Source organism: Lissotriton vulgaris, chromosome 4_1 (assembly GCF_964263255.1).
Source record: "Lissotriton vulgaris chromosome 4_1, aLisVul1.2, whole genome shotgun sequence".
Lineage (NCBI taxonomy): Eukaryota > Metazoa > Chordata > Amphibia > Caudata > Salamandridae > Lissotriton > Lissotriton vulgaris.
Window position 1 is genome coordinate 1,679,751,691 of NC_141691.1, and position 576,716 is coordinate 1,680,328,406.

Below are 576,716 nucleotides of genomic sequence, written 5' to 3' on the forward strand. Positions count from 1 at the left end.
ATAGCTTTGGCAGCTTATAGAATCTTGAGCAGGTCTGTATATTCTAAAAAATATAAAATGCATCCACTAGGTTTCCTCATGGTAGACAATTACATTGTATGGGCGGGGCCCAGTCTATGAGCCCAATGAATGTTGAGGAGAGTATCTTGTGGTAGCTTGAAGACCTTTGGGAGAAAAGATTTGAAAAAAGCAATAGGGTCGGAGCCCTCCGAACCCTCTGGTAGTCCATAAATGTGTATGTTATTTTGTCTATTTCTATTTTTAAGATTTTCAACTTGTTTTTGAAGCGTCGATACTTGACAGTGAAGGGCGTAAGATGTTGTTGCAGGGATTCTGCTCATACACAGAACTTTGCACAGAGACCCAGGACATCAGTGAATTGTGGTGGACCAAAAAACTCACCTCAGTACCTAGAACCCCTAATCGACTAGCATCAGTCTCACATTAGCTCTTCGTCCTATAGCAAAGGAACCAAAGATTAGACAACCCAGAACATGCGTCTTATGTTACTCTCAGGAATTCTGGGAATCAAGAACACTCTTTTGTTTGTTATTCTCATACCAGTCCCCAACATGGATAAAAAGAGACACGGAGAACTTAAAAATGTTTATTTTAACGACGTGTTCTGAGATGCAGTATTTTTGCGAACATAAGCATGCATTTGATTAAAAATAATACGATCAGCATTGTTACAATTCCATAAGACACAAAAGGAGAAATCATATTATAATGATAGTGGGAACAGGTCGTATAGTGCCTTGTATGCCACCCTCCCTAGCTAGGAACTAGGTTTTATAATATATAGATGATCTCTTAGGCTTGAATAGGGGACCCCATACCTCTAAGATCAGCAGGAGTGAATCACATCAGGATCTGCAAAAGCTCTCTCTCTCTCAGGAAACTGATTTTCTCCAAAGTGCTCAAAATCATTTATGCAGTGCAATATTAAAGGCGCCAGAATTTCAGTTAACTGCAGCTGCGTGTATGTTGTGACTAAGCATGAGCCGATCAGCCCGAATAACAGCTAACATTGTTATGATAACCTTGGAGGCTTTAGCACTCATTGTGCAGACTAAGGTTGTGGTGTAAGTCTAGGGTTGTTGAAAACAAGCCATTCTCATGTGAAGATATTCACGCAGTCAAACTTACAACAACTGCTACCTGCAGTGTTGTGTGCAACAGCAGCAAAAGGGCAAATGGTGTTTAAACTTCTAATAATCTTATTCTAACATAGCAATGTGTGCAAGCAGAGGCCTGCCTTCACTACAATGTTAGCACCTACTACAGTTGTCAAAGGTAGTGTTATTCAAGGTATTATGAAGAAAAATCAAGAGGTGCTATCCACTTGTTTGGTGACTAAAAGTGGATTGTTCAGAGTTGTCTAATTTGTTTCAAGATGTCAGGATTCAATCATATAAGAGGAATTACTGGAAGTGTTGTCCCAAACCATTGGTGATAACCATGAAAGCATTGCTTGGTGTAAAGCATTAGATACAGCATAAAAAGAAAAAGTAGAGAGAAAAAAAGACAAAAATTCTGTCAACAAGAAAACATGGCAAGCCTGTATCGCGCTTGTCAGAAAGTGTTCATGTGGCGCAAACCTAAAATGGCTGCCGTTTGGGTCCCGGAAACGCTCCGCTACTTGGATAGATGAAAACGCTGCCTACATGTGATGTCAGTGCATGAAGGACAACTCCTCATGTTCAGCCCAGTGAGAAGAAGTCAGGCCATCAGTTTGAAGCTCCAGCAGGCTGTATGTGCCACGACAAGTTCCTCGCTGTCGCCGCCGCTCTGAGAGAGTCACGGATCACCCGCCATTTCCTTTGGGTACTAGCCATGCCCCCGAGTAGTAGAACTTATGAGGCTAATTTCACTTTTGAAAATACTTTTCTGAGTCCATAGAGGATGCCCTTTATACACTTTACAAGGGCTACTATATTTCAAGTTGAACATTGTCCTAGGAGTTGAAGACCGCACTCTCCACATACAACTGTACATATTTAATCCTTCTTGGAGATACTCCTCCTTATTGCCCACATGTGGGTGGCAACCTACTATTGCTCCTCTCCACTAAGGCCAATTCCTAGCCATTCTACCCTGATGAATATATGGATTATTATAATGATCATCAAGCTGAGGAATACTGCGAGAGTGAACTTGTGGAGGGCCTGGACCAGTCCAGCAATTGGTAAATAAATCCCTAGCATTGGTCCTTATGCTGTTCATGTCACAACTGCGATGCTATGCATATAAGAATAATGATACAGAGAGCACTGCATCAGGACCTTCAAAGTTTGTCACAGAGGACGGCCTACTAAAGCTATACCGAAATCCCAAACATGGCCTCATATGTAGGCTCTGCAAACATTGTAACACAGTTACATGACAGATCATGGATAGAGTGCGCCCACTTCTTCGGGAGATAGTTCTATTTCTAAATTACCTAACAAGACGAGAGATGAAAGAAATGATTTATCTCACTCACATTCCTCCCAAGAAGCTCTCTTTTCAGGCGCCAGGAAGAGGAAATGTAAGATGAAGAGGCAAAATCAAGTACAATCTGAGGTACTAATATTTAACATGGATGAAATTGTGCACCCTCGCTAATTGAAATAGGTGCCTACCACGGCTTAGCTTCAGCAGAGGCAGGTCTAGTAGCTGAGGGGATCCATTTCCCTGACCCCTTTGTCAAGGACCTTTGCAAATTTGTCATTGCATTTACTCCTTTGGACAAGGCACATTGAAAAAAAGGTCTTCCAGTCTGTCATTATTGGGAGGGCTATGCAATATCAAGGGCACTTGCCAAGCCAGTCCTTCCACCAAGGTCCTTAGAGAGTTTTTTCAGGTAGAAGACAATAATACTTGGAGTATCATTGTCTTCTACTTGAAGTAACATATCCTTCCCAACTGGACCAGAAGAGACTGAGGGAGATATTTGAGATGAGGTTACAGTGGAATGCCCACAAGTGGAAGTGGATCTGGATTCATAGGTAATAACAATTCTTCTGTTGGAAGAGATTTTTTGGGGGGCAGAATGTCTCTGTTTTTGCACAATTGGAAAATGTTGACACACAATGTATGAATACTACAGTATAAGGGTTCAAACTAGACTTCTATGCTACTCCCGGTCATTATAGTCCCTCCTCCATGAACTGAGACTTGTCTTTTACCCTTCTAGAACATAATTATATAAACACAGAGACTGAAACCTTAATGCATACAAGGGCAAAAATGCAATTTGCCCCACAACCCCTCATCCCAAAGGCTACTGCAGAAATATTTTTCTAGTTCAGAAAAAAGGAGGAGGCCAAGGATTGGTTTTAAATGTAAATGATTTCAACGGATGGATCCTGTACATACACTACAAGATGGAAAGTATCAATCTTTTACAGGTTGTACTTCAACAACAGGATGGGATAGTGAGGATGGATCTAAAACATGCCTATGTCGCTGTTACAAAATGTCCACGTCACAGCCGAATTCCCCAACTACACTGGCAGTCAAGTTGTTATGAAATCTATTACCATCCCTTCAGCCTTTCATCTGCTGCTTGGTGTTTCACCAAAAAATGATGAAGCTGATCATGAAGGCTCAGCGAGTGAAAGGCGTATGTCTAATAGTATATCTAGATGATTTGAACATTCTACCACAATAACAAGCAGCTGCAATACTATTTCTATTGTAGACGATGTATCTGCTCCAAGTACTGGGGTTCATGATCAATGTTTCAATGTCCATATTGAGTCCTTCTCAATATTCAGAACAGTTAGGTTTTCAAATAGAGTCAGGGAAGGCCAAACTGCAATTGCCACCACAGAAGGTGAAGAACATCAAGAATGAACTGAAGTCTGCCTTGTCCAGACAGACTGCATCAAGGTTGTTAGCAAGGATTTTGATGATGTTAACCTCTGCGATCCATGCAATCTTTTCCAGGACCCCTGCATTACAGGTCACTGCAGCGGCTGAAAGTTCAAAACTTGTGCATAGGTCTCTCCTATACAGACCAGGTACAATGGTTAACGGAAGCCGGCACAGAGTTGGTATGGTGTCTACAGCATATGAAGGGTTAGAATGCCAGAGCCATCCTCTGGTGTCTTCCGGAGTTAGTGATAGTCCGATGCCAGCAGAGGGGCTGGGGAGCGAAATGCAGTCCATTGTTGATGGAAGGCAGATGGTTGCAACAGGCTTTATGAACTAGCTGGAGCTCTGAGCAGGATTGTTCACCATCAGGACTTGATCACCCCAGAATGAAAAATTGTTGTATTCTTGTAAGGATGCAAAATATCTCATCGATACATCAACAAGATGAGAGCTACAACATCTTGGATGTAAGCAGAAATAGTCAAAGACTTCTAGCATTTCTGCCTCTAGCATCACGTCAGTGATAGCGATGTGCATTACTGGTCACAGTAATTAAGTGGCAGCTGGAATACCAGGTATTTGTTTTTTTGTTGTTCTATTTGTTTATTAGAAGAAGGGTAAGAGTATATGACAAAATTAGACATCATCCAATATCTAGGTATAACAACATTATATAGTGGTAATAGGGTGATATGATGCATATTATATGTACCAGTGGGAAGGGTAGGGAAGAAAAGTTGTGATGATATTCTTTATCATAGGAGGGGGTAGGACAGGGCATAAAGGCTAGTGGCCTCTGGGAATCGCCCACGTAGGGTTCCAAGGAATTCAAGTGTTCTATGAAGCAGGACAACAACCTGTAGGTGGTGGGGCGGATCGGGTTCCGGTACCCTTGAAGGTCCGGAGTATGATACTTGCTGCCCTGCATGATATAGTAGAAGTGTGGGTGAAGGAGGAGTGAATAGCCAGGACAGAAGGGCATCGCCATGAAAAGGAGCGATGGAATTGATGAACAAACATTATGACTGAGGTCTGATGTCTCAGGATAAAGCAAGGCATGGGATCATAGTGGTTTGTGGATCAGGCATAAGATAGGGGTTGAAGAATGTGCCTCAAAGCTGTTACCACTGGCATGTGCTTTAGTCATCATAAAGTTGGGCAGGAGTATGGTGGGGAAGGTTGGAGGATAACAACCAGACTAAGTTGCTGATGTAAGTATCATCAACCAAAGTCTGCTGGGTATGGGGATAGGAAACCATGACTGACGGTTGGCCTGCGTGTTCGGGGAAGAAGGAGAAGGGAGGGATAAAGAAAGAAAGAAAAAAAAAGGAGGGGAATGGGAAAGTGGGGGAGAGAAGGGAGTGGTGGAAAGGGAGGGGGGAGAACAGAGGATTATTGCATATGTGGTAATACATAAGAAATGGTGGGAGGGGGAGAGAGTGAGGAGTGAAGAAAGGGTAAATCAGTGGTTAGTGTCGTAGGGATCCAACCTTTTGGACTGGAGATAAGAGAGTATTTTTTTCCTTTTAAAGTAATGAGTAAGGCTGTTCACATTCCAGGATATCGCACAGAGAGTGTGTGAAGCACCAATATTGGCAGCGGGAGTGGCCATCTGTGGGCAGGTCACATGTTGGTTCATTAGGGCGGTATAAAAATGGGCCAGTGCTACAAATTATTGTAGTGAAAGCAGTGCTCAGGCGTGGTGCATGTAGAGTAAAGGTGACTTCAATTAGCACAGGCAGAGGTAGAGCATTGGGATTTAGGCGGATATGAAATCAACAAAATATGAGTAGGAGGGAGGAATAGGCTGGGGGTGTTGGTATCGAGGTCAAAGAGGAATGGCGAGGGGTGACGTAGCAATAGGAGAATACACAGGATGAGAAGGGGGGTATCCCCGGACACTCAGAGGTGGAGGGATGTTTTGAAAAGATAATCTGTTTCCAAATAGGCTGACACTGATGGATAAGGTGTAGATATGTAGATATTGGGGAAGATGGATAAGCGTCTAAAGGAAAACCCAAGGGAAGGGGAGGAGGGGAGGGTGCAGGGAGGTGGGTAAACAGAGGAAGTCACTGGTTGTATGATGTTACAATGCATGCTTTTACCCGCATGCTATTACAACACAAGTTTCTACAATGACTTGCTGTCGGGGTGCGGAGGAGTTTGGAATAGTATAATTTACTATTCCTACACCAGTTTGTGCAACAGCAGGGAAGGTGCTGGAGTTAAATCCAACACTCCAACACCTTATACCCCCCCACAGCAAGCAATTTGGTTGTAATGGCATGTAGGGTAAAGGCGTGAGTTTTAAAGGATGCATTGTAACGGTTGTTTCTCGTAGTCACTGCCTACCATGCAGCTGTGCTAGGGATACAGATCTGTAAACCGCAGGTCTAAACTCGCATGGGCCGTGCTCCGAGGGGGCCCCAGTTGGGGCATGAGGCACTGGCAAAAAAGGGGGGGGGGTCAAAAGGTTATCAGGGCTGGGTTGGTAGGGCAGGGGGTATGAGGGACTTCGGAGGATAAACAGTGTTCAGCGGTGTAGATCTCAGGCTAGATAGGTGAGGTCCCAACTGTTGTCCAAGGAGTGGGTGTGTAGGTTGGCTAAGCACAATGTAAAGTAAGGATGCTGGGGGTAAGTGGTTCCCTTTACCGTGTCAATGTACATTTCCAAATGGGAGGTATAAAGGTAGCAGCTCCTGGTTGGCAGCTGGAGGGTGGGGGAATGGGGGAAGATGGGGAGGAGGAATGCGGTGCAGGGATGGGGTGGGGGGATTCAGGGGGGAGGAAGATTTCGTATACGAACGTGGCTCACTCATGGACACATCTGTATAAAAGTAGGAGAGAAATATGGCAGGTCGGAGCAGGCTGGAGCATGTGGGGGGTGAAAGATGGTGCACAAGCACCCTCAAACTCTCAGCTGTTGCGACTATTAGAATCGTAGGGGGGTGGTGGCTGCTGGATAACGACAGGAAAAGGAGAGGCAGGGATGGGTGAGAGTAAAGAGTCCCAGGATGCTTGTTTCCGGTTCAGGGAAGACCTGGCTTGGCATCTTGAGCTGGACTGTTTCCATGAGGCACAGGGTCAAGACTGATTTGCATATAGCTGGGTCTGAACTGAGGTGGCGAAGTGAGCTAAAGAACGATGATGGATTCAACCCAGATCTGTGACTGGGGGTGAGTGTCTGAAAGGTTTCAGCACTCCGTCCATCGTCTCCTTGTATTTTCTTTGTTCGCCCTAAGTTGGCAGGATATGCCCAGATGTGGGTCTCTTGCTCACTTTGCCATTGGATTCAAGCTAGTCTGGCTGATGAGGGGTGTTACCCCGAAACCAGTCCCAGGATGCTTGTTTCCGGATCAGGGAAGACCTGGCTTGGCAGTTTGGGCTGGACTGTTCCCATGAGGCACAGGGTCAAGACTGGTGGCGAAGTGAGCTCAAGAATGATGATGGATTCAACCCAGATCTGTGACTGGTGGTGAGTGTCTGAAAAGATTCAGCGCTCCGTCCATCATTTCCTTGTGTTTGCTTTGTTAGTAAATAGTTGAATCTTTTAACATGAATCAAACAAATTTTACATTAGGAACAACCTTTGGTCATAACAAAATCACCAAGGAGCATTACAGACAGCCATGTACCTAGTCAAGACAGGTAAGGTGATACTTAGTTGTCCGTCGGCCGTCAGTTGTTCTTCCCTTCATCTATGTACTGGTGCAGGTGGAACTTCTCCATGGCAGGGCCTTGTGAGCAGTCTCCATTCAGTCAGTATGCTGCTGATGTGGGTTTTATCCGGGAACAAGATTTATCTTGAGCTTGATCTTGGATAAAGGCAGCTGCTGATTGTAGAGCCTGTGCCTTGTCTTCCTGGGTGCAGGCTAACCTCTCGGGGTCCATGCCGCAGTGTCGGGATCCGCTATGGGTACGCTGCTTGCTGCCTAAGGAAAGGAGGGGAGGTTCAGCATTGTGTGCTAGTCCGGTCGCGGTGCAAGAGACATCCATATCCTGCAGTTGGGTGCTGTCCAGGAATAGGCGCAGATCTTCCGGGTCATAAAAGTCTTTGGATATGTCATCCTTGGTGATTCAGAAGTGCTCAGGCTCGAAGAGACAATACTTGATGTCCATTTTGCAGAGGCGGGGTTGGAAGGAGAGGAAGGCCTTGCAGCGGTTGTTGATTCCCCTAGAGAAGTTCACCACCCTGCGGATTTCATGTCTTTCATGCAAGAATGGGCCGAGTGAGTGTGCCATCGATAGCAGTTGCTGTGCCTGTTCATGACACAAAAAACAGGCAATGAGGGGTCGGGCACGCTGCAGGGTGCTTGCGTGGAGGGCTGATACAGTGGGCAAGTTGCATCTCCAGCGGGGGCTCAAAGGTTATGCTTGTGAGACTTGGGAGGATGTCTCTGAGAAAGGTTTTGACATTGGAGCCGTCCGTTTGTTCCGAGAAACCAAAAGAGTGAACATTATCCCATGGATTACGATCTTCTAAGTCAATCAATTTGCTACAGAGGAAGAGGAGCTGTTGGTCTATATCCAGCACTGTAGCAAGGTGGCCCTCTACCACTGGCATTTACTGATCTAGACACTCCACACAAGCATGAAACCCAGCAATGTCTGTACGGATTGACTGTTTCCTCCGTCAAGGTATACATGTTGGCGTCCATTCCTTCCAGTCGGCGGCTTCCTGCCGATATTTCTTGCAGGATGCAGTCCATGGTGTTGCTCTGTGCAGAGGTCGCAGGAGGCTGGGGTGGGATGCCTGCAGAAGGAGTAGATCCCTTTGTGGTCATGGTATGCAGCTGTTTAAGGGCTTCCGTGAATAGGAGTTGCCATTTGGGCTTGCCCGTGGGTTTATCAGCTGACATTCATGTTCGGATGTGGGGGGAGGTCCTGCTTGTCCGCGTGTACGGGTCAGCCCTTGTCAGGGAGTGGTGAGGAAGGGAGCTGCAGAGGTCAGCTTCTTCCTATTCGGGAGCTCTTGGCACCTGAGTTGGTGAAGCTCCTGTGGTTCAGGAGGTAAGTGGAGAGAGATGAGAAGTGCCCAACTGCACTCCAGGAGGAGGGGTCACTGAGATGATCCTAGGGTCTGGACTGCTGCTGGTATTCAGATCTCGTATAAGCAGAAAACAGAGTTGCATAGGGGTGGCGATAGGTCATGGTGGTGTCTGTGAGCATGAGTCTATTTATGGTGATGAGAGGCGGGCAGAGTCTCATAAGGATGGAGCCCTGTTAGTCCCTTTCCCTGCCCAGTTCTTCCGCGTTGCCCTCCTCACTTGCAGGCCGTGGTGCAAGGGTGCACAGGCGGTGTGTCAATGAAGGAACAGTCAAGAATGTCACAAGGGGCAGGTGTAAAGAGTTGGAGATCAACAACGAAGGTCTGTCCGACAGGCACTCTTGAGTATTATTAGGTGTGCCACATCCACTTTAGGAGCTCAGATTTTGTCTGGTCCCGGTGCGCTCTTACAGGTACAAAGTTGCCCTTTTCAAATGGGGGTAGGTCGTCGTCTGATCTACCCTCTCCACCTTGCAGGTGTAATCACTATCTGCCCAAGCGGGTGCTGTGAGATGCTATGTTGTCGCGCTGTGGAGTGCGGCCCTCTGGCCCCAGGGCATCTCCTATGGTCCCTGCTCCCACCTCCAAACATGCAGGAGAGCAGCAGCAGCAGCACTATGGAGCCAGCAAAAGAAAGGAAGCAGCTCTGTTAGTCCAATTTAGTGCTCCTCTGATCCTCTCCCTATCCCCAGGACAAGCAGGAGCAGCAACTGGACCTGGTAATGGGTGGGGGGGGGGCAGGGGAGCCATACTGACCTGGAATGTGGTACATCAACAAACGGTCCTAGTCAATCAATGCATGTGGACAGAAGAGCAGAGCAGAGGCCCGTGCCCTACTCTGGGTGCGTCAGAGGGCAGAGTGCAATCTTCCTGTTATTGCATTGCGGGGCGGGTCCTCGCCGTGCCTTCCGGCATAGGATGGAGGTCACACCATTGTCAGATATCCCCAAGGGGCTCGCACCTCCCTTGCAGGAATGGGGTGTTGTGAGGGGTGAAGACTGGAGGTGTGGGTGGGGCAAAGATGCCATGCGAGGACCGAGACTTAGAACTCGCCTCTTTGCCCAGTGCGCATGCCCAGATAGGGAGGCTTTAAGACGAGATCCCTGCCTCGACAGGCACCATTCCACCCATCTCGGCCATTAGGAGGTGTAAACAAGGAGGGAAGGCAGATTCCAGGTCCCCAGCAGAGTCTAGAAGGCCGTTGTCCCCGGTCGGGCCCATTTTGGAGTGGATCCCTCAACTTAATGGGCCTTTCGTAGCTTGTGGCCAGACCACGTACCTCAGTACCAGGTATTTGAAGGATAACAGTGACCAGCTGTTTCCTCAAATCTTTCAATGTCTGATGTATCTGTCGCCTGCCGATTGAACGCACACCTAGAGACATTTTTCAGCTAGATGTCAGACCAATCAGCGAAAGAGATGGATGTGTTCCTGCAAGTTTGGAACAGAGGTCCTCATTACAATTTTCCACCCTTCACGATGATTCCAAGAGGAGCAAAACAGCTCAAAAGGCAGAAAGCTACAGTGATTCTGGTGACTCCATTATGGAAATCAAGCATGGTTTCCAGTGCTTGTGGAGACCTGTTGTGATGTGCTGATAGCAATTCCGAGATTTCCATACCTCTCAATGGACCCATTAGACTAGCCACACCCACTTGTGCAGGAGGGTCAGCATGGCATGGAGAATTTCAAGAGTAAATGGAAAATGCAAAGGCATTTCGCAACAAGCTACAACATGTACCCAACAAGCCAGGTCAGATATCATGCACAAAAGATATATTTCTACATGGAGGAGATGATCTGGTTTTTTTGCATCAAAAGGAATATGGATCCAATGGATAGAGGATTGCATTTAGTGTTACATTTTGTATCTGAAATAGTGTCTAATGGATTGGCATATAGGCGAGTTAAGAATTTTCAATCTGACATTTTGGCAAGGCATGTCACTATAAAATGATAACCAATAGAGAACATCCTTCTGTTTGTAAATTGATGCAAGGGATTAGGTTTTCATATCCACCACAATCTTGTTATTCTATACTTTGGGATGTCAACTTGGTGTTGAGACTACTGGAGAGATTGCCAGACAATACTTATCTTACACGTAAGCAGTGGTCTACAAAGTTAACTAAAAAATAACTTCTCTGTGTTGTCAGATGTAAAGAAAATAGATTTAACAGGTAGAGTGTAGTCTCCAGAAGACATTTTCTGTTTCATTTCTAGACATACAAAATCTAATTAAAAATGTATTGCATATCCTGATAATTCTACATTATGTGTTGCACAATTTTCAAACGTGTGTCTTGATAGTAAAGGGAAGTTAATATTTGCACTTCATAAGCCATTTAGGCCAGTGGTTTCAGCAACCTTAGGACCTTGCATTATATGGTTGTTGGCTGAACCAGGAATTGATATATCATGTTTTGGGGCTCTTTCAGCAAGCATACACTGTAGATTCTCGATTGGAAGACATAATTAAAGCTGCTGATTGGTCTTCAGAATCAACATTTAAAATATTTTACTGAAAGCCTGTTATGGAGGTTGCTTCTGTTGTTGGGAGACAGTGGTAAGCAAAATGTGAGCCTCCAGTCCCTACATATGAAAACAAATATTCTAACTATCACATTAAGAATTTTCAATTCTGTTAAGGACACAGAGGCAAAGATTAGCCCAATATTATGAAGTCATGTGAGTTATGCATATGATATGTAATTGTACTAGCAGTTGACAGAGTTTTCTGTTTTAGGAAATGAAAAAGCAGTGGTGAGAATGAGCAGGTTATCCAGGAGGACCCAAGGAAGAGGTATCAATTTAAAACGCTAAGGATTGAGATGTTATACAAACCTTTCCATGGACGTTGGTATTGGATGCAGGAGTAGTCCATGGACAGAAAATTAACATTGTTATTTAAAACTTATTGGATCAGTTTAAGTTGTCTTGTTGGACACACTAGATGGTAGACAAAAAGGCAGCAAAATAAGGGATGCATTACTTAGAGGGATAGTTCCATTGTGATTTGTGGACTGATGCATGAGGATGTTTATGATTTTACTGTAATAAAGTTTTTCATTTTCACATTGCACAGACTTAACATCATCTCCTACGCTGATGACACTCAGCTCATCATCTTGGTTACAAGACCCCTCCACCACCAGCGATAACTTCCACAGATGTATGATGAACGTCACCAACTGGATTAATGACAATTGTCTCAAGGTCAACTTGGACAAGACAGAAGTCGCCATCTTTGCGAACAATGACTCTCTATGGAACAATGTATGGTGGCCTGCTGAATCTGGCCCATCCTACAAACCATGCACACAGCCTTAGCATCTAGTAGTGGCTGTTGAAATTTAAAAAAGATGTGGCATTAACCAACAGGTATTGCGGATGATGCCAGCACTACTGATAGGAGTTGGAAAGACCACCATGCAGCACTTATAAAAGGCAATGTGGTGTATTTAACTGCATATTTTTCAAATAAACTAAATGAAAATCTGTCCGTCCAATGGAACTTCAGAAGAGGTACTCATTAGATAATCTGAAATTTCTGAGCTTACCCCTATAACATTGTGTATTTGCAATAGTAAATACTATACTCTGATGCAATACATTATGGTGCAAAGTGGAGCGTAGTAGCAGTAGTAGTGCTAGTGGAGACTGGGCTTTGTTTAATAAAATGTCACTGGCGCTGATCTAAAAAGACAATCGTTTTCCACCTCACCAATTGGTATATGATGCACATTTCACATTTCTTGTGTAGAGAGTAGAGACGTGTGAGGTGTATGCTTTAGTGACTAGCTTCCTAAATTATTTTCAATTAACTCAACATCTGCACTTTGCCTCCGTCCTCAAAATGGATATGATTTTGATATGATTTTGAAGGCAATGTTGTAGCAACTTCCTCAAGTTCAGAATGTGATGTATTAAGAACACTGACTATTCTGCAGTGTTAAAGCGGTTTCCCATCTGCATGCTCGATTGTAGAGGAGGCAGGAACGGTGTAAATATTAAAGCACGCTAATGTTTAACATATCTCGTGAATTCTTGAAGCTGCCTAACAGACAAATTTATGGCTTAAAGAGCATCTTTAAAATCAACCAACAGATGAATGAAGGATAATTGTGTGCAGAATTTATTTTTATAGTACTGGCAACTCATGGATTGAACTAAACAAAGGTCACTTCTGCCAAAATGAAGAATTGTGTACCTGGTATAGCGAAGTTATGTGTGTGGAGCCAATCAATAGGGCGTTGCAGCAGCTTAAGAATCCAGAAGAAGATCTATTTCCTTTGATGATGCAGCTGATTTTGATAAAAAGAACTCCAATCGACGCTCTAGGATATTTTAATGTGCTAATTATCAGGAAGTCTGCATGGTAATATAATCGAAAGCAGACTGGGTAAATCTGTTGAATGCAGGGTAGAGCACTTATGATGTATGATGCAGAGCTGCAGCCAGCAGCACCTGGCAAGCCTTATTATATCTGTGCCATGCTCTACTACAGGAATAAAGGACTGCTAAACGGTAAGCCCCCCGTAATGTTGTCTACAGTCTGCGCATGTGGACCTGCACATTTACTGACTGCCAGGGCCTGACTGCCTGACCAACATTCAAACCAGGCAGTCCGGCACAGGTATATTGAACTTTAAAGTTCAAGAAATATTTATTGATAAATGTAAGGGTGTCAATAAAGAATACATATTAAGAGCCTCATAACAAAACATCTAGAGTAAACATATTTGCAATTAAATGAAACAGACTTATAATTAACATTATATAAGATACAAAGTGATACCCATATAATGTGAATATAAACAGGTTATAAAAGAAAGTCGGAACAACCAGGGGACCAAGGTGGTTTAAGAACTTCCTGTTGCGAAGGTTGTGGTTGAGAAAACTGTTTAGCACTAGCATCTAGGAATATCGCGACAGGTGACCATAAAATCATACATTTTGTAGCTAAATTAATAGGGTGAACCAAAACAGTATCTAATCTATGGTTTTGACAAATGGCGTACCACCAGGCTTTATACGAAAATTTTGTCTTTCCAATTTGCAGTGATTTGTTGAAAAGCAACAGCCAATAATAGATCCAGAACTTTGATGTTAAATGTCCTGTTTTCCCAAATCGGTGAGAAACTCCCCAAAAAGATATTGGTGAAGGAAAGAAAAAATGTGTACCAATTATTAAATTGATTTGAGTCCATACCTGTTTCCAAAATTTACAAACATGACGAACAAGTATCTGATATAGTTCAAAAACCTTTGTTTAAAATTTGTGGTGATAATAAAAGTCTGTTATGTACAAAAAACAGTGTTTGCGTCGTGTTTGCTGCTCTCGAGGATTTGCGCAATTTGATTCACAGTTTCTTCCATAAAGAAAGTGACCAGGAGGTATGGAAATCATGTTCCCATGCAATTTCAACTTTAGATTTCTGTCTAGTGGCATCATTGCCTCGTAAAAAATCGTAATGGTGGAAGCACTAGGTGTGGCTTTTAAAAAAGTATGTAAAGATATGTTAGAGTCGGAAGTTATAGAAATGGCAGAGGTGCTAGATATATGGGAATAAGTAGTGATAACTGCTTTTCTCAATAAATTGTATTTGGAAGTGAATGAGGTGGGTAGGTTAAACTCTTGGCTAAGTGAGGGAAAGGATCTAAATTATGATTGGGAGAATAACTGATGAACCCAAATTAGTCCTCGCTGCCTCCAGAATTTCCAATAAAAGGGTTTATTATTAATGAGCAAACTTTTGTTATGCCAAATGGTTGAATTGGGGAGGGAATCTATAGTGTTTGGAACAAGAGGTATTAGAGGAGTTTGGATGTTAGTTTAATAATGGGGGTGGAAAGAACCTGCGGTTTGAGTGAAAAGGAGAGATATTCCTGAAAAGAAAATGGAGATAAAAACATACGTTCAATGAAGGACCACAAGGGGGACTTGTCTGTGGGAACAAGTAACCAAGAGGATGCCTGACGCAAAAGGAATGCTTTGTGATACAACCGAAAGTTTGGAAAATTAACTCCACCTTCCTGTTTGGAGCATATTAATCTCTTCAGGGACATTCTAGTTTTTTGGGTGTTCCATAAAAAGGAGGAGAGAATTTAATTAATCTTATTTAATAATTTGATAGGAATTGGAATTGGTATTTTAGATATGGTATATAAAACTATAGGTGATAGCATCATCTTAATGGCGTCTAGACAACCCCACCAGTAAAAATAAAGAGGATGCCATCTGGTGGTTAGGTCAGAGACTTTTTGGATACATTTGTTCATGCATAACATTACAGTATCAGAAATGCAAGGTGTTACATATAGTCCTAGATATTTAATATGCTTGGGATTCCATGTGAAATTGGAAGCCATAAAGTCCGGTTTAAAAGTGTATTTGGTTAAGGGCAATATTTCACATTTATCGTTGTTGAACTTGTAACCCGAAATTAGGGAGTATGTTTGCACTTCAGCTAGGAAAGCAGGAATTGATTTGGTTGGGTTAGAAATAAAAAGCAATATATCATCAGCATAAGCTGCAAGTTTAATTTGGTGATCAGTAAAATGGAAACCCTATATATCCGGATTTTGGCGTAATTTGGAAAGGAAAGGGAGATAAGGGGCAACCTTGACGTACCCCTCTACCTAAGTCAAAGAATGGAGAGATCAAACCATTAGCGCAAACTGCAGCACGAGGGTTAGAATAAAGAAGGGATACCAAGGAAATAAATGTAGGTCCAAAGCCAAACCATTTAAGAGCACAAAACAAATAATCCCACTCGACCCTATTAAAACGCTTTTTCCGCGCCTAACGCGATTGCTGCTAGGGAGTATTTCAGTTGGGATGATTTGTACAGGATATCAAAAAGAAGTCGAGTGTTATCTGTGATAAAACGTCCCTTAACAAAAACCAGATTGTTCCCTTCCCAATAATTTTGGTAGATAAGAGTCCAGTCTTACAGCCAATGCTTTTGAATTTTTTTTATAATCAATGTTAACCAAAGATATGGGCCTATAGTTCTTTCAAAATCTAGAATCTTTGCCCTCCTTAGGGATAAGGCAAATATGAGCCTCTGAAAAGGATCCAGAGGATTTATTAAGAGAGCTAAAACAAGTTGTTAAAGAATATAATCTAGTGATAAGAAATTTAGAAAAATTGAGGTAAAATTTAACGGTAAAACCATCCGGACCCGGTGCTTTGTCTTTTTTAAGGATTTGAGCGCAGATAGTAGTTCCTGTTGTGTAATATCTGATTCCAATAAGGACAAATCTAGGGAAGAAAGTTGGGGCTTTGGTATGTTTGAAAAGAAATGTGATAAGGAATGCTGGGTAGGTTGTGTTTCGGACGAGTATAAGGATTTGTAAAAAAGGGAGAATTAATTTATAATATCAGCATCCTTAAATTTTAAATTTGAATTGGTGTCATATACTGATTCTATATTAAGTTTATTTTGTTCAACCTTTAAGTAATTAGCCAATATCTTACCAGCTTTATTTTTGCCTCCGTAGAACTTTGAGCTGGATTTTAATAGGTATAGAGAAGCATCATAAGTCGACTTTTTGTTAAATTGTAATTTAGCGTTAATAAGGTCTGTCAAACAATCTTTTGAATATGAGGTTTAATATGAGTGTTCTAACTTCTTGATATCTTAAAGAAGATTTCTAGTCCTAGTACATATACGAGCGTTTCTAAACTGCCTGGCGACAAAACCAATGATAAAATCCCTTGCTAAAGCTTTATACGCTTCCCAAATAGTTGAAAGCGGCATGTGTTTGGAAGGATTTAATTCAAAATATTCATGTGAGAAATTAGTGAAGGAAGCAGTAAAAGCGTGGTTTAAAAGGAGAGCATTATTAAAACGCCACCTTTTAGGAGCTGCGGATTCAGGCAGAACATCTATGTGAATCAAAACAGGAGCATGATCAGAAATTAAGATAGGGCCAATCTCTGCGTGTGTGAGTGTTTGAGAAATATTATGGGAGATGAAAATATAATTGAGTCTGGATTGGGTGTGATGAACAGGTGAATAAAAAGTATATTCTCTGGATGTTGGATTACACATGTGTCAAGCATCCAGGAGTTTATGTTGAGTGATGGTGTGAACAAAAGATTTTTGTGGTTTATTAGGCACAAAGGGGGATTTAGAGTTTCTGTCAACAAAAGGATCAAAAACATGGTTACAATCACCAGCCAGTATAAAGTTATCTTCCATGGATTGCTTAATTTGTTTGGCCAATGTAGACCAGAAAGAAGGTTCACCACATGTGGGGGCATAAACATTAAAAAGAGAAACTGGGACATCTTTCAACAAAAGTTTAACATTCAACCATCTACCATCACTATCAGATTCTTGTGATTTGAGTGAATTTGGAAGTGTCTTAGGACACAGAATTATTACTCCATTTGTTTTTCATACCCAGGAGAAAAGAATACATCTCTCACCCACCCTTTTTCCAATTTTAATGACTCAGTGTCCGTCAGATGAGTTTCTTGCAGAAATACCAAGTCAGCATTTAATTTAGCTAAGTGAGTAAGGACTCTCTGTCTTTTAATAGGAGAATGTAAACCTCTAACGTTCCATTAAATGACTTTCAAAGACATGAATAATCCAAAACAAAATGGATCAACAGTTTGAGACATAAATCTGTTTCGTTTTGGCAATATCTCATATTAATAAGAGAAAATGAAGAAAGATGACATAAGTGTACAAATCTTTATGGAAGAGCAATATAAGTTATGGAAAAAATGAGCCATGGGTAGAGAGCAGAGATGATAGAAGAATGAAGAATGAGATTGAAGCTAGAATTATGAAGAGAAAAGAGGTAAGAAGTGATATTTGTTAGAGTAAAAATTCTTCTTTTGTAAAGGAGAAGGAAAAAATGTGGAAGATTATAAAAAAGACACCAGAAGCAAAAGAAGAAAGTAATTGTAAGACAAAACAGAAAACAAAAAACGAAACAAAATACATACCTACACTAAGGGAAGATGAGAGTGGGGGAGGGTGGAGCCACATGGAGCAGACAAAACATCCAACGAGGACCGGGCCGGGCCATGGAGGGGACACGCCAAAACATAAAACTGAGCTGTGGAAGCAAAAAAGGAGTAAAATGGCCAGAATATTTCAAGCAAATATACTAAATACAAATATATTATAACATGGACATGCAAGGTTAAATAACGAAAACCAAAATATTAGTAAAATATCAACTTGATAAACTACCATATGACACATCTTCAGAGAAAAAAGAAAAACTCAAATATTTCAAGTTGCACGCTTTTTCCTAACAATAGGAATCAGTAAAACAAGTAATACAAAGATGTAATAACATAAATCCTATATTTAGTGAGGAGAAGATATCTCAGATAAGAGATTCATAAGAAATCAAGTCCCATTAGAGGACGATGGCCTTGAAGAATCCATGAAATCTGTCTTGTGTGCATTAATAAAGCTTTGCAAACGTACTGGGTCATCATATGTAGTAGTTCTGTTATTACAGGTGACTTTAAACATACATGGATGGAATAAACCATATCTGACACCCATAGAGCGAAGGACAGGCCTCATGTCGTGAAAGGCTTTACGTCTTGATGCAGTAGCTTTGGATTAATCCTGTGCGAAAAATAGGATAGCACCAGACGAAGAATTTTTTTGAAGGGTCCTGGGGGCAGCCAAAACTTATAACAAGTCTTTGTACTCCAAAAAATATAAAATTACTCCTCTCGGTTTCTGTGAAGGTGAAGCACTAGTAGCAAGACGACCTCACCTGTGAGCACGTTGTATGTTCAATGTAGTGTCTTCTGGTAAATGAAGGATCTTAGGAAGAAAAGACCTAAAGAAAGCATTAAGATCTGAACCTTCAACTCCCGCTGCCAAATTGTAAATACGTATGTTATTTCTCCTATTCCGGTTTTCAAGGTCCTCAACCTGTTTTTGTAGTGTTGATACTTGAGAGTGTAAACAGGTAACGCATTTGGTGGTGTCCTGAAAGGAAGAAACATTCTGTTCCTTTGTTGTAAGCCTAGCATCGAGTTGCGACCAGTTGTCAGACAGAATTTGTGACTTGGTGTTTGTTTCCTTCACAAATGGCCTGAGGGCCCTTATTTCTTGTAGCAAAAGTTCCATTGAAACTGGAAAAGTCGGTTAGGGTGGTGGTGGGGGGGGGGGGGGGGGGGGTGTTTTTTTAAGCATTTCACATTTGATTTCCCTGCTGGCAGCTGCTTGGGTTCCATAACTGCGTTACACTGATCTATTTGAAGGAGTTCCAAACTATTTAAATTAGAGAATTCCGAAAAGACTTTAAAGTTTTTAATGAAAGTGCTTTTGGGCTTTGAAATGACGGAGAGAGTACTTCTTGTTCTTTCCATGAAACAAATACAACAAAATCCAGAAAACAGTCACAGACTTTGAAAATATGAGGTTGACAACGTGGCAAGAGATGCGGCTGGAGAGAAATATAATATAGCAGGATGGTGCCTAAAAAGTGAATGGTAAAAAGTAAACCAAAAAATAGTAGAGGTCTCTTTGTATGAGGAATCACCGCCACAGGATAAGCAGCTTAGTTGCTTGTAGGAGTATTATGGAGCATTCAGAGCAAATCCATAAAGCAAAGAGGTGTTGCACTGGGCGTAATAGTTTCCACAAAAACGTATAGGCCTATGCAATTAAGCTAGGATGCCTTTTGTTAATCCAAAAGAAAAGCTATCAACATGAGAGAAAAAAATGGCAGCTGTAGCCACATCACCTCAGCTCCTATGAGGAGGTGGAGTAAAACTGGGCCACTTCACTGCTGTGTGTCCCTGTAGATAAATGATGCATAGCTGAGGCATGAGAAGAAAAGCAATGTCAAAAAGGTTGAGCTTTCATGTAAATAAGGGGAGAAAAAGAAAAACAAAAGAGCAAAATGGCTCTTACTGCCACATAGACACTATGACAGTGTCAATAAAAGGCTGCCTGGTGATAGACAAATCGCACAAATGGGTTTAAAAGTAGTCAGACCAAAGAGAAAATAGACAGAAAAAACAGTTGGGCCATATTGAAAGCTTCATGGGTGTTGCGCGGGAAAAGCCTTAACGAATTTCAGTATATCAGCCGGGAAGTAAGAGTCCTCAATGCAGGAGCATGTTTGATGTTCGATAATAATATCGCCGTACTGAACTTGTAAGCGTTAAAAAGCAAGCTTTCTGACCTCTAGAGCGTGAGAGCCATAGGATGGAAGTCGGGTGCGCTCCGCGGAGTTTTCTACGGAATCCAGTCACTCGCGGCAAAGTCCGGGATAGAAAATGGCGGTTACCGTTATGTAACTTGCACAGCCGCTTTACCTTGAAGTCCTGCGAAGCGCCACTGCAGGAGACATCGGAAAGCCTTCCATTTGTGAAAGCTTCAATTCAGAGAGCATTTCATCCAGGAAAACGGCCTTGGAGAGGAGAAAAAGCGTGATTTCCCCTCGCCGGACCGGGAGCCTCAAGGAAGCCCAGCCATATCAGTTGGGCGCCAAGCCACACCCCCCCCCAGGTATATTGAACTTTCAAATGAGAAAAAAGTATAAATGGAGCTCATCTATTAGTAGGGTGTTGCCCTCACTGCTCTAATGCACCTGCCGCCCTTGTCAGCATCATCCTTGACAGCAAGCTTTTCATGAAGAAACAGGTAAACACAGTCTCATCCACCTGCTTCCACACCGTATGCATGCTTCACAAGATCTTCTGGTGGATCCCAGTCAACACCAGAATGACTGTCATGCAGGCCCCCGTCACCAGCAGGCTGGACTATGGGAACACACTCCAAGTAGGAATCGCGGAACACCTCTGGAAGAGATTACAGGCAAAACTCAGCAGCCAGACTCATCCGCGACCTGCCAAGGCGAACCCACATCACACCCACCTTGAAAAAGCTACACTAGCTCCAAGTTCAGATGAGATGCCAGTCCAAGATGTTGACCCACGCATACAAAACTCTGCACAACAAAGGACCAGGTTACATCAACAAACGCTTGACCTTCCACCAACCGACCAAACACCTACAATCCACCTTCCTTTTAATCGCAGGCACACCTTTAATCTGCTGATGCAACAGTGGAGGATGCTCCTTCTCACACCTGGCAGCCAAAGCTTGGAACAACCTTCCCCTGCACCTCAGGATGACCCCATTGCTCCAGCCATTCAGGAAAGGACTCAAGACGGGGCTGTTCGAATGAATGGATCACCATGAAGCTAGCAGCAACCCCAGCACCTTGAGACCCTCACAGTTGACTTGCCGAGCTTTACAAATCTTTGATTGATTAGCTGCTATGTTTTGCTGTAAAGAATAGGAAAGTATGATCTTCACCTCCATGTTCTTAATACAATTGAAATTAATTCTTGACCTGATAGCTAGCAAAGTGTCTACTTCCTGGTGATCAACTGCACTTTTAACACAGTATTCTAATGAGCAACTAGTGGGATAAAATCCCGAATTTATGAGAAAAGTGAGGCACACCTGAACTCTTATCTTGACGGAATCAAAGCTGTAAAACTGAAAGCATTTCCTACTGAGGATACTGCATTAAATAAAAAAATGAGCGAGCATGATAACAAAAAAAGTCTCCCAAGTTGGCAACCTGAGAAAAAAAGAGTATCTTTAACCCCTTCCATGTGTGCGTCGGACGACCGGAAGCTGTCCAATCTGCGAAAGCGTGGTCCGCTGGCTCCCAAGGGGTTAAAAGGACTTTATTGTTATTTGATCTCAGAAAATGAATCCTAATTTGAGCTTTCTAGAAGCACTAACCATACTGTTGTGTAGTTCCTATAAACCTATTCAGGATCTGCTCGTTCAGACAACATACACTGTAGGATTGGTGTCCAAACTGATTCTAGACATCCCCACCAGGTATATTAACCTGTATTCATCAAAAGGAGGGAGGGTGATCAATTGATCAGTCGGGCACTATTTACCACTCAGAGAAGTGGAAGGTCCAGTGTCAGCTCGTGCCCGTGACAAGTATAGGTAAGCAAAGTGGGTTGCTGAACTGTTCCTTAGGAAAGGAATTATGTGTGTCTGGCGTGGCCGGAGGTGTAGATATGACAACTTTGGGCATCCATTTTGTTGGATGTATTTGCCTCACACACCCATGTGGGTGTCATGCTTCATCATAGGCATTGCTCCTCGTCGGGGAGGCGGTGCAATCCCCAACGGGCTCACCTCTGAGAGGGGCTCTTTGGCGGAGATCTTTTGAATCCAACTGCCTTATGGTGAAGTGCGGGTGTGCGGGTGAAGTAGCAAGTAGCCTAGGGAAGTGATTTAAAATGTAGTGGGGGGTACCGGAAACTACTTTATTCTGGGGGTCCCCCACTGCAATTAAAAACGTGAATCTAACTCGCTAGGTGCCAACCAATTAGGTATAGTGGCCCTAGATGAGATTAGGAGAGGAATTGGTCAACATGTTTCTCGCGTTTGGCTATTGCCCGCGATTCTTCAGGACCTATAAAGGAACAAAACTGCATTCATTCCACAACATGCTAGTGTCATGTGTATAGAACCAGTAGTGTGGGTGTTGGTTACCTCTGTGGCTTTTTCCTATGCCTAATGGTCAGGGATTAAAGGCCACATGAACGTTCGGCGGGTTGGTACATCGGGGTTGAACCTTCAGGTATGGCTCATACTTCCCGTGTCCACGCAGATTCACCTACCCATCGCCGCCGAGCTCAGCCAATGTATTAGCATGGAAGTCCTTTTCTCCTCCAACTACCTCAGCAAGATACGTTGTTTATTTACCCTAAGTGGTACCCTCAGGGGTTCTACCTTGCTGTATCATGTCAGACTTAGGATGATGGAAGGAATGACCCATATACATCGTTATTAAGCAGGAGATGGTAGTACTGCTGAGTTTTCCAAGAATCCTCATGCATAAGATGATGCCAGTTTTCTGGCAAAACCCTACGTCCTCTAAGCAGTAAACTAGGTAAGGTATCAGTCCCAAGAACCGTTATGTAGTGTAATGGTTGGGGAGAATATAGTTGAAAGGTTAGGGGACTACCTGACCCCATATTGGGGTACCTATATGAAACATAACACCCACTCCTCATCTGACTGGACGACATACTAACAATTATAACGTACAGCTAGGTGTTGTACAGAAACAACTAATAAGTCTTTAAAAAAGCTTTTCAAAAAATGCAAGCGATAGAAGTATGTACAAACTATGGGGCATATTATCAAGAACAGGTGATAAAATTATTGCCGCTTTATCGGCAGGAAACTGCCACTAAAGTGGTAATAATGGGCTTGATAATAGGCCCTTGTGAATTCCCATACCGTTCGGTCCCTGGACAGAAAGCGACGCCGGACGAGATCGAGCGCTTCCTCATGGCCATGAGGTCCCTCTCTCCTCCGATGGGCTCCGCAGCGCCTTCGGGCCCAGGGGACCCGTCTGGGGGCCCCAGCGGGTCGGGTGCTTCGGCCCCGCGCCGCCGACGCCTTCGGGCACGGCGCCGTAGGGCCCCGCTGGATCCGCTTTCGGAACCGGATCGTCGCCGGTTGACCTGACGACCTTGCCGGCACCGATCCGTAGGGTGTCACCTCCGGCGCCGCCTTCGGGCGACGCCGTCCCCGATGCCGCCCTCGATCCGGTTCTGGTGTCGGATTCGACGCCGCTTGGAGATTTCTACTTTAACGAACCGGCCCCATCCTTTGACAACCCTGATTATCAGGAGATGGGTGATGAGGTGTATTGGGAGGGGTCTGAGGACCCTCTGACACGTGATTGTCAGTCCCAGCAGGACTGGACTGGTGAACTTGGGGATGCCAGTGGTCTGGACACTTCGCCAGACTCTGGTTTTGTCTCACCCCCTACCGTGGCTACGGAGGAGGAGGCAACCTACAGTGTGGTGCTGACGTGGGCGGCCAGGGCCTTGGGCCTTGAGCTCCCCGTCGCGGCTGTGAGGACTAACCTCCTCACTGAGGTCCTTAAACCACAGTCAAGCTCGGCAGAGCCTCTGCTGCCGTTTAATGAGGCCTTGACTGACGTTCTTTTGGGCACTTGGTCCAGACCTGCTACAGGTCTGCCTGTAGATAGGAACGTGGCCAGATGCCAACGCCCGGCCCCGGGCGACCCTTGTTTCCTGTCCACCCATCCCACCCCCGAAAGCCTGGTCATTCAGGCCTCCGACTCCCAGACTGCATTCCCGACGGCTCCGCCTGATCGGGGATCCAAGAGGTACGAGCAATACGGTGGCAACGACAGTGGCGATTCGTCACCACGCCTGGTTGAGGTCCGCCAAATTTTCGGCCGATGTCCAGAATACACTCATGGACATGCTTTTGGTGACAAGGCAGACCATGGGCTTGAGCGCTTTAAGGACTCCAGGGCTACAGCCAAGTCCTTGGGCCTCTCGGCCCCGCGCCAGGAAATGGGTGCCTTTCGCTCCTTTCGTGGCCAAGGAAGGGGTGCCCACACACGTGCTGCCAGCCACGCGCGCAGACTAATTTCCAGCGCGGTGGCGGCCGTGGAAACCGCTGTGGCGGCGGTCGGGGATAACAGCGAGGTCAGTCCACACCTACCCCTGCAGCATCCGCCTCAAAACCCTCCTAGTCCGAGCTTTCAGGCCCATGTGACGCCAGTGGGGGGAAGGTTTGCCATCTCCTCCTCCACTGGTGCACTGTCACATCGGACAGGTGGGTGATGCAAATCGTCCGAAGGGGCTACTCCCTCCCCTTCGAGGCGACCCCTCCAGCCATGCCACCGCAGTACCACCGCGTGTTGGGGGATCACTTGCAACTTCTGCAGGAGGAAGTTACGGCCCTCTTGGCCAAGGGGGCCATCGAGCGCGTTCCTGGGCCAAAAGTAGGGTGTGGTTGCTACTCCCACTACTTTCTGGTACCCAAGAAGGGCAAAGGGGGCCTACGCCCTATCTTGGATCTATGGAACGTCAACGGCTTCCTCCGGAAGGAGAAGTTCAAAATGCTGACACTAGCTCAGGTCTTAGCTGACCTGGACCCAGGAGACTGGATGGTAGCGTGGACTTGCAGGACGCATATTTCCACATTCCCGTCCTGCCGCCCCCCCGGCGCTACCTGAGGTTCACGGTAGGCCACGAGCACTCTCAGTTTACCGTGCTCCCCTTCGGCCTTACCAGCACCCCACTGGTGTTCACGAAGGTGATGGCGGTGGTCACAGCTCACCTGCGCAGTTTAGGGGTTTCAGTCTTCCCCTACCTTGACGAATGGTTGTTGAAGTTGGGCTCGCCTCAGACAGTCGTCAGCCACCTCCAGGCGACAGCAGACCTCCTGCACCAGCTGGGCTTCTCCATCAATGTGCTGAAGTCCCACATGTGCCCCTCCCAGAAGCTCCTATTCATCTGAGCGGTTCTCGACGCGGCGCAGTTTTGGGTTTATCCTCCCGAACAGCGGGTTTGGGATATTCAGCCTTTCAGCCTTTATCCTCAGTCTCAGTCAGGTTGACGCTGCGGCTTCTGGGGCTGATGGCCTCCTGCATCCTTCTGGTGCATCTCGCCCGATATCGGATGCGGGCTGTGCAGTGGGACCTGAAGTTTTAGTGGGCCCAGCATCAGGGCAACCTGTCCGACCATGTCCTGATCTCGGAGGGCACTGCGAGACAACTGCAGTGGTGGCTCACGGACCGCGATTGGGTCAGCGGCAGATCCCTCTCCCTTCCCCAGCCGGAGCACGTGGTTGTGATGGATGCGTCTCTCCAGGGCTGGGGTGGCCACATGGGAGAGGTGGAGATCAGAGGCCTCTGGTCTCAGGCGGAGTCCTGGCTCCATATCAACCTTTAGGAGCTGCGGGCGATTCGTCTAGCACTGAAGGCATTCCTCGCCTCTGTCCGGGGGAGTGTAGTGCAGGTGTTCAGGGACATGTGGTACTGCAACAAACAGGGCGTGGTGGGGTCGTGGACCCTCTACCAGGAGGCTCTGCGCCTCTGGCAGTGGCTGGAACATCAGGGCGTGACCCTGGTGGTTCAACACCTGGCAGGTTCTCTGTCAGCCGACAGTGCATGATGGATCACGAATGGCGTCTGAACTCGGACGTGGCGCAAGGTCTCTTTCTGCAGTGGGGAGAGCCTTGGTTAGATCTATTCGCCACTGAATAGAACGCGCAATGTCATCAGTTCTGCGCGTTGGAATTTCCAAGGCGGCATTCGCTCGGAGACGCTTTTCGTCGCGAGTGGAGTTGCGGTCTATTGTACGCCTTTCCGCCTATACCACTTCTGCCCAGAGTGCTGAAAAAGATCAAACGCGACCGGGCCCAAGTCATCCTTGTGGCTCTGGACTGGACACGAAGGTACTTCTATCCCGAGCTACTCAGTCGATCCCCCGGTTCGTCTGCCTCTACAGGAGGACCTTCTGTCGCAGCAGCAGGGGACGGTCCTCCACCCGAACCTGTCCAGTATCCACCTCAATGCTTGGAGATTGAGCGGTGACAGTTGAGGCCATTTGACTTGCATCCTGAAGTCTGTCATGTAATTCTGGCAGCCAGGGGTCCCTCCACAAAATCGGTATACGCCTGCAGGTGGAACAGATTTGTGGCATGGTGCACAGCAAAGGCTGTGGATCCTCTCTCTGCCTCTCTTTCTGAGGTTCTTCTCTTCCTTCTTTCTCTTACCCAGCAGGGCTCTGCTCTGGGCACTATCAAGGGCTACCTTTCTGCCCTTTCAGCCTTTCTAAGGCTGCCTGATCAACCATCTTTGTTCAAGTCCCCCATTGTCACTCGGTTTCTGAGCGGCATCACGCACATGTTTCCCCCTGTTCCGTTTGTGATGCCTCCGTGGGACTTGAACCTTGTTCTTACCTATCTGATGTGTGCTCTCTTTGAGCCACTTCACAACTGTCCTCTCCGCCTTCTTACTCTGAAGACTGCTTTCCTGGTTGCCATCACCTCTGCCAGGAGAGTGAGTGAGTTCCAGGCTCTTTCATCCAAGCCTCCTTTCATTTCTGTCCATCCGGACAAGGTTGTGTTGCGGACAAAACCCTCTTTCTTTCCACATCGGGCAGTCTATCACCTTGCCCACCTTCTTTCCGCCACCGCATCCCTCAAAAGAGGAAGAGCGGCTCCACCGTCTGGACCCAAACGTGCGCTTTCGTTCTATCTAGATCGCACACGGCAGTTCCGGGTCGATGACCAACTCTTTGTTGGTTACGTGGGCGCTAAGATGGGACGGGCGGTGCACAAGCGGACCATCTCTTGGTGGGTCGTCTTGTGTATCAAGGCATGCTACTCCTTGGCTAAGAAGGAGCCTCCTGTTGGGTTGAGAGCCCATTCCACTTGGGCCACGGCGGCTACCACTGCCCTGGGCTGGGGAGTTCCTTTGCAGGACATCTGTCAGGCAGCTACATGGGCCTCGCTGCACACGTTCGCAAGACACTACTGCCTGGACAGCCAATTCCGGAGGGATGGCTTCTTTGGCCGTTCCGTCCGCCAGGACTTTGATGTGATTATTGGTTCGCAGACCCACCACCGGGATTGGTATTGCTGGGGTATCTATTCTAAGGTAAGGAATCTAATACTAACCTGTTTCTTTCAGATGAACAAGTTACTTACCTTCGGTAACGATATATCTGTAAGAAACAGTAGTTAGTATTAGATTCCATACCGCCCCACCCATCCTACCCGTTCTGCGAACCGATATCTAGGGTTAAGGTCATCTCCTTTCAGGGCCCTAGTTTCAATGGCACCAGTGTTGTTTTTTTACATGGCTCTGCGTTTTTGGCGCGGAAAAGCTGTGTATAAGAACTGACGTCAGCGCGCGAGGGCAGCGTCTAAGTACTCCGACGACGTCATCCCGGCTCGGACGACGGACACGGAGCCGCAGACGACGCCTACCGATGCGCAAGGGTACTGCTACGCAAAAGTTTCGGGATCCAGACTGACGCCTGGGGATATTCTAAGGTAAGTAATCTAATACTAACTACTGTTTCTTACAGATATATCGTTACCGAAGGTAAGTAACTTGTTCGGCAATTCCCAAGATTCCTTGATGAAAATCCTACCTATTGCTTCATATCTACCCACCTGTTGTTGTTCGATGCAATACTGAAACTGAAATGTTGTGACCGGTAGTGTTATATGGCCATGGATTACCCATTCAGTGGGTGGTGATTCTGCCATAGTAAAAGGTAACTTATTCATTTTTTCAATACTAAGCATTGTATATTTTGCTTCCCTTTGTGCCATTGTTATCGGTTTATCAATTAGATTGTATGCTGAAATTAACGACACACTGTTGATAAATCACCAAGGCCCATAACCAGCATGCAATGATTGCAGCGTCCAGCTTAATAACATAATAGAATGTAGTTGAGATTGTCCGTGCTGTAGTATGGACAGATCCTGTTCTAGTATATCTATAGCCGAAGATACAATGTTACCCAGTGAATAAATCCTGGATGTTAATGTAGTCATACCATTGTCAACTACAGCTAATGCCTTTTCTAGGTTAATTCTATCCATTTCACAAAGTGTCTCCGCAGCTTCTTGTTGAGAGAACTTCCAGATTTCATTATAGACAGCGTAATAGAAATGTTTCTGACGTGGCTTTCGGGGACCTAATAAAAAATCCCTTAGATCCACCTCATCTGAGAGTAAGATAAGTGCTGTTTCACCTGAGACAGTGTTGAGGTTTTTAGCTAATCGAGGCACAACTTCCCAACACTGTATGATGTCACCACCCCCGGATGTTCTCTTTGTGCATAGCTTTGGTCCGGCCTATGGATACTAAACCCTTCAGTGGTACCCTTTAGTCTTTATTGACATCTGTTTGTGTCTGTGGGCCAAACTAACCATCCCTTCCAATTGGGGTCTGAAGTATTGTCACCTATTGTATCTCCTCCATGTGATATAAAATTGATCTGTGAAGGTGTGAAAATCCGAGGCGTGTTCAAATCCTTGTTCTTGGCTAGTCCAGACAGGAAGTCTGCTGCACAGAGTCATTCAGAAATATTATCTACTGTGGAATGAGGCATGCTCTAAATAGTGCTTCTGTTCCCTGAACATGCCATTCCTTAGAACCCCATACTGATATTGTGTCTATAGTGTCCTTCGATAAGTCGAACCCTATTCAGACAGTTGGGGAATAAAGGGTGCAGAATAAATCTGTTTGGTGTTAGTCAGCATATTTTTCTGTGCAGGTGAATGTGTAACCTTATAGTAGTATGAGGTCGGATCAGAAGTGTTAAACCCTGAAAAATAAGAAAATTTCTGTGCAAATGAAACTACCTTTTGGTGGTGTCAGGCAATGTTCCCATTGGTGGTATGTGAAAATATTTCATGTGATACTGGATTTGTGTAAAAAGTGATGACCATAATGATGGTAACAGTACATAGTGTTATAGGCTGATGTGTGTTCTAACATTTCAGTGCTTGAAAATGCAGAGCATTGTTCCAAATCAGACAGCGTATTATTTACAGTTTCAAAATCCCAATCATCAGAAAATGTACTAGAGGTAATGATATTATTTTGATACTGCAGAGCGTTCTGGGAGATATTTTCCATTTACAAGTAAGCAAAAAACAGTCACTAGGCCAATCCAGAACAGAAAAAACAATATTCCAGTTATGATCCAGAGCTGGAGCCAAGGTGATACTAAATAAGTATTTTCAAAAAGGTGTAGAAATCACAAATGTGTTGATTATGGCAAACTGGAGCTGGCATTGTCTCAGGTTCACTGGCATCAAGAGAAAAGGTATTGAATCGATGAAGTACCCAGATGCAGGTTGATTTATCTTTGGTAGCTCAGCAGGTTTTATTGAACTATTAGGTGTCTCTTGTCAAGGAATGTTGAAATTTGTCTTTCATTTGTGTTTTGAAGTTCTGTTTCAAGAGGAACGCGTTTCCAGTTCATTGTTGGAAATTCCATCATTTTGTATTGGTGACTCTTCAAATGTAATGAGTCTTTCTGCCTGAACTTCCTGTATGGTAGCGAGAGGAAAGCGTGGGCTACCCAGGAGCCCACAAGGCCTACTATTCAGTATTGGCCACATTGTGTGGTATGATCAGATCAATGGAGACAAATCTCTTTTCTTTTTTGCGGGCAAGAGGCAGAAGAAGTACTGTTCTTGTTCCTTCGACTGTTAGTACAGGTACGGGCTTTCTGTATGATGGCCCAAATTGTTTCTTGTCCTCGATTTTTTCTCTGACCAGATCCCCGACTTTTGGGATCCAGACAAGTCTTGCGGTGACTGATTTGACTTCCCCAGTGGCAGTGCTTTTTACTTTCATGTTGCTTAGTAGTGCCCCGGATTCATTCAGATCCTGTAAAACAGCCAAACGTTTATTGATATCAAATGGTTTTTCATCTACCACTGTGCTTTCATAATCAAGGTCCGGTACACACATTCTCGTCCCAAATAGGACCCTGTAAGGAGCGACACCCCTTAGAGAACTTCTTGGCATGTTATTAAGGGCTTGTTAAACCCCGTACAAGTGATTGACCCAACTACCACCCAAACCTAATACTCTTGCTGTTAAAGATTGCTTTGAGTCTCAGTTTTTCCTCTTCACAATCAAATTTCCCTCTGAATGGTACGGAGAGGAGTACCGCAATGCTACAATCAAACTTTTCATGGCTTCCTTGTAAGCCCTATAGCTAAACATGGTGCCTTGGTCAGAAGGTATTGTGCCAACAGCGTATGTCCCTATAAAGACTCAAAAATATTTTTAACAGCTAGAGCCTTAGCTGAGCTCTGAGGCCATACCCAAAGGAATTCAGAGCATGAATCCACTGCTACCAAGATATACTTGTAAGCCCCATCAGGTTGTTGGGCCGCAGTGGTCTAAATAGACACAAGCAAGTGGTTTGTCTGATATTAGTAGTGCTGTCTGCGCTGGACGTGCTGCGGTGGAACCCTTCATATGCTGGCAGATGTTGCAATTCAGGACAATTGTATTTGTTTGTTTAGTTAATCCTGGCCACCAATAGAGTTGTTTCAGTAAAGAAACTGTTGCTGTAACTCCTGCGAGTGCAAAACTTAGACCCTCGTGTGCAGCTAGCATTAAGCCTAATCTGCGATCCATGTTTGGTATTACTTTATCGCCCACTCCTGGAATCTGAGCATACAGAATGTTGTTTGCATCTAATTTGTTGGAGTACTTGAGTGGAAAGCCTTTAGGTAAGGCTGGGCTGTTTTTGCGTGAAGCAATGACAGCTACCATTATCTGTTTGACTATTCTCGTGATTGTAGCTACACCAGCAGTACGTACTGCCCCTTTTGCGGCTTAATCTGCCAATGAATTCCCTTCAATGTGAACACCATCATGTTGGTGACTCAGCGTGTGTATCACGTGAGCTCTTGGTAGTTCGTTTTTCAACTCAGCTACCTGGTCCCATAGCATGTTATGCTCAATTGTGCCACCTTTTGAGTCTTTAAACCCAGTTTTGACCCCAGTAATGAAGATATTCATTGTAAGACTGGACATAGTAAAATGAATCGCACACTATCAGTGTGGGGAATTCTTGATCTGTATTTTTAAGTGCCAGTAACAGGGCTTTTAGTTCTGCCAGCTGTACCGTGCAGTCTTCTAAAGACTGTGTCTTCGTACTGCTCGGATGGAACTTGCCGTCCTGCATACGACCTTTTACAATCGCACAAGTGGCGCTGTATTGTTGTTTAGTCCATATGGCCGGCTAAGCAGATCCATCAGTGTAAATAATGTATTCATACTGATCTAGAGTTATTATTTCATTTGGTAGAGGATATTCTTGTTCATTTCGCAGTAATGCTTGTGTTTTTAAACTAGGGTCATATCTGTATTCTACATCCGTTGCATTGAGAGAATTAGCCCATTGTATCTATCTTTGATGTAAGGCTTTAGCATTTGGAACGTTTGCCTTTGTAGCAGCCTCTAAGGCTGGTATCGGAGTTACGACATTTGTTTCCCCTGAGCCAGTGCTCTTTCTCTTACTACAGCAGTTTGTAATGATGTCAGTATTTTTTCTGTAGAAGCAAAATGCATTTCAGCGTGTGTATACAAGTGTGATTTGTATGCTATGGGTATTGATTCTCCTTCCTTGAAGGTTAGGTAAGTGTCCCCAGATCGACCCGCTATAACACGGATCACCAAATTGCAGACAGTCATGCGTGTCTGCAAGTGTTTTGATGCTATCATGTCAGTTTGTAGGAAATGGGGGATATCTGTGTGTCCCTGTGTCCAATACCTAACTGAGAAATCGGGTCTTAATAAGTTGTAGAAAGGTTTTACGTTTTCTGCGTAATCTAAAATGTATGCTCTGCCAAAATTTAAAAATCCCAATATGGATCGTAAGGTATTTCAAAGATTTAGGAGGTTGGAGCAGCACCCATTTTCGTTAAAAGTTAGCTGCCAGGGTTTTAGGACATCGAGGTGGGCAAATTTAGATTTTTTTAAAGTTAGTATTGTAGCCCTCAGAGATGAATCCCAAAATTATGTTGCTCACCCTGGACAAGTGATCCTTTAATTCATCATACGTCAGATAAATATCATCTATATAGGACAATGCCTCTTCATCCAAATTCTGAAGTAACTCTTACCCTAGCAGAGAACAACCCAGGGCTATTCTTACACCCTTGTGGGAGTTGACAAAATTGATGCTGACAACCTAGTGCGGGAAAATGTGGTTAAATACCTGCTTTCCGGAGCTATATTTTGGCAGAAAAATCTGATTCAGATATCTAATGTCACTTTGTTTCTGCACAATGTTATTCAATAATGCAGCACTGTGTGCATTCTGTACTGAAAATGTTTTAGTGCATATGTTCAGATGTCTGTAGTCTAAAACTATACGGTATGAATTATCTGGTTTCATTAAGGGAAACAAAAGATTGTTCATTGGAAAGGTGCAACTTTCAATTACAGCCTGGTATTGAAGTTGATCTAAGATCTCCCTGACCTGTTGTATCGCTTCTTGTTTTATTGGGTACTGCTCTGTGGAGTTGGAGTAGTTTTACTGGGATTGTATGGTGAGGTGACTCAACATCCCAACCAACATGGTTGCGATATAATGCTGGAGTAAGGGCTACCGCCCACTCCTGCGCTTATGTCTGTTTTAAGTATATTGGAACGAGGTCAGAAAAAGCCAGTAAAATTACTGTTTCTCCCTTTGGGCAATTTCAGGCGGCCAATCTTTTTCAGCTAAAAGGATGTCATAGCCGTAAGTCAGGTTCTCCCAAAAGAGACCTTTAATTTTTCTGGGTTTGTCCCCCTCCGTTTGGAGTGTTATTTAATGTAACCTATATGGGACACTTACCCTTGTATCAGGTATTTCCACAGTGATATGCTCATTCAACTCCGCTGTCTCCAGAAATTCCATCAGGTTCTGGTGAGCCATTGTTACTTCTGCTGCGCTGTCTAGCATCGTCAGCACCTATTCCCTGTTCAGAAGTTGAGTCCTCAGAATTCTGGGCATGTCTAACTTTGAGATCTGCTACTTTTCTCTATTTAAATTTAGGTTTTGATTTTGGCTTCTCTTCTTTCTTGGAAGTATAATCTGAAGTGCGTGGCATGTCTCGGACTTTGTACGCTCTTCTTGTTTGTGTTTTGACCGCCCTTGCCTCTCAGAGTTTTTTGATGAACCCTGAAAGGAAAGAGAGGAACGTGTATCAGTATCCTAATCCCTGTCGGGATTTTAATGTTACCCGCGTATTGTCATTTATTCTCTCTATACTTTTGTTTTTATTGTCATTATCCCATTTCTTCTTGGAAGAATCAGGTGTTTGCTTGGTGTTATCCTTTTCAGGACCACCCATGAGTTGAGGTTTTGTTGCTCTAGGTCCCAAACTATCTCTACATAATTGAGCAAAGGTGTCTTCAATAATTTTAGGTAATTCACGTTCCTGTTGTTAAGGAGGGAAATCCCTTAGGCGTTGGCATATTGACACTGCTGCTGCATCCCCTTTAACGTTAGCTAATATGATACCAGGGCATAATTACCTAATAATTTCATCCCTAAGTTCAGATCAGGGTCTGCTCCATACTCATGTTGTGTTTGTCATAATACATCTGGTATTACTTCTAATGAAGGGATACCATGAGTTCTGGTATATATTGCAACGAAAACTGTACCCCAAGGCGCACAATCCTCCATCTGGGAAGCTATCCCTATTGGCAAGCAGATTGTTAGCATTCTATGGTTTTTTTAGGGTTTGTGTGTGGAAATTCTGCCTCTAGCTGTGTTATATTTGAGCTGTCCAGAATGGCATTTGCTCACTTCTAGTGGGCATTTTATGCATAGTGGTGGGTAGCGTTTGTGGTGGAATTTTAGTTGTAGATCCTTGAATTTGTTAATCAAGAGAGGAAGTGTAGAGGAAGCGATAGAATCACCCTCCTGGAAGACTCATATAAACAAAGAGATTCTATCAAGAAAAAGTGCAAGTGTTTATTTTTAAGGGTTTTTATAGATATATTTTTGAAAGGGAGGTTGGCTCTTCATCTAAACAGTGGGATGAAGGCACTATGTGCTTTTAAAATACCCCTCACACACTAAGAGTCCCTTAGTGTCATGCTTCATCATGGGGGTCTTCCCGTCCCTCTACGGGGCGGGGCGTGCTGCGACCTACGAGCTACACGGGAGCACTATAATTTTGTGGTGAAAGACTATGTGTTTGTGCAGTGACAGTGGAGGTGGTGAGGTGTAGGGACCTAAGGGAGTGATTAAAAAAGGTTAAAAAATTCCCTGGCTAGTGGAAAAAATAATTGTATTCGCTTACCTAGCTGGGAATGTTAAAAAGGGGTTGTGGGGTAGGGCTGTTTAGCAACTACCGGGTCGACATGTTTCACAGACAGACCCCTACTGTCTGATCATCAGGACCAGTGGTGGTCCCTACTTGGAGGTACTCAGTTCTAAGTAGTATAGCCTAGAGTCCTACAAACTGATAGCAAAAATCGGCTAACAGTTTGTGCTTCGGGGCTTGAGTTGGCCCAATGTGAAGCGTAAAAAATGAAAAAAGACGCAGTGGTCTTTTCCCAGTTCAGAAAACTCGGAGCGGCACGGGGGTAGGAATAAGGCACTGTCGAGCAGCGGTTACTTGACCGCATCGAAAAACCCTCGTACCTGCCGGCTCATGAGGCACGTTTTCTGAACTGGGAAAAGACCACTGCGTCTTTTTTCATTTTTTACGCTTCACATTGGGCCAACTCAAGCCCCGAAGCACAAACTGTTAGCCAATTTTTGCTATCAGTTTGTAGGACTCTAGGCTATACTACTTAGAACTGAGTACCTCCAAGTAGGTACCACCACTGGTCCTGATGATCAGACAGTAGGGGACTGTCTGTGAAACATGTCGACCCGGTAGTTGCTAAACAGCCCTACCCCACAACCCCTTTTTTACATTCCCAGCTAGGGAAGCGAATAAAATTAATTTTTCCACTAGCCAGGGAATTTTTTAACCTTTTTTAATCACTCCCTTAGGTCCCTACACCTCATCACCTCCACTGTCACTGCACAAACATATAGTCTTTCATCACAAAATTATAGTGCTCCCGCGTAGCTCGTAGATCGCAGCACGCCCCGCCCCGTAGAGGGACGGGAAGACCCCCATGATGAAGCATGACACTAAGGGACTCTTAGTGTGTGAGGGGTATTTTAAAAGCACATAGTGCCTTCATCCCACTGTTTAGATGAAGAGCCAACCTCCCTTTCAAAAATATATCTATAAAAACCCTTAAAAATAAACACTTGCACTTTTTCTTGATAGAATCTCTTTGTTTATATGATCCTTGAATTTGTCCTGTTTGTGTACCTAAGGCTGGCTGAAGTGTCAGTGTTCTCATCACGAACTGTGTCAGGTTTCTGTAAAATTGTATTATTTCTTTATGAGGTGGACGTAAGTCTGCCACTGGTATTAAGTTAATGTCTGGATGTAGTGTATATGCAGCTAAGACTGGCCAAGTTGCTCATCTCTTCTGAGCGGACCAAGTCTTACTTTGTCTTTTGTGTGGGGGAGGGCGCCTTTATACCAGTTTATGTGCTCTTAGTAGGTGAGCGGAACTTCAATGCCCTCATATGGATATTACTCATCTGCTCTTTCATCTTCAGTGTAAAAATTAAATGTAAGTGATTGTGCATCTGCTTGTGGGAATTAAACCCAAAAATAGAATACCTCTGTTCTATATGACTTGTGAGCCTCAATCACAAATGTTACTATCACACCACTAGCCATGACTTCTAGTCTGCTAGTGTTAGAGTAAGGACATTTCTGACATTGTCTGAAATGCTAATTTCATTTTCCTCTTCTTCTTTCCTAACTGTAGCACGTTGTGCTCGCACAGCGGTTTCTTCGCCAGCCATTATTCTGAAGAAGGAAAAAGTTTAAAGGAAATTGAGATAAGGTTTTATGCACAATAGGAACTGTTTGTCCTTCAAGCTTGATAAACCTACAGCCAATACATGGGATATGCCTACTCAGCTGGGGCGGATTGTTCCCGTCCCACTCCAGACGACTTTGGGGAAACGTGAGTAGGGGTCTCTGATAACAGCACAACTGAACTACTCAGATTTGACTGTTAAATAAGTACCAAACCAACATTGGCGGCTCCATGTCGTGTAGTTCCTATAAAACTATACAGGATCTGCGCGTTTAGACAACATACACTGTAGGATTGGTGTCCAAACTGATTCTAGACACCCCCACCAGGTATGTTAGCATGTATACCAGCTAGCTCACAGTGTCAGTAGAAACTCCTTTTACCAAGGAGAGAATAGTTCTTGGCAACTATCGAACATGACAACCTGATCCCTCAGGATCGTAGAAACAGTGCGAAACTTTTCGCTCAGTTACTCGTGCTCACTTTGTCTCAGCGAGATACACTGAATAAATGGTGGGGACATTTTCCATTAAGCATTTATTAAACCAGGGTCATTCTGGTGTAAAATAGGTGTGCTGAAACAACCATTAGACAGAAACAGATATAAATTATTATAAGAACCATCAAATTAAAAGGATGTTAGAATTCTACCATCATGCTAAAACAATACAGGCAAATTTATAAAATACATTACCGTAATAAATGTGTCCTCCTACGATGTGACCCTAACTAGATGTACCTAAGTGTACCTAGTATGTTTGTAGGTGTAAAGCCAAGAATATCTTTTGGATACAGTCCACCCTATTACATGAAATGAGAGACTGTGGGACCCCGTTTTGGTCTCGAGATGGATACCCTGCAAGGGATGTCAGACCACTGCGAGCTGACGTATCTAAGTGCAGGAACCTCAGCGTCTTGTGTCAGTGTGTCAGCATGGAAGTCCTTTTCTCCTCTGACTACCTCAGCAAGATATGGTTTTTATATACCCAAAGTGGTACCCTCTGGAGTTCTACCTAGCTGTGTCATGTCGGACTTAGGATAACGGAAGAAATGACCCTTATACATAGTTATTATGCAGGAGATGGTAGTCCTGCTGAGTTTCTAAGAATCCTCATGCATAATGGATAAGGCCAGTTTTCCGGGAAAACCCTATGTCCTGTAGGCAGTATCATAACTAGGTAAAAGGTCAGTCCCAAGAACCGTTATGTAGTGTAATGGTTAGGGAGAACATAGGTGAAAGGTTACATGACTACCTGAGCCTATATTGGGTTACCTATATGTAACATAACAATACTTTTTCTGAGAAATGGAACCCCTCAATTTTGTTGATTTCCTGATGAAATGCTTTAGGTTTTACAGTTTTGATTCTATCAATATGACTTCAGGTGTGACACATGTTGTCATAAACACAGAATGTTAGCACTCTAGTTGCTCGTTAAAACACTGTGTGGAGGGAGAGAGGGAGCATAACACCGACTAAGATAACAGGGTAGATGGGGGAGCAGGGTCAGAGACAGCAAGCTGACCACTCCAGGTAGGCAGGAGGGGAGGGGCAGCAAAACAGACAAGGCAGTGAAGGTTGGAGGGGCAGAACAAAAGACAATTGCGGGTAGGGGATAGGGGCACTGGAGCAGCAAGCCGACCATGCAGGACGGCAACTGAGACTGTGGCAGTGAAAGGGACCATGGAATGCAGGAGGTAGGGGCAGTAACAGCACAACGGGCCATGGAGGGAAGGGTGGATGGGGTAGGGGAATGGAGAAAGAAGGGCAGGAGGGAGTTGGTAGGGGAATCAAGCTGACCACACAGGGCAAGCTGCCAGGGTAGTGGCAGCACAGTTGACCACATACAGCTGGTGGGAGGGCAGTGGAAGAACAATGAACCATGAAGGGCAAGAGGGAGGAGACAGGGGGACTCACATGGAAAAGAGAGTGTGGGGGACAGGGGCACCAAGCTGACCATGCAGGGCAGGTGGGAGTGCCAGTAGAAGGACAAAAGAACTTTGATTATTTATTTCACTAAATTTGAAGATTGCAACAGATTCTGTGTAAGAAAACGTAGGGGGATCCATGCAAGCCACACCTCCCTGAACTACCCCAGCCGTCTAGTTTTCAGAAATGTCTGGGTTTTTCCCTAGATGGCCACTTAAAAAAAGCAGGTGCCCCCCTTGCAAAAACAGGTTGTTTTGTCATAGATACCAGCGGTTTTTGTCTGGGGCTCAGCGGCCAGCTAGGGAAACCTACCAAACTCAGACATATTATTAAGCTATACACCCAGAGGATTCCAGGGATGTGTGGATCTCCCAAAGGTTTCTTACCAAGAATCCCCTGTGAACCTCAAATTTAGCTAAAAAGAAAATCACTTTTCCTCACATTTCTGTGTGGGAAGGTTGTTGGGTCACCGCGCCGGCACACATTTCCCACCACCTAGCGTTCCCCTTAGTCTCCCAATAAAAATTATACCTCATTTGTGTGGGTGCCCAAAGAAGTGTCAGCCTAAAAACGTTTTATTAGCTTTTAGGTTCTCTGACTGGGGACACACACAAGTGAGGTAGGATGTTTTTCAGGAGACTGAGGGGAACGCTGGGTGGTGGGACATTTGTGCCAATGCAGTGATCTGATAAATTCTCCACCCAGAAATGTGAGGAAAGTGTGAATTGTTAGATAAATTTGAAGTTTGCAGGGGATTCTGGGTATTAAAACACAGGAGGATCTACGCAAGCCACACCGCCAGCCAAGTGCCATCCACGCTCCCCGTAAGCCACTCACCATCCACGCACATTGCCAGCCAAGCGACAGTCCATGCACATCGCCAGCCTAGTAACAGTCCATGTACATGCCACACATGTGCCATCCAAGCAGACCGCTAGCCAAGTGACGGTCCAGGCACACTGACGGCAACGCATTAGTCCACACACACTGTCAGCTAAGCAGAAGTTCACACACACCCTCAGCAAAATGCAGGTTCAACCTCAGACAGCCAAACTGCAGTAAACACAGACTGTCAGCCGAACTCCAGTTCACACACACACACAAACTTTTACTAGAGTCTATAGGTTCTCTGCCCCCTTTGGGAGCAGATGTGCCTAAACATAGCACTGATCTGCCCCCAAGAAACTGCCACAATGTGTTCAGAAAAAAACAGGGGAGAAACCCTTGCATAAGGGGCCTACCCCTGACATGCCCATTAATATATCTCTGGTGCCTAGTGGGATTTCTGCCCCCTGGGGCAGAAAGACTGTGAGAATATTTGTTTTGGGTGGGGGTATTGATATCTACCATTGTGTGCAGCTCACCACCCCTCTTATTTAAAAAAAAGAAGAAACCCTGGTAATAACCCCCATCTGCCCTCCAGGATGGGCAGAAAGACTGCTCCTTTTTGTTTGGAGGGTGGGGGCATTGGCATGCCCATTGTGGGCAGACTCCACCCATCTTTTTTTAAAATAAAAAATAATCTGTGGTGCCTACGGAGCTTTTTGCCCGCCCAAGGGGGCAGATTGGGGGCTGTTGCCCCCATCTGCACTCCAGCGGGGCAGAAAGAATGTGCCAATTTTGGGAAGCCCATTTTCGACACAAAATCCCTGGTGTCTAGTGTGCTTTCTTCACTCCTGAGGGGCAGAAAGACTAAATAATGCCGGAAAGGTTGGGGGAGCAAAAGTCCTTGCCCAAGGGGTGGCTCCTCCATCCCTGGTGCCTAATGTGTGGGTCTCTGCTTGAGGATTGCCCTCCTGAGGCATCTCCAAGCAGGGATCCACCAGGGAAGGATACGATGGGAAAGGGGAGATTATCCCCTTTCCAAAGATACCTCTCCCGTTTACCTAACTGCTCGGGGGGCTGAGAAAGCCCCAGGAGCACATAGGCAGTGAAAGTGAAATGAGCTGATTGACTCGTTTCACTTTCACTTTCAGTGTAATGACGCAGGCACGCCAATCGTCACTGAACTGAAAAAAAAATGGCTCAAGCAGCTGGGGAAATTCTACCCCAGCTCCAGAGGCTGAAAGAAAAAAAAAGAATTCCCTCTGCTGTTTAAAGCAGAGGGATTTCTGATTCCTGTGCCGAGGCTGTTATGGTTACGTTCTTGGAACTGTAGTACAGCAGCCAAGGACGTAACCATTACGCTCTCGGCATAGAAGGGGTTCATGTTAACAGATGAGGTCAGTAGTTTCAAGTGATAACATTTGGTATTAGCTATATAGGAATTTTCATGCCCAAAAATAGCTCTCATTCTTGAAACGGTTGTAGAACCCTCCTTTAAGGCATGAGTTATAGTTACTTGAAATAGATATAACTGGTGAATGTCAGTGGTTTTGTTTGTTTAAAAGGTTATGTTATACCTGACATTTTCACCTAACAATAATGTCAGTTTAACCTTTGGTTTTTATGTGAATATCAGAGGTTTTTTATTAATGTAAAGCAAGATATTATAACAATTCTAAACTATAAAGTCACTTTAACCTTTGTTTTTTTTCAGAGAATTTCCATGCTTTCTTTACGTAAAGTAAGATGCTTAGTGCCGTTCACAGCGCAGCTTGGTGTTGGGTATAGGACCTGCTCTGCGACCAGGTCATGAACCCAGCCACCCATGTTATATAACAATATAAAGGGTGTCATTTTAAGTAAAGCAGACCTAATGCATTATCAAAGGGTAAGTAAACAAAACCAAAATATAAAAAGATAGGGCCTATTGGCTTTTTCAAGGAGTCATCACATCAACATACATTAAACAGACATATCGGCTTTGTCAAAAAGTCCCCAATAACTATAATCAAATGGCTATTTTAAAAATTCACAAATTGGAATGTTTAATCATAGTGATTGTCACAAAATATTTGAAATATAGCACTTAAAAAAAGGGACCCCTGCCACCAGGCTTGGAGAGGGAGAGTAAATATTTTTTTTCCCAGGAGTGGACTGAATCCTCCAGACCTAAAATTTCTCCCGCCACATCTTTGTTCATGTACTTGCAGCAAATCAGATTGCATCTTTAGATCTGCTGGTTCCACAAATCCTCTGCAGCATGATATACACACTTTTTTGTACATTCATTTTTCAAAAGCTAATGAACGGATTTACACCACACATTCTGGCCCAAGATCTAGCTTTCTGCCAAATTTGGTGTAATTCCATTCAGCTGTTTTAGCTCTAGCGGTGTCTTATTTTCCAATTGAAAATTGCATGGGAAAAACGCGTTTTCAACCCATGATTGACGCATCAGTCCAAAACTTTCTAAGAAGAAACTGAGGAAGATGAGACTTTAAGGAAGATTCATTAAGCTAGAGTGTGGGGTCCCCTTGTTGTTGGTTCTATGACTGCACTTTCGTGGTCTGAAAAATGTATTAAAAAGTGGTTCAAAGACATTTTAATGATTCTTTTAAAAACTACTTTATTGAAAATATTTTGTGAGAATCACTATATTGCAACAGCCGCTTATATTTCGGTGTTCTGACCCTTTGACAAAGCCAGTAGGTATGCATTACTTAAAATGACACCCTTTATATTGTTATATGGTATATGCCAGCCGGTATATGTAAGCCGTGCGTGGCGACAAGTGGTTGGTCACGTGGCCTGGCCAAAGGGAACGTCCCATGCCCAGCTATACTTCATGCATGGTGATGACCATCTTACTTCACGATTAAAACAAAAATATATTTACTGAAAAAAAAGTTAAAGTGAATTCATAGTTAGAAATTGCAATATTATCTGACTATACAATAACAAAAAACCTTCTGAAAAAAATATGGTAAAGCCACTGAAGTTCTCCAGTTATCTCAAGTATAACTTGTGTCCTAAAGTAACTATAACTCATGCCCCCACCATGCACTGCTAATTACCTCACATATTACATCTCTTATGACATCAGAAACATCATTGATAACATGAAGAGCAGAGCAGAGAGTGCTGGCTGTGCATAGTAAGGCTTGCCCACCTAAGGGGGCTTGGATGCCTGGAGACAGTAGGCTGAACCTACAGTGTGCGCACCAAGCAAAACTTTGCGTAGTAGAGTCTTGACCACCTGATGGGGCTTGGATCTGCTGACGAGAGTAGCCTCTACCCACAGTCTTTTCACTGAGCTCAGACTTTGCATAGTAGGAGCTTGCCCACCTAAAAGGGCATGGGTTTCTGGAGGGAGTGGGCTACAAGCACAGTCTGCAAACTCAGGGCTGATTGTTCATAGTTGGGCTTTGCCGACCTAATGGTGCTCGAGTCTCTACAGGGTGTGGGCTCTATGCATAGTCTGTGCACTACGTGCTGACTGCATATTTGGAGTTTGCCACCTAAAGTGATTCCCTATGGGTAGGCGATGTAGTCAATACCATGCCAGCCGGTCCTTGTGCCAGCTACCCCTGCGACCGTCTCCTGTCCAGTTTGCCCAGTCTGCTACCCTCTGCTGCTTGTCTACCTGCTGCGCTCTGTTTGTGCCTCCCTTGCTTGTTTTTCTGCCCTCATGTTTGTCTTGTCTGCTCGTTTTTCTGCACTTTGATTTTCCCTCTTCTGCTCTGTTTTGCCTTTCGTGTGGGACCATAATAGTTAAAGGGTATGCCATCACTATGCTCTCACACTTTTCCAGACTGGTACTAACTGTGGCAACTGCTTTAAGGCTGCCTTGAAGACATATCGTTAAAGGGTCAAGTGTAGTGGAGAAGTATGCTACAGGTTTTAGAGATTTTCCTGAGTCTGCGTCCGCACTGAGATAGTGCACACATCCTTCTCACTGGAAAATAGTGTAAAGTCTTTTGAATAATTTTCCAATCCCAGTGCCGGCATGATACAATTTGTATTTCAGCTCTAGTAATGCTTTTGCACAATCATTGTCCCATGGAATCGGATCAGACACATCTTTGTGTGTCAACCTCAGTAGAGGTTTTGCCATTAGGGAAAAGTTTGGTATCCACTGTCTGCAGAAGTCAACCATTTCCAAAAACATCCTGACTTCCTTTTGAGTTTGAGGTGGATTCATCTGTAGAATTGCTTCCACTCTCTATGGGGACACATTTCTAGCTCCCTTCACAATGCAGTGTCCCATGTGCTGAACCTCTTTCTGACAGTACTGCAATTTCCCTGGAAACATGTCCGTTCTCTGCCTGGTGATTTAAGAAGGCAATGGTGTCTTTTTTACAAGTGTCTCGGGTCTCTGATGCCCTGCGGCGGCTGGTGACATTTGAAAGTGGTAGGGTGTAAAAGTTTGCTATGACTTTTAAGTCGTGAACAACGCTGGCAAGTTTAATGGACAAACGTGGGGTTCAGGCTGGATCCTCCTCCAGAGAACTTGTTTTTTTAAAGATCTGCACATCTTCAACCACCTCTCTTTCCTCTTTAGCTCCCGCTTTTCACTCTTCTCCGAATGCACTTCCTTGCATTTCCCTCACTTCATCACTTCTGAGCATATACTGCATTCACTCACATTTAAGCAATTTATTTGCTTTTGCCCTGTAAATGTTTTGCCATCTGTGCACCCCTTCACACACATTTTCACAAAATTGCAATTACATCTGGAATACATGACCATTGTTCTGTGTGCTCTGCAGAGAGGCCAGCCCACTAACAGGCACTTTGCTTTGTTTGGCTTCAACATCAGCGTCAGAGCTCTCAATCAATGCCCTTCATGAACACCTGCACAGCTTAAAGTAAGCATGGAAAAAAAATGCAAAATGAAACACATCATGATTAAATATCTAAATCTTAAGGAAGGCAAGATTAAGTAAAACTTGAAATAAAAGAGGAACTAAATCGATGACATGCATTGTCTTAACATTTTTAACACTCATTGTTCATACATCAATCCAGGATTTTTGGCATTAATGTTGTTAAGGGCATGAAGATCGGGCCAGTTTTAATGACTTGCAGCAGATAACTGTGAACTGTCTACTGTAAGGACATATCTCTTGCTTTTCAGATATTTGGATCAACTTCACAAGGGACAAAGAACCAGACCTGCTTTCCTTTTGGATCCATTTCACGGGGAAACAAATGTAGCAGCTCCACTTGTAACTGGGCCAGTGACTTGCAGCCAGGGCCTGGGGTGTCAGTTGGGAAGGGTAGGGTGGCTAGAGGTCTCAGAACAATATACATAACAGAAGATTAGCATTTTAACACTTACCATTATCGAGGACAAGACACCAAAATAGACGTGCTTGCATCCACTCCTAAATGTGACGAATGGAAAAGGGTGGGATATATGTCTGTGAATTACAGACGGCAGCTCTCAGGCAGGGACAGAGACTCCAGCACCCGAAACCATGGCGCTGAAAGCATAATCTACCTATAGTGAATACTGCCATAGGCTACAATGGCACTGATTCATTATGAGGGGCTTTCGTACAGTAAGCCCTGTGTTGTACGTCAGTTCACAAAGTTGATTTACTGCCTTGTTTCCAACTACTGCTTCAGAGCGAGGAGGAACAGGAAGCCCGGTACAAACAGCCAAGACTTAAATACGTCGATTTGTTCAGAGATATGTATCTCTAAATAAATAAATCTATTTATTATTTGGACTGGAATGTGGGGGAAATAATCTCAGGGGGGCGCAGCCCCAAAGCCCTATTGGAGAATAAGCCCCTGCTGATCCCACAAGGTCATCAATATACTGGACAAGTACCGATCTGTATGGCATCGCCAAGGTCTTCAGATTTTTTTTCAGAATCTGGTTGAAAATGGAAGGACTTTCTGTATACTCTTGTGTTACATGACACCATGCACATAAATGTCTCTTTAATCTTCTTCTTGTTCATTTCTAACTCAACACTACAATACTTGGTATATCTCAAGATTTCATCCAGTGATTTATTTTGCCAGCAGATCACGCTTTGTGTTATATACGATCACAACTCCAGTTTAGTCCTAAGACAAATTGCGACACAAAAATCTCCAAATCCTTCTCTTCTAGATACTCTGTGCTGCTGAAACACCTGCAACGACCTCTCATAGTATTCATGAACTGCATTCTTTGGCTCTTGGGTAGTTCTATTAATTTTAACCTAATCCATATCTTTCGGTAGCACTCTTCGCTTCAGAAAAGTGATCACAGCCTCATATTTCTCCATCACTACAGGAGATGGTGCATTTGTGTTAACATCCCTCACCATTTCTTGTTTTGCCGACTGAATTGTTGTCTTGCATTCAGCCCATAAATCAGCAGGTACCACTGTGCCGAAAAAGATATTCAAATCCGTACACAACACCTTGGAAATATTTAGAAATCGTTCTACTTGTGCATACCACTGCACTGGCTTGTCACTCAATTTTGGAAAATTATTAGTGAATGTTGCCAAATCACCTCGACTCCAAGTACCATGTACATACATTCATCATTCTATTTCCCTGTATGCTGATGTTTCTCCCTTATTTTCCATATAATTCTTCCCTGCTATAGCCGCTTCTCTCTTTTTCTTCTATGCTTCTATGCTTATTTAGGGCCAGATGTACGACCCTTCCAATTTGTGAGGTGCAAATTGCGTCATTTTGCGACTCGCAATTTGTGAATAGCAAATAGGAATGTAAAACAGTGTCTCAGACGCTGTTTGCGATTCCTAATGGGGTTGCAAATTGCATTCCTCATTAATATTCATGAGGCTGGTGCAATTTACGACCCCATTTAGAATGACTAGCACTCTCAGGGATGGTGGCTTGCTGGGGCCAGCATACCACCATGTCTGTGACAGCTTTTTTTTTAAAAACTGTTTTTTTTAAATGCAGCCCATTTTCCTTAGAGGAAAACGGAATGCATAAAAAAATGAAACGTTACTGTTTCATTTTTTTTAAGAGGAGGCAGTGAAAAATATTTGCAAGTAGGTTTCCGCAAAACAATCTTACATTGAAGTGTGAGTTGCTAAAACGGAAGGGATGCCCTTGGATTGCCCCTTTCTAATAGTGAGTCGCAAACCCTATTTTGCGAATCGGTAAAATGTTACCGACTCACAAGTTTAAGCAAGTCAAATACAGGTCAACTACCATGGTTTAGCATTTCCTAAAACATTTATTTATTAAAGAGAGAAAATAAAGGAGGATAGAGAAACGAAAAGGCCTAGTCTTGTCTTAGCAATGGAAATACGATAGATATGATAATTTGGTGCATTACAAAAATAAGCTGCACATTAATTCTAAACAAAAGCATATGTGAGTTTAATTAATGGACAGTCTCCTTACGTGTCTAGTGCAGTCTGTCAGTAATGTAAAAACATTTCTAAATAGTTTTTTCTGCGTTATCAGGAGCAAGAGAGGTTCCACTGCTATCAGGTACGTCACTGGATACTGCAAAAAAAATCAAGAGCGGAGCCTCAAGGGACCTCACAAGTTTGGAAAAGTGGATGATGGGGGTGATGATAAGCATCTGCTCTCCTCCATTTACAAACTCCTCATTAGTGGCCACTTGGTTAAAAAAAACAATTGCCTCAAAACAATGGGTAAAAGAGCAGGGCAACCCAAGTGCGGACAAGGAATGGGAGCACATCTACAATAAAACAATGTGATGCCAAAGGGAAAAAAAAACATTTTATGAGATTGAGTTATAAGGGTACCTAAGTCTGGCCAGTTGCATGAATGGGATTTGAATAAACAACAGAACAGATGGAGGGGTTGCACTGAAGTTGGGACTAGAGTAGTAGTAGCTTGAAAAAATTATGCAAGATGGGGTTGGGGCAAACAATCAAATCAATCAGGTGCAAATTCCCAGGGACCTGGGAGTAATGTACTAGGGATAACATTATGTAGAAAGATCACTGGGAACACTCAGAGGCAAACTAATAGGTGTGGAAATAGGTGCAGCACTCTTGGCGGGCCCTTCAAGGAGGGGCTCATAAATGGAGCAGTCTACCAGGACTGGATCCACAGGATGAGGGAACTTCTGCAATGGGAAAAGCTTTCACTTGCCTCAGGAGATAAAGAAAAGGCAAACATGATAGAGTGTGTCCCTCACCTGGCTTATTTATGTATGGAATTCAGGGTGCTTCACTTGATCCCAAAAAACTCTCTCAAATTTGGGAAGAGAAACAAAAGAGCCGACTGGCAGGTAGGCAGGGTCCTGGCAGAACACCAGATACAACATAAAGCCGTCCAATTGGAGGCACATTAATTCTGAGAGGAGGAAGCCAAGTTGGGGTGAGAAGAGAAATGTTATGTTGTGTTGAGTTTTTCTTTCTTCTCTTTCCTTTTCCTTGTTCTCCCACTTGAAAGACTATTGATGCGATCCTCGCCGGCCTTGAGATGTAGGCGAACGTATTTACAAAAAAAAAAAAAAAGAGTTGAACATACATTTGTCTGTAGGGATCCTGAGATGCCCTTTTCGATGCATTAACCACATGGTCTGATCCTTTTGTCCCAAGTAACTCTCCAAGTTAGGAGTGCAACAAGAGTACAATCAATACAATATTCAATTATTTTTATTACTTGTATTTACTGTATCCAGTTCTGCAAGTGGACTTTGGTTTTAAGGCCAAATATATATATACATTTCGTTGTTCATAAATGAAAAGAGATCCTAGAATGAAAGAAATCCATGATTGTTCAGAATTGCCATGATGAATTGTGGGGATCATTTAACGCCAAGAGAGTGGAGCAACCCTGTAGCTTCCTTTATTACCTACAATAAATGATAAAAGAAATGTTATGCAGCACTACTGTAAAATGAAGCATAGGCATGGTAAATACATTCATTCACCTAAACACTTACACACTGTGCTGCTGAATGTGTGTGCTATTCTACTAGATCGGTGTTCCTCAAACTATGGAGCACCCATTGGAGGGTCACAAGCTGATTTTGGTGGGTCCTGAAAGTCCAAGCAATAAATAAAGATGTCTTTAAATTCTATATTTATCTTGCCACATTTGTGGCACTTCAAAGACAGGGGTCAAAGTTCAGGCTGTGTCTTCTGCAACTTATATTTTTTAACAAGGGGACTGGTGTTTACAAACTCCGCTTAATTTGCAGGCAGAAAAAAGAAAATTAAAGTGAACAATCTTGCTGGGGTATATGAAGTGTGAAAGAAAGACTGTAGGATGTCATGCTTTCCTAACACGTAACATGTAAGCAGAACAAAATGTAAATACCGTTATAGAACTGTACACACTGAGCAGTTAGGAAAACAAAAATGAAGCATTTTTTCGTGATTTTGAATTGTGATGGAAACAAAGGTTTTAAAAGAATCATGACAATCAAGCACAAATAATAACTATTCACTGAAACCCAATTTCCATACATTATCATGTGTCAGTAAGTAGTTTATTATGCATAGTTATTAAATACTGTAGCATACATTAGCTCATTTTAAAAGAAACCGCCACAACATTATTCCTAAAAAAACAACCAAAACATTAAAATAAGTTTTGAACATTTGCAATAATTATATGGATACTGTTTTCTTCCCCAGCTTTACACAGTCTACACTGGACATTTTTAGTATTCCTGAAGCCAGGTCACTGCTTGAGCAAGCCCAGGGAGAAGGCCAAAATGGTGCTTCATAAAGGATTCTTTTAACTGCCTAGACCACCTGGTTTCTAGGTAGAGATGGGTTTTAGAATTGTTTTATTAATTTAGGATCATTCAAGCATGAGATCTGGCTGAGAGGGCTTTTTGTCTATTAACACAGATATTTTTTTAATCGCACTGTTGCTCGCTCACTTGAAAGGCTCTAAAGGCAGAGACCTTCCCCATTGAGATCGAGTGGCCAGGTCGTAGATTGTCAGGTTGTGATACTGCTGGGATTGCTCATTTATGCTTGTTTGAACTTCTTCCCAGAGAGCTTGGCACAGACGGTTTGTGGTTAGTGTCTTTATTCTTCGCCAGACTTCAATATAAACTTGTTTCCTTGTGGTTGCTTGGTTTAGTAAACACAACTAAAGTCTTATTTGGGCCGTTGAAGCATTATGAGAGAGACGGAAGAGCGATCTATATACCCTTAGCTGATGATCATATTTGAAATTGCTGTGTCTCTACTTTGTAGTGCCTCGCTCCCATAGTTGAAACTTGATGATAGTTTTGATGCTACTACCTTTAGCAGGGGCAATTAGTTTGGGCCATCTAGCGATCTCTGCAAGGAGTAGATTATTGCCCTTCCTCTGTAGGTCCAACCAAGGCTGGGAGGGGGGCATGAGCCTGTTCTTGGTTGGCTGAGTCCCCCCATCTTCAAGATGGTGTGGACTGAGAGTTGTGCTTCACCTCGCCTCCCCCACCTGTTTGGTAGAGTTGGCAGAGGTGGGCACTCCTCTCTTCCTCACTTGTTTTTCCCGCCGATTCTCCCGCCCAAAGTGGGGGTCAAAAACAGTGGGGACCAGTTGCTGAGAGCAGCAAGTGGCCTGGGGAAGCTCAAAAAGGCAGCAAGCCTTTGAAGCTTCCCCTTCACGAACCCTGCCCATCTTGGGGGAGGAGGCTTGGCACCTCGTACCAGGATGTGCATTGTTTCAGGCCCCAGTGAGCAGCAGGCTCTCGACCCAGGGGTCCAGAAAGATGTCTGGTGGTGGCAGCTGAAAGCAGCCACTCAGCCTGGATACTAGTGGTAGGTTAGTTTTCAGGGGGCATCTCTAAGACACCCTCTGTGTGCATTTTTCATTAAATCCCACACTGGCATCAGTGTTGGTTTAATGTGCTGAGAAGTTGGATACCAAACTTCTCAGTTTTCAGCGTAGCCATTATGGTGCTGTGGAGTTCATAATGAAAAACTCCCAGCACCATATACTCTTAGTGGCAGCACTGTATTTACAATGGCTAAGAATGGACGTAGACACTGTAGGGATACCGTGCTCATGCACCTGTACCCTCACCACTGGTATTATGCACCCAGCTAGAGGGTGGCTGATCTATGACGGGGCAGTGGGCTGTAGGCATGGAAAAAAGAATATCAGAGAAGCATCTAAGCTTATTGTAGGTCCTTCAACACAAATATGGGAGATTAATATCTGGAAAGGTAACCACAGATCTTCTACCTTGGTATGATGAAATAATAAAAAAGGTAGTCGCCTGCCTAAAAACAGAAGTGACGGCTTTCAAAACTACTCAAAGCAAAATTAAGCCCATGAAGCAGGCCAGGAATGGCTGGTTTGATAAACAATGTAGAATTTTGAAACATAATATTCTGAGGCTTGAAAGACATACAAGCTATTCAAGACATATAATTGGGGTACTGCTCCATTTTAGTTTAAAGAAACATTTTTAAAATCTGGTTGCTAGGAAGAAGCGGGAATCAAATGCAAAATGTTGGGAAGTAATGATAGAGACCATAGAGAGTAAAAATAGAAGGACATTTTAGAGTGGGATAGGAAATTTCCATGGACTATCATAACGGTCGGTGGGTGAGGCAGCTTAAGTATAATTGAATTTCCTTCTGCTCACTCCTTTAACATCCCAAAAAGTATTTTTGAAAAGACCTTACCACTTACATCCATCAGATTTATTTGCCTGTAGTTTTCTGGGAGGGCATACTCGCCTTTCTGTATATAGATTTAATTTCAGCTCTCTTCCAACTATCTGGAAATCTTCCTTAAAGAGAATTTCCTAGAAGAGGATATGAAACAAGCTGGTCCACTATGCAGTGTTTGTTTTTAGTGTTAACACCAGTAGATTATCAGGCCCTGGGGCCCTTGTGAGTTTCAGCATTTCAATTGTTTTCGCGATTGTTAACTCAGTGAATCTGTCCTTTGTCTCCTCCTTAATAAGGAATCTTATAGGGCGCTGAATAGATGCAGTATCATTAATATAGGCCTCCTCCAGGAATTGTACCACAAGAACAGGGTGGGTTTAAGGAGGGCCACTCGACGAATGATCACTGTTTTAGTTTATGGGCCATTGCTAAGAAATCTTCATCACAACATATGCTGGTAGCCAGACCGCACAAACTGAGCAAACATAGTGACCAAGTGAAAAATAAAAGAAAGTGTTGAGTGCAGCAACTGAATGATGACGCTCTCCTGTAAACGTAAATTAAAGTTGATGATTCAGTGACACTTACCCCAACACTACAAAGTCAATGTCACTGCCGCCCTCTTCGCACGTTACACACATGGCTGGTGGCAGCACATTGCTGACTCAGGGTCCCCCAGCTCTCCTCTGTAAACGTCAACCATCCTGGTACTTATTGTGGCGTGCAAGCAAGCACCCATCATTCTTCACCGAGGACCTGTGTAGCGCTTGGCTGCATTCCGAGAGGAGAGGAGCGACACGACCAGCACGGCTCAATTCCTGGCTTTGCTGCACTGGTCTGGACTCAGACTACAGTGCAGATTGGCAAGGCTGCTAATGCACCTGGCACCACTCTGCGGCGGCAGAGGTCCCGGGGGTCAGTGGCGGGTGAACGTCTGCCCATCTCCAAATGATTACACCACTGTAGCCTAGCCACATGGCACAACGTGGTGCAAGCTTCAACGGTGGGCTCCTGGCTGTGCTAGCTCAAGCTGTCACATTTGAATGTATTGCGGCTGCCTGCTCGCACTGCAGGTGGCCAGGCCCGCAACCTATAGGTGTTTACATCACAGTAACCTGGCTGTTTGGGCTGTTGCAATTCCAATTGGGCAACTGATTGTAACTGACTCCTAATGGGTGTTGGGAGAAACAGAACACATTATAGAAAACATAGGGTGGCCAACCGTAAATTTCACGGACCGTCTGTCATTTTGGTGTCCTTTCCGTTATCCTTAATTATTCCTTTTACGGATGCCTTTTGTCTGTAATTTAGGGTATTAATTATAGCAAACAGTGCTGTTCACCTGCAAGAAGCCCCAAGAGTTTAAAATTTCTTGGGGCCAGTTTGCACTTCTCTTCCGAATAGGGTTACCAACCGGCAGGGTGCAAATTCAGGACGGTCAGTGTAAAAATTCAGGACAAAGGGTCAAAATTCAGGACAAAAATTCAGGACAGAAGGTCAAAATTCAGGACAAAAATTTGGGACAAAACATACGTTTTACAGACTTATAAGAGGAGGTGGCACAATAATATATAAGTAAATAGACAACCAAAATAAATACAAGTCAAAATAAGTTTATATAAGGTTGACCGAATCGTGCACCTCACAGTTTTTAGGTCTCGCCTGTCGATGCGCATGCGCATCGAGCAAGCGAGACTATGGGGGCTTATCCACTCTTTATCCAACTTGCAAGGAATCGTGGCGATTCCTTGCAGTGCCCGTGACTTTTAAGCTCAATGCGCATGCGCATTGAGCTTAAAAGCGCTTGCACATGCCCCCAGCCGCCTGCCTTGCCTACTCTCCCGCCCCCTCACTTCTTGATTGCACGGCCGCTAGGCCGTGCCTCCCCTACTCTCCTCCTCCTACTCTCCTCCCCTCGCCGTCTGTTCCCGCACTCCTCCCACACCCCGCTCCGCCCCCTGCCTGCCATGTTGCGTCGCATTTCTCCTCCCCCCTCCCCACAGCTCCCCTACTCTCCTCCTCCTACTCTCCTCCCCTTGCCGTCTGTTCCCGCACTCCTCCCACACCCCCGCTCCGCCCCCTCCCCTGCCTGCCATGTCGCGTCGCATTTCTCCTCCCCCCTCCCCACAGCAATGCCCTCCATTTTGACTCGCTGCCTCCTCCTTGTTACTAACTTGAGTCCTTGTTACTTTGGCCTGTCGTAATGTATCCGAAAAGACACGCCCCACAGTGGAGGTAGAGAATGTTTGACCCTGAACACCCTTAGAGGCTACTTGAGTTGGCAAGTGGCACGTTATCAGTTGGGTGAGTTTCGGAAGGGTTGGCAGCACCTTGATAGTTAGCAGCTGTGTGTGGAAGTCACTGCTATCTGTGTACACACAAACGCTCACATCCGTGAACTCTCGCACGCTTTTCTGTGTCTTTTTGGCGAGCCCGACTAGCCTCTTTGCATACTCCCTGACCTGTGATTTGAACAACTTCACGGACAAATTACAAACTAATGTAGAGTATTTGAATTTCACGTGATTGTTAAGTAGAGAATGTTTTCGTTTTCTCTGTATCATTAAACACTCCATAGACTCGCAGAGTGAATGGAAACTTGTAAGCCGCTCTGTGTAAACCGAGATGCAGCTTTGAAAATCCACAAGGCTGTTCGGCTCGTCCTGAGTTCGCTGAAGCATGTTTGTGACTCATACGCAGTTGCTGTCTGGGTGTGTCGAGTATTTCTATCCCCCCAAGGAACACCCGTGCAACCGATCTACAGGAACCGATGATCTGTTCCGCCTTTAAAAACGAGTAAAAGAAACCGTTGCTACTTGGTGGTCGCATTTTCTAGGACAACCCTCCTTTCTCTTGAAGGGGTGCATGCTGCTTGAGCAGTAATAATAGTAGTAGCTTCAGAGAGGGACTTCGGCCAATCGAAGTGAGCACTACGGGAAAACTGAGGCGCTGTCTACATTGAGGCACTCTACACTCCTTGAGGCCGCTCTACACTCCTCGAGGCACACTGCACATCGAGGCACACTGTAAACTTATTTTAAGTCTGTTACGTTATTTTAAAAAAATGTAGTAGATTTTGTTAGAATTACATTTTAATTGTGATCAAAACGCACAGAGCAAAAACTGCAGCTTTCTTTGTGTATTGTAGTGGGAGATTGTGAACATTGAGGAGCAGCCATATCGTTCATCTTTGGGCAGAAATGAGTTTTCTTGGTGACTGAGGTTTGCTTTTGTGCCCTGGAGACTGAGTAGCAGTGAATATTTATTAGCTTCTTCTGATGAGTAAAATCGTTGTTTCCATCGACGCGTTTCACAAGTTTGCATGCAAGGAATGTTTTTTTTAAGTGATATTTAAGTGCCAACTCTTATTTCCCACCTTTGCAGTATGAGTTAGAGCTTTTAGAAATGTTTATGGCTTTTTTTATTTGTAATTCTTTAGCATTGGCTACAGGAAACAAAAATGCTAAAGATTTTAAAAAAAAACCCATAAACAATTCTAAAAGCACTAACTCTAATGATGCGAGACCTATTGCATTTCCAATGCTTGTTTAGTATGCGCGCAACTTTGCAAAGCAACATCGGGCCCTTTCTGCAATCAAGATTTGTGCTAGTAACAATAAACATTTATAAATAGTATTTTTTTATTTGTATGTTAAAATCTGTCTTTTAAATGTACAGTGAAAACGGTGTTAGTTATTTTATTTTTATTTTCTCCAGCATGGCGCAAGACAAAAGCAGAATGCTTTGCCCTAGTCCCATGCAGGAGAAGGTACCCCACATGCTGTCACTACAATTGGGCCCATTGTCATTCTAAAGTGCTATTCAGCTGCAGTCTCAGAATGACAATGGGCCACTGTACAGTCTACGAGGGAGGTCCTGGAGGGGCCTTTGCAGGCAGCCTCTTCAGTTTAAAAGATAACTGCGAGAGGCCCAGAGTGAAATCTTTTTAACTCACGGGGCCTCTCATATGGGAAACAGCATTCCTTACTGAGATTTCCCATTTCATTTTTAGTATGATGTCTGTAAGGCGTCCCTAATGTGGGATCCCCAAATTATGAACGCCTTGTGGACATCATATCAAAATGACGGACGGTCCGTGAAATTTACGGACGGTTGGTCACCCTACTTCCGAACTCCACAGGATGCAGCAGCACCTCCCGACCTCACACAGGCTGTGGACAGGCCCATTGTCATTCTGATCGAGGCTGATTATCACCTTTAGAATGACAATGGGCCATCTGTGTTTAACATAACATGTGGCAAGTGAGTGCCTTGGAGGCAAGTGACTCAGTTGGAGTCCGTAGATCGCAATGACTGATTGAAGAGAAGCTTTCCCCATTCAGCATACAGAGGGTAACTTGCGGCCTTTTGCCGTGTTAGACCTGACATCATTGGCTTGAGTCTCTCCTCCATTTTTTTCTGTTTGCCTCCTCTGTTTACGATATTTTTGCTGGTATATTGCTTTGGGCACTGTGCCACTACTGATCAGTGCCACAGTGCAAGTGCTCCCTATGTAAAATTGCTGTATTGATTGAATTCCATGTTTGGCATTATTTGGTTTACTGTCAGTCCCTAGTCTAGTGCACCAGGAGTGCCAGGGCTTGTAAATACAAATGCTGCTCGTGGGCTTGCAGCACGTGTTGTGCCACCCACAAGAGCGGCCTAGTAAAAGTATGTCTAAAGGTCTGCCATTGCTAGACCTATGTGCAGTCTGGTACTGTCGCGCTGACTGCGCAAGTACACCTACTTGCCAGTCCCTAAACCTTCCCTTAACTGCATGTTAGTCATCCCTATGGTAGGCCCAAGGGCAGGGTGCGTTGTAATTATAAGGTAGGACAAGCCTGACCAAGTTGGCATGTCCTAATAGTGAATTACAGCCATATTCGTTTTTCACTATTGTAAGGTAACCTGCTCTCCATTAGTTAGAATGGGTCGCCAGGATTATTAATGCTATAATCCTAGCTGGCTGGGGGAGCATGGTGCAATGTCGAGTTTGGTATCCCTGAACTCGGGGTTTAATAACGCATCCGTTTGTGTGGATGGTTTTTGGACTCTGGGTTTGAAAATAGCACTTTTAGAACGTGGCTATTTTCTTGTCTAACTATTTCTGGTTTCTGCTGGTTTGGTGTGTGTGTGACAGGTTATCTAAGTGTGTGATCCCCTTGCCCTGACTAGAGGAGGTGAGTCCCTATTAGTCAGAAGTGTATACCTCTGCCAACTAGAGACAGCCAAGTCTAACATGCAGTTTGCTAATGGTGTTCATTCATAGCCCAACGTAAATAAATCACAGTATCCTAAATATCATTATACTACCCACATCTGACCAAAGCAAATCTCGTTTGCCCAAGTGCTGACAAAATACTTCTGCATGACACTATTGGATCACGTCGCATTTTCAGTTCGTATTTATTTTTTGCTAAAGTATTAATTATAGCAGGAGCAGCGACCAGGCAGGAGGAGTGATCGGGCAAGTGCAGTGACCAGGCAGGAGGGGTAATAGGGCATTAGCAGGAGCCGTGAAAGGGCAGGAGAACTTCGCATTTTCAGTTCGTATTTATTTTTTGCTAAAGTATTAATTATAGCAGGAGCAGTGACCGGGCAAGAGCAGTGACCAGGCAAGAGCAGTGACCGAGCAAGAGCAGTGACCGAGCAAGAGCAGTAATGGGATAGGAGCAGTGACTGGGTAGGAGAAGTGATGTGGCAGGAGCGGTGACCAGGTGTGAGCAGGAGCGGTGACTGGTCAGGAGCAGAGACTGGGCAGGAGCAGTGACTGGGCAGGAGCAGTGACTAGGCAGGAGCAGTGACCGGGCAGGAGCTGTGAACGGGAACGAGCAGTGAACAGGCAGGAGCAGTGAACAGGCAGGAACAGTGAACGGGTTACTAGCAGTGAGCGGGCAGGAGAAGTGACTGAGCAGTGATGGGACAGGAGCAGTCGACGGGCAGGAGCAGTCGACAGGCAGGAGCAGTCGACAGGCAGGAGCAGTCGACAGGCAGGAGCAGTGACCAGGCAGGAGCAGTGACCAGGCAGGAGCAGTGACTAGGAAAGAGCAGTGACGGGAGAGGAGCAGTGATAGGGCAGGAGCAGTGATAGGGCAGGAGCAGTGACTGGGCACGAGAGTTGACGGGGCAGGAGAAGTTATGTGGCAAGAGCGGTGTCTGGGCATGAGCAGGAGCGGTGACCAGGCAGCAGCAGTGACTGGGAAAGAGCAGTGATCGGGCAAGAGCAGTGACCAGGCAAAAGCAGTGACCGGGCAGGAGCAGTGACCGGGCAGGAGCAGTGACCGGGCAGGAGCAATAAAATGGCAGGAGCAATGACAGGGCAGGAGGAATGACAGGGCAGGAGGAATGACCGGGCAGTAGCGGTCACAAGGCATGAGCAGGAGCAGTGAAAGGGCAGGAGCAGTGAAAGGGCAGGAGCAGTTAAAGGGTAGGAGCAGTGAAAGGGTAGGAGCAGTGACGGCCCGGGAGCAGTGACGGGATAGGAGCTGTGACAGGGCAGGAGCAGTGACATGGTAGGAGAAGTGATGTGGCAGGAGCGGTGACCGGGCATGAGCAGGAGCAGTGACCGGGTGTGAGCAGTGAATGGGCAGGAGCAGTGAACGGGTAGAAGCAGTGACCGGACAGGAGCAGTAAACGGACATGAGCAGTGAATGGACAGGAGCAGTGAACGGGTAGAAGCAGTGAACAGGTAGATGCAGTGACTGGGCAGGAGCAGTGAATGGACAGAAGTGACTGGGCAGGAGCAGTGATTGGACAGGAGCAGTCAACGGCAGGTCAGTGACTGGGCAGGAGCAGTAACCAGGCAGGAGCAGTAACCAGGCAGGAGCAGTAACCAGCAGGAGCAGTAACCAGCAGGAGCAGTGAAAGGGTAGAAGCAGTGATGGGACACGAGCAGTAAATGGGCAGGAGCAGGGAACAGGCAGGAGCAGTGAACGAGCAGGAGCAGTGAATGGGCAGGAGCAGTGAACAGGTAGAAGCAGTGAACTGGTAGAAGCAGTGAACGGGTAGAAGCAGTGAACAGGTAGAAGCAGTGACTGGGCAGGAGCAGTGAATGTAGAGAAGTGACTGGGCAGGAGCAGTGAATGGACAGAAGCAGTCAACGGCAGGTCAGTGACTGGGCAGGAGCAGTAACCAAGCAGGAGCAGTAACCAGGCTGGAGCAGTAACCAGCAGGATCAGTAACCAGCAGGAGCAGCGAACGGGCAAGAGAAGTGACTGGGCAGGAGAAGTTACGAGACAGGAGCAGTCGACGGGCAGGAGCAGTGACCAGGCAGGAGCAGTGACCAGGCAGGAGCTGTCAACGGGCTGGTCAGTGACCTGGTAGGAGAAGTAACTGGTGAAGAGAAGTGACTGGTGAGGAGAAGTGACAGGACAGGAGCAGTCGAGGGGCAGGTCAGTGACCGGGTAGGGGAAGTGACCGGCAGGAGAAGTGACGGGGCACTATGGCACTGCTATCCTCATCATAGTTTGAGGAGGAGAGATGCACCTCTTTTAAGCTAAGCAACGTCAGAGAAAGCACAGAGATTGCAGAGGCTCTTTTGGACACCCACAAAGCTGATTTTGGTTTCCCCATTATGCCCCGCAAACTATTCATGTTTATTGCTTGAATTCAGAGAGGCCCGTGAATGCTTGAGCTGAAGCCCTAAACACACATTAGAGACAGAAATGAACAAATGAACCAGGGGAACCTGCCAACCATTATAAAGAAGCTGCAAAACACAACCACTGGACATTGCTTTTGTTTCCACACCAGCCTGCAGCACATGGGGATCGTTTAATGATTTCTGCCTTTTGTGGGATACTTCAGAGCCGGGTGGGATCAGCGTGAGCAATGACAGTTCGCTAGACCAAGATTTCAGAGCAGTTGAAGACACTGTGCCAGTGTGGGCAGAATCTTGGGGGCCTCGAGCTGCAGTACCTCAGGATGTAAAACAGGTGAATGCAAGCAAACATCCAAAGCACAAAGAACTTTAGAAGGGTGCCTGTGATGCTGCACAAATATTTTCATCTACTCATTCTTTACCCGTGCTGGCCACATAAGAAAACAAATTTACTGGAGATGGCAAAAGTACAAAGCCTTGCAAGAGAAGCACTCAAAAAGCAGCATACGCTTTAGTACACCAGTGGTATTTTGTAATAGAACCGTAACCCCTTGGCTACGGGGCACATTCCCCTGCTGTGCTGGGGGGCGTGCACAGCGCCCCGGTGCTCATGACGAGCTTGAGCCACGGTTCTCATGTGCTCATGACGAGCTGAGCTCGTCACGACCACGCCCGTTTAATGGAACGCTCAGCACAGCAGTGGAATTAGCCCCGCGTGTAAGCTTTCCAACGGTCATGACGAGCTGAGCTCGTCATGAGCACATGGGAACCGTGGCTCATGACGAGCTGAGCTCGTCATGAGCATGGGAGGGGTTAAGCAAAGCAAGGTTAGTCCACACAGACCCACATTCCTGGTCCACAAGGGGTACAAAGGCTGGCCCCCACCCCAGACTTTCCCAAAGATATTACCCGATGCATGAACTATGAACCAGGACCATGAACTGTAAACAAAATATCAGGCTGGACAACCCAGTGCAGTTACCATATAAATAGATTATGATTATATGAAATACCACAAAGATACTTGCACTGTTGCTCAAAGCTGCGCCCAGACTGGAAAACCGTCAAGTACAAGATTGTTTCAACCTAATATCAACCTATTTTGACTTGTACTTGTGTTTTTTGTCTTTTCACTTACTTATATGCTATTGCATGACCTCCGCTGATGTGTCTGTAAAATGTATCTTTTGTCCAGAATTTTTGTCCTGAATTTGGACCCTTTGTCCTGAAGTTTTACACTCACCATCCTGAATTTGCACTTATGCCAGTTGGTCACCCTAAAACAGCAGAGCCCAAAGCGAGCTGAACAAGCCCCCAAGATTAGCTTGCTGCAAACAACGCGTTCGCGCGCTGTCAGCTAAGAGATTTGCTAAGTGTTGTGCTAATTAGCAGCACTCTAGCCACTTGCAGAGGAGGCGCAATATATGCGTGACAATGCATTCCAGTGCTGGGATGCGTATCACCTCACTGAAATACGTTAGTCTAATGCCTGATACTTGGCAGGGCTGCAGGCATACTGTTGTAACTTACAGAGGCAGGTAGAAGTTTGGAAGTAGTTTATTGGCAGGAGACAGCTTATACAACCACCAACAACAAGTACTCAGTCTAACTGTACATCTCTAGTATATGGAATGTTGAGGTAAGAAAGAACCATAACAATTCTAATGGAACATGGAAAGGTAGGATGCTACACACCTTCCCCCCTAAAAAAACAAAAAAAAAACCAAAAAAACAAGAAATGAAAGAAAGAAAAAGAGAAAGAAAAACAAACAAAAAAAAACTCAATGAAAATAGTCACGCAACTTTACAGGAGAGTGTTTAACACGGACACTTTTCCTTAAAACAAAATCATTGGAAGAAACAGCATTCTGTATGATAACATTGTCACTATTTACATTGTCTACCCCACTAGATGGTTCCCCATCCTGATTGCAATTATCAAGCATGGGAATAGGGCTGTCCAAATTATGACTCTCACATCCAAAAGTGTCTAACAGGGGTGAATAAGAGTCATCATTTTGTTCAACAGGACCATTAGGTTTAGAGACAGAATGATCATCGGTGGGGAGACAACTGGGAGGTAATTTTGTGCTCGAATTCAACTCTTTACATAAAGAAATCCTCCTAAAGTTCCATATTTTGCCCCCATCAACTCTTACAGCTTTGGAGAAAACTTCAGTAATCCTGCAAGGATCAGACCACTTATGCCATCTGTTACCGAAAACCCTACCAAACTTGACACGCACAAAATCACCAATTTTGACCTTGCTGCAACTACTTTTAGATGACAAAAAATTAGTCTTTATTTTTTCTTGGTATTTCAAAACTCTATCCTTAACCTTATCAGGATCCAAAGAGGATTCACATGGCAGCTTAACCTTCATCCACCAGGGAAGCAGTTTGGATCCAGGTTTCCTACCTCTAAGTAGTTCAAACGGAGATAAACCAGTAACAGAATTGGGAGAAGTGCGATATGAGAGTAACATTGCACGCAAAGTTTTCCTCCAATCTAAATTACTTTTGATAGCCAACTGTATAGACTCTTTGATGACTCGATTGAAGCGTTCTGTTTGACCATTGGCCTGGGGATTGTAATTAGACACTCTTTTGTGCACAATGCCACACCTCTGAAGAAAAGATGAAAATTCTTCACTAACAAATTGTGGACCATTGTCCGACACAATCTCTGCTGGAATGCCTTCCCTGCAAAAGACTTCATCTAGAAATTGAATCACCTGAGTGGAGCCAATCTTGTCAACAATTTTTAATTCCGGCCACTTTGAATAATAGTCAATTAGAACCAACCCAAACACATTTTTGTGAGTGGATAAATCAAGAGGACCGACTATGTCAATGCCTACCTTCTTCCAGGGACAAGAAACAAATCCGATGGGAGAAACATCCACAGCTAAAGGTTTGACAGTTTTGTCGCTTTTAGCACAAGGAGAGCATGAACTAACCCATTTATCGACCATTTTATCTATACCGGGCCACCAGTAAAATTCACGAATGCGTCTTTTGGTGCTTGACATGCCCATATGGCCTTCATGAGCCATAGAAATGATTTTTCCTCTCAATGAAACAGGAGGAACTATTTTATCGCATCAAATTATGAAACCATGATCAAACATAAGCTCATCTTTTACTTTGAAGAAAGAGAGGATATCACCAGACAAATTACGTTCCTGGGGCCAACCATACTGTAAATACCTTGTTACCAAAGGCAGGCTAGAATCATTCGCCATAGCTCCCGTCCAATCAGTTTCAGAAATGCTATCAGAAGAACCTACAGCACTGCAATCGTTAACATCATCAATGTTAAAAACAACATCGGAATCATATTTTAATTCGCCAGAGCAAATGGAGTTGACCAATGGCAACCTGGACATGCAATCAGCGTGAACATTTAAACGACCGGGGACATACTCAACCACACATTGGAACTCTTGTAACTTTGCTGCTAAGCGTGCTAAACGTGCAGTTAAAGTTCTACCACCACCAGCTGCTAACATGTTAATCAAAGGTTTATGATCAGTTCTTAGACGAAATCTAGTTCCCCAGAGAAACTGTCTAAAGTGCTCGGAGGCCCAAGTACACGCTAATAACTCTTTCTCAAAGGTAGAATAGTTGTACTCAGCTCCCCGCAAAGTCCTTGAAGCATAAGAGACTACATATTCCTCTCCATTGTCTTTCTGCATTAACACAGCGCCCAAACCTACGTTGCTTGCATCGACACACACTATACATTCATTTCCAAGATTAAATGGCCTCAAGAAAGGAGCATTGGTAATTTCCTGTTTTAGTAAATCAAATGAATGCTGTTGATCATTGTTCCAAGAAAATTTGATATCTTTTTTTAATAACAGCCTAAGAGGGTGTACTTTAGAGGCATAATCTTGAACAAATTTGCTGTAAAATTCGGTGAGACCCAAAAATGAAACAAGTTGTTCCTTATTCGAAGGTGCTGGTGCTTTAGATATACTTTTGATGTGATTGAGTTTAGGTTTAATGCCCAAAGAAGAAATTTCATGACCAAGGTATTCAACTTTACTCTGTATAAATTTGCATTTGGACAATTTCAATGTCAAACCCTTTTCTTGAACACTCTTTAGGACCTTTACCAAGTTTCTATCATGGTCCTCAAAATCTTTCCCATGTACTAAGATATCATCCTGGAAGGCGATCGCTCCCTCACAACCTTCTAATACAGTTTTCATGAGCCGTTGGAACACAGATGCTGCACTGGCTAGACCAAAAGGCATTTGACAATATTGGAACATGCCTTCAGGTGTAATGAATGTGGTCAGAAATTTTGATTCTTCGTGCAAAACCACCTGATGATAGGCGCTGGTTAAATCAAGTGTGGAAAAAACACACGCGCCTGAAAGAGTGGAGAATAGTTCATGTATATGAGGTAAAGGATGTCTATCAATCCAAATCTCCTTGTTTAGACTGCGGAGGTCTACACATAGACGAAGTTCGCCATTACTTTTAAGCGATAAAACTACCGGCGAAACACAAGGAGATGACTCAACGGGTTCAATTATCTTTTTGGCAACAAGATCCAACAAGATCACTTTCAATTTGTCGCGATAGGCCAAAGGTACATTTCTGACCTTATGTCGAATGGGAATGCCTGACTCTTTAAGGACAATACAGTGTTTAAAATTAGCAAAAAACCCCAAATTATCATTAAAAATAGAGGAAAATTCATTCTTCAATCGAGCAACAAAATCATTCTCAGGTGGAACTACATAAACAGGGGCAGAGGCATTGGGGTCAAGTTTAATCCCTAAACCATGTTGGTGAGGCCAACACAAGATAGATGCGCCCTTAGCGGCAACATAAACCTTTCCTCTAATAGTTCTATCTTTGAATTTAATGTCAGCCAACATGTAACCCTCAAGATCAATTTTCTTTCCAGTATATCCCCCAGGATGTGTATCAGGAGGTAACAACTTCGTTGTGCTCCAATATCTGTCAAAAATATTTCTGCCTATGATGGTGTACCAGGCACAAGAATCAATAAGCATGGATATTTCTTCTCCATTAATGGAAATAATATCACTAGGAAAACCCTTACATTCAGTATCACCCACACATAACATAGTGTTAATTTCAGATGGTTGTTCAAGATCATCACATTCGTCATAAGGCAAATAATTTACTTTCTGTGGAGACTTACACTTTTTGTTAAAATGACCCGGTTTTTTACATTTAATGCATATTTTGTTCAATGCAGGACAACCCCTATAGTTTCCTACATGGTCATTAGCTCCACATCTATAACATATAATTTGAGACTTCCTATTAAAAAATCTGTTATCTTTCCCAAAGTTTTCTTTTCTAGGAGGAAAAAATGTAGGTTTCCTATAATTGGAAGGATTCTTTACTAATGAAACCTCAGGAATTATTACTTTACTTTTTACATCTTGACCTCTTATTTCATTCACGAACAACTCGGATTGTTCAATGCCCTTGGCAATGTTTAACACAGCACTAAGGGAGGATTCAGTGCCCATCCACAACCGTTCTTGTATCTTTTTACTCTTAGTGCGCATCATGATTTGATCTCTCAAGACTTGTTCAAAATTTATAGTCTCGAAAGAACAAGAACCAGCTAATGTGCGCAAAGCAGCAACATAACTTTCAATGGATTCATCATCTTTTTGTACCCTGGAGTAAAATTTTAATCTTTCCATGACAATATTGATTTTTCTTCCAAAACGGATGCTAAGTTGCTTAATAACAATTTCAAAAATATTTAAATCACCAGAACCTACATTCTCAACAGGAGGCAAATTTTCTAATTCTTTAAGTCCTGCACCACCTAAACAGTTCTTTAATAAAGCAAGCTTTCTTTTTGGAGAACAACCATCCTCCTCCACTACGTCTACATATGCTAAAAATGTTGGAAACCAAAGATCCCATTCTACCTTGGGATCACCAGCTGAGGGTAAAAAATGTGCAGGTGAGGTAATATTATTAGACATTTTTTTAAAAGTACATGAGTAAAATAAAGAACAGAAAACAATAAAAGTAGTCACCGTTGTCTAGACCATAGGTAAAGTCTAATGTAGATCGAAGATGCTAATTGTTTTGGTATTCTTTTTAAAAAAAAAAAAAAAATTGTTTGCCCAAAACGAGTTTTCTGAAGAAAACGATGTTCCAAGTTCTACTTGTGGAGAAATACAGTGGAAAAACGCTCTAATCTTGATGTCCGATTACAAAGTGCACTCTTGCGCGGACTTCCGACCTTTAGCGCTCTTGCGCGGACTTCCGACCTTTACTAGAGAAGGTTGCTATGGATACAAAGATTTGAAGATGGCCGCTGGAACGCAAACGTCAGATTATGCGTGAGAACATAGCCAATGACGATTGCGCTACGTGATGACACAGTAAGTTGAGTAGTGGAACAGTGAGAAGAGCGGAAATCCAGGCGCGCTGAACAACGAGCTCCAAGCTCGAGGCTGAAGACACGAGCTGAATGACTTCAGTAAGTTTTTAAAAGATGCATATTAGGATTGACACTCTAAATAGTTATCAAAAATGTGTGAAAAAGTCGGAAAAATCGAGATTGCGACGCAGTTTCACACGAAGGGACAGAAATGTCAACACCAAGTTTTAAACGCTTCAAATGTAAGATTGCGAGTGAAACACAGGTAATTAAACTGCCGCAGGTGCAATCAGGGCATGTAAAATAACAGAAAGCTGCCGCTGGTGCTATCAATTTACACAGAGAAAAAAAAAAAAAATAAGTACCTTCAATTGTCCTTAATTTACACGGTGAACGCTGTCTCCAAACTTCATTTCAAGAGAAAAAAAAAAAAATCTTGAAGGAGTGGATTCTTTACTTTTTTTTGCTTCTCTTGCTTCTATATCCCGATCGTCGCCAAGATTATGTTGTAACTTACAGAGGCAGGTAGAAGTTTGGAAGTAGTTTATTGGCAGGAGACAGCTTATACAACCACCAACAACAAGTACTCAGTCTAACTGTACATCTCTAGTATATGGAATGTTGAGGTAAGAAAGAACCATAACAATTCTAATGGAACATGGAAAGGTAGGATGCTACACATACCTGACAATAGACATCTGTCTTTGAATGAACAGCTAATGTGAAATGATAAAAACACAGTTTACAGGCATCTTTATTACTCATTTACCGAACTCCAGCATTGTTATTTTCGGGTGCTGCATCACCCCGGAGCCCAGACATCTCTTTTTAGTGCCCATTATAACAGTTTCATCCAAACATGAGAAGCATTCACATATATAAATGTATGGACAAGAACATTACCGTTACATGTGTATGAACAATAAAAAGTTTCCAATAAAGGTATAAATGTCCCCTCTGTAGCATGATTGTAAATAAGGGCCACATTAAATTGCTTTTATGTTTTTTAAGTTTCAACAGAATATTCAAGAGATTTTGTACCTCCTTGTCCTCGTCTGTGCGAGCAGTGACTTGCTTGGCTTTGAGTAACCACGTGATTGCTTTTTCTTTATTCTTTAACTTCAGAAAGGTCTTTCCTAAAAACAGCAGGTTTTTGCTATAAAAGTCTGGAGAAACTGCGAAAACACGAAAAGAGAAGGAGGTGAACATTGCATGGGCTAGGTCACTTTGCAACAAGCACCCCTTAAATGTTCAATCACTGTACAAAGTATTTAAATCGGTCACATTTACACCACATTTAAGTTTTGAGCAATAATAAGTGGGGACGCAATCTGCTGAGTAGTGTCTGGCGCCGGGATACAGTAGTTGGGAAGACAGATGTGAAAGAAAAGAGAATGTTGCTAGAAGATACACAGTTCTGTCTGGTCGAATTCACAAGATGAAAGCACATTGCTTCCTAAATGGCCCCATTGCCCTCTGCCGTTCTCGTCCTATTCCTTTAAGTATGAGGAGACAACAGCTACTCCAGTGCCAAAGCAGAAATCCTCCCTTGGGGTACGAACACATAGCCTCATCATCCCAGAACTGCTCTTTTATTATGGTGCACCAACTGGTGTGTGGAAGACTACGCTTCCCCTTTTACTCATGTCCATATGTGAGAACCGCATGCCACATTTGAGACCACACTTGTGACCACTCTAGGAAGTGTTTGTATCCAACAATAAGACCTCAGACTGCCCTGCAGACTGGGCTATCCACACACAATGCCAAACCAAATTGGATTTAACACTTAAGAGACAGTTCTGTATTCTTGATAACAAAGTAATCACAGTAAATCAGACGAGTATAAAAACGAAAGAGTTAATAAGCACCGCACATGACCAGTATCTGTTGAGCAAGTAACATGGGTATTTATTTATTGGTGGAGATTGTCGCATTTACAACATATATAGCGATGCCTCGTGGTTTATAAGTACATTGGTGGGCATGATGAGGTAGACAACACAGATGTAACATATGTTTTGTGGGATATAGCAAGAAAACAACAAGGGCACCCAACGAGTCAGCACAGGACCTCGGGTAACATAGTTTTCATCTAACAACAGTGGTCCCATGCATAGATAGGTATCAAATGAGATGAATATAGACACAATGGAACTATATTGATTGGCGTGATTTGTCCAGCCGGACAGTGATCACAGAATTATTTTACTATTAAATAAATTCAACAAGAAAATGTCAGGTTCCAGCCGAGGCGCCTGCCTAAAGTATAGGAAATGGACAAAACAACAACAGAGGACTACGGGTCCCACAATGCTTAGCGGAAGGAGGAGGTGATTTAAGAGACACGTGTACAGGAAGCAGTGCGCGTAATTTTGACTATTCAAAAAACACCCGCCGGTCGGTGAGGAGCCGCCGACTTCTGGACACTGGAGTTTCTTGGGAGAGAAAGAAAGGAGATTAACGCTGCATTTCCTGATTCCGCTCGCTACAGCGGTGAGCACACTGAGAGGTCGGGAACAGCGTGAGCTCGTCACAGAGATCTCATCTCCAGGTAATGAGAGAGAGCGGCTGCTCTACTCTCGGGGACTTTGTTGCTGGTAATTGCTTTGTGTGGTCGGCTGTGAGATCCCAGCGGCTGCGTGGGGTCCGTAGCTGGAACTGGTGAGACGGAGCAAAAAGTAACGGACCTTTAGGAATACTCCGTGAATCCTGAACGGAGTGGTCAGGAGAGGACCTTGATATACTGTGTTAAACCGGTCAGTGCTGAAGCGTGTTGATCCCCGGGTGAGGAGGAGCGCTTGGATTGAGCCACTGACTATTAACCCTGGGAATGCGTGTTGATCCCCAGAGAGGGGGAGCGCCGACGTAATTCTTTACTCAAACGGGAACCGGGAGTTTCATTTTCATTTGGATGCTCATGCAACAAGGAATTTACATTGTGGTTGTGAGTTTGTAAAATACTGTAGAGCTCTTAAGCTCCATAAACATTAAGGAGGGATAAACAATGGGACTGATGACGTAATCAGCAATCAGCAGGGTTTGGTTTATATACACGGATGTGTTGGTTTTTGGAGGTTTATGTGCAGAGGATCTGCAGTTAAGGTACTAGGTTTTAGCGAGACATAATGAGTGTAGTCATATTAGGTCGACTGTGGCATGATTGTTAATGTGTGTTTGTTTATGTCTTACAGATCCTTTGTCCCTGCTGTCCCCTATCCCGTCCTTTGTCCCCTGTCCGATCTGACCGCAACTCAGTGTTATTCAAAGTGAGTTCGGAACGATCGGGAAGCGGAACCCTTATAGCAACATCCCGATCCTGAGGAGCAAAGAGGAGCATAACAGAATTACGCGCCTACAAATAATCGCTCCTCCTGGTTGGGTGGTGTTCATAATGGCGACGCTTGAGGAGGTCCTGCAGGCCTTAGATTTAATGCAACAGGAACTGACGGCTTCTAGATTAGAGACCGCTGCATTACGTGAGAGGGTGGATAGACCCACACGTAACCCATTTGATGCTAGTTCTGCGGCCTTACCCCCCATACAAGTTTCAGTGGCACCCCCAATCCCGCTAGCGACACCTGAGAGGTACACGGGGGATCCCCATAAGGTACAGGTGTTTATCACACAGTTATTGATGCACTTCTCATGCCGGCCGTCCTCATTTCCAACCAATCACTCCAGGGTGGCCTTTGCCATCTCCTACCTTAGCGGAGATGCAGCTAACTGGGCGGTCCCACTAGTGAGAAACAATGATACCGTGTTGTCGGATTGGGACGCGTTTAGAACAGCATTTGAAGGCGTGTTCGATAGGAGAACTACCTCCTTCAGTGCGGACAAAGAACTGTTGTCCTTGCGTCAAGGGAGGGGGGATTTGGTCACGTATCTGACTCATTTTAACCGTCTGGTCGCTGAGGCAGCTTGGCCAGAAGAAAAGCGTATGTCGCTCTTTTATCAGGGCCTATGTTGTGAACTAAAGGACGTGATAGCCAGAATAGATCCGCAACCCCGAACGTGCGCGGACTTAGTTAGTTTAGCGCTGCGCCTAGACGGGCGAATTCACGATAGAGGCATGGATAGGACGGTAAAGAAAGAGACTGCTGCTAGCGAAGGGGGACCTGAACCTATGGAGCTCAGCGCGGTTAGGGCGCCGCTGTCGCGCGCAGAAAGGGAGAATAGACGAGCACAAGGTCTGTGTATGTATTGTGGCAAACGCGGACACTATGTGCGGGAATGCCCTTCAAAGCCGAAGACACAGAACCCTGTATGGAGACCGAAAAGAGCTGCCATTTCCAGTATGGGAACAGAGGGAGAGAATCAGGAGAAAGTCCGTTCTTCAGAGAAGACAGTCATGAAGATTCCCTCTTTGGCATCCGACCTTACGTCACCCAACGAGGCACACATAGTCCTACATGGTAGTTTGGTGGGGGGGTCAGAGGTTCATGAAGTTATGGTAATGCTGGATTCAGGCGCTACCGGAAATTTTATAGACAGCGGGCTGGTCAGAGAGTTGTCTTTGAGAGTAGTGGATAGACAGGTTCCGGAAAAGGTAGTGGCTGTAGACGGGAAACCCCTGAAATCTGGTCTGATCACTACACAGACCGAGCTGTTGGAATTGACGCTGGTAGATGGAAAGAGCGCCCATGTTGAAGCGATTTCCCTGAACATAATAGACGCCCCACAATACGAGCTAATTCTGGGGATGCCCTGGTTCTGTAAGCATAACCCGGACATCAATTGGGCAGACAGAACAGTGAAGTTCAAGTCTAAAGTCTGTTTAACGCAGTGTCTTCATGAAGGGGGAACTATAGCTATAGCACTGGCTTCTTCCTGGAGCATAGCCACGGTGGTGGAACAGGAGGTGAAGCTTCCAGAAGAGTACCAGAGATTCAAGGAGGTCTTTAGTAAGTCCAAGGCGGAGGTTCTCCCACCCCATAGGAGATACGACTGCAGAATAGACCTGATAGACGACAGTGTGCTTCCTTCGTGTAGAGTGTACGCTCTATCCGAACCTGAAACACAACACCTCAGATTGTATCTGGAAGAGTATGTTAAATTAGGGTTCATCCGTCCCTCGAGGTCTCCGGCAGCCTCCCCTTTGTTTTTTATAGCAAAGGCAAATGGGGAGCTTCGAGCGTGCTGTGACTACAGGATGCTTAACAAGAACACAGTCAGGAACCGCTACCCTCTGCCCCTCATTAGTGTGTTGTTGGATCAAGTCAGAGATGCTGTCATTTACACCCGTTTAGACTTGAGAGGAGCGTACCATCTAGTAAGGATCAAAAAGGGTGACGAGTGGAAGACAGCCTTCAAGACCAGGTATGGGTTATACGAATACCTGGTCATGCCGTTCGGGCTGTGTAATGCCCCTGCGGCATTCCAATTCTTTTTGAATGAAGTGTTGGCTGAGTTGGTGGACGTCTCAGTAATTGTGTATCTGGATGATATACTTATATACTCTCACAGAATACAAGATCATTACGAGCATGTGTGTGAAGTCCTTGAGAGGCTCCACCAAAATGATCTCTTTTGCAAGCTGAGCAAGTGTGAATTTGGAGTGCGTGAAGTTGAGTTCCTAGGGGTCAACTTGAGTCCTTCAGGATTGTGTATGACTGGCCGCAAGGTAACAGCGGTGTTGGACTGGCCAGTGCCAAAAAACGTTAGAGATGTGCAAAGCTTCCTGGGGTTTGCGAACTTTTATCGCAGGTTCATAGGGGGGTTTTCCTTGATGGCAGTCCCTATAACGAGACTGTTGAGAAAAGGAGTGAGGTTTACTTGGGATTCCGAGGCAGATCATGCTTTCAAAGCTTTGAAGGGAGCTTTCACATCCGCTCCGATTCTTAGACACCCGGATATGGAATCCCCTTTCGTGGTGGAGGCCGACGCTTCTGATGTGGCTATCGGAGCGGTTCGCTCACAAAGGGACAAGGACACTGGTCGTCTTCATCCGGTAGCGTATTTGTCAAGGAAACTAGATTCCGCCGAATGCAATTACACCATAGCAGAAAAGGAACTCCTTTCCATCAAGAAAGCCTTCCAGGAATGGAGGCCATATCTGTTAGGAGCCCGACATAAGATACTGGTGTATACCGACCATCGGAATCTACAATATATGCAGTCTGCCAGGCATCTCACGCAACGACAGATGCGTTGGACACTGTTTTTTGCGGAGTACGACTTCTTGATAACATTCCGACCAGGAATAGACAATCGCAAAGCCGATGCCCTTTCTCGGCAGGATGAGGCGGATCACGCTGTCAGCCATGCTCCCATGGCCATCATTCCAGCGGAGAAAGTGGTCAGCGTAGTGAGAAGCGAAGAATTCCTCAACGACATCAGAAACGATCGCTCACCTGACCAGTGGGTCCGATGGGTAACATCCGGAGTAGGGAGGAAGGTCAGAGACGGGTTGCCGTTTGTAGAGAACAAGCTGTATGTTCCAACGGTGGAATTACAGAAAAAAGCATTTGGGTGGTGTCATCATTCCCCACTATCAGGTCATCCCGGAATTAAGAAGACCATCGAACTGGTGCAAAGACACTTCTGGTGGGAAGCATTGACGGTATCAGTTAAGAAATGGGTGTCGGAGTGCGAGACGTGTGCCAGGTGTAAGACTGATCACACGAAAGCCAGAGGTAAGCTCCTTCCGTTGCCTACTCCTCCAAGACCATGGCACACTGTCAGTTTGGACTTTATCACGGGGTTACCAGTAGACAAAGGGTATTCGGCGATATTAGTGGTAGTGGACAGTCTGACAAAGATGGGCCACTTTCTACCCTGCCGCAACCTCCCCACGGCTGGTCGGACGGCACAAATCCTGCTGGAAGCTATTGTACGAATCCATGGAATTCCAGAGGTGATCGTTTCGGACCGGGGTCCGCAGTTTGTGGCAAGCTTCTGGAGAACCTGGTGCCGAGCCTTGAGTATCGAGGCGGCTATGTCCACGGCGTTCCATCCCCAAACGGACGGGCAAACCGAGAGACTGAACCAATCTCTTAAACAGTACTTGAGATGTTATTCGGAAGAGGCACAGGAGTCCTGGTCATCGATGCTGTGGCTGGAGGAGTTGTCTTATAACAACGCGGTGCATAGCTCCACAGGAATATCTCCATTTATGGCCAATTATGGATATGCCGCAAAGACCCTTCCTATATCCATACCGGAGGAGGTGAGAAATCAGCCATCGGTGCAGGAAAGACTCAATTCTTTGTTACAGCTGCAAAAGAAGGTGGCTGACAGCTTGGGGAAAGCCAAGGAAGGGTATAAGCTCTGGGCGGATAGGAAGAGAGTGGACGGACCGGATTACAAAGTTGGAGACCGAGTGTGGCTGTCCACCAAAAACATTAAGTTCAAACTCAGAAGCGTGTTCCATCCGAGGTTTATTGGGCCTTACGAGGTGGTGAAGAAAGTGAACCCGGTGGCTTACAGACTGCGACTGCCGGGAAGTTTGAGGATTCACCCGGTCTTCCATTGTGGGTTGCTGAAGCCGGCAGGTAAGACGAGAAGATGGCCGGTACCTCCTTTGCAGACAACGAGGGGGCTGGAGTACGAGGTGCGGAGGATCAAAGACTCTCAATATCGCAGGGGTAAACTGTGGTTCCTGGTCTCGTGGAAGGGGTACTCGGAGGACGAGGATTCATGGGAACGGGGCAGTGACGTCCACGCTCCTAGAGCGGTACGAGCCTTCTACCAACGTAGTCCGGAGAAGCCTGAATGTAAGAAGGCACTGGGAAGGGGGGCCTACTGTCAGGTTCCAGCCGAGGCGCCTGCCTAAAGTATAGGAAATGGACAAAACAACAACATAGGACTACGGGTCCCACAATGCTTAGCGGAAGGAGGAGGTGATTTAAGAGACACGTGTACAGGAAGCAGTGCGCATAATTTTGACTATTCAAAAAACACCCGCCGGTCGGTGAGGAGTCGCCGACTTCTGGACACTGGAGTTTCTTGGGAGAGAAAGAAAGGAGATTAACGCTGCATTTCCTGATTCCGCTCGCTACAGCGGTGAGCACACTGAGAGGTCGGGAACAGCGTGAGCTCGTCACAGAGATCTCATCTCCAGGTAATGAGAGAGAGCGGCTGCTCTACTCTCGGGGACTTTGTTGCTGGTAATTGCTTCGTGTGGTCGGCTGTGAGATCCCAGCGGCTGCGTGGGGTCCGTAGCTGGAACTGGTGAGACGGAGCAAAAAGTAACGGACCTTTAGGAATACTCCGTGAATCCTGAACGGAGTGGTCAGGAGAGGACCTTGATATACTGTGTTAAACCGGTCAGTGCTGAAGCGTGTTGATCCCCGGGTGAGGAGGAGCGCTTGGATTGAGCCACTGACTATTAACCCTGGGAATGCGTGTTGATCCCCAGAGAGGGGGAGCGCCGACGTAATTCTTTACTCAAACGGGAACCGGGAGTTTCATTTTCATTTGGATGCTCATGCAACGAGGAATTTACATTGTGGTCGTGAGTTTGTAAAATACTGTAGAGTTCTTAAGCTCCATAAACATTAAGGAGGGATAAACAATGGGACTGATGACGTAATCAGCAATAAGCAGGGTTTGGTTTATATACACAGATGTGTTGGTTTTTGGAGGTTTATGTGCAGAGGATCTGCAGTTAAGGTACTAGGTTTTAGCGAGACATAATGAGTGTAGTCATATTAGGTCGACTGTGGCATCATTGTTAAGGTGTGTTTGTTTATGTCTTACAGATCCTTTGTCCCTGCTGTCCCCTGACCGCAACTCAGTGTTATTCAAAGTGAGTTCGGAACGATCGGGAAGCGGAACCCTTATAGCAACATACCGATCCTGAGGAGCAAAAAGGAGCATAACAGAAAAAATATCTTACATTCACAAAGAGTGAGACACAAGCCTGTGCCCTCACGCTTACAAATTGGCAAGATAGAAGGATAGGGAAAGGCAGAGAAGAAATGTTTAGGCAGAAAGTGAGCGATTTCTGAGAGATGAAGAAATAACAGAAATTCAGTTACACCATTAATTGCATATCTCATTCGGTATACATTCACATATATGGTGTTACAGTAGGTCGACGGTGTTTCGATTCCTTAACCATAATACACGGAATCATCATCAGGACAAAAGTATTGTGCCTAAGAAGTACATTACACAATAGCCTGTTAATTTGAGATTGAGTGAGCCTGGCTCGCTGTGCTGGAGCGGCGGCTGGAGAGGTATAAGTAAGGATAGTGGCACAGGAGAGTGCCTAGGTAGGGCACTGAGAAGGATCATAAGATCGCTCACTAGGGTTACGAGTGAGTAAAATCACAAGGAAGCTCCAGGGCGGGGTTGTCTGCCGGGCGTGTGGGCTTCCGCGTTTGGGAAGTCTGTGTGCCGTGTGGAGAGCCAAATGAGGTCCAATTATGAATCTAAGTTGAACACGAGTAGCGTTACCCACAATGGGGGAGGATACATAACAAGGATTGCTGCATTGGGACACTGCCGTATACGCGAAGCCCTGGGCTCGCTCTCCCGCGCCTTATTTTTGGCGATTGTTATGTATCCTCCCCCATTGTGGGTAACGCTACTCGTGTTCAACTTAGGTTCATAATTGGACCTCCTTTGGCTCTCCACACGGTACACGGACTTCCCAAACGCGGAAGCCCACACGCCCGTGGGCAACCCCGCCCTGGAGCTTCCTCGTGATTTTACTCACTCGTAACCCTAGTGAGCTATCTTATGATCCTTCTCAGTGCCCTACCCAGGCACTCTCCTGTGCCACTATCCTTACTTATACCTCTCCAGCCGCCGCTCCAGCACAGCGAGCCAGGCTCACTCAATCTCAAATTAACAGGCTATTGTGCAATGTACTTCTTAGGCACAATACTTTTGTCCTGATGATGATTCCGTGTATTATGGTTAAGGAATCGAAACGCCGTCGACCTACTGTAACACCATATATGTGAATGTATACCGAATGAGATATGCAATTAATGGTGTAACTGAATTTCTGTTATTTCTTCATCTCTCAGAAATCGCTCACTTTCTGCCTAAACATTTCTTCTCTGCCTTTCCCTATCCTTCTATCTTGCCAATTTGTAAGCGTGAGGGCACAGGCTTGTGTCTCACTCTTTGTGAATGTAAGATATTTTTTCTTGTTGAATTTATTTAATAGTAAAAGAATTCTGTGATCACTGTCCGGCTGGACAAATCACGCCAATCAATATAGTTGCATTGTGTCTATATTCATCTCATTTGATACATATGTTTTGTGGGAGCACAAACATAAAAAAGAAAGCACTGCTCCAAAGACACACTTAAATCAGCCTGCAGTGGGAGTACAGAAAGAGGAATCCCTGTCAAAAGTGAAGATGGGGGAGCATGACCTGATCAGTCGAACACCCGACGGGATCTCGCTCAGCCTGTTACCTGATGTAAGGACCAATGTGCAGCAAGAAATCAGCTGTGATGTAACAGTGGGTGCTTTGATCTGTTATCCACTATGGGCATTCACTTGCAAAGTCCTGGGGAGCCACTCCTGAGTGTGAGACCTTTCGAAGATCCATCATTCATTTGGGGCACTCCGTATGGAGGAGGCATCAAGACACATGAAGAGGTAGAGAGCTATGTTTGGAGGAGTGCAGCAACCTTCCTGAATTACTTCCTGACCTGCACTTATTAACTGCCAGGCAGAGGAGCCTTCTTCCCGAGAAGCAAGTGGTGGAGAGAGTAGTGAGTGAGGCAGAGCACAAAAATGGACCATCTAACCACCACCTATGTTTTGGGTGCTAACAGTTTGCGAGAAGAAACAAGTGGGTTAAGACGAGATAGTACATGCAGGCTCTTCCAGCAGGGAGCATCTTAAGAAATGCCTTAAATAGGAAGGAGGATTACTGAATAATTAATTACGATCAGTCGGGGTGTCACGCTTTAGAGGTGATTTTACTTTGGGGGTAAAGTTTATAGGGCAGTGAGGTTGTCTATCGGCTGTGAGCAACCAAAAAGAGTGTACTAGCATCTGAAATGCAGGTGAAGATGGAAACATAGGACTTCTGCTACTTTGATGGACCCCTCTGGTGCATACGTTCCATGTTTGCACAACTTCAGAGGGTGTGATCCCCACAGACAGAACCATCAACAGCAACTACTGTTTGAAAGTGGTCGAGTCCCACTGCAGAAGTCTCATTCCTAGGCTACCTAAGAAGCTCTAATAAACAAGCATTTACAATGCAACAGTCTCGCCTTTGCAAAAGTTAGAGCTATTGGCATTGTAAATGACAAAATTTGTATTTATGTGTTGGTTTTGAAAACAGATAAATAAATGACATTGTCATTTACAATGCCAATAGCTTAATCTTTCGCAAATGCCACACACAAACAGACAGACCCACACACAAACACACAGACCCATACACACACAGAGCCCCCCCACACACAGAGCCCCCCCCACACACACAGAGGCACACACACACAGTGTCACAAACACAGAGCCACACACAGAGCCACACACACACACAGAGCCACACACACAGAGCCACACACACACACACAGAGCCACACACAGTGTCTCTCACACACACACACGCACACAGCCACACACACACACACACAGAGCCTCAAACACACACAGAGCCACACACATACAGAGCCACACACACACACAGAACCACACACACACACAGAACCACACACACACAGAGCCACAGACACATAAACTCTGACACTCCAAACCCACTCAAGTAGGGAGCATTGACAATCACCTCCAGAACTAGGGGGCATTAAAATGGCTCTTCCCGCCATTCTGAACAGAAGATGGGGACTATAATACATACAAATTTAGTAGATAAATGTTGCTAGGCCTATTCGCTCACAAACTCTGCAACAGTGTATTCATATGTACAGCACCACACCATGCTTAGAGCACACCTTAAAAGGTCATCCACTATTTCCCATGTAGGTATAATGCATCCAACACCGTTCACTGTACTTCTGAAACGGTTCCAAGTAGCCAATATTTGTCTGCCTCGTCAGCAGTTTGGAGCGTTACACAAAAGTTGAAATACAACACAGCACAATGCTTAAAAATAGGCTAATACCCCGGAACAAATGGGGGGTTAGTGCGAACTCTCTCCAGCCCTGGCCAGGTCTCTCTACTGTTGCACAATTTTTGTATCCCTCCAGGCACCAAAAAGAAAGAGGCAGGGTCCTGGGACACTAAAGCAAGTTAACTATCTCATGGTCTAGGCCCCTCTCTGTGGAGCAGGAGCGGCTTGCACGGAGGGCCTCGCTCTGTCTGGGGGGATGGGGGAGAGAGCTACATAAACCAACCAGTTAGCATTGCCTGGGTAGTGTTCACTACACCACATACAACAACATTCAGCCGAGTGACTCCATTATTGTGTTTCATCTCGGCTCAGTGGCTCTCGGTATGCTGGGGGAGGGGCGCGAAGACGGGTCGTGTAGAGTAGAGAGTAGTAGAGTGAGTAGTAGAGATTGTGTAGTAGAGTACTAGAGGATGTGTAGTAGAGAGTAGTGAGTGTGTAGCAGAGACTGTAGTAGAGAGTGTGTAGTAGAGAGTGTGTAGTAAAGTGTGTAGTAGAGAGTGTAGTAGAGTGTGTAGTAGAGCGTGTAGTAGAGTGTGTAGTAGAGTGTGTAATAGAGTGTGTAGTAGAGTCTGTAGTAGAGAGTAGTGAGTGTAGTAGAGAGTGTGAAGTAGAGTGAGTAGTAGATAGTAGAGAGTATGTAGTAGAGTAGAGAGTGTGCAGTAGTGAGTGTGTAGAACTGAGAGTGTAGTCGAGAGTATGTAGTAGAGTAGTAGTGTGAGTAGTAGAGCGTGTGTAGTAGAGAGTGTGCAGTAGAGAGTGTAGTAGAGTGAGTAGTAGAGAGTGAGTAGTAGAGAGTTTGTAGTAGAGTGTGTAGTAGAGAGTAGTAGAGTAGTAGAGAGAGAGTAGTAGAGAGTGTGTAGTAGAGAGTGTGTAGTAGAGAGTGAGTAGAAGAGAGTGAGTAGTAGAGAGTAGTGAGTGTGTAGTAGAGAGCGTGTAGTATAGAGTGAGTAGTAGAGTGTAGTAGACTAGTGAGTGTGTAGTAGTGAGTGTAGTAGAGTGTGTAGTAGAGAGTAGTAGAGTAAGTAGTAGTGATTGTATAGTAGAGTAGTAGAGAGTGTGTAGTAGAGAGTAGTGTAGTGAGTAGTAGTGATTGTGTAGTAGAGTAGTAGAGAGTCATACTCTAAATACGTGGAAATATTAAAAAAGGCTTCAAGAACACGGTCCTAGAGAAGAGAGGGGCAAGAGATTCTCACATGGGAAGCTTGCATCATTGCCATACACGAGTCAGATGGCAAGCTGCAACCTCATTGTCACAAGTTCACGTTTAAAAGCACAATGGAACAGAGCATCAAAACCCCCATAGCTGGTGTGGAAAGGGGTGGGGGGAGGAAGGTATGTGCATTGATGTACAAGCAGGTAGCCTTGGGAGGAGGTGGAATTAGAACTCCAAGAAGCGTATGACATGGCGCTCGAACAAAATGGCCCTGTTAGACGGACCGGGAGGGTCGGCCGAGGTTACGGGGAGAGGTCTCCAGGGAGAGCCGTCTCCAACGACTGTACAGATAAGCAACTTCCCCCCCACAGACGGACACCACACAAGGTTGAAGGTTAACGAGACTTTATATGCAATTCTTAGGTTACGATGATGGATACAAGGAGGTCTGGACTCAGGGGTCCCCTCGGTTCTAGTCTCTGGTTTAGGAAAGGGGTAGCGGGACAGTCTTTGTTACCAACGAGTGGAAAATAGCTCTCAATCCTCGAGCTCGGCGTTCTAGATGATCGGGCCGCGGCGGAGCCAGGCAGGTCCCGAGATGGACGAAGGAAAACGACGGTCCGCGGCGGAGCCTGCAGGTCCCGGTGAAGATGGCGGTTACAACGGTCCGCGGCCACGCCAGCAGGTCCCGACGACGATGAAGGTGATGAAGATTACGACGGCTGTGGCAGCGCCAACAGGCAGGACGATGGTGCACAAGACAGAGCTACGGCAGCGCCAGTAGTCCGTCCAGGATGAGTTCCTCTTTACGTCTCTCGACTCCAAGATACAACTGCCTTCCTGCTCTGGAGCTGCCCCAGTTATAGGGCTGGTGTGCTTTGATGTCCGGACCCTCGCACTTGGAGGTCGGGAGGTCCGGGATGAGGGAGTCCAGACACCCAGCAGGGGGGTGGAGCCAGCGCCCGGGGAGGCGATGGGCGAGCGGCACTTGGTGGGGGAGAGCCATCGGCACCTCTTTCTCCTATTGACTTGCCAAGTAGCCCGCTCACCTCCTGGGTGGAGGGTGGTGCCGGAATGTCTGAGGCCGGCCCAGGCCCAGGGTTGAGGTCGATCGGGGGCCAGGCGGCCTCGTGGTGGAGTGTCCAAGATGGCGCCCCAGGCTGGGCGCGTGGGCCGGCAGTGGATCGGGCCCACGAGGTCGACATGCTCGAGGGCAGGGGTCCCTGAGGGGACGGAGGACGTGCAATGGTGGTGTGTGGTACTTGCGGGACTGGACTCAGGCCTGGTTGGGCCGGGGGAGAGCGGCCCTTCATGTGGCCTGTCCAACATGCGTCCCCCCCAGCTGAAGGCGGGGAGAGTTACCCATCCTCTTGGGGACTCTCCTCGTCGAGGCGGAAAAACCGGGACAGGCCATCCGCGTTGGCGTGATCTGGCCCAGGCCGGTGTTCGACTGTGAAGTCCATACCTTGCAAGGAGATGGACCAGCGTAGCAACTTTGGGTTCTCCCCCCGCATATGCATCAGCCACTGCAGGGGTCGGTGGTCGGTCTGCACCCGAAAGTGGGTGCCAAAAAGGTAGGGCCGGAGCTTCTTGAGGGCCCATACCACAGCGAAGGCTTCCCTCTCTATGGTGCTCCAGCGTTGCTCCCGTGGTAGGAGTCTCCGGCTGATGAAGGCCACCGGTTGATCAAGGCCTTCGGTGTTCACTTGAGACAGGACTGCCCCAATGCCCTGGTCGGAGGCGTCCGTCTGGACGACGAACTCCCGGCTGTAGTCTGGGGCCTGGAGCACAGGGGCGGAACACATGGCGGCCTTCAATTGTTCAAATGCAGTTTGACACTCTGGGGTCCAGGTGACTTTCTTGGGCTGGCTCTTTGACGTGAGTTCTGTGAGGGGCCCCACTATGGTACCATAGTCTTTCACGAACCTTCGGTAATAGCCCGTGAGGCCCAGGAAGGCTCGTACCTCGGTTTGGGTGATGGGGGGCTGCCAAGCCTGGATGGCGGCAATTTTCAGCTGTAGAGGGGCCACTAGGCCGCTTCCCACCTGGTGTCCGAGGTAGGTTACAGATCCTTGCCCAATTTGACACTTGCTGGCCTTGATCGTGAGGCCAGCTCGCTGAAGGGCTTGCAGCACTGCTCGGAGGTGGTGGAGGTGCTCGGTCCAATGGTGGCTGTATACAGCGATGTCGTCTAGGTAGGCGGCGCTGAATCCTTCGAGCCCCGCCAGGACCTGATTGACGAGCCGTTGGAATGTTGCTGGGGCATTCTTCATGCCGAAGGGCATGACCGTGAAATGGTAATGGCCATCGGGGGTGGAGAAGGCAGAACGTTCTTGCGCCCGGGGTGTGAGGCCGATCTGCCAATAGCCTGCTGTCAGGTCGAAGATGCTGAGGTAGCGGGCAGCTCCCATTCGGTCGACTAGTTCATCTGCCCGGGGGATGGGATGCGCGTCTGTTCTGGTGACCGCATTCAAGCCCCGGTAGTCGACGCAGAACCGGAGTTCCGGTGTGGTGCCGGGGGCAGCTGCTTTGGGGACCAGTACGACAGGGCTGGCCCAGGGACTGTCTGAGGGCTCGATGACCCCGAGCGTGAGCATCTTGGCTATTTCTTCCTGGATGCAGGCCCGTACCCGGTCTGGCACGCGGTAGGCCCGGTGGCGGATAGGGGGGCTGTCCCCGGTGTCCACATCGTGCACACACCAGGAAGTGACACCTGGGGTGAGGGAGAACAGGCTGGCGAATTGTGATAGGAGGGCTTGACACTCTTGGCGTTGTTCTCTGGTGAGGGCCTCGGAGAGCCGGACCCCATCCACGGAGCCGTCTTGCTCTTGAGTCCGTAGGAGGTCAGGGAGAGGCTCGGAGTCTTCTTCAACCCCAGTGTCTGTGGCCATCAGGAGGCTGAGCTCTGTTCGCACAAAGTGGGGCTTTAGTCTGTTAGCGTGGAGGACCCGGAGAGGGTTCCGGGAGGATTCCATGTCGATGAGATAGGTGGCAGGACCCTTGCGCTCTATTACTTTGAAGGGCCCCGTCCATTTGTCTTGTAGGGCGCATGGCTCAGTGGGGGACATCACCCATACCTGTTGGCCAGGTTCGAATTCAATGGATGAGGCATTCTGGTCATACCATTTTTTCATGTCCTCTTGACTGGCCTCTAGGTTGGCCTTCGCTAGTTCTCTGAACCGCCGGGTCTGGTTGCGGAGGGTGAGGAGGTACCGGAAGACATCTGGAGGGTTCTTTAACGGAGGCATCTCCCAGCCTTCTTTGACGAGACTGAGCGGCCCTCGCACTGGGTGTCCATATAGCAGTTCAAACGGGCTGAAGCCCAGGGATTTCTGGGGGACCTCTCGATACGCGAAGAGGAGGCACGGCAGCAGCACATCCCACTGGCGACGGAGGGGCTCTTCCAACCCCCCGATCATTCCCTTTAGCGTGCGGTTGAACCGCTCAACGAGTCCGTTCCCTTGAGGGTGATAGGGGGTTGTGAATCGGTAGGTAACCCCGCACTGTTGCCAGAGGGATTTCATGTACTTAGAGATAAAGTTCGTGCCTCTGTCGCTGACGACTTCTCGGGGGAAGCCCACACGGGAGAAGATCCCCATCAGGGCCCGGCCGACTACCGGGGCTGTCACAGTTCGCAGAGGAACAGCCTCAGGGTAGCGGGTGGCGTGGTCCACTAGCACCAAGATGAATCGATGGCCTTGTTTTGTGCGTGGGTCCAAGGGCCCCACAATGTCTATTCCGACTCTCTCAAACGGGGTAGTGACCACAGGAAAAGGTTGCAGGGGGGCCTTTAGTTTGCGGCCGCTCTTTCCACTGGCTTGGCACGTGGGGCAAGATCGGCAATGCTGGTGCACATCGTTCCTCATTTTGGGCCAGAAGAAGTGGGTCACTAGGCGACTGTAGGTTTTATCTTGTCCCAGATGTCCTGCCAGGGGGACATCGTGGGCCAGGTTTAACAGGAAGTCTCTGAAACGGAGGGGTACCACGAGTACTCGGTTGCTCCCCAGCTCGGCGATTCTTTGCTCGCTGTACAGCAGATCATTGTCCCAGTAGACCCAATGAGTTCCGGAGGTATCCCCTGCGCTTTGGGCGAGCGCTTGCTGGCGGAGTCCCTCGAGGGAGGGACAGGTCTTCTGTTCTTGGCGAAATTGTTCTTGCGTGGGCCCCCCTTCTTGAGGCCACTGATCGAGGTTAGCGAGGTCGGTAGGTTGAGCTGGTTCGGAGGGAATGTTACGGTCGGTGTTTTCGGCTGGGGCGACCGGAGGCGGTGGCGCCGGCCATTCGGGTTCTTCTGGCCGGTGGTTGGCACGGGCGGCCATGGACCGGGTGGTGACGCACGCCCAGTCCGGGACGCCCAACATCCCCAGGTGTTCCTTTCGCTCCACGGCGGCCCACGGAGAGCTTTCCAGGTCATTGCCCAGGAGGCAGTCTACGGGGGCATCGTCTCGGACCGTTACTTTCAACATGCCGGAGACCCCCCCCCATTCGAAGGGGACGCAGGCCATCCGACACAGGCTTTCCGAGTTATCGGCTGATCGTACAGGGCAGAGAATGTTCGGTAGATACTGTTCTGGGGCCACCAGGTGACAGCGGACGGCTGTTACACTGGCCCCGGTGTCACGAAGGGCTTCGGCCTGGCGTCCATTGATGCTCACCCATTGGCTGTACTTCTGGGTGTTAGCGGGTAGGGGGACCCGCGGGACCATGTCTTTCCCCCCTAAGCAGGCTAGAGTCATGGCGGCTGGCTCCCACTCTTGATGCTCTTGTTCGTATTCTTCCTGTTCCTCGGAGATCTGTTCTTCCCCTAGGGCTGCAGCGGCCACTTGGCGGGGTCTTGGGCTCTGGTACTGCGGGCAGTTTGGGTCGTTCGCATAGTGGCCGACTCGTTGACATCGGTGACACGTGACATTGGCTCTGTACCCCGGTCGCGCTGGGGTGCTGCCCCGGTTGGCCGGGGGGGTGGTGTTGGTAGCGGGGGCGACCGGGGCGTTGTCTCTTCCTCGCCCTTGGCCCCCTCCTCCTCCTCTGGGTCGGTGCTGACCATTGTTGTTCCGGTTCTGTTCGTAGGACCCATTCCGGCCCACTCTGGTGATCTCCCACCGGTCAGCTTCGGCTGCGAGCTGCCGGGGATCCGTTAACTTGCTGTCGAGGAGGTGCTGGCGGAGTTCAATGAAGCAATTGTTCGACAGATGCTCCCATACCATCAGATTAAATAGTTGCTCGTAGGTCGTGACGTTGCTTCCTCGGATCCAGCCCTCGAAGGCTCGGCTAAAGTATGTTACATAGTCCACCCAAGTTGTACCCGGGATGCGGGTGCAGTCTCGGAACCTCTGACGGTACATCTCGGGTGTGAGACCATAGCGGGTGAGGAGTGCCGCTTTCATATGGTCGTAGGAGGTCATCTGGTGGTCCGGGAGCTGTAGCAGGGTGTCGCGGCCCTCATTGAGGAATCTTCCCCAGAGACCGGCTCCCCAGTCGCTTCTATCGATCCGGTGTGCAGTCATAGCGATTTCATAGGCTTTAAACCATTGCTGGATGTCGTCCTCTCTGAAATATTCTCGGACAACATCCTTGGGGATGTGTACCTTTTTGTCTGTGGCCCCGGAGGTGGGGGGTCGCTCGGGCACCCCTGCTTCTTTATTCTGCTTGCGTAGGTTGATCTCGGCTAGGTTCCGTTCGTGTTCGTACGCTAGTTTCTTTTCCTCGAGCTCCCTTTGTCTCTGTTTCTCCTCTCTTTCTTCTCGGAGACGCAGGTGCTCTAAGTTGATTTTTTGTTCGGCCAACTTAAGTTCAACGTCCATTTTGAGTCGGGCCATTTCTAGTTCGTGTAGTCGGGTCCTTTCTCTTTCCTGGATCTCGTCTTGCGAGAGACCCGTCCTTTGCCCTTCAGGGGCCGTGGTCGTTTTTTCTACGGTGCTTTGATCAGGGGTTCCGGCAGCCCCGGTCTCTGCCCAAGATTCTAGGGCATGCTTAAAATCGTCCTTGGTACTCAGTCCGGTGGTAGCGATACCCAGTTCGATGCAGAATTGCTTTAGTTCACGATGGTTGTACTCCTCCAATTTCTCCATTTGGAATTTCTCGGTTGATCCGCTCTCTTTCGTGGTCATTGTGACTTCGTCGTGGGGTGAGCTACTCTCTGTACGTTTATGCGGTGATTCGGATCGCGCCGCTGGCCACCAATGTTAGACGGACCGGGAGGGTCGGCCGAGGTTACGGGGAGAGGTCTCCAGGGAGAGCCGTCTCCAACGACTGTACAGATAAGCAACTTCCCCCCCACAGACGGACACCACACAAGGTTGAAGGTTAACGAGACTTTATATGCAATTCTTAGGTTACGATGATGGATACAAGGAGGTCTGGACTCAGGGGTCCCCTCGGTTCTAGTCTCTGGTTTAGGAAAGGGGTAGCGGGACAGTCTTTGTTACCAACGAGTGGAAAATAGCTCTCAATCCTCGAGCTCGGCGTTCTAGATGATCGGGCCGCGGCGGAGCCAGGCAGGTCCCGAGATGGACGAAGGAAAACGACGGTCCGCGGCGGAGCCTGCAGGTCCCGGTGAAGATGGCGGTTACAACGGTCCGCGGCCACGCCAGCAGGTCCCGACGACGATGAAGGTGATGAGGATTACGACGGCTGTGGCAGCGCCAACAGGCAGGACGATGGTGCACAAGACAGAGCTACGGCAGCGCCAGTAGTCCGTCCAGGATGAGTTCCTCTTTACGTCTCTCGACTCCAAGATACAACTGCCTTCCTGCTCTGGAGCTGCCCCAGTTATAGGGCTGGTGTGCTTTGATGTCCGGACCCTCGCACTTGGAGGTCGGGAGGTCCGGGATGAGGGAGTCCAGACACCCAGCAGGGGGGTGGAGCCAGCGCCCGGGGAGGCGATGGGCGAGCGGCACTTGGTGGGGGAGAGCCATCGGCACCTCTTTCTCCTATTGACTTGCCAAGTAGCCCGCTCACCTCCTGGGTGGAGGGTGGTGCCGGAATGTCTGAGGCCGGCCCAGGCCCAGGGTTGAGGTCGATCGGGGGCCAGGCGGCCTCGTGGTGGAGTGTCCAAGATGGCGCCCCAGGCTGGGCGCGTGGGCCGGCAGTGGATCGGGCCCACGAGGTCGACATGCTCGAGGGCAGGGGTCCCTGAGGGGACGGAGGACGTGCAATGGTGGTGTGTGGTACTTGCGGGACTGGACTCAGGCCTGGTTGGGCCGGGGGAGAGCGGCCCTTCATGTGGCCTGTCCAACAGGCCCCAACCGTGATGCAGCGTGTAGGCTGTCTTGAACTTCACAGCTCATGAAATACTACACTCAGGCAGACACGCTGCTCTGCTCCAGCTGACGGGGAATGCACAGGGCGGTATGATTTTGCTGCCACGTACTGTTCGCCTTCGACAGAGTGCGCCCGTGTGTCAGCGTCGCAGACGCAGGGCTAAGGCTACACCGGGCCAAGGAACAGTACATGATTCCAGCCAGGTATTCTACCAGAGTCGGCCTGTGGGTGTGGTGGGTCTCGGGGCCTCTTTTCCAAGCCTCCATCGCAGGCAACAATAATTTTTGACAGCAAGCGACGATGTACAGTTCAATAACAGCACGGGCAAGTCCCAGTGGCCATATTTTGCTAAAGGTGAGGCAAATTAATGCAAAAAAATAAAAACATTGGCAAAAACATTTCAAGCGTGTAAAAAAAACTCAAATGGCTGGCCACAATGCTCTCTTGGGGAGGGGGGTTGAGTTTTCGTCACACACAGGTCAAGCCCATCATACAGGCACAGTTGGCTCAGTGGTTCATCATTCCAACACCCCAAACGTCCCGGGGTTTGGCAGTCGAAGATCAGATTCTTGAAAGCGCCATGAGGCAGGCAGCAGCAGCCTTCTTCCCGCCTGCCCCCTCAGAGAACGGTGTGACGCGTGCTCCCTTATGTAAGAGCCAGAGCTGCCCCAGACTCTGGGCCTTGTCTTTGTGCTCCCTGTGTCGTTCCTCCACACACAGCCACTCGGAGCTTCTGGCACCGTGCCAGCGCTCACCCTCGTCAGCTGCTCAGTTCATTCACAGAGCATGCTTGGAGCTGACATGAAAGAGGAGGGGTGAAAGAAGGAGGCGGAAGGAGGCGGGAGAAGGCGGCGGGCGGGATAGCGATCGAGCTGTTACATCAAGCCATCAGTGCCACAAAAAAAGAGTGGCTTACCCTAAATAAGCCATTTTAACGTGGCAAAAAGCGAGAAGGGGCATTTACAGGGACCCACCAACGCAGACAACCCTGGAGGATGGGGAAAGAGGTTGCGGCATGCCTGGAGACACCAGGGCGACGATCTCTCCCCACCTCCCTCCCATTCCCAATAATCGCACCTAAATGCACCGTCTAATTATTCACTTTTTAGTGCTTACTAATTCCCTTGGGCGGAGCTCGCTTTGCCCTTCAAGGAGCTATTCCGTCGTATACTCATTGGCACAGGCATAAACGCCTGTATCCTCGGGCTGACAAGAAAATTAAAGAGGGGGTGACAGGGCGAGAGGACAACAAAAACAGAAAGAATGCAAGGGAAGACAGAAAGACGGTGACGGAGAGAGGACGCTATGGGCGGCCCCGCCATCCACCCCACTCCCCTCCTCCGGGGACATGCACAAACTCCGTCTCATGATGGGCACTTCCCTGCCAATCACGGTACACTTTACATGAAACAAAAGGGAAAACAGGGAGGGGGATCATTACAAGTGATGTACAACATTTGTCAATATGTGACAATCACACAGGGAGCCAGGGCTTTGCTGTAGTAGCACGGTCTGCTTTCACTTCCTCCCGTTGTGAATGCTTTCTCATCTTTATGGGGCCATGTGTTTGAAGCACATGGCCTCAAAGATAAGGATCCTTTTGCGACGGGAGGAATTCAAGGAACCCAGGCAGAAAAGGACAAGGCTTGAAGAGAAAGAAGAACGTCACTAGGACCTCTTCTCCAATGGCTGGCCACGGTTTAGCATGAACGGTGACGCCAGCCAATGGAAAAGAGGGGCGGCGCTTAACCTTGCTAGTGAAAAATACTCTACCTTACCGCATGTGCGCAGTCTTTCGCATGCCGAGACCTAATAACGTTAACACCTACTACACATCTGAGGGATCCCAACCTGATCTCATGTTGATGGGGAAGTCAACCCAAGAAGAGAAAAGTATCCTGTTATTAATGGAATAGGCACAATGTCACTCACAAAGAGGAACTGGTCTACACTCTACAGCCTGTCAAATAAGAATTGAGCAAAGAAATAAAAACAGACATAGGAAAGAACATTCAGGCTCAAAAGAAGGATTTGTGTTTCAAACCCTTCACCCACAGATCTGCAACTGACTCACTCGTCATGGAATGCTTGATGTTTCAGGATTGGTTGAAAGTTGAGAAGGGATAAATGCTTTATGTAAAACTACTTTTGATTGCCTAGATGACCAAGTATATGCCCCATGTTGAAATGTGAGGACAAGGTAAATCTCTGTCGGTGGAGCCACATCAGCGTCAAATGCTTACAGGAGGGTCTGGAGAGCACAGATCTCAAACTCTTTCTGGTTGGTCTCTTCTCGGCTATCCTAGGTGTTGCTCACAAAGCAGTCCGCTTATTCAGAGTGGACAAGATTGGTAATCATTCCCAACAACAGACACAAGATGTATTGGCTAACTACTGAAGCTTAAAAGAGACAGAGGAGTTCCATAAGGATGTATGATTAAGAGACACTAACTCATTCCAAAGTTTAGAGTGCTATCTATTGCAGAACACTATGAACTTTACAGATGTCAGCATAGTAGTTTCATAACTGACAAGAGGAGGGCAGACAATATACAATTGCTTTGGACGAAACACGAAAACAAACTTGGCTAAGGAGGAAACAGCACTCCTGCTGCGTGTCCAACTAAAGTCGAACTCAACAAGCAAGTGCAACTCTGCAAGCAGTCAGCCAGAAAAAAATGTCACTGAGGAGAGCCATCAAAATAAATGGGAGAAGCCAAGAACACAGTGTAGGAAATTTGTCCAGAAAAACAACCAAGAGTGACGAAGTTGAGATCTGATACACTACAATGGTCACCAAAAGTACCCTTGTTCGGTCGTAAAAGATATGCAGGTGATCAAGTGAACACTATCAATGAGATGCTCTCCGGAGCCAATTTTGTCTGCCTTGGCCATGCGCAGCTTTTCTCTTTTCATTAAGATGGTACAGTTCTACATTAACTCATATATTCTGGAAAGCTGGGCTGGTGGAGCCAGGGAGGAGAACTTACCTCTCTTACACCCCAACTTCCAATCCAGAGGATGGCTGTCCCGGTCCATTTTCACAGGTGTAGGGATTTTACATATGAACAGCCATCGAGTATAGGAGAAGATCTAATGGTATGGAGATCCTGTGAGTGTTGTCTTACCCTAAACAAGATGGCAGTGTTTTAGTGCAGCTCCTGCACTAACTTGGTTATATCCCCTTTCATCCTTCCCGAATATCAATACACCAACACCACCAGAACCAGCCGGAGGTGCGCCTGGGCCCTGCAAGTGCGGTGAGACCCTTAACTCCCATCAGACAGGCCTCTAAGTAGTGTCAACCACTCAAGACAGGAGTGGGCCATTCCAGCGTTTACAGCGCGAGGGAGGTTGCTCCTGGAACTTGGCCACGCTCTGAGGCGCTGGGTGGCAAAAATGACAGAGGTGGAGCGGGGCTGCAATCTACTCCGTTGCGCGCTGGAACCTGCACAAGTTCTTCATGTTCACTTGGTGTGAACAGGGCACAAAATGCCCAGACATGCCTACTGTAGCCTTGCCATATGGAGCTGTGGCTGGAAAGAAGAGCCGAAACCGGGACTTATGGCGCCAGGGCACTTGGAATACAGTTAGGGGGAGGGGTGTCCAAATGGCCCAGCCCTTAGGACTCTGTGTGACACGGGAGCCGTGATCCCCCTCAACAAGGAAATGGGAGTCTTCGGGGCCTTTTCATTCTAGCGCCATACCACACCAAGGTGCCCTCCATAGAGGCGCATAATGCCCCAATCCCAGTGGCTGTAATTAGAGACATAATTATGGGCACTGCCCCGGCAGAATACTGCGCTCCGGTGAGAGAGGCCTGAGGCTTGTCACAGCATTTTGATTGGTTCTGGTGGGGTGCTTCACCCTAATTAGCCCACCATGGGTAAAGACAAAGCACCAAAGAGAATCCAACAAAATAAACTGGATAACTATGCCTTCATCAAGACTTCAGCGAGGGACAATGCAGGTGGATAGGACCCTCTGATGCTTAACCCTCTGTAGACTCGAGGATAGAGTGGGAAACATACACTAATAGATCTGCTGCAAGTGGTTCGCTATACTAAAAGTTACTCGGAATGGAAGGCTGATGGAGTCTTGTGGATATGGCCCTCATGCGCAAAGGTCTAAGATAGGTCAGTGATAGAGTGCGGTCAGCGGAAACAACCATAGCCACTTTGAAGAATGATGTTTTCACACTCAAATCGGCAATTTCTATGCTTAGGAAAGACACCACCATACTACAAGCCCAGATAAAGGATACGGAAGGGTGAGTCTGTTGTAACAATCTACGTATTGTGGGGGTGCAAGAGAGAGTGCAGGTTCCTAGCGTTGACACAGTTGTGGAAAACTTAATCATGAAACATCTCAAACTGAGGGGGCTCTCCAAGTTCTTCTCGGTGTAGCGAGGTCACTGGGACCTGATTCTCCCTCTAAGACATGGAAAACACCACAAATAATTATACTTACTTACTTATGCCTACTTCACCTCCTGGGGTAACGGTCATTAACCAGTACGCTCCAGCCATCTCTGTCCTGGGCTTTTCTTTCAATCTGACTCCGGATGTAACTCATCAGCTTGAAGTCAGCCTCACGGCTTCAGCACCAGATGGCTTGAAGTCAGCCTCATGGCTTCAGCACCAGGTGTTTCTTGGCGTTCCTCTTTTCCTTTTCTCAGGAGGGTTCCAGGTTAGGGCTTGCCTGGTGGTGTCTGATGAGGGACTGCAGAGGATGTTACCTATCCAGCCCAAGCGTCTTTTCAGGATTTCTTCGTGAGCACGGAGTTGGAAAGTCTGCTGCGATAGATCATTTTGCAGATGGTGTTTGGCCAGCGGATTTGGAGGATTTTACTCAGGCAGGTGTTGATGAAGGTCTGAACTTTCTTGGTGGTGGTCATTGTTGTCTTCCAGGTTTCTGCTCCATACAGAAGGACTGATTTTATGTTGGTGTTAAAAAGCCTGAAGTCGGTTTGTAGCTTTAGGTCCTTGCAGCTCCAGATCTTCTTTAGCTGAATGAAGGCAGCCCTTGCTTTGCAAATTGTTGATTTGACATCGACATTTGCGCCATGCTGATTGTTTATGATACTATCAAGGTAGGTGAAGACCTCAACCTCTTCCAGGTCATCAACTGCCAGGGTGACTGCAGTTGTTCTGGCTGTCTTAGCCTTCAGAACGTTGATTTTACCCCTAAGGATGCTCAGGCCAGGTTGTGCTGATGTGGCTGCCACATTGTGGTTCTTCTCTTGCATCAGTAGATGGGTATGGAAGAGTAGGGCCAGGTTGTCTGCATAGTCCAGGTCATCGAATTGCATCCAAGGTATCCACTGGATCCCATGTTTAGGTCTCGGCTAGTAAAAGGCTGCGCTTGCGCAGTCTCGCTCCGAGAATTTATGTTTCTCCTAGTGGGGCTTGAACTTGCCCCTCTTCTCCATTGGCTGGCTTCCTCCAGCGGAGGCCAGCCATTGGAGGAGAGGGGCGTCTGTCCGTTTAAGCCCCGTCATTTTCGGATTCAGGGGGGGTGTTTTTTACTTTCTTTCTCTCCTCTTCCCATTGGCTGGAATTTTACATTCCAGCCAACAGGAAGAGGAGAGAAAGAAAACATGCCCCCGAATCCGTAAATGACGCTGCGTTTCTCCGAGGCATTCTTGCTTCGCCTCGGAGAGACATGGTGGCGCTTGATAAGCCTTCTGTGGCTTCTTAAGCCTGAATGGGACATGTGCTCATGGCTGCAGGGTGCTTGGGCCTGTCGCGGGACGGCTGACATCTCTTCTTCTTCATTGTGTGCCTGGTGAAAGGGTCCTATGAAGAAAGGCCAGCCAAGTGTGCCTCTCACATGTTAACTCCCCGGGGGACCCTCCGGGACCTTTCTTTCCGTGCCACCGTCTCGTGTCTTAATTGACTTCAGACCCACTGCCGTGCCCTTTTCTTTCTCGACAGTCGCTGCCCGTCCCTCTGTCCCGGATTACTTCCCGGGCCAAGAGGGCCTCGTATTGAATGCATCGGCCTTTATAGCCTCGCTCCTTCTAGCAGTCCCCATGTCTCCATTCAAGTAACAAGGTAGAAAAGGCGCGCAAAGGCGCCACCTCTCCCTCTCTGCGGTGCAGACCCTGCTTCGGCATGTGTGCTCCAACACAGCTAGGATGTTTTGCTTCACCAATAGCCTTCTGTTTTCCCTGCCCGTAACCCCCTCTCCCTCTGCCTTTCCTCGACCATCTACTCCTCTAAGGGGAGGGGTGTGAGGGGGGTTCTTTCTCTGCCTCTGATTGTTGTGGATGTTTGGCGGGGAAGGTTTTCTTTGGCCCCTTGTCTTTTGAAAAGGGGGGTAGTCTGGTGTTTTCTTTACAGCTGGAACATGGGTGGGAGGAGCCCGAGGTTCCAGCCACTTGATTACGCTGGCCTACAGATTTGGGGAGGCGACAGCGGGTTAGAGGGGAGGTCACTTTATCGACTCTTCTCCTGACTACCCATCACCACCCTGCTCTGTACTCACAGGAGCAGTCCAAATATCAGAGGTTCAAAATAAAAAAACAGTTTCTTAACAACTGAGAAAGCACAGTAACAACAAAGTGGATAGCAGATGCACTGCCTTGCACTGCATTATCGCAAGAGGTTGTAATTTCAGCACAGTATCCTGATTGACTGCCTCCAGTGACGTGTCACTTGAAGAGGAATCTTAAGTTTTTTTCCGATTATGCTGAGAAACAGTTCTTTGAATAGAGGAGGCAATGAGTTCCAATCTGGTATTTTCACCCTTGGCTGCCTGGTGCTTGTGAAGCTTCAGAACTTAAGGGTCGATTTTGAAGTCGGTCGAAATTGTCTTTGAACTACATCATCGCGGAATCAGTCCAGACAGCATAGTTATGATGCGACTGCACCATACTTCCATTTCCCTATGGGAGCTTGTGCTTCGGCCGTTAACCCGTCGTAGCACAAGCTCCCATAAGGAAATGGAAGATTGTATTCATCTCGGCACCGTGTGGCAGGCACCTCAGGCTGCCTGCCACACAGTGCAGGGATTAACAGGGGAGCACCATAGGTGTCCCCTCGGCTTCCAACTGGAGGCTGCAGGGAAAAGGGGCCCTGCTGGGGGACCCCAAACTCACATTCCGACAGGCTTTCCATTTCAGAAAGCCCAGCATGGAAAACAAGAATTGTAATCCCGACGGCGGAAACGCCGTCGTGTATGGATTACGTGCCAGTTCCGACTGGTCGATGCCGGAAGCCAGCCGGAATGACCGGCCTGTTTCAATTCCGCCCGCCTACATTAAAATGTCGGTCAGAAAGCCTCCGAACTGTGGTTGAAGGCTTTCCGACCGACATTGAAATAGGCCACTAAATGTTCTGCAAAACGTATTTAGGGATTCAAAAAGGAGGCTGTGGAGGCCAGACATGCAGTTAAAGATGCCAGTATGTGGATCTTGAGGCAGTGCTCCATTCTCAAAGGTCCGGTTTGTTCAAAACTCTGCATGCTCTTGATCAGCCTGTCACCTATGTACCAGACTCCTTTCATCAGGCAAGTTTGGGGCGTCACCAAGAGGGGATTGATATACTCCTGAACCAGTAGTAACAGGTCAGCTTCATGGATTATATGTTTCGTTGAAGACCGAACTGTTTTTGAGTTCCTTTTATCACATTTTTCATAAGCAGATATTTTATGAAATGCGCATCACTAGGAACTATGCACTAGGTACCAATGTCTCTAACCAAGGCTTACTTCCAATTTTGAGTGGGCAAAAGGCAACAAAGGATTGTGGCAAGATACTGTTATATCGGTGTCCAAGTTTAATGTGCGAGCTGCGAGGAGGCAGGTCTTTGTCATCAAGTTTTTTAGCCAAAGGAGAAGTTTTGAACATGTATGTCTGCTTGTTTTCAATTATCGTGGTACAAAGGAAATGCACATCCTTACAACCCTTTTATTTTTAGCTGCCACAAACTACCCAGCAGAGGCATGTCTAGGTGGGCAATTTATTAGGACGTCTCCATTAATTTGGAGGTGGTTTTGGTTAGATTTGAGTATTTCTTGTCTATGGACATTGTCTTTTTTTAGCCTATGTGTTGTTGCAGGCCAGGTTTGTATGTTCTATTCTGGTTTCATTTAGCTTCGAGAGCAACAAATTATGTTCTGTGACTGTTTTAAACAGGGCTATTTTCATTCTTATGGCCTCCACAATGTGCAAACATCATTAAATCCAGGGTAAGATCTTCAGGGCTATAATTAAACAGACATGTTGGTGCTTTGGTACAGTTTGTAGCTTATGATAAACTAGTAGTGGGGTGGAGGGGCTCGAATCGAGGTATTGTAATGTGTCAGTAGCATGAGGAAGAACATGTAGTGGCTGCATGGATATATGATTTTTTGAAGAGGGAAGGTAGTTATTGTGGTTACCAGATTGCAGTATTTGCAAACTCACTTTTCAGTCCAAAAGAGTATTAAAAACCCAAAAGTAACAAAAATGGGTCACAAAATGTTCACCTTTTTATCAATCTCTGGCATTAATACTTTCATTTTGAACACTGTTCCTAAGATTGCCAGTCTTTCATCAAAGAGTGTTTGGTGCTTCCTACCTCTATGAAGCATATCTAAAAAAGATGATCCTTAATACTAGGGTCTGGGGATATGCTGAATGGAACAGTGAGTCGAAGTTAAGTTTGCATTGCATTTGGCAATTCAAGATCTCTACTGGAAAACCCGAAAGACCTCGTGCAGAAATTAACCACTATTGGACTGAAGGGGAAAAACAGCCAATGGAAGTGCTTAGTGCGGTATTAATAGCAGATGCATATAAGCGGAATGCGTGATTAAGTAGCTCAGCAACAAAGTTTAAACGGACTGAAAAATATACAGTACCTTCTTCTGCTCTCTCGAAGAGTTTCAGCGCCTACAAGGATCAAAATAGGCCGTTAGTAGCTGTCTTCAAACGTGTATTAGACTCCTAGCCTAGCCTACCTGCCATTGCTTAACACAATTCAAGATATTTATGAAATGTTCCACGATTAAGGCAATAGACAGTATACTATTTATTTTAAATATATATTTTCTTTGCAAAACAGTGGCAGGTACCAGGAAAAAAGCTTAAAAACGAAACTCTCATACAGCAATAAAAGTATATTAAGTTGGCAAATCACTGTTAAATAAGCTGCTCCAAAGCGTATATCAAAAATCGTCTCTTTAAATTTCTACAACGCACATATGATTGCTATGGCTTTGCAGACCTCTGGGCCTCTCTAAAGTGCATTTTTCTCTCCATGTTATTCCTATATCCGTATCCCTCAATGTCTGATACATGTTGGCTACTTAGCAGGAGAACAATGGAGTCTCGCCATGCCACCACCGCAAAACCAAAATACGCTCGGAAACGGCATAGCAGGGGGGGATACCAACAATTTAAGAGTAAGTAATGCAACACAATACAATTTTGAACTCAATTTAGCAAATTAGAGTAAAATGTAATGAGCAAATAAACATTGAGATCATTAAAATAGGTTAAGGTGAACTGGATATATTAATGTTCGAAGCTTTTTGCCAAAACTCAACAAGAAACAGTAAAGCAGTAATCAAGACTCACTGTTGACAGTTAGATGGGACCTAGGCTCAATTCCCAACTAACCAGGAAGGAGCGGAGGTCAGATACACCATGAGTGGAATCTCTGTCAAAGATTTTACCTTATGAACTAGTTGAAATCTTTCAGAGGGGCAAGGTGCAAGATTGGGGCCCAAAAGGGATATGTTTCTGAAACAATTAGTTTGGGCACGAAAATCTTACTTTGAAAAGTCTGGATTTCGTAGCTGGCAAGGTCGCTTTGTGGGTCGGAAAGATTTGCCCCCTCGCACTGGTCCTAATTTTTACCTGTAAGCTGTAGCCAGGCCAGGCAGCACAAAGCCGCATATCTTTGCCGTTAGGTCCAGCTGAACCAGTTTACAGTGCAACAAAAACTCATGAAAACATGACAAAGTCCCAACTTTTGCACCATCCTGGGAAAGTTCCTCCTGGTCAATCCTCCAGCCCCAGCTCCTCAAGGCAGGCTTCTAGGCACCAGGTTTCTCTCCAGGCAAGTCTCCTACAGGGTCCAGTGCTCATAGGTCCACTGGGCCCTCTTGGAATCAGCAGTTTTCTACCTTTAAGGTTCTTTAAAGCAGGAAAACAGGAGGTCAACTACTAACCCCTGAAGAGCAGTTCCAGTACTAGAATGCCATTAGAAGTTCGAAGTCTTTGAGACTTTGTTCTGCCAACTGTTCCTGTCCACTTGCAGATAGTAATCTCTGCTAAGGGTTCAGCAGTTAACGCCCATTGGCCCTTTCTTGGCTCAGTGGCAAGCCACTATCCTCTGAACCAGGTTAGTTAACTCTCATAGTTAAGAATAGTTGCTCATGAAGTGTAATGAGTGGCAGAACTTATTTTAAAACAGTTCTGACTCAGGTAGCCTAAGGTGCATTTTTCTAAAGTTGCTTTTCTGCTTAAGGTATCAAACATCTGATTTCGCCAATAAATCAGATTTTAAAAACCAAGCAGGAAATTACTTCGAAAGATTTTCTTGCCTTTTCTTAAACAGAGATAGGGAATTGATTTTTTAATCCCATCTAAACTTACCCAGTAGTCAGTCTACAAGGCTAAACAGTGAAATTGCTTTTAGCTTTAATTTAATTGTGATGACACACTAAGCCTGATGTAGGGTGCCTTATCTTTATACATTAGTGTTCTTCTGACCTGTAGGCTTACAAGGCGCACAGTAAGGGTGATTTATGAATATACAGAGATATACTTCTCCTGCATGGCAAAGTTACTTTCACCTGACATAGGTCATTGCAGTGCATTTAAGTTGCAGTCCAGCTAGAGCACCATTGATGTAACCTGGAAAAGACTGATTTTTGTTATATGTGGCCGTCGCAAATACACTCTACAGCTCACAAACAACATTGAGCTTTGTCTGTCATAGGAGCATTTTAGGCACCATTCGTAGGCGTCTTATAGGAAAGTTAAAAATAGGGACTTCCAATGTACAGGCCATGTTTTTTAGACAGAAAGCGCTGGCACTTTACTAGTGTATAGCAATGGTAAGGGGCACAGAGTCCTTAAGTCAGCAATATTAGGGTCCAGAAAATGGTCAAAAATCTGCGGTGACCCTGTAGAAAAAGTGAATTTGCTACACTCTCCTACAGTTATCATATTTTAATATAATCACACTAGCTCTGCAGACAATGGAACAATTTGAATGCGTGTATATCTAGTGAGACAATCATTTACAGAGGTTTAAAAACAACCTCTGTCAATATTGTACCCTCAAGAGTATATTGAAAATGTCAATCCAATGACATTTGTCTTGAAAGTAGTTTTCTGAAAACACGTGCAAAAATGTACTCAAGGTGACACACAAATGTGCTTCAAAATATAATACGTGCTTGTAGAATAACCATATCAGAATTTACGTTGGTGGTTTATGTATTACAACTCTAAGAAAAGTCATATTCATGTGCTTAAACCAGCACTTGCTATGGGAGCCCCATTTAACTCCAAGGGTTTATGTATTACAGCTTTAAGTAAAGCCATCTTCATGTGCTTAAACCAGCACTTGCTATGGAAGCCCCATTTAACTCCAAGGGTTTATGTATTACAGTTCTAAGTAAAGTCATCTTCATGTGCTTAGACCAGCACTTGCTATGGAAGCCCCATTTAACTCCAAGGGTTTATGTATTACAGTTCTAAGTAAAGTCATCTTCATGTGCTTAGACCAGCACTTGCTACGGAAGCCCCATTTAACTCCAAGGGTTTATGTATTACAGTTCTAAGTAAAGTCATCTTCATGTGCTTAGACCAGCACTTGCTATGGCAGCCCAATTTAACTCCAATGCACTTAGAAATGGGAGTTTAACATTTTCCTGATAAGCAGGAGGTCAGAGATTGCTTCATATAGTCGACGATCCACTACCAAGAATCTACTGCTAGCTTTAGATCGACAACTTAACTATACACTGCTGTTAAGTGTGTAATGTTTGGGATAAAGTACCCCTGCTGTACTTTATTGGGATCTTACAAGTCACAGAGGGGGTTCAGTGACCATCTAGGAAGGAGGCTGAAAGTCAAGTTCCTTTATATAAGATCATGGGACACCAAGGTGACTTGCAATAGCCTTAGTGAATGGTGGGGTTTATTTATTCCTTATAATACATGGTCACACCAGCCCTTTTCCTACAAACTGTTTAAATTCCTAGGTGCTGCTCTTTTTCATACAAAAGAGTTGGGATGTTTTCAGACATGAAGATCTTGAAGTGCAAAATTAAGCATGCCATAAACAGATGTTTGTTGCAAAAGAAAATTACAATCAGCTTAAGTCGAAAGCCAGATTTAAAAAAAAAAGCTCTCGCTCGGAATGTGTAGAATTGTGCATAGAGATTCTCGCTTTCCCATATTAGCCAAAAGCATGCAAAAAATAAACATGTTACCGTAACTGTCTCCTTTCTGCTGATCACTGTTCGATTAAAAACTTAGAGCAGACAAAAGAAAAGTCTGTTTTTTTAGTTTAAACTGCAGCTTTAGTTATGCTCCATGTCCTGTCTATCCTCTTGGCTGAATGCTCTAGCAGAAGAGATTTTGATGTCAACAACACAATTTAATAATTTACTAGAGCAGCTATGATGTTTCTTTATTACAGGCGACAAGAGATGTCTCAGACTTTGTTTTGCCAACCGTTCCTGTCCACTTGCAGATAACTATCCATACTAAGGAGTCAGCAGTTAACTCTCATTGTTCCTTTCTGGGCTCAGAGGCAGGTCACTGTCCTCTGAGCTAGGTGTGTTAACTCTCCTTGAGAAGGATATGTATTCCAGCTCTGGAGGTGTGATGAGTGGCAGAACTGGTTAAAAAAGGTCTGGCTCAGGCAACCTAAAACATTTCTAATCACAGATTTCAACTGTAATAAGGAAATTGGAGACTGACATTTATACATGGAATGCAGGCTCCCAAGTATTATAAATAGGTTTCACTTCAGATATTCTGGACCACGTGCAAGAAGTGGCTCATTAGCTTCCTAGCTTGTCATCTACCCATACTTTTCAGTTTTGCAGGCTTTGTCAACATGGAAAAGATTACAGAAGCACCATAATGTACAGGAATTAGCAGTTGACAAATTATGTATCTACAAGGATTCTTGCATGTCTATAACATCTCGAAGCTACATTATTTATCTGCTTGAGCACCTTATTTAAAGTGACAAAGATTTTTTTTTTATTTTAAACTTTTTTTATTAGCGACACAGGAAACAAAAATAAACAAACAAAACAAAGCAAGCAGCATGAGGAAAGAGACAATGAAAAGAAAAAGGAATAGTCTTAGCATATACAGAATTGACATTAAATCATTTGACAAGTTCTGATTATATCCAAGTAAATTAAATACATATGTTGTTGCTGGTAGACAACATAAAAAAGACAATTAACTAAATGAAACATAATTTTCACCTAAAATAGGAAAGACCCCCAAATCTTATCAAATTTGGCTAGAGATTTGGTACCCCTGAGCCTAGCCAACGCTAATTCCATACTATGAATTTCGTTAAATAGTGACCACCATTCCATAATATGTGGGGAGTTAGGGGAGATCCAGGCGCGAGCAATTATAAGTTTGGCACACGACACAGAAATGGTGACTAGGGATCTTTGTGGAGTGCTCCTACCATTAATATCTAATAAAACTAGAGCAGAGTCAAAAGAAAATAAGACCCCTAGCTTCAATGACATTATGTTCTCAAAAGATGCCCAAAATTCTGATATCTTGGGACAAGTGTATAGCATGTGCACCAGATCTGCTGCAGCTAACGCACATTTAGGGCATTTAGTTCGTTCACTGTAAATACTGTTAGAGGCCCATTTAGATATTCTTTCTGGGGTGTGATAGAGCATACAAGTTGTTTTAAATTGCAGCAATCTTAAACTTGACGAAGAGGCCATGTTGATTAATCAGAGCCGGAGTAATATTACTACCTAGCATCCTACTCCACTTCTCTGCTAGAGTACTGCAGTCTGTGTTCTTGTAGGTATTGAAACACTTAAGGCAACCACTGATTAATGACTTGCGTTTCTGCGAATAAAAGCAATGCCATATACTAGAATCAGTAATATTCTGTAGTTTCATCTTACAAATAAAGAAATCATATATCTGCAAATACTTGAACCTCATAGAGTCAGGCATATTATAGAGTGTCCTAAGTGTTTCAAAGCTCATGAACCCTTGTGCGCCATACAGATCCCCAAGGCTTTTTATCCCATGCATCAACCATATATTAGTTGATCCATCACTAAATATACCCGGTAAACCAGGATTTACCCATAAAGTCAATTTGGGATAGAAAAAGGTCATCTTACAGAAAGCCTGAATACTACGCCAGATTTTAACTAAGTCTCTAGCTGTCTTAAAACGCACCCTTTTGTAGTAATTGGGATCATTAATCCTCCACAAAAACATATTCACATCAGAATTAAACATAAATGTACGATAATAATGTCGGTTATCTACATCCTCAGAATTAATTAAATGTCGTAAGCGCCCCATAAATGTTGCCCAAAAATATAACTTAAAATCCGGGAAGTTCAGCCCTCCTGCATCAGAGGCCCCTTTTAAAAGAGTAATAGATCTACGAACTTTGCGATACCCCCAAATAACACTACTAAAGACCCCATCCAATTTTTTTTTAAAAGAGTTGCATAATACCAAGGGGATAGAGCGGAAAAAATAAAGAAATTTAGGTAAGATTATCATACGGATCAGATTAATTCTCCCAATAATATTTAAAGGGAGTTCGTGCCACTTTTTTAACAGGGTTATAGTGTTTTTGAGTAACTCATCATAATTTATTTTAATTAAGTCCTTAATATTTGCAGATAGCTTAACCCCTCAATATATTGCTGACGGACAGAATCCAACGAGGCCCCCTGGTTTATAATTCGCAATTATTTGTGTTTTGTTTAAATTTAATTTGTGGCCAGAGACGTCCCCAAATCTACTGGCTTCTACTGTAATGCCCTGCATCGCCTTAACAATATCGGTTGAGAAGATGGCGATATCATCAGCATATGCTGTGAACTTCAGTAAATGAGGGCCAATCTTAAAAGGAGAAATGGCAGATTGTAATTGTAATGCATGCAGAAATGGTTCTATTGATAATGCAAATAAAAGAGGTGACAGAGGGCACCCCTGACGAGTTCCTCGGGCTATGGTGAAAGAGGCGGATAGTAAACCAGCATAACTGATTTTGGCAAAGATTCTTATTAAAGATAAACCTGAGGTTTCTGACTCATTTGCTAACCAGGCATATGCTCCCAGTATAGTCCTGCCCCTTGATATACCTCCGTAAAAAACTGTTGTCCTGAGATTTTCATACCATTAATCTGCCAAGAATCTGGGAATTTGGTTTGGAGCCGACTTATGTTTCCGTGACCAGATTTCACGCTTGGCTGGAACATGCTTTGGAACTCTGACCACTCTTCGCAAGTTCTTTCCCCTCCTTCCTCAATCAGCGAAAGAAACGGTTGCCAGGGCTCTGGTACTCTCCCGGCTGGACTACTCAAACGCCCTCTATTTAGGGGCTCCCGACTATATGATCAAGAAGCTACAGGTTGTCCAGAACGCCACGGTGAGACTCATTTTTAACATCCCCAGGAGACTCAGCATGCGCAAACAGCTGAAGGATCTTCACTGGCTCCCTGTGGCTCAACGAGTGCGTTTTAAAACTTTGGTCATCGTTTACAAAGCCCTCAATGGACCATGCCCCTCTTACCTAGCCAAAAGGTTCACACCCTACCTCCCATCCCGTCAGCTGCGCTCCACCTCCAAAAAGCAGGTGATCATCCCCAGATTTAGAAGAGTCCGCCTGGGCGGACAATCCCTCATGGTAAAGGGAGCTCAAATGTGGAACGCCCTGCCAGACGCTCTTAGACACGCTCCCAATCTGACCAATTTTAAAAAACTGCTCAAAACTCACCTCTTTCAAACTCATGATTAGCATACCTACTTCCCACTCTGTTTCAGTTTCACTCCCGCGCCAGGACAGTCTTGACTATCGGAGCGCGCTACAAAACCACATATAACATAACATATAACATAACATTAAAGAAGTAAATTAGCTTGGGTAGACATTGCTCATCTGGGCCAAATTTTTCTGGACATTTTTTAAAGTGGCGGATGTGTTGTAGTCTTATAGATACTGAAAATAACTCCACAGGGCAACCCTTTTGCCATTTTTGAAAATGGCAGCTCTAGGAGAATGAATGAATGAAGTCATTTGTAAAGCGCTGGCTTTCACTCGAAAGGAGCATCTTGGCGCTGAAAGCGGGTAAGCTGAGTGTCAAGGAGTGTGGTCTGGTGGGCAAAACAATGATGGACCGGAATGCGGCCAGAGTAATTACCAGTGGTTGAGATGAATTCAAGCATTGCTCCCAACACTATTTCTATACTTTAAACATCTACTTGCAGCACGTGGCTCAATTTAAAACCTGTTGTTTTTGGGGCGGGGTCCCCCCTGCACACTGTCAAAAAAAGTCAGAACAAAGCGACGGACACAGAACAAAGGAAATTAAGTCAGCATCTAAGGGTCTGTGTCGTTATTTCATCTGTGATTAGAAGTCCCCATCATAAAAGACACTTTAGTATTTGAAGTTGCCTTGTTACAGGCTGAACACACTAAAGTTCTGCAGTTATATCAGTGTCCGAATTTAATGTGCGAGCTGCGAGGAGGCAAGTCTTTGTCATCAAGTTTTTTAGCCAAAGGAGAAGTTTTGAACATGTATGTGTGCTTGTTTTCAGTTATCCTGGTAAAAATTAAATGCACATACTTACAACCCTTTTATTTTTTAGCTGCCACACTAAAGTCAAAACAGGGGCAACTGTGGTAAACCTGTCGGAGAGGGCACCAGGTGTTGCTAGCCATCTCTACCAATCAGCAGGACAGAAGGACAGGGTCAGTTTCTTATAATTCAGGGCTGAGGATTTCAAAGGCCAGTCACGTCAGAACAAAATCAGAGTGGCTGGCTAAGAAAAAGCTTAAGGCACTAGTGCTGAACTGTTTCTAGAGGAATGGCTGCCCAAAGTGGTAGCCCCACATAGCGATATCTTTTCAGCGGCGAGAACTCTCAAGGCCCTGGTTCCTCCACAACCAGTGAAGGCTTCCAAGACTGATCATTGTGAAACTACTGTACTCTCGAAATAAGGACATCACAAACCAAATGACTTTCTGATGGGGCCCACTGTTGCTCAGCAGCGTAATTGTTTCTACATTTCAACTTTACATCTTGGCTGTCTAAGAACAACCTCGAGCATTCCCTGAAGTCAAATAGAAACTTCACCAATATATGCTGCTGTTTCTGACTTAACTAAAAACGCTAGGAAATTGGGAAGGACGTTTTTCTCGCTGTAGCTTACTAGGCCTGTAACTAGCAAGACAAATGTGAGTCCAGAGGTGACATATGCAGGACACGAAACTCGCCGATCCCACACTTGATATGGAGAAATAGACAGAGAAACAGTAAACTGGAAACAGATAAAGGCGACCGAACAGAGGTGGTCTTGGGAGTGGAAGCGTTAAAAGATGCCACCGGATAGTACTGGATAGAAGATGCGACCCTCAAAGCCGGCGACAAACAGATAGCCTGCTTGTGATTCCGTCGTGAGGCCGACCTAGCTTTACCCCCCACTTGTCCATCTGTGTGAATGTCACCAACTGGGTAACATCTTTCTCTTGCCTTGTACAAGTGACTCATCTCAGCAATACAGAAACCAAGAAATCGCAGAAAGTTGAAGATGGAAGGAGTATATCACAGGCTTCTCCCCCTACACTGTGGAGTGATTTAATATGGCTTAGGCAAGGCATCCATGAGAAATTGATGAATGGTAACCGAAATGAAGCACAGATGGTGTAGAGGGGCGGCACCAAGACGGTATTCCATTTCTGTTGGTCTGTGTTATGACCCCAGTGGAATGTGCGTTGAGTTTTTACCGAACGGGGATGATGAGCAATTGATCTTAAGAACTCCCTGTCCAATGAGGAAGTGATTTCAACTGTCCCAGTGACGTAGATCCAAACAAATCATATCCGCCTTCGCCTAGTGCATTGAGTGACTGGAACTCGAGGGCTAGGAATGAAGAGCTGGTATATTTAAAGATGAATAATGTCTGAGGGGAATTTCACCATGGAGTGTTGGAGTTCTTGCTCTTCTGCTTTACACAGGTCGGCTGCATAAATACATCTCCGCCTGAGCGCGGAGACTACGCGAGGCCCCGGCTTGGGCGGGAAAGAGAGGCCGGGCCCCGAGTGAACGCCGGAGGCTCTCCCCATCCGAGCCCCGGCCCCGGACCACGCATCCGCCGAGGGACCTGCACGGTGAGCCACAGCCTCTGCGTCGCCCCTTCCCCCTGGCTGTTCCTGGAGGGGTCAGGCCCGCCAGAGCACCGCGACTGCGGGAGACCCCGGCTTGGGCGGGAAAGCGAGGCCGGACCCGGACTACACGCCGGAGACTCTCCACATACGAGCCCCGGCTCCTGATCGAACACCCGCCGCGGGACCACCACGGTGAGCTGCAGCTTCCACGCCGCCCCCCCCTCCTGGCTGTCCTTGGTGGGGTCTGGCGCTGGGAGGGCCCTACCTCAACCCTGACCGCCATCTTGTCTTTTTGAGGGGCTGCTGGTGGGGCTACATCTGGAGGCGGGTGGCCGGCCCGCACACCCACAAGACCCCCTGCTACCGACCACCCTGCTGATCTAGCGAGCCTCGGCTGAGGGCGGTGGGGCCGCCCAGACTCCACTCTCGGGGAAGGCCCTGATTCACGCGGGGGCGGGGGGCCGAGTTTCGCCACATCCATTGGAGGCCCCCAGCCCGTGGGACCCGAACTTTGGCCGCCGTGGGGAGTCTGCCGACAAGAGACCTCCTCCGCTCCCTCTGCCTCCTTGCAGCCTTGCCTACCCGCTGGGCCATCTCCCTTGCCCACGCAGCCCTCCTACGCGCCGGCCCCCTGCTGCCCTGGCACTCTTTACAGGCTGACACCGGGCCAGCCCGGCTCCAGGATTGCGGAGACCTTACTACACCCTGCCATCCTCTGCCTCGAGGCCAGGAGCCCCTGATCGTGGATCCTGGGTTGCTGGCCCACCGGGACGCCTGTGGACCTCCCTCGGACTCTCCTCTACCGCGGACCGGGAGTTGCACGCGACAACTTGCCCCTTCCCCCCTCCCGCCATCATCCGACGCCCAGAGTGGGCCATGACGCGTGGCAAGGGGAACAAGCCAGACCCCCCACCGGCGGCGACCAGAGGTGCGTCGGTGGCTTCCATGTGGGGCAAAGCGGGCTCGCCGCCATCTTCCGGAGGCCCATCAGCAACAGGGGGGAACCTCTACAGCCTGCCGACTCCCCCCCGGTGACCCAGGCCTTCATGTCCTCCTTCATGACGGACTTGAAGTCCGAAATCGGATCCCTCAGGACGGAGGTCCACACATGCGTCAAAGAGTTGCGCAAGGAGGTCACCGACCTCGGCGACCGGGTCGACGGCCTGGAGAAGACGGTTGACTCCCGCACCGAAGACCTGGAGCAGATCTGGCAGAGGGTGGCGACCCTGGAAGAACAACATATCCAGCTCCAGATCAAGCAGGAGGACCTGGAAAACAGGGGACGACGCAACAACCTCAGCATACGGGGTGTGCCACTCGGAGAAGAGGGGACTAATACCATGGCCTACGTAGCTCTACTCCTGCAGGCGGTGCGGGGCGAGGAGGATGCCCCTCCACCGCGCCTTGATCGCGCACATCGTGTCTTTTGGGCGGGGAGCAAGGCGGGCCTCCTGCCCGACATTGTCACCAGGCTCCACTACTTCACGGAGAAGGAGGCCGTACTAAAGGCGGCTAGAGACCACCCAGACCTGCGGTACGAAGGCCACAAGATCCAGATCTTCCAAGACTTGGCCCCCACCACGCTCCACCGGAGGAAGGTCTTCGGCCCGATCACGGAGAGACTCCGGGCCCTCAATGTTTCGTATCAGTGGGGTCACCCCTTTGCCCTCATCTTTCGGTGGGAAGGTAAGAGACGGTCCCTCCGCTCCTACCGAGAAGCGGCGCAATTGCTTGATATGCCGGGATCCCCTGATCACAGCCCATCCCGCTCTCATCACCCGGAGAGGGACCCTCCGCGCTCAGACTGGTCCACTGTACGCAAACGCCGCCGGACCCCCCCAGTGGACAGCCTCTCCGCCTCACAGACCAAGCAAGACATTATCGCTCACATTCGCTCTCTTGAGGGCGACCGTGAGGAACAGGCCTCCCAGCTTCTTGCCTCCGGCACTGAAGGAGGGAATCGCCCCTCAACCCCAGACACCATCTGAACTTGTTTAAAGAGACCCCAGCTGCCCTGTGCATGTCCTCATCACCTGGCCGCTTGGAACTGACCTACCACGCCTTGGCGGCCCGACCCCGCCATTCTTGGAGCTGCGACCCCCCTCATTTCTGAAGGGCTGCCCCCATGGCTCTTCCCCCCCTGAGGGGGACAAGAGGAAAAGACAATGGGTCTCACCCCTATGGGGCCCTGCTCCATGACGACGTGTTTCGGTGCCCTCTTGGCGATTGATCCGGACCTGAGGATCCCCTGGCTCGACGCACCCCCGGACTTCCTTGTGACAGCGGGGTGGACGGGCCACGAGACAACCGGACTTCATTTCACCCACTTGGACCCTCGCTCCCTCCCTTTGTCCCGTAGGAAGTGACATTCCTGTGTTCATCCGAACCCTCGGGTAGAGGATGCCCGGTACCTGGGACAATGTACAATGGCCCTGTTGGCCTGTTTTGGTTGTGCTTCTTCTCTACACCCTTTATCTTCCTTCTCTCTCTTTTCTTCCTACTTTTCTGTCACGCTGCCTTCTCTTCCTGTTCTCCCCCCCGCGCTTGCGGAGGGGTGGTACGGTGGGACCTGCGGGGGTTGATATGCTGGAGGCGAGGTGAGACAGCCGCTGCTCTGCTTGCGGGGGGGATTGTTTCATTGGTTCTTGCGCGGCGCCGTCCCCCCATAGTGCGATGACTGCGAACATCCCTGCGCCCCTGAAGGTCCTATCACTTAATGTCAAAGGGCTCAACTCCCCCAACAAGCGACACCAGATTTGGCGCTATCTCTTGCATCACTCCCCTGACATTATCCTCCTCCAGGAGACGCACCTTCTGAAGGGAGACACCAGGCGTATGGCGCACCCTAGATACCCCACGCAGTTCTGGGCTTCCTCTGACACCAAGACGGCGGGGGTGGCAATCCTCTGCAGGGCTGGCTTCAGACGGGGACCCACGAAACCCTTCAAGAGTGCTGACGGGCGTTTCCTCCGAGCCACGGTGCAGCTGGGGCGTGCGCAACTCACCCTGGGATGTGTATATGCGCCCAACCAGTCGCAGGACAAATACCTCCAGGCGCTCCTGCGGGACCAGTTCCCATCGGGTGACCCTAACGTGATTCTGGGCGGAGACTTCAATTTAGTGTGGGACCCTGAGTTGGATCGAGAGGGAGCCTCCTTTAATGGCATGGGGGCAATGTCCTCTACCCTCAAAACGCAGCTTACAAACTTGGGACTCGTGGATGTGTGGCGCTACCACAACCCGGGGACCCGGGACTACTCCTTCTACTCACACTCCCATAGGACATACTCCTGTATCGACTACCTCTTCACCTCCCTTGAACTGGCCCGAGATTCCTTAGCTGCCGCCATATCTGACATTTCCCTGTCGGACCACGCCCATGTGGAACTCTTGCTGCAGGACCCCCTGGCCCGTGCAACTCGTGAGCGCAGATGGGTGCTCCCGCCGGCTGTCCTTCGGGACCCGGAGGACGTTGCCAGCATTCGCGACGCCATAGACTCGTATTTCGCGATTAACGACACCCCTGCCATGCCCTTCCATACGGTCTGGGATGCCTTCAAGGCCACCATTCGGGGCCACATTACCTCCCTGGCGGTGGCACGGAGGAGGGAGGCGTTCAAAGTGGAAACTGACCTGGCTAGTGAAATCAAACTAGCGGAGGCTCAGGACCAGGACTCCCCTTCGCAGGCGTCTAAGAGAACACTCGCCAACCTCAGGGGGCAACTCCGCACTCTGCGCACCAACAAAGCAGAACACTCCCTGCTGGCGCTCAAACAACGCTACTATGAGGGCGGGGACAAAGTTGGACGCCTTCTGGCTGGCAGGCTGCGAGCGCGTGCAGCCAGGGCCCACATCGCCAACGTCAAGAAGCAAGATGTCACCTGCGCCACCTCTGAGAAAGCCAAGCAGGACGCCTTCGTCGCCTACTACTCTTCCCTGTATGCGGAGGAGCCCACCTCCGCGGAAGCACGGGAGGCCGTTCTCGTGGATTTCGAGGGGTCTCCACTGTCCCCGGCATGTGCAGCCACGCTAGAGGGTCCCCTGCAGGAGGAGGAAATAACAGAGGCTGTCAAGGACCTCCCCACTGGGAAAACCCCGGGACCAGACGGCCTACCGTTGGCCTTCTATCGCCTATTCTTGACCCAGCTCCGCCCGCACCTACTGCGGCTGTACGGCTCCTTCTCTGATACCACTGGCCCGTCCCCCGATATAGGCCTGGCGGAGATCGCCCTGATCCCCAAACCTGGGAAAGCCCCCGACTTGTGTGCCTCTTATCGCCCCATAGCCCTCCTGAATACTGATCTCAAGATCTACACCAAGATCCTGGCCAAACGGCTGGACCCGTACATGCCGGGGCTAGTCGACCCGGACCAGGTGGGCTTTATTCGGGACCGTCAGGGGGCCGACAACGTTCGCAGACTGGCACACCTAGTGGGGAAGGTACGGCATTGGGATATACCGGCTTGCCTCCTCTCGCTAGACGCAGAAAAGGCCTTCGACCGGGTCGACTGGACCTTCTTGCGGGCGGTCCTCCAGAAACTAGGTCTTGGCCCTAACATGATCTCTAGGTGCATGGCCCCCTATCTCGGACCGCAAGCCAGAATTCGGGTCAACGGCCAACTGACAGCGCCGCTCTCGATTCACAGGGGCACGAGGCAGGGATGCCCGCTCTCGCCGCTCCTATTCGCCCTAGCGGTGGAACCGCTGGCGGAGCTGATTAGGCGTACCCCTGACATCCATGGAATCCCCCACGGGGGCGCACCAACAAAGTAGCGCTGTTTGCGGATGACCTGATTCTTACTCTTACGCGCCCTAGGGACTCCCTCCCGGCGGTGCACGGAGCCCTCTCACTGTTTGAACAAGCGTCAGGCCTCAAGATTAACCATACCAAATCTTGGGTGCTTAACCTCACTGTCCCCGAAGAAGAGGTCACCTTCCTGAAAGGGGTTACGCCCTACCGCTGGGCGGAGGGCCACATTAAATACCTGGGTCTGGACCTAACGCCCCACCTGGATTCGTGGTCCACGCGGAACTGGGCATCTTGCCGCAAGGAGGTCCTGGCGGACCTGCGGAAATGGAAGCCCTTGATGATCTCCTGGCTAGGGCGGCTCAACGCGGTCAAGATGTCGATCCTCCCCTGTATACTATATGTTTTTCAGTGCCTACCCACCCCGATCCCGCTCCACTGCATTAGGAGTCTCCAACGCGACCTCACGTCCTTCATCTGGGGTGGTAAGCGGCCCCGCTTTTCGCAGAAAGTCCTGATGGAACCAAGAGACAGGGGCGGCCTCGCCTGCCCGAATCTCCTCCACTACTACTGGGCGGCGCACCTTCGATTCGTAATAGAATGGGGGGCACGCGAAAGCGACAAACACTGGTTCCACATGGACCGGGTGGTCACGGGCCGCACCATATGGGACCTGCCTTGGCTACCGCGTGTGGCACGCTCCAGAAGTGCGTACATGGCGGTCCCAACAAGAACAGTCCTTGACATATGGGACAGAGTGGCAGTGTCCAAGGGCCTAACCACGTTCCCCTCTCCGCACACCCCCATTGCAGGCAACCCACACTTTCCCCCTGCGGCCCGGACCCGAGCTTTTGAGAGATGGACACAAGGGGACTGCAGAGTTGTAGGGGACCTCTTCCTTGGAGGGGCGCCTAAATCATGGTCAGACTGCAGAGATGAATTTGACCTCCCCTCGACCGCCAGCCTACAGTATGCCCAACTGCGCCATTGGACTATGGGAGATGATATGTACCAGGCTGCCACCAGGGCATACACGCCATTCGAGGAATTGGCGCGCTCCCTCGGGGGGCTGAAACGACTTATCTCCCAGATCTACAACATCTTGCAGCACCCCACCGCCCCACCTGCGCATCCCTATCAGAGGCAATGGCAGTCGGCGACCGGCGCCGATATCACTCCTTCTCAGTGGGCCCGACTATGGACTGACATCCCTAAAACCTATCGTAGCATCCCGCAGAGGGAAAACGCATACAAGATACTAACGCAATGGTACTATACCCCCTGAGACTCAGCAAAATGTTCCCTACTTCCTCGCCGCTGTGCTGGAGGTGTGGCACCGCGACTGGCGACTTCGTACACATCTGGTGGGCCTGCCCTACCCTAGCTGTCTTTTGGAAGGAGGTCCTCAGTCACATAAAGAAGGTGTTGGGTTTCCCCCTACCTGAAGAGGTTTGCACGCTCCTGCTGGGCATTCGACCCCCTGCACTTAGGGCCCTCACGCGCAGCGACTGGGTCCTCACCCTTCACATGCTAGGCGCTGCTAAGCAACTCATTGCTTTGTATTGGAAGCGGGCTGAGGCACCGCCGATAGCCTCCTGGTTTGTGCGCCTCTGGCAGGTCCTGACTATGGAGCTGCTTACGGCGCGAGTGCAATCGAGGGGGGTACGCTTCAAGGCAGTGTGGGAACCCCTTGTGCGCCATCTGTGCTCCATCAGCTATGCCCGCCACATGCCCCCCCGACTGCGCGCTCTGCAGTTATTCGAGGACGCCCTCATCCCTGCTGACCCAAGCAGACTAGACCCTTAGCTGCTTCCCCCACCGCGGACGCAGTTGCGCTCTAACACTCAGCTCACCAGTTTGCGTCCTCTAGCCCCCGCCCGGCGACTGCAGTCCTCCTCCCCAGGCTCCACTCTTCTTCTCGCTACTACTCACTCTTCTTCTGACTTTTTCTCCCTTCCTACTTGCCGCCCTGGCTTCCGCCCCTCTATGGGGTAGTTTGGGCCCCGTTGGGCCTTTGGAAAACGTGACACTACTGCCTTTATTCCCATACGCGCCTCCCCCACACACCGTTACAACATCAGCGCGTGACTGCCTTCGGCCATCATTGCCCCTAAGCCACGCGGCCGGCCCCTCCTGGGAGTTGTAGGCAGGGCGCTGTGTTAATGCTTCAACCTCCCCTGGTTACTTATGCCTATCAATTCTTTACTGCGCGGCCGGCCTCTACACGGGGTTGTAGGCTTATCGCTGTGTTCACAATAAAAATAGATTTGAACAAAAAAAAAAATACTGCTCTTCTTTCCTTGAAATATATATTTATTTCAGAGTTGGATACATTGCAAGGCATCCTACTACCAAGATGGCAAGGGTGAACCGAAGACCAAAAACAGAATTGTAGCACATGGTGAAATGAATTCGAAAGCTAAGGCAGTAAAATCTTTGTAGAAAATCATTTCCTATTAACTTTAACATGTTGAAAAATAATTGGAGTTAATAATATAAAACCACATCTAAAGGCTCGATAGTTTTGTAAACAATATTTAGGCACGATATATCAGACTGTATTTTGATATACAGGCATCTATTTAACAAATACATCCTAACACTTGAATAACCTTTTAAAATATAGCAATTGTTTCTACTTAGCGAACATTATTATTATTATTACTTCTTTATTCGGCATATAAAAATACCATAAAAGTGACAGTTTATCAATAGGGGTTACAGTACAAACTTGAATTTAAAAAAAAAGCAAAAAAACAATTCATCAATCTAAAATCTACATAGTACAATTTAAGTATATAGATAAAAGCCATCACATATAACATGTCTCTCATCAGTCCACCCCATCTAAAGGCTTATTTGACGCTACCCCTGGTGGTCCTTAATCTAAATGCAGTCCTTAAAAAAATAGTAATACAGAAGAGTGTAAAAGCATCTGGGGCCAATTTTAAAAATAAAAGTGCCACCCGTGCTTGTTAATAGATGGCTTTTTTTAAATACCCCTCAGAAAACTTAGCAAATAAAGAATAGATTCATTTTATAGCCTAGAGTAAATATGTAAATATAAATTAATTCATTAATTTGCAGCATTTCATCACATTGATGGAGACAAAAAGTTATTTTGGTACCTCCTCAAATGTAGCTGTTGGCGGAGTTGTAAACAGCACTGAAGCAATTTGTCTCTGAGCCCAAGGCATTTCCGCAATGAAATATGACCTGCAGACAAAAAGCTCTGTATTATATAACGTGATATAATGAGGAAATGTAAATATGAAGGTTTCGCATAATATGGGAGATTTTCTGCAAAATTCGCTGAGAAAAGCTAAAATGTGTTCAAATCTCCAGGTACCAGAATATTAATGACAGCGATGGTGTTACAGTAAAAATGAACACAGAATAGAAATTAATACAGTGGTGAAGACTGTTAACCTTCACCGCTGATTTTGATTGATGATAGTAATCGAAATGACAACTGGGTCACTACACCATCCCTACCAACCCAAAAATAATTATAGTGCCATAACCAGCCTGGACAATTCATCTCTTCCACCTTCTAGGAAGCTCATTCCTTCATTCAGCTCTGAGATACTGGCCTAGTAAGGATGATGGCACTAAAAGCTTTGCTATACCTGAATGGCAGCCTAAACATGACAGCTTACATGAACTAACTGGACAATAGTCCAAAAGTGGAGGGATATGTTCTGTACAGGTCAGTAGGCTACTAAACCTAGCTCCTACAGGGTGCAGCCGTGGGAAGGGAGCAGTGTGCTATTCCCAACCTTATCATTTTTATTTAGGCATCTGAAAGCAGTTTGTACTGCCCCCTTCGTTTCTACTCTTGTGTCATGACTCAGGGACACCGCACACGAGATTTGCTAACCTGAAGTCAAAAGAACTGGTAGAAGGCAGAAGAGAATCCTATGAGCGTTGGGACTTGTTCATGGGAGACTGTGGCTGAAGGAGAGGAGTCAGGTCTTGTAGGTGATACAGAAAAGGTCAGTCAATAAAACTCCTATAATTTAAGCAGCCAGGTGGCAATAGCAAGTTGCTTTGCAAGTGCTTAGTTTACTGATTCCTGCTTGCTAAGTTTGTTCCTAATTTTGGCTTTTCCTGCAACTTTGTTTTTTACTACCTTTTCCCCTTGGGTTTCAATTTGTTCTTCCTTGATAAGCCTCTCAAGATCTACCCTACAGTGAGTTTCATCTGCTGTGTGATTTTGGACGCGAGAGCCACATGTCAGCATTTTCCCTGAGATTTGGGAAGATAATCTGGTTGTTTCTGCCTTTCCCTTACGGAGCATTCAGGTGGGAGAAATAGAGATGGAAATTGTTAAATATTAATAAATTGACACTCAACGAGTACGTACCATCTTTCTTTATTGTTAAAACTTGACTACCGCCATTCTTAGTACCTCCGGAGTATATGAGGACTACACAACCCTTTGGGAGAATAGCTGCTTTGGTAATAGAGGGATTTATTAGTGGTGCCACAGGGTTATCTCCATCGGAAAAGTATTCAGGAGATCAGAACACTTAACGAATGTTATGGCTCAATGTAGATTGCACATCTTAAACAAACTAAAAAATGTATGATAACAAGTTGCCCTTATCCTTTCCTATTCAATTAGAAAAGCACTCTCTTAGGAAACACTTTCGATTAAGGAAATAGACATTTGCTTTTAAAATTCCAGTCTTGGTAAAAGAGTTTGCTAAAGTCTTTAATTGCTCACAAATTGTACAAAAATAGTAGTTCTGGCATGGGCTGCCCTAGACCATTAAACGAGGATGTTGCACGTCGGCAAGCATGAGTAATTCTGAACTGTTAATTCTACTCTTCGAACTCTCTGATCTCGTGTCCCGTCCTGTGAGAGGATTTTCCTTGTGATCCGCATTGTTGGGATTTGCGCATGTTCTGTGCCTCGTTTGCCTTCCATTTTCCTTCCTCTTTCACTTCGAAGTTCGCTGCTGGTGGGGAGGAGATTTTTTTGTTTCATCCGCTCTGGGAGGAGAGTTCAGAGTTGTGGCGAGTGGGGAAGATGTCTAATTTCGGACGTCGCAACTACTGTGAAAGGCAACGCTGGATTATTGAACGCTCTGTGGTGAAGTTGCAGAGGATTTCTGTTCGATCAATATAGAAAGTGACGGAAGGATTTCAGTCACTGACGATCTACTGTGAGGTAATTTAAGTAATTGTTTAGGTCTCGCCTAGCGTTGCAGCACATGCGCTGCCGCTTTGCAAGACATGCTGTATTAAAGTATGATTTAGAAGTGGAGTGGAAGTCCTGCCTATAATTTTCCATGGTTGGCGTCATCGTCCATGGTAAATGCTGGCTTCCGATTCAATACGAGGCTACTCAGTCCCGCCTTGTTAACACCCTGTCTCCTTTTAGGACCGCCCATCAGGACTGGATCTTTTACTTCGCTTGTTACACAGGGTGAGCACTATTTAGTTTATCTGCAATGCCCCCCTCCAGCACGCATGGGACAATGGCGGGCGTTATTTGTATACAGAGCACACAATGTGCGCTTTCACTTTAATAGTAGCTGCAAGTAGCAAAGTAACGCTGGGTGATTTTTTTAACTTTATTTCAAAGCGTGGCGCCCGCTTCAGGGATACCGTGGTCTGTTTATTTATTTATTACTTTAAGCCGAGCCCTTAGCTGCTGCACGCCACGCCTCCCCAGGGTGGGCGGCCGCCTGCTCCGGAGTGCACAGATACTGACTCTGAACTGAGCGACGGACGAGAGTAACGCTGGGTCCTGAAGTCCTGCGGCCTCCACCAGCTCCTATATGCGTCCCGCGCTGCTGGAGTCAAGGCTGGGTTTTAAGCACCTTCTGGCACGAAGCACTACATGGGCGACCTCCGCCGCAAGTAACGCGGGGCCCTGAAGTCCTGCAGGCCACACCGGCCATGATATGTGTCCTGTGCTGTCGGAGTCAAGGAAGGGCTTGAAGCGCCTTCCTGGCGTGCGGCAAAGAGTGAGCGGTCTCCTCACCCCAACCAACGCTGGGTCCTGAAGTTCTGTGGCCTCCACCAATTCCAATATGCGTCCCGCACCGTTGGAGTCATGGCAGGGTTTTAAGCACCTTATAGATGCAAAAGCAAAGTGTGGACGGCCCTCTTGTCACAAGTGATGCTGGGCCCTCAACACTGCTCCCCCCACCGGCTCCAATAAGCGTACCACGCTGTCGGAGTCCAAGTAGAACCTTCCTGGCATGAAGCAGGGCAGCCTCCACCGCCCTGAAGTACTGTGGCCCCTAACTACTTTGATATGCACATTGGTATGCATGCAATGTATCCTGCAATCTAGATGGCTTTGTGGTCTCTCGGGCATACCCCGTGATCAATAAAGCAGACTGCAGAGAATAATCGGTTGATCTCCCCTATCTGAAGGGTGGAGCCGGTGATTGGATCTGCTGTCGATGTGGAATACCCTTGAGCTGCATTGCTTTGGGGGCGGCCTAGGGCCTTAGGAACTGGGCCGCCTTCTACCGCACCTTTCGCTGGGTCTTCGGGCTGTCTGGTCTGCTGTGCGGGTGCAGCTGGCGGCTCAAGCTTTGATCAACAAGAATTCCCATGCTGCGGGAGTCAAAGCAGGGCTTTGAGTGCCTTCCTGGCGTGAAGCAGAGCATGGGCGGCCTCCTTGCCACAAGTAACGCTGGGCCCTGAAGTCCTGTTGCCCTACCAGCTCATATATGCATCCTGCACTTCGGGAGTCAAGGCTGGGTTTTAAAGGCCTTCCTGGAACAGGGCGTGAGCCGTATCCTCACCACAAGTAACACTGGGCCCTGATGTCCTGCAGCCCCCACTTGCTCCAAATTGCATACTGCATGGCGGTAGTCACGGCAGGGTTTTGAGTGCCTACCTGGCACAAAGCAGAGCGTGGGTAGCCTCTTCGCCACAGGTAATGCTGGGCCCTGAAGTCTTGCGGCCCCAACTGGCTCTGATATGCGTCCCGTGCTGTGGGAGTCAAGGCAGGGTTTGGGTAGCCTCCGCCACAAGTAACGCTCGGCCAGGGTTAGGCTGGGATCTGTTCTTAGTTAGCAAGTGAATTTAGACTACATTACCCAGGATGCACTAGTATGTATGTTAAACATCTCGGAGATCACTCCTGGAGACATGGGCACGTATGGTCATCCTTCATATTGGCATCGTCTAGTTTGAAAAGTATAATTTGATTCATGCTCTACACTTCTGAGTGATTGAGTATGATTTATAATACTGCTAGCTAGCCTAGCCTACATGAGCGTTGAACTGGGTTCTGGGAAGAGGATGGGTTCTCAGGACTGCGGGAACCTTTGGGCGGATACAAGCATGCTGTGGGAATAGAGCATGCTTTCACGTGTTGGTGTTGGAGGTTTAAGGGCTGGAGCGAGGCATGTAGGTTTGCAAGAGTTCGACGCAGGTCACTTGTGCGTTGCCCTGCAGTGTGTTCCACCTTCTGTTCATGGCGGCCAGGCTTGCTCAATCTGCATTATTAACATCTTTCAGAGAAAGCAACACAGTGGCTCCCGTGAGCAGCATGGGGTTTAAACTTACATTCTAGCGCTTCTTGGACCAGAATTCACAAGAAAAGCTGATTTCTAGGTCACCGAATGTAAACAATGACCTAGCTGAGCAAAACCGCTTAAACATGGCGCCAGAGAGCTTTGAAAGTAGTGTTTTGTTTTTTCAGGCTACTTAGGTTTCAATAGCTGCGGCTGCTATGTAGCTTGGCTCGAAGTACCATGACGTAGTCTTGGTGTTGATAGCTCCTAAAGGCCTTTTATTCACATTACAATTAACATTTACTCACTCTCCATATTTTTTCAAGACATGAGCTCAATTTCCCTCTTTTTCCTTTACTTTTTATGTTTCTGTACATCATGCTGGGAAATATAAGTTGCCAAACCTCGTATTGGCATTGTAAATGACAATGCCTTTTATTTATGTTTTAGTTTTCAAAACATAAATAAAGGGCATTGTCATTTACAATGCCAAAAACATTGCAAATGCTTGTTCCTGCTGCGGGCACTGTTACTGTGTAATGTCAAGTGACATTCCTTTAAAGTTCAATAATTAATAGGTTATGTATTAATAACCTGGAATCGTTTTCTTTTTCTCTTATTCTGCTTTTAACATTGGCTTGCCATTTCTCAACCAAAGGGAGTCGTTTTAAACTATGGAAGAGACAATGAATGAAGTTGCTCAAAAACAAAGAGTCTGAAGGCTTCTGTTTTTTCCTTGGTTTCTTTTTTTACCCTTTTATTTTTGGGAATGTGATACTACAGGCATGAGTCAATGTTTCAGCAATTTTCATGTTTGAAAGTGAGGAGTCTAATGTCTCTCTGTTTTTGAAGGAATAAGGAAATAGCACTTTGAGAAAAGCTTCTGTTACAGTATGAAATAGCGGGATAGCCAGAATTCTTTGAGGTAATGTGTTTGTCACTTATAAGTGAGACGTACTGAGAGTAGTCCTATTATTGTTAGTAATTATTCTTTTTCTTTTTTCAGGTATCATTCCTTCTTCCCTGCTGTTCCCTTACTTTTCCCGTCCCCCCTTGATCACCCTAACATTCTGTTATTTACTATTGTATGATTTGGGGGTATCAAGAGGTGGACCTACTTGTGCATCGTTCGGATCCCGAGGAGTTCTCTTCCATGTACGCAAAGTGGCAGCATCAAACTACACCATATATGGTTGTCAGCTATTAGCAATTAAAAAGGCATTCACATATTGGAGGCAGGCATTACGTAGAGGGTTCTCTACCTACAGTCACTGTCTGGACCTATTACATTTTTTAAAGAGTATTAAATGGACTAATCCCAGACACACCAGATGGTCCCTCTTCTTCTCACATTTGTGTTGAGACATCACTTATAGACCTGGTTCTCGAGAAGGAAAGACTGATGTCCTCTCTAGACAAGGAACCAAGGAAAGGTATCAATTAATAGACCTTCCTATAATCCTTACTCTTAAAACTGAACTACAATTATGGCAGAATCAGAAAGATTGAAAGAAGAGGAAAGAGTTGGCTACAACAAAAGAGAGCCTTGAGAAAGAAAGTTCATGTGTTACTGTTTTACTTTTGTCTAAGGGGAGCAAGTGCAATAAAATATCTTGCACATTTATAATGTTAAGTCCTCTAGCTATCACCCCTTAGGTTAAGTCCTCTAGCTATCACCCCTAAGGCTCAGTCACACGACAGAACAGCATTTGAGTCATTTTATAGCGAACATGAAGAGAACTGAGGTGATTGGATACATTTGAGTTTGTATGTAACAACTTTTCCCATAGTCCTAGGTTCTTCCCATTCTTCTATGCATACAGTTTCCATCCTCAAGTATGACCCTTTTCTTTTTCTGTGTATGAGGTACCTTCTCTGAGGTGACAGTCTTATTACAATCTCTCACTTGTACACATAAATCTGCAGTCCAAAATCATTACAGCACAATGCTTCAACAACAGGTTTGCTGAAAGAAGGAGAGTAACAGCATCAACATATCTAGGAAAAACAAGAAGTTTGTTCAGCAAGAGAACACCTTAGTAATATTTACTTCATATACCAAACTTCCTCCACGTTTTGTAAGTCCTCTTCCCATTCTCGAGTTGCTAAGCTCTTTAGCAATCAAACTCCACCTACCAGAGCAATGGAAGATTCACCATGGTATTCAATGATTACTAGAACATCACAGCTGAAGGTATTCAAAGAACCAAGCCACCTTCCATCATTTCTGCCCTTTATCAAAAGGAATGTGAAGTAAAGGTGATCCTACATTCCCGAATCAGAAAGGGCATTCTACAGTTTCTAAAAGGCTAGAAGGGTTATGATGCATTGGATAGATCATGAGAGAATGTTTGTACATGCCCCCAGAAGATGAAGGCGTTCCACAATAAATCAGCAGCACCAACAAGTGGTAAAGTTATGTGGGCAGTCTGGTCATGACTCGGGGGTAGAGCATGGGAGGTTCACTTAACCAAAGGTGGAAGAGCTGGAAGAAAGGTAGAAGGAGAATACTTTGAGCATAGAGTCTATGGAGACTGGTTCATAGGAAACCAGGGCTGAGGGCGGGGAGCCAGGTCTTCCAGGTCAGAATGAGATTAGTAAATCAGATTTTAGTCAAATCACATCCCAAGTAGTTAACGCAGAAGGATGGTAGTAGCATGTTCCCTCACAAAAGTTTGTTTCCCACTAGCTTAGTTTGATCACCAATTAGGCATTTCCCTGCATTTTTGTTTTGTTCTTATCTTTTCCCTAATGTTTCCTTTTGTTCTTCTGTCATACACCTTTAAAGATCTACCCTCCAGTGACTTACATCTGCTATATGATACTGAAAAAAAGCAACACTTTTTTAGTTTCTCCTGATGCTCCTAAGCTTGGGGAGGTAACCAAGCTCCTGGCTTCTTACTGCCTTTCCTTTACCTAACAGATCTGTGAAGGGATGGATGGAAATATGGCTTTAGAGGTTTTTCTGATTTGTGTATGATGGCTTTTCATCAAACAAAGAGGGAACAAAGATTATTATGGAAATTCATATATATTTTGGAAAGAAAAGTCAAAGTACTTGTTGTCACTCCATAGTTGTCAGGATACTGTCTGTTCCTTTACATTAAAAGGAGGTTTCTTCTTTTGTTCTCGGGTCTACTGGGGTGATGCCGCCCGCACCCATGGTGAAAAGCAGAAACCAGAACACCCAAGTAAGTATATCTGTAGGTTTAGATTGTCAATACCTCTCTCTCTCTCTCCTTTAATACACTCAAGAAAAGGCTTTAAATCAAGTGATACTCCCATTACCATCCTGTGTGCATGCTGAAAACATCAGTATCTCTGCGTAACTGCAAGTAATACACAGGATTCCCTGCCAGGATGCTGCTTGCTTTCTTTCTTTGTTTAAGAGACTCCCTCGCCCCCTTGAAGCCTTCACAACTGACAAGGGTAGTGTAATGAAGGGACACCTAGTGGAAAAGCAGGTAGGAAAGGAACCTAGTGAAAAAGCATTTAGGTTGGTGTATTGGGGACCTTTTCACTAAGACCCTCCTCCCACTTAATACCAAAACAAAGGATAAGCAATAGAAAAAGGCTAGGTAAAGAGAAGGAAGAGAAAAAAACAACCACCCCAAAAAAACCTCTGACCCAAACTCCCTCCCCTCTACTGGGATAACTGACACTCACCCGGGTAGCCTCAACTCTCCTGAGTTGTGGCGGGCTGCTTCGTGCCTTCAGGTGGCATCCACTAGTCCTTCGACCAGCTGTCTTCCACCTCCTCCTCCATATTCTCGGCATCTTCTTTGCCCTCCGACCTCTGACCTCTCAGTTGCTCCTGTGTCCTGGTAGTCCAGGCTTTACGCAAAGTTTTTTGTCTAATGTAGTCGGCTCTCCGGTGGCGGTGGTGCTTGTCTTCGGGTCCTGGTCTCATGGTTTCCGCTCCCCTTTTCCTCCTGACATCTCCTCAACTTGTCTTCTCTCTTCTTGGCATCTTTCTCTGTTTTTCGCCTTGTTGCTCCGCCATGCCAACAGGAATCCATCATTATTGTTCCCTCTCCTTTCCATCTTCGGCCGTTTCCCCCCTGCTCCTCTGTATTTTTTTCTCTCTTTCCACCTTTCTCCCGAACCCTGTCAAATATCTGCCCCTTTTCTAATGGGAGGTCTATTTATTGTTTTTAGGTGATGTTCAGGTGGTCATGTCGTGGGACCCTGGCTGTTCACCTGTGTACCTGCTGTTCCCTCCCAAGGCTGGAAATTGTTATATATTAATATACTGGTGCCAGTACAATTACTTACTGCCTTTGTTTTCATAGTCAGACTGGCTGTACCTGTGGTGTGTGTCATTCCCTTTAAAGACCTTCAAGACAGGGTGTGCCAGAAATCATCTAAAACACCTGAGAGATGTGACATCCTTTACAGCGCGTTTTCCTTTCTCAAGTGCCCATTTTCCCATCTTTCAAATAGTAGGTTGAAGAATCCTATTTCTCTACTGAATGTTCTTACTTGGTGGAGAGTTGCTGACTAGCATCAAAATGTCCTCCTCCCACACATCTTGTGACATTATGTTGAGAACAATGTGCTAAAGCCTTGTCCTACACAAGCTCCCCCACTGTTTGTTACCAGCAGCTGTGCTAGTGTCTTGCTAGGCAATTGCCTGTAGTATGGCTTTTCTAAACTCCAGCCAGTGCTGCTATGGTCACAGTCCCTCAGTGATTCATTCACCCCATTAACGAACGGTGATGCTATTTCACTGCTCAGGCTCATTCACCACCACTGGCTGCCTCTCATTCTTCCCCAAATTCTTGATTTCAGTGTTTAAAACTTAGATGGGCCTGTATAAGCACAGGTCTGTTTAGGCTTGCCGTGTTTGTGCACAATCACAGTTATCACATGCTTTAGGTCTGGAGCCAACTCACCTCTGTCTCCGGCTTCCTTGAACATATTTTAAAGATGTAAGCCTAACACTCTAGACATTTCATTGTATAGTTCTTCCCGAAATCAATGACGTTCTGGCATATTCATGGTTTGCATTTGTTTTGAGGCGTCCCATATCTCTGTCAGTGAAAAATCTTCTTCTAATGTCCCCGATTTCCACCCCTAAAATTGATATGACTAGTTCTTCCAAGAAAGCAGACATTTCTTCCCTTGTGCTCGTTCTCCTAGCCTTGTATAATGGCTAATAATATTGTGCAAATGATTATGCTATGTTTTGGCTATTTTACCATCCTCTTGTAGGGCTTTGTCCACTCATCTAGATTCTTCCTATCTACACCATCCAAGCCAGGACATGGCCTGTTTCATAATCTGTTTCATATAGGTTCCTTGGCAGTGTTAAATAGTATTGCCCAGCTGCAATATGGGTAGCATTATGGAGCTCTTCCTTCTGACCTCTAACTGCCTCACTGTGCCCAGATATCCTATTACTGTATATATTTTTTGGGTGTCAGACTTTCTCCCTATGGTGCCGCAAGTTGTTTTTACATTTTGTTCTGTGCTATTATATTTTGTACCCTATCTCTAAGGACTACTTTATATGCTTCCCAGAGGATTGTTGGCAACTCCACAGAGCCCACATTTTCTTCAAAATATAGCAAGGAGTTCCCATGGAGCCTCTTAACTATCTCTTTGTCCTTTAATTTTGAGGCATCCAGCCTCCAGTTATATCTTAAGCGGCTTTTCTTTTTACCCAGTATAATCTGGAGAGGAGAATGGCCAGATTTTCCTACTCTTGTTCAGAAGTGATTTATTCCCTTGGAATGAATATGTAGTGTAAGCGGGAAGAGTATTTTAGGGTCTCCCAATGGAAATTCGTATTTTCTGTCTGAGCGATGCTTGAGCCTCCAGATGCTGGACAGGCCCAATGCAAGGGCAAATTGTGATCTGTGGATGTGCCTGGGGCCCCTGTATAAGGTGTAAAAGGTAACTTCCTCTCAAGGTCTCAATCAAGTACGTCATTAAAATTTCCTCCAATAATATGTCTCTTGACTTCTGATGCTAATAGTTTAGGACCTATTTTATCCAACACCCTCTGTTGTAATTTGAGTGGCACATACAAGTTTAGGACCATCACTGACTGTGTGCTCCATACGCCCTTCACAGGATCAGATTATTTTTTGGTGATCTGAAAGGTGGGTCTATTATGCCTAAGAATGTCACGCCTCTTATGGCAGGCTTAGAACTACCCTCTTCCCTGTCTGTCGCGCACCCTTGGCCCAACCCATAATTTCCTGATTTCCAACAGGGACAGTCCCACTAGTAAGTGTTGTACACCACCCTATTTCCAACCTGTTAGTATTGCATCCCTTCTTTTGTTCACTTTGGTATAGCATCTTTATTTATTTGGACATAAGTTGGTGGCTTCCTCGCAGTCCCATCTATTTAATCTTCCATCATCTGGTCGTTCGTGGCTGGGGGCTCTATTTCTGCTCCTTTGGTGACCTGGCCATCTCTGCTGTTGAACGCATGATGGCTGTCTTTCATTCCTTTTGGATCTTGGATATTTTGGTGTGACTTTAGACGTTGTTGCGAGTGTGAGGCTCTCCTCATCATGGAAAGGTCGCACTTCTCACTGATCTAGTTTAATGTCCCCGCCGGCATTGAGTTAAAAAACACTTTTAGCCTGGCTGCGAAAAGGAGAATGCATTGGATGTTCATTGCCCGCATCTTACGTTTAACTTCCTCAAAGGAAACCAGCCACATGGCCCCATCTAAAGGGAGAGGTGGCCCGATCTAAAGGGTGAGGGTGGGACGGAACTACACATCCCAGAAAACCAAGGGAGCAGACAGAAACAGCACCACCGACAGAATGCTTTGATTAGGCAGTTGAGAGACAATTGAAATGAAAACTGCAGGGGAGAACCAACAGCACTAGACTAGAGAAGTAAAGGAAACAAAAAGCGAGGACTGGAAAAAGGGGACTGAGTTGGATGGGGCCAACACCTGGGATGTCTATGCAGGCTACCAGGCAGCAGCGTAAAATAAAAATTTTTGGGAAGACCAACACCAGAAATGAAAGCCCAACCAAAGGGCCAGTATGATGAACAGATAGCGAGGTAGTGCCCATAGCCTAGGAAGCAGGCAGGCCAGATGCAAAGGCAAGTCCTCGTAAGCACGGGAAACCCATGCCCATCCAACAAGCCAGGGGACAATGTGGGGGCGAGGATCCTGACTCACCCAAGATCACATTCGGTAGCCTAGAAGCACAAGGGAAACGAGCTCTCAAGGGATGGGAACTGCCGTGCTCGCAAGTAGAAGAAATTCCCTGGACAGAATCCTAAGGGATCCCAAACCTCTCTACAACAGCCCATGACCGAGAGGAATGGAAGAGGAACACTCACCATACACCCCCCAAAAGGGCAGAAGGCACACCCGAAGAACAGTCAGGCACGTAATGAATGTTAGGGTTGGCTATGAAGGTGTCACGGAGACGGCTCTAATCAAAAAAGTGACAGCAACCGCAGCTTCGCACAAAGCAGAAGCAGAGGAAAAAACGGCCATGCAGAGGCATAGAAGAGCTAGGGTGGTCGAGTTGGCCACTCCTGCCAATCTATGGACAAGGGATGGCCACAAGGAACCTAAGAGAGAAAAAAGGGAATGAGCAGGGACCCAACTCACCTGTGGATAGGGAGAACTTCCACAAGAAGTGCAAGCACCTGAAAAGAATTAAAAAGGAACACCACTCTTGACGTACCCAGACAAAGAACCGTAGGCCAAGAACCATGCCCCTTCCCTTGCATCCACTAGGAAAGAAGGGCACCAACAGAGTGGAAGGGAAGAGCCCCCTGGCCGGTGTGGAAAATCACTCAATAAATGGGAGGTGGGGCGAAGAACCCCGTGCACCATCTACCAACTTGCGCCAGTGCACCAAGCACACCAAGTTGTGTCTCCTGTATGGGGTATAACAGCATCAAAAACATTTTGAGGTATACCTGTAAGGCATAGAGACTAAATACCATGTTGGACAGGGAACAAGGCAACAGTTCATCTGCACAATGCTATGAAGACACCGCAATCAGAACCTGGGTAGAAAACAAGGAAGACCATGCAGCTACAGCTGTTAACACCAACAGAGTCAGAACATAAGACTCATCCCAGGGAACAACCAGAGACCACAACCGGTCATCGATGGGGTAAAATAAAGAAAGAAAATGTCTGCCAGGGAAGGACACCACACGGACAGTACATGGAGGAAGAAGTGAAAAGAAAAAGCAAACTGGCACAGCACTATGACAGTCCACAAAGAAGGGCATAACGGACAAAAGTCCCAGCCCAAATGAGCACGGGGGAAGAAGCCGATGGTATGGCAAGCAGATATTAAGATTTCGCTCCACCCCGACTATCCCTGAAATGGCGTAAAATGGAGTCAGCTTGAGAGCCAAACAGATATTGACCATCGAAAGGCATGTCCACCAAGGCGGACTGAACAGCCTCAGGAAAACCCAGAGGTACGTAGCCAGAAACGCTGGTGAAGAGCCACCGAAAGGTCCATGGCCTGTCCAACAGAATCTGAGGTATCCAAGCCACAACAAATCAGTACTGCAGCGGTCTGACAGTCATCCTGGATCAGGTGAGAGTGTCCTGAGAGACATCAGGGACAGAGGGGAGATGGTTGGATACCGAATCCCACAGGACATGAAAAAAACAGACCAAAACACAAGCTGTGTAAAAGAAAAGATATATTGACCCAAGCTATCCAGACCTTTAGACTCACTGTCTGGAGGGACGTCAGCCACGGTGCTAATGCTGGGGGTGGCTGTAGCAGCCTGAACCACAAAACTGTGTGGAGCAGGCTGAGGGGAAAGACAGAGCGGGTCTCCAGGGGCAGGATGGTGCCTATGAGCTATAGACCAGTCCACTGAGGTCCTTGAAACAGGTTTAGCCCAAGTGCCCAACAGAATATTATAGAGGGTTTAACTGAAGGGAAGCGCAGGCTCAAAACTCAACTGGCCCTGTTGAAGCACCCCAAGTAGGGGATCATTGGCCACTTGGAAAGGAGGAAGCTGCAGGCCCAGAACTACGTCAACTCGTTGCAAATGCTGAGAAAAAGTCGAGCTAGCCTCTGAGGCGAGAAGGGATAAACAGGCCAGAGGATGGGGAAAAATCAATGCCACTAGCGTCGCCAAGAGCAGAAACCCAATGAAATTCTGTAGTATCACCAAAATACCAGTGTGTCAAGGAGAATATAGCAGACGGCTCCTCTGAAAGCGGAAGAAGGTAGCCTGAAGATGATTAACGCCGATCTGCGCCGACCCGGCGTTGGGTAGAGGAGACAAAGAAAGGGCAATCAGTGATGCAGAGATTGGCGCTGGCAGATCCAACATGAGTTTCACAGGTGGGGACCGCAAAGGGCTATGCACCGGAGCCGAGACGGAGTCAATCACAGATTCGGAGAGCCTCGCTGACACCGAGAAAGGACTCGCTGGTCTGGAGTCAGTCGAGGCCTCACTGACCTTCCCGGGGCCAAGAAGTGCACCACGAGGAGGTTGAGAGCTAATAATAGCATGGAGGGAGAGATAGTATTCCCTCATCTAAGCCGAAGTCACTCTGGCATCGGTAAATACCGGAAAGCGCAGCCCAGATTCTCACTCCAGCCATTGGGTATCTCTTCACAAGTCACAGCGACAGGTGCATCCTTCTTTTGTCTTCTAAAGGTCCAGAGGTCTTCTGAAGAGGGTATACTGGGGCAGCCCATTTATGACCAGAGCCGACCTGTGGGTGTGACAACCTCCTGGCCACTCCCTAAAAGGGTAAAAGGACCCAGGTGTGATCCTACCCCATTTTACTGCACTGTGTGTTTTACTGTAAACTAGCCTGGAATGCCAGAAACCGGTCCTCGGAAGCTTGTTTCCGGTCCAGGGAAGACATGGGTTGGCAGTTCGGGCTGGACTGTTCCCATGAGGCACAGGGTCAGACTGATTTGCATATAGCCATGTCTGAACTGGGGTGGCAGAGTGGGCTAAAGAACGGTGATGGAATAAACCCAAATCTTTTGACTGGATGTGAGTGTTTGATTGATTCAGATGCTCCGTCCATCACCACCCCCTTTTGTACCATTTATGACCAGAGCCGACCTGTGGGTGTGACAACCTCCTGGCCACTCCCTAAAAGGGTAAAAGGACCCAGGTGTGATCGTACCCAATTTTACTGCACTGTGTGTTTTACTGTAAACTAGCCTACTGTGCCCCTCTCCGAATAAAATAAAATGTGCAAAACCTTTCTTCTGTGCAGAACCCCTCATGCCCACCCAGAGGTAAGGTTTTGATAATGAACAAACAATGCCTTCCGGTATCTCAAAGACGGTTCTGTAGGGGAATTCCCTTATCCACTAGGATTGGTGCCTGGCTGGCTATCAAGAAAATAGAGGGGACAGGCCCAGGTGGGAGCTACATCTGCCTGTGACAAGGCAGGAACCCTTTGAAGTTAATTACGTTCTTGGGCAAAACCCAGATGTCATCCTGTCAGGGAGAAATACATATCCCCATACCCAAGTTCCTTGTCTGGGAGCCATACAGATTTCACCACAGGGGAGCCATCCTATGGAAGAGCTAGCCTTACCACAGTGAAAAACGACTTTGGTGATTGTTTCACTGCAGGGCTTGTAAAACATAAGTACACATGCCCTTCTTTTTAAATACCATGCACCCTACCCAATGGGCATGTATGGTCTACTTTAGGGGTGACTTATACGCATTAAAAAGGAACATCTACAGGCCTGCCTGGATTTCCCAGCTATATATTGTCGGGACTACTGAACAATTGACATATCCCTGAAATAATTCTGTGGCTGAGCCATCACCATGGCTCTGGGGGCTGCCAAACAAGCTTTGCTGTCCTGCTGGGGTGCTGACGCTGTCCCGCCAAAATTGCATTGGCTGCATAGATTATGGGAAATTGCAGGTCTGGAGAAGCTAACGGCGACAGTAAAGCATACACTGCCACATTTCGATAGAACCTGGGGCTCATTATCCAATTCCTAGCAACTGAGTTTGCAGAATCGACCTGCCCTGTCTATCTGCGTGTATTTCGCCTCACTCAGCCAGCTGCTTCCGAAGGGTAGCACACCTCATTTATGTACAACTCTCAGCTTCCATAGGGTCCATCTTAATATTATCATGGGCAAATATCCAATTGGTCAAGTGCTTATATTTAATTTCAGTTATCTTCTCCTTCTCTAACTCCTTCCTTTTTGGGCACTGGTTTATTATTTTCCCCACATGCCAGTGGATGTAGGTGGGTTGATGCGGTTATACATTTTTCAAACAAAAAAAAGATTGAAACTATAAAAAGGAATGTCTAGGGTTGGCAAATGGTTTATTTTCCAAGTCGAATTAGACAGGTTCAATACTGCCTAGAAGGGCAGGCCTGGAGAAATGCTTTGCATTGTCACATTGGTGGTGGTACAATATGTGCTGCAGTCCACTGGTGACAATTTAATTACAGGCCTTATGTACACTTTTGCACCATATACTAGGGACTTGCAGGTAAGTTAAATATTCCATTCAGCAGTGTAGCCATTTCCAACACGTGTTAGGTGTCAGAGCACAAGCAGTGGGGGGCGTTTAGCAGTGCCTCAGTAATAGCTGACTGCTCTGGGGGGATCCAGCCTATGTTGCCTTTATTTACCTTGGTGGGATGGAGCCAAAGGTAAAATGTGGGCAGAGCGGACTGACCCACATGGTATGGGGTGTCCTTTTTTATCATAAAGTTCTAAAAACTAGCTTGTCTGGAAAGAAGGAAGTTGAAGGGGGTTGCACACACAGCACTTTAAGCTTTCTGACATGCTCAGCCAACGTGATGGACAGAAAAACACACAAGCAGCTATGCATTAGCTCAAATAGGCCCCCAACTAGAAATTCAGAACAAAGTTAAGGTCCTACTGAGGCATATTAAAAAGGAAATGGGGAACATTTATGACAGACTCTTCAAAAACTCATAACGATTGGCGATTTGGAGAGAGGGCTGACCTGGCAAGCAAATGAAGGGTGAAAAAGCTGAAATATAACCTTCAACTGTGCTCATAATACGCATTTTCAGAGCTACAGAAAACACAATGTGCAGCACATTTCAAACTGTTCATCACCACCCCCTTTTCTGAATCGTTTTTGGCCACTATAGGTGTGGCAGGGTATACTCAGACATGAGTCCCTTTCTCACTGCACCATCAGGATTCAAGCAAGCCGGGCCGAAGACGGCTGAAATGCCAGAAACCCGTCCCGGTAGCTTGTCTCCTTTCTGGTGAAGAATTGGCTTGGTAGTTTAGTCTGCCCTGTTCCCATGATGCACTGGCCAGGGACAGACTGATTTGCATATAGCCGGGTTCTGAGCTGGGATGGTGCAGTGAGATAAATAACGGTGATGGATCAAGCCCTGATCTTTGGACTGGGTAAGAGTGGTCTGCTTAATTCAGACACTCTGTTCATCACCAGCCCCTTTTCTGAATCGTTTTTGGCCACTATAGGTGTGGCAGGGTATACTCAGACATGAGTCCCTTTCTCACTGCACCATCAGGATTCAAGCAAGCCGGGCCGAAGACGGCTGAAATGCCAGAAACCCGTCCCGGTAGCTTGTCTCCTTTCTGGTGAAGAATTGGCTTGGTAGTTTAGTCTGCCCTGTTCCCATGATGCACTGGCCAGGGACAGACTGATTTGCATATAGCCGGGTTCTGAGCTGGGATGGTGCAGTGAGATAAATAACGGTGATGGATCAAGCCCTGATCTTTGGACTGGGTAAGAGTGGTCTGCTTAATTCAGACACTCTGTTCATCACCACCCCCTTTTCTGAATCGTTTTTGGCCACTATAGGTGTGGCAGGGTATACTCAGACATGACTCCCTTTCTCACTGCACCATCAGGATTCAAGCAAGCCGGGCCGAAGACGGCTGAAATGCCAGAAACCGGTCCCCGGTAGCTTGTCTCCTTTCTGGTGAAGAATTGGCTTGGTAGTTTAGTCTGCCCTGTTCCCATGATGCACTGGGCCAGGGAAAGACTGATTTGCATATAGCCGGGTTCTGAGCTGGGATGGTGCAGTGAGATAAATAACGGTGATGGATCAAGCCCTGATCTTTGGACTGGGTAAGAGTGGTCTGCTTAATTCAGACACTCTGTTCATCACCATGTTAAAAAGGGGTTCCAAAGACAACCAGTAACCAAAGACCCTTTTTGTTGCCCGGCGGTATCGCCTCTATGACCCACCAATGTTAATCAATGAAGAAGCAGGCGCTGGAGACTGGAAGGCAGGAAACGGGGATTTTATTCTCTCCGGAGGAGAACACATCAATTCAGACAGCAAGTATCGTCACGAGGTGCTCTAACCACATCTCTGAGGCCTGGCCTCTTATACTAGGGTTTATGACCTTTATTGCACATAACACATTCTCGCAACACGTTGATAGTTGAAAGAACATCCTCGGAATCTCCCCTTCAGGCCCGTTCCCACATACATTTACAGTTGGATTCCCCACCCCGGTCACAACAGGTGATGGTTGCCGCACAGCAGGGCATTCCGCCGATTCACGGAATGCATGGGGTTGATCGGATCTCATAGGGTGGGGGCTTTGATCGGCTCGAGGGTCTTTTGATGGGGAGGGGAAGCTTCCTACTGTACGGGGTAATAAACAGTATCCGCAGGGCCGGGTGGCGGCCTGGGAACAAGGAAGACAAACGGGGACACAGGAAAAGGGGGTTTGCATCAAAAGGATCTGAGGCCATGAAAGGAATGAGGGGAGGTGTCGCGCTGGGAACAGGATGGGATTCTGTGGTGAAGCTGCGCTGAAGGGGGGTTTATGACCCAAGGCATGAGAGAGCGGGGGTTGCCAGTGTTCGGGGGGATGCTTGCGAGGTTTAAGAGAGAGAGAGACGCGCTGGCTATCAGCGAGGGGCAGGGAGGCCATGGTGCTCAAAATGGCTGCCGCTTACGCGCACGAATGGGCTCGAAAAGGGGGCAAGATGGCGCCGATAATGTTCACCAAGTTTGTGTTAATTTTCCACAGTCCTCCCTTTAACATTTCCAAGACATCTTGCTGGCCTATTTCCTATCTATACCTATATGCAGCGATCATAAGTAAGGGAGGGAGGACTTAGGCAAAGGAACTGTACATTTACATCATATTATAAACGTCACATTGAAAAATCTCATCATCTAGTAAGCAGGTTCATCGTTAAGTTGTTTGTAGAGAAAAGAAATCATCGTAATGTAATATCAGACTAGAATTACGTAGTGAGGGCGTTGGGTACAGATCATAGGTACTTATAGTCATTCGAAATAGGAGCTGGTAAGTTATCATATAAGTAAGTCCTTTTTGTATTTGGCGGGTGCATAGTTAGTCTAATGGTGATTGGGAGAGAAAGGAGATACAGTAAAAAACATCAGAGTTCTCGTTGTCTTTTGTCGTCTTCTGTCGGCACTGTTGAGCACCTGGATTACCTATCAACAGAAATGTTCATGTGGATTGAGTCGTTGGGGGTCTGCGGGGAGGGGTGCATTTTGTTTGGTTTTCGTCAGACCTCGTAGGAGAAATGCGTTACGGTTTTGGAGCAGGTGCATCTTCTTCCGTAATGCAGAGCATAGATTTGCAATGGAAAATGCAATTGTTCCAGAATTGTGAGATCTGTTTGTTTCTTGAGTCTCTGTGGTGGGCATTTCCTGTTGCTTCCATCATCTTCGAGGCGTTCAGCAGCGGGTAGAACCACATACTTCGTTCATCTTCTCTTTAGAGGCGACCCTTGGTGGAGTTCTAGGTCACCGTTCTAAGATTAACATAGTTCGTGGTCTACTTAGTCGGAGCTCCCTCCCTTCTGACGCAGGGAGTACTCTTCTCTGGGTAGCTCAGTAGGATTTGGAGGAACTTGGAAGTTTAGGTGGAAAGGTGTGGGTGTGAACAGTCCTTATGGTAGGTCGGAGGAGGAGGGGATGGAGCAGGGCCAAGTCGGGAACAGATCAGGGGGACGGAGAGTTTGCGACAGGCGGGTCCGTAACCATGTTCAGAGAGCGGGGACTTTTTGGCACACGTTGATCATAGAGCAGGGGCTTCAGGTCAGCCCTTTCCTTAGCTTTGTCTGAAACAGTGCCCCGTCCTGCGACTCCTTACTGCTGTGGTCTCGCCTCGGCCTCCGTCGCTGATGTTCCACAATCCGCAGTCAGGCCGCGTGCTCCCACATCCGGTCTCTTTCTCCTCCGACAGTGATACCCTTAAATGAGTTTTGAAAAGACAGTTTTTAGAGATTTTGCAGAAGAAGGTAATTACATAAATCTATTTCTCTCCCAACACCAAGCAACTGGGGTAAGCACTCGCTACATTTGAGATTTTTGCGGCTAACGTATAAACAATTGATGATGGGTTTGCTGGATTCCTTACAACTTCCTTTTGTTGGCTACTTCTTTGGCGCTTTGATGATTATTACGTTCATTTGTAATAGGTACGAGGTCTGGTACTCATTTATTGCATACGTCTATTATAGTAGATGTCAGTTCTTTTGGTAGAGACCCATTTCCCTAGTACGAGTCTTGCAAGGCTAGGCTGATCTTCAGGGCCTTGTATTTTACGAAAAAGTGCAACGTGTTATTCACCACAGTCTGATAGGCATCCTTCTGAGGGGTGAACATAGGCTAAACAAGTCTTCATTACATCAAAACATCTTATTTTCAACAAGGCTTACTGCAACAAGTTCTTTCGATTTTCGATCTAATTTTTAACTTTGCACACATCTTTCTAACTTTCTATATAAATCCTCGCAACCTGGTTGCTATAAAAACTCGGGGGGGCTTGCGATAATTATTAAACTTATCCTTGGGGTGTGTGGGACTTTATGGAAAACAATTAGGAACACAGTGAATTGGAGCAAGGGGCGTTTTTCAGGTTCTCGTTCAGGGCAGCTGATACCAAACTGGGGGCATTTTGGGAAGACGGGGGTGTCTCGATCATTCCTTACTGCTTGGGGTATGGAGACAATTTGGAATGGGGATGGTCGCATTACCACAGACACATTTTATCATAGAAGCCACTGACAAATAGTTCCCTGACTGTGGGTCAAATTTAGGGAACCTTAGTCGTCTTACCTGTCCCTTTCCTTTTGGCCAATTTAAATGTCATCCATATTTAGCAGAAAAGGAGAGGTAGTAACGTGGTACCGATACAATTTTATTTAGGACGAATTTGTGCAAATACTTGTGGTATTTGGGGCCAATCAGGAGGTGCACCAGGTTCGTCAATTAGGTGCCAGTCGCTAGGAGGAGGGAAAGTGTGGAGGGGTGAAAGAGTGAGAGAGAGAGAGAGAGAGAGAGAGAGAGAGAGAGAGAGAGAGAGAGAGAGAGAGAGAGAGAGAGAGAGAGAGAGAGAGAGAGAGAGAGAGAGAGAGAGAGAGAGAGAGAGAGAGACAGACAATAGGCCAAACAGTACACGTGTGACATGGAGAATGACCGTGTATTGTTTGGGCTATTCAGTGCGTTACCCCACGTTAGACGTTTCGGGTCTAGGTTAGGATGTAGAAAGCATGCAGTTTTGGGACGGAAGAGTATTAGGTCAGGTACAGAAAGATCGTGCATTGGGTAGGGCGTCTTTTTGTGTCGTCTTGCGGCGTTAGTCCGTTTTCATGCATCGGGCGTGACGTGGCTCCAGATCCTTTACGGTACCCTAATCAGGACCCCAATGTAATCTGCAGAGGGAAAAAGAGGAGGAAAAGGGGGAGGGGGGGGGAACAACATTCGAACACATCAAATGTACGGGCACGAAAGTCCTTTACTTACCGCATACTCGTACTTATCTCTTCGGGATATAATCCCTAGGGTCTTGGTCTCTGAAGTCAAGGGGGCGGGCAATGTGATAGGTGGTTCATGGGGGGGGGGGGTGTTCGAGGATGGCCTGAAGGATCGTGTGTAGGGAAACGCTAAAAAGGAATCAGAGGTGCCTAGCGTGAGGTACCCGGTTTTGTAGATGTATCCGGCCATCGGGATCCTTAAATCATTCCCAAAGCTGTGAGGTCCTAAGGCATATCAGTTCTTCGTTTAACCCGGTACCTTAGTACCTTCAACCACCATAACTTTATAACATTTTATCAATCACACCGCTTTACTTTACCCATTCTCAGAAGTCGAGGTCCTTCTTCATACGTTAGTTCCTGAGCTTAGTCGCATATTTTGGAGGCAACGTATCATACCTTTGATTCGATTATCGATCCAGGGCCGAACAACCATTTCTTCAGATAACCTTAAAAAAAGGAGCAGAACGGTTGCGTACAGAAAAACCCTCCCACCGATACCCGCATTTACAAAAGTATGCGATGCCTATTCATAGTTTTTAAGACCTTTATTTGTATAATCATTCAGTACGTAAAATGTGAGAGCGCAATCATAATTTGGCCTGACATGTCGTCGATGGAAGCACATACAGTAGGGGGTTATTTTGCAGCACAAGAACATGTAAAAAAGGCCTAATTTATTATTTGCAAGTAACTAAAAACATTTCATTGCGTGACGAGGGAATCAGGGGCATTTCAGTTCATAAATAAACACAGTCAAGCTCATCGGAATCACATTTCCTAGATGTAAACCGTGGGTGTGCATCATAAGCGACGTTATGTACCAGTTACAATAAATATCAAAAACAAATCGTTCATTGAAATCAACATTTTTACAGAACCCCTCTCAAATGTTCGCCAAGTGAACCCTCCTCCCTTTCTCATTGAGTGCACAATGGTTCGTATATATATCTTAGTACATCAAGTTTCATTAGCTAAGGAACACCACGAGGCATCCGTTAGTTTCCATTGATACCGGCGCCATTTTGGGCGAGGCCGGTTTAGTCCGGAAGTAGCATCAGGGGCAAAAAATGTCCCCGACGATTGGCGGTTGGACCAGGGTCCCTTTCGGCAGTTCAAAAAAACTGTGCTAACAGAGGGGCTGGTGGCGTGGACCGTCAATCAAGAGAGGGAGGGGGTAGAGTCTTTCTTACCGGGTCATGTTGATGTTCAGCCGGAACTTACTCGAGTTCGTTAGCCCATAATGTTCCTGGGTGGTTCAGACGGAAGCTGATGCAGACACGAGAGCACCGCCATCTTGTTGCTGTGCCGTGGTTATTTCATTTGAGATCAATGCAACTGTTCCTCACCGGAAGCCTGAAGGGGCTGAGGGCTCTTGGGACTTTGGTAGAATCTTCAAAGTCGAGGGCATGTTTGTCGATGGTGGGGGCTTGCGCCCAGGTGGGCAAGTGCCCGAGTTGCAATTTCGGACAAAGTTACTCCAGCGGCCTAGACCCGCCTTCCGAGGGCCCAGACGCCATTTTGAGACCCTGCGGTAGCCGCCCGTCGTCGTGTCTATCAGGAGTGGAAGAAACTTCTTGTGGTGATGAAAGACAGAACATCATGCTGTTGGAGCAGGACATTTTGGATCGGGGCGCCAGGGTGCAGCAGTGGAGCCTTCATCTGGGGAGGTGAGGGAGGCTCGCCCGTGCCGTCTCCCTCTCCCGGCGCATCCCACGCCGTCCCTTTCGAATCAGGGGTGCACATGATGACCACCCTACACCCCTGATTCCGACTCTTGGGGGACCATTGTACATCCGGTGCTCCGTAAATATGCCCGTCGGACATTGTATGTCCTGTGCTATGCAAGTATACCAGTCGGGCATTGTATGTCCTGTGTTGCGGAAATATACCAGTCGGGCATTATATTTCCTGTGCAGCGTAGGTATATGGCCGTCGCCCGGCTGGAGGACATCGGCGCCGGACCAGGGCAGGGGAGCCTCCTACCTGTGGAGGCGGGAGAGGCTCGTCTGCGTCGCCTCTCCCTCCCTGCCCACCCTGCATCCATTCGATGGAGGAATTCGTGATGGCCGGACCAGGAGATACGAGGGAGGGGGTCATTTGCATCCGCCCCCTCCCTACTCGTGGCCCGGGGGGCGCCATCCCTGGAAGGGTAGTATGGGAAGACCATTTCATTGCCTGCTTTGTAGAGCCTCCAGTACCTTCTCGCCAGCGATCTCTTTTGGCCCATGGCTGCTGGCAGGCCCCGCCCCACACGTGCTATGTGTTTCGGATGGGCGGGACCATCGAACTGTTACATTTCGAGGACTTCCGGGGTGAGCATAATACGTTTTATATTTCTCCTATTAGTACAGTTTGTTTTAGAGAGTGTTCTACTAGTTATTCTATTTACCGTTGGTTGTGTGTTTTCTTTACCGTAATTAAATCCTAAGTTATATAATAGACGCTTGGCTTCCTTGAGTCCTTTCTCTAACGGGGGTTGTTTACACTGGTCTGTAATTGTGTTTGGTTTTCAGAGTGGGGGAGCAACAGAGAGCAATCAGTCCCAGAACTCTAACATGTCGTTAAAATTGGTCTGACGAAATCTGTGCCATCGAGCATAATCAAACGGGGTGGTTCTGTCTGTCCTGTCTGCACTAGTCTGATTGGTTTTTATCTCGCGCCTTTTCCCTTTCTGTCGGCCTGTCCTTTCTGTCGACCCTCCGTTCTTACCTATGCTCTGCAGAGTCGGGCATTGGGCTTTCCAGTGCCCGAGGCATTTACAGAAAGCACATTGGTTCTGTTTTAAATCTATTCGTCCTGTGCGCAGTGTCGGGGGATTACCTTCGGGTCGTTGTGTCCCGGGGTTGACTTGTCGGCACATCCCTTTACACCGTTCTCTTTTCATGTCTACTCCTCGGGACTGTGCCATCGCTGGCCCTTCCCTTTGCCTACTAGACGTTTGGAGGGTTGTCCGTCGTGTCCCTTCACCTTTTCTGAATTCGTCGCCTTCCCTTCGTCGTGTGGCTTCTTTGCGCCACATACCGAGACTATCGAGCATAATAGGTGTTGTTTCATTCCTACGAAGGGCTATTTCTACCGTTTCTATTTTGTCAAGATCAAAGGATCCTCTCAGTGGCCACTGACTTTCTCGATCCTTTTTCGTATATTTATGCCACAGCTCACTATAGGCTATAGCGATCAATCCATGCTTCATGAACATGTCCTTATTAGGGGTGCCTTCCAGCGGAGCCGGATGGTTCATCTCTAATAAGCGGTCCGGGCTAAACAGGCTACTAACCAGTGGGGAGAAGACAGGCATGACGGATCACAATGGGATAATAGTCAGCACTACCTATCTTATCGCTGCGTGCAAAGACTAGACAGAATATTTCTATTCTACGTTGTTTGCACGTAGTGAATACCTCATGAACCAATCTTGATCAATCAATGTTAGGTCAAAAATAAAAAATCAATATGGTCAATGGGAAGAATAAGTAGGCTCGCAAAGGTTCGCGTCACCTACCCTTTCACTATCTGCAAAGAGGGGACCTATTCTTCCCTGTTTGCAGACAGAGAATCTCCAGAAAACAATCTATAACAGTTAATCAATGGGGGGTGAGGGGCAATTGTTCAATGGGGGAGAAAGATAGGTCCGACGGGTGCGTACCTATCCTTCGCTGTTTATAAAGAGAGAGCCTGTTGTTTCTCCGTTTGCAGACAGCGAATCTCCAAATAAATTAACAAAAAGTAATACTAGTATTTTCTCATCAATTATCAATCACTTTCAATTATCAATCACTTTCGCAATTCGTCGTGTTTACACGACCTTACCCGGACCGCATGGACAGTTTCTTGTCTTCCGAATCCAGCGCCCGATCGTCCTCTTCTCTTCGTACTTCTCGTGGCACTCCTGATGGTTCCCAGTCAGGACCGCAGATCACTCGAGAGAGGTCTGTTCGGAACCAGTGAAGTTCGGATGATCGGCTGTCAGACGAGGGTCTATCGGACAGGGTACCTTCCGATCGTTGCAGTCGTTCACTCTGTCGTCAGGACCTCTCCCACTGGATCCACGAGTCACTGATGGGCCCCACGTTTGGGACGCCAATTGTTAAAAAGGGGTTCCAAAGACAACCAGTAACCAAAGACCCTTTTTGTTGCCCGGCGGTATCGCCTCTATGACCCACCAATGTTAATCAATGAAGAAGCAGGCGCTGGAGACTGGAAGGCAGGAAACGAGGATTTTATTCTCTCCGGAGGAGAACACATCAATTCAGACAGCAAGTATCGTCACGAGGTGCTCTAACCACATCTCTGAGGCCTGGCCTCTTATACTAGGGTTTATGACCTTTATTGCACATAACACATTCTCGCAACACGTTGATAGTTGAAAGAACATCCTCGGAATCTCCCCTTCAGGCCCGTTCCCACATACATTTACAGTTGGATTCCCCACCCCGGTCACAACAGGTGATGGTTGCCGCACAGCAGGGCATTCCGCCGATTCACGGAATGCATGGGGTTGATCGGATCTCATAGGGTGGGGGCTTTGATCGGCTCGAGGGTCTTTTGATGGGGAGGGGAAGCTTCCTACTGTACGGGGTAATAAACAGTATCCGCAGGGCCGGGTGGCGGCCTGGGAACAAGGAAGACAAACGGGGACACAGGAAAAGGGGGTTTGCATCAAAAGGATCTGAGGCCATGAAAGGAATGAGGGGAGGTGTCGCGCTGGGAACAGGATGGGATTCTGTGGTGAAGCTGCGCTGAAGGGGGGTTTATGACCCAAGGCATGAGAGAGCGGGGGTTGCCAGTGTGCGGGGGGATGCTTGCGAGGTTTAAGAGAGAGAGAGACGCGCTGGCTATCAGCGAGGGGCAGGGAGGCCATGGTGCTCAAAATGGCTGCCGCTTACGCGCACGAATGGGCTCGAAAAGGGGGCAAGATGGCGCCGATAATGTTCACCAAGTTTGTGTTAATTTTCCACAACCACCCCCTTTTCTGAATCGCAGCACATTTCAAATGCACATCTTCATATGCTCAATACCCTGCCCTGCGTAAGAGGAAAGAAAACGGTTCCACTATTAGGGACAGGCCGATAGAAGCAGGGGCTGGCACAGGTAAGCACGGTGGGTGGTGGGGCGGAGCAGGACGCAGCAGGGGGAAGCCGACAGACAATGGAATAGGTGTTATTTCTTTATTTCATTATACCTATTCTGTTGTCTGTCGACTCCCACCACACACTGCTCCGCCTCCGCTCCACCCCAGCACGTTTACCTGTGCCGGCCACCGTTGGCGGATAAGATGCTGCCGACAACCTCTGTAATGAAAGGAAAGAACTCAAATGTCCCCATTCAATCTCCAGGCATAAACATGGGGGTTGGGGTGCAGCACCTGCCCCTTCAGCTGTAAGAGGAAGTGCCCTCCGAGTAGGAGCAGAAGTGGGAGGGAGCAAAGACAGTCACAGGAGATCTGCTTATTACACCCTTTGCAGCCAGTCTGGGGCAACTATAATCACTTGCACGCGGCCCTTGTGCACATGAACATCAAGTCACCATAATTCCAGGGAAAGCGGAAATGACATTACAAAACCTTTGACCTTGAATTTCACTCACACACACACACACATGCTTACACAAACATACATTCACACGCACACACACACACTCTCTCACATAAACACACGCTCACTGGTAAACATGCGCATAACATACATTCAAAAGCATTTTTTTGACTCATCTCTTCTGCCAGGAAAGGTCATATTCTAGCTAATTGTACTCCATTTTCTTTACTACACAAATGAAGAACAATGAAACATTATTCACAATTAATGTAATGCAAAACGGAGAGAAAACAAAGAGAATGAAATCCCAAATGACGTCAATAAGGACGAATTGCCACTGTGCTCCGGGCACTGATTTTGCCACCTCTGAGGTCAGAGGTCGCAAAGACAGTGCCGGCGTCGTATGCGGCAGACCCTAAATGACATATACACTTGTGAAGCTGCCTTAACGCTCACAGTATCAAAGGAATTGAGGGAAATGCCTAATACAGGGGAAAATCCACTGTTAGACTAAAAGCCTCCCCCAGAGCTCTTTGCGGTGAAAACTGGAGGGCACAGAATAGCGAGCAATATGCATTCCTACTAGTAGGGAAGGGATCTATCGGATGGGTGTCTGTTGAAAATTGCCCTTTCCACAGGGTGACCCAAAATTGTTTACCTTCCTCCTCCCCTCTTTGCAGAATTTGTTTTTGTTGGATTTATGACTGTGTGCACTTTACACTGCTAACCAGTGGTAAAGTTTTTGTGCTCTCACCTTAAAGCATGGTAGAATTGACTTATACCCAAGTGGCATATTTAATTTACTTATAAGCCCCTAATAAAGTGTGCCATATGTGCCCAGGACCAAATGAGAAATTAAATGCAACTATCGGGCCTGCAGCACTCTTTGTGCCACCCACTTATGTAGCCCTTTAACTATGTTTCAGGCCTGTCATTACAAAACCTGTGTAAACATTGGGATTACCTTATTACATTTTATAAGTGTAATATTCTAATGTGAAGTTTTAATTGTCCAGGTTTTACCTTTCTGGAATTCTAATCTGAAATCTTAACTTATGGTGAAGTCGGATTTTAAATTACAATTCTGAAAATACAATTTTTAGAAAGTTGCCATTTTCATGCCTTAGCCATTTCATGTCTGCAGCCTGTCTCTGGTCACATGACTGGGAGTAGTTGGCAGTTGGACTTTGTGTATTCCTCTCAGACAGCCGCACACAATGGGAACTGAGAAATGACTTAGTGGGCCAACAAATGGCAGGTTAGGGGGTAGAGGTCAGCACAGTCCCACTTGCACCTTAATAAGCTGTGTCCTGTCTCCTCGCAATTGGCTTAAACACTGTTTTGTCAATGTGGCCAGCTGCGAGCCAGGGAAGGGGTGTCTTTGACAATCCAAGAACTTCAAAGGACCTTTCCAGAAACTTCTCCCACCTTTCAGGAAAAAGGGCCCGGGGTATAAAAACAGGACCCTAGACCCCATCACTTTAGTACACTTTAGACCTGTGGCTACTCTGCCAGGAAGGACTGCTGTCCTCAGCTGGACTCCTGCTCTGCTGGTTTGACCTGCTGCCTCCTGCCCTCTTGCCTGAATAAGAAGGATTGGACCTGCATTTCTTGACCCCAGAACCCAGATTGACTCCAAGGGCTAGTTGGCTTGGCTCCTGATCTGACGCTTCAGGGACACAACAAGCTTCCAACAACCTTGCACCTGCACCTGAACTCTGCCATCTGTGTGCCTACCCTGCCAAGTGATGTCACCCCAGTGGGCATAAGGTGCTTACCAGAGGAAACAGTGCATCTTCTCTGCCGAGCGGCGCATCCCCAAACAGAACCACCTCCTTGGCTAAGCAGTGCATCCTCAAGCTGAACCAATGCATCGTCACTGCCGCGCGAATTGGACCTGGCACAGAAAGCCCACATCGCTCTCACAGTCCTTGGAACCATAGCATCACCGATTATAAAAAACAACAAGGGCACCCAATCGAGTCAGCACAGGACCTCGGGGAACATATGAGTAAAGACAACAGCGGTCCTATGCAAGGAGGGATATAGTCAATAGGTAAATATAGACACAATGGAAACTATATTGTAAATTGACTTGCCCAGCCGGGCAGAGGTCTAATATTTAATTTAGAACCACAATATTAGGAGATACCTTCAACAATTCCTTGGAGATGGGCACAAGCCTGTGCCCAGACGTTTACAAATTGTCATGGTTAGCGGAGTGGATAGAAGGTAGAGAAAGGTTTTTAGGCAAAAGCTATTGTTTTCTGTGCATATAGCATCAACAGAATTCACATTTACACCATTACTTGAAATATAGTAACAGATACACAACAGAGTATATGGTGTAGAAGTTGTCGACGGCGTTTCGATCCCATTACATAGTTACAGGGATCATCATCAGGACTGAGTAAATTATTATTATTATTATTATTATTGGGACATTTGTTAAGCGCTGCGATTACGCACACCGGCGTGTCCACGCGCTGAAAGTGGGAAGTAGGCAGATAACATTGTGCACCAAAGCTACATGGGCCGTTATTTACTATAAAGATAAGTTTTTAGTTTCGCCCGGAATCTAGCCTCATCTGGTTCCAGGCGCAGGTTCGTGGGCAATTTGTTCCAGTTGGTTGCTGCCAGGTGTCTAAACGACCTGCCTCCCATGCGGGCTTTCTTAATTCTGGGAGTCCTCAGTAGGCCACCCCCTGTTGATCTGAGCGTGCGAGCTGGTGTGTACGCTTTAATCAGATTCATCAGGGGGGCAGGTGCTCTGCCATTCAGGATACGATGACAGGTGCAGAGGGCCTTGTACTCCACTCTTCTCCTCACCGGGAGCCAGTGAAGCTGCTGGAGGGCCGCCTTAGACGGCGCCCTTTTTGGCAGTCTGAGAATCAGACGCGCTGCCGCATTCTGCAACACTTGCAGCCGGGCCATACTTTTTTCTGGAGCCCCCAGGTACAGCAGGTTCCCATAGTCCGCCCTCGCCGTGACCAGGGCATGAACCAGGGTTTGATGTGCTTCGAGCGGGAGTAAGTCCAGGACCTTTCTCAACTTCTTCAGAATTCCGAAGCAGACTCCCACCACCCGATTGATCTGGGGGCCGAATGTGAGCCCAGCGTCAAACCACACCCCCAAGTTACGCGCCTCTAGGCACGGGGTAGGGGAGGGTCCAAGGCAGGAGGGCCACCACGCCGGCGACCAGGCAGACTGGGCTCTCCCTACCACCAACACCTCCGCCTTGCTACCGTTCAGCTTCAAACAGTTATTGGCCATCCATTCGGCAAGGTCTTTCATGCACGAACGAAAGCCTAATCATTCCTAGCCATGATAGCCACATTGGGCGAGGCGCACACAGTGGGTGCCGGTGGGTGGCAGGGAGTAGGGGGCAGTCGTTATCCGCGGAGGAACCGGATAGTCCCAATTTAAACGGGCAGCTTAAACGGTGATTACGTTTCTGGCAGGGTTGGGTTTCAGGCAGGTATGCCACGGAGATCAATCTCCCCGTGGAGTGGTTGAGGCGCCAACAATGGGCTGATTCCTCACGAGCCTTAACAGACGACTGCAAGTGCACAGAAAACAATAGCTTTTGCCTAAAAACCTTTCTTTACTCATAGCATCACCGATGGCGCACCACATCTCTAGCGCAGGTACTCCCAACTCCTGTTGACTGCAGCCTCAATGACGATGCCGGACTCTGCATTGAAGTCTCGCAGCTCTTCGGAACTGACGCATCACCAGCTGCGCGCCACACTCCCGGTGCTACACTTCACATTGCAAACCCCATCGAAGGGACCCTCATCGTTGATGCAACAGGAACAGGACATCGTTGATGCAACAGGACCTCGCTGCATCTCGGACCCGACGCATAGCTTCGACTGCCCAGCGTTTCTTCGATCCGGTTACATGCAACACTTCGCAACCAGAATTTTTTTGCAACCAGGATTTAAGGTACTGTGTTCAGCTGGCCTAGCTGGATCTTGTAGCTAGCCCATGCTCCTTCGTGATCAGCCTGAACTTGTGACTTCGTTCCGGTATAACCAGATATCCCATGTAGGCTCTTTGTGATTTCTTCTGCAATTTCAACCTAAAACTTTAAAATTGAATATCTCTGGTTTTACTGATTGCATTTTTGTCATTTTGATCTTGTTTTATGTATTAATATCTACCCTATTTTTCTTGGTGTGGGGTCTTTTTGTGGGCTGATTTCACTGTTTTGGTGTCTGAAGTGTTGCACAAATACTTTTACACATTGCCTATAAATTAATCCTGACTTCTCTGTGCCCAGCTACCAGAGGGTTAGCACAGGTTAATTGGCAGTTTACTTTTGCCCTACCCAGTCTAGAACTGTGGTTGCCGTTGACCAGTGCTCACACCCCGGCCAACCAGTAACCCAATTTGTAACACAGGACAAAGATGGTTTGTACCACTTCCAGGTGGAGAACACCAGTTGTGGTTGGCAAAATAACATCATCTCAGGCTGTTTGCTATTGTGTTCAAGGAGACAGCCAGATGGTTGGCAAGTATCCAAATCCCATTCACCTGAGCCCAATCCCTAAGGCTCAGCTCTTCCTGGCACAGAGGCTGAGAGCCCACCCACCCTTCTTGTTTACATACCACATCACTGGTTTGTTGTCCATAAGGATTTGAACATCTTGACTGCAAAGGTCGATCAAATAGCCAACAGTTTGAGCAAGTTGATGTAGACCAGAGACCTCTGATCTCCAGTTTCTTGAGGTGTGCACACCATCCAAAGATGGATACATGCATCCTCACTGTGGCCACTGCTGGTGGTAGGCAAAAGAACTTCCCACAAGACATGTTCTTCACTACTGAACACCACTGGAGATCCATCATGTTCAAAAGCTTGCCCCATATAAGAACCATTGAAGATGGATACACCACTGGAGAGCCCCCATGTGCCATTGCACATGAGATTGCGCATAAGTGCAATCTCGAAAAAATGCAAGAAGCCAGGCTAGAAGGAAAAGATAATCAGGGCTGGTATCCGAGATCTCTCCTGAAATATCAGAATCACAATGCAATCATAACATTCTCGGCTGCGTAAGACCATGCACACTGGATAGGCTATATGCTCAAAGGCTGCTGCAAATGGCTCAATGAGATACCCTGTGGATTATGTCTAAATAGCGGCTTAGTGCAGGGCCTCACAAAAGGTCAGGCCCTGCACGCATTAGCGATATGTGAGAACGATAAAAAAACAGACGTGTGACAAGATGGAGCATTATAGTCATAAGCACATGGAACAAGAAACTAGCAACACACCTTTTAATAATAAAAAACATCCAGTTGCACATATGTGAAAAACACACTCATTAAAAACACTGTATACAGCATATTCAAATCTGGGAAATCAGACATTGTGTATGGAGATGTATTGCCTGCCATTTTATTCTGATATGGCAAAGGTCTAAATGAATACAAGCATAGAGAGAATGGAAAAATGCTGTGCCAACCTAGCCTTAAAACTTTACACCTGCTTTCCTGTACTGTGAACTCAAATGGAGAGCCTGTGAAGAGGTGACTTGTATGTTGATTTTGAAACACTAAGAATTGATGTGAAGGAAACACTTCTTCCACGGTTACATGGGTAGTCTAAAAAAGAGGTAAGCGGTTGTGAGACGGATGGATAATATGAGTTCCATATGTTGGGACTTGAAAGAATAGAAATTTAAAATCAATGTAAAGTGATCAAAATAGTGAACATTTGCAGCACTGTTTAAGGATGGCGATCAATTTCTTACAAAATCGATACAATTTTCTCTGATAAAAAGCAGACATTTTGGAATTGTTCATTCTTTGAGGAAGCAACCTTACCACAAGCCTAACAGGTGAATTGTAGTAGCATCCTTATTATTCAGTTCAATGGCTTTCTACAACAAAAAAATAGAAAACAACACATAATGCATCACCTCTATTAAACACATATGTTCAAAAGTAAAATGCAGTGCAATCTAATGGTCTGGCATCCCAAAGTTACTTGGTAGCACAAACAAAAATATATTTCCAGAAAGGAACATTTGCATCAATTGTTGAATAACAACGGTGATTATTTTTCTATCCACGCTATTGGTTACCAGAGACTGCAAATATTATCACATAATAAAAACATGTAGCACTCATGTTAACCTGCCCCGGTCAACCACACGAGTCAGAGCTCGGTAGGGCGATGGACTAAGTCTTCAATGTACCACATTGGTGAGTGATATATTGGACATAAACTAGGATATATTTGTGCCCTGAAAAACTTGTTTCTACTAAGTGACTATCATTACTGAAATAAGATTTACGAGTATTAAGGCACACTCACTGAGAGATTATGAATGAACTATGCATGTCAAAATGGCGGACTGAGTAAATAGATAACATTGTTCATTATGCAGTCTGTTTTCTCTTACAGCAGTTTTTCCTGTCCAATGAAGAGGAGATAGGAGTGTTTTAAATGTGGTGAAATGGTTAATAGGAACACTATGGCATTGAGAAAGGCCTAATTGCTGAAACGTGTCTGCCAAATTAAAGTGAAAACTGTGAACCACAGAGTGCTCCGTGATTTCCTTGTTCTGGGAATTTGGTGGTTAATGTTTTCGTGATGGCCGCAGTCATGACGGAGGCACCCGCCCGCAAGTTGTTCGTCAGCGTTTGTGGCATTTGGTGGAAAGTTTAGTGGATGTCCGCCAGAAGTGCCACTGACCACCAGTGTATTGTGTTCATCGACAAGAGGTGGTCATTATAATAATTAAAGGAAGCAAATGACTAAACATAGCACCTACGGATACTTGCTTGTAGTTGGTCAGAGATCTGTAGGGCGATGTACTAAGTCAATGTGCCACATTGGTGAGTGAAATATGAGACATGCAATTGGATATATTGGTGCCCTGAAAAACTTGTTTCTACCAAGTGACTATCATTACTGAAATGATATTTAAGAGTATTAAGGCACACTCAGTGAGAGATTATGAATGAACTATGCATGTCAAAACATGGAGCTGAATAAAATTAGGTAGGGGCTTGAAAGTATAAATAACTAGATCTATCATTGGCTGCAGGAAAAATGAAAAAGTGTAATGCAGACTTAGATATGCTTTTAATTCTGTACTGTAACCACATCTGCTGCAGATCATTTTACAACTATCTGTTGCAGATCATTTTACAACTAGCATGGCCCTTCTAGAGTGTACTGTAAACTTGTGACTTACTGGTTCTAGTGGGCTGCAATGGAGACTGTACAAAGAGTGTTTTGGAAAAGGGTCTTAAAGAAAGAGTTGTCTGTTTTAATAAATTAGAGATCTTTAGATTGGTTGTTGTGTAACAAGGAATAGAATTCCTAGTAAAGGCTTGCTAATAAAGTGTACTGTACTCTTAAATTCATTAAAAACTACCAAGCTAAATATGTTTTTGGGCTCCAGTTTTTTTTGCAAATTCTTCACGACGATTGTGAATAATTCGCAATTATGCACAAAAACACTACCATATTGGCCTACTTTATAAAAGTATATGAAAGGGTTAACAAACACATACTAACCATCCAGAAGTGTAGTTAGAAAATAAAAAAAATGAAAGATACATTTTTATTTGCTGCCACTTTATCAGAGAGCGCAACGTTGAAAAGGTTGCCATTAATGGTTGATTTGTATGAGAGTGGTGTCCCATTCTTATGCTTAGTTTTTACATTTCCTGAGAGTATTGTATGTATCTGATGAGAGAAAAAAAAAAGTTCATCAAAAACCTCAGTTTTAGGTATGTGAAATAAATTTAATTTGGAGGAAGAAATGCTTGAAAAGGTATATGTGTATGTGAGAATGTTAAAAGACAGCTTAAAATATTTTTGAAAAAATATTCATACTCCATGAGTGGTAGTGTGAGTGGTTTTATATATTTATTGAAAGGTGAGTAAGAAGCTTTATGAGTGAATGAGTATGTAACAGTTTGTCTGAAGTGCAGACTAGGTGTGTGAAAAGTTTTCTTACAGTGTGTTGCCCTTTTGATGCATGCTCTAACTGCTAGAAAAAGAAACGCTATGTCAAGGGTTAAACATATACCTAACAATGTATTAGAAGATGTGGAAAGATTTACATGTCTATATATAATTTGCTGTTCGCAATGAATGCTTTTCTTTGAATTCTGGGATTTGTAGTCATGTTTATTGTATTGCAAACGAGGAGTACAAGACTCAAAACTGAAAGCACAAGTTACTATTTGTGTAACGATATATCTGTAAGAGACATTAGTTAGTGATAGATTCCTTACCTTAGAATATCCCCAGGCGTCAGACTGGATCTGGAAAGTTTTTGCTTAGCAGAACCCCTGCACATCAGTAGGTGGCGTCCTGCGGCTCCGCATCCATCACTGGCATCGCAAGCGCCGAGCTGACGTCACGGAGAGTACTGAAGAACCACCCATGCGCGCTGACGTCAGTTCTGTACACAACTTTCCGCGTCAGGAACGCAGAACCATGCAAGATACTGACCATTGGTTCATAAAACTAGGGCCCTAAAAGAGATGACGGTAACCTTAGTAATCAGTTCGCAGAACGGGGAGGATGGGTGGGTCGTTAAGGAATCTATCACTAACTAATGTCTCTTACAGATATATTGTTACACAAGTAGTAACTTGTGCATCTGAAAGAGACACGTTAGTGATAGATTCCTTACCTTAGAATACATACCCCAGCAATACCAACCCCGGTGGTGGGTCTGCGAACAGGATTACACCAGAAAGTCACGGAGCACAGAACGGCCAAAGAAGTCGGCCCTCTGGACTTGACTGTCAAGGCACTAGTGCTTGGTAAACGTGTGCAGCGAGGCCCACCTAGCTGCCTGACAAATGTCCTGCAAGGGAACGCCACGTCCTAAGGCAGTAGTGGCTGCTGTTGTCCTCGTGGAATGTGAGCGCAGCCCCACATGAGGCTCCTTCTTAGCCAAGGAGTAACATTCTTTGATGCACAGAACGACCCATCGGGAGATGGTCAGTTTGTGCACGGCCCAACCTTTTTTGGCGCCCACGTATCCAACAATGAGCTGGTCATCCACCCGGAACTGTTGGGTACATTGCAGATAGAATGCAAACCCCCTTTTTGGGTCCAGACGGTGGAGCCTCTCCTCTTCCCTCGAGGGATGCGGAGGCAGAAAGAAGGTGGGCAAAGGGATGGTCTACCTAATGTGGAAGGGTGTGTCAACCTTTGGCAGGAAAGGAGGACGGGTCCTTAAAACTACCTTCTCCGGATGAAAAGAAAGGAAAGGAGGTTTGGAAGAAAGAGCCTGGAGCTCTCTCACTCTTCTGAATGAGGTGATGGCCACCAGAAAAGCCATCTTTAAAGTGAGAAGACGTAAGGGACAGGTATGAAGGGGCTCAAAGGGAGCGCACACCAGAAAGGCCAAAACAAGATTTAAGTCCCACTGAGGCATTATGAAAGGCACGGGTGGAAGCGTATGCATAATACCTTTGTGGAAACGGTTAACAACCAGGGACTTAAAAAGAGAAGGATGATCAGGAAGCCGTGAAAAGGGTGAAATGGCAGAAAGATAACCCTTGATAGTGCCTAGAGCAGAGCCCTGCTGGGCCAAGGAAAGACCGAACAGAAGAACCTCGGAAAGAGGGGCAGAAAGGGGACCCACAGCCTTTGCTGTGCACCATGCCACAAATTTGTTCCACCTGCAGGCATATACCGTCTTAGTGGAGGGACGCCTGACTGCCAGAATGACATCACAGACTTGGGGAGGAAGATCGAAAGCGGTCAACTGCCGCCGCTCAATCTCCACACATGGAGGTGGCGATTGGACAGGTTCGGGTGGAGGACCGTCCCCTGCTGCTGCGACAGAAGATCCACCCGAAGAGGCAGTCGGATCGGGGGATCGATCGCCATGTTGAGTAGATCGGGATACCAGTATCTTCGTGCCCAATCCAGAGCCACAAGGATGACTTGGGCCCAGTCACGCCTAATCTTCTTCAGCACTCTGGGCAGAAGTGGTATAGACGGAAAGGCATACAACAAACCGCAGCTCCACACATGACGAAAAGCGTCGCCGAGCGAGTGCCGCCTAGGAAATTCCAACGTGCAGAACTGATGAAATTGCACGTTCCCTTCAGTGGCGAATAGATCTAACCAAGGCTCTCCCCACTGCTGAAAGAGACCTTGCACCACGTCAGAGTTCAGACGCCATTCGTAATCCATCAGGCACCAGCGACTGAGTCTGTCCGCCCTGGCATTCAGAGAACCTGCCAGGTATTGAACCACCAGGGTAATGCCCTGATGTTCCAGCCATGTCCAGAGGCACAGAGTCTCCTGATAAAGGGTCCAGGACCTCACCGTGCCCTGTTTGTTGCAATACCACATAGCGGTGGTGTTGTCCATGAACACCTGAACCACACTACCCCAGACAGAGGGAAGGAATGCTTTCAGTGCAAGTCGGAACGCCCGCAGCTCCAGAAGGTTGATTTGGAGCCAGGACTCCGCCGGAAACCAGAGGCCTCTGATCTCCGCCTCTCCCAAATGGCCTCCCCATCCCAAGAGGGACGCATCCATCACTACTGTGTGCTCCGGTTTGGGAAGGGAGAGGGATCTGCCACAGACCCAATCGCAATTTGTGAGCCACCACTGCAATTGTTGTGCAGTGCCCTCCGAGATCTGGACATGAGTGGACAGGTTGCCCTGATGCTGTGCCCACTGTAGTTTCAGGTCCCACTGCAGAGCCCTTATATGCCATCTGGCATGTGTCACAAGCAAGATGCAGGAGGCCATCAACCCCAGGAGCCGGAGGGTCATCCTGACTGAAAGCCGGGATAGAGGCTGAAAGATCGGAATCATAGCCTGAATATCCCGGACTCGCTGCTCGGGAGGATAAACCCGAAACCGTGTTGAATCCAGAAACGCCCCGATGAAGGGGAACTTCTGAGAGGGACTCAGGTGCGACTTCCGCACGTTGATGGAGAACCCCAGGAAGTGCAGGAGGTCAGCCGTAGTCTGAAGGTGGTACGACTGCCTGGGGCGAGCCAGCCTTCAACAACCAGTCATCGAAGTAGGGGAAGACTGACACCCCTGACCTGCGCAGATAAGCTGCGTCCACCTACAACACCTTCGTGAACACCCGAGGGGCACTGGTAAGGCCAAAGGGGAGCACGGTAAACTGAAAAATCTCCTGGCCCACCGTGAATCGCAGGTAACGCCGGTGGGCCTGCAGGACGGGGATATGAAAATAAGCGTCCTGCAAGTCCAACTCTACCATCCAGTCTCCAGGATCCAGAGCAGCCAAGACCTGAGCCAGAGTCAGCATTTTGAATTTCTACTTCTGGAGGAAGCGATTCACGTCACTGAGGTCCAAGATGGGGCGCAGGACCCCTTGGGGACCAGAAAGAAGTGGATAACAACCACTCCCTACTTCCTGCCCACAAACGCGCTTGATGGCCCCCTTGGCCAAGAGGGACGTAACTTCCTGTTGAAGAAAAACCAGATGATCCCCCGACATGCTGTGGCACCGAGGTGGCATGGTTGGAGGGGAGGACTGAAAGGGGAGGGAGTAACCCTTTCGGATCATCTGCAGCACCCACTTGTCTGACGTAATGTCGCACCAGTGGGGGAGGTAGTGGCGGAGCCTGCCACCCACCGGCGTGGGGTGCCCCCCGAAACTCGGACTAGGAAAGTTTGGAAGTAGGAGCAGCGGGGGTGGAAGTGGACTGACCTGCACGCTGATTCCCAGATCCGCCCCTGCGGAAGCCGCGACTATGACTACGACCGCACTGGGACTGGTTCTGCACTGGCTTATTGAAGGAACGTGCCTGGGCGCCTCTGCCTTGGCCACGAAAGGAACGAAACCCAGGAGTGGCCGGGGTCTTTGCAGAAAGACCCAAGGACTTGGCCGTGGCCTGCGAGTCCTTAAAATGCTCCAGCCTTATCGAAGGATGGAAGCAAGCGGTGGTGACTCCACTGATCAAAAAGCCCTCTCTGGACCCGACAAACCCTGCAAGCTTTAGACCCATCTCTCTCCTGCCATATCCGGTTAAAATCCTGGAAAAGGCAGTTAGCAAAACTCGATCGTGCTTCTTGGAGGACAATCATCTCCTTGACAGAGACCAATTCGGGTTCCGCCCAGCTCATGGGACTGAGTCGACTCTGGCCAACATGCTGGACAACTTAGGTATGCGGGCCGATAACAGGAATGCCACTGTTTTAGTGCTCCTCGATATGTCGACCGCGTTTGACACAGTGAGCCATTCAATCTTATTGGAGAGATTGGAGAAGATAGGGGTGAATGGACGGGCGTTGCAATGGCTGCAGTCCTACCTAGCTGGGAGACAGCAGGTGGTAACCTTGGCACCGTTTTCCTCCAGCAAATTCCCGGTAGTCCATGGGGTGCCACAGGGCTCTGCGATTAGCCCTATTCTTTTCAATGTCTATCTGCAGCCCCTGTTCCCCATTAATAAATCATTTGGAGTCGACCTAGTCAAATATGCAGACGATACACAACTGGCGTTCTCCTTTGAAGGAGAACATGTAGTATCCCTGGACATGTTCCAGCAGTGTATGCTTCGGATGGCTGTCTGGCTCCGAAGAAATTCCCTACAGTTCAATGGTGGGAAGACTGAGGTGGAGTACTGCTCCTCTGTCAGGATGTCTAAACATTTACCATTGGAGTTTAGGCTTACTCCCGAGGACGAACCGCTGGCTCCGGTCAGCAAGGTACGCAATTTGGGGGTTCTGATTGATGATAATCTTCAGATGGAGTCACAGGCAAATAAGACCGCCAGTGTGTGCTTCTCCCTAATGCGCATGCTACGTCAGATACTTCCACTATTACCAAAAGAGTCACGTTCCCTTGTAGTGAGAAGCACAGTGATAAACAGGCTGGACTATTGCAACTCCCTGTACTTGGGAGCACCACAGTACATCTTTCAGGGGTTGCAGAGAGTCCAATCTGGAGCAGCAAAACTGGTGCTAAATAGGCAGCATCATTCATCTACTACCCTGGCCTTGAGAGATTTACACTGGCTGCCTATCAAGGAAAGGGTCCATTTTAAATCACTTTGTCTGGTGTTCAGAGCGGTACACGATCTGGGTCCAGTCCCACTGCAGGAAAAATTCACCTGGTACCAGCCCAAGAGGCAGCTTCGCTCCTCTAGCGCCAGTTTACTGACGATTCCTAGATTCAAACGTTCTAGGATGGGTGAGAGGGTACTTAATGTGGCTGGTGCCGTCTATGGAACGAGCTACCCCAGAGTATCAGACAAACTAACTCCCTGACTGAGTTTCGAAAGAGTCTCAAAACCTGGCTCTTTCCTAGGGTATGATTTCCTTATTCTCTGATATTCTGATCTATGTATACTCTGGTCAATTTTCTTTAGTCTAAAGCGCCAGGATACCCGTAGGGTGGCAGTCTGCGCTATATAAGAATCTAAAAAAAAAAATATATCGCCAAGCAGGCGGGTGCCATCAAAGGGCATGTCCATGAGCGAACTCTGGGCCGAGAACCCCGTGGAACGCAACCAGGCATGGCGCCGCAACGCCACTGTTGTCGAAACTGCCCTGCCCAATGAGTCCGCAGTGTCCAAACCACACCAAATGGCAAACTTAGCCGCATCCTTACCTTCGGTAATTGCCTGAGAAAGGACGGCCTGGACCTCCTCAGGACACTGAGGTAAGACTTGGGCATCGTTGTCCCACACTGCGTGAGAGTAGCGGCCCAACAAGCACGCGTTGTTCACCGACCACAGCCCCAAGCTAGCCAAAGAGAACAGCCGCTTACCAAACTGCTCTAGTTTCTTGGTGTCCTATCCGGCTGAGCCATAGGAAAGGCACTCTGCGATGTCGAGGCCTGGATGACCAGACTCTCAGGCGTGGGATAAGAAGTCAGAAAGGCCGGGTCACCAGGCGCCGGGCGGTGGCGTCTGGCAATGTTTTTATCTACAGGAGCCCCCGTGGCCGGCTGCGACCAAGTGCCCGAGAGGACTACGGTCAGGGCATCATTGAAGGGAACCAACGGCTCTGACAAAGTAGATGCCGTCTGGAGCACCTCGGTGAAGAGGTTGGTTTTGTGGGCCACTGTGGGGTGGTCGAGGTTGAGGGCCTCAGCAGCCCGACTGAGCACCATCGTGTAGGAAGCGCCCTCCTCCATCGCAGGCGGGGGAGAGGCAAACCCCGGGTCAGAAGAGACATCAAGGTCACCTGCGTCTTCCAGATAGTCCACCCAATCCTGCTCGGAGTCACACTGCCAGGCGAGAGGGTCCTTGGATCATTCCCAGTCCTCCTCCGGCGCCAGAGGGGCCGGTCGCGGCAGCAGGGCCGGAGCCGGAACAAACGACGTCGGAAACGGTGCTGAGAATGGCGCAGGCCAGGGCCGGACCGGCGCCACATCCCAATGCGGATCCCAGGTCTGAACAAAATTGTTTGGAACCGGGTCAAGGGTGGGATAAACAGCACCCAGTGCAGCGCCGAGGGCGGTGCCGGAGCCGACAACGCTGCACCTCGTGGCACCGGGGCCGGAGCCAACGGTGTAGGACCCTGTGGCGCCGGGGCGGGAGCTGCTGATGGAGCCGCCGGGCCAACAGGATCTGGACACGGGACAGCTGCCCGAAGGCGCGCCAGCGGGAGCCTGAGGCCTGAAAAGGCGGTCCATGGAATCAAGAAACTCTTGCACCTGTTCGGGAATCGCCGACGGACCTGGGTAGTGCGGGCAGACCGTGGGACTCCGAGGCTCCAGAGGAACTGCAGGGGCGGAGCCCCTGTCCCCCTCGTCCGCCTCCGAGGAGCAATGGGGGGAAGTGGGAGAGCGAACACGCTTCTTCGACTTCTTTTTATGACGTTGCTTACCAGAATACGAGGGCGAAGACTTGAAGCCCGAGGAGTGACGGCTCCGGTCCCGCGAGCGGTCCAGGGAATGGCCCCTAGACCCGGAGCGGCAATGAGATGAATGCTGGACCTCCAGCAACTTCCGGCACCGCTCCCACAAGGCCTTCGGGCCATGGCTCGTCAGTCCCGGGAGTCGTGATCAGTCTCCAGGCAGTCGAGGAAAACGTCGTGTGGGTCCGCCACCGATATATTACGGCAGCAGGCCACACAAGACTTAAAGCCAGGCATCCCTACGAGCACCAGCACAAAAAGGGGGGGGGGGACAAAAGTCTCAAAATAGTAGTCAAAAAGTAACTAAGGTAAGTGATCAATCCGGAATCTGGCCTTGCTGGCGCAAAAAAAAAAAAGAACTAACGTCCGCGCGCATGGGTGGCGCCTAAGTACTCTCCTTGACGTCAGCTCAGCGCTTGCTGCGCCAGTGACGGAAGCGGAGCCGCAGGACGCCACCTACCTTAGAATATCCCAAGGACACCTTGGGATATTCTAAGGTAAGGAATCTATTACTAACGTGTCTCTTTCAGATGGAAAAAACATGCACAGTAGATATAGATCACACATGAATCTATGAAACATTCCAGCTATGCATTAGATACCCTTTAGGGTAGGTGTAATTAAAATATTGGGCATGTACTTAGATGGTAAGATATGCTCTTTAAGCTAATACTAAGTCTGATGTGTAGCATGAGATTCATGGCATAGTTAAACATGCAGTGTTTAAACATGAGTCAAGCCCACTACTTCTGGCCCTGTTGGTGCAGTCGCACTTGCAGCTTCACTTGGCATGTGTAAAAAGTGCCAAACGCATGTTGTTTAGTAGACACAATTCCCTATGACATACGCTGTAGGTAGTCTATAAAGTATAGTGCTTTGTGTTTAAAAGATTAGAGATGTCTTTTTGAGTTCAATAAGTTACTTGTACACTTGCAGGCCTCTATGCCAAGTACAATATAGAGTATGCCCCCCATACAGCAACTGATATACATATGCACAAAACCATAGAGTCCCTCTCTCACCCAGTCAGACAGCTACAGAGGCACTTATACAGCTTAGTCAGAAACTACTTTTGTGTACAGTAGTCTCAAAGATAGTTGTAGTCACAATTACATTCCCCTCTATTCCATAACATAGGCAGTGACGTATTTGCTTAACCATTTACATACACATTTAGCGAGCCATAGAGGTACTAAAACAGACAGTCACATACTGGCACATTTAGTTAAACATCTCATGGCACTGCTACAGAAGTACTCCTACAATCACTCGGATATGTAGGCAAGTAGTGACAGAATCTTGTCATCCATCCAGACAAATGGTCCTTTAAACATGGGCCAGGCCTATTAGTGGAGAAGCTGTCTATGCAGTGTCACTTGCAGCTTTACTTGCCATGTAAAAGCTGTTTGTCAAGTGCTAAACACACGTTTTAGAGCACACAAGTCACCTCTGAGATACCCTGTAGTTAGGCTATAAAGCATGGTCCTCTGTGTTTAAAAGATGTCCTTCTGACTTCAATAAGTTACTTGTGCACTTGCAGGCCTTTATGCCAAGTACTACATAGAGTATGCCCCTTCGCAAGCAATAGACATACATGTTCGGAAAAGTATAGTCGGTCTCTCACCTAGTGAGGCAGTTATAGAAGCACTTATACATTCAGTCACTTACTGTGAAACTACTTATGTATGCAGGAGACTCAAAGGCAGTTGCTGACACACCTAAATACCCATCTAATCCCTAACACAGCCACTAAGATATTTGTTCACTCACTTACATACACATTTAGAGAGCCATAGAGGTATTAAAAGATACCGTCACATACTGACACATTTAGTTCTGCATCGAATGGCACTGTAACAGGTGTACTAATACACTCATTCTATGTAGGCAAGTAATGGCACAATCTCTTCACCCATGCAGAAAAATTGTCCTTTAAACATAGGTCGGGCCTACTAGTTAAGACCCTGTCTGTACAGTCTCACTTGCATCTTCACTTGGCTGGTAAAAGCTGTCACGTCTGAGCATACCCTGCCAGACGGCTGGAAAGCCAGAAACCGGTCCTCGGAAGCTTGTTTCCGGTCCAGGGAAGGCATGGCTTGGCAGGTCGGGCTGGACTGTTCCCATGAGGCACAGGGTCAGACTGATTTGCATATAGCCATGTCTGAACTGGGGTGGCAGAGTGGGCTAAAGAACGGTGATGGATTAAACCCAGATCTTTTGACTGGGTGTGAGTGTTTGATTGATTCAGATGCTCCGTCCATCACCACTCCCTTTTGTACCGCTTTTGGCTGCCATAAGTGTGGTAGGGTATGCTCAGACGTGAGTCCCTTGCTCACTTTGCCACTGGATTCAAGCAAGCCGGGCTGAAGATGGCTGGAATGGCAGAAACCGGTCCTCGGAAGCTTGTTTCCGGTCCAGGGAAGACATGGCTTGGCAGTTCGGGCTGGACTGTTCCCATTAGGCACAGGGTCAGACTGATTTGCATATAGCTGTGTCTGAACTGGGGTGGCGGAGTGGGCTAAAGAAGGGTGATGGATTATACCCAGATCTTTTGACTGGGTGTGAGTGTTTGATTGATTCAGATGCTCCGTCCATCACCACCCCCTTTTGTACCGCTTTTGGCCGCCATAAGTGTGGCAGGGTATGCTCAGACGTGAGTCACTTGCTCACTTTGCCACTGGATTCAAGCAAGCCGGGCTGAAGACGGCTGTAATGCCAGAAACCGGTCCTCGGAAGCTTGTTTCCGGTCCAGGGAAGACATGGCTTGGCAGTTCGGGCTGGACTGTTCCCATGAGGCACAGGGTCAGACTGATTTGCATATAGCCGTGTCTGAACTGGGGTGGCAGAATGGGCTAAAGAACGGTGATGAATTAAACCCAGATCTTTTGACTGGGTGTGAGTGTTTGATTGATTTAGATGCTCCGTCCATCACCACCCCCTTTTGTACCGCTTTTGGCCGCCATAAGTGTAGCAGGGTATGCTCAGACGTGAGCCCCTTTCTCACTTTGCCACTGAATTCAAGCAAGCCGGGCTGAAGATGGCTGGAATGCCAGAAACCCGTCCTCGGAAGCTTGTTTCCGGTCCAGGGAAGACATGGCTTAGCAGTTCAGGCTGGACTGTTCCCATGAGACATAGGGTCAGACTGATTTGCATATAGCCATGTCTGAACGGGGGTGGCAGAGTGGGCTAAAGAACGGTGATGGATTAAACCCAGATCTTTTGACTGGGTGTGAGTGTTTGATTGATTCAGATGCTCCGTCCATCACCACCCCCTTTTGTACCGCTTTTGGCCGCCATAAGTGGGGCAGGGTATGCTCAGACGTGAGTCCCTTGCTTACTTTGCCACTGGATTCAAGCAAGCCAGGCTGAAGACGGCTGGAATGCCAGAAACCGGTCCTCGGAAGCTTGTTTCCAGTCCAGGGAAGACATGGCTTGGCAGTTCGGGCTGGACTGTTCCCATGAGGCACAGGGTCAGACTGATTTGCATATAGCCGTGTCTGAACTGGGGTGGCAGAGTGGTCTAAAGAACGGTGATGGATTAAACCCAGATCTTTTGACTGGGTGTGAGTGATTGATTGATTCAGATGCTCCGTCCATCACCTCCCCCTTTTGTACCGGTAAGAGAACAAAGACATTTCTTAAAATAATTTGTGGACATCTGGAAAGATAGCTAAATCAAGGACATAACAAGCAAAGTTTGAGATGGACTATGAAAGGAGAAAAAGTATATGATACCAAGAGTAATAAAAAGACAATAAAAAGGACAGTTTAACCAGGAGGCTGGTGCAGTTTAAGGAAATCAGAGTTAGAATGTTCTGTAGTAGAGTAATTCAGAATCTAATAAAAAGTATGAAGAATTATAAAAGAAGAAGATAAGCAAAAAGGAATGGGCTGAAGGGATAGTCGATAAGGCCTTTGCTTTCAAGAAGAAGCTATTTATTTTATTCTAAATAGAATGATAACACTGAATAAAATAGTGTTGTCTATGAGGAAAAGACCAAAAGAAAAGACTTGTCAATAGAAGTAACTTTTTTGCAAAGTTTTCATCAGTGAACGCAGACATACTTCTAGCACTGAGCCTTCCTTTAAAGAAAGCTACTTGCAAGAGAACACATTAGTGCATGCAGTTGATTAATCATGTTGATGTTCTGAAGTAAAAGATTGTACTCCTGTTCCAAACAAGGGGATGGTACCAGAAATGTAGAGAAAGTGATAGCTGAATAGGTGCAGGGAAAGCCTAGACAGGCACCTGTATATAAATGGAACTGTAGCAGTGTTTGGAGTATTCAACAGGAATCGATTAATATATTGATAACTTTTCTATGTAAGTTTCCAAACAAAAGTCTAAAACAGGAAATTGTAGCTCTGCAAGGATTAGATCCAAGCTAAGTAAGGAAGTATACACATTTACAAGGACACTCACTAGCATGTTTGTCTAAGAAAGTATGCCAAAGCAGCTTTCAAGATTCCAGAATGTTAACTGTACACTATTTGAAAATAAGAACTATAGGGCCATATGTATCAAGATAACCATTTGCGATTCTCAAATAGCCAGCCAAGATGAGGGGGCAATCCCAGCACGTAAGGACAGTATTGGCAGTCAGACACTCTCTCTGTTAGTCCCAGTGATAATAGTGAAGCTCCACTCAGCAGTTGCAGGCCGCCGTGAGAAAAACAAAAGTCAATGGTATCCGGCACTCTGGAGCTCTATAAATGTCCAGCCCAGTCACTAGGCTCCAGTGGTAAATACCCCAGTTAGAATTTACAGCGGGTACTTCCCTGGCAAAAGCAATACCCCCAACATCAGCAGTGCTCCGTTCGGCGAAGGACTGGCCAATGGTCACCTCCCCCGTATGCACTGCGCTGGTAAAATCAGCGAGTGTACCCACATTGATCTCAACCCATAACACCAGGGATGAATGGATGCTCCGCGGCCTACAGGGGAGTAAAATCAGTGGCGGCCTCTCGCAGCCCTGATATATACGACCTCTACCTCAACAGCAGTCGTCCGATCCTTTGTCCCATATGGGGCAGCCCCAAAATCCGCTCACGCTGAGGGCCCACCGCTGCTGCAGTACAAGCGGGGAACCGGGAACCCTCAGGCACACAGGCAAGGACCAGGCCTTCTCCGTGGCGATGACAGTTGAGTGACGTCGAATCCAGTGCGCACTCCAACGATGTCCCCCCACTGCCAAGAAATCTCGGCATGCACATTCATTCCCCTGCAAAGGGGCGGTCACCGCAAGCTGGGAGAGGTGTATGTCTCTTTAATAGCAGGCACTGACCCACCCCCCGCTCCAATCCGTCAGCCGCGAATATCTTCCAAGTGTGCAAGCGTCCAGAAGTAGGGTTCTAAGCCCCATGCAGGAGGTAGACAGTTCTGTGCAATATAGCCCACCTCAGCCCGTAGTGCCAATGACGCTCCAATTCCGAGCTGCCACAGTCCCCGCTCCTCTATTGGGATGATGCAGATGGGCTTGTGGCTCAAGCAGGCCGTTTCCTTGGCAGGCAATTGCTCCACGAAAGCTCAGGCCGCCATCTTGGTTCTTGCTCACCGGGGCTCCCGTTGTCTCCTCTCCCCCCGCCACAGCAGTACGTTCGCTCGGGGCCTCTTAATTTCAGTCCCAGGCACTGCCCGGGCTGAGCGGTTATCGATGTGCACCCCTGGGACCAGGGCACCAGCACTTCTAAAAGGATAATTGAGTAGGTCGAGCGAAGCTCGGAGCTCACCCATCAGCCGCCATTGGCCTGCAAGCCACTCTCCAACTTTAATAGGCATGAGGAGGGGTAATTTTTTAATGGAATTAAAGCATTGTGTGGTAGTGCTCTGTCATTTACAAACCACAGATTTTCTATTGATGTGGCCACTACCCTTGCACATGCATACTGTTTTACTGATAAAACTACACAGCACACAAAAAATATTGTGAGGAAACTGTTTCCAGCACACTTCAGAATTACAAACAAAATGCTTTACCTGACAGCTGAATAAATAAAGTTAATTTGCAGGTATCTACATTTTGGTGCGTGATGCAAAAAACACAACATCACACTTTCCTGCACTCCAGCGAGTTTCCCATAAATCACTTTAAAAACTCCTTTCACTTACTTTGTAGTCGGACAAAGAAAAATCATTTGGCCTCTGTCTTTGAAGCTCCCAAATTTAAAGATAAACACAGAATTTAAAGGCATGTTTATTTATTTCTCGGGCTTTTGTGACCCACCAAATATCGGCTGGCGACCCACCAGTGGGTCGTGGTACACAGTTTTGAAAACCCTGATCAAAGGTATCCTGGGCTTACTCTTGCATCAAACACCTACCTATGCTCACACATGCTCCTCACATCAACCTACCAAATATCCGCTTAATACCCCATCCTCTACGCCCACTCACAAATACATCCTACTACAGCTGTACATTACAATACACCCCTTACACTGCTATTCCCGCCACTTCCATCTATTTGTCTCCATCCCTGACCTGTCATATATTTCAACACTGAGAAGGACAGACATCCCTTGCCTCTTGTTCAGCTTATGTGACATATGTCCTTTGGAACTGTGAATAGTTTTCTCAACTTAACCTGAACCCATTTCCTTTGCTGATGGAGGCAGCGATGAATCTACAATATCTCAACACATTTATGATTCCATCTTACTGAAGTTGTCTATATTACCGGTCAATGAAATTTACAAACACAAGTGACTCAGGTATTTTGCTGCAGGATTGTTAAGAGGGTGTTTGAAGTGTATTTTTGGTCCTGTTGATGGCCACTAGACTGACGCCAGAGGTTTGGAAAGTTAATTGCATAAATGGACTTAAATCATGAGATTAATTAACTTTCTTATCATGCATTGTTCTGCCTTAATTTGGTTGTATAATGGAACTCTCCTTGAATTTTTAACACACTCTGAGCTGGGATACACTTTTCACCATTTAGCACTTGTGTCACACTGCAGTTCAATACTGATGTATTGTTCTTTGCAACCTACAGTATACATTGTCTTTCACTAAAATAGTCAAAAGATAAAACTCGGATATCAAGTAAATACCTTAAGAGTAGACAGTCTTTGAAATTTATGGAATATCACTGAATGTGTTCCTGTTTTGAACAACAATGGAGAAAGTTAGAAATTAATTCCCATTTTAGACACTGGATCTTTTGACTATGGCCAAGGTAAAACAATAGTAGGGGATTAGGGATTCCTAGGGAATCTTTGTTTTCATCATTTTTACTTACCCAGGTTCTAAAATCGATATACAGGGTAGCCCTATCTAGTTAAATTATACCCGGGAAGAGCAACCATGACTCATGTCTACTTGACTGGTTAACACCCCACCTACTAGTTATTCAAACAACCATTTATTCTAAGTTCTAATCAAATGCAAATCTTCAAGAAAGAACACAAAATGTATTTAAGATCTGTTATCTAATCTGAAAAGGGACATCATGTTTATCGCTGAAACCTGTCGGACAAGACGCCTCTTTTATAGTACATGATGCAATCTCTCTAGGGCACCGCACCTTGCTCGCAAACTACATGAATAACAAGCATTTACAATGCAATAGGTCTCACAATTACATTATTTTGAGCTATTGACATTGTAAATGACAATGGTTTTTGTTTTTGTTTTTATTTTTAAAATATAAAATGGTGTCATTTGTCTGAAGCAATCTCAAAATGTCGATCCTGAGCTGATTAACTTCAGAATGCTGTTTGTATGTGTATGATATGACAGGTCTGTTTCCTCACTAACCAGGAGACTTGGATATCAATTATTTAACTGTCTTATTTGACCTATTATTCATCTCCGTCTTATATTAGATGTTAGTTGGCCTTGTGCTGCACGTTGGCATTAGTCGCTAAGGATATGAATGGTAGCTACTCCGCCTCCATGAGGACTGCATTAGTGTTGTAATGCTAGAATGCCCATATTGTGCATCAAGGAGATAGTACACAAAGTGCTATTTGCATCATGCTCTAAAGGAATCTAATAGCTTCTACCGCATAATAACCACTGCATTGCTTTGTAAATCTGCAGTTTTTACTTACTTGTTTCAATTTATATACTTTATATACTTATTTGCTTCCAATTTAAACCCCATACTGCCAAACAGTCCTGAATTCTAAGGTAAATGTTGACTCCCTGTAATAGAGATGAAACATAGCATAGGCAATGTTTACTTTTCTATGGGGGCTTTTGGAATGTGTGTGGGGGTGAAATGGTGTTTCCCACTTAGACCCAGCCTATAAACACCTCCATGCTGGCATTGTGTCTTAGTTCTTGACCAAGATAGATGTTCTTTCTGTTTCTGTGTTAAGTCTATTGAAAGTTTTCCTCCACAAATTAGAGGATTTTGAGTTACTTTATTATCGTTTAGCATTTATGTCGGCCATTAGTGAACATTTCGACAGTCCAGGGATATAGTTCCAATTTTTTTTTACATTTTGCAGTCTTATATAGCGCTTACTCGACCCAAGCGTATTGGAGTGCTTCACATGAGCACCAGTGACATTCTGAAGTTTACACTGAAGGCCTTATCCTGGATAGATCTGTGGAAATGTGCTCTCGGTGAGGGAGTGCAATGTCTCCCTGCCCTGCTTCCACCCCCTCTGGAAGGAAGAGGGTCCATGCTCAGCCATACTAACAAAACCACAACCCCTGGAGTTAGTTTGCATCCAGGGCGCCTCCCTGAAGAGGCTGCTTCAGGACACCAGCACAGGACACGGCCTCTGATGCTCTCCCTGCCCGTCCTGCCACGTCGAGTTCTCTCACCCCACCCCTCAGTCCAGGAACGGCTTCCCGTCTCCATCTCTCTATCCGTACTCCAGTCAGCGTTTAGGGCTCCATTGCTGCCCTTGCTGAAACCGGCCTCCCGCTGGCTTAACTGACTGGGTGCGCAAAATAGAAGACCAGCTTCTGTAATGGCGTGCGCTTGTTTAAATAGCTTTGTTTCACCGCTTCCAAAGGCTCAGAGGAAGCAGAATGCTGCGAGGGGCCATCGTTTAAGTAGAACGTTTTTTTTTTCTTTCAAGCGCAACTTTTTTTCCCACTTTACATACTAAGTAATAAATGCCCCTCCCACCTCCCAAACAGCATCGAACGGCGAACCCCGTGGCCATTTATTTATTTAATACAGCCTTGGTAATGCTTGTTATAAAGTGCGGCCGCGTTCTCGCTACCTATTTAAATGGATCCGGTGCCTCCTATTCCTTTCCGGTAACTCTGCAGTTGATTGGTTTCAGGAGACAGCAATTCTATAATTCTCTCTTCCTATGCTGCACAGTGGACTGTGTTGTGGTCCAGGTAGTAAGATTTGTGGGCTTAGTCTCCCCTGCTTTCTGTCACTTTACTACAGTGTCCTGATTGTATTGTATTGTATTGCATTTGCATTTATATAGCGCTTACTACCCCGACGAGGCGTCAAAGCGCTTTTTTGGCGGGTAGCATGCTACTCCGGGACCCATAGAGGATTAGTGTTGAATTAATATAGTGCAACAATAGGAGGAGGAAAAAGGTTTGTATTTATATAGCGCTTGTTACCCCTGATGGGGTGTTGAAACATGCTTTTCAGGAAGCCCATAAAGCCATTTTGGCCCCATAAAGATAAGAAACCTTTTACGCCAAAAGGAAGTCAGACGAGCCTGTCCAAGTGGGCCGTCTCAAAAGGGGAAAAATGTACGACAGAGAATGCTCTTTCCCAATGGCTGTCCACCGTTTTGCATAAACCGTGACACCGGAATATGGGAAAGAGGGGGGGGGGGGCTTAAAGCCCGCTAGTGAAACTCCATCAAAAACATAAAATCTCGCTAGCGAGACTGCGCATGTGCGCAGCCTACACTAGCGAGACCTAAAAATAGAGAGGTCTAAATGTGGCATACAGAAAAACATTTCTTTGTCCTTTCTCACAGGACACAGGCCTCAAGAGCTCCAATGTGGTCATGCCTGGATTATGCCTATTGGTTTTACATTGGGCTCCCTACATATCTAACCAGCAAGCTACAATAAATCCAGAAAGCCACAGCCAGAAAAGTCCTACTCCTGAACAGATGTGACCGCTTTACTCCTGTCCTCAAGGTTCTACAATAGATACTAATCACTAGAAGAATATCCCGCTAAGCTCCAATGATTGCACAGTGAGTGATACACCCTCCTCATTCCCCATTAAAAAATCCTGCATTGGTGTGAGCACTTTCTCTGTGAAGACATGCATACTCAGGAACACATTACCGAAGACAACAAGAAGAATTAGAAGCCACCTAGAATTCAAGAAATCAATAAAGAGCTGGCTATTCCCGAATCATGATTTAATTGACTTCACCTTAAAGGTTTTTGTAGACACAATGTGTGAATCTATCCCTCATATTCTTTCTGCATTCAGGCTTAAGATGCGGCTACATGCTATCATGACAAGTCGGAAGCAAACAAGTGAGTAGCTACTTACACGATTAACCAGAAAGACCTTTGGGGCCTTGTAGGGAGAGGTGTGGCGCTGAGGTCAGGAAAACTGACTCCAGAGCACAGGACTCCCGGTTCCATCCCCGGTGCTGGCGGCATCTCAGCTCAGCACCATGTGACTCTGGGCAGTGGCTAACTTAATCTATCGACGGCCAACGCCTTGAGACCCTTAGGGGTTAGTAGTTTGCGCTTTACAAATACCAGATTTGGATTTGTGAGGGCCAGAAATTGCTAACCAATTGCTACAAAACAATGCAATACCTGAAAAACAGATCTATGAATGCAAAAAGGTAGGCAATCTAAGTCAGGAGTCTAGCAGGTACATGCATCAAGGTAGGATTTTGCGAGTCCTTAATTGCGATAATTAGGGGAATCACAATTAAGGACTCGCAAAAGCCTATGCATGTAGGAATAGCGATTCCTACACATTCCTTATTTGCGAGTCGCAAATCTCGATTCGCAAATACGGAATATGGCTTCCCATTCATTCCTATGGGCCTACAGGCCCATAGGAATGAATGGGAGATTGCATGCGCAATTTGCGAATACCAATAGGTCCTCGCAAATTGCGCATGCAATTGCAAGGGTGCAAGGGTGTCAAAGGGACACCCTGTTGCACCCCTGAAATTGATCTGTGCACAAATATTGCGCACACACACATGTCCCAAGGACATGTGTGTGTGTAACCTATAACTTTTAAAAATGCACTTTAGTGCATTTTTCAAAGTTTTGCAAATTACCATGAAGTTCAACTTCATGGTAATTTACGACCCCTAGTAGCGAAATCGCTACTTCAAAGTGGTTCTTGCTTTGCAATTAAGGAATCGCAAAATGCGATTCCTTAAATGCAATCGCAATTTGAGAACTCTCAATTAATTGCGAATTCTCAAATTGCGAGGGCCTTGACCCTTTATGCATCACAAAAGCTAATTGTGCGATTCGCAAACGGACGATTTTTGCGAATCGCACCATTTGCGATCGCAAAAAGCTTCGATGCATGTGCCAGTAAATCTCTTCTCTGTAGATTTTGCCCATTTAATCTGCTTTGAATGTTTAGAATCAAGTAGTGACTCCATTTCCAGTTCCAGAGTCAACTAAATTTTTTTCAAAATAATCGAAAACAGCCATCTTAAAACTCACAAATAAGTGAACTATGTCCTTCTCTGCTGTTACTTTCTGATACAGTAATACATCATCAGCGTACCGAATAAGAATACCCATACTTTCAATCATTTGACCATTACGGTCAAGTATGGAAGAGCATGCATTTTTTCCAATACTCTTATCAAATAAATATATGTTCTTACCGTTACAGTATAATTGCAATGTTCTGTTTTTACTAGACACCATTGAGTCTTAGTAAAATTACTTATTCATTCAAAAAATACTTTTGAGTGGCTGGGTTGGGGGTGGTAATTGAAGTCAAGGCTCACATGCCAAAGACTAAATTTACTGGACAACCTATATATTAATGGAAATACCTCAAAATGTTTCTTTATTTCTAAGACGTTTGCCAATTTTGCTCGGATACCTTCATATTCTCCAATTTCACTTAGGCAGATGGCATACCACTGAAAAGTCAAATAAAGAACAACAAAAGATAGCATTAGTTTACTGAATTTGACGTAGATTTTGAAAAAATACTTTTCGAGGACTTAAGTTCAGCTGTAACCAGAAAAGAATAAATCTGTATAAGGTCTATCTGGAATTGTACATAGTTCTAGTCTATAGGAGTCTGTGAGCATTACAAAATCTACTGAAGAGGTTTATCGTCCGAAGTGGTTCACTAGACATGCCCGGATGGTGCTTATACTGGCATCCAGTAGAACTTCCCTTTTGGATGTTCTGGTCGTAATTATTACTGATTACCATAACAAATTTCAATTGAGAACGCATGCCTCTATGGTCCGCTGAAGCATAGTAAGTTCTTTTCTCCTCAAACTAATCATTAAGAGGTGATTCATAAGCAATCCTGGTGAGGGTGTACATTTTCAAGAGTGGGTGGCTGTTGAAAAATAGCAAACCAAGAAAAGACCTTATATTGTCTCAAATATTTTTCCGGGTCATTCACCCTCTGCAGATTTTTTGCACTGGAGACTTGATTCACGTTTCAAAATATCCACTGACAAAACATAGTATCTGCAACATGTCTAAATTTATACTAATACACCACTTAGCCAAGAGGTCACTCGTTATTTTACATGTTGACGGTGTTGTGTGCCTCCTGAAAAAATCATGAACAATGTATGTGATGATCATTCTTGGCATATGACGTCTCAATACTATCTACTTGAGAGAATGTGTTTTTGAAGCACCTTCTGCCTCTTCATCGTACAAACGCACCAGTCCACTATTGACAGATTTAGGCTTTAATTGTTATTCCTGCTGTTGACAAACATTGGCCACTCGTGCATTGGATAGGAGTCTGGGGGACGCAGAGTTAGGACAGTTCAGAGAATGCCTGCACAATGTATAGGGTCTTGCTGGGGGGTAGGTCACTGACTGGTTCCGATATTTTCGAGACTTGAATGAATAAATAGGTACACCTGAGTTATGGTCTAGCCAATGCTCTATTTCCACTAGAATGAGAATTAGAGTAAAATAAAATAGACACTCTATGGCTACAGGCAAATCTATTAAGAAATACCCCGAGAGACCTCTGATCAAAGCCTTTATATTGAGAGAGGGTACACCAAAATTAGAGGTCTGAGTGAATGAGATTAAAGCTGCTCTCACAAACAAGCATTGGCAAAGCCAATTGGTATCACCTATGGGAGAATTATTGGCTCTGACAATGTCTTTTAGCCATGTTGTACAGCAGCGTGGCTGCTGTTCAACATGGCTAAACATTAGTGGTATGGTGTACAGGGGAGTGGCATAGAGGAGAATTGCGCTGGGGAGAGTGATGTAGAGTGGAGTCGCATAAAGTGGAGTGGCATGGAGTGGAGTGGCGTAGAGCGGAGTGGCGTAGAGCAGAGTGGCGTAGAGCAGAGTGGCGTAGAGCAGAGTGGCGTAGAGCAGAGTGGCGTAGAGCAGAGTGGCGTAGAGCAGAGTGGCGTAGAGCAGAGTGGCGTAGAGCAGAGTGGCGTAGAGCAGAGTGGCGTAGAGCAGAGTGGCGTAGAGCAGAGTGGCGTAGAGCAGAGTGGCGTAGAGCAGAGTGGCGGAGTGGCATAAACAGTAAAGTGTTCAGTAGAGTGGCATAAAGTAGAGTAGAGCAGCGTAGAGTGGAGTGGCATATAATAATATGTGGTGTATAGTGGAGTGGCACAGAGTGCAGTAGAGTGGTTTGGGGTGTAGTGGAGTAGCATAAAGTAGAGTGGGGTTGAGTAGAGTGGCATACCATGGAGTAGCACAGAGTGGAGTAGAGTGGCATAGAATGGAGAAGAGTAGCATAAAGAGAGGTAGAATGGCATAGATTCGAATGGAGTGGTGTAGACTGGAGTGGTGTAGACTGGAGTGGCGTAGACTGGAGTGGCGTAGACTGGAGTGGCGTAGACTGGAGTGGCGTGGAGTAGAATGGTATAGAGAGGAGAGGTACAGTGTGGGGTGGAGTGGCATAGAGTAGAGGAGTGTGTCAGAGTGGCATTGAGTGAAGTGCAGTGGTGTAGAGTGGAGTGACAGAGATGAGTGGTATGACTTCAAGTATAGTGGCGTAGAGTAGCAAAAGTGGGGTAGAGTAGCGATGACTGGAGTGGCGTGGAATGGAGTGGTGTAGAGTGGCAGTGATTGGAGTGGCAAAGAGTGTATTGGTGTAGAGTGGCATTGAGTAAAGTGGCGTGGAGTAACAGAGTAGAGAGGAGTGCTGTAAAAAGGTGTAAAGTGGCATACAGTGGCCTAAATGACCAGAACTTCTTATTAGTGGGAGACTTAAACTTCCACAGTGAATTAGAGACATGCTTGGAGGCCAGAACACTTCTTATGGACATGGAACACATAGGTCTTAAAAAGATGAATCAGGGACCCACACATGAGGCAGGTCACACGTTGGATCTGGTGTTCTCCAACTCATCTTTAAATATGTGTACACCCTCCACTCAAGTAGAATGGACAGATCATTTTATTTTAAAATTCTACACTAAGCCCATGGGTAACTCAAATGTAACGACCACCTTAGCGACCAAGAGAAGACCTTGGCACAAACTAACACAGGACACTTTCCGAGAAGCTTATCAAGCCCCTATGATTAATGAGCATGAGGGAATGATGTCAACTGAGCTCGATCGGTTTGTAAATGCTGTCAATGAAGCAATTGATGGCATTATTCCGCTGAAAGTGTATAAACCCCGTCAAGCAGCCAGACAAGAAGTCTGGTACTCTGAAGACCTGAGACATATGAAACAAAAGTCCAGGAAGCTGGAAAAAGTGTGGAGACAATCCCGGAGTCAGGAGGATAAACAATGTTACTTAACATCCCTTAGATCTTATCATAAAGCTATAAGGATGGCCCGGAAAAGTCACATTGCTATGCAACTTGCAGAGGCTGGGAAGGACTCTAAAGTTCTTTTTCAAATCCTGCAAACTTTCACCAAGCCTGTAGCATGCGAGACGGTGGAGGTTGCTTCACAAGAATTATGTGATGGGATCTCACTCTTTTTCATTAACAAAATCGATTCAATTTATGCAAAGATACTGGCCGCTAAATCGACTAAAGTAGCCGATCTTAATACCCCCTCTCACAATAGTCCACAGCGGAACACACAGGCCAATCAACTAAAATACTTTCCCCCTATTTCCTTAGAGGAAGTCATCGCCCTTACAAAAATGATTAAGAGCGGTAGTCCGCAGGACACTGTTCCCGCCCGTATCATGCCCATGTTGGCCGAAACTCTTGGTCCTGGTATCCAGAAACTAATTAATCTATCGTTAAGTACGGGAGAAGTTCCGAGAGATTGGAAACGGGCTCTGGTAAGACCGCTAAGGAAAAATACCACCATTCCTTGGACGGATCTTGCCAACCCACGTCCCATCTCTCTTCTCCCTTTTATGGGCAAGATGATAGAGAAATATGTTAACAGACATCTGTCCAGGTTCGTTGAGGATACACATGGGCTGGACCCCTCCCAATCGGGCTTCAGGCCAAGCCATAGCACCGAGACCACCTTGCTGTCAGTCGCAGACGATCTACATATGTACCAGGATGGGGGCTACTCCGTCATCCTGGTTCTATTGGATCTGTCTGCGGCGTTTGACACCGTGTCACATGACATCATGACTACCAGACTTGTGAACATCGGTCTGGAAGGTGGATCTCTGGTATGGTTAAGGAGTTTTCTGACTGACCGCACCCAGACAGTCATCCTGGGTCCCCACCGGTCAGAGGAGTTGGAGATCTCAAAGGGGGTGCCACAGGGTTCTTGCTTAAGCCCGACCCTGTTTAATATCTATGTGGCCCCCCTGGCAAACATCATGAGATCTCATGGGTTCATCCCTATGTCATACGCGGATGATACCCAACTCCTCTTTCCATTCAAACATCTTACAGAGACGGTCAGGAACTCTTTCTCCTCGGGGATGAAGGCAGTGGCCCACTGGATGGCATCTAACTTCTTGCAATGCAACGTTGCAAAAACGGAAGTGATGCTGTTCGGTGAGGCAAAGCTCCTATGGTCCCCAGACTGGTGGCCGCAAGATCTAGGCCCAGTCCCAGAGCTAAAGCAGGTGGTAAAAAATCTCGGCGTGCGCGTGGACCAGGAGCTCTCCCTGAAACAATACAGCAACCAAGTGGTGAGCTCATGCTTCCATGTGATCGCCATGCTGAGGAAAGTTTTCCCTATGCTCCCTGACTCAACTAGGAGAACGTTAGTGCAGGCCCTAATACTGAGTCATCTGGACTACTGCAACGGGATGCTCCTATCAGCAAACGAGGGAGTTATTGCGAGATTGCAAGTAGTCCAGAACACTGCGGCCCGTCTTGTACTAAATCAGCCCCCCCGCACACCATCGAAGCCTCTTTTGAACACCTTACATTGGCTACCCATTAAACAAAGGGTGAAGTACAAGATTGGATGTACTATACATAAAAGCCTCCAGAATAGAGGGCCTGAGTATCTAAACAGCAGATTCTCCCTCTATAAACCTGTACGGTCCCTGAGATCTAGTGACCAAGCTCTACTACAGGTCCCAAGAGCTAGAAAGACCAGGCAAGGTGGAAGGGCGCTATCCATAGCCGGACCAAGGTTGTGGAACAGCCTCCCTCTCTCTTTGAGACTCTGCCAGGATTATCTCCCGTTCAGAAAACAGTTAAAAACCTTCCTATTTTCCAACTAGTGATACCTGTGTACCTACTGCCACAAGCTGCAAAGGTTTTCAAAGGCGCGGAGATACTCCTTCGGGAGGTGATCCTAGCGCGGTATAAACCCGTAAATAAATAAATAAATAAAGTGGTATGAAGTGGCTTGGAGTGGGATGGCATAGAGTAGGGTGGTGTTGAATGCAAGAGAGTAGCATAGAGTGGGATGACCGAGTAGAGTGACATGGAGTGCAGTGGCATAGAGTGGTGTAGAGTCGAGTGACGTAGGTTGCAGTAGAGTGGCATTATGTGGACTAGAATGCAATGGAGTAAAGTGGAGTGGCATAGAGTAGAGTGGTGTGCTGTAAAGTGGTATAGAGTAGCATAGAGTGACATACAATGGCATGGAGTGGCTTAGAGTAGAGTGCCATAAAGGGGGGTGGCATAGAGTAGAGTGGCATGGAGTGCAGTGGCATATAGTGGTTTAGAGTGGGGTAGAGTTGAGTGACGTAGGGTGCAGTAAATTCAAGAAATCAAAACAGTCCCTATCTTTAACTTGAAAAGAGGATAATTCTATCCATAGTATACCACCATAACTCAAGAGATCCTTACACCAAAATCCACTCTAGTAAATTATATACACAATGAAAAAAACAATTCTTGTAAAATTTTGAACAATTTATTACAAAATATACAATGTCAAATATCAATTACAGTGCCACAGTGTAAAATGTTTAAAAAGAGTGTCAGCACCCTTCCAATGGTTCAGTGGTGCAAATGTAATAAACACACAAAATCAGGATTAAAAAGCAATTGGCTATTAAAAACAAGTTGTCGACGCAGCGTTTCGGTTTTTATGATGACACCTTCATCAGGACAGGGTTTTTAAAAACGAACTCTTGTTACATTAGAGACGTATTCCTCTGTATTCAATTCGAGGAGGGAGTCCTTAAATCATCACAGGACACCATTTATAAAAATAGATGTAAATGGTCCAAACATATCTTTGTGTCTGAAACTTCACTTTGTCATGGAGTTTTCTGTATATGAAGGAAAAAGGAGCCACCGTTATAAGGGACTTTTTGGAGTTCTCCTTAGGTACAGGGGATCAGCCTAAAGTGTAGAGTTGAGTGGTGTAGCGTAGTGAGGCATGGAATAGAGTGGCACAGAGTGAAGTACAGTCACAGAGTGGAGAAGAGTGGCATAGAGCAGAATGGAGTAGAGTGGAGTGGCATGGAGTGGTGTATAGTAGGGTGGCCTAGAACAGACAGGAGTCATGTGGAGTGGAGTGGCAAAGAGTGGCGTAGTATGGCATTCGATGGAATGGAGTGGTGTAGAGTAGAGTTGAGTGAGGTAGAGTTGAGTGAAATGGCGTAGAGTAGAGTGGCGTGTAGTGGAGTAGAGTGGCGTGAAGTGGCATATATTGGAGTGGAGTGGCATAGAGTATAGTAGAGTGGTGTGAAGTAGAGTGTCATAAAGTGGGGTACCGTAGAGTTGAGAGGCATGGAGTGGGGTGGAGTAGAGGGGCACAGAGTAGAGTGGTGTGGAGTAGAATGGCTTAGAGTAGAATGAATTAGAGTGGCACAGAGTAGAGTGACTGAGTGAAATGGTGTGGAGTAAAATGGACTGGAATGGCACTGAGTGGAGTAGAATGGCGTGGAGTGGTGTAGAGTGGCATTGTGTGGAGGGGACTGGAGCAGTATAGAATAGAGTGGCATAGATTGGAGCAGAGTATAGTGGCATAGATTAGAGTGGTGTAGAGGGGAGTGGCGTAGAATGAATTAGAGCAATTTGCATAGAGTGGAGTGACAGAGTGGTTTTGGGTGGAGCGGCTTGGAGTAGCATAAAGTAGAGTGGTATAGAGTAGAGTGGTATGGCATAGAGTAGCAGAGAGTGGGATGGACGGGCATAGAATGGAGTGACATGGAGTAGAGTGGAGTGGTATGAAGTGACAGCGTGGAGTGGTATGCAGTAGACTGGTATATAGTGGAGTGGAGTGGCAGTGAGTAGCGTGGCAGAGTGGCATGGCAGAGAGTGGCATGGAGTAGAATGGCACAGAGTTGAGTGACATGGAGCAGAGTAGAGTGGCATAGAGTGGAGCAGCATAGAGTATCGTGGAGTGGCGTGGAGGGGTATCGAGTGGTGTGGAGTAGTATAGAGTAGACTGGCATAATATAGGGTTTATGTAAAAATGAGTGAAGCAGTGTAGAGTGGCTTAGAGTGGAACAGCATAGAGTGGAACAGCATAGAGTGGAGTGGTGTTGAGTGGTATTGAGTGGAGTAGAGCGTTATTGGGTGGAGTGGTGTGGAGTAGCATAAAGTAGAGTGGTATGACAGAGTGGCACAGAGGGGAAAAGAGTGGCATCGAATAGAGTGGTGTAGAATAGAGTGGATTGGCGCAGAGTAGAGTGGTGTAAATTAAAGTAGTTTAGAGTGGAGTAGGGTAGAGTAGATTGGAGTAGAGTGGTGTAGAGTGGTGTACAGTCGAGTGGCATGAAGTGGAGTGGCATAGACTGGCATAGGGGATGGCACAGAGTGACTGTCATCCCACACAGAGTGGGATGACACAGAGTAGAGAGGCGTAGAGTGGAGTGGTCTAGGGTGCCACAGAATGGCATTATGTTGATTGGCATGACATGGCGTAGAGTAGTGTAGAGTACAATGGCGCAGAGTGGAGTAGAGTGTTGTAAAGTGGATTGGCATAGAGTGGTAAGGGGTGGAGTAGCATAGAGTAGATTGGGGTAGAACAGAGTGGAGTAGAGTGGCATAGAGTGAAATGGAGTTGCGTACAGTGGTATTGGGTGGAGTGGCACAGAGTAGCTTATAGTAGAGTGGCATAAAGTGGAGTGAAGCAGAGTAGAGTGGCATAGAGTCAAGTAGCATAGAGTATATAGCATTGAGTGGAGTGACAGAGTGTCATAGAGTGGTATTGAGTGGTATTTGGCGTGTAGTAATATAGAGTAGACTGACAAAGTGAAGCAGAGTAGAGTGATATAGAGTGTCTCAGAGTGGACTAGCACAGAGTAGAGTGGTGTAGATTATGTGGTAAAGAGTGGAGTGGCATAGCGTTAGTTTGGGTGGAGTGGGGTGGAGCAGCATAGACTAGAGTGGCGTAAAGCAGAGTGGAGTAGAGTGGCAGAGAGTGGAGAAGAGTGTCGTGGAATAGAGAAGCCTAGAGTGGATTGGCACAGTGTAGAGCAGCGTAAAGTAGAGTGGGGTGAAATGGAGCGGAGTGGCATAGAGTGGGATGTAGTAGAGCAGAGTAATGTAGAGGGATTGGCATGAACTAGAGTAGACAGCTAATGACTAGCTCACTGCACCACCAATAAGTTCCCCAAATATCCTCATTGAATAGTTGCCCACCTCTTGTGGATCAGCTGACCTACATCACAATGTTACAAATAATACAACAAAAAAGAGAGGCAACGTCTAGTAATCAATTCCATAAGTTACATACATTGTTTTGATAGGTCAAGAAAGGATCAAGGGGAACTATGATTATTTGGTGTATGTAACTAACTGGCTTCAAATTTGGCAGTTTTGGTTTGACAAAGAACCTAGAGGTATTTAAAAGTTTGGTAGAGGCTGTATTTTGTGAAGAAAGTGGAAGAAACAATAAAGGATAGATTTTTAAGAACATCAGTTTGGGCTGTTTGAAGCCTTTTTGTCTTGGTGTATATAAACAATTTATGGAACTCTTAGGTAATTGATTACAAGAAGTTGCCTCTCTTTTTCGTTGTATAGAGTGGAGTTGAGTGGCATAGAGTGGAGAGGCTTAGAGTTGAGTGGCGTATAGTGCCATAGAGAGGTATTGGGTGTAGTTGCCTGGAGTAGCAGAGTAGAGTGGCGTAGAATAGAGTGCTGTACAGTATAGTGGCTTGAGATAGTGTGGTTTAGAGTGGCATAGAGTGAAGTGGAATAGAGAGGCTCAGAGTGAAATGGAGTGGAGTACAGTGTAGGGCCATAGTGTAAAGTTGCATAGAGTAGAGTGCAGTAGAGTAGAGTGGCATGGAGTGAAGTGGCATAGAGAAGTGTGGAGTGAAGTGGCATAGAGTAAAATGGAGTGGTGTAGAGTAGCATTGTGAGGAGTGGAGAGGCACAGAGTAAAGTGGAGTGATAGAATGGAGTGATGTAGAGTGGCATAGAATGAAATGGCTTAAAGTACAGTCACGTAGAGTAGAGTGGAGGAGCATAAGGTAGCACAGAGTAGTACTGTTTGGGGTGTAAGTAACTAAAGCGTCATTAGAAATGGCAGATAGAGTAAAACCAACATAAATAAGTTGTACAATGGTTTTAAAAGTGTGAGAGCACATTGCACGGCCAGGGATACTACCAAAATTCTTATCAAATACATTTTAAACAATAGTGTGTCGCAAAAAGACGAGGAAGAACAAAGACGATCAAGAACACATGTATTTGGCCTGTGCTCCAGGGAGGAGCTAACACAAAGAAAGAATGTAAGCCTTCGGGAGCTAAGCAATCGAAAGGTTGCAAAGGAGAGTTACAACCAAAATAACCAACGTGCGCCATGTGCGGGTTGTAAGGCTACTGAATAGTAAAGAATAGTCTTGCAGCACAATGCATGCGCTGTGTAGGCGAGACCTAAAAAGCGTGTATATTAAATTCAGATTCGGTACTCTAGCTCTGAGTAAACTTCCATATTAATGGAGTATCTCTTCTGGGAAATCCAGGTATTGTCTTAAATGTGTTAGCCACTAGCTGGTCCTTTTAATGGCTTGGCTAAATGATAAAGAGCACAGAAGGAAGTCAGGCAAAAAAAATAGCTGGAGTATGAAATGCAGACATTTCTAAAATCCTGATGTTTGCCATCTGACAAAATCTATTTTCTGCTTGGCATTAAGGAGACAACACACAAAGCTTCAAATATTAAGACAACACACCAGGCCCTAATTGTTTAACATCTTATTACATTTGATCCTATTTTACAAATGTTTGCATTATGCTGCTCTCTGGTTTATGGCTATGATAGTACATTGAGCTGTTTTAGAATGCTGCTTTTACACGAATCCTTGTCATTTAGCAAATGTGTTGTATTGTATTTGAAATGAAATGAAATGAAATGAAAAATTACATTTCTATAGCGCATAACTACCCGGAGGCCTCGCAGCGCTTTGTCGTATTTCGTGGCAACCCAAAAAAAGTGTATTTTGACTACACTGCAGTGGAACCTAAAGAATACCTGCAGATATAAGAGCAAAAACATTTTAGAATTTGTAAAACAGTACTAACAAGTTGTTACTCAGTATTGCAGTTTGCTGTACTGAATTATGTAGCCCATCACTTACTAGCCAACCCCACTTAGAGGTAGCATATGCTCACAACCCTCCTCCCTCTAATCGCTAGACAACTCTCTCACCATTATTTTTCTCTAACTCATCTACTCGTGTGCTATTCCTCTTGATCCATAATATGTATTTTTCTTTATAAATCATAATATAATAATTTTAACATATTGTAATAGCATTGCATACAATACAGTCAAAATGTTATGGAGCATTTGAAAAGGACATTGTATAGTAGCGCAATCTTTTTTTCACTGCATAATCCATATCAGTCCCACCACCTCCTCCATATTTCGCGGTATTTTTTTATCATATCCCCTGCCATTATAAAAGGGGTCCTCTATTTAAGAACAACTGCTTCTGTACCTAAAGCGCAAAATTACCATGGCAGTAGCCACATAGTCCTTGAGTATGTAAAGTAATATTTCCATACTTTTTTAAATTCCACACAGCCCAAGCATGCAAGGCAAAGGCCCAGTTGTCATGTGTGCTGCTGATCGCCTCCTCATATGTGCGTTCTTCCTTTGTTTCATTTGCCTCCTCTTGCCAGCTGTATGTGAAATGTATATTGGAGGAAAATAATGAGTGAACAGCAAAGCATGCTTGGAGATTCGACACAACAAATGAGTCGGACAGCAGCCTCTGCCCATCTTTCTGGACTAGATCTAGATATATTTGTGCTAACCTTGTGAGCTGCGAAGTTAGATGGATCCTTGTCCAATGCCTTCTTTGCAAAGTCAAAAGCTTCAAATACAAGTCTCTTCTTCTCGGCAGGGGTGATAGTCAGCTGAGAATAATCATGTGCAGCTCTTGCCAAACGCCATAATAAATCACCATTTTCACTGCTGAAGGAGATACGTTTTTTCGTCAATGTAAACAATGCAAATACTACTTTTTACTTTTGATTTCTAAATAAAAAACAATTTTGCGTTGGTATCAAAATCAATAACGGTTAGTACAGGATTAAGGAAAAGCAAACTTCTCACCGATTGATGTGGCGTTTAATTCTACCCTCTCAAGTAGTTCGATGAATCTCTCAAGTTCCCGAAGCACACAGAGTAGTACACATAAAGATTTGTCTTAAATTTCAAGTTAGTTTTTTTTTCATGAAATTCAATGACAATTGTTCAACCACTTTTTCCTAGGTCTGAACCCTGTGGCAGAAAATGCCACCGTTTTCTGCAACAAGGGTTACATCTGAGCCACAATATTTCTAAAGATTTTGAAAAGGTATCTCTATAGAAAAAGCGTTGCTATATTGTGATCTGTGTCAATGCACCAACAGATTCATAGATGCCAGTCACTATGGGTAAGGGGCTGCTCTCAACCTTGTGACAATAAGACCATTTGTTGCTATTCTGCTAGAGGCTACATTGGAGAAAGTCAATTAAAACATTGAGGGAGACTAGTGTCTACAAAACAGCAAAACCCTACCACCTCAATAGATGCAAGAGTCTACTGGAAAGAGTGAAGAGTATGGAGCTTTCAAGAAAGTACACTTAGAGGTTACCTGTTCTCAAGACTAATGAAGCAAGGCACCAGAATGATAATCCCAATAACCCTTGAAGAGCAAATGTTGGAATTGCTCACATCTTCTACTGTGGTATGGTAAAGACTAAGCCTTCCTACCTCGAGTGGAATCACACCCGACCACTGTGCACTGTTGCAAACTATTTTAGTTTTATTTTTATTTTTCAATTCCAAATAAAGTTTCCTTTTTCAAATCAAAAATGTAGTCTATACACATTCTGTTTCTACGAATAAATACATTATATTCATCATTCTGAAAAGATTGTTAACATTTTTAAACTCTTTTGACAGTAGTACTAGTATTATGAGCAGGTAACAGCAAACAAGCATAACAATTTTTACAGCTATATATATTCTGTTGTGCTTTTTCAAAAGAATGCCTGATGCATTTCGAGCCAGAAAATGGCTCTTCTTCCGGGGCCTGAAATCTGAACAAATGAAACATGTAATTAAAAAATAGTCTGTCAGATAAGGGGCCAAGAGTTCATGTAGTCAGTGTATTGGTGCTCCAAACTGAAAATGTGACAAAAAAGAGGAAACCTCCACCAAAGGACACGTGATCTATGAAACTAACAATAATCCTTACCCTCCTCGTGGCGCTATAGGTTCATGCTCTAAAACAAGAGAGATGGACCACATGAATCAATACAGAAACCATGAAAAAAATAAGTTCAAAACCACTCCAAAAAGCTACACTCACCCTCAAAAAGATCAATGATCTGTATGATCCGCTGTCTGACTCTTGGCCCCTTGGCCCCTTATCTGACGGACTGTTTTTTCATTACATGTTTCATTTGTTCAGATTTACCTGCTCATAATACTAGTACTGCTCTCAAAAGAGTTTAAAAATGTTAACAATCATTTCAGAATGATGAATATAATGTATTGATTTGTATTGATTCGTAGAAACAGAATGTGTATAGACTACATTTTTGATTTGAAAAAGGAAACTTTATTTGGAATTGAAAAATAAAAATAAAACTAAAATAGTTTGCAACAGTGCACAGTGGTCGGGTGTGATTCCACTCGAGGTAGGAAGGTTCAGTGTCAGGCACGTGAGGACAAACGTGCCACCACTGGTGCACGCATTTGAGTACGTATGAAAAATATCAGTTAAAAATACTTTATATTGAAAAATTTAGAACATTCATAGATTCAGGTGTGCTTCTCCTTTATATTTCTATGGTAAAGACTAAGGCCATAATTCATAGAAGGGCATGGTTTCCCAGCATCAATGCCTAAGTAAAGCAGTAATTGTCACAGTGGCTTATGTGTCAATACACAAAACAGGAGACAAACAAGCATTCTTAGTGTCTGTATTATTGTATGAAAACCTGTGGCAGCATGTGAGAGAAGACATCTGCAATGCTACAGATCGCGCACATATCTCGGCTATTATTGGAGAACATTGTTGATTACCAGGCATTAAATATGTAACCACCACCTCTGCAGTAGCAGTGAAAACACAAAAGGAAAAGGCCATAGCAAGCCATTAAATTCCGCAACAAATAAAGTTTTGTAATTAACCACCTTTCTAAGGCGGAGCACTTCAAAAATACTTCAACAAGATGGCATTACCCCAGCACAGCAACCTTGCAGCACTGTAACACTCGGCCATATCACTACTCAATGAAACAACTATGCAAGAATGGCCAAAAAAGCAAAAGAGGGTAGGTCAAGACCTGCTAAAATAGATGAGAAAGTAGGCACTCATTTGAGTCTGTCACCTGAGCTGTATGGCTCATGCCAATAAGAGCAATAAGGCACCACAATAAATGCCAAAAGAGGAGACGCTTCGATCATCCACAACATCTTTTAGTAAGAGGTAGTCAAAAGCTATGCATTCGCACTTCAGTCGCGGACCTGAGTGGATCCCAATTCTGAAACTTAGTGGACCAGGCCACCTCAGATGTGGTCTCTTCATGACCTGTGCCCAACCTAGTCACTGCGCCAATAAAATGTAGCTCAATTCCTGGATTCTATGTCTGGACCGGAGGTGAGGACTATGCTATTCTTTCTTCACTTTATTTAATAGGAGCCATTTAAAGATAACAACAAAAAACTACCATACCCATGGGCCTTGGGAATGAGATAACAAAGTTAACAATAGAGTCACACAGATAGACTGTCCAATTCATCTCCATCAATCATGGGGCTTCATTAAGTTCATAGTACTCTGTCATTATCCATTACCCCTCTTTCTTTGCTGCTCGCAGCCAGATAAGTGTGCTTTTCTCTGCCTCTCTTATGGTTATTCTGTATTGTGGCTCAAGACAGACGAAGGTCAGCGGCCGCTTATCAATCTCTGCAAATTCAACGAGTGGCTGGTCTATCTCCACTTCAAATTGGAGAGGGATTCACCTTCTCCGAGACATCCTCAGACCTCACAACTGGATGGTGTTCCTGGATCTCAAGGACACCTACCTCTCGATTCCCATATTCCCTACTCACAGGAGGTTCCTCCAGTTTTTCTTTAGAAACAGAACCTACGAATTCATCACTCTGCCGTTCGGCCTATACTCAGCAGCATGGTTCTTCACCAAGGTCCTCCAGCCGGTAGTGGAACACCTGAGGGCGTCGGGCATGAGGCTCATAGTGCCCCCGGATACTCGCCTGCCAACTCCAGAACATGGTCAACCTCTTACAGAGCTTGGGGTTTGTGGTCAACAAGACCAAATCCACCCTAATTTTTGCCCAGAAGATAATTTTCTGTGTTTCTTGATCGACTCCGTAGAGTCTTCACTCAGCCTTCCGTCCCGGAAGAAGACAAAGATCCTCCACGAGATTTGGTGGGCACTCACAAAACCGCGGATCTCCCTCAGACAGCTGGCCTGCATCATCAGACTCCTCTTGTCCTCGATCCAGGCCATCTTTCCAGGACCGTTGCACTACCCAAGCCCAAAGCGCATCACAGTCACACACCTGCACAGAGGTCTCTCCTACTCCCAGAAGGTGAGCCTCTCGGCGGAGGCCAAGGAAGAACTCAGTTGGTGGCTCGCCAACATTGAGGCTTGGAATGGGAGAGCAATTTTCGGTTCAGTGCCAGACATTGTTATAGAATCAGATCAGGCTGGGGCGCGAGTCTCCACTAGAACAACAATTACTTATAAACTGTTTGGAGTTACTCGCGGGTTCGTTGGCGATCCAATTCTGTACCACGGACTCGTGTAGGTCCTGCGTACTCAAGATGGACAATATATCTGCGGTCCCCAAGGTGGTATGAACCACCTCGGGGGCTCAAGGTCGAAAGCCCTCTCAGACCTAGCAGCAAACTTCTGGCATTATTGCCTCGATCACCAGGTCTCAGTCACAGCGGAATATCTTCCCGGACAAGACAACTAAGAGGCAGACTTCCAATAACGCTATTTTCACGACGTGAGCCTGTGGAAGCTGCACATGGGAGTGTTTGTTGACCTCCATCGCAGATGGGGTCCCTTCTCAGTGGATCTTTTTGCTTCCCGCTTGGATCACCAACTTCACAGGTTCTTCAGCTGGAGACCGGATCCCCTTGTGGAGAAGACAGATCCATTCTTGCAGGTTTGGCGGGGGAATTACGCTATGCCTTTCCCCGTTCACCATGATAACGTGGGCCTCGGCCGAAGTTAGATGCCAAGGGGCGAGCGTGGTCATGATTACTTCGATTTGGAGGTCGCAAGTTTGGTTTCCACTTCTCCTGGAACTTTCTGAAGATTTTTCAACCCCTCTCCCCCACTTTCCAGCACTCCTCCTCAATCCGGCAAGGTTCCTCACCCGCTCATCGTGCAAAGCTCTCTAGCCATGATGGCTTGGGGGATCACAGGGGACGATGGGTGGTCCCATGCCCTTCAGGAGTGGCCGAGAAGTTTCTGTCCAAGGCCTGTGAAGACAGAACTGTCAAATGCTATCGCTCCACCTGGTGAAGCTGGTACCGTTGGTGAATGCGACAGGTTCTCAATCCCGTGGCAGCGGATGTGACAGCTATCCTGGATTTTTAGGCCTATGTGGCTAAAAAAGGATTGGCTTATAGATCCATTAACACAGTCTGCTCAGCTATTTCAGCAGGACACGCTATGGTGGAAGGATCCCTGGTGAGCGAATACCCTCTTGTCTGTCGCCTCTTAAGAGGGATTACGCCTTTCCTTAACTCCGGAGCCCCGATAATCGGCCCTCTGGGATGTAAACTAAGTTTTGAATGTGTTCTTGTCCTGGCAACCGAACAGGTTCCCCTCTCGAAAGGAGCTTTTGGTGAAATTGGCCATGCTCATTTGTATGATCTCCTGTAGACGGGTTTCAGGCGACAGGGCCCTGGACATTTCCGGGAGGATATTCTCACCAACTGGGGTTACTTCCATGACTCGTCAGACACATTAAGTGTGGGGCGAAATCCATCTCAGCCCTCAACCCAGCCTTTCCAGATTCTCCATAGCTGTGCGTAGTCTTTTGCCTTAAAGCCTATGAGGAGATGTCGGAGGAGTTCCGCCCTCCAGGAGAGCATCAGCTGCTCATCACTATAAAGAAACCCCCTAGAGCTGTCTCTTACCCCACGATTGCCCGATGGGTGAGGTGGGTGATGCAGGAAGAAGCCATAGACCTACGTGCCTTTGGGGCACACTCTAACAGAGGAGCTGTGGCCTCTAAAGCATTTACCTTGGGAGCCATTCTAGAAGACATTCCTAATGCAGTAGACTGGTCTTCGGACTCTACTTTTAAGTTGTTTTATTTCAAACCGGTGATACAGATGGCTCAATTGATGGTGAGTAAGCTTTAAACGAGCATAATCCTCGCCTCCTGTCCTGATAAAGGATGAAAAATGTCCTAGCTATCGTAACGGAATGTTTCAATTATATTAACCCTTTCCATGCTCATTACGAGCTCAGCTCGTCATGAGGCACAGTTGAGCTGTGCTGATGACGAGCTGAGCTCGTCATGAATAATGGAGCTTTCCTTACATCAGCACAGGGGAAAAATAACCACAGCAGCGATGTGGTTAAGGACTCAGAGGCGAGGATTATCCCACCCAGGGTACAACTTCATTTGTAACTTTCCCACCCTCGTAGTGGGGTAAGTAAATTATTTTGTTTACTTATGTTCACATTGACTGTGCATGTGTTTTCTCCTAGATGTGTTCTATGCTGTTTTCCCTCTTGCAGGGGTAATCCATAGCCATTGCTGTTGCCTAAACTATGTTGTTTGCTTTCACCAGGAGATTCCAATAAACAAGGTTCATGAATCGGGCGACAGACGGGGCCCCTCGCGGATAGCATAGACATCGAAGAACAGGTTAGATGTGGCAGTCCGGAGGGTGCAGGGATTGTGGGTCAGTCAGGGGGGTGGGGGGAATTCAGAGTGAGGGGCACACATGGGACTCTTCGGAGGATCATCAAACCTGCCTTCATGCAGCTTGCTTGCCGGGTGTTCGCTCTGTTGGGGTTCCAGGCTCATCTCTCAGCTGAACATATACAGGGAATCTGGGAACCACAGGTACACCGGTACATCAAGTGCAAGGAGACTTGAAATAAGGTGTTTCCCGAGAGAAAGAAATATTTGATGAGGTGGAACAGTGCTTTCTAACCAGAACTTACGGAGCATGATCCAAAAATGTTGCCCAACAAGGTATTTCTGCCGGCGAGGGACGATGTCCCATGAGACAATGGGAGTCCTGATGTTCTACTAGGATAATTGTCATTGCTGAGTTAACGAACCAAAGACCCAGAGACAATCTTAGGTACAGAATCATGGAAATCAACTGACCCGACTTGGCGGACTACAAGATGGCAGCCAAGTTTCACACCCTTTCCTATCCTGCCACCCTTGCCATCTCCACGCACCCGTCTCTAAACTCAAGACTTTCGGTCTCTTCCTGATCCTCATTTTTATCCAGAGGAGTCCCAACCGCATGACCGATTCCCGGTGGAGCTGCTCCGACAGCACAGTTTAGTTTCCCTCCGCCTGTTGCCATTCCTACACAGAATTGCCACACCTGCTGTTTTGGTATCCGCTACAGCCCAAACTTGGAGGGAGTACTTGGGGTGCGCCATGCGCCGCACATCAGCTTGCAGCAGGTGAATTTCTTGGAGAAATATGATGTCAGGGCTATACTGGAGAAGATAACACCACGCTTGCCTCTGTTTGTTGGGGGAATTTAGGACCTTGACGTTAAGCGGAAAGACTTTTAGTGGACTAGGTAGATTCGCAGACATGATTGAGCCCAAGCTAGATCGCTCAGCGGCCCCCCACTCAGCCTCAAATAGAACACACAGATGCTGAGGAACCCATCCAACCCCACCAGCACATTGCACCGCAAGAGACCCCACCTGACAAACCCAGGAGACAAGATGAAACAGGAAAAAGAAGCCAGCAAGATACGAAAATACTGAAAGAGAAGAAAACAAAGCAAATGTGCCAACAGGGCCATACAATCCTGTTCCAGGATCGGGACATCCTACACTCAAGGTTCAGATAGTCCCCGAGATGTCACTCCCACAGGAACAGGCAAAGGAGGGCAGAACCCCTTAACCAGCACACCCAGGACAGGAGCTCCGCCCCCCCCTCCAACAGTGCAACCAGATGGCTAATACAATGACTGGATAGGAAACTCATAAATCCCTCTCAGCAAGGGAAGGAGACAGCCCCCACTCCTAAAGTGAACATAATGCGGCTGTTCGAGAGTCGATCAAGGAGTCTTCGGTTGCTAAGTAGGTCCAGCTGCGTCTCACTCTAGGGACCTGATATGTTCAATAATGTCCTGCTTGGCCTGTGATGCTGCCTGGTCATCAATAGGCAGGGACCTTTGGCGATGACACACAGTGGACCAAGAAGGCTGAGAAGGAATCCTCGTCGTGGCAGGGGGCCTCGCGGGACTGGTCGGCAGTGAGGACAGGAGGCGAAGCAGCTGGGCTGCCTCTCTGTAGGATCGTACCACCCTGTGCTTGAATTTCCACGCAAAGATAAGAGCAAACAGGTGCCCCCATTGATAAGGAATGTCCAGGCTTCGTAACTTGTCGGTGACTGGTTTAAAGGCTCGCCGTCACCGCAGAGTATTGGGTGCCAAATCCTGAAAGATCTGGATCCGGTGACCATCATATGTGAGGTCCTGCTTGGCACGCGCCGCCTTGAGGATGGCTTCCTTCTCCACAAAAATGTGGACTCTGGTAAGGATGTCCGGCAGAACTCCCGGCCTTCCAGCAGGCCTGACACCCGATGGGCCTGCTGATTCAGGGTTGGCAGTGAGGCATCCTCATCTCCCCAGACCTCATGCAGAAACTGAGCCACATATGTTAGGGCGTCCTTCCTCTCCGCTCCGAGAGGAACCCCCCGGATGCGGAGGTTATTCCAACGACTCCGGTTCTCCAGGTCTTCTTGCTTTAATTGTAGTTCGATATGCTGCTCTTCTAGGGTATACTCAGATGTGAGTCCCTTGCTCATTGCACCATCAGGATTCAAGCAAGCCGGGCCGAAGAAGGCTGAAATGCCAGAAACCGGTCCCCGGAAGCTTGTTTCCTTCCCAGTATAAGAATTGGCTTGGTAGTTTGGTCTGCCCTGTTCCCATGATGCACTGGGACAGGGTCAGACTAATTTGCATATAGCCGTGTTCTGAGCTGGGATGGTGCAGTGAGCTAAAAAACGGTGATGGATCAAGCCCTGATCTTTGGACTGGGTAAGAGTGGTCTGCTTAATTCAGACACTCTGTTCATCACCACCCCCTTTTCTGAATCATTTTTGTCCACCATAAGCGTGGAAGGGTATACTCAGATGTGAGTCCCTTGCTCATTGCACCATCAGGATTCAAGCAAGCCGGGCCGAAGACGGCTGAAATGCCAGAAACCGGTCCCCGGAAGCTTGTTTCCTTCCCAGTATAAGAATTGGCTTGGTAGTTTGGTCTGCCCTGTTCCCATGATGCACTGGGCCAGGGTCAGACTAATTTGCATATAGCCGAGTTCTGAGCTCGGATGGTGCAGTGAGCTAAAAAACGGTGATGGATCAAGCCCTGATCTTTGGACTGGGTAAGAGTGGTCTGCTTAATTCAGACACTCTGTTCATCACCACCCCCTTTTCTGAATCATTTTTGTCCACCTTAAGCGTGGAAGGGTATACTCAGATGTGAGTCCCTTGCTCATTGCACCATCAGGATTCAAGCAAGCCGGGCCGAAGACGGCTGAAATGCTAGAAACCGGTCCCCGGAAGCTTGTTTCCTTCCCAGTATAAGAATTGGCTTGGTAGTTTGGTCTGCCCTGTTCCCATGATGCACTGGGCCAGGGTCAGACTAATTTGCATATAGCCGAGTTCTGAGCTGGGATGGTGCAGTGAGCTAAAAAACGGTGATTAATCAAGCCCTGATCTTTGGACTGGGTAAGAGTGGTCTGCTTAATTCAGACACTCTGTTCATCATCACCCCCTTTTGTGAATCATTTTTGTCCACCATAAGCGTGGAAGGGTATACTCAGATGTGAGTCCCTTGCTCATTGCACCATCAGGATTCAAGCAAGCAGGGCCGAAGACGGCTGAAATGTCAGAAACCGGTCCCCGGAAGCTTGTTTCCTTCCCAGTATATGAATTGGCTTGGTAGTTTGGTCTGCCCTGTTCCCATGATGCACTGGGCCAGGGTCAGACTAATTTGCATATAGCCGAGTTCTGAGCTGGGATGGTGCAGTGAGCTAAAAAACGGTGATGGATCAAGCCCTCATCTTTGGACTGGGTAAGAGTGGTCTGCTTAATTCAGACATTCTGTTCATCACCACCCCCTTTTCTGAATCATTTTTGTCCACCATAAGCGTGGAAGGGTATACTCAGATGTGAGTCCCTTGCTCATTGCACCATCAGGATTCAAGCAAGCCGGGCCGAAGACGGCTGAAATGCCGAAACCGGTCCCCGGAAGCTTGTTTCCTTCCCAGTATAAGAATTGGCTTGGTAGTTTGGTCTGCCCTGTTCCTATGATGCACTGGGCCAGGGTCAGACTAATTTGCATATAGCCGAGTTCTGAGCTGGGATGGTGCAGTGAGCTAAAAAACGGTGATGGATCAAGCCCTGATCTTTGGACTGGGTAAGAGTGGTCTGCTTAATTCAGACACTCTGTTCATCACCACCCCCTTTTCTGAATCATTTTTGTCCACCATAAGCGTGGAAGGGTATACTCAGATGTGAGTCCCTTGCTCATTGCACCATCAGGATTCAAGCAAGCCGGGCCGAAGACGGCTGAAATGCCAGAAACCGGTCCCCGGAAGCTTGTTTCCTTCCCAGTATAAGAATTGGCTTGGTAGTTTGGTCTGCCCTGTTCCCATGATGCACTGGGCCAGGGTCAGACTAATTTGCATATAGCCGAGTTCTGAGCTGGGATGGTGCAGTGAGCTAAAAAACGGTGATGGATCAAGCCCTGATCTTTGGACTGGGTAAGAGTGGTCTGCTTAATTCAGACACTCTGTTCATCACCACCCCCTTTTCTGAATCATTTTTGTCCACCATAAGCGTGGAAGGGTATACTCAGATGTGAGTCCCTTGCTCATTGCACCATCAGGATTCAAGCAAGCAGGGCCGAAGACGGCTGAAATGCCAGAAACCGGTCCCCGGAAGCTTGTTTCCTTCCCAGTATAAGAATTGGCTTGGTAGTTTGGTCTGCCCTGTTCCCATGATGCACTGGGCCAGGGTCAGACTAATTTGCATATAGCCGAGTTCTGAGCTGGGATGGTGCAGTGAGCTAAAAAACGGTGATGGATCAAGCCCTGATCTTTGGACTGGGTAAGAGTGGTCTGTTTAATTCAGACACTCTGTTCATCACCACCCCCTTTTCTGAATCATTTTTGTCCACCATAAGCGTGGAAGGGTATACTCAGATGTGAGTCCCTTGCTCATTGCACCATCAGGATTCAAGCAAGCCGGGCCGAAGACGGCTGAAATGCCAGAAACCGGTCCCCGGAAGCTTGTTTCCTTCCCAGTATAAGAATCGGCTTGGTAGTTTGGTCTGCCCTGTTCCCATGATGCACTGGGCCAGGGTCAGACTAATTTGCATATAGCCGAGTTCTGAGCTGGGATGGTGCAGTGAGCTAAAAAACGGTGATGGATCAAGCCCTGATCTTTGGACTGGGTAAGAGTGGTCTGCTTAATTCAGACACTCTGTTCATCACCACCCCCTTTTCTGAACCATTTTTGTCCACCATAAACGTGGAAGGGTATACTCAGATGTGAGTCCCTTGCTCATTGCACCATCAGGATTCAAGCAAGCCGGGCCGAAGACGGCTGAAATGCCAGAAACTGGTCCCCGGAAGCTTGTTTCCTTCCCAGTATAAGAATTGGCTTGGTAGTTTGGTCTGCCCTGTTCCCATGATGCACTGGGCCAGGGTCTGACTAATTTGCATATAGCCGAGTTCTGAGCTGGAATGGTGCAGTGAGCTAAAAAACGGTGATGGATCAAGCCCTGATCTTTGGACTGGGTAAGAGTGGTATGCTTAATTCAGACACTCTGTTCATCACCACCCCCTTTTCTGAATCATTTTTGTCCACCATAAGCGTGGAAGGGTATACTCAGATGTGAGTCCCTTGCTCATTGCACCATCAGGATTCAAGCAAGCCGGGCCGAAGACGGCTGAAATGCCAGAAACCGGTCCCCGGAAGCTTGTTTCCTTCCCAGTATAAGAATTGGCTTGGTAGTTTGGTCTGCCCTGTTCCCATGATGCACTGGGCCAGGGTCAGACTAATTTGCATATAGCCGAGTTCTGAGCTCGGATGGTGCAGTGAGCTAAAAAACGGTGATGGATCAAGCCCTGATCTTTGGACTGGGTAAGAGTGGTCTGCTTAATTCAGACACTCTATTCATCACCACCCCCTTTTCTGAATCATTTTTGTGCACCATAAGCGTGGAAGGGTATACTCAGATGTGAGTCCCTTGCTCATTGCACCATCAGGATTCAAGCAAGCCGGGCCGAAGACGGCTGAAATGCCAGAAACCGGTCCCCGGAAGCTTGTTTCCTTCCCAGTATAAGAATTGGCTTGGTAGTTTGGTCTGCCCTGTTCCCATGATGCACTGGGCCAGGGTCAGACTAATTTGCATATAGCCGAGTTCTGAGCTGGGATGGTGCAGTGAGCTAAAAAACGGTGATGGATCAAGCCCTGATCTTTGGACTGGGTAAGAGTGGTCTGCTTAATTCAGACACTCTGTTCATCACCACCCCCTTTTCGGAATCATTTTTGTCCACCATAAGCGTGGAAGGGTATACTCAGATGTGAGTCCCTTGCTCATTGCATCATCAGGATTCAAGCAAGCCGGGCCGAAGACGGCTGAAATGCCAGAAACCGGTCCCCGGAAGCTTGTTTCCTTCCCAGTATAAGAATTGGCTTGGTAGTTTGGTCTGCCCTGTTCCCATGATGCACTGGGCCAGGGTCTGACTAATTTGCATATAGCCGAGTTCTGAGCTGGGATGGTGCAGTGAGCTAAAAACGGTGATGGATCAAGCCCTGATCTTTGGACTGGGTAAGAGTGGTCTGCTTAATTCAGACACTCTGTTCATCACCACCCCCTTTTCTGAATCATTTTTGTCCACCATAAGCGTGGAAGGGTATACTCAGATGTGAGTCCCTTGCTCATTGCACCATCAGGATTCAAGCAAGCCGGGCCGAAGATGGCTGAAATGCCAGAAACCGGTCCCCGGAAGCTTGTTTCCTTCCCAGTATAAGAATTGGCTTGGTAGTTTGGTCTGCCCTGTTCCCATGATGCACTGGGACAGGGTCAGACTAATTTGCATATAGCCGAGTTCTGAGCTGGGATGGTGCAGTGAGCTAAAAAACGGTGATGGATCAAGCCCTGATCTTTGGACTGGGTAAGAGTGGTCTGCTTAATTCAGACACTTAGTTCATCACCACCCCCTTTTCTGAATCGCTCTTCTAGGGTAGCCAAGCGCTGACATATCTGCTCCTGGTCTTCCGTGCGGGCATCAACAGTCCTTTCTAAGCTATCGACTCGGTCACCTAAATCCATCACTTCTTTTCTCAGCAACTTGACGCGAGATTGCACTTTGCAGAGGGCCGACTCGATCGGGGCAGGTGTACTCGTCTTTCCCCACATGGCTACCACGGAGTTGTCCTTGGGAATCGCCCATGGTGCGTCCTTGCTCCCCTTAGAGCATGTCATCATTAGGCAGGAAAGTCTCTACAGCAGGCCAGCCATCCGGAACACCAAAGGTCCACCACAGCGTTCACAATGTCAGGCGGCAGAGAAAAGGGCTTAAGTTCTCAACCAAAGGGTCCCCCGACCGGCCAAACCTTCACCAGCCAGAGGCTGCAACCGCTAAACAGAGGCAAGTAGGGGACACCACCAGTCCAGCAACCCCCGGCCCTGGAGAGGCGCAAGCGGGTGTTCGGGGGGCCCTCACCTCCCTCCTCTGACCCCTCAGCCTCAGCTTTGTCTCCCACACACTCGGAGGGCCTCTTTCTAGGACCGCAAAAGCAGCATGGTATGCACCCAGCCAGGACCGAAGTGTGAGCTCATCAAGGGCCCCACAGCGCACTTCAAGCTGAGGGGCTGTGGGAGTGCTGTGTCCAAAGGGAAGCGATGCAGGCCCCAAATGGCAGGTGAGCAGTAAAGCAACGCTGCCAGCCCCTCTCCAAGCGCAGCAACAGTCACAGGGGGACCCAGCTCCTCACCTACCGCACCCACCAAGTAGCATCCCTCAATCCACTCATAGGCAGCACCTCCAGTGTGTCCGCATATAGGAGTCCTCGCTTTGCAGCAGTCTCCGCATCAGTCCGCCAAGATGGCGGGTCGCCGCCACTCGGCGGGAAAAACGGCAGGCATGCCTACAGGCAGCCAAGGCTCTCCAGCTCGCCCGGCACCCGCAGGCTGAACAAAGGCCCTCAGCTGCAATTGTTGCTCCCCCCAGCCGCAGATGGGCCGGCCGCTGACGCTAGTGTACAAGTGGACTGCTCATGGTAGCAGCCAGGCCCCCCAGCACTCTGCCCAGCCGCGGTCCCAGCTCACGCCTGTCAGCACTGATCACCAGGTATGTAGACCACAGGGGAGGGCAACCCCAGCTTCAACTGTGCAGCAGTCTCCTCACTCCGTGCTATGGGACTATGCAGGCAAGGATCCCACTCTCATCTCCCGCGCCCCCTCCAAGCCAGTGTCTAGAGAGGGCTATGCAGTCCCCAAATAGCGGATGGGCGGCGAGGCAGCGCTGGCAGCCCAGTCCAATCTCGGCAACAGTCTCAGGAGAGTCCCCCTCCCTACCTACCGCACAGAACAGGATACGTCCATCAGCCCTCAGCCGAGCTGTGCCGCCTATTTATCTGCTGCCAGGAATCCCCGCTGTGGAGCAGCAGCTTCGTTGGGGATCAAAATGGCGAGCCGCTGCCTCTCTGCAGAAGGAAAAGGCGGGCGCGCCTCCAGGCCTCCCAGCCCGCGTGGCACCCGTAAGCCGGCCAGGAGCCCCCCCGCCTCCGCCGTTACCTCTTCCCACTTCCGGTGGGGCTGGTCTCCGAAGCTGGCGGACACTTAGGCTGTTTGCCGCAGCGGCCGGGCACGCCAGCGCCCAGCCCAGTCGCGGTTCCCACTCATCCCCGGCAGCACCGGTCACACAAGCCTCTGGGGATGGCAGTCCCAGCATCCACGGTGCCGTAGCCCCCTCACCGTCAATCTCGGGGCAGCCCAGCACCCGCGCCACTCCAGCACCGCGTCCGGCACTCCACCTCTCTGCCCGCTTGCCGGCAGGGCCCAGGGGGCTTCCGACTTGCACCGGACACAGGTAGGCCCTAGACCCACAATATGGCGACTGGGTCTCGCCGGGGGCAGCCACTCGCCCACAGATAGGCTCGCTTCCTCTCCAGTCCAGGGGCCACTGTAGCTTACTGCAGACTCCCAGAGATGTCCGCCATGTAGGGGGCCCGGTCCGCGCCCCCACACCGCTATTAGGCTGCTTAAATCACGCTTAAAACTTTGGCGGCAGTCCGGAGCTCCTGCAACACACGTCTCACTCCATTGCTGGTCAGGCCGCACCCCCGGACTCTGTTTTTAACTGTGCTTCACGGTCTTGTCTATCTTATACTTTGACTGCTTGTTTCCCCTAAAGTCTCTTTCCCCCCTCTGGTCTTCCCGATGCTATCTGCATTCCCTTTCCCCTGTTTACCTTTCCCCCTTGACTTTTCATTCCACATAAGACATTTTGTCTTTGCTACGTAACATGAATATAACTTATATTATAGTGTAATCGCATGTTTTTCTAATGTTCTCACAGTGGAGTCCGACCAACCTTGGTCGATGCCTCTGTAACTTGCTGATCCTCATGTACAGTCCTCTGATACCTCCGGGTCTAGCCGGCACTATATACAATTTTGCAAATAAATAAAATAAATAAATGAACCATCCCAGCGGGCTGATCCCGAGCGACAAAAGAGGGGGAAAGGATAATGACAGAGGACTATGAACTGATTGAAGCCCCACGATTGGGGGAGAGGATTTGGACAGTCTATCTGTGTGACTCTATTGTTAATTTTGTTATCTCATTCCCAAGGCCTCATGGGAATGGTAGTTTTTTGTTATCTTTAAATGACTGCTATTCAATAAAGTGAAGAAACAATAGCATAATCCTCGCCTCCGAATCCTTAATAGAATTTAAACGTTCTGTTGTAATAGCTAGACACTTTTTCATTCTCCAGACTCTGGCCAGAGTTTCGACCTCTAGTAATGCAAGGTCATCAGCAGGACGGGGTAAGTGAGCACCCAGTATCTAAAATTAAAGATACAATGGTGTCAGAATTATGGGAGGTTAGAAGGTCTTAGTTAATAAGATGGTGCACTTGCTTGGAATGAATTTACAGGGAATTAATCTGGCTAAAATGGTAATCCCAAGAAGGAGGACATTGTGTAAGGGGCAACCAATTGGCCCTGCATGGGAGGTAAGACGGCATAAGTACCACTATCCCAAAAAAAACCTTGGGTAAAAACAGGTAAGACCGAGTTCCAATCACCTGCATATAGATAGTGGGGGGCGAGAGATAGCCCTACTGATTGTAAATCTTCACTGGTCAGCTCCGTCGAGCACAAGCCAGAGGCGAGAAACCACTGTTACACTAGCGATAGGTCAGGATAAGGAAGAGTGACTCCTGGAAGGTAAGAACTTGGAATGAGTATGCATGTGTTAAGGTTGGGTAATTGCAGCCACCCTTTCCACCAAAAACTATGGAGGGGGACACTCATCTATTGCAAAGTATTCAAAAGCAGCTATGCAGTAGTTTGCTCTGGGTTCGTTTCGTTTCGTTTCGAGCCTCAATCAAAACTGAAAAGGCAGTACATGAAACTTAAGTCTAACCCAGTGGCAGGTCCGCCAACTGAGACAACCACTAATTGGGAGGAACATTATATGTAGTACCCAGTGATTGGGTAGTGTCTGGATAATGCAGGTGGCAGCTTCTGCATAGTTTGCTGAAGTCCGTGACTAAGTTAAGGGATAGAGAGGGAGCTGTGCGCATGGATAATTAAGTTATGGCCATAAGAGTGGTACAAATATTTACTTATACTTATACAGTCAGGGAGCTAAAATGGTTTCTAGGGCTAGTGATGCTGTTATAAACTGGAATGTAGATGAGCATTTACTATTTGGGCCTCTCCACTGCTTCCATATAAATTCACTACAATGAATGTATTTCAAGAGTAAAATTAAATACAGATTAAGAATAGCAAGACTCAGTATACCTGTAGGCTGTTGCTAAGTAGCATTAGGGAGAACTGTGGCTGTGTTTAAATGCTGCTGTTGGCTTCCCTAAACAGTAGTCTAAATTGCTTCTGCCTGTTGAGTGCAATTTCCCTTGTTATTTAATAGTTCACAGTAGCATAATCAGCCATAATATGCTTCTCAACATTCTACAGAAATTATGAATCCTTAAAAGTATATTTACATCTTTTGTTGTTAAACTGTAAAGAGGTGCCTACCTGTTTTTGTGCTCGGACAAAAACGTATACAGTTTTTCAGTTTCTCCAGCTCCATATAGATAATCTGCTTGCTCTCGGATATCCTGCACTTTAAAGAGAATGAGAGTAGGACCATAATAGCAATAATGGCGACTACAGCCCCAAAAAACACAATTTCAATAATATACTGTTAAAGTGCATGAACTTAACGTTTGAGAAGGTATGAAGAGACCGTTTAACGCAGATACTCTTTTACCAGAATAATGTCAAATATTCTAACTACATTTAAGGTGTAGCCAATTAAATGTTAATTTTTATACGGAGTACATTGTAATCACACAGAGATACACAAGAATACACAACATAACATCTTCGTTTACCAAAATGGAAAACAAAGACTTACAATGTTGTGTAGTTCCTATATAACCTATACAGGATCTGTGCGTTTGGACAATGTACACTGCAGGCTTGGTATCCTGACTGATTCCAGACACCCCCACCGGATATGTTGTCCTTTATACCAGCTAGCTCACAGTGCCACTAGAAACTCCTCTTACCAAGGAGAGAATAGTTTTTGGCAACTATCGAACATGACAACCCTGATCCCTCAGGACCATGGAAATAGCGTACTTTTCACACAAGTCACTCGTGCTCACTTAATCTCAGAGAAGTACACAGAATAAACTGTAGGGATGTTTTCAATAAGTATTTATTGACCGGTCGTTATTCTGGTGAAGAATAGATGTGCTGTAATGATCATTAGACAGTAGCAGATATAAATGACTAGAAGCACTAAAAGTAAAAGGATGGTAGATTTCTACCATCCTGATATAATCATGAATATAGGCAAGTATTAAAAACACATGACAAAAAAGAAATGCGTTACTTACCTGTAACAGCAGTTATCCAGTATTGGTGTCTTTCATAGATTCACATGCCTGAATCATTCCCCGTCGCCGAGACGGGAGCCTCCGGTACATAAAAAAGTAATGTCCTAAGGACATACATAGAGAACATAGGCCGAAGGGCCTCCCCTTTGGGGCCTTTCCACGTCCTTATGTAAAAAGGACCGAACTCTCATCGTTAGCCAATCAGCTCCGACCTCCCTCTAGAACCTTCCCGGGAGGAGCCTCCGTCCCTCAGATTTTCGTACGCACCCAGCTAGGGTGTCGCAACTAGACATAGAGGTACGTGAGTCCTTACCGGGGAGGCGGGAGGGTTGCATGTGAATCTATGAAAGACACCAATACTGGATAACTGCTGTTACAGGTAAGTAACGCATTTCTTATCCAGTATTTGGGTGTCTTTCATAGATTCACATGCCTGAATCAGAGTAGCCAGCAGTTATACATGCATAATGGTAAAGCACATTCTCACCTCCAGCAGATCTACATAAATTACAGACAACATGAGAGAACATGGTAATATACAGTCATGCATATAGCAGAAAAACCATGAAGAATGTGCATACCTGGATGGCGGTACGAGGTAAGGCTCACCTTATTGGAAGAGATGGCGCAGCACCGCTTGTCCCACTGCAGCATCCTTCTGCAGTTCGATGTCCAGGCAGTAATGCTTGGAAAAGGTGTGCGGGGACTTCCAGGTCGCCGCTCGGCAAATGTCCAGGACCGTCACTCCAGCGAAGAGCGCCGCCGACGCGGACATCGCTCTGGTAGAGTGGGCAGCCACTCGGTCCGTTAAAGGCCGTCCGGCCTGATCATGGCAAAACGCAATCGCTGATGAAATCCAGCGGGAGATGCTCTGTTTTGTTAGGGGCAAACCCATTCGCGGGTTGCTGTAGGCTACAAACAGTTGAGAAGACTTTCGTACATCTTTGGTTCCGTCCAAGTAGAATTTGAGACATCTTTTAAGGTACAAGGAATGCAGCGCCCTTTCTGCCGCTGTGGAAGGGTTCGCAAAAAAGGACTTGAGGACAATTGGTTCGTTCAGATGAAAGTCTGAAGGCACTTTAGGTATGAATTTAGGGTTGGGCCTGAGTACCACTCGGTCGTGCCTGAATTGGAGATACGGTTCCTGAATAGACAGCGCCTGAAGTTCTCTGACCCTCCTGGCTGACGTCAGGGCGAGCAGGAGTGCCGTTTTCCAGGAGAGATGTTTGAGAGAGGCCCGGTGTATGGGCTCGAATGGGTGTTTCATGAGTTGGTTGAGCACCAAGTTCAACTGCCAGGTTGGAGGGACTTTCCGAGGCCTCGGAAAGGATCTGTAGAGCCCCTTCAGAAATTGCTTTATCAGCCGACTGGACCATAGTGAAGGCCCTGATGAGGTCCTGGTGAATCTAGAAATCGCAGCCAGATGAACCTTAATGGAGGCGTGAGCCAGCCCCGATTGAGCCAGGTGGAGGAGGTACGGTAGCAGCTGCACTGGGGTGACCCGTAGAGGGTGTAAGCCCTGTTCCGAACACCACAAGCAGAACCTCTTCCACTTCAGCGAGTAGGTCTTGTTCGTGCTGCCCGCCCTCGCTTTGGCTAGGACGGCCCTGCAGTCCTGCGGGATCTCTAGGTCTCCGAACTCTCAGTGCTCAGGAGCCAGGCCGATAATTTGAGAGAGCGGAGGTTCGGGTGGTGTACTTGGCCTCCGGACATCGTTAAGAGGTTCGGGTGTTGTCGCAGGTGAATCGGGGGCCTGATGGAGAGGCGAAGCAGGTCCGAGAACCAGTGTTGTCTCGGCCAGTACGGAGCAATCAGGATCAGGGTGCACGGCTCCGTCTTCATCTTTCGGAGGAGCCTCGGTATCATCGGGAACGGAGGAAAAGCGTACGCAAACACGCTGAACCAGCCGATGGAAAAAGCATTTCCCAACGACCCCTGTTGGGGATGCCAGCTTGCGTAGCTTGGGCATTTGGCGTTCCCTGCTGTCGCGAAGAGATCGATCTTCGGGGCTCCCCATTGCGAGAAGAGGTGGGCCACTGTGTCGCCGTGCAGCTCCCATTCGTGGGAGAGAGAGGTCCACCTGCTGAGGGCGTCCGCGATGGTATTGTCCTTCCCAGGAACGTACTCCGCCTTGAGGGAGAGCCCGTGCGCCACCAACTAGTTCCAGATTTTCTGCGATTCTCGTGAGAGAGAGAGAGATCGCGTTCCCCCTTGTTTGTTCAGGTAGTGCATCGTCGTGGTGTTGTCCGTTTTGACGAGCACCGGGGAAGTTCCGATACGTGGCAGGAATGCCTGCAGAGCCAGATACACAGCCCTCAGCTCCAAGAGGTTGATGTGTAGTAGTTTCTCTTGGGCCTCCCATTTGCCGCTGACTCGAAGGTCCAATAGAACAGCGCCCCAGCCTTCCAGGGAGGCATCTGTCGTGATGACCAGAGGTGCCGGCGGCAGGAGGAACTGCAAGCCGGCCGTCAGGTGTTTCCGCCTTCTCCACCACAGAAGGGCCTTTATGATGGCCGGTGTGATCCTGATAACGTCCTCGAACGAGCCGGAACTCTGTTTCCATTGCCGCGCCAGAGCCTCCTGCAGGGGACGCATGCGGAGCCGGCAGTGCGGTGTGAGGAGAATGCAGGAGGACATCATCCCTAGCAGGGAGGTGAATGTCCTGACTTTGATGCGAGATTTCTTGGCCACCGCCGCGGCCAGAGACAGAATTTTGTTGGTCCTGTCCTCCGAGGGGAAGGCCTTTGCGCAATCCGTGTCTAAGGGAGCCCCTAGGAAGGTGATCCTCGTGGATGGAGTAGTGCAGGATTATTTGAGGTTGATCGTCAGACCCAGCTGTTGAAAAAGTGCGCTGCAGGCGTTGGAGGAAGCGGTCGCGCCCCCCGGAGAAGGCGCCTTCACCAGCCAGTCGTCCAGGTAGGGGAATACCTGGTGACCTCTTTGCCGCAGGAAGGCCGCCACCGGTGCCAAGCACTTCGTGAAGATACGTGGCGCGGATTTGAGGCCGAAGGGCAAGACCTTGAACTGATAATGTCTGCCTGCTACCTCGAACCGCAGGAACCTCCTGTGCCTTGTGAGGATGGGGATATGGTAGTAGGCGTCCTGTAAGTCCAGGGAGACCATCGAGTCTCCCCTCTCCAGCGCTCCCAGGATCTCCTGTAACGTTACCATCCGGAAGGACTGACTCCGAAGGAAGGCGTTGAGCGCCCGGAGGTCCAGGATTGGTCTCCACTTGTCTCCCTTCTGTTGGACCAGGAAGAAGTGGGAATAAAATCCAGTCCCCTTCTGGGACGCTGGGACCCTCTCGATGGCTCCTTTTACCAACATGGCGGAGACTACCTTGAGAAGGAGGTGCAGGTGTTTGTGAGCACGCTTCAGCGGAGGTGTGTTGGGAGGGGTGTTGATAATTTCGAGGGAATGTCCAAATTGAATTATCTGTAGTACCCACCGATCCGTAGTGATTTTTCGCCAATTGGGGAGGAAGTGGGTCAGTTTTCCTCCAATTTGAAAGGATTGAGACGGTGGTGGGACTGGCTGGAGTAAATGGTCACTGGCGGCCGCCAGCGCCCTTCTTGGCGGATTTGCCTCTGAAGGACGACCTCCCATAGGACGACTGTCGGTTCTGTTGTTTGTGCTGGGGCTGGTTCCTGTTGCCGTAGGAGTAGGACGACCTATTTTGGTAGGAACCTCTGTAGGAATACTGGCCTCTGGAGCGGCCACCCCGAAAGGACTGGTTCCGGGACTGGAGGGAGCCCAGCGCCCTTGCTGTGTCGGTATCCTTCTTAATGGCCTGGAGTGCTTCGTCTATCTTTTCCCCAAAAAGAAACTGACCGTCGAATGGCATGTCCAGTACCTTAGATTGGACCTCTTGTCGAAAGGACGTTGCCTTGAGCCAGCCCTGGCGCCGGAGCACGGCAGCCCCGGCCAACTGGCGGAATCCAGTCATGGCTGCGTCGATGGCGCAGTCGATGATCTCTGCAGCTGAGTTTTGGCCTTCCGCCAGGAGAGCTTTCACCTCGTCCTGGACCGTGGCCGGCAGGTCTTGCAGGTAGGGGGCAATGTCTTCCCATAGCTGGCGATTGTAGCGCCCTAGCAGGGCGATGGAATTTGCCACCTTGATGGTCATGGCGGACGTGGTAGAGAACCGCTTGCCAATGGTGTCCAATTTTCTGCCCTCCTTGTCCGGGGGTGCGGACAGTGGCGAGGATGGGTTGCGGGATTGTTTTTGAGCCGCCTGAGTCACTACCGAATCCGGTTTGGGGTGGCCGGTAAGGCAGGCCGGCGCGGTAAGCGGGGCCTTATATTTTTTGTCCAGGCGCGGAACAACCGCAGGCACCGAGGCAGGAGTAAGCATCAACTTCTTGCCTTGTTCCCACAGAAAGTCTATAACTGGAATAGACTTGGCCGACTTCTGGCTGTGTTCTTTGAAATCATGGAGGAAGCATTCCGTTTCCGTGGATTCCACCGCCATGTGGAACCTCTTAGCCGCCCTGTCCACTAGCCTGTGGAACCCCCCGACGTCCGTCGCTTCGGTTTGGCGCGGTTGTGGGGACGCCGGGGTTGACGAATGCTGGGATGACGCAGCATCGGCGTCGTCGTTTCTCTGGTCCGAGTCGACGTCTTGCACTTCACCTTCCTCCAAGTCTGCCTCCCCCTCCTCATCCTCAGAGGAGTCCTCTACCTGAGGCTGGGGCCGAGCACGAGGTTGGGGTTGGTTCCGAGGCCGGGCCTGGAGAGCGGAAGGACGCGAGGCAGACGGCTGCGCCTGGGTGACCGGTGCCTGGGTTCCGCTGTCGGCATCCGGGAATCTCTGCTTATAGTCCTGCACTAGGCAGCGCAAATCGTTGACCAGGGATACGGGCAAACAGATCATCGGGGTGGTTTCCGTGCGGACACTTGAGTGTACGGAACGTTCCTGATACATGACTTCCTCCTGGTCCTCGTGATTGTCCGATAGGGAGGTGGCCGGATCGGGCTGGTTCTCCTCATCGGAATCCTCACTCTGCAGAGCTACCTGCTCCTGATCGGGTGGCAACCCCTTCGTTGGGGGAACCGAGGAGGGTGGAATCGAGTGAATGGAGACCTCGACCAATCTTGATTCCTTCCAAGATGGCGCCGGGGTCCCTTCCGACGACGTGCGTGAAGATGGCGCGCCCGCCGCCTGGGTTGGCGACTGCAACGATTCCGATATTGTCGATGGAACCAAAGTCTGCGGGGACAATTGAACCGTGGACTTACTGGTAGTAGAGCCTTCAACTCGAGATTGCTTGGGTGAAGGCGGGCCTTTCGAACCTGACCTCGACTGTTTAGGTGACGATCCTTCGGTTTGAGATTTCTTCGGCGAAGGCCGACCTTTCGAACTTGACTTGGATCTCTTAGGCGACGATGACGCAGACAGTGGGGACACCGTCGATGATCCTGTTTTGGTCTTGGACGAAGACTTCAGAGGAATGGTAGAGGAGACCGGTGCGCCTGAGGACGCAGTGGTGGTCGTCGTGGCCGTCGCGGAGGGCGATGAGGCCGTAGTGGTCGACACGGTGGTCGAGACCGAGGTGGTCCGCTTAGTAGATGGAGCGGGTTTCTTGAACCTCTGGTCGTCTCGAGCAGACACGGAGGAGGTGGTGGAACGTGCCTCCGAAGGCTTCCTGTGCGCCTTCTTGGGAGGAGTGTCTGTCTCTCCAGGGGACTGCTCCCTGGGTCTCTTCTTGGAGACTTTTGAGGACACGGAGACACTACCCTCGGAAGATTCCAGAGTGTCTCGGTCCTTAAGCCTGTCGAGCCATTCGAGAAGGCGAGCCTCTCTTTCCTTTACAGTCTTCTTTGGGAAGGCTCTACACACCCTACACTTGTCAGAGACGTGGTCAGGGTACAGGCAATACAAGCACAGATCGTGCTTATCCTCCGCTTGAATCCGCTTCTTGCCGCAGGAGGAACAGGCCCTGAGAAGGGCTTTCTTTTGCGAGTCTGCCATGGATGAAGCCTTTTTATTGGATTCCGACATGGGAGACGGCAGTCGAAGATAGGATAATTATTCCTTTGAACAGAGGGATTTTCCAGAGAAGTTTGAGACTTCGAAGCAATAAACCTGAAGAGCTCAGGTTGGAGACTCCCTAGCACAACGTGCGGTAGAAAATCTGAGGGACGGAGGCTCCTCCCGGGAAGGTTCTAGAGGGAGGTCGGAGCTGATTGGCTAACGATGAGAGTTCGGTCCTTTTTACATAAGGACGTGGAAAGGCCCCAAAGGGGAGGCCCTTCGGCCTATGTTCTCTATGTATGTCCTTAGGACATTACTTTTTTATGTACCGGAGGCTCCCGTCTCGGCGACGGGGAATGATTCAGGCATGTGAATCTATGAAAGACACCCAAATACTGGATAAATGACAATAAAAATGTGTACTCCTACGATGCTACCCTAACTAGATGTACCTAAATATATCTAGCAAGTATGTAGTTGTTAAGCCAAGAATCCCTCTAGGATAAAGTCAACCCCCATTACCTGTAGTGAGAAACTGTGGGACCCCGTCCTGGTCTCGGGTTGGACACCCCGCAAGGGATGTCACACCACTGTGAGCTGGAGTATCTGCATGCAGGGTGCTTCAGCGTCTCGCGTCTCGCGTCAGTGTGTCGGCATGGAAGTTCTGATCTCTCTTTGTTTCAGCAAGATGTGATGTTTTTATACCCAAAGGTCTCCTCGGAGGTTTTACCTTGCTGTGTCAGTGTCCGACTTAGGATGATGTAATTAATTAACTTTCTACATAGTTATTATGCAGGAGATGAGCCCTGCTGAGTTTCAAAGAATCCTCATGCATAATTTATGAGGCTGATAGGGAAATCACGTGTTCTGTTTGCATTGTCGTATCTAGGTAAAAGGTCAGTCCTCAAGAACCGTTTTGTGTGTAATGAGCAAGAGGTTACATTTAACCGCTCATTAAGGATCCCGCTATTGCGCAGACCATGGCATAAAGTATCGTATGATGCTTTTAAAGAGATATTTGTTGCACCTGAATCTGCATCCACCGATACTATTGATTTGTCTCTATACAAGTATGAAGAGGCTGTCCATAGAGCGGTTGAACTAATGGCCCCGCAAAAATTGTTTAAAGAAAGGCCGGCCCGGAAACAGGAAGTCTGGTTCTCTGAGGAGTTGCGGGTTTTAAAACAAAAGGCTAAGAAAATGGAGAAAGCAGGAGAACATCTCATCTGGAGCTGGATAAATCCAGCTATCAGACAGCCATGAGCATTTACCATAAGGCCATTAAAGTTGCCCGAAAGAATCACATCACAGTGAAACTTGAAGAGGCAGGGAATGCTCCTAAAGCCCTATACCAGGTCTTAAACTCCTTCCTTAAACCCGTGGCATGTGAAAGCTTAGACATTTCTAGCAACAACTATGTGATAATGTCTCAACTTTCTTCACCGAGAAGATTGAAAACATCTACAGCAAAATCCTGGTGTCAAACGCACTTATTGACCCATGTACTGTCTTCCCCAAGGCTAATATAAGCACCCGTCAGGTCACCCTCTCTAGCTTCCCTAATATAACCTTGTTGGAGGTGGAGAAGTTGATTGACCTCATTAAAAGTGGTAGTCCGTCCGATTTAATCCCAGGACGTATTATGGGTGTAATTGGCAAAGTTTTGGGTCCTGAAATCCTGAAACTGGTGAACCTTTCGCAAGATACAGGGTGTGTACCAAGAGAATGGAAAAAGGCCTTGGTTAGGCCTATTAGAAAGAACCCCTCCGTACCTTGGACAGATCTAGCCAACTTATGTCCTATCTCTCTGCTCCCCTTTTTGGGTAAGTTAATCGAAACGCATATGAATAAACATCTTTCCAACTTCCTGGAACAATCTGGAAGTCTGGATCCCTCTCAGTCTGGCTTTAGGCCGAACTATAGCACCGAATCGACCTTGCTGTCGATAACTGACGACCTCCGCATGTACCAGGACAGGGGAGTTTCGGCTGTCCTGGTGCTGCTGGATTTATCAGCAGCGTTCGATACGGTATCCCACACTATTCTTATTGATCGCCTTGCTGAGAGTGGACTGGAGGACACTGCACTGGACTGGTTGAAGAGTTTCCTCTCTGAACGCTCTCAGCGTGTCAGTATGGGGGAATTTCATTCTTCTGAGGCCATGATCTCTAAGGGGGTGCCACAGGGCTCCTGTTTGAGCCCCACTCTTTTTAACAACTATGTGGCCCCCCTTGCTAAGATCATGAGAGCTTTTGGCTTCAGTCCAGTCTCATAGGCTGACGACACTCAACTGCTTTTCCCTTTTACAACTCTAACTACAGAGGTTAAACGATCTTTCTCTGAAGGGATGAAAGCAGTGTCGTGTTGGATGTCGTCAAACTTCCTCTAGTGTAATGTTACTAAAACAGAACTTATGCTTTTCGGTGAGGCCAAGTTACTAAGGGCCCCAGATTGGTGGCCCACCGAGTTCGGCCCATTACCCGAGCCCAAACTTGTGATCAAAAATCTTGGTGTACGGTTGGAGCAGGAGTTAACATTTAAACAACATGGAAATCACATAGTTGGGACCTGCTTTCACATGATTGGCCTTCTTCGTAAGGTATTTCCTCATCTGCCTGACTCCACTAAAAAGACCTTGGTGCAGGCGTTGGTATTAAGTCGTATTGACTACTGCAATGGCCTTTTAGCATCCGCTAACGAAGGAGTACTAGATAGACTTTAAGTAGTGCAGAATACTGCTGCCAGATTGGTTTTAAATGCTCCCCCTAGAACTCCTTCCAAGCCCCTTCTGGCCAAGCTCCACTGGCTGTCTATCCGTCAGAGGATTACATTCAAGGTTTGTTGTATTGTCCATAAAGGAATCCATGGTTTTGGGCCCTCCTATTTAGCAGAAAAATGTGTCTCGTATACTCCTATGAGGTGTCTACGATCTAGCAATCAGCTGTTTCTGAAGGTGCCTAGGATAAAAAAAGGCAAGACCGGGAGGCAAGGCGCTGTCTGTCATTGGTCCTACGCTCTGGAATGATCTTCCTCTTTCCCTTAGACAATGTGTGAACCATTCCAGCTTTAGAAGTAAACTGAAAACTTCTTTGTTCCAGTGCTGATTTGAAATTTCTTGTCCTCTTATTTCCTTGGGCACTATTGACCCTCTATGATCCCTATCTGTCTTTGATACTCTCTTTTTTCTTTATGCTCTTTGTCTTGGTCATTTATATGCATAGTTACCGTTTAGGAAGGCTCCAACAGCGCAGAGATACTCCCTTGTGGAGTCGATTCTAGCGCTTTACAAACCCCCTAATAATAATAATAATATAGGGGAGAATATAGGTGATGTGACCTGAGCCCATATTGGGGTTCCTATATGGAATATAATAACAATACTAAGCGAGGTATGACTGGAACTAGGCTTTCAGAAAGAAACACACACAAAGGGTAAGAGAAAGCCTGCCATGACCAGCCAGAGAGCACAACAGGAGTCCTCTCAACAAATCATAGGTTTTCTGAATCCTAGTTTTTCGCTCATCATTATCAATGAGCAGTTTCAAGGAGACCCATATTTAAAAATGCATGCCACTTGAGCAAGTAGTCAATGACAAGCCATAATTAGTTGTGTCAGATCAATTGCAAAACACTAGATCCGACCCTGAGAGATTATACTTTGTACCAGAAGATATTCTATATAAATAAGAGAAGATCGTATTAGGAGAAGATCGTATGTGTGCTTCGGTCTGACCTAACATTTTCTGCCGGTATAAGGAGTATTTTAGAGTATGACCTCTGCAAAAAGCTTTAAGGGTATCCCATAGGAATAGAAGTCGACCCAAGATTCTGCTCCAAAAAGATCCTTACCCTCTTGTCCATAGATTGAATGAAAGCTTCATCAAGAAGTAGCTCCCTATCAAAGGTCAATGAGAGGGCTTAGGTGTTAATGGAAAGCCCTCTAAATAAAGGAAGAGAGAAGAGTGAGTAATGGCCAGAGATCACCCTGGGAAGTGATAACAGAGTGATTAGCAAGAAACATACCTATCCAAGAGAATATGTTATAGGGAGCTGAATAGTAGGTAAACTCAGGCTTTCCCGGTGCAGAGGGTCACCAAACATTAACAAGTGCCTAGGAAACCATAACTTTCTGCAAAGCCTCCCTAGAGTGTTTTTTCCCACTAAGGACAGTGCCACTAGGAACAATAAACCTTCTCCTGAAGAAAGAGTAGTCAAATCGCGGGTGAAGAGCAAAGTTAAAATCGTCACACACTATCATATGTCTCACTCACTGATGCAGCTCAAACAAAAGACCATTAAAGACTAGAGGATCGTCCACATTAGGACCATAGAGTATGCATAACATGAGCTGGAAACTTCCCCTGGTAACCACCGCAATGATCCATTGACCGACTGGATACGAACAGTGTCCGGTCAAAGCCCAAGCCAAAAGAGCGATTCCTCTCTGGACAGGGGTGTATCAAGCAGTGATCAGGGCATGATACCCCAGATCAGCCAAAAGAGGAAACTGGGGTTTAGAGAGGAGGTTTCCTGCAAACAGACTAAATGTGGACACAGATAGTATAGCTCTTCTTTTATCAGTTTGCATTTCTGGGTCACCTAATGCTGTTTACATTACACAAGAGGATATGTAGCTGCTGGTTATGACTACACAGTGAACTAGCCATTATTATTCTCAATCCAGCATCCAGCACACCCTGGATTCAGGACACCCCCAGAGACACACTCTTCCTATGTGTTTACTTGACATTATTAAACAAATGATTCTTCTGAGCCTCCATTTTTTTTACCTTTTCTCCCGATTTATCTCAGCATAGTGTTTACTCCTCATTATAAGAATACAAACCAGACACCCTTCATAGCCCCACCCCTCACAGAGAATCTGCTCTCTCCCCCCACCACCCTCAAGTAAGAGAAAACTTCAACCCTGCATAAGTCATGAAAATGTAGCCCCTTCCCCAAGGGAGCTCAGAACCGAGAATGTGAAGGATGTGTAAAGACAGGCCAGAGATCCAGAGCCCAACAGATTCAGAGAGGACAAAATAAGAGACACTAGGAAAACATACAGAGGAGAGACCCTAAAAGAGGGGGGAAAAAAGAAAAATAGAAAAAGGGTCCATAACCATCAAACAGTAGCATGTCTATCCCTCTGTCATCAGGCTCACTTCCTTTCCAGGGGAGAACCCTGGATGGAGATAGCAAAACAAAACGCCATCACTTTATTTGCTGCCATTTCACCAGTGGTTCCTCCACCTTCAGAACATCAAAACAAGAATGTGCCTCCATCTCATACTTGAAGCACAAAGTAGCTGGTTTCAATAGCAAAATGGTGGCCCAAAGTTTTTGAAGCACTGGAATATGCTCCCTCAGCTGCCATCGCCTAACCAGTTTCATGGCTGCATTACGAACGGAAAAAAAACTCCAGACCTTGGACAAGCAGACCTGAAGATCTCTTGGCGTAGCAAAAAATTGCTCATACATATCAAGTTTGCCAGCGGGTAATGAGGAGAGGATCTCTTCCTGAGCAAACCAAATGGGAATCGTGGATGGGCTCTCTGGATCATACTATTCATATCTCAATCCCACAATGCTGGAGATCTCTGCCTGAGGAAGCAAACTATGTAAGCAAAGGAATCGTGCTATGAAGATTGCGTTTTCACTTTCCCTATGGCAGTCTTAAGACTCTTCTGTGCCTTTTCTACTTTGCCAAGTCGTAAATTGAGAGTATCCAAATTCCTAGACAATTTTCAGAGAAAAATTTGAGACTTTAGATGGGCAGTTTTAAGTGCGAGTGAGTCCTTATGATACTCTTACCTGTGTTGTTGCAAGAGCTCTTACATAGCAGCTAAGGTTGGATAGTCCAGGGGGGGGCGTGGCTTAGCCGAGCTGCGGAATGGCCGCTAGCTGAAGCTCCAAGCCCTAAAATCCGACTGACATCCGTCACTTAGGGCACCGCACACAGCTCCCTACCTGGGAATCGGAAGCGCGCCCCCCCCGCAACACTTGTCGCTAAAATCTGGCGGCCTGAGCGTGCCGGTGAGCGCGGCTGAGACCTGGAGACACATGTGGCGCCGAGACCTGGCGTGGCGGTTGATCCGGAGAAGGCGCTCCGGGGGTTCCGCTGCGGGCAGCCTCCTCGAGTGGCTGGGATGAGTGAAGGCATCGGAGAACGCGATCGGCGCTGCGGACATAACGACGCTTTGGGACAGAGGAGCTGACTGCTGCTTATAACCTGCCCCGAATGCCCGGCGGCTAATATTGACCCCGATCGGTGGACAGCGTGAGGGGGCCTGCGGCGAGGCGCGGTCTGGAAGCGGCAGCGGTGGGCCGAGTCGAAATACTGTGGGAGGCGGACTGAGGAGCCACAGACACACCGTCCACATCGCCAATGGGTGTGAGGCTGTAAGGGCACGCTGGGGCGCAATAGACTGATCTTGGCCGCCATTTCGTTAGACCTGGGAGAGTCTGGACGCGGCTCTGCTGGGAATTGGACAGGCCCGGGGAGGCTTGTGCGCCGCAGACAGGAGAGGCTGAAAAACCTCGTAGGGCTGTTCTGGAGCACTGCAGGTCGGCCATAGGGGGATGTGAGCACAGAACCCAAGTGTTCGAGTGATGTTCCAAGAACTTAAGACTGGTCTAAAGAGCATAGACTCCAAAATGGACTCCCTAGCTGAGCGTATGGACAAAATTACCCAGCGCATGGACAAACAAGAAGGACGTGTGAGTGTCCTTGAAACGCGTGTGACCGAAACAGGAGAGGGTCAAACGGAGGTGGAAAAGAAACTTCGAGGGATGAACAACGTTCTGGAGGTCATACATCAAAAGAATGAGGATTTGGAAGCGCGATCGAGGAGGAACAACGTGCACATCACTGGAGTGGTGGAATTCACGGACATCCATCATATGGAATTATTTGTGGAAGGTATGATGAAAGAGCTCTTTGGCCCCGGGCTGTCCCCGATGTTCCTCATAGAGAGAGTTCACAGAACCCTGGGCCCGCGGCCCAAGCCGGGTGCGCCTGCATGACCAATCTTGGCGAGAGTGTTGAATTATAGAAACCGGGATACGATACTCCATCTGGCACGTGAAAAGGGTGCTATACAGTATAAGGGTAACAAGATCGTCCTGTACCCGGATTTTACTCTACAGGTTCAAGCGGCGGGGAGGGAGTTCATTCCCGCCAAAAAGATCTTCCAGCAGATCGGAACTAAATATGCCTTGATATACCCGGCTAAGTTGAGGGTGCAGGGCCCGGGAAGGCCCACCTTTTTTACAGACGCCAAGGCTACATTGACTTTTGCAAAACAAATGGCCAAGGAACATAAACTGCAGAAGACACAGGCCGACGGGCAATCGCAGGATAGACTAAGCGACAAAGACTGATCTGTGGCCGGTGCGCACGGCCGGTGGTGGAGACAGGAAGAGTTTGGTATAGACAGTGCTCCTTTGAGCGGACACTCTGGGGTAAGATGAACGTTACAGCGCAATGTGAGAAGCACGACATGTGTTAATTAATCGGGGGCTACCTTGAATACCTGCTAAAAGACGTAGAATATTGGAGGGGCAAGCTGGGGTGAGTGTGCCGGATGTGGCTTGGCCACCCTGCCAAGAGTGCAGGGGTGTATGCCGGCAGACCCAACGCACCCCCAGGGATAATTCCCCTTGTCTGGTTGCTTTTGTCGATGATGGAACAGTTTTGGGAGGGGGGAATACACAACCTGATGGAGGGGTTGGTGTGGGAGGGGGGGGGGGGGGGAGATGTTGTGTTTGTTTTATGTACCTTCGTTCCAAGCTCTGATAAGTTGGTGGGGAAGACTGGCTGTTTGGTTCTAGCCTGCAAGTGCAAGGAACGATATTTAGTGGTGCTACGTTAGTGCGCATGGATCTGCTTGTGAACTGTTACACTTCTAGGAAAACTAGGCTTATACACTCCTATCTGACTAGACACAAGATTGATGTTTGTTTTCTTCAGGAGACACACCTGACTGGCACAGCGGCGGGGATATTAAAATACAGACGTTAGGAGGTGGTGGTAGAGGCTGGCTACTCCAGCTACTCTAGAGGAGTAGCGATACTCATGCGTAAAGGGCTACACTGGCGCACAATGGACACTATCATTGATAGAGAAGGCAGATTCATAATACTACAAGGAGCCGTCTGTAATACGCCTCTGACCTTAGTCAACACATATGGCCCTAACACTGATAGTCCGGACTTCTTCCACAATATATGGCACAAGCTGCACAAATTGGGACACGCCACCGTACTATGGCGGGGGTGACTTTAATGTAGTACTCTCACCAACACTGGATAGGCAGGGAACCTCTAGGACACACCAACCACAAGCAGCGGAAGCGCTTAATGCGATAATAGATGACCTGGGATTGACTGACTCCTGGAGAGCCACCCACCCTACGGATCGGGAGGGAACATGTAATACGCACCATAGAAACGCATGGTCCAGGCTTGATTTCTGGCTGCTCTCCAGAGACCTACACGGGTGGCTGGAAAATGCCACACATCTTGCTCGTACCTTCTCGGACCATTCGCCCGCCCAGATAAGGCTGCGCCTCCCTCCGGCGTATACTCAGCTCTTCTCGTGGAGATTTCCCTCGGGTGCTCTAAGGGACCAGGTCTTCAGGGAGGAGCTCCGCATCAGAATCGAGGAATACTTTGCTACAAATGAGGGGTTGGTTGATTCGCCGGGGGTTCTATGGGAGGCCTTCAAGGCGGTAACAAGAGGGGATTGTATAGCACTCAAAACGGGGGTACTTAGAGATCTCCGCAATACCCTGAGCCGACCAGAGCGCGAAATTGGGGACCTTGAGAGACCGCAGATGCGTACTGCATCAACTGAAATCGCGGCTAATATACGTACCAAGCTTACAGAGTTCCAGGCGGAAGCCGATAGGGAGACAGCATATTTGTGCAAATACACCCAGGCTCGTCACTATGGAGAGAGCGGTAGACCAGGCAAGACACTGGCGGGACTGCTTCGCACACCTAGAGGTGCCACATATATATACCTGAACTACACACAGAGGTTGGAGAAGTACTCAGAACTCAGCCTGATATGTTCGCACACACTATGCTGATCTATACACTTCAAAAACATCCCCCTTGTAGGCAGACTTTACGGACTACTTCGATGACATAAGGCTAGCATGGTTCAATGATGGGGCTCGCAGATATATGGAACTGCCGATAACGGTGGAGGATGTTAAGCAAGTTATTAATGGCATGCCAAGGGAAAAGGCCCCGGGGGCAGATGGATTGACGGCGGCCTTCTATAAGGAATATGCAGACATCCTGGCCCACAGGCTATTACAAGTGTATCTGGAGGCTATGGAGACGGGAGACAAGGACCCTACCAGGACGGATTCGTACCGCCCATTGTCTCTCATAAGGAAAACGCTACTTACCAGTATGCATCTGTTCTTGGCCGATGTACGTCGTTACAACGCATGCCTTTATGACTCAACTTTTACAACGCAAGTTGTTACAACGACTTGCGTTGGGGGGCGCTGGATAGTGAATAGTTTAATTTACTATTCCAACTCCAGGCCCCGTGGATAGTAGGGAAGGTGTTGGATAGTAAATTAAAACTATTCCCTATCCTAGAGCGCCCCCCAGCGCAAGTCGTTGTAATGACTTGCGTTGTAATGGTTGCGTCATAAAGGTACTTCATTGTAAAAGTTGTGTTGTAAACGCTGTTCCCCGTTCTTGGCATGTAGAGCTGCAGAGTCGTACACTTTTGCAATAGATCGCCACCTGGTGTTGGGCTCGGATGATTGCAGGTTGTTGTCTTCTCGGAAGAAGTCTTTGTAGTCACGAGATAGGTGACTCCTCCCTTGGACAATACTGCGCATGGTCATCGACTTCATCCTCAGATTGTTTTTCGCCATGATGGGAAATGATGGAGTTAGTAGAAGTAAAGAGAAAGGATGTCCATGTGTGTGCATCTAAGTAAGATGAGTACTGGAACGGATACAAGTCCTGGGGATGCAGGAGGGCGTGTACCATGCTGCAGCTCTATATGCCAAGAACAGATGCCTACTGGTAAGTAGCATTTTCCGTTCGAGGCATATGAGCTGCAGATCGTACACTTTTGCAACAATTGTGCAGCAGTGTCTCCCCTAGTGGGGGTTGCTTGTATCCGTTGCAGCATTCTGAAATAGTGTTCTAAGGACAGCTTGGCCTACTGCAGCCTGCTGCTTGGCTTGCACATCAACACAATAGTGTTTAGTGAAGGTGTGTATTGTAGACCATGTTGCTGCCTTGCATATGTCCTCTAGTGGTATATTTCCTAAGAAAGCCATAGAGGCTCCTAGTTTGCGAGTGGAGTGCGCTCTAGGAGGAACCGTTAGTGTACGTTTAGCTTTTTGATAGCATATTTGTAAACACTTTACAAACCATCTGGTAATTCCTCCCTTAGAGATGGGATTGCCTCTGTGTGGGGGAGAGAAAGACACAAATAGTTGTTTTGTCTTTCAGAAGGATTTAGTCCTGTCTGTGTAGTATAACAGAGCTCTTCTAACATCTAAGGTGTGTAAAGCCCTTTCTGCAACAGAGTCTGGTTTTTGGAAAAACACTGGTAGCTCTACTGATTGATTAAGGTGAAAAGGAGTAATAACTTTTGGCAGAAATGTAGGATTGGGCCTAAGAACCACTTTGTTAGGATGCATCTGAAAAAATGGTTCTCGTATTGTGAATGCTTGTATTTCACTAACTCTTCTGAGAGAGGTGATGGCAACAAGGAAAGCAGTTTTCCATGTTAGGAATTGCAAATCACACTTGTGTAAAGGCACGAAAGGGGGTCCCATAAGTCTTGTAAGGACCATGTTTAGGTTTCATACTGGAGCAGGTGGTAACCTAGGTGGGATTATTTGTTTTAATCCTTCCATAAATGCTTTGATTGTAGATACTCTAAAGAGAGATAGATGTTGCCTATTCTGTAAATAGGCTGCAATTGCTGCCAGATGCAGGCGTATGAAAGAATAAGCCAAATTGGACCTTTGTAGGTGTAGAAGGTAGCAAATAATATTTTGGATGGAAGCATCCAGTTGATCAATGTGATTATTGTTACAATATATTGCAAATCTTTTCCACTTAGCCGCATAACATGCTCTGGTGGTGGGTCTTCTAGCTTCTTTAATTATATTCATACAGTCTGGTGGTAGGTTTAAGTAACCAAACTCTAAGACTTCAGGAGTCAGATCGCCAAATTCAGTTGGCTTGGTTCCAAGTGTCTTATTTCTCCATGGTTCTGTGTTAACAGTGATGGCGTGAGCCGTAATTTTTGATGTGGAGCCAGTGAGAGATCTAGTAGTGTGGTGAACCACGGCTGATGTGCCCATGTGAGAGCCACTAGTATTCCCCTCCGACCGTGGGTGTGGAAACCTGGCGGCGAAGGTTGGGCGTTTTGCATTTTTCGTGGGTGGCAAACAGATCTATCCGTGGATGCCCCCACATTTGGCAGAATGGTTGAAGAACTTGTGGGTGTATCTCCCATTCGTAAATCTGTTGTGACTGACGACTCAACAGATCTGCTATCTGATTGTGAATTCCTGGAAGGTGTTCTACTGTCAGGTGTATGTTTTGAGGAATGGCCCATCTCCAAATGTTCTGTGCAAGCTGGGACAGTTGCAGAGAGTGCCCCCCCCCCTGTTTTTGTATATAATACATGGCTGTCATATTTTCCGTCCGGATTAGGACAGCTTTGTGTCGTACGTGTACCTGAAACTTTTTGAGTGCTAGGAAAATTGCTAGCAGCTCTAGATGGTTGACATGGAACTGTCTTTGTTGGTTGTTCCATTGGCCTTGTGTGGTATAATGTAAGAGATGGGCTCCCCATCCTGTGAGGGATGCGTCTGTCGTGAGCACTATCTGTGGAACAGGTTCTAGGAACGGCCGTCCCTTTGTCAAGTTTTTGAACTGATAGTGCTGTCCTTGTATGACAAACCTTAGATACTTCCTGTGCGCAGGATGTATAGGAACATGAAAATAGGCGTCCTTTAGGTCTAGTGTTGAAAAAAGTCTCCCTGTTGTAGTAGTGGGAGTACTTGTTGTAAAGTGATCATGTGAAAATGATCTGATTGTATGTAATGGTTGAGGGGCCTGAGGTCGAGAATTGGTCTTAGTGTCCCGTCCTTCTTGGGAATTAGGAAGTACAGGGAGTAAACTCCTGTTCCCTGTTCCTCTGTAGAAGTGACATAACTTCCTGTTGAAGCAGAGTTATATGTTCTGTGGACATTGGACGCTGCCTGGGTGGTATGTTTGGGGGGGTTGCTGTGAGTTCTAGGCAGTAGCCATGTTGGATAATTTGTCTTACCCATCTGTCTGTTGTGATGGAATTCCAGACAGTTAGGAACTGTGATAATCTGCCCCCCACAGGAGTGGAATGCTGCAGGGGAGGCAGAGGGAAGTCACTGTTTGGGAGTGGAAGAGAAGCGGTTGTTGTTATTACCTCTACCTCTTCCCTTGTTATTGTTGCCTCTGTATCCTCCTCTAAAGTAGCCTTTGTTAGAGGAGGTCTGTCTGTGAGTCTTAAAAGATGACGTTGTATCCGTGCCGGTTTGCTTGGAGCCTCCTCTATAAAAGGAGCGTTGAAAAGAACTTCTAGTCTGTGTGGATTATAATGCACCCATAGACTTAGCTGTGTCCGTGTCTTTCTTCATCTTTTCTAGTGTTTTGTCTACTTCTGGCCCCAACAACTGGTTCTGATTGAAGGGCTGGTTCAAGATGGTAGTCTGTACCTCTGGTTTAAAACCTGAAATGCGTAACCACACATGACGTCTGAGTATAACACTAGTATTGACTGCTCTGGATGCTGTGTCAGCTACATCTAGTACACATTTAATTGAGGCATCAATCAATCAATCAATGACACTTGTAAAGCGCGCTACATACCCGTAGGGTCTCAAGGCGCTGGGGGGGGAGGGGGGGGGGGGGGCGCTACTGCTCGAACAGCCAGGTCTTCAGCTTCTTCCTGAAGGAGAGTTGGTCTTGGGTCAGGCGCAGGTCGGTCGGGTGGGAGTTCCAGGTCTTGGCGGCCAGGTAGGAGAAGGACCTTCCTCCTGTAGTCGCTCTTCGGATGCGGGGGACGGCGGCGAGGGCGTGGTTGGCTGATCGGAGGTGGCGTTTGGGAGCGTAGAAGTTGACTCGGCTGTTGAGGTAGCTCGGGCCTTGGTCGTGTAGGGCTTTGTGTGCGTGGGTGAGGAGGCGGAAGGTGATTCTTTTGTTGACGGGGAGCCAGTGAAGGTCTCTCAGATGTCCGGAGATGTGGCTGGTTCGTGGGATGTCGAGGATGAGTCTGGCTGAGGCGTTCTGGATCCGCTGGAGTCTCTTCTGGAGCTTGGCGGTGGTACCGGCGTAGAGGGCGTTGCCGTAGTCCAGTCGGCTGGTGACGAGGGCCTGGGTGACGGTCTTCCTGGTCTCGGTGCGGATCCACCAGAAGATCTTCCGTAGCATGCGTAGGATGTTGAAGCACGCCGAGGAGACGTTGTTGACTTGCCTGGTCATGGAGAGGGAGGAGTCCAGGGTGAAGCCCAGGTTGCGTGCATGGTCTGTCGGTTTGGGTGCGGTGCCCAGGGCGGGAAGCCACCAGGAGTCGTCCCAGGCGGAGGGTGAGGAGCCCAGGATGAGGACCTCCGTCTTGTCCGAGTTCAGTTTCAGGCGGCTGGTCGTCATCCACTCGGCTACCTCTTTCATCCCTTCGTGCAGGTTGGCTCTGGCGGCGGCGGGGTCGTTGGTCAGGGAGAGGATCAGCTGGGTGTCGTCGGCGTAGGAGATTATGCTGAGGTTGTGTTTGCGTACGATGGCCGCGAGGGGGCTCATGTAGACGTTGAAGAGGGTGGGGCTCAGAGATGATCCTTGAGGGACGCCGCAGATGACTTCGGAGGCCTCTGACTTGTACGGTGGTAGGCGGACTCTCTGTGTTCTTCCGTCGAGGAAGGAGATGATCCATTCCAGCGCCTTGCCCTGGATTCCGATGTTGCTGAGGCGCCGTACTAGGGTGCGGTGGCAGACCGTGTCGAATGCCGTGGAGAGGTCTTGTAGGATGAGGGCCGCTGTTTCTCCATTGTCCATCAGGGCTCGGATGTCATCGGTGGCGGCGATGAGGGCGGTCTCGGTGCTGTGATTGGCATTGGATGTTAATTTGCCTTCTTGTAAGAGCTCTGCTGCCTGATCTTTGTATTGATCTGGGAGGTGCTCCATTAGTTTTTCTAATTGATCGTAGTGAGCCCTGTCATAGCGTGAGAGTAAGGCTTGTGTATTTGCTATGCGCCATATGTTTGTTGCCTGCGCAGCAACCCGTTTCTCTGACGCATCAATAACTTTAGATTCTTTGTCAGGTGGGGGCGTGTCACCAGAATTCTGGGAATTGGCTCTTTTACGTACATTAGACACTACCAAAGAGTCTAGTGGCAGATGTCCCTTAATATAGACTGGATCAGATGGTGCTGGTCTATACTTCTTTTCTATTCTTGAATTTAACACCCTACATCGTACCGGGTCTTTAAATATTTCTGGAGCATGTTTAATGACTCCTTTGATCATGGGTAGTATTGCGTAGACCTTTGTGACTGCTCAAATGTATCTAGTAAAAAATCCTCATCAATGGCATCAGAGTGCATTGAAACCCCATGATAAAGGGCAGCTCTATTTAATAGATGATTAAACCCAATACTATCTTCTGGAGGGGAAGGTTTTGTTGGGTAGTACTGAGGATCAGGAATGTCTGGCACATTGTGTGGTGGAAACCCATATATGTCGTCATCCTTAGGATATTCTGGATTGACATCTTCATCTAAAGGGTATGCATGTGGCTCTGGTTCGTCATTCCCCCCACCTAGATTATACTCTTCGTCAGTGTGGTGTGATGATGCAGGAGATTGACCAGGAGAAGCTATAGGTTCAATATAAGGAGGGATAGGAGAGGAAGAAGGTGAAGGAGAGGAAGGGTGCATTGGAGAAGTTGCACAATCCTTCTTTTTCGCAGGAACCACAGGTAGAAGTGGTGTGTCTGCTGGTCTCATCTTGTAAGGAATTGCTTCCACATGTCCAGATTTTGGATTGATATGGACCTTACTTTGTTTAGGATCTGGTCTAAACAGTTCTTCCTCCTCTACAATCCTCTTCGGCGTCGATTTTTTCTGTGCCGATAGGGGTTGTTTTGTGTTTTTTGCTTTAGGAGGAGTTATCGAGTCCTGTGGCAAATTTTTGGTGCCGAAGGTGGTTTCGGCTTGGTAGGCTTGTTAGAGGGTTTAGGTGTCTCTGTATCAGGCCTTGGAGTCTTTGGTACCGATGTTGGAGATTTCGGCACGGAGACAGGTCTCGTTGGCACTGCGGCGCCGGACTCTGGCTTTCCATCTTTATTCTTGGAACCGGAAGGTTTCGGAGTCGAAGCTTTCGGATCCGGTACAGTTTTTGGCTTCGGCACCGAAGGATGTTTCGGTGCCAATGGAGGAGGTGGAATTGGCACATGTGGTTTTGTCGGTGTCGAGGCACCGGAAGGCGTAGTCTTTTCCTCTGAGCCGAGCCCGAAGGCGGGGCGTCTGAGGGTAGATTTCGGTCTGGACTGGGGCCCATGGGCGGCGTGCCGACCACTGCCTTTGGCTTGGGTAGTGTATGTTATGCAGGGGCAAGAGTACTCACAGGCTGCCGAGATGGAATCGAGTCGTCTGAGTCCTCTGCCCCCGATATGATCTGGAGATCAGGCGAGTCTTCCTCGGCGAAGAGTGGAGCCTCGTCCTCGGAGATATCTGCGAGTGGATCCTCGTCCCCGGAGACGTCCTCTCCGACGATCTCCTCCTCAAAGATGGCCTCTGGTGCTGGCGCTGATCTCCTCATCTCGTGTCGACGTGCCCTCCGATCCCGAATGGTCTTCTTTGATTGGAAGGATGCACTGGCTGTGCAGGTCGACTCGTCGTGTTCCGGCGATAGACAGAGGTTGCAGACCTGATGATGGTCGCAATGAGGGAATTTTGCTCGACATACCGGGCATCTCTTGAATGGAGTTCTGTCCATGAGGCGTAGGCCGTACAGCGCAGATAGGTCCAACGGCCCGCGTCGACGCACCGGAATGTAGCTGGTGATATCGAAAAGTCTATTCGATGTCGAAAATGTTTATATAAAGTTTCACGCTTCAAAGGTGCTGAAAAAGTCTTTTCTAGCCAGAGCGGAAAATTTTCATCCGAACCCAGTGGTGGAAAAACCAATCTGAGGATGGAGTCGATGACCATGCGCAGTATTGTCCAAGGGAGGAGTCACCTATCTTGTGACTACAAAGACTTCTTCCAAGAAGACAACAACCTGCAATCATCTGAGCTCAAAAACCAGGTGACGATCTATTGCAAAAGTGTACGATCTGCAGCTCATATGCCTCGAACATATAGATTCGAAAAACTATGCCAAATTAATAGCAAATAGATTACAGCCCATGCTACCGCAAATTGTTCTGACAGATCAATCCAGTTTTATACCGGGCCGCTCTACCGCGCACAACTTACGCACCTTATTCGGCTTGCTCCACTTTTTAGCACCCCATGTTTAGGCCACGGCGGCCTTACTGGACGCCACAAAGGCGTTCGACTCTTTAGAGTGGAAGTTTTTATTCGCCCTCCTTTCAAGGCTTGGCCTAAGCCCAGTTTTTATGAGACAGATCCAGGTCTTGTACACGGACCCGACTGCCAGAGTTCGAGTGAATGGGCAAATCTCCCAACCCTTCAGCATAACCAGGGGCACGAGGCAGGGCTGCCCACTTTCACCCTTGTTATTTGCAATTGCCACAGAGCCACTCGCAGCTAAACTCTGCCAACACCACGCTAATAAAAGCATTGGATTCCACACGAGGGGCATACTCGTCTCAATGTATGCAGATGATATGACGATCTATCTAATCAACCCCGTGACAACTTTGATGTTTTGATGAGAGAATGTATAAGATATGGGGGTTCAACAGGAATCCAAATTAATTGGAAGAAGTCCACGATGCTACCACTCACTGACGACACCACACCCTTCACGTCGGAATTCCCGATACACTGGGCGAGAGGAGAGGTGCGCTATCTGGGCATTTACATCAGCAGAAAGATACAAGACCTGTGGACGGCAAACTATGGCAGGGCAATAGACTGGCTAGAGGGAAATGCCGAGAGGTGGAAAACACTCCCACTGTCCCTAACGGGGCGCATAGCCATTGTCAAGATGGTGATTCTTCACAAATTCCTCTACTTGTTCGTAAAAAATTCCTATGCCACTGAACTTGCACTTTTTCAAACGCTTACGCACAGCGGTTATTGAGTTGGTGTGGGCAGGCAAACAACCCAGAGTTTCGTGGAAGACATTGACATTGCCCTTTTCACAGGGGGTCTTGGGAGCCCCGGACTTTGAATTATATGCTTACAGCGGCAGGTGCAATTTCTGCAATTTTGGCAACATCCTACGCCGTTCCAGCCGCACGTCACCATAGAAACTGATAAAGTAGCGCCCCTTCCGCTAGATACGGCTGTTTTTCAATCTTACAAGCGACCGCAGCAAGAAATTGACACGGTCGAGACCGTGCGATGGGCATGGAAATGTATAGCCCAGCGAGCACACCAAGAGAGCTTATATGCCCCGTCTATGCCTCTGGGCGGCAATCCACTGCTTTGGCCCTTGGTAGACAAAGCCATCACACTTAGGGCACAGGCCCACAACTTAGTTAAAGGCAGGGATCTATTTCCGGCTGGTGAGTTCCTGACAATGCAGGAAATGTGCGCTCCACAGGCCCCTACTGCCTCAGATATGCTTCTTTATTATCAGTTGAGAGCGGCATTTAAGTCCATATATCAGGAGTTCCCGAGCGAACATCCAAGCCTGCCTGCACTAGAAAACGTGCAGTCGAACCCATCGCCCCGAAAGCTTATCACACGCATCTATAGTATCACACAGCGCGAGTCACCGCTTGCTATCACTAGCTCCAGGGAAGCGTGGGAAGTGGAGACTGATCTACAAATAACAGAGGAACAATGGAATTGCAGCTGTACGCAGTTAGAATATCTTTCGCCAAACTACCGCATCAGGCTCATACACTTTATCTACATAGATTGTACCGCACCCCGGTACAAATGCATCGGATGGGCCTACAGGAGGACACCAGTTGCTGCAGATGTGGCTCTCCTGACGCCACATTTATACACATGGCCTGGAGTTGTGCGGGGGTAGCGCGCTATTGGACAGATATATTCACGCACATAAGTCAGATCACGGGGGACCAGTGACAGAGTCATTGATACTTGCACTACTGGGCTACGTGCAGGTAGTTGAGAGAGATCACCATAGACTAGTTGCGATGCTGTTGCTGATGGCGAAAAGACAGGTAGCGATGCACTGACAGAGACCACCCAGGATTGCGGACTGGATTAGGGTAGTTATGTACTGCAGGGACCAGCTGACTATTTTCTGAGAGTTGATGCCTGGTAGATCTCGACCGTCTGATATATGGGCACCATTTACCGAGTGGTTACGCTTGGGAGGCACAGATCACTGTGCTGACTAGATTAAGCATGGTTGACAAATCCATTTGATTACTGTAGAGGGTTTGAAAGACAGTGGACTTTTGCGTGTGGGTGACTGTGTGAAGTGCCTAGTGCTTGCAATGCTACAGGTGACTAGGCAGAGATGGTGGAACGAGGCAGACGTAGGTTACCTGTGAGGGGAGACATAGCTAAGAGACTCGGGATGAGGGCAGGAGGGGTGGAGTTGGGAGTATGAGTTATGTTGGGGGTTTTGTTATGATCCTGCACAATACGCTTGGCTACTGCAAGTGCCCTATTATGGAAATCATTTCGCTGCCTGCCCCCGAGGTTGTTGGCAATACAGCTGTGTAAACTGAATTCCTGGATATTAGTCGCCGGCCTCCGGGTTGTAGGCAAATGGCAGTGTATTTTGCAATCTGTGTCAAAAATTGTTTACAAAAAAAAAGGTTGGATAGTACGACTCAGTGATAGGAGTGACAGAGTCGACAGATGAGGTCGAAGCTCTACCACCGCTGGCCTGTGATAGAACAGTGACACATCAAGTGACACATCAAGGGCCAGGAGAGAGGAGTTTGTTGAGGTGAGCTCGGTGCCTTCAGGATCCAACAGCAACTCATCTTCCAGTGCTAATACGGGATTCAGGGCCCCCTGCTTAAAATCTGAGTAATCAGATTCTCAATTTGGGAAGATGTGATGGAGGCATCCCCTACCGCTCGTCCACTACCATTCGGAGTCAGGCGACCACTGACCATTGGCTCTGGCTGCCCACCACTCCTTTAGATTGCCCTTAGCAGCAATCTCCTCCACTTCGTGGTCTTCTGAGTCAGAATCCGTTCTGACAAGTTTCCAGACTCAGATAATGAAAAAATGGCTCCCAGGGGTGTCTAATTAAGTATATACCTGTACCTGCAGCTGCAATTGCATCTGTCGCTCTACAATCTGATTGCCTAGGTCAGGCTTTTGCTGGCACAGCCAAAACTTGTTGAGTCGTCATTCCCTGAGATTTGCGACAATTGAGGTCAATATCATGATTAAATCCAGTTGAGACTGTGGCAGGCACTTAGCCCTGCTAGTAACGGTTCTCCCAAGCTGGTAGTGACTGCCTCAATAACGGTCTCAGGTGGCCCCCCCATAGGCGCTTGATCTCGGTCTTCCCATGATTGTATGACCCCATGACTGGAGAGAGGAGAGATATATTGATCCATAGTCTGTAGGAAGGATGATAAGCTGGATCACTTACTGATGCTTGCTGCTTTGGCTCCTGTGTGGCGCAAGAGTGGAAGTGACGCGGCGTGACATCAGACTCGAGAATCTGGGTCAAGTTGCCGAGCAGCCAAGTTGACATGGAAGGAGGTGCACAGGCCGAGACAGGTTGTGACACAATATACCGGGCCTGAGAGTGGAACATTCTGGCTCGGCAAAGCGGTCGCAAGAATAAGAGGACCGAGACGAACAGGAGGCGAGGTAATGCACAAGCGCAGAGTCTGTGCTCAGGCTCTCTGCGGAAGCGGTCCACCCAGGTCTGGGTGCAGCCTGCGGTCAGCGCGGTGTGCTCTAACTGGGGCATGCCCCGCCCAGTCCCCTTTCAGCCCCCTGAGGCTTTTACCTGAAATTTGCAGCTTTCAGGTTTCTTAAGCTTTCTTACTAAGCTATTTTAAGCTTTTTATTTTTAAGCCCTTAACTCTGGTCGTAACTTTTGGTCATAATTGAATACCATAATTGGATACCATCTGCGGTCTGTGGGGCATTCTTGGTCGCTGACCAAAGGCACAGAAGTGCATAGAGGCACAAGGGTACGCAGCCACTCAAAGTTGGGGCCTCCTTGCTGCGTACTGTGTGTTGGGAGGTTTAGGCCACAGCACCTCCCATATGGTGTGGAGGCAGTCGGTATAAGGCTGGTGTGGCTAGTATCTCGGGGGGCCTGCTTCCTGCATGCACACTTATTTCTCACTTGTGTGCTATCTTGTGCTCTCTTGTGCTCTCTTGTGCTCACCTGCGCTCCCTTGTGTGCCGTCTGTGCCCCCCTGCTTTACCTTCTAGAAAAGGTTTATATCAATTTGTGGAGTTGCAGAGAGGAGCTGCAGAAAGGAGGAAAGAGGGAAAGCAAGCATTGAGAGCTTGTGGCATCTGTGGACAAGTGGGCATTTGTGGACAAGTTGTTATAAGGGGGTTTAGGAGATGCCTTTTAGGTGTCTGCGCTCTGACCGTTTAAGTGTCCCCTCAGGCCCACTGAACCTACTGCTTCTCACAGGAGCCCCCCGTGGCATCTGTGGACAAGTGGGCATTTGTGGACAAGTTGTTATAAGGGGGTTTATGAGATGCCTTTTAGGTGTCTGCGCTCTGACCGTTTAAGTGTCCCCTCAGGCCCACTGGACCTACTGCTTCTCACAGGAGCCCCCCTAAGCTTCTAAAAACGATTCGGCAAAAGATGCCCCAAGCCCATTTGTCTCTCTTGAAATCCCATCCCTGCGTGTTGTCTCTGTTCTCAAAGAAGGGGAGAGGCCTAGGAAAGAAGGAATTGGTGATGTCTACAGGCCTAAACAAAGAACAAGTAGAATTTATTTACAGTGCTTTCCCAGGGCACAGTCCCATGTCAGATTAACCACTTTATGATTAGCCCAGTGCCACCCACTCCCAAAGTCAGCCAAGCGAGTTATGTCACTCAGGGGAAGTAGGGGAAGCAGTGGAAGAAATAGACAAGGAGGACGCAAAGCCTATTTCTGAGACAAATATTGATGGTATCAAGCTGGTCTCTGTGTCTGCACCTAAAGGTCCTATGGCCCTATCTGGTGTCCAAAATGCTGCACTTAAGTTAGGAATGTCTTCATCTAAGGAAGCCTCTCAAGGGATTTATGGTGAACTTGGCGATGCGTGCAGCAATGATTCTGATGTACTGGAGGACTATTCCTTGACGGATATTGCCATTCTCGTGGAGAAAACTCGAGTTATGGAATCTAAATTAAAGTTGCCTGTTGCCACAGACATGGCCCACCATGGGCCACCTTTGGACTACCCTCCTAGTCGTCCCCCAATACTGACTTTGTATAGCAGTATGCCTTTTTCTAGGGTTTTTCTTTTAGGTTCAATTGAATCCCTGATTTGCGTCTCTCGGTATGCCCAGGGGCTCAAGCCCTTGAGCAGCCATCGAATTTTGAAAACAATGGGACAGGTGTGTGAGGGCCCACCCAGATCTCTTACTCCCTATAGAGAGGGATTATTTCCTGAATCTTGACCTTGTTGGTTAAATAAATTACTAGTTCTGATCATGTGCTGGATGTGATATCCCCCATTCTAAGACGGGTGCAGCACCTCACCTCCTTTGGTTTACATTCAGGTAAGGAAGAAAGGGGCACTGCAATGAGATCCCACGCTACCCAGACTAAGTGGGGTGGTAGAAATGGGAGTCCGGGTGGGGAATTATGATGGTCAGGGGGACTTTTCCTCTGGGCAATCCAATGATATCTTCGAGGCCCCTAAGGAGAATGTCAATATGCCCTGTTCTTCCTTCCCAAACCATGTATCTGGGGATCAAGGAAAGGCTGCCCAAGGGGCAAATGAAATTGTACCTGTACTTGAGAATCCTCCTCCCATCTTCCCAATATTTAAAACAAGCACTTGCAATGCAATAGGTTTCGCATTCAAATGCATTTAAGCTATTAGTATTGTAATTGACAATGCCTTTTGTTTATGTTTTAAAACCCAAAACTAAATAAAAGGCATTGTCCTGTACAATGTGAATAGCTTAAACTCATGTGAATGCGAAACCTACTGCATTGCAAATGCTTGTTTTTGTTTGGGACAACCACTCTGTCTCTGGCATTCCCATACATAACAATCATTAGCAAATCCTAAAGGTTTGCCTGGGAAAGCACACATGGCTTTGTCAATGTTTTTAGTCATATTGTACAGCAGAGCGCTTGCTGTGCAGTATGGCTGAAATGCACCTTTTTTTAAAGCGAGATGACGCGCCAAATCACAGCACTTTCTTTTTTATTATTTTATAATTGCTGGAGGAGCCGGTGGGAGGAGGGGCATGAGGAGAGGAAACACTAACAGCAGGTGGAGTACTGGCACGGTCACTGCTCTGCCTCTTTGACCTTATTCAATTGTAAAAGAGCAGTATTCTGGATATATATATATATATATATATATATATATATATATATATATATATATATATATATATATATATATATATATATATATATATATATATATATATATTTTGAGGTCCGTGAAGTAGGTGCTGCGACACCGGAGTCCAGGTCACCCTAGTTAATGGCTATTTTTAAAAAATGTCTAAGTCAGGGAGGAGCCCACGTTCCTGTTTTGCATTTGGGCGGCGCATGGAACCTGCGTTTACTGCTGTTGGGACTCAGTGTATACTTAACATCCTACGATTTGGGGCAAATGAAGTAATTTCTACTGTATCTTAAAACAAAAAAAGTGACCTTTTGTAATGGCAGCATGGCCATGGACCAGGATGGGATAGACTATTGCTCAGGTCCTGTGGCCAACGTAAGGAAGGTGCAGCCTGTCACACATCTAGCTCTACCGAGAAGATGAACTTCCTGGCTGTTTGCATTGATCTATTTTATTCTGTAGAAAATAACGAGGCCCTGCTGGCAACCCCTGATCTGCTCAGATTAAAAGGGGAAAAGGAAGCGCCAATTGTATCCTGGCACACTAGTTTATGTACACCTTTCGGGTTGAATGTAAATACTACAACTGTAATAGGGCAATGTTTTCTCTGTAGTGTAAGCAAAAATTCCGACAGGAATGCAAGACGGGAGATTGTTTTCACTATGGAATTCCATTCCCATCCTTCCCCACAACAAACGTTTGAAGCTTGCGCAACACTACAGAATAAGCAGGCAATTAAGGGACTGTAAAGTGAAATATATTCTACTACAAGTCCCATCAGACTCTTCGGTGATTTAGCACTTGTGAAAGCAGCCCAAGACCACATTTGGGAACCGGTTTCGAGTCTTGCCTCTGCCATGCCTTTAAAAAAAAATATGTTGATCAGCACAAACTAAATAAACAGTGGGACTCAAAACGAAAAATAAAATTACAAAGGCAATCATTAGAACTCCTTAAGCCAGCAGCGGGGGAGGGGACTGTAAGGAGAGTTAAATAGACAGACTGTTTTTAGGTCTCGCTGAGCCATTGCTTTAGCAATGCTTACGAGATATAAAGTAAGGGCTTTGAAAAATGCTCCTAAAATGCAGATTGGGTACAGTGCATGTGAGCACAACCACGCGCATTGTGCACAGCTTCCATTTGCCACCAGACACTTTGTGCGCGCGCCGCGCTCCGCCTCTGCTGCCACACGCATTCAGCTCACCAGGCTGCACTCCCCCTCACCCCCATATGCTCGCTCGCCAATGTCCCTCCCACCCTTCCTTTGATCTCCGCTTTTCTTTGAGCTTTCAGTGCGAGGTCTCACAGGCTCCTCTCCGCCCCCTCCCTTTAATGGCCCTCCCCTTACCCCAGCACAGAGAACGCTTCACTTGTTGTTTTCTCCCTGCCTGCTTCTACACAGCCCCTGTTATTGCCTTTCGTTCGTTCAGGTGGTCACCCCTCACCGCTTTTCTCTAATACATGTTCTTTTCGGTGAGTGTCCAGCGCTCAGATTCTATAATACTCTGCTTGAACCCGGACCCCTGCTCAGTTCACGGTGTGCTTAAGTGCTTGAAGTTTTCCCCGGTTTCTAAATTTCTGTGCTGCTACTTATATCAATAACTTTCCTGTGCTGGACTTCACTAATTGCTTTTTTTTTTTGCACGCTATTTAAGTCACTTCCTTTATTACATTACCCACGCTGCCGGCGTTATCCTTTCAATCCACTTTTTGCTGCTGTACTGTCCCTCACATTTTATCAAATTAGGGCGTTTTGTGGGGCTGTTAGGGCAGGGCGATGGTAGGTGGTATTGCACGTTATTTCACCCTTCACCCCCTCTCAACCAATTGTAACCTCCTTCAACGCTGTGCACCCCTTCACACACTCGCACATAGCGGACCATCGCTGCGTGCTCTCTTCAGAGAGGCCAGGTGTTGGATGGGCGTACATCAGCCATGTGATGTGACTACAGGCCAGGTAATGTCCCCCACGTGACTTGTGTTCCAACTATCTTTCCGCAGCTTGCGCCTGTTTAGTCCCTGAATGCACCCAAATGTGCTGCATTATACCGCATAATTTGGCCTCTTTTTTTTATACCCAACCCTGCCACATACTATAGCCCAAGCCATCGTTGCTGCTTATTTATCTTATGCAACTATCAACCATTGACAAAGCTAATAGACCCGACTTATTGTCAGTATGCTGCTACACCTTGTATCATATATCTGGATGCAATGACAGAAACAGCCAAAATACAAGTGGGGCAGCACACTAAGCTAAGCACGATTTTCTTTTTTTTTTTGCCCGTTATTTAAGCCACTCCCTTTATTACATTACCCGCGCTGCTGGTCACTTTAAGAGCTAACATAAGGGTTACTTTATTAAATGCATTAGATTTCAAAGGAGGGTCTCCATCAGCCAGCCAATTAATCAATGTACTGGTACACTGCTTTTTCCCATTTGCGATAGATGCAAAGCGGAAGTGTGCCTGGGATATATTGAGGCTTAACAGCAGTGCAAGGTATAACTCGGACCGTCTGTCAAGGGGGAGCAGGGAGTCTGGAAGCACATGCTTCAGAATATGAGCATAAACTGTGTGTTTTTAAACATGTTCATTAAAAGCGCAGCATGCCACCATTGCTACAAAAATGACAATAGCTCAAACTTAATTAATGCGAGACCTATTGCATTGTAAATGCTTTTTGGTGGTAGGAGGGAGGGCAGATGGAGCTTTGGATCTGAATGCTCGGTGCCCGTGAAATGTCCGCCACGCTGAATTGTTCAAAGTTATTTAAACACCCTGCAAATGAAAATAAGCATGTCGTGTATACAGCGGGGGTGGAGGGAGAGTTAAATAGACACTGTTTTTGGTGGTAGGAGGGAGGTTGCAAAAGATGGTATTTTCACCATAACTGAAGCTGCTCTGCTTACAAAATAAACAATTCGGCAGCCCCTTCCTCCCGCCCCCGGCACACACACACACACCCTATTTTTTAAACTGGTTTCAAGTCTTGGCAAGACAACATCCTTTGATTATGGGCAAATCACTTATCTTCTCCATATGTGCCCATCTGTAATGCAACTGGATCCTCATGTAAAGCACTCCGAAACCTTCAGTTTGAGTTCGCACCATAAAAATGTGCAAAATAAAACATTAAAAAAAGAGGAGACAGAATTTAAAAGCACGCACTCGTATGGAGTGTGTGGACAAAGTTAAAGGATGTGGCGTAACAGCTGGAGTAGTCCTCTTTAAAGGCTGGGGAACCAGGTTTGAGTTTCGGTGGGAGGCTCAACATGCACAGCTCCCAGTGTACGAACAAGCTTATGAATAAACTGAATTTGCAGTCCCCCCCACCCAAAAAAAAAAGTAAGCGATATAAGAGGACATGGTGAAAAGTACAGAGCTGCCGACTTTCGTACTTGGAAACAGGTTTCGAGTCGTGCCACTGCCATGCCTACAAAAAAGTGGGAATCAATATGAAAAATAAAATTACAAAGGCAATTGTTAGAACTCCTTAAACCGGCTGCGGGGGAGGGGGGTTGTAAGGAGAGTTAAACAGACAGACTGTTTTTGGTGGTAGGAGGGACGGCACCCTATGGGGAGAAGGAGCTTTGGAGCTGAATTATCGGAGCTTGTGATATGGCCACTGCGCTGAATTGTTTAAAGTTATTTAAACACCCTGCAAAAGAAAATAAGCATGTCATGCCTAAATACAAAAGCGGGCGCCGTACTGTAAAGAAGCATGTCATGTGTATAAATACAAAGCGTATGTGCGTACCTGCGAGTGAAGCAGAGGCCATGGTAAACAAGTAGTCCCTAAACGAAACTGACAAAGCCCTACAGCGCAATAAAACTGTAGTAGGTCGGCGCTGCTTCAGATAAAAACTGAAGTGATGCATTGGATCAACAGCCAACAGAAAGCAAGCTAAGAACAGCAATGCCAGAGTTAAATGAATCGCAAGCGGCAGGAGAAATTACACAGAGTTTCAGCCAACATTCAGACTACTTTATGTCTCGCCGAGACATCGAATGCATGCATGCATGCATGCATGCGCTGTTAAGGCGAGACCTAAAAAGGGCCCCTTTACTCCTGGGACAGCAGTTTCACAAAACGACCCTTCTAGTGTTAAACTACTAAGTGTTAAACAAGATATTGCCCCTCCTGTAAAGGGATCCTCTCCATCGGGTTGTAATGGGGCAAAATCCCGGTGGGGCAAAATCCCGGAAGGAGAAAAAGAAAAGGATCCAGGACATTATGAAGTGTAATCCTGAACAAATGAGGTTCTCCAACGCCCCTAAAGAGTCAGATCAGATTACCTAGGCCCAAAAAGTAGAGGATTTGTTGAAGGATGGGCCTTTTACAGGTTGGGAGTATGTGTCCCCAGAGATAAACAATCTAACATCTTATTCTATATTATCACAAGCACCAAATCTACGTCGAAACGGGCAGGAGAAGGGGCTCACAAATACAGGAGTAACTGCCCATAATAACTATGGTGGGTGAAGTATGGAAACTATGAAGGATAACGATGGAGATAGGGTCATTTAATCGGTGAGTACAGATGTTGAGCTAATGCAGCTCCCCAAGAGGCAGGGTGGACCTCCGAAAGATTACCCACAATCTTCCCTTGTGTGGATTATTTCCCTGTACGGACTGATCTTATACAAGGGAGGCCTCTCAATTCCCCTTTCCCCAACCCCCCAGCTCAAATCGGGGGCTGGGACAAGACAGAGTAATAATCTAGTCGAAAAACCGGAGCCTGGCCATTTTTCTAATACCCTGAATTTTGTCTCTCTGTTTGATAGGGAACGAGGTCCACTTAACAGAAGCTTTATCCTGCAGCTTTTATTAGATATCAAGGATTTGTGCCTGGTATCAATTAGAGATATTGCTCAGGTGCTCCTGGATTCTTTAAGCAATCTTCCGAGTTCTAGAGTAACATTTAGCTCTAGGATCATCGAATTGCTTATCCTGGCTAATGTTGACAATTTTCGGTAAAAAGGTATTGATGTCTTTCTGTTTGATGAGACAGTGGATGCTTAGTAAGATATCCATAGGCCGGCACACAGTGCCCCATTAGCATTAGAGTGATCTGCAATAACAGGGGGGTTGTAGATCCAAAGGATATCGTAATCTTTATTGGTAGAGTCACAGGGAGACTGATAAAAATTGTTGGACATGAGGACCAGATGGCCAGGGAGATTAGAAAGGTAGAGGAGTTGGTTCCCTGGAGTTGGGTTGTAGGTGCACTGAATGCACACAAAGAAAACATAAAACTTCCAATGTTGCAGAGTAGCCTTCTGGGTAAAATTCTCTCCTGGAATATGACAGTCTTAGAACAGTCAAATTCCAAGCTAAACCATTTAATGCGATTTGATTCAATGATAATTTGTTTACAAGAAACTTGGATTTGTTGTGATTTCAAATAAGATTTTTTTTTTCTTGTGCGGCAAAACCGACAGTGAAAGGTCATGCCAGTGGAGGTTTAGCTATTTTATTTAGTGGCAACATAAACTGGAATCACATAGTTTTTGTCCATCCCTCAAATCTGTGAATGTGCATGAAGTTGGCTCTGGGGAATGCAATACAAGGATCGTATTCTTCTTGTCTTCTGGTAAATGTTTATATTCCCCCTGGTTAGTCATCTGACTCCCTAGTTGAGTCAATGTTCTCTTTTTGTGTGGAATATTAGCATCTCGGAAGAATGCGCACTGATATTTATGGTGGGAGATATTAATGCTAAAATCTCGAATTGCTCTTCTGTGACCTTTGGAAACCTGGAGTTGGATAAAGTACGGAGTATCCCAGAGGCAATTTTTCCAGGTAATATTAGATCAGAGAGGCGGGGATTAAGCTTCTTGGATTTCCCGAGTACTAATGATGTTGTAGGCTAAATGGTAGCTACCCAGAGGATTCCTCAGCCTCCTTTACTTTTCATTCCTCTCAAGGGCAATCATTAATCAGTTATATTGTGGTTTCTTACCAAATGTTTGCTGCCTGCACACAGTTTAAGGCTTTGAGGACGGACCTGTGAGACCATAGTATTCTCTAGGTGGTTATCAATTTAGAACTCAAGGCGCTCGAGTCCTGGAACGCCAGAAATTATACAATTGTTTTTAACAAAATAAACGGGCGTACCTGTTGGTCAAAAATAAATATGGTGAGCTTGGAAGGATATGTTAAAGCAGCGAGTTCTGGTCATATTGAAGAAAACCCTATTGCCTGGTTTGAGAAACAGTTGTCTTTATTTCAATAATCTGAGAGTAAGAAACAAGCTACAAGAGCAAAACTCTTGGTGGCTACCTCTAGGGAGGTAAACAATGTAAATTGGATGTACTCCCTAGTAAGGGAACCAGTTAAACAGTCATCATTATTGAGGCAAAGGGGCATCAATCAGTTGAAGAGGGTGAGGGTGAGAAAAGAGGCTGAAGGTATCCGCAAGCATATTGGAGGAGGATCATAAATGGATTAAGCGGAGAGGAGTTGCATTTTCTGGTGATTCCCATATTGGTCCCTAATAGCTGAATATTGTGATTGCAGAGTTACGGCTGAGACATTTTAATATCTGATGCAGAGTGGATGCAATATATCTTGCAGCTATGTGCATCTAACTCCAGAGGCGGGTTTCTGTTGGAGTCGATTAGTTAGCCCCCACACTGAGTGCATATGTCCCTCCTTCCTGTGGGGATATAGTTTTATAGTGCGTTTATATAGTTTTATATATATATTTTATATATATATATTTATATATATATATTTTATATAGTTTTATAGTGCTAGGTACTCTGGGTAGATGGGCCCAGGTGATGTTCCGCATGGGCCCTTTTTCTCTATCCAGTGTTTTAATATTGTTATTCGCATGGGACCATGCTGTCCTCTTGTATAGTGGTGCCTTTATATAAAAAGGGTCCTTAAACTTCTCCTGCCAGCTTTAGGCAGATTGCATTATTGGACACGATTGGGAAACAGTTCACCAAGAGTATTCTTCATCACCTTCATGGCATGGCATTTGGTAATAATCTTGTTCCTATGGAGCAGGCTGGCTATCGTAAGCATTGTGGCATCTTAGACAATATCACAGCCCTCTAAACTTTTATTGAGAAGTATCCAGTGGCCAAGGCTTTATATGCTGCCTTTGCAGATTTCTCCACAGTGTTCGACAGGGTTGATTGTGGAAATTGGCTGTATTGGCGATCCCTGTGCACTTGCACAAGGCTAGTTGTTGTTTTGCACTCTACCCGGACTCAGGTCTCGATGGGTGGGAACCAGAGCTCGTCTAGTAAAGTAGAAACTCACAATGGGCTGAAGCAATCCATGAAAACAGCCTATAACCAGCATTGACAGGTAAGCATATTGCAAACTCGATCGCCAGGATCAGAGCCCCTTACTTGAGTACCAGTTGATTTACAAAAGAACACATTCATTATTGCACTGGGGATGCATGATTTGCCCCTACTCGCCAGTTGTTTAAAAGAAAACACATTTCAATTATGGCACAGGGGATGCATGATGTGCCCACACTCAGCCGTTGCTTTCTAAGAGAACACACCAATTATTGCCCAGGAAATAAACAAATTGCCCAGACTCATCAGTTGTTTTACAAGAGAAAACATCCAATTATTGCACAGGAGATACCTGCTATGCTCAGAATCACCAGTTGACTACAATTGTATTACGCCCATGGGGTGGAACCTGCGCATGCCCCCCAGGCAAGGCGCAAGTTGCATTACAGCTACATTTCGCTAATGGGGTGGAACCTGTGCTCTCCCGCGCGAGGCGCACGAAGAACGAAACATTTGCGCCTCCCCCGTGCGTTTCTTCATAGCGCGGTCTCCGTCAGAGCGCCCCACAACAGGAACAGTAATGACACCTGGGGAGACAACCACAAGTGAACGAATCACAAAAGCAAAAGCCAAGTCACATGAGGCAAAAGCAACAACTAAGAGCAAACAAAATCCAAGAGGTAGCAAATGCTAACTTACAAGAGGAAAAGGTGAAATGCTCGCAAGCCACAAATGCGCACCAAGTACCAGCAGAGGTGAAATACTGCCTCAAATGGCAGACACGAAAGTTAGCCTCCATCCTGAACCTGGTTGTCCAAGACCCTAGCACACTGACCCCAGTGTGATATGACCCTATTACCTGTTGATACTTCAGGTGGCCCCCCATGTGAGTAGGGCGGTTCTCCAGCACGGTTCCTACATTTGAGATATAAAACATCCATTAGAAGACCTGCCCCCCTCATATACAACTATGGATTCTCTGCAATAGGACAGTGTCCATCAATGCCCCCCACGCTGCTAATCCCCTGCCATGAGAAGGTGTTGCCCGCTGCCCCGTGTGCAGAGACTCCACGTGCAGGCCGGAGATCACCATAGATGAGGCTTACATTCAGCATACTGGTTGTAGCATAGTAGTGTGTGCAGAAGTGCTACAAAATGCAGCTTATGGCCAGGCCCCAGAATATTCAAATATTAGCAAAAGCAGAACGCATGGCTCGAGGATCCCAAGCAGCTCAAATGTCAGGGAAGAACCTGAGCACACTGTGCACTAATCCAGGCTCCAGGACGGCAATGTCGGGATGTGGATCATCTCAGAGGCGGCAGAGCCCTGGTGTCTGGAGTGCCTCAAGGAGAGGGCGTGGGACCCATGCATGCCAAGCATCCAGGCAAGGGATCCCCAACTCCTTCAAGCCGAAAACACTTTATTTTATTTGCTACCAGACAAAAATGTCTCTCTAATTTAAATCTATGTTTGAATGTGTGAAAACCCGGAGCTCTGGAGTGCCTTAGGATAGAAGCTGCTGCTGCTCCAGTCATACGCGCCAACAGACCCGATCCATGCAGAAAGACCCACTATTATTTATCCAAAAACAAGCTTTACCTCACCCTCCTCCTCACTATGTATTAAAGCAGCAGTGTATAGAAATAAGTGGGGAATCACTGTTTATTTATAATTAGGTGATAGAGCCCAACTGTGGCTCGAACCCTGCTCTCCAGCTCCAAAGTCGGCAGCGTTACACTTTGAGCCACCTCCTTCCTTAATGTAACACGTCTACTCACTAAAAAAGTGCGCCCGTTTCAATATTAGAGAACTGGAGCCTCGGAGGCACTGTAATGCCTTGGTTTCCCCCCCAATGATGACGCTGCAACCTTGGTGCTAGTTCAACCTTGCTTTATTAGATACGTCTATCCCTAAAGAGCGCCGAGCCTCAACTGCCGTACCGGCTCTTCGCGCCAATCATTTACGCAGCGCGCGTAGCCTTACGCGGGCGTGGCACGTCACGTGGCTCACGTGACGTGCGTACACTAGAGCGCGCTACTACATATCTCCCCTTTTTTCAACGCACTGATTGTTACTCATAGTCCACTGTTCAATTCATAGTCTCTGAATCTGGCTGGTTTGACCACCACCCTACCCCTGCGGGTCAGTCTTACCGGGGTGTTGGCGTTCTCACTTTCGTTGCTTCCTTCAAACTCCTGCGCGGCCGCGCCTCCTTCTCTCTCACTTCGACATCCTCCTGCCCTCTGCTCCTGATCATGTACCACTGTCTCTAGTTCTTGTGGGCCTTCTCCATCCTCCCCAGCCGTGGTCTCTGGGGGCTCCTGCTCAACCGATTCAGTCTCTTCCTCTCCAAAGTCTGTGGTTCTTTGGTCCCAGTTCAAGATTTTGTTACATCTTGCCATGCGGTCCTGCGACCACACGTTTCCGTCGCTCAGCAAGGCTGCCCTGCCCAGGACTTCTTTCACTTGCATGGGCTTGCTGTATTTGCTCTCCCCCTTCCTCTGCGCATTGGCCAACCTCACTTGCACCCATTCTCCTTCCTCCAGGCCAGTACTCCGTACATTCCGCCTGTTGTCGTAATGTTTGGTGTAGACTGCCTGGGCCTTCTCAAGATTGGCTCGCACCATAGCGGGTGACCATTCGCTGGTGACTGTTTTTTCTTTCCACACTCTGTTGTCTTGTGTAAATGGTTCTCGTCCTCTCAATATTTGAAACGGGCTGTAGCCCGTGCTTGTGGGCGTGATCCTGTAGGCCCAGACCATGTGCCAAATTTCCACTTCCCAGTCTTTGTCGTCGGATATGGCAGCTTGGATCGACCCCATCACCACCCTGTTGAACCGCTCCACTAAGCCGTTCCCGGCAGGGTGATATATGGCTGTGTGTTTGGCTACAATGCCATTCCTGCTCATGAAATTATTCCACTTCTCTGACTTGAACTGGGGTCCATTTTCACTGAGCACCGCCTTGGGAATGCCTTCCCTCACGAATGTATCCGCCAGGAACTTGATGATGGTATCCGCGTCCATGGTTTCTCCTATCGTTATCTCGGGCCATTTCGAGTACCGGTCCACCATGACACACACGTACTTTTGGACTCCCCGTATGTCCAGAACCGGGCCCAAGATGTCCACACTCAGTTCCTCCCAGGGGTTCTTTGGTAGTTCGAACTTACCCAGTTTGGGGCGGAGTGGTTTAAGGGCTTTATCAGCTCCTTGGCAACTGCTGCAGTTCCTTACATGTCTTTCTGCTCTCAAGTCCATTCCCGGCCACCAGTAGTCTTGTCTGGTCCTCAATCTTAATTTGTAGATTCCAAGGTGTCCCTCGTGGAGTGTATCTAACAGTCTGTTGATGATGTTCGCGGGTGGTATTACTTTCTCACCCCTGTGCACAAACACTCCCTTATCGTCCATCGACAGTTCTTCTCTGATTTCATAGTAGGGTCTGAGTTCCACTCCGAGTGTTCTCTTCTCAGGCCACCCTTGGGTAACGAACTTCTTCACTTCCTTCAACGCCACATCCTCGTCATATGCCTGTTTCCATTCTGGGAGACTGATGGAGGCCTCCTGGTCCTCTGTGAGCGCCTCCATTCCTGTATTGTTCTCATCACTTGATTCCATGGCGGCTGCCCTGCTTAGGTAATCTGCCACTCGGTTCTTGTTCCCTGGTATGTGTTCCACATCGTACCTGAACTCTAGTAATTTCAGTGACATTTTTGAGATCCTTGGTGTAGCCTCGTCCGCTCGACGTTAGCACCTTCAGCAGGGGTTTATGGTCTGTTCTCAGTAGGAACCGTGTGCCCCACAGAAACTGTCTGAACCTCGATGTAGCCCACACCACTGCCAACATCTCCTTCTCAATTACGCTGTACCGCTTCTCGGTGTCCGACAGCGTGCGTGAAGCGAAGCTTATGGTGTCCATCTGTCCTTGTCCCCTGTCCTGCATAAGGACTGCCCCCAGTCCTTTATCGCTGGCGTCCGTGGTCAGAACTGTTCTGCCTTGGGGGTCGTACCCTTGGAGTGGAACGGCCTCAGTGATTGCCTTCTTGACTGCTTCAAATTCACCCTGTGCCTCTTCTGACCATTGAAACTCTGTGTTATCTCTCGTCAGTTGCCTCATGTGGTGGGTCCTTGAGGCGAAATGTTGCACAAATTTCCCGTAATATTCGGCCATGCCGAGAAATGACCTGACTTCATCTTTATTGGTAGGTGGGGGTGCATCGCAGATTGCCATGACGTTTTCAGCCTTTGGGGTCACTCCCTCTACCCCTATTTAATGTCCCAGGTATGTTACTGATGCCATTCCAATGCGACACTTGGACCATTCCGCCGTGAGGCCTTTCCCTTCCAAGATCTGTAGCACCTTTTCCAGTTTTGCGTCATGGTCCGGCTTGTCTCGGCCCATCACCAGGATGTCGTCCTGGAAGTACTGGACACCAGTGGTTTTCTGGAAGAGCTGGTGCATTAACTTCTGGAAGACTGCTGCGATGGCATGCGGCGAAATTGATAACATCCAAACGGAGTGATAAACGATGTGAGATGGCGGCTCTCCGGATGTAGGGCAATTTGGTGGTAGGCGGAAGTCAAGTCGATGGTGGAGTACCATTTGATGCCCCGGGTGCTGGCCAGCATCTCTTCAATTCTTGGCAGAGGGAACTTTTCCACCACAATGTTCTTATTGAGCTCCCTAAGGTCCACGCACAACCTGACCTTTCCGTTTGGTTTTTTAACTACCACCAATGGCGCCAGCCATTCCGCGCATGTGATGGGCTCGATGATCCCTTTCCTTTCCAGGTCCTGGAGTTCTTCTTGGACTGCCTCTCGTACCGCGATGGGGATATTCCTGGCCCTGTGAGCCACGGGTACTGCCTTGTCTTTCAGAATTATTTTGTGTGAGAATTTCTCTAGCTTCCCCACCGTGCCTCCAAACACCCTGGGGAACGCGTTTCTCCATTTGTCCAGGTCCGGCCATTTTCCCTGTTCAGTTAACAAGATCTGTTCCTTGCCTCCAGGATCTAACTTGATGCCTAGGTCGCCCTGGTCCAGCCACCCTAGCACAGAGGGACCCTTCTCTGATACATAGAGTTTGCAGTAGGCAGATCGGCCCCGGAACTCGAATTTCAGCGGCCGGAAGCCCGCCATTGGTATGCGGTCCCCGTTGTATGTGACTGGGCGGATGTCCAGTCTCTCCAGTTCCGGGCCTAGTTGTGGCGCAAACTTCTCCTCCCACACTGCCCTCTGGACGATGGTGTACGGTGAGCCGGTATCGGCCACTACGCTGATCATGATTCCTCCTATAGCCATCTCCAAGACAGGTTTCATGGTTCTTTTGCCATCTATGCTCATTATTTGTCCATTCACTCCCAGTACCTGGTCATATATACATAGCACCGTGACCACATCTTCCTCCGTCGCCTCCTCCTGGGTGTCGGTGTCATGGCGGACTAATCTCACCATGCTTTTGGAGGCCTTTTTTCTGCACTACTTCTCAAAGTGACCGATTATTCCACAGTACATGCATTTGGCGCGAAACGCCGGACATTTCCTATCGTGCGCTTCATGTGCCCAGTTTCCGCACCTGTAGCATGGTTTCCGGTTCGTTCCCGCTTGCTTTCCTGGCGGACCGCCATTGCTGCTCCACCTGGTGTTACTCTTGTCTGCTGCCTTTTTTGTCTAGTGGTCCTTACGGGACTCCTCCTCGTCCACCTTGTTTACCATGGCGCTGGACGCCGTCTCTTTCTTTGTTGCGTCCGCACACCTCCTCGCCAGTTCTGCCCTCTTAACAATGACCATTACGTCTTTCAGGGTGGTTTCTCCACTAGCCCACAGCTTGTCTTGTACGGATATGCATGTGGCGTGCATCACCACTTGGTCCTTTATAAACTCTTCCTCCCAATTGTCATACTTGCACGTAGCCGCCAGCCGTTTTAATGCTGCCACGTACTCCTCTACTGTCTCTCCTGGGCGTTGCTTTCTTTGTTGGAAGTTAAATCTGTCCACCGACACACACACCGCCGGTCTGAAAAGTTCATTGAGGTCGTCGATCGCATGAGCGTACACGTCATCATCTGTGCTGTTCCTTTGCTTCGGCACCAAGCTTTTGTAGACTCTCAACCCTTCAGGGCCTAAGTTCAATAGCAAGATGCGCTTCTTCCTCGATGGTTTAAATGTCTCTTCGTTCTCATCTTCCAGGACCCCGATGAAGTTGTCGATGTACTCTCTCCAGTCCTCCCACTTCATCAGCGGTTCTCCCGGTCTGGGCAGGAACTGCACCGGCGCTGTCGCATATCCTGTTTGCGCGCTTATCCTTTCGCTCTTGATCGTGGGCTGGTGGCTCGTTTGGCCCTTGGGGCTTCCCGGCGCGCTGTCTTGTTCTACCTTATATGCGTGGTCCTGGGGACTACCTGCGTCAGCCCCCTCACTCTTTACCAGGGTATCCAGCTCGTTTCTTTGACTCGGTGGACGCTGGCCTTGTATGGTGCACTTCTTGCCGTGTCTTCTTCAGCTTGCGCCGTTTTTCGACCTCTAGGGATCTCCGGGTTGTTTGGCCCTGCCGCGCTCTTCAGGGTGCCTGCTAGGTGGTTGCCGTCGGTGTTCGCTGTGGGGGGTAGGGATCGGCTATCCCACCCTCGTCGCCATTGTAATGCCTTGGTTTCCCCCCCAATGATGACGCTGCAACCTTGGTGCTAGTTCAACCTTGCTTTATTAGATACGTCTATCCCTAAAGAGCGCCGAGCCTCAACTGCCGTACCGGCTCTTCGCGGCAATCATTTACGCAGCGCGCGTAGCCTTACGCGGGCGTGGCACGTCACGTGGCTCACGTGACGTGCGTACACTAGAGCGCGCTACTACAGGCACCTCAAGAAGAGAAGGAGCGAGGCAGTTGAGACGCGCCTCTGTAGCTCTCCGAGCACAGCGCGGGGCAGAGCTCACCTGGCCGGAAAGCACTCGCCGTGGCCCGAGGGAGGCCCGGGGCACCATCGAGAGCTCGCTGCGTCATCAGACGCCTCAAGGGAGAGCTATGCCGTCTGCAGTGCGTACTGCGTCATCGACGATGTCAGAAATTATCGCCTCCGCGCGCCACCATTGCGAACCGTCTCAGGTGGGAATGCGCTAATGCCTGCACGTGCGCTGCGTTAAACTCTGCGAGCTACGTGCGCCACGGGGTACGTGCCTCAGGCCGGGCTCCGCTTACCCGCACCCCAAGTGCCGCTGCAAACCTCTCGAGGCACCCGCGTCCGGTGTCCTAGCCGCTTTCTATGCTGTGGGAGGCCCGTTAATCACGAATGCAGAAGTCTCAGCCCCTCCAATTGTGGGGGCTGAAGTCCTGGAAGCGCGGACGTGCGCCCGACAAACGGGGGAGCACAAGCCCGGTCGTGAAGGAGGAGTGGCAGGCAAAGGGAGCACACCCCCGTCCCACTGGGGGAAGGGGGCAGGGGCCGCACGCCAAGCCTGGGACGCTTGAGCACCAACAGCAAAGGGGCTGAACAGGAGCCATAGCTCTCTCCACCACAGGACTGGTGAGGATCCCCATCACCTGCAAGGACCAGGTAAGGTTTCCTGAGTCTCCCTGATCCCTAACCAGAGAAGGCCACCGTCCGACGCAGAACCCTACCACAATGCACTCTCGGATCGGCCCAGGCCCTGTCTCAACAGGCACCCCCTCTCGCCCTGCCGCCCCCACCCCCACAAAGAGATGGATGCCCCGAGGAGGAAACTACAGGAAAAAGTGCCGCCCACCCCCCCAGAGGGAAAACACCCTCCCCTAGCTGCCCGACAATGCAGGGAAAAACACCCCAAGGGGGACAAATGCACATGAATGCTGGCAAAGGGGGCCGCCCGGTTCCCGGGGAAGGACATGGGGGGGGGAGCATTCACCCTGTGCTTCGTAAAAAATAGCATCCGGGCAGCCAGGCAGGAGGGGCACCGCCGACCAGAAACAGGAAAAGAGGGCACTCGGAGGGTGGGAGAGGTATAAGTACCTCTCCCCCTCCCCCCTCCTCCCGGCAGTGACGTCACAGGGGGGCCCACTCGGGTCCCCCAAACCTAAGGGTGGCCGCCCTCTTAGGAGGGCCCCCTTCGTGGGCCCAGCCTAGCAATGTATTATGCGCCCCAAAGGCATCCTATTAAATTGCATTGTAATTCACAACTTCCTCTAAAATTACGTCACTGCTACAGCTTGTGCCTGCAGGTCGAGCAATACCTCGCCCTTTGCAGCAGGACATGTCTACAGTTCAACTGGTGTCGATCAGCAAGTGGTCATTTGTTTCTAGCTGCAGGGCCCTGCAGCTAGAAACAAATGACCACGTGCTCATCTTTCCTCTCCCGGCCTCAGGGTGGTAGGGCAACGCCCCCTACGCCCATTAACAGCAGCCACCCCTACTCACTGTGGTCCTTTTTCCCCCCATGATATGTAGGCTGTTGGTATTAAGACGGAAGGGGGGAGCTCCCCCCCTAACCCCTAACAACTGATTTAGATGTCATCCTTAATGCCGCAAGCCTGCGGGGTGACTGTAAAAATACGAAAAGCTAGAGATTCAGCCAGACAATTGAAAGTCGTTCACCCCAGTTATGCTGCAGCCAATCGATACCTGAAAGCAATTGAAACAATATTGCAGGCAGCTGACTGGGCCTTTGACAACGCTTCTCCCTGTTGCAACTTAGTATCAAATACACATTAGAATTGCAACGCTGGATGCTGGGAGACCGAGACCACCACTTGCTGAACAAGGAAGTCTGACTGAAACGAGACAGTCCCTGGCCTGAACTGGGTCTCAGAAGTTGGGAAAGAGGCCTCAGGTTCCAGATGTTAGCACCCTTCCACAGGGAAGAGAACCACTGCTCACTGTCCTCACTCCTGCTCATAGCTGCAGGGAATCTCAAACGCCCTTCCACACACCACCAGATCGGGTCTGCCCACCCTGCTCCTTTCGGAAAAACCATCAGCGGGGATTTTGGTGGCCCCTGCAGCCCATCACCTTCTCACGCATTTGGCCAGCGATGGAAAAGGCCTGTGTACCCCAAGGAGTAAAAGGAGTACGCCGCATCACCAACTCAGGTATGTAGGTAAACTATATATCCGCCTGGTCTCCGGCACCCTGAAAACAGCGTCAGCGCATCTCAGCCAGAGGCGCTCAGAAGAGAGGTCCGCGGACAGCCAGTGCTGAGTCACCATCTTGGCCAGGTCTCAGTCCCCAATTCAGCTTTTATTATTCCATTTCACACAAAAATACATGCAGTATGTTTTAAAATACAGGGAAGAAATGAACTTCAGGATGACATTTCAATAAATATCTCACTTTTTCTAAATTCCAAGATACCCCTCCATGCAAAATCTGCAAAAAATATGAGTGTCTGAAGATTGTGGGGCTACCAAAATAGCGGGCTTACTCCTATTTTCATAAAATTACTACTTTTTAAGGATCACAAAATATGAAATGTATGTCAATTGCATATTTCCAGGTGTATGGTAAACCCTAAACTGCTCAAATTTCACTCAGTAGAAAACCTGCTCCTATACGGTTAAGGCTCATGTAGACATACCCTTTGTCGCTTTTATTCTCCAATCGGAAAATATCTTCTAGTTACATTCAACCTTTTAGCTTCATTCGTGGCACATAATGCTGTTTCGGTTATTTTTTATACTCAATGTGTCCACACACACACACCTCATACCTGTTTTGGAATGAAGCTGCAAGTGCCAAATGGGCATGAACACCATGGATTATAGGTAAACACTGCCTCTGCCTTTCAGGGATCCAGAAAAGTGATCGAGTTTATTCCAGACAAGATGTCAGCACACATTCAAGGGGAACGTGTCAGTACACATTCAAGGGGAACGTGTCAGTACACATTCAAGGGGAACGTGTTAAGTGGCAGTCAATGGCCCTCAATCATGGGAGTCCAGGCCCTCAATCATGGGAGTCCAGGACTTTTCCCACTCATATTCAGTAGTCTGACCTACCATGACACTGCAAACTCGGTGACAAGTACACCCTTTCCACACCTGACTCTCATAGTAGTGACAATGGGCAGTCAAAGTCTTACCATGGAGGTAGTGTGGGCGGAAGAGACTCAAACAGTTATGCAACTGAGAAAAGAATGCTGTCCAGCAAAATGTTTCTCTTATAGGAAGTGCTTTTACAACACATCAAAACGCAACATAACACAAAGCAAGATCAATCAGGCATAATTCTAATAAAGACACTACAGTACTATCCTCGCACAGAATATGACTAAGTAAGATTGTGGTACAGGTGCAAGCCCACTATGTCACAGATGTGCAAGTAGTGTCTCCTGGTTCTGTAACCAGTAGGTGAGTGTCCCACCTCTACAAAGTTCTCTCATGTCTTCATTGTGTAAAGAAGACAAATACCCATTCTGCTTAGCGATGAAAGCAGAGTCACTGTCCAAATTTACTTGGTTGTTCTACCTGAAATATTGGGCGCACTGGAATGTTGAGTGTGAAGACCAGAGACAGCAGAATTAGCAGTCCTGCTCACGGTTCAAAGCAGTGGCACAGGAAGGTAGCCTGCTTCCTTTTCCCAGTGTAGGCCAAGAAATGCAGCAGCTCAAGCAAATCAGCAGCACAGGCCCAGTTGGCTCTACCGCCAAAAGAGCCAGGAGCTCATCATTTCAGGTGGTCAAAAGTTCTCCAACTAGGGTGTTAGCTCCTGGCAGAGTCAGCCCATTTCAGTCCACTTCTGGTAGTAAGCTGGAAAATTGCGGTCACACTAATGATCATGCTCTCAGGGTTTTGGCAGTGCAGACATATGAAGCATGGTCAAACAAATTCTGGAAAGGCAGGGAGACCCACTAATAGACTCAGGGCACAGCTGGTTACACTTCCCTTGATTTACTCTGCTCTTGTGGGCTGTCCCATGTTTCGGAAACAATGGTGGGGAATCTCCTCCTACGGCTGACGTCTCCCTGCAGGGTCAAGTACTCATTACCGTTTTCAATAGCCTAGGTTGGCTTCCAGGCCCCATGCAGACCCACTGCTTTTCCAGGAAGATGCTGCAGACTATAGATGATCACCTCTCACTTCTGGAAGAGTGACTTTCATGGACACAAGTCCTAGATCTCATTAGTTCTTCTAGTACTCTGTGGAACCCTGTCTTCTTTGGTCATGACCAAACTGAAACTGGGACTAATGGGATAGTATGGATCCTGCCCTCATAGTCAATTTCCAGACAGGGAATGTTGATCAAACTATAGGTGTCCTGGAACCAGTTTAAAGAGATTCCCTTTTAAACAGATATTCATCTACAGAGACAGTTTTTGATGAAGGCGGTGGCTTTCAAAGCAGGCAATGACAATGTGGTCTCAAAACATAAACTCAATATAGTGTGAAGACTGTCCACCTGGCTGTCATCAGCCTTCTGAAGTAGCACTATAGACTGAGACAAATGAGCAGGCACTGCCTAGAAAATTCCCTAACCAAAACCCACCATCAGCCAAACAGCAGTGCTCCGTGCCACTGGAGTCAAGCTATCCTGGCTGATGACGGCTGATAGCCAGAAACCGGTCCTAGGATGCTTGATTCCGGTCCAGGGAAGACATGTCCTGGCAGTTCGGGCTGGACTGTTCCCATGAGGCACAGGGTCAAGGCTGATTTGCATATGGCCATGTCTGAACTGGGGTGGTGTGGAGTGCAAAAAAAATTATGGATTTAGGCCCAGATCTCTGATCTGGGGTGAATGTATGACATTGTTCTGCATTCTGTCCATCAACTGTTGTTTTTGCATTTGTCACCCTGAGTGGGACGCGTATGCTCAGACGTGAGTCCCATGCTCTCCACACCACTAGAGTCAAGCTATCCTCGCTGATGACGGCTGATAGCCAGAAACCGGTCCTAGGATGCTTGATTCCGGTCCAGGGAAGACATGTCTTGGCAGTTTGGGCTGGACTGTTCCCATGAGGTACAGGGTCAAGGCTGATTTGCATATGGCCATGTCTGAACTGGGGTGGTGTGGAGTGCAAAAAATGATGGATTTAGGCCCAGATCTCTGTACTGGGGTGAATGTATGACATTGTTCTGCATTCTGTCCATCAACTGTTGTTTTTGCATTTGTCACCCCGAGTGGGACGGGTATGCTCTGACGTGAGTCTCGTGCTCTCCACACCACTGGAGTCAAGCTATCCTGGCTGATGATGGCTGATAGCCAGAAACCGGTCCTAGGATGCTTGATTCCGGTCCAGGGAAGACATGGCTTGGCAGTTCGGGCTGGACTGTTACCATGAGGCACAGGGTCAAGGCTGATTTGCATATGGCCATGTCTGAACTGGGGTGGTGTGGAGTGCAATAAAATGATGGATTTAGGCCCAGATCTCTGTACTGGGGTGAATATATGACATTGTTCTGCATTCTGTCCATCAACTGTTGTTTTTGCAGGAAGGGAAGATCAGCAGGTCTTTGCTAACAAAAGTCACTGCTGAATTTCGAAAGCAGTCAGACTATCTTCCCACACTTCAGTGTCTCAGGCTATAACTTTCTTCTCTGGAATATGAGCAATACACTACCAATGTCTGGGAAGGCTGTAGTACCACAAACTCCATCTTGTGCAATGTTTTACTGAGGGCATTCCAAAAAGCCATTCTTATTTCTTTGGGGTCCTGGAACATTCTGAATTGTCACACTTACAGGGGGGCGATTGGCAGAGCTGGCAGGAGCGATGAGTGGCGCAAGCTGCTGGCGAAGGCCCTGTTTTTGTTTTACAAATAAAGCACTAGCACAAGTTAACTAAGCTAAAATCGTTGGATAATATTTTTTTATTTCCCTGGAATTACCAGAAGTAGCCATTGATGCCGACGTCAACAGAATGTTTCGCTCTTAATCACTTTGACTGTGGTTGTTGCAACAGTGAACTATACAAGAAATGGCTCACTGAGCAATAACACTCTAGGAGACCAACCCCTACATGTGGCAACCAGGCAATCTCGTCTACCTAAAACAAGAGGCCTACTTCATTCCCAGTTATGAAAAGTATTTAAACTAAGGATGAGTGGAGCCGTGTAAAATAAACTGGGGAATAATACTGGTCCAGGGGAAAACCTAAAAGACCATTCTAACACGCCCAATTCAAATGTTTATACTTCCAGAGAGGTGTGGCACAGTGGAAGAGGTGTGGCGCAGCGGCCAGGATGCCTGACTCTGGACCACGGGGTTCACGGTTCTGTCCCTTAGCTCGCTTAATCTTCCCGAGGGCCCCCAGCGCCGGGACACCACTTCGGAGGTAGCTGTGTGCTTTAAAAATACTGATATTTCATTTCATTTCATTATACGGCCCTGAGGATGAGCTAGTTTGAAGTTCATGCATCCTAAAGACTTTGTACACAATGTGGAAGACTCACCTAGATCACATCTGTGAGCCCTAACATCTAACATTCTTTACAGGACAGCATGACTTCCTAACCTGTTCACATCGCACGAGATCATACCTGTTTATCACTGTGTAGTGAGAACGAAAACAAAGTTTTTCAGGTCAGCAGTATTATCGGATTCTTTACCATTTCTTCTAGCCACAATGATGACTCCCAAGTTGAATCTGAACAGTTCAAATACGGGTACTGAGCTGTGCAGAAGCCAAGCAGCTGTGATCGAGAATGAAAAGCCTCCCTCTGCTATCTGGGGTGGCAAACCTTGCACAGGCTTGGAAAAGATGGGCAGAGATGATGCAGTGAACGTATAGTCTTGCCTGTCTGTGGGTTAACAATTATTTTATACACCAAAAATAAAAAAGTGCAAATGCACAAATGGCTTTCTTAAATCAAGTGTAGGTGATTGTACTGATGCTTGTAAAGACTGCTTCTGCCACTGAATGGTCACAGAGTTTCCCTTTCCAACTTTTCAGACATACATTTGCACAATGGTGTTCCTTGAGAAAAAAATGGGTCTCTTCATGGATAGTGTCAATCACAAAACCAACTTACTAATAGGAGAGTTTACAACTTGATTCAAGAGGGGATAAGCTGCGGGGCAAGTGTGAGTGACCAGCGCGCTGCCTCTTCCTCAGTGGTCCACGCCAGCAGCTACTTACCCGTGTGATGCATGAAGATTGTGCTGTTTCTTCAGAGTGGTAGCGGGATGCTGTAACTCTTAGCCGGTGGCAAGGATAGCCCGGTGTCGGCTCAGTGATTTTCAGTGCGGTCAGCGTGGATGTCGGATCCGCATTTGGAGCCTGGACTTTCGGCGGCCTCCGGTGCGGCTTGTTCCTGTGTGTGTTTGGAGGCGGAGTGAGTGCGGTTTGACTAACCGCCGCGTAGGTCCCGCAGCTGTAGCAGTAGCAGAGACTGAATTGAATCATGGCTCCGAAGGGCAGAGGAGCCAAAACTCGCGGAACCGCTACCGCGGTTAATTCAAATGGGTTGGCAGTCGTGGGAGCCGGAGCTGATGTGACCGGCGTGGGTGAATCCCTCAGCGTGGACACAGCAGCCGAGGGAGACACCAGGGAGTTGGTCAGTGAACCGCTAGCTGTGTCAGCACCGCGTGGAAGAGGTAATGGCGGGGGCAAACGACAGCAAGCTGAGCCCGCACACATTTTCTCAGCTCCTGCTTCAGTACCGGCTCAGGCTCCAGGTGAGCACATTGACACACTTTCTGATGTTTTAATCAGAAACCCTGCAATTTTCTTAAAAAAGCCTAATACTGAAGCAAAAATTGGAGCATCCACGGGGGTGGGTGTACAGACCCCCGTTCTCATAAATCCGCAAGATAGAAGCAATACAAGAGATTTGACGGATGCAGGCATATGCAGTGCTATTGACTCTGGTGATAGTAGATCTGGTGATAATCTGACTCTTGCCAATGGCTCTCCAATCATTATGGTGGTGGCTGCAAATACCTGCAAAGATAAAGATGTGATTCCCTCCGTAGTGAATAAAACAAATGAAGATATAAATGATTCTGAGTCAGCCACTTCAGAACCCAAGTTTTATTCAATGTCAGATCTGTCAATTGCCTCCGGTGACGATAATATCAGTATAGATGGTGACTGGGGGGATGAAGGTGAGATGCTGGAAGATGATGATCTAGAGATGTCTCTGGCCTAGTCAGCCGGGACGTTTATCGATCAAGACACCGTAAGAAGAATGCAAGAACTGGATAAAAGCCCTCCCCTGATGTCTCCTCTTGTACAACCTAGATGGGACGGTACAACTCCTGATGGGTCTGATCAGATACAAGTGCTTAGCTTGGGTAATGCAGAGGAGGAGGATGTGGTTACTCTGAATATTATTTACAAGAGTATAATAGCACACCGCTCCGAGAATAAGGCTGAAAGTATCCGTGCGCAGGGCGCGGTGCGGAAGTTCCAAAATACGATTCGTCGGATGGCGAAATCCTATACCGAATTAACCACAAGAGTAGCCGAAACCGAAGAGCGCATAGCCAGCACAGAGGATTCCTTGATCAAGCAACAAGCAGCTATTGAGACATTGCAGAAGACAAAAACAGACGTTGAGTGGAAATTAACAGACTTGGAAAACCGCGAAAGGCGCAATAATTTGCGGGTTTTGGGCATACCAGAGGCTAAGGAAGGGAAAGATGTGCGTCAGTTCATTGTTGAAGTTTTCACAGAGCCCTTCCCTGAGTTTCAAGACTGGCAATGGGAGAATGAAGTTATTAGGGCACATAGATTTCCTTTTGTTCAACGCAGGCGTAATGGTGATTCCAGGGGGCAGGAGGGACAAATGTGCAGCCCAGGGCAATTTTAATTTGTCACAATAATTATATACTGCGAGAGGCGATTTATGATTTAGAGCGCCCAGATAGACGTCGCTCTGGCAAAGGATGTGAATTTTTCATGCGCCCTGATTTTTGCCCTTCTACCGTCCTGCAAAGATGGCAACTGCGACAGTTGATTTCATTGTTCCAAGCCAAGGGTGCACAGGCATTTCTCCTAAACCCAGCCAAATTAAAGGTGATATACAAAGAACAAACACGATATTACACATCTGAAATTCAGGCGCAAGACTTGGGCAGTTAATAATATACAGTATATGCGCTCACTTCTTTGTAGCAGCTAAACGGATTATTTGTTGTTCTGGCTGGTCTACCTTTGCTTTTTTTGCCTCACTTGTGTTTCTCTATTTCCTGGGAAATCTATATATATATATATTCCTCTTTATCCAGAAGAAAACTGCCACCTTCCAAAACAGCGGGCATCTCGTCTCAAACGGGACCTCTGGAGCCAGTCCCGGCAACACTACACCTCCAAGGCAGAAAAAACTACCAGTGACGAGACTTGTGCAGACCAAAGTGTTTATTGCTATGTCGCCCTTGGACGCGTTTCGCCTGACCAGCAGGCTTGTTCACCGATACTTCAATAAATAACAGTCGCCATTTAAAGAAAACCTGTGCAACCAGACAGTCACGTGATTAGAACTACAGATCAACTGATAGTGAAAACAGACTCGTAGTTTTGCATAAATGTTGATAGCTTGCTACACATTCATCAGTGTTAAACCTTTTGCATGATAGTTACCATCATTAAATAAACGGCCGTTTAAACAATACATTTGATAATGAATTAAATGCGCTTCAGTAAAATACTCGCATAATGCGTGTAAACTTAATTACGTCTGAGCTGAGCGTTGCATAGAGGTTTTGCATTGAGCCCATAGTGGGCATAGGATAATCACATGACATTAAGGCATTTAAATGATTGCATTTCGTCATTGTTTTCAAAGATATTGCCCCAGTGGGCGTTTATACCGCTATTTTCTGTAGTGCGGGCAAAGAAAGTGAAAGAAAAGAGTAAGTGAGATAAGTGTGTGAAGATAAAAGAAAAGAAGGAAAGTGAAGGTGCCCTTGTTAAAAACATTTCATTTTTTATATACAATTCATTGTTCAGTGTGGAATGTATAGTTGAGGTCACCAATGCTCTCCATTTACTGACTTAACCAACATTATTGTGGCACAGAATTGTAACTGCAGAGCAGCTAACATTTCAGAAAGGGCTGTACACAACCCATGTCACAGATGTGTGCTTAGATCTTCTTCAAGGTTTAACCCTCCGGGGCCTTAGAATTGAGTTCGAGAAGATACCTTGATTCGAGGCGTCTTAATTTTTTCAGCCTATCTCCGCCTCTTACACTCTTTGGAATTTGGTCAATGACATAGTAGCTAAGCCCTGTTTCATCTTTATTGTGCTTGTCCTCAAAATGGCGTGCCACTGGGTAAGCCGAGTCTGTATTTCGGATGGCACGCATATGTTGCAGTATGCGAATATGTACGGGAGGGATGGTGCTGCCTACGTACTTCAGGCCACAAGGGCACTGAAGCACGTATACTGCATAGTCGGTCTTGCAGTCAAAAAAGCCCCTGATTTGCTGTACTCTCTTGGACAGGCCCCCTTGGTATGAGTTGGTGTTTACTCCCGATTTACAAGCCTTGCACTTCATACATTTAATGAAGCCTGGTTTCCTCTTGAGCCAGTCTGAACCTGCTCCCTTCATTTTAGATTTAGGAGGCAGCATGTTAGACACCAGCATTTTTTTTAGAGATCTGGCCTTCCTAAATGTAATGACAGGTTTTTTGGGGACTAGGTCTTGTAAAAGTGGATCATTTGCCACGAGGTGCCAATGCCGGTTCAGTATTTTTCTCACATCAGCGTGCTTTTTACTGTATGTTGTTATCATTCTGGCCTGGTTTCCTCCGCTTTGCTTAGTAGTTTTTTGTGTATGTTGGTTAAACAAAATTTCTTCCCTACTGCGTTTTTTCGCCTTATTAATGCAGCTTTTGATGTTTTCTTGTGTATACCCTCGCTCTGAAAACCGAGTGTTAAGGGTTAACAGTTCTTTCTCTAGACATTCTGGGTCACTACAGTTTCTAATGGCTCTCAAACTTTCCCCATACGGAATGCTTCTGACCAAGTTGGTTGGATGGAAACTTGTTGCATGGAGCAACGTATTCCCTGCTGTAGGCTTCCTATATAGGTTTGACTGCAGTTTCCCGTTTTTGACAAATATGGTAAGGTCTAAGAAAGTCAGAGATGTGGCACTGATGTTGCTTGTAAACTTTAGATTAAGGTTGTTATTCTGTAATTTATCAATAAAGTTTTGTGCACTGAGTTCTGAACTTTGCATATAACGAACAGGTCGTCAATATACCTGCTCCAGTGGAGGATGTTCTCTCCCCACTCTTTGTGGAAATCCGCTTGGACCACCTGCTCCTCCCACCAGCCCATATGCAAATTAGCATAGCTGGGGGCGAAGCAGGTGCCCATCGCGGTCCCACACACCTGTTTATACAGAGTGGATTCAAACAGGAAATAATTGCAGTTCAGACAGGTCATGATCATGGTCAGGATCATTTGTGTGTGGAGCCATAGTTTAATGGGTCTTGCCTTTAGGAAGTGTTTTACTGCGCGAAGGCCGTCCTCATGCCTTATACTTGTATAAAGCGTGGAAACGTCAATCGTCACCAGTAAAAGATCAGGTTCCCAAGGAATGTCATAGATTTTTCTTAGAAAGTCACTTGAGTCTTGGGTAAAAGAGGGAAGTTGTTTAACCAGAGGGAAAAGAAATGAATCAACAAATTTCGACGTGCTTTCCAAACCCCCACCTATTGCCGAAATGATTGGGCGGCCTGGTGGATTGGCCACATCTTTATGCACCTTGGGTATAAGGTAAAACACTGGGGTAGTTGGATTACTGATTTTCAGAAACTTGAGTTCCTCTGAGGATACAAGGCCCTGCTGGTACCAATCTTGTAGTTGGTGATTATAAAGCTCAAATTGTTGCTGCATAGCAAGCTCTGTTGTTTTTGTGTAATTCGAGCGGTTATTGAGCTGTTTGTATGCCTCGGCTAGATATTGGCCCCTATCCCAGAGAACAACATTCCCACCTTTGTCGGCATTTCTCACTATACAGTTGTGATCAGATTTGAGTTTAGTGATTAAGGCCAAAAAATCTTTTTCTTGTTTGCTGAAATTTTTATGTTTTACACTTGTGCATTTTTCAAGATTTTTTAAGTCATTGACAACCAGTTCATGAAAAATGTCCACAGTATCAAGGATACTCAGAGGGGTAAATTTTGAACTGGGTCGAAAGTTTGTAGGCACTGATTTGTTGATATGCAGTTCTTGTTCCTCAGCAATCATTGCTGCTTGGCTACTAGTAGCTTCACGAAATTCCTCCTGGTCAGGTATTTGTGTGTCCATTTCAAGACTGACTTCCGCCTCATTTCCTCTAAGGTTGAGTAACAAATCCATGTCGCCTACAGAAAGGTTGTCTTCAGTAGCGGAGGATTGGGTTTCAATTGAGGCTCTCTTGGGGTGTTTGGCTTGAGCAAAGAATTTTTTCAATTTCAGATTTCTCACGAGTTTAAATGTGTCGACTCGAGTTTCCACATAGTTAAACTCCGCCGGGGGACAAAACGAGAGGCCAAGTTGCAGGATTTTCTCTTCATTTGGTGTCAAAACAGTTTTCGTCAGGTTCAAGATCGTGTTGTTATGTCCTGCCAGTTGAGCTTTTACTTCTTGGTTTTGTTGGACGCTGCGTTGGATTTGTTTGCTCCTTTTGCGCCGCCTGCTCCTCTGCCTCTTCCTTTTTGATTGTCCCCGTAATTTACTCTCCGTCTTGGTCTCAAGTTGAACCTCCTCTCCTCCTCTAAAAAAGCAAATTCATCGAAAACTGTGGGAATCAGCTGCTTGCTTGATCTACTGTGTCCTTCTTCTGGATCAGTTTCGACATCTGAGCTTAGGAGGGTGCGGTCGTCGGACTGTGGGTCAGCGCGTTTTTCGTTGGGATTAAGGCGTTGTTTGCGCATTGAATCGAACTTTTTAGCAAATGTATATATCTGGCCTCTTTCATAGTCCCTTTTATCTCTGAGGAATTTTTCAGCTTTACGTTCTGTTATACTCAGTTCCAACTTCTTAAGACGATCTACCATGTCCTTTTTAAATTTGCTGATAAATTCCTGGTCGGGCTCTTTGTCCAGCATCTGCAGTATTTGTTTGATTTCTGATAACATCTTCTCCCTGTCCGATTCCGCGTACTTGATCAAAATGGCCAACATTTTACTGGAGGAATCATGATTGTTATCGGCCCACTCACGCAGCATGTTTGGGTCTGGTTCCTCGTAAGTTGGCGCCACCATTATCCTTAAGCCACGAGGGATCCGCTTTACTTCTAGGTAGCGTTGTAGAGATTTCTGCTCCCACCACTTGGAGAGTTCTACGCGTTTCAGTTTTTCTAGGCGTTTCAACCTGGCCATTACATCCGATGTTTTTGCCGGTGTTTCCCTTGCTGTGGATTTAGCGCCTACTGTTTTGGTGTCATCAAAAATGGAGAGCGCGGTTTCCTCCCGTTCCTGAAGTTCTTGGGCAGACATCATAGCCGATGACCAAATCTTGGAACTTGCGTTCCGGTTCTGCAACCGCTAGGTTTTCCACGGAAATGTCGAGGAAAATATACTGCTTGCACCCTAGCTTTCCCGCTTCCCGAAGCTTTTCCCAGGTTCCTACCTGCCGGCCGTCGCTCGCAGCGTGGACCCTCCGGTTCTCGTTGTTAGCCGTGACGAGCAGGTATACCGTTGCAGCGTGTACCAAAGAGATTTGTTCCTTCTTTGTGTAGCTTCGGGGGGGTGGCAGGTCGAACAGCTTCTACTCCTCTTTCTCCAGAAGAAAACTGCCACCTTCCAAAACAGCGGGCGTCTCGTCTCAAACGGGACCTCTGGAGCCAGTCCCGGCAACACTACACCTCCAAGGCAGAAAAAACTACCAGTGACGAGACTTGTGCAGACCAAAGTGTTTATTGCTATGTCGCCCTCGGACGCGTTTCGCCTGACCAGCAGGCTTGTTCACCGATACTTCAATAAATAACAGTCGCCATTTAAAGAAAACTCGTGCAACCAGACAGTCACGTGATTAGAACTACAGATCAACTGATAGTGAAAACAGACTCGTAGTTTTGCATAAATGTTGATAGCTTGCTACACATTCATCAGTGTTAAACCTTTTGCATGATAGTTACCATCATTAAATAAACGGCCGTTTAAACAATACATTTGATAATGAATTAAATGCGCTTCAGTAAAATACTCGCATAATGCGTGTAAACTTAATTACGTCTGAGCTGAGCGTTGCATAGAGGTTTTGCATTGAGCCCATAGTGGGCATAGGATAATCACATGACATTAAGACATTTAAATGATTGCATTTCGTCATTGTTTTCAAAGATATTGCCCCAGTGGGCGTTTATACCGCTATTTTCTGTAGTGCGGGCAAAGAAAGTGAAAGAAAAGAGTAAGTGAGATAAGTATGTGAAGATAAAAGAAAAGAAGGAAAGTGAAGGTGCCCTTGTTAAAAATATTTCATTTTTTATATACAATTCATTGTTCAGTGTGGAACGTATAGTTGAGGTCACCAATGCTCTCCATTTACTGACTTAACCAACATTATTGTGGCACAGAATTGTAACTGCAGAGCAGCTAACATTTCAGAAAGGGCTGTACACAACCCATGTCACAGATGTGTGCTTAGATCTTCTTCAAGGTTTAACCCTCCCGGGGCCTTAGAATAGTGAGACAACATTAGTATACTGTGTCAGTTTGGGCTGTCTAGAATTGATCTTGGATAGTTTCCCTTTAGGTTCTTGATCCCTTCCACTAATCAGGATTGTTTACTAGGTGCACACGCAGCCCTTTCACATACAGGGTTGTGGAGTATATATTAGGATTCCTAATCTCCTTGTCTCACTAACAAGAGTAACAACCCATCATTATATTCTCTACCCGGGACTTGAGTGTAAGCATCCCTCGCACACTCGTTACGGGTAGAGCAATGACAATCTTGCGTAACCATGACTACCGTTGTGGTATGACGCGTAATTGGGAGGAGTCTCAGCAGACGACCCAGCCCGGTCGTCCCCCCTTTCCCACAATACTGATCACTAGAAACACGGTAGACAAGAACCTTCTCATTGCCATAACCCTCCTAGACTGCGACCAATCCACACGCTTTTTGAAATAGATGTTCAGTATATACTTTTGAACATAGAAATATTGACATATGAAATGTATATTATTATCGTTGGGATTACAATCAAGATGCATTCACCAGGGTGTTGATAACAGTAAAATAATCGCTGCATAAACACAATGTAACAAGAGGTTTTCACCATTCCAACATGGCAACCAAGCTAATTAAGCTTGCAGAACCTACTGACATCACCAGTCCGTCGTTGATGTTTATGAATTTGTAGTGAACATAAATAATGTGTATAACTTGGTGCAAGTTGTGTGATCAAGCACTCTGTGGAGTGCGAAACGCGTCACGAGATTTATGAAGGAATAAATCTATCGTCTTGGATACTATGTGGATTGTTGTGTTGTCCTTTACCCGAGTGCTGGTGAGGAACGCCGATACGCTTGAATATATATATATATATATATATATATATATATATATATATATATATATATATATATATAAATATCTGAATGCATAATTGACTGCAGGCGTTCTGTATAAGATAAGTCTTACTATGTTATTTATGCTGGAAAATCCTTAGTATTAATTGTGAGATCAGGAATAACGGGTGATGGTCTGGCGGGGGGCCCTGGGGGAGGGTGGCTCACAATCACTCTCATCACTGAGGACATGGTCCTTAACACCTTCAGCACGGCGCGAATTCTCGTGCTGTGCTGAAGGTTCTAATGAGCCAACGGGCTCATGACGGAACGGTTCTGTCATGAGCACAGCTCAACCAATGCTCATGACGGAACCGTTCCGTCATGAGCATCGAAGGGGTTAAGCCTTGGTGTGGGTGGAGGCTGAGGGAGGGTTGGGTGGGTGGGTGTTTGAGGGTTGGGGGAGTTAGGGTGGGGGGTTAAACATAAAAGTTATACATGAGTACATCTTTTTTTGCTATCTGAAATTTTGGTTTGCTGGGCGGTGGTTCTATGATGTTGTGGGTTACATGAAAGAATTTAATGGCAGTTAAAGGTATTAGACTAGGTACATTGAATGTCAGGGGCTTGAACTCTATTAATAAAAGACAACGGGTAGCTCGGGAACTTCAGGTGCTCCGCTGTGATATTATTTGTCTCCAGGAGACGCATGTAGTACGGCCAAACGGAAATTTTTTACTGAACTGGGGTATATTGTATTAGTATGTACTAAACAAACTTGCACATCTTGAGGTGTTGCAATACTGGCAAAAAAGCATATTGTAGGCACAGGCCGGATACTAGAGGATGGTCTTGGCAGATGGACAATATCTGAATGTGCTGTCGGATCGTTAAAATTTACGCTATGCTCCGTATATGGTTCTAATTTCGATGAGTCTGCCATTTTAGATTTTCTCAATATAGAGCTGGCAGCCTGGCCTACCCCTGTAATCGTATGCGGGGATCTGATTATAAATCTGCAAATAAACTCACTGAGTAATGATAGCTACAAGTATACCGCAGGAAATCAAAAGTATTTAAGTCACTACAAGCACTCTTAACTGCACATGAATTGGTGGATTCATGGTCTTATCTTAGGGACAGTGATCCAGGATACACTTTTTTTTCTTCACCTCATCAGAAGCTAGTGTGGTTAGATTATTTTTTTATTGCACAACATTTGTTAACTGATGCGTGTATCCAGGTCTACCCAAGGTTCACGTCTGACCACGGTCCTGTGGTCTTGACTTTAAATAGTTGGTTATGGGATCCCACGAAGTGCTTATTATGCACTATCAATTAATAGAAGAGTTAATCCCCCTTCTGAGCAAACCATGTAACAACAGGGATAGTAAAATTAAACGGCAATTGGAACTGGAGACACCATGGTATAACAACCAGTGTCGCCTGGCCAAAGAGAATCTCATTAAGGCCGTAAAATCTAAAGATCAAAAGAAGGTTAAAGAGTGTAGAACCGAATATAAGAACCTTCTCATGAGAGCGAAAAAAGAGTGGGACGATTCAATTTGGGACGACCTCTTAAATGCTGCCAGGTCGCATGATCAATGCACCTTTTGGAGCCTAATATCCAAAAATAACAAAACAGGGAGCTCCAATAGAGACCTTTTTTTAGATGGAAAAATTTGGTATGACCACTTTGCAAAATTATATGATGCATCTGAGGTACCCTCTGAAGATCCTTGCTCTGGATCCAGTCCTCTTCACTTTAAGCCGGAAAAATTCACCACAGAGGAAACATTGTGTGCTATTAAGGCAGTTAAGGCAGGTAAGGCACCGGGTCCGGATAAATTACCGGGCGATCTATTTATTCATAATATAGAAGTTTGGTGCCCTTACATAAACTTTTTGTGCAATTCTATTTTGCTAGGCACTCCGATCCCCGAATCATGGAAGGGGGCGGAAATAGTAACCATATACAAAAAGGGAGATCGTTACAACCCTGGCAATTACAGACCTATAAGTCTAATAGATATTTTACAAAAAATCTTTGCCAGACATATTTTAAATCGCCTTTTAGACTGGATTGAGGATACCAAAATCCTCTCAAAATACCAAGCAGGTTTTAGAATTAGGACAAGTACTGTAGATCAGGTACATAGGTTCATGTGCATCTGCTGGAAATATGTCCAGATTAAAAAATGCAGCATATATGTTGCATTCATGGATCTACGCTCAGCGTTCGATCTGGTCCCCCGCTCACTGTTATGGAACACTTTAGGGCAAATGGGTGTCCCTGATGAATTATTGTCTAACCTCGTAAAACTTCACACAGACAACTTTGCAAAAATAAGATGGGGAAGAAATGGCGAACTCACTCAAGCTATCCCAGTCAGACGGGGGGTGCGACAAGGGTGCGTGTTGGCCCCGACTCTTTTTTCTTTATTTGTAAATGATATCCCCCCATTTTTGGCACAGTGTAACCACGACTCCCCTAAATTATGCAATGAGGCTGTTACAGCGCTGCTTTTTGCAGACGACACGATTTTAATATCTCAAACTCCAAAAGGCTTACAAAATTTGGTAAATCAATTTTACAGTTATTGTGAAAAGAAGGGGTTAGAAATTAATTCAAGTAAAACCAAATACATGGCCATTAACCCTCCAAAATCCTTTAAGAAAAATCTGGCCTTAAACAATACAAAACTTGAATATGTGGAATCATTTGATTACCTGGGTATTAGGTTTGATAGCAAAATGTCTTGGTCAAATCAGCTAGAAAAAAGTAGATTGATATTAAAACAGAACTCCTTCCCCATTCTGAAAATTCATGGAAGGAGTACTTCAAAAGCTATATCACCCGCAATTGAAGTGTTCAAAGCCAAAGGACAATCTGCGGCCCTATATGGAGCCGAGATTTGGGGGCCGTATGTTAAACAAACATTCCATACTGTGGAGAACATGTTCTGCAGGAGGTTGTTAAGGCTACCAACACGAACACCTTTAGCACCTGTTTTTCTAGACATAAACCTTAAACCTTAAACGCACAGACTATCTATGCTGGTTGAGGCCACTGATTTACTGGGTAAGAATCTGGACAACCCCGGAACTCGCAGACTATAGGGCGGGTCTGCTGGAAATTATGGAACTGGATACTTACAATTCAATTCAGTGGCTGAGACATATATCTGCATGGTTCACTAAACTGGGCCTTTCACACTTTTGGAAAAACCCAACATCCATGCAACCTAATTGTAAAGATCAGGTAAAATCCGCCTTTTGGTATTACACGAATTCTAACATACATAATCTTGTTACAGGTTCATTATCAATTGAGTTTTTGCAATTCAAGGACATTCCCATATTTGAACAATTTATGGACGAGGTGGAACCACCCCTGGCTAAAACCATGTATCTCCAATACAGGTACGGGGTCCTCCAAATAAATGCCAATACGTGCCGGTGGGGGAACCCTAACCCCAACAGAGATGATACACTTTGTAAACTATGCGACCTGAAGCAAAGGGAAGATGAGGCCCACATCCTCTTTTTTTGTCCATTATATAATGCTCAACGTACAAAATGGATAAAACCCCTTTGTAAAAATTTGGGTTCACGCTCATACAAAGAGGCAGAAAGATTACTCAGATCCTTGCCCACTAGACTGATAACTTTTGGAGTCAGTCGATTTCTCTTTAGTATCTGCTTGATAAGGAAAAAGTATGGTTTTAAAACATAGATTCAAAGTTTTTAATTCTGGCTTTTAAATTATTTAAAAAAAAATTTTTTAAATATGTGTTTTTAATCAGAGGTCTGTAAACTCCCTTGTATGTAAAATGTATATGTCCCTCTTATGAATTGAGAAACAAATTAATGTGAATTGTAAATAACTAGGATTACATGAGGATTGCACAACAACTTGCACTTTATTCTACTAATTGATGTAACTTTGTTTAATGTATAATGTACTTTTATTTGTTGGCTTGATGGCAAATTGCCGAATAAAAGCTTTTGAACTTTAAAATACTATTGGCGCAGCTAGAAAACCCCGGGAATTCTCTTTTGATCGTAAATTGCTGCTGGACATAAAATTCCATGATTACATGATGGGTTGGATAACAGAATTTTTTAGGAATAATAGGGAGAGTATTGAAATGGGATATGTCTGGAACGCGTTCAAGGCCGCTTTTAGGGGGGAGGTTCTTAGTTTTGGGTTGTATGTGCAAAAACAACTGCGGCTAAAATTACAGGTGCTGTACCAAGATCTCGGAATGGCCGAGGAGCGCCTTGTGCAAGATATACATACAGGTAGTGATATTCAAGATTCTGCATCGGAAGTGGCCCGGTGTAAGGCAAAAATAAATCTCCAGTGGAGCCAAGAGGCGGTCAAAACATATACTGTCAAGGGACAGCTGAATTATGAGTATGGGGAGGCAAGTGGCAGGTGCCTGGCCCATAAAATGAGATCTAAGGAAGCTGCGCAAATAATTAATTCCCATGTCGACTCCACTGGACGAGTGGTAGAGAGTGAGACTGAAATATTGGAAGTATTGCAGCAGTTTTATGCAACACTACATTCAAATGAAGATTACGACATGCATAAAGCTGCAATATTGCTACAGCAGTATTGTAAACAAGATATGGCCGTGGAGGCAGCAGCGAAGTTAGAGGCCCCTATCACGCTGCTGGAACTTGAACAGGCTATCAACGGATTACCCGCAGGCAAGGCGGCGGGGCCTGACAAACTCCCGCTGGAGATTTATAAAAGCTTTTTTCAAGTCCTAAAGGACGATATGTTAGTTATTTTCAGGCGGGCTCAGACTGGTGCATATCCTAGGTCATGGGATGAGGCAAGCATTGTGGTTTTTAGAAAAAAGGAAAAGCCTGCAGAACGGGGAGCCTCATATCGGCCTATATCATTGTTAAATATCGACGGCAACATTTATTCAAAAATATTGGCGGCAAGGCTGGCAGCAGTGATCTCTCCACTGGTGTCAATACGGCAGCACAGGTTCATTCCCAAACGCGGAACAACCGATCATGTCAACCGGGTGATAGCCTTAATAGATCATGCTAATGGCACAGGTGAGGCTCTAAGTCTTATACTACTAGATGCCGAGAAGGCTTTTGACCAAGTTTCTCTGGGTTTTTTGTGGGCTGTCATGAGAAGTCGTGGGTTTGGGCCACAGGTCATAAAAGCCTTACAGACGCTATACCAACAACCAATAGCTAGGATCTGTACTATGGGGCTACAATCGGCAGTAGTGTCTATACGAAGGGGAACAATCAAGGCTGCCCTAGCTCCCCGCTGTTATTCTCTTTATATATCGATCCATTCTTAAAGATGATTGAGAAGAACTCTCGGATTCCGCCAGTAATACTACATCAACAAGAATACTGTGTCTTCGCATATGCCGATGATGTGGCTGTTTTTTCCCCAAAACCAGCAGTGGCTATGCCAGAGATAGTGTACCTAGCGGCTGAATACGTAGCAGTCTCTGGTTATAAATTAAACACTGCGAAAACTCAGATATTATGTGTTAATACTGGACCTTACGCAGATCCTAGGGTATTACAAGAGGTGATGTATCTGGGGGTACGGGTAAGGGCCTCCGCCTCTACCCTGGTAGAATCTAATTGGGAGAGGCTAATGTCCGGGATTCGGAAGCAACTAGATCAATCCGAATGTCTGCATTTAACATTAATAGGCAGATGCAATATTTTAAAAATGATGGTCTTACCAAAAATGTTGTACTTTTTCCGGTGTGTACCATTGGAGATACCCCAGACTAGCCTTATGCAGCTCCAATCTATGTGTATGAGATTTTTATGGGCACGGGGGAAAGCTTGGCGTGCCAAGAGATATATGGTCTTAGCTAAGGCTGTAGGAGGCTGGGCTGTACCTGATTTTGTGTTATATTATTATGCTTGTATGCTCCAGCACATGAACATACTGCTTACTGGGGCACTACCGGTAGATCCTGCTGAACAGCCGTCTATATACAGTATGTTGTTAGGCACTGAAGTAAAAAATCACCTCTTTCTCAACCTGGACTGGAGCTACTACAAGCGCACAGGATTTAAGGTTATAATGGCTGCGTATAAAGTTTGGAATGTTGTAAAAAAAATACATAAGGTAGAAAAAGTATCCTGGTATACTCCACTGAGTGCTCCGATTTTCTTTCCCAGTGTATTTCGAGATCGGGTTGTGTATAGTTGGCGAGTCAAAGGGATAAATTGCGTGGGTGATTTATTTATAGGAGGTGGGTTAAAATCGTTTGAACAGCTTAAGGAGCAATACCAGCTTCCAAGCTCACATTTTAAAAAATATTTACAAATCCGCGACCACTTGATGAAAGCCCGATTGTGTATACAACCTAACCCCCTCATCGAAGCTAATAAGAAAGCAGCTCAGATAGGTGTACTTTATAATCTAATGATAGATGCTATGCTCAAGAAGCCCATACTAATAAATGGGAGAATAGATTAGGATGTCAAGGGATTTCACTTGAGACCTCAAGAACTAGGTGGGCGCCTATTCATGTCTGCTAACTTAGCCGCTCAACATTATAAAACTATTCTTTATCTGTACCACACGCCAGATTAAATCTCAAAATGGGGAGGCGAACCGGAGGGAAAATGCTTTCGGTGTGGTGTCTCTGTGGCTGATGTGGTGCACATTTGTGGCACATGTGTAGAGTTGAGTTTGTTTGAGCATGTGGGCAAGTTTCTATCTGAGATTGTGGGAATACCTGCCCAGCTGACATTTTTGCAGATTTTATTGGGGGTTGAAATGGGTGCTGGTGTGGGCTCCGTGCCCAGTAATACTGTATATATGGTTTTTGTAGCCACAGCTGTGCTCAAGCTTTGCATAGCCTCGTGTTGGCTGCAAAAAGATGCTCCATCATTCGATGCCCGGCGGGCGAGGTTCTTTGTCATGTTTAATATCAAACATAGTTTATATGCCCTGAAAGGCAGACGCAAAAGGAAACTGGGGGAGCAAATCTGGTGGGCAGTCAGATCTCATTTGGAAGTGGATGCTTGAATACCCCTGACTTCATATGTATTTGTATGTATTTGTGCGCTTGTTTTATGATGTAAGATTATTTTGGTTCTGAAACCGCATAATGCCTGGTACTTCTAATTTGTGACTAATTTTGGTATCGAATCATTATATCCGCCTTGCAATTTGTTGCTCTGAAGTATTGTTCAGTACTCATGTATTTTTCCAATGAATATATTTAAAAAAAAAAAAGATATGTCTAGCTAGACATAGGAGGGAAAAAAAACAAGAGGGATAAGCGTGTTGGGTGTATTTAACATCACGTTTGTTGCCCATAAAAATTGCAACACCAGTGATACTATGAACCTATCTCTGAGTAATCAGTCCTTGAAAGCCGTGGCCTTGTGAAAGACTCAAGGGAAGTGGCTTATCAACAGCACATTTTTATGAAACGAGGTGGTATGCAAAAGGAAGGTAAATATGAGGTAATAAGTTGTTGATCGATTATCCGTATGCAGATGAGGGGGATCAGAGCCAATAGGTCCTTGTCAAAGTGTATGTTAGAAATGACAACCGAAAACTAACCTTGAACACTGCGGCTGCCATATCAAAGGAATAAAAACAGCATCAATTGCAGGATGTGAAGACCAGACTGATTGTTTCATCTTAAACCCACCAGTGTACAAATCTTATGCTATCAGCATTTGGATAGCGCCTACTGCCATTAGTAAGGTGACACAGTGCTTTCTTTACCTGGGGGCACTATTCATACGGTTCTGGGCTTTCAATCGGTCAACTGCATATGGATGTTTGCTTGTGAGTGGCTAACAGAGATTGGTTAAGATTTGTTTTTTTTTAACGTCGTTGTTGGTGAATGAATTTCTTCCTCTCACTACGACTAATGAACGTGAAAAATCAAGAGAGGATACCTCAGCCAAACCTATAAAGTCCAGAGAAGTATTCTCACAGATAAAGACTCTTCAGAAATTGTATCTTTAGCTCCAAAAGGACCACACAAAAAAAGAAGTTTCCTTTTGTCGGCAGTGCATTCTAATGGGATATATTTGAAAAGACAATCAACGATGAAAAACAAGTTAACAGTGAGAAAATGTAAGCAATGGTAATATGTATAATAATTCATAATATAATAACTATGACCTAGTGAACTTTAAGACACCTCTGCATGTTTCTTAATTTTCAAAATCACAAAATGATTGACCTCAAAAGCCTTTTAATTTAAAGGAGCTTAATTTCTTTTCTGACTTGTAAGAGGGCTTCTGCCACCCTTTATGTTTCTCAAATAGGAAGGGGTAATAATGGGCCACCCCTCCTATTTCTGTATCAGTGAGGAAAGTATAAATGATTTGTGACTGCAATTGGGGTCACAAACCATTGATGAGTTACTAATCCCAGAGTTGTAGTGGTAAATGATTCGCAAAGGACAAGGTGTCCATTTGGAACACCTTCCCCTTTGGGACTCATGCTGGCAGCTTCTGGAGGAGTAGGCAGTGAATCTAGGCACCACTGCTTGCTCCCCGAATCTTTTGCCCAAAGGAAAATTACATTTTTATGGTAGAAATAGTTTCTTTAAAGAATACAGGCTGATTAAAACATGTTTCCCATCTAGGAATGTAAACACAGGGATAGTGGTCTGTCGTTCCCTTGCTGTATCACAGGGGTGGCAAACAGTGATCTGACTAATTAATACTCATTTAGACAAGTCATTCTGCACTGTCTGCAACTGCAGATTTTGCAATTAGTGCTTAAGGGCATCGCTTGAGGGGGGCACTCTGCAGCGCTCATCCTTCTTGACCTTTCGGTAGCATTCAACAGGGTGAATCATAAGATTCTGATTGACCGTGTTGATTCCCTGGGTATTCATAGCTCAGCTCTATCATTATTAGCCTCCTTTCTCACAGACAGAGTGCAGTCAGTGTCTTTTGATGGCTGCGGCTCAGATTCTTTTTTTCTCCCTTGTGGGGTTCCGCATGGATCATCTCTTAGCCCGACGCTGTATAATCTTTCCGTGGCTCGGCTAGCCACACCGATTAGAAATTTGGGTTTTTCAGTTGTCTGCTATACTGATGACATGCAAATTACTTTCTCAGTTGCTGTTAACCATAAAGAGTCATTGGCCTCCTTCAGCAATTGCATGCAAAAAGTGAACTGGATGATATGCAACTGTCTAAAGTTGAATTCCGAGGAGTGATTGCTGGGAAATAATACCTCATTTTGGTCACCGAATTGGTGGCCGGAGGAGCCAGGGTACATTCCAAACCCGGTCACTAAGGTGAAAAATCTGGGGGTAATTTTAGATAGCCATCTGCTGTTTGACAAAAAGGTGAATGCCATTACTTCAAACGCCTTTTTTACGTTAGTAATTCTGAGAAAGATTTGACCTTTTATTCCCTTGTAGCTGAAGAAACTAGTGGTAACTGCCCTCACTCTATCCAAAATAGATTACTGTAATGATCTGTATATCAATTTAAAAAAACGTCTTCTTAGCAAACTACAAATTCTGCAGAACTCCGCAGCTCATCTTTTGCTGGGAATACCTAGACAAAGCTCAGTGGCTAAGGCTCTAGTGGTGCTTCATTGGCTGCTGCTTAATAAGAGGATAGACTTTAAGGGTACTCCCTGTCTTATGCCTGAAGCGAGTACCCTTGTATCCTTAGTCCAAGTATAATATATGTTGCCTCCAAAAAGCGGAGAAGTAACTCCTATGGTATAAATAAGCCTCCAGTGTTTTTAGTAAAAGTACTTATGTAATCCAGTTATCCGTGTATGTTGTGATAGCCGTGTCCAGCAGCAGCAGTGATGCTAAGGATACAAGGGTACTCGCTACTGGCATAAGGCCTTCATTTCTGGAGACAACATCCACCAAGAGGGACGCTTTGCAAGCATATTTATCACTGGATTCTTTACACTAGCATACAAATTTTCATGACCTTTATTTGCCCTGAAGAAGCCCTTGTGAAGGCTGAAACACGTTGGCTGTTTCTACATGTGTACATAGGATCTTTGAAAAATAAAGACTTGCAACATAAACCCACAACGCCTGCTAAATGAACTTTGCTTTGTGTGTACTGTATTCTTGTTGATCTTGTGTATTGCATCTCATCAGCCTTTTCTTCTGTATTAATTTGTGGTCATGTGGCAGCTGGCCATTTGAGGTGGGCAATATGAGTGTTAAGTACTTTTGTGACTAGCCTAGGTCTTGCAGTTGCCCTTTACCCTGCTGCCTTTTGCCTTTGTTGATACATAGTTAAGAATCTGAGTCAAGATGGCTGAGAAGGTAGGATGGGAATTTTAATCATACTACTTAAAAAAGGAAGATGATCAATGTAAAGGTAATGTTGAGCAAATCATAGATCATCAAGCAGAAAATGAAGGAAATTATTTTCTATCTGGATTTACAACTACAAATACATAACAAGCAATTGATGACTAAAATCCCAAACATAAAGTGTGAATCTTTTTAGTGAAGTAACGCCTGCCCCTCATTATTTATAACATAAACTACTACAATTGTTGGAGAAGATATTGCTTGTAACAAATTCCAGAAATAAAAACTAGCATCCAATGCTTATAATGGGAGGCTGCGATTAAAACATGAACAGAGCACAGAATCATGTGAGTTACCTGAAAAACTGGCATGCACCAGAGCGAACTCCGACAATCCCTGGTAAGCTTCATATCCTAAACACAACAGTGAGGAGAGCACAAACCCTCTTTTAAAGGAAACCGATTGGCAAAGGACCTGGGGACAAAAGACAAAAAAGTTTCAATATTTGTTCAAACCATACCAGGAGAAGCAAGGTTGTAGATAAAGATAAATACTATGAATCAGCTATAGGATAAGGGTTGATACATTTGATTTTCGTGAAACTTTTATAATAGGCACAGGAGGAACCCTAGAAAACTACAATGCTGGTATGATCGCACTTACATTATCTGATCTCAACATAATCTTCCAAAGAGCAACTTCCACCACTAGGGTGCCTTGTGGCTGCCTTCTACCAAGTAGTGTAAGCCAACAGAAATGTCCATGTTGTACTGAAGTGAATTTAAACAATTCATGATAAATGTGCTCTTGAAAATATGTTTGTATATGGGAACCAAATGCCCTTAACATTCTTCTGGAAGACTGTGATACCACAGCCTGACAGTTTGGGTACACACATCCACTTCTATTTAAGTGTTGCCAACGAAAAAGAATAAAGCCAAAATTAACCTGTAGAAAGAAGTAAATAAATGTGTGAGGAACTAACTTAATGAAGAACAATTTGGTCCGTATCATATCATTGCCTATGATGTACATTTTATGATTTCTGAGCGGCGTTAATTTGATGTGGGATAGGGTCAAAAATAGCTTCTACCCCCATAGAATAATTTGAATCCCAGTCCTTAACAGTCGTCTGTCTATCCAGGCCACTTTCATTTCTCTGCGACAATGTTGTACAGAACTGCAGAGATTTTATTGATTATATAAACAAGATTATCCAGTAGCTCTGATTAGAACGTATTCAACGCCAGGTCAGTGGATTCAATTCATAGGCTTGTGTGATTTATTTCACAATTTTTTTAAATATTCCATAAGATACAGTAACATTCAAATCATGTCAAACATTAGGGCAACACAAAGTAATGACGTTTTTCAACACATGAATTACATAGACAAATAACACATATAAACAATGAGTTACAAATGTGTATAATACATCAGCATGTTGTGTACAGTTGAAGAAACAAAAAAGGTAATCCAAGCAGCAATCCATAAATCAAAAATAGCAAACAAGCAGAGTGGCAAGTCGAAACTTGCACACCACTGCAATATCTACTGCCTGTATGCCTAGCTTTGGGGGACCGTTGAATCAGATTTGGGGCAACATAGGAGGGAAATTAATTAGACTTTCTCACTAAGCGCCTATGGTTAACTTTTCCCAGACGCTGTCGTCAACGCGTTTCCAACCCTGTAACCATTAAGGGGTTTTCATCAGGACTTGGACGTGGTGGTGTCTATTGGGGAAAATCAGAAAAGACAAGGTGTTTGTTACTAGCACCCACCAACTTAATTGTGGTGTGTTAGTTTTCCACTGTTACGCCTGGCACATAAAGAAAAGTACCTCTTATGGTTGCAGATTGCTCTGTTTTTTCAGAAATTGCTGGCACTGGAAAAATTATTAAGGCCTGTTCAGGAAGAGGAATGATCGTAAGTAGAATGTGTTTCATGTGAGATAAAGCGTACCTACTTATTGTTTATAATCAAAAGACTTGCCTGCATCAAGTGGAATTTTTGAGTTGCAGATGGAAACAGGCGTTCGCTGTGTCAATTTGGTAGGTCAATTCTGATACATAGTTTAAATGCCTGTTTAGAGAAAGTACGAATGCATAGTACACCCTCCATTGAAAGGTGAATGTTTTTAGTGTTTGAGCGCGTTACACGGTTACTTTAACATTTGGATTAAACTAGCGCAGAGTGAGTCGAACAGGGATCTTAAGTGAAACTGTGGATCTTGGTATCAAGCGGTCTTCTTTAAAAACAGGATGCTTGTATTTGGTGAGTGATAAAATACACGCTCTGGGATCTAACGATCACGAACGCTCCACTGCTTTACTCAAGCGTTCAAATTGGAACTAATACATTGTCGTGTCAAGCATAGATTGCGATGAGGGTAGCAAGTTTATTGATCGGCGCGCGTCTCTAGGGAAAATATTTCAAGCGAATTGAGCTCACTATTTCAGTCCAATAGAATACACGCTCTGAAATCTAACTATCGAGAGCGCAAACTCCCTCTGCATCAAGCGTTTGAAAACAAATGGCTACATTATTGTCTAGAACGATCATTACAATGAAGGCCGCAAGCTTGTTAACAGACGCTCATCTCTGGGGAAACATTTTAAACAGATTCAACTCACTGTTTCAGTAGGACGTGTAAAAGCGATTGTGTTGACTGGAACTAAACCTGTTTCCGCCACTACTGCAGTGATATGAATCCACCAGTGACAAACAAAAGCTGAAATGGATTTGTTAGAGCGTTCAGTTTTCAGCATGTGTATTATGGAAAATGTAGTCCTAAGTGAAGCATGTCATTTGATGAATTAATTTGTAAAGGGCACTGAAGTTACAATTCAAACTAAAACCTTGCAGCTTCCGACATCTCATTTAACCCTTTGTGTACTGTGTCAAAATTTAAAATAAGGTATGCTTCTTTCTGTAATAGTAAGCTTTCAGTATCTCCTCGAGGATTGGGTAAAATCGAACAGAGTATGGTCCACTTAAAGTCTTTATCAGTGTGAGCTTATTTTAACAAAGTGGCTCACCATAGGGGGCGTCAATGTTGTGTTTTTGATCCGTGATCGATGGTGTACAATTCTTTGTTTGACCTCTTGGTTGGTTTTGCCTATATAAATCTTTGGACATGGACATTGTATAGATACACTCCATTCCGAGTTTTGCAGTTGGTAAATTTGTTGTGTTGCAAATTAGTCTGGCTATCAGAGAAGATGTTACCTTCCATGGTCATACTGCAAACAGAGCAATTCCCACACTTGTGGTGTCCTTGTGCTGGATTGAGATTCAACATGGAGCGGAGAGTGTCCGTGCGCTTGCTTTCTGAATCTGTTGCTCGCACAATTTGTTGCCCAATGCTGCGGTTCTTTTTAAGGGCAAATAGCGGTTGGCCTATGTTTTTTATAGAGCCTTCAATTAAGTGCCAATTGCTTTTCATGATCTTTTTCACGGAGGTAGTGTATGGTCTGAAGGTGGTTACGCAGGCCAAAAGGTCCATTGGTGGCTTATGCTACTTGACTAGTAGGTGTTCTCGAGGGGTACACCAGGCTGGTTTCATTGAATGCTTTAAGAGTTTTTTTGATATCCTCTCTCTCTTAACTTTGCAGTAAGAGCTTCAGCATGAAGCTCAAAGTCCTCTCTTCTTGTGCATCACTCCTTTCTGCTCTGTTCCTACTTCCAGGAATGAAAAATAAAACAAATGACCTATGAATCACCCATTTAATAATCTATTTCCAAGCCAGCACTGTTCCAGTTCTACAATCATCATATATACTAATACTAATCATAGTGCAGGCTGGAATAATCTTCACCTTGGTGTCTTTGTTAGGATTGAAACATTCCTTCATGTTAGCTAGGAAATGCTTAATTCCATTTTAGAACTGGTGGTGAGAATTATACAGGTTCAAAGCTCTGAGTAGGAAAGTCTTGAATGACATGACTGCTACCACCCTCCAAAGTTGTGTCATCTCTTTCATAAAGACATGAAATGCTGGGAAGGCATAATTGTATTCCATTCTCCACTTCTGCATAAATGCACCTATTGCTATAGTGCCAGGTTTGATCTCAAACTAAAGTATTTTGGTAATTGATGATCCAAGCAGGAGGCAAACAGATTGTTAGAGCACAGACCCCCCCATCTGTCCATGATATTTCGAATTCCCTTCAGATTCAGCCTCCATGCACTTGAATCCTGGATGTATCCTCCAGCCATCGCCGGAGCCAGGACCCCTGCCTCTTGTGCCCCAGCCTCCCCTCCTAGGCGCATCTACTCAGCTACTACACAAACACGGGACAGATAGCCTGCTAATGCAGCTGATACATGCTACAGAACCATACCATTTTCTAATCTTGAGGGGCCGTTCATGTGCAAACATTGCCACTTTCAAAGTCTTAAAGTGGGTCAGGTGCTATTGGCTCAACATGTTCATTAGAATGTCCCCGATAAGACCAGGTCAGCAGCAGACACACCCTTGTATATAGGCAGTCCAGCGGCCCAAATCTCCATTTATAACTGGAGAGGTTTTTTAGCCAACGTTAGATCCCCGACTAAAGATGCCACTGAACTATGGGATCTAATGAACTCTGAATCCACGGATTTAGGTTTTCTCACAGAGACCTGGCTTAAACATCCTCATTACCGGAAACAAAGAGGTGGTTTGTGCGTATAGGGAATTCAGCGCCACAGGTTTGAGTTGCACTAATTATTTCTGTTTCTTGATTAGGTTAACGGTGCTTAAAGGTGTGGAGAACCACTAAACTCCACAGGGCAAGGGCTAGGCTGTCAACAACATTATGCTCTCAAGCACAAGTTTCAAAATATAACAGGGTTTCCCTTTTAGTAAAAGCAAAACAATAATGTAGAGACAGGATATATGCAATTTCTTTAGTTTTCTTGATCACGCTTTATTAAGGTCTTTTCAGCCACAACCAACACATGTTTCGTCGCAACAGGGTGTGATCCCGCGACTTTTCTGAAGTGAAGCGAATGTTACAGTCATTGTCATTCATGTATTCAATAAACTCTGTAAGTTTTGTCTTGGTGCCTGTCCATATCATTATGCAGTCGGCTATGTATCGTCCCCAGTATAGAATGGAATCATTCCATTGTTGGCCATCTGGACCCCAGATTCTCCTATCCTCCAGCCATCCCATAAAGAGATTAGCGCATGAGGGAGAAAATCTGGAGCCCATAGCCACTCCCTGTTTTTGTCTGAACCACTTATCCTGGAATAGGAATTCATTGTTATCCAGGATCAGTTCCACCATCTCAATGAGCATTTCTGTATGTTTCCATGCACTAGCTGCCCTCCTGTTTAGCATCTTTCTTAATGCCAAAAGCCCAGCCTCCCTCCTGATGCTGGTGTATAGTGCCGTAACGTCTAGGGTAACCAAGTACATAGTGTCATCCCAGTTGAAGTCTGACAAGATACCTAGGATGTGTTTGGTATCTCTAATGTACGAGGGGAGGTTTTTCACTAGGGGATTGAGGAATACGTCCACGTACTCTGAGATTCTTTCTGTTGGTCCCCCAATGCCAGAGATAATAGGTCTTCCCGGTGGAAAGGTGAGGTCTTGTGCACCTTTGGCAGCGCGTAAATGCATGGGTATCTAGGTTTATTGGGTTTCAAGAATGTTAGTTCGTCATCGTCAATTAATCCCAAGCCATGCCATCTCCTAAATTGGTTTATGATGTACCCAGTTAGTGCCCACATAATGTTGTAATTAAGGGGTTCGTAACATTCAAGGTCACTCAGCTGGGTAAAGATTTCATTGTTATAGTCTGTAGTTTTCATCAGGACCATGTTACCCCCTTTGTCCGCCTCCCTTATTGTTAAGTCCCTGTTCTCACACAGTTCCTTTCGGGCTGGTCTTTCTACAAATGTAAGGTTATCTCTTCTATTCTTTGAAATGTCACTTTTGTCCTCATGTTTATCCAAGTCAGCTAGTACTAGTTTGTGGAAAAGCTCTATATTGTTTCCAGATGTTAGTGTGGGTGACCATTCTGATTTCTGTTTTAAGTGACTGGATATACTGTAATCATCAGTTCAGCCCGGATCTCTCATAATCATCTCAGATGTAATTACTTCATCCTCACATTCACTCAAAGACATTAGCAATCGTGTGTCTAAAATGTTCTGAATACTCATTTCGTCAGACACTATCATACCCAAGTTCTTAGGCATTTCTTTATTTTCAGTACACATGGAATCAAAGTGTTTTTTCAGTTTCAGACGACGTATAAATTTAAATATGTCAATTTTTAAATTACATACATCTCCAATAGTATTTGGGCAGAAACTCATTCCTTTTGTGAGGATGACATTTTGACCAGGGACAAGGAAGCTGAGGATCTATTTAGTCACATATCGAGTAATAAACCTCTTAGTATGATAGCACAAGGTGGCCAGAAGTCAAAAACAGAGGGTATGAAAGACACATTTGTCAAACTTGAGAGAATGAGAAAGAGTGAACAATCACGATGGTGGGATGCTGTCACATTAAAGCAGTATATTAGGGTAAAAAGAATACCTAGAGGATTGAAATCTCAGATAATCCCTACGTATGAGGACCTGGAAGAGGACCTTCTCTTAGATTGGGAGAAAGAACTCACCGATAACTCTAACCGACTAATGGGGATCCTGATATAGAATTGCGAAAGGAAGGTGGCACAATTGCAGAAGGACATAGTCATACTAGAAGTTAAGATCAATGATCTCAACTTACCTGACGTTGCAGCAAAGAACTATGCCATCCTAAATGATATCATCTTAAATCATGTTGCAGATATCAAAATTCGCAAAGCTAGAAAGCTCAGGAGAGATGAACAAGATTACACTAGCAGGAGAATCTTTACATTCGCTCGGAAATATGATCACATGGTTCCAAAGGAGAATCAATGTAGCTCCACTGAGAGTAAATCTGTAAGCTCCAGCTCCACCTCATTAGACACTGCACACACTGAGGACAGTGAATCTGAAAACAACAATACAGCAAGTGGGAACAACAGTTTTTTATTAGAGGTGAGACGAATAAAGAGAGGGAACAGGGAGTTCAAACGCCCTACACTGGCAGGAAAACGAGGAGGGGAAAAAAAGGTGGCACAGGGGGAAGAGAGGCAGGTTGTCAGAACCAGATCTTGGAATCAAAAGAAATATTGTAAATTTGTCCGATATCTGCTTATCCAAAGATGCGAGTACTGTCCTCACAAAAGGAATGAGTTTCTGCCCAAATACTATTAGAGATGTATGTAATTTAAAAGTTGACCTATTTAAATTTATACGTTGTCTGAAACTGAAAAAACACTTTGATTCCATGTGTACTGAAAATAAAGAAATGCATAAGAACTTGGGTATGATAGTGTCTGACGAAACGAGTATCCAGAACATTTTAGACACACAATTGCTAATGTCTTTGAGTGAATGTGAGGATGAAGTAATTACATCTGAGATGATTATGAGAGATCTGGGCATAACTGGTGATTACAGTATATCCAGTCACTTAAAACAGAAATCAAAATGGTCACCCACACTAACATCTGGAAACAATATAAAGCTTTTCCACAAACTAGTACTAGCTGACTTGGATAAACATGAGGATAAAATTGACATTTCAAAGAATAGAAGAGATAACCTTACATTTGGAGAAAGACAAGCCCTAAAGGAACTGTGTGAGAACAGGGACTTAACAATAAGGGAGGTGGACAAAGGGGGTAACATGGTCCTGATGAAAACTACAGACTATAACAATGAAATCTTTACCCAGCTGAGTGACCTTGAATGTTACGAACCCCTTAATTCCAACCCTATGTGGGCACTAACTGAGTACATCATAATCCAATTTAGGAGATGGCATGGCTTGGGATTAATGGACGACGACGAACTAACATACTTGAAACCCAATAAACCTAGATACCCATGCATTTACACTCTGCCAAAGGTGCACAAGACCTCACCCTTTCCACCAGGTAGACCTATTATCTCGGGCATTGGGGGACCAACAGAAAGAATCTCAGAGTACGTGGACATATTCCTCAATCCCCTAGTGAAAAACCTACCCTTGTACATTAGAGATACCAAACACATCCTAGGTATCTTGTCGGACTGTGGGCTGGTGGGGGTAGCGGACCGGAATAACAGGCGTGGAGGCCGTATGTAGTGGGCTATCTCGTAGCCGGTGTTTATTATTATACAAAGGTGAAACAAGAAAGTGGAGAGTTCCAAAGGGCTGGGATTCTGATTCCGGGGAAGGAAGTTGTCCGGGTAGGGTCTTCCAGGGACAGCCGTGGGTCTTGACGGTAGTCGGGCCAGTCCTCGAGGTCTCGATAGGCTCAGCTCTCGGACGGTGGTCCTCGGAGGGGGGGAAAAAGGAGAGAGAAAAGAGGGCCGTTAGCTCTGTCGGTGGATCTAAGAACAAGATCCTGTTCCTTCACCGGAGTGTTGGGTTTAGAACGAATGTGAGGAAAGGGACGGGAGGGGGTAAGAGGGACGGAGATATAGTTCGGATAGGAAATAGGGTGACGTTGGTGTCAGGACGTGCAAGGATATTTATCTACAGTCGTGATAGTGCCACTCACTCGTATATACAACCTATATACAGTGTACAGTGAATCGTGGGGGGGGGGACTATATTATACACGTGCATATATATAAACTACTTATTTACACACTCTCTTAACGCCTACTATTCACACACGGAACTGGTACTCACTTGGCCCGCCGCAACTCCGTCCTTGAGTTGCGGCCGCTCTCCAGCGTCCTCCTCTGGACTCCACCAGTCCTCCGTCCAGACCTCGTCTCCTGGTTCCGGATCGTCTCTCTCTTCCGGGGGTTCTTCGCACGCCGTCTCCTGCCACGAGTCTTCCTGCTTGAACGCTGTGTTTCGGATTCTTCCGGCTTTTCTGTGATCCGCCTCCTGAAAGGGGGAGGGTCTTCCGGGGTCACGAAGAGGCACTTCCGTTGTGTTCCGCGTTAGGACTGGTTCCTGTAGGGAAAAAGAAAGGGGTGGAGTCCGGGTTGTTTTGGTGGTTCGGGACTGAGGTGCAGATCGAGAGAGATGACGTAACATCGGTGCGGCCGAGGCCGTGCTCTCATCACACGGACTTCATCTGGGATGACACTATGTACTTCGTTACCCTAGACGTTACAGCACTATACACCAGCATCAGGAGGGAGGCTGGGCTTTTGGCAATAAGAAAGATGCTAAACAGGAGGGCAGCTAGTGCATGGAACATACAGAAATGCTCATTGAGATGGCGGAGCTTATCCTGGATAACAATGTATTCCTATTCCAGGATAAGTGGTTCAGACAAAAACAGGGAGTGGCTATGGGCTCCAGATTTTCTCCCTCATACGCTAATCTCTTTATGGGATGGCTGGAGGATAGGAGAATCTGGGGTCCAGATGGCCAACAATGGAATGATTCCATTCTATACTGGGGACGATACATAGCCGACTGTATAATGATATGGACAGGCACCAAGACAAAACATACAGAGTTTATTGAATACATGAATGACAATGACTGTAACATTCGCTTCACTTCAGAAAAGTCGCTGGATCACACCCTGTTGCGACGAAACACGTGTTGGTTGTGGCTGAAAACACCTGAATAGGGCGTGATCAAGAAAACGAAAGAAATTGCATATATCCTGTCTCCACATTATTGTTTTGCTTTTACTAAAAGGGAAACCCTGTTATAATTTGAAACGTGTGCTTGGGAGTATAATTTCATCCTCATTACCGGCCATTACTTTAGCTCTTCTGGAAAATTATCGTATTTTAAGACTGGATATGATGCCTAAAGTGGGTGGAGGCATTGCCCTTGTGTACAAAGAAGCATTGAAAGTCCATTACTGACGCCACCTTAAACGATAATATAGAAATTTGTATTTTTAAGATCGAATGCACGCCCCAGGATTGTTGGAAGGGCGCCCTTATTTACCGTCCTCGGGCCTACTTAAGGACTTTACTATAAAACTGATGGAAAAAATTGCTCCTCTTACTATCCCTTTCAAGGAATTCTTGGTGCTGGGGGACTTTAATATGCACAGTGAAGATAGCGCAAATGTCGACTCTGTTCACTTCCTTGCAGATATGGCCTCCTTAGGATTGGTAAGATTAATGATGGCCCTACTCTTTCGGCCAGGCATACCCTGGACATTTTTTTTTCCAACTCACCCTGTATATTTGCAGAATTGCCCTGCCCAGCGAACTGGTCGGGTCCTTTTCTTATTAATTTTTGAATTACTAGCAACCGGCCTATCTGCACCCCTACTAATCCCATTCGCAATCTTAGAAGACAATGGCAGAAGATTACACAAGACTCTTTTGTGTTAAATTGTATATCCCTACATTTGAAGCACCAGGGGACATTAACACAAGGTTAAATATTTTCCATGAGGCCATAAAATCTGCCACAGACATTCTTGCGCCACTAAAACCACAGCACGTCAATCCCCAAATAAAATGCACAGCTTGGTATACTTCTGAGCTTCGTAGGGAAAAGGCCAACTGCAAAACATTGGAAAAGACATGGCATGAATCGCAAACTGTGTAGGAGAAAATTATTTATAAAGCTGCCTTAGCTCTGTACCACAAGAATATAACAAGCATTGGCATAGCCAATAGGTCTCGCCTTTGGGACCTTATAAGTGTTTAGCCATGCAGCACATTATCCTAGGTGCTTAACATTCACTCCTGTTAAACGTGGGAAAATTGACACTAATAGGTACATCATAGCAACTAATTAAGTGTTTTTAAGTGTTTTTTGTACAACTGTTGGCCGGAACTTAGCTATCTGGAGGGGCTCTCATGCGCAAAAACGAAGAAAGATGTACAAGCAGTGGTGCAGGAGCAACAGCTGTGGTGAAACGCTGCTGGTTAAGGTATAAGATATGGCGATGTCCTACTTGTTAGTATTGATAATACCACTAGTACACCAGTGGACAGAACCGACTATGACGGCACAAGTCTCCTAAAAATACTGTACAAATACATTCACGTCTCGCACGCTGTGATGCATTTAAAAATGGATGCTGTTACTAGTCTAAAACATTTTGATGACCTGCTGCATTAAGTATAAATCAGCAAAGAATAGTATCTCATACATGCTGTTTTAAAAAACTGAACACCTCTAGAGGCCAGCAGAATGAGCCAGGGCATCGCCAGACTGCTAGGCCAGTAATACCCAAAATTATAAAAAATAAGTAAAATAAAAAATCAGCAGCAAGCATGCGTTAAGAATTCGGAACAACATGCTAATGCATATTAGGGTCACCAGAGGATGCATGCAGTTCAGAAAAGAGCTAAAGACACCATCTCTTCAGAGAGCACGTGGTCGTAATTCAGGTTTCAAACTTTTTGCAGTCCCAAACAGCTAAGACGCCACATTTTCCTTCCCGCCTGATGAATGAGTTAAATAAATTAGTTTAGAAAGCATGCAATTACGTAAGAAAAAGGTGTCCTGGTTGTACATAATCTCGAATCGGTTCACTAAGTTCCTATTTTATACAAAGAACTCTGCTGCAGCCAAGGTATGTTTGTCGAGTTTTGATTCCTCCTATAACTGACGTTTAAGTCGCTGGCAATACAATCCCAACGAGGTCCATGGTTGTTCCAGAAAAGATGGGGATATGAATCAATACAGACTATTGTTTTCACTGACAGTCAGCTAGACAAAGGGGAAGTATGTCTTGAGCTAGCAGTTTATTAAGGGAATAAATTGATAAAAACAAAGCACAAGAGAGAGAGAGAGAGAAAAAACTTTGTTTATTTAGACCATAGTCTTTTAAACAATACAAAACGCAATCGGGATCCAGATAGTGTAGACAATTTAAGTTCTACAACATAATAAATAGTTAAAATACTATACATGTTAAAAGAAGGTGGCACCCTCGGACACATACAATTCATTAAACACAATTTACAAAGATCTCTAAATTCCTAAACAAAATTCACGTTAGTGGGAGAGCCCTAAAAACATTTAAGATCAATGCCCCTCCTTCAGTTTCGCCTTTACAAAGCACAAGAGGAAATCAATGAATTACTACTGATCAGTCTGGTGTGGGGAAAAGATAATGAAATAAGCAACATAAGAGACGGTGCAAAAAATAGACGAGGGCAAACACTGTGTAAAGAGCAGCATCTCAGCTTCAGGAAGACCTGGCTCTCTGCCTAGTAATCCCTTTCACTGCCCACCGCCGTGCCCCAACTGCAAGGTTCAAGCGCACTGACACCATTGTTTGGCAAACACACCCTTCAAGAATAAAATGTACGCACACGAGGCAAACAAAGGGATTTCATATCACCAGCGGGGCAGTGACAAGGAAGAGGGGTATCACATTATGCGATTTTTTGGGGGGGATAACACTCTATTGGGTTAATAGATGACTCAATGTTGTGGGAATGTATTTCCAATGCCTGGCTTTTAAATAACACACTGGGACTTTCTAGATAGGTATACCTTCTAGATAATCTTGTTTAATTGCCAGTGCTCTGAAATGGTACTGGTAACGCAAGAGATTTACAAAACATCTAAAAATAAATACATATCACTGAAGATTGGGCAAACATTCCTCCAAGCAGAGTTGCACTCAATTTACTCACCGAGGCCGGATAACCTGCAACTCGTCAGACTATTGGTGAAATGCAATTAGTTCAAAACAAACGTGACATGAGCTTTAAAAAGGTGCTGGTTAGTCAATCTAAAAACATGTGATTTGTTCCCATATCTGATGAAAATAAGCAAAACACTTACATTATACATGTTGCAACACAAATATTGGCAAAGCATAACTAAATCATGTTTTAAAAGATGCGTGCAACGAATAATCATGTCAATAAAAATAAACGCAAATTAAATATTACCTAATAAAACAATGAATACAATTATGGCACAATGAATATGAATTGTAAATGGTCCTGTTCATATAACAATGTCAACCAAGTGATTTCACGTGCAAACTTAAAAATATAAATCTAAATGGTCTAGTGTCAGCTGATCCTTCTCAGTTCATCGTGCCATAAAAATAGAACTTCCTTGGCTGTTAACACGTTGCGCTTTTTCAATGTTTTCCCAGTAATTACATTAATTAAGGATGCAAACTAGCCGGGTGGGGGGGGGGGCGGGGGGGGGGGGGGGGTTGAATACGTGTAAGAACATCGGATGACGGCAGGCTACACTACAATTTTACACCAAAGGCTTCTTCAGTTTTAATTGTGCTCACAGGCAAGGGATACATTTGAAGACATTCCCTTGCTTTCACAAAGACGTTAATCGTCTCAACTCCCTTGCAGTACATGAGTTTCTGCACGTAAACAAGGAGTTATGCGAAAGAACGATGGTAAACAGCTTTACCACAGCCCATGTGTATGTGCATAGCAGCAGCCCATGAAGGGATCTGCTTCCTGCGCTGCCCTGGTTATTGCCTCTGGTGGTGGTAGCTACACCTTGGATTCTGACATCATGTTTGCAGTGAGGTATAGGGGCCAGTTGACTGCATATGGCAGCCAGGAGAGTTCTGCACTGGATCGGACAGCGCACACTGCAGCCGGAGGGAACATGAACAGCAGCACTGTCAGGCGAGACACTGCCAACAGCAGGCTAAGGGTCTGCCAGTGCTCGGGCAGTGACCAAGGAAGATAAGTGCGCCTCTGCCTTGCAGAGCGAGCTTCAGTTATTCCCAACGTGCCCTCCTCCGAGATCCTGGCTAAGCAGCTCCAGTGTTCAGACTGCATGCAAGTGCAAGAGTTGGCAATATTCTGAGCAGTTACAAGAAGCCTCGCAGAGCAGCGCAAGCGCTCTGCGCTAGGCTCGACCTAAAAAAACAATTCCTGGAGTAAAGTACATACATAGTAGAATCTACCAGCTTAGTTATCTATGGAACACTATCCATATGGTGCAGGGCATGAATTCCCGCTGCCGCCTTCCTGACCAGTGAGATGAGAAATAAAAATGGCATTGACTGGGCAATGGGAGAGCAGAGGTAGCATCTGCTACTACTGGGCAACCCGACACGTCCATTTGTTTCAACCCTGGGGTAACATTACTATACACTCCCAAAATTATACGGAACAGCCATAAAGATGTATGCAGATTCATTGGACTGTCACTAACATCCATGTCCTGACCGTCTAGTTTTATTTTGTATTGTATTGTAATTGCATGTATATAGCGCTTACTACCTTTTGTGTAGCAAGGACATACCTATTATAGCTTACATTAAGATGTATGCATCTCGAGTTACCTTTCCTTATACTAGCCAGAATTTGGACAATTGCAGAGAGGCAACTATGTGTACTACATGAAATCCTGTAATAACGGTATAGAACCTGGTGATTAATTTTGTTATTACAGTCTATTTGAGACATCACAAATCACCACATTGACATAGCTACTCTACCATAAGGATAAGGTAGCCCCAGTCTTTTATTATAAGGATATTGTTAGTCACTGAGCAGAGTCATGGCCATATTGAGGAATGAGGCCAAAGGCTAAGTTCCTTTACAAGGTCATGGAACTCCAAAGTGAATTGTAATATCGTTATAAATTACGGAAGAGGGCACGTTGCTTCGTATAATACATGGCAACGCCATCACAATGGCATTTTCAGGAAGAAGTTAATTTGGTATATACAAAAATATATGTACAACTATAGTTCAAAGGATCTTTTTGGAAAACATGTTATGTTCTTACGTCAGAAGTTACCTGTAAAAAAACAATTATCGACAGAATTTATACAGGGACTGCAGACATCCATGTCTTATACGTTTCTACACTTTTGTTGTGACATCACAATCTTCCTGCAAGTGCCAGATGACATAGTATAAGTCAGGTTTCTAATCAGAAATTCAAATGTAGTTTAAAGAATGAAAGACATTGTGGCTTTTCGGACTTTTCACCTAAAATATATTTCACTGAAAATGTAGTGTTCGTACTAACAGGAAGTGAATGATGGCGATATGTTTATCGGTTTGACTGCTGAAGTTAATTACCTGAAAGCAGACCATATACTCCTCATTTAATAACATCAAGGATGATTTGGAATCCCTCCCCTTCACTACCCATGACTCCTCTGTCCCCTGTAAGCTTGATGAAATCCCACTTCTTGACACCCTTGGATTAGATAGACTGATCCCTAAGATCACTTCCGGCTCTCCCTACGACCCAGCACCACCTCAGACCCTCATCAAGGTCATGGACGTCATTCGTCCGGTCATCTTAGACGTTCTTAACACTTCTATCACTTCCAAATCTGTTCCACCATTTTGGAAGTGTGCGATGGTGAAGGCCTTGTTAAAAAAGCCCAACCTCGACCAGAGCAATTTGGCAAACTATCGCCTTATCTCTCTTCTTCCGTGGCTGAGCAAATTGCTTGAGAGGCACGTTAACAACACCTTAATGGACTACTTAGAGTCCAATAGCCTGCTGCGTGCCTCTCAGACAGGGTTCCGCCCTCAGCACGGAACCGAAACCGCCCTCCTTGCGGTAACGGAAGAAGCGAGAGCCGTTCTGGACCGGGGAGGAAAAGTCGGCATCATTCTATTAGACCTCAGCGCCGCGTTGGACACGGTTAACCATGCCACGCTATTACACCGACTGGCGGGCATGGGCATGTCGGGCACGGCCCTGGAATGGCTGACATCCTTCCTGGATGAGCGATTCTTACAGGTCTTCGAGGGTGAGGCGGTGTCTCCCAAACATCCACTTAGGTGCGGGGTCCCCCTGGGCTCCTCCCTAAGTCCTACCCTTTTCAATGCCTACATGGAACCTCTAGACAGGATAGTCCATCCCTTTGGTGTGCGTATCGTCACCTACGCGGACGATACCCAACTGGTGGTCTCCTTAGACCACTCTGAGGGATCGTCCCCCACCTTAGGCCCCTGTCTAGAGGCTGTTGCCAGATGGATGCAATCTTCCTGTCTGAAACTCAATGGGGAGAAGACAGACATAATCCTACTGGGCAATCCTTCCCCCTCTGCCCTTGCATCCATCTGGCCACCATGTTTAGGCCCGCCTCCCGTCCCTAAGTCCCAGATAAAGAGCCTCGGGATCTGGCTCGACAAAGCACTGGACTTTTCGGTCCAGGCTACCAAGACTGCCGCCACCTGTTTTGGGCTAATGAGGATGCTGCGGAAGGTGCTCCCTCTGCTCCCATTCCAGGCGAGGAGGGTCATGGTCCAGGCCCTGATACTCTCCCGCCTGGACTATGGGAATGCTCTTTATATGGGAGTCCCGATCGCCGTCACTCAGAAGCTCCAAGTCACACAAAACAGTGCGGCTCGCTTACTCTACAATCTTCCCCGTTGGCAGTCAGCTAAGAACGCCCTAAAGGAACTTCATTGGCTCCCAGTGGCAGCAAGAGTGCAATTTAAGGCTATGTGTATTTTACACAAATCCTTCCATCGAACGGGCCCCGCAATTCTACACCAAATGGTTACGCCATATGTCCAGTCCCGCTCCCTTCGCTCTTGCACTCTTCAGCTGGCAATGTCCAACAAAGTTAAGAAAGCCCGCTGGGGAGGCCGCTCTTTTTCCCATACGGCGGCCAGACTTTGGAACTCCCTCCCTCTTTCTCTTCGAGGAAACAGCAACCACATGTCTTTTAGGAAAGCCTTGAAAACGCACTTGTTTGCCAATACCTGCTGAACTACCCTGAGCCCGCACTAAGCAATCATTCACAAGCGCTGCGAGGCCTCCGGGTAGCTATGCGCTATACAAGTGCAATTTTTCATTTCATTTCATTTCACTATCATTCACTTTGGGTGACACTTAGGGTTTGGCAGACTGGAGTGGAGCTGAATCGAACCCCATGTTACCATATCAACCAGCATTCAGGGCTACAGCCACGTCTGATAGTGACGTATGCTAAACTACTATTTCATCATGCTTTTCGGCAGTACAGATTCTGCATTTATTCAATGTGTGACCATGCACTATAAAGAATGAAGCACCTCTCCTGTACATTGTAAGGGCATTCATTGCGAGTCACTTCAGAGTACTGTGACGTTTTTTACCTCCGTTCCTGCATATGGTCATGAAACTTCTTGTTGACTCACAATATCTTTATAATATGCAGTAGGCATTCTTCATTTAATATATTTAGTAAAAAAGCTACTCCATTAAGGTCCATTTATTCCAAAGACGGAACTAACGCATATTTCATGGAGTATGACAGTTATAAGAATCCATTTTACCAGCCCTACATTTGTCTAATAAAATGATCCCCTACTAATCCACGCCTCAATAACTCATGCCTAAAAATAATGCATATTAGAGGAACAAAAAAATGACTAATTGGTGCAGTACTTACATCTACTTTAAGTGCGTACATTAACACCATGATAAATAAATAAGCACAGATGCCAGTCACCCCCAGGAGCTGGCGGTGCTCCTATATGGGTCATGTTGACATTCAGTGGTATCCCCCAGGGGTTGCGTTTAAGGTCAGTATTGGCAAAGCCCAGGAATTTCTCCTCCTCACATCTCAAGACAGATGAATAATTCAGGAGGAAGTACAGGAACATTTGGCATTTACAAAAACATAAGTACAACAGAGGTACAAAGAATCTTTTCGGAAAGCACACTATGTTCTTCTGCCGCTACCCTCTTGCCTCTGCCAGCAGCAAACGTTGAATGGGAAAGCCTGGGTGCTCGCTTTAAAACAGATTAAATAAACAGTTCTTAAATGGCGGACTTTATTGCTAAATGTACCTTGCGGGCTTCGGCTGCGTGCCGCCCCCCCATGGACCCATTACGCAGCACTGGGAATTGGCAGATCTTGTATCCCCACCGGTCATGCCAGGCACAGGTGGGAACTATCCTCACAGCTGTGCATGCAGAATCCATGTGCTTATTATGTTATGTTATACAGCTTGTAGAGAGCGCAGCTACCCTAGCAAAGGGGCGTCCCGGCGCAAATAACAGTCATATGGAAAGACCACCAGAAAGAGCTCAGGGAACCTACAGTGACGGGAAGAGATATGTCTTTATTGCCTGACGGACATAAATCGACACATATCCAAAACTTTACTTCTTTCCTTCAATTTATATATGTATTGCTTCTTTGAAGAAATACAGAAAACAACAAAAATGTATAGCAATCAAGCAGTTCAATATAAAATACCTCATGCCAAGCACCTCGTGCTATGTAAAGAAGAGAGGGAAAATAGAGGGTAAAAAGGTAACGGGTAAATCGTAAATACTAGCAGTGGAGACCCATGGAGTGAAACGTAGCTTATAAAATATCAATTTAATATACCCATGCAGAGGCACAAAAACAAACCAAACCTTCTGTGCATTTCTAAACACTGTGTCCTTTGAGCCAAGCTCGCTCCCGCAGGCAAAACGCAGTGGGAGTGAACATTACAGATAGTAACCCGACCCACGAGGAATGCAGCTGCCATCCTGTGCGCCACTGCTCGCTCCCGCAGGCAAAACACTTTGGGAGGGAACATTACAAAAGAGGTGGGACATGCACCCGCCTTTAGCCATTTGCGGGCTTTCATTATTGAAAGGCACACGCAAAAGCCAACCCAATGCGTGGGGAGCGCCAGACCCACACAGAGCAGTTACAATAAGCCTCGCAGAGCAGTGCATGCGCCCGCGCGCTAGGCTCGACCTTAAAAAGCACAGAGTCCATATTGCCTCTAGGTTAAACAAAGCAGGCAACTCCACTAAAGAACTATATAAATTCCTCAATTCCTTCACCAATCCAACTGCATGCATCAATCATATCCCCTTCTCAAGCATTATGTGATAACATTGGCAATTATTTTGAGGAAAAAATGAACAAAATATATGATACATTTCCAAGAGACTCTGAACCTCCAGATATTACTGACCTATTGTCCATATCCCTGAAGGAGAAGAATACCTGCTTGGAAAGTTTCCCGGCTTTGCAGGTATCAAAAGTTGAAAAAATGTTGGAAACAGTCAAATCTGGCTTTCCCTTCGATATTATGCCAGCCAATTTATTTGCCTTATTAGCTACGCAACTAGCACCCTCCACCTTTACCATATTAAATGCTTCTTCGAGTAAAGGGAAACTTCCTCACAAGTGCTTCCAATCCCTAAGAAGTTACATGTATCCGCAACAGAGCTAGCAAACTACTGCCCTATTTCACTCCTTCCGCTTATGAGTAAACTTCTGGAAAGAAATATCAACACTTAGGGGGTCATTAGGATCGCGGACGGACTTGAGTCCGTCCGCGACCCCAGAGTAGGAGGGAACGTCCGCATGGGCTGCAGCGTTCCCTCTGTGCAGATTAGGATGTGACCACCAGGGTGGCGGTCACATCCTCTATCTTTAACATTGCGGCGGGTGCAGCTTCAAGCTGCACCCGCCGCAATGTTAAAAATGCAAGCACGGCATTTGCGTGCTGCTTTGTTCACGCAAATGCAGGGGGGTACCATAGGTACCCCCCCATGTGCACCCCCCACCACCCCTTCACCCAGGGGGCCCGCAACAGGCCCCTGAAGTGAAGGTCTGTATGCTTTTCCACGGCGGAAAAGCCGCTGTGGAAAAGCATAGAAGTGCAGACGTCCTAATATGCCTGGCGGTGTCTGATAGACACCGCCAGACATGTTAGAGCTTTTCCGCCGCGGTCGGAAGGCGACTGCGGTGGAAAAGCTGCGGACGGAATACCAGACCCACCAGCCATCCTAATTTGGCGGTGGGTCTGTGGAGGCTCCGCAGCGGTTTTCCAACATCCTCCGGGCCGGCAGTGGCTTCCGCCGGCCCGGAGGATGCGGGAAAACCGCAATCATAATAAGCCCCTAAGCTCATGGAGTACTTGGAATCCCAAAGCTGCTTCGATCACTATCAGTATGGTTTCAGACCTTATCACTCCACTGAAACCACCCTTATAGGCGTTACAGACTATATCAGATTTGCCTTGCACAATAATAAGGCTCTGCTGTTAGTGCTGCTGGACTTGGTATCAGCTTTTGATACTGTGTCTCACCACAGGTTGCTCCAAAGACTGAATGAGAATGGGATCCATGCAGTGGCACTAAAATGGCATGCAAGTTTTTGGACCAGGGTCCTTTCCGCTACCGCATCATGAAGCTCACAAAGGGGGCACCACACAGCTCCTGTCTTAGCCCTACCCTGTAAAATGTTTGTGGCCCCTCTAGCTAAGATCATTAGAGATCATGGGTTCACTCCGCTCTCTTAAGTGGATGACACACAACTTCTTTTATCATTTTTTTAAAACAAATTCTTTTTTTTCCGCAAGGAAAATGGCACATATAAAAAGTATTACAAATATGCATCATTACATGTAGTGGGTTTGGTAGAGCTACAGTTAAGGATGTCTATCTTCAATTGCACAGTCGTAGGTGTACAGTAAAACAGTCCATGTTTATCACATTACAACATTATTAATACTATCATTACAATACTTCTGGATCTTGGGGTATGATAGGTAAGGTGCACAGTCCTCCTCTATAAGTGTTCCATCCTTCCCATAGTTGTGTCCACTTTTTCGGGCAGCCCCTGCGTACATACACAGTCTTTCCCGCCACCACAGCCAAATCCATATCTTTACACCACTCCGTCAGTGTGTGGGCGGCGATAGCCCCCCAATGTCCAGCGATATTCTTTTTAGCGAACATCATTCCTAAGGTTGCTCATGTTTGCCTTGTGGAGTTAAGGTCTGTGGGTTCCCATATGTTCAGTAGGCAGCGTTTAGGCTCATGCGACACTGGACTGCCACTGAATCGTGCGATCTTGTCCATTACTGATCGACAGTATATTGCTATCGCAGGGCAGTCCCAGGCAGTGTGGAAAAATGTGCCGACCGCCCCACAACCCCTCAAACAAAGTTGGTTATCAGTTTTCCCCATTTTGTAAAGTGACGGTCGTGTGTAATAAACTATGTAGGATCTTAATTTATATCAGGCGGAGTCTGGATGGGATTGCCACCTCCCTAGGTGAAGCTAGTGCGTCCTGCCAGTCCGAATCATCTAATTCTCCCAACTCCTCGGCCCATTTGTCACAGAGTTTTTGCATGGGGTCAGGCGCGTTATTAATAATTTTCCTGTACGTCATGGAGATTGCCTTTTTATCCATATGTTCTGTGAGTAGTCTATCCTCTAGTGGTGAGGCCTCAGGTAGATTAGTGTCGGGTGGGATTGCTGCCTCTAAGGCGTGCTTTATTTGGTAATACTGGAATAGTTCTGTCGGTGCCATCTCATATTGGGATTGGATTTGTGCAAATGTTAGCCTCTTCCCTCGTACCGAGAGATCCCTGACTTTGGAGATGCCTTTAGCATCCCAGTGTTGAAACTCCTTACTCTTGCCCAGCCTGCCCAATCTATCTGTGACCCAAAGCGGCATCACTTGTATGATTGTGTTGTGCCATCCCAGTTTTCTACGCAATGTATGCAATATCTGGAGCATGTGTTTCGTCGGGCCCAGCAGGCGCCGCAGTTTGCTGTACAGTGCACGGTATGGGCCTTCGCCTCCCAGTCCCACCCTATCTAGTCCGTAAGCTGGGTCTGTGTGAGGGACATGTAGCCAGTGGTTAATTACCGTTAGTTGGGATGCCCAATAATATGTCTAGATGCTTGGGAGAGCTATTCCGCTGTCATACCATTTTCGGTACAATTTAGCCAACGCTATACGAGCTGGTGTTATCCCAGAGAAGCTTTGTGACCTCTGCCTCGAAAGTGGGACTGGGGAAACGGGAAAGGCGTATTTTGAAGGGTGTAGAGAAAGCGTGGTAGCGCCATCATTTTGAAGAGCGCTGCCCTTCCCAGGCGTGTCAGTGGTAGTGACTGCCAGTGTTTAGTGTCTCTTTCGAGCCGTTGCAGGGGTGCTTGGAGATTTACAGTTGTGAAAACTTCTGGTTCGTGTGTGATGTGTATCACCAAATATTTAAAGTGATCCGTCACTATTGTAACATTGCATCCAGCCGGTAGTCGCGGCGGGGTGCCATGCAGGATTGCGCCCAATTTTTGTGCAACCTGAGAATCTCCCATAGGATTCACAAACATACAGAAGACACAACAAAGACCTTATAGGAGAGGCTAGCTATAAGAGAATATCATCTGAGTACAGAGATATACGATCCTCGCAGCCAGCAGTCCAGCGGAGCCTGCGAATGACCAGGTCTTGTCGCACCCATGCCTCCAGGGGTTCCAATATTAGGGCAAAGAGCAGTGGCGATAACAGCAGCCTTGTCGTGTGCCTTGATGTAGTGGGAATTCCTTGGCGATGCGCTCATTTCCTACTACATGCGCTAGGGGATTAGTGTAAAGTAGGCTTATCCAGGAGCAGAACGTTGGCCCAAAGCCCAACTTTTTGAGAACAGCAAACAGGAAGGGCCACTCGCTCGTATTGAAGGCCATTCTCGCATCTAATGAGAGCACAATGGCGTGTTCCTATATAGTATGTCTGCGCCCGATGACACAGTGGAGGCGTCTTAGGTTTAGGGCCGTATTTCTCCCCGGCGTGAAGCCAGATTGGTCTGGGTGTATTAACTTGGCTAGGTAAGGCGTAAGTCGGTTGGCCAACGTTTTGGCCAATATTTCAGCTTCCACATTTATCAGCGATATGGGCCTATAGTAGGTGCATTCCATCTGTGGTTTCCCAGGTTTGCGGATGGCCACTATGGTTGCCATTCTCTGGTCCCGTGGTAATTCCCCCACCTCTAAACTTGCCTCAAACATTGCTACAAGATAGGGTGCCAGCGTCGTAGCGTTACGTTTAAACTATTCTATGGGGATCCCGTTAGGGCCTCAGTCTTTCCCAGAATGAATTTTGTTAATAGCCAGGGCTAGCTCATCCCCCAAGAGCTTTGCTTCCAGAAGTTGGGATTCATCTTCTGTGAGTTTAGGGAGGCAGATATCTCGGAGGAAGACCTCCAACTCCTCCTGCGTTCTTGTGTGTGTGGAGGAGGAAACCTTTTCATAATGGTGCGCTAAGAGGTCCACCACGTCCTGTGGGTTCTGTGTGGTATCTCCCGTAGGCAGTTGAAGTTCTGCCACTCATCTATCCGCTTTTTCACGTTTATTGAGCCAGGCCAGCAGTTTGCCTGCTTTGTCGCCCATTTCATATATTGTGTGCTGTGTTGCAGAAAGACGTGTCCTAGTTTCCTCCCAAAGGTGGTCTTTATATTCTTGTTTTTGGAGGAGCAGCTGATGTGCAGCAGCATCAGAAGGATCGTGCCCTTTATTCTTTTCTAGATCATCTATTTCCCGCTCAAGTGTTTCAACTCTCTGGGTTTTTTCCCTTTTATGATGTGTTATCAGTGAAATTGCCTACCCACGGAATCCCGTTTTGTATGCCTCCCACAGTGTAAGCGGCAATGGGACCGAAGTTGCATTTTCGTTGAAGTAGTATGTGGTAGCATCCGATAATCCCTTCTCTATCTCTGGGTTTTTCAAGTATCCGGGATATATAGGGTATGTCCTATGGCGGGTTGTGGTCTACTATGTGTATAGAGTGCTAATAGGAGAATGATCAGAGATGCCCCTTGGTAGATGTGAGATTTCTAGGAAATGATCTACTTCACCCGCCGGTGCTAGTATGTGATCTATTCTTGAGAAGCTGCTGTGGGCGCCTGAGTGGTACGTGTAGTGTCGCGTATGGGGAAGCGGTGTCTCCAAATATCCGTGAGACCAATTGCCTCTAAAAAGTCCTTGAGGGCTGAGTGCGTCCAGTGCTGGTGTCTTGGGGGTGTGCAGTCCAGGGTATCGTCCAGTGTGGCACTGAGGTCACCACATATAATTAAATTGCCCTGTGGGAGCTGTAAAAGAAACGCTCCAAGCTCCCTGTATGTCACTGAATGAAGCTCCGGAGGGAGATAAACCGAGACTGTATTGATCATTCTACCCTCCCACTGACACGTCATCGCCGCAAAACGTCCTTGGTCATCTGTATAGGTCTTCTTAATTATTATTGGGTATTGTTTTTTAATAAGAATCCCCACCCCGCGGGAGCCGGTCATAAATTCTGAGTGCACCGCTACTTTAAAGCCCCATCTGTCGGGTGCCTTACATGTCGTCCCTGTCAGGTGGGTTTCTTGCAGCACTGTTATTGCGGGTGCCTTGCGGTTTAGATATTGGAGGACTAACCTGCGTTTCAGCTTATCTCAGGGACCATTGACGTTCCAGGAAATCACTGGTAGGGTTTGCATGCATATCAGGTCCTGGTAGGTTGTGTCAGGAGCAGTGGCCATGTGCTGCAGTGGTGGTGTGTGCTGCACGGTCTGAATAGTGGTGTAGCCCCATAGGAGTAGCTGACATGAGTCTATAGTGTGCCTTAGAACATGAAAAAACAAACTAACAAATTAAACCAAAACTTTCCCAATTTACCATAGGTCCCTCCCATGTCCCTGCAAGACGGTGTAAGAACTTACCGTCACCCCAACTTTGCAGAGGTCCTAAATCCCATTACCCAATACCTCTGTAGGGGGAGAGGATAGCTCTCAGGTTGCCCCCTTTTCTTGGCCTCATCCCAGAGGTAATGTCTCTCACTGCCTGCTATGGCGAGCCCGTATTGGAATGTTCAGTGTCCCTGTCTCACCCTTCTTTACAAATCAAGGCCCAGCAGGGGTCAGTTTCAAATGCGTCTCTTGCTCCGATGCATTAGTGCTCATCCTCTGCACTCATCTGGTTTGTCGCCTTCTGAGTCTCTCCATTGAGTCTTAGCTTGGCTGACGTGTCAGATTTACAACAGACCCTTCCTCGCGGAAAGCCAAGAGTTTGGAGTTCGATCAGCTTCTCTGTGGCCTGGCCATCCACCTCCGTCGCTCTGTCCACTCAGTCGTGAGATTGTGTTCCTGCTGGTTTATGGTTATTGTCGTCTTTATTGCGTCCTGACCCATTACGGTAGGGAACCTGTCGCCAACCCTCGAGCCTCCTCTGGTCCGTTAAAAAACACAGGTTTTTCCATCTGCCTCTACTCTCAATTTAGCAGGGAACATCATGGAGTACTTTGGGTCACGACGCCTGAGTTCTTGCTTTAAGGGCAAAGAAGTTTTGCCGTTGTTTGGCCACAGATGCAGTGTAGTCAGGAAAAAAGGAGATTGTTGTTTGTTGATATAGCGGGGGAGCCGCCCTCGCCGTCTGCAGGATTAGATCTTAGTCCTGGAAGTTAAATATAAGTGCGATTATAGGTCAAGGGGGGGCACCTTGTTGTGCTTTGCCTCCGGGAAAGCGGTGGGCCCGCTCCCCAGAGAAGTAGTTAGAGAGTCCTGTTGGTTGCAGGTGATTCTTGACTAGGTTCTCCACAAAGAGGTCCACCGCAGGACCCCCGTTCCCTCCGATACACATATTATTCGGACGTTGTTGCAGCGGGAGCGACCTTCAAAATCGTACAGCTTTTCCGCAATTTGCTTGTTGTCTGATTCTAGTTGCTTCACTTGGTTCTTAAGTGCACGTGTGTCTGTGCTCAGCTCTGTTGTAGTCTTTTCCACTTCTGTCACACGTGAGCTAAGGTTTCAAAAGTCTGCACGTATGAGGGAGAGTTCTGTGGTAACTGTGTTGATGCAGGATTCCAGCGACGCATGGACCTTATTGAGTGGACGGACGGAGCAGACATCTGGCATTTTCAGGGATAAGTACCATCTAACTAATATCTTACCCCCTCTTTTTAGTGAAGGGCCCCCCTCCTACAGACTCCCTGGTACCTGAGGAAGCACGTAAACAATGTGCGGACGTACGTAGTTCAAGATTTACTTGTTTGAGCATGCGTAGTAATGCATGCAAGTGAATGTCGGTGGGACAACCCAATCCCCCGGGCAGATACCTACGAGAATAATGTAAAGCCTCTCCCCCGATAAGATCCATTAAACCTACTCTGAACCATCGAATGTCTAAGTATTACCTTTACATTTAGAAGGCAACAAGACAGTGATAGGTATCGTAAAACACTGTTACGGAGTCTCGTAATAACTCTACACCGTATGAAATACGCATATACGATAAACAACGATCTCTAACTATGGCGTAGACATATATTCACATGCTAACAACGAAATGTACTAATTCCAAATAGCCACTAGTATGCGTAGGAATCAGAGAGATACCTCAATGAGATACGAGACAATGAGCTACATTCATAAAAGTATAGCAGCCAATTGAACTGTAATTTTAAACTGAGAAAGTATGAGGAAATGCAGCCGTTTCGTTAAGCAGAATTAAGCCTTAGTGTGCACCTACTTAACGGAATTAAAATAATGAGTATAGTCCTAGCCAAACGTTTGAGTATGTGGTTTCTACTGTTACAGTAGTGATCAACAGAGTATTGCTATTTTACACAGTTTAATCGTTGCACATCAATGTATAAATATGTCCAAACAACCCCCCCCCTCCACCAAAGGTTACCTACAATGTTTGTATTTACAGGCACAATACTGACCTCCAAGAAGTTAAAGGACTAATACGTCGCTTTACAATTCACACATCACACAGTCCTGAAGAAAGCCCACTGATCCTTAGAGACGATTAGGGCTGAAACATGTCGACCTTTTAACCTCACGAAAATTGATAGCGTGAGAATCTTAACAATTATCGCAACACATATCTACCATATTTTCATCACCAACAATAGCTTACAAATCACATTTGTACACACAAGCTGAAATGAAATTCAGTTCTACAGAAAAAATTCTGACAGCGGTTCAAACTGCTGTAGGAAGAGAAAGAGCCCTAGCCCAAGGCAAGAGAATAACTGTTTTTACATCAGAATCAGCCATTGAGGCATTAACAAGCCCACGCAATCTAAATGCTGTGGCATTAGATCCAAAATGGATACAATGGGAAAATTCTCTTGCTACAGAAGACGTGAAACACTATTTTGATCCGAAAATGAAAAAACGAGAAAATCTGGAATACGAATATGAAAATCCTCTGTCAATCGAAATTCTGCCTCTCGAACAATACACCTGTGTAATCTACACAGCCAGATTTGCACAACATTATGTTGTGGAAAAGCAAATTTACAACAACGCGTGCGCGATTGTTAAAGGTCGTTGGCACTTAGGTAAATTCAGACCAATGGTCACTAAAACCGAATCATTCAGAAACTGTACAGCTCAGCAAGCTGAAATAAGATCTCTAAAAATGGCGCTTGAAAATGCCGATCGTGAATTCCCCACACTAATAGTGTGCGATTCACATTACTGCGTCCAGTCTTACAATAAGAGCCTGCAGACTTTGATTCAAAACGGTTACAAAGATGACACAGGTGCCACAATAAAGCATAACAAGCTTTGGGAACAAGTTGTTCTTTTGCAGAAAGAACTACAAAAGACTCATGTGATACATACACTGAGTCATCGACGTGATGGCGTTCACATTGCAGGGAATTCATTGGCTGATAGAGCCACAGCGGCAGCTGGTCAACCGGCTTCCGTAGCCACTAAAAAGCGTTCAGAAAAACAAATAGAAGGAGAAACCATGCTGGCAGTAAAAGCCTCATTAAAAGGCGACTATGCGGCATTGCCTCTCAACTATCCACTCAATAATACATATATAATTGATGCGAACTCCGTTTCGTTTGATCGAATCCCTGGAGTGGGGGATAGAGTGATTCCAAACACGAACCAGAGAATCTTCTTGATACAAGAAGCACACATGGGATTGGGTCTGAGGCACCAAGAGATCCTGAAATCTCTGATAGAATTACAATCACAATACTGGTGGCCGGGGATGAGAGTAGAAATTTACAATTTTGCAATGAATTGTGAGGACTGCAACAGAGATCGCAGTTGTGAACCGGACCAGGCACCAGCCCAGACACCACTATTAGACAGCATCAGGCTATCTATGCGCAGACGTCCGACCGGACAAATGCGGCCCCATAATTATTAAGACTAGATTCACTAAAGATGTGGCCCCAGCGCTCGGCTGACGCCAGAACTGTTTACGAGTCTTTATCGGCACATACGCAATTGGCATGCTACATTCTGACCAGGGTCCTGCGTTTAGCTCTCAAGCTTACAAAGAGGCCATGAGCAGCATGGGCATTGCATTGCGGTACTCTTCTCCCTTCCATCCTGAGGGAAATGCGGTTGTGGAAAGAAAAAAACGTGAAATAAAGCAATCTATAACAGAGAGGGTTTTAGGTTTGGGTGATGGGTGGGTCAAACATCTAACAAGTGTCCAACGTAGTCTTAACAATCTGCCAAGAAATTATCTAAAGGGTTTCACTCCATACGAACTATTGTTCGGCACTAGAATGAAAATCCAGGATTTAGATTGTCAAACTTCAGTGGTGGAAGAAAAAACCTTTGATATCAAAGATCGTTTGGCTGTTTTACAGGACTTGAATGAAACAAGAAAAAGTCTAAGTAACATAAAGTCTAAGCCAACAACCACTGAAGAACCACCTGTCCCAGCAAGACCTGTCTGGATTCCAAAGATTGGGGATCTGGTCAGAGAAAAGATAGCGGTGAAGAAGAAATTTGGGCCTTCTTACAGAAAAGCAGTACCTGTCTTAGCTGTCAGCGGAACAAGATCAGTAGTACTACCGCCACTTGCTGGTAAAAAGGAGAACAGAGTTGTATCCATCGACCTGGTGAAACCACAATTATGTGGCCAATAATAAGTAGTAGGCCCAGTGGACTACCAAGAAATAGCAGAAGACCAAATCTTGCTACAATCCAAGAGGTTCAAACTGAAAGACTAATCACGTTCGATAAACCATCAGTGAATAAACAAGCATTTACAATGCAATGGTTTCGCCTTTTGAAAAGTTTGAGCTATTGGCATTGTAAATGACAAAATTTGTATTTATGTGTTGGTTTTGAAAACAGATAAATAAATGGCAATGAATTTTGAACAAGGAAAGGCACGGACAGCGGGAGGGAGAGCAGGAAAGGCACGGACAGTGGGAGGGGGGCGGGAAAGGCACGGACAGCGGGAGGGGGGCGGGAAAGGCACGGACAGCGGGAGGAGGATGCAATGTTGTGGGTGAGGCATAAAGAAGGAGGCAAGAAGGAAAGATCGACAGAAAGGATGGGTCGGGGCATAGGAATGAAGGAAGAGATGTTGGAAGATCAATGGAGGGGCGCATTTAATGCGGTCTACGTAATTGTTTGTTCATGGGATGATGCCCCAGAGTAACACTATATGTAAAACTACCACATCAAAAAAAGACGGCACCAGCTTCTACCTCCGAATCCGGCATCCCAGTTCCGATTGGGGTCTGTGCCGACACACAGACTGCCGGACTTCTTAGAGTGGGTCTTGCACCACATGCGATTCAAAAAGACACAACAGCGAAGCGATGACCCGGGCAGGAGACAACTTTCAGGTGACAAGTCACAGACACATTCCTTTCCTGCAGAGAAACCAGCCATTCGTCACTGAGCAGGGCACAAATACTCGGGTGACCGCCGGTGGTCCATATTTCAACCTTGTTTTTCAGTCCCACACAACCTGCACTGAGCACGCGGACACAAGAAGCGTGTGTGCACTAACTTAGGCATGCTATAGAGTGTATTACGGGAGCCCTTGGCTCTGGCAGGCAGTCTTGAAAATACACTTTCCCCAGATATTGAAAGCCTGTTATTAGAACATTAAAGTCTGGTCCATTAATCTGTGCTACAAAGAAGCCCCGCTGCAGCCATCAGCGTCTTCATAGTACAGACTGCAGTGCAGGTGAAAGGCACGGTAATGGAGGCCCTGCTAAACATAGTAGTCACTGCGCCAGTATTTCCGTTGGCCTAAAAACTAACACTGCACAAAATACAAGGACTAGTTGCACGCCAATGAATTTTAAACAAGGAAAGGCACGGACAGCGGGAGGGAGGGCAGGAAAGGCACAGACAGCGGGAGGGGGGCCGGGAAAGGCACGGACAGCGGGAGGGGGGCGGGAAAGGCACGGACAGCGGGAGGGGGGCCGGGAAAGGCACGGACAGCAGGAGGGGGGCGGGAAAGGCACGGACAGCGGGAGGGGGGCGGGAAAGGCACGGACAGCGGGAGGGGGGGCGGGAAAGGCACGGACAGCGGGAGGGGGGCGGGAAAGGCACAGACAGCGGGAGGGGGGGCGGGAAAGGCACAGACAGCGGGAGGGGGGGCGGGAAAGGCACAGACAGCGGGAGGGGGGGCGGGAAAGGCACAGACAGCGGGAGGGGGGGGCGGGAAAGGCACGGACAGCGGGCGGGGGGGGGCGGGAACGATCAAAGCACTCACCTGGGCCTGGACTTCCTCCGGCGACGGTCGGTCGCGGAACGACCAAAATAAACATGGACGAACAAAAAATAAACCCCGCTCACCGCCGCACTGACGTCCTAAAAGGGGCAGGATGAGAAAAAATCTCAGGAACGCCCACAAGTCGCCTCGGAGAATGACAGACACCTCTGTTTTCCAATGGCTAGCCTCCATTTATGGAGCTAGCCAATGGGAAACAGAGGCGGGACAAACATCCATACTGCAAAACAAAAGATTTCGCCTGCGCGAAACGCTGCTTGCGGAGCTTTCGACAGGCGAAACCTAAACACCGACAGCAGCCCTCTCTTTCGCCATTAACAGGAGAGGAGTGTGCCTGAGGGAGAGGAGGCCGAGGTATTCCATGAGAAAGCGATGTGTGGAAAGGAAAAGGGAGGAGAGAATAAAAAGATGCAAAGAAAGAGAATAAGAGGGGAAAATAGAGGAAAATGGACAAAGAAAGAGAGGAAAGTGGGAAATAAAGAGACGCAAAAGGGACGAGGAAGAGACATGTGAAATAGAACGGCAGCAGAAAACATTGGGCTTATAAAGGAAGAGTGAAAGGGAAGAGATAAAATAAGATGGGAAACAAAAAAAAAAATCATCAGAATGTGAGGAAAAAAATAGGTTCCCTACTGCAAAAAAACGCTGAAAAGTAGTTCACCGACAACGACACACGTTTGTTACAGTGCGTGGCCCAAACAAAAAAAAGAAAAAAACATTCTCAGTCTAGTTGCTAATGCTCCATTATTAAGCAGTCGACTTAAATCATTTTTAAAATGCACACATATACAGCATGCACAGCTGTGCAGCAAAGTCACGGAATAGATGACTAATTACCAGGAAAGCACATGCATGGCCTGCAAGACCGTCTGGGGTTAGGAATGTGGGAGGCCCGGCTCTGTGATCACAAGCCTGGAGGAGTGAAAGGCCGGGTGCATTCAGCGCTCAGTGACCTGTCTTTAGACGTTACGGTACACGGCAAAAGTACTGGGCTATTTCATATCTACACAATCCCATCTACTCTCGTTGACATATGCAGGGAACAACACTGGTTTTCGATGCAATAGTACAATTAGTGTAGAGTGCCACTCTACATGGGTTCATGACTCAAAGGGCTTTACACAACAATAACTGTATCCATGTTAGGGAGATGTAGGGTAGATTCGCCAGAGGACACCCTGTGCCCAGTCCTGTGCTTTAATTTAGCAAACACCGGTATGTGCAAGTCGTAATGAATATACCCATTGCATATGGTAGCTCTGGCATAATAGTTCCCTTTAGTGTCTTATAGTGGGCATTTGTCTCACAATTCTGGCTTTCACTGGCTAAAATGCCTGGACAGGAAGTGACGTCACGAAAGGTGGCTTACACCATCAGACTCATTGCCTCCCCTCGCTCACCCCTTAGATGCGATTGCATCAGAGAAGCCAGCGCGTGAGCAGCTTTCTGAATGGGTTTCGATCTCGCCCCAGAGAGGCCAAAGAGTGAATGTGTGGCTCCATTTGCTCCGGTTATCGAGCTACCGGTAAAATAAGTGGGGGACGCCGTCCACCCGCGTGGTACCACGACTCGAGCCCTGTGCATATCACAGCTGGACTACTGACCACCCGACTGCGGGGCAGGATCTGATCGTCCCGTTCTCACATTAATATTGTCCACCCTCAACAGACCTGGAAACCCACCATCCACCAATGGCCTCACTCTGCACGGTTCTAACTATGTCCCTCTATACTCCGCCCATTCCTTCCAAATCTTCAAATGTTTCTGAGGACAAACTCTTGACAAGTAAATCGGATGTTCTATTCCAATGCAGTGATCCCTTAGCCCAGGTGTCCACCAGTGGGGCCTTCTACGCCTTCCAGGATCTGGTGATATCCCTCTTTGCAACTCTAAGCCCCAGTCAAAGAAGTGCCCTCTGATAGTGAGTGCCCCACAGGTCATTCGTGATAAGCACAAGAACGAGTTTGATAAAAATAGGTGTGCGGGAAAGGCAGGCTTGGCCCATATACATGTGAGTGCTTCATGAAAGTGACAACCTGATAGCTGGGCACCAAACAAGCATTACTAAAAATTTAATTCTGGTATTTCGCGCTATACCGGATTTTCATTGAAGACTGAGCTATTTATCCAAAGTGTAAATTTTTTACTATATGGTATAATGTCTGCATTTTCATATAACGGTAAACTGACTTTTGAACAAAATAGTAACATTTTTTAAATATCTTTAAAGTTGTTCCTTGAGTAATAATTTAGTGCTAATTCAGGGTGGCTTATTGCTGAGCTTTCTTGCTTGATGCCAGCAGCGCTTCTGGTATGGCTCTCACTTCAAGACTGCGGAGGCATTTCATCATATATACTGATGAGACTTTTCATGACATTGTTACTACTGCTTTCTGAGGCAGAAGCGTGTAATGCTTGTGTAACCTATTTGCTGGCACATCCTAGGATGTCTATATAATTAATCTATCTGTAGCATTCCTGTATACCCCTGCAAGATGTATTTAGCTATGTAGCCTACAGCTAATAAATTGAGAAATTTACGTAACTCTGATATTCGACCATGCCCCTTTCAAGCTAGTTAATCTGTCATAACATAAGACTGAAATCTGCTTTTAAGGGACAAAATGAACAAAATAAGTGAAGAAAGTTTCTATACACATTTTGAAAAATGCAAGACCATATGATTTTACATAAATGCATTTTTTGAAATGCCCGAATGCCTATAGCTTCCTATAGATGTGTAGTGGCATTTTGCTGAAAGCTCCAATAATTTCTTGCCATATTTTCCACATTTTCTGAGTTAATGTGAATCCCAAGTTCCCTGGGAGGAGGATAAGGTTCGCCTGGTACACGGCAAAAGTACTGGGCTATTTCATTACTGCCTTTCCGATCCTGTCCATATTTAGCCAATTTATGTGTACATTGTGCACTGAAATACACCTTTCGGCCATTTTAAGTTTTTTTTAAAAAACGTAGTATGGGGAAGAACCGCACCATCACTTTGGTCAGCTTAAGGAGATTGTTTTTACCCCCCACACATTCAAAGATTTCTAGCCACTTCGAATCGAGAAATGTTATTCTATTGCAGTGAAGCACTATGGGAAATATATCCATCGAGCACTAAATAATTCTAATGGGGGCCTTTTAGAATCTATCTTTGATTACCATTTCTTCTCCTGGCCCACTCTTTAAGATGAGGTTTACTTCCGTTTCCTTCAGAAGGAAATTACTTCTAAAATTATATAGACTGTCACACAATGTTTCTAATGTAAGTGTAACGTTTTACGATCAGCAGAGAACTAATGATGATAGGGGAAACGGTTGGAAATTGTGAAGTATTAAATTCTTTTTTGAGATGACTAACCAACTCTTTTTTAAATGTTAAGGCTATGTATGGTAGATGGCCCAAATAGTGTTAAAGGAAAACCATTTGAGATTCCCAATTATTTTTTAGGGAGATTTGCCAAACTAGCGAGGATATTTTTGCAATGGTGCAGACCAATACCAAAGCAGCCAAAACACATCAACCAAGAGTCTAGTTTAGGGCACTTTCTAACTTCACAATGGAGTTGAGTATAGTTTCTAATCAGGAAGAGGAAGGATCGTAAAATAAAGCCAATCCTTGTTGCGACACTTTGGCTATTTCCTTCCGTATTTAAATCAGACCATGGGAGCAATAACTAGGCCACAACTACACCAATAAACAGCAGGAACACATAATAAATATTTGGGAATGCGACCAGCCCAGAGACGGGAAATAGTCAGCAAGATACCGCTCTGGTGGCACTGGACACCAATACTCTTGCTCACCGTTGACCCTTCTATGTCAACCAGATGCTGATGGGGATGTGACAGGTAAGTATATTAACACATATTAGGTGGGACTGTCTCCGATTACATGCATACTGGAAAGAGATTATCTGAACCACATAGACTATGTGTACTATGGTGAACATCAATATACCAAGGACATCCCAAAGCACCTGTTGTAACTTGGTGTGAATGGGAATTTGAATGTGGTGTGGATTCCCCGGTCAATTAATGTTTTGCAAGACCAACGGTCTGGGAAGCCTATAGTCATGCATTGAGGGTTGTACAGTTTAGTCTCACATGGGGCATGAGGCCTCCTCCAGGCTGGAGCAGTGCTCGCATGTCATATGGAGCCTCCAGTATTTATAGATCCCAAGGGTTGTGGGCATTGTGGACTGAAGGTGTGACAACTCTGATGCTGTGTAAATGAGTAATTGGGTTCTGAATCAGAGTTTGGGTATAACCCCCTGGTATTGTGTGTCTGTATCAAGCTGCATAAACCTTGGTGGTGGCTGTATCTTATGTTTCTTTCTGTTCATGTATAGTGGTGGTATGGAATTGAGGAGGGCAACATCAGGCATGTAAGACATGTATTTGTGTAGCAGTGAGCATTTTGAGTTTGTTGACGATGCACGTTATTGGTAGCGATTGGATCTGTGTTAATGAGGTCCAGTGAATTTAGTGTGCCTCTCCCTGCTTAAGTAATACTTATTTCTGGTGTACACGAGTAAATGATATAAACTGGATGAAGAGTTCCTTCTTTGTTTGTGTGGAACTTCTTTGTTGTGCAAAGGGAGGGGTGTTGAATCTTGGTATGAATCTTGGTATGAATCATTGAGGAGGGAACTGGGAGATGAAATGTATGCCATATAGTGCTGTAAGTGTGTGAATATTCTTCCACAGGTTAATTAACATGCCCTTTAAGAGAAGGACTGGAGTGCATGAACACACAGATTCTAGAGGAGTTTTTGTATATCTGAAACTTGCCTATGCTTGTACCCAACTAAACTTACTAAAGTGAACCTTTCTACATAAGGAGACGTGAAATGCACAGTGCTTCTATGGTTAAATGAATAATATACTTCTCTTCTGTCCTATTCAAGAAATCCTGACCAGATGGGGCACTGCTATTATGCAGCATAAGCATGAGAGGTATGGAAGAGTGTGATTTATGTTGGGGATAGAGAAGATTATTTCATCCCTTAGAAGGAGAGACACTACATAGCCTCCAAATAGCACCCAATCCTATAATATTTCTTCACAAACTAAAGAACTATAGGCACCTCCCCATCCCGCATAACCTCAGGGCACTGTAGATAGTTACAGAGGAACCAGTCTTGCAGGACAATCGAGACCTGCTTGAGTAGACATGTCCCATATGACCTGAAAAAAACGAGGTAAGTAACAAGAACAGGGAGAAAGTGGAAAAATGAAACCGCGGAAGTAGCTAAAAGTTTATTTTAAGGGAACTTCTGCTTCACAAAAAAAGGTGTTCAAATACTCACTCAAAAGAAGTTTCTTTTGAATCAATCTTCTCCTAAGGACGAAGTTTGCTAACCTCACCCAACCTCATTTTCACAGTTCTTTTTAGAAGGAGACAAGTGTTAGAGAAAATTATTGAAACTTAGGGAGTACAAAATTGACATATTCATCATGAAGTTCACAAATTGTACAATCTGTCAGAAGCTGTTCGGCAGACAGTGTTGCAGCAGGGGTTACTGGGTTGTAGCGTTAGGGACTGGGGCTGTTTTCTAGTGATGTTCCAGGGCACTTCGTGATATGGGTCTACAAATGAGTCAAGTACAACCACATCAGAATGTAACTCTCGATGGTAGTGATGGTTAGCAGTCACAGACTTGTCAGGGAGGGTAGTGTGGGGGTATAACAAGCTCAGTACTCAACAAACACCCAACATCATAATAACAGATTATCTAGCCCAGCACTTGTCTATATATAAAAAGTAACATTACAAACTACAATATGCATATACTCAGAGTATCTGGGGCAAGGCCACTATACCAAGGACATTGGTAAGTACCCCAAATGCACACCCTTGTATCTTCCCTCCCTCTCACTGCATTTGGAAAATATGGTGTGGGTTTCAGGAACAGCTGCAATGCTTAATTTTAAACCACGGCAGACAGAGTTGTGCACTCAGAGTCTGAGTCTTCTTTTCCCACCAATTGCGGGTTCTCATGATTGATCTCTAGTAGGTCTCAGCACATGTCGGCTGGTGGCCTCACTCCATTCAGGGAAGACACACTGGCTTTGTGGTCGCCAGCTCTCTACTCCAATCTCTGATCAGATTCCAAGCCAACTGTGTTGAACCGCCATGTTGAATGTAGACCCCGCAGAGTGACTGGGCGACCCCTGGTGAATTTCATTTCAGTTTTGATTCCGGGGTATTTGTTACCCACAAAGAGCTACTTGTGACAGTGGTACATAGAGGTGTTGTTTCGCCATTCTAAAGAATTCCCCTTTCTAATGAGATTACACGAAAAGTTTAGCGAGATCGGACTATCTTAAATTCTATAATCACCCTATCCTGAGGAGGCCAAGATTGGTTGGAAGGCCGAAACGCGACCGCGTCGACACTGTTCATTAAGAGGAGTCAGATTTAATCTTTGAAATCAAAGTGGAATTATATTCATTGACACATTCCTTACATTTGGGTTCTATATCTTTTTCTGTGAACCGATTGTGCCTGACTACCTCGATGTGTTCTTCCTAGAACGAATAGGAGGGCACTTAGCTTTTGCTTTAACTTTTCTTGGGTGAAAAGGAATTTTCTTGTGATTACGTGTTTTTTGTACAAATCTCGTTTATTTGTTCCTTTGTTGTATACATCTGTGTACATATGTATGTATATTTGTATATAATGTAAATTTGATTAATGGCAGCGTCACCCAGAGATGCTTTTCAGAGACCCCCACCTCGCTTTGGGCACCGGCTTCACTGGGACCTGAACTGCTGCAGTTCGTTTTGTTTCACTAGCGTTTGTTGGAAAGGCCAGGAGCCCGCCACTAACACCGGGGAGAAAGAAAGCAGTTTTGGGATTATTAATCCCATGCCGGGCAGAGCACATTGTGGATCAGCCCCTGCTCTACAGACTCTCTGGACAACCCAGAAGAAGGCAGAAGGCTGCCGAAATGCATTCGCCATTGTGCAAATAAAAGAAGGCATCCTACCGTTTCCTCCTGGGTCTCTGTTTCTTTTCTTGGAAGGAGTTTTGTGGATATCTGTGCACATATGTATGTATATTTGTATATAATGTAAATTTGAAATCTACGTAATTTAAGCGGATAAAAATTCCCTGTGATTACAATAAATAAAATATGTAATCAAGTTAATAGTCCCCTATTATTTAATTATTTAGATATCTATTCCTCCTTCTCCATTTCTTTACTTTGCTTGCATTTTAAGCCAACTGTCAAAGGCAGGAGGCAGCTGCAAGCCAGGGTGCATGCTGTCTTCAGAGCATTGGTTGCCCCTCTTTGGGCTGCACTGTGAATCTGTGGAAAGTTGGAGCCAACGATCTCGGCAGGATACTTTCTTTCATTCACTCGGCACACAGTGGACAAGTGCCCAAAGGTAGCAACTTCAGTTAAAGCTTTATAATCTGTTTGGACACTGTGGGGAAAGTAACAGGGGGTAGGCAACAGTCGATAACTCTTCAGTGGTACAGAGAGCTCATGCACACTTGATGTAAGTGCTGAGGGTTCCACCATTATTATTGATAATTAAATGAGTCCCTAAAATAGGAGAAGTAGTGTGTAAAGATGAGCCGTGGCTATTTTATTAGGTGAGGGAGGCTCATGCGTTATTGCGCTTATGGTAGAATGCAGGGATATTATTTGATGGATTATTAAAACTACAGTATTGGGCTTGTTTTTGGGGTCACTCGTGGAGTACATGGTTTGTGAACCCCAGAGAACGGGCAGTGATACCCTGCCATCTAGTGTTCTTTTATTTTTGAATTTTTGAAAGTTGAAGTTTCAGATCATCTATTGAGAGAAAGCCATGGAACAGAGCCTCCCTCACCTAATTATCAATAATAATGGTGGTTTAATTTTAACTTTAATCTTAAATGAAAAGAGACCTTCGGCTTTTTTCGCTGAAGTATTTCTTCCATTTTTACCGCCATGAAGTTTAAATCAACCAGAAACCGCTAAACCCTGTAGTTCCGGGTGAGGAAAGGCATAGTCAGCACATGCTGCCGGGACCGAGCAAGAAGGCACTAAGGTACTGGGCAAAACTAGACGCGTTCAAGCAACGAGAAACCGTAAGTGAAAACAGCGCACTAGATAACCCCCCACCTTCTTGATACTTTGCAGTAAGGCCTCTCTCGATCAGCCTTAAATCCCCGAGGGAGCAATTTCCGAAATAAGACAAGGTATGCGCATTTTTAAGAGCGCGCGCAGCGCATTGTACACGAATGCAGCCACGTTAAACCTACGACTTGTGGGAAACTTTATAGGCACCATCAACACGCCCTAAAAAAAACCCCACAACTACATTCCTGGAATACTCAGAATGTATGCAGTAACACAGAAGACCCGCATTGTCTAGCGTAATTCACGATAGACCACGCACAGTGAAATGGTTAGAGCTATGCGCACTTCACTACAGTATTAATGTCAGAACTATGGGCACCTCAATATAAGTCGAAATGAAGCATGAGAATGGAAGAGTTGACGCCCGAAATGAGTATGACGGGAAGTATTGCCATTTTCTAGTTCCTTATACAATATTAAGGTACTATTGTACATAATTATGTGTTTTTCCATACCCCTTCTCCCTATTTGTCGCTGTTTGTGTGCATGTTGTTTACTTTTACAGGTACAATGAAACCTTAAAGTCACGAAGAATCAGGTCAATTTTCCTTTATTCTTCTCACTTTTTTCTCACTATTCACTTATCCTCATTGGTCCTGACGAAAGCCTATAGATCCACTGACTACCAAAGGCTGAAACATGTTGACCTCTTTTTAAATTCCATTGTAATGCACTAGAATCCCTCACCTATTCGTAAAGTGCATCCGAAATTTTTAACCACAGTCCGAACCCAGACCTATTAAAGAATACCTGTCTGGCCTTCCGGATTTTTTATTTTCACACCACTACCCCCCACTTTCCACGATCACTACTGCCTTAAACCCTAAGGCAAAACCTCCTGGTGGAGGGTGCACAAGACAAAAAATGACTCAATGATTACGCACGCACGTGTAGAAAAGCGGGGACACAGTATATACCGCAAAAGAGAAACCACCACTACTAATATACACGTGTATGAGAGTCATATATGTTTGGGAGAAACCAGGTCCTTGACTTGTGAGCCCAAGGTTTAAGCAGGACCAGTGATCCTTTCCCCCTTCTGATTATAAAGCTATCTACGGAGACTGAAAGGATTCTCACTCTGCCTCCCCCACCCCCATGATTATACTTGTAAGCTTCCCTCCCTGATCATGTAGCATACACAGTACGTCTGAATGAAGCAGCACAAGACCGACATCCAAGTAATGTCCACTCATTCATATTCTAGGTGAATTAAACCGGTCATTAAATTGAAACTGCAAGGCCTCAGTGACCTCGAGTTTATGTACTCGAGGAAGTACATAAACCGTTTGGGCAAGGCTTCATCAAACTCCGCTCATTTCACCATTTATTTTGTTTACTGGTTTTTAAGGTCTCGGTGTCAACGCGCGGAAGCGCGTCTCCGCCGAGATCTTTTGTTAGCGACTATGCTTCCCAGGAGACAGTCCCGGCCGCGCGCATCCTTCGAGGCGATTTGTAACTGGAACGCGCGCTGTGGCCAGGCGCTGTCTCCTGGGAAGCGCAAGCACCACACACGCATGCGCATACACACACACACAAGCGCCCATGCACGCACGCACATACATACATACAGAGACACCACCCCTGACACATACACACACGCACGCACACACACAAGTGCACCGAGGCCCCCCCTCCCCCCCCCCCCGCCGTCACCGTCGCACTCTTACATACACACACGAGCATACACGCACACACACACACACACAAGTGCACCAAGCCCCCCCCCAGCCTTTTGGAACTTACCTGGCCAATGTCGGGGACTCTGCTCAGCACGCGGCGCCCAACCTCCTGCCCGGGGCTCCACACCGCTCACAGGAGCCCCGGGCGCGAGACGCATTTCACTCCGCCTGTCTCCTCTTCCGGTCTGGACGTGGCCCCGCCCCCGTCACAGGCGACCGTGCCTGACTTCCGGCCGCAGCACAACCATGGCAGTAAACAGGATGCCCCGCCATACCTCCAGCCTACACCGCGGACCCAATCTCTGAAGTCGGAGGTTCCCTTCCCCGCTCTGCAGCACCCCCACTGGCTACACCGCTGCCCTGACCTCCGCCATCCAATACCGTCGTGAGTACAAGACCCGCTCTCGCAGAGGCACCTCCCAGCATCTTTGGCACCCCCAATCCACCCACTTCAGCATAGACACCTGTGGAATTGTTGAGGCGGAGCGCCCGATCCGGGGCCGGCATGAATGAGTGCTGGGGTCTCCACCGCTCCCCTGCTCGGCACGTCTCCCACGATGGCGGCTAGAGCCTCTGGTCAGCCCTTTAGTAAGCCTCTCAGTCTTGGGCTCCAGGCAGGGGTGACTCCAGCTATATCCCAGCAGGTCTCCGACAGCATTAAGCGCCGCCGACCACCGCACTGCTGTCTGCCTCTTCCTCTACAGCCACGGCGTCACCAGGCGTTCCCGGGGGCAAAGTGGCTTCCTCAATACTCGACGCCCTGCGATCGCCTCCTTAGCTGTTCTGTTCGGTCCACTCTGGGATCCGCACCGCTGCTCTCTGAAGGACCACAGCACTTCAATTCCGCCGTACCGGCCCGCTCTCCGTGTCGTCACCGACACATCGCAGGTTCCACCGACGCCATCTTGGCTCTGCTCGGGCAGGGTTCAACCATCCGCTCGGTGCCCAGCCCTCGTCGACCGAGGTTGTTTGACATACAGCTCTCCATGTTACCACTGCAAACATTTCTGACTTCCCACAGCTGATAAACAAAGGTGCCGGTGTAGGTATTGTCCTGTTCCTAATGAGGCACCTTTTTAATTTATTTTAAAGGAGTTTGTAGAGCGCCTGGTGACGCCTCCCGGCGTGTCCCCGCGCTGTGGAGAGAGTGTAAAAAGGTGTAGAGGAAAAACCCATCACCGAGTAAAGAGGCAGGTTTTCAATTTCTTCCTAAACAGGATTTCATTATTCTCCATCCTGATATCCAGAGGAAGAAGGTTCCATTTCCTGGCAGCTAAAGTCCGGAAAGATCTGCCTCCCATTCTAGCTTTTTTGGGGCATGTAGTTCTGAGCAGACTCATACCTTTAGATCTAAGCGACCTGCTAGGTTCATAGACAGAAGCCAAGTCCGACATGTAAGCCGGTGCTCTGTGATGAATTATTTTATGGCACCAAAGCATAGCTTTAAAATCAATCCTCTTCCTGATAGGCAGCCAGTGGAGGGCTACGAGGGAGGGGCGTGATGGAGCTCGGCGAGGGAGCCTTAGGACCAGGCGAGCTGCCGAATTCTGTAACACCTGTAGCTTTTTAATATTTTTCTCAGATGTGCCCATGAGCAGCACGTTTCCGTAATCAATACGGGACGTTATCAGTGCTTGCGTCATGGTACGCCTGGAATTGATGGGTAACAGGTCAAGGGTGCGGTTCAGAGTTTTCATCACCCCAAAGCATTTGCCCACAGTTTTTCTTGTGTGGCTATCAAAGGACAATTTATTGTCCACCCACACACCCAAATTCTTCGCCTCTCGAGAGGGGGAGGGCAAAGGACCAAGGCAACTGGGCCACCACTCAGTCGTCCATTCACCTATCGATCTTTCTTCTTCAAATACCATTTAGCAATGATAATCACCTAGTTCATGGCTAATGTCCTGCTTCTCTAATTCTCTTCAGGTGCTACAAACATTGACAGTGTCCTTGAATCAATAGTACCCAACATTTCTGTCATCATTGTTGGAGACTATTAACTGTACATTAGCAATCAGCTTCATCTGTACTTGCAGTTGTCCTCTAACCACTCACTGCTTAATACTTGCACAACATCGACATGTAATCAGGACAACCCATTAAACCTCACACTGATTTCAAACCTACTGTCATACTCTCTATTCATGGCTGATCATTCTTTGTCTGTCAGTAGTGAATGCAGAGTAGTGAGTAGTGAGTGCTGAGTGCAGAGTAGTGAGTAGTGAGTGCTGAGTGCAGAGTAGTGAATGCAGAGTAGTGAGTAGTGAGTGCTGAGTGCAGAGTAGTGAATGCAGAGTAGTGAGTGCTGAGTGCAGAGTAGTGAGTGCAGAGTAGTGAGTGCAGAGTGCAGAGTAGTGAGTGCAGAGTAGTGAGTGCAGAGTAGTGAGTAGTGAGTGCTGAGTGCAGAGTAGTGAGTGCAGAGTAGTGAGTGCAGAGTAGTGAGTGCAGAGTGCAGAGTAGTGAGTGCAGAGTAGTGAGTGTAGAGTAGTGAGTAGTGAGTGCTGAGTGCAGAGTAGTGAGTGCAGAGTAGTGAGTGCAGAGTAGTGAGTGCAGAGAAGTGAGTGCAGAGTAGTGAGTGCAGAGTAGTGAGTGCAGAGTGCAGAGTAGTGAGTGCAGAGTAGTGAGTGCAGAGTAGTGAGTGCAGAGTAGTGAGTGCAGAGTAGTGAGTGCCGAGTAGTGACTAGTGAGTGCTGAGTGCAGAGTAGTGAGTGCAGAGTAGTGAGTGCAGAGTAGTGAGTGCAGAGTAGTGAGTGCAGAGTGCAGAGTAGTGAGTGCAGAGTAGTGAGTGCAGAGTAGTGAGTGCAGAGTAGTGAGTAGTGAGTGCTGAGTGCAGAGTAGTGAGTGCAGAGTAGTGAGTGCAGAGTAGTGAGTGCAGAGTAGTGAGTGCAGAGTAGTGAGTGGTGAGTAGTGAGTGTATAGTAGTGAGTGCAGAGTAGTGAGTGCAGAGTAGTGAGTGGTGAGTAGTGAGTGCAGAGTAGTGAGTGCAGAGTAGTGAGTGCAGAGTAGTGAGTGCAGAGTAGTGAGTGCTGAGTGCAGAGTAGTGAGTGCTGAGTGCAGAGTAGTGAGTGCATAATAGTGAGTAGTGAGTGCAGAGTAGTGAGTGCAGAGTAGTGAGTGCAGAGTAGTGAGTGCAGAGGAGTGAGTGCCGAGGAGTGAGTGCAGAGTGAGTGTGCAGAGTAGTGAGTGCAGAGTAGTGAGTGCAGAGTAGTGAGTGCAGAGTGAGTGTGCAGAGTAGTGAGTGCAGAGTGAGTGTGCAGAGCAGTGAGTGTGCAGAGCATTGTGTGCTGTTGAGTGCAGAGTGCTGTGTATTGGCAATGTTAATGACAATGCCATTTATTTGTGATTTAAAGAAAAAAAAATGTCATGAGCAATGCCAATAGCTCTACCATTAATGATGCCGAGACCATTGCATTGCAAATGCTTGTTTTTTTTTAGCAAATTGTAGTTGCTTTTTGTTTAATTTCAACGTGTTTTATTAGCAAGTTTTTTAAACATACATAGTGCAGTAATAACAGAATTCACAGGTAATGTTGTTTGGTTTTCGAAAGAAAGCCCTTGATTTTACATTCACACGTATCATGCAGTGTATCCACGAGCATGATATTTTGCAGCTTAAAGTACACAACATGTAGCCAAACACAGACTGAGGTGTCCAATGCACCACTGTTATCCTATTGTAGAACTATCACAAATATTGCACATTCGTACCCCTCTCTACTTTTAAATGAACCGGCTCGTTTTAAAGATAATAAGTGACGTTTTGGCATTACTGGGGACCTTTCAATGCCTCAAACAAGGATATCATTTTATAAAACACACTACCAAGAGTTTCTAAACTGAGGCGCCCCTTTTCAAAACAACAGATGCAAAGCTCGAATAGATAAATGAAGTGAAAACATTCTGTGTGCAGTGGCTCTGGTCCCAGGGGTAATTCCTCACTATTAGTCCTCTAGGCAGTGTTGCAGCTGCATCTCTGTTCCCAGTGGTAGTTCCTCATTCTTAATCCTCTAGACAGTTCTGCAGCTGCTACTCTGGTCTTGTTGGTAATCCCTCATTCGAGGTCCTCTAGGAAGGGCTGCAGCTGTGTCAATGGACACAGTGGTATTTCCTCATTCTAAGTCTTCTAGACAATGCTGCTAGCTGCCTCACAGGTCCCAGTGGTAACTCCTCATTTTAAGTCCTCTAAGCAGTGCTGCTAGCTGCTACTCTGATCCCATTGGTAATTACCCATTATATGGTCCTCTAGGCAGTGCTGCAGCTGTCTCTCTGTTACCAGTGTTAATTCCCCATTCTTAGTCCTCTAGGCCATGCTGCAGCTGCATATCTGTTACCAGTGGTTAATCCTCATTCTAAGTCCTCAAGACAGTGCTGCATCTGCTTCTTTGGTCCTGTCAGTAATTCCTCATTGTAAGTCCTCTAGGCAGTGTTGCTAGCTGCTTCCTCTGTCTTGTCAGTAATTCCTCAATTTAACCCCTTAGACAGTACGGTTAGCTGCTTCTCTGGTCCTGCCAGTAATTCCTCATTCTTAGTCCTCTAGGCAGTGCTGCTAGCTGCTTCTCTGGTCCCATCAGTAATTCCTCATTATTAGTCCTCTAGACAGTGCTCCTACCTTCTTCTCTGGTCTCATCGGTAATTCTTCATTCTTTGTCCTCTAGACAGAGAAGTAACTGCTTCTCTGGTCCTAGAGGTAATTCCTCATTATTAGTCCTCTAGGTAGTGATGCAGATGCATCTCTGTTCCCAGTGGTAGCTCCTCATTCTTAATCCTCTAGACAATGCTGCCAGCTGCTTCTCTGATCTTGTCAGTAATTCCTCATGTTAACCCCCCTAGACAGTGCTGTTAGCTGCATCTCAGGTCCTGCTAGTAAGTCCTCATTCTAAGTCCTCTAGGCAGGGCTGCAGCTATATCTCTGGTCACAGTGGCAATTCCTCATTCTAAGTATTCTAGAAAATGTTGCTACTGCTTTTCTGGTCCCAGTGGTAAATTCTCATTACAAGTCCTCTAAACAGTGCTGCTAGCTGATACACTGTTCCCTTCTGTAATTCTACATTGCAAGTCCTCTAGTCAGTGTTGTAGCTGTATCTCTGTTCCCAATGGTAATTCCTCAATCTTAGTGCTCTAGGCAGTGCTGCTAGCTGCTTGTCTGGTTCCAGTAGTAATTTCTCATTCTAAGGCTCCAAGACATTGCTGTTAGCTGCTACTCCGGTCCCTTCAGTATTTTCTTATTCTAAGTGTTCCAGACAGTGCCGCAGGCTGCTACTGTGGTCCCGTCAGTAATTCCTCCTAAATCTTCCAGACAGTGCTACTTGCTGCTATCTAGTCCTGTCGGAATTCCCACATTCTAAGTCCTCTAGGCAGTGCTGAACCTGTGTCTCTGTTCATAAATCCACTGCACTCCAAATGAAAATACATTGATAAAATATATTGTCATTTACAATGCCAAGAGCTCTGACAATGCGAGACCTATTGCATTGCAAATGTTTATTTTTAAATAGTTTCAACTATACCTGGAAGTAGAAACAACACACTAATTTAAAAGTGTCAGGTCTGAAGTGCTGTCTTCAAAATGTCACCAAACGTTATTTTTTTTCTCCCAAAAACAATCCCGGGAGGAACAACATTCACCTTCAAGTGTCGCTTTTATATTGTTTTCGTTGATTAGGGAAAGGGGAGTGTGTGCTCAGCCATGCTTTCAAACCACAAATCCCCTCTCCTGCAAAATATACTTTTGGCTATTCTTGGCTTTCATACAAGCTGAGAATTCCTAATGTTGTAATAATGAGTTGCTTCCATTGAACTAATGAGAATAACATACCTGACCGTAATTACAAAGCCCTCAACATTCCAAGTTACAAAGTGGAGTTGCTCTCCCATCCAGGTTTCGTCTTTGCATTCTCGGACTTGCAATGCTGAGTTTATTTAATACGAGAAATAGGACTACAAGTCCGTGAACACAAAGAAAACAAGCACTGGCAAAACCAATAAGCCTGGCGCTGCCACGCGGCAGACAGCATTCTGTCATGGTTTTTGGAAACTTTATTGCTGAAGAAGCTGAGGGACCCTCTTCAATACAAAAAAAAGGCATTGGCTAAAGCCAGTTTTTTGTCTCCAAAAAGCACTTATTACATACTAGTTCATGGCACCAATGAGAACTAGTTTTTGGGTGAATATGCTACTTGTAAAAGGGCAGCATGCTGTAACTCACAGTGAAGTCAGTCAATGGCTTAAGGGGGCAGACCCACTGTTCCATGATGCAAGAGTAAGTCAAAGAAAAACGTGACCGACATGACAACAGACTAATAGAGGAGGTCGGGCTGAGAACCGCTATAACTAATTAATCCATACACATACTTTTAGCAAAACCGAATGGTCTTGGCTAACAACAACAACCCAATAAAGGTCATTTGATCTGGCACTGCCTGGCAGTCTCTTGCTTTTGCTAATGTTTTTTGTAATGTTTTGTGTATCTTTTTTTTACAAGTAGATACAGAGGGTTCAAAAGACTAATAGGGAGGTTTGCAAATGGACAAAGAGAGGGTTTTATATATAGCGATAGATAGATAGATAGATAGATAGATAGATAGATAGATAGATAGATAGATAGATAGATAGATAGATAGATAGATAGATAGATAGATAGATAGGCAGGCAAAGACAGATGGATAGACAAGTAGATAGAAAGGTAGATTTGCGGACCAGTTGATAGTCAACTTTATCGATAGACAGGTAGAGAAAAAGAACTGTAGAAAGACAGATAACTAGTAGACAGATAGTAAGACTGGTGGACAGATGGTCAGGTAGACTGACAGACATACTGACAGGTCAATAGAAAGACGATAGATAGATAGACCGATAGATAGAACAGGAAATTTCAATACAAATATACAATTGCAGCTAGTAAAGTAATAGTTAAATGTCCAATAAAGCATGACATGCAAGAGCAAAGAAAACAAAGTAGAAAGTCACACATGCAGGACATACAGGGTAAATTATATAACACGTAGTCCTCCAGTACAATACATACGAGCCTGAAATACAAGAGTACCGTTAAAAATGCACTTTAGGGGGGCGTGGCTAGCACCCAAGGAAGATGACAGCGTTCCCGTGACTCGGCTGAGGGCGACGAGGAAACAGAAGGCTCTATGCAAGTCACTCGCAACATGGACTGCCTCTTCTAACACCAACAGACGTTGGAACCTACGCCCTGTCAGGTGAACCATGTCCCAACTCTTGTCGAGCACTTTTCAACGTTTTACCCGACATCTTCGTTCCGGCCATTTTGAACGGCCGCCATTTTAGCACTTCCACGATCTGAGGGGAAAACGTCTGCACTGGAATGCGCGTCCTGCGTGCATGGTTCAATACGTTTTTCTTTCCTTCTCTGCCTTCTGTAGGGAAATGAAGTGGCACGTTTTGCTTTTTGCCTGATTTGAGGGTTTTTCTTTGCTATTTGTTCCCCGCTTGTCACCTATGTAAGCCATCAGCAAAGTGCTACTTTTCTTCACTTCATGCGTTCGCTTAACTGTTCTATGCCTTATTCTTAACTCAGGCCTCTGGCATTACCATTTCGGCTGATTTACTAGCTTTGCCTGGTATTCACAACACTTTGGAGTATTCTACACATTGAAAGCCATTATTGATATTAACTCTCAGGCAAATTCCTTTTTATTAGGCTGCTTCTCAATTTGTGCATTTTCAACAGTAGTGAACTGTCGTTCCTTTATTACTAGTGCCACTGCTTTTCCACTTTTCTATGGGCAGATTGAAGAAAGCTTTCTCCTTAAAAGCGTCTTCAAGGCACACGGTTATAGTGCATTCCAAATCTCGTACTCACTCTACACGAATGGATTCATCACTGAGCTCATCACCTAAGATGGCGGCCCTACCTGTAGCTAATATTTCATCAGCAGTTATGAAAGTTACAACATAACGGCTAAAAAAAAGATCCTCCTTCCCCACCAGAACAAACCTTGTCTATGTCTATGGATCTTCTCTTGGAAGAAATTTGCGCCCTGAGACCTTTTGTTGAAGATACAAATTCTAAGATCCAGGTTCTTACGGATGGTTGGGAGAAACTAGAGGAAAGAGTTACTAAAGTTGAGCATCGCGTTGAATCGCTTAATTCTTCTTTAGACAAAGCGGAGGCTCTCCAATCACAAGTTACAGGTCTCCAAAAACAAGTTGAGAATTTGGAAAACAGAAATAGGAGGAATAACCTTCGCATTTATGGCTTGGCGGAAGGTTCAGAAGGGCCTAATACTTTTTCTTTTTTTGAAAAAATCCTGCCATCAATCCTTAATCTGCCCGAGTACACTAACCTTAACAGTCAAAGAGCACATCGACTGGGCCCGATGTCTTCAGCGGCATCACATCAATTACAAACAAACCAAGAGGATTCATATTATATTTCTTGGAGTACACAGATCTCCTTAAAGTCCTGCAAGCAGCTAAGCTCATCAAACGGATATCATTCTCAAGCAACCAGCTTTTCTTTTCGCAGGACTATGCTAAATCAACGGCGGATCGACGTAGAGAATTCATGAAAATGAGGCCGGCCCAACGATCTCTTGGAGCTAGGTTTGGGTTACTACATCCCTGTTTGTTCAAGGTTACCCTCAACAACAATACCATGACCTACGAAGACCCAATAATGCTACAGAGTTTTCTCAATGCGCATTGCCCATACCGGATGGACACTTCCAATGCACGCTTTAAATGAACTTGCTTTTGTTAGTTAATACTATGTAATGTCCTATTTTGTTATATCACTTCTTTTGATGGCTCATAGTTCAATTTTAACGCTATATTTTGGTCTGTCCGCTCTGATTAACAGTATTATATCAGGTTATCTTGTATTCCATATCATTGTGCGCGTTTACTCCTTAATCAGACAGCACTAATCTTTGTCTTCCCTTTACAAGTTCCATCTCAGTGTTTCCAACAAGTTCCGTCTCAGTGTTTCTAACAAGTATGTCCTATTTGTATGTTTCCATCCTGACGTTCCCCTTGCCTCACCTCTCCCTATAGGTATGACCCATTTAATTGTAATACTTTTCACAGTACTCACTTCCTTCCTTGTATTCTCTCTCGCCCTTTCTTTTTATATGTTATCTTCTATCACTCCTTTCATACTTTTACCTCTCTTTTTTCAATCTTTATCAAGTGGTTTTTATGTTCTATATCTTCATACTAATTTTTAAGATTGTCCGAATGGTTTATACAGACTTCATTATTGTATTTTTTTACCAACCTTATACTCTATATTACGCTAAATGTCATTGGTTCTCTTTTTATCTCATATTTCTTATTTCACGCATGTCTCTGAAAATTGTAACCTGGAATGTTAGAGGCTTAAACTCCCCCATCAAAAGACAAAGAGTTCTATCCTACCTTTCTAAGCTTCATGCCAGTATTGCATTGAATCACACCTCACAGAAAGCAAATCACTAAAACTCAAAAGAAACTGGGTGGGTGAAGTCTTCTTCTTGCTAGGAGATGGTAAAAAAAAATGGGGTCATCACTCTCTGCCACAAACCGTTGAACGTTAAACTCATCTCCCAAGAATCAGATACGGTAGGCAGATAGCTTTTCACTAAATTTTTATTGGGGAAAGTCCCTCTATCTCTGCTTAACATATATGCCCCTAGCAATGGAGATGCCTCGTTCTGGTCAAACATTTCTCATTTATTGTTAAAGTATCCATCCGAAAATGTCCTAGCAGGAGACTGCAATCAAGTGATGAATCCTTTTATAGATAGAAACTCCAAATCTCCTTTTATTCCATACACGCCTCACAAAGTTTTTTTACGTGCTATTGAACAAAGGAATTTATTGGATTCCTGGCGACTTTTCAATCAAGCCACACGGGACTACACCATTTTCTCTCCCAAACACAATCTAGAATAGATAATATTTTTGTCTCAAGCACCATCTCTCAATCTCTACGCTCTGCTGACATAGGCCCTATCCTTATATCGGATCATGCTCCAGTTTCGATTCACTTAGACATCTTATATAAATCCACAAAACCATATAGATGGCGTTTTAACAACTCCTTACTTCTGGACTCTAAATTCACTACCTCTTTTACTTCCTTCTTTCATGAATACTTTCGCATAAATCTAACAACTGATGTTTCTTTCCACACGGTTTGGGATGCTTTCAAGGCCTCCGCTCAGGACTTCATTATCCGATTTGTATCAAATAGACGTAAATCATCTCATATATTAAATAATTCACTTCTTGCTAAGATTAAGAAACTTGAACATTCTTTTTATACCACTAAATCAAAAGAATGTCTTCAAGATCTTGTGAAAGCGAAGATCGCATTTAATGAAACTTCTACTGAACAAGCCTCCCTATATTTATTAAAATCCTTTGCAAAATATTACAGTGGCCAAAATAAATCAGGCAAACTGCTGGCCAACTATCTTAAGATCAAACAAAATAAACTTCATATGGACTCTACTATAGATGATAACCAACAATCACACCACAAAGACCCTGAGATACTCCGAGAATTTGTTAACTTCTTTAAATCTCTATATACGCCAGAAAATGTTCCTTCAAGAGAAGAAATTTCTCAATACTTTTCTACAATACAAAAACATGCCAACTCTCACTTGAATTTTGATCTTTGAGAGGATGATATATCGCAGACAGAATTGCTTAATGCCCTCAACATTCTTGAAAAAGATACAGCCCCAGGCCCGAACGGCTTTACAGTGGAATTCTATTTACAATTTGCTCGCTTACTTCTTCCACAGCTATATACTCTCTTTTCTTCCTTTATTTCTTCTAGCCACTCTACAGGCTCCTTTTCTGATGCTTTGATTTGTTTGATACCAAAGGATGATAAGGATCTACGATTTTGCAAGAATTATAGACCCATATCCCTAGTCAATGTAGACTATAACATTTTCTCAACGATTCTCACCCCTAGATTAGAACCCCACCTTCCATTGCTGCTTGGAAAAGAACAATAAGGCTTTGTTAAAGGCCGTAATATCACCAATAACACACGATTAATCTTTGATGTCTTATCCAAATCGACACATTTTCCAGATTCATTGGCAGCAATTGCTTTGGATGCGGAAAAAGCTTTTGACAGGGTGAATTGGTCATTTATGTTCCACGCCCTCAAATGGTATGGTTTCTGTCAAAAAATCACCTCCTTAATTGCACTGCTTTATTCTGAACCCTAGGCAGCTATATTTACTAATGGCCTTACTTCTTCTTACTTTCATCTTAAACGCGGAGTACGCAAGGGATGCCCTCTTTCTCCTTTTCTTTTTAATTTAGCCTTAGAAACTTTTCTGTCCAGAATTTGACAGAATTATGATGTAACAGGATTTGTTTCTGGTCCCCAGGAGATTAAATTAGTAGCATATGCTGACGATATTTTAGTTTTTCTATCTCAAACACAATCTTCATTCCAATCATTTTTAGGAGAGGTTGAAGCCTATGGTTTGGTGTCCAGCTACAAATTGAATAACGGGAAGTGCGAGATATTACCATAGATCAAATATACATTTAAAGAGGACTTTAACATTTCTAACTTTAATTGGAACACTAAACACATCAAAAACCTTGGCATATGGTTTTCCCTCTTTAAAGAATCTTCTATCTCGCTAAATTTGGACAAATGCATTGATAAACTCAAAGCATTGACTGTAAAATGGCACCCCTTTTATCTTTCTTGGTGGGGCCGGCTGGACACAATTAAAATGATGCTCACTCCTATAATTTTCTATCAGTTCCAATATACCAGTACCTATCCCGGCTACATTTTTTCAAGGGATTAACACTATTTTGTCGGCCTTCGTATGGAAGGCTTGAAAACCAAGAATGGCATTGCAGAAATTAACAAGACCGAAGTCGGAAAATGGTGTAAACTTCCCTCATTTTTCTAATTATCACAAAGCCTTCCAATTAAGACAACTATCGAACTGGGTTACTGATCAACTAACTGTTAAACCTCTATGGTTTGATTTTGAGACCTCGTTTAGAGCCCCTTTCTCTTTTCACGAATATCTCTCATTTACTTGGAAGCCACAAAAGCTCTCTACCCCAATACTTAAACATTCTTGTAAATTATTAATTCCATTGCCTCATTTAGCTATATGCAATGTAGATACTTTTGTCAAATCCACCATAAGGCACAATAAGCTAATCCTTATCAACAAAAGACCTATATACTGGGGAGCTTGGAGAAATAAAGGTCTACTTTGGGTTCATCAATTATTTGATCATGGTTCGCCTATTCAGTTTACACACTTACAGTCCCTATACCATTTGCCTTCCTCCTTCCAACATAAATTTGTAGCTTTAAGAAACGCAGTGCTTGATGTATATAATAAAATCTCCAATACAGCCTCTCCACCTTCACAACCTTATTTTTTGTGGCACACCTTACTACGCACAAGCCCTAAAGCTTCCACTATCTATTCTCGCCTACTGGCTCCCCCAAAAAACCGAGACAAAACAAAATTGGAGCTTTCCTGGGAAGACGATCTCGATGTTGATTGGCCAGTTTCCCTATGAAACAGAATTTGGATAAAAATGAGGAAATATTGTAGAACAGCCAACACAACACAAACACTTTTTCTTTATGTATAATGGACATTTTTTTACCCCTGCTCATTTACACAAGATACATAACACAAACCCCAGCACCTGTTGGGCCTGCTCCCAGGATAATGCTGATCTCAAACATATGTTATTTACTTGCACACACATGTCTACCTTTTGGAAACAGGTCTGGCTACAAATGAACACTCTTTTTAACAATATAGCCCCCCTTTCCATTTCAACTCTTTTTTTAGGAAGCCTGGCACCAGACTGGAAGGGGAGCCACTTCCAGTTGCTACTCATTGATTTTCTATTAGCAGTAGCCATACAACAAATAACAATAAAAAAGTGTAAGGACGCTTCCAAATTGTCTTACCTAGCCTGGTGGTATGCGGTTTGCCACAATCATCACTTGGATACAGCTTTTGTTCACCCCATATCACTTGCTACAAAACGCTTACACCTTTGGGGTCCCCTTAGACAATTCGTAGACAGCAGTGCGAAGAAATCCCTAGCCCTTCCACCCTCCTTACATGAAGTTACTAAGCCTCCTTGACTTCTTCACGTTTAACTATGACTCTGTCTTCATACAAAACTTTACTAGCATGTTTTCAATTGCATATTTTTTAAATTGCTACCATTATTTTCTGACCATAATGAACCACACATGTGTATTTAGAATGTTTATTATTACTTATTCTGCTTTCTTTATCATTCAAATTTACTGTATAACACTACTCCTATTTATTTATTTCCTTGTATTTCGCAATGGTGAATGATTATTTGTACGCTGTATTGTTCTTACTATCTTGTTGACCTTCTGAAATAAACCTGTTTTTTTAAACTTTAAAAAAAATGCACTTTGGGACTAAAGACGATTCTGATCTGATCAATCTGGAGTGTGCATACAAAAAAAGAGAATAACTTTATAAAGAATGGTTTACAAAAACACAATCTGGGGTGCTGTGAAATACCAGCAGTCAAAAAAGCAAAGGTCACTCCAAAAGGAATTTACAAAAGCATTAACAGGAGAGAGGAACTAATAAAGTTAGAATGTGCCCTGTGCTCACAGAAAACTTGCCCTGTTATCACATCACACTAAAAACACAAAGGCAATGCTAAAGTAATAAGAAATTAAAAACAAATACACTGGCACTGAAGGGAAATACCTTGTGCGCAGATATGCTCTTTGTGAAAGAGCAAAATGTAGTCACTCAAAGTAAAATTTGCCTGCGGCTAAAATGGACAAACCTACTGTCCCATGCTGTATGCTGTACAAGGAGGAAGAAAAATGTGAGTGGCAAAACAGCGGCCCAGCAGATGATGAAAGTTGGCTGAAAGTCCCTTTAAGTAAATATATTATCCATTTATTTGCAGTGAAATCAAAAGGTCATTGCTAACACCAGACCTAACAAGCATTAGAAATGCAATAGGTCTCGCATGTTTTAGTTAGAGCTATTGGAATTGTAAATGGCAATGTCTTTTACCCTTGTGTAATGAAGTGGATGTATGTGGTTTAAATAGAATTATGTGTGTTGGATTGGAATTGTTAGTTGTATTATTGTGTGGATTGATATTGTGTGGTGGGGAGCTGATTTGCGTAGTGTAAATATGTGGTATGGTGTGCAGTGGAATAATGTCAGGTATAGTAATTATGTGATGTAGAGCGCAGTGAGCTAGAGTAAAGTTAAGTAGAGTACAGTGGCATATAGAGGCTCTGTGTATATTGCAGTGGAATAGGGGTGCAAGACATAGTTGTATCATAAGCCATTATGATTATTTTATCTTTAAGCCCTAAGTTTACATAGGTGTATGTATTAATTGCCTGATAATTGTTCTGTAAAAAAAAGTATGCTCCCCTCATTCATTTATTAGGTATAACCCCCACCCCTTAGTTATTTGTCTAACATTAAGATGTACCACTACTTCCATTGGAAACTGTTAATGTTTTCAATATAAGTATATATATATGTGTGTGCTGAAGATACCAGTTTTTGTGTGGTTTATGCTCTATTACTATGTTACACACTCTGGCACCCTCAAGTCACATCTGTACAATAAATACATAAATGTGTAGTCCTGCAAAGGTAGAACTTCCGAGGCTTGCATTTTAATTCACACAATGTCAATACAATTATTGTTTGGCACATAGAGAGGACCATTGTATATTATATGAACTACATTCATGTTCATTATTTTACGCTTTTCATGGCATTCATTTTCATCCCTTAAGTAGAAGCATCTTCTCATTATTGAGATTATCAGAAGATAACATAATGGTACATTGACATAGGAAAGATTATGAGAAATGTGTTCTTCAAAATCTAACTCCACATCTGATACTTTAGAGCCAGTGAAACAGCGGTTGGAGGATGGCTACCTACCTTGAGTGTCTAGCTGCATTGTTAATTTTCTTTTTTTTAAATAACAAATTTTTGTCTGTACAATGTCTTTGTGGCAAAGGGAGGTGCAGATGCAAGCCTGAAGGTTATGCTGTAGACATTGGTGAGGGGCTGCACCAAAGATAATGAAACAGAAAACAGAAATGTGGAGTCTGCATGTTACAAAACATCCTATGTCCCCAACTTCTTACAGTACTGAACGTCTGGCAAGTATTGTGGGTACAGTGACAAAGGATGAACAAAAACTCTCGCAGTTATGGGACAAGGATGAGACCACTGTACAGTTTGCTATGGCACTATAGATTTTAAAGTCTTCGTATTCGAGGTACAGCATAAAAACCTCTGCATGTTATTTAGAAGCGTGATACACTCTTTTCCATGTGATTTTTATGGGCGCCATTTAAGAGTAGTTAAGAGATGTGGTTGCAACGTTTGTGCTGATGGCCACCACATCAGTAAAGTGCTTAAACATCTTGTACTGTTCAACTAATCTATTAGTCTTTGAAAGTTGTGTGCCTTAACCTTTTGCTAGTTTTAGCTGCTGCATATTTTTTCCTTGTATTTTTTAGGTTCCAGTCTTAAATTTTATAAAAAGATTATTTAAACACTAGAGTCAAACTTTTTGTGACATACCTCACTGGGATATTTTAATTAGGCGTGAAACTGCATTTGATTGTGATGAGCTTTCTTGGTGACTGGCTCAATCCCACCTAACCCTAAAACGGTGTATGAAAACACGTGTCCCATCTGAGTCTCACTTCTTTGGTACATTTATCTACTTATTTTTATTTGCCCATATTATCAGAACCACGAACACTATAGAAGCAGCCAGCTTCATATAATGCACTAGATGAAAAAAAGAAAGAAAACCATATTTGCACTCTAGGTTTGAAATGTGACGTTCTGAAAGAAGAAGGTCACTTTTTGTTGTATCTATACTAATATAATAAAGAGAGAGCCCAAACGTTTGAGGCGGTTAATCTCAGGAACCACAGCACCAATCACAACACCCAATACAGCGTTGGAAAGGGCAGTTGCAACAGAAGGACATAGGCTATGCAGACGCCCACCATATACATTTAAAAGGTAAAAGAACCGTGCCAGCAAAGTAGTCCCTTGTGGGCGTGCCTGCTTGTGCTGTGGGCGTGTGCTGGGGGCGTGACAAACGCTGTGGGCATGTGGTACATTCCGCCCTTCATGCCATGTCTAATATCATGTGCTAATCCCACCCTGCTCCCTTTAAATACCCCTGCACCCCATAATCATAACCCACCCGCACTCCTTAAAATACCCCAACACCCTTAAACACTAACCCATCTTAACCCTATAAACATACCCTGTACCCCAAAACCCAAACCAATCCCTAAACCCTAAAAATACCCCTGTACCCCAAAACCCAAACCTAGCCCTGAACCCTAAAAATAACCCTGTACCCCAAAACCCAAACCTACCCCTGAACCCTAAATTACCCCTGTAGCCCAAAACCCAAACCTAGCCCTGAACCCTAAATATAACCCTGTACCCCAAAACCCAAACCTACCCCTGAACCCGAAAATACCCTGTACCCCAAAACCCAAACCTAGCCCTAAACCCTAAAAATACCCCTGTGCCCCAAAACCCAAACCTAGCCCTGAACCCTTAAAATACACCTGTACCCCAAAACCTAAACCTAGCACTGAACCCTAAAAATACCCCTATACCCCAAAACCCAAACCTAGCACTGAACCCTAAAAATACCTCTGTACCCCAAAACCCATACCTATCCCTAAACCCTAAAACTACCCCTGTACCCCTTAACCCAAAACTATATCTGAACCCTTAAAATACCCAAACACCCCAAAACATATTCCTCAGTACCCCAAAACATATACCCCTATACCCATACTTACCTTATCCAAACATTAAGAAAAAAACATGCTTTTACCATTCATGCATTTACAACGAATTTCGTTGTAAATGTATGCGTGGTAAAAGCATATAAAATGTAATGCCATGCGTTATAATGGCTTTGCGGAGTCATGGTACTTTCGAAATGAAAGTATTCGGAGTGATGGCATACAGAAAGAAAGTTGCGGAATAATGGGTGTTTACCCTCCTCCGCTAAGTACATTGGCGGCACGGCGGCCCACATCTCCAGCAACATACTCATATTTTTTCACCACCCATTTGAAAAATGCACAGGTCTCTCTCATTGATGGCCAGCACCGAAATGCACTTTTAGACACACCTCCCGCCACAAGTTCTAGAGTTGCGAACTTTATTGCTGGGGAGCTACGTTCGAATCTCGGCATCAGCTCAACATCCTGTAATTCCAGGAAAATAGCTTTGTCTCTCCGTGCCTACCACAAATGAATGTGTTCTTCTGTAATGTAAATTGTGCTCATGCCATGTTGTCGAGTTCGCACTATATAATATTGCAAGGAAAAATAAAGTAGGGAAACTCGAGTTCACACACTACTGAACGCGCACTCCTAAGTGCATCAGCAGTGCACTGTGAATCGGAGTGTTTCACAGGCCTGTCACAGATAAGAAATGCTATCAAAACTAAATCCTACAAAACAATATACTACTGGCCGGCAGCAATTCATACCCGGACAAAGTCGGGACGGGCTGCTAGTTTATTTTTTAAAGACAGATCACTCTGTTGTAAATAATGTATTGGGGTAGCCTTATTGAACAAAACAAAGGTTCACTCAAATTAGAAATGTGAACACCTCTCTGCTTCCTGATAACCAAGCTCCATGCACTTTGCAAGAGGCACCTTCACAATACTGTTTGATATTTTATTTCACAAGTAAGCATGACGATCACCTTATCAGTCGTCGGAACTACAATTACCACTAATGTGACGAAAAACCGCAATGTGACAAGTACAGTTCTCAAACTGCACCATCACAGCACATTATATACTTGATACTCTTGTTGGAAAAATCTTAGCATTTGACAAATCACTGAAATAGTACTGTTGCTTGCATCTGATATGCAGCCTTACAGGTGTTCAGAGTAGCATGAGCCAAAAAGGATTAGTTACTTACCTGTAATCCTAGTTCTCTTCCAGGGGTATCCTCATCAAAGTCATAAGCATTAGAATATTCCCGCCTATGTGCGGGACCCCGGAAACACTATATTATATGTGCCCCACATATAAATACACATATATATATATAAATAATATATATATAAAAAACAAGCAATAGCAGCCAAATCACATTAGAGCTGAAATATGCTGTGAAGAATTTCCACCATACATGAATAATAAGCATTAGAAACAGGAGAAAACAACACCAAAGTTTGTTTAGGAATTGTTTTAATGCTCAGAAAGCAGTAGAAATTCTCAGAACTCACTGGAAGCATAGGAAGCTCCCAGGCTGCATTGCAAACACACAGTCTAACAAGACTGAAAAGCTAACCTGTAGCTAAATAACAAAAAACTGACACTGTGCCTTTAAGGCACTCATGACCCCCTGAATCCCATCATGCCTCAGGAGTGGCAGTTAGGTCAGTTGTTCTTTTCGGAGACTGAAAACCAAACCCAATAACACACAGGTTAACAATATCTCCTTATTAAAGAGTATCCTTTGCCCGGGGAGGCGGGAGGGTTGCTTATGACTTTGATGAGGATACCCCTGGAAGAGAACTAGGATTACAGGTAAGTAACTAATTCTTCTCTTCCAGGGGATCCTCATCAATAGTCATAAGCATTAGAATAGAATAGCGAGCCTCTCCTCATCCCTGCCGGGAAAGGAAAGATAAGACAGAAATCTCATCAATAAGCGTGAGTAGACAAAACAGACTACCCAAACAGATTCCTCAAGGAGGCTTGCCCTACTTGAGTGTCAGTCCTGGAATCAGAGTCGAGACAGTAATGCCTCGTAAAGGTATGCACTGATTTCCAGGTCGGGGCCTTGCATATTTCTGACATGGGAACGTCATGCAAGAAAGCCACTGTAGCCGCCTTCCCTCTAGTGGAATGCGCTTTGGGAGACATCAACAAAGGCTTTCCTGCTAGCTGATAAGCCAACTTAATGCAAGAGACAATCCACCTGGAAATGGACCTCTTTGCCGCTGGAAAGCCAGTTCTCATTGCACCATAGTTCACAAACAGTTGGTCCGTTTTCCTAATCCCTTTAGTATTTTCCAAATAAAACTTCAGCACCCTTTTAAGATCTAAGGAGTGAAGTGACCGCTCGGCCGGGGTCGTCGGATTTGGAAAAAAAGAAGGGAGGGAAATAGACTGATTTATATGAAAATCAGAGATGACCTTAGGCAAGAAAGAAGGGTGAGCCCTCAGAACTACCCTGTTATGGTGGAAAACCGTATAAGGTTCCTTTGCACAGAGCGCCTGTATCTCACTGACTCTGCGTGCAGAGGTAATTGCCACCAAAAAAGCTGCCTTCCAAGAGAGATGTTGTAAGGAAGCCTTGTGGATGGGCTCGAAAGGCGGAGACATTAACCTAGATAGGACTAGGTTTAATTCCCACGGAGGAGAAGGATTTCGCACAGGGGGATACACTTTCTTCAAACCCTGAAGGAAATCCTTGACCACTGGAACCTGAAAGAAAGACACCTGGTCAGGGGACTTCGTATAGGCCACAATAGCTGACAAATGTACTCTAATGGAAGCGTACTTCAAACCAGCTGTAGCGAGGGAAAGGAGGTATGGTAAGATGACGTCCTCCTGCCCCTTAACAGGATCCAAATGATGATCCCTACACCACAAGTAAAACCTTTTCCACTTGAAGGCATAGGATGCTCTCGTGGACGGCCTCTTAGCTTCCTTCAAAATGCTCATGCAGTCTGGAGGCAGGTTCAAATGTCCGTATTGCAGGACCTCAGGAGCCATGCTGTTAGGTTCAATGATGGGAGGTTGGGATGCATTATCCTCCCGTTCATTTTGCTCAACAGGTCTTGTCTGCAAGGGAGTCATTTGTGTGGACACACAGACAGATGTAGAAGGTCCGGATACCACCACTGCCGAGAGCCAGTCTGGAGCAATCAAGATCATCTCCATGTTCGTCCTGAGGAGCTTGGAAACCACCCTCGGGATCAGAGCTAGGGGAGGAAACGCGTACGCGAACATCCCTGCCCCATCCAGCAGAAGAGCGTTCCCCTGCGTCCCCGGCCTGTGGAACCTGGACGCGAAGGCGTGGCACTTGGCGTTTTCGTCGTCTGCAAACAAGTCTATGGACGGACGTCCCCAGCAACGAAAAAGCTCTTCCACTACTTCGTCGTTTAGCACCCAGTCTGGCTGATCTTCGAAGTGCCTGCTGAGTGCGTCTGCTTTGACGTTCAACTCGCCCGGAAGATGCACCGCCACCACTGTGAGACCTCGAGCGAGGAGCCAATGCCATATCGTCTGAGCCTCTCGAGACAGTGGGCGAGATTTTGTGCCTCCTTGTTTGTTCAGATAGAACATGGTTGTCGTATTGTCCGTCTGAACCAGGACTGAGTTGAATGTGATCGCTGGCAGGAAAGCTTTGAGAGCCAGGAATACCGCTCTGAGTTCCAGCATGTTGATGTGGTATGTCTGCTCCTGCGCAGACCACCGGCCTTGAATCTGAAGCGGACCCATGTGTGCTCCCCAGCCGTGCAGGGAGGCATCTGTCACTATAGATTAGGACGGAATGGGCTGATGAAACGGCACTCCCACCATCACATTGTGTCTCCGAGTCCACCATCTGACGGACTCTTTTGTCGCCTGGGAAAGATGGATATGGTCCTCCCAACGACCTGTTGCCTGGTCCCACTGATCCTCCAGGGCCTGTTGCAGAGGACGCATTCTCAGCCTGGCGTGTGGGATGAGAAAAATGCAGGACGCCATGGAACCCAGCAGAGACACCACCTGTCGCGCTGTTGGAGGTCGAGACTCTAGCAGAATCCCGCATTTCAGGTTCATGGAAGAAAGTCTCTCCTCCGAAGGAAACGCTCTTCCCACGCTTGTGTCCAGAACAGAGCCTAGGTTATGGATGGATTGCGTAGGCCGCAGGACTGACTTCTCCAGGTTCACATGGAGGCCGAGCCTGTGAAGCTGTTGCAGGCACAGATGCAGATCTTGCGTCACCCTTACCGGAGATGGACCCTTTAGGAGCCAGTCGTCCAGATATGGGTAAACGAAGAGACCCTTCTTGTGAAGAAAAGCCGCCACCACTGCCATGCATTTGGTGAAGACTCGTGGTGCGGACTTGAGACCGAAGGGTAACACCTTGTACTGGTAGTGTTTGTGTCCCACGACAAACCTCAGGTACTTTCGATGTTGCTGCGCAATCGGGATGTGAAAGTACGCATCTTGTAGATCCACCGAACACATCCAATCCCGGCTTGTAGATGAGGACATATTTGGTGAAGCGCCAACATGCGGAACTTTTCCTTGACGATAACCTTGTTTAGGAGTCGTAGGTCGAGTATGGGTCTGAACTTGTCCTCCTGATCTTTTTTGGGGACAAGGAAATATCTGGAGTAAACTCCTTTGCCTCTTAGAGCGCGAGGAACTTCTTCTATCGCTCTTTTCTGCAGCAGGATCGTTACCTCTCGTCGGAGCAAGCTCAGTTGGTGAGGGCAAGAGCTCTTCGGAGGGATGCTCTTTGGAAGAGCACGGAAACGTATCCTGTATCCATTTCGCAGTATATTCAGCACCCACTGATCTCTTGTGATGCTGACCCACTCTGCCAGGTGTTGTGAAGCACTTCCTCCCACTGGAGTGGGCAACGGCGTCAGAGGAAGCCACTGTTCAGGCCTTTCCTCCCCTCGGGGTGTTGGAGGACTGCTGGTGGCCCCCTCTGCCCCTGCTGGGCTTACCACGAAACTGGGGTTTTCCCTGAGCTTTGTTCTGGGACCACTGAGGGGTTTGAACCCTCTGTTGGGCCCCTCTCCCCCTGTTGGACTTGAAGCGGCGCTTGAATTCCTTTTTCTTCTCCAAGCCCACCGCCTTCATTCGGGTCATCTCTTCGTCCGCGTGTTCCCCGAAGAGAGCGGAACCCGAAAAGGGGAGATTTAGAATCCGATGCTGGGCATCCGGCTTTAGACCTGTAAGGCGCAACCAGGCCGATCTTCTGGCACAAACTCCATGGGAATAGGAATGAGCCGAAAGCACCGCCCCATCCGCGGCCATGCTGATCATCTGGTTAGCCACCAGACACCCCTCCGTAACAGTTTCCTCAAAGTCCTGCTGATCCTCTTTCGGCAGCTTGGCTTTGAATCTCTCCATCGAGTCCCATAAGGCTCTGTCATACCGACCCAGGAGCGCAGCTGCACTGGCGACCTTAAGAGTGGAAGCAGCAGAGTTGCAAACCTTCCGACCCAGGAGTCTTGGGTCTTGCTGTCCTTATCTGGCGGGACTGAAGATGAACCAGCAACCGCATGTGTCTTCCTCGACGCTGCCATGATGACAGAGTCCGCCGGAGGGTCAGACTTCACAAACACCGGGTCAGAAGCCGCCGGTTTGTACTTCTTGGTAATGCGTGCTGGCACCGCTCTGATTGCTGCTGGGGTTAGGAAAACTTCCTACCAGGGTCCATAATCCCCGGAACCAAGGGCAGCAGAGGTCTGGAGATGGCCTTTTTGTGCAAGGTTTCGAAAATGACCGTCGTCGTCACTTGAGGGACAGACATTTCGATGTTCAGTTTAAGCGCACCTCTCTGCAGAACGTCTAGGTGCGTGCCAATATCATCCACTGGGGAGGACCTGGACGTTGGACTGTCCGTCAAAGTCGGTGAGTAGTCCCTCTTGGACGATCTGGTAGATGAAGTGGAAGAGGTAGACGGAGTACGTCTATGTCGATGGTGAGAACTGCGTCTCCGCTCCCTCGACCCCCTGGAGCGCTCCTCCCGTCTAGGAGAGCGAGACCTGACCCGATCTCTTGTCCGATGTTCTCTTCTAGGGGATCGGGACGCCCTGGGGGATCTGGTCGGCGACCGCACAGGAGATCTGCCCCGGGGAGGGACAGAGGTCTTCCGACTTTCCAGTCTAGGATCCTTTGCAGGCGATTTTGATCTTCCCCGACCATCCCGTCCAGCGTCCCTTGTAGGCGAACGGGACCTCCTTGGCGCTTTGGTGGGTAGCGTCACAGGCGTTGAGCGCCTGGGAGGGCTACGCTTGTCCATCTCCTCTACCAGGTTTTGGAGAGCTGACCTGTGGCGTGGGCTGGCATATTCCTGCATACGCTTGGTAGGCCCATCGTCTCTCCAATGGTCCAAGGACCTGTACCATCTAGGTGACAGCCTGATGCGCCCCGCTGAAGGATCTGGACGTCGTTCAGGAGTCCTGTGTACAGGGCTTCTGGATCTTGAATGCGCAGTAGAGGAGCCCGAGGACCGATAAGATGAATGGTGCGAAGCAGATTCTGTCACCATGATCGTATCCGAGTGCCTCGACGTCGAGCGCTCACTTCTCGCAGCCGACCGCTTCCGCGGAGTCGGAGGATCAAACAATCTCGACCTCGAATGTCCATGAGAGTGTTCGTAGTCTCTCGACGTCGAGCGCAGATGAGCAACCGCCGACGGAGCTTTCTGCCTCGACGTCGAACGGTGGTGCCCGGTCGCCGACGGGGACCTCAGCCTCGACGTCGAACGACGATGTCCTGTCGCCGACGGAGGCTTCTCTCTCGACGTCGAACGGTCTCGGCCTGTCGTCGACGGAGCTTTTTGCCTCGACGTCGATCGTCGATTGCCAGTCGCCGACGTAGAGCCATGTCTCGACGTCGGATGCCTGTGCGACGACGGCGGAGGGGTATTGGGCACCCTCGACGCCGAGCGCTGCTGCTGCACCGACGGAGATCGCGTCCTCGACGCCGATCGACGAGCCCCTGTCGACGGCGGAGGAGTCACCCTTTTTGACGCCGGTCGTCGCCTGGTTGACGACGGCGAGGTGACGTCCCTCGACGCCGGTCGTCGCCTGGTTGACGACGGCGGAGGAGTAATGGATCTCGACGCCGACCGTCGCCCGGTTGACGGCGGCGGAGTAGCCTTCCTCGACGCCGATCGCCGCCCGGTTGACGACGGCGGAGGGGATTTCGAGGATGGCGCCGGTGCCTTCGATGTCGTCGACGTACCTGGTCTTCCTCCTGACGGCGAGCCCGCCGTCGACGGCAGCTTCTCAGAGGAAAATCCCACTTGTGGATCTTTTCTCAGCGCCGAGCTCGAGGCTGAGGTAGAAGGGTGTGAAGACTTCTTCTTTGAAGAGGAATGGGTCTTCTTGGAGCCCTTCTTCACTGGAGATCTCCCTCTCGAAGCTCTGTGAGCCAGGCCATAAATTCGAATTCTCTCCCTGTCCTTGAGAGTCCTTCCTGACAGGTTCTCACAATGTGGACAGGTGTCTGGATCATGGTCTTCAGGCAGGCAAACGATACAGACCTCGTGGCTGTCTGTCTTGGCCTTCTTGCTGTTACAAGAAGGACATTTATCAAAGAGAGAAGGCATTTTCAAAGAAAAATGCCCTCCAAACTGCTCAAAACAAGCAGTATCTTACTTGACCAGATGTAAGACGTCGAAGTAAGAGCAAAAGTTGTCAAAAAGAAGCTATTTTTCTGTAAAAAAACAGAAAAACAGTGGAGCTGTGTAACCAGGGTCCTTCACTGAAGGAGCCGGAAAGAACAACTGACCTAACTGCCACTCCTGAGGCATGATGGGATTCAGGGGGTCATGAGTGCCTTAAAGGCACAGTGTCAGTTTTTTGTTATTTAGCTACAGGTTAGCTTTTCAGTCTTGTTAGACTGTGTGTTTGCAATGCAGCCTGGGAGCTTCCTATGCTTCCAGTGAGTTCTGAGAATTTCTACTGCTTTCTGAGCATTAAAACAATTCCTAAACAAACTTTGGTGTTGTTTTCTCCTGTTTCTAATGCTTATTATTCATGTATGGTGGAAATTCTTCACAGCATATTTCAGCTCTAATGTGATTTGGCTGCTATTGCTTGTTTTTTATATATATATTATTTATATATATATGTGTATTTATATGTGGGGCACATATAATATAGTGTTTCCGGGGTCCCGCACATAGGCGGGAATATTCGAATGCTTATGACTATTGATGAGGATCCCCTGGAAGAGAACTCTATTTCCAGGGCCACTTGCATTTTGCAATTAGCCATACACAAGATGTATTCTTCTTAGGTTTATTCTCAACTTAAACCCCTTCTAACATCAAGGCAATGTAGGCACAACCGCCAGCAGGCAGCTCCGTATAATGAATGCCTCACCATTCTACAAAGACAGAATATACAAACCTAGAACACTCAACAAAGAGAGTGGCTTGAGTACACACTTGAGCCCAACACAACACTTCCCCTTTTCCCCAAAAACAAAAACAACGCCCCCCCAAAAGCATTTTCAACTACAGAATAATAACCATTCAAATTAGACAATTAAGAATTACAGAAAAATCTTAGCGGAGTATACATCCTAATCACACTAAATAAAACATGGCGCTAGTTATACAATTGCAAAACTAGTTGTAAATATGTGTAATATAATCATCAAATTTTTTAGGTTTGGTACACACACATTTACCCCGAGACACTTTACTCCCTCCAACACCTTTGGATTCACCGAGGACGGAACATTCGGACTAACATCAAAACTACGATTATCTGAAGATTGGATAAGGATGTTAATAGTATCATTTGGTGAACACAATTCTTTTACATCATCAATCCAGTCATACCTGTGCGCTTGCACTTGATTGTCTTTAGTGAAGACTTCCTCAATATGTCCTTTGTATAAAGCAATTCTACTGGCATTCCACACTTTTCCATCACTCAATAATTCTGAGCTACACAAGATTTTAATTACTTTAAGGGGAGCAGAGTATTTGCTTTCACCCTTGCGTACAAGTCACCCGTTCTTGACCATATCACCAACTTATAACCTGACCGTACTTCTTTTACATGCATCAGCATGTTTTTTATCCAAAATATTATGTTTATTTTCTAGCGACTGCTTAATATCCTTAACTGACCATGAAATAATGTTAGTGCACTTCAACCAACCCATGTTGTCTTTGGTGCGAGGTGATGTCCCCTTATGAGTTCAAAAGTGGAGTGGTTAGTAGATACACATTTTGTAATTCTATATGCACTCACCATTTTTCTCAAATATCATTATCACACAGCAATTATAAATTATAATTGCTGTGTGATAATGATATTTTTGATCACCCTGTGGAAGCGTTCCACGCTTCCATTGCCTTCGGGATGATAAAGAGAGGTAGTTCTATGTACAATGCAGGTTTCCTTGATACATTTCTTGAAATGCTCACCAATAAATTGCCCACCATTGTCAGAAACTAAGTCCTTAGAAAGACGTTCTCTTGCAAAAACTTCTCCTAAAAAACGTAATACATTTTCCGAATCTGCTTTCTCCACAATGTTATAGTCAGGCCATTTGGAGAAATGATCCATTATGACAAAAATTAATTTTAGTATACCATCCACGGCTCTGACAGGACTAAAAATGTCTACTTAAATTCTCTCCCGTTGCAGACTGGGAACTACAATGGGATGTACAGTGGGTTTAAAAGTGACCAAACTTTTGTTCAAGTTAATGCACTCTACACAATCTCTTACAACTCTTTCAATGTCTCTATCAACACTAGGCCACAAATACGACTGTTTGAGCCCACATTTTGTTTCAACAATCCCAAGGTGACCGTCATGATACAGATTGATGACATTATCATGGAAAATTTTAGGGAGAACTCGCTTACCACCTCTAATCAGTAATTCTTCTTCAAATGAGAGTTAATTTCTAACCTCCCAAAATGGTAGCAACTCACAGGATAAACTAACCTTCTCAGGCCATCCCTTAAGAATGTAATCACTCACCACACATAAAGTCTCATCCTAGAAACGTTACTAATCCAGTCCTCATTCCTAATGCTAACCAATTCATTGCTAAAAATACCTGCAACTAACTAATCCTCCCAATCACATTTCAAATCCTCACACACAGGTAAAGGACACCTGCTCAAAAAATCTGCAATTCTATTTTGAATCCCTGGAACATACACAATGTCATACACAATGTCATAAACATAGTCCAATAACTGCACTGAGAAACGAGATTCTGGGCTAAACATTATTTGAACCATGAGATGTAAGTACCTTGGTGAGTGGTTTGTGGTCAGTTCTTACAGTGACAAGCGTACCCCACACAAATTGTCTAGAGTGCTTTAGTCCCCAAACACAACCAAGGGCCTCCCTTTCAATATAAGAGTATTTTTCCTCTGTGGGTGTAAGAGCTATTGATGCAAATACTATCACGCACTCAGTACCATTACTCTGCAATTGGGACAATACAGCTCCCAACCCTCGCCCACTGGCATCTGTAGAAATACAACTTTTTAGTTTAGGGTCAAAACCTTGGCATGCAGGAGCGGAACAAATGTCTCTCTTAATACCATTCATACAAGACTGACACTCCATGGACCATTGAAACCAGTACCCTTTTATAGTAACTGCCTGATACAAAACATTTTACTTGCAAAATTGTACACACATTTTGAATAGAACTCTGCCAGGCCCAAAAAGGACCTAACCTTTTCTTTATTTTGAGCTGCAGGGGCATTTTTGATAGCATACACTAGATCAAATTTGTGGCAAATACCACAAGCGCTAATTTCATGAACGAGGTAAGTAACACTTCTCTTAGCAATTTTTCGATTTTTCTGCCGTTAGGCCTTTGCTGTCCAACATGTGCATAACTTTGAACAAGACTTAATCATATTCTGCTCTATCTTTCCCCATGATAAGGATGTCAACGTGCAAAATCAAAAGATTCTTAACATCTTTAAAAATTAGTGCATCACACGTTGGAACATAGCAGCTGCCGATGCTAAACCAAAAGGAGCCCGTCTGAATTGAAACGTACCAATCAGAGTGACAAAAGCAGTAAGGTGTTTCCTTTTTTTATGGAGAGGCACTTGGTGGTAGGCAGACATTAAGTCTATGGTGTCTATGGTGGAAAACCACTCCATATTTTTAGTAGCAGAAAGTAACTCAGATGATTTGGAAGGGTAAACACATCAATAAATATATTCTTGTTAAGTTCCTTCAAATATACACATAGGCGGACCCGGCCGTTGGCCTTGCGGGCCACGACAAGGGGTGCGACCCAGTCCGAAGACTCCACATGTTCAATAATACCATTATCAACTAGTTTCTGAATTTCATTTATAACTTCATCCTTGATGCCAAGTGGAATATTTCTAACCTTGTGGATGCACAGACACGAATCTTCTTTCAAAATTATTTTGTGTGAAAAACTCTTGAGTTCTCCAACACCCCCAGAAAAAACCTTCTTGACGCTCAAAACAAGATCAGCGCAATTGGGGTCCAACCGTACTCCTAATTCACCTTGATCCCACCATCCTAAAATGCAGGGACCGGAGAGAGAGAAGAAAAAGTTACTTGCCTTCGGTAACAATGTATCTGGTAGAGACATAGTCTAGCTGCAGATTCCTTAACTTAGAATACCCCCAGGCATCAGACTGGTCTGGAAAATTTTGCACAGCAGCACCTCTGCGCGCCGAGGAGCGGCGTTGCACCACTCCGCCCTGACGTTGCCCATGGACATGACATCAGTAGGCCCATATATGCGCACCAACATCATTTTTCGTCAGAGGACTTTTCCGCCTCAGAATGCGAAGCCATCACCAAAAACAGTGAAAATATGGAAACAGTGTGCAGAAAAAGAAAAAACAAGGTATGGTGAATAAACATCACCATAGAAAGACCGTGCAAAGCACTGTATACTGTAAACTGAGGGAGGAAAAGAAAAGAGCACCACTCTGGGAGGAACCCCCACAAGTGTAAAGTCCCAAACTCCCCCGGAGGCAGAAGAAGATGCAGAGCATAGGCAGGATAGAACCCTTGGCCTGTGCCACCAGAGGCACAAGACCCACCATTGAGCTACAGCTCCTCAGTGAACCATCACAGCAGCCGGCAAAAAGGCTGCAACCACAAGAAATGACAGTGAAGGACAACCAGTCCAAAATCCAGGAGCAAGGACAAACTACTTTAAAGCGTCACCTAAAAGGAAACGTCAAATTCAAATAATGGATCTGCTGAAGCCAGCTTTGTCAGAGACTGCAACCGCACGAGTGAAGGGAGGCAAGAGACCTCAAGCGGTTGAAGAAGATAGAAGGGAGAAATAGACTCACATCGGACAACCCAAGGTAAGGGTTGCAAAGGACAAATGTCATATGAGCATACCGTCCAATCACAAGAATGGGCATAGCAAAGCTACAAAACAGAATGTAGCCTCGTGGGTCGGAGTGAAGAGGAAACGTCACCCCGCAGAGGAATAAAGCCACCCAAAGGGAGGCGAAGCCCAACCTAAAAAGGTTGTCACAGGACCGGCGGGCATTGAGGAATCTGCGGATAGACTATGTCTCTACCAGATACATCGTTACTGAAGGTAAGTAACTTGTTTATCTGATAGAGACGTCTAGCCGCAGATTCCTTAACTTAGAACAGATACCAAAGCCATACCCATATAGGGGGCGGGACTGCGACTGAACCCCAGAAAGAACCTAGTGGTCAATAATATGACCAAAGGAGTGTCGTCTACCTCAGGACGAAACACAGTGGGGCCAAAATGACAGCGCAGCCAACCACCAGACTCCTGTGCCCTGAAGAGAGCAGGAATCAAGGGAAGGCTAGGGCACCACAGCCCATCCAGAATAACACGAAAACCCCCACATGTAGAGGGGAGGAGAGAAGAAAAACACCAAGCCAGAACGCTTGCACCTGAGTGAAAAAATGCAGAACGTCGAAAGAGGCATGAAGGATCCACAGGATCCAAGGTGTCGACAAGAAGCCAGGGCTAGCCCAGCTAAATCACTCAAACAGCATAAAACATTGTTACACCTGCTCCCGTAAAGATATGAAGGCAGCAGGACACTGACCCCTGCCCGGCACAGGGCGACATGGAAGAAAATGCAGCCCCTCGCAGGGAGAGAAACTGAACTTTATGGCTTGAAAGAACCGCAGGATGCGGCAGTCGACAAAGCCAACCCAAAGGACTAGATAAGTGGTATGGTGGAGAGAACGCGTAGCGCCCCAGTGTACCCCAGAGGAAGAGTACTGCAGAGACCCTTACCATTACCAACATTTTGCACAGATTTTTGACAAACCCAGTGCAAAATGTTAGTAACTCTGCCCCTTCATATCCAACTTACTGGACTTGCACACGCCACACACAGACACTGCTCCAGCAGTCAGGGTGTGGTAGCGGAGCCCTTGTTCCTACAGACTCTGCAACTATGAGATTTGCCTTATTTTACTCTGCTACATTGAAGAGGTTCAGGATGCCCTCAGGCAAGGACCACCGACCAAAGGGAGCAAACGCAGCAAGGTGCAACCACATCTACTAGTTTACTAGACTTTTTTCTTTAATGTGGCCAAACTGGTAGGAGATTGGGCACTTCACAAAGTTTATGGCAAACAAAGTATTTGCGATCCTTTCAGTACAAAGAACAGGAGTAAATCAACAACAATCCCTGCATCTTTTTATATTCAGCCCAAGGAAGAGTGTGCACCAAAGGGATATAGTGATCTAGCGAATGGACAGCTTTTTCATGTGGAGAAGTGTGGCTCAGGGGTTAGAGGCGGCAGACCCGGAAGCTGAGATCGGCCCTGGACCAGGGTTCAATTCCCCGCCTCGGTGGGTCTTGGGCTCAAAAATTCCACGGACTCGACAATTCTCGCTCCGGTGCCTTCTCAACTCACGGGTTCACACTCTGCGACTCTGGGCAATAGCTTGCTTAATCTCCACAACGGCCCCTCGCGGCGGGATGCCTGGCTTTCACCTTGTGGATACCCTGCCAGGGTTATCTCACAGGGGAATACCAGGACGGGTTCCCTAAGCAAGCGCCGGGAAACCCCTTGTGGGTAGCTGTGCGCTATATAAGCTCAAATACATTTACATTTACATTTTCATACAGACCCAGCAAGTCCATGTATTGCATATTATTCGCTCTATGATAATTTGTACAAGGCGTGAGAGGTAACAACTCCTTTTTTTTACTCATGCCATATATCTGGCATTTCTACATGCTCTAAATGTAAATACCAAATGTTATGCTACTCAATTCATCAGGTTTGACCTCGCGGACTACAAAAGGCCAGTCTGTTCCATAATTAAAGGGGATTGGCAGGACCACTGGAAGTAGGCAAATCTGTGGCCACAGCTTTTCTCACATCAATATGGATTTGATGCATTTGCCACATATTTCATCACCTGCATAATGTGCAGATTTTAACAACAAAAATTGTTTATAGATCAAATAAATCAAAAGATCAAAAGTTATTAAAAATGCAGCACTACATGTTGGGGGTGTGGTGGAAGGCACTTCACCAAGGTTTTTTAGACTATTTACAGTTGCTGTATTTAGGTGTTCAACTGGTACTAATGAGGTGCAACTATGTCAAGACAGACTGACAAAATAATGAACTAGTTCTAGCATAAAATGTCCCACAATAAGCCGCATAATTAGCATTTTCCTACCACATAATTTAGTAAACCCTGCTGCATAACTTGGTCATACCTTGCCACCTACTTCCAGTGCCTCTGGGTTTAGGGTATAAAAGGTGTTTGTTTAAAGAGGATGCTGCTTGCACAGGTACAACTGGCAGGCTATTTAAAAAGAGGTCTGGAAGACCTCTTTGACAGATATTATCTAGAGCTACTTTGTTTTTCGTGTGTTTTGCCTTTTTAGCACTCATCTTTGTTTTCAAGATATGTATTCAGTGTTCCTAAAAACTGTTGTGATAGAGTGAGAAAGACAAAAGTGTCATGAAGACAGAAGGGGGCGTAGAGTGCATTTGTATGCATATATAGAGTGTGGGAAATAAAAAGAGATGGGAAGAAAGAGAAACAAGCACTGGCAAGGATTATGGCCAAGATCTATTTAGAACAGTATTTGACCTCTCTTCACCCTCCCATACAACGTGGGCTAATCTCACGTTGGAAACTGCCGTTGAGAAAGCCAGTGCCTACATTAGAACACAGGAGATACAAAAAGGAAGAGAAGAACCCACTGGAAAATCTGGGGGACACATAATTAATCATCTTTCCTGTTCCCCAATAGTGAAGAAACCCGAACTCCTTGCGATTATAACCAGTACCCCTCTCATTCGACCCCCACCTATGGGTCCTCAGTGTTTCCAATGTGGAGGGATAGGACACATCGCCAGGTTCTGCCCTCAAAAGGAAGAACCAATGGAAATAGGGACGGCCCGCAATTATTATTGCTCTCCTCAAGAAAGGAAAACACCCCCATATAGGTGCACTGTATCAGTAAACGGACCGCCAGTAACTGCCCTAGCAGATACGGGGTGTTTGCATAGTGTAGTAAGACCCCAAGACCTAGGTAACAAAGTGGGGCCTATAGATGGGATTGTAGCCATTCAATGTGTCCATGGTGATATGAAGCCCTATACCACCGCTCAAGTACAAATACAACATCCCCAAGATCCAGGAACCACCTTAACAGTAGGTCTAATACAAGCTTGCCTGAACAAGCCATACTAGGGAATGATTATCCTAAATTGTCTCAGTTGTTACATGGTACACGTCCTTACGAAGAAGAATGGTTATTGTCAGCCCCTTTTTCCCAAGAGGAGGATAAAGAGTGGCCTCCTGCGAAAGCTACAAAGAGCAGGAGACAAAGGAGAGCCGAAAAGGGGAATGAACCATTAGTGTTACCTATCGTACCAGATGAAAACACCTGGGAAACCGACAGACGTTTCCATGCTGCTCAATGAGAAAATCCCGTATTACAAGAAGCTTGGAATAAGGCCCTTGAGGGTGAAGACCCCAGCACGTAGGTCCTTACTTCTTTAAGAACAATGGGTTGTTGTATAGGAAAGGGAATCCTACCGGAAAGCACAATTACTGATCCCAGGTCCACTCAGGGAAAAGATATTATATCTAGCCCATAGCCACCTACTAGGGGGTCATTTTGGAGCAAAAAAGACAGTAAAACTAATCTAAGAAAGATCCTATTGGCCAGGAATATATCAACAAGTTAAGCAATACAGTAGGGAATGTCCAGTATGCCAAAGACATAGTCGTTACCAACCTCCCCGGGTCCCGTTACAGCCACTTCCTATTATTGACGAACAATTCCGCCGCATAGGTATGGATATAATAGGACTTTGTTACCATCACAAAGTGGGTTTAGATATGTACTTGTTATAGTGGATTATGCTACTCGATTTCGGGAGGCCATACCCCTACGTCGTCCAGATGCCGCCAAAATATCCAAAGCTATGATTAGTGTTTTTTCAAGGGTGGGATTCCCAAAAGAGATCCTAACCGATCAGGGAACGCCCTTCGTGTCCAGAATGATGAAGCAGGTCTGTACTCAATTAGGAATCAAACAGATCAGAACAGCTGCCTACCACCCGCAAACAGATGGGTTGGTCGAAAGGTATAATGCCACCATTAAAACCACGCTAAAAAAAACTGTTGGCTTTAGTAACAAGGAAATGGGAAGATATATTACCCTTGGCATTGTTTTCTATCCGGTGTAAGGAACAGAAAAGTACTGGGTATTCTCCTTTTAAATTATTATATGGACACAAACCTCACACCTTGTTAGTTATAGCTCAAGAAGGATGGGAAGCAGGACCAAACAATACCAAGCCTCTGACCGAATATGTATCCAACTTCCGTACACGCTTAAGTCAGATTAGGACTATTGTCCGGAACAACCTAGAAGATGCCCAGAAGGCACAAAAAGGGCAATATGACAAAGGGACTAAAGAAAGATCTTTCCAAGTGGAGGTTCTTGTATTACTGATGATGGCGTTCTCAGATCAGAAGCTATTAGGGCAGTGGCAGGGTCCCTACAGTGTCGTTGAACGGGTGACTCCTGTGACCTACCGCATCGAAACGGTTCCCGCCAAACACATCTCCCAAATATACCATGTCAATTTGCTTAAAAAATGGGAGGGACCCTTGCCAGTATCTGTAAATGTTGTGGATGCTCAGACACCTATGATTCATCAATGTATCGATTCTGATCTGCCGCCGATGCTAAAAGAGGGCCTATCTCGGGTATTACAACCCCTCGCAGATACCTTTTCAACCACTCCAGGTAGAACCACCCCCATTGAACATACTATAAAAACACCTCCGGGGAAACGGGTTCGGTTGAGACCATATCGGAAGAAATACAAAAGATGTTACAGATGGATATCATTAAACCATCTCACCCATTGTTCTCGTGCCAAAGCCACATGGGTCGGTGCGTTTTTGTATCGACTTTCTTGAAGTCAATAACATTTCAGAATTTGACACCTACCCCCTTCTTAGGGTGGATGAAATGGCGGAGAGAATAGGAAGAGCCAAGTATATCAGCACTTTGGATTTATGCAAAGGATATTGGCAGGTACACCTCCGGAAAGAGGACAGAGAAAAAACGGCCTTCTCGACCCCTGATAGTCTATATCAATTCAAAGTGTTACCTTTTGGCTTACATGGGGTACCTGCAACATTTCAAAGGGCTATGAATGTGGTGCTGCAGCCCGATGAGAGTTATGCAGGCGCCTATATTGACGATATAATCATTTATAGTGATACCTGCGAGCAGCATTTGTTACACCTATCTCAAGTAGTACAGACTTTAGGGCTACAAGGTCTGAAGATAAATCCGGCCAAAATTCACCTGGCTGCCCAGACTGTTCGATACCTAGGATACTTATTGGGGGAAGGAGTTATAAGACCTCAGGCATCAAAGCTAACTGCCATCTCACAAATACCCTTACCTAGAACTAAAAAAGATCGACGGGCTTTCCTTGGGTTACTTGGGTATTATCGGCGATTTATCCCAGGGTTCTCCCAAATGCCAGCCCCTTTGACTAATCTGCTTCAAAAAAAATTCTGAACCGAAGAAATATTGAAATCCCCTCCCTCTCAGGTGTTGCGATCCTTTGCATCCTTGGAGAACTCTTTGTATTCAGATACAGTCCTGACTAGTCCCGATTATTCCCTTCCCTTTATACTTCAAACAGATGCCTCGGATCAAGGCCTAGGGGCTGTCTTATCTCAGGAGACACCCCAAGGAGAAAGACCAATTCTATACATCAGTCGCAAACTCTTTCCTCGAGAAAAAAATTATGCTACAATAGAAAAGGAAGCTCTGGCCAGAAAGTGGGCCATAAAATCCTTACGCTATTATTTGGAAGGTCGAGAATTCACCCTCTTTACAGATCATGCGTCCCTAGAACGGCTAGCTAGGAATAAGGGTCACAATGAAAGAGTTCTTAGATGGTTTCTTTCGTTACAGCCATACTGATTCAAAACTAAACACAGAAAGGGGAGTGAACAAGTATGTGGATTATTTGTCTAGATTTCCCCAAAACCACACCCCTAGTAGAAGGACAGCAAGGGAAAGGGAATGTGAGAAAGTGCGGGAAACACAGGAAGAACTCACCTGGGTTTCACCATGGGAGGATTTGCGGAAACAGGAGTCGCGCCAAGACCAGGACTCTGTCAGGGGACTACAACAACCAAACCCCCGTTTGTTCACAGCGAGACGCCGACATCGATGGTAACCCGGAAGTGACAAGGAATGACTCCGGAAGCACTCCCTCTGGTCCAATGAAAGGAGGCCGATTTCCAGGGGAGGTGTCTGAAACCGGTGGCGCGCTGGCGACAGGAAGGAAGTCGAGTGAGCAGAGGAGTGAGGACGGACCCTGTGCGTGGACATCGGGAAGCAGAGCGGAGGAAGAAGACGTGGGCCCCGAGACAGAAGACGCAGGACCCGAGACAGAAGACGTGAAACCATCCGGCGAACCCGGGGAACCGGACGAGAGCTGGTGTGAGGATTGGTGGTGTCCAGAGGATGCTGGGGAGACGGCGCAACTCTGTAGAGTTGCGGCGGAGCCGGTGAGTGAAAGCGGCTCGAGGGAACCGGGAGTTGTGTTGTGGGAAGCGGGTGGTGGAAATGGGGCGGGCTACGGGTAAAGGAAGAGTAATTTCCGTATTTCGCCCAAGGTATTTAAGGGGAAAGTCCTTAGGAGAAATAAGTGCAGCATCTTCACTGAACCTCTTGATTCAGGGACAGTTGCACACGTGTTTATTTTATTTTTCTTTACAGACCAAAGCCTAAGTTGTGTCTGAACATTAGAAAGACCTTTTTGCACCAAGCACTGCCCTAAAACTCCCTAGGCACTAACTAATTCTCCCCCCCCCCTCACTACCCTACAAACCAGCATAGAAGTACTCTTAACACAAAAGGTGCGGTGAAGGATAAAAATCCTTCATACATAACCAAAATCCCTATCTGATGGCTTCCTCCTTTCTTCCCTCCTATGAGCCTCCGGGGAGATCACCTCGCCACAAAAGAAGAGGAGCAGGAATCATCACCCTTGGGATCCCCATCAAGCTCAAGTTCGTCCCACGACACTCCAGGAGAAGAACAGGAGGATAAGCCACCTACAACCCCCATCACTTACACTGTTGAAAATAAAAATCTTCCTTTTTGAAAATACATACAGCCTCCTCGCCGGTTTATCAAACCTGCCCTCCCACAGGCACCTGTTATAGGCCTTGGTTGTGTGACTGGTAGCATTGGCAAAATAATGCAGCTATAAACGCCTACATTTTGCTCCTTCAAATATTTATTTGACAAATAGACCTTTTTTGTTGTCTAAATGACCGTGATATCAGCGCAGTAGTGCCGTCTGAAGCTTGCTTTCTACAACATTGGAAAACGGTATTTCTACCACTGATGTACAAGACACCGTGCAGGCTGGTACCATCCCTGTCACACTGACATCACTTGTAGCTCCATCAGTTTGAGCCTGTGCGGAAGGTGTTTTGTATGGACTGAGTGGTAGGAGCTATACATAGGAGAGAGTGGGCAGCACCTATACTTACTTCACCTACACCCTACAACTTAGAGTAACCACCATCTACCACTCCAGTGTGGGCTTTAGGGCAGTGCGACCAGTGCAGCCGCACTGGGAGCTGACCTGGAAGGGGGAGTGGTGGGGGGGGGGGCGCTACTGACCTGAGGTGGGGGCACTGTGTTAATCAATAACTTACAAATTAAAAGCACCTGCTGCAGAGTTCCTTGTGTGTCCACATTTCAGGCAACAATAAAAAAGTCACGATAACTCTTTTGTTGAATGTTTCTGCTAGAGAGACAGATCGGAGTTTTGTCTAGTGGCAATTTTGATTCGCCCCAAAGTAGAGCAGAGTGTTCATATCCGTTCTGCAAAGAACAGATCTGTATTTTTGTGGATAGCTGAGTGCATTAGTGGACTAGCCCTTACCAGCGCTTTAAAACAAATCATATGTATGCAAGAGAGGAGATGAAGGGCCCTTTTGCTGAGTGGTCGTGAGGGAATCTGAGGAAAAGCTCATGTGGGGTGGGAGCGCTAAAAAAAGATTGTTGCACCGGGGCCACCAGCGCTAAAGCTGGCCCTGTACCCACTCCCTTCACTTTTTACATCAGATTTCACGTCCAATAATCCACGTAACTCCAAGTTTATTCCCTGTAATGTGGTCTCCATTCTCACAAACTATTTCACATTCTGAAAACATAATCTTAGCCCTTCTCCTCTTCTATGATAAGTCGATTTCTTCTTTGCTCCCCATCCTACTTCACCACGCAGAACTGCGTTGTGGTCAGCCCAGTAGACGCTGCTAAAACCCTGCCTCACACAAATATCCACCCTTACTTTACTCATACCCTAAAATAGTGCACTTCTCTCCACTACGCTGCAGCCACCCCAGGCGGCACAGCTGCATGACAGGAGATGGCATGATGAGCTAAGGGTAACCCGAATCAGCTTCTTCCCTTCCAATCCCACAGTATTATCAAAGTGAAAACTGCCTCTAAGGGTTCCATTCCTTCTCTCAAGATGGATGCACGACCTGAATATCGAGTTTTAAATCTGATGCTAGCAAACCGTCGAGCCAGAACACCAACTACCAAAATACCGCTTAAGTAATAAGAAAAATATTAACTACAGATTTACTATCCTGAACTCGACATATAGCTTTTCACTTTTGCCTGATGCCACACTTGTTTATAAACTCCTTTCCGGTCTCGTTATGGACCGGATACTGTTATCTAACACTAACTCCAGAGTTTGTCTTTTGCGCACAAATATATCTTCCATAAATTCTTCCAACGCCTACCCAGTGGTGTTCTGGTCCTCACCACCCACTGCTCTATGGACTCCAGGGTCAAGATCCTGAACGGGTCATTTTTTTTCGCTATCTAGAGATGTCATTGGCACATTTTATCTCAGAATTCGAAGACTCCTAGTGATCAGGTTCCTAGAAGGCTTCGAATTGAGCTCAACTGTTCAAGATCGATGCAGCACCCCTTAGCTGCCATAATATGCACATTCGGAGTACATCTTACCAACATGCAGGTAACACTCAGTAATGCCTCTAGATTGCACTACTTATGTTGAATATAACTGACTTAAAGATTTGTTTGGAACGGTTGTGTCCTGGATGATTGAGGACTCCTTGCATCTTCACACTGACTAGATGAGTCCACCTTAGTGGCTGCACCTTTCATTTGCTTAATGCTGAGGCATGGAACTCTCTACCACAAGGAATCAAACCCATAACTATTCTTCTTGAATTACGTGAGCTTCTAAACATACAATTTTTGCTTTTTACTAGGATTATTGCTAACTGTATAGATTTTTAATTTAGAGCTAGATGCTCGTAGAGTAAGTGCTGATTCCTACAAAACTAAAATCAATCACTCCTGGGTGCACTCATCATGGCTGTATACCTGTAGGTGAATGCTCCCGATTCGTCTAGTACATCTTTGGATTATCCTATTTTTATCTCGGTTGTGTAATTTGAAGAGCTTTGACTAACTATTAGGACGAGACAATGAGGGGAGTTGTAATAACGATCCCATTAGTAAATGTAATATTTGAATGAATACACAGAAGAGGCAATCAGCATGGGTGAATTGTGGGTTTGTTGATATTTGTCGTCTAGCAATGAGCTGGGAATAGGATCAACCAGGTCAGCACCTATAAATACTTAGGGGAGGAAAATGGACTCCAGGTCAAATTTCAACAAGCATTGGCATAGCCAATAGGTCTTGCCTTTGGGACCTTATAAGTGTTTATCCATGCAACAGTTGATGTTGTTGCACCAAGGATATTGTGCTGGATAACTAAACACTTATAAAGACCCAAAGGCGAGACTATTGGCTACGCCAATGTATGTTTTTAGATGTTGGAGAGCAGCGCAGACTGCAATTCAACATGGCTGAAAGTAAATAAAAACAAAGTGCTATGGCACAGCCGGTGCCGACAACGTCATACCGCTTTTTTGTTTACTTTAAGGCATGATGCAAAAAAGCCTGCGCTTTTGTGCAACATGTCTAAAAAAACATTAATAGAAATAGAACAAAAAAAGACGAGAGGGTACAAAAAAGGAAAGGAAAAGAAAAGAAAAGAAAAAGGAAAATGAAAGGGAACACATACCCATAACAGACCACTAAATGCATCACGGTTCTGGGATGAGTTTTTCTTTCTTCATTAATTCCCATCCCAAAGGCTTCTCAGGTTGGCAAGCACTGTAAAACAGCCTACTGTTGCATTCTGGTGTTATAGGAGCAACAAATAAAAGCAATTAGCCCATATATTGGAATATTGAGAGTGGGTGCACCAAGTTATATTGCTCAGACTGCAGTCAGTGTCTGCCAATATGGATTCTAAGCCCCATCAATCACAATAGAATAGTGGATTTTCCGAAAGGACGCAAGAAGGTGGTGATAAGTATTTTGGAAACAAAACTGTAAGTATTCCCTATACTTCTTTAAGCGCCCTCTGAAGAAGTGAGCGTCCATTAGTCAGCCGCGGACCAATAACTAGCTTAATAGAATAACGGTTTGTTCAACGATTTTAAAGTGCCTCTCTTGCCAAACTTCTCAATCTGGGGCCCAATAAACCACATTATAGACTAGTTTTCAGTAATATTTTCTCATTTCCCCTTACTGATTTCCCTTGTTCTGAAAGTGGTCAACGTGGCCCAGGCGTAAGCCTATAAGTTGGTGCTACAGGCCCCTAGATACGCAAGGAACACTAGATTAAGGCTAGAAATAGGCCTTAAGCGACCGGAGCTGGTATTACTGGGGGACCTTTTAAAACTCTATATTAGAGTATTGAAAGCACCAGTACATTCGCTAAAGCACTCTCTAAGATCAATCTTTGATGAGGTGGGCTCCCCCTGGTACTTAAAGGTAGGGCAAGCCATTGCAGCATTGAAAATCGAAAGAAGGAGTTTGCCCCTGCACGAAATTCCTTTCTCAGCCTGGGCCCAAGCTGTTAGGCGCCAAGTCTGGATTATCTCCTTTGAACTTGACCTTGCATCTCTTCGGCAAAATCCACTAACTCAGGCCCTGGACAAATCATATATTCCAGGTAAACCCCAACCTTACCTGCAAGATCCAGTATCCACTTACGCGAGAAAGAACATTTTGTACTTTCGACTTTTGGCCCTCAGGATCATGGACTTCAACCCCAAATGGGCCCGTACGGATGGCACCTTGGCCTGTCGCCTATGCAATTACCGTAGGGAATCCTGGCTACACTTGCTGTGCTGCTGCACAAAGCTGGCCAATGACCGCCATCGCTTGCTGCTTCCGATTTTAAGGAACACGGCCCATAGAACTTGTAGAGAGGCCTCGGACTGGTGCCTCTCAGTCTCCACGACCTGTTTGCTAGCCAGAGTTGGGAAATGTATACACCAGGTAAAAATGGCACTGGACTCCCACTTAACGGTATTGTCTGCAAAGTAACTGGAAGCCTTCTGCCCCAGTTATCAAACTTGGTCTGGTTTAAAGATCCACGAAGAATCCATCTTTCGTCAACAGCCCTTGGTACATGAATTGACTCTACCGAACTTTCATGTGCCCCCCTTTATCAGCTGGGAAACACTTGTATAACCTATGCATCACTCCTTTTTAAAACACCCAGTTTTGGACAGCCAATCAGGACTAATATGTTAGTATTTTAACTTAAAGTGACTCTCACTTTTATGTTTGGATGGGACTTGAGAGTGGGGGAGTCGGGACGTTCATAAAGCTTTTTATTCTTTTTTTTTCTTATTTCTTTCATTTTTACACTGTAAAGATTTTAAGTAATCATGCAGTTTATTAATAAAATTGAAATTGAATTGAAAAATTGTTCTGAATTCCTCTAGAATTTTACCTTAATCGAATAAACGGTGGTGCTGTGGAAAAGAAAGCTCAGTTATCTTCCCTAAAAAGCGAATGAAGCATAAAAAGTATTTTTTAAAGTTCATAGTATCCAAGTGTGTGTCTTGCACAGGAGTGCCTTGTAGTTACTGCTTGAATAGGCACAGATATCAAATTAATAAAACAGACGAGGACTAGTTTCGTTTTTGCAGTTTTATGCAGAGCGACTTGGAAGCGAAAGGATTGGCGTGCCTTACATGAGCAAAAATTTAATTACACAAGAACACATTTATTTTTTTATTTATAGGCATGGGGAAAATAAGCAATTTGCCTAGAATCACTGGATGTTGAGATGATGCCCAGACTCGAACAGGGTCCCTCAGTTCTAAAGTCAGCAGCTCTGCCCATTACGCCACATCGTCTCTTCATGAGGAAGAGGTGTGGTGCAGCGGCCAGGCTGGCTGACTCCGGAATACGGGGGCTCACGGTTCGATTCCCGGAGTCAGCAGCAGATTAGCTCAGCACGTGGTGACTCTGGGCAATAGCTCTTGCTTAATCTTCCTGAGAGCCCTCAGTGCCTTAATACCCTTAGGGGTAATTGTTCGCACTTTACAAATACCAGTATTGATTTATTTATTATTTCATGAAGACAGCCATTCCGCTCAGGTAAATTGTTTGTCAAGTATATGAGCACGGAGTGTAAAGCAAAGCCACATCTCTGATGGTTTTCATTTATATTGTTTGGTTAGTTTCCAGCATCAAGTGTGACAAGAAAAACAAAGTTCTATCTGTGCAAATAAGTTTCTGACACCATAGTGCCATAAAAGGATGAGGAAAGGTTCAATGGAAGCAGCACAGATCACATGCAGCCGCCAAACACACTTGCCCACAAAGAAAAAACGGACTAAAAAGCGGATCAAAAGGAGTACCTTGGCCAAACTCCACTAATAAGAAAAAGGTTATATGATTATACCACGCTAACCAGTACCACGCATGGCATTACCACGCAAATTTTACTTCGCAAGTGGCTTTAGCACGCAGCATTTCTTTACGCAGGATTATTCTACGGTAAAAAAACATCTTCGAAACATCTTATGTACATAATGATAGTGATAGGCTAAAAAATGAGTGCATATTATTATTAGCGTTAGTAGGCTATATCCAGGGAAATGAGGCATGGAGAGGGGTCAGTCTACAGAAGGAAAGGAGAGAAACACTTCATACTTTTAAGTCAGGGTAATTTTTAAGAACGTAGATTTGTTTACTTACCTGACACCTGCACATCTTTCATCTGCAGCCCTTACTTCCACCAACCACAGAAACAAGCGTCAAAACACGTCTAAGAAAATTGAAAAAGGACTTCTATAATGACGGACACGCTACGCTACGACGTTGTGGAGGCTCTTTCATTGATGACAGGGGCACTGAAGACCGTTTTTATGTAAGTTTTCTTCTTTTTTTATTTCCGCTCGTTTTTGGGGGGGGGGAGACCCCCCCAAGCCCCCTCTTTATTATTTGACCTTTAACTCACATTCCTTTACTACGTATTTCGTAGTAAAGGAATGCGTGGTAAAGGTTATAGTGGTAACCACGCATGCGTTGTAAAGCATGCGTGGTTACTGCATTCGTGGAAACGGCTTCGTTGTAGTGGCTGTTTCCCTAAGAAAAACACATGAAGAACAACAGGAAATAGCATTCTACAACCAACAGAAACCGAGGAAAACAAAGTGGACAGCACATAAATGAATGAAAGGTAGGGGCAGGCTGTAAGCCCCTTTGAAGATGTGTATTGATTACAAGAGGGCAGGCAAAACTGAAAAATGGGGGGAGTGAGATGGAGAGGTAGAAAGAAAGGGAGAATGCCTTATACAAAAAGTGAAGAGACAATGAGAACGATGAAGAGAGAGACAGCAGGGTAGGGTAGGGAAAATAGAGGGTGAGGGAACGAGAAAATACATGGGAAAGAATGAGAAATTATAAAGACAGCCTGTTTGGAGACTATTAGAACGTGTACAATATGAACACAGAAAGGAAAAAGATGGGACAAGCAGTATAAAAGAGGGAGAGACTAAGCCAGAAAAAATTATAGGAGAGAGAGAGGATGAGCGGTAAAGAAAAATAGTGACATAGACAGATTTGGGGAGGCAGGGGACGGAGGAATAGGAGAGAGCCCGAAAGAGCGCGCTTGGGAGAGACCAGATCTATGAGGTGGGTATTTTTCTCTATAGATGAAGTTCATCTAAAATCTTCAAATGCCTGATGATACGTCTTTGGCCCATGAAAAGCCCAGAAAGTGAGAGGCTGGGCAGGCAAGAAGGCTCTTCAGAATTATCCAGTCTGCACTGCTTTAGCTAATGCTGTACAAGACCAGCATGGTCTGAGGTGTTGCAGAGTCAGAGGCAGCACTACAGGTCTCCTTCTGACCAATGAATAGGCACATCAGTTACTACAGACACAGCTGTAACAAACTGCAGCAAGTCGCTCTGGGACTCCACCCCGTTGAGCAGGGCTCCATGCCATTTGATGCAAGTTTCACCAAGATTCGAAATGCGCACGTATCTGTAACAAACGGCAGTGAGTCGGTTTGGGACTCCGCCTTGCTGGGAAGGGCTCAATGCCATTTGCTGCAAGTTTTATCAAGATCCAAAATGTGCACATATCTGTAACAAACATCTGTGAGTCGGTTTGGTACTCCGCCCTGCTTGGAAGGACTCAATGTCCTTTGCGGCAACCACCCTAAAACATAACCACTTCTGTGCCCTGAGTGAGCCACATGTTCTTGGTAGGTTTCCATACCTCATGTAAGAGCTTGTCCTTTATCCAACTATTAATGTCATGTGTCAGCCACGTATCTGCTCCTATATTTTAGAGCTACTCATACATGCTAATCTGTGTTGACCAACAAAACGCGTTTTAGGTTGGGAGCCCGGTTGTTCTTTTCTTCTGTGCGTTCTGCAGTGGAGTTTTTGTTTGTTTGCTTGTACAGCACTTCCCAAAAGCAACTCACAGTCTTCCAACCGAAATAAATGATTTTAAAATTAAAAAAGTGTCTTTGCATAATAATACAATAGCAAGGCATTTAAACTCGCAACAACAGTCTCTTATCTCTTAGGGGCCGCAAAACCACTAACCTATAGCCACTGCATGTTGAGGACGCTTCACAAAGCATTGTCAACGATATGAAGTAACAGTTGCTGGCTGCTAGTCAGGGAACAAAGAGCAAAGTGCAAAGAGATCTGAGCTGTAGCTACCGGATGTCTCACGAAAGAAAAGTAAATTGTTTTTGTTTACAAGGTGCTTCAATAAACACAGCACAAGTTTTCCATGGAATAATTTTAAAATTATTGTCTTTTGTGCAATAAAAATGGGCAGATCAACTACACGAAACACATCAACTGGGATTCGAACACTTAACAATAACAAGCTTGTATTTTCAAGGGAAAGAGACTACCAACTCTATACAGTTTCTACTGTCTCTAAAACGGTCATAAGAAATACCATATAGTTGAAGAGCGAGCTGCAGCCAGCTCACTAAGCAGTGTGCAAGTCCTAAAAAAATAAGTTGGGGAAGAGACCATGTTAGGCAGTAGAAAAGGGATGCCTCAGTGTGGTTAAGATAGAGGGGCGATCACCCTGGTGCATTGCTGTATCGAGAAGAGGGAGGTCCTCTTGGGCAGTCAGTCTTGTGACCTGAAGGGACCATGGCCCTGTGTGCACCGTTACGACCCTCTAATGTGAGTTTGGGCCATCGTGACATGAAAGGGCCGTCGCCCTAGAGCAGCATGCAGCAGTGAAGGAGAAGCAAGCCATGACCCCTGGAGGAAAAGCAACAATTCAACTACCTTACAATCCAGGAGCACCCACGACCGTTCACTGGTCAGGGAAACTTACCACGTAGCAAGAGGAGCGCCATGGACGCTTGACACCCGTAACACTGCATGCAGACTTCCGCTCACTGCTGGGCCTCTGACGTGTGCCAGCGGACTCCAAACACCCACTCAAGCGAGAGTGGGTAAGACTTGGCTGAAGGGCCTTCTGGGGCAACTTTATGACTGACGTACTACTGTGCTGAAATACTTTGACTTTCTCAAAGCCATCATAGACCTTCTAAGACTAGAACTTACTAGCAAGGCCTAGCTGGAATGTCACCTTGCATAGATGGGGAATAACAACGATTCTTAGGGAAGTGGGACTAGAGAGCTGACCCAGGGAACGTAGTGTGCCTGACTTAAGAAAACTGTGTATATTATTTGCACACACAATACATGGGTGTATGCACGGAACTGCCCATGCACCACCCATGTACAACCTACCTGATGCACAGTAATGCAAGACAGCGCAATGTGCTGTCTTGCTTTGGGGTTTTATCACATTCACAAAGCAACACAAAACGTATCCTATGATGCTATTTCCTCTTTTTTTATGTGGTGCAAAATGAAGCATACATGCAACAGGAGATAATGAGGAGAAATAAAGATATTTCTCCTTGCACGGCCAGCCTCAGGTAGGCACACCAGTATAGCGCAAACCTATGTTTACACGACTAAATAAATATGAGATTGTGTCAAAATACATGGATGGCTGCATGGGACTGCCTATGCACAACCCATTTAACACTTGCCTGAACAAGGTAACGCATGGCAGCGCAATGGGCTGCCTTGTATTGGAGTTTTTTTTAACAAAACCATGCAAACAAGATTTGTGTGGTGTTGTAAATCCCAAAATAGATTTTGTATCAGGGTTGTGCCAAAAAGTGATGCAACACTGATGCAAAACCTGGGCCTCAACGTATACATTTGTTTTTTTATTTAACACTGCCACAAAGAAATTTGCAATAAGGAGAAAAGTGACAGAACATCTGCTCTGCTGAATAGGCTGCAAAGTCTGCATTTAAAAATATCGTATGGGTTTAAGTCACCTGCTGCAGAGATCTTTGTGTGCCCAGTAAGTATCAGGGAATAAAAACTAATGGTTCGATAACTTTGGTGGTTAACACATTTGCTGGAGAGATGTGTGTTTTGTCTAGTCCCAGCTTTGACTCAAAGTAGCAAGGAGGGTTAATGTGTCTCCTGCAAAGCACACCATGTAACATGCAGATGACAGATTTTTTTAATGTAGATAGATAAGTGAGTTACTATTTTTAACAGAGTGATACATTTAGTCACTCACATGTCATATACTGTAATCTTTCCAATATAGAAGAGTGAGCAATGAAGGATGATATGTGACTCCTACACCTTGTAACCCTCACTGTTTTATGTAACACATCATGTTCATTGGTTTACACACTTGTATGATTTATTGTCAATGTATAATGTGAACATGTGATGTAAAGCCCTCTGACACCCTGCCTTGGGGGGAGTAGCACTATAAAAGAAATTAAACAAAATAGTGGCATTTAAAAAAAAAATACGTGTAAATAATGAGACAACCCAGCACATCTGACATTCTTACAGTGCATGTCTATCTCTTATATGCAGGGAATACAATAAAAGTGAAAAATATGCCTCTATTATGTACCTTACGTGATAACAAGCTTTGTTCCTTTGTTTTTCCAACATCGCATATAAGTGTGAGGCTCCACATAGCTCCAAGTCAGGACACTCGAACAGAAGGAGGCCTGATGTCCCCTTAAATTCAGCCTCTGTATTGCACCCGGCTAAAATATGAGAAAGTAAAGCCCCCTCACCGTCTGCACATTGCTGCTCGAAAAAAAAGCAGACAACGTACTAGGTGCTGCAGAATGAGTCTCTGTCTGAAAATTACACTGGGACGAGCACAGCATATTTCATTGGGGCCCAACTTGTTGGCAGGGTAGACGGCTTTCACTCTGTGAAACAGTGGCGATTCCTCCATGGGGGCTTTGGGCGCCACCCCCCCTGCTTTCTCGCCGTGCGAGAAGGCAGAAACAAATGGTAGTGAATTTATTGCCGTAATATAACTACCATTGTTTCTGCCTTCTCGCACGGCGAGAAAGCAGAACTTCCTGGTTTACAGTGGTGGTGTTACTCGAGGGCAGGTGGGAGTGGCTTGCCCACTGTTGTTAATACTGACTGTTTGGGCAGCCTGAGGCCGCCCAAACAGTCAGTATTAACAACAGTGGGAAAGCCACCCCCTCAAGCCACTCCCCCCTCCCCTCGAGTAACACCACCACTCACTCTCCCTGTTCTCTCTGTATGCTGCAGCAGCAGCATACAGAGAGAAAATGACGTAGCCTCGGGCAGCCGGCCGCACCAATGAAAAACGTGGCGGTGGAGAGGGAGGCTGCCTGCCGCGCCGCCTTCCTGATGACGTGCTGCAGGACTTCAAAACGAGGACGGCGGGAATCGAGACGGAGTCTCCGGATGGTAAGTTTACTATTTTATTTTAAATATATTTGTTTAATGTGTTGTTTCCTACCCAAACCCTCCTCCCCCCTTATGTCGTCGCGAGTGCGACCCCATTTCCAACCCCCCCTCCACCCCCGCCCGTGACTGTTCCCAGGGGGTAGTGGTGACCCACTTCAATGTCTGTCTAGATGCAGAATGATCTCCAGCTGAATCGGTTTCTGTTTCATCGAGGACCGCAGCGTTGGGTGACAACTAATACACTACCCAGTGGCTAGGTAGACATCCCTAAGGGTAACTGTTGTGTACAATACAGCCTCAAATCATCGAATGGTTCCCCATGCTGTGCCTGAGGGTCGGGGGTATGGGCTGCAACTGGTGACTCACCATTTTTAATCAGTGACTGGATAACATTTTCAGTGCGGTACATGCTCAAAAGATGAAACGGTCTATAGCACTATATTTAGACATTTACATGTGGTAGATGGGCTTGTAGGTTAAAGAGTAAATTGCATATTCCATATGCTCAAATGTATGCTACATTTCTAATACTAGCAATTACTTTGTTACTAGGTGCGCCTCTGAGCGAGAGAGAGAGCGCGAGAATGGGTCGGTGGCACTTTACAAAACATTATCATGTCATCTGAATGTCAGTGAAGATGTAATCAGCAATCACATTTAAGGGAATGCACTGTTTTGAAATATTGGTTTCGACCTTAGTTTTGTCCGTCTCATAGTGCTGTATTAATTCTTCCACACAATGTATTAATCCTGAAAGTATATAAAGATGCGATGTTCCGCCTGCCCAGGTTTTAAACAGCTGAACTATAGGTAAAATACACAGCAGAGGTCAAGCTAACTCCGTTTTGGGCATGCTGTTACAAATACATTACTAAAGGATTGTGTGCAAATTATATTACTAAAGGATGGTGTGCAAATATATGCACTGTTTTGAAATATTGGTTTGGACCTTAGTTTTGTCCGTCTCATAGTGCTGTGTTTAATTTCTTCCACACAATGTATTAATCCTGAAAGTATATAAAGATGCGATGTCCCGCCTGGCCAAGTTTTAAACAGCTGAACTATAGGTAAAATACACAGCAGAGGTCAAGCTAACTCCGTTTTGGGCATGCTGTTACAAACACATTACTAAAGGAATGTGTGCAAATTATATTACTAAAGGATGGTGTGCAAATATATTAATGAAGGATGGTGCAGGAGTGCACTGCAATTCACATAATGCACATTTTCATTGAAAAGTGCATTACATTTAACAATCGTGCATTTCTACAGATAATTTTATAAAGCAATGATTTGCCCACTCATTAAAAAAAAAACCTCCCCAGAACCTCCCTTATGATACAAAAAAACAATAGGAGGGAGGTAGAGTACAGGGGTAGGATTCTTACTCCACGGGCACTGTTACATAAACAAAAGGAATCCTACTCACAGTGAAAAGGGAAGTGTGTCTACCATAAGTGTGGGGACACACAGTGTTTTGTAAAATACCCCTCACACACCAACAGGCCCCTTGGTGTCATGCTTCATCATAGGGGTCTTCGCACCCCTCTAGCGGGATGCGGCGTGCTGCGACCTACAACTACGTGGGAGCACTGAAAGTTGGACTATGTGTGGTGTGTGTGATGCAAGTGGTGGGGTACTTAAATGTGAGTGGTGGGATATAGTGAAGGATTAAAAAGTACCTGGCTCGTGGGTGTACAGAAAAAAACTTTATTCACAACCCCGGGCTGGTACTGCTAAAAGAAGTGCAGTGTGAGGTAATTAACTGTCGTGACTATGGACAGTACCTCTGGTGTGCGTCGACATGTTTCGGAGCATGTGCTCCTTCTTCAGGACGGGGGCACAACTCCCCCACCTTACTCACGTATTTCTATGATTCGTGTAAATGACCAAAAGTGCAGGACTATTTACAGTGTCTTAATATAAAATAAAGGCTATAATGTGCCTACAGCGGTATTAAGACCATGCATTTGCATGACCTAAAAAGAGGAAAAAAGAAAATTAATATGGTTACCCTTAATAGGGTGGCTCATACAGGCGCAGTCACCTGGAACACCACATGGCATATTAGCCCTGAAAAGGAAATTGATAGACAAGACACACAACATAGATACCACACATAAAGTTGATTGAAACATGTAGGTCATACTCATTGTATAAAGATGTCTTGCTTCATGAGCATTCAAGTACGTCTGGGGTTGATTGCTAATTTTGCAATCTGGAGGGACAAAGGATCGTTTTCAGTATTTAATACTCACTTTTTGGATGGAAAATTGTATTTCTAATTACCCAATACTCACAGACTCAGGACAAGTTTGCCTCCGTGCTGCCCCACACGCTGCTCCGCTGGTAGTGACTGGGGATGTTTGCCGTGTGATATTTATACTCGGTTTCCTAATTGGTTCGACAATCATAGGTTGATTGTTGGATGTGCCTGATGCCCATACATGGGAAATCCGTTCAATTAGTGGTTCGTAAACACACCATACATGGTATGTCCGGTGAGACAGGCAGCGTAGGCAAAAAGCCCGGGTGCGGCGGTGGAAGGTAGATCCGCGCATGCGCGAATGATCTGCAGCATGCGCATGCATGAAGTGACTAGACTATCAGCATTCTGATCTTTGAAAGGCGCATGCGTGTGTGGGAAGCGTCTGCGCCTGGAGCTGTATGCGGTGATTTGAGTTCTAACGCGTATGCGTATTAGGGTTACTCTAGCAACGCTGACTTGACAGCAATGCATTGGATAGCTCATTATGATGCATATAGTTGCGATTTGTATGCCTCTAGTACAGTCACATCAGTAACGTTGTTTGCAATTTACTGAAGGTTGAGCAGATTTTTTGGTTTTGGCAATTTCAAAGAAGCCCCAGAGCTGTGGGGGCCGGTCAGTAGGCTGAGTCGATTAAATCCTGTAGGGGGCCTTTTGGTTATCAGGGCCAATGAATTACTGTAGGTTAACAGGACCAATGAATTACTATGGGGGTTATTTGGTTAACTGGACAGTTGACTCCAGGGGACTTCATCGTTCAGACCTTGGGTATGTGTGCCCAGGCGGAACACCCACCGTTGTTCTTTCAGATGGCAAAGGTTCGATTACAGTCCATTTTAGATTGTTCACACAATGTTGTTTCTCCAAGTAGTGAGTTGCCATTTTTGTCGTGGACTTCCCTTATGATAGTCAGGCTACCTCGCTTAGCTTGCAACATAACACTCATCCACAACTTTTACGCCCTACCACTTTCAAATGTCATCAGCCGCCACTGCTGTGAAAACATGGGTGGACGCCATCTGCAGACTTGTGCTCTGTACCTAGGTGACCACGGGAAGAGATCTGATGAGAGCAGGAGGTAGCAGCATATCAGAGCTGCTGGGCCATAACTAATAGATGCTTTATAAAGTAAGATAGTGGATTTCCTTCTGATTTCTTAACTTGATTTATTTTTCATTTAAGTTCTGTGTTTTATTGGACAAAACCCAGAAAAAGTGACAGAATTTTTTGGGCTTTTTAGCCACACCTTTGACCCCGCCCCCACACTCACTCACCCGCCCCATTGACACACCAAAATCTGTTTTACTTTGAATAATTGTGCTTTGTGATGGTTTTGACAGTGATCCACTTGGTCCTATCATATGTAATCATTTCCCTTGTAAATATTATCTTGTGCCAGTTGGCTTCATGTACACCTAGATAAAGGGTCCAAGAAATACCCACCTCTCCTCCCGGACAACACATTAGTCCAGATTTCCACACCCGACGTCTGGAATATGGGCCCCCTTTTAGTCCTTATACTTCTCATCACCACCGCTTTCCTAGTAACACCCGTCTCATATCCCCCCGCACTCTTTCTCGTTTTCCCAACATGGCCACCACTCGGGTTAAGGATGAAATTAACTGCTACAAAATCATCTATCCTCCCAGCCAGACTAAAGCTTCACTAAAACGATTGAAGCATAACACTATTGAACGTTTCCCTGATTCCCTTTTTGTTGACCAATTTTACAAGGGTCGTTTTGGGAGGCGCAAAAACGATTTAATTTTCTTCACTCACGACACCCCCTCTTGGTCCACCAGCTTATATAATCCCCTTAACGTCACCTCCTCCTGGTCTATCCCTCATGGGAAACAACTAAGATTCCCCCCTCTGCGTATTTCAACGGCTCCCTCTCCATCTCAAAATACTTTGGACCGTCTTCCGCTGGAGAGTCTCCGGACACAGATGAGACATCTTTGGCACCGGTCCTGTGCCCTGTCGAGTCGGAATTAACACCGATAGAGCGACCTTTCGAATTGTACTTGTTCGTTACAGCCCTGAAGAGTCGTGGGCAGACCGCGCCATATACGACGAAACACGTGTTGGCTGGTTCTCTCGTATCTCAACAATAAAAGACACTACATCAATGCTGGATCCATTGTCCTATATACTGTTTAATTACACTCTGGACTACCTTTGTCTCCACTAGGACTGTTAACTATGATTGCATTGTTTATATTTACCATCTGAGTGTGCATGGGCATCGTGTTGTTTGTTTGAATTTTCGGTACTGACTGTTGTGAGTACTCTTTTTTGGGGGGTTATAGGGCTTATCCCCTCGCCCTTTTTGCACCTCTCATAATTAGAAAGCTCCCTTTTTTACTGACCTGCGTTACTCTCAAGCTGTGCGCCACCTTCTAAAAACCCTCGCTTTGACTCATATAACAGTACTGTAGTGTAGTTCCTCTATTCCCAATAGGCTCTGCACATTGGAATAACATAAACAGCAGTGTAGACGTAGGACTGAGGTCATCTAGGTCTCTACTGACTATGTTAGACTCAATTCGTTTTTGCCAGCTAGTTCAGAGGTCACTAGAAACGTTCTTGAATGTTCAGGAAAGGGTTAACCGTCCTGATTTAGACATGAAGGGATTAGTTTCTGACAACCGCATTAACACGACAACTTTGCTCCCTCAGAATAAAGAGTGTATCTCTAGAGTCGTGTGAAAACAATAGACAGCTATTTCACTTAGTCAATCGTGCATGCATAATTTCACCAGAGTGCAGAGAAATAGAGAGACGGGCGTTTTCAATAAAAAGGTGTTATTTTATTGAGTAGTCTTCTTTCTCATGCAAGAGAAATGAATTGCCACAATTGCAATACTTATAATAAAGTAAAGTGCGTACAGTAAAAGTAGTATTATGAAATAATACTGTAAAAGCATTGATATGGTTTCTTAGCCATATGATACTTTAAAATGGATAAAATATATACATACATAAAAACATTGACTAACGAACTCAACTGGTGCTTCTAAGATACGCCTACCCCGGTGTACCTGACCTAAGCCTAATACGTGGGAAGGATTAAGTAAGTTGCAGTTTTAAGTTAAGTTAGGTTTTTGCCAAGTATCGGAATCAAGAATTCTCTCTAAGGTTTTAATCAGCTCCGTACCTTGGTTATAGAATGAAGGAGGTCTTGTATCTCGCTTCTCAGGACTCGATCTCCCAGCAACCCGCGAGGGTGACTTGGGAACACCGGAGCTGGATTTCTCGGAGTGAGAAAAGGCAGCTTCTCCAGCGCGTCAAAAGGGAGGGGCGGCTTCCTTCGGCTCTCGCATCAGCTGGGCTTCGGATAAGTAGATAGCCGCTCTGCTCCACACCACCGTGTGTTTGCTTAGGGCAACGTTGGTATATTTATACCTGAAAGGTGCCGGGTTTGACGTAAGGTTGGACATAAGACGTCACTAAGAACTAACAGTTCTTTCTGAACTCCAGGAGTTCTTGTGCAAATCAAAACAAAAGCAGGGGGAATTACCGGGCTGCTGGAGGCTTGGTTTGTTTAAAGAACGCGTTGTGCTTTCTAGGAGTCTCTGGGAGTAGCCTTGCCGTGTTTTGGACTGCATGGGCTATTACTAAATATGGATATGATTCTTATGCCTTTATAAGGATACTATTTGTTATAACCACATAAGGGCATGAATCAGGAATATCGAATTAGGGTCCTAGATAGAAATACAACACCCACTCCACATATTAATGTCCATCATTACTAAAAAATAAGCCATATTAAACATACGATGAATGGGTCCAAAACGGAGATTATGTTGATGGGACCAAAAAATCCCTCTCTCCCCTGCTTGGCCTGGCTCAGTTGCCTAGGACCTCTTCCTGAACCAAAGGCTGAGATCAAGAGTCTGGGCATTTGGTTGGAACGAGATCTCTCCCTCAGAACCCAGGCCTCCAAACTAGCGGGTGTCTGGTTTGGTCTCCTCCGATCGGTACGTAAGGTACTACCACTCATCCCTTTTCTATCTAGGAAGCTCCTAATCCATGGTCTGATTATGTCTAGGTTAGACTTCAGCAATGCGATCTACCTCGGTGCCCCTGAGAGCACTCTGAACAGACTCCAACAAGTTCAGAATGCGGCAGCACGAATGCTTTACAACATCCCCATGTCTCGTTCAGCTAAACCAGCACTGAGGGCGTTACACTGGCTGCCAATACGAGAAAGGGTGAAATTTAAATCCCTTTGCCTTGCACACAAAATCTTGCAAGGCAAAGGCCCCCTCGTCCTCCAAAAGATGGTGATCCCGTATAAAGCCAGAAGAACTTTACGCTCAGACCAGCAACACCTGACTGTTGTCCCTAGGGTAAAAAAGGCCCGATCAGGAGGAAGGAGATTCTCCGTTAACGTTGCCACCCTCTGGAATACCCTCCCTCTATGTCTACGCGCGGAACCTTGTCTTCTGCGCTTTCGAAAACAACTTAAAACTTTCCTCTTCTGCTAACCTTTTCTGTCTTCGCTATTTCTGATATTCTCTGTTGGCAAAGCGCTGGGATGCTCTAGGGTAACCGTGCGCTGTACAAAACCGATTTAATAATAATATTACGATGCATGTGTGTTTTCCAACCCACCCGAAAATACATAATTGCCTTTGAAATGGTGTATGGTTTATACACGAAAAATGAGTATTGGTACTGTATGTTTTTTTAAGCAGGGTTATCATTCAGTTAAATGCATATATATATCAGCTGAATGAATTGCGAAAATTACACATGAAATGGCTCTATATACAGAAAAGAAGGTTGAAACCATTCCATCACATATTTATACGATACTGTACAAGTGCTAGAGGCTGAGGTAAAATATTGTCTCTAATGTCTCTAAAAATAGAAGCTCTGTTCTCTAAGAATAGTTCTACTTTAAGTAAAGTACCATGTGCCGGAAAAAATGGTAAATATTTTTGATTTTAAAGAAAAATAATTTCGCTTTCAGGGGAAAAAATAGTTCCAAATATTTTCAGTTGCTTTGTTTAACAGAACTGAAGGCCAAATTCAGAGTTCAGGGAACGCTGTGTGCTTGTTGTTTTTAAAAGTTATTCTCGTTGTTCAGGGGAGAACATATCAGACAGGCTTACAAAAAATTGGTCTACAACATCAGGTGAAAGTTCGACCAAGTTTGAAAATACTGTAACTGTGCAGTTCTGTGCGTGATTGCCATCATCGATGTTTGGATCAGCAATGCTCACAGAAGGTTGAACCTGTTTGGTGCTGCTTTCCTCTCGTACTTCACCGCCACCTACTCGAAGTGGTGAAGTCTCAACGAATGCAGTCATCAGAATAGGTAGCCGCTGGGGACAACACGTTGCATGAGTCGTTACTGGACAAAGCAAAGTATCGATATCCATTGGTACTGCTGATGGTAGTGTAAGACAGACGTCCAACACGCATTCTTCTCCGCATAGCAGACATCGAAGCACAGGCAAGATGCAATCCTGCCAGATTGGTCTGAATGAAAGAAACCAAGTTGTACTCCGATCTCTTAGCCGGGCTAATCCGAGGACCTTAGTGATACGGTCTCGGTAGCGTATTGCTAGGATCGTCTCTTCCATCGTTGCTGGAGTCTTGTCTGTGGCTTGGCTTGCCATATCGGAGCAGAAGGAACAAAAATAAAATTCCTGCTACGAGTCCCAAAATTAAAGGTAGGACGCCAAAGACAGAATGGAAAAAAATCTGAAAGATGCCCAGAACTGTTTCAAATGGTGATAACAGTACCGAAAAAATTGTCTTAAATACATGTGCGATGCCACTGCTTTCAGACATGTTTAAAATTTGACTTAACATTTCTACGAAATGCACAGGGCAATTTGTCGATAAAAGGGTATGTATCTCTGACGTTGTCCTTGCAACTTGTAGATCATACGTTTCTTTGGACGAGGTCAGCGTCACAGTTGTCTGTAAAAGAATAGACTTCATTCTGCTTAAAGTATCAATTCGAATAGAAGAGATATTCACATAAGGCCATATTGCCGCCTTCATGTCTGGATTGCTGTTTGGATACAATACTTGCATACAGCAAACGACCCTGGAAGTAACGGTTACGAGATAGCATTCTCCTGGCACCATTCCGCAACAGCTGTGGTCATTTATTAAAACGTAGCTACCGTTGGAAAGTTGTCTGAAGAATGGTTCTATCTGTGTTGCAGGAGTGCCTTGCAGGTGACATGAAAGGTTATTTGAAGACCCTTCGCAGGCTCCATGCAAGTTAATACCTTGACACAGAAGTGTACCACTTAGTGATTTTTTACAATTATTACCACTAAGGAATACCTTCTTTTTCCCTTCACTATAACATTTGTGTGTGTAAGGTAAATCCCAGGTTGATTTGATGTATCCTTTACCCAACATTTCATACTGGCCTGCTGGGATATATTATTGGTAATATTTAAACTGGAAAGTTGTTATCGGAATTGTAATTGTTTCGTGTATTATCCATTCAATGACAGGTCTCTCTGACATTGTCAATGGTAATCTCTCAAGTTTTTCAATGCTCAGAATCGTATAGTCTGCTCCTTTTTGTGCCAAACTGATTTGTTTATCAGTAAGGTTAAAGATAGAAAATAATGACGTTATGTTGATTAGAGGCCATGGCACGTAGCCTGAACGTAGGTTTTGCAACGTCCAGCCTAGCTGTACAATAGAACGCAATTGGGACTGACCATGTTGTAACATTAGCAAGTCTTGCTCTATTATATCAAAGGCAGATGATACAATACTGTCCAGGGAATATATTCCGGAAGACAGAGTCGTTAACCCATTGTCCACTACAGAAAGTGCTTTTTCCAAATGTATACGATCAATTTCTCGTATTTTTTCTGCTGTTTCAATTTACATTACTTTCCAAGCTTCGTTGTATGCAGCGTATATACCGGCCGCTATGAAACGCTTTTGACGCTGTTTGTGAGGTCCCAGTATGAAATCTCGCAAGTCAGCACCTTCTTTAAGTAAAGTCAAGTGTTGCTTAATTTCAGCCAGTGTGGATTTCTGTAGCCACTCAAGGCATAATTTCCCTACACTGTATGTTGTAACTATCCCTGGATGTTGTCTCTGGGAATCTCTTGGGTCTGGCCTGGTCAGTTTGAACCCCTGTCTTTTGTTCCGGAATCTATCTTGACAGTTATGTGTGTCTGTGGGCCAGATCAACCATTTTTTCCAATCAGGATTTGTTCTGTTTTGGTGAAAAATATGGGATACGTCTATTTCCACATCCGTAGTACTATTACTATCAGGTATGGGCTTTGGAATAGACTGTTTATTTAAGTCTTTTATCTTAGCTAAACCAAGACAAGTAGTTTGCTGAATGGTATCATTCAGGAATATTATTTGTTCTGGGATCATGCAGGCTCTAAATAATGATTCTAGACCTTGTACCTGCCAGTCTTTTGTTGCCCAGATGGTTTTTGTTTCAATGTTATTTTTCCAAAAGTCAAAACCAAATGTAGACATTTTGTCATAAAATTTTTCAGAATAAATCAGTTTAGTATTTGTCAACATTGTTGTAATTCGGTCTTATTTATCATTTTAAAATAAAACGTTTCTGGATCACTGTTGTTAAATCCTGAGAAGTATGGAAATTTTTCATAAAATGTCTTTGAACTTCCTTTTGGTGGAGTTGGACAATGTTCACATTGATTATAAATAAAAACATTTCTAGGTTGTGCAGATTTATGCAAATAGTGATGACCATAGTGATTGTAACAGTATAATTCTTCATAATTTGATGAACCCTGTAAATAATCATGTTCTGTAAATTTAGCTGACATTACTAAATCAGACATATTGTTAATACTTTCAAAATCCCAATCATCAGAAAAAGAACTTGGTATCACAAAATCACTTAAGGAAACCTTAAACTGGTGTGGATACTTCAAGAGCTCAATCGGGCCATACATTTCATATTCAGTTCTGTCCCATGCTATACCCCCAGGTATTGGATTGGCTGTGATGTTCACTGATGATAGTTCTCTTTTCTCGATGTGAGAGGATCTGTGAGACTTTAGGACCAAGTTGATGTTCTGACTTGCTGTGTCCTTTGTACTATATTTTCCGTCAATGAATTTACCCAAGTATAAAACCATGATGAGCCAAAGCAGGAGAAAAAGTACACCTAACACAGTCCAAAATTCAATCCATGGTGAAATCAGATATGTTTCTCTTAGTTGGTGAAAAAACTCGGTTATTTTTTCTTTGAAAGTTTTTGTTGCTGGCTTCTCTCCATGTTCACTTGGATAATCGGAAAAGTCATCAAAGTTGATAAAATAGCCAGATGCAGTTCTGTCAATTGGTGGGATTGCTTCCGGATTTCCATTGATCTTTGCATTTTCTTTTGTTACATTTGTACAGTCTGAGGCTACATCGTTGTAGATTGGTGTATCACCAGGAAGTGTTGCAATTTGGGTTCCAAGAGGCACTAGTTCCATCGCTTTGTTGCATAGTCCTTTTTTATTCACTGCAGGTTTATCGAATGTGATTAGTCTCTCAGTTTGAACCTCTTGGATTGTAGCAAAGTTTGGTCTTCTGCTATTTCTTGGTAATCCACTGGGCCTGCTATTTATTATCGGCCACATGTTTGTGGTTTCACCAGGTCGATGGAAACAATTCTGTTTTCCTTTTTACCAGCAAGTGGCGGTAGTACTACTGATCTTGTTCCGCTGACAGCTAAGACGGGTACTGCTTTTCTGTAAGAAGGCCCAAATTCCTTCTTCACCGCGATCTTTTCTCTGACCAGGTCCCCAATCTTTGGAATCCAGACAGGTCTTGCTGGGACAGGTGGTTCTTCAGTGGTTGTTGGTGAGGTTCCGTGACAATTGTAAGTGGTGTTTTCGACTCGCACGAATATGGTCGAGTCTGGTATCTACGAACCGCAAATGACGAGTTTAGTAAGTGTGCGCAGTTTCACTGTGCTAACCTAAACCGTTCGTTTGTTACGTGGGTTTTTCATCTGTACCCACGGGTTCCATCTTAGATACGGCATCCATTTTGTTTCTTGCCCTCAAGTAGTCAGCGAACGGACGTTGCCCGTTTCGCTACCCTGGGATTCCCAAGACATCCGCGGAAGACATGTTCTTTGAAAGTGTCTTTATGACGAGGGGGATGATACTGTAGGGCAGATGGCCCCGTTCGAGGCTCATCTTGCCGTGCCGGTCTATTGTCTCAGCCGTACATCTCATTAGGCACGTCCCTTTGATGCCTGTAGCTCGTGTTTCCTGATACCTCCCCTTTTACACCCTTTTCGATCTCCCCACTGTTTCCATCTTCCTCTGCACCTGTCCTTGTTCCTTCTTCGATCTGTTTTACTGCCGATTGGGATGTACTAATGGTGGGAAGATGGGTTTTACAGTTGGGAACCGCCAAATGTTTCCGCACTTATGCCCCGGACCTTGGATGTATCAAAGTGACCAAAGTGACCCCTCTCGGGGATAATTATGGGAACCGAGTTGTAAACCTTTGTGTACCATGCAACCTTATGGGAGAAATTTGTATAAAAGGAGCGATCCTCAGTAGCAATTTGAAGCAGTCTCCTCGAACCTACATTCGTTGTACTTCCTGTGACTTCTGTGTTCCCTGCAGTAAATAAACCTTGAATCTTTGACGCCGTAGGAAGTGCCCCGTGTCTCTGTCATTCGTACGCCGGAGCAGGTTACCCACGAAGGTTTCAGGTGTTGTCCCCTGGCACCGCTGGGTCTTAAATAACCCAGTCCTTCAGTTGGCGCCCAACGTGGGGCTGCATCAGTGGTACCGGTCCAAGCCCGACGATCGTGAGGAACTTCGTGTGAAATCTCCGAGGGAAGGTGCACTCCGCTTCATCGATCCTGTTGTCGAAACAAGTGGCCCGAAGACTTTTCCCGCGAAGATTCCCGCCTCCTGAAGGCTGCGACGGACTGCTGCCCTGACTGTAGACCTGTTTTGGCGCCTGGCGTAGACCGTGGTATAGCGAGACGACTGACGGGCCTTCCTGGTGACGCCATCGATCTTTGAGTTAAGTATTTGTGGGTCGCTCCCAGAGTTCTTGGTTGTGGTTGCTTAGTTGTTGCATGGTTCCATTGCATTTGTGGTTCTTAGTACTTGGTTCTTTGTTGTGTTGTTTGACGCCTGCAGTCGCCAAAAACCGAGGGTTTTTGCTTTTTGCTGGGACTTGGTAAATCCCGTAACCCTTGACGTTTGTGAAACTCGGCTAGTGTGCAAGATGCCTGGTCGCAGTACTTTGTTTAGTTGTTTCAGACGTTGTGGTACGGATTCCCGACTGGAGGACTCGTGTCCGATACCTCCGGTTGGAACTCCCACTTATGAGCTCTACAGTAAGCACGGGCTAGGCCCTATTACTTTTAATAAATACTGGATTCGTTATACCAAAAAGGATGGTGCCCTTAGTTGGCCACCTCATGGTAGTTTTGAGACTACGATCTTAGATAATCTTGAGGCTAAATTGTTTGAGAAAAAGTCAAGGCCGGCCATGTTTGATGCCTTTCGGTTGTGGCGTAAAGAAGCCCGACAGAAAGAGATCAGACAGACTAAACGTAATCAGAGAGATGGTGTTGCTACCATTGTAAAGAAAGCAGAGCAGTTTCAGCGTGATAAGGAGGATAAGGAAAAGGAAGTGTTTGATAGGCTACAGCGTATGTCCATAGATAAATGCTATCCTGTTTTGCCGACGGAGTCGGATAAGAAGGAAGAATCAGTTGAGGATCCTTTAATGTCTTATCTTATGAAGTCACCACCTCCGTACGTACAGGGTACCGCAGCTCCTGTGGTTCCCCCTGTACCTGTTCCTCAACCTGTTCCTCAACCTGCACCCGTTCTTCCAACTGTTCCTGCTCCTTTGCCTACTGCTATTCCTACTGCTCCTCCGCTTCCACATACTCCTGCTCCCGCTACTGCTCCTGCTTTACTTACTCCTGTTGCTTCTTCTGTTTCTACCCCTTCTCTTGTTAGTCCTTTGTGTTATACTTCTCCATCTACTCGAAGTCGTACCCCTCCGGTTGCGGCTAGTTTCTTTAATTCTCTTGGACCTGTTTTGGGGTCTGCTGGTTCGGACGGTCCTCAAAGACGTAGTCAGCTGCCCGGTAACAGGGAACGTGCTGCGTTATATAACATGGCGATGGGTTGGATGACGCATCCTCTTAGAAACCCTCCACGTGCTGTACTTAATACGTTCTGTCAATTCAATGTACCGACACAAAGATACGTGTTCGAAGAAATGTGTAAGGTTCTGCGCGATCAGATATCGGCCGATGCACCTGATGATGTGTTGACCGCTTTGTCTGACCTACAGCTTCAGTTCTCGAACGGACTGATAGTAGATACTAACGTTCGACGTGCTGTTGAGCGGTTGTTATCTTTCCGTCCCACTCCTATAACTCAAGCCTTGTTCGTTGAGGATGTTGAGAGTCAGTTAGATCCGTCTGGTCAGTTTCCCATGCGTGAAGTTCCACCTGTATGGATGCCAGCTAATCCTCAGGCTCAACCTCCGGTAGTGGCGCATTTCCAGAGAGTATGGATACATCTCCCATGGAAACGATCAGAAGTTTTACAGGTGAAGCAATCTTTGCCTGACCCTCGCAAAAATCCTGCCGGTTATTATAAAGAATTGTCGCAGCTTGTATATGCTACGATAATGAATCTTGCCGATATCGACATGCTGTTCGGCAATGTTGTACCGCAACCGGTATGGGCTAAGATTCGGCACGAAGATCATGCAAACGAATTAGGTGGCGATTGGGCTGCCCTTACTGCGGCCGATACACAACAAGTTGGCGGGGCTAAGCCTGAACAGCTCATTACTGCTCTCCCTCAAAGAATAATTACACTAATGAAAACACTTATGCCAGCTATGAGGGTGAACTGGGATAAATTGTCAGCCTGTAAACAGAAGAAAGACGAGAGTGTCTCTGATTTCTTTACGAGATTTGAGGAGGCATTCATCGACCATAGTGGTCAGGATATGAGCACTGAGGGTGGTCAACGGTTGTTCGTGGACAAATTTGTCTCTAACTTATTGCCCGACTTGAGCAATAAATTAAAAAATTCTGAGAGTGCGTGGGCTGTCTCTACATCTGCTCAAATATTGGCTACGGCGCAGTATTACGAAAATAGAGAGAAAGAAGAGAACGACCGCGCTGATAAAAAGACGAAAGAACTTAAAACAAAAGTGTTGTTGCAGCAGGCGTATCCTCCGCGTTCGAATCAGAATGCTCCACAGCAAAATAGATCGCAGTCGCAATCAAATAGGTCACAACCTCGAAATGACTCCTCTTCCCAAAGGTCTTCGTTAGGGTACAATCAGTGTGCCTATTGTAGACAGGAGGGTCATTTAAAATTCAATTGTCCTGTTCTGAACTATCGTAATAGTGGTAATTCATCTAGAGGAGGTCGTGGTGGTTCTCAGCAGTCATCACGTGGTAGGGGTCGTGGTGTTCAGAATGATCGTTCAGATAACACATCAAATTCCAATAACTGTTTTGACCAACGTGGATCATCGCAAGGACGATCTGCGCAGTACAATGTGGACGATTATTACGTCGATCAGGATGCTGACGACAGTAATTACTAGGACAGCCATAGACAAGGAGAGGGAGTGGTATCAGTTCCGGTTGATCAGAGAGGGCCTTACGTCGCAGTTGCTACATCGGGCGTCGTTGAGCCTTTTCTGTTGGACACTGGTGCAGCGAAAAGTTCCATAATGCATTCGAAACTCCCTGGCGCACCTTTGTCTGGCTTAACAAATGTTTTCGTTGGATTCTCTGGCGCCCCCGTTAGCAATTCAGTTTCACGCCCTTTGCCCCTTACAATTGGGCCTCGTGAGCTTGAAGCTCCGTTGATTTTAACTACTGGTTGTGGTGAAAATCTTTTGGGCCTGGATTTGCTAAAACGTTTGTATGCAACTTTGTACTGTTCTCCTGCGGGTGTAAAGCTTACGTTAGGAGAGAGGGTTGTCTCTCCTATGTACTTGTCTCTCGATAAGCTTCCACCGGAATTGCGTTCTCTTCCTGCATCCTTGTGGGCAACAGGTCCCAACGACGTGGGCCTGCTTGACATCTCCCCTTATGTTGTTCAGCTGAAATCTAATGTACGGTTGCCACGTATTCCCCAGTATCGAATCTCTCTTGATGGCGAACGAGCACTGTTAGCGATCATTTATGATCTGATCGAGAAAGATGTTATTGAAGAAACGCGGGGAAACGTGTGCAACAGCCCTGTATTGCCCATTCTAAAACGTACAGATCCTTCAAAACCGCCTGTTTATCGTTTTGTTATTGATTTACGGGAGGTGAATAACATTGTAATTCCTCAGTTTCCTGTTGTGCCTGACATCACGGCGCTACTGACTCTGATTCCAGCTTCTGCATCTTGGTTTTCGGTGATCGATTTGAAGAATGCTTTCTTTAGCATTCCGATTGCCGAAGAAAGCAGAGACCTTTTCGGTTTCTCTCTTGGTGGTCGCAGCTTCCGGTTTAAACGCGCTCCTCAAGGCTACTGTGAGAGTCCATCGATTTACAGTCAAGCCTTGAAGGGTCAACTGGATGCGTTTTCGTTGCCGGCTGGTGCGGCCTTAATCCAATATGTCGATGACTTATTGGTGGCTGCAGATACTCAGGACATTTGCAAAATTGCTACGGTGTCGTTGCTGCAACATCTCTGTGACTTACATCACAAGTGTCACCTTCTAAAGTCCAATATTGTTGTCAAGAAGTAACCTATCTAGGTCACTTATTGTCAAAGGAGGGAAGACGGTTGACCCCAGAGAGGATTGCAGCAATTGCACGAATGGCTGTGCCAACAACCCAAAGAGATGTGCGTGCCTTTTTAGGTATCACATCGTATTGCAGGCAATGGATCCCAAATTTTTCATTGCTAGCGAAACCATTGGTGGCTCTTACGTGCAAGGATGTTTCAACTCCTTTACCATGGACGGAAGAATGTCAGAAGAGTTTGCGTGACTCATTGTGTTCGGCTCCTGTGTTAGGTACCCCTGACTACAGTAAGCCGTTTACATTATATGTTCACGAGAGGGAAGGTTGTGCTTTGAGTGTCTTAACGCAACCTTTTGGTGGTAAGCAACGTCCATGTGCATATTTTTCCTCGACCTTGGACCCGGTAGCTAGAGCATTGCCGAGTTGCTTGAGAGCAACAGCGGCAGCTGCGGTGTCCATCCGACAATCAGCAGGATTGGTCATGGATAATATGTTTACGGTGATGGTTCCGCATGCGGTCAACACTCTTTTGAATCGTACGAAAACTCAGCACTTGACGAGTGCGAGGTTGTCTGGGTACGAGTTGACGCTGTTGGCAAGTCATATTCAGATAAAACGTTGTAATGTCCTGAACCCGGCGACTTTGTTACCAATTAGCACAGAGTCAGATGAAATAGCAGCCCATGACTGCTATCTGAGGACTGAAGAGGAAACAAAAGGTCGAGTGGACCTTAAAAACACTCCTTTGGAAAATCCAGACGGAACTTTGTATGTGGATGGTTCATGTTTTAAATTGCCGAATGGTGATGTGACTACTGCGTATGCTGTTGTGACTTTGAATACTGTCATGGAAACTGCGAGATTGAATCAGAACTCTGCTCAGGCTGCAGAGCTGATCGCTCTAACTAGAGGGTGTGTGTTAGCGAAAGGGAAACGTGTGAATGTGTTTACCGACAGCCAATATGCATTTGGCGTCGCGCATAGCTTTGGACGGTTGTGGAGAGAGAGAGGTTTTATGACGTCGCATGGTACGAAGATTCAACATGGACAACTTGTGAATGATCTTTTGGATGCACTTACGTTGCCTGAACAGGTAGCGATTGTTAAATGTAGTGCACATCGTAAAGTGACGGATGATGTTGGTCGTGGTAATGCATTTGCGGATGAGATTGCTAAGGAGACTGCCCGGAACCTTAGCACTAGAATGTATGTGACGAGTTCGGTTAGGTGGCCTACAGAGACTAGTATGTGTGAGGACACTATCGAGAGTGTGAAAGCGATTCAAGATGAGGCCACCGAGACTGAAAAGACGAAGTGGAAAGAAAGTACGGGAAAGTTGGATGCGAATGGTTGTTGGGTTGATTTGTCGGAACATAAGAGATGGATGTTACCGGATGCGTATGTGCTAGCTGTTGTGACAATGGCGCATGGGTTAGCACATATTAGTGTGAAAGGTATTTGTAAGTTGCTGTCCCATGTGTGGAAGAATGATGGTATCACGAAATGTGCTGAACGGTTGGTTAAGAATTGTATGGTATGTATGTTATACAATCCTGGTAAGGGAACCCCAACTCCTCCTGGACACTTTGCTCCCCCTTCATGTCCTTTTGAGGTGATCCAATTAGACTTCATCCATATGGAGAGATGCAACAACCTGAAATACGTTTTAGTTGTGGTTTGCGCGTTCTCCCGATGGATTGAAGCCTACCCTCTTAAAGACAATACTGCCCTGTCTACTGCGAAAATCCTACTGAAGGAATACTTTCCTCGGTATGGAATGCCTCGGATTGTATGGTCGGATAACGGAAGTGAGTTTGTGGGGAGTGTGATGAAGAGTGTGTGTAAGGGCCTTGGAATTAATCAAAAATTCCATAGCGCCAATCATCCCCAGTCAGCTGGTTTGGTTGAAGGGTATAACAGCACCCTTAAACTGAAGCTAGCGAAGATTCAGGCTACGACTGGTCTTTCGTGGCCTGATGCTTTACCCTTAGCTTTATTGTCAACTAGGGCAACCGTACACTCCCGAGTAGGGCTTAGTCCCTATGAAATAGTGTTCGGTCGTCCTGCGAATGTGTGGGGGGTCCCTAGACCGGGTGTGTTCTCCAGTCTCGAATATCCAATGTTGATTGACTATCTTCATGATCTGACTGCTAAACTGAGGTTAATTCACCAACAGGTTTACGAAGCATTGCCGACGCAGACGGAGGGTCCAGGCCACCAGCTCCAGCCTGGAGACTGGGTGGTAACCAGAAATTTTGCCCGCAAGAAGAATTTGGAACCCCGGTTTACTGGACCCTACCAGGTCCTCCTTGCCACGAGAACTGCCGTTCGTTCAGAGGGTCGAAAAAATTGGGTGCATGCCACCCATACGAAGAAAGTTCCTATTCCTTTACCGGCAGACTCGTGGGTGAGGAGGGGCATTGCTTCAACTGAATTCGAAGGATTGCCGGTGTTTGTACCTTTTAGCGACGCACAACCTGTCGGAGAATCCTCAGTGCAGCAGAAAGACACTGTCGAACATTTGTCATCAAAAGACTCGAGACCAGAACATTCGACTGATCAACAGGATTCTGTTCCCTCATCGGATCCTTTGTTTGATGAACATACACGTCCTGGGAAAACTCGATACTTTTTGCGTTCCAGCACTAAGGACAAATAAAAAGATTTCGTTCTGTCCCTTGACAATTGCATTATCCCGTTTTCCACGATCAGTCTGGACACCCTTATCATTGTAATTATTTTTGTATATATTGAGTTTCGTTCCACATGTATTTTTGCTTCCACAGCTGAGAGACATTTTGCATATACATTGTAAATAAAGGCCGTAGGGCCGCGCGTGTACTTCCTTCTGGTTAGTAGGTCTTGACACTAGGTTAAAGACCGTCGGTTCCTGGGAACTCCTAGGGATTGACTACTGCTACACAGAACGACGTGCGTCAAGAAACGTTGCGGACGGTCATAGGGGATGACGTTTTCAAAGCTGATGGACTTGGAAGAAGCTCAGGCGCAAAGGTTCAAGCTACAACAACTTACTCGTACCAAATGTTTTATGTTTCAAATGTTTGTATTGCTCTTGACTGTTTCTGCACTATTGGCGGGTGGGGTGTATTACATGATGTCGTACTTCTTACCTTCTGCCATACCTACTCCTACTTCTGACCCTAAACTTACCTCCACTGCATCCCCTCATTCTTTTCATATCCTACCTGAACACGAGCAGGCTAGACGTGCAGAATTCCGAAATAACTCCTTTATTCAGCTCCTTCATCAGCACCAGTTAGTGGTTAATACGACTAATTGTTGGGTGTGTGGATTAATGCCACATACCACGGATAAGGGAATTCCATATTTGGTCTTACCGTATAGTTCCCAGGGTTCAGCTCGAGCATTCCAAACAATGTCTCGAAGCGCACTAGATTCTTACCCCAGTCGAGAGCCACGTTCTCCCTACTTTGGCCCTGGCTCGTATCATAAGCCTTTGTCCATAGCTATAGAAGATTTAGATACAGATATCTATGAGCCGTCGCTCATCCCAGAGGAAGAGGTACAAGCCTATAGGTTTCTGAGTAAGGTCGAGTATAGTGCGCTCACGAGTGAAAAACAGCTTAAAAGCTCGCCTCCGATATGGGTCGTACCCCACATTGGTAATTTTTGTCTAATGGGCCGTGGCCGAAGATCGAAAGCCCGACTTGGAGAGAGTGCTTGCACCGAGAATTACATTCTGCCGATGGTCTCGTCCCCTGTGTTTCTGGCTGCCAAGGGTACATACTTTGTTTGCCACGATCGTGCGTATGCATGGTTGCCCTCTGACTTTATGGGCTCATGTTTTATCGCAAATCTGTTGCCTCCGACGTTCACTGTAGACGCAGACTATCACAAAACTAGAGTTGTGAGAGGCGTAATTAGTGAAGAGGATACTGCCGGTCAAGAGGCAGGAGACTTTTTCAAGGGTTTCCTCCCGTTTTGGGGGCCTATGGTTAATAGTAGGAACCTAAGACAGTTGACTCGAGTGGTAGAATCGACAGCTAATATTACTACTAGTGCCCTTGGTAATATCACCACAGAACTTCAGGCGGATAGACTTATGACGTTACAAAACCGTATGGTTTTAGACGTGATCTTAGCAGATCGAGGTGGGGTATGTAAGGTGATCCATTCGAGCTGCTGTATTTTCATTCCAGATAACGCTCCGACCGTCTATCAAGCCATCTCAAAGTTGCATAAGATCTCCGAATCCATACACGTGGATGTAGGGGATTGGACGCTACTTGGGTGGTTTTGGGGCCTGATGTCGACTTGGGGTTGGAAGATTCTGATGATCATCGGAGTTGTTGTGGCGTTCCTGTTCACGTGTTGCCTTTGCGTGCAGTGTGGTCCTGCCTTATGTGGCCTTTGCGCTACAACGTGTATAAGACAGACACCTGTTACCAAGGGGACTCGGTTGGACAGAGCTATGTTACAGCAACATCTAGATGGTTTGATGAATATCGAATATGATTCCGACTAGTGCTTGCCTACATGAGGGCAAAAGGAGCGTCTGAGGTTCCGTGACAATTGTAAGTGGTGTTTTCGACTCGCACGAATATGGTCGAGTCTGGTATCTACGAACCGCAAATGACGAGTTTAGTAAGTGTGCGCAGTTTCACTGTGCTAACCTAAACCGTTCGTTTGTTACGTGGGTTTTTCATCTGTACCCACGGGTTCCATCTTAGATACGGCATCCATTTTGTTTCTTGCCCTCAAGTAGTCAGCGAACGGACGTTGCCCGTTTCGCTACCCTGGGATTCCCAAGACATCCGCGGAAGACACATGTTCTTTGAAAGTGTCTTTATGACGAGGGGGATGATACTGTAGGGCAGATGGCCCCGTTCGAGGCTCATCTTGCCGTGCCGGTCTATTGTCTCAGCCGTACATCTCATTAGGCACGTCCCTTTGATGCCTGTAGCTCGTGTTTCCTGATACCTCCCCTTTTACACCCTTTTCGAACTCCACACTGTTTCCATCTTCCTATGCACCTGTCCTTGTTCCTTCTTCGATCTGTTTTACTGCCGATTGGGATGTACTAATGGTGGGAAGATGGGTTTTTACAGTTGGGAACCGCCAAATGTTTCCGCACTTATGCCCCGGACCTTGGATGTATCAAAGTGACCCCTCTCGGGGATAATTATGGGAACCGAGTTGTAAACCTTTGTGTACCATGCAACCTTATGGGAGAAATTTGTATAAAAGGAGCGATCCTCAGTAGCAATTTGAAGCAGTCTCCTCGAACCTACATTCGTTGTACTTCCTGTGACTTCTGTGTTCCCTGCAGTAAATAAACCTTGAATCTTTGACGCCGTAGGAAGTGCCCCGTGTCTCTGTCATTCGTACGCCGGAGCAGGTTACCCACAAAGGTTTCAGGTGTTGTCCCCTGGCACCGCTGGGTCTTAAATAACCCAGTCCTTCAGTTGGCTTAAACTTTATGTTACTTCGACTCTTTCTTGTTTCATTCAAGTCCGGTAAAACAGCCAAACGATCTTTGATATCAAAAGTTTTTTCTTCTACCACTGAAGTTTGATGATCCAGATCCTGGATAATCATTCTAGTACCAAACAAAAGTTTGTATGGACTGATACCTCCTAGAGAATTTCTATTTTATTAAGACTACGTTGGACACTTATTAAATGTTTGACCCACCCATCACCCGAACCTAATACCCTCGCTGTTATAGATTGCTTTATGTCACGGTTTTTTCTTTCCACTACCGCATTACCCTCAGGATGGAAGGGAGAAGAGTACCGCAATGCAATGCCCATGCTGGTCATGGCCTCTTTGTAAGCTTGAGAGCTAAACGCAGGACCCTGGTCCGAATGTAGCTTGCCAATTGCGTATGTGCTGATAAAGACTCGCAAATCTTTTATAACAGTTCTGGCGTCAGCCGAGCGCTGGGGCCAAATTTTTAGTGAATCAAGTCTTAATAATTATGGGACCGCATTTGTCCGGTCGGACGTCTGCGCATAGATAGCCTGATGCTGTCTAATAGTGGTGTCTGGGCTGGTGTCTGGTCCGGTTCACAACTGCGATCTCTATTGCAATCTTTACAATTCATTGCAAATTTGAAAATTTCTACGCGCATTCCCGGCCACCAGTATTGTGATTGTAATTCTATCAGAGATTTCAATATCTCTTGGTGCCTAGACCCAATCCCATGTGTGCGTCTTCAATCAAGAAAACTCTCCGGTTCGTGTTTGGAATTACTCTATCCCCCACTCCAGGGATTTGAGCAAAAGGAACGGAGTTTGCATCAATTATGTATGTATGACTGAGTGGATAGTTGAGAGGTAATGCTGCATAATCGGCTTTTAACTACGCTTTTACCGCCAGCATGGTTTCTCCATCTATGTTTTTTTTAACGCTTTTTTGTGGCTATGGAAGCCGGTTGAACCGCTGCCGTTGTGGCTCTGTTAGCCAATGAATTCCCTGCAACGTGAACGCCATCACGTTGATGACTCAGTGTATGTATCACGTGAGTCTTTTGTAGTTCTTTCTGCAAAAGAACTACTTGTTCCCAAAGCGTTTTATGCTTTATTGTGGCACCTGTGTCATCTTTGTAACCGTTTTTGCTCCATATCTGCATGTCATTGTTGTATGACTTGACGCAGTAATGCGAATCGCACACTATTAGTGTGGGGAATTCGCTATCGGCATTTTCAAGCGCCATCTTTAAAGATCCTATTTCAGCTTTCGGAGTGATTCAGTTTTGGTAATCATCGGTTTCAATTTACCAGAGCGCCAGCGACCTTTAACAATCGCGCACGCTGCATTGTAGGATTTTTTCTCTACATCGTAATGGTGTGCAAATCTGTCTATATAGATTACACAGGTATATTGTTCGAGAGGCAGAGTTTCGATTGGCAGAGGATATTCATGTTCGTATTCTAGATCATCTAGTTTTTTCATTTTTGGGGGAAAATAGTATTTCACGTCTTCTGTAGCAAGAGAATTTTCCTATTGTATCCATTTTGGATCTAATGCCACTGCATTCAGTTTGCGTGGACTTGTTAATGCCTCAAAGGCTGATTCTGCTGTACAAACAGTTATTCTCTTGCATTGGGCTTGGGCTCTTTCTCTTGCTACAGCAGTTTGAACCACTGTCAGATTTTTTTCTGTAGAGCTGAATTTCATTTCAGCTTGAGTGTACACATGTGATTTGTAAGCTATAGGTACCGTTTCTCCCTCATTAGAGGTCAGGTATGTGAATCCACTTCCTGGGATGACTAGGATTACAAGGTTGCGTACGTTTTCACGTGTTTGAAGTTTTGTTTTAGTTAACATGTCTGTCCGTAATGATCTCAAAATTTCTGTGTTTTTGAGTCCAATGTATTCGTTTGCAATCAGGTTTTATTAATTCGTATAGAGGTTTAACCCTCTCTACATAATTTAGAATGTATGTTCTACCAAAATTCAGGAAGCCTAGTATTGATTGTAAAGTTTTCAGTGTTTTTGGTGCTTGGAGTACTGCACACTTCTCTAAGAAGTTATCTGCCAGGCTTTTGCCTTCACTTGATAATTCATATCCTAAAAATAGGACTGTTAGATGGGCAATTCTTGACTTTTTAAAGTTGAATTTGTAACCCTCTGATGCGAACCCAAGAATTATGGTGTTCACTCTTTTTAAGTGAGTCTCACGGTCATCGTCTGTAAGATAGATGTCATCGACATATGATAATGCCTCATCATCATATATTTGTAGTAATTCTGTTACCCTTGCTGTGAATAATCCTGGGCTATTCTTGAATCCCTGTGGGAGTCGGCAAAATTGTTTTTGCGACCCCATTATTGAGAAAGCGGTCAAATACCTGCTTTCAGGTGCAATGTTTTGACAGAAAAATCCATTAGAGATATCTAATGTCGTTTTATTGTTTTTCGCACAATGTTGTTTATTAGTGCTGCACTGTGTGAATTTTGTACTGCAAAAGTTTTGCAGCAGGAGTTTAAATGTCTGTAGTCCAAAACTAGACGATATGAATCGTCTGGCTTGGAGACAGGAAACAAAGGATTGTTCATTTGTAAGGTGCATGTTTCAATCACCCATTGATATTCAAGTTGACCTAAGATCTCCCTGACTTGCTTTTTAGCTTCTTGTTTAACTGGGTACTGCCTTTGTGCAGTGGGCTGATTTTTTAACTGGATTTTGAGGTGAGGAGAGTCCTCATCCCATCCTACATGATTTTTGTATAATGCAGGGGCTTGGGCCACTGCCCATTTTCTTGCGAATGTGTATTTTTTATGAATTGGAATATGATTTGAGAAGGCAGGCATAATCATTTCTTCGCCATGAGGGCACTCCCTGACAAACTCTGGTGGCCAGTCTTTCTCAGCTAACAGGATGTCATAGCCTTTAGAAAGATTCTCCCAAAAGAGACCTTTTATTTTCCTAGTTTTATCTCCCTCTATACGTAATGTTATTTAATATAGTTTATGGGGCACGCTAACTCGCGTGTCTGCAGTTTCCACCTGAATGTATTCATTCGTGTCCACTGTCTCCAGAAGATTCATCAGGATCTTGTGAGCTATGGTCACTTCTGCTGCGCTGTCTAGCATTGTCTGAGCTCACTCTCCGTTTTTCAGTTGTGTCCTCAGAATCCTCGGCATGTTTAATTTTAATACTTGCTACCTTCTTTCTGGGAAATTGTAATTTTTTACTTTGGTGAGCAGGTTCCTGGTCTTTGTACTTGACGTGCTCTTCTTTGTGTTCTGACCGTCCTCTTCTTTCCGATTTCTGTGAGGAAGTCTGAAAAGAGCGAGAGGGACGTGTATCAATATCTTGATATCTATCAGGTTTTCTCTATTTATCCCGATCTCTAAGATGGTATCTTTTCTCAGAGGGTTCCCTTTGGGGAGACTTGCCTCCTCGGCCAGGAGATCTTTCTCTCCGTTGAGGAGACCTTCCTCTGGACTGGAATCGTTTTTCCTTGGGAGTGGATTGTTTATTACCATCCCAACTCTTTTTTGGAGTGTTTGGATTATTTTTAATAAATGTTTTTCAGGATTTTCGGTTAGTTGGGGTTTTACTGGTTTCCCACCCAAACTATCTCTTCCTAGCTCTTCATAGGACTTTTCTACGATTCTGGCAAGTTCAAATGGCTGGTCTGTTATATCTGTCTCCTTCAATTTCTGGCGGATTGCCACACATGCTGCTTCTCCTTTTATGTTGGCTAATAATATAGCAGAGACCTGCTTAAAGTCTTTTAGTAATTTCATACCCAGAGTTAAAGCGGATTCTGGACCGTATTCGTTCTGAATTTGTCTTAGTACATCTGATATGACCGCCATAGACGGAACACCATCGGCCACATGCATCATTGCTGCCGTTTGCGATTCCTAAATTGCAAAAATTAAGATTCGCAATTTAGAAATCGCAAACGGCAATGCATGAAAAATTCGCATTTTTTTTTGCAATTCTGTAATTTTCCTTAATTGCAATTCACAATTTGCGAATCCCAATTAAGGAAACCCTTCCCATTGATTCCTATGGGCCAAAAGGACCATAGGAATGAATGGGAAGGCATTCACATTTTGCGAATTTCATTTTGTGAATCGCAAAATGTGAATGCAATTTCAAGGGTGCAGGGGGTCCAAAGAACCCCTCCCTGCACCCTTGAAATTTTACTTTAAGCGCAATTTACACACACACATGACCCAAGGACATGTGTGTGTAAATTAAAACTTTCAAATATGCAACTAGTGCATGTTTGAAAGTTTTCGGTAAATTAGCATGAAGTTCAACTTCATGCTAATTTACCCCTTCCAAATTGCAAATTCGCAATTTCAAAACAATCATGCATTGCATTTAAGAAATCGCTAAATTGCGATATCTTAAATGCTATCGCAATTTAAGAAATCGCAAATATATTGCGATTTCTTAAATTGCGAAAAAAGCCTAAATCTTAATGCATCCCAAAAAAGGGTTTTGCATTCGCAAACGGACGATTTTTGCGATTCGCACCGTTTGCGAATGCAAAAACCCTTGATGCATGTGGGCACATGTGTTTTTGTGTAGATGGAAGCAAAGACCGTGCCCCAAGTGTCACAGTCTTCCACATGTGGTGCGACCCCCATTGGGAGGCAGATAGTCAGAATTCTGTGTTTTTCATGAGTTGTAGTATTAGGAAATACTACCTCTATTTGAGTTATTTTTTGAGCTAACCAGAATGGAATTTGTTCCCATTTTATGGGTGTTTTACCAAGACATGATTGTATGTTCTGTGGTGTAATTTTGTTGGTATTCCCCTGATGAGTGGTCAGTTGTGGGATGTTAGTTGCTGGTTGGAGTGTTGAAGTCCGCATGACATATTGGACCAATTGTTTATGTATTTTAATTAAAAGTTTTAGCTGAGCTAAAAGTTACCGGTCCGACATTTGGTGTGTAGCTGGCTAGAACCGGCCACGTGGCTCCTGGTCTACCTAGTGGACCGTGCCTGGTGATGTTATTTTGATGTTTTAGGGCACCATTAAACCAGAGCAGGTGCTCTTGGTAAGTTAGTGGGATATACATCCGAAGGTTCCTCTATTTTGTAATAGTGAAAATCTTTTGTCACAGCGTGTGCTGCTGGAAAATGTATCCATGAATAGAATACCTCTGTCTGCCGATACTCATGTGCCTCTATCACGAATATGACCGTACCACCTCTTGGTGATAGTCCATTCTCTATAAGTTTAAGAGTTATAGTTTTTCTTATATTGACCGGAATGATTATAGCATTTGGGTCACCTTGCTGGAGACTTGTGTCTTCCTCTAAGAGTTGAGTTGCTAATGATTCTTTTTCTCTTTCGTCTTTACTTTCCGTCATTTTATTGACTAAAGAATGATTTTGTTGCAGAGCAAGTTTCAAGGAAACAAAGATTAGGTGCACAATATTTTGGAACACTGTATCCTTCAACGTTGACTAAACCAGAAACTAATACATAGGATTCTCATCCTACTAAGTTCCGTCGGATATTAACCTTTCACCCACTCCAGACGTCTATTGGAGTTTTTACGGGAGAAAGGGGTCTGTGTGAAAAGCACGACTGAGTTACTCTAGTGTCTTGCGTTAGATTATCGCCTTACCAAACGCTTGGCGCCATGTAGTGTAGTTCCTATATTCCCAATAGGCTCTGCGCATTGGAATAACATAAACAGCAGTATAGACTGAGGTTCCGTGACGATTGTAAGTGGTGTTTTCGACTCGCACGAATATGATCGAGTCTGGTATCTATGAACCGCAAATGACGAGTTTAGTGGGTGTACGCAGTTTCGCTGTGTTAACCTAAACCGTTCGTCTGTTTCATGGGTTTCTATATCTGTACCCACGGGTTCCATCTTAGATACGGCATCCATTTTGTCTCTTGCCCTCAAGTAGCCAGCGAACGGACGCTGTCCGCTTCGCGACCCTGGGATTCCCAAGACTTTTGCGGAAGACACGTTTCCTTTGAAAGTGTCTTTATGATGAGGGGGATGATACTGTAAGGCAGATGGCCCCGCTCGAGGCTCATCTTGCCGTGCCGGTCTATTGTCTCAGCCGTGCATCTCATTAGGCACGTCCCTTTGATGCTTGCAACTCGTGTTTCCCGATACCACCCCTTTTACACCCTTTCCGATCTCCCCACTGTTTCTGCCTTCCTTTGCACCTGTTCTTGTTCCTCTTTCGATCTGTTTACTGCCGATTGTTATGTACTAATGGTGGGAAGATGGGTTTTACAGTTGGGAACCACCAAATGTTTCTGTACTTATGTTCCGGACCTTGAATACATCAAAGCGACCCCTCTTGAGGATAATGATGGGAACCAAGTTGTAAACCTTTGTGTATCATGTTAACCTATGAGAGAAAACTGTATAAAAAGGAGCGATCCACAGTAGCAAATCGAATCATATCCCGCGAACTTACATGCTGTGTACTTCACGTGACTTCTGTGTTCCCTGCAGTAAATAAACCTCGAATCTTTGACGCCGAAGGAAGTGTCCCGTGTCTCTGTCATTTGTACGCCGGAACAGGTTACCCACGAAGGTTTCAGGTGTTGTCCCCTGGCACCGCTGGGTCTTAAATAACCCAGTCCTTCAGTTGGCGCCCTCGTGGGGCTGCATCAGTGGTACCGGTCCAAGCCCGACGATCGTGAGGAACTTCGTGTGAAATCTCCGAGGGAAGGTGCACCCCGCTTCATCGATCCTGTTGTCGAAACAAGTGGCCCGACGACTTTTCCCGCGAAGATTCCCGCCTCCTGACGGCTGCGACGGACTGCTGCCCTGACTGTAGACCTGTTTTGGCGCCTGGCGTAGACCTTGGTACAGCGAGACGATTGACGGGCCTTCCTGGTGACGCCATCGATCTTTGAGTTAAGTGTTTGTGGGTCGCTCCCAGAGTCCTTAGTTGTGAGTGCTTAGTTGTTGCATGGTTCCATTGCATTTGTGGTTCTTAGTACTTGGTTCTTTGTTGTAATATTTGACGACTGCAGCCGCCAAAAACCGAGGGTTTTTGCTCTTTGCAGGGACTTGGTAAATCCCGTAACCCTTGAAGTTTGTGAAACTCGGCTAGTGTGCAAGATGCCTGGTCGTAGTACTTTGTTCAGTTGTTTTAGACGTTGTGGTACGGATTCCCGACTGGAGGACTCGTGTCCGATACCTCCGGTTGGAACTCCCACTTATGAGCTTTACAGCAAACACGGGTTAGGTCCGATTACCTTTAATGAATATTGGATTCGCTACACTAAAAAGGATGGTGTCCTTAGTTGGCCACCTCATGGTAGTTTCGAGACCCCGATTCTAGATAATCTCGAGGCTAAATTGTTTAAGAAAAAGTCAAGGCCGGCCATGTTTGATGCCTTTCGGTTGTGGCGCAAAGAAGCCAAACAGAAAGAAATCAGACAGTCAAAACGTAATCAGAGAGATGGAGTGGCTACCATAGTAAAGAAAGCAGAGCAGTTTCAGCGTGATAAGGAGGAAAAGGAAAAGGAAGTTTTTGATAGGCTTCAACGCATGTCTATAGATAAGCGTTATCCCGCTTTGCCAACGGAGTCCGATAAGAAGGAGGAATCAGTTGAGGACCCTCTAATGTCCTATCTCTTGAAGTCACCTCCTCCGTACGCACAGGGTACAGCAGCTCCTGTGGTTCCCCCTGTACCTGCTCCTGTGCCTGTCCCTCAACCCGTTCCTCAACCTGTACCTGTTCCTCCGATTGTTCCTGCTCCTTTGCCTACTGCTGTTCCTACCGCTCCACCGCTTGTACTTCCTCATACTCCTGCTACTGCTCCTGCTCTACTTACTCCTGCTGCTTCTTCTGTTCCCGATTCCTCTCTTATTACTACTCTATCGTATACTTCTCCATCTACCCGACGTCGTACCCCTTCTGTTGCTGCTAACTTTTTCAATTCTCTTGGACCTATTCTTGAGTCCGCTGGTTCGGACGGTCCACAAAGACGTAGTCAGCTTCCCGGTAATCAGGAACGTGCCGCGTTGTATAATATGGCGATGGGTTGGATGAGACACCCTCTTAGAAATCCTACACGTGTGGTGCTTGACACCTTCTGTCAGTTCAATATACCGACACAAAGATACGTTTTTGAGGAAATGTGTAAGGTTTTACGTGATCAAATATCGGCAGATGCATCTGACGATGTATTGACTGCATTGACCAATCTACAGCTCCAGTTTTCGAGTGGAATGATAGTCGATTCAAATGTTCGACGCGCTGTTGAGCAGCTGTTATCTTTTCGTCCTTCTATAATGCCGAGGGCATTGTTTGTCGAAGACATTGAAGGACCACCGGCAGCGCCTGGTCAGTATCCCATGCGCGAAGTTCCACCAGTATGGATGCCGGGTAATGCTGCAGCTCAACCTCCGATCTTGCCACACTTCCAGAGAGTATGGATACATCTTCTGTGGAAACGATCGGAAGTTTTGCAGGTGAAGCAATCTTTGCCTGACCCTCGCAAAAATCCTGCAGGGTATTATAAAGAATTATCGCAGCTCGTTGATGCTACGATAATGAATCTTGCCGATATCGACATGCTGTTTGGCAATGTCGTACCGCAACCGGTGTGGGCAAAGATTCGTCAAGAAAACCACGTGGCAGAATTGGGTGGCGATTGGGCTGCTCTTACTGCGGCAGATACACGACAAATTGGTGGGGCTAAGCCTGAACAGCTTATTACTGCTCTCCCTCAGAGAATCATTACCCTGATGAAAACGCTTATGCCAGCTATGAGGGTGAACTGGGATAAGTTGTCAGCTTGCCGACAGAAGAAGGACGAGAGTGTCTCTGACTTCTTTACGAGATTTGAGGAGGCATTCATCGATCACAGTGGTCAGGATATGGGTACCGAGGGTGGTCAGCGGTTGTTTGTGGATAAATTTGTCTCTAACTTATTGCCCGATTTGAGCAACAAATTGAAAAATTCTGAGAGTGCGTGGGCTGTCTCTACTTCTGCTCAAATATTGGCTACGGCACAGTATTACGAGAATAGGGAGAAAGAAGAGAATGACCGTGCCGATAAAAAGACGAAAGAACTCAAAACTAAAGTATTGTTGCAGCAAGCGTATCCTCCGCGTTCGAATCAGAATGATTCGCAACAACGTAATCGATCGCAGTCGCAATCTAATAGGTCGCAACCGCGAAATGACTCCTCTTCGCAGAGATCTTCGTTAGGGTACAATCAGTGTGCCTATTGTAGACAGGAGGGTCATTTAAAATTCAACTGTCCAGTCCTAAATGAGCGTAACAGTGGTAACGTATCTAGAGGAGGTCGTGGTGGTTCTCAGCAGACACCACGTGGTAGGGGTCGTGGTGCTCAAAATGATCGTTCAGACAATTGGTCGAATTCCAATAATTGTTTTGATCAACGTGGATCATCGCAAGGACGATCTGCGCAGTACAATGTAGATGATTATTACGTCGATCAGGATGCTGACGACGGTAATTACTAGGACAGCCATAGACAAGGAGAGGGAGTAGTATCAGTTCCGGTTGATCAGAGAGGGCCTTACGTCGCAGTTGCCACCTCGGGCGTCGTTGAGCCTTTTCTGTTGGACACTGGTGCAGCGAAAAGTTCCATAATGCATTCGAAACTCCCTGGCGCACCTTTGTCTGGCTTAACAAATGTTTCCGTTGGATTCTCTGGCGCCCCTGTTAGCAATCCGGTTTCGTGCCCTTTGCCACTTACAATTGGGCCACGTGAGCTCAAAGCTCCGTTGATTTTGACCACTGGCTGTGGTGAAAATCTTTTGGGACTGGATTTGCTAAAACGTTTGTATGCGACTTTGTACTGTTCTCCCGCGGGAGTAAAGCTTACTTTGGGTGAGAGAGTTGTCTCTCCAATGTACTTGTCTCTCGATAAACTTCCACCGGAATTGAGTTCTCTTCCTGCATCTTTGTGGGCAACAGGTCCCAATGACGTGGGCCTGCTTGATATCTCCCCTTATGTTGTTCATTTGAAATCTAATGTGCGACTGCCACGTATTCCCCAGTATCGTATCTCCCTTGACGGTGAACGGGCACTGTTGGCGATCATCTATGATCTGATCGAGAAAGATCATCACGGCGCTACTGACTCTGATTCCAGCTTCTGCATCCTGGTTTTCGGTGATCGATCTGAAAAATGCTTTCTTTAGCATTCCGATTGCCGAGGAAAGCAGAGACCTTTTCGGTTTCTCTCTTAGTGGCCGTAGCTTCCGGTTTAAACGTGCTCCTCAGGGCTACTGTGAGAGTCCATCGATATACAGTCAAGCCTTGAAGGGCCAACTAGATGCATTTGTGTTGCCGGCTGGTGCAGCCTTAATCCAATACGTCGACGACTTATTGGTGGCCGCATATACTCAGGACATCTGTAAAATTGCCACGGTGTCGTTGTTGCAACATCTCTGTGACTTACATCACAAGGTGTCACCCTCTAAACTTCAATATTGTTGTCAAGAAGTAACCTATCTAGGTCACTTATTGTCAAAGGAGGGAAGAAGGTTGACCCCAGAGAGAATTGCAGCGATTGCGCGAATGACTATGCCAACAACCCAAAGAGATGTGCGTGCCTTTCTAGGTATCACGTCATACTGCAGACAGTGGATTCCAAATTTTTCATTGTTAGCGAAACCATTGGTGGCTCTTACGTGCAAGGATGTTCCAACTCCTTTACCATGGACGGAAGAATGTCAGAAAAGTTTTTCTGAACTGCGTGACGCATTGTGTTCGGCTCCTGTGTTAGGTACCCCTGACTACAGTAAGCCGTTTACACTATACGTTCACGAAAGAGAAGGTTGTGCGTTGAGTGTTTTGACGCAACCTTTTGGTGATAAGCAGCGTCCATGTGCATATTTTTCCTCGACCTTGGACCCGGTAGCTAGAGCATTGCCGAGTTGTTTGAGAGCAACAGCGGCAGCTGCGGTGTCCATCCGACAATCTGCAGGATTGGTCATGGATAATATGCTTACGGTGATGGTTCCGCATGCAGTTGACACTCTTTTGAATCGTACGAAAACTCAGCACCTGACGAGTGCGAGGTTGTCTGGGTACGAGTTGACGCTTTTGGCAAGTCACATTCAGATAAAACGTTGTAATGTTCTAAACCCGGCGACTCTATTGCCAATCAGTTCGGAGTCAGATGAAGTAACAGCTCATGACTGTTACTTAAGGACTGAGGAGGAAACAAAAGGTCGAGTGGACCTTAAAAACACTCCTTTGGAAGATCCCGATGGAACTTTGTATGTGGATGGTTCATGTTTTAAATTGCCAAATGGTGATGTGACTACTGCGTATGCTGTGGTAACTTTGAATACTGTTGTGGAAGCTGCGAGATTGAATCAGAACTCTGCCCAGGCTGCAGAACGGATTGCTTTAACTAGAGCGTGTGTGTTGGCGAAAGGGAAACGAGTGAATGTGTTTACCGACAGCCAATATGCTTTTGGCGTTGCTCATAGCTTTGGACGGTTGTGGAGAGAGAGAGGTTTTATGACATCGCATGGCACTAAGATTCAGCATGGACAGCTTGTGAATGATCTTTTGGATGCACTTACGTTGCCTAAGCAGGTAGCGATTGTTAAATGTAGTGCGCATTGTAAGGTGACGGATGATGTTGGACGTGGTAATGCGTTTGCGGATGAGACTGCTAAGGAGACTGCCCGGAACCTTAGCACTAGAATGTATGTGACGAGTTCGGTTAGGTGGCCTACAGAGGCTAGTATGTGCGAGGATACCATCGAGAGCGTGAGATCGATACAGAATGAGGCCACTGAGACTGAAAAGACGAAGTGGAAAGAGAGTACGGGAAAGCTGGATGCGAATGGTTGTTGGATTGATTTGTCAGAGCACAAGAGGTGGATGTTGCCAGATGCGTATGTGCTAGCCGTTGTGACGATGGCACACGGGTTAGCACATATTAGTGCGAAAGGTATTTGTAAGTTGTTGTCTCCTGTGTGGAAGAACGATGGTATCACTAAATGTGCTGAGAGATTGGTGAAGAATTGCATGGTATGTATGTTGTACAATCCTGGTAAGGGAACCCCTACACCTCCTGGCCATTTTGCTCCCCCTTCATATCCTTTTGAGGTGATTCAACTAGACTTCATCCACATGGAGAGATGCAATAACCTGAAATACGTTTTAGTTGTGGTTTGCGCATTCTCCCGATGGATTGAAGCCTACCCTCTCAAAGACAATACTGCCCTGTCTACAGCGAAAATCCTACTGAAGGAATACTTTCCTCGGTATGGAATGCCTCGGATTGTATGGTCTGATAACGGAAGTGAGTTTGTAGGGAGTGTGATGAAGAGTGTGTGTAAGGGCCTTGGAATTAATCAAAAATTCCATAGCGCCAATCATTCCCAGTCAGCAGGTTTGGTTGAAGGGTATAATGGCACCCTTAAACTCAAACTAGCGAAGATTCAGGCTACGACTGGTCTTTCGTGGCCTGACGCTTTGCCTTTAGCTTTGTTGTCAACAAGGGCGACAGTACACTCCCGAGTAGGGCTCAGTCCCTATGAAATAGTGTTCGGCCGTCCTGCGAATGTTTGGGGGGTCCCTAGACCGAGTGTGTTTTCTGATCTTGAGTACCCAATGTTGATCGATTATCTGCATGATCTGACTGCTAAACTGAGGTTAATTCACCAACAGGTTTACGAAGCACTGCCGACGCAGACTGAGGGTCCAGGCCACCAGCTCCAGCCCGGAGACTGGGTGGTTACGCGAAACTTCGCTCGCAAAAGAAATCTTGAGCCCCGTTTCACCGGACCCTTCCAGGTCCTTCTTGCCACGAGAACTGCTGTCCGTTTGGAAGGCCGCAAGAACTGGGTTCCTTCCCACCATACTAAAAAGGTACCTATACCTTTACCGGCGGACTCGTGGGTGAGGAAGGGCATTGCTTCATCTGAAACCGAAGGATTACAGACTTTTGTACCCTTTAGCGACACACAGCCTGTTGGAGAATCCTCAGTGCAAGAGAAAGACATTGTTGAACATTTGTCATCACAAGACTCAAGATCTGAACAATCGACTGATCGACAGAACTCTGTCCCTGCATCGGATCCATTGTTTGACGAACAGACACGTCCTGGGAAAACTCGATACTTTTTGCGATCCAGCACCAAAGACTAATAAAATGTTCGTTTCTGTCCCTCGACATCTACATTATCCCATTTGCCACGATCAGTCTGAACACCCGTATAATTGTGATTATTTTTGTAAATATTGAGTTTCGTTCCATATATGTGTTTTTGCTTCCACAGCTAAGAGACTTTGTATATATTTGTGAATAAGATACCTTGCATCCAGGTGTACCGTAGGGCCGTGCGTGTACTTCCTTCTGGTTAGTAGGTCTTGGCACTAGGTCAAAGACTGTCGGTTCCTGGGAACTCCTAGGGATTGACTGCTGCTACACAGAACGAAGTGCGTCAAGAAACGTTGCGGACGGTCTTAGGGGATGGAGTTTTCGAAGCTGCTGGATTTGGAAGAAGCTCAGGCGCAAAGATTTAAACTGAAACAGATCACTCGTACCAAATGTTTTATGTTTCAAGTGTTCCTTCTGTTTCTGGTTCTTTCTTCGCTATTGGCGGGTGGGGTGTATTACATGATATCGTACTTCCTACCTTCTGCCATACCTACTCCTACTTCTGAACCTAAACCTACCTCCACTGCATCCCCTCATTCTTTCCATATCTTACCCGAACACGAGCAGGCTAGACGTGCGGAATTCAGAAATAATTCCCTTATTCAGCTTCTTCATCAGCACCAGTTAGTAGTTAACACTACTAATTGTTGGGTGTGTGGATTAATGCCACATACCACGGATAAGGGAATTCCATATCTGGTCCTTCCTTATAGTTCCCAGGGTTCAGCTCAAGCATTTCAAACAATGTTTCGAAGTGCACTAGATTCCTACCCCAATCGAGAGCCACATCCTTCCCACTCTGGTCCTGGTTCGTACCAAAAGCCTTTGGCTATAGCGATAGACGATTTAGATAGGGATATCTATGAGCCGTCGCTCATTCCAGAGGAAGAGGTACAAGCCTATAGGGTCCTGAGTAAGGTTGAGTATAGTGCGCTCACTGGTGAAAAACAGCTCAGAAGCTCGCCTCCGATATGGGTCGTACCCCACCTTGGTAATTTCTGTCTATTGGGTCGTGGCCGAAGATCGAGAGCTCGTCTTGGAGAGAGTGCTTGCTCCGAGACTTATATCCTGCCGATGCTTTCTTCCCCTGTGTTTCTGGCTGCCAAGGGTACATACTTTGTCTGCCATGATCGTGCGTATACATGGTTGCCCTCCGACTTTGTGGGCTCATGTTATATCGCAAATCTGTTGCCTCCGACGTTCACTGTTGATGCAGACTATCACAAGACTAGAGTTGTGAGAGGCGTGATTAGCGAAGAGGACACTGCCGGTCAAGAGGCAGGAGACTTTTTCAAGGGTTTCCTTCCGTTTTGGGGGCCTATGGTTAATAGTAGGAACCTGAGACAATTGACTCGAGTGGTGGAATCGACAGCTAATATCACTGCCAGTGCCCTTGGTAATATCACCACCGAACTTCAGGCGGATAGGCCTATGACGTTACAAAACTGTATGGTTTTAGATGTTGTCTTAGCAGATCGAGGTGGAGTATGTAAGGTGATTCATTCGAGCTGCTGTATTTTCATTCCAGATAACGCTCCGACTGTCTATCAAGCCATCTCAAAGTTGCATAAGATCTCTGAGTCCATACACGTGGACGTAGGGGATTGGACGCTACTTGGGTGGTTCTGGGGCCTAATGTCGACTTGGGGTTGGAAGATTCTGATGATCGTCGGAGTTGTTGCAGCGTTTCTGTTCACGTGTTGCCTTTGTGTGCAGTGTGGTCCTGCCTTATGTGGCCTCTGTGCTACGACGTGTATAAGACAGCCGCCTGTTACCAAAGGAGCTCAGTTGGACAGAGTTATGTTGCAGCAACATCTAGATGGTCTGATGAATATCGAGTATGATTCTGACTAGTGCTTGCCTACATGAGGGCAAAAGGAGCGTCTGAGGTTCCGTGACGATTGTAAGTGGTGTTTTCGACTCGCACGAATATGATCGAGTCTGGTATCTATGAACCGCAAATGACGAGTTTAGTGGGTGTACGCAGTTTCGCTGTGTTAACCTAAACCGTTCGTCTGTTTCATGGGTTTCTATATCTGTACCCACGGGTTCCATCTTAGATACTGCATCCATTTTGTCTCTTGCCCTCAAGTAGCCAGCGAACGGACGCTGTCCGCTTCGCGACCTGGGGATTCCCAAGACTTTTGCGGAAGACACGTTTCCTTTGAAAGTGTCTTTATGATGAGCGGGATGATACTGTAAGGCAGATGGCCCCGCTCGAGGCTCATCTTGCCGTGCCGGTCTATTGTCTCAGCCGTGCATCTCATTAGGCACGTCCCTTTGATGCTTGCAACTCGTGTTTCCCGATACCACCCCTTTTACACCCTTTCCGATCTCCCCACTGTTTCTGCCTTCCTTTGCACCTGTTCTTGTTCCTCTTTCGATCTGTTTACTGCCGATTGGAATGTACTAATGGTGGGAAGATGGGTTTTACAGTTGGGAACCACCAAATGTTTCTGTACTTATGTTCCGGACCTTGAATACATCAAAGCGACCCCTCTTGAGGATAATGATGGGAACCAAGTTGTAAACCTTTGTGTATCATGTTAACCTATGAGAGAAAACTGTATAAAAAGGAGCGATCCACAGTAGCAAATCGAATCAGATCCCGCGAACTTACATGCTGTGTACTTCACGTGACTTCTGTGTTCCCTGCAGTAAATAAACCTCGAATCTTTGACGCCGAAGGAAGTGTCCCGTGTCTCTGTCATTTGTACGCCGGAACAGGTTACCCACGAAGGTTTCAGGTGTTGTTCCCTGGCACCGCTGGGTCTTAAATAACCCAGTCTTTCAAGACGTAGGACTGAGGTCATCTAGGTCTCTACTGACTATGTTAGACTTAATTAGTTTTTGCCAGCTAGCTCAGAGGTCACTAGAAACTCTCTCGAATGTTCAAGAAAGGGTTAACCGTCCTGATTTAGACAAGAAGGGATTAGTTTCTGACAACCGCATAAACATGACAACTTTGCTCCCTCAGAATAAAGAGTGTATCTCTAGAGTTGTGTGAAAAAAATAGGCAGCTATTTCACCAGAGTGCAGAGAAATAGAGAGACGGGCGTTTTCAATAAAAGGTGTTATTTTATTGAGCAGTCTTCTGCCTCATGCAAGAGAAATGAATTCTCACAATTACAATACTTATCATAAAGTAAAGTGCGTACAGTAAAAGTAGTATTATGAAATAATACTGTAAAATCATTGATATGGTTTCTTAGCCATATGATACTTTAAAATGGATAAAATATATACATACATAAAAACATTGACTAACGAACTAAACTGGTGCTTCTAAGATACGCCTACCCCGGTGTACCTGACCTAAGCCTAATACGTGGGAAGGAATAAGTAAGTTGCAGTTTTAAGTTAAGTTAGGTTTTTGCCAAGTATCAGAATCAAGAATTCTCTCTAAGGTTTTAATCAGCTCTGTACCTTGGTTATAGAATGAAGGAGGTCTTGTATCTCGCTTCTCAGTAATCCATCTCCCAGTAACCCGCAAGGGTGACTTGGGAACACCGGAGCTGGATTTCTCGGCGTGAGAAAAGGCAGCTTCTCCAGCGCGTCAAAAGGGAGGAGCGGCTTCCTTCGGCTCTCGCATCAGCTGGGCTTCGGATAAGTAGATAGCCGCTCTGCTCCACACCACCGTGTGTTTGCTTAAGGCAACGTTGGTATATTTATACCTGAAAGGTGCCGGGTTTGACGTAAGGTTGGACATAAGACATCACTAAGAACTAACAGTTCTTTCTGGACTCCAGGAGTTCTTGTGCAAATCAAATCAAAACAAAAGCAGGGGGAATTCCTGGGCTGCTGGAGGCTTGGTTTGTTTAAAGAACGCGTTGTGCTTTCTAGAAGTCTATGGGAGTAGCCTTGCCGTATTTTGGACTGCATGGGCTATTACTGAATATGGATATGATTCTTATGCCTTTATAAGGATACTATTTGTTATAACCACATAAGGGCATGAATAGGGTATATCGAATTAGGGTCCTAGATAGAAATACAACAGTACTGTCGGGGGTCGGAGCTTGCCGGCGTCGATGGCGTACGTCTAATTCCTTGGCTCTGCGCCATCGCTCCCAAAATCCTAAAATAATCCTATCTCAACGTAGATTCAGAGGCGAGAATCACCCCGTCAGATTGCTGAAGGACTCCGGCGCCCGGTACGGGCAAATTTAAATGCGCCAGATCTGTACGGAGCTTGAGACGGAAAGCCGCGGCTGCGGGTGGACAGGGCCGCGAGTCCCCAGCCTTTAGTTACAAGCACGCCGGTTGGCGTGACTCGACGTGCGGCCACGCTGCTGCGCCCTGATCCCTCGAGCGCCGGAGCCCAGCGGCGTATTCTGGAGCAGGCCTGGGGGCTCTGAGGAGGAGCGGGCTGGGCTGATACCAGCCTTCACTATCACCGCACCTGAATGGGAAAGCGCGAAGTGGCAGACCAGTGGGGGTCTTCACGGAGGTGAGCTGGAGCTTCTGGAGGCGCCCTTATTGGATTACCCCTGCGCCACTTTGGGCGCAGATTACCCCCCCCCCTCGCTGGGAGACGAAGCGCGAGAGTGGGGGGCTGAACTAGCCGCTACCCCTAGCTGCCTCCTGCGGAGCCAACGAACCCCTCAAAGCCGCAGTGCGCTTAACTTGGGGACCCTTCACAAGTGGCGGTGGGATACCCAGAAGGCCTTTACAATTTAGGAGGGCGCGACCCGTATCCTATGTAGTCGTGCTGTGACCGGCTGGAACTGCGCAACACAGCGGAGTGTGGACGGGGACTACGGGCCTGGACACAGACACACGTGGTAGGCTGAGACGGGGAATTTATACTGCGATACATCGGCGCAGACCTGCGGTGGAATACTGCTGGGGAGAAGTACAGAGGTGACGCCATTACTGTCGCCGCTCGTGCGGTGTATTTGGAACTTGAAGGGCCCAGTGCATGATTCCACCATGGGCAAAGGAGACAAAACCCAGAGTAAACTTCTCTTTGAGAGCCGACGTACTAAATCTTCTGAGGCCCAGGATACGGACATTGCGCCCGCACCCAGAGGTGCTGAAGGAACTATCTACTCGGATATTAAGGCCCTACTTGTCACAATGGAGAAGGATCTGCAAGACAGTATGGCGTCCATAGGCACTAAGATCGACGCCCTAACCTATAGGATGGACCGCATGGCAGAGAGAGTGGACAAGCATGCGGAGCGCCTGGATATGTCGGAGCGGCACCTGACGGAAGTGGAGGAAGCCCAAACTGAGCTGGACAAAGACCGCAGACAGATGAGCAAGCTCCTGCAGGTGATACAAGACAAGTCGGAGGATTTGGAGGCCCGCTCCCGTCGCTTCAACATACGCATCACAGGAATCGCGAAGACGACGCAGACTGGGAAAATGGAGCTATTTGTTGAGAAGCTCCTCACCTCGCTGCTGGGAGCGGACGTCTTCTCGCCGATGTTCATCGTGGAGAGGGCGCACGGCTCTCTGGACCCACGACCTCGCCCGGGGCTGCCCCCGAGACCAATCATTGCAAAATTGCTGAATTATAGAGATAGGGACACTGCCCTGAGGGTCGCCCGGGAGAAAAAAACTTTGCATTATGAAGGCTCAGAAGTCTCCTTATATCCAGATTTCACAGCAAAGGTCCAAGAGGAACCCAAGCTCCCTATAAGAAGCAACTGCGAGATCTTGGCCTGGACTATGCCATGCTTTACTCGGTGAAATTGAGAATCAACCTGCAGGGCCATTCCCATTTCTTTACGGACCCAAGGGAACTCCAAAAGACCCTGAAGGTATGGTCCAGGGAACGCCGAGATGACCCTAGCAGCAAGAGAAAAGGAGAGGGCAGCAGCAGTCGAATGGAAGAGCAAGAAGGAAAGTAGAGAGCAGGGACATTTCTGGACTCTCGGATGAGACTCTGTCTTAAGATATGATACCCCGGGCTGGACCTGGAGTCCGGAATTGACAGGGACACCTCTCTCACTCCTGTTTGAAGGTCAAACTTGATGGACCAGCTCGCCCACGAGACCAAAGAGCCACTACCTGATCGGTGAGAACCATCCGCTCTATATGGCATTGGACTATCAACATACGAACATGTTGGTAACTACGATTGTGCATGCTGCTCATTGCTGGGAGGGTAAGAGTACAGACCTTGTACACATAATGGAAACTATACACGGATGTTAAATTCTATTTGAGGTGTTCAACAGTAGTATGCTGGTTAAAGTTGAGATTTGAACGTACAGCGATGGCGTTGAGGGTGGACGAATAGTCGGAAATTGCTAAAGTTACTAAGTATTTTCCTGGCAACCTCGGCCCTAGCGCTGTATGCACCCCTTGGGAGCTATTTTACGCACTCGGGGAGTTTAAAATGGGGTGGGGTGTAGACATGCTAGGCCGAGTTGGGGTTGGTCTGCTGTGGGAGGGGGGTGGGAATGAGTTGAACTGGGTAAGTTCAGACCTTCAGGGTCACGTTATTTTTGGGAATCTGACTAATCTGACTTTTCATTCTATAACTGTGATTTGCATTGATGTGAGCATGCTTCATATATACCCAATGATACAGTGCTATGGCTGAACCCGTCACAGATAGCGAGTCATGGCACTCGCCTAGATTAAAAGCACTAACTTAGAACCTTCGTGGCCTAAACGACCACCGCAAAGTCAGGAAAGTCCTCAGCTATCTGCAGCGTCAACATATAGATATAGCCCTGCTTCAGGAGACGCACCTCCCGTCACATAGTCACATACTCAAAAGCAGGGGGCTTGCGGGCAATATTTCCGTAGCGGGATTCACCTCCAGCTCCAGAGGGGTTTTGACATGGGTGAACCCTAGGTCCAAATTGCAGATACAAACACTGGAGACGGACACTGAGGGCTGATTTGTTATCTCAAGATGCCACAGCCCAGCCATTGATTTCACTGTAGTCAATGCCTATGGCCCTAACTTTGACTCACCGGACTTCTATAAAACCCTAGCAGCCAAGATTAAACGTTTAGACCAGAGTAATATGCTCCTGTGGGGAGTAGACTTCACTCTAAACATGGACCCGACTCTAGATAGATCTTCCGGGCCTGTTCGCAGCCCGACTGCTGCAGCCCTGGAACTACAAAGTGAAATGACATGCCTGGGCTTGGGAGACGTGTGGCGTTCTCACAATCCACAGCAGGGAGGGTACACGCATTACTCAGCATATCACAATGTACATACTAGGATAGATTACTGGCTAGCCCCCTCCTCCCACTTGAACCGTATCAAAGACTGCAGTGTGCTGCCCAGGACGCTGTCTGATCACTCGCCAGTACTGCTGGAATTACGCATCCCAGGCAAGACCATACCGCCATTTACATGGAGGTTCCCGCCCAACTCTCTCTTGGACCCGGTATTTAGGGGAGAGCTGGCTGAGGCCATAGACGTATTTTTCGAAACCAACATCGGCTCGGTGGATAGCTTCCAGGTGGTTTGGGAGGCCTTCAAGGTATATGTCTGAGGGGTAGCGATGTTAAAACACTCGGGCATACTCAAAGCCATACAGCGGAGATTGGTGGATCTGGAGGATCAATTAGGCAAGCTGGAGCGAAGACAGAGTGACCTAGCGGACATCACTGCAGGTGAAGAGATTAAGACCTTGCTCGCAGAATACCACGAAGAGGCAGATAGGGAGGTTAGACACATGGGCAAGTATGCCACTGCCAAAGTTTATGGCGAAGGGGAACGGCCAAGCACGGTTCTGGCCAATCTTATGAATGGTGCAAAACGACGACAGCACATAACAGTGGTGAATTCTACCGCTGGGGAACCGCTCACGGACGAGAGGGACATAGCTGAAGTTTTCACGGACTACTACTCTGATTTGTACTCCTCCAGGTGCGGTGACCTGGAGGACGAAACTAATGACTACTTAGGCCACATTGATATCCCCACATTGTCCAACTCGGACAGAGAATTCCTCATGCATCCTATAGAAAAGGATGAGATCTTTGAAGCGCTGGCCAGCATGAGATCGAGCAGCGCCCCGGGAGCATACGGTTTCACAGCAGGCTTCTATAAAACCTTCAAGAATCAACCGCTCCCGCACCTGTCGGCTCACTTCGATGACATATGCGTGGAGGGCAGTATGCCACAATCTATGAGGGAGGCACTCCTGGTTGCGATACTAAAGCCGGGAAAGCCCCATGATGAATGCAGTTCATATAGACCCATCTCGCTCTCAAACATCAACACCAAACTGTTCGCCAAGGTATTGGCCACCCGTTTAGCGCTCCTTGCTGATAGTCTTGTAGCCCCTGAGCAGGCTGGATTTATTCCTGGCAGGAACCTAGTCTATAATATACGCACGGTCCTGAGCACTATACAGCATGTTCGACAAGATAGGCAGGCGCTGGCGGTATTTCTTGATATGGAAAAAGCCTTTGACTCAGAGGAATGGCCTTTCATGCGCAAGGTAGTGCAGCGTATGGTTCTAGGGCAGCCATTCCTACAAATGTTGGGGGCACTGTATCACAGTCTGTGGGCTCGGCTCCGCATGGGAGACCTGGTCACAGACTCTTTTCCCATCTGTAGAGGCACTAGGCAGGGGTGCCCTCTCTCGCCCCTACTATACGCCCTTGTTGCTGAGCCACTGGCGTGCGCCCTACGAGAGTACCACGGCAATGAAGGCATAGGATTCCCAGGCTACAAGATCATAGTGTTGATATACGCAGACGACACCCTGCTATATATGCGAGACCCCGATAACAACCTAACATCGGTGCTCAGAGAGGTGGTCCGATTCGGGGCGCTCTCTGGCTTGAGGGTTAATTGGACTAAATCGCTGGTTTTTCCACTGACACCGATTACTAAGCCTGCACCAATGGAATACCCACTACAGTGGACCACAGACACGGTCCGATATCTGGGGATCCAGTTGCACACGGATGCGGGAACCCTCTTTAGAGCCAACTATGGCACTGCAGTCAGTAAGCTAGAAGACGATGTAATAGCTTGGAGTAAAGTTCCCCTGTCCTTGATGGGGCGTATTTCAATAATGAAGATGGTAGTGCTCCCTCGATTTTTGTTTCTGTTCATGACTATCCCAATGGTACTCCCCAAAATGTTCTTCGCATGGCTACAACAACAGATGGTCAAGCTGGCCTGGGCGGGTGGACAGCCACGTGTCCGATGGAAGATACTTACTATGCCGTATTCTATGGGGGGACTCGGAGACCCGGACTTTGAGGCATACTACCGTGTAGCTCAGGCGTCACACCTGCACACTTGGTTACATGGACACCGGAACATACCGCATGTTCGCATGGAGACACTCTTCGCTGGCCCCGACTCACTCCCTCACACGATATTCGAACTGACTGACCGCAGAACAAGAATATTAGATTCTATAACAGCCACGAATCATGCATGGCACAGTCTCTTACACATGCAAATTGGCGCGTTATTATACTCACCGGAGATGCCAGTCGACTGGGCCAGATGGCTGCCCCCGCTTAAGGAAAAGGGAGTAGTCTCTGCCTTACAGACACTGAACATAAAGACAGCGGGAGACCTATTCATTGATGGGGTGGCGAAGACATGGGAGCAGGCCCTGGGAAAAAGCGACACGCCCTCGCTTCGGACACGTTTTCAATACCACAGGGTGCGCCGCGCTCTCGGGGACTTGCTGGGCAGAGACATGGCAGAGTCCCCTGAGGTCCCTGAACTCACATATGTACTTAAAACCGCTACTCCCCGTAAACTGTTGTCTAATATATACAAACTGACACAGGCGCATAAGTACCAAACATACACTAAGGCGCGCTTAGAATGGCAGACTGACTTAGACATTATAATGGACGATGACACGTGGCGATATTGCTGTACTATTACTAAGAAAGTATCACTTAATGGCAGACAGACTGGTTCATTTCAAATTCCTAAACAGGGTATATTACACCCCAGCTAGACTCGGCAGATATGGCTTAAGGGACTCGGCTCGCTGCGAGAGGTGTGGAGCCCCGAACGCTGACTTCCTACATCTCGCATGGCAATGCCCGGGTGTATGGGATTTCTGGAGGAGAATATTTGCTGATATTAGCGAACTGATGGAGGTTGCTATCACGCCTGACCCCCTGATGGCCCTATTAGGATACACCAAAAAGCTGCCTAGAGCGATCAGACGCCTGGTAGACATGGGCCTGCTCGTGGCCCGCCTGGTGCTAGCATGTTGCTGGATGAGAGGCACATTGCCCACTCCTAAGCGCTGGGCGAATGACATGCTATTTTGCTGCACGCAGTCAGAAAATTATAGTGAACTACAACCCCCCACTAGCAGACCTAAGAACTTCTGGGGCCTGTACCAAAACTACTTGACTAACAGAGAGGGAACTGAGGGGGCAACAGAATGAAAATGTACTGTATGCTTAGACGATGCATAATGCTAGAGAGAAGAGCAAAGGGGCTGTCGAGGCATTGGCATTGAGAAGTGTGCGAAATGTCTCTCCACAGAAGTATAATTTGCAATTATGGTGAACCGCCGCCTTCCCTGCTGTGGGTTGTTGGCTAAATGGCTGTGTAAATACTAATTAAAGGGAGGCAATGTCATCCAGTAAAGGGGAAAGTCAGCAATGTCAGATGGGGGGGAGGGGGGCTACAGAACTGTACTGTCATTTTACCTTGATGTTCTTAATGCAAACGCAATAAAGAAACTTTAAAAAAAATAAACAACGGTACTGTCATGATCCAAGGCAAAGACACCTGTCTCTCTCTCTTTGACCACGTCTTCCCCTCCCCACTCCCCTCCTCTGCAACCAGGTGTTCCCCTGACTCTCCATCTAGCTCCACCCATTACTCCCTTTCTCCTCCCCTGACCCCCCTACACTCCAATAGTCTGCACCCTCGGAGGCACAGGTCAGCCCTCTTCCCTCCCCCTCCCTTGTGCCCTTTTCTCCCTTTTCCCCCACTTCACAGTATGCCCCCCCCTTATCACGTCAGCCTTACCACTAGCTAATACGCTCCTCGTCCACCGGTACTCCAATCTCATCTCCTCCCCCCTATTCCTACCTGCTACTTCCTTTTTTAGTCCACCCCTCTGCCAACCTCCTCCCCCAGCTAACTTTCCTTATGCTCCCCTCATTCCTCCCTCTCCATCTCTTCTCTACCCCCTCCTCCCCTCGCTTCTTACCCCGATTTCTTCACAATCCCATTGCATCTCTCTCCTTCCCCCCACTGCGCCAGCAATGCTGTGCTGCCCCCTTTACCCCCCTGGTAACCCTTTCCATCTCCCTCCATCAGGCCCAGCAGAACCATTTCCTTTCTTCAACTTTCCCTTCTCCCAACCCCCCCCCCCCCACTCTGCCAGATGCCGGTTCCCTCACAGCCACCTTTTCTAGCTAACAGGACCTCTCCAACCACCTACACTCTTTTCCTCCCAAACCTCTTACACTCCTATGATACCTCACAGTCCTCCCCTCTCCCTCTCCTTCTTCCCCACCGCCTTGATCCACACCCATCTCCCCCTAAATATGTCCTAAATTCCTTTCCTTCGTGCAACGCCAACAAAGACAACACTCCCTTCACCTCCGATACACCAACCCCCGCTCTCAACCTCCACCTTTCCCCACCTATACCCCAACTCTCCTCCTGTCCCCCCTATTCCTGCCTTCCACCACCTATTTCACCCCCTCCTTTGGCCATCGAGACACTCAACCTTCCGTGCTCTGCCCTTCTCTCTCTTGAAAATAAGCTATGCTCTCTTATCACCTCCATCTCCCAGCTTGTAGCTTCCATTTCACTTTTAAGCTCTAAGATTTCAACTTTCCTATTCACCTCAACTCCTTTGGAAAACTCTCACCTTCCCACGAGATGCACCTCGCCCCCTCACCCCATCATAGCCAAGCATAACCTGTCGTCTGCAAACATCGTTCACTCACACAAGCCCTTGAACGCCACCCTTCTTCAACCAGCATCTCCGAATAACCCAACTATCTACACTATTCCGACCATCTCCTCTGTCAGAACCAAGCATCCACCTAAACCCTCCCGTGTACCCCCGTATAGGTATAATATCCCTATCACCCTTCTTAGCCAAAGTGCCCCCGTCACCAAAATAGTCTCGACAGAGCTGCGCTGTCTGCTCCACAACTGCAGATCTGCAATAAAACACACACTCGGAATCTCTGATACCATCACCCTTCACAATATTGACCTTTTCTTCCTAACAGAGACCTGGTTCAACGATACCTCTCACTCTTTGTTTGATCTCCTATTACCCACAGGCTATTCTATTTTCAGGAATGACAGACCTATCAAAGTTGGGGGAGGTGTTGCAGTCATCTTTAGAAACTCCCTTCAACTGAAGGCTTTTCCTATCAGCGCCTTCCGCACTTTTGAATGTCTGTCTCTTGCGCTTCAACTACACCACCGTTCACCCCTCAGATTCCATGTCATATACCGCCCACCTGGCAGTGGCCCTTCGTTTATGGAGGAACTCACTGACTTCATCATCGACCAATACGCACAAAGTGACAATCAGACCTTCGTGGGTGACTTCGATCTCCACTGGGGCTCCTTGCAAGACTCCGCGAACTTGCTGGCCACCTTCCTCTCTACAAACGATCTTATCCAACACTGCACAGAATCAACACACTCTAAGGGCTCAATCCTTGACCTTGTTATTTCTAAAGCAGGCATGCTTTCTATTGCTACCCCTATTCACGTAGACTGGTCTGACCACCTCCTCATTCCATTCTCTCTTCACCTAGCACACTCTATAACTCTTGGCCAACCTAAGATGGCTACCTCCTGGTTCCATGACACTAAAAATATTGACACTGTTTCCCTCTGTGAATCAGCTTTGCTGTCCCTTCCAAGGCTAAACCCGAACCTAGATGTTGACGATCTCACCTCCCAATGCCTCTCAGTCCTTGCAGCTGAAATCAATAGCGTCGCTCCTCTCCAAAGCAAAAAGAAAAGGCCCATTCCCTCAGCACCTTGGTTCAACAAATCCCTATATGAAGAAAGGAAGCACCTAAGACTCCTGGAGATACAATGGAGGCAAGCACCCTCCACCAATAATTTGGCCACGCTTCGTTCGGCAAGATCCAAGTACCACAAGCACATATTCCTTGGGAAAGCATCACACTTCAGAACCCTTCTTGACTCAGCCAAAAATAGACCCAAAAACTATTTGATCTCATCATGAATACTAACTGCTCTCCCCCAACCTCCAAAGTGGAGGATTCTACAAAGAAAGCTGCGGATTTTGCTGTATTCTTTGACAAAAAAGTGAAATCACTTCTGGATCAGGTCGCTCATCCTACCCCTCCAGAGGAGCGCAAATCACTAGCCATTTGGCAGAACTTCGACCCCATCTCTGAAGATGTCCTCCTCAAGTGCATCCTCGAAACAAAGCCCTCCAACCATTCTCTTGACCCTATCCCTAGTGCCATTGCCATTGACTTCTACACCCATTCTCTTCCCTATTGGACCACTCCCTCTGACAAGGCTCCCTTCCTGTTCCCTTCAAAACTGGGCAGGTCACCCCTCTGCTTAAAAAACCCACTGCTGATGCGAATTACCTCAACAACTTCCACCCCATCACTAACCTACCCTTTCTTGCGAAGATCACAGAAATATGTGTTGCGAAACAACTCTCTCGTCATATCAAGGACAATTATCTTCTTGACAATTTTCAGTCCGGCTACATCCAAAACTGCAGCACTGAAACAGCCCTGCTGCAAGTGATTGATGACGCGCTGCGGATACTCGATTCAGGGGGTCTTGTCTTCTAATTCTCCTTGAACTTTCGGCAGCCTTTGACACTGTCAATCACAACACCCTCCTCAACACAATAAAGAATGGGCATGGAGGGCACTGTGCTTAAATGGTTTGCTTCCTTCCTTTCTGATAGATCCCAAATGATCAAAATAGTGGACAGTCTTTCATCTCCTTTGGCGGTGGGTCAAGGTGTTCCTCAAGGCTCTATACTTGCACCCACATTGTTCAATCTCTATTTGGAACCTCTGGGAAATCTCCTAAGTAAATCTGGGGTCCACTATCATCTCTACGCAGACGACACTCAAATCTACCTCAAGGTTGCCTCCACTCACGATCTCTCCGTCCTAAGCTCTACTCTCGACTCCATTCAAAATTGGATGTCAACACATCAACTGATTCTGAACTCTTCCAAAACTGAATTCCTCCTCATCTCCTCCTCACTTTCTCCTCCCCCGGTTCAATCATGGACGGACCAGATGAATCTGCTGAACAATAAACCCATCATTGTCGACAGCACAAAATCCCTTGGTGTCATACTTGACACAAAACTCAATCTACTCTCCCACATTAATTCAATTGCAAAGTCTGCTCGATACCAACTGCGCCTTCTTTGGGGGATTCGTCGCTTCTTCCCGGAGCATGAACTTAAAACCCTGGTCCAATCACTGGTCCTCTTCAGACTGGACTACTGCAATTCTCTTCTGACTGGCCTCCCCAAATCCCACCTGTCCCCCCTTAAGTCTGTTCTCCTTTCAACAGCTCGTTTCATTTATGGGGCCAAAAGAAGCGACCACATCACACCCTTGTTATCCACCCTCCGCTGGCTTCCCATCGAGGCAAGATCCATCTACAAGACTGCCTGCGTTACCCACAAAGCCTTGCACTCCTCCTCTCCGCGCTACCTGGCGAGTGAACTGAAACTCTCTGGAGGCTCTAGACCATCACGAAATGAGGAAAATCTACTGCTTGAACCTCCCACTTTCAAGAAGGAAAGATCAATGGCCCAATCCTTTTCAGGCAGTGCAGTGAGAATCTGGAACTCACTTCCGCTTCAGCTCCGGACCACCACCTCCTCCCATGCCTTCAAAACTGACCTCAAAGTTCTCCTCCTTCAAAGACACTTCCAAATGTAATTCATGCCCTCTCTATTATCTGAAGGAAGTCCTTCCATTATAGAAAAATCTACTTTACATGACTATGGAATTGCCTTCCCAGGGTGTTCTGCCAGTTATTGCAGTATTATCCTTCTACCTGTGTTTGGTACTCGTTTGTAACATGCACACGTCACTTTCTCTTGTAACACACTGTTTTCTACCTCTTACATTTAGTTTGTTTTCGCGACCTGCACAAGTGCCACCAGTGCCTACGTAACGTTTGTTCTTGTGTTTGAGTGTCCTACATATATTGCAGTATTATACCTCTATGTGTTTTTGTACGCTTTTGTAACCTGCACACATGTCACTTTTTCCTCCTGTAATGCACCGTTTGCTACCTCTTGTATTTTGTTGGCTCAGGATTGTCACTTTTGCTTCATTTAATGTAACGTTTGCATTTGTAATTTGCTCACTTGTAATGTTCTCATTATCAGTTCTGTTCCTTTGTGAAGCGCTCTGCCACCTTCGGGTAAAGTCTGAGCTATATAAAAACGCATAAATAAATAAATACATAAATGAACCATACTTTTTTTAATGCACTTCAACGACTGCTTAACTGCTATGTAAAAAAATTAATGTATCCTTGTGTAATGTAACACGTGCCCTTGTAAAGCACTCCATATCTAGAGCTATAAAAAACTTTTAAAAAATCTCAAAAAGCCAAAAAAAGGAGCTGCACCAGTGGCCCCGCAGGGGGAGTGGCGCGAGACGTCTCCCCCTGCGGTTTTCGCGCACAGTTGAACAGTCCAGGCGCGAGATAGGGAGGGAGCGTCAGGGCAGGTTCTCAGCGCGTAGGTTGTGAGGAGATTTGGCGCAGGCAGGTTAGAGTCGGGGATTTTGCTCTTCTAGCGAATTCAAGTGTCAGAAAAGTTATTTACGAGTTTTTTATTTGAGGCGGAGGCTAGTTTTAGCAGTGAGTTAGTTTCAGCATGGAGATGAGTGAGCAGCTGGTGGCAGCTTTGAGAGTTATTCAGCAGAAAGGGAGAGAGGACATGCTGACTCAATCGGCGCTTCAAGAGATGCTTCCACCTAAGCGTCCCCCACAGGGAAAAGCGGCAAAGGGGGTGAAGTACGCCATTGGGGCTTGTCAGCCGGCTTCTGTCAAAAAAGGAAGCAGGAGAGCTCGCTCTTTGAGCGCAGGTGTTGACAAGCCATCGAGACCTTCCGTGACAGGAAAATTCGCGCCTGTACGCAGGGCTACCTCCCTCACGCGTCTACAAGCCGTGAGTGATATTGATAGCAGGCAAACAATTTCTGAGGTGAATGCGCAGGTTGTGGGCACAACCATGGGGGCCTCTAAGGGTACTACGCAGGTTGCCCTCAAGAGAAAAGGAAAAGAAAAGATCGTCAAGAAGCTGGCAGTTACCCAAGACATGTCGGGTGGCCCTGGTTTACCTTTGCTACCCCCACCACTGAGCGTTTTGCCCGTTTTTGAGTACTCTTGTATGGACAATGGGCAAACCAATGTCAGTCAGAAATTTATCGTAAGGGGCGGACGGGCTCTTTGGTGGCTTATTCCAGTGACAGTGACGATGATGAAGATTTTGAAGCGCAGACCCTTCAGGATAACCCCCACCTCGCGATACCCAGACAATTACCTCAGAATAGTAGCGGGTTGGTGTGAACAGCAGAGTTTGGATTATTAGGGCCACCCTCGTCCAAGCGGGGAGAGCCCCGTGCCAATCAGCAGGTTGGTGTACCTCAGGAGACACAGGAGGCGAGTGATTCGGAGTTTGACGATGATTCTGACGGCGAAGAGGAAACAGAGGACGACGGCGAACCTGAGCAAAGAAATGACACATTTTCTTTAGGTCAAGAAGCCAGGAGATGGGATACCGAATATTTATTTCCGCGTGCTCGCCCTTCCCCGCATGCCGCACCAAACATGAGGAGCACGCAAAACAGGAGCGGCAACGGTCAGTGGGTTTGGGTTGAGCACCCAAGCTCCGCTGACAACCATTCAGAGAGACATATTTCTGCAGAAGCATTCACTTTTTCGCGTGGTGCTCGCGACATTGCTGATGCGCAGATGGTTGGTTTCCAGAATATGCCATCTGTTCACGCGGCTGCCTCTACTGTATCACCGTACATTGAGGGGCTTGGTAATGTATATCCTAGCGAATCCAGAGCGGATTTTCGCGGTCAGACAGACCTCTAGAGCGGAGTTCTGATCTGGTTTGGTCGACTTTTGATGGCGGGGTAGGGGACTGGGCTTGTCCTGGTACTAGTGGGGGGTCAGAGGTGAGAGGTGAGTTTAGTCAGGTCAAAAAAGGAAAGGTTGGAAAATCGATAAAGGGCAAGAAAATTGTGCATAACAAACAAAGCGTCTTGGGTACAGCTGGTAAAGCGCAAAAAAAGGCAGGGGGGGGGGCAACAAACTCTTCTTTATTGTTTCAGAGGTCAAGTGCGGACTCTTCTGCTGTGGAGCCGACGCCGAGAGATTATCAGGAGCGGATGTCTCCAACGGAGTTGCAGCAGCGGGCGGTAAAGCTACCATGCGGTAAGCCTCATTGGTGGGCAGTGTGGGACGATGGACGGGATAGAGGGGTGAATGTCCGAACTTTACCTGTGGTAAAAATAGTGGGGGACAGGGAAGGTAGGAAGAGTGTGTCGTTAGACAATTCAATATCATCTGGGGTGCTGACACCGCTTAGTGCACTAGGTGATGGAGAGTCCCCTCAGGGGTTAGTCACTCTGGAGGGAGGGCGTACACAGGACGCGGTGTCAGATCAGATAGTATCTATTAATGTTAGACAAAGGCTTCCTCACATGGGCCTTGCGATGCCCTTGGGGTCACACTTATCAGATAAGACCAAGCAACGTACATGGAACCATGAGATTGTTGACATCTTCAAATTACTCCACTGTGACGTGCAAGCCAAAGAGGGTTCAAAGGAGGAGGAATGGGAGTTAGCGCGACGCCCCAGGGTGCCTCGTACAATTGAGAATTGGACCTCAGCCTTCCTGATATATGCAAGTATTTATTGCGAAAAATATCCGGAGAGGTCTGTTGCCCTTTATAAGTACATGGATATTGTCAGGAAGGCGCAGCTGCACTTTGGGGGATACTTATGGTTGAACTATGACGAGGAGTTTCGAGCCCGTATCAGCATTTGTGCTGAGAAGCCGTGGGGGGACGTGGATTCCGAACTTTGGCTCCAATGGATGTCTGCGTCTCACCCATCGGCTACAACGCACACGGCAAATGGTTGGCCAGTGCCTTACCGGCCCTTTCTGTGGCATCCCGCTCATTCTGGAGCGGGTGCATGGGGAAGGAGTTTCACCTCGGGTACGGGAGCCTGTTGGAATTACAACCGGGGAATGTGTACTAGACCAATGTGCCGCTTTAAGCACGATTGTTCCCAGTGCGGGGGGCGTCATCCGCTCGCGCAATGTGGTTCCTCAGCGGGTGGCTTTGGCGGCAACAGATTCAGTGATCAACAAAGATTTCAAGAACAGGGTGGCTGGGCAGTTAGGGGAAGGGGCGCCTCTTTCCCTACTTTTCCAAAAGGCGCCTACACCAGTTAGATTAGCAAGTCTGACACCGTGGTTAGATAAATATCCTGACATTGGCAGTTCGTTTGTTTTGGGGGTTTCGAGTAAGCTTTAAGCTGGGATATCAGGGCCCCCGCCAACAGAGGTGGGCTGATAACTTGCGTTCGGCTAAGGCATTGCCGGAGGTGGTCCGTAAAAAATTAGACGCAGAGATCAAGGTAGGCAGGATAGCGGGCCACTTTCAGCATTGTCCTTTGCCGAATTTGATAGTGTCCCCTCTTGGCGTCATTCCCAAAAAGGCTACTGGCGAATATAGGATGATACAACATCTCTCCTGGCCAAAGGGGGTTCCATTAATGATTTCATATCAGCTTTAGATACCTCAGTGTCGTACACGACAGTGGATGAAGCGATCGATTTAGTAACAAAGATGGGCGAGGGAGCGGAAATGGCTAAATGCGATATCAAATCTGCCTTCGGTTTGCTACCCATTCACCCTTCTGATTTCGAACTGTTGGGTATGTATTTCCAAGGACATTACTATGTTGACAAAGTCTTACCAATGGGATGTGCGGCCTCATGTGCGCTGTTTGAGATGTTTAGCACATTCATACAGTGGATCTTTTCACAGATATGTACGGAAGGTGTCAGTTGTCATTCCGTAGATGATTTCCATTTTCATAGGGAAGGCTAAGACAGGACAATGTACAACAGCACTAACACACTTCCAGATGCTTGCTGATTCTTTAGGGGTTCCTATAGCGCCTGACAAGACTGCAGGACCTAGTAAGATCATGACTTTCCTAGGCATTGAGTTAGATACCATACAGATGACAGCGCGCCTTCCACAGAGCAAAATTAGTGAGATCAAAGCATTTTTGCTCTTGGTTCTGGACGCACGCAAGATTGAATTAAGACAAGTGCAGCGCTTGTTGGGTTACTTGAATTTTGCGTGTCGGGTGGTAAGAGCGGGGAGGACTTTTTGTAGACTTCAGGCATGTCTTTATCGGGTGTCTCTCTTCCACACCACAGAGTTCGTGTAACTAAAGGTATCAAAGAGGATTTGAGAGTGTGGTTGTGTTTTTTGGACAGTTTTAATGGCATACCTTAGCAATTCTTGGATGAGAATTTTGTTTGGCAAGTCCAAATTTATTCTGATGCTGCTGGATCGAGTGGTTTAGGATTTTCTGGGAAGGACGGTGGTGCGCCGAGAGTTGGCCAGAGCATTGGAAAAATCAGGGCCGGAGCATTGCCTTTTTAGAGCTGTTTCCCCTAATTGTGGCTTTGTTAGTTTGGGGTCACGAATTCCAAAACAGATCTTTGTTGTTTCACGTAGATAACACAGCCGTAGTAAATTTGGTGAACAATCAGAAGGCCAAGGATGTCAGAGTGTTGTAATTGTTGAGAATGTTCATGCTTTTGAGTTTGCGTTTCAACATGATCTTCAAAGCTAAGCATGTCCCTGGGGTTAACAATTCCATTGCTGATGCTCTTTCCCACTCTCATTGGCAGAAGTTCCGCGAGCTGGCGCCAGGGGCAGATATCACCAAAATGAAAGTGCCACACAACCTTTGGGCCCTAGGGGAATGAGGATCGTACAGCTAGTGGAGCAGTCAATTGCCCCTTCGACTAGAAGAAGTTATGTACAAGCATGGCAGGAGTTCTTACACTATACACAGGTGGTAGGCAGGTCAGGACAAGTGGGAAAAGAGAGGGGTAACGGTTGTGATTTCGTTCTTACGTTGATAGATAAAGGGTTATCTCACACAACCATTGCTGGAAAGTTGTCAGGTTTATCTTTTTATGGTCAACTGTTGTGGGGTTTCGACCCAGTTGACAATAGTTTGGTTAAGAGAATGTTGAGGGGACTCCAGAGGAGGACAGTTAAGTTTCAGCAGCCGCGAGCTCCCATTACTTTTGACCTATTTCAACGATTACTGGAGCAGTTGGATTTGTTTTGTTATGATCTTTGGGAAGTTGGGCGTTTTAGATTGGCCATGACTTGGATGTTCTTTGGTGGGTTCAGGATTTCTGAAGTGCTGGGTGCGGGAAGAGACAGAGGTTTATGCAGCACAGAGATTTCAGTCAGGGAACACAGGATAGGCATATGAGTTAGGAAGTCCAAAACTGACCAGTTGGGCCGGGGTACATGGGTCTTTCTAAATAGCAGTGGTATTTCATATTGCTGCCCTGCACAAGAATGGGTTCAATTTTCTTCTTTGCATACTTTTCAACAAGGGCACATTTTCATTCATGAGTCTTCAGAGAAAATAACAAGTTCACAATTCTTAGCAGCATTGCGGAGAGCATTAACGTTTTTAGGAGAGAACCTGCAATTTTTTGCCACGCATTCATTTCGTATAGGGGCAGCAATGGAGGCAGCTAGGTTGGGACTGGGTTTAGATGTCCTGAAGCGTATTGGCAGATGGAAGTCTAGCAGCTACAAACGATATGTGCGAAAATAACTGTGTTGGGATGGTGGCACGCTTGATTGCACCAGACTAATTTTTATTTTCTTTCAGGTACGGTTCGGGGACTGAATTGGAGATTTAAAAGGCAGACGTGGATGGTAGGCCATTCATTTGTAAAATGGGCAGCCCTGTTTGCAGAAAAACAGATTTACGGACGATCCCTTGGTATTCCTAGCGCCCAGCATGAATTGGTGTGGAAGGGAAAAGGAGGTATGAAATGGATTGCATTGTTCCCAACGTTAACGCAGATGTTCCACATAAGAGGTTGCCCGGACTATCTTCTTATCCATTTAGGAGAAAACGATTTGGTGAAATTATCGGGCCTCACACTCATCAAACAGATGCAACTGGACTTAGCGGTCCTCAAAACAGATTGGCTGACCACTCGCTTAATATGGACAGAATTCATGTATAGACATTCATGGCAACAGGCCAGATGTCATGCTGCGGTTGAAAAGGCTCGGCGAAAATTGAACAAAGCCATGAGAGTATTTTGCAAAGTCATGCAGATCGGGGTTATTGTACATGAGAATATCACAAGCAGCGAAGGTCATCTCTTTAGAGATGACGGAGTTCATCTGTCACATTTGGGCATGGCCTACTACTTGGTTGAGATTAGGAATATGCTGGCTCAGGAATTGCAGGTCAATCTATGGTGCAACTCTAAATTGTGAATGGATTTAGTTTAGGTACTTAGGTGGGGCCAGGAAAACTCCTTGGTTTTCCTGGGTGGCATAAAACCCTCGGGGAGGAAAAGTCTAGAGCGGGCTTCTCCAGTTATTAGTTAGCTAGGGGGACTTCTAGAGAACAATTGAGGGGAAAGATGGAAAGAAAATGTTGGGGAAGTTATGTTAAGTTTGAATACAAGGAAATATATATATGTGATGGTTTCGGTATAAATTCAGATTTATAATAAAATAAAATGGTTTCGTGTTCAATTGCCAAATTACATGTTATAATATCAATGAATGGTTATCTGTTGGGAAATTCATATATCCTGAATAAAGTAGCCTTTTATGCTATAAGAAAGCGAGTGGTCTTGAATTTGTGGGCGATGGCTCTGCAGGGGGAGCGGCGCGAGACGTCTCCCCCTGCGGTTTTCGCGCACAGTGGAACAGTCCAGGCGCGAGATAGGGAGGGAGCGTCAGGGCAGGTTCTCAGCGCGTAGGTTGTGAGGAGATTAGGCGCAGGCAGGTTAGAGTCGGGGATTTTGCTCTTCTAGCGAAATCCCACCCACCCACCCAAAAAAAAATAATAATAAAAAAAAATAGAATAGATAGAAGCCATTTGTAGAGCGCCTGGTTACTCAAAACAGAGTGTTCCCGCGCTGAAAACTGCAAAGGAACTTGGAGGAGTGAATACAGGGGAAGAAGCGCAGGGCCAGGGGGGAGAGAGGGGGATCAGATGCGGGGGAAGAGGAGAGTTTTCAATTTTCCTCGGAATCTTGTTTCAGAAGGTTCCATCCGCATCTCGATGGGGAGTTCGTTCCAACCTTTGGCAGCCAGGTATCTGAACGAGGAGCCGCCCATCTTGGCTCTGGTTATTTTAGGAATTTTAAACATCATCGTACCCGCAGATCTAAGATTCCGGGTAGGGCGATGTATTGTAAGTAGACTGTGTAGATAGTCTGGGCCAGTTCCATGGGCGAAGCACAGGGCCTTGAATTTAATTCGCTCCTTGATGGGGAGCCAATGGAGTCTAGTTAAGGCCATTTTCCCTGAGGCTCTACGAGGTAGCTTGAGCACAAGGCGCGCAGCGGCGTTTTGTGCACATTGGAGCTGGTGTATGCTCTTCTTGCTCAGACCCAATAACAAGGCGTTCCCATAGTCCAGATGGGGGGTGACTAGGGCATGCACAATTGTCTTTCTTGAGTCCAAGGGCAGAAGATCAAGAACCTTCCGAAGAACGATCAGTATGCTAAAGCATCTTGCTGTGACTTTGTTCACATGAGATTTGTATGACAGGTTGGAATCCAACGTTATGCCCAAGTTCCGCACCAAAGCCACAGGGCAGGGTAGATTGCCTAGTTCCGTTGGCCACCACATGTGGGACCATGCGGAGGAGGATTTTCCCACCACCATCAGCTAAGTTTTGTCGCCATTGAGGCGAAGGCAGTTATTGTTCATCCAAGCTGCCACGGAGGAGAGGCAGTTGGAGAAATTGGTGGCATCCTCCCTGTGGTCGGGTGTGAGTTTGAACATAAGCTGGGTGTCATCAGCGTAGCTAACAATGCCCACCCCATAAGTCTCTACTATGCGAGCCAGGGGCTCCATATAGATATTAAATAGGGTAGGGCTCAAACTTGAGCCCTGAGGGACCCCATGGCTCGCATTTCTCAGAGAAGACTTTAAGGGGGGGTAGTGTAGCTGAAAGTTTCTGTTGGTCAGAAAAGACTCCAACCATGCAAGGGCTGGCCCCTTAACTCCCATTCCAGACAGCCGAGACAGCAGCGTTGAGTGCAGCACGGTGTCAAAGGCTGCACTAAGATCTAATAATATCAACGATGCTGTCTCTCCCTCATCCGCTATGCGCCTAAGACTCTCTGTGGAGAAAAGTAGGGCTGACTCAGTAGAGTATCCAGCTCTAAACCCAGATTGAGTAGGGTGTAAGAGCGAGTGATCTTTAAGATAGCTCATGAGCTGTATGTTCACTACTTTCTCCAAAATCTTGGCACAGAAAGGGAGGAGGGATATGGGGCGAAGATTCTGGAGTTGGGAGATATGGATGTTAGCCTTTTTTTTTAAGGGGATAACTTGGGCGATTTTCCAGGTATCTAATACCTTACATTCCTCGAAGGACAGGGATACAATTTGGTGGATGTAGTTGATGACCGTAGACTTCATGACTCCTCTACAGCGAGTCGGTGGGCATACGTCACTCGGGGAACCAGATTGTATGCTGTTAACAAAGCTGAGTAGTTCTTGTTTCTCTGGGGTGATAAAACACGTAAGATCACAGGTCCTCGTGTTGCAATTGTTAACTTCTGTCGATTCGCTAGATCTGGACTCTTCTTTTGTAAAGGTGGCATGGATTGGTGGCATTGGAAAATGATAATATATATATAAGTATATAGTTGTAGGGTTATATATGTATATATATGTGTTTATATATATTCGCCACTTCAGGATGTGATTCCCATAACAGCTTTCTTGAGGCATAAAACCCTCGGGGAGGAAAAGTCTAGAGCGGGCTTCTCCGGTTATTAGTTAGCTAGGGGGACTTCTAGAGAACAATTGAGAGGAAAGATGGAAAGAAAATTTTGTGGAAGTTATGTTAAGTTTGAATACACGGAAATATATACATTTGATGGTTTCGGTATAAATTCAGATTTATAATAAAATGGTTTCGTGTTCAATTGCCAAATTACATGTTATAATATCAATGAATGGTTATCTGGTGGGAAATTCATATATCCTGAATAAAGTGGCCTTTTATGCTATAAGAAAGCGAGTGGTCTTGAATTTATGGGCGATGATGACATAGCGCAAGACAGCCTATTTGCACTGTTCCAACAGCCAGCATGGTTAGAGAGGACATGTTACTCTTTGACATTCCTGCCAAATATTATGCCTGGCTTCTGGGGATGACATCTATCTACAGACAGTCCATCTGCACAGCCTTGCTAAGTGCATCTCGCTTTAAACTAACACATTTGTGGCAATTTTTCAGCATTATAGCAATCCCTGAGATTGTCAGGCAAAATAAAGGTATCCTGAAATGCGATAAAACAGCGAAATTCCAGTATCTAACGTTGCTGGTATGGATGCATAAAAGCTGAGCTTGTTTATCAAAAGCCACAAGATGGCGCTAGTGTACACCAGATGGAATAGGAATCTCAATATTATGTAGTGACAATATCCTACTATCACGGAAAATCACATGCAAGCCAAATAAACTTAAGAGATTTGAAGACCGAAACACAAAACCACACACCTGCCTAATTAATGTAAAAAAGCACCTCCTGCTCAAACCATAGTATCAAGCAGATGTGAATGTTCAGCTGCAAAACTAAGCTTCTAAATACATGCCAAAAACTGGGACAATCAAATCTAGAGTAAAAGAGGGGCCTAATTGCAGAACTGTACTGGGCAAAGATTCCCCGCTGGTGTCCCGCACACATCATCTAGTCTACCTCGGGTCCCACGAGGCTGATCATGCTATTAATTTTATTGTTTCTCAGCCACCCGCCCGGCAACAGGTGTTCAACCTAGGCGGTGGGATGTGCCATGCTACAACTAAGTGTGGGTGACATTATACTTAGTGAGAAACTGTCACTCATAGTCGTTGTCACTGATAATTACTCTGAAATTATGAAAATGTCACACATAAGCAATCTGAAACCTTGTCATAGGGTGACCAGATCTTGACAACTGAAAACTGGCACATTTTGCAAAAATAGAAGAAGGACTACAATTTTACATCAACTGAGCAGCCCAGAATGACAGCTCTCATCAATTTAGGAACACAATAGAGGCACTAAGAAAATAAATAAAATGTATTTTTTTAAACCAGCATCATGCCTGTTAATTAGATTGCTTACTTATACCAGCTGCTAACTAGCACAGCTTTAGAACACCTAAAATATTGACTCTCATTGTTGTCAGCAGGGCTTTATGTGGGCCGGATCTCAGAGGGTCTGAGCACCGGCAGTTTTTTAAAGGGGGCCTCAAAACGGGTCTCTATCGAGCCCTGGCACAGACGATCCGTTTTTTTTCCGGACTGCATTGACAGCAGTTTGCGGTCACTGCAGTCCGGAAAAAAGTGCCATGGCACAAAACAGCCCGATAGAGACCCATTTCGAAACAGCAAGCACATTGATGTGCGCGAGCTCACACTGCTCACTTCTCACTAGTGGAGAAGTTACGTCATGACGTCATGCCAGGTGAGCGTTGTGGGGGAAGGGAAATCCTCTAAAGAGTCATTATCTTTCTGGATTTCCCTTCTCTTTCTGAAACACAAGAGCAGCAACATTGTGGTAGGGTCACCAAGGCGTTAATTGGAAGCTTTTTAAATATTATATGTAACAAACCATAGTTGCAGCTTATTTATCTTATGCAACTAATAACCATTGACAAATTCAATAGTCCTTACTTGTTGTAGGTATGATGTTACTTGTTGTCTCGCATATCTGGATGCAATGACAGAAACAGCAAAATACAAGTCGGGCGGCACACTATGCTAAACACAGATTTTTAGCCAAAGTTTGTTAAAGCCACGTCCCTAATTACTCTGGCCTCACCCCTGTGAGAGGCAACCCCAGTTTTTTCATCCCACTTAACCTTTTCGACGGAACCACTCCGTCATCAGCCGCGGTGGCGCTGTGCTGTTGACGGAGCGGTTCCATCATGGCCCGCCCGACGCGCCTGCGCGGCGCTGATTTCGCGCCTGCCCGGTGCGTTCTATTGAGCGGGCGGGGCCATGACAGAACCGCTCCGTCATCAGCACAGCTCACCCGAGGCTGGTGACGGAGCGGTTCCATCACCAGCTTGTGAGAGTCGCGCACCCCCCCCCCCCCGCGCCCCCTAAGCGCTATGGCGGAATAGCCGCCGCAGCGAAGGTTTTAAAGCCCAGGTTGCCCTCTAAAAACCAGGAAATGAGCCGGGAAAGCTGATGTAAACCTGGACTTTCCTAGCAAATCCGGGGCGCCTGCTCAGACTATTTATTTATTTAATGCATTTTTATAAAGCGCAGACTTTACCCGAAGGTGTAAGAGCGCTGTACAATAGAACCAGTTACGTTACATGAGAGAAATGTTACAGAATAGAACATTACAAAAATAAACAGGAGACTAGAAGAGGTAGGGTAAAACCATAGAAAGCAAGAACACAATATCAAACACAGCAAGCAAGGGTGAGGAATGTACAAGGAAATACTAAAAATTTACATTGATGAAGGAACTACCCTAGAGGGGTTGAGAATGAAGGTATTAGTTCTGAAAGTGTCTTGAAAGGGAAGAGATTTTAGGTCAGCTTTGAAGATCCGGATAGAGGTGCTGGCTTGGAGCAATGGGGGAAGCGAGCTCCAGATTCTCACTGTATTACCTGAGAACGATTGCGCCATCGATCTTTCCCTTTTGATGGAGGGGGGTGGCGGCATAAGCAGAAACTTTTCCTACCCTGGCAACTGTCTGCACCACATCCTGCCTAGGGTAGACGGGATTACTTTTCAGGTGTTCTGCAGTCTGTCCCTTAAAAGCACAATTAGTTAAGTCTCAAGTCGTCCTTAAGTCGCCCCAAAGCACGCCATTGTAAAAGCACCTTCGAACGGTCAATTTTCAAAGCCGACCATGAAGGATTTAATATTGTAATTTCCGCTCAAACATGGCCGCTACATTAACACAAAGCACCAATGAAGCCTTAGATCATTTAGCTAACGATACGTCATACCTTTGAAACTACCGGCAGTTGCAAAACAAGCGGCTACATCACCGAAATGAACGAACTAACGTCAGACATAGAAGTAGAGACAGTTTGAAATACTTACAGTAGCCATAGTCGATGCTGCGCGACCACATTTCAGTGCCTGGAATCTGCTGATTGTGCGATAGAAGACTCGCTGCTGTTGTAACAGTCGTAATACCGTCGCCATGTTTAACTCGTCTCTGTGCTTCCTGCTAAATGTACTCTGATGAAATCACTGATGTTCGCAAAGTGTCGCAGGCGTTCCTATAGCACTGGCACTACTCCAGTTCACATACGTGTTTTCGTTTGTATGAATTGACTTTAGCAGGCTGGAGCATGTGAGCACATTCTAAGGCTACACCCAGCCCCGTTTTTAAAAAACTACAAAATATGCATTTTAAAATGCACTATTAAGTCTAGGTGGATAAGAGCTGAACAAGTAGGATACAGTTTTCAAAGACGTGTAATTTTTCTGCGTTGGAATTGCAAAAGCTTTAGCCCGGGAGAAACATACATTGGGGGTCGCTATATGTGTGAAAGAGTCAGAGTGTGGAGTCACGAGGGGCGGAGCTTGAAACGCAGTGTCTGACAGTCAACCATGCATTCATAAAAAATCTGCAAGAAATTGGCAACAAGGACATATGTGACAGTAAAAGTGTTCGAGCTTACCTAATTGGCCACTAGGAGGCTGCATGTTAAAATATTTTACAGCATTAAATTACCTGGTGCAGACATCTAGAGGTGAGGTAAGGTAGCTCTAGTAGTTAATGCATAGTGCCGATATATCGGCAAACCCCGCTCAACAGTAATTAGGTGCACTGCTCAAAATAAACAATCCACACAAGTTTTTGTTGGAGAAAGTTTGCTGCAGGTTTATTACATACAAGGAGTATGCCAAACTTGGTGAGTTAACTTGCGGGCGATCTAAGGGCAGGCAGCGGTTACTCACCTAAACTGCCTTGCCCACCGGATGAGCCAAACTGCACTGTGGACAATCCAATCGGTGCTACCATTTATGTGGGGGTTGATCCAGCGCAGGGTCAATACCTAGGGATCAATACTCAATTCATACACCTACAATGGCCCAACACATTCACCCAGAATCCCTGATGCGCGGGTGTCAATTTGTTTCGTTCAAAAGCTTTTCTCTTTGATTCAATGTAGAGTTTAAAATACCTATCAATTTAGTTAATCAATTTTCCCTCTACTTGGTCAATGGACCAATTAGTTCAATCAATCAATCATAGCATTTGTAAAGCGCACTACATACCTGTGAGGGTCGAAGAGCCAGGTCTTGAGAAGTCTCCTGAAGGTCAGAAGGTCTTCGGTCCTCTGTAGGCGGATGGGAAGGGTGTTCCATGTCTTGGCGGGGAAGTGGGAGAATGATCTGCCGCCGGCGGTCACTCTTCGGATGCGGGGGACAGTGGCGAGTGCATGGTCTGCGGAGCTGGCCGGTGGGGGTGTATAGGCTGAGTTGGTTGTTGAGGTACGCTGGTCCTGTGTTGTGGAGTGCCTTGTGTGCATGAATGAGGTGTTTGAAGGTCATCCTCTTGTTGACAAGGAACCAGTGCCGGTCTCTCAGATGGGATGTGATGTGGCTGCGGCGAGGGATGTCGAGGATCAGGCATGCGGAGGCGTTCTGGATGCGTTGGAGTCGTTTCAGGAGTTTAGCCGGGGCTCCTGCGTAGAGTGCGTTTCCGTAGTGTAGTCTACTGCTGACGCGGGCCTGGGTGACCGTCCTTCTCGTTTCGGTGGTAATCCACTTTAAGCATGCGGAGGGTGTTAAAGCAGGAGGAGGAGACAGCGTTGACCTGCTTCGTCATGGAGAGGGTAGAGTCGAGGATGACCCCTAGGTTGCGTGCGTGGTTGGTGGGTGTTGAGGGTGTTCCTAGTGCAGTCGGCCACCAGGATTTGTCCCAGGCCGAGGGGGTGGATCCGAAGATGAGGACCTCCGTCTTGTCCAAGTACAGCTTCAGTCGGCTGTTCTTCATCCAGTCGGCGACGGCCTTCATTCCTACGTGGAGGTTGGTTTTGGCGGTGTGGGGGTCTTTGGTGAGGGAGAGGATCAGCTGGGTGTCATCGCCATAGGAGATGATGTTGAGGTCGTGGGACGTGGGCGAGAGGTGCCATGTAGACGTTGAACAACGTTGGGCTGAGGGATGAGCCTTGGGGTACGATGATCCCGGTGGCTTTGGAGCGGAAGGGGGGAGGCGGACGCTTTGTGTTCTGCTGGAGAGGAAAGAGGAGGTCCAGTTCAGGGCCTTCTCTCGAATTCCGGCATCGTAGAGGCGTGTTCGTAGTGTGCGGTGGCAGACCATGTCGAAGGCGGCTGACCGGTCCAGAAGGATGAGGGCCGCGGTTTCTCCATTGTCAAGCAGGGTCCTGATGTCATCGGTGGCGGCAATGAGGGCAGTTTCGGTGCTGTGGGTGCTGCGGAACCCAGACTGGGACGGGTCCAGGATCCTGTTCTCTTCGAGGAAGCTGGTCAGTTGTTTGTTGACTGCCTTTTCAATGACCTTCGCCGGGAGTAGGGAGATGGGTCGGAAGTTCTTGAGGTCCTTGGGGTCCGCCTTGGGTTTCTTGAGTAAGGCGTTGATCTCTGTGTGCTTCCAGCTCTCTGGGAAGGTCGCTGTCTCGAAGGAGATGTTGATGGTTTTCCGGAGATAGAGTGCAATGATGCAGCTGGCTATGTTGAAGATGTGGTGTGGGCAGGGGTCTTCCAGGGATCCGGAGTGGACGGTGTTCATGAACTTGATGGTGTTGTCGTTTTTGATGTTGTTCCAGGTGAGCAGGCGGTTAGTGCGGATGGTGGTCGTGGGAGCGGCGGTCTCAGTGGTTGCCGGGATGGTGACGGTGTGGAAGCTGTCGTGGATGTCTGCGATTTTGCGATGGAAGAAGGTGGCCAGCTAGTCCCACAGGTCTTGTGAAGGTGAGATGTTGTTGGTGTTGGAGCTGGAGTTGGAGAGTTCCTTCACGATGTTGAAGAGCTCTTTGCTGTTGTGTGCGTTATTGTCTAGGCGGTCTTTGAAGGAGGTCCTTTTGGCGGATCTGATGAGTTGGTGTTGTCTGCGGGTGGTGTTCTTGTGGGCTGTGTAGCTTTCCGGTGTTTGATCACGGATCCAGTTATTTTCGATTTTTCGGCATGTTCGCTTGGAGGCCTGGAGGTCTTCGGTGAACCAGCTGGCTTTCTTGCTGGTGTGGGTGTTGGAGGGCTTCTTGAGCGGGGGAGGGTGTTGGCGCAGTCGTTGATCCACTGTCTGAGGTCACGAGCGGTGGTGTCGGGGTCGGTCGGATCTGCTGATGGGCTTCGGGCGAGGGTGGTGGAGAGCAGGTCTTCGGTGGCTTTGATCCAGCAGCTGCGCAGGATCTGTTGGGTGCGGTGGTGCGTGGTGGGTTTCTGGAAGGTGAAGTGGGTGCAGCGGTGATCAGATCTGTGGAGCTCGTGGTGTGGTTGAAGGAGACGTGGGAGCTTGCGGAGAAGATAGGGTCAAGCGTGTGGCCGGCGGAGGGGTGGGTGTAGTGACAAGTTGTCAGAGTCCGAGGTTGGAAAAGTTGTCGATCAGGGTGGTGGAGTTGGTGTTGTTGTTGTTCTCGTGGTAGAAGTTCAGGTCCCTGAGGAGGATGTAGTCCGTGGAGGCGAGGGCATGTGTGTTGATGAGGTCCGTGATGGAGTCGCTGAACTGTGCTCGGGGTCCGGGGGTTCCGTAGACAAAGGTTCCTCTAAGGGGTGGTGTTGGGATCGGTGTGAATCTGAAAGTGCCGGTGTTCGGCGGTGCTGAGGGTGTCGTCGGTGTTGGTTGAGACTTTGAGAGTTCTCCTGTGGACTACTGCGATTCCTCCTCCTACTCCATTGGTACGGTCCCTGCAGGTGACCTTATAGCCTTCGGGGATGGCTATGGCGATGTCGGGTGTAGAGGAGTCTAGTAGGTCTTGGAGTTCCACTGCGTGTTTGCGTGCGGAATGAGTGCTGAGAAGGATGCATCTGAGGTAGTTGGGTTCTTTGGTAGGTGGGTGGGCGGGCCGGATACTGGTGAAGCTGCAGTTCCGGCAGGTGAAGGGTCCTTGGGTGCGCTTCGGTCGGCCAAGCAGCAGGTGCATGATCGTCCAGTGTTGAATGCATGGAGGGTGCTGGAGTCGTAGTGGAAGTTGGTGTTGTGGCGCTTGCGGGGCCAGGGCTGCTAGCACTGGGCGCGGTACAGGCGAGGACGGGCGCAGATGGGCTTGCCTTAGCTGAGCGCGGTTGCTGCGCGGCCTCCTTATGAGGGGGTGTGGGAGGGAGGAGCAGCTGGGAGGTGGGAGCGGGGTGGCGAATGGGAGAGCCGGGGGACGGGGCCATATGGGACGGAGTGGCGGGAAGCGAAGGGGGGGCAGGCGGTGATCACGGAGGGCAAGGAGGGCACAATGGGAACGGTCAAGGGTAGGTGCAAATACAAGTAACAGACAGGAAAGCAGTGGAAATAAAAAAACAATAGGCAGAGTAGAACGCAATTACTGAAGGCAGAGAGGACAATGCTGGTCACGAACCAGGCTAGCAGCAGCAGTCAGGCTCAAAGGGCAGCGTCACACAGGTGGGTACTGCGAGGTGGCGAGGAGAGCGACCTGCCAGGGGGTCTGGGTCAAGGGTCGCTCTCTTTACTGCGGCGCGGCTTCCATATGAGGGGGTGTGGGAGGGAGAAGCAGCTGGGAGGCAGGAGCGGGGTGGCGAATGGGAGAGACCGTGGGCCGGCCCTCAGGGGACGCAGCGGCGTGAAGCGAAGGGGTGACGGGCGGTGGTCACGGAGGGCAAGGAGGGCACAACGGGAACGGTCAAGGGCAGGTACAAATACAAGTAACAGACAGGACAGCAGTGGAAACACAAAACAATAGGCAGAGCAGAACGCAATTACTGAAGGCAAAGAGGACAATGCGAGGCACGAACCTGGCTAGCGGCAGCAGTCAGGCTCAAAGGGTAGCATTACACAGGTGGTGCTGCACGGTGAATAGTTGATAATAATGATTATCATATCTTAATTAACCCTACAGATGACTAAATAATCACAGACACTTGTTAAAGTTAGACAACTGTATCTCAATAAAGTTGCTGTTCTGCTCAATGCATTCAGTCACAAATGTTAATTATGAAAATCACAACGACGATCTCAAGAAGTCCAAGAAGCTCTGCCGCTCCCTCGAAAAGGACTGGAAAAAAGACCCAACCACCAGCACCAAGGACGCCTTCAAAAGCGCCACCCGCACTCACCACCAACTGATCCGAAAAGCCAAGAAAACAGCATTCAAGGATCGACTTGACAACAACGCCCACAACAGCATGGAACTTTTCAACATCGTCAAGGAATTTTCCAACCCCTCGGCCAACTCCAACGACATCACCCCCTCTCAAACCCTCTGCGACTCCCTAGCCTCTTTTTTCCACCACAAGATTGCAGACATCCACAACAGCTTTGACAACCAACCCGGAAACCAACCCACCCTACCATCTGCTGAACCTCCTCCCCCAGTGAACACCCTTAACGCTTGGAACCCAATCTCCACTGAGGACACCATCCGCATGATGAACTCCATCCACTCAGGATCCCCCACAGACCCTTGCCCTCACCACATCTTCAACAAAGCAGACTCCGTCATAGCACCGCACCTCCGAGACATCATCAACTGCTCCTTCAACTCCGCTATCTTCCCTGAAGACTGGAAACACGCTGAACTCACCGCCCTTCTGAAAAAACCAACAGCAGACCCCACCGAACTCAAAAATTACCGCCCCATCTCGCTTCTTCCATTCCCGGCCAAAGTCATCGAGAAAGCCGTCAACAACCAGCTCGCCGCCTTCCTCGAAGCCAACAAATCACTCGACCCCTCACAATCTGGCTTCCGAGCAAAACACAGCACTGAGACCGCCCTCATCGCAGCAACAGACGACATTCGAACTCTACTGGACAATGGAGACACAGTCGCCCTCATCCTCCTCGACCTCTCTGCAGCATTCGATACAGTCTGCCACAGCACCCTCTTACAACGCCTCAATAACATCGGAATTCAAGGAAAAGCACTTGAATGGATCACCTCGTTCCTCACCGGAAGAACCCAGAGAGTCCGCCTTCCTCCGTTCAAGTCTGAGGCCTCTGAAGTCATTTGCGGCGTACCACAAGGATCCTCACTCAGCCCCACCCTCTTCAACGTATACATGAGCCCCCTCGCAGCCATAGCACGCCAACACAACCTCAACATCATCTCTTACGCGGACGACACTCAACTGATCCTTTCTCTCACCAATGACCCCAGCACCGCCAAAACTAACCTACACGAAGGAATGAAAGAAGTTGCCGAATGGATGAAACAAAGTCGTCTGAAACTGAACTCAGACAAAACAGAAGTCCTCATCATAGGTACATCCCCCTCTGCATGGGACGACTCTTGGTGGCTGGAAGCCCTTGGAAAAGCACCCATCCCGACAGACCACGCACGGAACCTTGGCGTCATCCTGGATTCTTCACTCTCAATGAACAGACAAGTCAGCGCCGTATCCTCTTCCTGCTTCAACATTCTTCGCATGCTCAGAAAAACATTTCGCTGGATCCCCTCCGAAACAAGGAAAACAGTCACCCACGCTCTGGTCACGAGCCGGCTGGACTACGGAAACACCCTCTACGCAGGCACCACCGCTAAACTCCAGAAGAAACTCCAACGAATCCAAAACGCCTCAGCCAGGCTCATATTAGACATCCCACGCAACGAACACATCTCTGGTCACCTTAAAGACCTCCACTGGCTACCCGTCAATAAGAGGATCACTTTCCGTCTGCTTACCCACGCACACAAATCACTCTACGACATCGGACCAGATTGCCTCAACTCTCGACTGTCCTTCTACACCCCCTCCCGCCAACTACGTTCTTCCAGCCAAGCCCTCGCCACGATACCTCGCATTAACAAGACCACCATGGGAGGCAGATCCTTTTCATACCTGGCTGCTAAGACATGGAACTCACTCCCCGCTTACCTTCGCCTCACCCAGAACCACCTAGCGTTCAGAAAGCAGCTTAAAACGTGGATATTTGACAAATAATCCTCCTCCCCTCCTAAGCGCCTTGAAACCCGCTGGGTATGTAGTGCGCTATACAAATTTTATGACTTGACTTGACTTGACTTGACACATCAACAACATAAATTAAACATATACTCTCCGGACCAACTCAATGACATTATGCATGAAGGAGTGGATAGTTTAAGAGACAGAAGTTTCAGCAAATTATATGCAAAAAAACTGAATACGCCTAACGGAAAAGATAGATGAAGAGACAAAAGTTTCATCCAAATAATACTTCAATGGATTATATGGAATGGATTGGTGGAGAGACAAAAGATTTCAGGAATAAAATACATTTGCAACAAATTGCACACATGAAATCAGAGACTAATACAAACCTATTGGTTTGTAGAAAATCACCCCTTTGGCCTAAGTGATGAAGGAGGGTCCCCGAAATAGGATCAGGGAACAAAGTCTAAAGGACAGGATCAGGATAGGACTGGTACAGCTAGGCCTCTCGGCAAACCAATGGACAGCGACCCATCTCCCCTCCTTCTCTCCTGCCAGCTTAAGCGTAAACCACACCCCTAAAGGCACCTCAATTATACCCTAAAACTAACATGACCATCCCACAATTGTTGCAAACTTTCATAAACTCGCAAAGGGATTGGTAGGCGAAGGTGAAGTCACACCACTGTGACTTCACCTTTAATTCAACTATAGATTTGTTCTTTATTAGTTCCCAGGGTTTGGGTTTTAGTCCGTTCTCATGTTTACTTTGTGTTACAAATTTTAATGTTTCCATTCATTCTTTAACATCATCTGCAGAATGAATCTCTGATCCCATGCCTGGGCATTTCATTCGGCAGTCGTTCCATACGCTGGCCTTCAACTTTTTCATGTCATCTGCGGGGCAAGGCCATTCTGTTTTGCTTCTGACATAGCGGACTCACTCCTCAAATCTCCCCCTCCCACTTTAGCCAAGTTTAGGAAGATAGCTGTTTCATCCAGCACACTTAAGTAAATAAAAATGAACATTTATTAATCATGTGATAATTAAACCATCATTGTTTACCTCCCACCTTGTGCTATTCCTTGTTAAAGTTACCTGGCATAAGCTATTAAGCGCAAAACAGCCTTATTTGGTATTTCAAGGCAAGATGCAACATGCAAAGTTACTGATGCACATTCGGCCTAGTTGTGCAACGTTTCTCGTTTCTTTCAAACACAACAGTTATTACAATATTATTTATTTACATGTTATTTTAAGCATGCGCAAAGCAATTCCCTTGTGTTTATGTTGGGTGTACGTTAGTTTTTTTTACTACTACTTACTATTTGTACGTATTATGGGGGTACTTAATTCGAGCCGGTTTCATTTTGTAAAACCCTGCTCCATTAGAGTTATCCTCCTTACACATCATGGACCACCAGTCTATACCTTTTACTCACGCATTTTTAGCAGCGGAGCGTAAGCAGGCATGCCCCTAGTTGCTCAGGCTTACAACCACCCAAAGAACTAGCGGGCGCCGTTGCTTTCAACCAGGGTGCTGGCGTAAAGACTCTTGGGATTTTCCTAGTAATTTATGATGGAAAGTCTCAATTTTATTAAAGACACAGAGGCGCGTATTAAGCTTTCTAATCTTGCTTTATTACAATAGCAGCTAAGATAAACGATAAAACTACACTTCCCAGAAGGCCAAGCAACGGGATGACCAATGGGAAAACATGGAATCAACAACAAGAACCAATTAACAGACAGTCCTAAATATAATGTTAGCTCTGACTGCAAACAGCCCTCTTTTCTTCGACGAGAAGGTTAGATATTGTCAATAAACAGAGGAAAAATAGAGAGAACAATACAAAAGGATAAAGTCCAAGCAAAAATGTCTTGACCAAAATCCAACAGAGTCATCCTTGAAGCAGAAGCGAGGATCGGAGAATCACTGTTGAGCAATGGAGCACGACGTAGAAGAAGAGAATCCTTATGAGGACGATGGCTCCAATCAGGAATAAGTGGGTGGTAGAGCTGGAGCCACTGTAGAGAGGGAGAAAACACATATTAAAAGGTGTTGCAGTGGGACAATACTCGCCTCTGTGTCTTTAATAAAATTAAGACTTTCTGTCATAAATTACTAGGAAAATCTACATTTTATGTCAAGACCAGAGGCTCATATTATGCTTGTTCAAAGCATATCAACAACCAAAGAAGCAGCAGTAATCACAGGTTTGCAATAAAACATTCGGAATACATCGTCATTGGACCAATCTGCCAATCTCAGAATGTCCTCCAACCTGGAGCCTGCCCAAATAGCTTTGGAGGCCATGGCTCCTCTGGTGGAATGGGCCCCAAGACAGAAACATCAATACCGGCAAGGGACATAACCCAGCGAACCCAAAGGGCTAAAGTGGCAGAAGAAACCGGATTATGAGGTTTGCAGAAAGAAATGAGAAGTTGGGAAAGGGAGCAAGTTCTGAGATTAAAGGTCTATTGTTCGTACACTTTGAGGCATTGACCCACACATAGTATAAGTTGAGAGGGAAAATAGGGATAAAAGATAGTGTTTAAATTAGTTTTTGTACGCTAATTAATGTGAAACATCACACTAGAAGGGGTAAACTGGCGAGAGGAAACATCCATAGCCCTAACATCAGAAACAAGTTTGATAGAAACCAAGCACAACAGCATAGTAAGTTTGGCAGAAAACAATTTTAAAGAAAGAACTGCATTATCTGGCCAATAAGGAAAGAGTTTGAGTACCAAAAAAAATAAATCCCCAGGAATTCTACAAAGCCCTAATTCAAAAAGGGGGAAAATATGTAGAAGAATGCCTGAACCCCCAAATAGAAGGCTCAGAGGTAGTAGCAGCGTTTGAATCCCTAACAAAACTAGCAGATAAACTACTGGAACCGAAAGGTCCAGCTAAGACATCAATGAATCACCCACGTTGGTTTGACACCAATTGTTCTAAAGCATTGAGGAATCTAAAAAAAGCCCTCAAATGCAAACCAAGGAACATCGCAATAGTAGCCAACTATAGACAAATCTATAAGTCTAGTGTGAGGGAAAGGAAATCAGCACTTCAGGCACAAGTGTGGGCGGATTTAAGAGAGGCAGGTGAAAACAGGGATTACTCTGAATTCTGGAGAATTGTGAATAGCCCGTGTTTCAAGGACAACACAGCACCAACTATTACCTCTAGTATCCTTCCAGACCAATGGGTTACACACTTTGAGGGCCTGTATAATAACACTAACACAGGTGTGCAGGAGGGAGATTGAGAGGGCGACAGGAGTGTAGAAGCAATTTTCACCGTGGAGGAGCTAAAAACGTCGATCCAAGGTCTCACCCCCAATAAAGCACCATGACCTGATGGAACACCCCCAGATCTGTATAGAAGCAATATAGATCTCTGGGCACCAATTTTAACAATGGTCTTTAATGCAGCCATTAGGTCTCGCCTACCACGTTCTTGGTCCACCGCACTGATTGTGCCTATTTTTAAGAAAGGGAGCAGAGAAGATCCTAAATGCTATAGGCCGATTTCTCTAATCAATGTCTCTGCGAAAATATTAGGGCGGGTGATTTTGAATCGATTAATGGACTGGACGGAGGAACATCATACCATAGCGGATACCCAGTATGGCTTCAGAATGGGCAGATCTACTAGTGATCAGTGTTTGAACCTGTATTTGTTATCGGCCAAATAAACCAAAACTAGTAGTGGCACGGTTTTTATGGGGTTTATGGACTTGGCTGCCGCTTTTGACAATGTTAACAGAAGCAAACTATGGGCCATGATGTATAATATGGGAATGGAGGTGGAGCTCATAAACATCTTAAAAGAGCTCCACTGGAACACTACGGCCAGGGTGCGTTTCAGCACAGAGGGGGGGGCGAACTGAGCCTTTCCCCTGTTCAGGAGGCGTAAGGCAAGGATGCATCCTTGCGCCTTTTCTCTTTTCATTATATATCAATGGTCTAGAAAGTAACCTTACTTCCCTTGCCCTTGACTGCCCGAGAGTAGGGTCACGTCAGATCCAAGTACTATTATATGCGGACGACGCGGTCCTCTTGGCCCGTACACCGAACAGCCTACAACATCTGGTGAATGGCTTTGTGAAGTTTATGGCCGACCTGGATCTGTCGGTAAATTTTAAAAAATCATTTGTTATGGTGGCCGGCAAGAAACCAGTCAAGAAGCCTGTGTTTAAAATAGGGACACACACGTTGGAAATAGTTAAGACCTTCCCCTATCTGGGCCTCTTGCTGGACGGCGATATGCATTTTAAACCATTGGTGGAGGAACATTGCTCCAAACTGGTGTCTTCTAATGGGGCAATTCTACGTTTTGCGCACAGACTGGGTCGCTGGTGCCCGGAACAAATAATGACCCTGTACAGATCAGTTACTATGCCAAAGGCGCAGAGGTGTGGGGATTCAGGGACGTGAAAAAGCTGCAAATCGAAGAAGACAAGTTTCTTCGTAGAATTCTTAAAACCCCACCTTCCACCGCCACTGATATTGCCCATTCAGAACTGGGGACCCAATATATCTCGGATCAAGTGAAGATTAGGCCAATTATGGCATGGATCAGAATATGGACTAACCCAGTGGCTGAACTGAGCAGGGAAATCGTCAAAGACTGCTTGCAAAGGGACAATGTAATGCAAATCCCCTGTTTAAGATATGTTAAAAATACTCTGATAAATATTGACCAGTCTCATGTGTTTTTCGACCTGTCGCAAATTACGAACAATTGTAAATTTACTATAAAGAAATTGCTTCTAGAAAAGTTTGAAACAACCAGAGCAAATGCGGCAAAAGCAAGACGTCAGTAATTGCATATAGGTTAGTAGCCAATGGGCTGGGCATGGAGCCTTATTTGTTCCTGATGCATAACCAACAGGCGAGATTTTTAATGTGTCTTTTTAGGCTCAATCTTTTACCTAATATTTTAGCCTATCCATCTGGTTTTACCACAACGATTGAGCAGAAGGGTGCCTGTGGCTGCGACAATAGGTCTCCACAGGACACCCTTCACTTTGTACTTTTATGTTCATTTTATCAACTCCCTAGGCGCCGATTCCTGGTCCACATCCTTAGAAAACAGAAATTACGTCATGTGAAAGCAGCCCTGCTATACTTACAGAAAGCAAATGATATGTATACCCTGTGTGCCATCTCAAGTTTTTTTAAAAGTAGCGGTTAGACTGAGAAACACAAGAACTTGATCTAACTGTGAACCTGAACTCCGGTCTACCCTTTTATATGTCCTGCTGCTGGTGCTTAATTTTATCCAATTGTTTTTAAATACTACTGTAAGTTCAGAAATGTAATTTAATGATACTGTAGGGGTAAATGTATTGTTATAATGTATTGTTACTATGTATTTTTATGATGATTTTTAATTGTCGAAATAAAAACTAACTGAACTGAGTACCAAATTCACATCTCATAACTTAGAGTCTTTTGCCAGAGGAGGTTTAGAGAACTTTACACCTCTTAGTAGGTGAGAAATTAGAGAGTGTTCACCCACTGTTTTGCCTTCAATAGGACTGAGATTAAGGCAAATCGCTGGTCTGTACAGATGAACCGTTCTGTAAGACTTACCTGAACTGGCTTCAGAAGCCAGAAAATTGACAATGTAATTTAAATGTGTTGAAAAGGGATCGATATGTTTTCCCAAACACCAGCTTGCCCATAAAAACCATGCTGATTTTTAAGCTTTAGTTGTTCCTGGAGCCCAAGCTCTGCTAATGAAGAGAGAAGTTTCTTGCGAAATGAGGTAGTCCGAGTGGTTAGACCCGAAACCCTCCACGCGGACATTACCAAAGAGTTGTCCAGAATGAGATTGTGCGGCTGACCCAAGGGACCTAGTAGAAGATTTTTGCGAGAAGGAAGAAGAACCAGGAAATCCACAGCCATTTCCAGCAGAGATGGGAGCCACATCTGTGATTGCCAGAAGGGGACCACCAGAGAGGCAAGTTGGCATCTGGTCTGGGCAAGGACCCTATTGATCATGACAAAAGGAGGAAAAGCATAGTTGAGATGAGGAGACCAATCTTGGAGGAAAGCTTCTGTGTCCAGAGCCGAAGGATCTGGACGCCAACGGAAGAATTGGGGAAGTTGGGAATTGAGGCGAGAGGCAACGAGATCGATGCGCAAAGAGCCTCATTTTTTAAACAGATTTGAAAGACGGAAGAAAGAAGCCTCCAATCACTGGGGTCCCATAGATAACGAGAGTGCCAGTCTGCAATGGAGTTGAGGTTCCCTGGGAGGTATTCTTCTCTGACCGAGATCTTATTGAGAAGGCAAAATTCCCAGAGGCACTTTGCTAACTCCGCAAGAGGTTTGGATTTGGTGCCAACTAAGAAGGATAGAACAGCAAACTTTGTTCTTTGCAAGGCTCCTGATTGCAAAGGAGCCTGCCACCATCTCTAAACAGTTTATGTGTAATTTTGACTCCTCTAGTGACCATGTACCTTCAGTCGACATTGTACAACAACGGGCGCCACAGCCCGTCAGGCTTGCATCGAATGCCAATACAAGATCTGGGGCTGAGGCAAAGATTGTTCTGCAGTTCCATGCATCTAAATGGTCTATCCACCATTGAAGCTCTAGACGAGATTCCTGATCTAGAGAAATCAGGTCGGAGTAAGCCAGGCCTTGATGCAGATGTCGAATTTTAGCCGTAGAGTCTTATGTATTATTAAACCAATGATAATGTCGGAATCTAAGATTCACAGTTTCATGTTTTGGCGCAGCCCACCTATTGTCGGTCTGCTGGGCCCCTCTGCCTCACTGCAAGTAACCTCGCTACATAATACAGCTTCCTTAGTGCACTTGCCTGTCACTCAAACACACCTAGCAACAACAATCAATCAATCAATCAAGCATTTGTGGAGCGCACTAATCACCCGAGAGGGTCTCAAGGTGCTGAGGGGAGAGAGGGGTGTAACTACTGCTCGAACAGCCAGGTCTTGAGACATCTCCTGAAGGTTAGCAGGTCTTGCGTCTGTCGTAGAAGGTGGTCAGGGTGTTCCATGTCTTGGCGTCCAGGTAGGAGAATGATCTGCTGCCGGTGGTCGTCCTGTGGATGCGTGGAACGTTGGCGAGGGCGAGGTCAGCGGAGCGAAGCTGGCGGTTCGGGGTGTAGAAGGTGAGTCCTTTGTTGAGCTTTACTGGTCCGGTGTTGTGGAGTGCTTTGTGAGCATGGGTGAGGAGCTTGAAGCAATCTTCTTGTTGACTGGTAGCCAGTTCTGGTCTCTTAGGTGGGCTGAGATGTGGGTGCAGTGGGGAATGCCAAGGATGAGGCGTGCGGAGGCGTTCTGTATGCTTTGTTGTCTTTTCTGGAGTTTGGCTGTGGTTCCTGCGTAGAGGGTGTTGCCGTAGTCCAGTCTGCTGCTGAAGAGGGCCTGGGTGACTGTCCTGGTTGCAGTGGGGATCCATCTGTAGATGTTGCGAAGCATGTGGAGGGTTTTGAAGCAGGAGGAGGAGACGGCATTGACTTGCTGGGTCATTGAGAGAAATGAGTCTAGGATGAACCCCAGGTTGCGTGTGTGGTCGCTGGGTGTCGGTGCGGCTCCCAGTGTGGTTGACCACCAAGAGTCGTCCCAGGCGGAGGGGGTGGAGCCAAGGATGAGGACCTCTGTCTTGTCCGAGTTCAGTTTCAGGCGACTGTTCTTCAGCCATTCGGCGACAGCCTTCATTCCATCGTGGAGGCTAGTTTTGGCAGTGGCGGGGTCTTTATTGAGGGAGAGTATCAGCTGGGTGTCGTCGGCGTAAGAGACAATGTTGAGGATGGGTGATTGGACGATGTTGATGAGTGGTGCCATGTAGATGTTGAAAAAGGTTCGGCTGAGGGATGATCCTTGGAGTATGCCACAGGTGATCTTGGTGGCTTCAGATCGGAATGGAGGGAGGGGACCCTCTGGGTTCTGTCGGTGAGGAAGGAGGTGATCCAGTCCAGGGCTTTGTCACGGATTCCTGCATCGTGAAGACGTGTACGTAGGGTGTGGTGGCAGACGGTATCGAAGGTGGCTGAGAGGTCCAGGAAGATGAGGGCTGCGGTTTTGCCTTTATCCAGAAGGGTCCTGATGTCGTCGGTGGTAGCGATGAGGGCGGTTTCGATGCTGTGATTGCTGCAGAAGCTGGATTAGGATGGGTCCAGGGTGTTGTTCTCCTCAAGGAAGTGGGGCAGTTGCGTTGACGATCTTCTCAATGACTTTCACCGGGAACTGGAGCAGGGAGATGGTCCGGAAGTTCTTGAGGTCCTTTGGGTCCGCCTTGGGTTTCTTGAGTAGGGCATTGATCTCGGCGTGCTACCAGCGTTCCGGGAAGGTGGCGGTCTTGAAGGAGCTGTTGATGGTCTTCCAGAGTTGGGGTGTGATGATGGGGCTTGCTTCGTTGAAGATGTGATCATGGCAGGGGTTGGATGGTGAGCCGGAGTGGATGGTGCTCATGATTTTGACGTCGTCGTCGTGTTGATGTGGGTCCAGGAGAACAGGAGGTTGGTGTGGCTGCGGGCAGTGAGTCTATAGTGTTGGTGGCTGTTGGAAGGGCCTGGCTGTTGAAGCTGTCGTAGATGTCTGCGATCTTGCGGTGAAAGAAGGTGGCTAGGAAGTCGCATAGGTCTTGCGACGGTGGGATGTCTTTCGAGCTGGACCTGGGGTTGGAGAGTTCCTTCACGATGTGGAAGTGCTATTTGCTGTTGTTATCGATGCATTCCTTAAAGGAGGTCTTTTTGGTGGCTCGAATGAGTTGGTGGTGCTTGCGGCATGACACACTGCAGCTTGGTGAAGCAGGTTTTTGAGGCAAACGTACCCCAGTCCATGTTTCAGCATTTATCCTTTACAGAGGCTCCAGTTTGTCTGAAGTGTGTGCCAATGTCCTGGCAAGGCATACCCACTAGCTGGTTCCACATTGGTAACTGTCCTACTATGATGTGTAGTGGCTGAATTAGCCAATGAGCGTAGAAATTTATGACATTAAGCAAAGGTGTCCTCATGTACTTACCATGTATCCCTCCAATCTTACAGGAATTCTGCATGTTCAGTTTAATCCATGGTGTCTGCCCCCAGGCTTCCCAGGCTGCTTAACTGCTAGCAATGTGAGCAGTTGCTGACATTACAGGGAGAATTTCCCAGTTGCAACTTAAAATTTTAAACCCCCCAATGTGAGCAGTTGCTGACATTATTGAGGGAATCTCCTGGTTGCACATGAAATTTTACACCGCCCACCTTAATGTGCTACGTTGTAAGCAAGTAGGTACCTAACATATAACTCTTCCCCTTCCAATCTCTGATTCTAGCCCATTGAAGCATATACTTGTGGCATTTGCCTACAGAAACCTCCAGGTTAGAAGCATCAGGCCATCTGGCACCTTTACAGGAGCCTAGAAGAGTAGGAAAATGGAGGGCCTTTGTGCCTCTGTTATGCACATAGGGACTTTTGCATTCTAGGCCAACGTAACACCCTGATATGGACCCCCCCCCCCTAAAAAACAGCCAGCAGTAGCTCAACAGACAGGTGAAACTGTATCCCAAGCCTGCTGCATGGAATTTGGGTGAATGTGCAGCAGTCAGGTGATCAATGAAAGGGGCCCTTGCCCATACTTCTGGGTACTTGAACCCTTGACGTGGACAGGGACCTTGACACCAGGTGCGAAAGACCTTGCCTCTGAGCTGCAGGTCCTGGATGCAGCCCAGTTAATACCCATGCTAGAGGCGGACTGGTGGATAGCTGTGGACCTTCTTGGACCTACTGCCAACTAACCACCCATGCTCCCTCTGGGTTTCCTAGGCACCAGTTTCACATGCCTCATAATACCCTTGTGAATTTAACAAAATTGACCTACCATAAGCTCAGCTCCACTTTTCCCATCCTCTGCTGTCCTTTTGCCTATGTGGTAAAAGGAGTTGTTAACTTCGGTGCTCTTTAATATCACTCAACATCGGTGTTACTTGAAATTTAAGTAGAGGTCTGGAGCCAGTCTTTCCACCTGTCCTGATCACAAGTGATGTTGCTCTGGTATCTACATTACAGAACAAGTCCATCCAGCTACTTGATTAAAGATGTTGCCAAGTGCGAGGGGGACCTCAAATTGTGCAAGCTTGTAACATTCATCTAGAAAGGCATGCCAACCAACTGATCATCTCCAGCTCTCGAGAGTCACACAGCCACTCCTTGGCCTGATTACTCAACCCAGTTAAGTTTATGGTATTGTATTGTATCGAAAAACCCATCTCTCGGTGCAGGCCTGCAACAATTCCATTGCATCACCCTAGTCAGTAAAGCCAAACGCAGGGTAGCATGCAAGGTTAAGCCCGCAAAGAAATTAGCGGCCCCTGCAAGCAGGCCAACCATCCTCTGCTCCGCAAGCCATCTGAACTGTCACTGCTACATAACAGCTATTGGGTTACCCGCCTCACCCAACATAGAGAAGCTGGACCTGCACAAATTACAAGTCGAAGGATAATTGTCAGAGGGCATATCTGAATTAGATAAATCATCCCTTCTAACTGAACAAAGTATTGAATAATAACTCTTGTTTGTCCCCATTTGACTGGCACAAAGTAAACCTTAAGGAATATTTAGCAAGCACCCTATTCAAATGTGCCATCTGCACATTCAAAAGTACTTTGTTATGTCATCAGGAGGCCTGAAGATTCTGGCCCGAAGACTTGAGGCTCTCTCTTTGGCATTGGAATAAAACCTTTTAGCCTACATAATTGTTTGCGTGGCTTAGACTGCCACATGGTTCTGCCTCTCCTGCCCTTGTGTTTAAAATTCTTTATTGAGATAATATTCAAAGTAGAACATACACTACAATAACTTCTACATAAGTACTGTGAAAAAAAAGAAAAATGTGAACAAATTAATAAGGACAGGGTCGAAACCAATTTGAACAATATATACATAATACATAGGCATATGCAATTTAGCATTTTTAAAACAAGGATCAAAAAAGGGGGCAATGGGTGGGGGGGAATAATGAGAAACATGCAATAAATAGAACAGCATTGCTAAAACTAGCATTAATTACTTGTTAAACATAATAACAATTAAGTAGGTCCATATCTGGTTACCATAGAAGAAGGTCAATCAACTATCCTAGATAGAATGTCGAGAGTTGTGACCAAAGTAAATCTTATTTAATCTTTAAGGGTAAAGAGGTGCATGAGCATGATCTAATCTGTGATGATGGCATAACACATACCACCTGGCAGTATACAAGATTTTAGTAGTATCCTTCCAATGTGTGGTAATAATCTGTAGGGTAATAGCTATGAAAAAATCAATAAATTTACCCACACTCCTCTGAGCACTCCATGTAGAAGACGAAACACCCAACAAATTTGTAGAATATCAAAAGAAATATTTGTGGACAAAATTTCATTCAATTTCTTCCAAATGATCAACCAAAATCTATTAACCAAAGGACAGAGAAGAACATATGTAATAAATCACTACTTTAATGAGGACAAGACCAGCATTTTGTGTTATCCGTCAACTTGACCTTATAAAGATCTTTGGAGGTAAGAAACAGCCTATGAAAGAAATAATATACTGTCTGCGTTGCACTTGCAACGTGGGGAAGTGTGAATTCTTGCCCCTATGGAATCCTACGACCGAAAAGATAGTTATTTTTGTAAATCTTTTTCCCATAATATTTCTATCTTGGATTTAATTCTCAAATCAGTAGGATGAGACAAAGGGGCATATGTATCATACTTCCGTTTTGCGAATTTAAAATAGCGAATCTTAAGGAATCGCTATTTGGAATTCGCAAAACGGTATGTATGTAGGTAATCTAGGAATTTTAGCGATTCCTTAATATATATTATTTGCAAATTCGCAAATTGCGAATTTGCAAATAATGAATACTTCCCATTCATTTCTATGGGCCAGGAGGCCCATAGAAATGAATGGGAAATTTGCTAATCGCAATTTGCTAATCGCAAATTGTGTGAATTTTCAAGGGTGCAGGGGGTGTCTCAAGAACACCCTGCTGCACCCCGGAAAATGACATGTGTGCGCATATGGCGCACATACATGCTCTAAGGGCATGTATGTGCGTCATATGCTACCCTCACAAATGCACAATTGTGCATATTTACAAGAAATCGCAAATTACCATCAACTACAGGTTGGTGGTAATTTGCGATTCCTAAACCTGATTTTGCATTTTTAAAATGCTTCTTACATAGCATTTAAGGAATCGCAAATTGCGATTCCTTAAATGCTCTAGCAAAATAAGGAATCGCACATTTTTGCGATTCCTTATGATGCTATTTTTTGATACATTGCAAAAATGCTAAAAAGGCCTTTTGCGATTCGCTAAGGCCGAAATTCTGCGAATTTCGGCCTTTGCGAATCACAAAAGCCTTGATACATATGGCCCAAAATCTCATAAATAGCAGATGCTTTAAACTGAGTAGAAAAGTCCACAGAAAGAGAGGGGTCAGATTATGTAAAACCAAGCAAGAGTCCTTAGAAAGGAAATGAAGAAAAGACGTTCTAAGGTGAGTGTAATGAGAGGCATGTTGAATGGATATATCATATTTTTTCTGAATCTCTGAAAAGTCCATAAGAGACCAGTCAGTCATTAAATGCTCAATAGTGATAATGCCTTTGTCGCTCCACTCTTTCCAAAAAAAGGGCTCTGTTGTTAAGTTTTAGGTGTTTAATATACCAAATAGGAGAACAAAAAGTCTGTTTGAGAGACATGGACAATAACCAGAGAGTTAGCTACAGCAGTAGAATCGGTGAGAATAGGAGATAAAAAGCGTCTAGGAGGCTGAGATAGAATAGCTGTGTTTAGCGAGAATATTGTATATTGGGTCTGTTCTAATAGGCTTCATGCAGTTAATATTATATGTGAGTTGTCTGAAAGAAAAGTCCAAATTTATTTCAATGTAAATGCCGAGTGGTATCGTCTAAGATTGGGAAAATTGACTTCTCGTAATTCTTTGTGTTGAAGTCAAATTAATGAGATCCTAGTCTTGCCATAATTCCATAGGAATTTGGTCAAGGAACGATTGATGGTTTTAAAGAAAGAGAGTAGAAAGGTAATTGGGAGCATGGGAAAATTAAAATTAATTATCGGAAGCAGCATCATTTTAATTGTTGCTAATCTACCCCACCATGATTAAAATAATAGTGACCAGCTATCTATTAAAGCCAAGAGTTTTGTAACTATATCTGCAAGGTTAATTTTAATGTTTTTTTAATGGTGTTTATATATGAGCTACCTAAACATAATACTTTTTGAATTCCATTTGAACCCTGTATCTTCAAACATGTCAGGTAGACAATGTTTATTTTTAGGGCAAAACCTCAGATTTGTCAATGTTGAGTTTATATCCAGAAACTGTGGATTACTCCTTTAACAATGTAAAAACGCCGGCAAAGAAATGGTAGGATTAGATAAATACAGTAAGATGTCGTCCATAAACACAGTAAATTTAATGTCAACGTTTCTGAATTGGAAACCCGTAAACTGCGGAGAACGACATCATCGTGTCCCAAAAAGGTTCTAGGGTAAGAATAAAAGAAATTGGAGATAAAGGGCAACCTTGTCTGGTTCCTCTATGGAGTGAAAAGTAATTGGATTGACATCCGTTAACCCAAATGGAGGTGAAGTGTGCAGAGTATAACAATTTATTATAATGAATTGTGTGATGATAGAAGCCATGCCATTTTAATGCTCCGAAAATAAATTCCCTCTTTACTCTGTTGAAAGCCTTTTCGGCATCCAACGTTATTGCAGCAACTGGTGAATCAGCTTTGGAGTCCTAATGAATAATGTTAAGGAAGGTTCTAGAATTATCTGTAATTAAACGTCCCTTAACAAACCATGTTTGATATATAACAAATAAATCGGGAATGATCTGGTTAATACGAAGGGTGAATAATTTGGCAAAAATCTTACAATCCGTGTTAATTAGGGAAATGGGTCTGTAATTACTACAATAAGAGGGAACTTTGTCCTTTTTAGGAATCAAGCCGAGCATAGCTTGAGTGATGGAACCTTGCATTTTCCGGGTAGCTAAAAAGTGATTTATGAGAAGTATCAGACGAGGAACAAGTAATTGTTAAAATGAAGAAAGAAAAGCACAGTAAATCCATGCGGTCCAGGACTTTTATCCTTTGGACATTGATTAATAGCTTTTATAATTTCTTGTTCAAGGATAAGACTTTTGAGAGTTGTCAAGTCAACATGCTATTTTGAGGATTTGGGAATGGCTTGACAATATGCATCTATCTAATCAAATGAAGGAGAGGATTTAGAAGTATACAGAGTAGTATAAAAGTCAGTAAAGCATTATAATATCTTAGAGTCACTGATATGTCTAACCCCTGTGCTATCCGTAATAGCAACAATCTTGGATTTCAGTTTTTTTAATTTTAGGGTAGTTAGCTAGGGATTTGCCAGCTTTATTAAGACCCCTGTACATTTTAGTGTTACATTTAAGCAGACTACAGCAAGCATTATCCCAGGACTGTTTATTATACTGCAATTTAGCTTTAATAAGATTGGACAAAGTATCAGCACAATTTGAGGTAAAGTATTAATGTTCTAAGGCTTTGATTTGTTTTGAAATTAATGTTGTGTCTTTAAATTCCTTCTTTTTTTATGGGCAACAAAATCTATTATAAATCCCTTGCCAGCTGCTTTAAAAGCACCCCAAATAAAGTTTATCTTTGATTTCAAGGAAAGATTATTTATTTATTTATTTTAATTTCAAAAGATTCTATTAGAAGATTTTTGTAGGCACAGTATAGATTTACTGAAGGCAATATTGTTGTAGGTGTACGCCGTCTGGGTTAAAATTGGCGTCACGCATTCCGGCTTGCTCACGCAAACGACTGATAGACATTGTCATAGGCTAGGCATACTACGACTTGGCCGTGTTTATATATTGCCCTCATAGGGGGGAAAATAAAAGTTAGAAAAGAGAGACAGAGTAGCGGACATTGCTCTTGGCGCTTATTGCTGAGTGCCATCCTACTGGAGTACACCACGTGTATGTGGGGGGAGTGCGTGAGAGTACTGATCTCTGTAAATTGCCTATGGTGGTTAGTGTGATCCCAGATAGTTGTTCAGGGTGTGCCACATCTCTCTCCTTGTGGTAGAGTTGGGTGTGTGTTTTGATGTTATGTTATCTGCTCCTCTAAGGAAGGTGGTCCAGTTAAACCAGCCCTTGAAGGATGCCTTCCCTGTGTCTTTCCAGTTTGCCAGGATTGTTTTGACTGCTGCTGTGAGTAGGATGTCTATTAGCTCGCTGTCGTTCTTAGATTGAGTTTCGTGAGTCATGAAGGCCGCGACTACCCCTACGAAGTCTGTTTGCAGTGTGAATCCCATAATGCTATTTATGAAGTCTCTTATTTTGTTCCAGAATGTTTTGACTTTGGGGCAGTGAAAGAGAAGGTGAGCTAGGTCACCTTTTTGTTTGTGGCAGTTCCAGCATAGGTCATTGTCCCGGATCCCTACGGCCGCTAGTCTGGCCGGAGTCCAGTATGCTTTGTGTAGGAGCCAGTATTTTGTCTATGCTAGGATCGGGGGGACTTTGTTTGTGCTTACTGAGTCCCACAGGCAAGTTTTTTCCCTGTCGTTGAAGCACCTATTTTGTTGGCCTTCCCAGTACTCTAGTGTCTTGGTGTTTAGTTTTGTTGAGGTTGGGCTTAGCAGTTTGTAAAGTTGCGACGTTTGGTGTCCAACTTTGTTTAGGTTAGCCGAGTATTGCCGGATTGATGGGGCTTCTTTGTTTAGATCTGCCTTTGTGAGCGCCGCCCTTATTTTTAGAAAACTGTAGAATTCTATGGCTGGTAGGTTGTGGAGGTGTTTTAGGGTGTCAAAAGTGAGTGGGGCGTTCAGTTTTTTTAGTTGGTTGGGAATGGAGATGCCCTGTTCATACCAGGAGTTCATGTTTAGTATCTTGTCCTTGTATTTTATTTTTGTGTTGAACCAAATGGATTCCCACCTTGTGTTTTTTATGCTATTCTCCATTCTTTTGTCCACTTTAAGAAGGGCGTTCTTAGTGTTTTTGAGTATGGTGTTGTTAGCTTCGGGGTGTCTGTTGGCTGTGAGTAGGGTTAGGGGATCAAGACCATTTAGGATTGCTCTTTCTAGCGTTAGCCAAGCCGCTGTGTAGTCTTGTCTTGGCGAAAGGCAGTGTAACCCTTGTTTGGCTAGGCATGCCGTCTGGAATGTTTTGAAGTTAGTGAGGTTGAGGCCTCCTAGGTTTTTGCTGAAGACTTATTCTGGGTTTCTTGTCCATCCATAGGAATTTGTTTATCAGGGTGTCTAGTTTTTTTTTAATTTGTTTTTTTGAAAAAACCTTTATTGTTCAGTTCTGTAAAACATAATGTCAAGCCTACAACCCAGGGGCCGGCAGACATAATCGCAACCGCATCAATGCAACACAGCCCTTCAGCCGACAACCCTGGGGTCTGGCGGCGTAGTAAAGTAGAGTGCATACAGAACCATCAGTTCCAACAAAGATGTACTAACGACCTGTTTTTTTGTTTTTTTAAACTGGAACAGAGAAAGCAGAGTTAGATATCAGTCGCGAGCATTGCATTACACATCGAGTCACATACAAACCAATCAGTGTTACTTTGTTACAGTACAGGTCCTCTCACAGGGCCATCCCGGGACATGGCCAATTCCGCCGTAGGAGAGTCACATAGCTCCCCCCGATAAACATTCCAGTGTCCCCATTTCCTGTCCCATATTTTGGGGCATCCTCGAATCTTGTACACTGTCTTTTCAGCGATCATGCAGCGATCCATTTCAGCCACCCAGCTCACCACTAATAGTCTGTCCGGCGAACCCCACTTCATTGCTATAGAGCGCTTAATCAGCAGAAAGCCTAATGCCGCCAATTGCAGCTCAGGGTCAGTTAGGTCATTGGCCCGCCAGATGTTAAGGAAACATTCCTTGGGTGTTGGCAAAAGCGGTTCACCTAGGGAACTACTCATTTTTCGGATTGCTCCATTCCAGAACTGCTGCACCACTGGGCATTCCCACAAAACGTGGTAGAAGGTACCAGGGAGGCCACAGCCCCGCAGACACAGGGTATTAGGGCGCAGCCCAATTCTGGCCGAGGTAAGGGCAGACATATACGCTCTGTGTAACACCTTTAATTGGATCAGTCTAAATCTATGGCAAATAGACGATTCCCTCGGGGACATTAACGCCGAGCGCCAGTCTTCCTCGCCTAAGGAGCCAAATTCAGGATCCCATTTGGAGCGTAGGGATTGAAAGGGATCAGGGAGATTATTGCATAGTTTACGATAGGTGAGGGAGATGGCCTTCTCAGGAAGGGGTTCCGATAGCAACCTGTCCTCTAGGGAAGAAGCCATAGGGAGGTTGGCCAGATCCGGGACAGCCGCCAGAATAGCATGTTGAATTTGCAGATATCGGAAGAATTCGGTGGGCGCAAGGGCGTATTTAGACTGTAGGTCGTTAAAGGTCAACAGTTTACCCTTATGAACAAAGTCTCCCAGCTCCGAAATCCCAAGTATGTCCCACTTATCGAAACTCTGACAGAAGCAAAGGGAGCCCAGACTCTGCGCAGACCACAGAGGCGTTGCTTTAGTGAGTCTGTTTGCCCATCCCAGATTCTTAGTAGCCTTGTGCCAAATAGCCACTGTGTGTCATCGGTCCGATATATCTAGCTCTAGAGGGCTTACCATAGAGAGCCCCCAGGTATCCCTCACGACCAGTCTGACATCTGTCTAGGAGGAAGGCCGGGTTCAGGGGCGAGCCGTGCACCCATTGGTTCACAGCCACTAGCTGCGAGGCCCAGTAATAAAGACGGAGATTAGGAAGGGCGATGCCCCCGTCATACCACCCCTGAAGGAGTTTACAGATGGCAATCCTAGCGACTCCCCCATCCCATAGCAAGAGACGAAGCTCGCTCTCAACTGTGTGAAAATAGGAATCTGGAACCAAGAAAGGGCATTTCTGCAGAACGTATAGGAAGCGCGGGTGTGCTAACATCTTAAATAGCGCAGCTCTTCCCGGCAGCGATAGTGGGAGAGATCGCCAGTGGATGACGTCACTGCGAAACCTGCTCAGGGGGCCAACAAATTGCGATCATAAAACACCTTGGAATCTGGCGTAATAAAGATGCCAAGATACATGAAGCCCTCCGTGGCCTCTGTGATGGCAAATCCTCTGGGCAGTCGGGGCGGAGAGCCATGCAACATATAGAGCACAGATTTAGTCCAATATATGGAATATCCTGAATACTTCCCAAAATTGGTAAGCACATGAAACAGGCTGTTAATAGAGGACTGATGGGATGACACGTATATTAATATGTTGTCGGCGTATAGGGATATTTTATCTGTGACATCCTCAGTCCATTGTAGGCCTCTAATAGAGGCGCGAGTGCGGATCCAATGAGCCAGGGGTTCCGGGATGAGGGCAAACAATAGTGGGGACAGGGGGCAGCCCTGTCTGGTCTCCCGATGAAGCAGAAATCTCCTGGATGTGTGTGTATTAACTCGGACTTGACCCCAGAGGTCCGTATAAAGAAGTCGTACCCAGCTAATGAACTGGGGTCCAAAGCCAAAGCGGCCGAGGACCTCGAACAGGTATGGCCATTCGATAGAATCAAATGCCATCGTGGCATCGAGGGATAAAATGGCCGTATCTTGTTGCAAAATGGGTCGACGGCTTATTACATTGTACACCCTGCGAAGATTTAAGGCTGTGTTGCGACCCGGAAGAAACCCGGATTGGTCATCATGAATCAGGGAGGGAAGCACTAGGAGGAGGCGAGTCGCCAAAAGCTTAGCCTAAACCTTTGCCTCCGCACTGATCAAGTAGATAGGCCTGTAGGACCCGCAGTCAGTGGGTGGTTTAGTGGGTTTGAGAATGACCGCTATAGAGGCCAGCCGTTGGGCGAGTGGGAGGATCCCGATCTCCTGACTTTTTATAAACATATTCCGAAGGTGAGGGATAGCGTCCGGGACCATGCCTTTCAGGAATTCGATAGGGACCCCACCTGGGCCCGTAGCCTTGCCGGAATTAACGGCAAACAGTGCTGCGGTCAATTCCTCAGCTGTGATGTCGGCGTCCAGGGCCAGTCTGTCCTCATCTGACACAGTTGGGAGACGCATCTTGTCAGGAGTTGCCTGGACTCTTCAGACAATTAGCCCTTGCCAGCTGTATAGACCCGCTCTAGGTGGTCAGCAAAGGCCTCTACGATGTCCTGAGGGTCCTTCACTGTGGAGCCATCTGGCTTAACTATGGACGATACCCATCTGGACCCCTGATCACGACGCTCCAGCCAGGCAAGCATCTTACCCGCGATGTCTCCGAATTCGTAGACCCGGTGACGCGTGTGGAGCAGCCTCGCCTGTGCCTTTTCCTGGGACAAGACCTTGTAGGCCAGTTGTTGGGTGCGGAGCCTGGCAGCTGTAGCCTCTTATGGGGCGACGCTGTGGGACGTCTCAAGGGCTATGAGTTCCGATTCAGCATGAAGGATCTGTTCATTATGCTTCCTCAGGTAACCTTTCTTTAGGGCCAGTGCTTCTCCCTTCATCACCGCTAAGTATGCCTCCCAGAGTGTGACCGTCGAGTTCACAGACCCAGTGTTTTCCGCGAAGTAGAGTTCGGTGCGTTTCTGCAATGCTTCCCTAATGTCGGGGATTTGCATTAGCCAGGGGTTGATGACAATGGGGCCCCGTGTAAATTGGCGATTATAGGTGAGGTCTACACTAAGCGGCGAATGATCGGAGATGCCACGAGGGAGGCCTCTTGGGTGGGCGAAGCAACCGACGTCCGCAGTGGGGCAAAATAAGTAATCGATCCTAGACATACTATTATGTGCATTGGAGTAATGAGTGAAGTACGGTGTGTCTGGATGGTGGAGGCGCCAAATTTCTGTTAGTCCCATAGCGTGCGCGAAGTCCGCCAAGTCTGAGGTATGTCGATGGGAGCTTCGTTTAGGTTTACGATCAAAGTCATCACACATCGTCACATTAAAATCTCCACCGATCAGGAGAGTACCCGGGGAAAGGCCTAGCAATTGAGCGCCTAGCTCCTTAAGGGAGTCTCGGATCAATGTCGGTGGAAGATATGCTGAGATAATATTTAGGGGGCGTCCCTCCCAGGCGGCCTTGGCGAGCGCAAAGCGGCCCAGTGGGTCCGCCCAAGTCCGAGTGTGAGTAAGTGCAAGAGTTTTGCGGATCAGAATCCTGGTGCCGCGGGATCCCGAGGAGAACCCTGCGTGGACTAATAGTTTCTACCCCCCTCGTTGGAGTGCCTGACAGGTGTTACCTACTAAGTGAGTTTCCTGGAGTAAAACGATGTCAGGGGAGTGGCGCCGAAGAAATTGGAGGACTACACTCCTTTTTATTTTATGACCAAGCCCATTGACATTCCAGGAAAGGACATTAAGGGTCTTAGTTAGTGTCTGTGTCATAGAAGCAGAAGTGATGGAACTGATATGAGTGAGGGCTGGAGGGGAGTCGCTCGTCGCGGCAGAACCTCGGAGCCCATCGGAGCTTGGGACAGGAAGGATCTCTGGCCCCAGGGTGGCCGGAGGCCGACCCAGGTGGCAAATCTGTCAGGAAGGAACCATGTGTGAGCAGGAAATCACAACCAAAGAGGACTCTGCTAAAAACAAAAAAAAGCAACAAAACGATAACAAAACAACCCCATACCCCTTCACCTCTTCCCCATATCCCACACCCTGCTTCCCTGCCCGCGGACTTAGAACTATCCACACCCCAACTAGGCAGAGTGCCTGTCACCCTCCCCATTAGAATCGGGGTACTTGGTTGGCCGGTAGTGCCACTCGCCCGATATTTGAAGTGATATAGGTAATACACATGTGTAAGAGTACAAATAGACCCCGTTTAACATTCACAAATTAGAAAGGTTAATTGTTAGTCAGCCGGTGCAGCCCGATTGGGGCTGAATAGGGCAATGTTCAAGAGCAGGTATCTAATGGAATACAGAGGGCAGCCGCCCCCGGCAGTCATAATAAACAGAAGAAAGCCGGCAGGAAACCAGTTAACATCTATTCAAGTGTATCCCGTGGGCCCGGGAGTCATCCCTGTCCATCTTCAGCATTTCCGGTAAATAAGTCTTGGCTCCCTGGCATATGGTCCTCTCTCGGAGGGTCCTCCAGACCCCCAGTTTTTCGTGAAGACCTCCCCGCTCGGCGCCAACCCTCCAGCCAGTCCCACACTTCCTCCGGCGATAGGAAGAACCAGGCTTTGCCATCCATCTCTAGGCGGAGTTTAGCAGGAAAAAGCATGGAGTATTTAATTCCTTGAGTTCGCAGAGCCTTCTTGACCTCAAGAAAGCTGCGTCTTCTCGCCTGCACCTTCATGGTGAAATCTGGGAATATCGAGATGCGAGCGTTGTCAAGGAGAAGAGGAGGTCCAGATCGGGCTGTCTGGAGGATAGCATCTCGATCTCTAAAGTTAAAGATCCTCGCAATGATGAGGCGTGGTGGGGCCCCCGGTTTCGGTCTGCCCCCCGGAACCCTGTGTGCCCGTTCGATGGAAAAATAGCTCGAGAGTTGTTTGGGTCGGAGATGTTTCGTGACCAGTTCCTCAACGAACAGGTCCGCTGATGGCTCCTCCATTTTCTCCGGAACTCCCAAGATTCAGACATTGTTCCTTCGCGCCCTCCCTTCATAGTCATCCAGCAAGGCCTCAAAGCCGGGGCGTCGCGTGATTGGCGCCCCAGCAAGTCGGCGATGTGCTCCCGGGCAATCCGCAGGGCACCCACAGGCTCCGCAGCAGTCAAGGGGAAGCTCCGGGAGTCGCAGAAGCCAGCGACATAGGCGCAATGCGGCAGGGTTGTTAGGGCTTCCAGCAGGGTCCGTCTCCCCCTCAGCAGCTGATGAAGTGCTCCGGTCGGGGCTCAAGCACAGGCGCCATTTTGCGAGCTCCGGGGGGACCTCTGTAGCGGCAGCTCTATCCCCGGCACAGCTCTTCTGACCGGCCCAGCACCGCGACCAGTTGTGCTACGGAGGTCAAGGATCAGGGGATCTTTTTCCACGGATATACGGGCGAGGGCCGGGAGTCACGTTAACAAGCCATGCCCCCCTAGGGTGTCTAGTTTTTTGTGGAAGTCTTCTGTGGTTATTAGCGGGAACATGCTGAGCAGGTAGTTAACCATGGGTGCTATCATCATTTTTATTGTTTCAACTCTGCCCCACCAACTAACAAACTCTGGTGTCCACATTCCAAGTTTCTCTTTCACTTTGTTTAGAAAAGTCATTTCATTGTGGTCCAGAGTTGTTTTGAGATCTCTCTCAAAGTGTAGCCCAAGGTATTTCAGTGCTCCTTTTTGCCATGTTAAGCCTGAGTTTCCTAGTACTGCCTTGGTTGTGTGCACATTTAGAGGTTTGCATTCTGATTTGTCCCTATTGAGTTTGTAGCTCGAGAACTGTGCATATTCCTCAATGGTAGCCTTTAGGGCTGCTATTGAGTGGCCAGGGTTCTCTGTAGTAATGAGTATGTCATCTGCGTAAACGGCTAACTTGACTGTGTTCCACTTGATTTGGATTCCTTTTATTTCTGAGTTGGTCCTAATCATGCACAGCAGTGGTTCTATGAGAGTAGGAAGAGTGCTGGGGAAAGTGGGCATCCCTGTCTTGTGCCTCTTTCTAGGAGTAGTGTTTCTGAGGTGCACCCATTGACTACTACTCGGGCTTTTGGTTCGTTATATAGTGCCATCACCATTCTTCTATAGTTTTCTCCTAGACCAAACCTGTGCATGCATTGATCAAGGAAGGGCCACGACACTCTGTCAAACGCTTTTTCGGCATTGAGCGCTACCATCACTGCTTGTTCGCTTTTGGAGGAGGCATGGTTTATTAGGTGACATAAAAGTTTTGTGTTGTCTTGGGACAGCCTGTTTTTGAGATAGCCCACCTGAGAATTATGGATTAGGGTTGGAAGTAGCGCGTTTAGCCTTGCCGCCAAGACCTTAGCATAGATCTTACAATCAACATAAATTAGAGAAATGGGGCAGTAGTTTTGTGGGTGTTGTGGGCCTTTGCCATCCTTTGGGATGACTATTATATTGGCCTCTGTCATTGAGGTAGTCATTTTCCCTTTGTGGAAGCAGTGAGTGAACACCTCCTCCATTGTGGGCTTGATTTGAGGAATTGTTTGTAGAATCCCGCTGTGTAACCATCTGGCCCGGGAGCTTTGTTATCTTTGAGGCTTGCAACTGCTCTTTCTATTTCTGTCCCCATAATGTCTTGTTCTAATGATGTTCTCTGCACCTCCGTCAAGCTGGGTAGGTTTAGACTGTCTAGGAGGCTGGCCCCTTTGTCTGTTTTGAGGTTTTTGTCTTCTTTGTACAGGCATTCGTAGAAGCCTTTAAAGACCTTGATGATCTCTTTGTTTGACGTTTGCGATATTTTATCGCTATCAGTTATCGCTGCAATAGTGTGTTGTCTCTCTTTACTCTTGAGGTATGAGGCTAGTGCTTTCCCTGCTCTGTTTGCTTTACATAGATTTATGGCTTTATATTTATTTATCCACATACCAGCCCTTTTGCTTAGGATCTTGTTGAGCTCATATTTTTTCCTGGTTAATTCTGTCAGGGTGTTTTTGTCTTCTAAGTTCGTGCTGTGGCCCTTTTCTAGGTCCTTAATTTGAGTTTTGAGTTCTGTTACTTTTTTGTTCCTTTCTCTGTCCATTCTTGACTTGATGCTAAGAATTTTCCCTCTGACTGTGGCTTTTAGGGCGTCCCAAAGGGTGCATATGTCAGTGCATGGGCTGTCGTTGAAGCCTAGGTATTCCTTTATGGTCTCCTCTATTTCGGCCACATTATTCGGTTTTTAAGGATGTCGCTGTTGTATCTCCACCTCCGGCTAGCCTGTTAGTTGTGTCTCCCGCTGAGTGTTAGGCTGATGAGTGAGTGGTCTGATATTGATATAGGAGCAATTTCTATGTGGTCTATGAGGTGAGTGTGGGGTGCGGAGTTGAAGATGTAGTCAATTCTACTATATGAGTTGTGGGGGTGAGAGTAGAAGGAGTAGTCTCTTTCATCTGGGTGTTGTAGTTGCCATGGGTCTTTTAGGTTGAGCTTGGCGCACAGATTCCCTAGGGTGTTTTGTCCTGGCGAGCAGTGGCTGGCTCTTTGTGGGTGTCTGTCTATTGTGCTGTCTAGTGCTTGGTTGAGGTCGCCGGCTACTATTAGGAGGTCGTCTTGTGGACGCTTACCCAGTCTGTTCTCAACTTTGTTCCAGAAATCATTGTCTTCTGAGTTGGGTCCATATATGCTGGCAATGTGTATCGTGTCCTCCCCCTCTTGAGACTGGTAATTAGGATTTTCCCATCTTCGTCAGCGTAGTTGTCCTGTACTATTAGTCTAGATTTTTTGTTTATAAGTGTAATGACTCCCCTCTTTTTGTGAACCGCTGGTGCACATAGTGATTGGCCTATCCAGTTAGCCTTCAAATGTTGTGCATCTTCTACTGACAGTTTAATTTCTTGGAGCACGCACACATCGCTCTTGGATTTTCCCAGATATTCTATGGCTTTTCTCCTCTTAACCGGGTGATTGAGCCCTTTAACATTGAATGAGACTACCTTAATGGTTGTGGGTGTTTGGTTGTGTGCAGTTGGTGTCATTCCTTAGATATAGTGTCGCTAAATGTTGTGATGCTCTGATATGTTCTTGGGCACCCTGCTTGGTGCCCCTGGAATCCTTTGGTTGTTACTCCCATGTGGTGTACTTTTTGTCTTGTATGACAGCTTAGTAAACGCTTGTGTCTGACCGCGACTAGGCTGGAGATGATAGAGAAAGAGAAGAAAAGAAAGAAGAAGAAAAGCATGGAAAACCCAGATAACTGTACTCGGAGGACCACACACCCCTCATACCCCCCACTCCACCCACCCTCCGCACCCCTTTGATTGCATTACGAGCGTGCGACAGCAAAGTTCCTCCCCTCCTTTCCCCTGAGGCTTGTATTGAGCTAAGTCCAACTTCCTATGGGCTGATGGCCGTGCTATCCAGAGATAGCTTAAAGGATATATGGGAGTTCTTGTTGTGCTGCTTCTCCCTGTGGTTGTGGCGTTTCGCCTTTGGTCCTGTAGTTGAGGTAAGTTGCTGTGACTTGAGGTAGTTCAGTTGCAATTAGTCCTAGTCTTTCCCTTGTATGGTGGTTCCTTCAGCATATCAAAGCTGTGGTCTGTTTTGACCGAGGTCTTGTTACCTTAGTTCTCCTTAGCGCCTTTTGTTTCACTGCTGCTTGTTGATGCTCTCCTTTTCCCAGCACCAGTGTTTTGGGCTTCCATGTCTTCTGTTGGTGGGCCTTGGAGGTATCTTCTCAGGTCGCTGTGGTCCTCGAAGATCTGTGTGCGCTATTTGTCTGTGATTCTTAGTTTGGCTGGGCCCGCAAAGCTAAAGGTGACATTATCCTTCTGCATTCTTTCTCTTAGCGCTAGGAATCCCTTTCTGGTTTCAACTGTTTGCCTTGAGAAGTCTTGCGTGATTATTATTTTGTGGCCGTTCCATCTTAGCTTCAGGTTTTTCCTTGCTACTGCAAAGATCGCCTCTGTTTGGTTTGATCTTAGGGGCTTGCAGATGATTGGTTGTGGGCCGCGGCCATGAGGTGGTTTGGTTGCAGGCACTCTGTATGCTTTGTCAACTTCAAAATGTCCGTCGAATTTGATGCCTGTTAGTAGTGGTAGCAGTTCTTCTATTAAGTTTGTGCAAGATCCGGGCTTGTCCTCTTCTCCTTCGGGGATCCCTAGCAGTCTTATGTTCCCCCTTCTGTTGCGGTCTTCTTGATCTGCTAGCTGCTTCTGTAGGGCGGTTGAGGCCTTTGCAATGGAGTGTAGGCTTTTGTTTGATTGTGCATTGTCGTCTTCTATGTTGCTGATGCGCTTCTCCGTAGCGTCCATCCTACAGTTTGTTTTATGCTGATCCGCCCTTATGGCTGCTAGCTCCAGTTGCATATTGTCTGTTCTCTGTTTCATTGATTTGCCCAGTTCGTTTCCTTCATTGATTTTTTTGAGGATCAAATCTAGGGTTATCTCGCTTTTTAGTTTTTGAGGAGAATCGGGAATATCTTTCCTGTATTTCTTGATGTCGTTGGTTAGTTTACTGTCATGTCCTGCCATCGCTGCAAAGCCTCTCCTGACCTGATAGCACACTAGTCTTCTGTCTTTCTGTTGTGTGCTAAGGGGGTTTGATGGAGCTTTTTTTGGGATTGTCTCTCCTCTGTCTGTGTCTTGGCGGTTCAACCTGAACCTGCCTGCTTGGTTCCTGGATGGTTCTAGTTCTGGTCTTTGCTCCTGCCAGTTCTTCTCCTGTGACACCACCCTTTCCTTTGCTGTTCCCTTGCTTCCCTTGTGAAAGACGATGATGGGAGGCTTAGGTTGCAGTTTGACCGTTTGGTTAGTTGGCATCCCACCTTTGCGCGTGTTGCCTTGCTCGTTGGCTGGAGCTTCACAGTTCCTTGACAGCCTGTAATGGCTTCCTTGCAGTTGATGGCACAATGTTGTTTATTTGAGAGTGTGTGTGATATACCCCACTCTTCGCAGTTCCCTTATGTGGTGTTGGCCGACCGTGAGGCACACCGTTTGGGCAGCTGTGGCCGTCGTTCGTTGTATTATGGTGCACTTTGATAGTTGCGTCTATCACAGCACCCCACCGTTTTTTTCCCCGTTATCCATGCGTGGTGCAAAATGGCTGCGCCCTTTAGAGCCTTTTCGGTTTCGTTTTGTGTCCAATGTTGTAGTCTCCCTTCGCTGGCTTGGTTTTCCGCTGGAGCGGCTGCGTTTGTTGTGTACGTCTGCTTAATTTCCTCTCCGGCTTGACTGGGTGTTTGTTTGGGAGTCCCCAACTTTTGTGCGATGCTCGCTGTTCGTGGGTTGGGGTCTGGGAATCAAAATGGCCGCCACTAGACGCGCTTTCACTTTCCACCTCTTTATGTATTGCGTGTTTTCGAGTTTCGCATCCTGTATCTCCTCACACCCTCTGGCGCGTAGCTGCTGCTGCTTCTCTGTACTTGGCTGCAATGCCGATTTCCTAGTTGTACCCTCAGCGGAGTACCTTGTTGTTGACGTTGGCACGCCGCTTGTCTCTCGCTTCAACAGCGCACAGATTGTGGGTTGGTCTTTAAAATGGCGGCCCCCATTCGAACCTTCGCTTTCTCTCTAGTTTCGGTTTTGTGTTGCGTAAATTATGCCACTTCAGCTCTACGTATCACTCTTATTGCACTTACTAGTTGTGGAGCGAAGCAACCGGGGTGTCGGCGATCACCATGCACTTCTCTTGGTTTCACTGGTGGTCCACACCACGTCCGTGCGCTTTTCTTCAAGTCTGTTCGGCTCTTCGGCTTTGATTAGAGCGCCATTTTGGTGATTCCTCACCCAACCTTTCTTTGGAGAGTGTGCTGGCCAAAACGTCTGCGGTCTGCTACTGGTGGCCGTTCTTGTTTGATCCTTGTGTTCCCCCGGCGTTCCGACGTCTTTTACTGGTCTTGTGTTTCAGGACCGAGCTTGTTTCGCTGTATTATTTGCTTTTTTTTTTTGCCCCAGGGTTGCGGAGGTAACGGACCTAGGCGCCCGTCCTCATTGCCGTCCAAGCCACACCCCGAAGATTATTTTGGAAAAATTCTTGTAAAAACAATCAAAATAGTTTTCTAAATTGAGTGTCTAAAAAAAGGGCGTTATTAAATAGCCATCTACGTGAGATACGTGGGGAGGTGCGATAGTCAAGATCTAAAATGATGGGGGCTTGATCAGAGATGGGAATTGAGTCTATCTCCGCATGTGTCATGAATTGAAGAGATTATTGTGTGAAGAATATGAAATCTATTTGAGAATGAGACTTATGAACAGGGGAAAAAAAGGAGAACTCCTAGGTATAAGGATGAGAAATTCTCCAAACATCTATCAACCCTCTAGAAGTAATATCTTTGTGGAACATCTTTTGCATTTTATTTGGGGTAAATTTGGTTTGGGGCTTCCGATCTAAGACGGGGTCCATAAGTTGGTTGCTGTCACCACCCACTATCCGATTTTCTGCAGCGTGAGAAAAGGTGAGTGGAAAAGTCGTTCCAAAATACTAAGTCTATACCATTAGGACCGTAGACATTACATAAAAAAACTATTATTAACTTCAATGTTCAGTAAAAGCCATCTACCATTGCTATGCTTAAGCTCATTTAGTAAAAGAATATTTAGCGATTTGTGAAACAATATTACTACACCATTCTTATTGCCGACAGGCATTTCCAAGCCCCAAAACGACACGGGCAGGACCAACATGCCCAACCCACCTTAAAAAACACTCAATACTGCGCGATGTGCCCCGGACCCGTCCCAACATCGGACTCACTTCCGGGCTCTGGCGCAACATGGTATGTAGTGGGTCTCTCGTCCCATGCTCACACCTCTCCAGGCAGGTGCCCACACCGCATCCCGCAAGCTGTAACTTTAAGCCCTGTCATGGCGACCAATTTCTGCATAGCCACTTCCAACCCCATGCGTGTACATAACGAACAATACTATCGTACAATCGGCTGGTGCTCAGCGAACACAAGGGAGGACTGAGAAGAGGAGGCCGAGGGAAACTGGGGGCCTCTCCAATGACCAACTGTGCCCAAAAGCACTAGGTGAACCCAGTCTCCCTGCCCCTAGTGACACCCTAGCACCTGTGACACCTGATGAAGTAGAGATGCCAACTCTCCACACTGACTCACCTAAAAAACTGGACGAACTGAGATGACCACCCTCATGATGATGGCGACAAGACTGGACAGCGTGTCCAGTGGGGGACAACGAGGGTGGCAAGTGGATGGGGGCAGGTATAAATACTCATCCCCAGCCCACTACGGAATGGAAATGACTCGCAGAGGGGCCCGACCCAAGAGGGGGACTCCCAGAAGAGGGGGTCCCAGCGACATAGGGCAGGGAGGTACCTGAAGCAGCAGGGGCCGCCCTCTTAAGGGGCCGACTGTGTGCACTGTGGGCAGCCACAGTTCTGCAACAGTTCTGTGTTTTGTCCAGTTAAAGCTTTGATTCATTAGGTAGCATAGAGGATTAATCTGCCTGCAGCAAAGCAACTTGGGTAACATGCAGGTTACAGATTTTTATTTTATGTACATAGGTTATTGGGCTAATGCTTTTGACACTGAGATAATTTTGTTTCGTCCAGTTTATAAATTGCAATCCTAATATAGTACAGTAATCTATGTACCTGCATCAAGGAGCTTCATTCAAACTGTAAATCGCAGGTTTAGATCATTATTGTTATTTTTTCAATCTGTTGTTAATCTAGGCTTTATTTGGGAAGTAAAGTCATGTTAGTACAGACAATCACTGCGTTACGTTTTCAATCCTGTCTTTGTGTTTCTTGCAACTTTACGTATAATATCTACAAGAATGGACAATTAGTGATTAACACCCCTTATAATGCTGGTTGTCTTTTGTAACATTTATTGTGCTGATTAACACACGTGGGGCCAGATGTAGGTAAGTAACATTTACCGAATCTTAATTACCGAAAATTACCGAATTTTACCGATTCGGTAATTAAGATTCGGTAAATGTGAGGGGTTGGTATGTAGGGAATCCAGATGTTCCCTTTTACCGAATCGGTAAAATTCGGTATTTACCGATTCGGTAAATACCGAATCGGTAAAGCCTATTGATTCCTATGGGCTTCAAAGCCCATAGGAATCAATAGGCTTTACCGATTCGGTATTTACCGAATCGGTAAATACCGAATTTCACAAGGGTGCAGGGGGTGTCACTTTGACACCCCCTGGCACCCCCTAAACAGGCGTGGGTGCCATGTGGCAGGCATACCTGCCCTAAGGGCAGGTCTGCCTGTCACATGGCATAGGTGTGCATGCACACATGTGCATGCACACCGGAATCGGTATTTTACCATGGATTTGTTTTCCATGGTAAAATACCGATTCTGTAAGCCATGTGCAGGAGGTACATTGCCTACCTACATTGCATTTTCGGTAATTTTACCGAATCGGTAAATATTACCGAATCGGTAATTATTTTACCGATTCGGTACATATTACCGAATCGGTAAATTTACCGATTCGGTAATGATACCGATTCGGTAAAATTACCGAAAATGTGCCCCTACATCTCAATAGCCCTTTACCGATCGGAAACGGCCGAAAATCGGTATTTTCGGCCGATTCCGATCGGTAAAGGGCTACCTACATCTGGCCCTTGGTGATTATTGTGCCACTGTGTGTGATGTAAAGTTCACTGGCACGTTACACTGGGATGAGTAGCACTGTAAAAGAAACTAAAGTGCTATTAAATCACTATTTGTGTAAATACACAGATAAACATTGTATTCTTACAGTGCATGCACATCTTTACATAGGAGGTTGAACAGTCAAAAACCTGGCTTCAAGTCTTCGATGGAGAGATTCCGGCTCAACCCAGTTGTAGCTTAGCAGTGGATCTGGCCTCCGGCACGACTCTCCTGTGTCTGGATCTGCAGTTTTGTTTGTTTGTGACTTTGTGCCACCAGTGACAGAGCCGGGTGGGTCCTGGCTCCGGTTGGGCTGATTACGACTGCTGGAAAGCCTGAAGTCCATGTTACCTTCTTTCCTTACACTTGTTGTGAAAAACTCCTCAAGATGGCTGCCATTTACCAGCACATAGGGAAACAGTACCAGGAAGACCAGCACAGCTGATCATAGAAACTAAAAGAGGACTGGGCTCGGCCTGCACTGGCATTAAAAGGAAGGTAGGAATATGCTCTATGCACTCTTATACAGCTATGGGAAAATCTTTTAGTTCTTATCCCCAGCCTCAATCATCCCAAGGATCGGCGATAGGATAAAGGAGCTCTGTCTTTATCCCAAGTGTAATCTAACAATTCTAAGAGGAAAACATGTAGGCCTTATCATCTGGCTCATCCTAACGACTAACCTTATTATAATGTTGCTAACCATATGCGCTTACCAAATCGATTATCTCTCTTTGACCCCTTACATACCATCAACAGTTTAGTCTGGCAAGTAGGCCCATCCCCAATAGGTCAACTAGGTCCAGCGTCAATCGCTCTTTTCTTTAACCCAAAAACCCAATACACTTGGATCCCGTACCTTCGCTCCCGCCCTTACAAGGTTTCACCTTTGCCTCTCCTATAATGGATATAAGACTTGTCCCCACAGGACCCAACTCCCTCACTATTATTTACCCACCTAACCTCTCCAAAAATGCTGCTGGTTTCTCAAAACTCGACCCGAAACATTAATCTCAGATGTTTGTTTGTGTCAACAAGGTTATACTATCTAATGATCTCATCTTCTACAACAGAAAACAAGCTCATTGGAGGTCGGTCTTCTACTCCATACTTCGTATTTCGGGCACCAAGAAAACCTTGCATGCCCTTCAAACTCTCAGACTCGCCCTTGCTCTTTTTCAATGCAATTGCCATCATCACCCACTACAATACCAGTATTATCCTAATCCAAGCCTCCAATAACAACTTAGCTAGGATGAATAATATCTTCCCTACTCTCAAAAAAGCAGTGATCTCTAAGGACAATCTTCCTGGCCTAATCCATCCCAGTACACACAATCTCACTCTCACACCCAACACTGCTCTTGGGTGGTACTCTACCCCTCATAAACCTCCTCTCCCCCTATGTGCTATCAGATCCTCTCAATCCCCCAATTTAGTCTCACCAAACGCTGCACGCTCTACTCTACCATTGAATCCAATGGATAATGGCTCTACATCGACATATACTTCCCTGATCACTATGCAGTCACACCACAATCCCAGTAGTGGGTCATCCCAATATGCCCCACCGTCCTTTCTCTATCCTGGTGATCTCCCATGCACGATACCACCAAACACACCACCATCTCAACTGGAGTCTAGGCACTTGCCCTACACGGATTCTACGTAATCCACTCTGTCCCATCACCCCTCACCCACCTCCTATCCTTTACTTCTAGGTCACCCCACCATCCCCCTACCCACTCGCCATGGGATCTGGTACTACACAAGACATCATTAAATCATTGGCTCCCCTGACCTCTCCATGACTGCCTTTGACCCACCATTACCCCTGAGAGATACCACATCTCGGGTGGAACAATCCATGCAACCACTATCCTTTAACCAACACTCAGACTTTGTTGCACACCTTGAAGAGATCTCTCTCTACCTGCGCCTACTCATGGATGAATTTCTTGATCTGAAAGCCCTCTCTATTGAATATCTCTCTCTGCTCAGAAGGCTATGCGCACTAGGGAACCCACCCTTGAGCCGCACAAGTGCAGTCCCTGTCTCAGACATGCGTCCCTCTCACCTTACCTCAAAAACTCTACCCCATCCCGCCCTAGAAGAATAATATCTGAGCTGTCAAACAATGATATTCATGTTCTCCTCCTCTCTTATGCTCGCCCACTAAACACGGACAAGACACCTCGTGATTCATTCAAGGCACCTATGAGCTTAATCCACACCATCCATGGCAACCTGAACAAGGACTCCTCAGAGTTATGAACAATGACAACCTCAAACGTCATGCAGACTCTGACCGCCCACACACCTCTCCAGTTGAAATGCGTATACTCAATTTCAGATCAGCGAGTAAACACGCAGCCGACATCTTTGAGCTCATTTATAACAACGAGCTTGATATCATCATCCTCATGGAAACTTGGCTAAAAGGCTCATCCACCCCTATCCTTAACCTTCTAGTCCCACCTAGTCATGACATAATTCAATTAGACAGATCCATAAAACCGGGTGGAGGTTTAACCTGCATACATCGAAATACACTCTCAGGCTCACATTCCAATCCCTCAGATCTGACCTGCAGTGAGTACCTATGCATCAACATCTCTAGCAATCACCGCCCAATATGCAAATTCCACACAGTCTACCACCCCCCTGAAGACAATCTCTCCTTCATTGAACATTTAATGGAAATAATCTCCTCCAAAGATGACACCCTAGTTTCCCAAATATTTCTGGGAGACTTCAATCTTCACTGGTCTAACCCAAATAATCAAGCTGTAAACTGTCTAAAAACATTCGTATTGGAGCACAAGATGACACAATATTGCAAAAGTCCAACCCATAACAAGATGAAACGCTGGACCTCATTATCTCCAAAGGAAAAAACACCTCAATAGATGCCACTATCCCCTGTGATTGGTCTGACGATTACTGCATCTTCTTCCTAATTAACAAGGAGGTATCACCAAAGAGGATCCAACCCAAGAAAACAAAACAATGGAAAAGGAACCTTAGGAATATTAACTCCATGGATCTAGCAACTCGCTGTAGAAAGGCCTTAACTCCACTGTCAGACATGTCGTATGGTCATATACGTATGGACTTCTATAACACAACCATCGCTAGCATCCTGGACAAAATTGCCACTGTACAACTAAAAAGGGCCTCCGTCAAAAATCTCCAAACCTTGGTTAAATGACAACCTAAACTCTGAATGCCGCAACCTAAGGTCAGCTGAAAGAACCTGGAGATCAGTACCCTCCACTCAACATCTAATTTACCTTAGATCGGTCAGGAACACTTATAACAACAAAAATCAGAACTGCTAAGGCTGACATCTACCGAACATAACTCAATCAAGTCAAAACCGCCCCAAGAAACTGTTTGAAATTGTTCAAACAACAATCGAGCAAGACACCCAGCAGACCTGCCCTTGACGACGGCCTTCCATCTTGTGACGAGCTGGCTGCCTTCTTCACAGAAAAAATGAAGAGCATCAGTATCGACCTGGAAGCAAAGAAGGCTATTCTCCCATCAGCAGGGAGGGGTGATCCAGCTCACCATGAGAGGCTAAGCCCCTACAATACTGGTACCAATAACAATGCCTCTTGGTTCTCCTTTACTCCCCTTAGCGAAGAGATATTTTCAACAATGCAGGGTATCAACCCATCTAATCATTTCACCGAATCGCTACCTCCACCAATCATTCAAAGACATCAACTATACCATCCTCCCCTTTTAGACAAAGATTATCGATGCCTCACTATCACAATGCACAATCCCCAGCTGCTTCAAAATAGTGCAGATCTCCCCCAGTCTAAAAAAACCTAATACAGACAAAGCGGATCTCAATAACTGCTGGCCCATCTCCACCATCCCCACGCTGGCTAAACTGCTGGAAAAATGCGGCCAGATGCAACTTTGTGCACACATGGAGTATTTCCAACTTCTGGACTAACATCAATCCGGATTTGGAAGAGGCCACAGCACAGAATCTGCTCACATTATGGATGACATCTTAATAATGCTAAACCCCAAAGAAAAATGCCTCCTGATTATCCTTGACCTTTCTTCATCCTTTGACACTGTTAACCATGACAATGAACACAAGATGGGCTTTTCAGGGCCCCTATTGTGATGGTTTACTTCCTTCCTCCATAACAGATCACAAAAAGTCAAGATAATGCAATCTCTATCCCAGCCCTCCTCAGTCTCTATGGAGGTTCCACAGGGGTCGGCACTATCACCGATATTCTTCAATTTATTCCTAGAAACGTTGGCAAATGCTCTGAATGCCGCAAACGTCCTCTTCCACATGTATGCGGATGACATTCAACTTTATCTGAAAATCACCTCCCCTGAAGACTTTGTCTCACTCAAATCTAGCCTTTTGGATACTCAAAACTGGCTAACTGACAACCACCTCATACTCAACACTTCCAAATGGAATTCCTTCTCATTGCTCCGCCTAATCACAACTCCAAGATCGACCACTGGCTGAAACATCTTGCTGCTTTCAACACCACTTTCCGCATTATCAACTCTGCAAAATCCCTCGGAATCACGGTGGATAAGCTCCTGAGCATGCAGAATCATATTAGCAATTTAAGCACAGGGGCTCAATACCAGATGAACACCAATGAATCTAAAACCTTTCCTTCCACAAGAGCACTCCAAGATGGCGGTGCAAGGTCTGGTGCTGCCTAGGTTAGACCATGGTAGTTCCACGCTTTGTGAACTTCCCAAATATAGCTTTGCCCCACTAATAGCATCCATTAATGCAGCAGCTAGACTGCTCTTAGTTCAAAAAGAAACAAGCAAAGCTCCCCAGCCCTCAAATCCCTAAAATAGCTGCCATATGAGGCAAGAATACAGCTAAAGATAGCCTGCATGACTTACAAAGCCCTACATCTCAAGACTCCTACATATCTGGCTCAAAAACTAGGACTATCTGGAGGTTGCAGACAGTCAAAAAGTGCAAGTTCATAGCTCTGAGATCTTCCACAAAATGAGAATCTGGAACGCTCTTCCTCCGGAAGTCCGACAAATTTCCTCCACGACTACCTTCAAAAAGGAAGTCAAAAAATACTTATGGCTAAGTTCCTGCCTTAAAACAGCTCTGGTCCACTGCTCATTGAATGCCACCTGATTGACAATGAGAGTGCTGGACACCTTTGAATCCCATCATTTGCCTACCATGCTCATTTATGTAGCGAAAATTATCGAATACTCTTGTCCATGGTCTATATCCCAAATACCATAACTATGTTGCATGACTATCTTGTTGTATTATGTATACTCTTGTATTACCTAGCCAAATTTTAAAGCGCTCTGATACCCGCCTGGGTCAAGTTTGTGCTATATTAAAACTTTCAAAATAAATGAATAGTTTATTTAAAGTACTTGTGAAAGGATAAACTGTTTTTCTTTGTTTTCTTCCATTGTATTGGGCATCTAGGAGTTAATAAGCACCAGATAGCTCCCATCCAGGATAATACTTGAACACAAATTGGTCTGATGGCCCTTTAAATCAGGCCTTTGTTTTGGGTCTGTCTGGAAGGGCAAATAAGAAAGACCCCTTGCTGCCTGTAGGTTGCTACATATAACGGTATGCAGATAACGCGAGGGCGCTTCTGAATTATGTCCCACATGTAGGAAAATGACACCATGGCAAATTCATCATGTTTTCCTGGTTGGCCGGATCCCAGATACAGTCCAGAAATAGCTGCCGGGATGTACTACTACTCCAGACGAGGCACTGACCTACTTTACAGTGAGTAGCCATAATAGACTTTCACTGTGTTGCCAGAAGGAGGGAACGGCTGCTGCTGCTCAAGGCAAGGATACTGACACAGCACCTCGCGAAACCCGCTTCGCGGGTCCCGCTTCGCCGTCGTCTGCCCATCCATGGCTTGGCCCCTGCAGGGTGAGTGCGCGAGCGACAGGGCTGCGAGCGTGGGACCGGGACTCACTCTCCCAGGAGTCCCGGCAACCCCGAGGCCAAGTCACCTGGCCCGCTCTCCCTGACCGCCCCGCCCTGCATTGCTTCTGAAAAGGACTCCGCCTCTGCTGCTGTTTGGGACGCCATAATAGACTTTCACTGTGTTGCCAGAAGGAGGGAACGGCTGCTGCTGCTCAAGGCAAGGATACTGACACAGCACCTCGCGGAACCCGCTTCGCGGGTCCCGCTTCGCCGTCGTCTGCCCATCCATAGCTTGGCCCCTGCAGGGTGAGTGCGCGAGCGACAGGGCTGCGAGCGTGGGACCGGGACTCACTCTCCCAGGAGTCCCGGCAACCCCGAGGCCAAGTCACCTGGCCCGCTCTCCCTGACCGCCCCGCCCTGCATTGCTTCTGAAAAGGACTCCGCCTCTGCTGCTGTTTGGGACGCCATAATAGACTTTCACTGTGTTGCCAGAAGGAGGGAACGGCTGCTGTTGCTCAAGGCAAGGATACTGACACAGCACCTCGCGGAACCCGCTTCGCGGGTCCCGCTTCGCCGTCGTCTGCCCATCCATAGCTTGGCCCCTGCAGGGTGAGTGCGCGAGCGACAGGGCTGCGAGCGTGGGACCGGGACTCACTCTCCCAGGAGTCCCGGCAACCCCGAGGCCAAGTCACCTGGCCCGCTCTCCCTGACCGCCCCGCCCTGCATTGCTTCTGAAAAGGACTCCGCCTCTGCTGCTGTTTGGGACGCCATAATAGACTTTCACTGTGTTGCCAGAAGGAGGGAACGGCTGCTGCTGCTCAAGGCAAGGATACTGACACAGCACCTCGCGGAACCCGCTCCGCGGGTCCCGCTTCGCCGTCGTCTGCCCATCCATGGCTTGGCCCCTGCAGGGTGAGTGCGCGAGCGATAGGGCTGCGAGCGTGGGACCGGGACTCACTCTCCCAGGAGTCCCGGCAACCCCGAGGCCAAGTCACCTGGCCCGCTCTCCCTGACCGCCCCGCCCTGCATTGCTTCTGAAAAGGACTCCGCCTCTGCTGCTGTTTGGGACGCCATAATAGACTTTCACTGTGTTGCCAGAAGGAGGGAACGGCTGCTGCTGCTCAAGGCAAGGATACTGACACAGCACCTCGCGGAACCCGCTTCGCGGGTCCCGCTTCGCCGTCGTCTGCCCATCCATAGCTTGGCCCCTGCAGGGTGAGTGCGCGAGCGACAGGGCTGCGAGCGTGGGACCGGGACTCACTCTCCCAGGAGTCCCGGCAACCCCGAGGCCAAGTCACCTGGCCCGCTCTCCCTGACCGCCCCGCCCTGCATTGCTTCTGAAAAGGACTCCGCCTCTGCTGCTGTTTGGGACGCCATAATAGACTTTCACTGTGTTGCCAGAAGGAGGGAACGGCTGCTGCTGCTCAAGGCAAGGATACTGACACAACACCTCGCGGAACCCGCTTCGCGGGTCCCGCTTCGCCGTCGTCTGCCCATCCATAGCTTGGCCTCTGCAGGGTGAGTGCGCGAGCGACAGGGCTGCGAGCGTGGGACCGGGACTCACTCTCCCAGGAGTCCCGGCAACCCCGAGGCCAAGTCACCTGGCCCGCTCTCCCTGACCGCCCCGCCCTGCATTGATTCTGAAAAGGACTCCACCTCTGCTGCTGTTTGGGACGCCATAATAGACTTTCACTGTGTTGCCAGAAGGAGGGAACGGCTGCTGCTGCTCAAGGCAAGGATACTGACACAGCACCTCGCGGAACCCGCTTCGCGGGTCCCGCTTCGCCGTCGTCTGCCCATCCATAGCTTGGCCCCTGCAGGGTGAGTGCGCGAGCGACAGGGCTGCGAGCGTGGGACCGGGACTCACTCTCCCAGGAGTCCCGGCAACCCCGAGGCCAAGTCACCTGGCCCGCTCTCCCTGACCGCCCCGCCCTGCAATCCCATCACCTCCATTGATGCTTATAAAAAGCGACGTACATCGCTGCGCGGGAGCGCGCAGGAGTGCCCGGGGCTAAGCCCGGGCAAAGGGCGGGCCCTCTGTGGCCCTCAGAGGCCAGAAGAGGCCGGGCTGGGCCACAGACTTTGGTCGAGTACTTCTATTCCATCTCTGCCTAGATTTCCTGGGTATACGGGTAATGTCCACTCGTAAAACTAGAAGTATGGCTGTGGCTGTTGCCGGCGCCAAAAAACTGACCGGGACCTTGGACGACTTTATTACCCGCACTCATGCTTTAATCGATGAGGGAATCATACTCATGGACAGGAGAGTATCACAAGACCTGGCCATGGCCAAGCGCTCATCACTGGGCCTGATAGCACAGGCTCAGACACCCAGCTCTGACTCTCGGCCACAAATTCAGGCCCTAGTACATAGTCATGGTGAAAACGGGGACATGGATGCCACAAATACCGGCCTGGACCTGGAGGCCTCACCCAATCTAAACCTCCTAATAGAGAGTGGAACACAACCTCTTGAGTCAAATACTTGTGATACTACTGCCGCTATTAATGAGAGGGGCAGGATTGAAGGGGCTGTCCCTAAGCAAAATCATAAGGGCAATAAACAAACTACTTCCAAACGAAGAAGGCCCAGATTCCCCCCAACCCCCCTAACGGTGATAAGCTCCCAGATGCTCCATCCCGCCCAACAGGAGGGTCACTTCCAAATAAGATCGGTCTACCCTTGAACCTTCTTGATGACACTTTAATTGACCAAAGTCTGGAGGAAATTTTAGAGCTTAGTGCTGATGTTGGAAATTTATCCACAGTGCCACCACAGGAGGAGGTTGGTGCAACTACTAGTAACTCAGCGATTTTTAATATGCTTAAAATAATGTTAGAACCCATAGAGGCTAGATTACGTTGCCTAGAAACTGTCCTAAAAAATATACATAAGGACATAAGTGCACCCAGTTTTACTTTAAATCACAAAACTGCCCAGGCTACTAATCAGACTAAATCAGCTAAACCCCAGGCGACTGTTAACAAAACTTTGGAGACCAACAAAGTGGCGAAGAATCGCTGTAATTCTTCAAATCAGACTGTCCCTAATACTAAGCCTCCTGTAGCAGAGAGAACTAAGAAAACCGATCCCGCCCAAATACCCCCCAATAATAACCCAACTCCTCAGGTTGCATCCAGGGATGGCCTATCCCAGCCTGTTAACCCTGAAGCACCTGATAAAGTGAAATGTAGGGCTCGAAAAAATATTCATCTTCCTCCTGATGCTTCTCCCTATGTGGTGATTCTCACTGGGGTCACTGAAATCCCTGCATCAGAACAAGAGTCGTATCAGGCTTTAAAAAATAAAGTATGTCATTGGTTAGCCAACAACTATCCCCTTCCGCCAAACATTCCTTGTAACATCTTGATGATAGAGAGAGCTCCGTGGGTAGGAGAGAATAGGAAAAATCTCCCAGGGGATTGTGTAGTGGTTACCTTCGAGAACACCGAGGTCGTAGACTTTATTTGTAGTAGTAGGGCTCCGAGATACCAGGCGAGCACGGTGATTGCTAGACCACTTTCATATTTCTATCTCCCACAAAATCAAGTCGACAATCGATGGAGCTGGTTTAAGGGACCTAACGTCCGTAAACCCAGACAGAAATCCAACTTTCCCTGGGAGTCACAAACTTCTGGTCGAGAGGAGGGTTGGGACGGGGGATGGAATTTGGTTAGGAACAGAGGAGGCAGACCACCGCAAGGTGGCCCTTTTTTTGGTCCGCATTTCATTCAACCCTATCATTACCCCCAACAGCTGAATGGTCCTGTTAATCCCCTGTATCTCCCTATGGCGAATTGCTTTGAATGTCTCTCAAACACAGACTGGGTTGACTGACATATACAGGGCTCCCCAAAGGGAAGGGGACCTCAGACCATCTTAACTTCTCCTTGTGAGGTAGTGACAATAACAGACCCGCCCATAGGTAATCTTCCTTCTACCCCTGATAAGAGTCTGGTGGAGCTTGAGAGCCAGAGTATACCTATTCCCCCCACCGATCATTTGGCGCCTTGTAAAATTCTCACCTGGAATGTGGCAGGTTTAAGTTCAAAGGCTCTTGACCCTATATGGCAAGGGTTTGTAAAACAATACGACATTATGGGATTTCAAGAAACATGGGATACCACAACAAACTTTGCACTGGATGGCTTTTGCAGTTTTTTCATTCCCGCAGTTTCTGGTGCAAGAGGAAGAGCTAAAGGCGGTCTATTAACACTGTGTTCCTTGGATCTGGTAGGAGTATTTAAACAAATAGAAATCGTATCCGCGAACACGCTAGTCGTGGAGTGGACCCTACCTGATTCCCAAACTTTTTTATTGGTTAACTTTTACAACTCAAAGGAGTCCTCCTGTGTGAATGAACATTTGACTTTGTTATTAAATTTCTTGTCAGCCTATAGATATGATTGCACCCCTGCCCCAGAGATGATAATCCTGGGTGATTTTAACATTCACCCCTGCGAGGGAGATTGTCTTAATGATAGATATGGGGGCCTACCAACAGAAGCCATTCCCCACTTCGTGCATACATTGGAGGGCGAGTGTCTTGAGTCTCTCTTAGCGAATCTAAACTTATTTGAACTTGATCAAAGTAAGAAGGATCCCAGAGCCCCAACTTTTGTGGGCAAAGACGCCAACACCATCATAGATTTTATTTTTGTATCATCTGGGGTTTTGGCAAAGGCACGCGAGTACACGGTGGTCACTGCCAGTTTCAGTGATCACAATCCTGTTCTCTTGTTGCTGGATCTAGATTGTTTTCGGACCCGTATATCGACAGACGTGGTAGCCCCAAAGGATCTGAAGACTAAAGACCAGGGAAGGCGACTAAAATGGGAGCAGGTAGTTCCCGAACAATTCTTCCAGTTACTCGCCCAAGAGTCCGAAGCCAACATGGCAGTGTGCCTGGATCCAACTGCCCGGGGATCTGAGGTTGTGGCTGCCTATGAGGAGATTTGTGCAAGGATCTCCAAGAATTTGGAGTTAAGGTCTGCTGGGCAAAGGAACAAGAAAACTTATAAATGGTTTAATAAAGAATGCTCGCAGAAACACACTGCCCTGCTGAAAGCCCTAAAACAAAAACCTAGGGACAGGCTTTTAGTGGCTAATCTAAGGAAGGATTATAAAATCGCAGTCCTCAATCGTAAATCTCAAATTAAGGAGGAAGCGTGGGAAAATCTATTATCTTTGGATGTTTTGAGGGATAGTAAAAAGTTCTGGGCCACTGTTAACCAGCCTTTTTTTTCCGAAGATGGGAAAACTGATATGGATTGTGTGATAGAAGATGGCAGATGGTTAGGCCACTTCGAAAATATCTATGAATCCACAGTATCTGGTTCACCTGATAGTGCCCATGACTCTCCCAACTTGGTAATGGAATTTAGCACCTTGGAGGTCGAAAGGGCGATTAAAGATACAAGTAAACACTAAGCCCCGGGCCCTGACGGGGTCCCTGCAGATCTCTATATCCAATACCCTCAATTCTGGTCAAAGATATTAACGAATGTCTTTAACGCTATACCCACAGGTGGCTTCCCTTCCTCTTGGTCCACCTCCATCATCGTGCCTATATTCAAGAAGGGGAACAGGGGGTGAAGTATTTAGGGGTTCCCAAGGCCTACACGCTCCGGAGATAACCCACTCACACTCAAGAACTGTTGGCACGGAAACTGTAAAATGCAAAGAACAAGTTTATTAAAACCCCATGGGGTGGTGGTACACTCAAACAGCACCCTTCGGTAATGCAAGAGGTATCACACCGAACATCGGTGCGACCTCATATTATATACAGTTTTGGGGCAATAAAAGATAGGCGGCACAAGTTAAAACACATTTTCGAGACATATATGGTCATGTTTTGGAATACTGCCAGCTCATTGGAGGGGGCACAACTCCGCTGGTCAGTTTGGTGCACATTCCTGAAGGTTTACGGGTCAGTGGGAGCTGCACATGTGCGGCTTGACCAGTACTAAAAATAGCCTGTTGCTGGGCAGATAAGCGTGGTCAGTGGAACGGACAACGGACTAAAGGGCACGTCGGCCACGAGGCCGCTCATGATCTAAGATGGCCGCCGTAACATTCAAAATGGCGTTTATCATATATAGCCAAGTTAAGGAGGACAACGTGTAGGTTCAGCTAATCGCTAATGCGAACGGGCCAATTACGACAGACGACCCTTTTAGCGTTTAGCTGAATCTACCTCATAATGAACATAGCCAGGATGTTCGTCCTCGATGTCTATTAACATGATTTGTGTCACCTCTTTGTGTAGCATCATTTTGTCATGGGCAAGAGCTTGCCTCGATGGTAAGCAAGCTGATAGACACATTGAACATAAAGCGGGGCCACATTGAATACACAAGCATATAAAGAACATTGCTCCCACAAGTATGCAGAGAATTGTCAACAGTTTCCAGCCCCAAGTCGCAATCATGGACCAGAACCATCCTGAAAGTGTCCAAGTCCCATTGTCTGGGTGTATCTCAGCAGCTATTTTATGCAGCTTGGAAATAGCATCATACACAGATGGAGAATTGTCCGGGACGTATACGCAACAGCTGCTTCCGATAATTCTGCATGCCCCCCCCACGATCAGCCAAAACAACGTCCAAAACCATTCGATTTTGGAGGGTGACAATTCTGGAAATCTGTAGTTCCTCGGTAATATTCCCCAGGGCAACGGCAGTGTCATTCGCAACGGCCTCGACAACGCGTGTCAGTCGTCTTATTTTCCGGCTGTTCAATGCGGCCCCCACAAAGGAGAATAGTCCCAGATTAAAATCCACATACTGTTGTAATGCAGTGTCCGTTTGATCAATGTCCTCTAGAGCAACAGTTCGCTTAACCCTGTTCAAAACGAAATCGTGGTACAATGTGTAATCATTGTGGTACATTGGAGGGGCAATGAATACCGGAGGTAGCACAAACGATACGTAACACGTGCCCAACCACCCCACTGGAAGCTGATGATACCCCTTCGTTCCACAGATAAAATAGGTGTTTCGAGATGCAACAAATGAAATGCCATTCGGGCTATCAAACGTGAGAGTAATGTTACATTCACTTTTCCCCACTGCAATCGTGCCCTTGTTTCTAATACATAAATCGGCTTTTGTAGTAATGACATTTATGACATGAGCACTAGATACGTTCACATTTCGCTGATTGCTATATACACGTGGAGCAGATACATTGTCAGGCCTGTACTCTTCCCATTCGAAACGTGTACCCTCAGCCCGGGGAAACCCATCCTTGTCGTGAGAACATACTTTATTCAAACGGAAAAGCACCCCCCCTTTAGTTGGCCATCTCAGAGTAAAGAGGAGGGTGTACCAGGCGTTGCATGACCCATTATGCGAAAACGGGAGTGGGATAAGTGGGGTGCCCCCTCTCTTCTGGTGCCCAGGCAACATTCCATACACCCAGCAATTAGAGGTATTGGTCATATTATGCGTGTGGTGAAGAATCTGAATGAAGCTGTTATTTAAGTACGTTTGGCGATGGCGCTCTTCATGGAAAGGCAATGTAAAATGAAAATGTTCAGACGGTGCCGGGGTAGTCGGCAGCAAATGTTTACGTACAGGCACCACAAGTTCGACTACCCAGGCTATAACAGCAATCACCACAATGGTCAAGACAAAGAGAAAGGCACCCAATATTTTCTTGTCACGAGATGCCGTTGGTGCCATAGTTCAAGAAAGTTTGTGCAAAGTCTCAAGTGGCACAAATTGTTCACAATGTTTTCACAAATTGTCTCAGATACACGTGCGTGTATACCTAAAAAAAAAGAAAAATGCGGTGCTGAACTCCGAGGTAGCCGTTGTTTTCTTCTCCGGGCCAAGACGGGTGTCGCTACTCTGGCAGAACTGATCCCCCCCCCTTGGAATTCCCGGTTTCCGTTACACAAACCTGGAGCGGTAACCAACCAGTCATAAAAAGGAACAAAAATCTTCTTATCGTGGACGTAGATCGTAACGCTCTCTTCCGGTAGCAGATTGGTCCGGGAAGGCTCCCTCCACTTCGGCCGACGTCACAGCTGGGCTCTTTTCTTTCTCCAAGATCTCCTTATAATCAGTCAACACAGCAGGAGTCACCAGATCCGGAGAGACACGGCGACAATGTGTCGAATGCACCCACCGCTTCCTGTTCGTCACTCGTACTGCGGTGCGGGTCGCCAGGAGGACCTGCTCGGGGCCCTTCCACCTGGGCTCCAAACTGCTTGCTCTTTCAAACGAACGGACCATTACATGGTCACCAGGACGAAGATCGTGGCCCTCTCCAGTGGAGTTATCAGGGAGCGCTTCTCGAACCTGTTGATGAATAGAGAGCAAATCATTTGTTAATCGTGCCAAATAATCATTCATCATAACACAAGGCACATCATGTATTAATCGCGGCTTGGGCACCCCCCAGATATTCATAGGGCGGCCAAACACCACCTCATAGGGCGTAAGGCCAGTTCGTGAGTGGGGTACTGATCTGAGAGATAGTAGTGCTAGCGGCAATGCATCTGGCCACTTCAACGATGTAGACGCCACGATTTTGGCCAGCTTAAGCTTCAAGGTGGCATTGTACCGCTCGACCAAACCTGCTGACTGAGGGTGGAATACAGCGTGGAACTTTTGCTGAATCCCTAACCCCTTCAGTACATATTCCACAATCTTTCCAACAAAATGGGGCCCATTATCGCTCCACAAAAATTTGCAAACTCCAAAGCGAGGAAAGAATTCCTTAAGCAACACCTTAGCTGTTGTCAAAGCTGTATTGTCTTTCGTGGGGTAGGCCTCAACCCATTTGCTAAAAGCACACACCACCACTAGGACGTACTTCAGGTTATTGCAGCGCTCGAGTTGGATGTAATCCATTTGAAGCACTTCAAACGGTGCAGAAGGTGGAACGAACCCTCCTTTCGGAGTATGGGTCCCCTTCCCAGGATTGTGTTGCAAGCATACCAGGCAGGTCTGCACTACTCTCTTTGCAGTATTCGCAATCTCGGGATGTTCCCAAACTCGTGTTAAAAGACGAGTGATTGCAAGAGCTCCGACATGGGCCAGTCCATGAGTCATCTGGACCATCGCCTGTAAGTAAGCCGCAGGCAATTTCCACTTCTCCATGTCTTTGCTTCTCCAACAACCTTCGTCATCTAGTACCCCATCTGCTGCCCAAGCCGTAAGTTCAAATTCTGCGGCTGATTTTTGAATATCCCGTATCTCTGCTCTAGCATCACTCCATCTCTCAGCCTGTGATTGTACCACGTACATAGGGGAGCTAGTTCGGGACATAGCCGTCTGCCTTGCTATGCTGTCTGCAAAGGCATTTCCTTGACCCACTTTATCCGTAATCTTCTTATGGGCACTGCACTTCACTATCGCTACTTTTTTAGGGCTAAGCAACGCATTTAGGAGATCACGCACTAGCTCTCCGTGCATAATGTGCTCCCCGTGTGATGTCAGAAACCCGCGTTCCCTCCAGAGGAGCCCGAAGTCATGGGCCACTCCAAAGGCATACCGGCTGTCCGTGTATATGTTCACACATAATCCGGCACTCAATTCGCAGGCTCTTGTTAAAGCTATCAGCTCTGCTGCCTGAGCCGATTTTTGTGGTATTCTAGCTGTTTCGACCACCGTCTTAAGAGTCGTGATCGCATATGCTGCGGAAGTCGTACCATCTGGCAGCCTCAAACACGATCCATCAACCCACAGTTCCCCATCCACATCTGGAAGTGGCACATCCTGTAAATCGACACGACCCTTTGTCTGTTCCTCAGTCAGGAAAACACAATCATGATGTTTTTCTTCCTGACCCTCCTCGGCCGGATAGGGCAATAAGGTGGCAGGGTTCAAAGTAGCGCATCTTTTCAATGTTATGTGTGGCGCTAAGAGTGTCAGCTCGTACCCTGTAAGTCGTGCACTCGTGAGGTATTGGGTCTTTGTTTGGTTTAACAGAGCATCTACTGCATGAGGAACTAACACCAACAATTTGTGTGATAACACTATGCCCTCACTCTGTCGTATGGCTACTGCTGTTGCCGCTACCGCTCGAAAACACCCAGGCAGCCCTCGTGCTACAGGATCCAAAATGGCAGAGAAGTATGCACATGGTCTCTGCTTATCCCCGTGTAACTGCACTAACACTGACAACGCACACCCATCATTCTCGTGTACGTACAATGTGAAAAGTTTCGTGTAGTCTGGTGTCCCTAACACGGGTGCGGAACAAAGGGCCTGCCTCAACTGTTCAAAGGCTCTCTGACATTCATCTGTCCACTCAAGAGGCATCGGTGTGGCTTTGGACAGTAATGCTAGCAAAGGTTTTATGATATGTGAAAAACCCATGATCCATTGCCTACAAAAGGACGTCAACCCTATGAAGGCACGCACATCTCTCTGCGTGCGGGGGACTGGTGTGTCTAAAATTGCTTGAATTCGATCAGATGTTAATGCCCGCCCCTCCTTAGACAACAGATGACCAAGGTAGGTCACCTGGGGTCTACAGTATTGAAGCTTTTTCTTGGAAACCTTGTGATTGTTTTGTGCCAAAAAGGAAAGCAACGCAAGCGTACTCTGTTCACATTGTGCATAGGAGTCGGCGGCAAGCAGAAGGTCATCCACGTACTGGATGAGCGCAACGCCAGACTGCAATTTAAAGGAATCTAGTTGTCGTTTCAAAGCCTGGCTGTAGATACTAGGGCTTTCAGTATATCCTTGGGGAACACGACAAAATCTATACGATTTATTATTGAGCGTAAAACCAAACAGATATCTACTATCTGGGTGAACAGGGATGGAAAACAACGCATTCTTTAAGTCAATAACACTAAAAGTGGTGGCCGTCGGTGGAACCAAAGTAAGCAAAGTCGTGATATCGGACACCACTGGGTATTGGGGAATGACAATTTTATTTATTTCACGCAAATCAATAATAAATCGGTAGATCTTGCCATCTGAGTCTCTCTTAAGAATCGGTAGAATAGGGCTGTTACAAACATTATAAGGGACCTCCTCCACCACCCCTGCAGAAATCAAGTCCTGAACAATATGTGTCAATGCAATTTCACCTTCCTTCGAGATCTTATACTGTGGCACTCGTGGTAGAGGGGCCCCCTCCTTAACAGTAATGTGTATTGGTGGAATGCGCATCTCTCCCACATCCGTATCTGATGTCGCCCACAACGTGTGCGGCAGAGAGGCCAAAGCAGGGATGTCTAGAATAGCATAAAATCTGTCAGGGTCAGGGCAATCATCAGGGTCAGGGTAGTTGTCGTTCAGAATAACCCGCACTCCCTCTGGAGCGCAGCGTATTGTTGCTCGAAAATATTTAAGCAAATCAATGCCCAGGATATTGTCTGGGGTATGGGGTGATAACAAAAATTGGCCAAAATTAAGTATTTGTCAATGCATAGTGCAAGGGGCTTGGACAATGGGCTGGGGGAGGGTGTGCCATCAAACCCTACACACGTAATCATTTCGCCAGACAGGGGAGCCCTCGGAACCAAGTTTTTCGACAGAGCGCTACGAGTAGCTCCTGTGTCGACTAGAAATTGATCAGTAAAACCCAAAATACCCGCTGTTACATATGGACCTTGCTGATCTACCGGCACTTCAACTGATTCCTTACCCCATCCTACGCAATCCTATGCATGCACATAATCCTGATGTTCCACATTCTCTCCTTCCGAAATCTGATATTGATTCCGTCTATCAAACGTATTTCGTTCGTCCTGGCCACGGCCCCTCTCCTCAGCCTGTCTACGATCACCTCCACCACCTCTCGCTCCAGTATAACCTCCTCTTGACCTTCCACTGCCTCGACCACGCTGGCTACGCTGTTCACGAAGTACCGGACAATCTTCGGCCCAATGCCCAAACTCCTTACAATAAGCACACTGATCCTCCGCAATGTCCGTACGACCATACGATGCGTTACCTCCACCTCGTCTACCTCTATCATTCCCTCTACCCTGTGTTCCCCGAACCTGAGCCAACATCACCTTCGTTTTCAATTCCTTCACCTTTTTCTCTACACTTTCTTTAGCCTCCACTTCCTGCCGCTCATAATACTGAGCCATAGTTAATAAGGACGCAGGGGTCGCCGTGGCCCAGGAACTTTCACTCGACTTCAATCGCTTTGCAATCTCTGGCAGGAGATTAGCTACATACTTATCTACAAACAAATGCCGACCCGTATCGTCTGTTAAAGATTGACCACTATAATCATGAAAGGCCTCCTCGAAGCGCGTAAAGAAATCTGAAACCGTTTCATCGGGTTTCTGTTTGCACGACGTTAACATGGTCCAATCAATCTTTTTGGAGGGAACAAGCGTTTTTAATTTATGCAAGATAGCTGCCGGGAGATCTAGGATTAGCTGACAAGGCTTACATGCTGGTTCCCTATCTAAATCTGCAGCATTTATTTCTTTCCATGTTCCCCCCAATATTGTTTCATCATTATTTTTACGAATCTGCCGCCACATATCAGGTGGTAATATCAACCCAAAAAACAAATCTATGTCCACGAGAGTCATCACACAAGACGATATAGCCCCCTCCACCCCTTCATAAAATGCCGCTGGATTCTTCCGAAGATCAGGTAAAGAATTTTTCAATGCCATGACATCTGCTCTATTCCATGGAGTGTAAACCCAGTTATACACAAAATACCCTTTCGCATCCTTTGACAATTTATCCTCATCCATACCTTCCCCCATCGGCGGAACATACAAAGGCGCAGCTTCACGCATAGGCATAACATGCAACGCAGAACTCTTATCTGAACCACGGAGAGAACACTCTCTGGCCTGCCCATCATACTCCAATTCAGACTCCTTTTGTTTCCTTTTCCGCTCCTCCCGCAATCGAGTTGTCTCATCCCGCAGCTTGATCAATTGCGCAAACAGGTCATCGACATCTGAAAGATCAAAATCACCTTTAGTCAAATTTTCACGATACACTGACAACACTTTGGGCTCTAACGTATCAGAAAGATCACGATATGGCCTACAACCTCATCAGCCAAAGAAGACAGAAAATACATCAATTCAAGATCCATCCACCCTGTTTTTTCTGATATCAATTGATCCTGAGTAACACTACGCTTATTCACTTTGCGAGCCCAACTACGTAGATGAGAGGACCTCTCCGCAGTAAACCTGAGAGCAGATACACCCTTCTTGCCCGACTTATCCTGTCCGCCATCATCGGAATCCACAGCTGGAGCCGTCGGCGTAACGTACGGAGGCGGTGACCGATCTAACAAAGAAAAATCATCAATTTCATTATTAAGGACAGGATAAAGCGGTCGGCGAATAGGAAATTGACCAGTCGTTTGCAAATTACGTTCCCGTTCCTCCCTTTCTTTCTTCTCCTGAGCCTCCTTTTCCTCAAGCTGTAAAGCCTTATCCCGAGCAGCCTTGCGCTGCTCTTTGTCCGCCAAGGCAACCTCACGCTTCATTCGCTCACGCGCCGCTTTCTCCCACATTCGCACGCAATCAAACATGTTTTGTCTAGACCTGCGTTGAAACATACATTGCTCTACAAATTGTATTTTACTCAAATCGTATGACCCGTGTAGGGGCCATTGCAATTCAGAATCGGCTTTGGTGTATTTATGCCATAATTTACTGTACATAATAGGGGGAAGGCCGAACTTTATGTACATGTCCCTATTTGGAGTTCCCTCTGGGGGAGCCGGCTGTGATTCCGCTAACCTAATTGAGGTACCTTCTCCCAAACAACACATTCCTCGGAGTGTACTGAAAACAGGCATGTTCAAAAAGTATCACGAAAGCGTGACACCGGAAAAATGGCACTTACAGTTCTCCACACGATCGTGCCGCTCAAAGGGAAAAAAGAAAGTTAGAGAAACATCTCTACATGCCTGCCTATGTGAAGTGCACTACACATATAAGTTCAAAGATCACAAATTCACAATGTTAGCTAACTCAAATCAAAGGTCATAGGACTCGGCAAGCGTCCGAAGACTACCTCACCGATCACAAATCGCAGAACTTCAGTAAGCGTCCGAAGACTACCTTACCGAACACAAAGCTTACCAAATTCCCAACTGTCCAGATTCCAACTGCCAAGGTCTTGTAAGCCAAATCAGCCAAACGGCACTTTCTCAGCGATGCAGACACTTCGAAGACTCAGTCGGAGACCGGCGCCACCTGGAAGGTCAGATCGGAAGGAAAGGAAAAAACACCGTGGCAGCCAAGACTCGGGTCACTCGTGGCAGCGCGCGCCCATGGCGAGTTTCCAAGCCTTCGTCACGACCTCTCCTTCGGGCATCCGAGTCGCCGATGAGTCCCTTCGTGGTCGCCAATTGAAGTATTTAGGGGTTCCCAAGGCCTACACGCTCCGGAGATAACCCACTCACACTCAAGAACTGTTGGCACGGAAACTGTAAAATGCAAAGAACAAGTTTATTAAAACCCCATGGGGTGGTGGTACACTCAAACAGCACCCTTCGGTAATGCAAGAGGTATCACACCGAACATCGGTGCGACCTCATATTATATACAGTTTTGGGGCAATAAAAGATAGGCGGCACAAGTTAAAACACATTTTCGAGACATATATGGTCATGTTTTGGAATACTGCCAGCTCATTGGAGGGGGCACAACTCCGCTGGTCAGTTTGGTGCACATTCCTGAAGGTTTACGGGTCAGTGGGAGCTGCACATGTGCGGCTTGACCAGTACTAAAAATAGCCTGTTGCTGGGCAGATAAGCGTGGTCAGTGGAACGGACAACGGACTAAAGGGCACGTCGGCCACGAGGCCGCTCATGATCTAAGATGGCCGCCGTAACATTCAAAATGGCGTTTATCATATATAGCCAAGTTAAGGAGGACAACGTGTAGGTTCAGCTAATCGCTAATGCGAACGGGCCAATTACGACAGGGGGATCCGGCCTGCTACAGGCCAATCTCCTTGCTGGACTCTGCCGTCAAGATCTTGGGCAGAGTCATCTTGCAAAGGCTCGGGGATTGGCTCGAGGAGAGCGGGATCCTGTCGGACCTACAATATGGCTTCAGGGCACACAGAGGGACTATGGACCAGTGTCTTAACCTTCACCTTATTATTAGTAAGTACACTGTGGTGAAGGGGGGGCTTCTTTACTTAGGTTTTATGGATCTATCATCCGCCTTTGATTTGGTCAACCGCTCAAAACTGTGGATTATTTTGCGTAATATGGGTTTGGACACAACTCTGGTCAATTTTTTACACGATCTTCATTTAAATTTGTATGCTTCTGTTAGGGTGAACAGGGATGGGAGGTGCACAGCGAAGTTCAAGTCCGGGAGAGGTGTTAGACAAGGTTGTATTCTGGCACCTCTCCTTTTCACACTGTACATCAATTCCCTGGGGAAATCATTGAATTCAGTCACCCCGGATATTCCACGTATGGGGGGGGGTACCTATCCCGGTCCTCCTCTACGCGGACGACGCGGTCCTCTTAGCTCAGACTGGCACAGGCCTACAAAAACTACTAGATCACTTTGGCCTCTTTATGGAAGCACTGGACCTTAAGATCAATACTGCCAAATCTCATGTCATGGTTACTGGTTCGCGAAAGAAACATACGAAGATCAGGTCCTTCAGCTGCAACAGCTCACCAATCTCCAGGGTCCCTTTCTTTTGCTACTTGGGCGTCACTTTTGATGAGAAAGGAACGTGGGGCGCACAAATGAGGCTAAAACAGAATGGAGTTACCAGATCCACCACAGCCCTTCTGCATTTCGCCAAAAGATTGGGCTCAAGACCCATGGAAGCCATGACTCGTATCTACAAAGCTAAATGTCTGGCAATTGCTTCCTATGGAGCTGCCATATGGGGCTATGTTGCAAGCCCAGGTATTCAAATCGCAGAAAATAACTTCATACGAGCCTTGCTATCACTCCCAAAATCATCCCCTATACATACAATTCATAATGAAATAGGCCTGGGTCACGTCACTGACCTCCTAAAAATGTCCCCAGTGTTATGCTGGGTTAAAACCTGGACAAACGAGGAAATCAGCCTAAATCATTGTATTCTTAAAGACTGTATGTCTCTGGACAAAGCCGATAACATCCCGTGGCTGGCGTATGTTAGAGCGGCATGCGCGAGGCTAGGACGTCCAGAAATGTACTCTCTGCCACATAATTTAAAAAAAGAGGATGTAAAATGGGTCAAACTGCATTTCCAAAATCTGTTGGAGGGTGAAAGAGAAATGGTTGAACTTGGCAAACCAATGGTACGTTCACTCTTCCAACTTTCTTCAACTACAGCCATGGAACCTTATCTGAAATATGTCACCAAGCCCTATCATCGCTTTTTACTTATAAGGTTCAGGTTCAACCTAATACACCTTGTGCTTGGCTCGCAGTCAAAGTGGGGCTCACCAGAAAATGTACCCCCCTGTTCCTGTGATTGTTTTTCTATACAGGACACCCTTCACTTAGTCATGCTCTGTGAACATTACCTGGTGGCTCGGAAAAAATTCCTGGTCCCTATCCTGAAAGATCTGAACTTTGTCCAGGTTCGGCCAGCTTTATTATACTTACAGTTGCTGAGCTCGGTGCAGGTCACATATGGGGTTGCCTGTTTTCTGGTAGCAGCTGCCAGACAAAATAAGCTAAGAACTGCTGCTACTATGAATCACCAAATTTGATATTTGCTGAAATGGACACTTACCACATCTATCTTTCTTTTTTAAACTTGGTAAATTATTAACAAAAAATCTTTACTGTGTTCTTATGAAGGAGTTGCAATCTTTTTTTCACATATGTTTAATTGTATTTTAACTTGGTATCATGTACGATGTTCTGCTTTTATGGTTTTAATTAACCGAATAAAGTTGCTTTGACTGACTGACTGAGTAGCACTCTACTCCAGAAGAACCTATGGTCTACCTATTGGTATGAGTTTTGTGTGACCAAAAAGGTGGAGGAATTTTGAAGTTGTAACTAATTTGTATAAGACTATATTACAGTAGAGTCAGTGGGACCCATATGAATGAAAATTACCATGTGGCTTCTGATTTAGAACATAAACCACAGTTTAATGGCTTCTAATGTTACTCATGTGGAGATCCCAAGTTACGCGTTCTAGTGGTATACTCTGTCCGATTTACAGTTTCGATAGAGATTATGTGACTATAAGAGAAAGAACATCCCTTCATGAAGGACACATTCCGAAATGCATGGGGGCTGCATAGATAATATGATGATTGTTGGACTTGGCCCTTTCTACAGGGTCATCCTCAAATCTTTTGTCTTTACCCTTCTGGTTTCTGAATAAGTTTTTGTTGGCTTTTAGGACTCTGCACACTTTACTACTGCTAACCAGTGTTAAAGTGCTTGTTCTCTCCTTTTTAAATATGGTTAAATTAGGTTACACCCAATTGGCACATTTAATTTACTTGTAAGACCCTAGTAAAGTGGTACTCCATGTACCCAGGGCCTGTAAGTTAAATGCAATAAGTGGGCCTGCAGCACTGATTGTGCTACCCACTTAAGTAGCCCTTTAAACATGTTTCTGGCCTGCCATTGCAGCTTGTGGGTGCAGTAAACCGCTGTTTTAACCTGGCTCAGGTTGGCTAATCTTTTGCCAGGACTAAATCTTCCTTTTTAATACATATAAGCCTCCCCTAGGGTAGGCCCTAAGCAGCCCAGAGGGCAGGGTGCAGTGTATTTTACTTTTTACATGTCCCGATAGTGAAAAAATTTTAAATCAGTTTTTCTCTACTGCAAGGCCTACCTCTCCCATAGGATAATATTGGGTTCACTTATTACATGTATTAAGTGATCACTTTCAATTGGGAGCAGGTTGAATGTCAACTAAGGGGCCTGAGATGAGTTGAGTTGAGAGAGAATTTGTAGAGCGCTACTTTGCCCAAGGGCGTCAAGGCGCTAGAGATGGAATAAAGAGCTGTGTGGTAAAAGATGGGAGGGAGGATCAGTTGTAGGCCTTCTTGAAAAGCCAGGTCTTCAGAGCCTTTCGGAAGAGGGGGGTGGGAGATAAGTTCCTTGATCTCAGCCGGAAGGGTATTCCAAATTTTAGGAGCACAACAGCTGAAGGCTCTGTCGCCCCATCTGGCTTTGCTGGTTTTAGGGACAAGCAAAAGGTGTTTATTGGCTGACCGAAGTGCCCTGCCGGGGACATACGGAGTTACCAGGGGTTTAATGTCTTCAGAGCCAAGACCGTGCAAGGCACGATGGGTGAGACATAAGACCTTGAACTCTATTTTGGCCTGGATAGGAAGCCAGTGAAGGTCCTTCCTAATAAGAGTGGCTGAGGCGAGTTTCGGGGCATCAGTGACAAAACGAGCTGCTGCGTTTTGAACTGTTTGCAAATGCTGTATCTGGGATTTGTTAATTCCCAGGTACAGTGAGTTACAATAGTCTAGCCTTGAGGAGATTAGGGCCGTCGTAACCAGTTTACGGGCATCAGTGGAAAGATAATGAACTAATCTCCTCAAGGTTCTAAGAACACCACAGCAGGTGGAAGTCGTTCTACTGACTTGTTTTTGAAAGGAGAGTTTGGTATCAAAGATGACACCTAAGTTCCGGGCAGATTGAGAAGGCAGTGGACAGGTTCCTAAAGAAGAAGGCCACCAATCCATTGACCAGATCTCCTCATTGCCTCCGAAAATCAACCCCTCCGTTTTTTCCCCATTCAATTTAAGGGAGTTCCTCACCATCCAGTTTGCAACCGATTCCATGCAATTCCTGAAGTTTCGAGATGTAGTTTCAACCGTTTGAGAAAGGGAGACCATAATCTGAGTGTCATCAGCATAGGAGAGAACTTCCAGGCCAAACGATCTTACAAGCCTGGCAAGAGGTGTAACATAAATGTTAAAGAGCGTGGGGCTCAGGGACGAACCCTGAGGCACCCTGCACTGCACAGGCTTGACTGGGGAAAGAAAGTCACCCAGCTTGACCCTCTGTGCACGGCCATCCAGGAAAGATTTTAAGAGACTGAGTGCAGGTCCGTCCACTCCTATCTCCTTGAGCCGTTCGACTAAGATGGAGGGGGATAGGGTGTCGAAAGCGGCAGTAAGGTCGAGCAGGACCAGAAGTGTAGCCTGGCCACTGTCGACCTTAGCACGGATGTTATTGGTGACGACAGTCAGGGCAGACTCAGTGCTATGAGACCTGCGAAAGCCATGCTGAGAGGGATCGAGAAGGCTGGAGTTCTCCAGGAAGGCACTCAGATGGTGGTTTAAATGGGCCTCTAGCATTTTTGCGGGTGCTGGAAGTAGTGAAATAGGCCAAAAGTTTTTAAGGATCCTAGGATCAAGTGAGGACTTTTTAAGGAGGGGCACAACTATGGCCATTTTCCAGAGGGTCGGATGGCCAGAGATGGATGGGCTGACGCAACACACCTTCCTTTACACTCAAGTTGGAGAGGATGGAGGCTATCCGCCTTTGGAGCGCCACGTTACTTTCAACCTGTTGGACTTTGCTTTTCTGCAGGGTCATCTCAGAATGTTTTGCCTTCCTCCTGTATGTTCTCTGACCTGTTGTGGTGGATTTAAGACTCTGGGAACTTTATCACTGCTGATCAGTGCTAAAGTGCACGTGCTCGCTCTTTGTAAACTTGGTAAGATTGTTCTACACCTGTTTGGCATATTTAACTTACCTGTAAGTACCTTGTACAGTGGTATGCCATATACCCAGGGCCTGTAAATTAAATGCCACTGCAGAGCCTGAGCACGCAGTTTACTACCACTGTGATGTGGCATATAAATTGGTTTCCACGTCTGCGACTCCCCATTTACTGCGTATCAGTAACCCTGGGCGGAGCTGGCGGAGCTGGCGTAGTGGTGTTCCACGGAGTTATGAAAAAACTCCTGCGGGCCCCTGGGTGCAGCCGAGGGTCTCTGTGCCCGGGACAGGGGTCCATCATTCCCGGGAATGCTTCCAGATCCTCCCGGCCAGGCTGGGTTGAGAAGCAAGGACTGGGCCAGGGGCTTCGGCTTCGGGCAGGGCCTGGGGTGCAGAGGCCCATGCCCTACGGCCTGCCGGGGGTCCGTCTGCCCGGTACTGGGGGCCCTGTTGCCCGGGGAGGCTCCCTCCCTCCCTGGACTGGCTGGGTTTAGAAGCTGGGACTGGTTCTGGGGCCTAGGCTCCAGCGGGCCCTGAGGTGTGGGAGCCCACATCTTATGGCCAGCCGAGGATCCGGGTGCCCGTCACGGGGGTCCATGGGGCCAGGGCAGGCCTCCCGCTTCACCTGCGTGTCAAGGTGCCTGTGGGCCCCAAGTCAGAGTTCTGTCAGGGGCTCCCCTCTCAGCCCCATGCCCGAGACCCAGCTAAGGGCTCTGATTAGCCCCCGGGATGCAGAGCCCCCGAGCTCTCCAAGGGCAAGCGGGAACCCTTCCTTTAAGGCGCAGGTAGAGCTGATGGGCATCCTTCGGGTCCAGCCATCAGGTCATGCCTTTTCCCCCTCGGCCATCTGGTTGCGCGCAATGCTTACCACTAGGGCGACCAGATGGCCGGGCTGCCCTGGAAGTCCCAATGAGGGCTTGTTTGCCTCCCCGATCCCCTCCGTTGTGCAGTGCGCACAGGTTACCAGAAAAGTACCCTTCCTCCGGTTACTAAGGACAGGGTACGCTGGAACCCCTTTTGGGCTGGGGGCTCTCAGCTGGCGACCTGATGGGCTAGAGCCGGCCAAAAACCTCCCCCCGTCCCAGGTTCTGTCATCCAGCCCGCCACATGGCAAAGTGCCCGGGATGGGGTCCATCGGGCCCGGGCGGTCCTCCCTTGGGTGTCCAGGCCTGAGAGCTCTGGCCAATGTGCTCCCTACACTGGGCTCCGTCCTCCGTGACCGCCATTGGCCTGGGGCCCATCGGTGTTCCCAAGCTCGTCTTGGGTTCAGAAGCTCCGGCAGGGGCCCTTGGTGGCCCTGGGATTTAGGGTGCCCTTCCCATCCTGGGCTCTGTCCTCGGGCCTGAAACATGCAGGGCACCCGGGACACAGGCCTTGGGGAGGCCTCCCCTGCATGTGCCGGCCCGGGACCTCTGGCTGCCAGGAGACCGGGCTCCATCCCCCTGCTTCGCCATGGTCCCAGGATGGAGGGGGTCCATAAGACCCGGGCAGGCCTCCCCCCTGCTTCGCCCTCCTGTCAAGCTGGGGACCCCGGGTCGAAGGTCCGTCGGGGACCCCATCTGTAGCCCTGGGCCCAAGGCCCAGCCGGGGTCTCCGAGCCCCCGGGACGCAGACCCACTGAGCACTCCAAAGGGTAGGTGGAAGCCCTCCCACGAAGGCTTGGGGCAAGCAGATTGGCGTCCTTCGGGCTCAGACATCTGGTTGCGCCTTTTCCCTCAGCCATCTGGTCACGGGCAATACTTTCCAATCGGGCGACCAGATGGCCGGCTTGCCCCGGAAGTCCCAATGAGGGCTCGTTTGCCTCCAGGATTCCAGCCAGGGCTCCACGGGGTCGGGCGCATTCGTGCCTTGGGTCCCCTCAGTCTCGTGGTGCATACGGGTTACCAGAAAGGGGGGTACCCTTCCTCTGGATTACCAGGGACATGGTACGCCAGAAGCCCTCACGGGCTGGGGGCTCTCAGCCGGCGGTCAGATGGGTTAGGGCCGAGCAAAAATCTCTCCCATCAGGGGCTCTGTCCTCTGGCCTGCCGCATAGCAAAGTGCCGAAACGGGCTCCATCGGGCCCATGCAGTCCTCCCTTGGGCGTCTGGGCCTGAGATCTCTGGCCGGATGCTCCCTACACTGGGCTGTGTCCTCCGCTCCGCCTTGGGCCCGGGTCAGTCGGGTGTTCCCTAGCTCGGCTTGGGTTCAGAAGCTCTGGCAGGGGCCCTTGATGGCCCTGGGGTGGAGGATGCCCCCTACCCTAGGCTCTGTCTTCGGGCCTTGCGCATGGTAGGACGCCGGGATGCGGTCCTTGGGGAGGCCTCCCCTGCGTGTGCCGACCCAGGTCCTCCGGCCGGGCTCATGGGACCGGGCTCTTTCTCCCTGCTCCACCATGGTCCCATGCCAGGGGGTCTGTCGGGCCCGGTCATGCCTCCCTCCTGCTTTGCCCACCTGTCAAGGTACCTGGGGGACCCCGGGTCGGAGCTCCGTCGGGGACCCCCGTCCACAGCCCCAGGCCCGAGGCCCACCCGGAGTCACTGAGCCCCTGGGACACAGAGCCCCCGAGCCCTCCTAAGGGCAAGCAGGAGCCCTCCCATGAAGGCTTGGGGCGTGCAGATTGGCGTCCTTTGGGCCCGGTCATCTGGTTGCGCCTTTCCCCTTGGGTGTCTGGGCATGAGAGCTCTGTCCGGGCTGCCCTGGAAGTCCCGTTGTTTGAAATGGGGGTCTCTAGTTGGCAAGAGCTTGCACCTTTGTCCAAGTAGGGACCATTCTTCCTAGTAAGGATAAGGGAGTTACACTCCTAAAATAACCCCTGCTCACCCCCTTGGTAGCCTGGCACGAGAAGTCAGGCTTATCTTAGAGGCAGTGTGTAAAGCATTTGCACAAAACCAACAGTAACACAATGTAAGCATTAGTTTAGAAAAATAGCCAATATATTTATATACATAAAATAAGCCCAAATATGATAAAAATCCACAGTACAGTACTTTAAAAATCTTCAGTTATCAAAGTATTCTTGACAAACAGTTCTTTGATGTCGATAGCTCTGTCCGGGCTATCACGGTGTCGTGAACAAACAAATCCAAACAGTTCTGGATGACCGTGGCATCGCAGATCAGCTACGGTGTCGGGAATACCCGCAAACAGTACCATTCAGAAATGCAGGGCATCAATGACCTCTCGTTGAGCTTCCGAAGACACGCCGTCCGCAGGCGTCAGATCCGGAGATCAATGCAAGAGTCGCCGGGCCCTTGATGTCACACGCTTTGCAGGTTGATCTCCTCTCTTATGGAGTCAGGAGCGATGGCGTCGGCAGGCACCGGGTGCTGCGGTGCGAAGTGCAGCAGTGCGGCATGCGGTGCCCTCAGGTCACGGTGCGAGCAGCGGCTCAGTGGCAGCGTCAGATGGCATCATCGGTGAGACAAGGGTCGCCGTGTGAGATGAAGGCGGTGCTCGTCACGGTCCTGGCAGGTCACGGTGCCTCAGCGGCATCATCGTTGCTGAAGCGCTGTCATCTGTTGATGAACTGGAGTCGATGGCACTGGCGTCAGTAGGCCAAGGCTGCGGTGCGGGATGAGGATGGTGTGTTGCGAAAATTTACGAGCTGTGCCCTTGAACCACGGTGCAAGCAGTGGCGTCGAGTCTGGTGTGGAGCGACGTCGTCGGGGATACCAAGGCTTCGTCGTGAAGCAAGGCAGTGCGGAGTGCCGTGCCCCCAGGTCGCTGTGCAAGTAGCGGCTCAGTGGTGGCATCAGCAGGTGGCGTCGGTGAGACCAGGATCGCGGTGCGGCAGTGCCTTCAGGACACGGAGTCGGCAGCTGCATCTTTGCTGTTCCTGAGACTTCTTGAACAGCGGACAAGCTCTACCTCAAGCCCTTGGAGGCACTCACAAAAGTAGATTGCAGAAAGTTCAGTCTTTTCACTTCCCAAGACAGAAGCAGCTACTGCAGGCCAACACAGCAAAGCAAGCAGCAAAGTGGTAGTTCCTCCTCACAGCTTCTCTGGCTCTTCTTCTTGGCAGTCTACTTGATCCCAAAAGAGTTCTAAAGTTCTGAGGTCTGGGTCCCCCGTTTTATCCTCAATTTCTCTGTTCTCTGAAGGCAGAGAGGCCTTTTCCCAGTCCAAACCAGTTCTGGTCTGTGTTGGAGCACTTTGTTGACAAAACTCCTTCTTTCCTTTCACAGTGAAGGCCAGGGAAATCAGACACACCACAGGAGGTGGAGTCAGTATTGTGGAGGGAAGGCACAGCCCTATTCAGGTCCCAGGAGCAACTCCTCCCACCCATCTACATGTACATCTTGCTATTCAGCCCTGGGCTGACTCACCCTGTCTCCTGGAATCCCCCAACCCCTGTCACTCCCAAACTCCAGACAAGGAATACACAACCTTGAGGAGGCAGGCTTGGATGGTTAGGCAAGAAAATACCTACTTCCTAAAAGTGGTATTTTCAAACCTAGAATGTTAAAACCAACTTCACTAAAAGATGTATGTTATCATTCTGAGTTCAGGCATAGTAAACTCTAATTTCTACCATGTTCCCTGGGTCAGTTAGGATTATAATTAAACTGCCCATTCTGGCCTAGGGGGAACATGTAGCCTTGCAATAGTGAGAAACGAAGTAGACTGTAATTCACTATCAGGACTTGCCATACACACCAGGGCATGTCCTACCTTTCACATACAATGCACCCTGCCCAGGGGGGTACCTTGGGCCTACCAGAGGGGAGACTCACATGTACAAAAGGGAAGGTTTAGGGACTTGCAAGTGTGTGCATTTGCCAAGTCGACATGGTAGTCCCACTCTGCACACAGGCTCTGAAATGGCAGGCCAGAAGTACACTTTACGGGTTGTTTGCATGGGTGGCACAATCCAGTGCTGGGGAGGCCTCACCTGTGCCTGGGAGCCCCAACGGGGTCCAGAGGCCCCAGGCTCAGTCTCCTTGCTGCCACTTTGCCAGGGGCCTGAGGCGTTGTTCCGCTGGGCCCGGGGAGCATGCCTCTGCTTGGCTGGGTACAGGAGCTCCAGCGGGGGCCCCTGATGGCCCTGGGGAGGGTGGCCTCCCCACTTTGGGTGTGCCAAAGGGCAGGGAGCCCCGGATGGGGTCCCACAGGCCTGGGTAAGCTTCTACTGCGCCTCTGGGCCTGGGAGCCCCGGCTAGGTCCAGGGGCCCCACCAGGCCCTGGTTTGGGTACTCCAGCCCTGGGCCCATCCCCCGGCCTGCCACTCCGCCAAAGGTCCGATACAGGGTTCTATCATGCCTGGGGAGCCACCCCCTGCTTGGCTGGTCTCAAGAACTCCGTCCGGGGCCCCTGTTGGCCACAGCGGCCCCCCAACCCGGGCTTCGTCCATAGGCCTGCTGTGTGGCAGGGTGCCCTGGGTGGTGTCCCGTGGGCCGGGGGAGGCTTCCCTTGCACCTCTGGGAGCCCCGATGGGGGTCCAGGGGCCCCTCTGGGTCCTGGGATGGGCATCCTACCCTAGGCCCCGTCCTACGGCCTGCCGCTCCACCAAGGGCATGGGACAGGGGTCCATCGGTCCCATGCAGACCTCCCCCGGTTTGTCTGCTTATCAAGGTGTCCGTGGGACCTGGGCCAGAGGGCCCATCGGCTCCCCCTCGCAACCCCAGCTGGGGCCTTGGGCCTCCGGCCCCCCATGTCCCAGCACCCACTCGCCCTTTTGTTAGGGCACAGAGAGACCAGATGGCGGCCCTTTGAGCCTGGCAATCTGGTTGCACTTTTCCCCTCGGCCATCTGCTCGCACCTATACCCTCAGCCATCTGTGCAATGCTTTCCAAAGGGGCGACCAGATGGCCGGGCTTCCCTTGAAGTCCCGATGAGGGCTCATTTACTTTCCCGATCCCAGCATGGGCTCCAGGAGGTCTGGCACGTTCACGCCTTGGGTCCCCTCCGTCACCCGACGCGCTCGGATTACAAGAAAGGTTTTTTTTTCTTCTGGATTACTAGGGAGAGGGTCAGTCAGACCTCCGTGAGGTCTGGCGGTTCCGAGACAGGGGAAGGCAGGACCCACCCTACCCGCCGGGGCTCCCAGGGGCCCAGGTCCGCGCCTGCCTCTCAGCTGCTTCCCGATAGGCCTTTCCTCTGAACCTGCTCGCCCCAGCATCCCCAGCCCAGGGTGACCTACCAGGGAAGGTCCCAGCGGTACTCCAATCAATTGGGCACTCTCAGTCCGTTTAGGGGTGGACTGCTTGGCCAGCCTCGACTGTTGTTTCAAGCAAAGAGCTTGCCCCCCGCATGGACCGTCTGACTCGAGGGCCTGCCGCCTGGCCCTTCACCCTACCCAGCAGAGCAAAGGCCTAGCGGTCCCGGCAGTTCGTGCCCCCCAGTGGTCTGACCCGAGCGGAAGGGGTTGGGTGACGCCAGGCCCTTGGATGCTGCCGCCCGGCAGGTCTGTAGGCCCAGTGTGCCACGCCATTACCCCACTCAGCCCAGTGCATTTACACAGCAGCTCGGAATGACCGTTCCAAGGGGTGCCTCCGCCGCCAGGCTGGGCCCGACGGTGCCTGTGCGACCGCACCTGTACACCCCTCCTGCGAGCCCTCCCGCCCAGGCGGGGAGGCTCCTTCCCCTAGCAGGCTTCCGAGATGGAGGTGTGTGAGAAGGTTGTTGGTCGGAGTGACGGGCATGCGGCTCCCAAACCCCACCCTGTCAGCAGGTGCGGCTACCTGGTTGATCCTGCCAGTAACATATGCTTGTCTCAAAGATTAAGCCATTCACATGTAAGTACACACGGCCGGTACAGTGAAACTGCAAATGTCTCATTAAATCAGTTATGGTTTCTTTGATCGCTCCATTTGTTACTGTAGTAATTCTAGAGCTAATACATGCCGACGAGCGCTGACCTCCCGGGAAGCGTGCATTTATCAGACCAAGATCAATCAGGGCTCGCATGGCCGCTTTGGTGACTCTAGATAACTTCGGGCTGATCGCACGTCTACGTGACGGCGATGATACATTCGGATGCCTGCCTATCACCTTTCGATGGTACTTTCTGTGCCTACCATGGTGACTGGTTTACTTTCTAATTTCCTGCACAGTGAGGTTTAAGAGTTTGAATATATTACCTAATGGTTTTCCTGATCATTCCACTGTGGAGTTAGAAATTGCTTTTAAGGACTTGGTTTCCAGAAATTGGAGATGGATGTTCAATAATTGTTACTTAGACGATGAGAATTAGGTTGGGTCATGTGTAATGAAGATTGAGAGTTTTGTCGAACATAACAAGAGTTCTGCTTCAATTGATGAGATGCCATGAAAGAATATCTATGAGCATTTGTGATCTCTAAGGCAATAGCACCGGTTAAAACTTCAAAGGGAGAAGAATTCACACTGGGGAATATGGTCAGCTGCAAGCATAGAAGGTTTCTCCAGAATAGTTCAGAAAGGAATAAGAAAGCACTGGGGGAAGCAAAAGCTGCTCTTCAGGATCATTATTGTGCAAACAATAATTATGTAGAAAATTCAACCTATTGCCTATTGATCTATGAAGAAAGTAATTTTTGGGGACGTTTATAGTATGCAGGTGCAGGGAGTAACTATGTGCAAAACAGTTAATATTGTGAAGTGTCCTAGAAAAGGCAAATATTGCACATCAGATGAAAAGATGAATTATATATTTTTAGAACATTTTAGCAGTATTTATAATACCTCTCCCAATGAAAATGTATCTGAATTAAGTTGCTTTCTGGACTCCCTTCCGATGCCTATTCATTCAGAGAAAGATAGTTTCATGGCTAGCCCCTTTTGTTTTGGTGAGTTAGAGGAGGCTACAAGTAATCTGCCCTTGGGTAGATTTTGTGGGATGATGGGTTTATTGCAAGAACTGAGGCTAACCTTATTGCAACCTCAATTATTCTCACTACTCACAACAGCCCCTTTAAAGAACACAGATCTTGAACAAAATTCCAACCTCAACAAAAGACCAAAATCCTAGCCATCTTTCTTCTTTTTTTTTGCTGCTCGCAGAAATGAGTACTTTTCTATTACATGTTGAAGGATCACCTGGGCCACTCTCGTCCACCTCTCAGCCTTCCGTACCAAATGAAGAGTCGGTCGGACAGTAGAGAATACAAACCAATATTCAAAGTACAATCAGAGCAGAGCCCTGTCTGCCCAGTCGCGAAACCAATGAAAGAACACCCACCTTGGAATTCTCCAGAGAGATGCAGCTGACCAGTAAATTGCAAAGGAGTAAGTTTCGATTTTGAGGCCGGGCACACATTATCTACTATTGAAAGGTCACTTTGCCTGTACCTACCACTAAACAAGTGGGAGAAGACCTACATCTGAAGGAAAGGTATGCGCTAAGAAGAACAGTGCATTCATTAGTGTAGAAAAACTCCGCTCCAAAGAAGCATAATCAAGAGAAGCCTGTTTCTCGGAAATGGCAAAAGATTAGTTTTGATCATGATACAAAATGGCACCCTTACACAAAATGGCGCCATGAATGCTAATTTACGTAAAACAATGCAAAAGCATAATTTTTTATTCTAACAATGTACTAAGCGTAACAGTATGGAAGCGATTAAGTGAAAAAAAGATATCTGTCATGTGTTTTGTGGCTATGGAGTAAGTGTGGAGAGATTGTGGGTTAGAATACTGATTGTTTTGGATTATGATCAATAATTTGTGAGAGCTGGATAAATGCAGCGTATTTAATTTGCATGTTTAAATGTTTACAATTCAATTAAACGTAGAGCAAAGAAATATTAACCATTTGAAGTTGCACTAATGTAATCGTAAAGGATAAGGGAGAATTTCAAATACTGTGTTGGTGTAGCTGTTAGAAGTTGCGTCATTACTAAGCTCCATGAGCTTGAGCGGCTGAGCATTATCTAGAGATTCCGTGCACCACGCTCGAGAAGGTCACTGAGACTCGAGCTAGGAGCGCAAGCGTAGTGCTGGTGAAAGGCATTTATGGCCTAAACGTAAGGAGGGCTTGCAGTATGCGGCCCCTAAACATTAAAGTGACCTCTATTAGTTTTAAGCAGCATTTGGCATAGAGGTTTGGACAATGTGAGCACATTTGCAAAGCTCACTGTTTGGCGACAAATTGCTTTGAAGTTGGTGGCCGCTGTGATAGTCACTCGTAGAGAGTGAAGAATGACTTCAAGTTTGGGGTTTTAGACACGCGCAGCGGGCATTTCAGTCCTTTGGGATAAACTCAATGGCTTTGAATGTATATGTTTGTTTGACAGATTGGGATAGGAACATTGTTTTTGTCATTTATCTGCTGCTGCAGTGTGTTCCCATGGAGCAAGTGGCAGAGATCAGTCAAAGGGTTAAGGGCATATGAAGTGTTAATAATGAATTAATTTGGAGTCTATTCTTTTTACTTTTTTCAGTGCGGTTGGGTGCAAAGAAGGAAATAAGGAAGTGCTATTTTAAAAAAGATTTCAGTTAATTAGAGCAGAAAAATAATATGACAGAGACAAATGGAGAGAAAATGGAGACTTCAACAGAAGAAATGTTAGGCAGTATCTTGATTACATTTTCAGCAGAATTAGACAAGAAAATGATAAAGAGCATCAATGATTTGTTACAAGCAAGAGGGTTTTCAAGTCAGGATGTAAGGTTTTGGTCAGCTGGAGAGAGCCTGGTAATTAAGAGAGGTGGTAAGATGAGCAGAAGCATCTGGAGCTGGATCAAATTAAAGCAAAGAAGAGTAACTCTGCAGTGGGAGATGGGTTTTGCATATGCACGAAACCAGGAAGTGTTTAGGACACTCATGGGGACCAGAAAAAGGGTCCAGAAATGGTTATCATAAAGACAAAAGGTGTATGTAGGCATTCAACTGTCCTATGGAATTATTCATCTGGCAGTGCAGAGATAGAATTAAGCTGTTCCTCAGGTTTGCTTCTGATGAGGATGATGTTGGCACTGTTCAGTTGTCAGGACAGGCAGAAGGAGTTGAAAGTGGTGGTGCAGGGTCTTTTACAGATCCTCTGGGGGATTTTATGTTCAACCCAATGCGCTTGAAGCGTCCACTTTCCCTTGAGGGGCCACCAGCACCACATGTGGCAGAATATGTGGAGAGAGACATGGCTGTGTAAGCATATCCCAAAAGAGGTTAGATTGAGATTAAGATCTGAGTGTCCTAGGCCAAATTTGGTCAGTAACATTCCAGTAACTCTGGATCTTGATGCTAAGATTGTAGCATTCATTGCTAAACGGGGATGAGACCCTCAGAAGGGTTTGGCCAAGGGTTTATGGATGTGCCAAGACAGATTATTAGTCATCACAGGTCCACTTACAAAAATATTTGAAATGGTGAAGAGGCATTTGTGGCTAAGAAGGCTCTGGATGTTGAGGAGTTAAGAGAGTGGGTCCAGAGGGCTATGTGCCTTCTGGCAAATGCGAACACAGCCATATCGGTAGAGGGAAGAGAGAGTATCCTATTAAAAATAGATCCAAAGTTAGATGAACTGGCTAACAAGGCAGGCTAGGAGGCAAAAGGAATGTTTTTTGGGGATGCATTTATAAAGGAGATGTCCAAATATGTAAGGGCATTTAGCTCCTTGCAAAAGTCTCAGCAAGAAATTAAAAAGGTCTTTGACAGTGGTGTTTGTGATGGGGCCTGGCAAACAAGAGAACGATTCATCAGCCATGGACAGGACAAGGAGAAATTAAAAAGAATTAGGAAAGAGATTTGGAAGGTGTTGAATATGGAAAAGATTTAATTAAGAATGTTAATGAGAGTGATAGGTCTATTGTCTTCCACGATTCAGGCTATTTTCCTGGATCTTTAAATTATTGGGCACTTCAGAGATTGAAGGACAAGCATTTGAGAAGTGGTATGATGTATTCAGAGCATATGGTGCTTACAGAGGAATCAAAAGGGGAACTGGTGTGGTGGTTGAGGAATATTGAGGCTTGAAATGGGAAAAATATCTTTGGAGAGAATTCGGGCATGGTTATAGAGGCAGATGCGAGTTTAGGAGAATGGTGAGCATGCTATGGTTAAATTTCAACAGGAGGTATATGGTCGGAGGAGGTGGTAATATCTAAAGACGCAAAGTTAAGAATTCATTTATTTGATTTCTCCTTCTTGAGGGGGCAGGTTTCATGAAATGCAATTTATTTGGAAAAATTACTGATATATTGCACTCCCCAGTTTTTAAACAAAATACGTCAGAATTGCCCACCAATGTTTTAGATGTGACATGGTAGACTAGGGAGGTTGGCCCCACCTAGTATGGTTTTGTGGTAAGTTAGGTAGTTTTTAGACAGATATCTATAGATTCATAGAAAATCAACTAAAATTCCAAATACCACAACACCATGTGATGGCTCTTGTGTGTATCTGCCCTATGCCAGGTACCCCAATAAAATTCCAGAAGCTGGGATATATTGCTATGTTGCTGGCCCGGGTATTGATTTTGCAGAGATGGAGATCTAAGCTTTGACCCTGCTTTGTGAATAAGCAGGAGAAAATGAAGGATAAGGAAAGAAAGAAGGTGTTTGGGGTTAGGTCAGGAAATGTAAAGTCATTTTATAAAATGTGGGGTTCCTTTTGGGTAAACTGAAGGCTTGAAATGGTTGGAACTTTGTTTGGGGAGATTTTATTGATGGTCGGTGGCTTTCTATGGCAGCTTACATATTTAGGTATTTTTGTTTTTTGTAAACAAGCAGGCAAAGGGTTGTGCCTACACATAAAAAAACAAATGTAGGAATGCCGAGTTTGGTGTAAAAAAGTGAACTTTGAAGCCCTCTTTAATGGTAAAGTTGAATTTTAAGTCACAATTTGGAAAATTCAACTTTTAGAAAGTTAGCATTGTCTTGACTCAACCATTTGGTGCTTGCATGCTGTATCCTGGGTCACATGACTAGGTGTAGGTGCAAGTTGGTCTGTGTTTATTGCTTGCAGACAGAAAGGCAAAGGCTAAATAGGTGGTAGCAAGATGGGCATTTCTGACTTGATGAGGGGGAGGAGCTATCATCTACCACACTTGCACATCAAAAAGTCTCTGCTTGAGCAGTTTCTCACAGCGATTTGATGCTAGTCTATTATGACCCCAGACAATCGCAGGAAGGCAGGAAATTTCAAACACCTCTGTGAAAGGAAACCTCCAGAACCTTCGCCTACTTCAGAGTGGGCAAAAGGTATAAATACTAGACACTCAGACCCAACTCTTCAGTACACCTCTGGACCTGTGGAAGACCAAGAAGGGCTGCTGTGCTGCTCTGCCAAAAGGAATGCTACTCTATTGCTTTGCTGCCTGTGCGAAGGAGTGGAAGTGCATCTTGAACCTAGGACCACTAAAGTGACTCTAATGGCCTATTGGTTGGCTTCCTGATCAGAAGCCTCGGGGATAGAAAAAGTTCCAACTACCTCGAATCCAACACTGAAGGTGCTCTGACAGCTTCCTTGGAACCACTGCTGCGTGACACTTCCTAGACGTGGGCTCTCACAACACAGGATTTAAGGTATTTTGTTCAGCCAGCCTTACTTGACCCCTGTATCTGACCCACGCGCCATAGTGGTCTGCTTGCACTTGTGATTTTGTCCTGGTCAAAGCGATGAGCTAACTACAGATGGCTCAGTATGCTTCTAGGCACTAATATTAGGTAAATCTTTAAAATTGCATATCTCCTGTTCTACTGATTAGATTTTTGTCATTGTGATCTCAAATATGTTATCACATTTTACTCTGTTTTCCTAAATTGTTTTCCCTTTATTACTGTTTGAAGTGCTGCATAAATACTTTAAACATTGCCTCTGAGTTAAGCCTAACTGCATTTGTGCCGAAATACTAGAGGGTTGGGAACAGGTTAATTTTGGGTTTTCTGTGTTTCCCCTTGGCCGAGATTTTAGTTGCTGCTTTAGTAGGGGTTCACGCTCCCCCAACTAGTCACCCAATTTCCAAAAATTATTATTTGAATATTTATGATGAAATACAACACTTGCTCTTATGAAAAAAAGTTCTTTTATGAAATGAGAACAATGTCCAGAAAAGATCATTAAACTTATTGGATAGATGAAGATGACAATGTACAGAAAAGATCCTTAAACGTATTGGCTGGATGAAGATAATGGTCCTTAATAAATGAAATGCAAAAGTTGTCGTGTTGTTCCTAGTGACAAAGAAAGAGGTTAGCGTAGTCTGTAATGCAAGTGGATTAGAACCGGGTAACCTAGTGGTCGCCCTGGGAATCCATTTTGTTGGATTTAATGCCCTCACACACCCTTTCAGGTGTCATGCTTCATCATTTGGGCCTGCTCCTCGTTGGGTCGGCGGTGCAATACCCAACGGGCAACACCACATAGAGGGGCTCTTTGGCGGAGATCTTTTTCCAACTGCTGTATAGATGAAGTGCGGGTATGGGGCCAGGATTCAGGGTAGATGTTAGTGTGTGAAGTAAAATAAAGCTAGTAGTACCAGAGTCAATTTTATTCAGTAGGGCTACTGCTTTAGTTAAAAAGGGGGGGTTCCTAGAGGAGAGTAGTGGAAAGTGATGTTTCCTACTCTCTTCTGGAGGATGTTAAAGTCCGGTCAACATGTTTCTCGCTACTCTACAATTTACTGAGCGATTCTTCAGGACCAAGGGGACTAATGAAAAAGTGTCTGAGAGTATCTGTAACTGTCTACACTATTGCTACTTGGTATGGTGTATGCATGCTCGTAAGGCTACCATCCTAGTGAAAGAACAGGTGAATATTACCCTTCTTCAAGTTGCGATTGTTAATACCTAAAGTTAAAAACAATCAGACAACAACAGTATCCAGCAGGTAAAGCTTCAGGAGATGTTACACCATGACGTTGGTGAATGCCTGAGCTTCATTTATATGCACCTACCCATCGCCGCTGGAACCGGGTGGATAAATGAATCAAACACTGAGAATATGTAGTTCTTTGTTGTTTATCCAAATCACCATTTGTTTCTGTGCTGAAGCAGTGCATTAAGGCACTCACCTTTCTTTGGACAGGGAGCCTACGTTATATTGCTAATACATTCTTGAACAGAGTGTCTCTTAAAGCACACTAAAATGAAGAAATGAGAACTATTAGTATTGCATAATATCAAACATTGAGAATATGTAGTCCACTCACCTTTCTTTGGACAGAGAGCCTACGTTATATTGCATTAACTAATGCACTAAAGGAATGCACTTATTCAAGCAAAATAAATGACATGACATCATTGCCCAATTTGTGTACTGTGGCTAGTTTTAACATCATAACTGGTGATAGAGCACAGTGTTATTCTGGAAAATTGTAGGGGTGCATTCTAATCACCAGTAATCAGCAGCCGCATATTTAGAGGACCATGTTAATGTGTGACTCTTACAATGTAGTATTAGGCCGAGATCAGTGCAATATGTAGTTGTATGCTCACGTTATCTAGAGACTAATGTAGTGCCTTAACCGAGAATATGCCTTAAGTAATGCAGTCGAAATTATTGCTTTGTGTTTAAATGTTGCATTAGGAATAAACGTGCCATATTAGAAGTTGCACTTGTAAGTTGCCTACCAAAGAAATTGTGATGCTCTAAAATAAGAAGAATAATGCCTTAGAAATAAAGATTAATGTAATGCTTATGTTGTAGTATTAGAAATGCATTTAGATGTGTAAAGGCCTGAGATATGAAAACACCAGCAGAAGCCTAACTGTGTTTTCTTAGCTTAGCTAACCATGTAGACCTGAAATGTGTATATTTCCTTGGGAAAAGGCTCCTGTTTGCAGTTGAATTTCAGAGAGTAATTTAGAGCGTGTGTAAGGTTGTTTCTCATACGTTTCTGTTGCAGGTGCAAGGACACGGAGCTTATTGGGTAGAATAGTCCATTGTTTAGGAGTTAAGTTGGTAGGAGTGAGAACAAAAGGGAGTACACAGTGCAGAGATGCCACATTTGACGGAAAGGTACCTGGGACCCAAGGACACAGCAACAGTTTTTGGAGGAAGATGGACTCCTGCTGGAAAAATCCAAGAGGTTGAACCTGCCTGAAGGGGTGTGTTTTGGGCATGTTTACTGTTTTTGGGATTTTGTATTAGGGACAGTACCCGGAGGGTGGAGGGCAGAGCAGTCCTTAGAACAGAGGGGCTGGAGAGCAGATGGGTTAGCAGAGAGATCTTGAAGCAGACTTGAGGAAGACAGGCAGGAGAGGGGTGTAGGAAGGAGCATCTTAGAACGAGCTCAGTAGCTTAAGGCTACTTACCTACAGAAAGTGAATGTACTTCTTAGGAAGTCTTCACTGCTGACACCTTTTTCTCTTGCCTGGGAGCAAATGCAGTCAAGACTTCAAGTGGAAACAATCATTGTATGCACAATGCTTCTTGAACTTACTCAGATTTTTATCTTGAGTCATCTGAGACTCTTGCGTAGGATTATGTTTGTATTAGTGTCTGTTTATTTCTTGAACCTCTTGCTGGGATGCTTGTATGTTCATGCAATTGCCTGCTTCAGTAGATCAGGGTATCAGATACCATCATCTTCCTTTGACATATGGTATTTCATGTAGTTTGTTGCTTAGCATTTTCTATGGACAAAATCATTTTGAGAATTTCTTTTCGAATTATGATGCAGTTCTTCCTGAAGTACCAGCTTATAAGCATTTGACTAAGTATGATTATTACAAATAGGAGGATAGACTTAGAGCGTATTTCAGTCCGACTCAAGAGTTGGACACAGCTTATGCTCATCGCCATAATCTGATGTGCTTGTTGTCAGATGTGGAAAAGAAATTCATAGATCAAGTGGAAGATAGATACAGGAAATAAAAGCAGTTGCGAGATTCAGGACAGGGTAGAGTGGATTGGACAGATGAAGAGAAATTGCACAAGTCGAAAGGGAGTTATGGTCCGATAGCTTTAGATGAAGTGTGGAAAGGGAAGTTGTGCTTAAGTCGACCACGGACTTAATATAAAAATGTCAATGTGGGGCAGACCACATGTGAGCATACCTTTACGTTGGAATATTTCTCAAAGGACTTTTTGCAGATTGTAGTGCAGATCATTCCGACTGTGTATTTAGTTTGTGGGAGGAATGCCTATGTGTGATCGCCTGAGGAATGGTATGGTACGTCTTATTTAGCGATTATTTTACCCAAGATTCATCATACAGAAGATTTGGTGTTCAGTCTCCCACCAGGCTAGTCTGATTGGGGGTAAGCCCTCCTCCCTAATAGGCCTCCAGGAGTCAACAGAAAGACTGTTGGGGCCATTTTGGAATAGATGCGCAGCCCAATGCCAAGGTAGGCTGTGCCACCCATTCTTTTAAAAAATTATTTTCCCAGGTCCCCAGTGGGCTTTCTGCTCCCCTAGTGGTGATTGAGGGTAACCCCCTCCGAATCTTTCCCCTGGGGGCAAAAGGACTTCAAGTGCCATTATGGGATGGTTGGTATGGGCTGTTGCCAGGATGTGTTGCCCACCCCTTCTTTTTTTAGCATCATTTTCCCTGGTAACTAGTGAGATTTCTTTCTGCACATAGGCGGTAAACATCTTTAATTCCCCGGGGAGTAGAAATGCTTTTGGGGCATTTTTGAGATAGAGGGTGCATCTGAATGCTAAGATAGGCTGCCCCCACACTTTTTTTGTAAAAGTGTCTAATGGGCTTTCTGTACCCCCGAGGCAAACCTCCAATCGCCCACATCATACAGGCAGAAAGACTACCATGTTTTTAAATTGGGAAGCTCTTGTCGATGCCTCAAGAGGGTCTTCCCCTGGTGTCTAGTGGGTAAATCTTTTCTCCGTGATTATGGTCTGGCGGGATCCTCTAGGGAGAGGAACAGCTGGTATGGGGACATTGTCGTCTTTCAGCAATATCTCCCCCATTTAGATCAGTGCTCCAGAAGCTGAGATATGCCTCTGAACACCAACTGATTTCACTTTTAATCAGTGCAACGTCAAAGCACTGTGCATCACACTCACTGGAAAAAAAAATCTCAGTTTATGGGGGAAGCCATTATTATATCCTTTTGATGCAAGCAACAGAAGGGTTTACTCAATGGAACCGTTCATGTCCACCACTGAGCAAAGCTAATGTAGTGCACATGAAAGGTTCCACCACTGCACTGAAGATGTTACACATTGAATACTAAATAAGTGAGAGAATTGTAAACATTTCACTTTTCTCTGTGTCCCTCACAAATGTGACATACACCCAATCTCACCTACTGATGGGACTCTGAGATGAGAGGGAGTAATCTATGTAGACAAGGCTTGTTCCATTCTCAAACATCAGTTGCACTCTGGTGGACTTCCTTGATGCTGCTTCATTCTGCATCTACATGAAGGTGGCTCATCACCATCATAGCATGCACACCAGATCTATCCCTTCATGAGCCCTGCTCCTGTAGGTTTATAACAGCATCACTGGCTGGCAGCAACAAGCAGGAGGAGGAACAGCAAACTGCCCTGGATCACCTTCACCACCTTTCCCATGGAGAAGGGAGATGTAATGTCTTAGATTAACAAATTAATGTGGCAGTTACCAGTGTAAATATTAAATGGCAAAAATGTAGATATCAGCTCCATTCTCTGGGCTGAGCAGAAATGTAAATATGTTTCACACAATCAGTGGCTGACGAGGAATGAACCAAATTAACTAATAGAGGAGGAGAACCGAAACATCCCTTAGTATACTGTAATGTTGACATGACCTCTGGCAGGCAAACCTTAAAATAAGAGTACAAAAACAAAACAATATTTCGATGACTATATTGGATATCTAGACATCATTGAAAAAGCAGAGGAAGGAGAGGGGGCCATTAAGGGGTAAACAGCGAAAGCAGACAATCCTACCGACTTTCACTGTACTCAAAGGTATGTAAAGAGAGGACGCACAGTTTTGTAATTGTTCTTGGGTGGCTGCGAGTCCCTATGCTGACACCATTTGAAATGTTCTGCACACTTTCACTCCATGATCCACATCAGTCAATTAAGGTTCTTAATTTTGGAACAAGTCCTTATACACCAGAGACGTAGCAAACTGCAGTTTCTCTGCAAAGGGAAATCCACTGGATCAACTTTTTGGACTCTGTTTACCCGAAAGGGTTAAATGAACGTATGGATTTTAGTTGTTTTCTTTAACCTTATATAGTAACTGATTAGGCTTTATATTCATGAATATCAGTCTGGTTATGTTGACATTACATTTCTGAATGTTAAAGTCATTACCTCCTAGTACATTGCAATTTACGCACATTTACATTCTGCACATCTTCTCGCAGTCAGTTTGGTCACTCAATCACACGCCTGCCTTACTTTCCAAAATGAATTAGCATATCACACAATTGTGACTTTTTCAGAGTTTTTTGTTATGTCCTACCCAGTTATGCGCTAATACATTATCACCGGGTCACATTTTCTAACTCAGTGTAATATGAGTTTTCCTTGCATTAACAGACAGGAAGTCTGTCTTCCACTTTCATTCAATACGTTAGTTAATGACTAGTTATTAAATGGGTTTTGATGACAGCTTTTTGACCAATTACACCCGCTATAAAATAATCTTTAACAATTTTTTTACTAACTATTTTATTCGTCCACACCACATCGTTTCTACGGTCTGAGAGTATTTCTTTTATCTTCACTATCACCCACGTCCAGGACATGATTCATTCCCGGGTTCACACAGCTTCAAATAGTTCTCACGGGCAAGTCTGGCTTCACACAAGGCGTCGGGAACTCATCGGTTCACGCGCGCATTTCTCAGGACGGGTAAGTTGGATGTTTTGAAGTATACGGCTCCCGAATGTCACTTGCTTTTACTTTCGGTGAGCATTCTCTAATGTAATGAATTCTTTGTCCTGTAGATCCTTTGGAGTATCCGAAGACATCGCCGTAGACATATTTTACGCATTTACAAGTAAGTGCCGGAGTCATTTGGAACACCCGTTTCACGCAGGGCACGTCACCACTAAGTGAAACTCTCAGTACAACGGGTCACTTGGCACCAGCGGTTTTCCTCGTTATTCCTTGTCATTCACTACGTTTGAACACTTTGATCCCACCATTAGATTCTCGTGCACGTTGTTGTACAACTTTACAGTTTACTCATTAGCACACATTTTTTCCATTCACTTTTTGTACAGCACAACTTGGCTACTATCTGGCACCTTTTTTGACTTGACACCTCTGTAACACGATAAGTAGTCTAGTAGTTGGGTGGGCGGAGTCAGCGTAGCCAGGGGAAGAGGAGGGGTTTAGACAGGACGTGGGCAGTCAGAGTAGGGACCTGGAAGAGACAAGACATGCAGAATAAAGGTGATGATAGACAATCATTCCTGTGTCCTCGTATTCTTATTTGGGACATCACAACTGGCAACGAGGGTGGGATGTATCAGTCTGCTATCCCAAGACCCCAGAAGCAAGCACTGTCCAGTCCCTGGGTGTCGCGCTGATCAAGTCGCCGTAGCGACACGCGAGCCCGCCAAGATCGCCGTCGGAACGACCAGCGATTAAGACCCGCACTCCGCGATTGGTAAATCGTGTGGAGCTCCCCTGGTACAGCTGAGTGAAGTGCTGCCCGAGTGCCAGAGAGGGATTTTCAAATCGAGCGCTGTTTGCGCCAAAAAGACTGCCAGCGCCCAAGTGAGTACGGGCTGAAGTGAGGCCGAAGGAAATCAAGCAAGGGATCGGGAGCCCAACCCCGACCCTGCTGGGTGGGCTAAATGAATGCGGGGACTGACTGAGCGCCGTGAAAGGAAGCGCTGTCCAGCCGAAAGAAACTGTGCCGCCCCGTCGGAAAACCTCACCCCGATGCGTGAGCTATCGCATCAATGTCCGGAGATCGAGTCGGACTGAAATCTCGAGCCTACCTGGTGGTGGAGAGAAGAAAACCCCAGAAGAAAGGTGCAGGACCAGAATGAAGGCCTGGGTGAGTCCATGTGGAGATTTGCATGTGGAGACGAGCCGAATGTAGTCAAGCCTCGTGGGAATTGGGCGGCCATCTTGGAGTCAGACAGCTGGGAAGGACATCCCTGTGCAATTTTGAAGCGACCATTTTTGAAGCATTGACACCAACAAATATACATGCATTGGCAAGAAGAAATAAACAAGCATTGGCAAGAGGAAACAAATAAGCTTTGACAAGAGCAAGTAAACAAGCATTGACACTGACAAACAAACAAGCCTTGATAAGGACAAATATAAAAACAGTGATAAACGCAAGGGCACATCATGCCAACTCCGGACAACTCATCACAGCGCAATGAGGTTAAACCAATAATTTCGAGAATGTCTCACCTGCAACCAACAGAGCCCCTAACATTGACCACTGGAGGAAGCATGGGTCCCCGGTGGCAGGAGTGGTTTGAGGACTTTGAAGATTACATCAAAGGGTCAAAGGTGAATGAGGACGATGAGAAACTGATAGCCTTAATAAATCTGGCTGGACGAGAAATTAGCAAGATAATCAAAGATCTTCCACCAGCAGACACAGCAGACTATGGCAAGGTATGAGATGCTCTAAACAAGAAAATCCTTCACAAAAGGAATGTGGACTATGAACGGCACACATTTCACAAAGCACGTCAAGGGAAAGAGGAAGCAATGAGCATATTCATTACACGACTGCGCCGACTGTCTCGACACTGTGAATTCGACACATTCTCAACTGATGCTGCCATCAAATCACAGATCATTGATGGTTGTAACTTCGAAACACTCAGGAGGCGGCTGCTAAGAAAATGTCATGAACTAGATGACATAGAGGAAATGACCCGTGTATATGATCAGGCGGAAGAGCACGCCAAAAGTATGGAGACCGGTCGAGCAGACAGCAGAGAACTGGCATGCAGAGTTCAAGCCAGCAGCAGTCGGAGAAACTCATAGGAGAGACAGTGGAGTTCAAGAACTACATCACGTCATCAACACACAGAACGGCGGAGACGTGATCCAAGCAAACAAGACAGAAGGCCTGATCGATCACGCAAGTGCTATAGATGCGGATATGATTATCCATATGTGGATACCTGCCCGGCCATGGGTCAGCAATGTCACAAGTGTGGTCGGTCAAATCATTTTGAAGCCATGTGTGGGGATTACCACCGCAGAAAACGGAGTGAAACAACAAGGACCTCCAGGTCATCTCGATCCAACGTGAGACGACATCAAGCCAGAGCGGTTCAGGACAGACCGAAGTCATCATCAGGGTCATCACATTCCAGCCGAGATTCGCGGAAGTCGCAATGGCTGAGACGATCACCGTCCAGAAGCTCCCGATCATCATCACGTGAATCTGAGTATATGGTGGAATATGCAAATGTGATCGCAGACCCTGACCAACTTAAAACGTACCCTCGATTAGACATCAGCGTGGGAAATCATGCTACCAAATTTGTTCTGGACAGTGGGGCGTCACTAAATTACATTCCAGTTACAGAGTATAAAAAAATGGAGTCAAGACCGCTTTTGAGTCCAGCTCACATCCGGGTTTTTACTTGGATGTCCAAGAAGCCTCTTCCCTGTCTGGGAAAATTTCCAACGACTCTCAGACACAAGACACTGTCTGTACCAGCATTCATCCATGTGATTGAAGGCCCGAGGCTGATTGTTTATTTAGCCTGCCCACTGCCGAACGTCTTCGGTTGGTCGAGATCCTATACAGGGTCAGTGACGATCCCGATATCATCCATAAATTCCCCAAATTGTTCAGTGGGCTTGGAAAAATGAAAGGGTGTCAAATTCGACTTTACATCAATGAACAAATTAAACTCGTAGCCCAACACCCTTGAAGAGTACCATTTCACCTTCAACAGGCTGTAGAGGATGAATTACTTGAACTCCTTTCTGTGGACATCATTGAAAGGACAGATGGACCGACACCATGGGTATCACCAGTAGTGATAATACCAAAGAAAGGAACAGTTGGCAAAGTGAGACTGTGTGTGGATATGCGGCTCCCCAACACTGCCATTGAAAGGGAGCGACACCCTGGACCATATTTAAGCGACATGATCTCAGCATTAAATGGGGCAAGAGTATTTTTGAAACTGGACTTAAACAAGGGCTACCATCAGCTCTAATTACATGCCAAATTCAGGTACATCACCACTTTTGCAACTCATCTGGGCTTATTCAGATATAAAAGGCTGAGTTTTGGCATCTCCTCGGCTGCTGAGATCTTTCAGGAGGCTATCCGTCAAATCATTCACCATATCCCTAACACTTTGAACTATAGTGATGACATTCTTGTATATGGGTCTGACGTAAAAGAGCATGACAAGGCGCTGGATCGGGTGTGTCATGCACTTCTGGAAGCCAACTTAACTCTTAATAAAGACAAATGCGAATTCCATCAGGCAACCCTCAAATTCTTTGGGCACATTTTCTCCGGTTCAGGTATGAAGCCAGACCCTGATAAAATAACAGCTTTGAATGAGACCAAGAGCCCTCAGGACGTCAGCGATCTGAGATTGTTTCTGGGCACGGCCAGTTACGGTGCCCGCTACTTTAAGAATTATACCACGATCAGCCATCCGCTCAGGTTACTCACGAAACAGGGTCAGCCTTTTGTCTGGTCTTCTCAGTGTGAACAAGCCTTTCGGGAAATTAAACAAGCGGTTGAGTCCGCTAACAACCTGGCATATTTCAGTCCTCGCCGTAAAACAGAAATGACAGTGGACGCCAGTCCTGTGGGTCTTGGTGCGATTCTAGCCCAATATGAAAATGACACTGACAAGAGACGTATTGTGGCATACGCTAGTCGCAGTCTGTCTGATCCTGAAAAGGCTTACTCGCAGCCTGAAAAAGAAAGTCTAGCGGTAGTGTGAGACTGCGAACACTTTCATGTATTTATCTACGGAAAACACTTCACCATGATCACTGATCATCAGGCTCTCGTCACCATCTTTGGGAATCCAAGATCCAAAATGCCCCCGCGGATAGAACGATGGGGCCTGCGGCTGCAGGAATACACCTTCACTATCGTGCATAAACCGGGGAAGTCAGAAAACCCTGCTGACTACATGTCCCGTCATCCCCAACCATCGTCAGCGTCGGGTCCATCTATTGCTGAGGAATATATTCATTTTGTTGTGGATCATGCTCAACCTCCAGCGATCCCTTTGGAAGTAATTCGAGACGCCACTGCTCAGAATGTCATGTTGCAAAAAGTACTGCGTCGATTACAATCAAACCGATGGAGGCAGGACAGTGATGACGAATCTTCGGATCCGACACTTTTCCAGGAACTGCAAGCCTTTAGACATGTGTGTGATGAGCTGTCGGCCACCAAGGAAGGGCTGTTGTTAAGGGACCAGAAAATTGTTGTTCCACGTCAATTACGCCAGGGTGTTGTTAATCTTGCCCATGAAGGCCACAGGGGAATAGTGGCAACAAAAAGAGCATTGAGAGAACGTGTATGGTTTCCCCTTCTTGACCAACTTGTGGAACTGACATTAAAAGACTGCCCACAATGTCAGTTAGTCAGTCATGGAGATCCTCCCGCCCCACTACAAATGACCGCACTACCGGAGGGAGTGTGGCAGGAACTCGCCATGGATTTTTACGGACCTCTTCAAACAGGCAAATATGTCCTGGTGATTATAGATGAGTATTCACGATTCCCCATTGCTCAGTTTGTACCATCTACAAGTGCCTCCAGCACTCTCATGGTACTGGATGAAATCTTTGCAGCATGGGGGGTGCCTAAGGAATTAAAAACAGACAATGGTCCTCCTTTCAACGGACATGAGTTTGGTGCTTTCGCAAAGCATTTGAACTTTAAGCATCAAAAGGTCACACCCCTATGGCCACAGGCAAATGGCACAGTCGAAAGATTTATGACCACACTGAAGAAAACATTTCAACAGGCCACCCTGGAGAAGAAGGATCTACAGGTGGCACTCAACGAAGTTCTCAGAGCATACAGAACAACTCCTCATGCCACCACTGGAAAGTGTCCCGCCACCCTAATGCTGAGACGACCAATACGAACTCGCATCCCAACTTGGGAGGGTGCACTACGGGCTGTGTCACCTCTCCGTGTCCATCAAGAAGTCGCAAATGCAGATCGTCAAGGGAAAGATAGAATGAAGGCATATGCGGATGCGAAAAGGAGAGCTAAATCGCCATCACTGCATGAACGAGATTGTGTGATTGTGAAGCAAGAACAGCAACGCAAAACCGACTGTCGGTTCCGGCCGGAACCTTTGCTGATTACTCAACAAAAGGGCACGATGATTACGGCAGAATCTGACCAGCGCCGAATCACAAGAAATGCATCTCACTTTCAGAAATGCCATGAGAGAGTCTCTAGTGAAGTTGACAGACAATACGGTCTCTGATAGACCTGAAAGACTTGAAAGACTAACTCAAGAAAATGATGAGGTGGGAAATGATCCCCCAGTGGAATCTGAGGCTGAAACCAGAAACATATCATCAAGACCTCGAAGAAACATTCAACGACCCAGACGTTTGATTGAAGAACTGTGAATTTGTTAATTCTTTGTTTTATTAAGAACGGGGGAGATGTAACACGATAAGTAGTCTAGTAGTTGGGTGGGCGTAGTCAGCGTAGTCAGGGGAAGAGGAGGGGTTTAGAGAGGACGTGGGCAGTCAGAGTAGGGACCTGGAAGAGACAAGACGTGCAGAATAAAGGTGATGATAGACAATCATTCCTGTGTCCTCGTATTCTTATTTGGGACATCACAACCTCTACTTGTGTTCCGCACAAATTTGCTCTTATTTTTGTCACATGGTATGACTTGGTCATTTCCACATCACACGCCTTGTAAATTTGAACACTCTACGTGTTTCTGACACTTGAAATACTATGCCAGCTTTCACTATACTCAAACACCTGAATCCAGGCTGATTTGTTGTTTTTGTACAGAACCTGAGTTTCCTCTTTTTTCAGAATTACCCCTCTGAGGAAGGGCAAATTGCCCGAAATGCATTGGGCAATTGTAAATATTGATGTAAACCATATCATCTAATGAAGAAATATTGTTAAGATTCAATAACGAATGCAAACATTGGGAAATAATTTACTGTTGTACTGTCCCTTCTCTGCCTCCTTAGTGGGATGCTTATGATGTAAGATGGAACCTGAAGGCAGAGAAGGGAGAGGTCAGCTAAAGTTGGTACTATACTTTGGCTGGGGTCTATATTCTTCAATAAACTAAAGGATTCGACTAAACATCGTATAGTCTTTGGAGACGAGTGACTTCTGCCGCGAATCAGTGTGTATCCTATCATATTATATACTTGGATTTGTGTAGGTGAGGACCAACGACTCTGTTACCATGCATGACATTTCTACAATTGGAGGAACTACCTTTTCAATGAGCCTGCTGGGTTTCTTTGTCGAATTCAGAGTTTCCGCATGATTTCATGCAAGTTTTTATGTGATTTAAGCAACAGCACTTGCCATTTGCCTGAAACCGGCAGTTGGATTTGATGTCCACTTGCGTTCAACCCTCGCACTGCTCTTCTTCGTTTCCACACGTGTGGCTCTTACGCACATCTCCTCACGCGCTGCTCCTGCGTGCGCATCGCTCAGCCTCATCTGTTCTCTTACGTCAGGATGTATGCACACAAAGCCTGATTCCTATCGAAAGGATGTTTGTTATGAAAAGCGGCCTTTTTAAGGATTTGGGTTTACAAACATTTATTTTCCTTGCTAGCACGTATTTGTTTTTTGAGCGTGCTCTGTTTTTAATTGGATTTCGGTTTCCATTTATTCTAGTGGAGATATCTAAGCAGCTTGTGCAATACTGGGCCGTAAGTTATATATTTTATTCATTCTCTCTCTTCACTGATTGTGTTAATTCAAATATGGCTAATGCTTTAAATTTAACTCCACCTCAACCAATTGTGCCTGACATGGAGAGGAATCTCACAAGTGGACTGACTGTAAGAGTACTTCTTAAATTATTTAGCTGCAATTGATGAAGATGATGACTTTTCTCCAGAGAAAAAGAAAAACATATTGCTGCACTGACTTGGTCTCATAGGGTTAAACGTTTACATTTGCATTGAGAAGAAGCCAGATACCTAAAATGATGTTTTCACTAATGCGCTTGAGGTTCTGGATAAATATTATTCACCTGCAGTGTGCATAGGTATTGATGGTTACAAGTTTTTTCACAGAAAGCAATCTAAAGAGGAAACAGTGGAAGAGTTTGTTTCAGCTTTAAAAAATCTTGCTTTAAACTGTGGTTTTGCCACTCTCCATGATGAATTGATTGGAGACCAAATCGTTATGTACACAGCTAACTCTTCCATACATGATAGTTAGTGAGCTAAAGGAGAAGCTCATTTACAAGAAGTTATTGAGCTTGTCAAACATGCTGAGCTTACTGGAAGATGAGCCAAAGCTTTTCTGGCTGATGATAAAAAAATACTACCAGTGGTACTGTAAATAAAATCAACAACAGTAAGAAATTCATTTCACCTAATACTAAGAAAACATTCCCTGGAGATGAAAAAAAAATGCTAATAATAATAATAATAATACTGAGCTTATATAGCGCCTGGTTACACTAGCCAGTGTGTCCCCGCGCTAATGATTTTAAATGTTTCAGATGTAGTTCAGCTACACATTTAGGGAATGATAAAAAGTGTCCATCACGAAATCAATGCTGTTCTGCATGTGGTATCATCGGCCATTTCCAAATCGCCTGCCTAAAACGTCTAAGAAAAATATGTCAATTAAGATGTTAGACATTTCCGAATCTTATTCCTCAGATACTGACATTGAAGACTCTAACGTGTGTTCTTAGTGTGGAATACAATTCAGATCCTACAGTTTGGGATTAGGAAAAACCTAAATGCAACATTCCCATTGGTGCTGTTCTAATTACCATTACTGCAGATTCAGGTTCACAATTTACTATTATCAACAAAACTGTGTGGGATGAGAAATTCAAAGCTAGTTTAGGTGAAATTCTGGAGTCGCCTGACATTTTACCCAAAAGTTTCACTGGTGAACTTATTCCATTACTTGGTTACAAGAAATTGTTTTTAGAGGTCAAGGATCATAAAGCTGAATGCAAATTGTATGTTTCTAAATTAGGTCCTTCAGTTTTTGGATGGTGGGACCAAGGATATTTAGGTATCGTTTTCCTTCTGTGTTCACGGATGTGATGGGAAATCTCAAAGGTTTTCAACATTGCATCATTCTTCTTCTTTTTTTTTTTTTTTTTTGAAAAACTTTATTGTGCAATACCAATATCATTACAATTATGGGCCTACAACCACAGGGGCCGGCCGCTAGAACATAAAAAGCAATCGTAAAACATCACATAGCAGCGACTGATCCCCTAGAGGTCCAGCAAAATACAGGATACAGTTCTCTGCAACACAGGATGGACTCAGGATATAGTTATTTTTATTTTTTAGAAAAGAACAAAAAGAGGAAACAGACAAACAAATCTCAAGGCGGAAAGCATTATGGACAAGGTCCAGCTCCGACAGGGGGGTCCTTCAATACAGGATAGATAATCAGGAAGGCAATAGACATGAGCAGGGGGGTGGAATCAGTGGGGAAGTCAGACAATCAGGAAAAAGAGTACATTTTTCCAGGAATGTCAGGATCAGGGAGACAGAGAAATGTCCGGATTGTCCTCAAACGGGGTGTACAGATGTTCCCTTGGTAGGCGTTCCATTGACCCCAGATTTTATTCCACGCCCTAGGCTTGCCCCTAGCCAAATATACAGTCTTCTCTCTAAACATCCACCAGTCCATATTCTCCTTCCATACTGACACGGTGGGGGGCCGTTGGGAACCCCACAGCTGCGCAATATCCCTCTTTGCGATCATGTTCCTAAGGGCCGCCCACCGGGCCTGAGCGACGTTGTAATCATTCGGCTCCCACACATTCAGCAAGCACCTCCGAGCCTCAGGCAGCAGAGCGACCCCAGTGACACACTGCATTACCGCATGCACACGATTCCAATACGCCGCCACCTTACGGCATTCCCAAATAATATGGAGAAAGGTAGCATTCAATCCACACCCGCGCTTGCATAACCCATCCGAGAACAAAAGCCCATAGCAACCAAACGAGGACCAGTAACATATACCCGATGAAGAATTTTGAGTTGGACGAGACGGAGACGGGCGGGAATGGCGACCTCTTTCGGGGAAGACAGTGCTGACTGCCAGTCTTCGTCATCCAACTCCAACCCGTCTCCGGTCCAGGCCTCCCTGAGAAGCACAAGGAGATCTGCCCGATTGTTGATTAATTTCTTATAAATCAATGAGATCGTACTATCGGGCAGATGACCATCAAGTATACGGTCCTCGAGTGAGGAGGACTCGGGAACATTAGCATCGGTAGCGAAGACCGACGTCAAAGCATGGCGGACCTGTGCATACCTGAAAAACTCTCTATCACTCAACTCATACTCACTCTGGAGCACCTCAAAGGTCTTGACCGCTCCTTTCACCCAAAGGTCACCCACTCTGCTTATACCGATCATATCCCATTTCTCAAAACCTTTCGTTGTCCAGAGGCATCCCAATCTTTCAGAAGCATACAGAGGGGTCGCTTGTGTCAATCGATCGTTACATCCCATGGCCGCGTTTGCATCCTTCCACACATGCACCGCAATCTTGGTGGGTCCCGTTAGGTTCCTCCCCGCTGTCCGAAAGTAGAGCGCTCTATTGAAGTTACCGCGGGGTAACTGGTGTTTATCCATCTCGAAAGCCGGATTTGGACCGGGTGCATATATTGCGTGGTTGATTGCGGACAACTGGGAGGCCCAATAATACCTCCTGATATCCGGTAGCGCCATGCCCCCGTCATACCAGGGGACAGTTAGCTTTGCAAGAGCGATACATGCGCGGCCGTCCCAAACGAGCCTCCTCTGTAAACCTTCCACCTCCCGAAAGTAGATTGCCGGAATAACGTCGAACGAGTTCTGGAGTGCGTATAGAAACCGGGGCAGGGACATCATTTTAAAGAGTGCCGCGTGACCGAGTGGCGACAACGGCAATCTACGCCACCGAACCACGTCTAATTTCAATCGTCGGAGAGGAGGAAGGAGATTGTGCTCATAGCGGGCAGCTGGGTCTAGCGATATAAAGATCCCCAAATACTTGAAGCCGGATTGAGAGATCTGAATGGGAAACCTATTTGGTAATGGGGGAAGGCCATCCGAAATGACGTATACACAAGATTTAGACCAATTTATGATCAAACCAGAATTCTTGCCGAACAAGGTGAGAACGTCAAACAGGATGTTAAGGGATTTACGAGGGGAGGTGAGGTACAAGAGGATATCGTCGGCGTACAACGAGACTCGGTCTTCAAAATCGGGGGCCCACTGAATGCCCTTTAATGATGGCTCCCATCAGAGCCAGGCTGCAAGCGGTTCTAAGGCAAGAGCAAAGAGCAGGGGGGACAGCGGGCACCCCTGCCTAGTACCCCTACCGAGAGTAAAGGGCTGGGACACTCGACCATTGACCACCACCTGAGCCAGCGGTTCCGCATATAAAAGTTTCACCCATCCGACAAATTCCGAACCAAAACCAAATTTTGCCCGGGCGGCCCAGAGATAGGGCCATTCTATCGTATCGAAGGCCATCGTGGCGTCCAAGGAAGCCAAGATGGCCGGCTCCGGAAGAGACCCCACCCTAGCGAGAACACCATGTAAGCGCCGCAAATTGAGAGCAGTGTTCCAGTGTGGAATAAAACCGGATTGATCCGGATGGATCAGGTCACAAATTGCTGTAAGTAGACGATTAGCGAGGACCTTGGAGAGAACCTTAGGCTCAGCATTCAACAGGGAGATAGGCCTGTATGATGCGCAACGATCACGAGGCTTGCCCTCCTTGGGAATTACTACGATCGTTGCCAAACGCTGGTCACAAGGGAGGGTGCCAAGATCACGTGACTCCATAAACATATCGCGAAGATATGGTGCGACTTTATCCGGGCGCAGTTTGTACAGCTCAATATGCAAGCCGTTCGGGCCCATAGCCTTGCCCGAACGGAGAGAACGAATTGCGGTCGCAATCTCGTCTACAGACAACAGAGCCTCCATGCACTCTCGATCCTCCTCAGAAAGGCAGGGCAGCGCAATGTCCCGCAGCAATGAGTTGGAGTCATCCTCGTCTCTATTGGACACCGGGGAGTACACCCCACAAAAATAATCAGCAAAACACTCCACAATCGCGCTAGGGTTCAGTCACACTCACACCATCCGAAGTCTAAATCACAGGGACCACTCGAATCGCTCTTTCCTTCTTGTCAAGCCAAGCAATCAATTTACCCGCCTTATCCCCAACATCATACAGTCTACCCTGCTGTTCCCTGTACATTGTCTTGGCAGCATCTGTGACAAGGGATTTATAGTCAAACTGCTTCAGACCAAGGGTGTGGAATCTATCCTGGGTAACACCTGAGTCTAGGTCAGCCTAAAATTCCAGTATTTCCGCCTCCAGACTCACGACCTCCTGATTCCTAGCTTTCTTGGTCTCAGCTATTAAAGATAGGGCCTGTCCACGAATAATAGTTTTAAAGGCTTCCCACAGGGACACAGAGGACAAAACGGACCCTTGGTTCTCCAGAAAATAGTGGTCTAGGGTCTTTATCAGACTGTTACGAATCTGGGGGTTACGCAGGTACCAAGGGTTTATAGGGGCGATCGGCCCCGCAGCGTGCACCCCAGTGTCCATACAAAGCCACAATGGAGAATGATCCGAAATGCCCCGGGCCAAGTGCCTGATCTCCATAACAGAAGAAGACTGGGCAGCTGGCATAAGGATGTAATCAAGCCTGGAGAGACTCCCATGAGCCCCAGAGTGAAAGGTGTACTGACATTGTGTCGGATGCATTAACCTCCAGCAGTCCACCAGACCAAAGGTGTCCAAGAACCCACTGAGCCATGACTGGGAATTAGGAAGATCCCTGGGGGGGTGGCGGTCCATATTGCCAGAAAGCACAGAATTAAAATCCCCACCCATCAGGAGAATACTATCAGGGAGCTCCAGAATCACCCGGCCAACATCTGAGAAGGTAGAGGTCCGGAGACCCGGGGGAACGTATACAGTGAGCAATGAAAGAGTCTTACCCTCCCACCTACCAGTGAGGGCGTCATAACGCCCTCTGTTGTTGAGGATTACGTTATCAATCTCTAGAGGGAGAGAAGACCGAACCAGAATACCCACCCCTCTGGAACCAGTGGTGAACCCGGAGTGTGCGACCAAGCGATAACCCCACCTATTCATAGCATGACACATATTTCCCACCAAATGCGTCTCCTGCAAAAGTACCACATCAGGAGACAAGCGACAAAGATACTGTAGTACAACACCCCATTTTATGCAATCAGCCAATCCATTGACGTTCCAAGATAGTAATCTCAACCCATTACCCCCTATCCCCACAAGTGATGCATGAGTCACCCCACAAAGAGCAGGACACTAGAAGCAGAGAAGAAACCAATACGTTGGCTTGAGAAAGAAAAACACATTCACAAACACCCCATCCCACCCCCCAACCAACGCCTGTTACAACTCCCCCCTCCCTGCACCCCTGCAGTAGACTAAAAAGCCACCCCAACATGCAGTGTGCCTGTCGCCCTAACATTCCCATTCTACAAAAAGACCCCGGAGGAGGAAGGAGGCCCGTCCCTCCCGCCACCCGGAAGGGGACAACAATAAAACATAATGTACAGAAGAAATAGAACCCAGATGAGCAATGTCTAGTATTTGGAGGTCAGGGGCCGAAAGGTCACTTCTGTGCAGGCTCACCACCATCGGCACCACCAGGGTGCTCCATCCAGTCGTTTCGGCCAGGCAGGGAATCCAGCCAGTCACTCACATTTTCCGGCCGATCAAAAAAGAACGTCCGTTCCTCATATTCCACACGAAGCCTAGTAGGGAAAAGCATTGCTACTTCAATCCTAAGTCCCGGAGACGTCGTTTAACTCCCTGAAAGCCCATCCTTTGTCTCTGAACAAGCTGAGTAAAGTCCGGGTAAAAATTAACCGTGGAATTTTCAAATTTCACCGGGCCTCTCACTCTCGATGCCTGCAGGATAGCATCACGAGCCCTGAAATGAAAAAGTTTTGCGATGATAGGCCTCGGAAGAGCGCCCGGCTTAGGCTTACCGCCCGGAACACGATGGGCACGCTCCACTGCAAAGAACTTGCTCAGTCCAGAAGGGGCAAGGTGGTTCAGGATAAGATCTTCAACCAGGAGGTCAATTGAGTGAGTCTCGGGGTTTTCCGGAACACCTATGACACGGATGTTGTTGCGTCTTGCCCTGTTCTCAAAATCCTCCAGCCGATGGGACATCAAGTCATTAGCCGATTTCAAATTGCCAAGTTCGGTCTGAAGTTCCGACACATCGGCCGTGAGGCTAGAAGTCTTCAGATCCAACGACTTCACCTTCTCATTGGTCTTGGACAGGTTGGCCCTGATCAGGGTGAAATCAATGGCAACTGTGTCAATTTTGTGAGCAAGAGCCTCACATTGCTGGCCTATGGTCTCCTTCATGTTGGTAATGGTGCCTATGATGTCCTGCAGGGACAAATCAGTAGGGGCGGACGGGTCCTCTTTGGCGTCCTCCGGGGTACGACTGGATACTCCAGGGGATCCTTTGGCTTGAGTGTACCTGCCCATAACGTTGGATTGGACCGGTCCCCCACGAACGAGCGTCTTATTCTTCCGTTTCTCGACGCAGCCCCTGACTGCCATGCTGGAAGATGCGCCCCGGAGGGGCCCGCGAGACCTAGTGAAAATGGCCGCCTTCGGGCAAGGCACCAAAAGTCCACAAAAACTGGCTTGTGCGGCCAAGACAAAGTCACAACTTGACCCAAGCGGCTGTGATGGTGAGGTAGCACTCGCACTGAATGGAGGCTGGACAGGTCCCCGATCAAGCGAAACTGTCTCGTAATCAGACCATGCCAGGACCCAGAAACGAAACCGAAAGTTGAAGTAGGGCTACTGAGGAGACCCCACTGCCGTTGTTGTTCAACTTCGTCCCGGCTTCACAAGTCACCAAGTCCCCGGCTCTCCTCAAGGTGGGCCTCAAAAATTCAAATTGCTGTAATTTCGGTTTCCCGAGTCCGAATTAAAATCTGAAAAGGGTTATGGACTCAGTCGAGGTTCATCTTCGAGAATCCGTCCAAGAATTCAGGATGTTATCAGGATCAGTTGCGCAGAGTGGCAAGGTCCGGGGAGCCCTGTGCTCAGGCAACCATCTTGGATGCGCGCTAAGCTCCTCCTCAACATTGCATCATTCTTAAGGAAAATACAGTCCCATGCATTTACAAAGCTAGGAATATTCCTATATCTATCAAGGAGAATGTTTCAAAGGAAATTAATAAGCTGTTAGATGCAGGAATCATAGAGCCTATAGAATCCTCTGATTGGATTTCTCCCTTATTTATCATGCGATGAGCTAATGGGAAAGTTAGACTCGGCATAGATTTAAGAGATCTAAATAAAAAAATCTCCTTGTAGACCAATTTCATCTGATGAGGATTAATGAATTATTTGCAGCTCCAAAAGGTGCTCAGTGGTTTTCAACTATTGATCTTACATCAGCATACCACAAGGTGCCCTTGCATCCTGAAAGTAAAAGATTAACTGCTTTTACCACTCCTTTTAGTTGTTTTCAGTTTGTAAGCTTACTGTTTGGTTTAGCTTCTGCAGCTTCTGATGTTTTAACGGTTAATGTTTCAGATTTTTAAGGACCAAACAAAAGTTGTCTTCTTCCAGGATGACATCTTGGTTATCGAAGAATCCAAGGAAGAACATAATCTTATTCTAAAGGATGTTTTGGGTTTTTCACAAGAAAGAAGATTGACAGCTCAATTTCCTAAGTGCAAATTTGCCTGTAAATCGGTCACTTATTTAGGTCATGAAGTAAGTGGAAGAGGCATAGAGCCCAAAATGTCTTTAGTGGCTGCGATAAAGAAAGCTCCTGAGCCATCAAATAAAGATGATGTAATAATTTTTGGGGAGATGGCAGAGTAATATGCCAAGTATGTTATGCATATTTCAAATAAAACGTTTCCACTAAGAGAGTTACTTAAGATCAAATCTGAGTTTCTATGGTCAGGGTAATGTAAAACTGCTTATCAAGAAATCAAGGATTGTATTTGTAACACCCGCTTTACAAGGTTTGGATCAAAAATTGAGGAGCATTGTAACTACTGATGCCAGCTGTAAGGGATTGGGGGCGGTTCTTACTCAAGTTAAAACAAAAGGTAATGAATTGGTCATTTCATTTGCTTCGTGTGCTATTACTCCAATGGAAGAAAGGATACTCAGTAATAGAAAAGGAAGCACTTGCTTGCGTTTGGGGATTTTGAACATTTTAGAGCCTTTGTGTGGGGCTCTAGGTTCACATTACGCAGTGATCATAAGCCTCTCACAAGAGTTCTGACCACAGAAGGGTTTTTGAGAGCTTCTCCCAGATTGGCACGTTTACCCTTAAAATTATTGGATTATATGACATGTGTTACGTTCCAGGAGTTAAAAACAACATTGCTGATTTTTTAAGCAGGTCACCATTGCCTTTAGCTACTGAACCAGATTCTGAATGTGATGATCTGTGTTTGGCTGAGATTGCTAACTATGGTATACAAGAATCAGAATAAGTGGAAAGTACCAAAGAAGATGTCATTTTGCAGAAATGTGTTGTTTACATACTCAGGGGATGGCCTGACAAAAAGGGAATAGAGAATATATTACGTCCATTCTGGGTGTTAAAACAAAAATTGTCTGTTGAAAATGAGTTGGTAAGGCGTGCTAGGAGGACTGTTCCTCTTGAATTTTTGAGACAAAGATTATTGGACATTTGTCATGAGGGCCATTTAGGGATAACCAAAACTAAATCTAGAATGAAATTATTATACTGGTGGCCAGGTATGGATTTGCAGATAGAGAAAAAAGTGAGAAAATGTAGCTTATGCAATAATTCTGAGAAAACTTTAATTACATTGAAACCACCTTTGTGTCCTGTTAAATGTCGCAATATGCCATGGGAAAAGATAAGTCTTGATATACTAGGGCCCATTCAGGATGGATCCGTAACTAAATATGTAATTGTTTTAATGGATCATTTCGCCAAGTGGCCCTTCGATTGAGTTAATCAACAAAGTGGATGCCAATGCTGTCATCGTTTTTTTGGGGAAAGTTGTTCTTGAGAGAGGGTCTTCGGTGTCCCAGTCTCACTGACAATGGTCCCCAATTCTCTTCTGAAATTTTCAAAGGATTTTTGAGTAGGAACCGAATTATTCATACATTTACATCTATGTACCATCCAGCTGGTAATGGCATTTAACAGGGTGCTCAAAAACGCTATACAGTTAGCTAAGGAAGCTGGTGATAACTGGATTAAAGAGATGTGGAAAACGGTGTGGTCATACAGGAGTATGGCATGTGTGACTAGATTCAGTCTTTTTAAAATCATGAGGGGAAGAATGCCTTACACCAAGGATAACATTGAGTTGTTAAAGTGTACCAAGGTGGGTGAATGGACTCCTTTAATAGTCCTGAGGAATTTGATCAAAGCAAAACACAAAGGTAAGTTGTATCTGGAGGTAGGTTCACTAAACCCCTACAAGTGGAACAAATTGTGTGCATTTCTGTCAAAATGAGTGATGGGAAATTTGTGGCACATGGGACAGATCTCTCTACATATGTCAAAAAAGATGATGTCTTAAACTCTAGTTGGTTTGCTTGATGATGTCTCTGATAAAGGGACACAACAATCACAAATTCATTTTTTTCTGTGAAGAATCAGTAAGTTGTTAAATCTCCTCAATTTCGAGATGATTGTGTAGAGGATGGTCAGTTACCTTCTCCCTCCAGAGGAAGTTCTTCTTCTTCAAGTTTCAAAGAAAGTCAATTGGATCAGAGAATTAGAAAGCCAAATAAAATGAAATGCTTCGTTTGTGAATAAAATGTATGTATTGTTTATTCATTTTCCTTTCTGCTTTACATTACAAATTCTGTTACGTTTTTAGTGTTAGCCTCATAAGAGGAAAAGTGTTGTTTAGAGCATTGTTTTTTGATTTTTTTTGTTTAGTTTATTAAGGGGGCAGATGTGTTGTGTGACTCTAACTCCTGCATTAGCGCTGCGTGAATAACGCGCCTCCTGCCTTGTCATTTTAAAAATGTAATACTTTACTTAGTTTTATCTTGTTTTGCGCCGAGTGATCGCGCTTTTAACTTTAAATTGCCTGCGCCGCTTAGGGGGAATTAAGGGAGCTCTTACCCGCACTCTAATTGCTGTACACCCACATTTTGTGGGACAGAAGGGACTCGGGGGCACTGTAGAAGCATCGCGCCGGTTTCGAGCGCCATTTTGGAGTGGGGAGAAGGTCTTTCCTCACTGAGCGCCATCTTGGGTGAGGGAGAGCCACTCGCCCTGCCAGGACCCACGCATTGGAGGAGGAGGTAATAATAGTAGGACCTCCTACCTCGTTTCAGTCTGACTCTAATTCCTGCATTAGCGCTGCGCGAATAACGCGCCTCCTGCCTTGTAATCTTAAAAATTTAAAACTTTACTTAGTTTTATCTCGTTTTGCGCCGAGTGATCGCGCTTTTAACTTTAAATTGCCTGCGCCGCTTAGGGGGAATTAAGGGAGCTCTTACCCACACTCTAATTGCTGTACACCCACATTTTGTGGGACAGAAGGGACTCGGGGGCACTGTAGAAGCATCGCGCCGGTTTCTAGTGCCATTTTGGAGTGGGGAGAAGGTCTTTCCTCACTGAGCGCCATCTTGGGTGAGGGTGAGCCACTCGCCCTGCCAGGACCCACGCATTGGAGGAGGAGGTAATAATAGTAGGGTCTCCTACCTCGTTTCAGTCTGACTCTAACTCCTGCATTAGCGCTGCGTGAATAACGCGCCTCCTGCCTTGTAATTTTAAAAATGTAATACTTTACTTAGTTTTATCTTGTTTTGCGCCGAGTGATCGCGCTTTTAACTTTAAATTGCCTGCGCCGCTTAGGGGGAATTAAGGGAGCTCTTACCTGCACTCTAATTGCTGTACACCCACATTTTGTGGGACAGAAGGGACTCGGGGGCACTGTAGAAGCATCGCGCCGGTTTCGAGCGCCATTTTGGAGTGGGGAGAAGGTCTTTCCTCACTGAGCGCCATCTTGGGTGAGGGAGAGCCACTCGCCCTGCCAGGACCCACGCATTGGAGGAGGAGGTAATAATAGTAGGACCTCCTACCTCGTTTCAGTCTGACTCTAACTCCTGCATTAGCGCTGCGTGAATAACGCGCCTCCTGCCTTGTAATTTTAAAAATTTAATACTTTACTTAGTTTTATCTTGTTTTGCGCCGAGTGATCGCGCTTTTAACTTTAAATTGCCTGCGCCGCTTAGGGGGAATTAAGGGAGCTCTTACCCGCACTCTAATTGCTGTACACCCACATTTTGTGGGACAGAAGGGACTCGGGGGCACTGTAGAAGCATCGCGCCGGTTTCGAGCGCCATTTTGGAGTGGGGAGAAGGTCTTTCCTCACTGAGCGCCATCTTGGGTGAGGGAGAGCCACTCGCCCTGCCAGGACCCACGCATTGGAGGAGGAGGTAATAATAGTAGGACCTCCTACCTCGTTTCAGTCTGACTCTAACTCCTGCATTAGCGCTGCGTGAATAACGCGCCTCCTACCTTGTAATTTTAAAAATGTTATACTTTACTTAGTTTTATCTTGTTTTGCGCCGAGTGATCGCGCTTTTAACTTTAAATTGCCTGCGCCGCTTAGGGGGAGTTAAGGGAGCTCTTACCCGCACTCTAATTGCTGTACACCCGCATTTTGTGGGACAGAAGGGACTCGGGGGCACTGTAGAAGCTTCGCGCCGGTTTCGAGCGCCATTTTGGAGTGGGGAGAAGGTCTTTCCTCACTGAGCGCCATCTTGGGTGAGGGAGAGCCACTCGCCCTGTCAGGACCCACGCATTGGAGGAGGAGGTAATAATAGTAGGACCTCCTACCTCGTTTCAGTCTGACTCTAACTCCTGCATTAGCGCTGCGTGAATAACGCGCCTCCTGCCTTGTAATTTTAAAAATTTAATACTTTACTTAGTTTTATCTTGTTTTGCGCCGAGTGATCGCGCTTTTAACTTTAAATTGCCTGCGCCGCTTAGGGGGAATTAAGGGAGCTTTTACCCGCACTCTAATTGCTGGGATGTATGACGTTACAACGCATACTTTTACTCCGCATACCATTACAACGCGGTATTTACAACGCATACCGTTACAACGCATAGCGCTTTGGGGTGCTGGATAGTGGTAAGTATAATTTACTATTCTAACTCCAGTCCCCGTGGACCCTAGGGAAGGTGTTGGATAGTAAATTAAACTTACCTCTTATCCTAGAGCGCCCCCCAGCGCAATGCGTTGTAACGGTATGCGTTGTAATGCCTGCGTTGTAGTGGTAGTGCGGAGTAAATATTGCGTTGTAACAGGTGTATACCAATTGCTGTACACCCACATTTTGTGGGACTGAAGGGACTCGGGGGCACTGTAGAAGCATCGCGCCGGTTTCGAGCGCCATTTTGGAGTGGGGAGAAGGTCTTTCCTCACTGAGCGCCATCTTGGGTGAGGGAGAGCCACTCGCCCTGCCAGGACCCACGCATTGGAGGAGGAGGTAATAATAGTAGGACCTCCTACCTCGTTTCAGTCTGACTCTAACTCCTGCATTAGCGCTGCGTGAATAACGCGCCTCCTGCCTTGTAATTTTAAAAATGTAATACTTTACTTAGTTTTATCTTGTTTTGCGCCGAGTGATCGAGCTTTTAACTTTAAATTGCCTGCGCCGCTAAGGGGGAATTAAGGGAGCTCTTACCCCCACTCTAATTGCTGTACACCCACATTTTGTGGGACAGAAGGGACTCGAGGGCACTGTAGAAGCATCGCGCCGGTTTCGAGCGCCATTTTGGAGTGGGGAGAAGGTCTTTCCTCACTGAGCGCCATCTTGGGTGAGGGAGAGCCACTCGCCCTGCCAGGACCCACGCGACACCCCGCCGGCCATTTAAGATGGCCGCTAGACAAGTGCGCAGCGACGGTGCGCAGTGGGGGCGTCGGAAGTGCGCCAGAGGTAAGCCCGTTTGCGCCCGTTCGTGCAACGGACGCGCTTAGGGCCGCTACCTCTGGCCCCTCTGGCCCACTTCGCATAGCCTACTCTCGGGCTGAGCTACTCAGACTCAGACCATGTCAGAACCCGGTCAGGCAACCAACTATTAGGCGAATTACTTGTGGGCTGCTTAATGTCAGATCCCTCTGCAAGCACTACACGGAAATTGCCTTCCTCATCGATTCAGAAAAACTCGATGTCCTTTTTCTCACAGAAACGTGGACTCGGGAGGACTGTGAGGTTGAGCTGGGCCTAGCCTGCCCCTCAGGCTATAAAATCAGTCACACCCCGCGCCCACTCAATCGAGGAGGGGGAATCGGGTTCATTTATAGAGACTCGTTGACCCTTTCCCAGCTAAAGATTCGAGAAGTACCGGGATTTGAACTGATGGGTTTCACAGTCAAACAGCAGGAGCTGATACTTTGCTCGGGTGTCCTATGCTATCGTCCCCCGGGACCGGCACCTTCCATATCTCTCCTCATTGACCTGATCTACGAACTCTCTAGCTCCCACTCCAAGTTACTGATTCTTGGTGATTTTAACCTGTGGGCAGGCGGCTCACTGGACAATGCATTCTTTTCCCTTAGTCAAGCCTGTACAGATATCAATCAGGAACAGTTGGTGAACGCCTCCACGCATCGGAAGGGTCACATCCTGGACTTAGTGTTTGCGGACCCACAATGGGTAACATTAGATGATATTAAGTGCCAGTTCTGGACAGACCACTTTCTGGTTATGTTCTCCCTTTGTTCAGAGGACCATATCTCGCGAAAGGCTGGATTATCTCTAGCCAAGCTAGAGAGACCTTGGTCCCGAATTCTCAAAACCTCTCCATTGCCGAACATCCTAGGTAAGGACTTTAAGCTTGGCAACACAGCTGAAGAGAGCTATACTCTCTTCTGCCAGTCCATATCGAGCTCGCTGGATAAGTTGGCACCCCTCCGGAAGTCACGAGGGAGGGTGAATCGAGCTAGCCCTTGGTACACGAGCGAATTACGCCAGCTTACACTTGACTGTAAACGCGCAGAAAGGGCCTGGAGGAAACAGTACTCAGACTCGGAGAAAACTGTATTCAGGACCGCCATACATAAATACAAGGCTCAGATCAAGTTGGCTAAAGCGACCTATCTTGAATCCACCTTGAATCAGGCCCCAAACAAGGCACAGGCCCTCTTTAAAATCGTTAGGGACCTTGCCCACCCTACGTGTGTGGCTAGCGCCGTCCCCTCATCGCAAGCTCTTTGTGACTCACTTGCTGATGCCTTCGAGGAGAAAATCCGCAAAATCCTGGAGGGTTTGCAGGACCCAGTTAATTCCACCACTGGTTTGGGAGCTCCGGAGGAGATGGCCAGTCGACCCCTGCAGAGGGTTGCTCACCTCTGTTTGGAAGCTCCGGCCACGTCTTCCAGTCGACCCCAACCAGAGGACCAGGCCCTCAGCTTGGGAGCTCCGGCGATGGAGGCCAGTCGACCCCAGCTGAGTAGCTTCCCCTCTCCTTCTTTGGATCCGGCCCTCAGCCTGGGAGCTCCGGCGAGTGAGGCCAGTCGACCCCAGCTGAGTAGCTTTCCCCCTCCCTCCTTGGATCCGGCCCTCAGTTTGGGAGCTCCGGCGATTGAGGCCAGTCGACCCCAGCTGAGTAGCTTCCCCTCTCCTTCTTTGGATCCGGCCCTCAGTCTGGGAGCTCCGGCGAGTGAGGCCAGTCGACCCCAGCTGAGTAGCTTTCCCCCTCCCCCCTTGGATCCGGCCCTCAGCCTGGGAGCTCCGGCGATGGAGGCCAGTCGACCCCAGCTGAGTAGCTTTCCCCTTCCCTCCAAGTTTGGGAGCCCTTACGATTTCATCCGGCTCGCCTCTTGATCCTCTTCCTCCAAAACTCTGGAAGGTGTTTCAAGAGGATCTTTTCCAGCCCTTGCATTCCATCTGTTGCCAGTTGTTTGAAACAGGGACGGTACCGGGTTGCTGGAAGAAGGCAGTGGTATCTCCGCTCTTAAAAAAACCTACGCTCGACCCTGTTTGCCTTTCCAATTACCGGCCAATCTCCCTGCTTCCTTTTCCAGTCAAAATCATGGAAAAATTGGTTACCCGCACTCTGTCCGGCTTCTTAGAAGGGAACACCTGGCTGGACGAGACGCAATTCGGTTTTCGCCCAGCTCATGGGACGGAATCCGCGTTGGTGAACGTGTTAGACAATCTGCGGGCGCGAGTCGACAGTGGTCGGGCAGCATTTTTGGTGCTGCTCGACATGTCGGCCGCGTTTGACACGGTCAGCCATTCTACCTTGATTTCGAGGCTGGAAGAGTGCACGGTCAAAGATAAGGCCAGGGACTGGTTAATCTCCTATCTGGACAACCGTCAGCAATGGGTTTCGCTCCCTCCCTTCAGTTCAGAGGAGCGGAGAGTAGGACAAGGAGTACCTTAGGGCTCAGCCATCAGCCCTATACTCTTTAATATATACCTCCGCCCTCTAGTCCAGCTCATTAAATCATTTGGGATCTCCGCATTTAATTATGCGGATGATACCCAGCTGGTCTTTTCACTGGAGGGACAGGACGCAGTCCCATTGGAGACCTTCCACCGGTGCATGCAGGCTACAGCGGAATGGCTCCGTTTGAACTCGTTACAGTTCAATGGAACTTAGACAGAGGTCCTGTACTGCTCCAATGACCGAGTTCCCCGAGATCTCCCAGACGATTTTTGGCCCCCGTCATTTTCAGAGACGGTGTCAGCCGCACAATCGGCACGTAACCTGGGTGTTATTTTTGGGCCCAACCTGCAGCTGGATCTGCACGTAAATAAGACCACCTCAACGTGCATGATGTTGATCCGCATGCTGCGCAAGGTTTTACCCCTCCTCCCTGAGCCAGCCAGACCAGAAGTAGTGCGAAGTACCATCCTAAGTCGACTTGACTACTGTAACGCACTACTTCTGGAGGCCCCGGTAACACTTCTGAGCAAGCTTCAAAGGGTGCAAAATATAGCTGCCAAACTCGCCCTTTCCCGCCCCTACCACAGCTCTTCCACGGCAGCGTTACAGGAACTCCACTGGCTGCCGGTCCATATACGCGTTCGCTACAAAGCAGCGTGCATTGTGTTCAGGGCTATCCATGGCCTGGGCCCAATCCCTTTGCGGAGAATGTTTGCCTGGTACCTTCCATCCCGAGCTTTGCGTTCCTCTTCATCCAGGCTACTTATAGTCCCGCGCTTCCAGAGAGTGAGGATGGGTGGCCGATCGTTCAGAGTAGCGGCGGCCAAACTCTGGAACTCCCTGCCAATATCCCTGAGAAGTCTTGAGGATCTCTTAGCCTTCAGAAAGGCGCTGAAAACCTACCTCTTCCCTAGGACAGGCTGAGTCGCTGAATTTGTTGGATCACGGGTCAAAGCGCCAGGATGCCCTTGGTGGTGACAGGCTTGCGCTATATAAGTATACCACAATACCACAATACCAATACCACTTTGTATATAAAGATATGTAATGGATTGTTACTGTTGTGCTGTCCCTTCTCTGCCTCCTTAGTTGTGGAACGTGGTAGGATGCTTATGATGTAATATGGAATGTGAAGGCAGAGAAGGGACAGCGCGGCTAGAATTGGTACTACGCTTTGGCTGGGGTCTTTATTCTTCAATAAACTTCAGGATTCATCTAAACATTGTGTACAGTCTCACTACACATATGGCCGGGATGCCTGTCACCCCCTCCCAACACAATCCCCAAGGATGGGAAGACGGACGCAGTTCTGAACTTTTGAAAGGCGGGAGGGAGTTACCCTCCCGGCCGTATTTATTAAAAATATGAAACAAAATTAAAACATTAAAATAACAGTTTCATATCATGTACAATTTTCCATTTATGACATTACGATGCAGATACGTTTATTGGCTAACCTTAACAAATCTCTAATACAAAGGTTCTCCTAGCCGAGTCTAAGCATCCTGCAAATGCATACTTTCTAAATAAAAATTGTACATCCTAACATTACGGGCCAACGGCAAGGTCGTAACCGGTGTCAGGTCCCTACTACCAGAATTCCCCCCTCACGGTGTGAGGGGCAGGCGCACAGAGGACTGTACCTCTGTGCCAACTTCCAATTTCCCTTGTCTTAGCGGGGGCCCCTTATTTAACTCGACGCCATCTTAGTGGTCGTCCGAGGACTCGTGTGAGGTGTCTAGAAGGTAGCGTGGACCCCCCTCCCACCCCACACTTTTTATCACATCCGCCGTCGCGGATATCCTGGCCCCGGGAAATTCGTAGGAGGGGCATCTAGCCGCCTCCTCCCCTGGGAGGGGCCTATGACCGCCTTCCCTTAGGAGACCCCATACTTCGTGGGTGCCGCCGCCCCGTGTGAGGGGCCAATGGCCGCCTCCCCACGGGCGCTCCCATCCATAATGGGTGGCGCCCCCCCCCCCTCTAGGGACCTTGAAATTACTGCTCACCGATCATGACCTTACTTCCACAGGCCGGATAGTTGACCGGCTATCCGGCCCCCCCACACTCCTACTAAAGGTCATGCTTTTACAAACCCCTTAACCATGCTATGAAGTCTCCTATGAGTAAGACATTTCCCTCCCGGGACAAATGGACCCCATCTTCGAGATACATGTGATCCCACCGAATACATCCATGCGGAATACAATGCAACTGTCCCAAGCGAAACAACCTACCAAGCTTGTTATTGACTTTCTTTACTGAATGATTCAAAGCTGATACAGAGAGGGCCCCCCGCCACACCTTCCTGGAAATCATGTGTGACCATGCTATCGTGCACCCCGGAACCCTTCTCGCCAACCAGCTGACAGTAGATTGAATTCGCTCGAGTAGTACTCGACGACCGAGTGCCACCAAATCATTGCCTCCCAGGTGTACTATGATTACAGACGGCGGTGACCTTGTCCGCTCTAACAGTCCCTCAACGAAACATTGAAATTGGTCAATACAGAGCCCGCCCCTTCCGTGGAAGGTCACCCTGCACCCGTATTCCCCAGCCGCGTGAATCATGTCACCTGCTTTGAATACGTCCCCGGCACGCCTCACGTATGAGTGGCCCACGACCCACACCACTCTCTCCTCAGTCGGTGATCTTTGACCGCTGGTCCCCAGGTGTCGGGTCGACTGCACAGTCCGCCCCGCATAGCATGCTTGCGAAACTGTAAACCAAACAGAAGACAAGAAGCGTGAGTGCATGACATTGGCTTCACAACATGTGCAACTGCACATACCTTTTATAACAGTTCGAGGACCATCGTCCCAATTGTTTCACCTTTTCCACACTCAGACCCCTGGCTGTAGCCTCTGTAGCAGCCCCTATCCTAAAGGAATGGGTCCCAAAATCGCCCGGGTCCAAGCCCGCTGCCGCGATTGCCATTGTAAGCACCCGCTGAAACTGAAACCTAGTCAGTGGGGTGGCGTCGGTGTGTCTCAGCAAGCTTCCCCCCCATGCTACCGCCCTTTGCGCTAAATATTCCTCAACGCATTTCACCGGGCACATGGGGGACCCTCGCATGCGCTGGACAACAATACTGTCCCCCATAGCACCCTGATCGGTCTTGGACCTGGCTATTGTGACTACCATTGAATCACCCTTGATCAGAATGTGTTCCCGACACAGACCTTCCCCCAAATCCTGCTTATTTTTTGCCACCAGCTCGCTCACCCGCATAGCCCCATGGAATGCTAATGCGAAAGCGGCCCGGAACAGCACTGCCTCGGACTGGGAGGAACATGTCGCGGGGAGTACCGACATCAGTAGGGACAACCTTTCTAACCCAATCGGGCGCCTCTCGTCTACTCTATGACCCTCAAGGCGTTGCCACCCACGCAGTGCCTTCTTTACCAGAAAGGACGATGTGGGGTCCTTGATGCCATGCGCCTGTGCCATGAATGCAATGGCGGCCCGGTGCCTATTGGCCGTTGCCGCTGATCGGCCTGCCTTGTGAAGTGCTACTAAAAACTTTAGGACATACTCCTCCTGCCCCCAATTATCCCCTCCTGCCGGACCCAAAAATGCACAATAGGAACAAAACTCTCCTTCGTATGCCTTCCTTGTCCTGGGGGCTAGGCTTGCTCCCACGAGGTCCTGTAACCAGAGAGCTTCGGGAAATGGTGCCGCCACTAGGTCCGCGGAAGGTAGATAACCCCTGAAGGCCTGCATGTGGGAACGAGAGAGTGCATCAGCCGCTTGGTTCAGCACACCCGGCACGTGCCTCGCCCTAAACTGCACGTTCAGTCTCATGCAAAGTAGTACAATTTCTTTCAGTAATCTCAATATCCACTTGCAGCGTGCTGCCTGATTATTTATACATTCAACTACGGTCATGTTGTCGGACCAAAACACCACTGTGCGATCACGAAACTCATCCGGCCACGCCTTTAGGGCCACAAAAATGGGGAACAACTCAAGAAACCCAATGTTACCTGTGAGCCCACTGGTGTGCCACCACGTCGGCCATGTTTGTGCCGACCATCGGTTACCGAAGATGGCGCCAAATCCCACGCTCCCTGCCGAGTCGGTCCACAAACCCAGCTCCTCCGAGGATGCTGGTGACTTGCTCCACACCACTCGACCGTTGAAATCCGCCAGAAATGCCAACCATATGCGCATGTCCTGGCGAACCTCTGCAGACAGTCTCGGGCATTCAACCGACCTTCGGGGGCACTTTGGAGTAAACTTACCTATCGGCTGGCAGTGTGTGTGGTTCCCCGCCGCCGCAGGCAAAACGCGGCCGCCGGGTAGAACTACACTACCCAGGAACCCCTGGGACGCCGACCTCCGTGGTCCCCGGACTTCCGCGCCTGGAGGCGCTTAAATTCCAGCTGCCCCTCCGGTGGAGCGGGGCATTCAACCGACCTTCGGGGGCACTTTGGAGTAAACTTACCTATCGGCTGGCAGTGTGTGTGGTTCCCCGCCGCCGCAGGCAAAACGCGGCCGCCGGGTAGAACTACACTACCCAGGATCCCCCGGGACGCCGACCTCCGTGGTCCCCGGACTTCCGCGCCTGGAGGCGCTTAAATTCCAGCTGCCCCTCCGGTGGAGCGGGGCATTCAACCGACCTTCGGGGGCACTTTGGAGTAAACTTACCTATCGGCTGGCAGTGTGTGTGGTTCCCCGCCGCCGCAGGCAAAACGCGGCCGCCGGGTAGAACTACACTACCCAGGAACCCCTGGGACGCCGACCTCCGTGGTCCCCGGACTTCCGCGCCTGGAGGCGCTTAAATTCCAGCTGCCCCTCCCGCGTCGCGGGAGCGCGCGGGGCCGCGCCGGGCTAAGCCCGGCACGAGGAGGACGGGACAGGGCCACCCCCTTTTTTATTCACCCATTCGATACAACTTGAAGGTACTGTTCATTGGTCCATTGGCCATTCCTCATTTGGGAACTGTGGGTACTACTATCATTTCCGGGACTATTCTGTTTGCTATGTGTCATTGAAACCTGTATCTGTAGTCCTGCGTAACAACCCAAACCGCAGAACAGGGGTTAGTATCTGTCAGCATGTCCCCAAGAGGCACCCGCAGCAAAACTGCTGCCGCTGTGACTGGCCCCATTGACCTTTTTATATCTAAGGCCAATGATGCCATCAATCAGGGCATTAACCTACTAGAACGCAGGGTATCACAAGACCTGGCGCATGCCAAACGTTCTTCGCTTGGCCTTATTGCTACCGCCACCACACCTGCACAAGCTATGCCTAACAATATTAGACCCCTACTTGATGTTTGTGCTGACATACACACCATTCCCAGCGAGGTTAACCTCTCAGCCTCCATTCCCCTGTTAGACACAGACACCGACACTAGCACAGATCTGGAAAAAACGCCTGACTTACTAATTAACCCCTCTCCCAAAGTAAAATCTGCTGATAACATCAGGCATGCTAGAGGCAGGCGAGAGGGGGCAGTTCAAAAACTGAAGTTACACGCACCCAAGCCCCGGGTCACTACGATCAGGAAATATGGCCGGGCACAAAGGAAACCTGGGAAAAATACCAACTCTGTCCCTGACAATAATCATAACGCGACTAAGGTTATGGTAATATCCCAGAGGGATGATAGTGAAACTGTTCAACAGGGTAGAACAACGAACACTAACGGAAACATAGACAAGGCATATGACCCCCTGTTGGAAAGACTGGGGGATTTATTAAGCATTTATCTATCCCCAATCGAAAATAGGCTTGCTCGATTAGAAAAACAGCTAGATGAATTGAGCAACCCTCTTAAGACTTTCCTAAAGGGAGGTCCTGCAATTAGCACAAAAAATAGTAACCCCACCAATATAGCAGGTCCTAAAACAACTATTTTACAATTACCCCCAGCTGCCCCAAATAATGTAGATAAAGTCGTACCTGTTGCGCCGGCCAATGGCCCAATTACCAAACAAAAAACAGCAACACCACACACTAACAGCAAATCCACAGATAAAAGGAAGGATCCTGGCACCAATACCACCACGAATACTACACTCCCAATTGCGAGTACCACAGGCCACCCTTCAGTTTCAACAAGCAATCCTATCTTGACCCAACCCATCCCAAAAACATCCAGACAAGTTCCTGCACGCATTAATCTTCCTCCGGAATGCGGTGCATATGTATTAGTGTTAGTAAACGTTACCAAACTAAGAGAGGATCAGGACGAAAATCCCACATCACTCAAAAATAAAACCCTGCACTGGCTAATTACTAACTGTAACTACCCGATTGATGGTGCAAGGGAGATTATTAACACACAGAGGGTGGGTTGGATTGGACCACTTAGGAAAAAATTTGAGGGCGACTGTGTCACTATTAGTTTTAGAAAACCACATTGGGCAGAGAAAACATTAGCCAACGCCCCTTTACCATCGCCATGGGAATTTAACACCACGCTCCTTCCCTTAGGATATTTTTACCGACACCTGATACCCCCAGAACAAGCCACGGTTAACTATCCCAACAATTTCCCCACTAATTCATACCCAGAGATGAATTTTGGTGCAAGGGTCAAATCACCCCTTTTTGCCCAAAACCAGAACTTACATGCCGCCTTTCCCAACAACCTCAATTGGCACCCACAACCTCCTATGCCAATCCCTACCCCCAACCATCCGCAGTACTTTCAAGCCCCAACTATGCACCAGAGCAAACACAGGGATAGGTCCTAGTCAATCCCCAACCCATTCCAGTTTGCACAGATGACACAAGCTAGGCCAATGTACAATGTTCCAACTTTCAATCGGTTCGACTACCTATCATCATTAGACGATCAGGATTGACTGAGCACACCCCTTAACAAAGAATTACGCAACAACGCAAAAGCCTGTAACCAAGAGGATGCCACAATTATAAATTCACCTGCATCGCTCCATGTCAAAACAGCAGTTCCAGAAATCATATTGTCGGATAGTATTCCGGCCATTGTAAACGAACCAACTATCTATGATAATGGGAATACTAGGCGCACATTTATTAACCAGGGGTTCAAACACGGCCTATCAATTCTAAGCTGGAATGTCGCAGGTTTAGAATCCAAGCTCTCTGACCCTGCTTGGACCGAACTAATTAATGACATAGATATACTTATGTTCCAAGAGACTTGGGCTATTGATAACCTGTATATTGAAGGCTACCACTGTTTCAGCCTGACATCTTCAAAACCTAGCTTTGGCCGAGCGGTGGGTGGACTCTTCATGGGGATTAGAATTTTGGCAGGCGGTATAATTAATGTTTTGAAGTCAGACAACCTTGCCAATTCCAACATTCAAATTCTGGAATATAAATTGAAATCAAAGACCACAATTTATTTAATTAATTTTTACAACAATGATTTTAATGGTGTACCGAACAAAAATTTTGCTGCTTTATCTAAGGTTTTAAACATGATTGATTGTTCTTTGTCAGTAGACACTAAGACTAGTATTCTGATCGGGGGAGATTTTAATGTGAAACTTATAGATAACTATGGATCCACTAATTTTGATCACTGTAATGACCGCAGGGGTTTGGAACTGATTAGCATACTCTCTGATTTTAATCTTGCTGATGTAATGAGTGTAGGGTATGATATGAATTTTCCCTATGCCCCTACGTTTAAGGGCAGGGATAACGGTTCAATCATCGATTACATTTTTACATCACCTGTGCTAACGGACTGTTTAATCAAATCTACTGTGGTGCAAACGTCCTTCAGCGATCATAATCCTTTGTTTGCTATTTTTAACCTCGCACCCAGTCCGATTTTTATGAATTTAAATGGAGCAAGGGATATCACACCCTCAATTGACGGCCTTCGCCTTAAATGGAGAGGAATTGATTGTGGGGCCATTATAGATACGATTCGGGAGGCACATCCGGATTTATTGAAATGCCTCTCCTCCCCAAGTACAAATAATGAAGAACTGATTATTAATTTTGAAGCTTTATGCACCAATATAAAAAATCTCCTGTCAGTCCCACTCTCTACTGACCACAAAGAGCCACGGTGGTTTGATACATCTTGCTCCGTGGCCAATAGAGAGTTAAGAAAGGCCCTCTCTGCCAATCCCAGGTGTAAGGACGTTGTTCGAGCTGCCAGGAAAAACTATAAAGACAAAACATCAAAAAGGAAGGCAGATTTGCTCTCCGATCACTGGGATAAGCTGGTTATCAGCGCCAATCTGGGTGGCAGCGGCCCATTTTGGTCGGCAGTTAGGAGAACGAGGGAAATGGGCAAAGAGCTTACAAAAATTAGCTGCAACATAACCAGCTCAGCCTGGGAGACCCATTTTTCTAATATTTATGCCGCCCCCTCTGATGAGCAACCTCTCCCTAACCTGAACCAAACAGCAGGCTTAGAGATCTCGGACCTAGAAGTCAGGAAAGCTATCAAAGAGAGCCTAGGTAACAAGGCGCCCGGGCCGGACGGCCTCCCTATCGACATCATCAAATTTAACGTTGATCTCTGGACACCAATACTTTTAAACATTTTTAACAGTCTTCCACATGTAGCCATGCCTGCCACCTGGGCTACTAGTATTATTGTCCCCATCTATAAAAAGGGAGACAGATCTGACCCAGTAAACTATCGTCCCATCTCCCTCCTGGATAATACTCTAAAAATACTAGGACGAATAATTTATAACAGGGTACTGGAATGGGCGTCTGATTCTGACTTTTTAGACCCCTGCCAGATGGGGTTTAGGAGCGGGGTAGGAACAGTCGAGCAATGCCTAAACTTAAAATTGATAATAGATAAATACTGCATTGCTCGCTCATCCCCCGTTTACCTAGCCTTTATGGATCTTTCATCCGCATTCGATCTAGTGAATAGATCCAAGCTATGGTTAACCCTCCTGTCAAACGGTCTCGATGCCACTCTTGTTAGATTCTTAGCCTACCTCCATACTGACTTGAAAGCTCGGGTACGTATTGGGATGGGCGGAGAGGTATCGGGAGCCATCAAGATAGGGAGGGGGGTGAGACAGGGGTGTGTTTTAGCACCCCTGCTGTTTATTATCTATATTAATGGCCTGTCCAACTGTTTAAAGAAAGCTACCCCTGATGTCCCAATCATTTTAAGAAATCCCTTGCCCGTACTTTTATATGCAGACGACGCTGTCCTTATGGCACGTACACCTAACGCTCTACGTCTGCTTGTACATAGTTTTGTAAATTTTATGGAGGGACTGGATTTGAAAGTTAATTTTAAAAAGTCTTTTATCATGCCCTGTGGGCCGGGCAAAAGGAAACTCGGTACTATTCAAATTGGAACAGATAAACTTGAATCTGTCCATAAGTTCCCTTATCTGGGGTTGGTTTTCGCTGCGAACGGCTCCTGGAGTGGGCATGTGGCCCACGCCACGAGCAAGTTCTCGAAAGCCAACAACTCTGTCCTGAGTCTCCCCCGCCCTAAGAAAATCGGTGCCACTAAAGCTATTGTTAAAATTTTTAAACTACAGTGTTCCCCTGTTGCCACGTATGGAGCCGAAGTTTGGGGATCGGCCAGCAGCATTGGTATTCAAAGAGAGGAAAACCGTTTTTGCAGGAAATTGCTGGGAGCACCAATTTCCTCTTCCAATTTCATCTGTCATAATGAACTCAACCTCCCTTTTATAAACGACTTTATTAAAGCAAGACCAGCACTCTTCTGGATCAGAATCTGGAGGAATGAGGCTGCTGCCCTTACGCAAAACATCATTAGGGACTGCCTTAATAGTGAAAATGGCATGCAGATCCCCTGGTTTAAAGAAGTTTTTAAAATATTTAATGAAATTGGTAGAGGTACTTTGTTTACTGAGCCAACGGCTATTGAACCAAAGGACAAATATGAGGTCCAAAAGGCACTCTATGCACTTTACCGTAATGAACGGCTTGGAATTGAACTACAGAAATCAGGGGTCAAAAAATACATTGGCAATGGTCTCTGTATGCAAATCATGTCACCCTACCTATCATTGCCTATGTCAAATTGGGAACGATCTCTACTGTTTCGTCTAAGGGCAGGAACTGTGAAATTTTTGCTCTCATTTCCTCTGGGGTATCAACACCATACTGACCTTACCCCCTGCCCCTGTGACGGTACAAGCACTCAAGACGATTTGCACTTTCTGTTTTTCTGTAAATTTTATGCGAGATATACCAAATGGCTTTTAATCCCGTATTTTAGAAAACTTAGACCTCTCACACTTCAGGAATCTTATATGCTGCTGCTCACCTTGGACAATGATGAACTGACATTTCGCACTAGCACTTTTCTAAGACTAGCCATACGCGCACGCAAGACTATGGAAAGTCCTTGAAATCAGATTCAGTCAAAAATACTACTGCTAAAACCTTATAAGTTTATGAAATTTATTGTCTAACCGCTGTATGAATTGCTTTGTCACTATGAAATGTAAATTATTTAACTGTTTTGTATTATGTGTATGTATATGTTCTTTGATGTGTTCGGTACTTTTATGAATTTTAACAAATTCGAATAAAGGTCTTTTGAAACTTGAAACTTGACAGTCTCGTGCGATGGTGTCCTTCCTTGAGACCAACCATGGCTTGTGCAATAGAGCGGGAAAAGGGGCGGGCCATTGGTATCACTCTTAGGGCAAAGTTAAGCTGGCCCACTGCTTGTTGTAACTGATGGAGAGTAACTTTCTCTTTGCTAATGCACTGTTCCAGGGAAGCCCTGAACTTCGCTACCTTCCCCACCGGCAAACGGAAACATCCCTCCACAGAATCGAGCTCAATTCCAAGAAACTCGAGTGAAGTAGATGGTCCAACCGTCTTACCTGGTGCCAATGGCACCCCGAACCCCTTCATGAGAGTGCAAAATTCCTGTAACGCCTGCGCACATTGTGTGTTGCCGGCTGCCCCCAAGAACAAGAAATCATCTAGGTAATGCATAACCTGGGTATGGCCAGTGGCTTTGGTGAACGCCCATTGCAGAAAACAACTGAATTTCTCAAAATAAGCACAAGAGATGGAGCAACCCATTGGCATACATCTATCCATGTAGTACCGTCCCTGAAAAGCAAAACCTGACAGACGCTGATCCTGTGGGTGTACCAGGAGCAACCGGAACGCTGACTCAATATCCGATTTAGCCATCAGCGCTCCGGGCTCCGGGCCCCAGGCGATTCAACATGGCGACGGCCTCATCGAAGGATGCGTACCGCACCGAACAAATTCCTGGATCAATCGCATCGTTCACCGAAAGACCCTCGTAGCCGACAAGTTATGAATTAACCTAAACTCACCTGGGTCCTTCTTGGGGACTACTCCCAACGGTGAACAAACAAAATTAGTGACTGGCGGGTGCCTATATGGGCCAGCAACCCGGCCACGGGCAACCTCTTTTGCAATCTTACTTTCCACCACCGCCGTATTCTGCTGCACCGACAGTTGGTTTTTACACAGTGATTCCCCCCGAAAATCCCCCGCCGGGATGTGGAAACCATACGAGAAGCCGTCCCGCAACACCCCAGCGGAGACATGATCAGGGTATTCATTTAGCCAGGGGATCATTGCCATGATATCTACGGGGGTAGGTAGCGGTACCCCCTGGTCGACATTAGACCTGTTTGGCCCCTCCTGTACCCCCTGTATCACCATTCTTGGCTCTGCACGAACTCTCAGGGTGTGAAGAGTGTCCGCACCCTGCACACTCATGCCTGAACTTACATGTCCCCTGTGGCCTCGTGCACTTGCCTCTGTTAAAGTTCCAACAAACCCCTTTTTTTACCCCCGTTCCCACCACTCCTTGGTTGGTGGTCACCAGCGGCGCTTGCTCGAAAGGGCGCCGCCGAATGATGGCGGGAGGGCGCCGACCCATTCCCGCCAAGCGAAGACGACTTCGTCGCGCCTGGCAGGAGCTGCTTCTGCCTAGAGATGGAATCGAGACAATCCCACGTCAGAGATGAATCGTGCTCCTTGGCCTTACGAAACTTACTATCATAACCCAACCATTCATTGCCTTCATACGATTCATAGAAATCCATTATACGTGTCTGATAGCAGGCCAATTCGGTCACAACCTCGGGCTTACATTCCCCCATGATCGCAGTAAACATCGCAAATGCCCTGGCCCAATTTGAGATCGTCTCATCCACCCTGAATCCCGCCATTTTAGCACGCCACACACTCGGGTGCCACAAATCCTTCTGACTTTTAACATAGTCCACCTCGTGGTGGTCAGTCAAGAGAGAAAACATATTCACATACTTATCAGCCCAAATCAATTCTTTCGTGGCCAGTGGAATATGTTGGACCACCTTTTCCCTTCTTGAGGGTAACGCTCCCTCCCTTGCCATTGGTAATGGCTGCTTACCCGAATCCATAGCTGGTCCCGCTGTTTTTTCAACGCCAGATGCCGGTCGTTCTGAGGGAACCTGTGGGGGGAGAAGAGGGAGATTCGCCTTCGCGGCATCTCTCGATTGCCGCAACTGCTTCATTAGTAACCTGGCCTCTTCGGCCGTGTCTCCTGGTGCCGTAGCACCCTCAGTATTTTTGCCGAGCCATGCAGCTAACTGGGCGGCCAACTCCGGAGGCATATCCACCTCGTTAGTGGGCGTAACTACAACCGGAATCGGTTGGCCTGCGTCCGGGATCGGAACCGGGGCCTCCACTGGACTAACCGGGCTTGCCGGGGGTGACTCGGGAACTGGGGCCTCCCACCCTGCCGCCCTATTCCTGGCCCTTTTACCTCTCCCAGCGGGGACTACTCCTGGCAATGCTGGCCCGATTACTTTCTTCGGTCTGCCCGTATTGTTTATTGCCGCCATCTGTTTTTTCATGCTCGCCATATCCTTCAGTAGCATGCGAAGCATCTGCTCAGTCCCTGCCTTCTTTCCGGCCTTCTTGCCAGGCATCGTTGTCGGATATTCGATCCTTGATGCTCACGAGGTCCTGGATCCGAGGATACGGAGTCGCTGAAAGAGAAACACAAAAATTACAAGTTCTCAAAAATTGCTCCTTGTTCCGTCGAGGGGTCACGTGCAACGAGAGGGTGCAGCTTCCAAGCACAGGAACAAGAGGATGCTTCTTTGGATTGTTGCTCCTTTTATTCCTCTTCGGGAGGGCGTGTACCCTCCTCCGATACGCCTACGGGGCGTGGCCAACGGTGTAGGTGTCTAGGACAACCCTTCTTGGGCGGGAAAAAGGCGCGCCCCGGCTACGCCGCTTCGGGCATACCAGCCGAGACACGCCCCCCGCCCAAAATGGTTTGCCGGGGGGATCCGGGCCCCCTACCATACGTTCGGGGGGACCAAGTGGTCGCCCCTTTCCACTATTCTTTGCTGATCAGGTGACTTGCTTTCCCTTTACTGTGTTCGATGTCCACTTTAATTTTCTGAGTGCTGCTCATCTGCAAGACAGAAGAGTTTAGATTTGGCCTGGGCAAGACCACGTCCAGGGTTTCTGTGACAGCTTTCTCGCATGCAGTTTTACATTTCTCATGCTATTAGCCATTTCCAGATTTATATCTGAATTTGTAAATTTCAGATTTTTGTTAACCTGTACAAATGTATTTCACTTCTGCTTCCACAACCTGCCACTATCAGGTCCTCGTCTCGTGACCAGTCCTTTATTCACAGTCTCTGAACAACTCATAAATTGGTAAGGCTGTAGCTGGTTTTCCTCCAGAGCCAGTCCTACACTTTACTTATTAGTCCGTCAACAGGTTCTCTTGCCCTATGCTTGTTCACATTTACTATTGAGTTTCTCTTTTAATGGACAGACTCTGTTCTTTTTATCTTTAATTTCTGCATTCCACACTTATGGATTGTATACTGACTTTTCTTTCACGTGTATATTTTATACAGCCTCTTCTTGCAGGTCCTTTGCTCAACATTTTTGCCTTTGCTGGATTTCCCAATGGGATTTGTGTTTATCATTTTATATGTTATACAGTGCTGCAGCAGATATTAACAACTTTTTACTTTTGTACAAACGTCCTCTGGTAATAAAATTTGTATCAAAAGAATCTCAGAAAAGCTTGGACAATCGAGTGAAACATTATACAGAATAAATCCCTTGGTTGGAATTTAAACACTGCATACTGGCCCTACACCCATACCCGAGAAGGACGGACGCACATGCAGTTTGAAGGCACTTAGATAAATTCTAGCCACAAGGCAAATAGCTATCCATTGGAATATGTTAGAGGTCCGAGACTTAAAAAATCGCAAAAAGTAATGAATGGGTGATAGCAGAAGAAATACATATGATCGCAGCTCAGACAGAGCCCAAAGTGGGGAAAGACTTGTAAATTTCATGAAGACTTAGATCTGTTAATCAGAGGCAATACTGTTAGTTAAGCTAAAGATCCAAACTTCTACGATTTTGTTGTAAATAGAAGCCTGGAGCCGGGTATGATTTAGGTTGCTTTATTAAAGTTAGTCAAGTCTTCAAGATGTTGATAATAAGATATAAAGAAGACCCACGAGGAGTGAACAGGTTGCCACTCAGCCTGCCTGGTTCTAACTGCCAGTTGTCACCAGGCTAAGTCCCAAACACGCCATGATGTCACCAAAGGTTCTAGTGGTGACATCATGTGAATGACAATGAAATCCCACAGGCAGAAAAGAGACAGGCTAAATACAACACATCTCCTTTCTTTAGGGAAATCAAAAAGAGACAATTATAAAAGGTAAAATAAGCTTCGATGTACTCCACCATATAAAGGTACACAGTACACTAAAAGATAGGACATTAAGATTAGTGTACACATAGATTGTAAAGGTACATAACACACATTCTAAAGATAGAGTTACTAATACATCCCAAACAGTTACTAACATATCCCAAACTCAACTCGTCCCAAACACAACTAGTCCCAAATCCCATCCCCCCTCCTTGGGAAACACAAAAACAAATTGATTTTGTGACAAAAATGGAGCTCACTTTGCTCCGTAACGGAGTACTTCTCTCCCGTGAACCACACCTTGGAGTAGCCATTGCTCCGCCCCCAATTTTCTAATGGGGTACTCACCGGGGTACTACTCTCCCCGTGAACCACACCTTGGAGTAACAATTGCTCCGCCCCCAATCTTAATGGGGTACTCACCGCCCTTAAATCTTAAGGGGTACAATTCTCCCCGTGAACCACACCTTGGAGTAACAATTGCTCCGCCCCCAATCTTAATGGGGTACTCACCACCCTTAAATCTTAATTAAAAAAACACTCTACACCGTAACACCACACCTTGGAGTAGCCATTGCTCCACCCCCAATTTTCTAATGGGGTACTCACCACCCTTAAAACAAGCATTGGAAATGCAATAGGTCTCGCATTAGAAAAGTTGGAGCTATTGGTCTTGTAAATGACAAATATTTTATTTATTTGTTTTTAAAATAGCTAAATTGATAGCTTTGTCATTTACAATGCCAATAGTTATAACTTTTGCGAATGTGACACCTATAGCATTTGGAATGCAACATTGCCAGCCATAAGTGAAGGACTCTAAAGGAGTGCAGGAGTAAGGGACCGTGAGAGAGGCTTACCAGTGGAATGAAGCTGAGAGGAGTTCAGCGCTGTATACAAAGTATAACAAGTGTCTAAGGGGAAAGGAATTAGACAGTTAATTACGGTCATATTGCCCAAAAAAGGGGCTGCCATTATTGCGGAAAAAACTTACCACGAGGTGGGGCCAAGGGGAGTATTGAAGACGTCTGTGGGGAGAGAGGGGAGAGTGAACTGGGGTATCAATTACCGAGTGTGCAGTGAAAAAAGGGTGCTCTAATAAACGAGCTTCCCAGCGGGAACAGTGCTCTTGATGGATAATCTGCGGGAAGGGAAAGTGCACATAAACAATTGACACATAAAAATTGAAGGCGGGTTCAAATAAATAAAGCATGTCTGGAGCCTCGAATATGTCGCGCATCTATAAGGGCTTACCCCACAGGAAGAATTGCAGGTCCGCAATGGGGGTCCTTGCTAGGCGTGAGAGATCTTCACGATACGCCCTCAGCAATGTGTTGTCATAATAAGAAAGCCGCTCGCGGTCACATGGAAGCAAATGACCAATGGGCGCGCGGCAGAAAGTGTCGGCCATTTTGGATTGGGAGTGTAATGAAACAATATATGGACAGACCAAAGGTGCATGCAGAGCGTCTGCGGCGGCCCTCTTGAGGGAACTGGAGCCAAGGGGTCCACAATATGGATTGAGGGCATACAGAAGAAAGAGCTTGGAAGCTCTAAGAGTAAGAGTGGTGCAATTCGAGATACCGCAGTGCACAATCACGCAGTGAACAATTTCAAATGGGCCAAGCAACATTTAGGCAATGTCATAATTGAGTGACATTAGTAATTTGAAAAAAAACAATTTACAGTGAACCTGATAAGGTGAAAATCGTAGTAGAAAGAAAAACCATGAATAAATTGAAAATAACCAGTCAGAGTCATGTACAGCTTTCCAAAAGTCAGTAGTTGTCCAGTTACACCAATGGACATAAAAGAAAAGTTCCAATAAGCAGGACAACGCTGTAGCCTAGATCTGGGAGGTCCAGTCTTCGGTACAATTCAGGCCAGTGTGCAGGGGGCGGAGCGGGGAGAGGGGAGAGGTGCGACACGGCAGGCAGAGTAGGAGGAGGAGGGGGGAGGAGAGTAGGGGAGGCACGGCCTAGCGGCCGTGCAATCAAGAAGTGAGGGGGCGGAGCTGGGGGAGGCAGTGAGAGAGAGAGTAGGCAAGGCAGGCGGCTGGGGGCATGTGCACGCGCTTTTAAGCTCAATGCGCATGCGCATTGAGCTTAAATTTCTCGTGCACTGCAAGGAATCGCCACGATTCCTTGCAAGTTGGTTAAAGAGTGGATAAGCCCCCATAGTCTCGCAAGCTCGATGCGCATGCGCATCGACAGGCGAGACCTAAAAATACACTTTACTAGGACACATATAGTCACAAACACTAGAACACATATAGTCCCAAACACTAGGACACATATAGTCCCAAACACCTCACTTCACGAACCTAAAACAATTTGAATATGCAGCTTACATCTAAAAAAAAAAAAAGCCACTCACCACCCCAAAAACACAAAAATTGCATCACTCGCCACTCACTTGTCACTCACCACCCCTAAAGTATACTGCACGGGGCATCCACCACCCAAGAGACATACTACCACATGGAGCTCTTCACCCTCACACTAATCACCACTAACTTATCCCTCACCACTCACTCAACTATGCAAACCACGAGACAAACATTACATTGACCCGCAAAAATAATGCCAAAGAAAGTCTCGTGCTCCGGTGAGCGGTCTCTCACCCGAGGTTGCCAAAGAAATGGTAATCGCCATTCTCCAAACACAGCATCTGTAAAGTTCAAGGTGTGTTTTGTCCATAAGCCAGACAAAAGCGAACAAATCAGTTCGCAACGTCTCCCAAAGACAGCTTAATGCAATCAGGTAGAACAGTTAATGACAGTTATCCTTCCCTCACCGATCTTAAAATCATGTGGCCAAAAGACTCGCATTCTCCTAGGGGATTGTTCCCATGGTGACGATCCAAATGAAGACTCCGTGAATTAATCTTAAGGAAAGCGACGTCATGGGTAAAATGGTGGCAGGCACACTACGTGGCATCGGGTGGCTCACAGCACGCCTGTGCTTCAAAGCGTGAGGATGCAGCATCTCCCCCGACGTCATAAGGAGCTCCTCACAGGTAGGAATCAAGCGTTCCTATGTTTCACCGTTAAACATTGCGCAGTGAAAATTAAGCTCTCGCTTCCTTTCACGCTCGATAGCACAAGCTGAAGCGCATGGACTTGTTTATTTTTCAATTCGTCTGAGCTTTACCTTCAATTAGTCTATGCTACAAGGTGAAACACACGCGCTGAAACAGGCAATAATTATTTCAATTAACAGTTCAGAATATTTCTTCCTCGCATAGCTTTTATTTTGAAAGACGAGTTATTTTCCTGTGAATAATAACGTGCGCCGCTTCAAACACATCGCTAATTTTGTGCCAATGTGACAGTCTTAACATGTTCCAAGGTTAAGCCGTTTGTCTGCATACTCTTGCACCAACAAAGTACTGATAACAGCGTCTTTACAAATTTAACTTTCCCCCAGACGCCCGTACATAATCTGTCCTTTCAGTTTTGAATGATCTCACAGTCACTTTTATCACGCACTTCCTGAGCAGATGTCCCACTCCATTAAACCCTTCCTTTCCTTGATTGCTGCACATTGTCAACTACGAGGATCTTTGCCAACTATGTGATGACATCAATACCAAACACACCAACACCCTGGGTTTGCAGGCCGTCCTGATTACTATGGACACTGGTGGGACTTACCAGGGTGCTTCTTTTCTTTATTTTCCATTTCAGCAGTGATAAAAATAATCTATTTTCCTTTTAAAATACCAAGACTTTTCGCTTTCTGTTTCTTGCACGCTGTAGGCTTATTTCATACTGCAATTTCTTTACTTTGAAGTTTCCTCACTTCTTCCACGCTGTTGGTTCTTTTAACTTCTCCAAGCGTCGCCAAAAATGTTGTAAATAGAAGCCTGGAGCCGGGTAGGATTTAGGTTGCTTTATTAAAGTTAGTCAAGTCTTCAAGATGTTGATAATAAGATATAAAGAAGACCCACCAGGAGGGACCAGGTTGCCACTCAGCCTGCCTGGTTCTAACTGCCAGTTGTCACCAGGCTAAGTCCCAAACATTCCATGATGTCACCAAAGGTTCTAGTGGTGACATCATGTGAATGACAATGAAATCCCACTGGCAGAAAAGAGACAGGCTAAATATAACAGATTTGCATGCAGATGGATCCAGTACATAATGCCTCTGATGTGTTGACTCAAAACCCTTGTTTGTGCACAAGAAACATTTTCCGCTTATATATAAATTTCTTCTCTGAAGATGACCTTTTAAAGTGTGACGAGCTCTTGGTTCAGTATCTGTAAGAGCTCAATAAAAATGAAAAAAATGAGAAAAAATCCCCACGAGCAACAGCATTCCTGTGTTGCGCATTAAGACCAAAGCATATCATTTCACTGTTGGCCCAACCCTTTTTTCTCCCCTTTTTCTCGATTCATCATTGTACAAAATTGTGCCAATCATCTCCTTGAAAATTGTCCCTCGCCCACAATTTTAATTGTAGTTAAATACAACAGCTCACAGTAATTAGTTGCTAATCTGTGAACGACTTCCGAAAAGTGCTACAAAATCAGAGTGAGAATCTCACTCTCCCTCAAACCTACTGTGTTGCCCTACAGCATTATTTCCTAGTTCTGTTAAATTCAGAAATCCCTGTTGAATAGCAGAATATGATATGTATTCTATGTACCCCAGTATAAATTATTTGTCACATCGGATTCCTTTTGTGAGGCTCTGGGAGGTTCAACAAAGGGTGTCTAGTATCCTTTTGTATTAAGACTTCATTTGGCTGGGTAATCTGCCTAAAGATCAACTCTGAGAAGACAGAAGTCCTCATCCTCGGAACTTCCCACTCTGCCTGGGACAACACCTGGTGGCCATTGCCCTTGGCAGCCCCCATCCCCACAGTCCATGCTCGGAACCTCGGCATCATACTCAACCCTCTCCATGACCCTACAGGTCAACGCCGTCGCCTCCACCTGCTTCAACACCTTCCAGAACCTTCACAAGACCTTCAAATGGATCCCCCCCAAATCAAGAAAGACCATCACCCACACACATATAACCAATAGACTGGACTATGGAAATGCCCTCTACGCCGGAATCAACAAATACCCGCTCCGTAAGCTCTAGACCATACAGTACAATGCAGCCAAACTCGTCCTCAGCACCCATCGCCATGAACACATCACCCAACACCTACGAGACCTCCACTGGCTCCCCGTCGAGAAGAGAGTAACCTAAAAGATACTCACCCATGCCTACGAATGCCTCCACAACACCAGACACCAATATCTCAAAGAAAGAATCTCCTGCCACGTACCCAAGAGAAACCTCCAATCCGCTGACCTCGCTAAAATTCTGTGCATCCGTAGAGCAAGAACGGGTGGAAGAGCCTTCTCCTACAGTGTGGTAAAGACCTGGAACGAGCTCCCTATCAACATCAGACGCGCCCTCACTCTGCACACCTTCAGGAAGTACCTCAAGACCTGGATTTTCAGCTGACCCTGAGCTGCACCCCCCCCCCCCCCCAGCGCCTTGAGACTCTCACGGATGAGTAGCGCGCTTCACCATTCCCTAATTGATTGATTGATTGATAAGGAATAAATGTTCCGTAATTGGTAGAGATTTCAATTAAATTTAAGTTGTGTTGCAGTAGCAAAGCTTCCAGGATCCCGACAATAACTTACTGAATTGTGATTCACTGTCTCGTAGTCCATAGATTGATGATTCAAATGAGCCATGATGAATGTATCTTTCAACCAATTCTTACGGGTCTCTAGTGTCTTTATTCTCCAGTGTTCCAAGATGGCTATTTTTGCCTGCTAGTATTGTAGAAGGCCACCTTTAATTTGGAAATCAAGAGGTGAAAAATCTAAGGTATCTTGTCCAGTTTTATCAGTAAAGGGGGATGGAAACATCAATTCTAATTTTTACCTCATCCCAAATGTTTGTTCAATAAAGTGAAAGGGACATTCCCATAGGATGTGAACAGATCACTTTTACAGCATTCTGAGTAAAGGCGCATTCTTTCTTTCTATACTTTAATGGTGACCAGTGTCATTGGTGCTGTAACCAAATTTTGAACAACCCTTCTGAGTCCCTTGTCATGCTTCTAAAGGGTATTTCAGTCTAGTCTAAGAACTGGGTTGTTAGTCGGTCTTCACACCACTGTTAATGGCAATTGTCGTCAGTCCCGAATATGTATGGTCAGTGAAGGTCTGAGACAGCCCAGATATTGTTCCCTTGAATGCATCCCATGTCTGTAGATATTGAAAGATAGGTGATCACTGTAGTTCAATCAGAGATCCACATGTCAATTTCCAGAGGCAATGGTGTAATTGGTATTATTTGCACTGTTGAGGTTAGGAAAGCTCAATTTCATGTCACAGATGTACAAATAATGTATAGTTGCACTCAATATTAAGCCATCAACTATCATAATGCCTTTCTCTAGCCAGAGCATTCAGCATATTTCTTTTTTGTCAAATAGATGCACCAATATGAACACTGTCTACGATTTCAAATTTTTGTAGGTTTACCGTTATACGTATGCCAATGAGTGTATTATCGGGTTGCCTGCTTGCATGTAAATCTTTTGTTTTTTAACTGTTGAAAGGCCTACTGCTGTCTACAACACTGAGACAAAACAACCAGAAGTGCCAATACTGATCACTATTTAAATCCTTTTAGTGGACACATATATCAAGTCAAAATGTGTACAGATAAATCAATTATCTTTATGTGATTGAAAACACAACGTTCAAAACATTTATTACAAACAAATTCACGCTGTCTTTTTGGAAAGAATTACACCACCTGAAAAGAAAAATTCTACACTAAATACAATAGGAATCATATTAAAAAACATTCACCACCAGATTCATTCAAACTTACACCTCACATATCTAAATACACTTACTCAACATCCACACTACTACATACAAAAGCCCCAACGCGAAAAGTTCAATTGGAGTTTAGGCTAGACTCAGGGGCCTGTCATCAAACAATGCCCGGAATCAATATACAAACTTGGTTATGCACTATATACCATGAGCAATAATTCAAAAAGTTAATTATACAACGCATAACCAGTCCATGTATTTACATAAAGCATTTGTTTGACAAAAAAGGAAGAAAAAGGGTCGACGCGTTTCGAATCCCTTAGATTCGTGGGGTTCTCCTCAGGACCACAAAAGGAACTATTTGGTTGAACCGCTAATGGTCAAAAGAAACAGACAACAGAGTTCCCTGCTCCCCGTCATTTGCAAGCTGCTCAAAACAAACTGCAGCAGCCTCCAAACTATCACGCTGCTGCCTTTCAAATGATACTGAAGCCACCTCACGCCCTAAACAGAAACATACCGGCAACGACGCGGCACCATGACGACTGAAGATCCGGCTCCACTCCAGTAATTAAGCTGAACATTAGTCAGCCTAAAGCATACGGAACACGCGAGAGCAACCACCTTGACTTTACCACCTCCAATATTTCTTGCTGTTTTCTTCCATTTACCTGGAAAAAAACTCTTTTTATCTGGACACATTTTGACTTGATGTATGTGGTAGACAGTCAAAATATCGAGTTGGAAATATCGACCTACCATAATATCGAGTCTGAAATATCGAAGGAGCATAATATCGAAGGCAAGAATATCGTAGGACAGAATATCGACCCAAGGTAAGTAATATCGAAATACTTAATATCGATGTAAGTAATATCGAAGTTAGTAATATCGATAGCATATATATCGATGTTAATAATTTCGATGACACTAATATCGATATTTGTATTATTTTATAGTTTTTTATTATGTATGTGTTATATGTTTAATTTAAGTATTTAAAATAATTACTATTATATGTGTATACATTTTCTATAATAATATAGAAATTTATAAGGAAATTTGATGTTTTAGTACCGGAGCGGGTTGTGGGTTTATAGGGGAATAGGGTGGGAAGTAATTTAATTATGGTAAGTTGATTAATAATTAGTAGGATTAATTAATTAATTATAATTATTTGCTAATTAATATTGATTAATTGGGAAATAATTAATTGATTAATTGATATATATTTTCTGTAGCGGGATGTGGGTTTATAGGGGAATAGGGTGGGGAGTAATTTAATAATAATTAATTAATAATATATGTTTTTAAATATTTATAACTAATTAATTGGCAAATAATTAATATTAATTAGTTAATTAATTAATATAATTTGGTACATATTTTAAATTAGTAATTATTTGGTAATTAAATAATATTAGTTAGTTAATTACATTATTAGAGTAATTTATTTATATACATAATTTTTAGTTACTGTTAATTAATTAATTGGGGAAAAATGATATTAATTATTAAATTATATTAATTACAGCTTATGTGCTAATATATTTACTTTATTGTTATTGTTAATTAATTATTAATTGCTAATTAAATAATATTATTTAACTTTGGGTTAAGGAGTACTTTTTAGGGTTCAGGGTCATTTTTGGGTTTTTGGGTAAAGGGGTATTTTGAGTGTTTAGGGGCAGTTTTCATTTTTTGGGTAAAGGGGTATTTTTAGGGTTCAGGGTCAGTTTTCAGTTTTTGGGTAAAGGGGTATTTTTAGGGTTCAGGGTCAGTTTTCAGTTCATGGGTAAAGGGGTATTTTTAGTGTTCAGGGTCAGTTTTCAGTTCATGGGTATAGGGGTATTTTTAGGGTTCAGGGTCAGTTTTCTGTTTTTGGGTAAAGGGGTATTTTTAGGGTTCTGGGTCAGTTTTCAGTTCATGGGTAAAGGGGTATTTTTAGTGTTCAGGGTCAGTTTTCAGTTCATGGGTAAAGGGGTATTTTTAGGGTTCAGGGTCAGTTTTCAGTTTTTGGGTAAAGGGGTATTTTTAGGGTTCAGGGTCAGTTTTCAGTTCATGGGTAAAGGGGTATTTTTAGGGTTCAGGGTCAGTTTTCAGTTCATGGGTAAAGGGGTATTTTTAGGGTTCAGGGTCAGTTTTCAGTTCATGGGGAAAGGGGTATTTTTAGGGTTCAGGGTCAGTTTTCAGTTTTTGGGTAAAGGGGTATTTGTAGGGTTCAGGGTCAGTTTTCAGTTTTTGGGTAAAGGGGTATTTTTAGGGTTCAGGGTCAGTTTTCAGTTTTTGGGTAAAGGGGTATTTTTAGGGTTCAGGGTCAGTTTTCAGTTTTTGGGTAAAGGGGTATTTTTAGGGTTCAGGGTCAGTTTTCAGTTCGTGGGTAAAGGGGTTGTTTTTGGGTTCAGGGTCAGTTTTCTCGACTGTTGCACTCTCTGGAGTGGGAATAGTAATTTTATCCCTATGCTATCAAACGCTTTATATAATTAATTGTTAAAATATCACATGTTTATTTTATTTTTTATATTACTTACATTTTATGTATGTTATTGTTTTATGTTTGTACATGTATTAGTAAATTAGAATATATTTCATTAATTTAGAAATTAGTAAATTAATTATTAATACTTATTGTTCAGTACATATATATTATATCTTTACTGTATATATTTAATTAATGTATTATTAATATATATGTTTTATTTATTAATTTTAAACATTATTAGATACTTTTAAATATGTATATTTTATTTATTAGTGTTATATACTTACTTTTACATTTATATATATTAAAAAAAAATCGATATTTTTAACATCGATATTTTTTACAACGATATTATTTTTTCGATATTTTTGTACTTACCATGTTGTAGATAGGATGTCGATATTTTTGCCCTCGATATTGTTGACTCGATATTCTTGTAGGTCGATATTTTTGTAGTCGAAATTCTGTCATAGATCCGATGTATGTGTCCACTAAAAGGATATAAATAGTGATCAGTATTGGCACTTCTGGTTGTTTTGTCTCATATGGGCTCAGACTTACTGATTAGAGCCATACCCATTGTTGTTACGGTCTGGCCATAGCAGTAAGAGTGTCCTTTTTTGTGATAGCATTATCTTGAGCCTTATTTTCTGTGAAAAATCCACCATTCACCAACAATTCCATATTTTCACACTGATATCTCCTATTTACTGCAGTTACCTTCCATGCTCCCAGTTTCCAGATGTTATGTTCTGTTAACATGGATTTATAAAGCGCTCATACATCAATTGGTTTCTTGGAGCTGATACTCGGAGGTGCCGAACCGGAGCAGTTTCTCGTAGGCCTGGATGAACAGCCAAGTTTTAAGGGATTTCCTGAATCTCAGTAGATCAATGCTTGCCCTGATTTCCAGGGTGATGGCATTCTACAATCTGGGTGCCAGAGCTGCAAACCTGCAACCCTCTTGGTGCTTCAGATTGAAGGTCGGGACAGTCAGAAGTTGAACATGAGCCGAGCGGAGGAGGGTAGTGTGAAATAAGGCTGTCTATGAATTTGGGGCATCGGCCATTCAGGGATTTAAACACCAGGCAGCCGATTTTGAAAGCGCAGCATTGGGGAATAAGAAGTCAGTGCAGCTTCTTTAGGAGAGGGGAGGCATGTTGCCATCTGGGTTGTTCATGAATCAATCTTGCCGCTTGGTTCTGTACCAGCTGTAACCAATTTGTATGGCAAAGTGGCATACCGAGGTAGATTGCGTTGGCGTAGTCTAATCGTGATAGAACCATGGCTATCACAACCTGTATCAGAGCTGCTTGGGTAAGTAGCCTGCTTATCTTCCTAATTTTACGCAGCTGAGAAACGTAGGTGGAGATCAGAGAGCCAACATGAGTTTTTAAGGAAAGGTCATCGTTTATAGTGACACTTAGGCTTTTTACTGAGGAGGAAGGAGTTGGGGGGTCCTAAATCATTTGGCCAATAATGTGGGCCCCACAGATTACGACCACCACCCGTCAGGACTAGTTCTGTCTTGCCTGGATTTAATGTTAGGTGGTTGTGGTCCATCCAGTGACGAATAAAGTGCATGGTAGAATGAAACTCAGCTATTGACTGGGGAGAGGTGTCAATTGTGAACAATAGTTGAAGATCATCGGCATACTTAAAGGTGACCACTTTCCTTTCCTGCAGAGATCTAAGGTACCGGTTAAACAGGTATTTGGAGAGCGACGAGCCCTGTGGGACCCCACACAAAGGGGCCTATTATCAACAACTAGCGAAAATTATTGCTAACTAAGCTTAGCGACATTTTTTCTATTGCCGTGCTTCGCCTGATTTTATTGCAGAGATAACGTGCTACTAGCAATGTTTATCTCAAATGCGATAAAATTTCAGGTGTTAGTGGCGAAATGCGAGAATATCGCTGAGAATACAGCGATATTCACACGTTATCACTAACAGGGACTTAGCCACAATATCTAACTCCCATTGGATATACTGGCTAAGAACTGGTCTGAGCAGGCGTTAGTTTTTGGAGATATTCGCTCTTAGAGCAAATATTTCCATCTCTACGCCTGCCTTGCTAATAGACGATAGCGACATTAGCGACTGCTTTCAGTCGCTAACTGGTTGGGTACGCCCACTTTGCATGTCATTAGCGATAAATATCGCAGACATGCAAAGCGGGACCCAAACCGCTCGCTATCGCCTAAAAGCTGTCGCTAACATCAGTTAGCGACAGCTTGCTAATAGGGCAATATAATTATCGCCGCTTAGCGGCCGAAAACAGCAGCTAAAGCGGCGATAATCCAATATCACTATGCTTGGTAATATGCCCCATAGTTTTTAATTTAGGGGCCGTATACTGGCCACTCTAGACTGCCTGGGAGCGGTCTTTCAGGAAAGAGTTGATCCAGCTAAGGGCAGGGCCCTGGATGTCTGCCTCTCTGACACGGTCCACCAGTATACCATGGTCGACGATGTCGGAAGGCGGCCAAGAGGTCTAACAGCACAAGGGCCTGGGAAGTACCTCTGTCAGCCTTTTCCTGTAAGGAGTCCAGTACCGCTAGTATCACCATTTCCGTGGAGTGATCTGGGCGAAATCCAGCTTGGTGTGGGTCAAGGATATTGGTTTGTTCCATAAAGATGGACAGACATTTCGCCACATGGGCCTCCAGCACCTTAGGTAAGTACCGTAGATGGGGCGATAGTTTGACAGCGTTTGGGGATCAGCCCCAGGTTTCTTGGCGATAGTTTGACAGCGTTTGGGGATCAGCCCCAGGTTTCTTCAATAGGGAGACCACTATCGCCTCTTTGAAGACTTTATGGACACTACCCTGGGTTAAGGAATTGTTCAAGAGGGCAAGAACAGGTTTCGGTGAGGTGGTGAAAGCAGCTTTTAGGACATGTGGGGACAGTGATCCAGGGGAGATCCAGTTCTGACTTTAGGCAGCAGATCGTGAAAAGTCTGGTTGTCAATGGGCGGAAAAGATTCAAGGGAGTAGGGATGTGTGGGCATCGGAGGGAGGATTTCATGAAGAGTATGTGTGGGGATACTGTCTTTAATTGAGGTGATTTTTTCAATAAAAAAGTTGTTCAGAGATTCGCAAAGGGCCTGAGACGGTATGGACTTACTTAGGACTCTATCTGGGTTAGACAGTACATCTACAATTGCAAATATTTCATTAGTTTTGTTGTTAGAGGTTAAGATTCTGGAGGAAAAATCAGCTGCTTTAGCTGTGAGCATCGCCTTTTTATATTCCCTCATAGCTGTTAGGTAAGTGATTTTCTCTTTTTGTGAGTAATTCCGTCTCCACTTTCTTTTCAATTGATAGCGGGTGAGTTTTTGTATTTTTAATTCAGAGGAAAACCACCTCTACACCTCAAAACGGTCAGTTAGTCTACGTTTTTTGAGTAGGGCGTGTCAGGACTGGTCAGGGAAACTCACTTGTAAACCCTCATTTGCTTTTGGTAGTGTTTAATATTCATCAGGATCGTCACTTTAAATCAATTAAGTCCCTCTCTAAGCGATGGACTTCGCTTGTGCACAAAAATCTGTTAATTCAATACCGGCGGTTTTCTACGATGGATGCCAATGTTCCATTTCGGTTGTGCTCGCGCTATTTTACGAGCTAAACTGGGCGCTTCAACTGTGAATCTTTGTGAAGCGGTCGTATTTTTCCCGCCGGCGCTTCAGTTCCTGTGTTTGCGGTCCGTGAGTATTCTTTAGACTCGCGGAAGAGCTGTTGAATTCACGGCGGTACAAAGGGTATGCTCAGACGTGAGTCCCTTGCTCACTTTGCCACTGGATTCAAGCAAGCCTGGCTGAAGACGGCTGTGATGCCAGAAACCGGTCCTAGGAAGCTTGAATCTGGTCCAGGGAAGGCATGGCTCGGCAGTTCGGGCTGGACTGTTCCCATGAGGCACAGGGTCAGACTGATTTGCATATGCAGGTAATCAAAGGAAGAGTGACCATCAAGGTAAAGTATATAAAGGAGGTGGGTGTCGCACGTGAAGTCTGAGGCCAGTTGTAAGTGGTCCGATGGTAAGACCAATTTCAAGAAAAAATACACTGTTTTTTCAGGAAACCCTCACTCACCCTAGTGGTGACATGCTTCATCATCGGGTCCACCGGGAGAGATCGAATACCTCCCCGGTGTGCTGCGACGCCAGGAGACTGCGGAGCAGGTTTTTGTGTGAAGATGAAGTGTGAAAAAATGCTGAGGTTTAAAAATGTCAGAGGCTGTACCAAAAAAACTTTATTCACTGGTCAACCTGACATATTAAAAACAAGATATGTGAAGGGAAACTAGCCAATTACTTTATACTGGTGTTTACCCTGTGGAGAAGGTCAACATGTTTCTGCCCGTTTTTATGTGTTACTTTACTGGGCTTTCATCAGGACCGGTAAGCGAATGTGCCAATGACAGGAGGGGCGCGCTAAGGCCCGCCCTGCCAAAGGTCGTGAAAGTTAAAAATAGCACTATGTGTAAAAATGGTGTGGCAGGGTATACTCAGACATGAGTCCCTTTCTCACTGCACCATCAGGATTCAAGCAAGCCGGGCCGAAGACGGCTGAAATGCCAGAAACCGGTCCCCGGTAGCTTGTCTCCTTTCTGGTGAAGAATTGGCTTGGTAGTTTAGTCTGCCCTGTTCCCATGATGCACTGGGCCAGGGACAGACTAATTTGCATATAGCCAGGTTCTGAGCTGGGATGGTGCAGTGAGATAAATAACGGTGATGGATCAAGCCCTGATCTTTGGACTGGGTAAGAGTGGTCTGCTTAATTCAGACACTCTGTTCATCACCACCCCCTTTTCTGAATCGTTTTTGGCCACTATAGGTGTGGCAGGGTATACTCAGACATGAGTCCCTTTCTCACTGCACCATCAGGATTCAAGCAAGCCAGGCCGAAGACGGCTGAAATGCCAGAAACCGGTCCCCGGTAGCTTGTCTCCTTTCTGGTGAAGAATTGGCTTGGTAGTTTAGTCTGCCCTGTTCCCATGATGCACTGGGCCAGGGACAGACTAATTTGCATATAGCCAGGTTCTGAGCTGGGATGGTGCAGTGAGATAAATAACGGTGATGGATCAAGCCCTGATCTTTGGACTGGGTAAGAGTGGTCTGCTTAATTCAGACACTCTGTTCATCACCACCCCCTTTTCTGAATATATATAAAATAGGCTGTTCTTGTCCCTGGTGAGTTACTTGTGAGAGCACTGCTCCTAATCCCTGATCTGACGCATCTGTCTGTAACCTCTGATAGCAGCTATACCTAGCTGGGTGTAGCTGACCCCCCGGGCACCGATATGTGCTGAATCAGCTCTAAGTTTTCTGTTTCTCAGGTACCAAATTTATAAAGATATATGTTCCAAATAAAACGGTTAATCCATTGTTCATATGTATTTCATTTATTCTTCATGAAATGATTTTCAAAAATTGTTTTCCATTATTTTACATGAAAATCCAATGCATTTCGGCAGTGTATTCCTGCCTTCATCAGGGAAATAGTAAATCTACAATTCAAAGAAACATGATTTTAACCTTATGTACATTTAGGTATATTGCATCTAATTTAACTCAACTGTTCAATATTTGCAATCATATCGTTTTAACTAAATCAGCGGGCATTCTTTCTCAAATTAATAGGGACCTTAGGTTCTCATTAAACTATATGGAAATATTAAGAACTCGATCCTTCTGAATGTCACATCGTATCTAAAGGCAGTTACGTTCACCAAACTTGATTTCTAACTATTGTTTCCTGCCGTCTTTGAAGCGGTTAAAAAAATTGGGAGCCTCGCATTACGTGCTGGCGGTGTTGATTAAAACGGAACCGAATATTAAACCTTAGGCGTTACAAATGCGCGTTATCAGATCTATTAAGCTTGCTGTTACTAAGCAGAGTATGGTTTCTGGTATCATTCTTATCTTACGCGCTTAAACAGCCTGTGTGTGGTTGTTTGTCCGCTTACCTCGGCGTTTCTGCTTCTCACGCCATTCCTCTACGGACTGATCCTGCTTTCCTCCGGTGTTACGCCCCTCGCGCCTGCGCACTATTTAACTCCCGCTGACCCGTTTTTTTGTATGTATGTGTTCGCGCTAACTTTATTAGTCTCCTATTGTAGGGGATCTGTACCAGTGCTCGCTACCACTATGTATATGTGCTGCTACTACGCTAGCACGATGTTAGTGTAAACTGTGGGTGTTATACTCAAAGGTATCAATGCAATAAAAATACTTTACTCATTTTGGATGACTCAAATCATTATAAATAACAAAGAAATTCTGTTCTTTCATTAAGTCCTCCGGGCTTCAAACTGCCCAGATTATAAATCCAGTAATTCTCCTGTTTCAATAGCCTAGTTTTGTTCATAGAACCTTCCATTTTGGGCAGTGTTTCAAGTACACATACTCGTAGTTGGCTGACATTATGTTGCATCTGCGTAAAAATGTTCCGCCACACTGGTTTTCTTGGTTTTGAGTCTGATGGTACTTTTATGTTCGTTTATGCGGATTTTTAATTTGCGTTCAGTGTGTCCCACATAAACGTCTCCACAAGGACATTTAATCATGTAGATTAGGTTGCTTGAGTCACATGTTGCATTCACTTTTAATGATATAGGATAACCCTTTTGTGGGTGTGTTATACTTGATCCTTTGATGATATTGTTACACGTGTTGCAATTATAACACGGGATCGTGCCCCGGAATGATGTTCCAGTGGGTTCATCAACCTGTGGTTTTAAGAAATCTGCTAAATTCTTAGCGCGGGTATGTGCAAAAATTGGTTCCTCTGAAAAAATTCCTTTGAAGTCTGGTTCCATTGTGAGCATTGGCCAATGTTTTTTGATAATTTGTTTGAATTGGGTACTGACTGTGGAGAATTTGCTCACACATGTGATGCGGTTGCTAGATACAGGTGTTTTCCGGATTAATAACTCTTGTCTGGATTTTTGTTGAGCTCGTATTAGTGCAGTTTGAGTGATGTCTGAAGGATATCCCCTTTCAATGAATCTTTGTTTCATTTCGTTCATTTGTTCTCTACATTTTGAAGCCTCTGAGACCACTCTCTTCACCCGTAGCATCTGAGAATATGGGAGGTGTTTCTTGAGGGCTGGAGGATGGTGACTATTGAATTGCAACAGGTTGTTTCTGTCTGTTTGCTTACGATATAAGTTTGTAGAAAATTCGTCAACTTCTTTGGTTATCTCAACGTCAAGATATTGTATTCTAGATTCATGGATGTTCCATGTAAATCCAATTTGATCTATTCTCGAATCCATAATTTGTAATTGATGTTCAAGTAGGTTATGGGAGCCTTTCCATATCAAAAAAATGTCATCTATGAATCATACATACATGACGATATTGTTGTTCCAAATCGTGTCTTGAAATACGTGTGCTTCCTCAAATGCTGCCATAAACAAATTTGCGTACGCCGGAGCGGCGCAATTTACCATGGATGTCCCACTTTGTTGCATAAACCATTTCTTGTCTAGTTCAAAATAACTGTGTTGTAATGTAAACTGCATTAGTTCTAAAAGAAATACTTGTTGTTCCTGTGGGTAATCACTTTCTAGAAGGGCGCTTTCAATAGCTTCCAATCCCTGCTGATGCGGTATTGAGGTATAGAGGGCTTTTACATCAATAGTAGCCATGATCATGCTTTCATCTGGTTGAATAGTAGACAGTTTTAAAAGGAAGTCTGTGGTGTCTTTCAAATATGATCTGGTTTTCAATACTAATGGTTGCAAATATCTGTCCAGATATTTCCCAACTGGTTCGTGGATGCTTTGTTTAGTGGACACGATTGGTCTGCATGGTGGTTTCAATAGGTCTTTGTGAACCTTAGGGACTAGGTAAATAGTTGGTGTTCTTTGATGTTCTTGTGTGAGATATTTGAGTGTTTTTTCCGTGATAGTTCCTTGGTCATGCGCTTTCTGAACTATAGTCTGCAAAACTTTTTTAATTTCTGTCGTAGGGTTGGTTTCTATCTCCATGTATAAATTCGTGTCTCTTAGGTGTTCGTTCATGGTATTTTGATAGTATGTTTTGTTGAGGATAACTGTTGCACCTCCTTTGTCTGCCTTTTGGCATATGATATTTTGATTTTTGGCTATAGATTTGAGAATTCCAAATTCTTTCTTGGTGATGTTCATTTTGTGCGGTTTTTGTTTGGTGCTTAATTGTTTTAGGTCTTTGCTGCATAGTTGTTCATATAGGTCTATTGTCTTGTGGCTTATAGGGGGCATATATGTACTTCTGGTTTTTAATCCCCTTAATTCATCTGTGTCCGTTGTGGGCTGTTTTTCCACGATATTTTCAAAGAAATGTCTGAGGCGCAATTTTCTTGTAAGTTTGAATAAACTTACTTCCAACTCTAAAGTGTTGGTGTGGGCTGTCGGGACAAAAGATAATCCTTTTCGTAATGTCGCTATTTGAATTTCGCTGAAGGTGTAATCTGATATATTCAACACTAAGCTTTGTTGGTCTGTTGTTGCTTCTTCTTCTCTTTCTTGGTTAGTGTGGACCGTGTTTGCGGTTGATTGGATCCTGTTTCTTTTTCTGCGTCCCCTCCGGAGTCTTCTGTTTCTATCCGGCCTTCCTCTAAAAAAGGTACCGCTGTAGATGTAGTGGCTTGTTCTTTTGACTGTGAATCTTTTTGAGGTTTGCTTTTTGTCTGGGTTGTTCTTTCACTGTCCGTGGAAGATGTGTCAGTATGAGATGTGTACCCTTTGGATTGTCTTTTTCTCGCATATACCTTTCAGCATCTGTCTGTAAGACAAACGGGAGGGAATAGTCAGGACTGGCTAGTACCGTTTCAGACGTTAGGGATCCTTTTAGAGTTTGGAAGGCTCTAAGTATGTCAGGGGTAGGATGTCTTAAACGCTCCTCAGTATTAGAGGTCTTTTGCAGCAGATTAGTGAGAGGCGATGCAATTTGGGAAAAATTGGGAATAAATCGTCTATAATATCCCATAATATCCCAAAAGGCCCAAAAAGGCCCGTAGGTCTTTCTTGTTTTTGGGAAGTGGAATCTGGGAAATAGCTGCCAGTTTGGAATCTTGTGGTCTAATCATTCCCTCTCCCAAGAGGTATCCCAAATATTTCACTGTTTGGGCTGCTAGATGGCTTTTTGACGGATTGATCTTCAATCCATTTTCTCCTAGAGTAATTATGACTTGCTTTAGGTGTTGTACGTGTTGGTCCCATGTCTCACTGAAAATGACGATGTCATCTATATACGCACCGGCATATTTTTCGTGGGGGCGTAGTATACAATTCATCGCCCTTTGAAAAGTAGCTGGTGCCCCGTGTAAGCCAAAGGGCATGACCTTAAAATGGTACAATCCCTCCGGAGTGGAGAAGGCTGTTTTTTCCTTATCTTGGGGACGTAAAGGGATTTGCCAATAACCTTTACACAAGTCCAATGTGCTGATGTACTTAGCTTTCCCTATCTTTTCAATCATTTCATCCACTCTTGGAAGGGGATAAGTGTCAAACTCCGATAACTTGTTAACCTCTCTGAAGTCGATGCAAAATCTGACCGAACCATCCGGTTTCGGAACCAAGACAATTGGGGAGTTCCACTCACTAGATGATGGTTCGATAATATCCATTTCCAGCATCTTCTGGACTTCCTCTCTTATAGTTTGACGACGGGCCTCGGGTATCCGATAGGGCCGAAGTCGTACCCTTTTACCTACAGGGGTTCTGATGGCATGTTGTACTAGGGTTGTCCTTCCTGGAGTTAGGGAAAACACTCCTCCAAGGGGAGCGAGATTCTGCATTAACTTTTCTTTCAGAGGGTTTGGAAGGATAGTGTCAATACATTGAGAAAATAAAGGTACCTCATTCTCAATTTGGGCATTTAGAACAGGTTGAGGTCCTTCCCATTTTTTTAGCAAATTGATGTGATATATTTGTGAAGTACCCAGGGTCGAATCTAGCTCTATCCTATAAGTCACAGGAGTGACTTTCTCAGTAACTTTATACGGGCCCTGCCATTGACCCAGTAGTTTGTGGTCGGATGACGCCATCATTAACAAAACGAGGTCACCCACCTCAAATTTTCTCTCCTTTGCCTTTTTGTCATATTGTTTCTTCTGAGCCGCTTGTGCCTCTTCCAGATTATTACGGACAATAGTCCGAATCTGACTTAGATGCGTTTTGAGAGTGGATACATAATCCACTAAGGGCTTAGCGTTATCGGGTTCATTCTCCCACTTTTCTTGGGCCATGTCCAAGAATGTACGTGGCTGGTGTCCGTATAGAAGCTCAAAAGGTGAATAACCTGTACTTTTCTGTATTTTGCACCGTATGGCGAACAGTGCCAACGGTAACATATCCTCCCACTTTCTCGTTTCGAGTTCCAACAGTTTTTTAAGGGTTGTCTTAAGCGTAGCATTATACCTTTCGACTAATCCGTCAGTCTGAGGGTGGTAAGCCGCTGTTCTAATTTGATGTATGCCTAGTTGGGTACATACTTGCTTCATGACCTTGGATATGAATGGGGTTCCTTGATCTGTCAGGATTTCTTTTGGAAACCCCACCCTGGAAAACACGGTTATCATTGCTTTGGCAATATTAATCGCATCTGGCCGTCGTAAGGCAATGGCCTCAGGAAAGCGGGTGGCGTAATCCACCAGCACCAGCACAAACCTACAACCACTCCTTGAGGGTAACAAGGGCCCTATAATGTCCATGCCTACTCTGGTAAAGGGCTCTTCTATCACCGGGAGTGGACGCAAGGGTGCACGGGGAGGTATGTACCTACTGTGTTTTTGGCATATGGGGCATTCCCTGCAATATTTTTTTACCTGTTGGTATATCCCTGGCCAATAGAATTTCTCTAGGATTTGTTTCTCAGTTTTGTCCGGACCAAAATGTCCGCCTAGCAAGTGACTATGGGCTAGAAACATTACCTTTTCTCGAAATGGGGTGGGTACTATTAACTGGGGGTCCTGTGTAGGATTTCCCTTCCTATAGAGTAGCCCGTTTTTCTTAAAAAAGTAGGGACCTACATGAAGGGGGTCTTCCTGTTCTAGTGCGTTCTTCCACGCCTCTTGCAGATTCGGATCCTCTCTTTGTGTGGATCGAAAACTTCTGTCTGTTTCCCAAGGATTCTCTTCACGTATAACAGGCAACACGATAGGTGGTTTCCCTTTTTCTATTCTCCTCTGTTTCCTACTCTTTCTTGGTTTCGATTCAGGCCATTCATGTTCGTCTGTGTTAGAAAAAGGAGCCTCAGCCCACCAGTCTTCTCCTTTGGGCTTATCATATGCTAACATGAGAGATAGCTGGGGATAGTCGTTACCCAGAATGACTCCCTCCGGTAAATTAGGGATCAGACCTACTTTCAGGGAGGTTCCGGGGTCGTTGGTGTGTTGAATCGTAACTTGGGAAGTTGGGTATTGTTTAACGTCCCCGTGTACACATCGAATAGCCACCATCTCCTCGCTGGGTACTACTCTGGGTTGAAAATCTTGGGGCCGAACTACACTCTGTCGACAACCCGTGTCGGCTAACGCCAGAGTAGGCTGTCCATTCACTTTCACTTCACAATGATAGGGTGGCAATGATTCTCTCGGGTTAGAACAATAGTAGTTCCTGGCTATCCCTATTTCCATTGGTTCCTCTTTTTGGGGACAAAATTTAGCAATATGTCCCATCCCTCCACAATGGAAACATTGGGGTCCCGGGTTTGGTGGTCTAAACACTGGGGTGGGTATCATAGGTCCAGGTAAAAAAGCCACGGGATCTGGTTTTTTAGGGGTAGAAGTACGAGCCGGTCTGTGATGTCCCGGTCCGGGGGTTCTCCACTGAGTATCCTCTCTGCCCTTTTGAAGTTCTTGGGCCCTGTTATAAGCACTTGCAATTTCTACGGCAGATTCGAGGGTCAACCGTGGTTGTTGTCTAACCCACCTCTGTATTGGAGGGTGAAGAGAGGCCAGGTATTGCTCAAGATATATTTTTGACATGATACCATCCTTATCCGAGGTGGCAGGCTTCAACCACCGGTCAGTCATATCTTTTACCCTGAAGTACAAGGCTCGGGGTGTTTCTTGTGGACCCTCTTTTATCTGACGTAACTTTATCCGATAGGACTCATCGGCCACCCCCAACCTTTCCATTATGCAGCGTTTGATATCCGCATATGGTACGGCCCCTTGTATGGTAGCCGCTTGATAGGCTGCTTGTAGATCCCCTGAAAGAAGTGGTCCCAAATACTGTCCCCATTTGTCAGCAGGCCATGCGGCGGCAGTAGCTATACGTTCGAAGTTCGTGAAAAAGAAATCAGGGTCCTCTCCACTTACATATTTTTGCATGACCATTGAGGGAAGTGTGGTAGGTCCTTTTTGATTCCCGAGTATTTCAGCCAATTTGTCCATGGCTGCTTCATGTGTTTGACTCTGTCCTGTAAGAACTTTCTGCGTTTTCTCTCGGTCTTCCTCTACAACATGTAAGAACTTTTCCATGACTTTTCCCAAATGTTCTTGATGTTCAGCCATTTTGGTAATTGCAGCCTCCATGTCTCCGTTGGATCCCACTTCTGACACCACTTGTGGGAGGTGAGGTCGGATATACAGACGCGGAGGCTGAATATATTGGCGAACAGCACTTTTATTGTCAGGAAACAAGGCTTTAGGTTTCACGACAGGGTCTGAACTTCCACACGCGGCACCGAGCTCTCCAAGGTTGAAGGGGTCTGCCGTGGTAGTCGATGTTTCTTCCTCTTCGTCCAAGGGTCGTTGGTCCTGGGGCGACCGCGTCTCCGTGGTGTTGGTTAACCGGAGGTACCGAGAGGGAAGAAGAGAAAGGGACCGTCAGTGATCTGGTTGGTTCGAAACCCATGCTCCTACACCGTAAAGTAGTGCACGAAAATCGGGTATAGTGAAGGGGAGTGCGTAAAGGTATTGGAAGTGGTGGGTAAGGGAACAGGGAGTGAGCGGGTATGGAATAAGGATAAGAATGTAGAGATGGTTGAGTCATAGACCAATGCCCTAATCCCAGTCCAGTAGCTTAAGTGAAACAGTAGGTATTACTCTTTTACCAATGCCAGTTTCGTAGTCCCCTTTACAAAATCCACCCACCACCCACAATGTCCTCCCTACCTCCCACCTCCCTTAACACACAACAGTTTCCCCAAAGGGCTTCGGTTCAAAGTCACTCACCGGCCCCGCCGTAACTCTCCTGAGTCACGGCACGCTCTCCAGCCTCCTCCGGGGGACACCACCACTCCTCCGTCCAGCGGTCTTCGGTTTCCCCCGCCTCCTCCTGTAGGTCAGCAACGCTGTCTTGACTCTCGGCGTTCAGCTCCGGCTCCCGGCTCCGAGATTCAGCGTCCTCCTCGTGGTTCGTCTCTGGTCCCGCCTCCTCGATGTTCTGCGACGACCCAGCTTCCTGTGAGGCGTCTGTTTTTATTTGTCCATTGTTCGTAGCACCTCCTCTAGCCGTTGCCTCACGCTGTGGAAAGAGAGGAGAGATATCGGTCTTCGTCCAAGTTTCAGGTGAGACGGAATGCCGCCATGGTCGAGCAAGGGTGTCTGGGCTTTGTAGTTCCGCCTTAACAGGGGTTCCGACCCGATCTTTCTCACAGGGATGAACGAGATTATTCCCAGGGCAGAGTGTTAACCTACGCAAAAAAAATTGACGTTTCAAGAAAAGAACTAAGCTCTAAGAAACCAACATGAGTTCAAACAGTGGAGACATCAGAATCAGATCTGACAGGCAGTGAATCCTGCGATGAACAAACAGCACAGCCCGCAAGTGGTTCAAGTAAGCAGACTCCTTTTCAGACAGAATTCCAAGTCATCAAGCACTGTTGGCTACGAGGGGGGAAAAACAAGCCCCCAGAAATAAACGCAAATGCAAACGCAGGAGGACAAGAAGATCCGGCGGCGGCAGGAAAACCAAAGAATCCAACTTGGACCAACCGCAGACGGAACAACAGAAAATAAAAGAAATGACTAATTTGACAGTGGTAAATTTAACATCTAGACCACTAACCGAGGCGGAACATAAAGTCTTAAGCCTTGGTCTAACTTTCTGCCCTGATTCACGACTAGAATACACGCAAACAAGGATTGATCTCTTTAGCTTTGTGAGAAAGCTCAAATTACATAAATATTTCAAGACTAGGACTCATCTAAAATCGATGAAAAGGCCAGAATCAAGACTAACTGCTACCGACAGTCTTGTAGTAAATGATCTCCCAGGTATAGAAGTACTTGAAGATCTAAGAAATGAGGTGATGTTGGACAATGTAGCCAGCCAAGATGTAGTGCAACGGGCAATAAATGCAGGGATTGAACAAGACAAAGAGGAAACTCCATATAAACCATGCTCAACTTTCAACCCGCAAATGCCATTTGATGCTCTGGATACCTTTTCGGAAGCAATGATAAAGGATCTTCAACAATTCAGAATCAAACAAAACACTGGCAAATTTGGCTCTAATTTGACTCAGGAAGAGACAAAAGCACTAAACACCTTGGGGAATGACAAATCCATCATTGTAAAGCCCTCAGACAAGGGGGGAAATGTGGTAGTACAAACTAGAGAGCAATATTTTTGTGAGGCAATGAGACAGTTATCGGATGTAAGGTGTTATCAGAAAACCACTTTTAAGGCTTACCAACAAAGCATCCAGGCATATGACGAACTTATAAATAAGTGGTACAAAAAGGGTATGCTTGGCAATAAAGAACACCTTTACTTACGAAGCTCTAATCCCATCTGCCCCACATTCTACCACATTCCAAAACTACATAAGGACAATCTGCACCCCCCCGGAAGACCTATTGTTTCGTCGGTCCAAGGACTAACAGAACATGTATCAAGGTTTCTTGACTTCTTTCTGGCGAATTTGGTCATCAAACTATCTTCCTACGTTAAGGACACCAAGGATTTTTTAACCAAAATACAAAATGTACAATGGCAACCTGACTACTTACTTATTGTCCTACACATAACAAGTCTTTACACTTGTATCGAACATTCAAAGGGAATAGAAGCAGTTACAGCATATTTGAAAAAAAGACAGCTTAGATATGCACAACATAATTGTATGTTACTTGAGTTCCTGCATTTTTATTTAAACAATAACATTTTCCTCTTTGAATATACTTATTTCAAACAAGTGTCTGGTACGGCGATGGGCACTTGCTTCGCTCCAGGCTACGCAAACTTGTTCGTTGGCTGGTGGGAGGAGCAGGTGTCCAGAACCTACAGAGAAGATATGTCCAGTGGTTCGGTGGTGAAATGGCATCGATACATCGATGATTTATTCATCATCTGGCATGGAACTGAGGAGACTGCACGTCATTATATTACATACTTGAATGACAATGATTACAACTTGCATTTTACGGGAACAATCAGTCCGACTTCTGTGGACTATTTGGACCTAAAAGTACAAGTTGTTGGTGGTAACATCAAAACTTCTTTATATCGGAAGGCCACTGCTGGCAATTCTATATTGCATGCAACAAGCAGCCACCCCCCCAAACTAGTGCAAAGCATCCCCTATGGGGAATTGCTTAGACTCAGGAGAAATTGCACATGTGACGATGATTTTGAAATTGCAGCCACCGAAAGTGTAGCCAGGTTCATTGTAAGAGGCTATAATCCTACCACTCTGAATAAAACACTTTGCAAAGTCCGAGCCAGGGACAGTTTATTTGAACAGAACAGAGGTAAAAAGACAGATGAAGGGAAATTTAGATTAATTACCCCATACGCAGCGGAAGCAAATCACCTTAAACAAATGCTGAAGAAAAATTGGCATATTTTAAAAGCAGACAATGTTATAGGTGTAGACGTCCCCGTTTATCCTCTGGTCACATTCAAAAAGGCTAGATCCATCCGTGACCACTTGGTGCGGAGCCACTTAGAAAAGGTACCATCTAGAAGTAACACACTGAAAAGTATGAGAGGTTTCTTCCCCTGCCACAAGTGCAAGGCGTGTTGCAATAGCAAAAGGACGCTCACTTACAACATTCAAGACACTGGCATGATCAGGAAAATTAGCAAGTTCATTACTTGCAGCACACCATATGTGGTGTACTGTCTGGTCTGCCCTTGTGGGCTGAAGTATATAGGCAGTACAGTGCACCCATTCAAGATCCGAATCTTAGAGCACATGAGGGCAATTGACAAGGTGGATCAAGCCTATCCGGGTGCTAGACACTTTGCTGAGAAACATCATAGCGACCGGAATCAATGAATGTGCTACGGATTAGATTCTGTTCCTGACAACATCAGAGGAGGGGATAGATTGAAGAAACTTTGCAGACTTGAATCAAGGTACATAATAGCCCTCCATACCAAAACACCTTGGGGTATGAATAGTGGAGAAGACATGATGGTTCACATGGGTACATAAATGCATGTTAACAACAGTTGATGGATTTGCAAAGATATAATCATGATTTCTCACAATGTGTATATATGTATATAATTGGATTTGTGTACATAGGCATGAGATTTCGGAGTCTGTTAGGATTTGTTGCCTCTTGGAATTTTGTTTGGACAGTAATTGATTTATGACTCCTGGAAATATGATTTTGTTCTAAAATTGGAGTTATTATAATATTTCCTTTGGTGTGTCTGCTGATCGACTAACATGAACTTGCTTAATGAATTGTAAAAATGAAAAGTAAAAAATGATAAATTGATATATGAAGTTAAGAAGAAAACATAAGAATGTATATAATGTACATAAACTGAAGAACTGTGATTGGTTGATTCACCTTGATAAACAGACTAGAATAAGATTTCAGGAAGGATAAAAGCCGATCCACGGCTCAATTTTGTTTGAAAAACGAGTATGTAATAATGACAATATACAAAAAATGTATATGTGAGAATGATAAGATTAACGTACATCTCATGTTCCAACATACTTGTTCAATTGAGTGGTTCACACTGTTATTAACATCATAACATGTAGTAAGAAGGTAACTATACCAATAGTAATCGAACACCACTCCAAGATGGCGCTGGTTATTGCCAGCTGACCAGTAGTCCTTCCTTGAATGTAGGAAATGTGTTTAAAAACATGCCGATGTTCGGTGGTTACCGACATCGAAAAAGGCTGTGTGCCGAAACGCGAGGGCGTCTGTCTTTGTCTGTTTGAAAATAAAAAGCAACTCTGGAAAATCGAAATCCCCGTGAGTGTGGGTAATTCTTTGCTATGTGGAGGATTGGAGCAGAATATATATATATATATATATATATATATATATATATATATATATATATATATATATATATATATATATATATATATATATATATATATATATATACATATATATATATTCTGCTCCAATCCTCCACATAGCAATTATATATATATATATATATATATATATATATATATATATATATATATATATATATATAATATATATATATATATATATATATATATATATATATATATATATATATATATTATATTGTGCTAAAGAGAGAGAAAAAAGGAGAGCTGGTCGTTAACAGGATGTCTGGTGTCGTGTCTTTCAGCAAACGGGGGCTCTTCTCGGAATTGGTTGTCGTGGTTTAGCAAAACGTGACCTATTTCTCGGAATCAGCCCGACTATAGGGAAATGGTTACAAATGGGGGGTCTTGTTCTCGGAATCGGCTTAACCATAGGAATGTACAGTTTGAGTGAGGAAGCTGTTTCTCGACATCGCCCTAGCCATAAGAATGTACCTTTGGATTTTAGAGGTAGGAGAGTGCATGTGCAACTTTTGTGTGCGCGTGATCGGGTTTGCTCGTGTTCTCGTTTGCTTGTTTTCTGACATGATGGGCTCGGAGACGTGACTGAGAGGGTGTATGATGGGACATAAACTACGAAAAATAATCTTTTTCCACATTCCCTCCTTGTCCCATAATATACCCTTTAAAATTCTTCTTCTTATTAGTCTACTTCTATACTCATTAGGCCGTCTACTTGTTCCTGTAACATGATTCTTTCCTTTTCTTTCTTTCTGGACTGGGATTTGGGAATGCAGGCAGTGAAACAGAAACTACAGAGAGCTGGGCCACACTGAATACAGAGGCAACAGGTGAAGAGAATGGCTAGAGCATGACTTATTATTGTAAGGATCTTCCACCCCCATGAGGACAGGAGGCCCCAGAGCCATCCCGTCAGGGACCAGGTATTGGTGTCTGCGTCTAGTTTCTAGAATGTATATACAGCAGCTGGATCCGATCAGTTCACATACGCCACCACGGTCCGCTAATATGATATCTAGGACCATACGGTTCTGTAACGTCATGAGTCTATCGGAAGCCATCTCAGCCGTGATGTTGCTTAATGCACCAGCGGTCTCGTTTATGGCTCCCTGAACTACACGAGTTAGTTGTCTTATGTGGCGGCTATTGATCATGGGCCCTCAGAAAGGGATGATTCCTTTGAAGAAATCGCCAGCCTCTTGATCCACTGTGTCTTCAGCATCCATGACCCCCCTTCGCCATCTATTAATCACGGTCGGAGGATCACTTAGATGATAATCTGCTGGGGCGGTGTAGGTAGGGGGAAGGAGAAATACAATGTAGCATTTCCCGGACCAGCCTTGAGGTAGCCAAGTACGTGCGTGAGGTCCACAAATAAAATAAGTGTTGGAGGCGGTGGTCATTGTTGGGAAGTTTAAGTCAGGTAGGGTGTACGTTTTATTACGCTCACTGTCTCCCATCTTCTGACCCTTGCCCTTACCTCTTACACAAAACAGGCCCTTATGAGGCACAGCCCATCCTCCCTGCTCTGTCTGTCTCTTCTGAACTGAGAATGTTTCTCTAAAGGAGGTAGTGTCGTTAAAGAGGGAATAACTGGTATTTTCACTATTATATGCTCGTCCCCATGTTGCAGTGAAATCTCCCATCTTTTGAACAGCGCGCACAGTCTTTGTTTTTATCTCGTTCCAGGTACTAGTGTTCTTGGTCTTGGTTTCAGGGATGTTTCTAACAGAGGCGTAGAATATGATATAGAGAGCGTAGGTTGATCCAGCATAGCCGAAAGGGAGAGGGATAAAAGGCATACCTCCGTGTACAGAGTGTGGCATTAAGCCGCAGACCCAACAGTTGGTTTTGTTGATAACTAGTTGGTGTTGATGGAGTGTGGAGATGAATGTGTTATTGAAGAATTATTTTCTCCTACTTTCGAGATGCGGGGGAAGATCTACGTGTGAATGCATAGCAGTGTTGTTCAAAAGCGTAGGGGAAGAAAGTGGAAAAGCTAGATGAAGGAACCAACCTAGACAAGCCATGATGCAGAAAATAAGAATCATGATAGAAAGGAAAACATGAACTTTGTTTTGAAACAGTTTTGAGCTATGATTCCTGGTCTTCATGATTTCGGCTGCTTAGTCTGAGTAAATATGCGCCAGTGACCGGACACTTCCCAGCAACCGCTTCACCAAGCGTCCGTCTTGGGCTTAATTAGCAACTGGTAGGTCGAGGTCAGGCACAATGTCTCATGTCTGTTTTGGATAAGATCGCAACCGTGATTTGTACTCTTCTTTGGGCAAAAGTTCTGGAAGGGGTGAAATAAAGTCTGTCGTTTCCGTGTCTTTAAAGTCTGATGGTTTAGTGTCTCTGGTCTCGGGATCAGCAACAGCGTCCGAAGGAGTTGGTCCGTAGAAGGGCTTGCAGTGGCTCACATGGAGCCATCCTTTTCGTCCTTTGACCTTGACGGCGGTCCTCGTTGTGAGTAACACCAGCATGGGAGACGTCCACCTTCTTTCCAGAGAGCTGGTTCGGTCAAAATTTCGGACGAGCACCCATTGGCCAGGCTGAAGGGAGTGCTCGTCGGGCGTGGTCTTGTCTGGAAAAGCTGCAGCCACCTGTGAACGGCAAGAACGTAGAGCAGACATCAAAGAAGCCAAGTAATCTGTCAGTACATTTGCGTCAATGTCAGTTAGCTTTTTAGGAGATGGGACACCCCAGATATTTGGAGGTCTCCCATATGTGACCTCATAGGGTGACAGGCCCGTCCGAGAATGTGCCACCATTCGCATGTAGAACAGGGCAACTGGAAGAGCTGTTACCCAGTCGATTTGCTTGTCAGCGCATATTTTTGCCAACTTGGTTTTTAATGTCTGATTGTGTCGCTCCACGAGGCCTGCTGCTTGGGGATGTCTGACACAGTGAAATATCCAGGTGTAACCTAACAGTAGGGAAACTGCTTCCATCAATTTAGAGGGGAAAGGTTGTCCATTGTCAGAGTAGATGACTCTGGGCAACCCGTATCTTCGGAAAAATTCCCTCACCAATTGTTTAGCTGTCATTTGGGCACCATAGTCTGGGACAGGGTAAGCTTCAGTCCATCGGGTTAAGGTACAGACCACTACAAGGACATACTTGTATCCTCAACATCTTTCCATCTGGATATAATCAATTTAGAGGACTTCAAAGGGGTAATCTGGAGGGTGGAACCCTCCTTGTTCAACTGATACACTTTTCCCAGGATTGAACTGGCAGCAAATCATACAGGTTCGTACTTTTTGTTTGGCTGCTGCACACAGATGCTTGTGTGCCGTATCAAATTCAGACTGTCTAACATTCCTTTTTCTCCTAGATGGGCAGGACCATGGGCAGTTTCTATCATTATGGGAACCATTATGTCAGGGAGAAACCATTTGGATTTTTCTTTTGTTACCCAACCTTGATCTGTGTGTGTACCTTCCTCTTCCTCCCATTTTCTCTTTTCGGTCTCTGTGGCTTGGTTTTGGATGTCTACTACATCTTTGGTGGGATCGATAACTGGCAGATAGTTCTAATGATGGTTTCAGTGTTTAGTGTTCCTGTCTGAGCAGCATGTTTAGCTGTTGGGTTCGCCAGAGCATTGCCTCTAGTGATAGAGTCTACGACACAGGTCTTCAATCTGTGGGGTGCGACCCCCAGGGGGGTCGTGGAGTCCTGGGAAGGGGGTCGCCATTCCAGGCCTCACTTCTGTCTGGAATTTAAAACTTGCTCTTACCTTTGAAAACCGGGACGCAGTCGTTCAAATGCTGCAGCTGTAGTTAATTGTCTTCTGTGATGTGAAACGAAGTGGCTGGGCCTGAAACAAACCTTCGTTCCAGGGTGCCTGCTAACTTGAATGAAATGATAATGTGTGTATTGAGGAAATCTGCAAATGTAAATGGTGCTTGGGAGCGCTTCTGGCTTTAAGTGCTTTGTAATGGCAAAGATTTTTTTTTTAAGTGGTAGTATGAAGACTTTCAACTGGGCTGTGAAGTGCATGCTTTTAATTGCACCGCGCCCTCTGAGGAGGTGTTAAAGGGACAAGTATGCAACAAAAAAAATGGATTACTTATATTCTGGTATTACTAAAATCTACACTTTGGAAGCTCCATATATCCTAAAACTATTTGCACAGTTTGTAGCAGGCTACTTTATAATGTATGTAATACAAGAATAAAATAATTACTTACACTTTCACAGTACTTTTTGTCCCAGGCTGTGACATTTTAGCACTAAAAATCCCCAAGTCACTATTCCCCACTGCACCAACTAAATTTAGGGCCAGATTTACAAGAAACTGACGCATCTGCATAGGTGCGTCAGTTTCCTTGCGCCAGCGCAAAATGTCTTTCTGCCACCACGGATGCGTTGTATTAACAATACAGTGCTCCATGGCACGAGGATTAACAGATGCGTCAGAAATACTGATGCATCTGTTGGCACAAAAGTGACGCATCGCTGGAGTTGCACATGAAAGTGTCACAACTCCAGCAATGTGCCACAACAGATAGGTGAGTCTCACACAAAAAGCCCTGCGTCATTCCTTACGCCTGGTCTGAGCAGGCATAGGGATTTTGAAGCAGTGAAGGCGTAGAGTGACGCAGTAAAATGTTGTAAATTTCACTACGTTAGTTCTACATGGCTTTTTGCGTGGGAACGCCTAGCCTGCATATAATGTGACGCAAGGCTTTACAATGTGATGCATCTCCCTAGATGCGTCACATTGTAAATTGGCACAATTGCTTGTGCCCCAAAATTCTGTGGCTCTCTGATTCCACACAGGCCTCTGCAGTGCATTAATTAACAGAGGATTCCTAATGTACTACAGTGCATTTCCTACTCATTAACAACTTAAAAAAAATATTTTTTCATTTAAGCTACCACTTATTTTATATGTAGCTACCTGTTAGTGAAAGACCGAAAAAACTAGGAAAATATTTTGGGGCTGATTTATGAGTGGCTTGAACCACTGGAGAATAATTTTTTTAAAAGCTCCGGCAGCACAAGCGTCACAATCGTATCTATGAGTCGACGCAAAGTCACCCTGCATGGCTATGAGTGCACTCATACATATGGAGTAAGTCGCTGCCTTGCCTTAATGAGTTTCATGGGCGTTGCGGTGAGTGTTCCCGCTCAACAACCATGGATTTTGACATTGCCCCAGATTTACCAAACCATATAAACCTGGGGCAGCGTCAAAACCATATGCCTCCCCACAGTAGGCGTAATGAGGAGAAATGTTTTCATGTCTCCTTGTATTTTTTCCTCTTTCCATGTGTGCTGCATTCTGCAACTCACATAGAAAGAGGAAACCCCCTCTCAGGGCACCTTTCTGCACAACAGAAATCCTGCCTACATTGGCGCTAGGCAGCAATTTGTGCGCCAAAGCAATGGGAAAGGACAGGAATGCGTCATATTTCATAAATGAGGTGCATTCCTGCCCTTTCACATTGACATAGGGCAACGCAGCAAGAAGACTTGCAGTGCTGCCCTACGCCAATTCCTCATACACGAGGTCCTTTGTTTTTAGCTACACCTCTGACCATGCCCCCACACTCACCGATCTTTCATTTGATAAATACTGTTTAATATTATTTCCCCACTGCAAAAAATTATTTGCTGTCGGAATTGAGGGTGTTTATTGACAGGGGGGTCTCGCATCAAAAAGTTTGAAGACCTCTGGTCTACGACTTTGATATGTGCTTTGCATTTTAGTATAGCTACTTCTGTGGGTCTGCGTACTGCTTCTAGTAGCTGGAGGATAAGATCTCCATGTTGGATCTTTGTTCCATGAGAGGTTAGGAAACCTCTCTCCCTCCACAAAATTCCAAAATTGTGGACTACCCCGAATGCGTACTGTGAATCGGTGTAGATGTTGACTCGTTTTCCTTTAGACCACTAACATGCTTGTGTGAGAGCTATTAGCTCTGCTGCTTGTGCTGAATGTACGGATATCCTAGCTGCTAAGAGGACTGTGTTTTCTGTAGTGACAGCATAGGCTGCTGAAAGTTCGCGTGATTGGAGGCGCATACAGGAACCGTCTACAAACAGTGTGTGTTCTGGTGTACTTAGAGGGACATCTGTAAGATCAGACCGGGGCTTTGTGACTAGTTCGACTACCTCTAAGCAGTTGTGAATCTGATTGTCAACTGGAATAGTAGGCAGTAACGTAGCTGGGTTGAGGATATTGCATCTTTTGATGATGATGTGGGGTTGGAACAGAGTGACCTTGTAACCTGTGAGGCGGGCTATGGTCAAGTGTTGTGTTTGTGTCCTATTCAAGAGTAGTTCTACTGCATGTGGAACTTGTACTTCAAGAGAGTGTCCTAGTACTATGGAATCACTTTGTTGTATTGCTAGAGCTGTAGCTGCGACAGATTTCAAACAGGCAGGCAAACCTTGTGCAAAAGGGTCAAGAGTGCTAGAAAAATAAGCACAGGGACGATATTTGTTGGCTTGTGTTTGTGTGATCACTGACAAGGCTGTACCTTCCCGTTCTGTGACAAAGAGGACAAAAGGTTTGGCATAATCGGGTGTAGCTAGGATGGGTGCAGAGCATAATGCTTGTTTAAGGGTTTTGAAAGCAAAAGTAGATCAGGTGTCCATGGCAATGGGGAAGAGGTTGTGGTCGTTAGCTGTGTCAGGGGTTTGGCCAAGTATGCAAATTGGGGAATCCACTGTCTACAGTAGGACGCGAGGCCAATAAATGATTCAGAAAAGGGGGTGGTGATGAAAAGAGTGTCTGAACTAAGCAGACCACTCTTACCCAGTCCAAAGATCAGGGCTTGATCCATCACCGTTTTTTAGCTCACTGCACCAGACTACCAAGCCAATTCTTATACTGGGAAGGAAACAAGCTACCGGGGACCGGTTTCTGGCATTTCAGCCGTCTTCGGCCCGGCTTGCTTCAATCCTGATGGTGCAATGAGCTAGGGACTCACATCTGAGTATACCCTTCCATGCTTATGGTGGACAAAAATGATTCAGAAAAGGGGGTGGTGATGAACAGAGTGTCTGAATTAAGCAGACCACTCTTACCCAGTCCAAAGATCAGGGCTTGATCCATCACCGTTTTTAAGCTCACCAGACACTCTGTTCATCACCACCCCCTTTTCTGAATCGTTTTTGGCCACTATAGGTGTGGCAGGGTATACTCAGACATGAGTCCCTTGCTCACTGCACCATCAAGATTCAAGCAAACCGGGCTGACGACGGCTGAAATGCCAGAAACCGGTCCCCGGAAGCTTGTCTCCTTTCCAGTGAAGAATTGGCTTGGTAGTCTGGTCTGCCCTGTTCCCATGATGCACTGGGCCAGGGACAGACTAATTTGCATGTAGCCAGGTTCTGAGCTGGGATGGTGCAGTCAGCTAAAAAACGGTGATGGATCAAGCCCTGATCTTTGGACTGGGTAAGAGTGGTCTGCTTAATTCAGACACTCTGTTCATCACCACCCCCTTTTCTGAAGCGAGGCCAATAAAGGCACGGACTTCTTTCTGTGTCTTAGGGACAGGAATGTTAAAAATGAGTTGAATTCTTTCAGGTGTGAGTGCCCTACCCTCCTTTGACAGCAGGTGTCCTAGGTAAGCCACCTGCTGTAAACACAATTGTAATTTCTAGGGTGACACCTTGTGGCCATGTTGTGCAAGGAACATTAGTACAATCCGTGATGCTTGTTCACATTCTGGTTCAGAGCGTGCAGTGATCAGTAGGTCATCAACATATTGTAACAATGTTGTATTTGAGGGCATAACAATGTCGTCTAACTGTCTTTTAAGTGCCTGACTGTAGATACCGGGACTTTCTGCGTATCCTTGAGGAGCTCTTGTGAAACAGAAGCTACGACCTTGTAGTGAGAATCCGAATAGGTATTGACTAATAGGTACTGACTATCTTGGTGAATGGGTACACTGAAGAAGGCATTTTTCAGGTTGATTACAGTAAATTGTGTGGCTTCAGGATCTATAGCTGTTAGCAGAGTACTGATGACAGAGACCACAGGGTATTGTGGTACAACACACTTGTTTAATTCACGTAGGTCGACCACTAGTCGGTAAACTGGTGGTGCACCGTCATCTGTTTTCTTTCTCACTGGTAAGACTGGCGAATTACATATGTTGGAAGCTACTTCTCTGACTACTCCTTTCTGTATTAAGTCATCGATAATATGGATGAGGGCTTGTTCTGCATCTGGAGGCAACTTGTATTGTCGGACATGAGGTAGGACAACACCTTCTTTTAATGTGACCATGTGTGGTGTAATGTCCATGAACCCTACATCAGTCGGATCTGTCGCCCATAATGTAGCAGGAATGTCTCTTAGTCTGACGTCTAATTCTCGTGTGGTGAAATGACCTTTGAAATCTCAGAGGAATAGTCGTATTCCTTCCGGGGAACAGCATATCACAGCACCCAGTTCCTTTAACGTCTGGATGCCAAGTAAGTTTTCGGGACATGACTTAGTAAGTACTAAATCAGTGGATGTTGTAAGAGGACCAACTTGAAGTGATACCGGTTCAGAAACCTTATTGATGACTGGTGTACCTGAGAAACCCAAGGAAATACTCTTCGAGCCAGAGAGGTGTACCTTGGGAACTTCGTTGTGTTGTACTGTCGTCCTACTGGCCCCGGTGTCTATTAGAAATGTTGTTTCTTTACCTAAGAGCTTAGCAATTTCATAAGGACCCTTTTGGTCAACCGGGACCGGGATCAGTGGACGACTGTCGTGTTCCTCCCAGCTGTCTCATGAAATTGAGGGGAATTTAGGATAGGATGACACTGGGTACTGATAGAGTTGGGTGGTAGGTTTAGTATCAGTTAGAGGAGCTGATGTGGGAACAGAGGGTCGTGGGGAATAGTTACGGGGTTGGGTCTTCCCAGTGGCAATATTATGTTGTAATACTGGACAGTCACGCACAAAGTGACCTAGCCTTTTGCAATAATTGCAAGTAACTTTTTCTTGTGACACTTGAGCTTGTTTAGGGGTCTGTTGGATTGTATTAGTCTGTGCTACCAAACCTTCATTTTAGTATCCTTAGTTCTTTTCTTTTCTTGTTCTTGTTTATCTCTAATCCTATTTTGGTGATATTGGAGCATCTGAAGTGCTTGTGAAGGGGAGCTTGCTTGCCAAGTACTCTCTACCTTTAGTACTCTATTTCTGATCGTAGGCAAGGCATTTTCTACGAATTTGGAGACAAATAATCGACTATAGGCGTCTCCACCTGAGGAGAGGCCTCTGTTGATGAGAAAACATTTCTCTAACCTGGTATAGTAGTCCCCTACATCCTCATCTGGTTTCTGTTTGCATGCAGAAATAGCATCCCAATCTTCTTTCTTAGTGGTCAGCAGCTGGGAGAGTATTTTCGGGGGAAGGCGAGGGAGTTCTAGGACTAGAGGTCCCAGGCCTTGTCCAGCAGCACGAGTGCTTTCTTCTGTCTCTAAAGCTGTCCATACTATCTTTTTCCCTTCTACCTCCCAATCTTTTCCTTTTAGTTTGTCATATGTCCCTTGAGGCAGTAGGACTTTAAGGAGAATATTGAGATCCTTATAGGTAAAGGAACCCATTTGGAGAATATCCTTGAGTTCCCTATGAAAACCTGAAGGATCTTTTTTGTGAGAAGGGACCATTTTCTTAATTTCTAATATTTCTATTTTTGTCAGGGGTGTGTAGACAAATGTTTGTTGTAGTTTCCCTCCAGAATCTATAACGGGATCTACTTCTCGGAGGGGGAACTGTCCTTGGTTATAGTGATGGGGATTTGTGTCATAACTGTCTGAAAAGTATTGAATATATCGCTGTCGTAGGTCAAGGAAGGTATTAAGGAATTCTTGTCCCCTGGCCACCCACCTCCCTTCTAAGCAGTCTCGTAAGAGAGAATGTGACTTTTTGAGCGGGCAACCAGTATCTTCATAATTCGTTATGAGGTGTTGAACCATATAGATGCTTGCTAACCTTTGGGACGTTAGAGGGATAGATAGAAGCATTTGAGCGACTATATCAGGGCCATATATAGAGTATTGAGATACCCAATGGGTGCTTGATCGAGCTAGTTCTTTCTCTTGGGTAGTGAGTGGAGGTTCGTCGTCCATCCAATCGTCTAGAGGGTCTTGTGTTCTTTGGAACAACCTATCTGTAGGAGCTGACAATTTCTTAGTTTTAATCTTGATTTGGCCACTATTCTGGGAACGAGGGATACGGGAGTGTACTGCTCCTTGAAAAGGAGTTTCTTCTTCCCTGTCTGTACTCTCATTCTCTATTTCCTGAATAGGGGTGTCTTTTCGATGGAAGTCAGAAACTTTGCTTGTAAAGAGTGGAATAAACAGATCTATTTCTTTTATCTTATTATAACTACCTGCAACCACTGCTTGATCTAGCTGTAATAAATCATCAGGAACTCTTTTTCCTGCACTAGCTATCATTCTGATAAAACAAGTGATCATGAATCGTGAGAGGCATTTTCTATGCGCTATGGGTCTATTTTTAATAGCTTCCTGAAGGACTTCAAATTTTTTCCTGTTCAGAGAGTTTCGTAAATCTTGTTCAAACAATTTGCGACATTCGGTACCTCTCGTATACCTTCTTGAGCTTCTCGTAGACGAAGAGAGATATCTACTTGTGAACCTTCCCCTGGGGTCGGGTCGTAATCACATTCTAACATGGGTGGATCTCTGCTTGAGGTGTCAGAGATGGTTTCGGTCTGGGTGACTATTCGTCTGGCCGTTATTTGATTGGTATAAGCAGGAGGAGGTTCCATTAAGTAGGTGGTAATGAAGTCTTTGGGAGCAGAAGGAGTTTTAGGACATGTAGGTGCTGTGGGAATACTAGGATTATCATCGTACTCTGTCTTTTGTGAAAGGACGGGATACATTCCCGTCACGGAGGCCGAGGCCTGCCTCTTTATTCGTTCAAAATTAATATCCGCATTCTATTCTTGTAACTTTCTCATCTTACTTTCTTCTGACATTCTATTTGCTTTCTCTACTTTCCTTTGCTCTTTCTGTTCCCTTTGATGTGCTTCCTTTCGCCATAATTCAATACTCTCTAACATCGAGGGTCTTGCTTTCTTTTCCCAACATTTCTTTTCAACTGCCATGATACAATTCAAATCCCATGTGCCACTCTTTGGCCATCTAATCGCAATTTCTAAATCTTGAGTGTACTCTTTCCACAAATCCAAGTACAAAACGGCACCTATGCCATACTTTGTATACATAAGAAAACCAGGAGTATCCTTTGGGGGGACTGGTACATCTTGTTCCAGTAACCCCCTCCGGGTACCCAGTTTACACAACTTTGAAAACAAAGGCATTGTGACAACAAACAACAAACAACAAAAACTTATACTTGATAACTTAATATATCCTGAGTATCAGAATACAAACATACCGTTTTCTAGAAACCTAGGACCCGTCTTGACCGTGCTCTGAAAAATCAGAACCCGTCTTGACCGTGCTCTGAAAAATCAGAACCCGTCTTGATACACCCCCAGCAGTACTCACTGAGGTGCAGAGAACTTGAAGATCTTGAAGATCTGGAGACTGGACTAGTTGCGCTGCGCTCTTGATCGGGGGACTTGGCGGGATTCTGAAGACCTCGGACTCGGCAATCTTCACAGCTTTCGGGCTCTGGGTCGAGACTTCCGCTGTCGTCCTCACCGCCTCGTATGGATGCTCAGACCTCGGTACAGCCTCTCTCGGACACGAAGGAGTTCATGCAGGAACACCCTGCAGCGTGCACTCTTTTAAAGTCCGTCGATGTCTTGAAGAGACCGGTTTGGGTCCGCATCACCGGCGTGTGGGGAGAAAGGGAAGTACCTATTCGGGCGCCAATTTGCTGTGGTAAATATTTTAGTAATTTACCTTGATCGGAATTTCTATAATATCAATAAGGTCAAGTATGAAGAGCAGAGTCCGTGGTGGTTCGAATTCAGGGTCTTTATTCAGTAACTCGAGTTAAGGGAGAGCTCTGTCACCTGAGGAGGATCGGAAGAATCTCTAACTTTCATCAAAGCGGACATGGTATTTATACACAGAAAAGAGGAAGGAGCTTCCCTTGAGCAAAACTCGGATAGCTGTGTTTGTAACAATACAGAAGTCAGTAAAACTCGGATAGTCGTGTCGTAATGTTACAGAAATCATAGCAGCGTTACTGTGTCAAAATCATACAGAAGTCGTGACAGGAAGAAGCGTGACTGTGTCTTTAATCGTGAGGAAGTCACGGCAGAAGCAGAGTATTGAGAAATAATCCTAGGCTGGTTCCTTAGATAAGAGAGAGAGAGAGAGAGAGAGAGAGAAAACAGAGAACTGGTCGTTGACAGGATGTCTGGTGTCGTGTCCTTCAGCAAACGGGGGCTCTTCTTCTCGGAATTGGTTGTCGTGGTTTAGCAAAACGGGGCCTATTTCACCGAATCGGCCCGATTATAGGGAAATGGTTACAAATGGGGGGTCTTGTTCTCGGAATCAGCTTAACCATAGGAATGTACAGTTTGAGTGAGGAAGCTGTTTCTCGGAATCGCCCTAACCATAAGAATGTACCTTTGAATTTAAGAGGAAGGAGAGTGCGTGAGCAACTTTGTGTGCGCGTGATCGGGTTTGCTTGTGATCTCGTTGCTTGTTTTCCGACATGATGGGCTCGGGGACGTGACTGAGAGGGTGTATGATGGGACATAAACTATGAAAAATAATCTTTTTCCACAATACCATCACCATCAATACTACCACTTCCACCACCACCAATACCACCACCACCATCAATACCACCACCTCCACCACAACCACCAATACCACCACCACAACCAATACCAACACCACGAATACCACCATCACTAATCCAATACCACCTCCACCAATACCACCACCACCAATGCCACCAATACCACCAGCACCACAATACCACCACCAATACCACCATTAATACCACCACCACCTATACCACCACCACCACCAATACCACCACCACCAGTACGAATTCCACCACCACTAGTACAAATACCAATACCACCACCATCACCTATACCAGCAATACCACCACCAGTACTAATAACACCACCAAAACTACCACCACCATACCAATACACTACCACTAAAATCACCACCACCAATACCAATAACACCAGTACCACCACCAATACCACCACCACCACTAATACTACCACCACTAATATCACCACCACCGATACCACCACCAATGCCACCATCAATGCCACCACCAATACCAGCACCAATACCACCATCACACCAATAACACCACCACCACTAATACCACCACCGCCAATATCACCAATACCAATAACACCAGTACCACCAATACCACAACCACCTTTAATACCACCACCACCAATACAACCACCACCAATACCACCACCACCAATACCACCCCAACCACCAATACCACCACAAATACCACCACCACCAATAACAACGCCAATACTAACACCACCACCACTACCACCACCACCAATACTACCACTACCAATACCACCACCAATACCACAACCAATACCACCACCAATACCACCACCACCAATGTAATGTAATGTAATGTAATGTAATTGCCCATTTATACTGCGCTACAATCGCTCCAAGGAGCATCTCGGCGCCCATGTATGGTCAACCTGATGTCAATGTTGCCTTACTGCTTGGAGTGACCAGGACCGGAATCACACTAGTGCTCTGGCAGTTATGTCTTGAAGGTTGTATATCCAGGTTTTTAATTGTTTACGGAATTCTGATTCCTTGTCCAGTGCTCTTAGGTGTAGAGGAAGGGCATTCCACACTTTTGCACCTAGTACCGCCAGGGATTTGCCCCCACGGGTTTTGAGTCTAAACCCTGGGACGGTCAGTAGGTTGGCATTTGAGGATCATAGTGCTCGAGTTGGACAGTATCTTACAAATTTTTTTCTTAGGTATAGAGGGCCTAAGTTGTGGACAGCTCGAAAGGTAATTATCAGCACTTTGTACAGGCCCTTTTTGTTATAGGCAACCAATGTAATACGTTAAGGGCTTTGGTTGCTGAGGATTTTCTCGGCCATTTTAAAACCAGTCTTGCTGCCACATGCTGTACCATCTGGAGTTTATGGGTGACCACTTTATTGGTACCAGCATACAGGCTGTTGCAATAATCAATGCGTGATGTCACTAATGCAACCGTAACTGTTTTCCTCGCTTCAAAGGGCAGCAAATCAAAGAACTTCCTGAGCCCCTTTATCACCCCAAAACAGGTGCCTGCCACTTTTGACGCCTGTTGTTTGAAGGATAGGTCGGCGTCAAAGTGTACCCCAAGGTTGCGGCCCGAGATGGTGGTGTGAAGCGGTATTTCTGCCTTCTCGGGCCACCATATTCTGGGAATGAAATCATTTTTTGGGCCTATAGGCATGATCTCAGTTCTGCCTGTATTGCATTTTAGGTGGTTTCTCCGCATCCAATCAAAAGTGGCCGTTAGGCAACATTTGAGTTTTCCCTCCCATACCTGGTTATCTTTATCCATTACCAGGATAAGTTGTGTGTCATCGGCATATGCTATTACATCTATGCCAAATGACGATATCAACTTTATCAGGGGTGCGGTGTAGACATTGAACAATGTCGGACTCAAGCTGGAACCTTGAGGTACTCCCGTTGACAGTGGTTTCTCACTGGAACGGAATTCCCCCAAGGTCACCACTTGTCTCCTGTCACTTAGAAAGTTCTTTATCCCCTCCAGGGCTATGCCTGTGATGCCAGATGTTATTAGCCGGTCTATTAAGATAACATGTGAGACCGTGTCGAAGGCCGCCGATAGATCTAAGAATATCAGGACGGCCTTCTTACCTTGGTCTAGGGCTGAGCGGATAGTTTCAGTAGTGAACAGGAGAGCTCATTCCGTGGAATGTTGAGTCCTAAAACCTGCTTGGTTATGGTGCCATGCTTCACTGTCTTCCAGAAAGCGTGTAAGCTGTTTATTTACTATCGACTCTGTGATTTTACACAGTGCCGGAAGTAGTGAAATTGGACGTAGATTTGATAGTATAGTGGGGTCAGGGAGCTGGTTTTTATGCAGAGGTTTCACTGCTGCCAGTTTCCACTCTGGGGGACATTGGCCGTAGACAGTGAATTATTGACAATGTCGTTTATTACTGGGTTGACAATTTCTGGAATGTGGTGCAGGAGTCCAATGGGGCATGGGTCAAATGGTGATCCTGATTTTGTTGCCAAAATTGCTCGCTTAGTCTCCTCCAGACTGATTGCACGAAAGGATGTAAACTGGGTTACCTCCTGCCTTGTATTATCATCCTCATTCCTTGAACCAGGTATAGGGACCTCGAAGTCCTTCGTCAGACCCTGAACCTTTTCTTCAAAGAAGTCTGCGATGGAGTCACAGAGCATTTGTGATGGCGGAATGTCCTGCATTAGGCATTTAGGTTTGTTAAAATCATTCACAATTTTAAAAATAGCTTTATGTTTGCTATTAGCTATTTCTATTGCTGACGTAAAATACTTCATTTTTGCCTGTTTGATTAGTACATGATACGCAATCTTTTTTTATTTACCCCATTCTGTGCTGCGATAATTTTTCCGCCAGCTACGTTCAGCTCTTCGTAGCTCCCCCTGTTTGTTTTTAAGTTCTCGCTCGAACCAAGGGGCGGACATCTTCTTTTTCCCGGGTCTAATTTTACTTCTTCCCTCTCCAGCCATACCTTTCAGTTCATTCATCCAAGCCCTAAAGGTGTTTAAATTTGGAGATCCTACTAGCTTTGGTCTGCATTCTCTAGCCATTGTGATTAGTTCTGGGTGGGTCATAATAGCTTTCCAGTCATCTTGTCTGGCCTGGTTGCGTTCTTCTGCATGTTTGTTCTTTCTATTAGTCTCCAGAGGGAACGTAAAAGGTATTAATGCGTGATCCGTCCACGTTTGGGGTTTCGGGCGCTCTGTTGTTAAAGTATCTAAATTGGTGGCAATGCAATCTATTGTGTGTCCAGCCTCATGGGTGGCTTGGGTGTCACTAATTGTGAGACTCAGTACATCCATGGTTTCCCTAAAGGAGGCAGTAGATGCTTCCGTTGTGGACTCTAAGTGAATATTTATATCTCCCAACATAGTAAAATTAGAGTATCTAAGTATCAATGGACTTAGCGCATCACCAATACTCCCCAAAAAACCTGTGCATGGTCCAGGTGGGCGGTAAATCAATGCCCCAGCAAAGGTGAAGTTATCATGAATTTGAAGACAAAAACCCATCCCTTCCGCATCTTTTAACTCATGGAGTTCTATCACCGAACAGCCAAGTGTATCTCTATATATGATGGCCACTCCTCCCCCCTGTTGTTCGTTTCCTCTGTCAACCCTTTGGATACCATACCCTGGAGGTAGGGCATGTACCAAATATGGGGTACACCAAGGTTTAAGCCAAGTCTCTGTGATAAAGAGGCAGTCTAAGTTGTCATCGATTAGGAGGTCCTGAATATGCTGAGCATGCTTCGGCAAAGATCTAGCATTGATTAAGCCTGCCTTTAGAGTATAATGGGATGTTAAAAGGGCGGAGACCTGAGACCACGAGAAAGTACAATGGCAATTCTGACAACTCACCGGGCCTGTGCAGTCTGAGGGATCTAATTTATGTAGGTCGCATCCGCAATCCGATTTTAGGGCTAACAGTTCTTGTCTACTATAGCTCCCTTTATTGGTCCCAGCAGGGTTCTTAGCCCTGCGCCCGGCCAGTGCGCGGACGGGCGCAGATGGGCTGGACTCTGGCTTGACTCCTGCGCGAGTGTGGCGCGTCCGCTGAGCGCGTCCGCTGCGCGGAGTCATGGCCTTTTGTTTTTATACCGGTGACTCTCGCCCCCAAGGGAGGATAGCCCTACCCAAGTTGGCCGCCGCAATAGCTCCGCCCGTGCCCCAGGTCGAACAGCCCTGAAATCGGCCGGACCCTCTGAGGAGGCAGCGCTAAGTAGGGTGAGTGCAATCCAGTATTAAAATAAAGAATGAGGATAAAATAATGCCTTCACCCAAAATCGGTGAAGACACCAAGCGTCGCGCTAAATCCGCGCGCTAGTGCAGGGGGGAGAGGACACTAGCACCACCACCAAAACCACCACTACCATTACCACCACCAATGCCACCACCACCACTAATATCACCACCGCCACCAATACCACCATTACTAATACCACCACCAATACCACCACTAATGCCACCACCACCACCAATACCAGCAACAATACCACCAATACCACCACCACAACTAATTTCACCACCACCAATATCACCACCAATACCTTTTTTTAATGTATTTTTTTATTTATTTTGGTGCATGATTTCAAAATTGCAAATAGCACATTACATTTTTCAAGTTCACCAAAAAAATAAAGAAAAAATATGCTTTTAATAAAACACCAAATTCTAAATTTCACGTACCAACTTATCGAATAAACAGTTGCAAAAAAGAGCATATATTGAATCAAGCAACATTTCCTCATGCACAATTTTATTAATTTATTTACACCCTCACCCACCCATCCCATCGCACAGGGGTTCGGCACACACTTATCATTAGTGTATCAGAGAAGGAGAAAACAGATAAACAGCAAAGATCTAAAGCGATGGATTCGAGGTCAATTTGAACCTCCCTCTACCTCTCCAGCCAACTAGTCAGTGGTTCCCAGATTTTTAGGCCTTTCGAGCAAGACCGTACCCCTTTTTTTCCATAAATAGCTTTTTTTTAATTATAATTCGTCAACAAACGTGATAACCATTGATGATAACCTGGGGGGATGGATTTAGCCAAGCTGAAGCTAGACAAAGTCGATATACAGCCATGCCTATGAAAACCAATTGTTCTCGTGGCGTCCCTTGGAGTTCCTGATCCACACCAAAACAAATTAGGGAAGGAGAAAGAGAAACATCCCTCCCTAACACCTCCTTTAAAAAATGTGCAATCTCTTGTTTTAGATTGTTTAACGTATCGCAGAAGGCAAACATGTAGTTGAGATCCGCCTGATACAAAGAACTCCGGTGGTGTTGAGTCCCTTTCCCTGTTCCCCATTTGGCAATCTTTTTCGGGGTGTAATAAAGTGAGAAGCAGGATTTATAGTACTGAGCTTGGAGCCGCACCGGAATTAACAGACTTTGTGCTAACTCAGTACAGTGGAAAAATAAGTCTTCATAGATGCCAATTTCCTCTTTCCATTTAATGGCACGCGTATTCAAATCATCTGGCATTAATGAGTTAAAAGAGTTATACACAGCTCCAATAGATGGTTGATTCATTCTCAAATTATCTATAACGGGGTTATTAACAAATCCTGATGGGCCGCCACCTATTTTGCTTAGAAAATCGCGTACTTGAAGATACTTGTAGAAGTCTCTACAATCTAAGTCATACCGTTCCTTAAAATTTTCAAAAGAAACTATATCAGAAACAGAATAAAAATCGCCAAGTTTAGACAGACCTTTGTCTTGCCACTTTTTAACTATTGAGTCTTTAAATATTTCCGGCAGGTTAGGGTTGTTATAGATCGGTGTATAATAATTCAGGCGACCCATTCCTAGCATTTTACGAGCCAATTTCATAGTTCTGAAACCAGCTACCAACCATGACCAATACCCCCACAATTACCAACACCACCAATACCACCACTAATACCACCACCACCAATACCACAACCATCAATCCAATTCCCCCACCCCCAATACCATCACCAACACCACCAGTACCACAACCTCCAATCCCAACACCACCACCCATCCCACCATCACCAATCACACCACCATGGGCGTGGCTAGCAGCCAAGCATGGCGACCGGACCTTAGTGGAGTTTTCGGTCGGGATCCAATAAATCCTGCTTGCTGTGGGGGAAATCATTCCCTCAATCACCCCCAAGTCTATAGAGGAGGCGATGGGGACAAATTAAATGTGCCAGCGACAGCAAAGGATCCCACGATTTCTGAGTGCTGCGGATCTATCATCAGACGCCAAGACCTGATGTGGCTGTGCGATGCAGGCCTCCGACTGGGTGGTGCCGGGAGGCCTCTGATTGAACGCGCCTGATCGCCGCTTATGCATGGACTGTAGCCCTGGTGCTGCAAATTACCGGACTGCCCTGTGGTGTGTGGCTTTGCTTTTCTGCTTTTGGAGGTGAGCTCCAGCGTGATCTGGGGTCCCGACGCTGGGGTGTAGCGACAGGAGCTTGCTGACGCACTTTCCCTGCCTACAAATGCGATGGTCCTACTAAGGATCCCACGCAGAAATCATCCCAGGGGCATGGAATGGTACTAATCCTGTCCTGGGAGGACTGGCGATCCCTTCTGCCTGCCCCGGGAACCGACAGAACACCGTTGATCCTAGAGTTGCAGACCCTGCTCTACCATTGAGCCTGCATTACCGGTGCACCGCTGGGAGCTTGCTGGTTTTCCTCCAACCTGTGGACTCGACTGGACAGTTGTCCTGCAACGGTCCGCCTTGAACATTAATATTGAAGTTCCGGTGTCGATGTGAGGAGGAGGGGCCACAAAATCTTAATGACCATGACCACACCACTCTGCCGATTGCCAGTAATTTCCCCCCTTTTCCATCCTTAATAGTGGTGGCGGCGGAGATCTGGAAGGTCCCTACCTCTGCCTAGAAACTGCTGGGACACACACGAGGGTCACACAGCGCTCTCACTAAGTATTGCTGCATGGTGCAGGGATGGCTACGAACGTCTGCATCCTTTGGTAGCTGAAAGTCCCAGCAGGCAATATGGGATGTGCGTAGGGACTGCCTCATGTGGATGCTTATGACTCTTCGTATGCTGCGGGCTGCACAGTGGACCAGTGCCTAGCTGATTAATACCGGCCCTGTTACCCAGCTGAAACCGGTTCCTCCTCCCCCTACATTACACAAGAGCGGTCTCGGTGACCTGACACAGCACCAGCTGCAACAGTGAGTTCCCCTTTTGATCCTCTTTTGAGTGACCACAATCCCACTGCGCCCTGACTTTATTATTCATCCGGGCAATTATCCAGCAGTTTGCCATTGGGTGACTCTTCCTTCTGCAATACTGCGCCATACTCAGTGCGATGGGGCGCACAAAGGGAAGGCAACCTGACGTCCCGACCATGGAGACACCATCTCAGGAAAATGTTGTAGAGGACTCTCAAACGTCCTCAATAAGCTATATCCTACCAACAGCCTTATCCCCTCCCCCTGAAAAATTGTACCTAATGCTTCTTGAAATCAGTAAATCATGCCAATCTCTTGAGCAGCAACTCAGCACACTCACTGCTGACCTTACCCTCCTGCGTGCTGACCATCATAAACTCTCTGACACGGTCAAAGATCATGCACAGACACTGCTAGATCTTGTGCCACAGCATTAGGAACAGGTCGACCAGGTGGCACAAATGCAACAGCATTTGACTATACTGCAATACAGTGCTGAAAATGCAGAGGGGCCGGCCAGAAGCAATAAAATTCACATTATTGGG

At 46.2% G+C, this 576,716-nt stretch overlaps 1 protein-coding gene across 2 annotated transcripts; it reads right to left on the reverse strand.

The window, feature by feature from the left end:
• Nucleotides 1-47,530: 47,530 nt before the first annotated feature.
• Nucleotides 47,531-411,429, reverse strand: LOC147724402 (regulator of microtubule dynamics protein 1-like). Of its 2 annotated transcripts, none has more exons than XM_086965961.1 (10): nt 410,970-411,429; nt 261,874-261,991; nt 192,109-192,196; nt 175,375-175,534; nt 164,639-164,728; nt 143,683-143,738; nt 111,222-111,309; nt 93,832-93,862; nt 65,560-65,693; nt 47,531-47,748 (listed from the first exon to the last, which is right to left on the reverse strand). In XM_086965961.1, exons 1-10 carry the CDS (start codon nt 411,072-411,074, stop codon nt 47,701-47,703), a joined length of 918 nt encoding a protein of 305 aa, XP_086822087.1. In that variant the 5' UTR covers nt 411,075-411,429; the 3' UTR covers nt 47,531-47,700. The 2 variants fall into 2 exon arrangements, with proteins under 2 accessions (XP_086822087.1, XP_086822089.1); XM_086965963.1 differs by having other exon boundaries at nt 175,375-175,531; nt 410,970-411,192.
• Between the last annotated feature and the right edge of the window lie 165,287 nt (nt 411,430-576,716).

Bases quoted from the DNA above. Each gene is read 5' to 3' on its own strand.
- LOC147724402 (XM_086965961.1), bottom strand. From the start codon at position 411,074: ATGGCGACGGTATTACGACTGTTACAACAGCAGCGAGTCTTCTATCGC. The intron at 65,694-93,831 runs GTACTGTATATT...GTGTTTTCGCAG, and splicing joins CTTCGAGAGAGCAGAAGAAG to TTTCTCCAGACTTTTATAGC. The intron at 47,749-65,559 runs GTACAAAATCTC...CATTTATTGTAG, and splicing joins GCACAGACGAGGACAAGGAG to GTAATAAAGGAAGCTACAGG.